General features: G+C 34.3%; 32 protein-coding genes, 2 long non-coding RNA genes and 1 other non-coding gene across 42 annotated transcripts; 20 read left to right on the forward strand and 15 right to left on the reverse strand.

Moving 5' to 3' along the window:
* Window positions 1–2445: 2445 nt before the first annotated feature.
* Window positions 2446–6569, forward strand: LOC125060604 (zonadhesin-like). Its single transcript, XM_047665548.1, has 5 exons — window positions 2446–2742; window positions 3440–3643; window positions 4378–4605; window positions 5042–5248; window positions 6328–6569. The coding sequence occupies exons 1-5, from the start codon at window positions 2706–2708 to the stop codon at window positions 6540–6542; spliced, it is 891 nt and encodes a 296-aa protein (XP_047521504.1). The 5' UTR covers window positions 2446–2705; the 3' UTR covers window positions 6543–6569.
* A 962-nt stretch (window positions 6570–7531) lies between these two features.
* Window positions 7532–11692, forward strand: LOC125060603 (N6-adenosine-methyltransferase non-catalytic subunit). Its single transcript, XM_047665547.1, has 7 exons — window positions 7532–7726; window positions 8118–8282; window positions 8414–8614; window positions 8875–9031; window positions 9389–9541; window positions 9803–9959; window positions 11418–11692. The coding sequence occupies exons 1-7, from the start codon at window positions 7661–7663 to the stop codon at window positions 11665–11667; spliced, it is 1149 nt and encodes a 382-aa protein (XP_047521503.1). The 5' UTR covers window positions 7532–7660; the 3' UTR covers window positions 11668–11692.
* Window positions 11693–15915: 4223 nt separating this feature from the next.
* On the reverse strand, window positions 15916–73713 carry LOC125060601 (phosphatidylinositol 3,4,5-trisphosphate 3-phosphatase and dual-specificity protein phosphatase PTEN). Of its 3 annotated transcripts, XM_047665545.1 has the most exons (10): window positions 73044–73706; window positions 54841–55013; window positions 27710–27851; window positions 24333–24431; window positions 23521–23702; window positions 22525–22732; window positions 21962–22059; window positions 21340–21475; window positions 18860–18923; window positions 15916–16545 (listed from the first exon to the last, which is right to left on the reverse strand). In XM_047665545.1, the coding sequence occupies exons 1-10, from the start codon at window positions 73276–73278 to the stop codon at window positions 16542–16544; spliced, it is 1341 nt and encodes a 446-aa protein (XP_047521501.1). In that variant the 5' UTR covers window positions 73279–73706; the 3' UTR covers window positions 15916–16541. The 3 variants fall into 3 exon arrangements, with proteins under 3 accessions (XP_047521501.1, XP_047521502.1, XP_047521500.1); XM_047665546.1 differs by lacking the exon at window positions 18860–18923 and having other exon boundaries at window positions 73044–73705; XM_047665544.1 differs by lacking the exons at window positions 15916–16545; window positions 18860–18923 and having other exon boundaries at window positions 20361–21475; window positions 73044–73713.
* Window positions 73714–76706: 2993 nt separating this feature from the next.
* On the reverse strand, window positions 76707–87127 carry LOC125060863 (nucleolar MIF4G domain-containing protein 1 homolog). Its single transcript, XM_047665972.1, has 12 exons — window positions 86762–87127; window positions 86057–86279; window positions 85126–85748; window positions 84689–84779; window positions 83648–83860; window positions 82934–83055; window positions 81957–82153; window positions 80970–81145; window positions 79668–79840; window positions 78190–78354; window positions 77644–77775; window positions 76707–77004 (listed from the first exon to the last, which is right to left on the reverse strand). Exons 1-12 carry the CDS (start codon window positions 86954–86956, stop codon window positions 76708–76710), a joined length of 2607 nt encoding a protein of 868 aa, XP_047521928.1. The 5' UTR covers window positions 86957–87127; the 3' UTR covers window position 76707.
* Window positions 87128–93290: 6163 nt separating this feature from the next.
* Window positions 93291–101990, forward strand: LOC125060820 (outer mitochondrial transmembrane helix translocase-like). Of its 2 annotated transcripts, none has more exons than XM_047665919.1 (8): window positions 93291–93634; window positions 94384–94492; window positions 94718–94862; window positions 95552–95719; window positions 96611–96739; window positions 97350–97489; window positions 98888–99016; window positions 100549–101990. In XM_047665919.1, the coding sequence occupies exons 1-8, from the start codon at window positions 93462–93464 to the stop codon at window positions 100705–100707; spliced, it is 1152 nt and encodes a 383-aa protein (XP_047521875.1). In that variant the 5' UTR covers window positions 93291–93461; the 3' UTR covers window positions 100708–101990. The 2 variants fall into 2 exon arrangements, with proteins under 2 accessions (XP_047521875.1, XP_047521876.1); XM_047665920.1 differs by having other exon boundaries at window positions 94396–94492.
* Window positions 101991–105680: 3690 nt separating this feature from the next.
* LOC125061032 lies at window positions 105681–106910 on the reverse strand. The gene is made up of 2 exons (XM_047666173.1): window positions 106732–106910; window positions 105681–106176 (listed from the first exon to the last, which is right to left on the reverse strand). The coding sequence occupies exons 1-2, from the start codon at window positions 106908–106910 to the stop codon at window positions 105681–105683; spliced, it is 675 nt and encodes a 224-aa protein (XP_047522129.1).
* Window positions 106911–109547: 2637 nt separating this feature from the next.
* Window positions 109548–111598, reverse strand: LOC125060866. Its single transcript, XM_047665976.1, has 3 exons — window positions 111485–111598; window positions 111010–111191; window positions 109548–110122 (listed from the first exon to the last, which is right to left on the reverse strand). Exons 2-3 carry the CDS (start codon window positions 111189–111191, stop codon window positions 109624–109626), a joined length of 681 nt encoding a protein of 226 aa, XP_047521932.1. The 5' UTR covers window positions 111485–111598; the 3' UTR covers window positions 109548–109623.
* Window positions 111599–113936: 2338 nt separating this feature from the next.
* LOC125060982 lies at window positions 113937–124171 on the reverse strand. Of its 2 annotated transcripts, none has more exons than XM_047666116.1 (5): window positions 124055–124171; window positions 120206–120387; window positions 117984–118468; window positions 114389–114510; window positions 113937–114045 (listed from the first exon to the last, which is right to left on the reverse strand). In XM_047666116.1, the coding sequence occupies exons 2-5, from the start codon at window positions 120385–120387 to the stop codon at window positions 114007–114009; spliced, it is 828 nt and encodes a 275-aa protein (XP_047522072.1). In that variant the 5' UTR covers window positions 124055–124171; the 3' UTR covers window positions 113937–114006. The 2 variants fall into 2 exon arrangements, with proteins under 2 accessions (XP_047522072.1, XP_047522071.1); XM_047666115.1 differs by having other exon boundaries at window positions 124019–124167.
* A 4223-nt stretch (window positions 124172–128394) lies between these two features.
* On the reverse strand, window positions 128395–134690 carry LOC125060992. 2 transcript variants are annotated; one of them, XM_047666126.1, is made up of 6 exons: window positions 134016–134690; window positions 133649–133777; window positions 132919–133003; window positions 130213–132853; window positions 129950–130093; window positions 128395–129501 (listed from the first exon to the last, which is right to left on the reverse strand). In XM_047666126.1, the coding sequence occupies exons 2-6, from the start codon at window positions 133764–133766 to the stop codon at window positions 129316–129318; spliced, it is 3174 nt and encodes a 1057-aa protein (XP_047522082.1). In that variant the 5' UTR covers window positions 133767–133777; window positions 134016–134690; the 3' UTR covers window positions 128395–129315. The 2 variants fall into 2 exon arrangements, with proteins under 2 accessions (XP_047522082.1, XP_047522083.1); XM_047666127.1 differs by lacking the exon at window positions 134016–134690 and having other exon boundaries at window positions 133649–134006.
* Window positions 134691–149595: 14905 nt separating this feature from the next.
* On the forward strand, window positions 149596–155639 carry LOC125060979. The gene is made up of 3 exons (XM_047666110.1): window positions 149596–149740; window positions 154104–154277; window positions 155425–155639. Exons 1-3 carry the CDS (start codon window positions 149668–149670, stop codon window positions 155622–155624), a joined length of 447 nt encoding a protein of 148 aa, XP_047522066.1. The 5' UTR covers window positions 149596–149667; the 3' UTR covers window positions 155625–155639.
* Window positions 155640–156244: 605 nt separating this feature from the next.
* LOC125060923 lies at window positions 156245–157661 on the forward strand. Its single transcript, XR_007118944.1, has 2 exons — window positions 156245–156669; window positions 156833–157661. It is a non-coding gene; the product is annotated as an uncharacterized LOC125060923 (long non-coding RNA).
* Window positions 157662–160284: 2623 nt separating this feature from the next.
* Trnal-uaa lies at window positions 160285–160368 on the forward strand. The gene has a single exon. It is a non-coding gene; the product is annotated as a tRNA-Leu (tRNA).
* Window positions 160369–164941: 4573 nt separating this feature from the next.
* LOC125060821 lies at window positions 164942–169049 on the forward strand. The gene is made up of 5 exons (XM_047665921.1): window positions 164942–165084; window positions 165976–166734; window positions 166837–167041; window positions 167556–167709; window positions 168821–169049. The coding sequence occupies exons 2-5, from the start codon at window positions 166365–166367 to the stop codon at window positions 168992–168994; spliced, it is 903 nt and encodes a 300-aa protein (XP_047521877.1). The 5' UTR covers window positions 164942–165084; window positions 165976–166364; the 3' UTR covers window positions 168995–169049.
* Window positions 169050–172555: 3506 nt separating this feature from the next.
* LOC125060775 lies at window positions 172556–193029 on the forward strand. Its single transcript, XM_047665830.1, has 5 exons — window positions 172556–172679; window positions 186175–187020; window positions 189862–190066; window positions 190217–190373; window positions 192717–193029. Exons 2-5 carry the CDS (start codon window positions 186636–186638, stop codon window positions 192882–192884), a joined length of 915 nt encoding a protein of 304 aa, XP_047521786.1. The 5' UTR covers window positions 172556–172679; window positions 186175–186635; the 3' UTR covers window positions 192885–193029.
* Window positions 193030–193812: 783 nt separating this feature from the next.
* Window positions 193813–206424, reverse strand: LOC125060659 (myeloid leukemia factor). 3 transcript variants are annotated; one of them, XM_047665648.1, is made up of 9 exons: window positions 206173–206424; window positions 205157–205323; window positions 204560–204648; window positions 199537–199639; window positions 199131–199251; window positions 197340–197465; window positions 196803–196877; window positions 196375–196404; window positions 193813–196050 (listed from the first exon to the last, which is right to left on the reverse strand). In XM_047665648.1, coding segments are annotated over exons 1-9 (765 nt in total). In that variant the 5' UTR covers window positions 206226–206424; the 3' UTR covers window positions 193813–196049. The 3 variants fall into 3 exon arrangements, with proteins under 3 accessions (XP_047521604.1, XP_047521603.1, XP_047521605.1); XM_047665647.1 differs by lacking the exon at window positions 196375–196404; XM_047665649.1 differs by lacking the exons at window positions 196375–196404; window positions 196803–196877 and having other exon boundaries at window positions 206173–206423.
* Window positions 206425–207007: 583 nt separating this feature from the next.
* LOC125060655 (probable serine/threonine-protein kinase DDB_G0280133) lies at window positions 207008–209538 on the reverse strand. Its single transcript, XM_047665644.1, has 3 exons — window positions 209357–209538; window positions 207340–209197; window positions 207008–207257 (listed from the first exon to the last, which is right to left on the reverse strand). Exons 1-3 carry the CDS (start codon window positions 209425–209427, stop codon window positions 207108–207110), a joined length of 2079 nt encoding a protein of 692 aa, XP_047521600.1. The 5' UTR covers window positions 209428–209538; the 3' UTR covers window positions 207008–207107.
* Window positions 209539–209866: 328 nt separating this feature from the next.
* LOC125060656 (sterol carrier protein 2) lies at window positions 209867–212598 on the forward strand. Its single transcript, XM_047665645.1, has 2 exons — window positions 209867–211261; window positions 211892–212598. The coding sequence occupies exons 1-2, from the start codon at window positions 210155–210157 to the stop codon at window positions 212390–212392; spliced, it is 1608 nt and encodes a 535-aa protein (XP_047521601.1). The 5' UTR covers window positions 209867–210154; the 3' UTR covers window positions 212393–212598.
* A 6816-nt stretch (window positions 212599–219414) lies between these two features.
* Window positions 219415–296466, reverse strand: LOC125060657 (ski oncogene). The gene is made up of 2 exons (XM_047665646.1): window positions 295295–296466; window positions 219415–220811 (listed from the first exon to the last, which is right to left on the reverse strand). Exons 1-2 carry the CDS (start codon window positions 296093–296095, stop codon window positions 220311–220313), a joined length of 1302 nt encoding a protein of 433 aa, XP_047521602.1. The 5' UTR covers window positions 296096–296466; the 3' UTR covers window positions 219415–220310.
* A 1972-nt stretch (window positions 296467–298438) lies between these two features.
* Window positions 298439–299205, forward strand: LOC125060733. The gene is made up of 3 exons (XM_047665758.1): window positions 298439–298622; window positions 298722–298848; window positions 299047–299205. The coding sequence occupies exons 2-3, from the start codon at window positions 298728–298730 to the stop codon at window positions 299196–299198; spliced, it is 273 nt and encodes a 90-aa protein (XP_047521714.1). The 5' UTR covers window positions 298439–298622; window positions 298722–298727; the 3' UTR covers window positions 299199–299205.
* Window positions 299206–299215: 10 nt separating this feature from the next.
* On the forward strand, window positions 299216–300274 carry LOC125060731 (sepiapterin reductase). The gene has a single exon (XM_047665757.1). The coding sequence runs from the start codon at window positions 299216–299218 to the stop codon at window positions 300017–300019; it is 804 nt and encodes a 267-aa protein (XP_047521713.1). The 3' UTR covers window positions 300020–300274.
* Window positions 300275–302960: 2686 nt separating this feature from the next.
* On the forward strand, window positions 302961–308209 carry LOC125060734. Its single transcript, XR_007118913.1, has 3 exons — window positions 302961–303089; window positions 304327–304495; window positions 307184–308209. It is a non-coding gene; the product is annotated as an uncharacterized LOC125060734 (long non-coding RNA).
* A 4196-nt stretch (window positions 308210–312405) lies between these two features.
* Window positions 312406–322896, reverse strand: LOC125061025 (mitochondrial 2-oxoglutarate/malate carrier protein-like). Its single transcript, XM_047666167.1, has 6 exons — window positions 322719–322896; window positions 321892–322110; window positions 320187–320360; window positions 319062–319164; window positions 315790–315908; window positions 312406–313260 (listed from the first exon to the last, which is right to left on the reverse strand). Exons 1-6 carry the CDS (start codon window positions 322790–322792, stop codon window positions 313080–313082), a joined length of 870 nt encoding a protein of 289 aa, XP_047522123.1. The 5' UTR covers window positions 322793–322896; the 3' UTR covers window positions 312406–313079.
* An 8548-nt stretch (window positions 322897–331444) lies between these two features.
* On the reverse strand, window positions 331445–343272 carry LOC125060588 (glutathione S-transferase 2-like). The gene is made up of 5 exons (XM_047665527.1): window positions 343148–343272; window positions 342164–342302; window positions 335294–335461; window positions 333915–334057; window positions 331445–331676 (listed from the first exon to the last, which is right to left on the reverse strand). The coding sequence occupies exons 2-5, from the start codon at window positions 342294–342296 to the stop codon at window positions 331506–331508; spliced, it is 615 nt and encodes a 204-aa protein (XP_047521483.1). The 5' UTR covers window positions 342297–342302; window positions 343148–343272; the 3' UTR covers window positions 331445–331505.
* Window positions 343273–347196: 3924 nt separating this feature from the next.
* Window positions 347197–357939, forward strand: LOC125060589 (glutathione S-transferase 2-like). The gene is made up of 5 exons (XM_047665528.1): window positions 347197–347329; window positions 352913–353051; window positions 354214–354381; window positions 355964–356106; window positions 357459–357939. The coding sequence occupies exons 2-5, from the start codon at window positions 352919–352921 to the stop codon at window positions 357627–357629; spliced, it is 615 nt and encodes a 204-aa protein (XP_047521484.1). The 5' UTR covers window positions 347197–347329; window positions 352913–352918; the 3' UTR covers window positions 357630–357939.
* On the forward strand, window positions 347943–349872 carry LOC125060581 (myb/SANT-like DNA-binding domain-containing protein 3). The gene is made up of 3 exons (XM_047665520.1): window positions 347943–348819; window positions 349039–349249; window positions 349464–349872. The coding sequence occupies exons 1-3, from the start codon at window positions 348640–348642 to the stop codon at window positions 349856–349858; spliced, it is 786 nt and encodes a 261-aa protein (XP_047521476.1). The 5' UTR covers window positions 347943–348639; the 3' UTR covers window positions 349859–349872.
* On the reverse strand, window positions 349873–351738 carry LOC125060579 (putative nuclease HARBI1). The gene is made up of 2 exons (XM_047665518.1): window positions 351069–351738; window positions 349873–350689 (listed from the first exon to the last, which is right to left on the reverse strand). The coding sequence occupies exons 1-2, from the start codon at window positions 351369–351371 to the stop codon at window positions 349907–349909; spliced, it is 1086 nt and encodes a 361-aa protein (XP_047521474.1). The 5' UTR covers window positions 351372–351738; the 3' UTR covers window positions 349873–349906.
* Window positions 357940–362392: 4453 nt separating the features above from the next.
* On the reverse strand, window positions 362393–383792 carry LOC125060578 (slowpoke-binding protein). Its single transcript, XM_047665517.1, has 10 exons — window positions 383205–383792; window positions 380585–380699; window positions 379931–380002; window positions 376480–376582; window positions 374752–374937; window positions 374238–374419; window positions 373682–373844; window positions 368910–369026; window positions 364699–364853; window positions 362393–362509 (listed from the first exon to the last, which is right to left on the reverse strand). The coding sequence occupies exons 1-10, from the start codon at window positions 383452–383454 to the stop codon at window positions 362461–362463; spliced, it is 1392 nt and encodes a 463-aa protein (XP_047521473.1). The 5' UTR covers window positions 383455–383792; the 3' UTR covers window positions 362393–362460.
* Window positions 383793–387199: 3407 nt separating this feature from the next.
* Window positions 387200–398175, reverse strand: LOC125060580 (mitochondrial 2-oxoglutarate/malate carrier protein). Its single transcript, XM_047665519.1, has 7 exons — window positions 397958–398175; window positions 397510–397728; window positions 394574–394667; window positions 391890–391975; window positions 391490–391592; window positions 390858–390976; window positions 387200–387870 (listed from the first exon to the last, which is right to left on the reverse strand). The coding sequence occupies exons 1-7, from the start codon at window positions 398041–398043 to the stop codon at window positions 387690–387692; spliced, it is 888 nt and encodes a 295-aa protein (XP_047521475.1). The 5' UTR covers window positions 398044–398175; the 3' UTR covers window positions 387200–387689.
* Window positions 398176–398598: 423 nt separating this feature from the next.
* On the forward strand, window positions 398599–401581 carry LOC125060576 (SET and MYND domain-containing protein 4-like). The gene is made up of 2 exons (XM_047665516.1): window positions 398599–400095; window positions 401201–401581. Exons 1-2 carry the CDS (start codon window positions 398732–398734, stop codon window positions 401529–401531), a joined length of 1695 nt encoding a protein of 564 aa, XP_047521472.1. The 5' UTR covers window positions 398599–398731; the 3' UTR covers window positions 401532–401581.
* Window positions 401582–402966: 1385 nt separating this feature from the next.
* Window positions 402967–405227, reverse strand: LOC125060582 (non-structural maintenance of chromosomes element 3 homolog). Its single transcript, XM_047665521.1, has 6 exons — window positions 405209–405227; window positions 404780–405135; window positions 404377–404551; window positions 403693–403805; window positions 403484–403579; window positions 402967–403206 (listed from the first exon to the last, which is right to left on the reverse strand). The coding sequence occupies exons 2-6, from the start codon at window positions 405002–405004 to the stop codon at window positions 403144–403146; spliced, it is 672 nt and encodes a 223-aa protein (XP_047521477.1). The 5' UTR covers window positions 405005–405135; window positions 405209–405227; the 3' UTR covers window positions 402967–403143.
* A 2777-nt stretch (window positions 405228–408004) lies between these two features.
* On the forward strand, window positions 408005–423644 carry LOC125060586 (glutathione S-transferase 2-like). The gene is made up of 5 exons (XM_047665524.1): window positions 408005–408145; window positions 410045–410183; window positions 416738–416905; window positions 418909–419051; window positions 423191–423644. Exons 2-5 carry the CDS (start codon window positions 410051–410053, stop codon window positions 423359–423361), a joined length of 615 nt encoding a protein of 204 aa, XP_047521480.1. The 5' UTR covers window positions 408005–408145; window positions 410045–410050; the 3' UTR covers window positions 423362–423644.
* Window positions 423645–423885: 241 nt separating this feature from the next.
* LOC125060587 (glutathione S-transferase 2-like) lies at window positions 423886–443258 on the forward strand. Its single transcript, XM_047665525.1, has 5 exons — window positions 423886–424030; window positions 435492–435630; window positions 438046–438213; window positions 440738–440880; window positions 442806–443258. The coding sequence occupies exons 2-5, from the start codon at window positions 435498–435500 to the stop codon at window positions 442974–442976; spliced, it is 615 nt and encodes a 204-aa protein (XP_047521481.1). The 5' UTR covers window positions 423886–424030; window positions 435492–435497; the 3' UTR covers window positions 442977–443258.
* Window positions 443259–444226: 968 nt separating this feature from the next.
* LOC125060590 (glutathione S-transferase 2-like) lies at window positions 444227–450538 on the forward strand. The gene is made up of 5 exons (XM_047665529.1): window positions 444227–444428; window positions 445440–445578; window positions 449304–449471; window positions 449621–449763; window positions 450307–450538. The coding sequence occupies exons 2-5, from the start codon at window positions 445446–445448 to the stop codon at window positions 450469–450471; spliced, it is 609 nt and encodes a 202-aa protein (XP_047521485.1). The 5' UTR covers window positions 444227–444428; window positions 445440–445445; the 3' UTR covers window positions 450472–450538.
* Window positions 450539–461271: 10733 nt separating this feature from the next.
* LOC125060583 (glutathione S-transferase 2-like) lies at window positions 461272–467256 on the forward strand. The gene is made up of 5 exons (XM_047665522.1): window positions 461272–461376; window positions 462828–462964; window positions 464137–464304; window positions 465423–465565; window positions 467027–467256. The coding sequence occupies exons 2-5, from the start codon at window positions 462832–462834 to the stop codon at window positions 467201–467203; spliced, it is 621 nt and encodes a 206-aa protein (XP_047521478.1). The 5' UTR covers window positions 461272–461376; window positions 462828–462831; the 3' UTR covers window positions 467204–467256.
* Window positions 467257–471076: 3820 nt separating this feature from the next.
* On the forward strand, window positions 471077–477696 carry LOC125060585 (glutathione S-transferase 2-like). Its single transcript, XM_047665523.1, has 5 exons — window positions 471077–471181; window positions 472258–472401; window positions 475961–476128; window positions 476930–477072; window positions 477444–477696. The coding sequence occupies exons 2-5, from the start codon at window positions 472269–472271 to the stop codon at window positions 477615–477617; spliced, it is 618 nt and encodes a 205-aa protein (XP_047521479.1). The 5' UTR covers window positions 471077–471181; window positions 472258–472268; the 3' UTR covers window positions 477618–477696.
* Window positions 477697–482774: the final 5078 nt, after the last annotated feature.

Consider the following 482774-nt stretch of genomic DNA (forward strand, 5'->3'; position numbering starts at 1 on the left):
GTGTCAGAGGAGCAACTATGGATATCCAGACATCGCTCGTTTATCAGAATGCTCAATCTGGATATTGGTGAGTTTTGGCCAAAACGCGTTCTTCTGAGAGGACAAATGGGATGATAATGCCTGGGGTATCTAGAGGGTACACAAATTTTAAATTTAGTTAATAGGTTGGGGCAATGCTAGCAAGTATTAGCTAGCCTGGTTTCCTATGTTGGCAACTGGAGATGCCACTGGAGAATAGTAGACAGTAAGTAGAAAGTACATTACTCCTAAAATCAAAATCTTTTTTTTTGTAATAGGAGGCAAACCGGCAAGAGGCTCACCTGATGTTATGTGATCGCCGCCCATGGATTGGCAGAAGGCTCGCAAGTGCGTTGTCAGCCTTTGAAACGTGTGTCTGGAGGAACCTACTGGTATCAAACTGGTCACTTGATATCAAATTGGATTAATAAATAATATTGGAGTATTTAAATATTGCATCCTCGCGTTAAATGTAATGAAAGTATTTTTGGAATCCTTTTAAAACCAATACACTTACAAATATAAAAGCTTGCGATAACATTTGTGACATTGAGCTCTTGCGGGGAAAATGATAAGGTGCATTAAGAAAATTGCAATCCGTGCCACGTCCTGATAAGTCGCCCCTCATTTTGACTTTTATTTATTGCTTTCTCCCGGTTTTAAAATTAACTGTTTATAACCTTCTATACGTAGGTACCAACAACTCGATTATCTGAAACTTTTAATGGTTCAGTGAATAGGCTATCTTGCTCTCACAACTTAATGACTAACATTGATTAAAATATTGATATATTTTACAACAATCTTCAAACTTTTAACTTATTGATGTGAAACATCTTTAGGCGTACGTAAAACCGATTTCTGGCGTGGCGACGCATACCGTGCCGACTCGTCGCCACGCTATATGATGGTATATATATGCAGTAGTGTGTACGCTGTGTGTATTTCAAAGTCACTGATTAAACGAGTTAAGTATTCACGATTTGAAATAAATTCGTAAGTTTTTGTATTTAATGAAAATAAATGTTTATTCAATAAATAGTCATCGTTATCTGGAAAAAAAATCGTAATACTTTATTTTATCATTATGACATATTTAGTTCCTATCACAATCTGTTCTTTTCTGCATATTACTTTTACAAAATAATGTCGATGTTTCACATCTGCCAGACGTCCCGTGACGGCTCACATTTTTTTTTGTTATTTACTATATTATATACTTTAACACACAAATTTTCCAAGACTTCTTTACTTACATTGTTAATTTTTACTATTATTATTATTATAGTACGAGATCCGACTGCCGCATTAGTGCGTTCATCGGTTATTTGCTAAAACCCCAATTTGTATGTATATTTATAATTAGGAGTATATATACGAGTATATCTACCAAGTTGCCTATCAACATTTGGCCGCTAGTATTTTTAATTGATTTTTGGGAAAAAATATCGTCTACATCACGGCAATTTACATAAAGATTTTAGAAAATCACCGGGAATCGAACCTACGACCTCAGGGATAAGAGTCGCACGCTGAAGCCACTACGCCAACACAGCTCATACCGAAGTTACTAACACTAATTTCAACCCACACACAGTGTGTTAAAACACCTCGCTCAATCCGACGGTGGTGTGCGTCGCGTAAATAATCGACAATACGAATATTGAAATACAACACAGGAATCATTGTAGTGCTAATATTATTTCTTGGTTAATGAAAGTATTATTCAAGAGTGTAGCGTTTAGTGTTCAATTATAGTAACTTAAATAAATCCTTAGTGTTGGCCTAGCTCTCATCCCTGGTCGTAGGAACCCCGGCGTGCACCAATGGACTTTCTATGTGCGCAATGGATCCTCGTAACAAGTCGGAAAATGCATATATTATCTGTATAATGGTGTTCCTTTTACTCGATTAGGTACAATACTTTTTAAATCATTGAAATCGGTAAATTTGTTGCGAAGATATTACACATTTTGCCCATAACTTTGTCAGTTTTGGTCGTAGAACAAAAATTTTTGCACCCTATGTTTTAGTTTCTCAAGGACTCTGCATTTATAACATAAAACCATTACGGGTCCCCATTTAACATTCGCTTGATCAGTAAAGGAAAAAATCGTGAGGAAACCGGCTTGCCTAAGATCTAAAATATCGGCGTGTGTCAGACACAGGCAGTTGATCACCTACTTGCCCATTAGATTGATAAATGATCATGAAAAGACAGAAATCCAAGGACCTAAAAATGAGTGAGAATCTAAAACGGAAGAGATTTCATAACATGTCAACTAAAGTTGACCAATTACAATCAAATTAATGTAGCCGTAACATTTATTTAATGTAGTATCCAAATCCAAAGTTTTGGATTTATTTCAAATCCGACATTGTTCTACGATCATGACGGCATGTAAAGTAGTTTTTCAACATACTGAGTGGGTAGTCCATTTATTAGCCACGGTAGCTCATATCTCAACGACCTCCCGCCATATACATTGTTTGCTAAGTAGAGTAAATCTTGGCCTCCCAGCATAATAGATTTTGGACGCGATATTTGCAAAAAATATAAACCTTTTTCGTATTGCATAATACCATTCATTATACGAATTACGAATAAACTTCTCGGTAGTTACAAGTTGGTCAAACAAGAATCCAATAAAAGACAAGTGTCTTTGAATATCGCGATACAAGGCAACATGCTGCTTCTATGGTTCATCATTTCAGTCGGGATTGGTAAGTAACTTTCTTATGATCTTCCTATCAATATAAGATACCTATCAGTCACAATACGTCATTAAAGTTGGTCTGTAAACGCTAAATGTCTAAGATAATTAAACTGTTATGATGTCAACTAGTTTTGCGCAAATATTCTATAATTTAGTAATAGTAATATTATGGCGAGGTTTCGGGGAGTGCCGAGTCCGAGATCTCGAGTATCCAAGTAGAACGCCTTTCCTCACCTCCGACTTGCCTTATTTGGCCGGGTGGAGTGTGACTTTTTTTATAGAATAGGGGGAAAACGAGCCTAGACACCCAAATAGGGCAGTCAAACACCCATTTTTAGTGGGTACGTTGCCGGCCTTTGCGGTAGGCGTATACTCTTACTTTGAACAATTGTATTAAGAAAATTATAAATACTGTATAATTGTAATTAAAATTAATAAATAAAAATTTAAAAAGTTTCGTCACTGTGGCCTATGCCGTGTAGTACCTTTAACGCTGGCAGCATTTTCTCACTGTATTGCGATACTTATTAGTAAATCATTATAATAATTGTTATTATTATATTTTAAAATTCGTTCTTTATTACATAAAGAACAACAATAAATGAAAACTTTTCTGCAAATATTCTATAGTTCATAACGGTAAATTGTCAACACAGACTAAAAATCGACTCCGGTATCTATTATCTATGATTTTCTTTTTTCAGGGTTGCACTTATGTTTGGAAATCTCGTATCCTTGTAATGATAATGAGTTGGAAGAAAAGTTTGGCTGCGACAGAATCTGTTCAGCTCGAAGCGAACCTTGTACTATCATTGCAAACGATGATTCGAATAAATGTTTTTGTGCTTTGGGATTTTTCAGAGACCACAATGGAAAGTGTGTGCTTGCCAGCGATTGTTCTCAATCTGGTCTGTTTTACACTTTATATTACGTACATTATTGTTGGCCAAGAGGCTTCAGATATTATATAGATATTATATAAGATATGATACATGCATCAGCATGCATCAGCATGTGTATCTACACAAAATATTTTTACTGTGTAAAATACAGTTAACTTGTCAAAAGAGAGGAAGAACGAAGAGACTGGCTGCTCACAACACAGGGAATTCTAGTGCACTTTATTTTTAAATAGTTCAGCGTTATTTATAAAAGATCTGAGACTAACTTAAGTAGTAAAAGACAATTCCATGATTAAGAAATCAAAAACAGGAAAATGTCTCTCTTATACTCATACTATCTGTTAGTAAAAAATCTGTGGCACTACAATTTTATTTTTAGGTCAGATTTCTGTATATGTTTCATGATCATTTGTCAATCTAATAGGCAAGTAGGTGATCATCGTCTTATGCCTGACACACGTCGACTTTTTGTGTCTAAAGCAAGCCGGTTTCCTCACGATGTTTTCCTTCACCGTTCGGGCGAATGTTAAATGCACTTAGTAGGAAAGTCCATTGGTGCACAGCCGGGGATCAAACCAACGACCTCAGTGATGAGAGTTGCACGCTAAAGCCAAAACCAACACAAAACAAAACAAAAGTGTATACAGTTACAAAAACATTTTTGAATAACATAGTTGATAACCGAATCGAACTTCAATATACCCCTCATCCGTCAATTAACAATAACCTTTTAAACCCAGATACCACAACCACCACGCATTATTTAATGAAATGTGGTTTACACCAAACATATAAAACATGTGAGCCCTGTGAGAAAACATGTGTGGAGCCCAACCCAGTGTGTAAAAGGATTTGTGTGGATTCAAACTCTAGCTGCGAGCCAGCTTGTATGACCGGATGCTTTTGTGAAGATGGGTATTTTAAGGCCCCCGATGGGCGATGCGTTCTTCTAGATGACTGTCCTAAAGGTGGGTGAATATAAAAAGTATAAACAATACAAATATTTATTGTGTTTATTGGTGGTGACTGGTCGGACTTGAATCTGTGTATGCGGTGATGTTATTTCGACTATGTATTTGCGTATTGTTCCCACGAGAATGTAAGTGCGTGCTCCTTTTCCACCATGCTTATTGCTGATAGAAGACAAAGATATGTTTTTTTTTCGTTTATATATTTTATTATTATAGTTAATTACTTAACGATGGAACGTGGTGTAATGGTTGCAGCTCCTTCAAACATTGTGTTAAACAAAATACTTAGCTAATAGCTATTAAAAAGAGTGGCGGAGTGTTTATTGCCAGTTCTTCTCGTCCGTTTTACCCTTGATTTGAGAACTGGCAGTAAATGTGAAAATAGAAGATTAAAAAGCATCAAGTAAGCCAGTATATTTACTTATTTTTGCAGCGGAAATAATGAGTGTCGCCAACGAGCCCTCAATCGAAGAGTGTCAGCAAGACGAGGTGTTTGTATGGTGTGGGTGGTGTGAAGCGACATGTTCACAACCCAGCCCCGACTGTCCACCAGACGTGTGCACGCGAGGGTGTCTGTGTCGTCCACCTCTATTGCGGCACAGGAGTGGACACTGCGTGGAAAAGAGGGACTGCTTCGGACGTAAGTACATCATTTAATCATGCTTAAATAAAAGCCTTATTTTAGTGAGGCAGTCATAGATAAATAAAAAAGAATATCTGTGATTAGCTACTTGTCTATGTAGAAAAAATACATCATGAGATGAGATGATCCGAGGCAATAATATAAAAATGGCTAGCGCCTAGAAATCAAATGACAAGAGGAAAAGACAAATGGAGTAAAATTGTGACACGATGGTAGACCGGGAGATAGTGATACAAAATATTGAATCATTTGCACCAGTATCCTACCCTAGTATACCTAGTCTTATTTTTATTGGACTATCGGAAAATTCTAGAATTTTTGTGGAACAAATCGTTTGACACCCTAATTAATCCTATGATTTCGACTAACGCCCACGCGATTGGGCCGCCGGTACCAGCGCTATGACCATCATTTTTCTTTTTTTCATTGCGTAATAAGACCCCTGAAGAACTGCCATACTGGCGCCAAATGACCCAATATTTTGTGTCACTATCTCCCGGTCTACTAGGGAAGGCAAAAGGAGTAGAGGAAGACCACAAAAAAGATAAGAATACGACCTCAGACAAGTGGCAGGAGTGATTTGGAACAGAGTGGACCAAGATAGACCTGAATGGAAAAGGTTAAAGGAGCCCTTTGCCGACTGGCAAACAGATCTGCAGAAATCAAGCAAGATCCAAATATTAGAATAGTTTCTTCAACCTTCTAATACCTAGATAATGTAATGAACTATGTTTATGTGTGTGTAGGTACACAATAAGTCGATCTGAAAAAAAAGGCTATATTATTTAGTGCCTATAAATCACACTCCATTCGCCACTGACAAAACAAGATTGTCAAGCAGAAAGCTGACTCCTTTATTACAATTAAACACAGTAGTTTTTAAATGTCACCTGTAGACTGTTTCTATTATGCAATAAATTCAAAAAAAGTATGATCCTGTAACTATTCTGTGGTTCCTTAAGTAAAACGTTAGTCCAATCTATTATACTGGCAACCCAGGGGGCTTAGACAAGATGCCTTCACAGTAGTGTATGTAGAGTAGATATATTATGTGTTTATATGTTTTATATTTCCAGACACATGCCACGATCGTAACGAGGAATATGTTTGTCGGTATGGCTGTGAACCAAGTTGCGAGCGCCGGGCGTGCTTTCGTCAACGTCGCTGTTCCTTGGGATGTCATTGCAAATTTGGACTGTTAAGAGATAGAGATGGAAAATGTGTAACAGCCGATAAATGTGAAAGAAATATTACTATGAATAATATTACTAATACTCCGCCTTTCGTATAAATGTATAAAATTATAAAATGTGTTTAATATATCGAATAATTGTTCAATATCTGTTTTTAATTTAGTTTAGTTTATCTACCTCTTCCTACAATGTCGCAGTTAGTCAAATGATAATAAAATTATGTCAAATTTTTGTGTAGCTAACGTAAGGCGAGACTTAACACAGATTACGGTATCCTTATGTAAAAATTTGACTATGTTACGGGGCGAGGTGCCCGAAAAATCTACTGCGCAACTAATGTCGACAACTATAGGTAGATATTCAAGCTTTTTTCCAAATCATACTGACTATTTTGCTGAACCAACATCACATCACAAATTTAAATTTCATCTTCTTTATACATACTTTGATTATGGTTCCTGGTTGATACATTTTCTATTAAAACTACCTTTGCTATATACGTATAAGAATTATTTTAAACGCAATCTGTTATATTATTCAATATAGTGAATAATTATATAATAATTATCACTAAATAAATTCAAATCACTCGCTAAACGTAAATTAATCAATAAAGCTTTTTATAAATTTGACAAATACTTAAATGATCCTAATCCTTGGGTTTGATTTGCTCCAGTTCAAACAATTAGTATGACTCAAAACTTAGCGATTAAAAAGAGTGGCGGAAAGTTTCTTGCCAGTTCTTCTTGCCCACTCTACGTCCTTGACTTGCGAACCGGTAGTAAATGTAAATTTAGAATTAATTTAACTTTTTTTTGGCGTTCATAAGTGTGCTTGTTTTATAGGTATTTTGAGTTTGAACAAAATCCTAAATTTTTATCCAGTTTTAGGGGTATATAATTTTAGTTTAGTTCTTTTTATATAATTATTTTTTAATACCATATTAACATGTTGAACTCCCTCTGCAATCAGTGTATTAATAGTTATTACCTGTGGATCACTCATCACAGCGAGGAACGCTGTCACGCTATCTGTGGTTGTAATTTGTATAATGTATAGCATTCCAAAAAAAAAAAAAAAAAAAATGTATAGCTTTCTCGACGAATGATGTTGTTGACCTTTAAATTTTGTTTTTAAAGAAATAGTAATAGTTACTCATTTTTATTTTCAACACTGCCCGAGTTTTTAATATAACGTCGCTTAGTGGATACAAAAAATGAGTGAAAAATTAAAAGAACTCCGAGAAAGGTCTCAAAAGCGGAAGAAGCTACTCGCACAAACGGTTTGTTGAAAAGTAACCATAAAATTACAGAACGCCGTATAAGTTGTTACAAATAAAGTGTTTTTTTTACTGAATATATCGTATAGTTACCGTCGTTATCTAATAAAATACACAGTAATGTCAAATGTATCCAAAGTAAACTTTCCTACCTAGCCTAGAAAAGTTGATAATAAGTAGTCGTTATGTTAACAATGAAGAATTATTTGAAATCTGAAACATGTTTGTCTTATAAAATGTAAAGATGTAGTGGTATATATTATTAAGGTGTTAAATCATATTTCAAGATTCAAACTTTCTATTCCTCTTCAATCATGGTCATTACAGTCTACACTCTGCACTGACTTAGTAATATATACAATAGAAAAGTCTGTTATATTTAGACTTGTTACAGCTTGGTGTGTCTAGTGTGAGTGAATTGCGGCATGCCCTCGGTACAGGTTTGGATGTTTTACCAAAAAAACAAGCTACAGCAGGTTTCAGTGCCAGTGGCAGCGAAAAGCCTACACCTAAGGAGCCTGATAGTTTAGTTTACACAGATTCATCAACATTTTTGAAGGTTTGTGAACTATCTTTGGTAATTCTTATCTTCCTGGTACTATAGCTAGTCATGCATGCATATAATATAGAATCAAGATGGGATTCTCTTACTATATATATTCATAATTGATAAATTAATTTCTGTTTTAGGGTACACAATCATCAAATCCTCACAATGACTACTGCCAACATTTTGTGGACACAGGACAGAGACCACAGAACTTTATACGTGATGTGGGACTTGCTGACCGATTTGAAGAGTACCCTAAACTACGGGAGTTAATAAAGTTGAAAGATGAGCTGATTTCTCGTACTGCAACACCACCTATGTATCTTAAGTGTGACCTCAAGGTGAAAAAACTCTTATTTGACCTATTTTGTAAAACATTAGTGTCTGATATTTTTTATATTATACTACAATACATTCTAAAAATTTTCTAATCTCTTCATTTATATAAAATTAAAGCTATACAAAATTAAAATTTATGCTAAATTTTTTTGCAAGAGAAAATTGTTTTGGTCTTTAAAGTATAGATGGCGAGTGGCCTACTTGCCTTTAAAGTAAAATTATCATTATATTTCATTCTTAAAGTAATTAAAAACATCCGCAGACTTTTGACTTGAAGACAATGGGTGTGAAGTTTGATGTAATATTAGTGGAGCCACCCTTAGGAGCCGGTTGGAGGTGGAAAGATGTTCTAGCCTTGGAATTGCATCATATTGCTCAACCACGATCTTTTGTGTTCCTATGGTGTGGAAGTTCAGAAGGTAAGTTATCTGGCGGTGGAGGATGAGGCAAAGGTAGACTTCTTGACCTCTTTACAATGTAACTGTTACTGAAAACCCAAATTATGCCAAAATTTCATATACAAAATAATATTTCTAAATTTTTGTTCACTTGTTTAATGTCTCTACTAGGTATTTCTAAGGACTTTCTTCATATTCGGTAATCCATAGCTATAGTTATATATTATATATCCATAGTTATATCCTGGTACTCTCAACTCTGCATCTAAATTCGTTCAGGCATCAGAACAAACATCTATTGAAACTTTAGCACATTTATTTCATTAATTTATAAACTATAAGAGATTTCTTTAGCCTTCATTGAAATTATATTTTCAGGGCTAGACATGGGCCGTGAGTGCCTTAAAAAGTGGGGCTTTCGTCGCTGTGAAGATATTTGTTGGATAAAGACGAATATAAAGAATCCGGGACACTCTAAAAACCTTGAACACAATGCTGTCTTCCAACGTACAAAGGAGCACTGTCTTATGGGTGAGTCGTACTAAGATAATTTCATGAAGATTTGTTTATGATTGAACTATTTTTATATATAGACATAATAATACTTAATGGTAAAAATAATATTAGTAAAAGTTAGCAGTGTTTAATGAAGTCTTGTGTAAAAGTATATAGTTAATAAAATTAAAAAGAAGAATAATTGAATTTAATATATATAAAACAAATTAAACCTTACAAATAATTTCCATACCAATCCTGTGTCCATTCTGAATAGTGTAAATTGTTTATTTTTAGGTATTAAGGGAACAGTTCGTCGTTCGGTGGACGGTGATTTCATTCATGCAAATGTTGATATAGACTTGATTATATCCGAGGATCCTGAGTTTGGTTCCACGGAAAAACCGATTGAGATATTTCATATTATGGAGCATTTTTGTCTTGGCCGGAGAAGGTATGTTAGATAATTTTATTTTGTAATAGTTTTTCTGCTATCATAAAATGCATACTGTGATCATTAGTCAAAGATAAAATACAGGAAATATACAACAGAAATAAAATATTTTCAGGAAAATTTAATCCTATTTCATAGATATCCACCATTGGTCATTAAGTAGATTATTGTTTTTATTGAATTACAGGTGAAACTGTTGGTAAAAATAATGTTACGAAATTAATTTCATGCCACTAATTTCGTAATGTAATTCCGGCTTAAGGTGTACTGTAACTTGAAGTTTGTTGGGGGACTAGACCGACCCATAGGTTCGTTTGTATAAAATGTTTAAAATGTTTGGTCGCCTAAAAAGGGCAGTCTTAGCAGCCCACTTTTAGTGGGTGCGTTGCCGGCCTTTGAACACTCTAACTTTGAATATTTGTAGGTGTTTCAGGGAAGACCCCACCGGTTGTCGATTCTACAGTTCGCTAGTTCGCAAAAGAAAGTGCCATGTTCTACACATGTTCATGTTCATTGAAAAATGATATTATTAACAATTCTAAGCGACCCCCAACAACCTTCAGGTTTCATAATATACCTTAAGCTGGAATTACATAACAAAATTTGTGGCATGAAATTTATTTCGTGGTTACTGCGATACTGAGGCTTTCACGACACTAATTATTCTACGAAATTACTTTCGCATATATCGAAACTACTTTCGTGAAACTGATTTCCCATGCATGCCACTAATTTAGTAATGTAATTCCGGCTTTACGTGTGTTCCATACAAACCTATATTTAAAAAGTATATCCTTCTGCCATAGCTAATAAAGACTTGAACCATAAACAGATCTGCACAAACTAATTTTCGACAGCTTTCTAACAAAACCACATAATTGAATAAATTGTTTTACGTCTTGTAAAACTTCTCTATAGAAGTTTAAAAATGTCCACATTGATATTAGATTCTTAGCAGTGCTGGCCTAGTGGCTTGAAATTGCGGCTCTCAACCGTGAAGTCGAGCGTACGCTATAGCGTCTAACATCTGTCAGACCCAGTTCATCTACTCGCCTATAATGATAAATGATTTATTTCTGTAAGTAGGTTTTTACAAACACTTTTACACGTCAAGCATATTTTTTAAAAAAACTAGATGAGATCGACGTTTCCTATCTGACTACTCTGAGAAGAAACGCCGAAACAAACTCAGAGGTCACAGTCTCTTTTAAAGTCCAGACATAACTAACAAGATTATGTGAAGACCATGTAGATTGTAGTCTGAAATGGTCTTTTGAGGAAAGAACCACACAGATTGAGTGGACCTGTCAAGTCCAAAGACAAGACATTTGGGTAGGCCGCATAAATTACTCAAACTGTCAGACTAAAATAAACTGATGAAAATCGAGACCATCACTCATGTAGGGCTGAGTTCTAAACAATTCAATATTGACATATTTTATTCGATTTTTCTTGTAGATTGCATTTATTCGGTCGTGACTCAACCATCCGTCCAGGCTGGGTGACAATTGGACATGAATTGACGAACTCCAATTTCAACGCTGATTTATACGCCTCGTACTTCAATGAGGGCCGCGAAACGACGGGTTGTACGGAGCGTATCGAGGCGCTTCGCCCCAAAAGCCCTCCGAACACGAGTAAGGGCACTCGCCCTAGGGGAAGGGGGGGTTTCCGCAGCAGGGGTAGGGGCAGGGGATCTATAGGTTAAGCCTAAATAAATATATATTCTGTAACTGTTTTATTATTAATCAAGACCTTTTGGAAGTATAAAATAAGTTGTTCCGCGATTAAAATTTAACTAAAGTTGTTAAAAGAACGGCGGGCTACGTGTTATAGCTGAGGACGAGACTTTGACCGCCAGTTTGATAGTTTGCGAGTTACATTTTGACACAGTAACTATTTTAGTTGCATGCAGTATTTGACGGATTTTAACTGATTCAAAAAAGGATGTTATCAGATTGACTCATTTGTGTGACATTGTTAGAATTGAATATGATCTATTTAGTATCCATAGTGTCATGGTTGCAGGTCCTTACAAACGTTGTGTAAAACAAAAAACTTGGCGATTAAAAAGAGTGGCAGAGTTTATTACCAGTTCTTCTCTTCCGTTCTACGCCCTTGATTTGAGAACTGGCAGTAAATGTAAAATTAGAAGCATTTAATGTATATTTCTTTTTTGACGTTCATAAGTGTACATTGTGTTACCTATGATTATTGACATTGATGACTTTGACATACATGTACAAACTTTGGGAATTATACAAGTCGGTTGAATGTTTCTAAGTCATCTTCAGACGGCTTTCTCGTTCCTTATCCAGCTGTTCAATAGAAATAGTAAATAAAACACAAGACTATATACATCAATATATTTATTTTACATAGGTTGTCTTTAAATCAACTCGACTATTCTGAAGTTCATCAAAATATAAAAAAGACAAAACAAAAATATGACATATGAGATCTTTTACTTACTAAGATTAGAAAAATTTACATGTTCTTTTATTATTTTAATTATTGTGAAACTAAGAATTTACGATTCATAAAAATTTATGCGCCGGCGCTTCGCTCGCTTAGGAATTCAATTTATAAAAAAAACATCGAGTTTTTTGAGCAGTTTCGTTTAAATTACTGTACACTCGTTGGATAATATAGCGAACCAAGATTTTAGATCTTTATAACTTAGCTTTCCTCTTCCAATAATCGTATTAAGCAAAGCTCTTTAAAATATATTGGATTTTAGAAGCGCTTGTATAATGAGACGGGCGCAGCTCCGGCGCTGGTACCCAATTGACTCACTCCTCTGACTACAGTAACACGGCCCATTGTCAAGTCTTATATTACATAATTCATTTTGTTATCATTATACAAGGCATATTCTTTCATTTAGCGACGCGAGCGCACGTCGTTCGAGTAACAGGAGCTTAAAACAATTACATATTCAAGTAATTACCGGATCAACGTGCTTTAATCCCAGCTCGAAAGACGGTGCTCGGGCCCCTAGCGACACCCTTCTAGTATAATCGTCATAAGATCACATTTTTCTTATAAGGCAAACAACAATCTTTAAAGCTAAACCTTTGATGAAGGACAAGGGGAAGGGAGCGACCGATAACGAATTCTCATGCAAAACAAAATTAATTGGAATGGGGATTTTAACTAAACATGACTTTCAGAAAAGAAAGCAACGCACTAACATCTAAATTTGTACTTGATAAACGCGTAAAAATACGGACGCCAAATAGATTCAAATTCGCTTCATTTATTCGACTTATATAATCTATATTTACAAATTCGAAAACAAAATGGCGCGCGCGGGTTTCGTGAAAAGCGTTTAAAATTAAATTATAAACTAATTAATGAGACAATTGTTAATTGATGAAACTTAAACATATATTTTTCAGACTGGAAGCATTCGGGACAGCTGAGCCCACATAACTTTAAACAAAGGGGCGAACCGTTTAAATATTTTACAATTTTGTGATGATAATACTTATAAATTAAAACAATTGGAAGTCGGTAGCCCCTTTATCAACACTGCATTCCGTTCGGACGATTCTATGACGTTCCTAACCTACCTTACCGCCTAACTTACGCTTAACTCCTTTGCCGACCATAAACTCCAGAACGAGTGCGTTTCAAACATTCAGAATTTCAATACAAAAATAACCTGTGGCATAAAACACAAACACTAGGTTACTTTTGCTTTAATCGATTCATCGAACCTAAACGTCATAGAAATCAGAACAATAAGGCTATGTCCGAATGTTGTGTGTTGTGTTGATTATGAATTTGAATCCATGCTAACTGTGGAAGATCAATGTCACACTCAAGATGTAATCAACAGCTGACAGATAGCTGCTTTATGAGTAATCAATAACCGATGCTATTGTCAAACTTCAAGTGTCACTCCAGGTTTTAATGTGACACAAGGGAACTGTCAGTTATAGCCTCACAACATCGGCTTATATTGGCACAATATTAGCAATTGCACAACGCCAGATTAGATATATTATTTTCACTGTAACATGGCTCTCAAAAAAATCGTTGAAGTAACATGCAAGAATAGTCAATCGTCTAAAATTTGGCAAAACATGCTCGGAGCAAATGTAGCCTCATCAAGATACACGCGGCACACAAGTATAAAATTATAAAAGTATTACACAATATACAAAATAAAATACCGTAGGTATGTCAATAGTTAAGATGCATAGATTAGAATTTAAAATCCTATAAAAGTATTGCCCGTTATACCTGCGCACTGACAGGTCAATATAGATAACCTACAAGCATTATCAATTTCTAAAGTGACAGCGTTGTTGTGAATACGTTTTTGTCACTGGCAAGAAGGTCCTATCAGTGCGTAAATAAACAAATGAAACCGTTTTTTATTAGAAGTAGGTTTTTAGTGTCAAAAATTCTGACACTTAGGCCGTGTCGGCCCGTTTATAACGGGAACTAAACAACTGTTTATATATTTTAAAATGAGGGTAGAATGTCTCTAAGTAATATTGTTAATCAAGCTGAGTTTATATTTATGAATGAAATTTATCACTAGGCCACCGCTTTTAATAGCTATGTCTACAGTTGAAGTTTTAATTCAACTACGAAGAGGATAAAGTATTATTAATTAAAGCAGATTATTAATTTATGTATTGTATTAACAACATATCATCCATCAAGTGAGAAGCAACCTCCTGTCTAATTTAATAGCTATTTAGAAAACATCACATAAAACAATGTGTAATATATATGTATTCTGTTTTTTAACACAACTGTAGACACAGCCAGGTGACAATGAGATCTTTGAACTTATAAAATGTCTATTGTTATTTATAATGACCACTCAACAAACATAAAAACATGCCTTGTACCGACTTACATTCGTGTATCTAAGATTCTTAAAAATTCCTATCAAGAGCTTTCTATAGAAAAATAATGGCGATCAATTTGTGGAGATATAATTTAATGTATCAGTAACGCTGCAACCTTTTAGGTCTGGCCTCATGTGTTTCGTGACTGTTTCTTCTAATAGGCAAGTAGGTGATCAGGCTTTTGCGTTTGACACACAGACTTCATGGGTCGAAGGCCGGTTTCCCCAAGGAACTTCCTTCACCTTACGAGCGAGTGTTAAATGCGCATATAGAAAGTATGTGTTTTTTTTTTCAATGTAAAAAATATCTGCCTCATCTACCCGCAAAACCCGCTACAGAAGAAAGAATAGCTAAAAATAAATCCTGGCCTGGGGAACACTTGGAGTTAAAGAAGCACTTCTGACCCTTCGATAGCATCAACATAATTTAACAGAAAGAGACTGACTACTAATAGGTTTCTATAATTATTCAGTTTTTAAGTATATGAGGGTAGTTGCTTGACTTGCTTAGAAGCACAGTATGCAATGTTTTTATGCTTTGCTTTCTATCTTCCAAGATCTGGTCGCACTACTGAAAGACTTAAAAACCTATAGAGAAAAATCATTATCATCAAAATAGGCTCAGTAGATTATGAGATATCTCGAAGGGTATTATACTTAGGTAACGAAGAAATAGTCGTATTATTTTTTTAAATACTACCATTGTAGGCATGTTTTCAATTAAATGTCGAGAAGTCAGGTGGGAAAATTTTAAATTAAATAATATAAAATTTACAAAAAAAATTACTAATTTGATTTTGTACTCCGTCATACAATATATCTGTAGTCATTTCGTTAATTAAATTAAACTTGAATCCTAAAAACTAAGACGGTCTTAATTTTTCAAGAATTTTCGGAATCTACTATTAAAAAAAACAAGAGTCGGCTATGATAATACTCTCAATGTACTGTGAATAGACAAGCTGTCACTGTCATGCGATTTGACAGATTCTGTGATAACGCTGAAGGGAATTTGATACGAGTGTATTTGTCAACCTATTAAAATGCATTTTCAAATTCTAACGAAATTCAATAAAAATACCAAAATTAGGAAACAACTGTAATCTCATTATACGCAATTGTGACATCTCTCGCACGTGGTCAATCAAGAACCTGGTCACCCGTGATCACATGATCACGATCAAGTACCACGGTCACACACCCACCATTCGTACGTTTTTGACAGATCGACTCTTAAATAGACAGATAATGTTCATAAATATTACAGTAAAAACCATAACCACTTTTATTCACATTTTTTTAGTTATTTAAAAATAAACTCCCATGACACGTACCACAAGCGAATATTAGTTGATCAAGTGGAAATTTATTAACACAGATTATAAACTGAGCCACGCGTTTATCCAAAAAGAGCGACAACACTAAATTCCATAAAACATAGACTTGAGCAAATCCTATGACAGCTGTCACCAAGCTATATTTTACAGTGGACACTGTCATACAATGCCAGGCCTGGCTCAGTCTATGATCCCGAAATTAAGAATCAATCTGTAAAAATTGCTTAAAATTAGCTCAGTCCAGGGGATGGCACAAGCCTATACCTACACACAGACACACAGAACACTAAGTTTTTCGATCACTAGGAGTTTGGTCTCTACGCCACCGTGTTAGGGATCAATGTCGTTTAAATCGCCAATCACAAGTATGTAGATTCACCTGAAATGAGAAACCCATGTAAGCGACCGAGCTTTACATACGACCTCTATTATAAAAAAGATTTGCAAATAAAACTAACGAAAAATAATAAAGAAGTTAACACAACTACACCGATAATTAATTTTATGTCAGTCCTTTATTGGCAAATAAAATATTTAAATATATACAGACTATACTTCAATTCTATGACAACTAAATTGCGTCGCAGTAAAAAGGTTCATTGCAAATCTTTACCATAACATAATAGAGGTCAGTGCACACACCACAGATTACGTTTGAATTATCGTAGACAATCAACGATAATTCAAATATAGAACATGGCCTAAAAGGCGCTAAATTGAGTCTGTGGCATGTGTGTGTCGGTTCTGCGAAGCTGTACAGCGGATGAATGTTAAATGAATGATTGACAGTGCCAAAATATTACTGGAATAATTAAGAAACATTATATTCCACGTTAGTAAAAGAATTTAGGAGATATTTTGGCTACTGAAGGGTTAAGACAGACACATGACACAGCCCACAACACAAAGACAGGACATTTTACAAAAGGATTGCATGCATACATAACATTATTTAACATAGCTACTGAAAAAGTTATTTTAAATGTTTTTCAGTTTCAAATTATAATCGAGAGTCAAACAATGTACTTGATAGAATGCAATGATTGTGAAAATGAAAAAAAAAAATGATTATTTAAAAAAATAGCGAGAAAGAAAGCTCAATTATAAAGAACCTTCGCTAAGTAACATTTAAAGAAAGCTTTCACCTGTATACTGTGTTCGTACACAAAACGAATAGCGAAAACTTCGTGCTAATAGAGCAGTGATTAAAAGTGTAATGTTTGATCCATCACCACCTCTCCTTTCATCAAGAAGACGAGAGAGTAGCAAATACTGATTTGAACTTTAGAAATTACGATTAAATAATCTTGCGATCATGGTAACCCTATTTAAGTAAACAACTATTTTCGCGATTTATCATCATTTAAGTGACTAAATTTAATTTTAATAAACTGATCCGTGTATTGAAGATTCAATGTTATAATAGGCTATTTGACAATTTAAAACCATTTCAGATTAATCTGTGACTATAGAACTTATACAAATTGTTAGATTTAATTCTGATAAGTTTGACGTCACGTACCAAGTCTGTAAGCACGTAAACAAAGGTCAAGATTTGTACAAATACTTTTTATATTTAGACCAAAAACAGCCTCCGAGGAAATTAAACTCCAACAGTATTAGGATGTCAGACAGGTGTATTTACAAGCATGCTACGTCATTATAGTTAGGAAGATTCCAGTGTTTACCCACGTGGGCCCCACAGAGGGACAATTTGATTATTAAAGTCCTGGGTGATTGATTACTATTCGAAAATGTATTTAAATTATTTGTAATTTGATTTTCAGTATTTCATAATGTCCGAAAATTTATCGTGTTTCGTTAAGAATTTTCTCCTGTAATTTGTCCCTAAAACCTATCATTATTAAGTGAACAATTAAATTTTTTATATAAAAAATTATGTGTAGGGCATAAGAATTTTAGAACGGTTAAGGTGGGGCGCAAATATGGTTGGAAAATGGTATTCTAAATCTGTGACTATTTTGTATCACGTGACTTAAACCAAAATATTTTTACTTATGGATTAATTTTTTTCAAGGTATTCTACTCCAAACGCTTTTTATATGTTTATACGGATTACTCTCAAAACCACTTTATATTTAACTGTCAAATAACCTATACATATATTTAACGATTACATATAATTTATAACAATTAGTATGCTTTATATATTTCTACAAAAAAAAAAAAAAAGACTGCATACACATGCCGAGGGTCTAAATTAACGCAAATAAACACGAACACTAAAGCAAAAATTATAAAAGATATATTTCATTAAATGATAATGCGGTGCGAAACATGCTAAACACGTATACGAACTTTCCATAGATATTAAAATGTTCCTCTAACGAACTTTGTAAGGTAAAAGCAAAAGACTACTGAAAACATGACATTTTCAAGAATGACATTGACATCTTGAATACCATTTTTTATATATACAAAAAAATGTTGTTTATTATATTCCTGTATGGCCACATTTTATTGCATCAACAATAAATCATTTGGATTTTACAAATAAAAAAACGGCATCATCGAGGAAATTTATTAATACAAAGAAAAATACACAATGAATCATAGATTCTATCTTCTATAAGCTATATCGCGTAAGTCAAAAAGGTATTGAATTTTGAAAAACAAAGTGTTGCCTTGGTATTAAGATGGAAAGTCCGTATTTTAATATACATAATATTTACGTGTTGGTTTCGGCGCAGAGCGGCGACAGAGGGCGGTAGCGACCGACGCGTTCGCAACCCGCGCCTACAAATAATTATTTTTTATAGAGTTATTGTCTTTGAAACAAAACATGGAAAAAAGACTAGCTTAGCTTGCCGTCCCTGGATTACAGTTCTTCAAAGGAAAACAGTTAGGAATTAATTAATGGCTAAATAATTAAATGTTTTATAATAAAAATCCAGTCGAGATATTGAATAATCTTGTAAATAAGATTTTGATTTTGGCGCCTTATTAAATGTCATTCCAATTTCAAGATGGCGTCTCCAATGTTTCTATAGTAATGCATGTCTTGCTTTATTGAAATTGGTTTCTAATAAAGTTTTAATTAACTAGATTTTATTTAATTTATTTGTTTTTAAAATGATCAACTTAAGTTATTTCTTTGAAGGTAATATATTTTTAATTTTTGTAGGCAGCAGCGACTTACCACACCAGAAATGTGTTTTCGCCGTTCAGTTCGAACATAAAAAACTATGTAATTGTTAAAACGATTATTATAACAAATTTCCACACAATGGTTTTTTTGCACTTCAAAACGTGCGTGAAACGTATCCGCACGTACGTATACGTATTAGGTGTTACTTTGGAAACTTCATACCTGATTATCTGACACGTTTTATCGTTAATTAATATATGATGCATTATCACCATTCCATTTATATTTTATATTACCATAGATTTCGTTATCGGTTGAAGAGATCTTTTAAAATATATGCTCTTATTCCTCTAATGTTAACAAGTTTTGTATATATCTCACACAGCATAGACAAACTAAAATTTGTATTTTAGAAACAATGTCTAATACGACAGAAATACAAACGTCTCCCTCATAAACCCAATGTAAGAAAGGGACAACATGCTTTGTGCCGTTGCTATCGGAAAAAATTCCAATTGACAAGTTAACCCATATATGTAAGCTTTATCAACAAAATAGAGATCAAATGACTCATTTCTGAAATAAGGTCACAAAACAGCTATCACTTGTCAATATATAATCTGTAAAAATTAAAAAAAAAAATGTGTGATACATACATAACAAACAATTAACGCTTTGTATTGAGACAACATCCTGTATACTCACCGCTTAAACTATGATCTAACATTCGAAAACTTATATGTCGGATTACATACTTAAATTATATTTACAACGAGAACAGAGAAAACCAAAATAAATGGTATCGCTGTAATAACTTAACTAAATTCATCCTCTCATTATCGAGTGAACTTTAATCTACTATATGTATATGTGAATGTGTAATCAACGTTTTATTATGCATTATATGTACTACAATCAAAATTAATTTTAATATAAGCGGCCCATGGAATCAGTCCAGTAGTTTACCTAACCCAATTTACATATTACATACCTTTTTAGGTCTGGACCTCAGATTTCTGTATCCGCTTCATAATAATTTCTCAATCTAATAGGCGAGTGGCTCTGTGGCTGACACACACCGTCGACTATTTGGGTCTAAGGCAAGCCGGTTTCCTCACGATGTTTTCCTTCACCGTTCGAGCAAATGTTAAATGCGCACGGTTACATATTATATACTGACAATATTGACATTTCAAATAACGGTTGTTGAATGCATAATAAAACCTACAAATCATCAACAATCATGTTTATTTTTCTTTTTTCGGCTCTCACCGAATTTCCCGCTAAATTCCCGCCATGAAGCTCTCATGTCGCCCAGAGACAAGCGCGGTTTGGATCGCTTCTCGTCCATAGACTGATCCGACCCAACTTTAGGTATACTCCCCTCCTTATCACTCTCTGTACTCTCTGTCTTTTTCGATTCGAAATTCGACTCGTACTCTCCATACGAATATTCGATCGGGGCGAAGTTCGGTCGATTTCTCTCCGCCTTATATCCGATGCAATTACAAGAGCCGTTGAGACAGGAATCGCACGATTTCGTACTAACGTTACTTATATCCGATTTATATGTTTTACAATCGCATTCGATATCGTAACGCTCCTTCTCGCGACACTTGCCCGTACATTCTTTCGTATTCGAATCGGGCTTAATCGGAAAATCGAATCGCGATTCGCAACTTATATCGGACGGGGTGTCTTTGCATTGACAGTAATTGGACCAATCCTTGCAATCGCACGTGTTCTTGGAAGACATAACGGAATTCGTGTCTTGGCTGTCAGATTTACAGTCACAATGGCCGCACTGACACAGCGAATGTTCTAGAAACTTGTAAGTCTCTTTACTATCGTTTAATTTACACTCGTAGTCTGTACACTTTTTAGCCCAACCCAAGTGTAAATTGTCTCCAGTTTTATTCCCGCTATCCTTTTCACACGTAACTTTATCCCCTTTATCGAAGTTATGGTTGCACGGTTTAAGTGTATCCTTCATGTGTACGCTCGAGTGTAAGTGTATAGGTGTGTGTAAGTGTAGAGGTGTGTGCAAGTGCAAGTCCTGCTCACCGGAGTCCCAGTGGGCATCTGGTTCTGTGTCGGGCTCCGAACACGAGGAAGCCGTCGAGGACTGGGGCGAAGGCGCTCTGTCGCAGTGACCGCTGAACTTTGACGTTTCTGGTTGCTTCTGGATTATTATCTCCACCTACAATTTATAAAATTTACTGCTCTAGTATCTAACAAAAGTCTAGTTGCATTATTTCTTAATCTATATGTAGATACCTTTATTGAATTTTGAAAATGAATATTTTAATAGTCCACAAAAAGATGTTAAAAATCAAAAACAGAAGACACAGAATGTAAACAGTAAATTATCTGTGGTAAAATCAAAATTTCCTTACGTCATATTATAGCCAAATAAGGCGTACTTAAAACCTAAACTTATTATATATAGCTGTTTATTAAAATGGTCTAGCTAATTAAAATTGTAAAAATACTATCATTCCGGCCCGAAGGACCTTCCACCGTATGTATCTATTTGAGGATTTTGTGTCTTCTATCAGACATTTTCTTGAGTTATCTACTTAAGATTTGTAATTTAATAGCTGATCATAAAAATGGCTCTCATTTAGCTCTTAATTAGTTTTATAAGCACACATCTAAATTTAAGTTTTTGATAGAATAAAATTACCTTAAAATCCTCACTATACAGTTTGTGTTGCTTGTCCTTGTGCGCGTCATCCAACTCCCATTTATTAAGGGTCAGCTTAAATGTCTCCAGGTTCGGACCTAATTTTTTTTTAGATTAATTTATCAAATATATATTGTAATAGCGTTTTAAAAAAAATCAAAATATAATATGAACTATAAAAATATAATTATAAATTAAAAAAATAAATAATAAAATCAAAACGTTTTAAAATTATAACCGTGGTGTTTAACTTTTGAAAAAAAAAAATTTGTTTAGCTTAAATATGATCATAATTTGTAAGAATTAAAAGCTATACCACCATTATATCACCAAGTATGCCACAATTATATCACCATCTACTCATTAAAGATTCAAGTATTTATCTCTCTTTTCATCACAGCGTAAACTTAATGACGGAAAGAGAAAAAACATCATCTTTAAAAAGTTCAATTTATTTAAAGAATAAGCCTGTTAGTATTCAATTAGAAAAGGGACAGTAGGTAGTAGTAGATACAATATTTTGCTTGCAAGTTTGATTAGTAAAACAATATAAGAAAGCTCACTATCTTGCGGCGAGGGCACGGGCTGCGAGCCCACGCAGGCGGTGACGAAGAAGGTGTTGAACCAGAGATGGAAGAGCCTCTCCTTGCGCATCATCTTCTGCTTGGCGTACACGTCCAGGCGCACGTCGCCGCTCAGAGGCGTGCACGCGAGTGGACACACGCGCACGTAGCGCTCGCCGCGGCGCGTCTCGTGACTGCCCAGGCACGTCTACGATTTTATATAACATGATATTAGTATTGGGAATAATATATGCAAATATCGTATACAATGGTTAGCTACTGTATTTGTTTCATGATCATTTGTTCAGCAGTTGAGCAGTGTTGGTCTAGTGGCTTCAGCGTGCGACTCACATCCCTGAGGTCGTAGGTTCGTTCCCCGGCTGCACCAATCGGCTTTCTATGTGCGCATTTAACATTCGCTCGAACGGTGAAGGAAAACATCGTAAGGAAACCGGCTTGCCTTAGATTCAAAAATTTGACGGCGTGTGTCATTAGTAAAGATCATGAAACAGATACAGAAATCTGAGGCCCAGACCTAAAAAGGTAGCCATTGATTTACCTTTAACCAATATAAAAAGTAAACAAGTCTGCTATGGTTACATCTATCCAATCCATAGTGGTTTTATTATATATTCTGTAATAAAATATCTATATCTATATTCACACTGTATACGTGCTAACGATAATATAAATAAATAAAAAACCTGCGTTTACACAAGACGTAATGAGACAGAATTGCCATCTAAAGTTCTAATATGTAACTACTAAAGGAATACATCAACCATTAGCGTGTTGCTTCATGCTACGTTCGCTCTTTCTCACTCTCTCTCAATTCAATTCAGGTTTCAATTACTCTCTTCCTTTTCTTCGACAAAAACGCTGCACATCTTCGTGACGCTAATATTATTATTATTACATTTCATCCGTAATAATTTTACCCTCGTGCGCCTAAAGAAATTTCACTATAAAAACAGCCGTTTAAAACCCTAATTGTACCTTAAGCGACAACTTCGCCTGCGCAACAGTGATCTCCAAGGTACAGTGGGCAGCGGAGAGTGTTGGAGGCGGTGACATCACCACTTCTCGTATGTGCACCTTACTGGCCGTATAGTGGAGGGACGAGCGGACCAGCGAGGCGAAGTACTCCACGTACCGCCTTTGAGAGGGTATCGTCACACCTGGAACGCACAAAGAGCTGTTTTCAGAAATTTAATGTTAAGTATCAGATATATTTAGATGTTATAGTAATTTCAAAGGAAATTCTAAAGGCATGGTGACACTATTATAGTTACAATATATACATAATTATTATTCGAAGGTTCCTGGGTCTTCGATTTTTGTTTTATTCTATACTAACCACTAGCGTACAATGAAATGTTAATTGCTTACAAATGAATGCAAAAAACAGTCGAAAAGAGTGCCTACGTCTGGCTATACTCTCGGGGCGTAACTCCCATGATTTAGTTAATTGCTACGAAACGAATGACTGAAATGTAACAGTCAAAGAGAGTGCCTACGTCTGGCTATACTCTCGGGGCGTAACTCCCATGATTTAGTTAATTGCTACGAAACGAATGACTGCAATGTAAAAGTCAAAGAGAGTGCCTACGTCTGGCTATACTCTCGGGGCGTAACTACGACTGTATAGGAAATTGTCACGCTTATAAAACTAAGAAAGCCTAAGTGAGGAAAATGTTCAGCCTTGGCTCGTAAAATGATATATGATTAATTATATATTTATAAAAAAATTATAAATATAGAAAGATTTTTAGTTGTTAATCCAGGTCTATAGACAATTTAGTATATACCTTTCTCGTCATGAGTCCTCTTAGTGCCGTAGAACTTCAAAGCTTCATCTGCAGTCGCCTTTTGCCCGCTGTACAATAAGTAACAGCATACCATTGTTCCTGAAACATTATATTTTAAATATCATTAATAAAATAAAATAAAACATCATAAACTCATCTTTACAACTATTTATTACTAAAGATGTTATGTGGAACATGGTGTAATGGTTGCAGCTCCTAACAAACGTTGTGTAAAACAAAAAACTTGGCGATTAAAAAGAGTGGCGGAGAGTTTATTTATTGCAAGTTCTTTTTAGACGTTCATAAGTGTACATTGTGTTACCTATATGAATAAATGATTTTTGACTTTCAAACAAATCCGGACACATCTAAGAATTGACGATTTGTATTCCCAACGCCAAAACGAAGAACTGTGTTTGGTCAAGTACTTCTTTACATTTAGGGACCCTTCATACTAAAATGTGACAGCCTGTGTCAGGCATAGGCCGATCACCTACTTGCCTATTAGATCGACAAATGATCATGAAACGGATACAGAAATCGGACGCCCAGACGTAAAAAGGTTGTAGTGCCACTGATTTTTTTATCATTTTCATTAAAAGTTAATAACACATCAATATCAATATATTTTAAACGTAAAAACTATAATTATAACTTTAAATTTGTACATACATAATTAATATAACAATGTCGCTTTAGCAAATTCGCTCTGCAAACATAAAAAAAAACTATTTTTTTACTATTATGAAAGTAAAAAACCTTTTCAGCTTAAGGTAGTTTTTTCTTTATATATAAGAGGTATTTATATATAAAAGGTATAATAAATAAAAGAACAAATTTACGGGGTTTCACCTTACACGATAAGAAATTGTATAAAAACTTGTATAACATCGAATCAATTAAATGAGTAATTTTAATATGGCAATTAAAATTGTAGTTATTTTCGTATCAATAAAAACTTGATAAATTATTCATTTACTTATATAACTCTTTGATTGGATATTTGACCGCCGTTTTAGTGTTTAAATGTGCGATTCTCAACTCGTCGTGCTTTTAAAACCCGGCTAACCTATCAGCCTCAGTGTCTGACACAAGCCGTCGACTTTTTGGGTCTAAGGAAAGCTTATTTCCTCACGACTCTTTCACCGTTCGAGCGAATGTTAAATGCGCACAAAGAATAGTCCATAGTTGCACAGCCGGGGATCGAACCTAAGACCTCGGCGATGAGCATCGTACGCTGAAGCCACTAGGCCAACATTGCTCAAATAATAATGCCTTTTTTTAGAATAATAGAGTCTACCTTCACCGTTCGAGCGAATGTTAAATGCGAACATAGACAAAAAGTCAATTGGTGCACAGCCGGGGCTCGAACCTACAACCTCAGGTATGAGAGTCGCACGCTGAACACTGCTCACACATGGAATAGCCCATTCCAATAATTCTCCACAAAAATGGGTAAATTGCGTAATAGAACCCTTTCCGTACCTTTCCTTTAAACCACACACAAAGGCATTCCCAAATTTACAGCTATACCACAAAGGAATATAGCCATTACTGCGTCGACATAAAATCTCTTTTTCTTTAACACGGCCGATAACGATCCGTTATTGGACTATTTCGGGATGAATATTTAAAATCACAAAAGAATACGATACTTATAATATAGCTAGCAAGTCTTTTGTTGCATAGTTTTGCTACTTTGTGTAAGATCCTGTTTGCGCTAAATCGGTGTCAGTCAAAGAAGGATGACTATTGTTGATTTTGACTTCAAATCATTTATTTCAATTAGGCCTATTAAAAAAACATGACTAGTTGCCCCTTTCAAAAGGTAGTTTCATATATAGAATGGGCAAGAAACTCCATACTTACTCTTTTAAAATAGTTTTTACAATTTTTTGTATACATTGATTTGATAATTATATGTGAAGACCATGTACCTAGAACAAAAAATTATATACCAAAATAAAATAGGCGCATGCTGTTATAAAAAACAATTTTATGTAGGTACATGGTACATGGGTCACATATTCACAAATATTGCAACTATAAATTTAACATTATTATTTATAAAAAATAAATAATTAACATACAATCAAACAGTGTGTGAGGGTAGATTCTTGTTACAGAATTATAACTTCTGAAATCTCCGCGTTATACGGGGGGGAAAAACCGTGTCGTATGGGGGTACGAAATCGCGTAATACGAAAACGCATTATAAGGGGGATTACTGTATATAAAAGTATTAATACTACATATTAGTATGAATACTTTCTAATACGCTCAAATTCTCACTATCACTTTCCCCTTGAAGATGTATTTCCCGTCGTCATAAATGGGTCTTATACAGTAGAACCTCTATAAGTCGAACATCAAGGGAGACGCCAAAAAATTCGAGTTATAGAGTTTTCAACTTATGGAGGATTTCGACTTAGGCGGATTTTGATTCGACATAATGAGTTTGAGGTTTATTGTTATAAATTTTAATAAAATTGAACACCTGACACAAAGCAAGCAAACACGTGTTTCCATGAGTTATAAATTTATTATTGTATACTCCTAAAATGTTTTCTAAGAAACAATAGTGTACTCACATTGTCGGCAAGTTCTTAAAGTCGGTAACTTATTTTTGTTCGAACAATAGAGATAATAAATTCCAAATGATCAAGTTGTAAAGGTTGTAAAATAAAACGTTCCTATGTTCGAGATACAGAGGTCAAATTTAATTTTTCGAGTTATAGAGTGAAAATATGTACCAAAATGGCTTGGAGAGACTCGGTGATTATTTCGATTAACAGAGGATCAAGATTTCAAGTAATGGAGGTTTTGGTGTTTTAAGGGAAGGGAACAAAACATTTTTTCGAGATTTGGAGGTTTTTGACTTATCGAGGTTCGACTTAACGAGGCTCTACTGTATATGTAAAAAGTATATTGTTATATGTATTGAGTTTAGTAACACGTGTAGTTAAGATCAATCTAAGACATTGAAGGTCGTATGTTAATGTAAGTTCACATTGACTCACAATTAAAAATTCTTGTCGGTTTAAAATAATTTTAATGTTGTTAAAGACGAGAGCGATAGAGACTAAACCTTATTTAAAGTTTCGGAGAGTTTTTGAAGTGAAAACTTCTTTAGTGGCGTTGTACATTTTTTTTTGAATGGGTAAAAAATGTTTAACACGCGTCAGGACACGTGACCTGATCGAAAATTCGTAAGACGGATGGAGAGTAGACAGCTGGCGCGGCGTATTTAATGTAATATAAATTGTCATGTTTGTGTACGATAGCGCAATAAATAAATATTGTATTCTACCACATAAACGATAGTACTTTTATACTGATAATTAAAGCAACCGTTGTTAGAACTAAGCAATACACACCTGTTCTGCCCTTTCCAGCTTTACAATGCACTGCCGCCACATTTCTCGAGTCGGCACTGAGCCACGAATGAACAGACTCGCAGAACGGCTGTATCAGCTCGATATTCGGCGGCGTGTGGTCTTCAAAAGCATATATTTCCACCTGAAATTTAACATAATAATTAATTTTAATAAATATTAAAAACAGTGCGCCCAACTTCGTCGTCGACATGTATATACGTATATATGTTCATTGTAGCTGTTCGTTCGGTTGCCACCAATATAGGCAAATTATTGCAACAATGTTTAAAAATGTATCTACCCCGAAATTCGAGTCGATCGATCCTCAAACATACTTCACCCTTATCCACGCACTCCCGACATAAAATCAGCCAGTGCGCAAAGGCAATCTACTGCGGTATCGTGTGAATGTGGTTAGCACGTTCCCAGAAATTGGCTTTTGAATTCTGCATGGAAGTCTGCGGTCTACTCAGGGTATTGTGTAACAGGAGATCAAGGACGCAATGACACAATGGTTTAATTTTAAATATATGGACAGCGGATTCTTCCAGCCCTTTTTAAACACTAAATTATTTTAATAACGAAAAAAGTTGCCTATTTATGTATTTCCGCCAAAACACTTGCGAGCCTTCTGGCAATGTAAGGGCCAGTATTTAACCAAGTACTTATGTACTTGCATATAACAACGTTTATATACAAGTATAAAATAATAATACGACACAAGATATTAATGGTATTCATAAAAAAAAGTCGATATCGGCTACCATACCATATTTCGCTTGTTTAAATAGCAACTAAATAAAAAGAGACGTTTTACTTAATTGTAATATAGAGTGTTAGTCTGTGGTAAAATATAGAATTTTCGAATATTTGTCACGAGAATTTTTGTTAGAACATTTTCGGACGTTAATTAGGAATTAGATTAAAATAATTGCTTTAAAGAACTTTTTGGAATAACCAACTCTAAATGTTGTTTTTATATTTCACGCAATTAATTATTATGTTTTTGGTTTCTTGTAATAAATATATATACTATTTCAGCAACATATTGGAGTTTCATTCGACATATGTATAAAAAAAGGCTATAAATAAATATATGTATGTATAAAAACTTGAGTTGTCTACTCTCTCTCTCGTACGGTGTAGAATCTTAGACTGGCAGAGACAATGTCCAATAGTCTCTAATATAATAGTGTCCAATAGTAATCTTTTTTTTTTTTTACAATAGGAGGCAAACGGGACACACTCAATGCCAGAGGGCTCGTTGCCCGGCCTTTTAAGAATTGATACGCTCTTTTCTTGAAGGACCCGAAGTCGAATTGGTTCCCAAATACTTCAGTGGGCAGCTGGTTCCACATAGTGGTGGTGCGCGACAAAAACTGCCTTAAAAAACGCTCAGTTGTCGAACAACGGACGTCGAGGTGATACGGGTTGAATTTTGCATTCTGCCATCCGATGATGAAACTCAGCTGCAGGTATTAATCCGAACAACTCCTCTGAACACTCTCCATAGTAGAGGCGGTAGAACACAGAGTCAGATCTGGGTTTATCGCCAAAAAGAACTTCGACAGACCGCATACGAAATACAACCGTGATGGACAGAAAGCAGAAGTATAAAGAAGTGCTTATGACGGTCAAGAAAAGGAAACTTGAGTATTTCGGACACGTTTTACTTAACACCAAAATATACGATCTCCTACTAATCAAGTCAAAGTGGCAAGTAGGAGATCTGGCCGCAGACGCGCGTCTTGCTTGAAAAACCTCAGTTCAGTATGTCAAGGAAAAGGCATACTACAATTACGTATTCGATTAATTAAGAAAGAATGAGATCAAGTTATTTATGGACACAATTTAAATATAGATTTATAAGACATGTTGAAAATTTCACGTCCATTACCACATTTAATTTATTTTATCAATGTTAACTGTATTCGCATTTATTAACGAAATCATATATAATTTAAACTTCTATTAGTCAACAATTACAAGTTAATTTTAGTAATATTTAAGCTGTTTTTGTAAAACTACTAGCGTCACCCAAACTGAGACAAAGACAACTGTATGGAAAGGACCAAGAGGAAGAAGAGGTCGCCCAAAAAAAAGTTGGATAGAAGAAATAGAAGCGGTAGCAGGAAACGAATGGAGAAAGAGAGCCATAGACAGAGTCAGTTGGAAAAAGCTGGAGGAGCCAGCTCCGATCGACGGTACTGAAGGTAGCTAGGATATAGGATAACAAGCAAAAGAAAATGTAAAATAATCTAAGCTGTGTATTATAATTTGTTTTTGTCATGATTGGAACTAAAATGTTTAAAATAAAAATAAGTTTTACTCTATGGTATCTTGTCATTTTATTAAAAATGTTAGCGAAGTCACCTTAACTTATTTTATCATAATTTTCGGTAAATTTCTACCTTAAAACAGCTCTCTGCTCTTTATTTTTTTCTATCGTTCTTTACGACTTGTATGTAGTACCCCAAATAATATTAAGGAGGCTTTGGCTTTGGATGCATGATGTAAATGATACTGTCTCAGTTCTCAGTTTTTTTATTCTAAGCGGCGTTTGTGATCAGCCTTGCGATTCTGTAACTCACTTTTCGAACTCTCACAGCGGTTTTCGCAGCGGCGGTCGCGCTCAAATCAGTCGTAAAATTACAATCTACCGAATAATAATACGTTAAATTGTAAGCAGTGCGTTGAGGACCTCAACTTGAGGTTCACAATCTTTCGACAGTTCACAATCTAGGTGTTTACAATTTTACGGTGACATATATCCCATTCATAAATATTTTTTAATACATTTCAATAACATATAGGCCAGACTAATCTATACAAAACGATTTTTTTTATTAGATGTCGGATTAAAGGATTTTTTCTAACACGAATCAAAAGCGCAAATTCATTAAATTATTTACACGTAAATTTAAATTAAACCCGTTAAAATTTTTTGACTAAAGCCAATATTATCGTGATTATTTTTCCGACCCAAATATCGGCCAATAGAATTGCACCATTCGACGTCACGTGGTACAACCTACATGGTATTATACTGATAATTTTTTGTGAAAATTTTCTCTGGTCGTTGCTTCAAGAAAAGTATTAAGTAGTTGTTTTATTCATTATGAAATTCTTATTTGTTAACTGTACATTTCGTCTCATGGTGCAATTCTATTGGCCGACATTTGGGTCGGAAAAATAATCCCCCGAATACCACACGAGCTTCAAGGTTGCTTGTGGTATTATAAGTGAAAATTCCATTAAAATTGAAAATCTTCTAACCATGACCACTTAACGCAATCCGTGGGCGTGATCCCATAAATGCCCACAAATGTCACGGTCACGTCACGGTGGGCGTACGAGAGTTTGTACATAAAATTAAGTCTGAAGCCGACTTTACAAACGAGAAATAGTATGGACCTATCTCTTATTATTACGTACCTTTCCAATATACGTACATTGTACAATATTAAAAATAATCTTAACCTAATATATAAAATTCTCGTGTCACAATGTTCGTTCCCATACTCCTCCGAAACGGCTCGATCGATTCTTATGATTTTTTTATGCATATTCAGTACCTAAGTCTGAAAATCGGACAGCATCTCTTTTTCATCCCCCTAAATGTTAAAGGTCCCAGGTCCCAGCCCAAAAATGTTTTTAGGTAAAACTTACTGTTTTTATTTTTTTATAATACAGCATACAAAAATACATACAACCCTTAATTGTCACCCCTCCACGATCAACAATTTTTATTTTAGTAGATAGTTATTTTTATTAAACTAAAAAAAACGTTTCTTAGAAATAATATACATAGCAAAACGACGTTTGCCGGGTCAGCTAGAAGTAATATAAAATACATAAATAGAAAATTAAAACAAATTCAAAAAGTTTGGTCCCAGTGATTTAACAGTTTAAAAGTCAAAAATCATTTATTCATATAGGTAACAAAATGTACACTTATGAACGTCAAAAAAGAAATATACATTAAATGCTTCTAATTTTACATTTACTGCCAGTTTAGTAATCAAGGGCGTAGAACGGAAAGAAGAACTGGTAATGAAACTCTCCGCCACTCTTTTTAATCGCCAAATTTTTTGTTTTACACAACGTTTGTAATTTGCAACCATTACACCATGTTCCACATGACATCTTAAGTAATTAATAATAATAAAATAAATTAAAAACAAACATTTGTCCTCTATCAGCAGGAGGCATGGTTGAATAGGAGCACGCACTTACAATCTCGTGGGAACAACACGCAAATACATAGTCGAAATAACTAACATCACCGCATACACGAATTCAAGTGCGACCAAAATGTAAAATCATACACACCGCAACTCACCGCAAGGCCCCTAACAACCAACGAAGCCCTCAAATAAAAAACCCTCTAAAAAACTCGAATACCGCACACAAGGACCAAAACCTTTTACCTGAGCGAACCCAATTCGGGACAAAACCGGAAGTGCCTCCCACGAAACAAATAGTACCAGCTCTATTAAACTAGTTTAAACCCTTTAATATTTATGAACAGTTTAATTATTCCATGAGAACCGTCTAGATGACAAGGTCATTTTTGATGTTTGACTAGACTAGACTTTGGTAATGACACAATTTATGGCTTTGTACTAATAAATTGTGCCAGAATCCGTCCTGTATTCAAATTATAATTTGTATGTAAATTTATAATTTAAAAAAAAATCAGTGGCGCTACAACCTTTTTAGGTATGGGCCTCAGATTGATGTATCTGTTTCATGATCAGCATCCTGTGCCTGACACACGCCGACTATTTAGGTCTAAGGCAAGCCGGTTTCCTCATGTTTTCCTTCACTGTTCGAGCGAATGATAAATGCACACATGGAAAATAAGTCCATTGGTGCACATAAGCCGGGGATCGAAACTACCTCAGGGATGAGAGTCGCACGATTAAGCCACTAGGCAACAGAGCTCTTTCAAATTTATACATCTAATACAAATTTTAAGTAGATCTGATAGTTTATATGTAAAACATACTTATAACACATCTAGAAATAAATTTTTATCAACTCTTCCCATGTTCATGACTGTCGCCGTTTACCGACATTTATATACTCTTTATATAAAATCTGTTTTACGAGTATTAATGCGATATTAACACATTTATATATAAATCAAAGCCTCCTGCGTTTCACATCAGTAAGCTAGAAACTGCCCATCTGACTTGGTTTCAATAAAGCCAAAAATGCGCACGGCGGGGAATGCTCGGCACCAAAAGCGACAGGTATCTGCTCCAGGCACTGCGTCATAAAACCACCTTGGGTAGTTCTAACACAACCACATCGAACACTGGGACCGCCACTTTACAAGGACCTCAGCGGTAATTAATGAAGCATATAGATATTGCATAATAACCATATATGAAATAAATAAACTATTGTTTTTTGTCTATTAGATAAATACTCAGTAGGTACAGTTATGGTAACCCGTACCGCGTTATAAGAAATCGCGTTGTAAAACCGTTAACCATTCAAAAACTAGAAACACGAATTAAGTTATTGCAAAGGTACGAACTTATTATTGACTGACAAATCATTACAAATTTCACACTCCAGAAAGAGATTAGAAATCTCCGCGTTTAGGTCTGGCCTAAGATGGTTGCAGCTCCTTACAAACGTTGTGTAAAACAAAAATTGGCGATTAAAAAGAGTGGCGGAGAGTTTATTGCCAGTTCTTCTCTTCCGTTCTACGCCCTTGATTTGAGAACTGGCAGTAAAAGTAAGATTAGACGCATTTAATGTATATTTCTTTTGTGACGTTTATAAGTGTACATTGTGTTACCTATATTATTATTATTATTTTTTTTAGACAATTCACACCAATTGACCTAGTCTCATGCTAAGCTAGTGAAGCTTGTGTTATGGGTACTAGGCAACGGATATACATACATATTATAGATAGATAGACATATAAATACATATTTAAACACCCAAGACCTTAGCACAACACCAAATGCTCATCACATCTATCTTCGTCTCAGCCGGGGATCGAACCTATATGAATAATTGATTTTTGACTTTGTCCTTTTTTAGACGTCCTTTGATCATTGGTTCTAAAACTTGCGAGCTTTCTCATAATGTGAGTGAACCAAAGTTCGTAGTACAATAACAATTACCTAATTATTTTCAAACATAGCCAGCCAGTTTGGATTATTTAATTGCAGTGAAATTAATTGCATTATCTGCAATTAATATTTATGGACCGCAACCTTAAATTATTATAAAAATATAAATGAATATAACTTTAAATGTCTAGACTACAGTTGGACTTTAATCAAATTAACGATATTAATATCGTTAATCATGAAATAGAAAATATATTTTTTTTAATTGAACACTGCTTCGTTCGAATAGTTTCTCTCTATATTAATCTCGTGTTTCTCAGTGGTCAGTGATTTGTCACCGAGACCGGTCGTTACCTGCGCGCGCTAGTGAATTATTTTTCCACGAGTGCAATTACCTTCCTACCCTCACTGTGATAGTGACTAATTATTATGGAATCGTTTTTGTGTGTTTTATATAAGTGATAACTTCGCTACTCGCCAATTGTTTCTGATTACAGGAACAAAATGAACCCCCAATCGTTAGTCAATAACCCTAGTTATGCTACTGTCACCCAAAATACCATGTTCCCTAAAAAGGATCAAGCAATTGTCATCGATGCTTTAGAAAACGTTCAAATCAAAGATTATGCCCAAGCTTTAGGAAGAATCATAGACCCATCCCAAATCCGATTTTTATCAAGAATATCAAACAACAGAATTTGTATTTACGTTTCTTCAAAGGTAATCGCTGATGAGATCATTGACAATAAAAAATATGTTACGATCCAAAACCAAAAATTACCCATCCGACCTCTGATCAGCAGAAACAGACGTATCATAATATCGAATGTTTGTCCCATTATACCGCACATCGATATTGAAAAGAAGCTGTTAGAAATGAACATTACACCGCAGTCTCCCATCTCTTTCCTGCGTGCTGGTTTCAATGAAACAGGCTATAATCACATCCTAAGCTTCCGAAGACAAGTTTACGTAACTCCCGAAGATTTCACCCGACTTCCAGAAAAACTATCTATTGATTTTGAAGAAACAAATTACTGGATCTATTTCTCATCAGATACTATGACATGTTTCATATGTAAAAAAGACGGTCACGTAGCCTCTAAATGCCCGGATAATAGTAACGACTCAAATGTTGTCAACGAAAAAACACTACGGGATACTACGGAGACACCAATTTTCAAGCGGCCACACCCTCCCACTGAATCTTCGACTACAACTGATTTCATGGAGTCTGAAACAACAAGAGAAAAAAACCTAACTAGCAACGAAAATAGTGATGAGGACTTCGATGATAAATCTTCCCAGTCCAGCTTAGATGAAGTACACATATCCAAGAGTGTAAAAAAACTTAAAACATCGCCTCATAGCGATCTTGAATCGATCGACTGGGATCACGTTGAAAAGTTTACAACCAATTCAGGTAAAGAGTACCCACTATCTGGAAAACAAGTGAAAGATTTTCTCACTCACACATATCGGGTTAAGGATATATCGAAAATAACTTACAGTTATACAGAAGACATTAGTGCCTTAATTGAAATGTTTTCTGACTTAATACCGATCATATCATATCGTAGTGTTAAGAACAGACTTTCTCGTATTATAGGTAAACTTAAGCTCTTAGCTATTAAGAAAAATCCCAATTTAATTAAATAAGTTACTTTTAAGTCAATACTATTTACATAATATATCTATTTTTTGTGTGATTTGATGGTCTCGACCATCGGATTCAAACTTAATATTATTCAATGGAATTGTCAAAGTCTTATACCAAAGTTAAGTGAATTGGACGTATATTTACATTATCAAAAGGTACATATATGCATTCTTTCTGAAACTTGGCTGCAATGCGATCACCAAATTAATTTAGCAGGTTACTCTGTCTTTAGAAAGGATCGAGCAGATGGATATGCAGGCTTAGCTATCCTGGTCCATACATCTATAAACTGTAGTCTCAAACTTCTCCCAAGTAATTTTAATAATATTGACGTCTTGTGCCTTGAAATCCTTAATAGCAATAAACTTCAACATATCATAGGGGTCTATTCTCCTACAAATGTCACAGTTAGCGTTGGAGAATACCAGGAGCTTTTTAGTCACTTTTCTGAGAAAACTCTAATAGTCGGAGATTTCAATGCTCATCACATGGCTTGGTCATATACTACTGACACAAGAGGTAGGCTTTTATCGAACGCTAGCATATCACATAATTACGTATTTCTTAACAATGGAGACTTTACCCGTTGCGCTAAGCATAATGATAGTATGATATGCACATCACCTGATGTCTCCTTTTGTAGTGCCGATCTCTCACTAGACTTTGAGTGGAGCGTCACTAACGAATCTCTTGGCAGTGATCACCTCATTATTTCTATTAAAACGTTAGACAGTACCCAAAATAGCCCCGAATTAAAAAGGAACATCAAAAAGGCCAACTGGATAGATTACACTCAACACATAGAATCTGCATGTGAGGGATTAGATTACGGAGATAACGTTCAATATAACTACGATAAACTTATTGAGGTTATTGAAGAAAGTGCTAATAAAAACATCCCATATATTAAAACCGGTTTTAACCCTAAAAAATTCAAACCTAAACCTTGGTGGAATCCTGATTTATCGAAGGCAGTAGCTGAGAGACGATTATCTCTTAAAAAATTTAGGAAACTACGATCGGTCGAAAACTATTTAATTTACAGGGAAAAAGTAATTATTGCTAGAAAACTAATTAAACTTGCTAAAAGGAATTCCTGGCAACAGTTTTGTGATAGCATAGATTACAGTACGCCCAGTTATGAGGTTTGGAGGAAACTCAGATGGATTAAAGGTTACCGAAGCCCAAAGCATTACTTACCAGAAAATACCGCAGTCTCCTTTTTAACAGAACTCACTCCTGACAGTGTTTCCATTCAGCCCCTAGATTCCAATATTGATGGTTTAAGTCCTTTTTTTTTTACTCTTACAGAACTTATCTTGACTCTTAAAAGAGTAGATACTTCGGCAGGTTTAGATAACATTACTTATTCTATGATTAACCATTTGCCGGATAACGCGAAGGAATATCTCTTGCACATATTTAACACTATTTATAAAACAGGTGAGATACCAGAGCAGTGGCGTAGGATCAAACTTATTGCCATACTTAAGAGAAACACTGATAAGTATCGTCCTATCTCACTCATCAACTGCCTTTGTAAGACCTTTAATTTAATGATAGCTCGTCGGCTTGAGCATCATTTCGAAAGCAAAAAATTATTTAATAATAGCACTTTGGGCTTCCGACGTGGACTTTCTTGTCAAGACAATCTTAGTAGGTTTATTGTAGACACAGAAACGGCTTTTATACACAAGGAATACGTTTTGTGCGCTTACGGAGACATTAGTAACGCTTATAACAATGTGGCAATTGAACCTCTTATAACCTCATTAGCTGAATTTGATGTCGATCCGTTCATATTTAGATATATTAGAGAATTTTTAAAAGAAAGAGTTTTGATATATAGGCTTGGGGATGGTACAGAAATAACTAGAATAAGCAGACAAGGTTTAGCTCAAGGTGACCCAATGTCACCTATTTTATTCAATATAGTGACAATTAAATTGTGCAACTCACTCGTTAAGACAGTTAAGGTCTCCCAATATGCCGACGACTTCGCTTTATACTGTATTAATCAAAATATTAATTTTTGTGCTAGTATCATTCAATCAAGTCTTAACACTTTTATGACAATGTTACAGGAAATTGGATTAGAAATATCTCTCTCAAAGACTAAAGTATGCATCTTTACTAGAAAATATAAAGTGCCTTTTATTAGTTTACGAATAAATAACACTGAAATTGAGTTTACAAATTGTACAAAGTTCTTAGGTGTTTGGGTGGACAGCCGCCTGAACTGGACCCGCCATGTTTTAGAAACTGCCCAAAAAATGTGTTGCATATGTTAATATCCTTAGTTGCATAAGTAGTTCAAAGTGGGGTGTCCATCCAACTCACTTAAGAAGATTATATTTGTGTCTGGTACGATCCCGACTAGATTATGGATGCATTAATTACGGTAACGCCAACTCTAGGCTTCTCCAGAGGTTGGACGTAATTCAAAACCAATGTCTTCGCCTTTGTGGAAGTTTTATTCGGGACACGCCAATTTTTGCCATGGAAAGCGAACTTTGTATTCCACCCCTATATCTGAGACGATCATATTTAAGTGACAAATATTTTCTGAAACTTTCTTGCAGATCATCTGACCAATTGAAAAATCAATTGGAAACATTAGACAACGATTTAAATTCGGGTCCTAGATATTGGCGCAAAGACCAAATTCCACTTCTGCTTGAGAGTTTCAGAAAGTTTTCCAACTTGGCTATGTCACAATTTGAGATTTTGCCCCAATTTTTGCTTTCATTTGATGTTAAATCATTCCCCTGGGATAATATCATATTACATAGAATTAACACTATTAATGAATCGAAAGCTAAACTACCCATTAACGATCTTAAGAAACGTACCGAAGATATGATAGATGTTCAGTTCTCGGACTATATTAAAATTTACACTGATGGATCCAAAACAAGAGACGGCTCAGGTTGCGCGTTTTACGAGGAAGCTACAGATTTTGGGGCAAAATTTCTTATTGAAAATCCAAGTATACCTGTAATGGGAGTTGAACTGGCTGCAATTAATGAAGCAGTACATTACATAGAGTCGACACCATACCATAAAATAGTTATTTTTACAGACTCAAGAAGCAGTTTACAACATTTGTTAGGATGTGCTAAGGGCGGTAGTGTCGGTAGAAACGAAGCTTACCTTATTATTAAATGTATCCATAAATTGATACGTAACGGGGTTGAAGTTCGTCTACAATGGATTCCTTCACATGTGGGTGTCAGGGGTAACGAGTTTGTGGACTCTCTTGCATCCAAAGCTCTACAGACCGGCATACCTCTCGACATCGTACCGCACTACATTGATCATCTCCCAAAAATTAAAAATTACAATTTTATGAAATTTAAATCTTATTTTAATGAATGCTCCCAGGACAAAGGCATCTGGTACAGGACCATTGTGGACGAACCTCCACGCGAGCCTTGGTTTTACTCAAGAGTTCTCAATAGAAATGATTTAGTTATTTGCTTCCGAACCCGTACTTACCACATGCCACTTAACAAGTTTAATTTTATTATGAAAAAAAGAGACGATCCAAATTGGACACGATGTGAGAGAGAAGAGGACCTCCTACATTTAGTTCTCGAGTGTAAAATCAATGAAAAAGCTAGGTTGGATTTCTTAAAGGAATCTCGATGTTCTACTGGCGACTTTCTCTTCTTTCTCCATCAAATATTAAGTTCAGGGTTCACTGCTGAATTTAGTGACAGATTTATTAGTTATATTATAGAGTCATTGAACCTTAGATCTGAATACTATAAAAATGCTCGTTAATTAGTAAACTGTTAGAGTAATACCTTTGTCAACGTTCTTATATTTTTAAGCCGCCTTAATCATTAGATGTATGGCTTATAAAATAAATAAGATTAAAAAAAAAAAAAAAAAAAAAAAATCTCGTGTTTCTAAACCCCTACGAAACTGCTTTAAGATTTTTGTTTTGTATTCGTCTGAGAATACGTCGTTGTCTATTTTGTGTAGAAGTGATAGCGATAGAAAAAATCGAACGAGTTATCTTGCATTACCTAAAGTACGTACGAACTACGGCAAAAAAATGTTTACCTACGAAGGCGCACAGCTGTATAATAAACTACCCACAGATATAAAAAATATTACTTCTATCAATTCATTCAAATCGAAGCTAAGTGAATATGTTACTTTTAATCCACATTTCTTTGGTTACTTTTATTTTTAAGTTTATTGCATGTACGGCTATATTTTATTGTGATTATTTTAAGAACGACTACAATGTTATGCTAAATAAAGGCTTTCTTTAAACCTAAACACCATTTCTCTATAATTTTTTTTATTTTGAAGTTATACTTCTTTTGGCGCGTTAGGGAAAAATGATGGGAGTAAATTTAACATATTTCATTACATTAATAAACATTAATAAATAAATGACAATATAATGATAATATTGATGTCTATAACAGCTACAGGGTCAGCTAAATATAAATTGCATGGAATGCGTTCAAACTGTAAAAAAAAAATATTTTCGATAAGTCAAACTTTTTACAAAGAACCGTAAACTTTTAGTTACTAGTAATGTTTGCTAGACACTCTGCGCCCTCCGGATTCGGCCTCTCAAAAATAACGGAAAGCACAAAGCTAATGCACCGGAGCACTGAAGGCACTCAGACAATACTTCACAGGTGGATAACCCTCACTCAACCTGTAAAAATCGTTTCAAGGTCCAATTTTCACCCTTCTACCTTGTTCGGCGTTTTGACAGTTCCCTTTTGTTTAAATTCAAAAATGGAATGTTTTAGAAGCCTCTTCAAAAACTTCAGACGCAGACTAAAAGATTGTACAGTGTCGGTTACCACAACTTTTTTTTAATTTTGTTGAAAATGTATACCACAAAAAAAATTACCAAATCAGTCTTTGGGGGGCCGATTCCGACTACCTTCTCTTTGTCAGCAAAAGTAAGCTTTCAAAAATAATAGTACATAAACGTATTAAATTTTTGTAGGAATCCTCGAAAATGCATTTCGTTTACAAGCATAGACAATGTGTGGGTAATATGTGTAAAAAAGTCAATAATTACTGTTGACATAATCACGAAATAAGAAAATCAAAGATAAAAAGGGGGGCGGGGCTATAGTGCTTACGTAATACTTGAACGGCCCCTTTTCACTAAAACCAAAGAAAGACACGAATGACTGACTAAAAAAACTACTTTTATACACAGCGGTTTTCGCATCGGCGGTCGCTCTGAAATCAGTCGTAAAGCAGTCATTTTATGATTTGGCATTCTGATAAACAATAAACTACAAGCTCCACACTTTTCGTGAGTTACAGAATCGCAGGGCTGGAGTCTGGAGTGACCGGTTATATATACCAGGCGTCAACCGAAATCTTTAATTAGCGTCTGTGCACTTCAACCCCACGGCCCAATCTCTACTCCAAAGGGAACAAAATTAAATCAAATTTTGTAATTACAGTCAAAACCGTTTACTACAACATCGTTTAGAACAACATACCAGTTATATTGACCAAAATTAAAGGTTCCGGCTGAATTCTTTTGTATAAGGTACTTCATAACAACGTCATCGGCTGTTACGACTATCGGTTTTTACGACCAAATATGAGTAGTCCCTTCTATGTCGTTATAACAGATTTTGACTGTAATTCCAAACCCCACGACTCCCAAGCCAAATCATCATCAAAAAGATATTTCAGACTACAGGACATTTTAAGTCAATTGAATTTTTATTTAATACGAATATTCTCGATTTCTAGACAAAGTGTAACAAGTCGCAACATAACTATGTTGCTATAATCAAACGCTTTAATCATTCAACTGTCACCCACGTAAGGCTTCCGAGGGCAAATAATGGCTGTATTATGGGAAGATTCCGTCCAATTATTAGTTCATTAGCGCTGCGGTAATAGGTTTTCGTGTTGATGTCTTTTAAAACCGCGTAATGTGAATAAATTTATATTCAATTTACATATTGTAATGTACAAATTGCTCAAAGAAATTATTGGCAATGACTAGAACATTTAACATCAACCAGCATCGACAAAATTTGACAGCCATAATAATAATAAATAATTTAGTTGCAAGAAAGTGGTACATTCAGATCGATCAATTCTAAAATCCGCACAATAAATATAAAAATAGGCATGCAAACGTTATATAACTTTCATTAAGTCATATAATAAGAACATCAATACTATGTCATAATATAAAGTTAAGCCATTTATAATTATTGTCAAACTTATGGTCTAAATACTAGCCCATTAAAGCCACTTTCCTTTAAAAAAATTATTCACCTACCCCTTGAAATCATTACACAGCGGTGATCTATAACTTCTTTTGTTTATGTTACAGGAGGCAAACGGACAGGAGGCTCACCTGATGTTAAGTGATACCGCCATGGACACTCCCAATGTCAGACAATTAAGAATTGGTACGCTCTTTTCTTGAAGGACCCTAAGTCGAATTGGTTCGGAAATACTTCAGTGGGCAGCTGGTTCCACATAGTGCGCAGAAATAGCCTTAAGAAACGCTCCGTTGTGGAACGACGGACGTCAAGGTGATAAAATAGTTTGATAGTAGACGTTTGTCATATCTGTGTAATATTACATCTGTGTATAATATGCATGAGGACCCAAATCTATAAACTACTAGCTGACTTGGCAATAAGTGTTTTTGGCCATATCAGCCAAAAAAATTCTATCTACCAATTTTGGTACTACTTATACTGCTAAAAGATGGGTATCAAAAAACACGCTCAAAAAAAATTGGGGTGCATCATGTTTTACAGAAAATAACCTAACAGGTCGAAGTCAAGGTTGTGATACACTACTTAATGGAAGCCCCAAGATGGGTAAATAGACAGAGTTAGACAGGTCAAGTGATGGAGGGATCATATGATGCTGTGTGGACTAGACTAGTTGGCCAGAATAGAAATTATTATGAACTAGAAATGGCCTACGTGTCCCAGGACACACAGCAAACACACACACACAAATATATTGTATTGTGTTACCGCACCACCCATATCATATAAAAAATTACGACCTCCTGGATATATACGAAAAAACCAACGGTTAAGCACTTCTCAGGAGATCAGATAAAAATAAAAGAGGATTTTACATATAGACAAACTTTCGGGCCTTTTTAAAAACCACTGTTTTATTCGTTCCTTCCTCATAACCGGTCGGATGCGAAACTTTCCAATGAGATTAGCATCTCAATGACAATGGACTTTGGATCTAGCAATTATAATATAAACGATAACGATTGATTAACTCAACCCACTACACTTCTTAGCATGATTTCATAAAGATTTCATTTCCATAAAAAGATGGTATGTTTAAAGGTGCTATGTATATTATGTGCAAGTATGTAACAAGGTTTCATTAATCATTATTTTATTAATCTATATTAATATAAAGGTAATTAAGGTAATTTTAGACAGGAATTTTAAAAAAAGTGCGTGCGTACAAAGTTCACATATCAGAAGTGAAACATCTAAATTGGCAAACTAATTTTAAAATCTAAAACTTTGTTGCTCAAGCAGGGTTAAATCCTATGACCTCAGTAGGGTCGCACGAAGCTCACTTATGATGTAAATAATGTTTAAATTTAAGGCATAATTAAGGCCTGACGACAAAGGGAGGTTGTGATTCAGGAGGCTTAGAGCGAACTAAGAAACCGGTATGTCAAAATCCAAAACGTCTAAACATTATCCTAATCTTATCCCGCCCCTGTTAGTAAAATAAATGTGCAACAATATAGATAGAAAAATCAGGCGCTCAAACGCCCGGCAGGTGATTTAGAATCGCCAAACCACTAATAAACAAACAAACTGTACAAACATTACCTGTCCACATATCCCTAACATTCGTACTGACGTGAGACTGATCTAAAATTATCGTGATTCATGTGCACTTTTTATTTGTCATCTATCCTTTTTTGACGTGACAACGTCTTATAATTTGATGGAGCCGGCTGCACGCACGAAAAAACATGACTCATGCGGCGTTACCTCGCTCTGAGGCGTTCCATTTCAGGCTTGAAGTGCAAGCGAGAGCGCGGAACGAGCGACAAAGAGGGACAATCGGCTCAATTCAATTGTAATTTCCATTTACCTCCTTGTCTATATCCATACAAAATATCTGTCAAACAAATAAAATTTGAATTTTCTTTTGAAAAATGCAACCATTCCATCAGTATTTTCTTATGACGTTGTCACGTTCAACTATCGTCAGTAAACCGACTTTACAGACAACCGATTTTTTTTTAGTTTAGCTCTGTCTTAATAACTATATGTATTATGTATTTTTGCACTTCTTGCTTACCTTATCTAAATGAATACATTTTTTTTTCACAGTTTAATTATGTTAATACAACGAAGTGTTAATAGATTAATAAACGTTTTAAATAGAACAATATACCAAGTAAAACGCTCACACTACGCGGAAACATCCTTATTCATCTGCGGTTGGGAAAATAGGCAATCACGCGACAACTAAATGGAATAATAATCGCAAATCGAATTCTAAACGCTTGCGGTTTAAGCTAAATTTAATTAATAATGTACTTTTTGCATTGAAAATTTCTTAAACTCATAAATTAGAAAAAAAACACATTTTTGAAAACGTATTCTGTAAGTTGTGAATGATACTTTTATATGTAAGACCCTTATTAATAAATTTGGTTATATTAAAATTAGTAAAAGAAGTGTTAGTCTAGTGACTTCAGCGTTAGACTGACCAGTGGTTCAAGGCCGGGGTCTCGACCTCGAGTGGCTCGGAACCGCAGCCCTGCGATTCAGTAACTCACACACAACAATAAACTACAAGCTCACACACTGAAAATGTGGGAGCTTGTAGTTTATTGTTTATCAGAATGCCAAATCATAAAATGACTGCTTCACGACTGATTTGAGAGCGACCGCCGATGCGAAAACCGCTGTGTGAGTTCGAAAAGTGAGTTACAGAATCGCAGGGCAGGTCTTGATTGAGCTCTCTATGTCGGATATAAGCCCGGGTCGCTTGGGTAGAATGCCTAGCGAACCCCGAGGGCCTTAAGGGCGTATGTGCGGGCTCAGGTGTTTTTAGTGGGTGGGGTCTCGCTACCCCTCTGAATAGCAGAGGGATATGACCCAGCCCCACAGTCCCCGCGTCAAGCTCCACATCCTTGACCAGCGTAAGCGCATTTTCACCTCATTTAATAGTAGGTTCGATTCCCGGCCATGCACCAATGGACATCGTGGGAAAACCGGCATGTCTCTAATCTAAAAATTGCCGAAATGTATCAAATAGAAGGCTAATCAATTATGAAATAAAACTGATAAAAAATGAATTCAATCTGAGGCCATCCCTTTAGGTTTGTAGCGCCACTGAATTATTATTATTAAATAACTATGGCTAACTCGGTGAAGAGACTTTAAAAAAACAGTCATAAATTAAAACTAATAGACAATATTTTACTTGCATTAGCCGAGTACATAAGCAAACAAACAAATCTTACAATTACATTCACGTGTTTCGTGTAACTCGTAAGTCAATAAGAATTATTTTTCTTTTCTTCAAGGACTTTTAGTCATCAGAAATACGTTAAAGAATACGAGGGTACGTATTTAGCATATATTCGTCATAATGAGGGTAGGACCTCGACGTCCGTCGTTCCACAAGCGTTTTTAAGTTTTTGCCGCGCACCACCACTATGTGAACCAGCTGGCCACTGAAGTATTTCCGAACCAATTCGACTTAGGGTCCTTCAAGAAAAGAGCGTACCAATTTTAAAAAAAGCCGGCAACGCACTCGCGAGCCCTCTGGCATTGAGTGTCCATGGGCGGCGGTATCACTTAACATCAGGTGAGCATCGTGCTCGTTTGCTCCTATTCTATAAATAAAATCAGTTGTCTTCTCTCGTTAATTTATTAATAAAGTCATTATTATTAAATCCAGATAGCTAGACATAGCTTCGAATAGTGCAGTTTGCCCGATAAGCGGCAATCTGCAATCACCCTAAGCGTCGGCTGATAAGCTATCAGCGTTATCATGAGGAAGGGCACTCAGGGCGACGGTTTGTCTACATTTTCACATTGGCTAGACTGGTCTATATAAAAAATAAACGGCTGGAACTGAAAATATATAGTCTGATCACCAAAAATACTATTTACTATATACTTTTCCACACTAATCTTCCAAGACTTCTTTACTTACACTCATTGATATACAAAAAACCCAAGATGCACACTCAACGTCAAAAAAACGTCTTCAAAAAATGAGCGCAACATTCTAAATTGTCTTCAAATAGTCTCGCGTCTAAGAAGTGGAGTCGATGTTATTTATTTGTGTTTTTCTTTATAAATAAATTTATGTACTTTTGAACTTTTTGTTAATTTTTACGAGATTTCATTTATTTATTTATTTCGTAATCCTACAGCTAAAATATATATATATAACAAACAATTACAATAAAAATATAGCCAGAGATAGAATACATATATATATTTACCTAAAAAATGATATATTAATATTTATTTGCAAAAGGGAACGAAAAATAAAAATTATTCAATACATTTAACTAAGAGATACCTAATTTGGCTGTGTTGTGTGACGGTGTAACAGTGAGGGTAAGTACGTGAAGGTGTGTATGTGGAGTATGCTCATCATTTTTTCGTGGCCCATTCTCCGTCGGGTTTTACAAGACTATTTATTTTATTACACATTAACTTTGCAGCTGCCTATTTCAAACTGTCGTAAGTATTCTAAATTATTAGTTTCACAGTGAAATAGATTCCCATAAACGTTATTCACCAAAAAAACTTATATGACCCATAAATAAACGTTTATAAAGAGTCAAGTACAATACAATACTCGTAGATAAATGCTAAACCGGTTTTGATGCGACCGAAAGCCTGTTCAAGCGGTTGAGGAATTTTGAATGTTCGTCTCAAAAGTCCTGTGATTGTTTGTTTTTATTATTTAGTTTGTATGCGACTGACGCACGAATTTTGTATCTTAGGGTAATAATAGACAACATATACCCTTATATGTTAAAAACTTATTTTGACAAGCATTATATGTATGGCTCATTGGTCTATTGGTTAGTATCCCTGACTGCGAATCCATTGGTCTCGGGTTTCTATCCCCGGCTGAGACAAACATCGATGTGATGAGCATTTGGTGTTGTGCTTAGGTCTTGGGTGTGTGTAACTAATTTATTTAATCATGTATTTATATGTCTATCTATCTATAATATGTATGTATATCCGTTGTCTAGTACCCATAACACAAGCTTCACCAGCTTAGCATGGGACTAGGTCAATTGGTGTGAATTGTCCAAACATATTATTATATTATAATCATATTATTATATATTATATGTTCTAGTCTTCACACGATGTTTCCTTTACCAAATGACCAAAATTAACACATAAAATCTGGAGTATCACAGGTTTGAGAGGTGTATGAATAAAATATTTAATCAAGGTAATTTGATGAGCAGTGTTGGCCTAGTGGCTTCAGCGTGCGACTCTCATCCCTGAGGTCGTAGGTTCGAGTCCCAGCTGTGCACCTATGGACTTTATTTCTATGTGCGCATTTAACATTCGCTCGAACGGTGAACGAAAACATCGTGAGGAAACCGACATGTCTTAGACCCAAAAAGTCGGCGTGTGTCAGGCACAGCAATCACCTACTGACCTATTAGATTGAAAAAATGGAAACAGATTCCAAAATCTGAGGCCCAGACCTAAACAGGTTGTAGCGATTGATTAATTTAGTTTTATTTTTATATTTGACGGCACTTGTTATTACGAGGTTCAACGATACGATCAGGCAAGGACGTCCTTTCTTATAAACGATCTAAAACGGATATGCAAGCCAAATATTTGTTAATATAACACGAGATTTTTTAATCACCCGCTAAAATGATTTGTTTAAAGAACTTTATTATCGTTAACAAATATTCTACATGAGAACTTTAATTGCCATCGGCAAGTTTTAATTTTTAATTCTGACCTTAAATGTCGGCAATGCCTCTTGATTTATTAAATCCCGTAACATTTATAATACTAATCAATTATACAATTGCACACCTACTTAGTTTTTTCATTTCATAATTTATGTACGCAGTCGGCTTTTTATATAGCATAATAATATTATATACAGTGTATACTCGTTGTAACGTCGTTCGTTATAAAGAAAACCTCTCTATAACGAAACAATTGCTGGATCCGTTGTAATTCGTTATAAAGAGTTTACACTGTATATTGCCAATGTATATACTGAATTCATTTTAGTAATTCATTAACTCCTTGGAAAATATTTGACCCAGGACTCGATTTTATAGAATGAACTGAGAGGCAAGACTTTATTATATATTATATACCTAAACTTAAAAATCACATAAAAATAAATCAATCAAACAACCTTTTTTATGTCTGAACCTCAGTTTGAGTCTGTTTCATGATCATTTGTTAATCTAGTAGGCAAGTTGGTGATCAGCCTTCTGTGCCTGACGCACGCCTTCGACTTTTTGGGTCTAAGGAAAGCTTGTTTCCTCACGACTCTTTCACCGTTCGAGCGAATGTTAGATGCGCACATAGAAAAAATGTCCATTGGTGTACAGCCGAGGATCGAACCTACGACCTCAGAGATGAGAGTCGCACGCTGAAGCCACTAGGCCAACACTGCTCTAAATTATATATATACCTATGTCCAAAAAATATTAAAAGCGGGTGCGTAACGCCCTTTATAGGCTTTTAACTAAACCTAACTACGATTCACTTGTGTTTACTGAGAACCTAATAATATAGTGTTTATGGCCAAAAAAATTATTGCAATCCCTTAAATATATTCTCAAAAGTTACATCATATAAGAATTTCATACATTTACAGTCAATCTCATGTAATTACTGCAAGTCATGAATCTCATCACGTCGCGGAAAATAATTAACCACTTATCTCTATCCATATAAAATCCTAGGAATATGATGACGATATGTTGATGCAATATATGTGCAATTCTAACATATCTATTCCCCAGAGCTGGTGCTTTCCTTAACGAATAAATATCGCAATACAGCGAGGAAATGCTGCCAGCGTTAAAGGTACACTGCCACAGGGACCAAACTTTTTAAATTTGTACATATCTTATATATGTTATATCTAGGATTGGAGACTCGAAATCATAATACAATTGGAATAGCTCTTGTTAAATTTCGCAAATATCTGAACAAAAATAAAATATCACCGCGCCGTGTAAAAAAATAGCTACTTCATAGAGATCAAACTATTTCATCACTTTCCCAGAAGTTACAGATCACCGTCTTCATTAAAAGAGATATAGATTTTTAAAAGGACAGAGTCCGGAATTCGGAAGTCCATTGGTTCTGTTCTTCAGCCCAGACATGCAACGCCATTTAAGCTATCGCAGAATATGCTTAAAAGCAGTAGTAAGAATATCCATAGCGCTAAAACCTGCACGGGCACACACCTCACATGTATATCACAACACACCCGAATTTGGTATTACATGTATATAAAAATTTGTATTTTTTTTTTTTCGAATGTTTGAACCTTTTTGTATGTATTATGTATTCCATCTTCGGCTATATCTTTAGTATAATTGTTTTCTGATATATATGTCACCGTAAAATTGTAAACACCGTTAAATTGTAATCTATCTCGCGAGATTGTAAACTGTCGAAAGATTGTGAACCTCAACGAACTGCTTACCTAACTCTATGGACATATACTATAAAGCCGACCAATCAGGGACAACCTTCGGACAGTTGACAATTTTAAGATTGTAATTTGACGGTTTCACTTCGATAGATTACAGTCTACCGAATAATAATACGTTAAATTGTAAGCAGTACGCTGAGGTTCACAATCTTTCGACAGTTTATAATCTCGCGAGATAGATTACAATCTAACGGTATTTACAATTTTACGTTAACATATATAATTTACGTAAGCTGTCACTCTCTTTAATCGGCAGCTCCTGTCTGAACGTCGTGGTCAGCAAGAAATCGTCTGGAGTGGACTATCTGCCTCCACTGGTTTCGGTCCAGCGCGTCTCTTTCACACACACACACAGTTTTGAAGACGATGAGTCTTTCACTTGATCGGTCCATCTGGTTGGTGAACGGCCACGTGATCTTTTGCCTTGTGTTACCAACCACGATCAGTTTCTCCAAGTTCTCATCGCCTCTGCGCATGTTATATCTTATATGTCCTAGGTAATGAATTAGACAATGATATCTTTTGGTGTAACATAGCATTATGAGTCACATGATATATTATTACCTAATTACTTTAGCCGCGCTTGTCAACCATTAAAACATTGAATGCATTTTTTATAAAACAAATCGACACAATTATCTTCCATTGTTTCCGTGCTACCATTTTAACATATGACTCACAATGTTAATATAATGTACGTGTCGCACGACACCCGCTAAAATGATTTGTTTAAAGAACTTTATTATCGTTAACAAATATTCTACATGAGAACTTTAATTGCCATCGGCAAGTTTTAATTTTTAATTCTGACCTTAAATGTCGGCAATGCCTCTTGATTTATTAAATCCCGTAACATTTATAATACTAATCAATTATACAATTGCACACCTACTTAGTTTTTTCATTTCATAATTTATGTACGCAGTCGGCTTTTTATATAGCATAATAATATTATATACAGTGTATACTCGTTGTAACGTCGTTCGTTATAAAGAAAACCTCTCTATAACGAAACAATTGCTGGATCCGTTGTAATTCGTTATAAAGAGTTTACACTGTATATTGCCAATGTATATACTGAATTCATTTTAGTAATTCATTAACTCCTTGGAAAATATTTGACCCAGGACTCGATTTTATAGAATGAACTGAGAGGCAAGACTTTATTATATATTATATACCTAAACTTAAAAATCACATAAAAATAAATCAATCAAACAACCTTTTTTATGTCTGAACCTCAGTTTGAGTCTGTTTCATGATCATTTGTTAATCTAGTAGGCAAGTTGGTGATCAGCCTTCTGTGCCTGACGCACGCCTTCGACTTTTTGGGTCTAAGGAAAGCTTGTTTCCTCACGACTCTTTCACCGTTCGAGCGAATGTTAGATGCGCACATAGAAAAAATGTCCATTGGTGTACAGCCGAGGATCGAACCTACGACCTCAGAGATGAGAGTCGCACGCTGAAGCCACTAGGCCAACACTGCTCTAAATTATATATATACCTATGTCCAAAAAATATTAAAAGCGGGTGCGTAACGCCCTTTATAGGCTTTTAACTAAACCTAACTACGATTCACTTGTGTTTACTGAGAACCTAATAATATAGTGTTTATGGCCAAAAAAATTATTGCAATCCCTTAAATATATTCTCAAAAGTTACATCATATAAGAATTTCATACATTTACAGTCAATCTCATGTAATTACTGCAAGTCATGAATCTCATCACGTCGCGGAAAATAATTAACCACTTATCTCTATCCATATAAAATCCTAGGAATATGATGACGATATGTTGATGCAATATATGTGCAATTCTAACATATCTATTCCCCAGAGCTGGTGCTTTCCTTAACGAATAAATATCGCAATACAGCGAGGAAATGCTGCCAGCGTTAAAGGTACACTGCCACAGGGACCAAACTTTTTAAATTTGTACATATCTTATATATGTTATATCTAGGATTGGAGACTCGAAATCATAATACAATTGGAATAGCTCTTGTTAAATTTCGCAAATATCTGAACAAAAATAAAATATCACCGCGCCGTGTAAAAAAATAGCTACTTCATAGAGATCAAACTATTTCATCACTTTCCCAGAAGTTACAGATCACCGTCTTCATTAAAAGAGATATAGATTTTTAAAAGGACAGAGTCCGGAATTCGGAAGTCCATTGGTTCTGTTCTTCAGCCCAGACATGCAACGCCATTTAAGCTATCGCAGAATATGCTTAAAAGCAGTAGTAAGAATATCCATAGCGCTAAAACCTGCACGGGCACACACCTCACATGTATATCACAACACACCCGAATTTGGTATTACATGTATATAAAAATTTGTATTTTTTTTTTTTCGAATGTTTGAACCTTTTTGTATGTATTATGTATTCCATCTTCGGCTATATCTTTAGTATAATTGTTTTCTGATATATATGTCACCGTAAAATTGTAAACACCGTTAAATTGTAATCTATCTCGCGAGATTGTAAACTGTCGAAAGATTGTGAACCTCAACGAACTGCTTACCTAACTCTATGGACATATACTATAAAGCCGACCAATCAGGGACAACCTTCGGACAGTTGACAATTTTAAGATTGTAATTTGACGGTTTCACTTCGATAGATTACAGTCTACCGAATAATAATACGTTAAATTGTAAGCAGTACGCTGAGGTTCACAATCTTTCGACAGTTTATAATCTCGCGAGATAGATTACAATCTAACGGTATTTACAATTTTACGTTAACATATATAATTTACGTAAGCTGTCACTCTCTTTAATCGGCAGCTCCTGTCTGAACGTCGTGGTCAGCAAGAAATCGTCTGGAGTGGACTATCTGCCTCCACTGGTTTCGGTCCAGCGCGTCTCTTTCACACACACACACAGTTTTGAAGACGATGAGTCTTTCACTTGATCGGTCCATCTGGTTGGTGAACGGCCACGTGATCTTTTGCCTTGTGTTACCAACCACGATCAGTTTCTCCAAGTTCTCATCGCCTCTGCGCATGTTATATCTTATATGTCCTAGGTAATGAATTAGACAATGATATCTTTTGGTGTAACATAGCATTATGAGTCACATGATATATTATTACCTAATTACTTTAGCCGCGCTTGTCAACCATTAAAACATTGAATGCATTTTTTATAAAACAAATCGACACAATTATCTTCCATTGTTTCCGTGCTACCATTTTAACATATGACTCACAATGTTAATATAATGTACGTGTCGCACGACATATTATATAACATTACTTTATGTCCGCGACATCGGTCAAAGTATATCCAAATAGTAAATCAAACATTTCCTTTGATTTTTGATTCCATAATAGCGATTTTTGTAAAGATCTACTTTTTTATTATTTATTTACACTTCGTTGTAAGAAATACAGGATAAATAAATATTCCTACAATTAATATAGGAATTATATAAGAAGTGCAAAATTACATCGAATATAAAAAAATCTCGTGTCACGGTGTTTGTAATTAAACACCTCCGAAATGGCAGGACGGACTTTCGCAAAATTTTGTGTGCATATCGGTTAGGTCTGCGAATGTTGACAATTTTCTTTGTTTTTACAAAAATACATACAACCCTTAATTTTCACCCCTCTACGTTCAAACCTTATTTTTTATTTGTTAATTAAAAACTTATGACTTGAACTCTGAGGTATATATATATAGAGAAAAATTCAGTGAAAAACCTAAAAAGTTTTCATTCCGGAAAACAGAACAGTCTCTGGGGTAGCATAGCAAAATGTTCCATGTTGGTATGTACTAAAAAGGTAGGCTAAGTAAAATCACATTAAGGAGAAACGAAGTTCGCAGGGGCATCAGTAAGATATACAATCACTTAGACATATAGAATGGAACAAAAAAAACCAACTCAAACATAAAAAGGACAATAAAAAATATATAAATTAATAGATAACGTTTAAATAAATATAAAAACAGATATATTTCGTTCTAAATCTCTAACCATACAAACATCATTAAAAAATCTATTTTAAAACTATCACAAATATACCATTACTAATTGAAATGTGTTCACGTTTGTCATAATTATTAACAATCAATTTTATACGAAACAAATATAGAACAGTGAATTAGTTAATTTTCTAGTCTAGGAAAATAATACGTAACCTCTGAAGGTTATTTCGGTTGCTATGCGGAGATGTGAGAGTCACGATTTTTAACGTTAATTTAACCCAAGAAATCTTATTATTCTCAAATTTCAGCAAATTCGAATAATTACCAGACAAAATTAATTTATTAATTTTCCTTGGACAAAGAATTAGTCTAGCAATTCAAAGAGGGAACGCTGCCAGTATCTTCGGAACCTTGCCTGAAGGGACTCTTTTTAATAATATATTTTAGTTATTATATTATATTTTTTAAGGTTTTTAGTTTTAGATTCAAAGAATTTTATTTTTACGTTGCTTAATTAATGTAATACTTGAAAATTAATTTTTGGATATCTATATAACGAAATTCCGCTATCATTAATACCCAACTTTTTAAATTAATTTTAGTATTTAATTGTATTGTTATTGTACAATATGTTAAGTATATATGCATATAGTGTTCTACTATATGTAAGCAATTGGCTGTGCTAACAATTAATCTGGAATACCAAAAACAATCAGACTACTAGAGTTTTTAAAAATCAACTTAATTTATTACTTTTGGAAAAAAAATGTTATTCTATTAATGATTATTTGCGTGAAACATTATAATTAATATTAATTTGATAACGTAATAATATATTTTAATAATGTTATATTTTATCAATACAAATAATATAAGAATGTATCACTGCAAATATATGACTCATAATGTATGTAACTTCTATGTAAAATTCTTTTAAGAGAAATTTGCACGCCTGTGTGGCAGAATATGCTTACTTTAGATTTCTGTACTACTTGTTAAAAAACAATATTATTATTATTATTATACCAGTCTTAGGCTACGCAGAACCCCTAAATTAATTTAATAAATCTTATAATTAAACATATTTCTGCAATATTCGAATTACTACCACACAAAATGAATTTACTTAATAAGGAAATGCCGCTAGAATTAATGCTCTATCGTTGGGACCCAAGTTTTTACATAAATTTTAGTGTCTAATTACATAACAGTAATGTTGAGTATATAAGCATTAGTAATATAATAGTTAATAGCTATGTAGAAGCGCTAACTTAATTAAAATTTTATGAAAATGAAAAATTATTTTAAAAAATATTCCCAACTATATACGGACACTGAAATATCTAGAAATAGGGTTGGATCGTAAATAGTTGTATGTTTTTTCCGTATTACTATTCACTTTAAATTTAAATTAACTTGACAAATATTCTATTTTATTAAGGAATAGGTATTAAGAACAAAAAAAATAATTTTATTATGTAAATGAATTCTCCTAATTTTTTTCACCATTATATTATAAACTTGGCATGTTAAGTATATCCGTGGTCTCTGCCTACACCTTCGGGAAAAAACCGTGATGATATAAATAAATAAATATTCAGTAAGTTACATCAATTATTAAGACAGTATTTTTACACTTATTAACGTCAAATCACAAACAAGAACTGTCAAATCACAAGCCACAGATAAATAAAAACAACTTACCCTATCATGAAACTTCGTAGAGTCGTACTTCCTCTCGCTGCAAAGGTTATATATCTTGTAGTGATCCTTGTGCATCTGCTCCAGAAACCTGTACACCTCATCAATGTGATTCCGGTACACGCCCTCCAACTTTTCCGCTGGGAAACCCATGGCTATCAGCCTGTCTGTTATATCTGATTGTGCATATAGGAAACAAATTGTCCACATATAAATAAAGGGTTTACATACAAAAAAAACATACAATATATAAACTCTTGGAGTGGTGGGAACTGTATTTGAGCCTTCCAGTTTATTGTGAAGAAATATGTGTGCGTCTACAATGGTTGTGTAGGTGTGAACTGTTTTTACGCCACGATGCGCAAGTCAAAAGTCAAATATCATTTATTCATATAGGTAACACAATGTACACTCATGAACGTCAAAAAATAAATATACATTAAATGCTTCTAATTTTACATTGACTGCCAGTTCTCAAATCAAGGGCGTAGAACGGAAGAGAAGAACTGGCAATAAACTCTCCGCCACTCTTTTTAACCGTCAAGTTTTTAGTTTTACGTTTGTAAGGAGCCGCAACCATTACACCATGTGCCACATGACATAAGTAATTAATAATAATAACATAAATTAAAAACAAAGACTTGTCCTCTATCAGCAGGAGGCATGGTGAAATAGGAGCACGCACTTACATTCTCGTGGGAACAACACGCAAATACATAGTCGAAATAACTAACATCACCGCATACACGAATTCAAGTACGACCACTCATCAAGTGACAGCTGTATCTCGGTATCAGCGGTAAAGCGCGTGCGGGGCAATTTTAGGCAACAATAAAGAAGACGGCCTAAAAATTGACAAACACCTGGGATTCAATAATATCCAAATTAAACTCTCAAGATAAACAATCCGCGAAAATAGAGGACACCGTGAGCAATTTCTGCCAAAACCCTCCATCTTTTAGTCGATCCCAACTCCGGGGAAATAAATACAGATAATGCAACTTTTTCTACCGCTGTGATACTTTTTTGACATCCAACACCTTTTACCGTGACCACGCACGCTGTAAAGCACGCGAAACGTCGGTGAAATTTGAAATTATGTTAAATAATTGTAAATTTATAATAATGCATAACTTTAATCCGGCTAAAAAGTTTTTTCTTTAATTTTTTTTACTTTTTTTTACTATGTAGGTTAAGAAAATTGTAAATACTGTATATTTGTGTACTAAATTATTGTTTATAATCATTTACAGTATACTATATAAAATTTATCTCTCAGCTCTGCCAACTTTCTTGCTCACCTCTCTGTCCGACAGTGTGTCGCATTTTATAATTCAATACGTTCAAATTACATCGTTAAGCTGTCATATTTACAATATAATAATTATACAATTGCACAGTATTTCAAGGTTTCGTAATGAGTATAACTCATTGATAACTTGTATTAATCTCGTTCGCCTCGCTCTTCACAAAAATTCACAACTCTAGGACAACTAGAACAGTCTATAGCAGTAATAAGTATTTTATGTTAGTACTTTTTTTAGCTATTATACTGGGTGGCGCAAAAGTACTGGCACTAAAGATTTTTTTTTTATATTTTTTTATATGACAGTGCCACGCAATTGGGCATTTCCAGACGGACCCTGCAGGAAAGACTTTAGATGTTCCCGTCCGTGAATTATTCCGTAAGAACATTGACACGATTATTCCACGTTCTTGGGGAGTAAAACGGTCCATATTTATTTTCAGTGTATTTTACATATGTTCACTACACAATTTTCAACAACAGAATGACAGGAAATGTCATATAAAAAAAATAAACAAATTTTCTTTAGTGCCAGTACTTTTGCGCCACCCATTACATAGAGATCAGATTGAGGCCTCCCTAATAAGTCAAAGACGTGTGTATTATTATTATATGAAGGACCAAATGAGGCTTAATTATTATTATTCTATAGCCTATGTTCAAGGATGTATATTTACATATAAGTGTGATAGAATTATCTGCGTAATTCGCCAATGTGTCGGGTTTTAGCTAACTATGACACTAATATATGAAGATGTTGATATTTTGAAGCGGGAAGACTGACTATTAAGTTTTTTTTTTAAATCATAAGTAGGTACTCATTGTCCTTTGTTGAGGGTTTAATTTAATTTTCTTTCTTTTGATTGTTAATGTTTATAATTTAATAATACTTATGTTTTTAGTTTCATATATTTTGTTTTGTTTTATAATATGGATATGTAGCTGTAAGATTACTTATAAATATTTTTTTCAAATCAGTTCAGTAGTTTTCAGCCTACTAGCAAACAAACAGTCAATCATTCCTCTGTAATTTTAGTGTAGACTACTGTACACGGAGGGGCGTTTCATGGACTTTAAACTTACAATTGTCTATTAAAATATTTATAAGGCTTAATCTTTTCGCCTAGACACATTAAAAGAAACCTATTAAAATTTAAAATAAAAATGCATTCTTAATTAATACGAGGATTATAATTAAGTTTTTCCAACCAAGACCTCGTCACGATTAAAAGGAAAAACAGATATAAATTCACACATTATAAGAATAACCTCGTAACCATAGCAACACTGTATCTATAATCCGCGTTTTATAATACTGCCGCGTACAAACGCTTGCAAGTTTTGCAAAGTTTTTGTGCATTGGTATTTTATATTCAAATCACGTAAATAACGTCTTTATTGCTTTATAGTGAAATCTATTTTAAAAACCGCAAACTATAAATTTACTTTAACATAGGCAAACAATTTTTTTATAATGAAACCGACTTCAAATAAATATCAAAAGAAAAAAAATAACAATATAATTGACTGCCATTATTATACATGTAATAAAATTATATTAAATTAAATATGTATTCATTACAATTAATATTATATCCACAAATGGCATGAAAATAAATTGACGAATATAATTGGAGTTAAATGGCCTTCACGTAGAAATTTAAAAAAAAAAGTATCGCAGACTCACATATATGTCCCATGCCCAAACAAACTTACCTACCAACCAAAATTAAACATTAATCTAAAGACTTGCAGTTTTAAATTACATTAACTGTATAATTATTAATTTCAGTTTCCGATCAGTCACCGTCTGATTCATTTAACATTTGACCCAATTTTTCACAACAATCTTCACTATAAGTTAACACAGCTGTACAGTAATCCTTCCTATAACCCGGACCGCGTTACAGGAAATCGCGTTGTATGAGTATTCTCATAAAACCGTTTCTTTATACAAAAACTAGGAACAAAAATTTAATAAAATTAAATTTCGTTTAATTTTCTAACAGAATTGACTTAACAAATCATTATAAATGTCACACTACATAAATATAACTTGAGAATATGCGCGTAATATGGGAGACGAATAACGTGTTATAGGGGTACCGCGTTATAGGGTGGATAACTGTACTTAAATTCTGTACTAATATTTAAGACGAATTGAAAAATCCATTTCAAAGTTAATATATCTTTATTATTTCTATCGTATCGTTGCACTTGAATACAATTTCCTTGTAAACAAAAACTATATATATAAAAGAGAGGCGGAGAGTTTTTTGCCATGCTCGTCCGCTCTACTGCCCAAACTAGTAACTCAAGTTAATGTCAATAGAACCTTCCATTTTGAGTTTCACCTACGCCACAACCAGGGGAACTGCTTGCCGTTAAAGAATTACTACTTGAACTTGAAAAGCAAAGATGGAAGCTTCCCATTGAAAGCTACAATCACATGACACTGCAATGAGTCACTCGCGGAAGGCATTTGTAAATTAATAATAACGCTATTATATGTTTCTACATAAAAATTTAGCATATAAATTCTTAATTTGTTATAATTACTTATTAAATAATTTATATTTTTTGCATAAATTATACACGTGCGAAGCGAAATCTGATAACAAAAAATGTGATGGCAGATCTTCAATTTCATCTTAATTTTGTTTACAGTTACTCAATGGTTTCTGGGCGGCTTATCAGTATTGAGACTGGACACAGCGGAATATAGTACATATACAAATATCTATTCAAAATTCTAAAACAATTCTAGTCAAAATCATTTATTTATATAGGTGTTACCTGTACACGTCTAATGAACGTCAAAAAAAGTAAATATACATATATATTTAGTTCTCAAATCAAGGGCGTAGAACGGAAAAGAAGAACTGGCAATAAACTCTCCGCCATTCTTTATAATCGTTTGTTATACACAACGTTTGTAAGGAGAAGCAACCATTCATTTTCCACATGAAATCATAAGTAATTACTAATAATAAAATAAATTAAAAACAAAGATTAGTCCTCTATCAACAGGAGGAATGGAGAAATAGGAGCACGCACTTACATTCTCGAGGGAACAACACGCAAATACATAGTCGAAATAACTAACATCACCGCATACACGAATTCAAGTCCGACCACTCACCACGAGTAGCACCATTTCACGAGTATGACCGTCAGCGATCGGCCCCCTCGCCATATTTTAGGGAGAGAGACAACCCGCATGGACGCCGCCACAAGCAATGACATTTTATTAATTTAGAAGATTAGGAAATGTCTTAACATATACAACCATAACAGTCGGGGACATTAGAAATTCATTTAAGAAAAAAAAAATAATACCGACTTTCTAACACACGACCACACGCTTCTACTGTGCTAACTGCTAACATTGCTACATAGCTCATATAAGACCAATATAAAATTACATAATCTCGTGAATTTGTTCCTTTAAATTGTATTTTAATATAATACCTTTAAAAGTTAAATGTAATGTAAATCAGGAGACGCCGAAACAGCACAGTTGGCAACTTGGCAAGGGACGAAAAGTGCATTAATTTTAGATGTTTAAATTTGGTTAAAATATTAAAATGTATTCGTGCCAAAGTATGCGAGAAACATAAGGTCTCATGAGAGATAATCCCACATAGTTGCACTTTTCATTTTACTTTTAAATTATTCGGGAACTTTGATCTAATGTGAAGAGAAGCGCTTCGAAACCTACTGGTTCTGTCAAAATTCCGCCTGTCAAAAACTAATTAAATTTGACGTAGTGTCCCAAAGCATAGTTAATAAGGTTTGGCCTCATTTTAAAATTACACTGGAGTTACGACGGACATATTTCACCAATTTGGATAAAATCAGATCTAATCATATAATAATTTTAATATTACCAGTTTAATTATATTTAAGACTAGTAGACTCGGCCAAGCGTTGCTGTGGCCAAGATTTTTGTTATATTGCATAGCAGTAAACTACTCAAGAGAAAAGGCAGGAGAACACCAATCCACCATGCTTTTTTGGTGGTTATGCCATTAAATTGTAGCTTATGTAAAACGTTGGTAATTATTTTGATAAGGATCAATACCTAGGTACGAATAAAGAGCCTTTTCTAGCGGTGGTATTTTAATAAAAAAAAATTAATAAAAGAACGCTTATTGTGACGTAACTATCTACTACTAAATGTTCTATCATTAATAGTTTTCGCAGCGCAGACGATTGAAGGAAGTTTTTTGTTTATTTTTTCACACCTTGGGTTAGAGATTATTCAAGTTTTAGTAAGCATCCCTATTTTTTTTAAAAATGAAACAGCCTATGTCACTCGGGAATAGTGTAGCTTGCCAACGGTGAAAGAATTTTCAAACAAATGAAAAATCAAACCTTAAAATATTAGTATAGAAAACTCTCTTGCCTACCATCCACCTACAATGCATCGCCCTCCGCCATTTAATACCCAAAAGCGCTAATAACTCCGAACGTGGCAACACTGATGGCAAAATACCGTGTTCACAAACAATAAAGAAAGAAAAACTATGACTAAATTAAATTCATAAAAATTTAAATTCACATACACATTTAATTAATATATATAAACCAGTTCTAAATGTCTACCATAAATCTAAAGTTATGTCTAATCTAATATAGACATGGCTGGATATTTATTTTCCTAAATATATAAGTTATAGTATCGCAGATGTAGATAATGATATCTTCTATAAAACTATCACTGCTCTATTGTCAATAGTTTCCGCAGCGCGTATAGGGCTTATAATTGTTTTTTTTTATTCTATAGCCTGTTCATCAGGAAAAATGTAGGTAGGTAAAAAAAATATCAAACAATAAAATCTTAGTGTCTACACTAGTGATATATCTACTATGTACTAAGGCGCATCCCGTAATATATTAAAGGAAACGTTTTTTTTTATAAAAAGGGGGGCAAACGGTCATGAGGCTCATCTGAAGTGATACCGCCCATGAAACCCTCAATGCCAGTAAGCTCGCGAGTGAGTTGCCGGCCTTTTAATTCATACACTTTTTTTTTCAGTTTTTCAGCGCAGATTTGCCCCCCACAATACGAAGGGCAGCCTGTGCGTCCACCACCGAATGTTGGACGCCCAGAGGGGTTATTTTAGTTCTGAAGGTGATTTCTATTACCAACTAATTTATAACCATGATTTCAATTAAACTGAGATAAGCCTCAATTCGTTGATTGTATGATTCTTAAGGCTTCTTACACACTAGTTAAAAATGATCATTTATCAGCTATATCATATTTAATATAAACCAGTTCAACATTTAAAAAGTCAAGCCAATTTGGCTGATGTTTATTTATGGAAAATTTGTTTTAGGTAGTATTTTAAAATTGTATTTTAAGGAGTCTCTCCTTATATAGACACATTAAACCATATGTATTAAAAACTTGTTTTTTTTTTGGTGTATATGACGGTGTGAGTAGGATAAGACAAAAGACAATTGACGGAAAAAGAGATATACAATAAAATCGTGAAAAATATTTCTTTTAATAATCAAGTCATTCAACGAACTAAATCTTCGTCATTTGATAAAAACTTAATACTAGAAATTAAAAAGAAAAACGTGGAAAACCATTTCTAATTAATCTTTAAAAAATCACCGTACGCACAAATTGTATCAAAACTTCACGTATTCTCTCTCATACATATAGTCTAAATTACAATATAATTCTAATTTTTTTCATCATCTATATATATAAAAGAAAGTGGTGTTTGTTACAACACTTATAACTCGAGATCGGCTGGACCGATGTTAGTTATGTCTTTTTTGGTGGATTTTTCTCCACTCCGAATAGCAGAATAAGTAATAAAATATCGGATAAGTTATCGAATAACAATAAATAAATAAATTAACTTTACGAATGCACACGGCATGTGGTGACATTTGTTGACAAAACTACGCATCATTTTACGTCGAATTCGTGTCACTTCAAGAAATTCCGAACTTGAGGTAAATGAGGAGATGCATAACCAGGCTTTAATCTTGATCGAAAACATGTGTTACCTCATCAAAAAATGTTGTAAAGCAGAAAGTGCTTTAACATGCAGTATCGCAATATTGGCGATAGAGAGAAGAGGCCTAATGTGTAAAACTGCCATTCTTCTTTTGCAATGGCAAGCAATAAAACATTTCTCTATTTGCAAAAAAAGTTATCACCTTAATGAAATCCTAAAATAAGTTTAACTAAAGTAACAACGATATTATTATTAAGGCGGAACGAAGTTAGCCGGGTCAGCTAGTTATATATATAATTCAACTGTACGTGTGTATGGCACTGAACACCTCTTAAACGGCTGGACCGATTTTGATGAAATTTTTTGTGTGTGTTCAAGGGGATCTGGGAATGGTTTAGATTCACAAATCAGCCCGCCAGATGGCGCTGCAGTCGGTACTTTCATACTTTGCTTTACTAATCGCTTGAAATATCATGCAGGACAACGTCTGTCGGGTCCACAAGTTATATATATAATTCTACTATACGTGTGTATGGCACTGAACACCTCTTAAACGGCTGGACCGATTTAAATGATTTTTTTTTGTATGCGTTTGGGTGGCGCCCTGGAAGGTTTAGATTCACAAATCAAATTGTTAAACTGAACGCAACCACTTAACATTATGTAGTCTATATCTGTCAGTGTATCTGTCAATGTAGTCTGTGATAATAATTGTATCGTCTGTCTGTATTAAGAATTATAGCGGTCCGCATCATTGCCTAACTCAGCTGTTTTATTTATTTCTTTTTACTAAATTCCTACTCTAAAATAGTTTGTAACACAAATAATAAATTTAAAAAAAATAAGAATTAACTAAAAATATTATTCATCAACTCGCATTAATATTAAAATTAAACAAACATTATTGATTAACGAATTGTTATTAGAAAAATTTATATTATTTAAAAATAAAGAATAATTAAATTATTATACATATTATTTGTCTTTCATTTCATACATTATTTAATATCCTAATCGCTTGAAATATCATGCAGTAGAACGTCTGTTGTCTGGCCAGTCATTTATGATTGTAATACCATGTGTACGCACACCCTAACAGTTTAATTAAGAACTCGCTCGCACAGTATGTAAATCATGACTGTTGCTATGCAAGTTTCATTTCACTAGTACCACGACCTTGAGTGTTCGCGAAGCTTTATTCAACATAGTACGCGATGAGAAGGCATTTCTCAATATTAACGCTAACAAACTATGTATGAATCAAAATGACCTGGCACTACCTTTAGGCCTCAAATTTCTATATGTTACAAGATCATAATTTGCCAATCTAATAGGCAAGTACGTCATCACTTTTTAGGTTTAAGGCAAGCCGGCAAGTTTACAAAATGGGTCCCAAAGAGTCACTAAAAATATGTTTAAGGAAATAAATATGCCTTGCCAATATATCTCTATTTTAAAACAAATATCGCAAATACTGTTGTTCGATTACCAGCCTGGTTTAACCCATATACGTAACCCACAAGTAGCTATAGACCAGTGTTTTGGGGCTCACGCCCTTAGGGGGACAATTTGATTGTTAAGGGCTATTCGAAAATTATTTAAAATATCAGTTATTCATTACGTTTTGAAAATTTACTGTTTCATTAACAATTTCCTTCTAGTTAGAGATGTGATTTAAGTTAAGTGTACAATTCAATTTTTAATAGTAATATTAGGAAAAAGGGTGTAAGAATTCTGGAAAGTCTAATGTGATATCGACTGGGGGGATAGACTGTTTTATCATGTCATTAGAGGCAAAACAATTCATTTCATAAGCTTATTAGTGAATAGCTTATAACGAGGCGATTGCGTTGCTAAGGTAAACGAAACAAAATTTCCCCTCGTCAATAAATGACTATTAAATATAGGAATATTTATTTCAATATATAAAACATTCATACACGTTATCGTACGTAATAAACCAGCTAATTCTCAATTCGCAATAATTTCAATGCTAGTCGCATGGCTTGCTGCAGCTGAAAGCCAAAAATTTGCGGGAGGATTTTTTTCTGTGCAAACAGAACACATTTATTTTATTATTAATTTATTATTAATTAACTATTAATTACTTAAGATTTCATGTGGAACATGGTGTAATGTTTGCAGCTCCTTACAAACATCGTGTAAAACAAAAAACTTGGCGATTAAAAAACGGCGGAGAGTTTATTGCAAGTTCTTCTCTTCCGTTCTAAATGTAAAATCAGAAGCATTTAATGTATATTTCTTTTTAGACGTTCATAAGTGTACACTGTACATTGTGTTACCTATATGAATAAATGAATTTGAATTAGACAGGGAGCGCTGGAAAAATACACTGGTATATTTGACCTTTTTTTTTGAATAAAACAGTCTCGAGCCACTCGTTTAAAATCATTGTCTGGACATATATGCCAGTTTAATTGTTTTAACACAAACGCAAAAACGCCACCTCACCGTGAGCAAAGTAGAGGTGCGTTGGCCGTAAATATTCAAGTTGGATGACTTATTTCTAGCACCGAGTTCGTTAGCGAACAATTTTTCATTGTTAGAACCTTCGGATTACGATTAATACACTTAAATCTTACATATACAGAAAATATTAGTTATTAATAAACTCAAAATCATAGCAATTTAATTCTTTAGTTTATATATTTTTATTGTAACATCTGTTACCTTAGTTATTTTTATTAATTCTTTATTTTTAGTTATTAATGCGTCTTTAAAGAGATTCCTACTACGAATACAATAATAATAAAAAGTTTATAAAAACTAAATCACTGTTACTACATTATTTTTAAACACCGTTGTGTCTATAAAGGCGAGAATTTTACTGAAAAAAGCCATTATGACTATATCACGTAAAGCTGTTATTGAAATAGAACCGTGGGTTAAAGCCAACTCAATACCAAAGGGCTCGCAAGTGCGTTGCCGGCCTTTTAAGAATTGGACGTACCTTGAAGGACCATAAGTTTTTTAAGAATGAACCTATATCGATCACTTTGACTTGCACCAAAGGAATTTTAAAGGCTGACGCAAAAATCTGCAAATGAGATATCTCGAGGAAGGTTGTTTATATACAAAAAAAAAGAAATCATGTTCAAGATAGGTATTATATAAAACGTCGAGCCTGCGCGGATAGCCTTGTGCAAAAACTAATAACTTATAATAGACATTCATTAATTCACCGTTATCTACATTGATAATACAATATTATTTGAATTAAACCAATACAGGTTGAACTACTACGCAAATATAATATTGAAATATCTCTCTCTTCAATCGGCAGCTCATATCTGAGCGTCGTGGTCAGCAGGGAAGCATCTAGAGCGGACAATCTGCTTCCACCGGTTTCTGGTCAGCGCCTCTCTTATGACAGTGTATAGTTTTGTGGACGATGAGTCTTTCACTCGGTTCATCTGGTTGGTGAACGGCCACGTGATGCCTTCTGTGTTACAAACCACGATCAGTTTCTCCAAGTTCTCATCGCCTCTGCGCATTGTATGGCCGAAATAAGATACAATTCGCTGTAGGCATATGGTAGAACAGGCGAGTCGATAAACGGAGTTGGGTAGGAGCTGAAATCTCTTCTTTGTCAGAGGAATAAATATTTATATGAGCTGCCTTTCGTTGAGAACCCGTTGTTTAGTTTTCCATTTTCCCCAGATTCTTCACTTCTCAACCCAATACCTTCGTTTTTTTTTATGTAATAGGAGGCAAACGGGCAGGAGGCTCACCTGATGTTAAGTGATACCGCCGCCCATGGACACTCACAATGCCAGAAGGCTCGCAAGTGCGTTGCCGGCCTTTAATAATACATTCACCAAACCACATCTGCTAGCAATTGTAAATTTAAAAATATCGCTAAGTTTATTCAAATTAAAACCGTTCTAACAATTATAACTACATGCGCCTACGCGGAAACTGGGTCGCGCTGTCAAAACGCGTAATAAAGTAGCTAAAATATGTCCAAAATTTACGATCTAATATTAACGAACGCACTATGCATACAAATCGACTTATTAAACTAACAAGAGGTCCATACTAATGCTTCGAGTTTCCTACCTATAACCGTCTCTTAACTGTAAATAGTATTTTTAGTTACAAATCTAAAAAAATAATGTGTTTACTAAACAAGATGACCGATGTCAAATGTCAACCTTCTTGTTTTTTTAATGTTGTCAATTTTGACAAACTTATATCAAAATCCAATGACAAACGGGAGTCAAACTAAGTCTCTTCTTTGAGGGTTAGAATCTCTGGAAAGAGAACCGGCGTGGCAGTTATGGTAACTAATATAAATCATTTCTTTTAATCACAAATATATACATTTTCATATTCAGTATCAAAAATGTCGAACTATAGTGACGTCAGTGTTGTCAACATAACTTTAAGGATAGCAGCAACCTCAAATACCATGAGGGTTCTCATTCACACTGGTTCATTGAGAGGCCCACGATAAAATTTTATTAGTAAATAAATAATAGTTTAAAAAAACTAAAAAACACGCTTTCAGCCTAAAGTAGGAATTATTTTTCACTTTTTAGTTTGATGTGCTTTAAAAGCGTGTTTTTTAACTATTTTTTTTTTTTAGTTAATTTTTTTTCTTCGGATTATTGCATTGTCATCGATCTTTGACAGGTGCGCAAAATTTGAATAAAATCTGTCCGTTTAAAGTGGGTCAAAATCGAGTCCGAAGGAGTCGGTTACATACATACATACAGATAAAGCTAATATAAAGCGTGTAAAAAGAGCTTTGGGGTTTAATAACTGGTTTCGCATGTTTAATCAGTAAGTAAAGTTTGATTGGGTTCGTGTACCCGAGGTGGTGGGTAAATCACTTGGTTCTGAGGATCAATACTCGTGAACGGGTGCTACTTGTGGTGACTGGTCGTACTTGAATTCGTGTATACGGTGATGTTAGTTATTTCGACTGTATTTGCTTGTTGTTCCCACGAGAATGTAAGTGCGTGCTCCTATTTCACCATGCCTTCCCCTGATAGAAGACAAATCTTTGTTTTTAATTTATTTTAAAATACTTAAGATGCCATGTGGAACATGGTGCAATGGTTGCAGCTCCTTACAAACGTTGTGTAAAACAAAAAACTTGTCGATTAAAATAGTTGCGGAGAGTTTATTGCCAGTGCCTCTTCCGTTCTACGCCCTTGATTTGAGAACTGGCAGTAAATGTAAAATTAGAAGCATTTCATATATATTTATTTTTCGATGTTCATAAGTGTACATTTTGTTACCTATATGAATAATTTTTTTTAAGGGTGTCGTGTTGCAAGGTTTCCGTGGCTACCAGACCTGCTCCAAAACCAATGCTCGCCCTTATCTTAAAACTTGAAGTAAAATGAATAAATCGTATGACACTGACAAGACCTGAGGTCACTGGTCCAAGCCTGGTTACCATGGAGACCTCGCCACACCTTCGTAATAGACAAGGACGCGCATGACGCAAGGGCAAGTGGCGATTTGCCACACACGTCGAGTGTAAATTGACACTAAAGAAAAAATCATTACAGAAATAAATCACATACAATTTATTGTTGGTGACATAAAATTGAAGTACGTCCAATTTCTCTGCATGTGAAGTATTCGAGTTATGACTGACGAAAATGGACAAGTGCTGAATTTTGCTTCAATTTTTTGACATCACTTTCGACACATAATTGCTAATAGTATATTTATTTATTATAAACTAGCTGTTCACTGCCACGCTTCGCTGTGGCACATTGTGATTGAATAGTTGAGAAATGAGAAACAAAACAAAGAATACATTTCACATAAGTTTAATTTTTAAATACTTGTGGAAAAAAAATAGATAAAAACAATCCTTGATGCGTATTATATATCATGCTAAAATCAGCTTGATCGGTGCAGAACTTTTGAGTTTTTGAAGCTTACACAAACCAACACAACATTTTAATATATATATATATATATATATATAGTTAAACAATTTATTCTAGCTATTACAAGTATAGAACTTAAAAAAAAACCTTTAAAAATATAATGTAATAACTAAAATATATTATTAAAAAGGAGTCCCTTTCGGCAAGGTTTCGAATTTTATTAACCATGTAAGACGAAATAATTTATTATAATTAATGATTTATTATAAAAAAATAAATCAGTGGCGCTTTAACCTCTTTAGGTCTTGGCCTCAGATTTCTGAACCTGATTCATGATCATTATTAAATCTAAAAGGCAAGTAGGTGATCAACCTCCAGTGTCTGACACACGCCGTCGACTTTTTGGGTCTGACATGTCGATTTCCTCACGATGTTTTCCTTCACCGTTCGAGCAATTGTTAAATGCGCACATAGAAAGAAAGTCCATTGGTGCACAGTCGGGGATCGAACCTACGACCTCAGGTATGAGAGTCGCTGAAGCCACTAGGCCAATACTGCTCACTTTGATTACACACATACATACATACATACTGGCCACAATGATTTATTATAACCTAGTATATAAATCAAATACCTAAAGTACTTACGAGTGTAAGCTTGACCTTATTAAAAGCTCAATGACGCAGATTGTGCAACTTAGTTGAGTAACAACAAGTGGAGATTCAAATGTATTTTGAACAATCAATATAGAAGAAAGTGCCCAGTTAAAGATACTTATCATTAACAAAAACTAAAAAATTACAGAACTACTGTCATACATTTCATCAAAATCGGCCTAACCATTTAATACAGTCTCAGTTACAGAGTGATAAATGCTTTAAAATTGTACGTAACAGCGCAAGTTTTAATTTTTTAGAAAGCAAAAGAATCAAACGTGCATCAGCATTTTTCACGCGAGTCGTATTTCGAGCTATATTCCTAAGAGAAAGTTGTTCTACTAGTCAAACTGACCTCTTCCCCTTAAGGCTCTATCGCTCCACTAGATATTTGTATAGTGCTACAAAAGTATATGACCGGTGTCTTCGAACGAATTCAAGGAAACATTAGTTTAAAATGAAAATAAAATAGAACTTAGGAATTGAGTAAAAAGCGAGGTATCATTTGAAAATCGAATAGAAACCTAATAATACAAAAATCGTCTAGATAAATTCAAAAATCGAACACAAGTAGATTTAACAGTAGTACAAAAAGCTTTAACTGATTTTTAATAATCGGAATATTACTCACGAGATGTATTTAAAACTTTAGCCCTAATAAAAGTTAAACATGAAATTAACTTTTAATTTACGATACAGTATAATACGTTTTTAATTGATATTTAATTGGTTTATTACTCTCGTAGTACAGATTACTTGAGGCAATTAACGCTCGTGTTCTAAAAAGTACCATTTGTAATTACAACGATTGGTAGTTAGTTATATAGAAAGCGCTTATGACATATATTTTCTATATATTAACGACATATTGTGAAAATAATAAGGAACATTTATGTTTGCTAGCTTAATATGAAGGCAAAATTGTATTTGAAATTGAATTAAAATTGCGTTTGCTATGTCTAAAATATCATAATAGCTTAGTGGGATAATCGTTTGATATGATACGGTAAAACCATTTTTCTATAAAACATTATTCATCTCGACATGTATCAGACGCGGTTTTTAAGTCTTTAAAATATTATCTATACTAATATAATACACCTGAAGAGTGTTTGTCTAACCTCTTATTTCATCTACTTGTTTGATGGCTTAAAGTATATAATAGCCAAGTTTCGAGAATCATTACCCTACAAATAATTATAACAGGTAAAAATACTGCAGGACACCGATAGCAGAAATGATTTAATGAATCGCGGCCCTTCTAATGTATTGACCTTAGCAACTAGACAATGATGTCGAGTTATGGGCAGAGACAAGTACCTGCCATAAACGCATGGTCACCATATCAATAAATATATATATATATATATGTATAAAAATGTTATGTTAGTTTGTGTACGCTTCAAAAACTCGACAAGTTCTGCACCGATCGATCTGAAATTTTAGCAAGATATATAATCCGCATCAAGGATTGTTTTTATCTATTTTTTTCCCCAAGTATTGCGAAATTAAACTTATATGAAATGTTTTCTTCGTTTTGTTTCTCATTTCTCAACCATTCAATCACAATGTGCCACAGCAATGCGTGGCAGGGAACAGCTAGTAGATATATATATATATATATATATATACAGACATAACTAGTATCGTAAAAGGTTAGCCGATTAAAAATTCATTCGGATTATCGGAGTCGGCCAAGCGTGAGTTGTAATCCTATAACTAAATTATACCAGTTAAGCATTAAGTTAGAAAAAGTTGAAACGAAGGTTAAATTTGTTAAACTACTGTGGAAAATTGTTTATGGAAATGCGTCGAGTTACGAGTTTCATTTTTCGAAAAAATCAATCCTTTTTAGGTTTGGGCCTCAGATTTCTGTATCTGTTTCATGATCATTTGTTAATTTAATAGACAAGTAGGTGATTAGCCTACTGTGCCTGACGCACTTCGTCGAGTTTTTGGATCTAAGGCAAGCCGGTTTCCTCACGATGTTTTCCTTCACCGTTCGAGTTTTAAATGCGCACATAGAAAGAAAGCCGGGGATCGAACCTACGACCTCAGAGATGAGAGTCGCACGCTCAAGCACTAGCACTAGGCCAACACTGCTCTTTTAAGAATTGGTACGCTATTATCTTGAACTCAACATTTTATAGAACTCTCTAAATAAATCTTAATAAAAAAGAGAACCCGTTATATTAAATGTAAATTTTGTACACAAATGTAACTTAGCCTTAATATCGTACGTTTCCATTAAAACTGCCTAGAATCATACGATATAATTTCAAATCTATTTCTCATTACAATGCACATTAAAACACTGACGATGCGACCTATTTATTATACGCTTTCAGACAGCATGGCAACGCTGAGTGTACAGTTTCAAATGTCTCTATCGACTCATATGCTGCGTATAAACAAAAATGGTATTTCCTTATTAAATAATTATCATTATCAATATGATAACTTATAAATCCCATTTGAGCAAAGGGTGACTGACCGCCGCGTGTGCTGATAATTTGTCACTGCATTTGTTCGCGAAACACACTTCCTATTATTTTAAATTAATACTCATTTATTACTCTTGCAATTAATATTTTTATGTGTTATTCAAATAAGGTTTTTCTTACCATGCGTGATATTTATGATCTACATACATCTGACATGGCTAGTTAATTTATTGTCGTTCTGCTTATTAGCATTTTAAAATATTTTTCATTAATTTGAAAAGGTCTGTCAATTTGTATTACAGTATTGGAACAACAGTTACAAGCACCATAGATACTACTCGGTAGCACTGAACAACTTGCTACTGTCACTCAACTCAATATTATGATCAATATCTTTTTGCTGGATGTCTATACAATGTAAAATATTCAACATTATTTAGCACTAACTTCATAGAAAAAGTATTCAAATCATATATTTAAAAGAAGACATCAGAAAACTTCAACCGAGTACCATAAAATCATACATGAATATAACATAGCAACTAGATAAGATACTAAAAAGATTTTTAGATCCCCATATAACACATGTAATGTTAAGTGGCTAGATAAGCTATAAATCAATATTATAGAACTGTTGCTTTAAAAAATAGTATTAAAGAAGTCTATGTAGAATTGATCTGAAAGAAGTAGAAAATTATGGGGAGTAAGTCCTTGAATTGATTCACTTAAGAACAGTATATAGCCAAAACATTTAAACTGTTATCATATTACACATATACAAGTGTTACAATTGTTGTACTGTATTGTACTTTTTAGGTTCTAAAACAATCAGAAGTTTTTAATCATTAGGATCACAAAATAAAATAAGAGGTGTCTCCGGCATTGGGTAGTAAATGTAATAGAGTCAATATCATATATCATACAGTTATGAGGTGATAGAAAATGTTTTTAAATCTAAAAATAATTGTATTATTTTTATAAATAAATAGGTATGTTTTAATTAAGCTTTGAGAAATTTCTGAGTGTTAAATAATCAATATATTTTATATAATATTGAATGAAGCATTTACTATGTATCAGCTAAAGCAAACATAGGTTTGAGTAAAATATATATTGATGTTAATTGAACAGTTGATAAAATATAAAACCACTTGATTTATTATAGTTTCAAAGTACATAGTTAAGAAGTTTGAATTTATTTAAAATAGTAAAATAATATTAATAATAACCAGTTTCCAGTCCTAATTAAGCTTTTCTTATTGCATTAAGTATTTAATTATAATTCAATAAGAATAATGACAAAATGTAACTTTACTACTTTTTTAAAACTAACAATTAGAATGTTTAATGAATAACCACTTAATAATAAATGTTTGGACTAACAAGTTATCTTAGAAGTGCTAACTAAATAAAACTTGACATTGAGTTTAAGAACACCCTGGAATTATATAAATACTCAATAGAAGTTATCTTTAGATCCACATGATTATCAGTTGCTTTGTTAGTGCTGTATATACTTCCCATGTATATAAATATAGGTTATGTGTCTTGTTGCTATGCAAGGTATCTTTCACCTACATACCTATACACTAGATATAGTAACATTTATACAAACTAGTTGTAGTTTTCAAATGTTCAACATACTTGTTTTGACATAATGCAATGGTCTCCATCAATTCTTTTAAATGACTTGACAAGTTTCTTAGTGATATGTTTACTTGTATATAACATATATTTCATAACATATCAATGTATAACCTCAACTAGACAAAATTGCTACTACCTATATTGACTTATAGGTTATACTTTGTCCTTGAGTAAAAAACTATCCTAGCAGGTTCAACTACTTGTGTCTCTATGAAATCCAGTTAGGAGATAAAAAGTGGACTCACCTCTGGTTGGCAACACACACTAACATAAAATTAACACTCAGAAAAGGATACAAGCTAAGTCCAAATTGAAGCCATCTTTCATATATCGTTTTCGGCGCTTGCTGACCATGTTTTTCAGAGGGTTCGTCATCTTGATATTCGAAATGGAGTTGGCCATGGCTCGTAACAAGGCGCGCCGGGGGCGACGCTCAGCCGCCGCGCCCTTAGCAGGCTGGACCGCGCCCGGCACCCAACGCTTCTCGGGTGCCTTTCGCTCACGGCGCCGGCAGCTCAGGCATGCACCCATAAAACGTCCGCAGCTCGCATGGGGCCGGCGGAGCGCGAGCGAACACTGCGCCCGTCCGATCAGCTCGCGCCCGCCATGCCTCCCGCCGCCGTTCTCCACTCTTCACTGCCACTCCGAGCACAGGACACTCCACACCACACCGAGGACAAAACGCACCACTCACTCATATAGCATAAGTATTGGCTACTCCACGCCCGCGGCCCGCCACTCGTCGCACCCACTATTGACGCGAATTATACCTCGACTCGAATTATCTCGCACGAATGGCGTCCATTCTGCGATCGCGCTAGATCCTAGACCTCGAGTCCTCGACCGACGAGAAATAGTTGCACAAGAAAGAAAGATGGTTATGAATTGATGGCTGAAAGTCTGAACGCCCTCTCATTCGCTCTCTAAACGTTTACGCTCGTACGACAGAGATAAAACACAACCTTAATTTCTAGCAGTGGCTAGCTAGCTCTCTTTGTTCATTTTGGTTTCCAATTTCTTCCAAGAGATGTCACGCCAATCGTAAGTATTTGTAGCTACTCAATTAATATTTATGCTTATTTATTTAAGCAAATCATATTTGAAACTTATTGTTCAATTTCTTATTCAACAACAACATTAAAATTATAGATTAATAAAACTGCGGTATTGTAAATGTATGACATTAAATGTCAAATAATATATAATACTTTACTTATATATTAACAGATGGCGTAGTCCAAAATTTATACAGATGCGTTCAATGCAAGCATTATTTCTAAAACATAAAAGTTGGATTCAAGACATTGAAACTTATTGTTTTTATATATTGTTTATTTAATGTAGTAGAGATATGCAATATTTCATCCTGAATGAGATAACTTACGCCATCTTTAGGCATATTGAACAAGCTACCGTAAAGATAATTCTAATTCAAAACCAAATGACTGGTGTCTCCTGGATACAAAAATATTAATTATTTTCACTGTACTGCTTAAGTTTACAATATCATTGTAACAGGCTGACAGACATACTTGACACGCCATACAGATTCAACTAGCGCAATACATGATGTGTTACACACTACAAGATAGTGCACGTTTTTAACATTATGGCTTCCTTTTACTTGCTTATGGGAAACACATCCGCTGCATGCAAAATATTATCTTGACTAAATACAATAAGATTTAATTTTGATAAATCTAGATTTAGTCCTTCGAACAGTTAAACCATCCTAGTTTTTTCCTAAATACTATCACTATTCTCATCACACAGTCAAATAAAAGAATCAGCTATTGTATGGAATTTACATCCAATACAAATCCAATTCTAATATTTTATTCCTTGGCAACAGCCTATGACATGCTATATTATTTCTCTTTTCAAACATACTACATCGATTAGGTATACCTACTCTAAAATAAACATACATATCTAGTTTATTTGCACTATGATAACCGCACCCACTCAGCAAATATGCTATTCTTATCACTGTATAATGTGTATTTTAAATCTATTATCACATGATAAAGAATCTAATCAAATCCAAGTAGACAGCTTGTTGCCACGCAAGTTAGACTATAAATTTAGAGCTGGATTTAAACGTGTCTACAACCAGATAAAGAAAAAAACTGCCTTCACCGGGGACCTTTACTTCGTTCTTCGCTCCAGTAGCTTCCGTCCTGCTCTTGAGGGGATTAACCACCCCGCGACGACCAGCCGAGCCCAGTCAGACAAGCCGAGGTCCCACTCTCGCAGAAGACGCCCTTGCGCTAGTCGCGGGAAAAAGCCCATTCCGGCCGAGCTACGCTCGCCAAAACAGCCTAGGCTTAGCTATAAAGGCCACTATGGCCAAAAGCGAGAATCCATCCAAAAACACGTGTCTATACTCGCATATGTAGTTACAAAGTAAATATTTGTAAAACATTTTAAACTAAGGATTTTACCGCTTTTTTATTGAGGCTTATAATGTTTCACCGACGACATATTTAATTGGTATTTGTTTTGGGCAAGATGTAATTTATATTAAGGTACTTGATTATCCACTGCTTCCAATGGTGGTGGTGGCTCATACACCACGCTGGACAGGAGCAGGATTGGGTCATCATCATTCATAAAGGAAGGCTTCAAAAGAGGGTAAAGAAATCACCAATATTACGATTTCAGCAGATTAATATCTGTTCTGGTTAAAAATTAATACATGAAAAATAATGAAAGAAACAGATAGACCAAAGGATAATAACAGAACGAACGGTCACTCAACCCTAAGGCTAGTGTTTTACGAAGATACCAAGCTAACGATAATGCTAGACAGCAGATTAAAATGGACAGGTTTATAAATGATGTTTATAGCATATTTAAACTTGGTTTTAGATAAGCATTCTTAGCTGTATTACGACAAAAATATCTTTGACTAGAGTATGTTTTAATATAAGTATTTGAATGTACATTAATAACAGTGAATTGCCTCTTGAAGAGAAACACAAGAAACATATCAGTCTTCTTTTACGTTCGGGGACCAACGTCGGTTGAAATTGTTGGTGGTGGTTGGAGGTTGAAATGCTCTTCTAAATAGATCTCTATCTGTAAGAAGGTAAATACGAAGCAGATCTATTTTATGACAGTCTCCATGTATTAAGCCGTATGATTCTGCAGTCACTGTGGGACCGTAACCAATAATGATAACAATTGCAAAGTAGAAATATATTACATTTTTAAATTGCATATTTGTATTTCTTAATCTAAAGAAAAAACTTTTTAATCGGATTAAAGTTATGTATTATTATAAATTTACAATTATTTAACATAATTTTAAATTTAACCGACGTTTCGCGTGCTTTACAGCGTGCGGTGACTTCTTTCTTAATCTAGTATATTGTCTATTATTTTTCTTGTATAATCTTTTTCTTTTATCATTGTACTGTTTCTCTTTAAATGTTGTGCACACTTGTCACTGATGCACTTTAATGTACAGTCGACTCTCGATGATTTGAAACTCAAGGGACCAGAGATAAATTTCAAATTATCGAGAGATTCAAATTAACGAGTGTTAAATTATCGAGAGTCGACTGTATTATGTTTTTGTATGTCGTGTATAGATGTTTGTATGTGTTTCGTTAGAGTTTTTTAAATTAATAAATAATCCTATAATCTATGCAAATTTCTAATCTGTATCATAGAGATCACAAACTGACTTCCGTATGTCAAATCTCAATGCATTTTGACAGCCCTGATTTTCTGAATCCCTTTGTTAGAACATATTTAGAAGAACATAATATGTATTTGTATTTCCCAACCCAATTTTTTTAGGCTGGAAATAGAACCTAGGCGTCTGGTTAATAGTTCTTGTTTAAAACTTTAAAGGACATTTGGTAATACATACTTGCTTAAGTTCTAGAAAAAAATAGTCTCAAAGTTATATTTTCCATTAAACATTAAATATATGAAATAAAAATCCAGAAATTACAATCTCAATTTATTCTCATATGCCGTCAATATTTTCTCAACTTCAACGCTCCTCTCCCTCAGTGTCGCCATTTCATCGTCGCTTAAAATCCCACTCTTTTTCCCCGCATTTTTAATTAAAAAATGTTGTATAAACAATCGTAAGCTTTCCCTGAACATATGTAACTTCGGCGATTTCGCTATTCTGTGGAAGGTTTCCAATGAAGCTTGGAGATCCGCATTCATGATTATGGCTAAAAGTATTTGACGCATAAATTTGACACTTTGCTTGTTTAGGTCTGAAAACTCGATGATCTGAAAAAAAAAAGGATATATCTACATAACGCCTGACTTGTATAACATTTATGTGTATGTTAAGGCTTCCAAAAACGTCTCCTACATTTTGATTTAAACAAGGTATAGTTCAAACTAATCAACAGTCCAAGTGTCATCAAAATCGGTTCGATATATATTTTGTTGTTATATATATATATTACTAGCTGTACCGGCAAACGTTTGTTTTGCCATGTGTATTATTTTAGTTTTAAAAAAAACTATCTACAATCATAAAAAATAGGGGTTGATCGTAAAGGGATGAAAATTAGGAGTTGTATGTATTTTTGTATCATAAAAAAATAAAAACAAAAAAAAAATCTAAAAAATTAAACAAAAAATTGAGGTGGACATCCCTTATCACTTAGTGAACATTTGTGGGTGACTAGATAACAGGAAGATAAGTTATATTTTTTAAGAAAAACTAGTTATGATGTTAAACTAATTAAACAAAAAATGTGTTTCGCTCGTACACGTAACACGTAACTTTTGAGAAAAATATCAAATTCGGCGCTTTCGCCATTGTATAGTCTTTTTTAATGAGCACAATTCCACTTTAAATCTCAAAATACATTAACATTCAAAAATGTTAGTCATCAAAATATTTTTAATTTTCTTTACCTTAAGGACAGAAAGGGCCAACCCCTTCTCCATAATAAGATGAATTAAAAACTGCGCCAAATTGCCCATACTCTGCTTCGACAACGAATCCAATTCTTTTATTTTATCCCACACTGAGTATTGTATTGATAACTGAAATAAAATATGCAAAATAAACTTGGGAAAATTTGAAAAACCCCTTCAAGTTAAAATACTAAAATAATAATTTTATCCAGTTCAATATGCAATTAAAAAATAAATCTGTGACGCAACAACCTTTTTAGATCTGGGCCTCAGCTTTCTGTATCTGTTTTATGATAATTTGTTAATCTAATAGGCAAGTGGGTGATCAGCCTACTGTGCCTGACACACGCCGTCGACTTTTTGGGTTTAAGCCGGTGTCCTAACGATGTTTTCTTCCGTTCGAGCGAATATTAAATGCGCACATAATATAATGAAAGTTCATTGGTCCGGGGATTGAACCTATGAACTCAGGGGAGTCACACGCTTAATGCAATTACGTTGGACAATAATCACAAAGAGTAAAATCAAAAACTTTTCACGTACCTGATATTTCCGATCCGTATCGCACAATTTCTGTCCCAAAACCGCATAATATGGGTTATATTTTTTCTCTTGAAGACAACAAGCGAGCAGGACATGCACAATTTCCCTTTCCTGCTGTCCTTTCAATCCTAAATGTTGGAGTTTCTCAAATGCATCCATGTAATCCTGTAGATTTTTTAAATATTGATAAAAACTTCAGAGCCCAAACGTGAAAAATCTTTGTATATATATGTCACCGTAAAATTGTAAACACCGTTAGATTGTAATCTATCTCGCGAGATTGTAAACTGTCGAAAGATTGTGAACCACAACGAACTGCTTACAAATTATCGTATTATTATTCGGTAGTTATATGAAATTGTTGGGAAGTAAAATTAATCTGTAATTGACCAAAGAAGTTTGAATGATAACTAAGTTAGTGTAGTACAATCTACCGAATAATAATACGTTAAATTGTAAGCAGTACGCTGAGGTTCACAATCTTTCGACAGTTTATAATCTCGCGAGATAGATTACAATCTAACGGTGTTTACAATTTTACGTTAACATATACAAAACAAATACAGCTGTAAGAAAAACAATTAAGGTAACAGATGTTACAATGAAAATAAATAAATAAAAGTGAAAACTAAGAACAGAAAAGTGGAGCAAAGAAGTACTAAACTGGTGCCCAAGGTAAACGAAAAAGAGGAAGACAACTTAGAAGGTGGATATACCACATTAAAGAAACAGCAGGTACATGACAGAGAGTGGTACAGTGCAGAGAGGAATTGCGGGATTTGGAGGCTAAAAAAGGACACAAAGATACCACAAAAAAGAAGTTTAGTTGTAAAAGTATATGAATTAAAAGGCTATTATTATTAATATGTGAAAAAAAAACCTTTTTCTTTTCTTCTTTTTTTTTAAATTAAAATCTACAATACTTTGGCGCTACTATTTCGTGATAATTTCTCTAATGGGCAAGTAGATGATACGTCTTCAGTGCATACACGCCGTCAACTTTTTTATTCTAAGGCCACTTTCCTCACGATGTTTTTTTTGTGTTAAATGGGCCATGGAAATGTCTCACGACTTCTTTTTACAACACTAACGTCATTATAATTTGACACTTTATACTTAATATGAAAAAAAAAACTTGTAAAAAAATACAAATAAGAATTATAGTATCGCATAAGTGCTACACCAGTTTCCGCAAGTACTATACTTTAACTGAGTAACAAAAAAGTACACAGTTTTTTTCTATTTTTTTTTTGATTGGACAATTCACTCCAATTGACCTAGTCCCATTCTAAGCTGGTGAAGCTTGTGTTATGGGTACTTGGCTGTAATAAAATGTTATTTTTATACATGTTTAATCTGTGTTTTTTTAATATTCAGTTTCTAAATAAAGAAATTAGTTTTTATTGGTATTTCCATCTATTTATGTTTAAGCAATAAAATTGTGTAATAAATGTATGTTTTATTAAAAGTTTTCTCACCTGAGCCGACATAATAACGCAAAAAATGCTCCTCCTAACATCCGTATTCATTCTTTGCTCCCGGGCGAGTTTCAATAACTTCTGATCGAAGTTTGTCACTGTCTTTACTTCTTCTTTGGGACGATTTCCCTCCCACGCCGAACCCACTACCCACCACTTACCACGCTCATGAGCTGGAAATATTAGTTAATGTATTGAATAAATAAAAAAAACGACGGGTTGCACTCCGGGAGTGCCGGCAGAAGTGAAAACTTGAATATTAACGTTGTGCATTTTTGGTATTTTGGAATGGTTAGGGTATAATTTTGCACAAACTGCTTTAATTATCAGTATAAAAGTACTATCATTTATGTGGTAGAATACAATATTTAGACAATTTATATTACATTAAATACGCCGCGCCAGCTGTCTACTCTCCATCCGTCTTACGAATTTTCGATCAGGTCACGTGTCCTGACGCGAGTTTAGAAGTTTTTACCCATTCCAAAAAAGTGTACAACGCCACTAAAGAAGTTTTCACTTCAACAAGTGTAAAGTACTATTCTTTGCCGCGTGAGGCACTGATTTAACGCGACAGTTGTATACAGTAGTTTTGGTAAATTAAGAATTTTAAAATGCATATTTATTAACAAGTTCGGCAGTTAAAACTTAGCAGTAAAGTAAACTAAAATAAGCCTTAAAAAGTATAAAATGGATCATATAATAAATACTGAACAATGACATAGTTAAATGGGCAGTTACTAGTGGGCCATAAACCTAACCTAAAACTTCCGGAGTGATTGGAGGGTAGTCGCACCGTTTTCGAGTCTTCAAAAAATAATCAATTAAATATAGCTTATGGTTAAAATATACTATAAAAAATAATAAGTAGGCAATATCAGTGGATTATCTATCTCTGGAAAAGATAGTTACTTCATTCGTGAATTAATTTAATGTAATTAATATATTGTATCTTTTTAGTGGCACTCGGGGACTCCCGCGGTAAAGATATTGCATAGCATTATATATTTTTTGTCTTTGATACTAATTAATTTTTTTTTTTGATAATTATTCAATGTACCAGACTCAGACTAACACGACTGTATAGTCTGTCTCACTCTAACGCGTAACGGCTGCCCCGGCCGCGCTTACGCTACGTCACCTATCTTGTCAGAGAGATGTGAATACGCAGTATGCGTTCTGTCCCGCTCTAACGCGTTTTGCCCACTCCTATATTACGTCATCGTGTGTTAGGTTTATTTTCGTTACGGAATTTCTTGATTCGGTCGCCGCGATAAAATCTATGCAATAGTTTAAAATTACCTCTCAATAAATCCTCCAAGCGTATATTAAGAGGCGTGGCGTAATTTCCCTTCCGAACAATCGCTCTGCACATTTTCTTCAAATGCTCGACGTATGACGGATCGTAGTTCGGTATCTTCGTCAAATTATTATTTTTCACAGCTAGCAACACTTCCAAAAGAAACTTTATTCTTGACCTGAAATGGAAATACTTTTATTAATAATATGTATAAAAAAAAACTTTTAACGTATGTCTTATTCATTTAGTCAGCCCTTAGGGTAATTGAAGTAAATCTACTTACTCAACAATTATTAATTATATAAAAATTATTCATAACAATTTTTTTAGACATTTCTTCAATGACCTTGACCCAACAATTTCCAATCCAATTCTATTTTTTTTTTTTTGCTAAAAACCAAATTTTTATGTTTATTTATGAGAATGAGAATTTATTTATCTTATACATACATTGCTTTATGATAAACTTACTTTAATTAACTTAACTTTGACTTAATTTAATTTAATTAATAATAATAATAATAAACTTGACAATAAGCTTAAAGCTGTTACGACTATCGGGTTTTACGACCAAATATGAGTTCCTTCGATATCTTTGTAACAGATTTTGACAGTACTTCATTTAACAAATGTTGAAGACAATTTTAATTAACTTTTATACAAAATCATCCGCAAATTGTTTCTAATGTGTTATTAAGAAAACATTAAAAATGAATATTATTATCTTACATTAAGTGTAACATAAATTCTATTATTATTCGAATGTTATTTTTAAATTATGTCCAATGCAGTAGCATCTTCCGTGGGCAACTTCATTCTGTTAATTTTATGTCACGGTGCGCGCGCATCGTAAAATTTCACTCTCATCAGTTTTTCATAACGCGCCTAAAGAAGTATAACTTCAAAAATTAATTATTTTATTCTAATTTAACACAAAATTGCCCACATATCAACCCAAAAAATATCCAACTATATGTATGATTTCTTACCCAGTACTAGCCTTCTCATTCATCCGAGCAACCTTCCCTTGCGTGTCTTGTATGAAGTTCTTCAAAGCCAAAGGCTCCTCCTTTCTCAAAACCCCGCCCACACATCTAAGTGCAGTGAGAACACAATCTATGTTCTTCTCACTCAAATCTTCTACTAAACGTGCGAGAATATCGTAGAGAAGACTGGCGTGGTATATCTAAAAACAAGTGTGTGCGTACAAAGTACACATGTCAGAAGTGAAATTTCTTTGTAAATTAATTATTATTAAAGTAAAAGCCCCAATACATGATTATGTGCCAGTATATGATCACTCCATGTATTTGTCTATATTCACACTGTTTACACAACCAATAGCATGTTGCTTCATGCTACGTTCGCCCTTTCTCACTCTCTCTCAATCGCTCTCTCCCTTTGCTTCGAAAAAAACGTTTCGTGACGCTAATATTATTATTATCCGTAAAAATTTTACCCTCACGTGCCTAAAGAAGTTTCACTTCAAAAATCCCTTTGCAGATTACATATTGATTAAAATGAATTGAACCCGTTTCACATTAATCCGATTTCAATTCAAACCTGTAGATCGTGAGATCGATCTTAGGATAGGGTTCCTTTACTAAAACATACCATCGCGCACAGGGAAAAAATTTATAGCTGCCAAAGTTCAATAACCAATAGGGATTTCTGTATCTGTTTCATGTTTATTTGTCAATTATTTGTGACACACGCCGTCGACTTTTTGGGTCTAAGGCAAGCCGGTTTCCTTACGATGTTTTCCTTCACCGTTCGAGCGAATGTTAAAAGCGCACATAGAAATAGAGTCCAATGGTGAACAGGGGATCAAACCTACGACCTGAACGAACGTACGAACACTGCTTACTGTAGCTTTATATTGATTTAGTTAGAATCGATTCAATGCAAGTTTATTACAATGAAAAATATATCCCGCTATATAATTAGGGTTCTTAAAATCAAATACCTTAAAACTATAAAGATGCGCCAAACAGGAAACTAAATTATCCAATCTCTTGTCTTCAACAGGCTGCGGGTCCATCATCATAAAATCAAATTTCTTCGATAACTCCTCTAAGAAATGCGCACCTGGAAGTTGAAATTCAAGGTTATATCTATTGACTAGCCGTGTTCTAGTACATCTCATTCTCCGATGAGTTGGATTTAGAAGTCTCCCTTTATAATCGACCATTAGAATTCTGGCCTGGTGTAATAATAATATTATAGTGAGGTGGAAATAAAATGTAGAGATATTTTCTGTATTCGCCGAGACGTCGGACAAATTTGTTGTCTTTGGTCAACAGCTGCCAATACGCAATGACAGTTGACACGAAACATGATACGTCATTACGCTCGATTGGTTAATTACAATCGAACTCAATTAATGTGAAACGACAAAAAGTATTTTAATTTTTTTTTCTTCCTCTTTGTATTTCGGTTGTATTATTTTTCTTCTGTGATTCGTTTATTATAATATGTACATTCATGTTAACATCTGTTTAATCTTCTAATGTCTACTTCGCTTTCGAATGTAATCCATATCAGAATTTTTAAACGAAGTTTAAACGTTTTTGAGAATATTACCCTATTCATTATAAGTTTAAAAATAAAAACTGCTATTAGAAATCTGAAAGAAACAGAACATGATTTAAAAATGAATAATAAATTCCTTAACCCTTACCAATTTCCGATCCAACATTAGCATGCAACACTGACACCAAAGCGGCATGTTCTGCCACCATTCTATCCGGTGTGAGGGCAACACTGACAGTGACGTCTAACCAGAGCTGCGTAAGCGCAGTGTTAACTGAGTTCCGGCTGTTGCTGAGGTAAAGATTCTCTATGGACGTACTCGCCCAATGTAGGTTTGTACCAGCTAGTTTGTTTAACACACCTGAAATGTACAGGTTTCAAAATAATAAGTCGTCAACACACAAGTGAAGTTTAAGTTAAAAAAAAAAAACTTTAGAGGTGTCAAGGGACACCCGGATGGAACGAAATTCCTTTCGATTAATTTATATGTTAATTGGTATCATAACAGTATAATAGATTTTCTCGACACCAATCTTACGACGAAAAAAAAGCCAACGTCACGAGGTGTTCCCAGGCGGTCACCCATCCAAGTACTGACCTCGCCCGACGTTGCTTAACTTCGATGATAGGACGAGAACCGGTGTATTACAATAGCAAATGGCAAAAAAGTGTCGTGACAACTTTTCGTAAGAATTTTTTCCGTCTAGCCCCCTTTCACAACGCGCGATAAGGAACTTCGTTCCAAAATATTTTACAAGATTTAAAAGAGACCTCCATACAAACCTCTCTAATTTTTTTTATATAATATAAAGAAAAGAAATAATAAAAGTAAAAAAGTTTCAGGATTTTGCTACTAGAGACTACAACGCTAAATAGTACTGTTCAGTCACTCAAAATGGCCGCGTGACCTAATGTCATTCAAGCCCGGGAAGCCCCTATAGCTAGTAAGCAATCAATTCTATAAGAGTAATTAAAAAAATATCTGATATAATTTTTTAAATACAAGTTTAAAATATGAAACCCATCTAAAAATTATTTATTTAATTAATTGATTGACAAATTCAATTATTTGATTTTAATCTACAACTAGATAGATTCCGATTTCTGTCCATATAAATTATACTTTTAAATTAATTTTTAACTGGTAATAAGTTCTCACTGCTTTCTCAACCAGTTCTCACACACTTACTTTTAACTTGCCTCTTCAATTGCGCTAAGTCCTTCTCTGACCCTGAATCTTTGTTTCTAAGATGTGGTGGTATGTAAACTCCTTTTTCTTCCTAAATTAAATGTGAAAATTTGTGTTATTAAAATGATATTACTATGTACTTATATTTTATAAAGCATTGTAGGCATCGAGCGAGCAACAAAAATTAATTACAGGTGACGAATGTTTATAGCAACCTATCACTAATCCATTGCAACATTAACATTTAATTAAAACTAATTTAAAAAAATAAAACAGACAGCTGCAGACTCAAGTAGTGGGATCTCAGAATAAAACCCAATACATATGTTAAGGATTTGTCTAAGCAAATTCACTTTGTTATTTTTTTAATTAATTATTAGCAAGGAAGCTCTTTTAAAAAGATTAATTCTAGAATCACATTCAATGCTTTTAGTTACCTTTATTATGTTTCCCTCTTTATCTCTCTTCCGTCCATAAATATCTTCCCAAACATCTGGTTTCTCTTTACTCTTAGTATCAACCTCTTCAATATTATTATCCATTTCTGAATCATCACCAGACAAATGAGAAACTTCATCATCACTAAATACTTTACTAATACCTTCTTCAGATACAACTCTTTCTTTGCATTTCACTGAGTTTGATTTCTTTTCCGCTAATTCAGTATTTTCTCTATCTGTATCATTATCACTTTCTTCATCACTCAAACCAGTGTCCTCATCATCGTCATTACTTAAAACACCTTCAGGGTCATCAGATTCCATATCTTCATCATTTTCATCAGTTTCTAGGCTTTCTTCATCTGTGTTACTTTTCTCTTTGGTGTTTATGTCAGAATTTTCAAGTTCCTCATCACTTTCATCATCAATATCCATAACATCACTTTCTGAATGATCTGATTCTACTTTTAAATCTTTTTTCTTTGTATCTTTTTTTAAATCCTTTCCAGTAACCACAGCAAGATCTTCTTCAAAATCTGAATCATTCCCCACATCTGCTAAATGTTTTTCTGCAGCTACAATTTGCTCTGATGTTGTCCTGTCACATATTTCTAAAAGATCTTTAAATAAGTCAAGGAAATTTTAATATCATTAACAAAAAGTAAAAATATAGTGATTTTCTAGTAACTACAGGTATAAAAGCATTTTTGTGTGTTCTATTGATGATCACACAGACCGCCTCCAATACTAAAACATTTTCATATTTATTTAGAAAAATTCAATACCCAAAACCAAGTTTTAGAAGTTTTTTATGTATGATTTTAATTGTATCAATTGACTTAAACTGAGAACTTTGATCTATATGAATATTAAATTACATAGTACATGCATAGATAACACAAATTACAGAAAGAAAATAAAAGGATACAGTCCAGTCCATCATCAGCAAAATAATTATTTTTATTCTTAGATTTATTTAAACCAAGTTGTTTTTCTAACTTCTTAATAACTTTTTCCTCATCTTCGTTCGCCTTTAAAAACATATTTTTCCTTTGATTCTCCATTTGTGACTTAAGTTTTTCAGTTTCTTTAATTTCCTTTTTTCTTTCTTTGTCAAGGATATCATGGATCATTGGTTTTTGTACTTTTTTCTTAAACAAAATTCAATAATAAATTAATATAATAAACTATATATACTAATCAGTCAAGACACCTTTCAAGCATTTACATAGCAATGTTGGCTTGACCGGGAGTCCCGTAACCCTAAGTTCATATTTTAAAAACAGGCCTGGGAACCTAAATGCCCTATGCCATATTTTCTATGTGCACAGTTGAAGTTTGTTTGAAGGAACATATCATGATTTAGACCTAAAGGCGACAGTGTGTGTCACGCATACAAAGCTTATCCAAGCAAACTTATCCATATAAGCATACCTGCTTGTCTGTTAAGAAAGAAAATGAAATAACAAATACAGGAACCTGAGAAACAATGTGTGTAGCACCACTATTTTTATATTCATTTACGTAGTGAATGTGTAATTTGGAATTACTGGAATATCTTCTTGTTTTGAGTGTTTTGGAGAGGGTGACAGCATAACGTATCACGTGTAGGATTAAATAAAGTTTCTTTTACCTTAACTTTAACATCTGAAGCTGAGGAGTCAACAGGTCTTTTTACAAATTTGCCAGGTGAAAATGATGGCTCCGATTTTTTTTTCAGATAATGTTCCTTACGGTGCGCTTTTTTAAGTTGTCTTTTCTCTTTTCGAATAGTTTTACGTGAGTTAACTAAACTTGAACGAGGTTTTGGGTTAGATTTCTTCTTCATGGTCTTTAAGATTTATTGCATAAAAATAAAATTTAAATAAAGCACTAAAGAAATTTTAATTATAATAAATAGATTTTAATTAATTAAAAAGTTATTTACAGAGAAATGGTAACAAATACAACGAAGGTTATGTTCATATTTTATTAATTGTTTTGACACACACTCATGTGCTAAACGTGAGTGTGACATCGTCATAGTTATTAGTTGACACTTGACATAGAGTGTTTAACATTTAGGTCTGACGATTGACAAAAGCTGTTACCACCAAATAGTTACAGCCCACAGACTTTCTTGTTTGATTTATACCTAATTTATAAAATTCTCGTGTTACAATGTTCGTTCCCATACTCCTTTGAAACGGTTCCACCGATTTTTATGATTTTTTTATGCTTATTCAGTAAGTCTGAGAATCGGCTACTATCTATTTTTCATCCCCCTAAATGTTAAGGGTCCACTCCTAAATATTTTTTTTATTTTTTTTAACAGTTTGTTTTGTTTTTATTTTTTTATTATTATTCTGTATCACAGCATACAAAAAAGAACATATAATTTTCATCCCTCTACGATCAACCCCTATTTGTTATTATTGCAGATAATTATTTTTATTGAACAAAAAAAATGTTTCCTAGAAATAATATACATGGCAAAACAAACGTTTCCGGCAAACGTTTGTTTTGTCAGCTAGAAGTACGATCGTACGAAAATAGAGGTTATTTTTTATTTGTTAATTAAAATCTTATGACTTGAACTCTCAGTTTTATATAGAGAAAAATTCACAGAAAAACCTAAAAAGTTTTCATTCTAGAAAACAGAACAGTCTCTGGGGTAGCATAGCAAAATGTTCCATGTTGGTATGTACTAAAAAGGTACGCTAAGTAAAATCACATTAAGGTAAAATATATACGTGTTGACTATTATTGTATTCACCTCTTTTGTGACTTTTAAAGTCGCTTAATAGCTGAAAAAGACACCAAGTATCCAAAACACCTTGACGATACACTACACCGGCATAATATGAAGCTGAAAGTAGGGAATAGGTTTAAAACAATAATTTTAAGCAGGATCCGATTATAACGTCTTAAATACATATAATATTCACTGATCGGATAACATATATTCGATAGGAGTTTAAATAGATAGTGAGAATTTTGACATTTACTAGTGGAGGTTTTTTAAACTCCATCATCTGCATAGGTTCCATGTAGTTTAAAAGAAAATACCAATTATTATGATGATGCAAATGTACATTATTGACATTTTGAAAACAAACTGAAGTCTTTGATTGAACGTATCCTCATGACGAAAGTAGATTTCCTCTATCCAAGTCCATAGCTAAAAGCTCAAAACAGCAGTCTTCACTCTTCCGTTTGACAATTCGACTCTTGACAATATATATGTAGGTGATTGATTAACGTGTCGTATTGAAACAGTGATGTGTTCTGACAAGAACATATCAGAATAGTTACGGTCGTGTGTTCTGAAAAGAACAGTTTCATCGTGTCGTAAGACACGGTAATATGCCCTGACAAGGACAGTGTCAAACGTTTTCGTCGTGAAACAAGAATAATTTGTCCTGAAAAGGACAGTTGTTAGACGTTTAGTCGAGAAACGTAATTTGTCCTGAAAAGGACAGTTTTTAGCGTTATCGTAAGGCTACGATATCGAAGTGTTCTGTGAAGAACACGTTCGTACGCTTCGACGGCTGCGTGCAGAAAAAGACCAACTTTTTGCCGCGCCGCATTTTTATCGTCTACTCTGGTACCTGCGCAACCAATCAACGCTCCGCATCTTGGCACCACATGTCAATATTAGTTGTAAGTGTAGGATAATTTTTAAGTATAATTGTACACAGTTTTGTAAATAAAATTCATTCACTATTCCATCTTCACCTCTTCTCTACAAGTAATTAGGGAGTTTTATTTTAACATCGACCAAGTAATTCTGAACGAGTCAACCTCAAGCAAACATCCCTAAAGTGGTGACCCCGAGAAGAACAACCCCGAGAAGAACAACCCGAGAAGAACAACCCGAGAAGAACACCAAGAACATTGAAGATGTCGACAACAGAAAATTCCGGTGCAGAGCGTCAAACTTCATCAACACCGTCGAGCCAAGAAGTCTCCGGTATTTCACTATCGCTCCGCGTGCCACCACCTCATCCGCAACAGCCAACCATCGACACACTCATCGGTGAAATAAGAAGGTTGTCTTTGGAAGTGGCTGAGCTACGAACACAACCTCGCGACAATTACCGCAACAGTCGCTCTCGACACCGTTACCTATCACGCTCGCGGAACGCATCTCCACATCACAACGAAAACAGACGAGAGTCGCAGATGGAAGACCGAAGCCGGAAAAAATCTCCAATGCCGTACTGCTACTACCATCAACGCTACGGTATGGACGCGAAGAAATGCGCACCACCATGCAGTGTCAAGCCTATTAACGAGTCGGAAAACTAAAAGTAACGCTGGCCGCGGCGGGAACTGGCGTTACCGAATCGTCACACCGCCTTTTCGTTACCGACAGGGTAACGAAACTTACCTTTTTGGTCGACACAGGAGCCAATATCTCCGTGCTACCAAAGAAAAAAGGCTCACGCGAAAAACCACTGCCGTTTCAACTCTACGCCGCCAACAACACTGTAATTCCTACATACGGAGAGAAGTCACTCACACTCGATCTTAACCTCCGAAGACCATACACATGGAAATTCGTCGTAGCCGATGTGTCCAAGCCAATCCTGGGAGCAGATTTCTTACAGTACCACCACCTCATTGTCGACGTAAAAAATCGACGATTGATCGACGGGAAAACACAGCTGGTAACTAACGCTCAACTCAGTACTGCGGCCATACCTACAGTTCGCAGTATAGACATTGAGCAAAATTACCACAGCATACTAGCAGATTTCCCAGGCACAACTAGACTCACTTCAATGAAGCTAAGTCCTAAGCATTCCGTCGAACACTTCATCGAAACAAATGGACCGCCTCTTCACTGCAGGCCACGCCCCATTGCGCCGCATCGCTACGAAATGGTCAGGAAAGAATTTCAGAACATGATTAACCAAGGGTTATGCAGACCAAGCAAAAGCCCTTGGGCATCACCTCTTCACGTCGTGCCTAAGAAGAGTGGAGAGTTACGCGTGTGTGGCGATTACCGAAGGCTCAACGCTATAACTAAGCCCGATCGGTATCCCATACCACGCATACGTGATTTCACATACCAACTCGCAGGGAAGAAAATTTTCTCCACACTTGACCTCAACCGCGCCTACCAACAACTGCCAGTCAGCGAGCAAGATGTGGAGAAAACCGCCATCATAACACCATTCGGCCTTTTCGAGTTTCCGCGCATGTGTCCTGGTCTAAAGAACGCCGGCCAGACATTCCAACGTTTTATTCACGAAGTACTGCGCGAACTCGACTTCGTATTCCCTTTCGTTGATGATCTGCTGATAGCGTCAATCGACGAGGAAGAGCACCGAAAACACTTACGCACCGTATTACAGCGACTAGAAGAATACGGTATTACCATCAACCCATCAAAATGTGTTTTCGGCCAGCCAACTGTCAAATTCCTCGGTCATCAAGTCACGGCGGAAGGAATACAGCCACCCCAAGAGAAGGTACAGGCTATCACAGACTTTCCAAAGCCACAAACCGTAGAAGAGCTGCGACGTTTTCTCGGTATGATAAACTTCTACCGCGAAAATATCAAAGACGCCGCCACCATACAAGCGCCGCTAAATAACTATCTGCATAACATCAAGAAGCGTGACAAAACTAAGATCGACTGGACCGCTGAATCGACGCAAGCTTATGAAGCATGTAAAGAGAGCATAAAAAACGCCGCTTTACTCGCTCATCCGTCTCACCATGCGACGCTTGCTATATTCAGCGACGCGAGTGACAAAACAGCTGGTGCCGCACTAAATCAATTTGTGAACAACACATGGCAACCACTCGGCTATTTCTCTAAGAAATTCAGCGACGCACAGACTCGATATAGTACCTACGATCGAGAGCTACTCGCCATCTACATGGCCGTCAAACATTTTCGCAAAATGTTCGAGGGACGCGAAATAATAATATTCACGGACCACAAGCCGCTAACATTCGCCTATACAAAATCAAATACAAACAGCGAATCACCGAGACGCACCCGACAGCTACTTTATATCAGCGAATTTACCACTGATATACGACACGTCAGTGGGTCTCAAAATGCAGCCGCAGACGCATTATCACGCATCGACGCAATCACGTGTCCATCGCCGATTGACTACAATCAACTCGCAAAAGCTCAAGAGCGCGACAGCGATAACATTAAAGCACTCGGTTTACAAAGCAACTTATCTTTCAAGGAAGTAAACCTGCCCGCGTCAAACATCAAATTAATCTGCGAAACTTCAACCTCATACATACGTCCGTACCTACCTGAAGAATACCGACGTACCGCATTCGACGCAGTACATAACGTTAGCCACCCTGGAATAAAGACCACGAGGAAATTAATTACGCAACGCTACTTTTGGCCCTCAATGAACGCAGATGTCGGCAAGTGGGCAAAAGTATGCCTACAGTGTCAGCGCGCTAAAATACAACGCCACACAACAAGTCCATTATCAATATTTTCACCAACCGAACGATTCGAACACGTGCACATCGATATCGTTGGTCCGCTACCTACCGCGGCCACCGGTCATCGATACCTAGTGACAATGATCGACAGAGCGACGAGATGGCCCGAAGCATACCCATTATGCGAAATAACAGCCGAAGAAGTCGCCAAAGCATTATACGAAGGTTGGATATCCCGTTTCGGTTGCCCTGCTACAATAACAACGGACCAAGGACGCCAATTCGAAAGCAGAGTATTTGCATCTCTTTCTCGCTTACTCGGAATTGAAAAAACGCGTACAACATCATACCACGCACAATGTAACGGTATCATCGAACGATGGCACCGTGTCCTTAAGGCCGCATTGAAGGCAAGATTACAGACTGCAAGAAGCTGGATTAACGAGCTACCAACCGTCCTACTCGGATTACGCGCTGCTATGCGAAGTGACACCGGCGTAAGCGCCGCCCAACTTACCTACGGATGCAACATACGCTTACCCGGTGATTTCTTATCAACGACCCGCGATAACGTCATTATGGACTCTGCCTACATCGATCAGCTGCGCGACGCAATTCGTAACTTGCAACCAATGCCTAACCAACCACACTGCAACACAAAACCTATATTCATACACCGCGACCTGCAAACATGTGAATACGTATTCGTACGCATAGACGCCGTAAAGAAGCCATTACAAGCACCCTACGACGGACCCTATCGCGTGCTAAAACGAGACAGCAAGATATTCACGCTGCAGTTACCTAACCGTGAAACAAACATCTCTATTGATAGACTCAAACCCGCCTACACAATCGCCGAGCCAGATGTGCCCACTGACACAATACCGAGTACCTGCAACAAGCAAATCACATCAAGTGCGAGCGAACTAGATAAACCATCAAATAACCTAGAACATCAAAACGATAGCAACCTGAAACATCAAAACGACAACAACCTGAAACATCAAAACGATAGCAACCTGAAACATCAAAATGACAACGACCTGAAACAACAAGACCTGAACAACTCAATACCTACAAGGACAACTCGCCGAGGCCGCGTTATACGCCTGCCGGTACGCTTCGCTAGAGGGGGAATCCTGTAGGTGATTGATTAACGTGTCGTATTGAAACAGTGATGTGTTCTGACAAGAACATATCAGAATAGTTACGGTCGTGTGTTCTGAAAAGAACAGTTTCATCGTGTCGTAAGACACGGTAATATGCCCTGACAAGGACAGTGTCAAACGTTTTCGTCGTGAAACAAGAATAATTTGTCCTGAAAAGGACAGTTGTTAGACGTTTAGTCGAGAAACGTAATTTGTCCTGAAAAGGACAGTTTTTAGCGTTATCGTAAGGCTACGATATCGAAGTGTTCTGTGAAGAACACGTTCGTACGCTTCGACGGCTGCGTGCAGAAAAAGACCAACTTTTTGCCGCGCCGCATTTTTATCGTCTACTCTGGTACCTGCGCAACCAATCAACGCTCCGCATCTTGGCACCACATGTCAATATTAGTTGTAAGTGTAGGATAATTTTTAAGTATAATTGTACACAGTTTTGTAAATAAAATTCATTCACTATTCCATCTTCACCTCTTCTCTACAAGTAATTAGGGAGTTTTATTTTAACATCGACCAAGTAATTCTGAACGAGTCAACCTCAAGCAAACATCCCTAAATATATTATCATAGACTTTTCGAAAATCTTTACGCTGATTTGTCTATGAAAATTAAAATCCCCGGAGTGCAGACGATTCGGAATGATGAATGCTTTGTTTTGAATTACTTTGTGGACTATTTAAGATTGAAGAGAACCAGTGTTTGGTTTATTGGATCGAGGCTTTTTGTTAAAAACGAAGAAATATATCTAAAGGAATGATGGTGGAGGGTTCTGCATTTACTCGGAACGATGTGTTTCAAATGGCAATACGTGTGGCATTCGTATCTGCTGTTACTTACTTCTCTATTAAGTGGCTAGTTAATCAGATAGATCCCACTTCGAAAAGTCGAAAGAAAGCAGAGGAAAAGGCGCGGGAACAGTTACGCAAGTACGTATTGATTTTTATTTTTTCCAATTTTTCATCTTATAAAATATTCATTATTATGCAATGTGCTGTAAAAATAATTAAGATTCATTATTTGTCCATTTTTCAACCCTTACTATGATGTGGATATGTGCATTATAGTGTGATAGTATTCTAACCTCTTTTCTATGCATACTATATGCATAGTTGCCAGTTGAGCTTATTATTTCAATCTTTTGCCAAATTCTCATTGTGCTATTTATGGAAACACGCGCATGTTTCTGAAATAATTCTATTGTATTGAGAAAATTCCTTAATATTTTGTTGCATTTCTTAACCAATTCACCAGAGTTTTATCATTTGTATCACTTAGTTCTTTCAATTATTAACTAGCTTACAAGGTTTTAAAATCTAACACACTCACTGTAATACATGGAACTCATTGTCACTTCCATACTAAAAACTTGAGTAATGGTATAACTGTTTTTGCTACATACATAGACATGCATAAGACTTATTTATACCAAAAGGGTAAGGGACACTATACCCATAAATACTTACAGTCAACAATGTTCATAATTCTGTTGCCAATGACTGGCTAAAATGTAATCAAGCTTGAAAAATATAAAAAATTAATCAAAATTGCACAAATTGAGGAACTTTTCCTCAGGAAAATAGGAATTGAAAAGTAGAAGAAGGTCAAATGAAGTGTGAAATATGCTTATATAGGCAATGAAAATTGTAAGAATAGAATAAATAGTGCATATGTTAAGGGTCTCTTCCAGAGCTGGCCTGGGCAGTAAGCACTCAGTGGTGTTTGACAAGTTGACTGACCATGAAATGATCATCGCTTCACAACTAGTGGTCCCAGATGAGATCAGCGTAAGTTAATATTAAGTTTTACAATTTGAATACAACTTTTTATTTGACTTTTATGTCTTGTCCACTATACAAAATAATATAATGGTTAAACTTAAATACAACTCAACTGTTTTAAAAGTTTCTTACACACTTCAATTCCAAGCTATCAAGTAACTTAGGCTTTTTTAATTAAATTTGGATTGACAGTTAAAGGAAAAACATCTTAGAATTTTTGTGTTCTTGTAGGTGAACTGGAAGGATATTGCGGGTCTTGACAATTTAATCATGGAACTGCGTGAGACTGTCATTTTGCCTATTCAAAAGCGGGAGTTATTTGCAGACAGTAGACTGACTCAGCCACCAAAGGGAGTCCTTTTGCATGGTCCACCAGGTAATAATCTTATAAATAATAGAAGGATAAACTATAAATTTAGGGGCATTTATAAAGCAGAAATATTCAGTATATGCATTTATTTACAATTCTGGGTCTTTCTTCACATAATGACAAAACCACAATGCCTAAGGATCACTCAACTATCACATACAATACAAGTCATCTTCTATAAAGAATGGAATAAACACTTATAAATTTTAATAGATAAGGCTAGTTTCATAACTACTGCTTGTTAGTAGTTATGAAATTATATAAAACCTACTAGCAGACCGGCCAAGCGTTGCTGTGGCTAAGGTTTTTGTTATATTACATAGTAGTAAACTATTCAAGGGAAACGGTAGCAGAACACCAGTCATGGGGACCACCATGCTTTTTTTGTGGTTATGCCATTAAATTGTAGCTTATGTGAAACGTTGGTACTTTCAACACAGCGCCATCTGTTAGAATTGTGACTATATCTGTTAGAATTGTGACTATCATATAATAAACAAATGTTTTGCAATAAAATAATATTGTGGGTATAAATTGAGATGTAAGCTATCCTATCTTTTAAGTTGGATCAAACTACACACGGTGTGCAAATTTGATTGATATAGATTCGGTGGTTTAGGAGTCCATCGCGGACAAACAACGTGACACGTAATTTATATATATTAAGATTATATCATAAAATAAATATATTTCAGGTTGTGGAAAGACTTTAATAGCAAAAGCGACAGCAAAGGAAGCAAACATGAGTTTTATTAACCTCGATGTTTCAATGCTAACTGACAAATGGTACGGAGAGACACAAAAGCTAGCAGCTGCCGTCTTCAGTCTTGCTGTTAAGCTTCAGCCATGTATTGTGTTTATAGGTATGTATGTCTGTTTTAAGATCTGTGTTGGTACATCTGTAAGCCTTCTGAAAGCTGACGTAACTAACTTTTAATTCCAATTATTTTGTCTAAACTGTAGTAGATTTTTGAAGTTATACTTCATTAGGCGCGTTATGAAAAATTGATGAGAGTGAAATTTTATGATGAGATGCGCGCACATCGTGACACAAAATTAACAGAATGAAGTTGCCCACGGAAGATGCTACGGCATTGGACATAATTTAAAAACAACATTCGAATAATAATAGAATTTATGTTACACTTAATGTAAGCGAATAATAATAAATATTTATTTTTCAAATGTAAACTGAACTTTATTCACTATAATGACTCCTTTGCCAGTGTTTGATTATTTAATTGTAATTAATTATTTGCATGCAATCAAAAACTATTTTTAATAATGCCAAAGAAGTATAACTTCTTACGCGCGTATATAAGTACACGCACCCTTTTTTTTTAAAGTAATAAGTATAAGAAAAATCATATAATAATACAAATGAATATAATAAATTAAACTTTTATGTCCAAATAGTTTTTGCAAGATATATAAATTTTTGAAAATTCAAATTGTTTAATTGCGTTGCTTTGAAAATAAAGTTTTTTGTGTACACACTATACTAATTACATTATTAAACTTAAATCACACTATCCTACCTGAAAATAAAGAAACGAAAATAAAAGTCTACTAATTAAATTATCAATCCCTTTTTAAGGTTTTTTACAATATTCTCATAATTAAACAACATTGAATTCAATGGCGATGACTTTGACTTTTGTCAACTCCAAACCATAATAAAGAAACATATTATACTCCATAGTTTCTTTACACACATATCCAGAACAATATTTCTGGATAATCTAATATTTCAGATGAAATTGAATCTTTCCTGCGCACACGCAACTCTCACGATCACGAAGCAACGGCCATGATGAAGACCCAGTTCATGTCTCTTTGGGATGGACTTATCACTGACCCCTCTTGTACCGTGATCATTATGGGTAAGTCGTAAATTAAGAAAAAAATAAACATATACAGTGTTATGTAATAAAGTGGTTGCTATTTATTTATTTATTGCTTCCAAATATAACTATAAAAAATATAGATTCACAACAATTACTTGGCAATTAGTATTTCATCACTGAATCAATAGAACTAAAATAATAATAATATTATAAAGATATATTTTAATTTACAAATTACTGAATCTAATCAGAAATAATTCACTTAAACTTTTTTTTAACATTAACTTAATTTTTTTTATTAATATTTATTACTAATATTGGTTTGTAGGTAGGAATATATTATTAAAAAATATAAAATACTGGCTTTAAATACAAAATAGCAATATTTCTTATTTTATTGTCTTGTTATTATTAAGGAATTAAGTATAGTCAACAATAGTTAATTTATTTATATATGGGTCATAAAGATTCTCAAAGGCTAATTTTTGGAACCCGTTTGACACCTTAATCACCTGAATCAGTCTCTGTGCTTGATTATTTAAAAAAAACACTTCAAATTGATAACCTCCCTGTTCTAAAAAGTCGGTTAAAATGCTATACTACCTTTGGTTTACAATTGTACGAATAAACAAAACTAAAAATGTAGGAGCAACGAATCGACCCCAAGACCTGGACAAGGCGATCCAGCGGCGTATGCCTGCCACTTTCCACGTGCCCATGCCCAACGAGTTCCAGAGGGAGAGGATCCTGCAGTTGATACTTCACAAGGAACCCGTTGCCCCCGATGTGAGTATATTCAGGTTAAAAATAAATAAAGTACTTTTCAGTGAAATATTTCGAAATCAATTAAACAGATTTTGATGAAACTTCTTTATTCACATTATATTTGTTGGAATATTAATAATTAACCCTCATTTATTCCTTGAAACATTCATCCATCTGTACAAAACAAACCCATTTAAAATTTAATACAAAAAAACGACGGGTTGCACTCCGGGAGTGCCGGCAGAAGTGAAAACTTGAATATTTACGTTGTGCATTTTTGATATTTTGGAATGGTTAGGGAATAATTTTGCACGAATTGCTTTAATTATCAGTATAAAAGTACTATCATTATTTTATGTTATAGAATACAATATTTATTTATTTCTTGCGCTATCGTGCACACTCTTGACAATTTATATTACATTAAATACGCCGCGCCAGCTGTCTACTCTCCATCGGTCTTATGAATTTTCGATCAGGTCACGTGTCCTGACGCGAGTTTAACATTTTTTTCCAAAAAAAAGTGTACAACGCCCGCTAAAGAAGTTTTCACTCCAAAAATATGTTATTTCCGAGGACCTCTTATAGAGCCTCCTCCAACTGGCTCCATCTCTCTCTATCTTGACCATTCAATACCAATCTCCAACAACTTCGTTAAGCTCGTGAGCCCACCGTGCAAGAGGATGACCTCTCTTTCTTTTCCCTGGTGAGCCCTTTCCACCTCGTTACCCTATTTGTCTATCTGCCATTGTTCATACGAGCCGTGTGGTCCGCCCATTTCCAGTTTAGTTATTTGGAATAGGATGTTGGAATTTCAATTAAATAAAATAAAATTAATCTACAAATTTTTAAAAACATAAAAATAAATTTTAAAATTCAAAGCACTTTTAAATGAACAGGTCATTAAAAAAGATAAAATTTAAACCGATTTTGATAAAACTTGGTGAAAACATATGTACCTGATTTTATTAACATTCACTAAATCTTGGAAACAAAATCTTATGTTGAAACAATTTTTATTGAGTTTATTCTGTCCTTAGTCTTAAAGGTTGCGGAAAGATTAAGAAAGGTTCGTAACAGATATATGTGATTACCATAATTATTTCTATGACACAAAGAATGATTTCCAGGTTTTGTTAAGCAGAAATAAATAATTAAAAAAAAATTACCAGCAAAGCGGATTAGGTTTGAGATAGGCACTTAACAATATTCAGCCCACTACCGAATATATCCAGCTCTGAATAAGAACTGTTTAAACCTTGCTTGGGGACTTGTATAATATAGATAAATGCTGACAGTTTTTTTTTTTAATTTAATTTCTATAAAGGTCCAGTCAAACACATAAACGCTTGGCAATTAAATGTTGACTGACTTTATTTAATTCACGTCTCTATGAATCACGTTTTATATAAATTTCAGATCGAGTACAAGAAATTAGCAGCCAGCTCCGAAGGCTTCTCGGGGTCTGATCTCCACGAAGTGTGTCGTCAGGCGGCTGTCTATCGCGTCAGGGATTACGCCCGAGAGGAGATGGCGAGGGAGAAAGAGGTATTTGCTCTTGTGTTGTTTGGTTTTCTATTTCTTGATGTTGCTTTGTAAAGAGACATTTTTAAGAAATATTTTACAAACTATTATTAAAGCAACAACATAAAAAAACTCATGTGTGCAATTCACACGTGGTAGAAGTGAAACCATCAAAAACAAAGTTTTTATAATGAATAATATGTAAATTATACTTTTTTTACTAACTAAATGTAGGACTATGTTAAATTTTCATTTATAAGTTTAATATTAATATCAATCTTTAATTTGATAAAAACTAAAATAATGGAAGTTTGAAATTCGATGATTATTACTTATTTAATTTTTTGCACATCTATGTTTTTTTAATTCAGAAAATGATCAAATACACGCCAATTTAAAGTTTATACACTGCACAATTCTTCACATCTCATTCTCTCCCACGCTAAATCCTACGAATTTATGCGTCTGTCTCTTTTTACTGTCGCTTTTTCCGTTGCATCCGGTTTGAAATCACAACGATTCTAGAGTTTCACTTCAAAAAGTAAAAGTAAATTTCACTAAATGAATGAACGTAATGCAGTGTTGCCACCATAGACAATACTTTTCGTTATACTATTAAATTTGTTTTTATACTTCTGTCTCTGTGGAATAATTTTGTTTATTTGTTTCATCTGGTAATTAACGAATTACGAAGGCAACAGCCGAAGGTTTAAAAAAACAAAAGCTAATTTAATTAAAATAAAAAAATAATATAACGGATAAACAATCAGATGTTTGGAATTTTAATGCGAAGACATTACAAAAATAGATTTCACGAGATAATAAATGCAGACACCGAAATGTTTAATTCCATGATTCCGCCGATTCCATTATATACGGCTACGTATATAAAAAATATGAAAAAAATCATATCGAAAAAGGAATTGGTGATTTTTGAAAAAATAAATTTCTGTTTTTAATTTATTAGAACGTTATAAGTACAGTTAAACCTGGATAAACGATAGTTCAAGGGCTCACAATCTCATTGTCTCTTATAGAGATACGCAACAATAAAATAATAAGTCACAGTCTACATTTTATTTAGAACTTATTTATACTTCAATTTTGTTTGGGTTCTGTTTTTGTAATTTGAATGTTTTTCTCTAATTTTTTTTTCTCTTTTTATTGTAAAGTTCCTCCTAAATAAATAAAGCTTGACTATAGAATATAGATGTATAGATAAGTAGCAGTCTCACTTTTCAAAGTATTCTAACCTCCAACCAAATAAGTATGTTTACTCACACACACACATCACAGTCAAAATAATGAGAAAAAAGATCAACGTGTACAGTAGCAAAAGCAAAACAATAACTGTCTCTTTTATACTCATAAGCTTGACCGAGCGCGAGAGAGACGGACAGTCTTTTCATGATGCATATTCAGTTTGACATAACGCCTCGCGCTTATTCACAGACACTACACAAGCACAAAGTGTAAATGTGTTGAAGCCACCAGCTTTAGATAACTTACCAATAGCTCCACTGGTTTTTTTGGTTAAAATTAAATGAACATTTCAGTCTCAAGACAGCAGTAACAGTACGGAGTCAGATGACGAATACACAGACGCGATGCGTCCAATCACAATGGAGGACTTACGACATTCCTTGGCCAAGTTGAAGGAGTCCAAGATCCAGTGCGGGTCGCTGGCGCCATCTATGAGGATAGAGCTGGACTAAATCAAGCCACGGAAACTCTGGAATTTTCCACACTTGAATGTTCCACGAAGAGGTTTTAGAATGATCGCGGAAGTCAATGATGTTCTGGATTTTGATGTTTAAATCTTTGGTGTATCTGGAATCGTGGCGATTCCGGAAATATACGTAATGTTCCGCGAACATTCTAAAACCATAAGCGTTTTGGGATATTCAAAAGCTTTTAGATTAATTTCGAAGTATTCAAGAATTTCCGCGAAAATTGTAAATGTTAAACGCTTCTGGACATTTCGCGAAGATTCTGGAAATTTCGGAATTTGTAGAATTTTAATAGTTAAATTGACTTGTTGAGTTACGGCTTTTTGAACGTTTTGGTTCTGGGACGAATGTATTTATTTGGTTTTTTTTTAAAAATTCAACTCCAAAATTATCCAGCGTAGATTTTAATTAGTTTTTTAAAACTTAAGTTATTTGAGGTCACACAATATAATCCTACAATAGCTATTTGATGTCTATAGTATTTAAATAAGGGGCCTAATATTGTTGTACTGTATATGAACTCAATTGACCATACTTGATCGCCGAAGGTCCCGGATTTGATTCTGGGATATAAAAAAGCTGCTTGCTTATCGATCAATGATATCACATGAACAGGAACATTTAATTAGTGTAATATTTAAACATTTTGACATAAATTATTAGATAGATAACTAAATAATCCCGAAAAACACGGATTTATGGCAATTTTTAAATGAAAAATGATGACTAATAGTTAAATTACAAAATAAATGTATTAGAATCCAGGGCTGTATTCAATTTTAGCATATTCATCTTTAACTTAACACGAATTTGAAGTTTTCTGTACATAATCTAAAATAAAGATTTTTTTGTTTGTAATCGATAACCTCTAAACGGCTGAACCACTTTTTTCATTATATATTATCACTGATATATCTACTTTCAATAGGAGAATATTTTGTATGTCTCATATTTTTGGTTGATATCTTATTTTTAAATAATATCTTGAATGTTTGAATTGAAATATATATTTGTGCTTAAAAGTCCATTGACGATGGCTGTAAGCTACGAAGGTGACACTGCAGAGCACATTAAGTTTTGAAAGCTCCGAACAGCTTTTCCTTGCATCGTTATTACAATGTAATTGTTAATTTCAATTTGTTATGCCCAAAATTCCACTCAAATATGGTTTGTGAGTTTAAAAAGAGTGGATTCACTGCTTAATACAGGTTTTATGTAGATAAATTGTAAATAAAGGGAAATAAAATGTTGAGAATGTTTTTGTTTTATTATCGACTTTATTCAATTATTTATTTAATCAATTACCTTCTAATTCGTAATATTAGCGTGTTTAATCAATTCAAAAGGGAATTAAAGATACATAAGAATGAGCCTAGTATATAAATAATCTCATGTAAATAAAAATACATTTTTTGTTATGAGAAATAAAGTCTTTGTGCGTTTTCCAATTACAGAGCATTTTGCGACTCAGTGCCGCACAATGCCGCATAATGCTGAAGCTTAATTGGAACGTGAATTAGTTTTCAAATGCATCAGCAGAGTGCGCTAAGTCAGTGTTGACAAAAAAATGGTCTGAATAGAGTTAGCAACCTCATTAAAGTATAAATAATGTGGTAAACAATAATTGGTTGAAAACTTTTTACGCTTAATTTAATAATCAAATTATTTCAATAACATTTTTTTACTGAAATAAGAGAAAACCTTTAAAGAATATAAGGTTTTAACAAGCTAAATTAACAGTAAAATATTTAGTTTCATGTAAGAAGTTTACATCATTTACGTTTTGAGTAATATTTTTTAATGATTTCTAAAAAAATTATATACTTTTTCAAAACCATTGCAATTTTTTCATTAAATTTGTTTACAGATCCGAATTTCAAAATAAAATTGTATTCATATTTTAAATGTGGAATATAAAAAAAGTAACTATTTATACCTTCATCCATACTAATATTTTTTTTTTTAGCAGTTTGAAATAACTTTAATTATTTTCAAAATCTACGACGAAACGAAAGCCTTACAAATTTTTCAACAATAAATAATATTTACTAACGAAAATTTCGATAAATGCCAACTTAAAGAAAAATACTGGTCAATTTTTCTGTCACTGTGTTGGTATTGTTTGCGAGAAGCACGCGAGAGCATTCGTTTTGAGAGTGCTCAATTGTGCGAAGCGTTGCTGTAGTTGGAACACTCAACGTTGAGCATTATGCCGCGAAATGCGCTCTAGTGCTGTAATTGGAAAACGCACTTTAAACATAAAGTTTAAACATACTTTAAGAAAGCTTCAGCTTGCGGCTCTCATACCTGAGGTCGTAGGTTCGATCACCAGCTAAACCAATGAACTTTCTGTCTATGTGCGCATTTACATTCGAATGAAATGAAATGAAAGAAGATCTGGGTTAATTCTATTAATAATAATATTTGTTTCAATAAGGATTTGATTCTGCGCCCTTTACATAAGCAAATGGACATTAATTATAATAATTAAGACTTATTTATTCCTTGAAACATTCATCCATATTTACAAAAGATACCGTAACACAAATGTTTTTGAAGTTATACTTCTTTAGGCGCGTTATGAAAATTTGATGAGAGTGAAATTTTACGATGCGCGCGCACCTATGACACAAAATTCGGAGTGTGATTATAGCGTGCGCAATCTACAAAAGAAATAGAATATAAGCTAACTTCACGCATATTCTATTTCTTAGCTTAGCAGCTTAACAAGAATTTTGAATATCCATGACAATTGACATCTGACATTGACATTTACCTTTTAAACAAATATAGGAGTTTGAATTATTGTTTAAAATAAAAGATTATCTATGTATCTAGTTATTTTCATTATACAAGTGCGAATTTTATATGTGCGTCTGAATTATAATCAGAAGTGATTTAAATTTAATATCTAAATCAAAACTAATTAATATGATAAAATATTTGTGAAAAAACTGTGCCAACCTTCCTGAGTGCTTCAATACAATTGAGGTTAACTATCCGTAGGTATTATCGAGTATTATTGTTGATTAAAACTGAAACATGAACCATTATTCATTGCTTATGTTTATTGCGTTTGTTACAGCAACGTTTTAGAAATATTCTATATATCAATAATTGAGAACAAAGATTTAAGCACGAATACTAATAAGGAGAAAATGAAGGCTTGGAGCGATATAACAGAGAAGTAAACATTTTAATAAGTACCTGCATGGGTTGGGTGTTAAATACCACCGCACTTTTTTGACGATACTAATTATCTAGGAGTTGTCGGGGGACCTTCATTGGAACACCTCCAAGTGAGTTTTGCTCCGGAAACGCGTCTAAATATTTTTATAAAAAATTTAAAGTTTTGTGTAATGTATTAAAATTTGTAAACAATCCGCCATTTTCTACTTTTCTATTGGTTATAAGTGATGTGACGTTCACTTAAAAAAATCGTGTTTTTAATTTATCGATTGTTAATAATCGTTTTATTTATTTATCGATTATTTCCTCATTTTTGAAATTTAAAGTTATAGAATAATCAACATTGAAATTAACCTAATTTCGTGTTGATAGATTATAGGGTTCCGAAATTTTTTGAAATTATCGATACCTACTCGTCTGTATTTTCTAATTAGTACTTGTATTTCATTGTTTGCAACTTTCTATATTATTTAATTTTTACTAGAATAAAGTGTTTACTTTAATATCCAAAAAGTACCCAAAACCGAATCAGAGCACCCCACTATCCACGTGGTCTTGTCTGTCTTACCCCTAGAGTGTATATAAATAATCGGAGGCGCGGAGGAAGAGGAGGCTTGAATAAAATGCCTGTGCTTTGGTACGCAAGGGTGGAGGGGCTGCATTTCCCGTAGCGCCGGAGCTCTCCACAAAAACAAATATTATTTAGATTGGTTAGGTTAGAGTTAGTATATGAATATTTGGTCGCCGAGAAGCCGAGGCTTGAATAAACAATTACTATTTAGATCGGAGCTGTCCACAAAAACAAATATTATTTAGATTGGTTAGGTTAGAGTTAGTATATGAATAATTGGTCGCCGAGAAGCCGAGGCTTGAATAAACAATTACTATTTAGATCGGAGCTGTCCACAAAAAAAAATATTATTTAGATTGGTTAGGTTAGAGTTAGTATATGAATATTTGGTCGCCGAAGGCGACCAGGACGCCGAGAAGCCGAGGCTTGAATAAACAATTACTATTTAGATCGGAGCTGTCCACAAAAACAAATATTATTTAGATTGGTTAGGTTAGAGTCAGTATATGAATATTTGGTCGCCGAATTTTCAATTATTTTTAATATTAAAATCGAATACAAAAATCGATTTTCACTTTAAAAAAAATCGATTATTTTTCACATCCCTATTAATTTTATAAACTTAATCGGCCATTTTGAATGTGGTTTATGCTAGACTAGCGGTAATTAGTTTTACAGTGCAAAGTTTACTTTATAAATCTTTATAAAATTTTTGACGCGTTTCCGGAGCAAAACTCACTTGGAGGTGTTCCAATGAAGGTCCTCCGAGACTCCTAAATAATTAGTATTGTCAAAAAAGTGCGATGGTATTCAAAACTGTTACCTCAAAAACTATTTTTAATAATGCCAAAGAAGTATAACTTCTTACGCGCGTACATAAGTACACGCACCCTTTTTTTTTTTTTATCTTCAGAGTATAGGCCTCTTCCAAATAGCTCCATCTCTCCCTCTTTTAAATTTTTTTTCTCCCAATCTTCTTCACTAAGGAGTGGTTTATTTTCTGGAGCTTGGTAGGTCGTACGCTTAGAGCTTATAAGCACTAATCTCTCGTTTGTCACAGAAACTAAACTTGACAAGAGATGAGTAGTGATTTTTTTTTTTGTATTGATTTACACTTTATTACACATAACGAAAACAAAATGCATGGTACGCTAGCCTAGGGGCAGCCCTAATAAAAGAAACAGTAAAAAAAATTTGATTAGTTGTAGTGATGCCGTTTGGTAGTAAACACACCAAAAGATTTTCTAGGAAACTTAAACTTTTTCTGTTCTGGCGTTATTCTAATATCCGAACACGACCCAAACGTCTCCTGTGTCCCACACCCCATGCCCTCTGTGCCATCGCTACAATGCCCCCAATTATTCCCAGCTACATACCTCCATTGTAGGACACAATGGTCGCAAGATATTTTAGGCAAACGGTACTGCACCGTATAATTTCCATCTCGGTGTGGAAAGAAGTAAAACCCGCCATTTTTCAACTCGAGCGGGTATCTGTCAAAGCACTCTTGGCTTTCGGCGTCTGGGCACAGATTAAGGTACCAATAACCCTGGTGAAAAGCTGTTATTTCGATGGCAACATTGATAATCTGTTTTGATGTGAAGTTAGCAACGATGGTGCCTGGTCCAAATTTCCCGCCGAGTTCGTGTGGTCGCGGTGAGGGTAGGTCATATGCGTCACCACAGATACCGCATCTATGAATAAGAATTACATCTATGATTCAATAAAATGTTCCGAACATAACCTTGAAGAGTTTATAGCTTTGAAATTACGTCCTTTCAGAGCCAGAGTCTTATGCGTAAATCCTTAGGAAAACTGTGATTGCCATTATTATTGCACACAATTTTGGAGAAAAAAAGGTTTTACCTTGTTTTATAATAATAAAGTAGGGGGTTTGACGTTTGTTTATATTTGTCAAGTGATACCAGCGCTACTAGCGGCGAAGTTTGGCAGTTTTCTTCCCCATTGTAAGTGTTGTAACCAAAAAGGATAGATTTAGGAAGATAAGTTTGACGGTGTCCGTTTTATTGACGCTTTATAAGAGAGTTTACTCCTTCCTCCAAGGCCGGCAAAACTAGGTGTTGGATGTCCAGGGGCTCCAGTGAAGACATTTTATGGCTGTCCAATGGGCTCGTTTACCCCCTATATTATATACAAAAGAAGGAAAATGCAACTACCCCACTACTTGATTCGAAAAGAGTAGTTTAATATTTCAATATATAAATTATTATTATTCGTCTTAAACATACCTTCCCTTGTTCTTATTATGTTGTCGGGCAAAACCACCGCAATTGAGGCCTGTATCGTCATAATCAGGCGGTGTTTTGAAACCCAACCGCCAAGCCGTGGCTCGTCCTGGTGGTGACCAGACCCTGGCATGGCCACACACAGATACCACTAAGGCAGCAACTGCTAGTTGCCACAACATCTAAGGACAAATTTACCAACGAATAATAAGCTATCCTTCTTTCTCATGAACAAATTTTTTCTCTTCTTTTTCGTAAACAAATACAAAATCCATCAACTTGAGTTTGATATTAATGAGCAGTGTTGTCCTAGCGGCTTCAACCTGGGACTTTCATCCCAGAGGTCGAACCACGGCTGTGCATCAAGGGACTTTCTGTCTATGTGCACATCTAACACTCACATAAAAGGTAATCAGTAAAGGAAGTCGTGAGGAAACCGGCATATCTTAGACCCAGATAGATGGTGGGATCAGGGACAGATGGCTGATCATTTATTTGCCTATTAGAAACAAGCAAATGAACGAAACAAACATAGAATTCTGATGCATAGAGCATCACCACAATTTTACAACCACGAGGTTGTAGCGCCACGGGGTTTTGATCATAATTGTAAACATTAATGCATTTATATTAAAAGAGGCTGAATTCTTAAACTGTACTTGAAAATGCCTGTCTGCAGCATTTGCCAGCGCATTCAAAAATAGTATTAGCATGCACAATATCCTAGCAATTAGCAACCCATAATAATATTTATAATGATTTGCATTAAACATTTTAACTATTGTGTGTGTAGGACACAGCCAAGTAACCTTGCAGTGCTTTCCAACCCACTATTATAACCGTCGATCGAACCCAAAATCACTCATAGTATTCCCACTTTCTCTTTATAACAAAAAAGTTAACCGACTCAAAATAACTATATTTTTTATTTATATTTAAGGCCTTGTATTACTAAAATATTTAATAGTGTAGATATTTTATTAATTTATATAAAACAGTAAAAAACAGTCTAATCACCTAATAATACCCTTGTATGTATAATATTTTATATTTATCTTCCTTGTATGTGTATCTAAAATTAATATGAAAATTGCATGCCTACTTTTCTATGGCTGATTGTGCGGATTTATATAAATAAAATCGATCTAAATGTACCACTTTATTTCCGAATAAACGATTCATTTTTATTATTACTATTAAGCGATTAGACTGTTTTTTTGGACGCCAAGTCATGATTCGTTAGACAATCATTGTGGTCTAAACGGTCATCAAAACGATTACATCGGTTAAAATTAGTTTAAATTGTTCAAATATCTTACCTTTCTTACCATGACACTAAATTAACGCCTATAGAAAAAATAAAGCAATTTAAAATGGTAGTATATATTTTTTTTGCAATATTTAAGCAATGTTAATACACTGAAGTTTAAAACTATAATACGCAAATACAAAAGTTTGCGTAAAAATAATACCATTAAATTTCAATTACCCTCTTTATAGGAGATTAAATAATAATTAAAAACTCGGTCAATTTTTGACCTAATTTATTAGACATTTATATGTACTATATGAGTATTTATATATACTAGCGGACCAGACAGACGTTGTCCTACACGATATTTTAAGCGATTAGGATATTAAACAAAGTATGAAAGTACCGGCCGGCGCGCCATCTGCCGGGCTGATTTGTGAATCTAAACAATTCAGGGCGCTACCCAAACGCATGCAAAAAAATTCATTCAAATCGGTCCAGCCGTTTAAGGGGAGATCAGTGACATACACACGTGCAGTAGAATTATATGTAGATACTAGTGGACCCGACAGACGTTGTCCTGCATGATATTTCAAGCGATTAGTAAAGCAAAGTATGAAAGTACCAACTGCAGCGCCATCTGGCGGGCTGATTTGTGAATCTAAACCATTCCCAGATCCCCTTGAACACACACAAAAAATTTCATCAAAATCGGTCCAGTCGTTTGAGAGAAGTTCAGTGACATACACACTCACAGAAGAATTATATATATAAAGATATACTACGTTGTCAGCTGTAACTGTAAACTGTAAGCAAATGGACTGGGCCAAAAAGAAAAGAAACAAGGGCAGACCAATAGAAAGTCTCTTTTAAAAGTCTTCTACATAAACACTTCATAACCATATCTTATGCTGTTCAATCGTGACTTTTGTAATTCATGTATTTTCTTATTCTTTTGTATTGCATTGTTATTCATGAACCGTGAGATTAGCTTTTAGTATTATTTATTTTAAATTGTTTGGTAATTGTATAAACTTTCAGAGTAACTTAATTTTATTTTTGTTTATTTTGGTTATGCCTTCTTGGCCTTAGTATATTTTTTTTTCTCGCTTGGGGTTCCTGGAAGATCGCTTATTAGCGATAAGGCCACCCGTTCATAATAATGTATGTCATTTGTTTTTTTTATTGCAACGATGTTTCGATCCCCGGCTGTGCACCAATGGACTTTCTTTCTATGATTGCATTTAACATTTGCTCTTAGACCCAAAAAGTTGACGGCGTGTGTCAGGCACAGGAGGCTGATGATCTACTTGTCTGTTAGATTTAAAAATGATCATGAAACAGATTCAGAAATCTGAGACGAGAGGTTGTAGCGCCTCTGATTTTATATTATATGTCAATAAAGGCTTATTATTATATTAGTAATTTCAACGCAGATTATAAAAAAAGGAAGTATTGGCGAAGTTACAATATAAATAATCAAAAATCATAGTAGGTATATAAAGGTATATTTTGTTTGTCCGTGTCTTTTCCAACATTTTGATAAAAATTTGGAACTTTTATCTAAAACTAGCAAACACCTTACTGTTATACATTATAAGTCTGTTGAGATCTGACATCTTCTCTCATATGCTCATCATCGCTTAGTTATCATCACTCGCCACATCTACTTCTAAAGGTCCACCTTCAGGGACTATATATTTCAATGGCGCAATACTTATATCGGAACAAGCTCCAAACGTCTCCTGATTCCCACAACCAATACACTGAGTTCCATTTCTAAAGACTCCCCAATTGTTCCCCGCCACATATCTCCATTGTAGGGTACAGTGAGCACAAGATACCCCATCAGGGAGTCTGTATCTCGCAGTATAGGTTCCACCTTTCGGGGGATAATAAAACAGACCACCATCCTCTAACTCCAGAGGGTATTTATCGAAACATTCCTGGTTGGACTCCATTTCTGGATTAGGGCACAGTTTGAAGTACCAGTAGCCTTTGTGGAATGCGGTAATCTCTACAATCGTTTCGATTATTTGTCCTGATTCGTATTTGCCGACGATTACGCCTTGGCCGTAGGTTCCACCGTTTTCATGAGGTCGTGGTAAATCCATGTCGTAGGCGTCGCCGCAGATTCCGCATCTGTATAAAGAATGTAAAAGAATGTAAAAGAACGTAATAGAATGAAATATATTTACATAACTTAATGTGTGAGTTGAACCTTTGTAAAGCAATCTCATTTTTGTCTATATAATATGATGAAAGAAGTGGTATTTCAAAGTTTGTTTTTTTATGTTTAACGTAATCTTTGTTGATGCGTAATATTTAATTTTCTTTACCCTTACAGTGGTTGCCTGGAAAACATTACTCAAAAGCGGCAAGCCTTCTAATTATTTAAGAATTCTTATTATGCTGGATTGGTAAAGCAACCAAGTGTCAAACAATTGCAAGAATTTCTGCCCTCCATATTTGTTTAAAAGTAGCATTGCTAGTACAGTTTGAAAATGACGTATTTGTATTTTGTATATATTTCATTGAAAGAAATTATATTAATAATATAAATACATCATCAATGATTCATGATGACTTGTTGCGAGTTTTCAGTGTGAGTGTTCAGTATTATTAATACTGCGTAGATTGATGACAGACTGTGTTTGTCAATGTCAAAAATTTGATGTTCATTCAAATTCAAGGAAAATATTAAATTTTGTTTAGACAACCTTATATGCTCACTAGCAATGCTACTCTTGAACAAATATGGAGGGCTGAAACTGAAGCAAATGTATTTGTTTGACACTTTGTTGCCTAACAATCCAGTTTTATAAGAACTCTGTCAAATTAAAAGGTTGGCCGCTTTTCAGTGATCTCTTTCAGGCAACCGAAATGGTAAATTAAATTTAGTAAACGCAACTAAATTAAAATACGCTAAAAATGTCTGTTCCTGTAGCGTTTATATTTACATTTCTGTGGCTTTACGTAGACAAACAAAAGAAGTACTACTTACTATTAGGTTTTTATACTTAACTTACTTTCCATCATTGACAGAAAACTGTCTATCAAAACCACCGCAGTTCACGCCTGTATCATCATAATTAGCTGGGGTTTTAAATCCCATTCTCCACATAGTAGCCCTGCCTGGGGGTTGCAGGACTCTTCCATGACCATAGGCCGTCACCACGAGTGTGGACAGAGCTAATAGATGCCACAGCATCTGAACGAAAGACATTACACAACATGATTTTTTTTCGAGAATTTTTCAAATATTTTTTTATTTTTAAACAGTGTAATATAAAGATGACATTTCATTCTATGACTATGGCAATCCATTACGTTTTTGACATACGGAAGTCTGACGTTATTATGAACCTTACTCTTATACAACAAATGTCTATTTTTATGTAAATGAAAATGTGTATATCAATTTCGTCTTGTAACAAAATGGCGACTGTTTAAGAATATAAAAAAAATCTGCAGATTGCGTTAAATCGACTTCAATAAACTCACCTTAAATATCACCACCACAATTAGATTTCTATTAAACAAAAATATGACTTTTACATTATTTATACGATTAGGTTATAGATAAAGTAAATTCTGATAAGGGACAAGGTGTTTCATGTAACCGCATCGGCTTAGCATTTCTAATTTCTATTGCTCTATGATAATCTTAATTATCGTTAGGGAAATTATTTTATTTCCTGAATCATATGTCGTCTGTGAAAAATTTATTTAACGTGAAAGTATTCTAAAAGAACTTGGAAGGATTAAAATACATCGGTTCCACTAACAGCCTAAAGATCTGTTTCACAATGTATGGATAAAGTACCAATTAGTTATGTAACACATAAATTATTTGGAAGATAAATTGTGCTATGTGACACTTCATCGGACTCATAACTTTTGATGGACTTTATGTGACGAATAGCGCTATCTGACAGTCGTGAAACGCAACAATAGTGTTTATCCTACCAATAAGTAATAAATAGCTAATTCGGAACTTATTCGTACATTGTGAAACAGACCCTAAATGTAGCAATGTGCTTATTGTTTGGCAACTAATTAAATCATTCATCATCATCATCATAAACATCAATCATTTAATTAATTCATCATCATCATCAAAAAAACATTGCTTGAAAATGTGACACTGGCTGTCAAGAAATAACTGCCCTTTTGCATTTATTCTTTTGTTATACGAGGGCGGCACTGAAAATTTCGGTAGTCAATCATCGCTCTTGAATTTTCTCGAGTCAATTCCATTTTCTCAACGACTAAACAAGTTTGACAAAACTTTGTGAAAAGACCGTGAATCTTTTTTAAAATAATAAATGATATTAAATTTTTAAAACCAAGTAGTTTTCAATTAAAAAGATTTAAATATGACAGGAACAGTGGTATAAAGGCGGAAACATACTACTAAAACGCGACGCGACGTGTCGTGTCGACACCCGATGTCCATCGTGCACTTTACCAACACGCGACACCACGACACGCTTGCAAATTCAGAAGTCATTTAGCTGATTTTTTCCCCGCGCAATGTGCCAGCAAGTTTTTACCAATTTGAGGTTCAGATTCGAGGAATGTTTGCAGCGCTATTGTGCACACCTGGATGATGTTATTTTTAATAAAAAAAATTCCCAGATGTCTATTTTAATTGAAATAAAAAAATATTTTTCTAATAATCAGTTTATTAGAAAAATATTTTTTGTGTTTATTGATACGCAGGTTATTTGTATTAAACTAACAACATCCTAACTCCCTGTTTTTGTCCTTGTATTGACGTAATCTCATGTCATATAAAACAGAATATTGTTTCACCAACTCAATTAATTGTTCGTCGTTCATTTCGCCAAATAAATCCAAAAATATCTAAGTATATAAATTGACATTCGTGTCAAAAACTCGAAAGACTGACGCATGACGTCATCATCGCAACATCCACAACACGCCGATCCAAATCGATTGGATGTCACCGCGTGTGATCACATGGCGTGTTGTCTATGTGCATCTGACCATATTAAATATATGGGATTGATAAGTACTGACATGCGTCGGATGGCGTGGTGTAGCGTCGCGTTTTGGTAGTATGTTTCCGCCTTAATTCCATTCCCGATACTTTTAGTGCAGCCTATGTATATTCAGATAGATTACTTTATAGTTTACGTTTTCCTTGTAGTGATAATTACAGTATTTTATTAACTCCAGAGAATTAGAGAGAGACGCTATACATGATAGTTTACATGTAGGAAAATTAAATTAAATTAAAACAACAATATAAATTTATATTATTAGTTGTCTTTAGGTAGTTTATAGTTTAGTTAGGTTTGGTTAGTTAGGTATTAGTTAGTACAATAGGACTTCTTTTTCCTGAATCTTTATAAGCACAAAAGATTCTGTAGCTACCAGCCATTATTTGTATGATAATTCAGGCTATCATTGTAAGTCATGAATCCTCGAACATGCAATTTGGTAAACATTGCCACGCACGCACTAGAAAATCGAGAAACTCTTCAGACTATACGTCTTCGTAACAATATCAAAGCTGTAAAAGCTGGACTTCACCAGCGTTACGCAAAACATTTTCCTTTTGTTCAACTAACACAAGCCTAAACATTCGTATTTAAGATACCTCGAATTGTTTGTCATCACACATGATTCATTATTACGCAGGATATATACAGTATCTATTCTTAATATTCTGCGAACATATAAAGATATCGAAGTAGAACCTGGACACTAATACATTAAAAAAAAAAATTACTTTGTTCAACCAAGATTTGATTTGATAGTTTAATCATTCACATCTGTAAATTGTTTAAACGAGAGTATTCGGTTCAATACCATTTCATAGCGATTTAATATTCTCTGTTCTCTGAGAAATTAAATTTATTTAGCTAGTAGCTTATTGCAACAATATTCAATAAACAGGTTTACAAGTGCAGTAAAACGCAATAAAAATATTTTAAACTTTGGTATTTATTTCAATATTGATAAATTATATCTAGACTTATTTCCTCTGTTAACCCTTAAAGCCAGTTCGAGATCCAAGAGTCCATAGACTTCGCCTGAAACAAAAATCTTTGCTGATTATCATAATTAAAAAACGATGTGCGTCACACAACTGAGCAGTTGGCAGTTTTTGACGCGCACCACCACTATGTGGAACCAGTTGCCCACTGAAGTATTTCCGAACCAATTCGACTTAGGGTCCTTCAAGAAATGAGCGTACAAAATTCTTAAAAGGCCGGCAACGCACTTGCGAGCCTTCTGGCAATGTGACTTAAAAGCCGACAACGCACTTGCGAGCCTTCTGGCAATGTGAATGTCGATGTGTAACACTTAACATCAGGTGAGCCTCCTGCCCTTTGCCTCCAGTTACATAAAAAAAGAAAAATACAGTGTTCTTACCTTTTTCCTTTTCCTCTTATTCCTTTTTCTAGGTTGTCTACGGCTTTTCTTCTTGTTGGGTTTTTTCTTAGGCTTTGTGGTATATGGCGCCACATTTGCTTTTTGAAGCAACTTGAAGAGGCCTATAAAAAAAGTTGTATAATGAAATATTTCTACTTTTTAGTATAATATTTAATGTTTTGCTTTTTGTGCTTCTTTTACGAACTTCAAGTAAAGTTTCAACTTGGCTAATCGTCATTAATGCAGTTAAATTAAATATTAAATACTAGCACAGACTACTGCCCTTGATATAGCCCAAAGCACATAAGAAACTACTTTCACAATTCTTTTTTATAGACAAGAAATATTATCTATGGTTTCCAAACCTATGTTATTTGTTTTGCCGCGAAATATAATATATTAAATGTAACTATCGCTAAATAAATAAGCTTCGTAAATATGCGTCAATATAATTTTCTTAATACCGATTATACAAATAAATTAAAAATAAAATCTGTTTTGAAAGGTTAATTCTTGGTATATTTATTATCTTTATTTCGTGATTAACTGGCGAAGGCAGCAATCAAAGGCCTGTATAGTATGCGCATAAAATTTATAAGACAATAAAGATTAAGATTATGGCTTTATTAGGAGATTACATGAACTTACACGCGTCATTATATATAATGTTAAAAAACATTTAGTGGTGCCACCTACCGATTCTACCGTACGTTATCTACCGAGAAATTCAACACGGCCGTGATAGACTGCATTGTAGCACCAAGATATTTTTAAAAAATTGTTGAGCCCTGCTATCTGACTATTTAATCACCTTCCTAGAAGTTATAGATCATTTAAGAGGAAGGTAATTAAATTTTTAAAGGGGCCTGGGAGAGTAGATCGTAAGTTTTGAAAACAATTAAAAATAACTGTTCTTGTTATTATGATAATTAATATGAGATTTGCATGCCTATTTTTAGATTGTGCGGTTTTTACAATTAATCAATCTGAATCTGAAACCACTTTCTTTGCAAATAAACGATTTATAGCGGTAATAATAATAATATGTCGTTACATAATGGAAAATGAACGCGGCCGTTTCGGTCTATGTGAACGCGATAAAATCAAAAACATTTACCTATAGATAGTACGATTCTTCAAAAAAGTTTGGTTTTATCTTAATTGACTGAAATATAGCGATTATTGTTAGTGGCAAAAGATCTTGAAAAAATAAACAGAGCGAACGGCGGCTAACGACATAATAAACAATAATAAAAAAGCCTTTAATGCTGTTTAGCCTTCATGCTAAATATTAAGTAAATATGCCTACAGTAATATAATATAATCTTTCGGCTATATTATTTATTTACAGCTTGTCCTTCTCAAAAATTTTCCAAGCTTAGCGTTCTCTAGCGGTTCGTAGCTATCTAGTCACATATCACACTCATGTTAACAATAATTTATGTGACTAGATAGATGTCGTTAATAATTTTCTGGTTCAGAAATCGCAACACAGTTGGATGCCTTCGTGACCATCCAAAAAAGTAGACCTTGTCCGTACCATCAGTAGATGAATGTATCTTGGCGACATCCTCCCTAACCAGCAGAATCGACTGCAGTTCATAAACAGCGAAATTGCGGGTAAACCCAAACCAGGTAGGAAAATGTCTTGGCTGCGGAATATCCAAAAGTGGACAGGAGTCAGTGTTTAGACATGAACAAAGAGTGATTTCGGTTAATGAGGATCAGTAATGGGTGCCTCTCAAGAGATGCAACAAGCAGGAGCGGATCTACCTAAGGGCTTTATGGGCTGCTGCCCAGGGTCCCTTGGATACAAAGAGCCCCCAGTCCCCACTGAAATAATAGACGATATTTTAAATTAAAAAAATATATCTGAAATTTAAAAAAATCCCATCATAAGGCTCGACTCCTTGAGATTGATCAACCTTTGTGCGATGCACGTCTATCGAACGGACGGGGAATTCCCTGTCGGTTGTTTTCGGTCAGTGTATTTTTTCGCGTGTGCGTCTATTACGGGACCTTCCCTGTAATAGCCCAGAGCCCCACAAATTCACTACCCGCCTTAGGCAACAAGAATTAATTCCGTGGCATAACTTGTCCGTCCTGGACTCACACATGTTAGGTATTAGACAAAGACGAATTACCTGATACGCAAAATTACTTTCTCGCTATAAATATTTTAAACGCGTTTCTAATGAAAGTTGCAAGCATCAATATTGACCGATAGGCCTTTAAACATGCTTAGGAACTTGAATGGAGAAATTTGTAGTCATTGCGACGTTCATAACATATTTATGGATTTAATCAGATTAGTGCGAAGTTCCTTTTTTCTATTTTTGTTTTGTCTGCTATTTAATGTCTTTCAATCGAGCTTGTTGTACAATGAGATAGGAAATTTTTAGTCGCTAGGACCTTTATAGGACTGGACTTTGTATCTGTTTTATGATCATTTGTTAATATAATAGGTAAGTAGGTGACCAGCCTCATGTGCCTGACACACGCCGTCGACTTTTTGGCTCTAAGCCGGTTTCCTGACGATGTTTTCCTTCACCGTTCGAGCGAATGTCAAAGGGAGCGGTCAAGTATTAGGTAACGCAATTTTTGGAGATTATTGTCCCCCCCCCCATGTAACTTGCCGTAACGTTTTTCAGTACCCAAGTACAGTACTCTACTCGAGTATAGTAAAACGTTTCATGACTACCTAGTGACTCTTTAGTTACTATTATGTGGTGTAAGTCGAAAATAATATTAACAATAACGCGTAATTCAATCCCCGCCCCGCATCGTAACGTTTTACAAAAGCAAAAAAAACTCGTTACGTAATACTTGAACGCTCCCAAAGACGCAAAAAGAATGTAAGCCCATTGGTGCCATAGGCTTTATCACACATCGATTTTATTGCCAGTTCTTCTCTTCCGTTCTACGCCCTTGATTTGAGAACTGGCAGTAAATGTAAAATTAGAAGCATTTCATATATATTTCTTTTTTGACGTTCATAAGTGTACATTGTGTTACCTAAATGAATAAATGATTTTGAATTGAATTGAATTGAAATACCTCTGTGGTTTATGCATAATTTATCTGATGTATAGTTAGACTGTAACTGAGCTATTATTGTCCGGGTTGAGGAATACAGAAAATGTACCATGACAAAATTCACGATTGCGGGGAATCAAGTTTTGACATTATTGTTTTACTGCGTGTAATCGAATTAAAGATAGATAGAATAGATAATATGGTTTAGATAAGTCTATTACTTACAGACCCTACAGGTTCGATTTAACATAAATTACTATTTGGATAGGCTATTAGCCTCTATTCCTTAGATTAGACTATTAGATAGACGTAGATTAGATATTCATTAGATTCTATTCCCATAGAAACGTAAAGTAAATTTGAGATTACTTAAATATAGACATAGATATAACATTTATTACTAACGAATCACACACACAGAAACACACAAAATAATAATAAAAAAGAACAAGGTACGTTTTAAGTGTGTAATGCGTGTGTGTTGTTATAACTCGCCCTGGCTGAGCATTACGCTGAGAAACAGACTGTTCCACAGCGCTAAATATAGAAAATTTCTCACCTTCTGCAGACTTAATATCCAACGGTATACTCTCCGCATCAAGATATCTATACGGAGAGATGGATATATCAGAACAGGCTCCAAAGGTCTCTTGATTTCCACACCCAACACTCTCGGTTCCATTATCACATCGTCCCCAGTTATTACCAGCTACATATCGCCATTGTAAAACGCAGTGGTCACATGAAAGACCCTTAGGTAAGCGATAACGCATTCTATGGGTTCCCCCCTTCGGTGGGTAGTAGCGTACCCCACCATCCTCTAGATGTAAAGGGTACTTGTCGAAGCATCTCTGGGTCTCCCTTTTGGGATCTGAACAGATTTTGAAGTACCAATAGCCCTTGTGGAAGGCGGTGATTTCGACTGTCACTTCCAAGATTTGTCCAGATCTGTATGTTCCAACGACGGTGCCTTTACCATATGTGCCCCCTAATTCGTGGGTGCGAGGGGGCCGCATGTCGTACGCGTCGCCACAGACCCCGCATCTGAAATGTTAAAAATGAATATTATGTCGCAAATGGGCAACGAATTATAAATAATATTTAGCTGTAAATTAGCTTATTCATTTCGTAATCCTACAGCTAACATAAGTTATATATAACAAAAACAATTATACTAAATATATAGCCAAAGATAGAATACATAACATATACAAAAAGGCTCAAACATTTATAAAAGGAAACATTCAATAAAGAATATTAGATATATTAAATAAGTAATACTTAATTCGGTTGTGTTGTGTGATGGTGTGAAAGTGTGGGTGTGTATGTGGGGTGTGCTCATGATGCAGGTATGGATATTCTTAATACTACTTTTAAGCAAAACCCGAGATAGCTTATTAATACAAATCCAATATATTTCGTCAAGTTTCATATATTAATAGCATTCTAAACGAAGGAATTAAAAATGTTATTTTTCTTGTTCTTATTATTACAAATAAGATTTCATCTCCACCTCGTCACAGCGAAACATCGATTTAGCGTAAACGCTTGAACTATTGCACTAATTCGAGTGATTTTCATTACTTACGCAACTTAATTATAATATAAAAGTTATCAGCCAACTCGATGTAGTAGTCTTTCGATCATAATTGGAAAGTTGAATTATGTAAATGCTACAAGTGTATTGTTTAAATCGCGTAAACCTAGGATGTTCAAATATATGTGAAACGAAACACTTTGTTTAAAGATGGGTGTCGTTTATATATGATGATTATTGATTTAATATCTTATAACTAACATAAAATTAGGGGTAGTGACGCTAAAAACTAACTTGGGTTCTTAAATCTAAGTGACACTTATGTTACCTATAAAGAATATATATGTCACCGTAAAATTGTAAACACCGTTAGATTGTAATCTATCTCGCGAGATTATAAACTGTCGAAAGATTGTGAACCTCAACGAACTGATTACAATTTAAGGTATTATTATTCGGTAGTTATATGAAATTGGTGGAAAGTAAAATTAATCTGTAATTGAGCAAAGAAGTTTGAATGATAACTAAGCTAGTGTAGTACAATCTACCGAATAATAATACGTTAAATTGTAAGCAGTAAGCTGAGGTTCACAATCTTTCGACAGTTTATAATCTCGCGAGATAGATTACAATCTAACGGTGTTTACAATTTTACGTTAACATATATACATATATATGTTTAGTCGACCTATTGGACATAATCGGAAACGAGAAAGTTAACTTACAATTTATGAGTGTGGGAAAAACTTGGCTTCAAGTGTGCGATGATTGTTAACATTTGGTTTACACTTCTTATTGTTTACTTAAATATATATATGTAACTTAACTAATGTTAGATTACACAACTCACGATACTTATTTTAATTATAAATTTCATATAAGTTTACTCGTATATTTTTAAAGGCAAGGTGCCTTTATAGCGTAGGAAAGTATTTAGACAATACCTTTTGATAACAATTATAAATAACTAAACTGTTCTTATTATTATGATCATTAGTTTGACATTTGCATGCCTATATATTGCTGATTGTGCAATTTTTTTATAACTAATCAATCTGAATGTATTTTCTTTGCAAATAAACGATTTATTATTATATAACTAATTAAACACGCACAAATGTGCTTTCCACAGATTGGGGTAATATGGAACTAGCACACGTATGAATAAACGTTAAAATATAGTATTGTCTTTATCACTCTTATGTTGTTTGCATAAGAAAAAAGGTAAGAACATGAGTACATACTTTCCTCGATTTGTCCTGTATTGTCTATCGAAACCGCCGCAATTGAGGCCGTCATCATCATAGTCTGGTGGGCTGCTGAACCCCATACGCCACATGGAGGCTCTACCGGGAGGCTGTAGCACCCGCCCATGACCAGACACTGACGTCACGAAGGCCCCAAGTAGTACTGTCCGCCAGAACATCTAAAATGAAACATGTTTGTGGATAAAAAAAATGTAATTTAAAAAAGAGAGAGAGAAGTAGTAGAGACTCCTTTTTCCCTTCTCCTTCCTCCAACTACCATTTTGTTCCTTTTGGAGTTGGACCGTGGGGTTCCAGTGCACAGGCTCTTATTAAAGATTTAAGTTGGTGCCTAGTAGATATAACCGGTGACCCCAGAGCTGGCACTTTCCTGGCTCAAAGAATAAGTATCGCAATACAGCGAGTAAATGCTGCCAGCGTTAAAGGTACAATGCCACAGGGACCAAACTTTTTTTTTAATTTTTAATTTTTTTAATTAATTCTATTATTAGGTACTTTATGGGTTAAGAAAATTGTAAATACTGTATACTTGATTGTAAAAAAATAACATAAAATAAAATAGACAAATTCACCTTTATTTAAAAAAAATATGTCCGGTTTGTATATCATATACTTATTTAAAAGGAAATTCATTCTTGTGCAGTTTAAAAATAATATAAAAAAGAATAAACGATACATATTCTATTTAATCTATTCTATTTAATCTATACAAGGCGTTTTTAAAATTTGTGTGTTTTCATTTATCAAACATTGAACCATTGGCCTCTGAATTCTGATTCACAGAATGATTCACATACAGGAACAACAAATGATGTTGTTAGTATTAGATGAATTATATAAATACTAGCGGATCCGACAGACCTTGTTCTGTATACACGTCTTACAAACAATAAAAGTCTGATAATGTAAATCATAGTATTGTCTTTTATTGACATAACTTTCACACATTTATAATAAAACAATTTTTTACCGGATTTATGTATTTACAATTATTTTTCATAATTTTAAATTTAACCGACGTTTCGCGTGCTTTACAGCGAAACCACCGTCACCGTGACCACCCACGCTACATAACACATAACATCGTAAATACATAACTTCAATCCGGTAAAAAATTGTTTTATTATAAATGTAAATCATTCTCGATTCCACTTGAACACACAAAACATTTCATCAAAATCTATCCATCCGATTAGGAGTTTAATAACGAACACATGCACTGAAGATTTATATATAGGTATATACCAGCTGTTTAGATAAATAACCTAGTTATCGTCTGCAGCGCCATCTGCCGGGCAGATTTGTGAATTTAAACCATCCAGGGCGCCACCCAAACGCATACAAAAAACATCATTTAAATCGGTCCAGTCCAGAGGATTTCAATGACATACACATTACATTACATATTATATATTTAACATTTTCAATTAACAAAAGTGTATCTTATTTTTAATCAGAACCTTGTTTGTGGGTGTGTTGTCTATGATTAATTTTGTAAATAAACTTTGTCATTCACCGTATTTGTATTTACTATATACTCTAGTTAATCTTGTTTAATTAATCAACGAAAGAAGGTTTTAGTTATCTTTAATTACAGTTTAAATTTGAACAGTTAAATAAATACTGTTATAATTTTATGGCGCACTTTTCAGTAAACTAAAATGAACAACAAAATTAAACAAAACACAAAGGAACATTGTTTTTGGGCCAACAATAATCGTTGTCAAATTGGGATTTGTCCCATAAACCAGCCTTTAGATCATTATACCTCTTGCATATTATCTTCTATAAAAGGTGGATGGTGTGGTGGAGCGTTAGCTGGAAACGAATTTAGACAAAAGCCATGGGTATTTGGAAAAAGCTGGAGGAGGCCTTTACCCGTGACGAGGTTCCGATCCGATACTGAAGGATGTTAGGATATTAGGATAACAAGAATGAAATGTATATTACAGATATAAGGGGCCATCCATAAAGTACGTCACACGTTAATGGGGAGGGAGGGGTATCACCGAAGTGTGACATCGTGTGACAGGGGGCATGGGGGGGTCAATACTTTTGTGACGTCACATGTTAAAATTTAAAATACTAAAACGCAAAGTTTGGATGTGAATTAAAAATTTTCAAAATTTACGAACTTGATCTATATTTATTAATAATTTAGCATTCTCGCTATGCGATAATCTCTCATGCAACGTCATTTAACTTCTAGAGCGGCGTTGTAATGCAAGTGAGATACTCAAATTCACGAGAATTTTGAATGGTAAATACATACATAAATTAAAAAAATGTGTTTATAAACTAGCTGGCCTGGCGAACATCGTACCGCCTAACAGTCGATTCTTTTTTCTTTTTTTTTAATAATTATTCTGCTATTCGGGACACCGGTCTAGCTAGTAAGATAAAAAAACGTTGATAAGACAACAAATGCATTATTTCAAAAAATAAAAATTTACCTTCCCGGAAGGTAGTGGAGGGGCCACTCAGGAGGGGGGGTTATAAAAATGTGACAACCTGTGACAAGGACGGGGGGAGGGGTTCAAAAGTCCTAAAATTCGTGTGACGTACTTTATGGATGGCCCCAAAACTGTATATTCAACATTTGTAAAGAAGTGAACGGGCTTTATTATTATTACCTCTTGCATATCTATGTAATTATACTAGCAGAGTCGGCCAAGCGTTGCCGTGGCTAAGGTTTTTGTTATATTACATAGTAGTAACCTATTCAAGGGAAACGGTAGGAGGACACCAGTCATGGGGACCACCATGATTTTTGGTGGTTATGCCATTAAATTGTAGCTTATGTGAAACGTTGGTACTTTCAACACAGCGCCATCTGTTAGAATTGTGACTGTCAAATAATAAACAAATAATTTGCAATAAAATAATATTGCGGGCATAAAATAAGATGTTAGATATCCTATCTTTTAAATTATATCAAACTATACACGGTGTGCAAATTTGATTGAAATCGGTTCGGTAGTTTTAGGAGTCCATAGCGGACAAACAACGTGACACGTAATTTATATATATTAAGATAATGAATCCCTATTTCCCTTAGTCACGGCATCACGCGTGAACGGCTGGACCGATTTTGCTAATTCTTTTTTAGTTGTGTTTGTTATTGTCAGGAGAAGGAAATATTTCTTATGAAAGCATAAAATATAATGATAGAATTTAAGAATACTTAACCACCATACCATTCAAACTTTTTTGATGTAACCTTATGGTGTTTGACAGAATGCGTGCTGCAAATATCGTCAAAGAGGATGTAAGAAAAATGAATATCATTTAAAACAAATGCTTCGTTCGGAGTTATTATATAGATAAAATACATATAAAATAATTATATTGATAAAATCCTTTCATCTGTTCCCGGGTCGGAATACCAACAAAACTATTTATCTATTTTTTTTAAAATAAACACTTTGTTTCTGAAATATTTTTTTCAGAAACAAGGTGTTTATTATTCTTATATATCTTTCGGTATTTTATATTGGTATAATCTATAGTTAATTATACCAATTCGAAACCAATATTCATACTTAAGACAGGACGTCTGTCGGGTCCGCTAGTTACAAATAATTTATTATTGCATGCTAGACATTGATTGGTCAACAAGAAATATTGTTACTAATGTCATCGCTTTTAATAAACAAATTATAAATGATATAAATAAAACCATCATTGCCTTGCCATTTCTCTGGAAAATAATATAATTGCAACAAATAAATGTCTAAATTGCAAGTATTTTTTATAGATTTATTTCCTAAACAAATGTAACTTCATACTTACTTTAAACACTTGTAAACACACTAATTGCTCACTAACATTATAAAATTTCTTTCACATCACACAAGCGAAAGTAAATTACGCAATAATAAACTGTTTCCGGCGCAGACACAGCCGCATGCTCACTCGACAACATCATAATGAATTTTATCCCGCCCTTTCCATTTCGTTACTTTCACCTAAAATCAATCTGTTGAGCTCCGGAACAATTGCATTTCATTAAGAGAAATTCATTATTTGAGCAACTTTGAGCAAGTCATTGGACAAACCGCAATCTTAGTTCCGTGTACATCTACTAGATACCCACCTTTTTTATTTATTTCATACGAAAGACGCCCAGCCCTGCGATTCTGTAACTCACTTTTCGAACTCACACAGCGGTCGCTCTCAAATCAGTCGTGAAGCAGTCATTTTATGATTTGGCATTCTGAAAAGGTTGGAGCTTGTAGTTTATTGTTTATCAGAATGCCAAATCATAAAATGACTGCTTCACGACTGATTTGAGAGCGACCGCCGATGCGAAAACCGCTGTGTGAGTTCGAAAAGTGAGTTACAGAATCGCAAGGCTGATGTTAACTGATACAACGATGAGCGACCTATAGACACTTGAACGCATGCCAATGTATTTTTGTCTTTTAAGAATCAGTTTTTTAACCAATTGGTTCATACACAATGGGCAGCTGGTTCCACATAGTTATAAGCGCTGGAGTGCTTCAAAAAATAGACATTGAGGTGATAGGGGTGGAAATCGTATCTCGATGTACGAAGAGGAAAGTAAGCTGCAGGTCCTTCGAATACACTTATATAAAAGAATATAAGAAATGGTGTAATGCAGTTTTGTTTAAATGCGTGACTGGAAAAATTGCCATTGCGAAATAATAATAATATTGCCGCGTTCAATCCAACAAACATTCTTTATCTACTATATAAAAATAAGTCGGGTTTTCCTTCCTGACGCTATAACTCCAGAACGCACGAACCGATTTCCACGGTTTTGCATTCGTTGGAAAGGTCTCGGGCTCCGTGAGGTTTATAGCAAAAAGAAAATTCAGGAAAAATATCAACAGAAAAGCGGGATCACCAAACGAAATGTTACATAAAACGAAGCCATCTGGTGGCGAAACGGAGTTCGCCGAGTTTGCTAGTATGGTATAAATTGAGATTGCGCTAATTTTCTTTTTAGCATACGAGTCATATTAACTAAGGTGTATTTATTTATTTACATCGTATGTCATTATATGCAGCGAGTAATTATATGAGTAGTGTTGGCCTAGTGGCTTCAGCGTGCGACTCCCATCCCTGAGGTAGTAGGTTCGATCCCCGGTTGTGCACCAATGGAATTTCTTTCTATGTGCGTATCTAACGGTGAAGGAAAACATCGTGAGGAAACCGACATGTCTTAGACCCAAAAAGTCGACGGCGTGTGTCAGGCGCAGGAGGCTGATCACCTCCCTGCCTATTAAATTGAAAAATGATCATGAAACAGATTCAAAAATCTGAGGCCTAAAACAGGTTGTAGTGCCACTGATTTATTTATGTAATTATACCTATATGTATTCAACAAAAAATTTAATGAAACTATTATACAATTAAGATTATGTCATACAATTAACAGAAAACCTTTTGCTATCATTTTTAAATCATATTATATTACCCCCATACGCTTCACAAATCTGCGTTTAATATTAAGCTGCGTAAGCAGGGAATGGGAGCTTGTCAACGCTAGACAGTGCGAGTCGAATACGCAGCAAAAAGGTTACCTCTTACAGCAAGTATGCTCTTTCCGTTTCGTTATTCATTACGCTTAAACCAAATTTGATCAAAGCTAAATCCCTACGAAGTTCTAGTGAGTACTACCTTAAAACCCCCACCAAGAACTTCGTAGGATAAAGGTAAGGAACGAAATTGTACCTTCTTTCACTTTTACTTATTTTGTACGCTTTCAAACATTACCCTATAATACTTTTCATGATAGGACAATATGACGCTGCTGGTTTCGAGAACTTTCGTTTATATAATATTCCGGTTGGAAAGCAAATCTCTCTATTAAATGTTTAAAAAGTCGAGAACCGTTTATCAGTCAAGTCAAAGTCAAAAGTCAAAATAATTTATTCATATAAGTAACATAATGTACACTTATGAACCTTATAAAAGAAATACATATTAAATGCATCTAATTTTACATTTACTGCCAGTTCTTAAGGGCGTAGAACGGAAGAGAAGAACTGGGAATAAACTCTCCGCCACTCTTTTTAATCGCCAAGTTTTAATGTCTGTAAGGAGCTGCAACCATTACACCATGTTTCACATGACATCTTAAGTAATTAATAGTTAATAATAATAATAAAATAAATTAATAATTAAAGTAAGGAGAGAGATTTAGTAGGCTAATCACGTGGCACCATAATGAGGCATCCTTTATCAGATACACTTACATGTTTATTCTCTAACTAAATCAAAATATTCTGCAATCACGAACAATATCGTAAAGATTTTGAAATGTCGATGATAACTTTGGAGGCTTTTTGATATCTATATAATTTTGAACGTTACCATTATCACCATGAATGTACATAAAACAGGACTTCAAGAAACAATTAACTCATCAAGTGTACAAATGCTTTATCGCTAATTAGCGATCCCTTCCAGGCAATATATTTTAAGAAAACTATTATCTTAAAATATATAAATTACGCGTCACGTTGTTTGTCCGCTCTGGACTCCTAAACAACTTAACCGATTTCAATCAAATTTGCACACCGTGTGCAGTTTGATCTAACTTAAAAGATAGGATAGCTTACATGTATAAAATTCTACTACGTACGTGTGTATCTCACTGAACTTCTCTTCAACTTTAACTCTTTGTATGCGTTTTGGTGGAGCCCTGGATGGTTTAGATTCACAAATCAGCCCGGCAGATGGCGCTGCAGACCGTACTTTTATACTTTGTTTAATATCCTAATCGCTTAAAATGTCCGCTAGTTACTTATAAACAGACCTTCCTTAACTTAGTGTAGGCCTAGTGGCTTCAGCGGGCGACTCTCATCCCTGAGGTCGTAGGATCGATCCCCAGCTGTGTACCTTTCTATGTGCGTATTTAACTTTCTCTCAAACGGTGAAGGAAAACATCGTGAGGAAACCGGCTTGCCTTAGACCCAAAAAGTCGACGGCGAGTTAGATACAGGCTGATCACCTACTTGCCTATAGACAAATGATCATGAAACAGAAAGGTACAGAAATCTGATGCCCAGACCTAAAAAGGTGTAAACAGGAAGTTCGTAATATAGTAAAGATGTCCCTAATTAATGCAGTTATGGGTGTAATACAATTGTTTTTATATGTTAGAAAAAAGATGCGTAATGTTCATATATTGTATATGATAAGCGACTTATTTATAAATTTTGTGACTGACAGGATACTGATAAAACGAATATCGCTACTTTTATAATGGCTTATAACACAGCGATCATTGAAAAATTTTCTTTCTAAGGGTCTGTCTCACAATGTATGGATAAAGTACCAAATAGCTATGCAACACAAATTATTTGGAAGATAAATTGTGCTATTTCACATTCATCGGACTCAACTTATGATGGACTTTATGTAACGAATAGCGCTATCTGACAGTCGTGAAACGCAACAATAGTGTTTATCCTACCATTAAGTAATAAATAGCTAATTTGGAATTCCAGTAATGGAGCTCATTTCAGAGTCTTCCATTGAAGATTTCATTACAGGCAAGTAGGTGAGACCAGCCGTCGACGCGTCAGATATACTACCATGTTATTCCTTCATAAAAGCGAGTTTTTATTGCGCATATATGATATTTTCTTCATTGTACCTATCATATAATATACCTGACAAAAATATATTCTACCGCAGTATTTCTCAACGTAGGGCCCATGTCCCACAGGGAATAATTTATCTATTATTTATATTAAACGTATAAATTTGAATTTCGATTTTTCATTATGTTTTGCAAATTTAATGTGTTAACAATTTCCTAGTTTATTTCATAAAACCTATCATTTAAGTATCTAAAGTGAACAATCCAATTTTTAAATATTAAAAATTATGTATGTTACATACGGCCTAAGAATTTTTAGAAAGGCTGTTCTACTGTCTAACTGTATCGTCGCAGGCTGCGTTCTCTCGGTGACTTTTAATCGGTGACTAAGACGGGGTCCGAAGACAACCTCACGGTCGAGAAGTTTTAACACTTAAAAAAGTAAAAAAAACAGCTGTTACACGTGCTTTTTCAGAGAAAATCGTACTTGTTATCAATTACGAATAGTATTTGGAATTTAAAGATACCTGCAATAATAATTGTAATGTTTTAACTGGTACCGTTCAACAATGCATTAACAATAAAAAATAACTACGAATTCACTCATTTATTACCGTACGAGTTCCTTGCCATAATTTTAGATAAATAAGTTAAATAATAAAATCATGACTTAATGAATACTTAAAATTAACAAGCTCGACGTCTTTAAAATTTTGACCAACCGAAAGTTACAATAATGATAAATCAAATACCGAAAGTGACGCCTAAAGATTCGCTTAACCTCTACGGCAGGTAAAATTCAATCAAAAATTATTAAAAAATAATACCAACGGAGAGCAATGCAAACAAATAGAAAACAGTTTCAATAACCCAAACAACGTGAAAGAATCTATACTTTCCAGTCTCAAAAGCGAAAAACTGTCACATTTTTAAAATTCTTTTGTATCTTTATTTACACGTTATTAATCCAACTTATACATAGTACATTGCGATTTTAAATCATCTTTAACCTAAATATACATCACAGATATAGATATAAACATATTGGTAGTCTCTGCTAAGCTAACCATGGAATACTAATTTGTAAACAAACAATTCGACTAATGCAACTTAAATTTGATTTTCATTTAAAAATTAACAAATGTACTAAATAAAATGAGATACGATAATAAGTATAATAATAATTATAAAACGAAATTAAAATCTAATGATGAAAGAGAAGAACAATTAAGAGAAATGAAATTAATCCCTGTCCGGGATGATAAAATCCACTCAAAAAATATTGGCAAGAACTTCTACAACCTCAAGCATTTAGTTCTGATAGCTTCACTGACATTTGTATAAAAATAATTAGTGACTAGATGTTTCTTAAATCATTTAGATTTAGATATTGTACAAGCTTAGATGAAAAGTTGTAAATAAATAAAGAAAATCTTAAAATGTTTTCCAAAACGGTATCCCTGGATTGATAGACACTACAATTTGTTACGGCTATTCCCAATGGAAAATTTACTTAGTCTGTTTTAATGTCTTCGAGATTATTCTTAATATCGTTTTCTTTGTCACGTGTTTTATTAGTATCGCATTCATCTAATGATTTCTTTGTCTCCATTTTTATTGGAAATTCCTCGTTCAATAGATTTTCGAATTCAACTGCAACTTTACTAACATTTTTTTTCATTGTGGTATCCGGATAACTCTGTAACGAATAGAAACTTTTACATTCATATATCGTTTAAATTATGTTTTCCCAAACAAAATGTAATAAAAACAAGCTGGTGGGCTGGTGCTTTCCTCGCTCCAATATTACAATTTCAGCAGATTAATATCTGCTCTGGTGTCTTAAAATTAATACATGAAAAGAGCAGGCAGAAAATAATAAACGGCACAAATATAAGAGTCTTTCCTCCAACTTCGATTTTGTTCCCTTTGGAGTAGATACTTTTGGGCCGTGGGTTCAAGGCCTGTTTATTAAAGATTTAAGTTGGCGCCTGGTTCAACGAATAAGTATCGCAATACAGTGAGGAAATGCTGCCATCGTTAAAGGTACATTGCCACAAGGACCAAACTTTTTAAATTTAATTTTAATTATTAATTATTTTTATGATAACTATATAGGTTAAGAAAGTTTAGTATATAAACAATACCTTAAGATAAAGCTTAACATTATTGAAAATCCGTCTAAAATCCTGTATAACTTGATCTATTTCTGTATACGAGGAGTTTTTCAATTTAGTTAAAATGTCATGTAAGCACATTGGATATTTAACGACCTCATAAAATCGTGGTGCCTGGAAAAAATATAATGAAATAATTATAAATGTAATTAAGTAGTTCAAATATCAAATTAAGGCTACTAACGGGTTGTCCTAGATATGCACTAAAGCTATTAAAATTGTAATTATCATACCGTTTTTATATCCATATCATGCTGAATAAATGATGCTTCGTTAAGCGTGGATAATTTCGCTATTATGATTTCAAACTTTTTTACTGAAGCTGACGGTATGGGCTTCTTCTTTTTTGGATGATACCACATACCGGAAACACCCACTTTGGACTTTGTTGTAAATTTCTTTTGACTGTCATCTCTGACGCAATTCCCTGTTTGATCAAAATTCGCACACTTCATTTCCTTAGACTCATTTCTTTTATTTGCGTAATTTTGTATATTGTCGTCAAAGTCATTCTTCTGTTCAGTTTCGGAAAATTTTATAATATCTTCATTAAACAAGCTTTGACTATAGTCATGTCTCACGACATTTTGTTCCCATAACTGTGATCCGGAAGATATATATTGATTGAAGGACGAATTTATTGGCCAAATATCATTTTTCTCAAAATTCATATGTATTTGCTTTTCATCATTTGAAAATTCATCAATTGTACATAAACCTAAAGCATCATATAGTCTTGCTGTGTCTGATTTACTGTCGTCATGAAGGAAATCCATAAGTTTAGGCGCCGATTGCTTTGCAGCCTCCCATGCGCGATCCGATGTCATGGAGTTGAGTATATCAAGGCAATCAATGCTTCTCATTTCTAATGGAGGTACCATATTCCTAAGCTTTTGTTCTTCGTTGAAAATATCATCAGAACGTCTTGGTATCAAACATGGCCAAGATTCGACATTATATTTGGGCTGAGGAGCTAATGTGACAGGTGAAAATTGGCCATTTACTTTTAAAGAATCTTCAACTGTACTCACACTGTCAAAGCCTATGTCTTGAGATCCGCTTTGGACGAATGAAGATATTGGATCAGCTGGTTTTATAGGTACCTTGTAACTTCCAGGTTTCATATAAACTTTTGACATTTCATGGAACTCATCGTTTTCATTGTCAATAAATTGTACGGGGCCAGAGATATTGCTCGAGAGCGTTACAACATTAGATGGAACTTGAATGTTGTGATTGTGATGAGTTAAAAAGTCGTTAGATTCTTTTTGTACCATCTGACCCCACGCCGCAAAAAAATCCGTGTCATCCTTTGTGTCACCACAGCTGTTATTTTTTTGTACATAGTTTTTCATATCAGCCGCTGTAGCCATACTAGGTATTAAAGTTTTTTCTACGTGACTTAAAGGTATCATTTTAGCTTTTAATTCCATGTCTCTTCGTTGCATTAGATCACAAGGCATCGCTCCAAAAATTGGTTGTCCGGGAGCTTTGCCAAGTTCTGCATCCATTTTATGCCGTAGCTGAGCGTACAAATCTCGGTGGTCAGTGTGACACATGCTTTCTAAATTTCTAAAGTCTGGAACGTTTGTTATAGTCCAAGATTGACGGGGCTTCGCTTCTCTTACGTTATAGGGATCACATTTGTACGACGTCTTTTGATAATCTATTTCACTTTGGTCATTTAAAGGATAAAAGTTCTGTGTACTTGGAGGTGGAACAACTGGAAACTTTTTGTAGCTGACGTTTGGTCTAGATGGCCATGGATTCTCGTTGAAGTTTTGAATCTGTGTCTGATTTTGGCTCTGCATCCACGGAGGTTGGACAGTATTATACGGTTGTGGAGAAGTATTAATAGTTCTTGGGGTGCTTACATGCGTTTTAATTGGCTGAAATTTGCCTTGATTTTGATGACGAGGCGCCGCTGAGTTAGTAGCATAATAGTTGTGTGTAAAACTCTTTTGTTCCATAGTGAATCCTTGATCAAGGCATTTAAAGGTTTTATAAATATGAGTTAGCATTTCCTTCGTTATTGCTTGCCATTGAACGAAACATTCTCTGATGTTGGGACTATAATATTTATTTTCAATTCTAGAAAAACTGTCATGTTTTTCACTTAGTAGTTCTTTCACGCCTTTCCAACCATCTAAGATTCTGACAAAAGAAAATATAAAGTTTTTTATTACCCACGGAATACCCTGAGAATGCAAGTTAGCAACGGCACTGTCTGGTTTTTGTACATTTGAGCGTGTTTTTGCACAAATCGAGTGTATATTTTTAAAACAGGGACGATTGTGATGAGCGATAGCTATATTTTCAGCATCAGTACACGCCTCAATTGCTAGTTGGACGATTTGTATAGGTATTTGATCATGAATAATAATTTTATCTAAAGCCGTCAGCAATGTTTCTGAAGAGCCACTGGATTTTTTATCGTCTTCTTGCTGACTTCCTTTTTGAATATTTTTAGAATTCAGATCGCCTTTAGATGGATCAGGTATATTACAAAGCTCCGATACCATTCGCTCACCTTCAGCAAAGAAATCCAAACTCGTTGTAGAATCAGCTCTTAGATTACGATCATGTTTTCTGTTCGGTTCCGTTTCGGTACTGGAGTCTTTATATCTTTCGTGGTATCGTGGATCAGCACTGCAGACGTTTCGCTTTTCGTGGCTTTTGACTATTTTTTTCTTAGCGCCTGTACCAATCGGTTCTTGGTTGGAGATAGACCATGCACTTTGCGATCTTCTATCAGGGTTTAGATGCTCAGTCATGGTTGATCGGCTGTAGTTAGGAGAGGAAGGATGGAACACCACACCGACTAATGGCGAATGTGGTGGAGAGCTAAACGTAGGCACCGACGAGTTGATGTATCTAAAATAACATTGATTTAAGGGCATTATTATTTTAACTATTTTTATATAAATTAAAAGTAATACCTAGTGTTTTGACACTGTTGGCTAGAAGAATCATAGCCCCCAGATGTTACTCTGCCATAGCTTGTTTTGTCACCTTCCTTTGAGCCTGAAAGTTTAACCAAATGAACGAGTTGTCAAGAGTCTAAGTAAGAAAGTTTAGTCAGTCGCAGAACATCAGTCATGTGGGACATCATGTCACTGATCTACGAGGGCTATGGAATAGACAGTGTTCAGTTCTGTTCACACATACACATGTGGGGATATTTCAGAAGACACCTTCTGAAATATCCCCTACATAAATGTCAATTTCCAGGCGCCGTGGCTGATTCGGAATGAAAATATTTTAAGTCTAATGTACCTGGGCTCAATTCTGACAGAACCGTTTCGTCACATGTGTACTTGCTTATAGAAAAAATGATTCCGCTGTACACAATATTGCAAGTATTTGAGTTTTTTGGCTGAAGATGCAGTTCTGCCTTGCGATTCTTTAACTCACTTTTCGAACTCTCACAGCGGTTTTCACAGCGGCGGTCGCGCTCAAATCAGTCGTGAAGCAGTCATTTTACGATTTGGCATTCTGATAAGAAGGAAGCTTGTAGTTTATTGTTTTACAGAAGTTGAGTCACAGAATCGCAAGACTGATGCATAATCGAGATCGTTATGTTTTATTTTATATACAAGTCATGAAACATTAAAATAAAAATCGCATAGCAAATCGAAAAAAAAGTGAATTCAACCGCAGCTCACTGACCATAGTGTTTCTGTATCACGGTATAAGAATGGTTTTTATGGAGGCTTTCTTGTCCTCTTTCCCTTCCCTCAGTGCCTTCGCGATGGTCAATAGTTTTATCACCACCATATTCTTGCATTTGGCTGTATACTGAAACATTAATAAAAAATTTATTAACCAAATTATTTCAACGATCAACTTTGACGCAAGCGCTCCTTGATCTAGAATCTAGATGGTGCCTCCCTTCAAATATTGACTTTTGGATAGATAAATAGACGATTTAACATTTTAATATACATTTTAGATTTAGCAAAACTACTGTGCATTCGAAATATATTACGTTTGCGATGACTATTTCATTATTAGGAATATAGGTTTTTATACTTACGTTTTTTAAAAAATCCTAGAGCCTCGCCTGAGAACCGTCACAATTAATACATTATAAAATTAGTTTATTACCTATGAATTGAAAACTTCGTCTGTCAATGTAACTGTCTTTAAAAAAACTTTAATCTTATAAATAATTGTTAGATTTGTACACGATTTGGATTTGTATGAGCCACTGTTAATATCTATTAATTCAAATTATATTTCTTTATGGAAAATGTGATTATCATGGTCGTTTTTCTTTCTCCGATGTTCACTGTTCAATGTGTCTTGCCAAATATTTCAAAAGCACCATATGATTCTGTTCATTTGTTTTAGACACACGGTTTTCTTTTCTGTTGACAATATGCAACCTTCGTGAAGGTTTTTTCTATTGTTTGGGCTAAAAATTACCCTTGATTTTAAGGCTTTTAGACGCAATTTTAATTTGAAACAAATAAATTGATGTTGCCAACTTTTTTCCGTAAAACCGCGTAGATTTAAAAATAAATTCATCAATAAAAAATAGGTAAATTGATGTACGACAAAGCTTAGTTTTATTGTAATGCGCGCGAATGTCCACGCTTTCATAAGAACTTAATATAATAAAACTTGGGAATTTATTTATTTGTAAAAACACTCCTGCCCTAGGAAGCGACCCTAAATTGACAGAAGAGTGCACAATAAGTGAATAAAATTTACAGACGAACAAAAAAAGCAAAATACGAAATTAATAAGGAAAAACAAAATTTCATAATAAAAATACATGATTTTACTAACTACTTTAGGCACAAACAAATAATAGAACTTTTGCCAGTTCAATCAACGGACAATGAAAAAGGTCCGTTAACCTTTGTAATTCGTTAACTAAATTAATACACCGAATCATATGTGTGTGGGCACATGAAGTAACAACGGACGATGTCGCTTTCTGACGTACCCATCAGGTACATTAAAGCTAATGTACTGAAGTACTGTAGAATTGATTCGAGTAACATATTGCTACGTTATTTTAAGAAAACATATGAACTTCCTTCTTTTGGACAAACAACAATTTTTCTATGATATTTTATCAAATATACGGATGAAATAAATAAAATCACAACTCATTATACGAAAATATAATCTCTCTACATTTATTTATAAACTTTAAGCTCGGTATTACATAACTTATACAACTAGTGAATTCTGCAACTGGGTAACAAAATAATTAAAAATTTAGGACATTTGCTAGTATATTAACTCAGGCCAAATTACTCTGCTACAGCTTGGCTAAACACATTGAATATATATTTTTGTGTTTAAATTTTAATGTTACAAGGCAGTAGTCGTAGTATAAAAATATATATGTATTACTAATTCAGGCCGTTACTATTTCCTTACAAATTCTAATGCAATTGGGACACCAAATATTATTACCCAGTATACTCGCTATTTTTCTGTTCAATTAATTACAGCTTATTTAGTAATGCACTAAAAAAGAAGAATACAATAGATGTGCGTATCCCGAAAGCGGTGAGTTTCGAAGAACTATTGCAGAGGTCCTTATTGCAGGAGCAAACTTCTTGACGTCCGCCGTAACCCGCTCGATTGTAACAGGTATTCTAAAAAAAAAACTCGTATTGTGTCAGGTTATGCTTACATTATTTTTATATAATAGGAAGCAAACGGGCAGGAGGCTCACCTGATGTAAAGTGACAACATGGACACTATATTAAATTGCCAGAAGGGCAATAAAATCAAAGTCAAATCATTTATTTCAATTAGGCCTATTAAGAAGGCACTTTTGAAAGTCAAAATTACAAGTTCAAAATATAATTCAAAATATTAAAAAAATAACTCTAGTTGCCCCTGTCAAAAGGTAGTTTCATATGAAGAAGAATGGGCAAGAAACTCCATACTTACTCTTATCAAATAGTTTTTACAATATTTTGTTTGTATTGATTTGATAATTATATGTGAAGACCATGTACCTAGAACAAAAAAACTATACTGCAGCATATAATATTATTATGTAGATACATAGTGCTCACATATTTACAAATATTGCAACTATAGATACATTATTCTTTATAAAAAAGGAAATTATTAACATACAGTCAAACAGTGTGTGAGTTACGTCAAGATGATTTTTTTTAAAAATTAAAGCAAATAAATCAAATCAAACCTATATAACTAGGAACCAGTTGATTTTGTATAGTTTGTTTGTCCTATGGAGCAGGACCAGCATGTTTCCAAGCATTTTCATGTTTAATATAATCCTCTAATTAATTGTAATATGCTTGTCTACAAATACACCCAGCATTTGGAATCAAACGGAACTTGGAACGTATATGAATAGCATTTGTATAATAAAAAATTAATGTGGCTACAACCTCTTTAAGTCTTGGCCTCAGGTTTCTTGATCATTTTTAAATCTAATAGGAAAGTAGGTGATCAGCCTCTAGTGCCTGACACACGCCGTCGACTTTTTGGGTCTAAGACATGTCGGTTTCCTTACAATGTTTTCCTTCACCGTTCGAGCAAATGTTTAATGCGCACATAGAAAGAAAGTCCATTGGTGTACAGCCGGGGATCGAACCTACGACCTCAGGTATGAGATTCGCACGCTGAAGCTACTAGGCCAACACTGCTCAGCATTTGTATAATATGACATTATAATGTATGGCTAATATTCTATTTTATTGGTTTAGTGATATTTAATAATATTTTAAGGATCCTTTTTTTTTAAAACACGATTTTTTTACGTATTATTAATATTACGAAGCTAACCTTGTATCGACTTTCATCCCAGCCACAGCTCCGTATAACCCGGCTCATGGGCAGTTGTCCATTTGTCTCATAGTCCACATGTTGAATGATCTTCCTACAGAGAGTATGCGTAACTCCTTTGTCCAGATCTGTACAGTTCTTCTTCAAGGAGTCAGGTAGATCAGCAGCGGAACACATCGGATTTAATGCACTATTACATTCATAACACAATATTGCTAGGCCTGTAAATATATTTAATTATAAACCCCAATTGTAAAAGATATTTCAGTGAAAATTAGTCTATTTGCCTTAAAAATAGACGTAGAAAAATCTCTATACTCGTTTGGATACGGGTTAAAACATATAAATTCAAAAAATTCAAAACAGGAACACACACGAGAACCCAATTTTTTTCATGCAAACGGGCAGGAGGCTCATCTGATGTTAAGTGATACCGCCGACCATGGACACATTGCCAGAAGGCTCGCAAGTGCGTTGCCGGCCTTTTAATACTTGCTACGCTCTTTTTGTGAAGGAGCCTAAGTCGAATTGGTTCGGAAATACTTCAGTGGGCAGCCGGCTGCACACAATTAGCATTTGATTACTTTTTGCAGCTAAACCACTGAATTTTGAAGAGTAATAATCTTATTTTTGAGATAACGATACAAAAGCCAATTAATCTCTTACTGTTAATAGCATAAGTCTAATATTCAAGAGAGAACGACAGTTTATTTCTTTACAATTATGTTTAAGCGATACTAGCTCATAAAACCATCGTAAACAAACATTATTACATCGTATCGTTGTTTAAAAAAAATAACGCCTTTCAAGATTAATTGGCAATACTATAACAAGCTTTTTTATGATTATTATTAAAGAATAATCATTTCCTATATATATATATATATAGCAACAGCATGAACGTTGTCGTTCTATATATACTTAAATTAAATTTAAGTTTAAAAACATAATGTTTAATTGTACGTATTACCGCTAAAATATTTCCAATTTACTTTATATTTGCGTAATGTCAAGTTATAAAAAAACTCACCATTTTGATAAAGTCCAAAAAGGACAATTATAAGAACAGCCCACTTCATGACAACGCTTTCTCTCAACTGCACCCCGAATGCATCTAGGGTAGCTTGTCCTAAATCCAACATTGTGTCACCAGATAATCCAGGATGTTGCTCGTTGGCTCAATCGGATACACGCAATTGAGATTGTTAGTGATTTGTAACGGGATTAAAGAGGTCTACAGAGGTGAGCCAAGCAGATAAAAGTTACTTGCCCAATATTGTGCAATGTACTAAGGCTAGATAAATAAAAGAGTACATCAGAAAACTGTTTTTAATAAACTTATACAAACAAAACAATTGTCCATTAACAACTATATTAGTCGCTATTTACAAGTGATTGCTAATTAACCTAGATGTGAACACATTGCATAAAGGTTTCAAGGTGCATCTAAAATCGTAACACAGCTAATGTGATGAGCATCAGAGCGGTGGCACCGACTGGTACGGAGGCTGAGTTGCACCCGTCTTCGAGGCAGGAGCACACTTCTTGTCTACCACCGAAACCGGAGCGCTGGTAGCAACGACCCTGGAATCAATTATTATGATAAAACATACGTGACATGCAATATTCTGAGTCCTTCGTGCGACCGTTCTTTTAGATATTGTTTTGTAATTGGGAATTTTATTTAGTACATAGTTTGTTTGTATCACCTTCTTTTGCTATCTGCTATTTAGTTTGCCAATCGTGAACATCTATATTTTGTGATAATAAATACTGAAAAACAAATATTACTACAAATTATTTATGGAGATTCAAAACTCAGAGGACAAGGGTAGCAGAATTTTAAATTAAGTCTTAATTTTATTTTTTCTTAATGCTCTTATGCGAACCAGTGATTTTTTTAACTAAACTTACGAGTATATAACTAGAGATAGGAATGTTTATTTTTTATTTATTCATTCACACTTCGTTTAACATGAAAAAAAGGTCTACAACGGGCGGCCTTATCGCTAACAAGCGATCTCTTCCTCACTCACTCTCAACTCAAAAATAAATATGACGAGTAAAGTGCAAGAAGTGCATAACCAAATCTTATAAAAAAAAATACCTACCAAATTTTTTTTATTTAGATTACCTAATTACATGAATTTAAACTAAAAATTATAATTAACATAGGTATTTCATATTTACAATCAAGAATACAGTATTTACAATTTACACTACAAATTAAAAAGAAAATCAAAACAATTTTTTAACGCTGGCAGCATTTCCGCGCTGTATTGCGATACTTATATGTAATACCTTATTTATATAAATTAATTTGAATTTGGTGATTTAAAGGGTTTCTTTTCCGCTTTAAATAGTCAAAGAAAAGTTTATTTTCATTTTATTCGCCTCTATATCTTGAGTAATATCTTGTACCTTCAACAATCATACATGTTTGCAATTCCAAATGAGATTCAAAGCGGCTGGTTGGCACACAACAATTAACCTGACATACCTTATAACTACTGTCATCCCAGCCGCATCCCCTGATCACACGGCTGTCTGGAGGCATCCCGTTCATCTCGAACTCTACAACCTGGGATATCTTCCGGCACATTGTGTCCTTGGGGCCGCAGGGGAGTCTCAATGAATCCGGCAATTTGTCCATTAAACAGCGCGAGTCATTGTGACTGTTGCATTGGTAGCAGGTTATTGCTAAACCTGTAACAACATTGAGGTTAATGTGAAGATTGGTAAGTTCCTGTTAAGTGAAAATTTACAAGCGGAGATGTGGAAATGGGAGAGCATCTGAAAGAGAAAGGCAGAGTCAAGGTATAAATCAAATCCAATAGGTATTTCGACATACATGAGTATGTTTAGTGATTATAATATAATATGCATAACTTATACTTGATATAATCATCATATAATAAGAGAGCAGTGTTGAGCATGTCTTTAGCGTGCAGAATCCCTGAGGTCGTAGGTTCTATCCCCGGTCGAACAATGGACATTCGATGCGCATTTAAAATTCGCTCGAACGAAAGAAAACATCGTGACGAAACCGGCTTGCCTTAGACCCAAAAAGTAGGTGTGTGTCAGGCACAGGAGGCTGATCACCTTCTTGCCTATTAGATTGATTGATTATGAAAATGGTTGTAGCGCCATTGATTTTTTAATGTATCTATTTCTTTCTATAAATCATTACTTCATTCTATAAATTATTACTCTTACGTTCAACATAATATCAAAGGTAGGTAAACTCGTTTCACGAATTGAAGCTACTAAAGACATTATGTCTTCAAGTATTCCATAGCTATGAAATATAGCATAATATATATAATATAGCATATTAAAATATCGGATTGTAACGTTTTAATTATTACAAAAAACTTAAAACACTGAGATTTGCGATATTAATCAGTCAATTACAATCCACTTTATTTCAATTTATTTTAATACAAGAACAAGACTTTGAACTGTTAATTCTAACACTGCAATATATAGAACACAATGTCAACAATAGCAATTATTACTTGCGCGCATAGTAAGAATTGATGTTCGGCCGGGGTTCTAACACCCTTTCTCAGAGAAAACGCTAGTATTCAAAACTCTCGAAGATGTAGAAGAATAGTTATCTGGTTAGTTATGTCTGGACTTTAAAAGAGACTGTGACCTCTGAGTTTGTTTCGGCGTTTCTTCTCAGAGTCGTCAGATAGGAAACGTCGATCTCATCTAGTTTTAAAAAAAAATGTTTGACGTGTAAAAGTGTTTGTAAAAACCTACTTACAGAAATAAATCATTTATCATAGATCTAGAAAAGAGCAGTGTGACATGGGTCTAGGCGCGCTACTCTCAATCAGTAGTGTCGCGCTACTCTAATCGAATAACGAGAAGGAATATATTGTAATGTAAAAAACTTAGATCAAACAAAATTTATTTAAAAATCTTCTTTTTGATCATTTTTTTTCTGCCTCGTAATTAGCTACTACTTATATAATATATTAATTGTGACTCAATTAACTCTTGGATAAGCTTTTAATTTTTGTTTATACATATTATTGTTAATTTATTAATTTTATTTATATGTAGTTATTTGTTATTTTGTTAATTATTTATTTATTTATTTATTAACACTTCGTTGCAAAAAAAGCAATAAATCAAACACAATACAAAAAAAAATATAAGGGATGCAACGGGCGGCCTTATCGCTAATAAGCGATCTCTTCCAGGCAACCCTAGTTAAAGAAAAAACTAAAAAAAAAGGAACATGATTCGTGCGAGAAGTGCAGAAACAAATGTTATATAAAAAAAAATACATATATACATAGTACCTTAATCTAAAGTAATACAAAAAAAAAGAAAGATATTAACAACAGACTAAAAACTTAAAAGCTAATCTTACAAATACATGGACAGCAAATAGTGATGTAAAAGGAAACATAAGATTTTTACAAGTCACGATTGATCAGGATAGGATAAGGTTAAGAAATGTTTATGCAGAAGAGTTTTAAAAGATGATAGAGAGGTAGCCAATCGTACGGAGTCGGGCAGCGTATTCCACAACTTAATGGCGGAGATCGTGAATGAATTGCCTAAGAAGGATGAAGTGTGAGATGGAATTTCCAATAAACATCTATTAGAAGAGCGTAACATATAGTTAAAAGAGCCTAAGAATTTAAAGTGATTTTTGATTATTTTTTTAATTATTTATGCACTTCCTGTACCCTCTGTAGGTGTTTCTTTTTTATTGTTCCATATTAGGGTTGCTTGGAAGAAATCGCTTGTTAGCGATAAGGCCGCCCGTCATAACTTTTGTAACCTAGTTTTTCATATGTATGTTTTTGTCTAAGGTAACGAAGTGTAAATAAATAAACAATCGATGGTATGTCGAGCTCAGAAGACTAATCACCTACCTCTATTAATAAAATCTAGAAGCAGCTACAGAAATCTAAGGAACAGGTTCAGGCGCTACTGTTCTTTTTAATTGAGCTATAGAATTTCACCACCTCTACGATTTATTTTAAATATTTCACAATTTCACCACCACAAACTTCCATAATTACAATAAAAATTCTTATCGTCAAAATGCGCTAACAAGTGTCCCTATTTGTCCTTGACATATCCGTATCGCGAACCGCAAACCTAAAAATTTAGCGTTTAACATATCAATATTTCAGGCACTCAGAGTCGTTACTTAATATTTAATTATTTAGGGTATTAAGTAAATTTAAATATATTGGCCGGTCCTTTGCCATCGTCAACATGCCAAGTCTACTTGAGCCCACTGGAACTGCAAGATTCGATGGCAAGAGACCGGACGGTATGAGTTTGATTCCATGGAAGTTGGGCCGGGGAATATGGGATGCAACCTGTTCAGACACATTGGCCCCTTCCCATCTACATGGAACCAACAACAGAGCTGGTGCGGCTTGTGATGCGGCTGAAAAATCTAAAGCATGCAAATACAGGGGTCTAGGCTCCGAATATGATTTTGTCCTATTCGGTGTCGAGAACCTTGGTCCGTGGGGTCCTAGCGCTATAAGGCTTTTAAGGAAATAGCAAGAAGGTTAGTCGTCATCACAGGAGTCCGAAGAGCTGGCAGCTACCTCGGACAAAGAATTAGTCTAGCGATTCAAAGGGGGAACGCTGCCAGTATCTTCGGAACCTTGCCTCAAGGGACTCCTTTTAATAATATATTTTAGTTATTATATTTTAGGGTTAGTTATTGTTGTTTGATTTGCTTTTGTTTAGTGGATATAAGTAAATTTTTTATCATTTAAGTTAAATATGAGTGCTGCTATGCAATGTGTTTTGTTGAATTACTTATACATATATCTTTTTGCCAATATCAAAAAAGGTTTTTTTAAAATTTATTCATGTATCATCACACCTCTGCCTCGAAGGTGTAGGCAGATATCACGGATCTCCACTTGATACGTTTCAGAGGTACCTCTGCCGCTTCATCCGCTGTCATGATATTAAACATGCTCGTTGGTTATGGGTTCTTTCCTCCTGGTCCTGAGTTGGATCCAGGTATGTACGACAAGGATTGCCCAACCCGATTTCACCATCCACCAGCCTTGTATATTCTACTTGTAAACGCTTCACATTCATCCGTTGTACATGACCACTTAAGCATTCCCCGGATTTAGGGAACTGGTGCTAGATCTTTGGGGAGGGGGGGTTTTCAACACAAAAGAGGGGCCCCCACGATAGACAGTTCGGAAAATAAAATGTTTCAAATTCCGACTCGTAAACACTACTAAACAACTTTTCTTTTGATTTTATTTTAGCTTTATATTTACCTTTGTACAAACATATATATTGTTCTTAAATATTAATAGAAATCATTGATGTGTATTTATTTATTTATATGTTTGTTAAATATTAAAAAAATGTATTTGGTTTCACAATAAATAATAATCGAAAAAAAATTGTTTATTTTATTTGGAAAATAATTTGGTGCTCCTCCACTCCTATATTGCCCCGAGACCTCCAGACCTCTAAACCCGGTCGAGAGCGTTCCCTATTGTATCCTTGTCATGATGTCCTCTTTACCCACACTTCTCACGTATCCCACTATTAATTATCCTATCACACACTTCTTAACGTCCTCATTTCCAAGGCATTTCTATGTTTATTCTTTCTCTGCCACCATCCATAATTTATTCCATCCTCAACTTAAATCAGTTGCTTAGTTGCACATTTAACATGCATTATTATTAATTAACTGTTAGATATTATTTAATAAAAGACTACTGTTACTATGAGCATAAAACAAGATTGATACAAGTTACAACATTACTTTAAAATTGCGCTGTATATATATTCAATATTAATAAAATAATTTATATTTAGGTCGGAAAAATTTCAAAGGTTTTTATTTTTATTAATATTGAGTTATAAATTTGACGATTATTTAAATGATCCTAATCTTTGTGATCATTTGTATGTCTCAAAACTTGGCGATTAAAAAGAGAGGCGGAGAGTTTCTTGCCAGTTCTTCTTGCCCGCTCTACGCCCTTGACTTGCGAACTGGTAGTAAATGTTAATTTAGAATCAATTTAACATATTTTCTATTGACGTTCATAAGTGTACTGGTTGACTATATGAGTAAAGTTGATTTGAGTTTGAGTTACACACCTATTGCAAGGCTGATGAGTGTGTAGACTACAAAGAGATCAGGTCCTTTTCAGGGAATTTTCATGATTCATTCCATAGAGGTGTCTGTTTGAAGAAGTCGCAAAAGGTTGCCATTAATCTGTATGGTGTTTAATTTTGGTGGATTATATGTTGAATATTATGATATCCAGAAAGAATTTTATATGTTTCTATTACATTTCCTCTTCGTCGTCTCTAAGAAGCGTTAGTTAAAGATTTTTTAAGGGTTATACGTGTGGAATTCTACCATTTTGAACCCCGTTGCACATTTTCCAGTTAAAATTTTGCTACTTTTATCTTGGACCCCTTATTTAGATACAAATGAACAAAAAGCAATATTACGTAAAAATTATTAAACATTTATATTTAGTTACAATACTACATATTATAAACATAACTACTTATAATTAGAGAGTTATTTCGATTTGTTGGCGTTAATATCACACGTTAACATTTAATCCATTATCGCCTGAAACTAAAATCCCCAAACTTATCCAAAAGGCAAAAGATTTAAGTTAGACCATAACACCAATTGAAGTAATTGTATCATTAATCTGCCATTAAAGATAACTGACAACTGAAATACGATCAATTAAATTTTGTTTTAAAGTTTCGTAAAACTTCGAACGTTTCAGATATCGAAATAATTCATTGACTCAACCTACCTTGTTGTAGTATACTACAGAGGACGACAAAAACACACCACTCGGCTACACCCATGTCAGTTGAATCAGGATTTCACCAGTTTCGTCCGCTGAAGACCGCACTGTCCGTGTTTCTATACGATACTGAAACTAGCGCCCGAGTTCTATCTATACAAGTAAATCTACTACACTTATTCAATTGACATGAGGAAATTACTTTATTTTTAAAGTTCCCGTTGGATTGTGTCATTTGTGATGCTTCCTGCTTTTAGGTAACTGGATGGCAACGATCGAGTCCCGGAGAAAAACGGCTTTAATGGCAATTTGTGATGTTAGTTATTTCGGCTATGTATTTGTGTGTTGTTCGCACGAGAATGTAAGCGCGTGCTCCTATTTCATGCCTTCTACTGATAGAGGACTAATCTTCGTTTTTAATTTATTTTATTAGTATTAATTACTTAACATGTCATGTGGAACATAGTGAAATGGTTGCAGCTCCTTACAAACGTTGTGTAAAACAAAAAACTTGGCGATGAAAAAGAGTGGCGGAGAGTTTATTGCCAGTTCTTCTCTTGAGAACTGACAGTAAATGTAAAATTAGAAGCATTTAATATATATTTCATTTTGGTTCATAAGTGTACCTACATTGTGTTACCTATATGATATATGATTTTGATTTTTTACGTCATCATTTTATTATGAGTTTCTTTTCATAAGGAATAATTCAAGTTTATTTCAGTGGTCGGATAGAAAACTAAGAACATATATTTAAATAATTAATAATATGTATATTAATTTATATATATATATATATATATAGTGTAATAAATTATCGTGTACATCCGTTAAATAACCTTTATTTTTATTTATTTTAACAGATAAGCCACAAAGTCGGTTGACATATATCTACTAAATAATAATCACAACTGATGTAATGCTTCATAAAACAGATACACATGTGCCTCTTCTAATGCCCAGCATCTAGGATAACGGCTATCGCCTCCGTAGCGTGGTCAAACTGAATCATGGTTGGCTAAGACTAAAAACGTAGCATAGATACGGGACAATTATTGTCATTGTGACGTCAGTTAGGAACCGGAATCCAATGTGCTTTTCTGATAAACACACTTATTATAAGATAGAGCAGTGTAGGCCTAGTGGCTTCAGCGTGCGATTCTCATCTCTGACGTTATAGGTTCGATCCACATTCGCTCGAACGGTGAAGGAAATCATCGTGAGGAAACCGGCTTGCCTTAGACCCGAAAAGTCGACGGCGTGTGTGAGGCACAACAGGCTGCTCACCTACATGCCTATTAGATTGAGAAATTGAAACAGATACATAAATCTGAGGCCCAGACCTAAAATGTGCGCCATTGATTTTTTAGCTAGATTTAATCTGGAATTATCAACCAATAGAACGATAACATTAAAACATTACTAATATTTCTTTTATTTTTAAGATACAATACCAACTGGGTTTTTAATTGGAACCAAACAATTATTCCAATGGTTTAACCAATAATTGTTTAATTACAATGTGTACTTTTAAGCACAATAGTTAGTAATAACATTTTTAATGACAGTCAACAAATAAAGTTAACAATAATCAAACAAACTGCTTTTTGTTATAACTATATTTTGTGTTGGCTCCAGCGTGGGACTCTTATCCCTGAGTTTGTAGGTTCGATCCCTTGCTGTGATGGATTTTCTGTCTAAATGCGCAAACGCACACTCGCTGGAACGGTGAAGGAAAACATCGTGAGGAACTTTGATCCTTTGGCGTTGCGTAGAGATGTGGGATCACTCTGCATCTTCTACCGCATTGACCATGGAGACACGTTGTTCGGACGAATACCTGCAGCTGAGTTTCATCATCGGACGTCAAGGCAGAATACAAAATACCATCCGTATCACCTCGACGTCCGTCCGTCCGCGCACCACCACTACGTGGAACCGGCTGCCCACTGAAGTATTTCCGAACCAATTCGACTTAAGGTTCTTCAAGAAAAGAGTGTACCATTTCGTAAAAGGCCGGCAACGCATTTGCGAGCCAATGTGCAATGTGGAAATGTCACAACATCAGGTGAGCCTCCTGCCCGTTTGCCCGTACCATAAAAAAATAATTAGATTGGCAAATGATCATGAAACAGATACAGAATTCTGAGGGCCGGACCTAAAAAGGTTGTAGCGCCACTGATTTATTTATTGTTTATATTTTGTTATCAATGAATTTTTCTGTTATTAAAATATTGATAACAGAGTGGTAAAAGAACGTAGAACTTTAAACTAATAAGTAATATTGTGATGGGAGCCGTGCGTTTATTGATGGCTATAAAGCTGATTCGTGTAGCCTTACCCATATGTTATTGACCGATTAATTAAATGATGTTCAATTTATCTTTGACGCATTGTATGCACTATAAATTAAAGTAAATTATTTATTTATGTATTAACACTTCGTTGCATGTACAGAAATATAATACAAGTGACATAAATCAAAAGAAGGGGAAACTGGCAGCCTTATGTGTGAGAAAAAAATCAATTAGATAAGCAAGTGCAAAAATACATAAGACATAGTTTTTAGACAAGCTAATTGAACAAAACAAAGAAATTAAAACATGTAAACAGTGAACAGGATAATATTAAAAAAAAGGTCACATGAAAAAAAAAGATAGACAAAAATTTTAGATCAGTTTCACATGAGAACGAAAGTTAGGGATACGATGTAGGGTGTAGACAGATAATATTTATACAGTAGATTTTTTTTTAAATGGCTCTGGCACGATTTGTGCATTAGCATTCAAGCATAGGATTTTTTAAAATTCGTGCTTGTCTTTTAGAAATTCGACCGTGTCCTCCATGTATGGTTTAAGCACTCGCCCGGTACCGCACAACCCTCCCAAAGGCCGAGGACAAATTTAAATTAAATTAAAACTTTCTCTAGAACCGGGAATCGAACCCGGTACCCCTCACCTAGCTGCCACTTAATAAGACCGCTAGGCTATGAGGCCCCTCATTAGATATTTAAAGGATTGTAAAAATTATCCAAAATATAAAAAGTATCAATATTAACAAAGACCCCAATTTAAATTCCACGTTTCCAGTTCCTTGTAATTATTGTGTTAATCCCAATATTACTATGATAAATTTTCGGTACGATACAATTTAAGATGATAGGTCCATTAACTTAATTTTAAAGAGATAATGTGTTGTTTAATCAACGCGTAAAGCGTTAAAACCCTTATTTAGGCTAAAAAATCCTATTTTGTAAATGTAAAATATGTCAATAAAGACAACAATATTTAAACTTTACAAAGCAATTCGTAAAATATGCGTTATTTAGTATATAAGTGCTATTTTACCATGGTTTTGTCCACTTTCAAGTGAGTAATACATACATTGTACGATTCATATTTTACTACACACTGTATAGTACCTGCAGGTAATCAGGTAGGCCTGTAATGCTGGCAGGATGGATGAGGGAGGGGCGGTGGTTTCCTGTATTATCTGTGATCTTGTGTCAAGTGCACATTTCCGCGCTACATTCAGATACTTGTGCTAGGGTTGTCACACGAAATACAATACACTATACATCTCTATAACAGAACAATGCTCTTTACAGAAATGTTTGTACTCCCTAGTATGAATTTGGCTGGGAAGTGTTACCTAGTATAGGACGATAATCGTAATGTTCATGCTTTGCTACCTAAATAAAATAAATCCATACCTTGGTATTCTATATCAAAGCGCAAATCTTGGATACGACCTGAAAAGGGTTTAAATGATTTTATCAGGAAAAATTTTGCTTTTGTGCCACTGAAAAAATAAAAAAAACTACTGGTACTAAGCAAAGTTGCTGAAAACAAATTTTTTAAAATTAACGGATCCTCGAAAAAATCAATCATAAACTGACATAATTGACTTTTTGATAAACATCTTTTCTTTGGAGGTCATTGACGAGATTTTATAATCCTATCCTCAAATCGTTCTTGACTTATTTCTAATCCAAATATATAGGAACAATAAATCGCAGTGGGAGTAATTCCAGTTTATTAATCTAAATATAGCTAGTTCGTGTGGAAGGAATGTAATGGAAGTGCCTTGTGAAACGGACTGTCTTCCAGCCATCAAGGTGATGTTGATGAAATGTTGCATTGATACGTCTCGTACGGTGTTGAAACGAGGCAGGAGCTATCAACCCAAAAAAGTCTTCAGAACACTCACCATAGTACACTTTGTAGACAACGCAAAGAGACGCAATGTCTCTGCGTGGAGAGAGAGAATCAATGCGATCAGTAATATGTTGGAGATTGACAATTCGACAAGCCCTTCGCTGAATTTGGTCAAACGTTGTTGTTGTCGTTAGTTGGACCAGCCCAGAGATGTACCTAAGCAGTATTTCATATGAGGTCTGGTTGAGCCTTGTAGAGCTGCATACGTTATGCCTTCTATGGCAAATTGTGTATAATTTATCGAGACGTAAAATTATGAATATCAAGGGTTTTTGGAAGACGCATGCATTTATTTATTTTTTACAACAAAAGTCACACTATGGTACTTCTCACATCCCACATAAGAGTCCAGAACACTGTTGGCGCTGTGACGATTACAATACATCTTCCTTAATGATACCATCACTCATAATACAATAATACATCGAGTGGGTGGTAGAAGGTTTTGTGTGTAAAAATAAGTTAGAAAATCTCCAAACTCGAAAATTGTAAAAAATCTTATTAACAATTATCTGACATCGTCTGTATTACATAACATTAGTAATTAAAAGCCTTCCATATCAGAGATTAGCTTACACAATAGCAAGGGCAACCACAGGAAGTTCATATCAAGATACAGATAATTCAATTCCTTTATGAGTGTCCTCCACTCATCCTCTTTCCATAGCTCTGAAACCGAAAAATTCTAGTTTTCCATTGTACCTGATGGAGTTATATACTCATGGTATATCACATACACCAACAGTGTGCCATCTGTAGTTGGCTAGACGACTCACAAATTGAATCACGGATTAATTAAATTTAAGAATATTTTGCGCCTGCTTAAAATTTTGAGCAATTGTTTTACAGAACTTAGTGTGATATAATTTGATAAGGCGCTATGGGGTTGAAGGAATTTTTAAGACTGAATGGATTACTTATTAGTGTTATTCTTTTGTCTTTTATTTATACATGTAAGTATGAAACAGTTTTAATATAAGTGCCATGCTTCTTCTTCCACTGTTAATGTAAAACAACTACGTATTTAACTTTTTTTCGTATATACATATAATTTATAACAAATTTAAATAACTTACTAACAACAATAAGCCTTGCGTTTGCAGTTTTTTGGAACATTATTAATATATTTATGGTATCTGCTCATAATGACTAGTAGTCGTCAATTGTTATTTTATGTTCATAATCACACACTGAATGTTACGCATATTCCTCAAACCCCTTATAGTATTGTAAAATTCCTTTAAAAAAAATAACCGACCTAAAAATCCGCTAAAGAGTCTTAAATGATAATATTGTTTGTTTCTTTGATTGGTCAAGATAAATTATTGTATTAAACGGTAATGATTCTATTTGTATACGATATGAAGATAAACGATGTACATAAAGAAAAATAGCCTAACTAATTTTCGGAAGTCGGTGCTACAGGCTGAGTCTATAATAGTCAAGTATGTTTTCATCGATTTTGTATGATGATCCTTTTGTTTCCGGATAATAATAATAATAATAAAAGCCCGTTTTATTTGCAATCATGACAAAATCAAATTATATTACACAGCTTAGATTATTTTACATTTATATACATATTTTATTTTTCTTTTGCTTGTTATTCTATATTCTAGCATCCTTCAATACCGTCGATCGGAACCCCTTTATGGCTTTCTTTCTCCATTCGAATCCTGCTTCTATATCTTCTATCCACGTTTTAAGGGCGCCCTCTTCTCCTTCTTCCCCTTGGTACTTTCTATATGGTCTTTATATTCTACCTTTTATCTGTGCATCTTGCTATGCCCTGCCCATTTTCCCTTCTGTTTTAGTGCATGCCCCAGGGAACTATATACTTTTAAAGTTACGTTTCTACTATTAAAAGTAATACTAGACGAACCATTACTATTGTTTGCATATACTAAGACATAGACATAACATTTATTACTAACAAAAATACACACACATAAACACACATAATAACAATAATCAAAGAAAAAACTAAAAAATATAATGAGAGATAACAATTTTTTTCCCTTTTCCCTTAAAGCACAAGGTTCGTTTTAAGTATGTACTCGTAATGCGTGTGTGCTGTCATGCTGTGGTTATAATTGGCTTTGATAGTAAATACATACGCCATTACAAAAGAAATTAAATTAATGGGTCCTGCTAAGTGGCTCTGCAAAGAAGAGACGATCGTCCAAATGTCTTCCTCATGTCCCATTGAGTATCGTTCAGAGATTTGCACGTATTAGCCAAGTCAGTGACCTGACCAGACGGTAAGATGAGCCGTTGTTAGATAAATTATTTTATTGGAAACGGACGTTCTCAAGAATTTAAGGAGACTGACGGTCACAAGATCCTTTTCCTTCTCATAAATGACAAATAGAAGCAACAATTTCGTGTGTTCCACATATAATTTATTTGTTATATTAAATAGTGCTGTTACAACCTTTTAGGCCTAAGATTTCTGTATCTGTTTCGTGATAATATATTTTTTCTAATAGCAGAGCTGATCAACCTTTTGACTTTTTGACTTTTTGACTAAAGCAGTGTTTCCTAACATGGGGTCCACGCCCCACAGGGGGGCAATTTGATTGCTGACCGGGTTATTCGATTTTTTTTTAATTATTTGGGAATTCAATTTCAGTTTTCTTTCAAAATTTACTTACTGTATTTGGTTAACAATTTCCTCTGAATTTCTTTCTAAAACCTATCATTTATTATTAAAAATTATGCGTGTTGCATAAGAACTGTAAAAAGGCTGAGGTGGGGCACCGCCAAAAAAGGTTGGGAACAATGCTCTAAAGCATGCCAGTTTCCTCACGATGTTTTCCTTACGTTTTACTATCTCCTTTACTAAATTTAATTTCATTGTAGTCGTACAATCACAACCTCGAAAAAAGAATAATTGTAATGTGGTCTGGATTTTTTATTCAAATTGTTACGACTCGTAGTCATTACACCTGGTTGGATAGGAAAAGAAATAGTTTTTATATGACATCACTTTAGTTATTACGTTTATTGAAATGCATTTTATGTAGAACACAGATTAATAAATAGATGATAAATAGTCCTCTTTACTCTTTTATCAAATAAATAAGGTTGGAAATTATAAGCTTGTCACTCAGTAATAATCAAAGCTATGGTCTGTAGGTACATAAGTTGCATCATTACTATAAAAACGTGAAGTAACTGTGCATCAATAGATATGTTATTATCACTAATTGTAGGTTCAATTAATCATATTTCGGTACTTCAAAGTTGAGAGATGCGTGTTTATTTCATTTAAGTTTAATTGGTAAGGACATGTTTGTAATTAAATAATCTAGCTAAACCCTTATTCTTATTTCTTTTACTCTTTTAGGTCTGGGCCTCAAATTTCTGTATCTGTTTCACGATCATTTTTCAATCTAATAGTCAAGTAGGTGATCAGCCTGTACCCGACACACGCCGTCCACTTTTTGGGTCTAAGGCAAGCTGGTTTCCTCGTGATGTTTTTCTTTACCGCTTGAGCGAATGCTAAACCTGCACATAGACTGAAAGTCTATTGGTGGATGGCATTCTGATAAACAATAAACTACAAGCTCCCTCCTTATCAGAATGCCAAATCATAAAATGACTGCTTCACGACTGATTTGAGCGCGAACTCTAAATTAATGAGTATAGTGCCTTAAATGAGGCAAGGGGCGGAAAAATAATGAAAGTCTTTCCATCCTCAATTTCTATGTTACTCAGAATCGAACCTACGTGTAAGGAAACAAATCATTTGACGGGCAACTGAGACAAACAGGTTAAACAAAGGTTAAATGCCAAAGATTATCACTAAAATGTAAACAAACATCGCAATTATCTCACAGGAAACCTATCAAGAATCTTATTTCTTGAGAAGTTTTTGATCTTTATAATTAGCCGGACATAATCTGTGCTGTTAAATAGTTTATGGTTACCGAGAAGATTAATATTATTTTATACAAATCTATTTTAATATTCAACAGATATAATATATCTGTCAATGTCAACGTTTTTGACAAATGACAAATTCTCATTGCGGTTGTGAATCTAGTATGATAGAGTCGTTAATCGTTATTTTAGTTAGCCTTATTAATTAAAGTTACTAAACACGTGTATAAAACAAATTTTATATCTGAATTACCAGGCGTAATTAATAATTATAACGTGTCGTATTTTTTATCGAAGGTGCATTATCAACATTATTTTTTTACCGCGATATAGCATTGAAAAGTTTAGCTTATGTTGTCGTGATAGCTTGGCGTGACCGACTTTTATTGTTAAGCTTTACAGAATAAGGATGTTTATTGTCGACTAATGGCTTTATTGAAGCCTGCGTGTGCGCAGTCTGTTGGTCAATGACCATAGGTCTGGTCGAAAATCGTGCGAATTCAAAATGTTTTTAAATTTTTTATGTGTGACTATTCTGTTTGCGTCTTTCGACTTTGGTAAGTTTTGTGCTTGCAGTATTTTCATTTATTTAATATATTAAATTTTTTTTTCAATACATATATTTAAACCTTTCAAAAAGTTACGTATATATAATGAATATTTTTTTTAAATTTGCATATTATAATACATATATGTACTATAAAATCTAGAATTAAAGAATCTTATTTAATATCTAGTTTTATTACACTAACTCATTATTCCTTATGTCTGAATTTCATAATATTTTTTTTTGTATATTATACAGAAATAATTAAAAATTAATGAAAATAATTAACAAATTTAAAAAGTTTGGTCTCTGTGGCTGTGTACCTTTAACGCTGGCAGCATTTCCTCGCTGTATTGCTATACTTAATCGTTGAGCGAGGAAAGCACCAGGTCCTGGTCACTGGTACTATCTACCAGGCGCCAACTTAAATATTTAATTAGCGCCTGTGCACTTGAACCCCACGGCCCAATAGTTTACATAATCGAAGTTGGAGGAAAGACTACATATTTGTTAGCCGTTTATTATTTTCCGTGTAAATTCTGTTGTCAATTGTATTAGATTTTAATGGATAAATTTGAAAAATATTAAGAGCCATGTGACTTGTGCAATTTAAAGAAACGACGAATTAAGACGTTTTATTTGCTCCTATCCCTTTGACAGTGCTATTTATATATTAATAATTTAATTTTACTAAGATCATTAATTTAAAAAAAAATTACGATAAAATAAAATAATATCTTACACCTAGAATCGAATAAAAATAATTACTTACTTTATTTCATACAATTTGTAGACACCAACTTTTGCATTGATTGATTTTTTCTTTTCTGTTAACGCTTTTTTTATGATTGTTTTTCCTAAAAGCAATATTAATTTGACCCCAGGTTCCGCAATCAGCTGTTATGAGTGCAACAGTGCAAATAATTCAATGTGCTTGGAACCAAATATATACGACAAGGAGAGTGTGCAGCGATATTTAAAGATCACCAACTGTGAGCAGAAGGTGCCTCGGGGCCAAACCAAGGAGCAGATGTTCTGCAGGAAGATTATTCAGACTAGTAAGTTACATAGACAAAAATAATGAGCAGTATTGGCCCAGTGGCTGGCTGGTTGTAGGTTCGATCCCTGGCTGTGCACCAATAGACTTTTTATGTGCGCATTTAACATTCGCTCGAACGGTGAAGGAAAACATCGTGAGGAAAGTAACTAAGCTACTGTAACCTTACATGGACCCCGAGGGTCAATCTTAAGGACGTGTGATGGGCAGAGGTATTTTTAACGGGTACGGTCTCGGTACCCCTCTGAATAGCAGTAATCGCTTTTTATTATAAATTACGTAACGGTGTATTCTCAAGGGCACTACATTGTAACTGAAATCTAAACTTTAAAAATAAAAAGTAAAACTTCTTTGTAAATTAATTATTACTAAGGTAATAGCCCCAATAGATGATCATGTACCAGTATATTATGATCACTCCATGTATTTGTATATCTATAATCAGACTGTTTACACACTGTATACGCTCTAATGCTAATATAAATAAATAAAAATTTACGCTGCGTTTACTGCAGAAGACGTTATGCAACAAAATTTCCATCAATTCTAATATGTAACTACTAAACGAATACATCTACCAAAAGCTCGTATGTTTTCTCGATCTCCCTTACTCTCTCTCTCTCTCTCTCGATCGGTGTCAATCGCTCTCTCACTTTTCTTCGACAAAAACGCTGCACATCTTCGTGACGCGAATTATTATTATTGCGTTTCATCCGTAAAAATGTTACCCTCATGCTCCTAAAGAAGTTTCACTTCAAAAAATTACCGCCTCTGTGTATACCGGAGTCTCTAAGCCAAGTCTTGATTCTCATTCTCACTTTAAGTATACTGCCAGCCCTGGGATTCTGTAACTCACTTTTCGAACTCACAAAGCGGTTTTCGCATCGGCGGTCGCTCTCAAATCAGCCGTGAAGCAGTCATTTTATGATTTGGCATTCTGAAAAGGTGGTAGCTTGTAGTTTATTGTTTATCAGAATGCCAAATCATAAAATGACTGCTTCACGACTGATTTGAGAGCGACCGCCGATGCGAAAACCGCTGTGTGAGTTCGAAAAGTGAGTTACAGAATCGCAGGGCTGTTCTAAACGGATGAGAAGAACATGCACAGTTCTCCGCCACAGTAATCTAAATTATATCCTTTATTCCAGTTCTCCACAAAGGCCACGACACTGAAGTGAGAGTGACGCGTGGATGTGGCTGGGTGAAGCACCATCGCGATTGCTATAAGGCAGACAATGAAGACCACCTGGAAACCGTCTGCCAATGTTTCACAGATGACTGTAACTCCGCTGCAATGAATACAGCTGGGTTGTTGATACCAATTATAGTTTTTAAGATGTTTATTTAATAAACTGTTATTTTAGCATTGTAGTTTTTGTTATGTTGATGGTGGGTGATGAATGACACGATGATTGTGGATGAGAATGTGCTGTGCTAATAATGTTTTTTAGAAAGAGTTACTAGGAATTTAAATAATGTGAACCTTACAGATAGTAGAATATATTACGAGTACATATTTGATGATAAAGCAAGCAATTAACAGTTTTGGAAGATTAATTTTAAATCATTAGTTTTATTTCGAACAATGTTAGCCTAGTGGCTTTATCGAGCGACTCTTATCCCTGAGGTCGTAGGTTCGAGACCCGGCTGACCAATAGACTACGTCTATCTGCGCATTTAACATCGAACGATGAAGGAAAAAATCCAAACCGCCTTGCCTAAGGGTGAGATCTATAGTCCGCACTTGGACTTTGCTCAGACTTACCTTACGAAAAACTTTGCCTAGTGTACACTAAGGTTAAACTATGATTTCGTATTTATAGACATTTTAACGGTGAGATTAAGCTAAGCCCAAGCTATGACAGCAAATGTCAAAATACAAATTGATGTTTCAGTTCATGCAATACTTTGTTTATTATCCTTTAAAAAAGTAAACAATAACAAATATTTAAACATCTAAAACGGTACACATATATCTTCAATTTATTGTTATTTATGTATTCATTTATTTTATTATTGCAATAACTAGAAATTTACGAGTAACCTTTAGAAAATGTATTAATTATTTAAAGATGACAATAATTTTGTTACGTAGAACGGATCGCATTGTTTTGACAACAGCAACAGAGCACTTGTATCAAATATCAACAATTGAAAATTTTGCCTAAAGTGTTGTATATGTTCGGAACGAATACAACCAAAATCCTTCCATCCTGTACGGTGAGAATGAATTCAAAAGAAGGAACCGTATTTTGAAACACACGGTATTAAATGTGATCCTGCCACTGATCATTACAAACTTGCAACCTTATAACAACAGAGGATCGCCAAACCTACCGCAATTGCAAATACTTTTTGCATTAAGGCATAAAAATGCAACTGGATGTTTTCAGGTAATATTGTGTTCATAAATATGTATGGTTTTTCGATTTGAATATTATAGGTACCTATGTATTCTCAAATGATTTTAAATACATTATATGTTGAAGACATTTGTCTTCTGACTTTCAGAAACATAACATATATGTAACTAATAATAATTCATTGACATTACAGATGGTGTGTGGTGATCTGAACAGAATAAGCCAATCTACAGTCTGTTTAATTATAAATAAAGTCTCTGCAGAGTTGAGTAAATTACTTCCTAGATTTGTAAATTTTCCAAGAAATATGAACACAGCCAAAAGGAAGTTTGAAGAATTAATAAGATCTAATACTCACCATGACCTAAACAGTATAATCAGAGCTATTGACTGCACCCATATAAAAATTAATAGACCCAAAGGTATCGCTCACTCTGAAGCATACAGAAATAAAAAAGGGTAATTTTCTGTAAATGTGCAAGCAATAATAGGGCCTGATATGGAAATATTTGATATAGTGACCAGGTGGCCTGGCAGTTCACACGACAGCAGGATATTTAGAAACTGCCAGGCGTATGCAAGGCTGCTAAATGGTGAACTAGAAGGAGTTTTAGTAGGTGACAGCGGTTATCCGGCACTTAACTTCATGTTAACAACACTTTTATATCCAACGACAAGAGCTGACAATAATTATAATTATTCTCAAATAAGAACTAGGCATATTGTTGAAAGGGTTTTCGGAGTGTAGAAAAGGAAATTTCCATGTTTACAGCTAGGACTACAGTCAAAATTGACAAAATATACTAGTTATATATAATTATAGCTTGTGCTGTATTGCATAATATAGGTATATAGAGTCATAAGCATCCCCTATGCTTATGATGATGGTGATCTTGCTGACAGCAGAAGTTGAGTAACACAGAAACAATGAAAGATCTCCTACAGGTCTAGCATTCCGGCAATCTGTGATTGCACAATTTAACTAGGTAATTTGTTCGGTAATAAAGAATATCAAAACAAAACTTGTTTCATTTTAAACATTTATTTTCTGATTCTTTTTTTGAGTGTAATACATATTTCTAATACTAATTTATATTTTTGTTGAAGAAATTCTATTTCTAACAGATTTTTTAATTTTATATGTTCCACTCCTATCTCAAATTTTTTAGGGTAGTCAGGTAATAAATGGTAGAAGATTCAGGGAAACGAAAATAACAGATGTGAAGCGAGAGTCATCGGTTAGGTTATAGTTTGAATTTCGTTGTCACTATAATATGCCAGGGCTGCCAGGTGACAGATACGATATCACACCAGTTATTTATAAGATCTCTCAAAAATGGGGTTGAACACTTATATAAATAATGTAAATAAACAACAATAGATACCATAATAATGTATAATTATTTTATTTCATCCATTTCATAGGTATTTATCAAGATCATTTAAAATTTCTTTGAATTCAAATTCTATTTTTCCCAAAGTCTATGGAACTCTGATACCAAATGGCAACACCGTTCATTAAAAACCGACAAAAATAAAAAGTCCAGTAAAAGATATGATGGTAGAGCAAATTTTAGGCCATTATTTTTGTTAGGCTTATAGTCAAAGTTTTTGGTAAGTCGTCGATTTCGTGGACTTGAGATTAAGCTAAGCCAACACTAGGGAGGGATTCGCAGTTTGCTCTATAAATACCGACTGTGTCTTAGCTCGATAGTTAAGTCAGAGTAAAGTCCAAGTGCGGACTATAGATCTCACCCTAAGACCCTAAAAGTCGACGGCCGGAGTAAGGCACAGGATCTCTGACAGTTATTGTTTCTGAGTTTGTAGTTTATTGTTTATCAGAATGCCAAATCATAAAATGACTGCTTCACGACTGATTTGAGAGCGACTGCCGTCAATCTCAAACTTAGATAAGTTTGAGATTGATTTATTTGAAAGAACGTTTGTTTAAAGTATTAATTCATCTAATAGACAAAGTACTATGCAATTAGATTAATATAACATTGAACAATTAAACAATTTGCTGTAATTGCTTGAATAGGCGTAGTTAGTGAAAATTGGTTGTAGTAGTTTTCTGAAAATTAAAACCTTAAAAACATACTTGTCTGTCTGTTAAGCTTTTACGCCTGAAACACGGATTTTAATGAGATAAAGTCCTAGCCAAAAGTTAGCTTTTATCGCGAAAAGGGTTGAAGTATGGGATGAAACATTGTAAAAAAAAAAGGTATTATACCCAAAGTATTTATATCACGCTGACGAGAAAAGCTGGTATCAATTTTAGTAAGGCCAGGTATATTTAAAAAAAAAATGGTTAAGCTATTAATAAAAAAAAACGAAGAGTTCGATTTGCTCCTGAGACATGTTATGTATACTATATAAAACATTACACTCACTCGCGTAATGCTTTTTATTAAAAATTTTTTTATGAATAGTTAAAAAAAAAAACAAAAAAAAAATTTGTTATGCAATTAACTCTTAAGTTTGATATTGAGATCTGACACAGGTTGTAAAGGTATTTTTTAACTTTAAAGGGTTCCCAAATCTTACAAATTGTAATGCATTGTTATAATGACTAAAGATTTATATGCTTAATTAAAATTTCAATCAGCTATAGTGGATGGGAAATTCATTAATAATACTTTATTATCATATTGTACACAAAAGCCAAAAAGTACTAATTTGTTAAAATAGCGTGACCGCTATTGTACACAAACGTCATGGTCACTGCATTTTGTCTATGGTTTCAAATAATAGAAATAGCGATCTATTTTTGAGTCACCTTGTCACTATATTCACACATTACCTTTATCAAATTAAAAGCAATTACATATCATTTTTTTAAATTTATTTATTTTACAATATAATATAATACATTATACAATCATATAACATACTAGCTGACCTGGCAAACGTTTGTTTTGCCATGTATATTATTTCTAGGAAACATTTTTTTAGTTAAAAATTAGGGATCGTATGTATTTTTGTATGCTGTATCATAAAAAAAATAAAAACAGAGTTTTGTCAAAATAATAAAAATTTAGGGGAGGGACCACCCTTAAGATTTAGGGGCTGATGAAGAAAATAGATGTTGTCCGATTCTCAGACATACCCAATATGCACACAAAATTTCATGAGAATCGGTCAAGCCGCTTCGGAGGTCTATCTACTTTCATTAGGTCACCAATAGATGGGGTCATTCTAAATTAGCTTGACCGTGTAAAGACGCACGTCACTAGTGAAAAAAATACGTTGCATTTGTGAGACAAATGTTTGGTTAAACTACAATTATTAATCAATATGATTTACATTTTATTAATAATGTTTCAATAATTTTAATTAAATTAAAGCGTTTAGAAGTGAATGTACAACAAAAAGAGAATTTCTTATATTTTTGGTTAAGTCTGTGAACATGCGCAACTTACTAAACATTCGCAATTTTGACAAGAAGATTAGCTTTAACTTCTTGTCAGCATTTTATTAAAATTTGATTAATATAAAAAGTTGTTTGCATATCAGTAATTTATTATTATCTAAATTGCAACGTAAAATGTGTCTTGGAGGGTTTTTTCAACAATTGCAAATCGAATTTCAGGCATTTCTCGTTAATATACAACTATGATTCCGTTATTTCGATTCATTTACCGCGTCAGGTTGGCCGAGTGGTCTAAGGCGCCAGATTTAAGCTCTGGTTCCCGAGAGGGAGCGTGGGTTCGAACCCCACACCTGACAATACATTTGCTTTTTTTTGGATAGGCTTTTTAACAACTAAAATTTATTAAATTTTCTAATAAAATCTATACTAATATTAAGGTAAAAAAATTATAATTTATATTGTATAACGTAAAGTTCTTATTACTCGCTGTAGTGTATTATTATTTTATTATATTAAGCCGTGTTATCAGTTTGACATGAGTACCTTTAACTGCGCAGTATTTTAATCTATTCCAACAAAATGCGAACTGAAAATTTCCACTGAATTATCTAGTTCTATCTCGAATGTATCTTTACGTAAACTGTAAACTAATCCTTATTTCAAAGAACTAAAGTGCAAAATTCCATAGCTTAATGGTACGCACACACGCACAATACAATTAATATGTACGAACTAAACACACATCAATATTACACGCACACAGATAATTGTGTAATGAATGAATGTTACTTTCATTTGTTATGAATGGTTATTGATTTATTAAATACTATATTTTACAAAACTGTAGTAATAAATCGCGTCAATCTGTATTCCAGGTATTACGCTCACGAGTTTGGAATCTCATGAAGGTCTGAAATCTGTAATTGATATTACACTTGATTGATTTTTATTAAATTTTAATAGGAAAAGTATGTTGCACACTTAATTGACCTTGTTGACAATGACAACGATTTAAAACGAGACAGCGATGTCTCGTATCTGAATTTAGAGTAGCAGCCCTGCGATTCTGTAACTCACTTTTCGAACTCACACAGCGGTTTTCGCATCATCATCCTGAAAAGGTGGGAGCTTGTAGTTTATTGTTTATCAGAATGCCAAATCATAAAATGACTGCTTCACGACTGATTTGAGAGCGACCGCTGATGCGATTTTTAAATGCGCACATAGACCGAAAGTCCATTGGTGTACAGTCGGAGATCGAACCTACGACCTCAGGGATGAGTTGCACTCTGAAGCCACTTCAATTCTCTCGCTGAAGAATATCCAAACCACTTCGTAAGTCGAAGTGGTTTCTTGTGGACCCTAAGTGGGTCCTTCCAGAAAAGAGCGTACCAATTCTTAAAAGGCCGGCACGCACTTGCGAGCCCTATAGCCATGTGAGTGTCTATGGGCGGTATCACTTAACATCAGGTGAGCCTCCTGCCTATTTGCCCCCTGTTATATGTAAAATAGATTCTAACCAAATCAACACGTTTTTCACATTATACCTTTTCGTTTTATAACACAATACACACGATTTTATGTGTAAACATTCACCTAGATCAGAGTTCCCCAAACGTTTTTGTGTCGTAGACCCCTTGCCATGTTTTTCCGTGTTGGGTAGACCCCCTACTTACCTGATATTGGTTTCCTGTAAATTTCTAACTGTAGTGAAGTTTAGTGTTAAAAACTTAAAGTAAAAACACATGTTAATTTAGACATTTATTAATTGAATTTAAATTAAAACTACTCAAAATTTTGTATCTGTTTGTTTCAAATGTATATGTTTTGATATTATAAGATAGTATGATGTAAGTAAATAGGTACTATCAGTGTATGTGTTGAGATCCAGTATCGTGGACCCCCATTTTCATTTCATGGACCCCCAAATTTTTTTTCGCTGACGTAGACCCCTTGTAGGTTGTCATAGACCCCTAGGGGTCGATATAGACCACTTTGGGAATCACTGACCTAGATATATGTATATACAATTACGTAATGTGACTGACGTCACTTCTCGTTATGAGCGGTAAATTCTCGGAAAGCCTTCGTCCAGCCATGACTCATGAAAATAAATATTGTGGAGAACGAAATATTATTGTTTACAGTCCCCTATTCAGCCATATAATTCTGGGAAAACTCAATACGATACCCAGAACTTTGAGAATCGTATAACAGTGATTATATTATTAGGCGACTACTCGTCATGTGGAACATGGTGTAATGGTTGCAGCTCCTTACAAACGTTTAAAACAAAAAACTTGGCGATTAAAAAGAGTGGCGGAGAGTTTATTGCCAGTTCTTCTCTTCCGTTCTACGCCCTTGATTTGAGAACTGGCAGTAAATGTAAAATTAGAAGCATTTAATGTATATTGCTTCGATTTGCTTCCACAGCCACCGTATTCTCCAGATTTGGAAAATCTCCAGTGACTTTTTCCTGTTCCTAGATTTCGACTGTTCGCTGGACAGAAATTTTGCGCTGATGAAGAGGTAATCGCCGAAACTGAAGTTTATTTTGAGGTTAAAGACAAATCGTACTCTAAAAATGTTATCAAAAAATTTTATGACCGCTTTAATCTTTGTATCGCTCTCGAATATCAAATCAAATTCTATCAAAAAAATTATTACAGGTAACAACGTTTTAATAACTTTATTCTCAAAAAAAATATATTACTACTATATATTTATATACTATATATATATACTATATTATATGACTACTTGATTTGCACTCCATCGGACATTTATATCTTCTTTTTTCAGTCTTCTACGCTCAGAATGTGTCTTTAATATCCTCTTTAAAATTTATAAATAAGAATATTCCGAATGTTTCAAGGTAACAAAAAAATTTGCACACCCAGTATAGATATCTTCAATTTGTGCGGGGATAAATAGATAGATCTATACAAATAGGGCAAAGAAGTAGGTAAACCGCCCATGTTCATCTGCATTGCGTTGCCGGCCCTTAAGGTTATAAGAAGGCATTATGTCGTAACTTATACTGATCCATGATAAAAAAGAAAAACCAGTATAATCCAGAAGTACTTAGTAGATTTGTAATACCATTGACCTTGAAGGGGTCGTTCGAAACGTCTAGCTAATTTGATTATATACTATGACGTCTGAATTGCGTGACCTGCAACCATTAATACCATTCTATCAACATATAGTGGATATGTACTAAACGAAGTGCCAAGGAGAAATTTATTTTCGAAGTACATATATACTATATCCTCATGGAGGTTATCAGTTTGATCTCTGTGACTGTCGGAGTTGGATAAAATTTGAGAAAAAAAAAATGTTCGTGTTTGTCGTAATAAATGTTTATTATAGCAAAGTTGAGGGCACCAGACCTCGAGGCCGATCTCCATCTAGGTGCAGAGTTTTGCCGAAGACAGGGAAGAGTGGAGGAAGTAAAAGCGATTTTGCAACTAAATTTACATGTAACTTAGGGTCCTCCAGATGGGGCCGAGGGTATAAGCTGTATCATAAAAAAATAAAAACAAAAAATGTAATCTAAAAAAAAAACTTTAGAGGTGTCAAGGGACACCCGGATGGAACGAAATTCCTTTCGATTAATTTATATGTTAATTGGTATCATAACAGTATGATAGATTTTCTCGACACCAATCTTACGACGAAAAAAAAAAGCCAACATCACGAGGTGTTCCCAGGCGGTCACCCATCCAAGTACTGACCTCGCCCGACGTTGCTTAACTTCGGTGATCGGACGAGAACCGGTGTATTACAATAGCAAATAGCAAAAAAGTGTCGTGACAACTTTTCGTAAGAATTTTTTCCGTCTAGCCCCCTTTCACAACGCGCGATAAGGAACTTCGTTCCAATAAAAGATTTTTTGGGGTGGACACCACTTATTACTTAGGGGTTTGAAAGATAGATAGTAGTCGATTACCAGACTTACTGAATATGCATAATTCATAAGAATCGGTCGAGCCGATGCGGAGGAGTATGGGAACGAACATTGTGACACGAGAATTTTATATTTACTTAATACATTTATTTTGGATCATTAATTCGGTCCCAGTTAATAAACAAAACAAATGAAATAAATCTTTTGGTTTCCATTTTGTTGAGATTCAACTAACGAAACGATACTTGATTCCAATTCCAACATAACAGGTCTAAATAATACGTTTTGGAGTTAGTAACTGTAAAATTGTTTGATCTTGAATAAATAACAAATGATGACGATAGTACATCTGTTTGGGTTTTGAATTTTCAAACCCAGAACAGCTGTGCGTACATGTGTGCATGTTTCAATGTGTGCGTTATGTTTTGACGCGTTTAATAGGGCATGGTATACCCGGTGAGATGAAGCGGAATTTGATTAAATTTATATAGATCACTATTATTATTACTTTATACACATCACACTGGACAATTTATAGTTTTGTTATAGTTTGGTTTGGTTTAAAGCTTTGGAAGACACAGAAAGGTCACAACGAAAAAAAATGGTGACTCCATGGTTAATAAAGGCGTGGAAAGACTCTTAAGTCCTATGCTTTATTATGTGACGTTTCCATTTCTTTGGCCTTATTAGAAAACATTAAAAATCATTATTTATACGCCTAAATAATACACGTACCAACGAGGTTACAGTATACAGTAAATACACGCCTAAATCTAATAATATGACATAAATAATATAGCGAAAATCTCTAGACATCGCTGTATAGTATAAAGTTTGTTATAAGTAACCTAATAACACTAATTAGTTTAATTACCTTTACATAGAAAAACTGGGTTGTTTATACTCTGACTCAGAAAAAAACTGTCAGAATGTTCTTGAATCATAAAGAATCCGCTAGCTTATGGCACGTAAACATACACACGTGCAGAGTATTTCACAACACGTGCACGTCACTCACACGACAGCGTCTATGACGCACGGGTCGCGGGGTACGGGGGGAAATACGGTTTATATACCCCGCGAAAACAAATTTCGCATCATATTTAGTTTAACCGCAGAGAAAGTTACAACCCAAAGAGGACGAAGTCGTAAATCGCTATGGGTACGTGTTTCTTCATTTAGTATCATCAGGGGTTTTGTGTTCCATCCTATATTATCTGTACTCTTCAGTATGTACCTATAAATATTTCCTGAACTTCCGTTCAGATACGATATTCCAGTTAGTACGTAATTTCTTTTGAAACCAAGTATTTATAATTATTATTTTCTTTTGTCTCGGAATTGTTTACAGAATAGATAAGGCACTATAACCGTTGTAATTGATAAGTGTTTGAGATTTGTTGCAATTTAACGTTAACTTATTTCAGTTAGACAAATAAAACCTAACCTACTTTTAACCCGATAGATATCGATTCTCTTATAGTCAGTGTAGTACTGTGAAATAAAACACTGTGTATAGTTAGTAATCAATATTATTAGGGTTAACAGTTATAGTTACTTTAACCATGATTCATCGTAGTTATCAGTCGACGCCTAATTATTGTTTTGTTAATAGAAATACTTTTGTAGCAATGACGTTAGAATTTAGCGGGATTTCCCTATTATAGGGTAATATTAGGTCATTATTTCCTGTTATTCGTATTTTACTTTGGTTTTTATAAATATATATGATATGATTTACTCTTTGTCGTATCGAAGTAGCAGCAATAATTCCAGCGATGATATTGCGCATCTTCTTGACGCACGTGCCAAAAATAGTTTTAATATTTTTAGCTTTCCTTTAAAAATTTGGCCACGATTTGCCTGTTGCCTACCGGTGTTTCATTTTAGTTTCATTCATACATTGATGAGGGCCTTCACCGAACTAATATGCCAATGTGTCTTTGAAGACCTCCAATGAGTTCATCATGCAACGTCACTTTTTCAGTTCCAAATTGAGTCATACCTTTATAATATATAATAAGCCTAACTAATTAACATATATTTATTTCAGATACGTTAAATATAAAACCGTTAAGTAAGGCCAAAGGGTGGTCTCCGGAGGCGCCATTGGGCGTGGAGGCTGCTCGGGAGATTGCTGTACAGTCTCCCGCCGAGATGGCATCAACCTCGAGCGAGGAGCGCGCCATACGCCGTGTTATGGGCCGTTGGGGCGCTGAGTGGTTGAGCTGACTCGGCTCCGGGTATCAAAAAACCGGGCCCCAGTGGCCCACCGGTCACCCCCTGCCGCCGCCACGGTGGGGGGGCCCGCGCCCCGCTTTGCACCTCTCCTTGCAACAGTACGAGGATCTGGTCGCTAAAGCTGAGGCGATACTGAGCCGACTCGCTGTCTCTGAGAACTATGATTCTGTCAACAACTTCATCTCCCTCTACGACTCGTACATGGCTGCTCCTGATGAGACCCTGGCAGGATTCTTCCCAAAGTACAATCCACCGATACGCGCACATAAGCATACCTGCGTGGGTCTGGGGATGGAAACGATGAAGCGTCTAAAGGCCCTGGAGAACGATTTCCCCGGTATCTCCAAGTCGATGATGCTGGTATCCTGTGATGAAAACATTCAAGATCTAAAGGACTACGCTACAGCATTCCCTGGACCGCAAGGGTTCTTAATCGAGACCGAGAAAGACCATGTAATGCTTTGCATCCATATAAGAGTAGCGGGAAGACAAGGAGTGTTCCTGTCAGATCTGGGATACCATGTGTCGCGAGTTGTCACCGTCATGGCGGATAGGTGCTACCCACATACAGGTAAGGGTGATTAAAATACATCTCTAATAGTAAAAAGAGTTTCAAAAATTTAAAGGAAATAGTGTTCGTAGCTGCAATCCTAACTCCTATTTCTCTTTTTAGGCTGGTTTACGCAATCCGACGAGCCACACAGCCGAAAGGAGTACAACTACCAATTTAACCTACAGAACAACAATTATGTGGAGTGGCATGAGCGTGATACTAGAGGGGCAAATGTCAAAGAGCGTCTGTCATTGATCTACGTCGCCAAACCGTATCTCACTGCTGTCAGCGTTACAGAGAAGAGGAATCTCGTATGGGACTTAAGGTAAATAACTTTACAAGACTCTTGAGGCAATCAAAAAACCACGATCGTTATGATTGTGTTATGTATATTAAATAAATTGGCAGAAATGTATATGTATATATCTAATATATTTTTGACGTATGGGATTCAGATAATTAATTGTAAATAATATAAGCAAAAATAACTTAAGACGATCAAAAAAACTAACCCGAGGTTCTTGCCTTTCTCCTTGTGTGCTGGTCGCGATTTGGAATAGGTGGTAGAGTTGACAATTGAAAGTAATCATGTGATTCAACTGAATAAATTAATTTAGATTTTTTTTTAATTTGAGAACCGTGCAAGACCCGGTTCGGCTTCTCGAATAAGCGCGAACCTTTCGCCACCACGTATGCCAAGTCTAGATTAGGTAACAGCAACCACAACAATTTAAAACCGATATAGTTTAATCAAACTTTTGCTTAAACCCCTAGTTTAGAGCCACCAACAAATAAACAGAAATAAGAAATTAAAATCTTAAAGATTCTCTCATTTACAGGAGTCTTCTAGCCAGAAACCCGAAAGGACACTTGACAGCTGGAATCTACTTCCCAGTGAAGGAGAAGGACCAGCAGTTCACGATGTTCTTCGACGGCACCAATGGCAAGCAGCGCAAGAAACTCAAGTTTGAATCCTTCTTAGAGCTGCAAAAGGTACTTTTACTATGTTTAAAAAAAATAAAACTCAAAAACGACAGCAATAAATATATATGAAGTATATTAGGTGCACAATTATTAAGATTTTTGACACAAATTTTTATATAGAAGCTCATGGTATAAAAACTTAAAGATAATATGTCACTTACTGTGTAAAAATTAATATATAACTGTATTGTTTTACTTAGCGAACGAAATCGAATAAAAATACTGATAATATATTTCGCTACATAAAATTATTCAAAAACTAGCTGATCCGGCAAACATCGTTTTGCCATTTATAATAAAAAATAGGGGTTGATCGTAGAGGGGTGAATTAGGGGTTGTATTTAATGTTGTATCATAAAAAAATAAATATCTAAAAATTTAAAAAAATATATTTAGGGTTGGGCTACCCTTAACATTTACGGGGATGAAAAATAGATGTTGTCCGATTGTCAGACATACCCAAAATGCACACAAAATTTCATGAGAAATGCCAAGCCGTTTCGCAGGAGTTTAACTACAAACACCGCGACACGAGAATTTTATATATTACTAGCAGACTCGGCCAAGCTTTGCTGTGGCTAAAGTTTTTGTTATATTACGTAGTAGTAAACTATTCAAGGGAAACGGTAGAAGAACACCAGGCATGGGGACCCATGGGGACCATGCTTTTTTGGTGGTTATGCCATTAAATTGTAGCTTATGTGAAACGTTGGTACTTTCAACACAGCGCCATCTGTTAGAATTGTGACTGTCAAATAATAAACAAATAATTTGCAATAAAATAATATTACGGGCGTAAGTGAACATGTAAGCTATCCTATCTTTTAAGTTAGTTCAAACTGCACACGGTATGCAAATTTGATTGAAATCGATTAAGTAGGTTAGGAGTCCATAGCGGACAAACAACGTGACACGTAATTTATATATATTAAGATAGTATTGTTAGTATAGTATTGTTTTACTTAGCGAACGAAATCGAATAAAAATACTGATAATATATTTCGCTACATAAAATTATACAAAAATATATTATCCTTGAAAGTGAGCAGATGACATCTTTTTAGTAATATAGAATCACAAATAAATAAACAAAAAAAAATAATAATATTTTTTCCCACAGATCCCAGACGAATTAGTCGACGAAGTGGAACAATGTAATGAACAACTTAGAATGCGTGACGGCGAGCTCCTCTCAACCCTCAAAAAGCTGGCCAGCATTATGTCAGACCAGGAGTACATGAAGGAGCTCTTGGAAATCAACGCCAAGATTGTCCAACTATCAGCGGGGGAGTAATTTAGATACAGACCTGTAGTCGGCTCACGGGCTAATAAATAGTAGAAAAGTAGAATTAGTTTTTCATTATATAATCCTTAAGTAGAAAACCTGTGTATTCCTTGGTATTATGGGAATCTATCATATGGATTACATACTACAAAATAAAACAGTTTCCGATATTATATTTATAGTTTTAACAATTTTATTAAATATATTTCATATTTACAATCAAGTATTTACAATTTTCTTAACTTACAAAGTAATAATTAAAATAATTAAAATGAAAATCAATACAAATTGAAAAAGTTTGGTCCCTGTGGCAGTGTACCTTTAACGCTGGCAGCATTTCCTTGGTGTATTGCGATACTTATTCGTTAAGGAAAGTACCAGCTCTAGGGTCACCGGTACTATCTACTAGGCGCCAACTTAAATCTTTATTTACCGCCTGTGCAGTTGAACCACGGCCCAAGACTCTCTACTCCAAAAGGAACAAAATCGAAGTTGGAGAAATATTTGTGCCTTTTATTATTATTTGCCGCATAGCGGCCGCCCCAGCTTCTTTGCTTGTCTTTGTCATTTATACTTACTTGTATTAGAAATATATTTGAACCCGTTACCTTTATAGGAGTATAGTTCTAAATACGCCAACGGAGCGCTGCCCATGTATTCCACAATCAACACAAACTGTAGAAATGCTTACGATATTTCATAGTGTACGCGGTACAGGATTTTCTTAAACTTTGCCAATTATACTATGCTTTGCATAACCCCTGTAAAAAAGATTTCGCAAAGACGTTAGGTGTTTGATATTTCCATATCTATTTATATATTACTAGGTGATCCGGCAAACGTCGTTTTGCCATGTATATTAATTCTGGGAAACCTTTTTTTAGTTCAATAAAAATAACTATCTACTATAATAAAACATTGTTGATCGTAGAGGGGTAACAATTAATGTTGTATGTATTTTTGTATGCTGTATTATAAAAAAATAAAAACAAAAAGTTTTGTCAAAAAAATAAATATTTAGGGGTGGGACCACCCTTAACATTTAGGGGGATGGAAAATAGATGTCCGATTCTCAGACTTACTGAAATGCGGTCAAGCCGTTTCGGAGGAGTATGGGAACGAACATTGTGACACGAGAATTCTATATATTAGATTACATTTTATATATCTATCTATAACGTGTAGTCAGAGGCCACGGATCTCCCCTACAGTCCTGATATATCTCTCTCGCTTTATCCACTGTCTCTTCTTTAGTACGTTCTGAAATGGGGCCGGATATGTACGACAAGGCCTAACCTGACCTCATTTTTATGATTGATATATGAAATTAGCATATACTGATGCTGTAAACGTGACGTATATATATATTTTTTTTCTTACAATAAAGTTCACAAAAAAGAGTGCGGCTCTACATGAATTACTAGCGTATAATAATTATGGCTAATAAGTAATATTATCTTGACTTAATTTTTACAATACTAGTGAATAGCTTAAATTAAGGTAATGTTCATTAACAGTCATTAGTATTCTATAATGTTTGACTCTATGTTCGTGTCTCTTTAGACGTCTTATTCCTGTTGTATCAAGAAGTTGGATTGCCTCAGCATTCACATGGCTATGTAGCCTATTTTTATATTAATGTAAGAAATTTTGGGGCCAGTTATTTAGGCATTTATTCCTTACATACAAAAATGGAATCTTACAAATTATTTTCCTTTAGTAAAATAGATTTTAATGATCCTACGTTTAGATGTTACAGCTGTTCTGTAACAGTTCGAAGATCAATGCATTTAATGTATTAATTTGGATTTAACCCAAAAAAATTCCACCTAACAGGTGAAGCACCAAATATATGTTTTACTATCGAACGACAGCAATAAATTGGATAATTATTTGTATGCGTTCAATCAACTCAAGGTTTGTATAAAAGAAATAATTTTATGTCACAGAGAAAGAGAGATCTTCTTTATATTGAAATTTCTTGACAGTTCTTCTCACCTTCTTGATTTGATTTAGAGATTTTGATTTAATATTGAATTAGTTTTTTTCATTGATTAAATAGTCCAAAACGCGGATGAAAAGACAGAGCAAAGCTAGTATAATAATGAGAACAGTTTTCCATACGATTTATTTACTACTTTACATATGTTAAACTTTAATTAAAAATATACAAAGTTTACTTAGTAATCTTATGAAAGTTTATAAAATATAACGCCTGTAAGATATTATCGGCAATCAAGAAATGGCTTTAGGAATTATGTATAAAAATTCATGAATGCATTTTTCAACTACAAGGGCGGATACGGGAGCAAATTGTTTTATATGAATTTATAATAAAATTATAATTTTGCAATAACAGAAATATTAGTGGTGGTGGTATTTTTTTAAGTTCGCATACTTTGAAAGGAAAAAAACAAAGAAAAAAATAGGGATGTTACAATTAAAACAAAATGCGATAAATGTAATTTATAAAAATTTACATTAAATACCTGTTAACACTATTTACCTGCGAGGATATCTGAAATATAACTGAACCGATTTTTATGAAACTTGGACTTCCTAAGTTAGAATATGCCTGTACCTAAATGAATGGCCTATTAGTGGACAGACGCATGTCTATGAATGTATGAATGTTTATGCAAACATATATACGCAATTTACCATTCATACTCAAACATTAACCAATCGCAACAATATCTCATACATACAGGTCAAACTGATTGTTCCTTTTTTTTTAATCTTTTAAAAAAGACACTTCTATAATCTTCCTACTTTTAGCATAAGCTCCTCCTCCTCCATACCTGAACTGATAAAAAATAAAAAAAGGTTTTACGATGCTGAGTAGCGTGTTTACAATGGCGGCCGCGTGTCAGCTTGTCATGCGCAGAGCAGTTAGCGTCCACGTTGCACGTGATGAGAGTAAAATATCGATTTTGCCGTATTTTGCTGGTAGAATGGTGAAAAATAGCAGCTATCTAATATAGAGCATACCAATAAAGCAACTGCCCGTATCGCAACACTGTGAGTAATGTGTATTTAGGTTTAAAAATAATTGATTTTATATTAATTTAATTTAGCAATCACTATTTAATTGTACAAAATTACTTTAACAATATTAATTATGGAAAGCCATATATGCTTTTCGGGATTTAAGTCTAGACTTATTTTATGCAACTACCTATACAGTTTCATAAGGAAATTAACAGCTGTATGTATGTAGTTTATAAAAAAACATCACAAAGCAATAAAGATGACTTTATAATTTAAGAGGATTCAAAGTAATCATTTGTTTAAATAGTTTATTATTTAACTTTAGTAATCCTAGTATCCCTAATTATCTAATGAGCCATGTAAATAAAAACATTAACAACCAAAACACTTAATTAAAACATAAAATTGCGAAAAGCACGAATCATAGCAATTAGTTCATTACAAAGAATCATTCACAGGACTTAAAGATTGTCTCTGTTTCAAAAACATTATAGTAGCAATTAAAGGCTTATGCTACTTAATTGAAATAGCATTTAAAATAGCAACAGTGCACATCACTAGTGCTGCGTATAATAAAGCGGTCACGAGTAACGACATAGCACAGTAATCAGTTTGTCTGTGGTTTTGTCGGGAGACGTTTCGCACAAGGCGCGCCGTCGGCATCTGTTTTTCTTTTTTTATTTGGCTGCTAGCCGTTGTATGGGTGAGTAAATTTACTATTTTATTAATATATAATCTTCATGATAAAAACTCTTGTAATTTTCGCATGTTTCATACATTAAAGTCATTATTTATGCCTCGGGATGTTGAGAAGGCATTGCGCACGGAATTTGTTTTCTCGCGTGTATAAACAAAGTGTATTTGAATAAAATATACAGTAAGTTAGGGTTTAATTCACTGTTTTTTTTATTTATATATTCATGACGCAGATCGCTTTACCAACTGAAAAATATTTTTTGGTTATAGATTTAACCATGGACTAATAAATAAATACACTTTCATATTATATATACTTTAGGAATTTCAAAGGTCGTAGATAGAAAGCAAGGACAGTTTATTCAGTTTAATACCTTTTTAAAGTTAATACAAATTGTTGTAATTTCAACCGATAGATCTTTGTTGTCTGAAGTATAGAAATTATTTTCACAAGAGAAATCCTTACACTAATTCCCGTGACATTTCGTTTAAGCTGTGTTTGATGGGGTCTTGTCTATCTATATATATTGTGTCGTTTAACAGAATGCTCAATCTAGACATTCTTTTCGGAAGGTTTTGAACACGAATATTATATGTAGATATTGCTTTATCTGTGACTGTCCAAATATGTATATACAGTCCACTACTCTTACTTAGTTAAAATAAAAGTGTCATACGATTCGCACGTGTTATTATTGCAGTTTATTTAATTCAAGACCCTCAATCAATTAGTGATCAATTCTCAACTATAACTCCTTAACATATGGTCCAAAATCGAACCGGATAACATCGCTATTGTTCAATAGTTGGCGAACAGTGAGAACAATAGATGCTCACATTCCTAAGCGATAAGGAATAGTTGGAAGGATTTTTGTGTGATCAGTGTTTCATTACAGTGTTATAATAACATTATAAAAGTGAAATTAACCTATAAAAACGAAATAAATTACGTTATATACACACCATACTGTGAAGTACTATTACGTTGGGCTGTGTTCAGTTTTTTCAGTGGGTCTGAGTAATCGGATAATTACGAACTACGCTCAAAGTCATAGTGTACGATGGAGGGTCTTTTTGAGTATCAATTTAAGTTGTTGGAGACATTAAGAAGTGCAGAAAAGAATTATAGGAAATCACCGAAAGACAGAATAAAAATATCATATATAGAAACTCGATTAGAAGTGTTAGAACAATTATGGCGGGACTTTAAGGAAGGACACAAAAGTTTAATTTTAAAAATATCTAAAGATGAAGAAAAGGAAAGTAGCTATTTTAAAGGAAACTTTAGTGATATTTTTGATGAGCTATATATTCAGTACAAGTCCACTATGAAGGAGGACTTTCAAAACTTAACCAAACAGTCTCCTTTATCACATACCTCAATAGCGGGTGGCGACGAACAGAGGTCATTAAATGATATTAAATTACCGTCAATACAAATACCGAAGTTTGGAGGTAAATATGAAGAATGGACAACTTTTTATGACTTATTTTGCTCCTTGATTCATAATAACAAGTCTTTAACGCCGGTGCAAAAACTACATTATCTAAAAAGTAATTTATCGGGTGACCCAGAACTATTAATACGCAACTTTTCGACTACGGATGCAAACTACGATGAGGCATGGAACCAGTTAGTGAAACGATATAATAATAAACGGTTGAATTGCTATGCAATTTTAAGAACATTATTTTCACAGAAGGTTATAAGTACGGAGACATCGAGTTCAATTAAACAATTAGTAGACACTACGTCGGTATGCTTAAAAACGTTGCAAAATCTCGGTGTGAAAACCGACACTTGGGATATGATTATTAATTATTTAGTAATATCAAAGATGGACAATGAATCGATAAAGAGATGGGAACAACAACTTAGTTTGAGTAACACCGAATTACCTACTTGGGCAGAACTGCGGGATTTTCTTGAAGCTAGATTTCGATCGTTAGAAATGATAGACAGTCACAGAGTGAAATCACCATACCCTAAGCCTGTTGCAACACCTATTGCTAAACCTAAGTCCTTTCATTCAGGTATACACAATGATGTGAATAAGCAGGAAGTTAAATGTGTGTTATGCAGTGGTAAACACTACATCTATTATTGTAAAGAGTTCGCAGACATGTCTACAAAAGAAAAGCAAGAGTTCGTCCAGCAGAATAAATTATGTTTTAATTGTCTTGCCCCATCACATTCAGTAATCAGATGTCGCCAGTCAACGTGTTGCAGAAAATGTGGGCGTCGTCATCATTCATTGCTACACTACGAGAGAGATCGAAACACGGTGACTACGAGTGAAGGGGAATCCACGTTGACAGGTACCATGACTGAACAAACTAAAGGTGAGCTTAATACTATAACAAACGATGTACACTTTGTAACTAACTTTTCCAAGGAAAATTGTCAAAATAGTGTCCTATTAGCTACTGCTGAGGTATTAGTAGAGAGTAGGAATGGTTGCAAACATATTATTAGAGCATTGTTAGACCAAGGGTCGCAAGCATCGTTTATAACTGAAGCTACAGTACAATTGCTTAATCTTACGCGCCGATCAGTAAGTGGTTGGGTGTCAGGTGTGGGAGAGGGGCAAATGAGAATCAAATACATGGTTTCACTTAACGTGAAATCTCGCCACGATCCTAAGACAATAATACGAGTGAATGCATATGTATTGCGTTCAGTAACAACACTTCTGCCTACTACCAAACTTAGTGCTCCTGAATGGTTAGACCTAGAATCTTTAGAGTTGGCTGACTCAGCCTTCAAAACACCTGGAAAAATTGACATTCTTTTGGGAGCAGACGTATACAGTAACATTATTTTAGATGGTATAATCAAACATCCTAGGGGCAACTTACTAGCACAGAGAACATGCCTAGGTTGGGTGCTATCAGGAAAGCTGCCTCAAGAAACAGGTTCTTCGGACACAAATGTTGCAAGTTTGCATGTTCAACTTAAAGATGACGAGATGCTCAAGAAATTTTGGGAAATCGAGAATGAACCAAATACTATAGAGAAGAGACTATCAAAAGAAGAGGAATTTTGTGAACATTTTTATGACAGTACAACTATAAGAGATAAAGAAGGAAGATTTGTGGTTAAACTACCATTCAAGACTGGAAATCCACAATGTAGGCAAGGAAATCTTAAAGAAATTGCTGCCAGGAGGTTTGAAATATTAGAAAGAAAATTATTAAAAAACCAGAAACTTAAAGAAGAATACCACAAGGTCATAAACGAATATATAAATTTAAATCATATGGTTGAAATTATACATGCAGAAATTGATAGTCCCACTGCAGTCTATCTCCCGCACCACGCGGTACTTCGCGAAGATAAGGAGACGACAAAACTTCGTATAGTCTTTGACGCTTCGTGCAAAGGAGTTAATAATGTTTCTTTAAATGATGATTTACATATTGGTCCTAAGTTGCAGCAAGATTTGCGCCACATATTGGTGAGATGGAGGCTTTATAAGATTTGCCTTACTGCAGATATAATTAAAATGTATAGAATGGTGAGGGTGTCAGAAAATGATACAAATTACCAAAGAGTTCTATGGAGATTTAATCCGAGTGAGCCAATAAAACATTACAAGCTTTTAAGATTAACATTTGAGACAGCATATGGTGCAGCAGTATACATGCGAGTCATTGAAGGCAATGAGGTTTATGTGAATTTAATATCAGCCAAAACTAAGGTTGCACCAATTACGAAACAGATTTCAATACCTCGACTGGAATTATGTGGTGCTGTGTTGGCGGCCAAGCTAATTTCTGAAATATCACAAGTGTTAAACATATCTAACGAATACTTACATGCATGGACTGATTCAACCATAGTCCTGGCATGGCTAAGGGGAGGACCTAGTCGCTGGAACACGTTTGTAAGTAACCGTGTATCTGATATACTAAATATTTTAAATTACGAACAATGGGGACACGTTACTTCTGAGATGAACCCGGCCGACTGTGCGTCAAGAGGTCTACAAGCTTTAGATCTATCAAATCACTTGCTATGGTGGAATGGACCCGCCTGGCTATCTTTATTAGATGTAAATTTGAGTATGGTCGACATCGAAGATACACAAGAAGAAGAGAAGATTAAATCTTTAACTGCTTTATGTACATCCGAAGAAGAATTTATATGGTCTAAGTTTTCTAATTTAAATAAGTTATTGAGAGTTATTTCATACTGTAGAAGATGGCTAAATTTAAAATCAACTAAAGATAAGCGTCGGTGTTATACAAGTTATATTTCAACAAAAGAAATTAATGAATCCTTAGATATTTGCATTAAACAAGTTCAAGGGTTTGAATTTAAGGATGAAATGAAACAATTAAAGACTCTGGGATATGTTTCTAAAAAGAGTAAACTGCGAAGTCTTACGCCCATTATCGATGAAAATGGGATTCTAAGAGTCAGCGGAAGAATACAACAGTCACACGTGGAGTACGACACACAGCATCCTATAATTTTACCTGCTAAAAACTATCTTAGCAGACTTATAATTATGGATGCTCATCAGAAAACAATGCATGGAGGACCACAACTGATGATAAATTATTTGAGAAAAAAATACTGGATACTACGAGCTAAAGATCAAACAAAGAAATGTTACCGTGAGTGTGTGACTTGCATTAGATATTCGAAACGTAAATCATCACAGTTAATGGGTCAATTACCAGAGGTGCGTGTAACTCCCAATAGACCATTTAAGTCGGTCGGTGTGGACTATGCTGGACCTATTAACATCAGATTCTCCCCAGGTAGAGGAGCAAAGTCCTTTAAAGGATATATTTGCTTGTTTATTTGCATGGCCACACGCGCTATACACTTGGAGGCTGTCACAGACATGACTTCGAAGGCATTCATCGCCGCTTTTAGAAGGTTTACAGCAAGACGAGGCCACTGTCAAGATATCTATAGTGACAATGGCACAAACTTTGTAGGAGCAGAAAAACAATTAACGACAATGTTTAACAGTGCCAAATCTTCAGTGCCTAGTGAAATAGCAGAAATGTTAACATTAGAGCGTACTACATGGCATTTCATACCCCCACACGCTCCTAATTTTGGAGGTTTGTGGGAGGCTGGCGTACGTAGCACAAAAACACACCTTAAAAAGGTTATTGGCGATACCACTCTAACTTACGAGGAGCTCACAACTATGCTGACTCAAATAGAAGCCTGCCTTAACTCACGACCTCTGACTGTCTTAAGTGACAACCCTAATGATCCTCTCCCACTGACGCCTGGACATTTTTTGATCGGCGAACCTGTGCTTAATGTAGCTGACCAAAGTCATGCTTATGTAGACATCAGTTATCGCGATCGTTGGCGGTTAACACAAAAAATGGTCACTGACTTCTGGAACCGATGGTCTAAAGAATATCTTGTAATTCTAAACAATAGGTACAAATGGAATGTTAAAAATAACTTAGAACCGGAAATTGATGATGTAGTTGTTATACAGGAGGATAATGTTCCTCCTGGTAACTGGATTATGGGTAGAATAGTTAAAAAGCATATCGGTCCCGACAATGTGACCCGGGTAGTATCGATCAAATGTAGAAGCGGAACGCTCAAAAGACCTGTATCAAAAATATGCATTTTAACTAAATAATTAGTCTATTTTTAATTGTTACTTTATTATTATAAATGTTCATTAGTCATTTAAAAGTGAAAATCAATTTATATATCAACTTACTATTGTTAACAAAAACCTTATTTGGAAATATGTAATAAACAAAATATACAAACTATGTAATACTTACCTGTTATGTATGTTTTAAAAATTATTATATACTGTGTTAGATGCCTGTGTACTTACTATACTACGCTATAATATACATATATTAATAGACTATAACATGTGAATTGTTGTGTAATGCTATATCCAACTATGTATGCAGACATATTACGGTGGGCGGTTTGTCTTATTTTTATGTACAATAGTCAATAAGCCATTTAAATATGATGAAAGACAATGTCTGATGCATACTATTGTGTCTTTCGTGAAACAATTGTATTGAACTATAGTTTGTAATTTTGTTAAGTGTTTATTTTTTCTTTTATGTTATTTCTTTTAAAGGACTGCGTCCTTTGGTGGGCGGCATGTCCAAATATGTATATACAGTCCACTACTCTTACTTAGTTAAAATAAAAGTGTCATACGATTCGCACGTGTTATTATTGCAGTTTATTTAATTTCAAGACCCTCAATCAATTAGTGATCAATTCTCAACTATAACTCCTTAACAGTGACTTAATGTAAAATGTAGGAACGAATAATAATTGTTAATTTTAATTTCGCCATATCAGATCGTATTCGATAATTATAACATAACGCAAATTAAAATACTAAATAGATTAAAAATAGACACAATTGCTTTTAATTCAAAATTTTAAAAAGAAATGTTTGTTTTTCATGTTTTTGTTAACCCATGTAATTTCGTGCTACTAAGGGTTTTTATTATGACGTTTTGTTTCCGGATATCACTCGTGGCTTAATGCAGTTCCTTACAATTTTCCTGTTAACCAAGAATGTGGCGATTTAAGGGTGGCAGAATCTCATGCTAGTTCTCTCCTGTCTGCATTACGTTCTGCAACTGGCGGTGAATGTAAATTTAGGTCCTCCATTTTAAATATTGACGTTACCATTATGAATAAATACATTTTGATTTTTAACTCGTATATTTTAAGTTCTTAGTGTAACATGACGCTGTTTTAGATGTTTTATACTTATACAGTCTCAAAGTATCGTGGATTTGTTCAATATTTTAAGGTTCGATCCAGACTGGCTGGGAATTACTTCGGTCTAGCCAGATTTCGAGTCTGATTATTCATTTTCAATATTGTGTTCAACATAGGTTTGATAAGTTAAATTATTAAGAACTTAATATTTAGATTTTTTAAGCTTTGTAATAAGTTTAGTTTTTATCTTATTTAAAGAAAATATGAATACACAACAACTTAATTTTACATAACGATTTGTAATGCACTATAAACCTTATATAGTTAATTAATGTTTTTATCACCCACGTGTCACTTTGAAAATTTATCATTATATTACTTTCTTATCATTTAGTTCGATACGTGAATTTATTGCATTATTTATTTAAACGCTTAGAAATATTTTCTATCGTATGTTTGAAAACCTGTGGCGCTACAACCCTTTGTCTTGGCCTCTGGTTTCTGTTTCTTGATCAGTTCCTATATTAATAGACAGGCAAATAGGTGATAAGGCTGTGGCTGACAAGCAATGTCTAAGGCGGTTACTTTACCGTTGCTGCCGGGGATCAAACCTACGACCTCAGGAATGGCTCAAGCTACTTACGCTTTTACGTTGTGTTAAGTGTTTATCTGTTGTGAAGGCTTTATTGAAGTAAAACTTCTTAAGGCGCATGAAAATATTTTACGGAACGTCACGAAGATGTGCAGCGTTTTTGTCGAAGAAAAGATAGATAGCGATTGAGACCGATTGAGAGAAAGTGAAAAGGGTGAATTACCTTATAGATATTATGATAGATATTTTTAAAATTAAAATTTCGTAAATAGCATTTATGAAATATTAGTATTTTATATTTTTTGCAAAATAATTTATTGAAATCTGAAATGACGAATTGTAAATTAAAATGCCACGCGTTTTTATTATGGAAGAAATAAATTTAAAAAATTAAATTCATTTTTTGTATTAATTTTCGAACTTTTAATATTTTAATGACAATCAAATAATTTATAGAAATCTAATATTTTACATTATATGAACAAGAGTTAAAAATTAACTTGTCAAAGAAGTTTCACGCACTTTTTTTATATATTTAAAAATGTATGTTGACTTAAAGTAGTTTTCTAGTGCACTAGTAACCTTTTGGCTTAATTGGCCATGTTATACAAGGTTTTGCGAAAATTGATTGCGCCCACACGTTGCAATCACATTGATAAGAGATCGTGGAAATTCGTGACGTAATAACTCCCACGTGCGTCCCACGTTCATTGCTTACGCACATTTTCACGTAAATATTAAACCAAGGCAACTTAGCTCACAACTGCCTTAAATATCTTTTAATCGTTTATTTATGCCCATTATTAAGGGACCAAATCTTTAGGATTTTGAATGATATGGTTTCTACATAAGCTTTTTATGGAACAGGGTGCAAACGGTCCTAACCTGATGTTAAGTTATTCCCATGGACACTCAATGCCAGTGAGCTCGCGAGTGCGTTGCCGGCCTTTGTGCTCCAGATATTCTATACGACAATACTAGGCTCATTATAATCTCCTGATGAATAAACAATAAAATTTTTGGGAAAATTTTAGGGAAAAGAGATACTCTTCTTTTATAAAATCCCAGAGGCTCTTTTATCACTGCCTTTTAATAAATGTAAGAAATGTCTTAAAGAAAAGCTGAGTAAAAATGCTTACTATAAACTTAACGATTATCTGGTTGATAAAAGGGACTAGTGCTAACCAGGCTACTTCTAATTAATTTGCGATATTTGTTTTAAAATAAGTGTTGTTTGATATTTTAAAAGAGTAGGTACCGAGAGCTCTTTACGTCGGCTTTTCTCTCGGCCTACACCCTCTGTCTTCTTTGCCGATGAGTAGGGATGTCTACCGCTTCAAATTTAATGACGTGGAATAAGTGATACCTTATATTCCATAATAAACATATTTTTTTTTTTATATTTTTAAGGTATCATTATCATATCATATCTCCAAAACTACTGATCGGATTTTGATGAAACTTGGACTGTTCCTAAGTTGGAACATACTCAATTTAAATAAACTCTACATTTGTTTTTCGATTAATTTATTGACATACGAAATGTCGCAACCACGCTTGCATACATCATACTCAAACATCAACTCAAATAGCACATGTATATAGATACAAAAGAAAACTGTTATAACTATGTAGAAAGTTATGTATAGTTTGGCATAAGACTCGATTACAAAAATTTAAAGCACTTTATCAGAAATGATGTCATCTATATTTCACAGTCGAAGACTTGAATCTCTGCCAAGGAGGTTGGCATGCTTAACTGTTTAACTTAAACTTAATGTTATTTCCTAAATATAATACAGGAATACGAAATCTCTCCAATTATTATAGACGTAACATAACACAAAATAGTAAAAAAAAAGAAACATAACAAAAAATATGAAATAAAGAAGGTACATTTAAAGTGTGTAATGTGTGTGTGTTGTGGTTGTAACTGGCCCTGGCTCAGCATTATGCTGTGGAGCAGACGTGTTCCATTGCTGGTCATTCTGCCAGAGACCACAACAGTTAGTTTCCGGCTCAGACACAAAAAAAGGAAAATAATGTAATAGTAAACATTATTATAATAGTAAAAATTCACAGTGTAAAAAAGATTTGAAGGATTTAAATGATTCCTAGAGTCACTTCACCTGTTGTGTCTTCTTCTACTGGTGCCACTTTATTGCTAAAGATTTGCTGTTAACAATTTGAATTGAATAACTAGCGCTAGTCTATAAAGCTCCACGGCGGATGTGATGGTCCACTCCCGAACATTCCGCAACCACGACGTCTTCCTTCTACCAGCCTGTCTCTTCTTTCTTTCATGAATTTTGCCAACCAACAAGTCGTATCGATGATGATGCAAAACATGTCCAAGTTATACGACTTTTCGTATCTGTTCTTGTATAAAATTTAAATATATAAAAATAAGTACCTGTTTAAAATTTTAGTAAATCTTTGATTATGGCACAATATTAATTAAAAGCCAAGATTTATTATTATTTCTTGTGTTCATTACTGTCAAAGGGTTAGTACTGAACAAAAAGATTTTTTTAATCTAATCTAAGTATATAACACAGAGGACTATAAGATACAAAACATGAACACTCCATTTGTTGAGGAAGGCTTCACGCAGTTCACAGCTAGTAACGAATAAAGAACATATTAAACTAAGTAGTCAAGGCAATCAACAATGCCCTTAGATCACGTGATAAGACTGGCACAATGACCTACTTGCAGTCTCGTGCCACGAAGCGTGCTGTCAAAACTAGACCGCGGCCATCTTATATTCATTTATGGCTTCCTATTATGACATCTCATTGCGGTAACTATGGCAACGGAATTTTGATATTATTTGCGGAAAGGACTTGATTTTACATTTTTTATATGTTTTAAGTTAATTTTACTTGATTACGACCTTGAAACCGTGTACTAAAGATTAAGTTACCATAAATTTGTCTATTGCACGTCTTTGTTTCCATATAGGACAAAGTCAAAGTCAAAATCGTTTATTCATATAACACCAATTATGAACGACAATTTTTTTTTCTAATTTTCCATTTACTGTCAGTTCTCAAATGAAGTGCGTAGAACGGAAGAGAAGAACTGGCAATAAACTCTCCGCCACTCTTTTTTTAAACATTTGTCTATACATACATTTATTTAAAAAACTACTTTATCGAGGTGTTTTACGTATTTTAAAATAAAATCTTATAATCGTTAGTATTTTTAATAAGTTAAGCTATATAAAATATGCTTTAAAAGTAAAAGATTTCTGAACCTTACTTTTCAGAAGTACATACAAATTAATTAGTTTAATAAAAAGGCAACCAATCATTAATTGACTGTTTATTAAATGCAAATCATTTAAGAGTAATAAATTCGTGACTCAAATGTTAAATTTTTATGACTTGGCATTTTAAATATTAACGACCTTCTTCGATGTATTAGTTTATGAGTCGAACAAAAATATCCCTTCAATTTCACTATGATAGATTATAAATATGACAGTGACAGGGAAATGTCAAAAGAAAATCGGACGACATTTTTTTGTAATTGGAAAGGATTTAAATAAAAAATCCACACAAATCTGAAAATTTGTGTTCACTTTGATCGTGTGTTTCAACCCTTATTGAGTGCGTTATTTTCCTTGAATGGTGAAACAGACGCAAAAATATGTCTGCCCTATTCAGAGGTTAGTTTTAAAAAACTTATTTTTGAAGTTATACTTCTTTAAGCGCGTTATGAAAAATTTATGAGAGTGAAATTTTACGATGTGCGCGCACCGTGACACAATTAACAGAATGAAGTTGCCCACGGAAGATGCTGCGGCATTGGATATATCCAATTTATAATTTAGAAACAACATTCGAATAATAATAGAATTTATGTTACACTTAATGTAAGAGAATAATATTAAATATTTATTTATTTAATTTTTCAAATGTAAACTGAACTTTATTGACTATAATGACACCTTTTCCAGTCTTTGATTATTTAATTGTAATTAATTATTTGCATGCAATCAAAAACTATTTTTAATAATGCCAAAGAAGTATAACTTCTTACGCGCGTACATAAGTACACGCACCCTTTTTTTTTACTCTAAGACACCTATAACATTATACTATGTTTTACTGATGTATATATCCTTCTATTTATCGCTGATCCAATTAACCTCATTCAAAGGTCAGCGAGTACACGCCTACAATTTCACACTACAATTTTACTAAACTGCATTTCATCCACACGTGTTAGATAATCATTAATTAAACTAATTAGTTTGTGGAATAAGGGGCTGTTCATGTATTACGTAAGCAGTTTTACTGCAATTTAACCCCCCCCCCCCTCTTCCTCTTGTCAGAAAAAGTAAGCAAAGCTCTCAATAATAAGTACATAAACGTATTATTTTTTGTAGGAATCCTCGATACTACATTTCGTTTTCAAGCATAGACAATGCGGGGGTAATATGTGTAAGAAAGTAAATATAAAAAAAAAAAAAATAATAATTACTGTTGACGTAATCACCAAATAAGTAAATCAAAGACAAAGTGCTTTCGTAATACTTGAACGGTCCTTAATCACGTGAAATAACTAAATACTCTACTTCTAAATACTCATTTTTAACTAACTTCTTTTGTAATTTGTATTTTTTATTGTAGATAGTTATTTTTATTGAATTAAAAAATATTTCCTAGAAATAATATACATGGCAAAACGACGTTCGCCGGGTCAGCTAGTTGTTATATAAAGCTAGTTTAATAAGCTGTTATTAGAAGCGCTTTAATGTAAAAAAACATACATAACAAGAGAAGAAAATCTTAGAAGAAAATCGTTACACTATATTTCAGATGCCTTTGAAATAGCGGGAAATGAACTCTGGATTACCAAGAATTTAGCATGAGTCATGGCAACGGGTGATTACTCAGTTCCGGGTAAACAAAGAAAATTCAACGTGATGTGTTATAATTATGTATGTCAATGACTCAATATTAGCGCACATATAATACTAAAGTCCTGATTTTGTTAGAAAGCTAATGGTTGCCTTGAGATGCTAATGTAATGGATACAGTGTGGTATTGTTAAGATTTAAGCCTTGTAACAATATTCGGTTGCAAAAACTGTAACCGAATGGACTGGCCACTGACAAAAATCTCTTTTGTACAAACATTACCTGTCCACATCGTATCCCTAACTTGCGTACTAACTCACGTGAGACTGATCTAGAATTGTCGTGTGCACTTTTTATTTTTTTGTTCCTGTACTTATTAGTTTTGTGTAAATAATTATATGTATTATGTATTTTGCACTTCTTGCTTACCTTATCTTATTTAATATATTTTCTTTTTTTTTTTCAACAGTGGTTGCCTGGAAGAGATCGCTCGAAAGCGATAAGGCCGCCAGTTGCCCTCCTTTTCATTTAATTTTGTTAATTTTACTATGTTATTGAAACGAAGTATTGATAATGAATAAATAAAAAAATGTATTTTAATAGAACTAAACGATAGACGCAGGATATACCAACGGAATACAAAGGTTGCGTTTGGTAACCTTTACAGTGAAAAGCCAGTGAAAGTTAACTTCCTACGCTGCAATTTGACTCGGCTCCAGAATAGTTGTCATTGTTCATCCTCAAAGTTTAGAATCAAACGTTTCAGATTACTCAAGCTGTTAATTTTAACTGGCCTTCCTTTGAATTACGTTGATCTAATTTTAAACGCTTGCAAATAGATGTCATTACTACTCTTATATCGAGATACAATAAATGCGTTTCTGTCTAAACCTTTCGGGAAAATTGAATATGTTATATAAAAAGAATGTACGGTTCCTGAGTCATCGGGATGGTTTAAATAATAGAGGATATTATTTTTACTCTATAATTAAACAATCGCGTACAACAATAGAATATGCGAAATACATAATGAAAAATTAACTGCTATGAAACGAATGTAATGCAACTGTTGAAGACAGTGTCTTCGTCTGGCTATACTCTCGGGGCGTAACTCCGACGATTTAGGAAATCGCCACGCTTATAAAACTAAGAAAGCCTGTGTAAGCAAAGTGTACAAGGAGCTTGTATCACTCATATCAGATGCTATGAAAACAAATTCCTTTGCGGATATTATCGTCTATTGTTTGCGCATAGTTTTGAAATCTTGAGGTTTGATTTAGATAAAGAATATCTGCAACATTTAACTACGTGCTCTTTGTGACGTTTTCTTCTTTTTTTTTCAGAGCGTGAAAAATCATCAGTAGTGGTGTTAGAGAAGCGTGAGGCGCTCTCGAAGGTCGAAGTAACCAACGAGCGTGTGCGAGAAGATGCCCGGCCCAGCACGAGGGCGGAGGCCGAGGCGGCCGCCCCCGCCGTTGGACGCTGGGGCGCCGAGTGGCCGAGTTGACTCGCTGTGGTTGCGGGAGGTTGCCAAACCCCCGACCGGCATTTGACCGCGTCGTTGCCGACCAACCGGCATGCGAACGCACCCCTGCCGACTGATCGGCATGTGACCCCACCGAATAAGGGGCCCACGGAAGACGCCCCTAGCGATGTGACCAACCCGTTGCCGGTCTCCCGGTGGGCACAACCACGCAAACCACTCGTACTGACAGCAACAACTCACGAAGAACTCTCGACGGCAGCGGAGACAATCCTTCGATACCTCCTCGTTACGGACAACTATGATTCCGTTAACAACTTCATGTCACTCTATGACGAGTTTACCAAAACCCAGGAGGCCCTATTCGACCTGTTCAAACGGTATGCACCACCAATCAGGAGTAAGAAGCATACGTGCGTGGGTTTGGGTATTGAGCTGATCAGAAGATTGAGAGTTCTTGATAAGAAATTTCGAGGGTTCAATGCGGCGATGGGTCTCGTTTCGTGTGAGGAAGCAGTGGTGGACGTACATGATTACGTGACCAGTGGGCCAGGGCCTGAGAGCGTGGCGATGGCGGAAAAGGAGCACGTGATGGTAGCCATTCAGGTGGTCGTTGACGGAAGATCTGGAGTCATGCTTGCGGATCCTGGGTACCATGTGCCGAGGATTGTCACTGTCATGGCTGATCGCGCTTATCCTCACACTGGTAAGTCATACGTAGAGCTAGTATATATCTTGCGCATTTACCTTCTAAACTCTCTCTTTGATCGGCAGCTCATGTCTGGTGAGCAAGAAAGCGTCTGAAACGGACTATTTATTTCCACCGATTTCGGTCCAGCTCGTTTCTCAGCTTATCAGTTCAGTTTTGAGGACGATGAATCTTTCACTTGATCTTCGTTGAACCATATGGACCTTCTAAACAAAACATGACAATTAATACTATATCGATTATAATGGGGACCCGTAATGGTTTTATGTTATAAATGCAGTTTTATAGTCCTTGAGAAACTAAAACATAAAGTGCAAAAAATTTTGTTCTACGACCAAAACTGACAAAGTTATGGGCAAAATACCGAACAAGGTTTACTGACCGCGCGAATGCAAGTGATGACGTCACAGTATCTCAACGCTTGCCGCCGAACCATAGCGCGCCCCGTGCTGTTTATTCTGTTGGCGATACTCGTCCAACACGGAGCGTAACGTCACCAGTTTATACCCAATCGATTAATAAGTGATTTGATTTGTTTAATATTAGAAGGTTTTATTATAATATAACAAATCAGTGGTAGAAATAAGCTAGATATCGGTTTTGAGCAAGCGCAATCCGATAATCTACCTAAATGGTATTTGATTATCTTAGTAATCATCAATCAAACTACACAAGCGCTGAAATTCGTGGTTGGAAACTTCAGAGGTAAGCAAATCTCATCATCAACCTAATCAAAACAGCAGGATAATAAGTAGGTCAGGAATACAGGGTCGTATTCAGGCCCGGGAAAATTCCCAGTAAGTTTTATGGATATGAACATGCTGCCGGAAATATTCTTCTCAATGTTTCTGGGTGCATTGCCAGTCGGAAATCTTATTGGGAGTTAGTTCCTAGTATTGTTAGTAGGCAACGAACGGCACATTGCTGGTAGGTAAGTAAGAAAAGTGCCCGACGAAATGATTAATTTAATTTCAATCTCATTGACTTGCGTATTGTTGTCGTCTAGTTTTGTCAGTGCAAATGAATATAAGAAACAAAGTAATCGGTAGGTATACTTTATTCGTTTACCTTAGATTGTTTGAACAAGCAATCCTAATGAGATCGCTAATGTATACGTATTCTAAACGCTTACGATATTTTTTTTAGGTCAGGGCGTGAATCATATGGTGATGAAGCTGTGGGATTTGTTCAAGTGCAAAAAACAGGAGATATATGCACAGTCAAAGCAAAAATTACACCAGAACATAAAATAAAGGGCAAAGCTTATTGCTGCACATTTACTTGTGATGAAACACAAGAAATAATACTAAACATTGTCATGATTGTGCTGCTCAGCTGGGAGGTTGTAAGCACTGTGTAGCATTTTTTATGTGGCTTCACAGACGAAGCGAGAAACCATCCCCAACAGAAAAAAATGTTATTGGACTAAGCCTAAATTAGCTACGGTGGGCACCACTTTAAAATTTATAAAGACTAAAGATATGAGATCAGGCACACCAAAAAATCAAGATGTCAGTTATGTCAAAGGTCAATTTGTAGAAGCTGTAAAAATAAAAAGTACAAGAAAAATCTATATATATATCATAACCAGCTGGCAGCCTATTGCGTACCACAAAGCGCGTTAAAAAAATTTCATTACATGTATTAATAAGTGAGTTTAGAAAAGAGGGTATAGATATAAATGATGCTGCTCATTTTATTGACTTCTGCTCAAATCGGATGAGTATAGATGACTGTAGCAAAGCAGAAGAAGCAAAATTATCGCAAGCTGATTCACCATTGTGGAGGGAACTAAGAAACTGCAGAGTAACGGCGTCAAAAATTCACGAAACTGCAAGACTGATGGTGTTTTAGTTGAACAGATTTTCGGGGCATCCATACAGGAGACAGTCGCTATGGAAAGAGGAAAACATCTGAAACCAGAAGTAAGAGCAGTGGTGGCTAAACTAAACGTATTGTAAAAATATTCGCAAAGAGTTTTTAAAAAAAGGCGTAAAATACGTCTAGCGGTTTTCGCGTGAAAAGCGTTCAACAGACAGACAGACAGACAAGAAATTCAAAAACAATATTTTTGGTTTCTATTGCGTGTATGGAGCTCTCATAACTCGATTATTCAAAAAAATATTCAATTACATAGAATTCACTTTGGCTACAGTTTTATTACCTAAGATACATATTCCCCAAAGCGGGAATGTTCCCCTTTGTTCCGGCATTGGGAAATATTCCCGGGAACGGCACATTTCATTTAGTTGAGCCTCAGTAGGACCCTGGGTTTTACCACTTACACTTTTTATCATTTATTTATTCATTGAAATATACCTAGTACGACCCTGTATTTTTCTTTAACATTCGTAAACAAGTTTTACTAAGTTACTGTTTGCCACATGAGTAATGTAAGGTGTACTGTCACCCCTGTTCATGACAGTACACCATTTTTTGCGCACTTTCAGGTCCCTTGGCACATTAAAAAACAGTTTTTCAGGTGTACTATTTGAAGTATTAGTACATTTCGGTACTAAACAGTACTTATAATGTGGTATATTTTCTCATAAAAACCACAAAACCACAACACGACCCGCGAAGATCGAGTGAACTTTAATAAATGAATGGCGGAGAGCGAGCGCGCGGTCGGTAGGGAAATCGTGACGTCACATGAGCATTTCGGCCGCGCCGCGGTTGGCTTGTACAAAATGTGTAATATCTTCGCAACCAATTTACCGATTTCAATGATTTAAAAAGTATTGTACCTAATCGAGTAAAAGGAACACCATTATATAGATAATATATGCATTTTCCGACTTGTTACGGGGACCCATTGTAAAAATTTTCTCCTACTAGGTTGGTTCACACAATCCGAAGAGCCACACTGCAGGAAGGAGTATGAATACAGCTTCAATCCCCAAAACAGTGCATATGTAGAATGGCATGAACGCGTGACCCGAGGGGCCACTGTAAAGTACCAAACATCTCTTGTATATGTTGGCAGACCATACCTTGATGGAGTCAATGTTACGGAGAGGAGAAATTTAGTTTATAACTTCAGGTAAGGAGATGAAAGCCATGGAAGGTTTATATTTAAATAATATCTAATAAAGTTTAAAAAAGTACGAGGATGAAAATAATTGATAAGCAAAAAGTACTAAATAGATTCACAGGAGATATTGAGATATTTAACACAACTTATCTTCTCCAGGAGTCTACTGGCCCGGGACCAAAAAGGACACCTGATAGCTGGTCTTTACTTCCCCGTGGGAGGGAAAGGAAAAGATGCCATGTTCACTCTCTTCTTCGACAACGGCGAAAAGAGGAAGGCCAAATACAAGTTCAGCATTTTCTCCGATCCTGATAATGTAAGTTTATTTTAATATTAGACAGTTGTTTATTTCTGTCATAAGTCAAAACTTTATCAAATCGTAATCATTGGGAATAAGTACACAAGACAATAAACAATAAAATAAATTTATCAAAAGATTTGTGATAGTGTTGATAATTTATAACAATTTTTTATCGATACAAAAACCTTTTTGTCTCTGTCAAAGTCAACGATAATTTTTAATGTTTATTTATTTTCTTAAGCTTTAATTACGTTTCTTAACCTTCATTTAGTTATCGGCTCGAAAACTGACGAATATTTAATAGAAAACTAGCTTTTTCTATTAATATATCTATCTCTATAGTCTATATATAAAATTCTCGTGTCACAATGTTTGTTCACATACTCCCCCGAAACGGCTCGACCGAATCTTATGAAATTACTACTGAAAATCGGCTACTATCTATCTATCAAACCCTTAAGTGATAAGGGGTGTCCACCACAAACAACCTTTAATTTTCACCCCTCTACGATTAACCCCTATTTTTTATTAAAGCAGATAGTTATTTTTATTGAACTAAAACAATGTTTCCTAGAAATAATATACATACATGGCAAAACAACGTTTGTCGGGTCACCTATATCTATATAATTGTAAATATTGTTAGTATGTATATTGTATATATATATATATATATGTTACATAGTTGTTTACACAAAAGTTACTAGGAGTGCAAGAGCAAGAGAACCTACTAAGTACTAATAATATTAAAACTATTGCCTTAACTGACGTAATTTCTAGGAAGTATCAGTCCATTGTTAATTGTGTGACTCGTGTAAAGTTGATAACATTTTGCACGAACATGGAAAGTGACTCTTTGTTTACGACGTTAGAATCAGTATCTCAAAACATTTCGAACCTGAAAAATATTTCGACTGATATAGATTATGGTGGACTTATTAGTATTATTAGCTAACGTTGTTAATTTATTGGTTTAGATTGAGTCTTTGTCTATTTGTCATGTTCATGTCGCAGCCAACTAGATAGCCTTTTTACTAAACAACTCCGTTTAACTAGACACCTGAATGATACTCGTGAACGGGTGCTACTTGTGGTGACTGGTCGTACTTGAATTCGTGTATGGGGCGATGTTAGTTATTTCGACTATGTATTTGCGTGTTGTTCCCACGAGAATGTAAGTGCGTGCTCGTATTTCACGCGCACTGCTGATAGAGGACAAATCTTTGTTTTTAATTTATTTTATTATTATTGATTACTTAAGATGTCATGTGGAACATGGTGTAATGGTTGCAGCTCCTTACAAACGTTGTGTAAAACAAAAGGCTTGGCGATTAAAAAGAGTGGCGGAGAGTTTATTTCCATTTCTTCTCTTCCGTTCTACGCCCTTGATTTGAGAACTGGCAGTAATATATTTTCTTTTTTTTGACGTTTATTGTATTACCTATATCGATAAATAATTTGACTTGACTTCATACTCATCATTTAGCACTAGTCTAGCGTATTCGTGACCAAGTGATGGGATAAAAAATATGTAACATATTACTTTTCTTTGAAAATCATAAGCGGCGCGGGGCCTTATTAAAAGTTTGAAAAGTTTCGGCGCTATGCAGTAATTGAAATGAACAAACTAGGCGTAGTGAAGTAATGAAACGTCACCGATCCAAGTAATTTCATATTTGCCTAGCGGCTTGATCAATTGACCGCTGGTTAAATAGGCCATATTTTAGGCGCAGCTAGGCTGTTGATTGAACAACTAATTAAGCTAGTTGGCTGTGACATTCATATTGCAAAATTTAAGTACAGCTGTATGATTTGAATCTAGGTAATTTCCGGAAAAAATGTTTCGAAAGTTAGGCTGTTAGGCTTAGCTACTATTAGGAAAAATGTATGTACATAGGTATATCTGGCGTAATTTCAGTATAAAGAATTAGTTAATAAATAAAGTAGGTACATAATTAATAATTAAGTATGTCCTAAGTATGAAGGCTACTTAACATGTAAATTACTCACATCTATAAAGAAGTAGGTTATAAATGTACGATTAAACTTTTTTGTATTTAATCTAGAAACAATTTATAAATTAATTAAACAGTATTACGTAAAACGTAAAATTATGCACTTTGGATACGAAATGAAAACACAGTTGATTTTCGAAAATAATTTTGGTAAATAGCGGAATATGAGATTCCCTATTCATTCCATAGCTATCTCAATTGTATTTCTATTCAAACTCACTTCATACAATACTAAATCTTTATATTTACTTATAAAAAGATGTATGCTATTTTACTATTGTAATTAAGGATTTCATGCTATTTTTATCTTTTTAAAATTTTATTAAAAAACTATTCCTTACAGATACCAAAGACCATCTTGGAAGAAGTTGACCTTTGCAACAAACTGATGAATTACAAACCCGGTGAACTCCTACGCATCATCTCAAAACTGGCTAAAGTCATCTCAGACCAATCTTACATTGATCAACTCTTGGAGATCAATGAAGAAATTTGCCGCCTTTGTCTCTGACGACAGCAAAATGTCGGCGCTCTCAAAATGGCCGACAATAAATAATTTTTTGATTTTAGCATAATCACGTATTTTTCTTATTTTATTCGGTTTATGGGTTAATGCTAGACTAGTTTCCTTTTATTGAAATATACTAACCGCAAGAGTTTTTGTTTTATTTATTGGAAAATATTTATCTCTAACAAGTGTTCAAAAACGTGATTATTTTTATATTTTATCTCTTAAGGACATCTATAAAATATTATCAGACTTATCAGTCAATGAATTATTACCACCTATGACATCACATGGCATGAATTTAAATAAATATAAAGATTTAAGTTGCGCTGTCAAGTTACTATACCTATATATTGTCACTTTGAAAATTAACTTTAGTAAGTTTAAAAAAAAGGCTAACTTCACGATAGTTTCAAGTGAATATTTGAATATAATAATTTCCGTTCTTGACAGCGCAAAAAAAAATTGTATATTATTCGAACAATCATCCAATTGTTGGCCGAATTTGGCGAACACAGCTTCGTTTATTCATGCAAAATTAATAAATATATAAAGATAAACATTTTCGTTACAAAACTATGGATGTTTGTACATATGATAAGATTCAGAAAGGAGACTTTGTGTTAAGCCATACTAAATCTCAACTTACCTTAACTGAAAATATGAGTATTGCCACACGCAAACACTATCAGACTTATCAGTCAATGAATTCTATAGAACACTATCAGACAAAAGAGTGGCGGAGAGTTTATTGCCAGTTCTTCTCTTCCATTCTACGCCCTTGATTTGGGAACTGGTAGTAAATGTAAATTTAGAAACATTTAATATGTATTTCGTTCATAAATGTAGATTGCGTTACCTAAATGAATAAAAAAAAACAGAAACTTTGTCTGTGGTTCTGTGGTTAAGTTGGTACAAATAAAAACAAAGATAATGTTCACAAATTTATTTCTAATATGACAGGTATACACTAACATCAAATTACAAATGGAAAATACAGAAAAACTATTTTCATCTGTCCCTAGCTTTGCGACATTCCGGAAAAATAACGTTAATGCCCGAATACCACTCAAATATAAGAAGCTACTCAATCGACAAATCTTATTATCAAAACATAGAATCTAAAATAGAAAATTTTAGATTAATAATAAATAAGGTATCACGGCATCTCTCTCTCTCTCTCTCTCTGTCAAATTATGTTATACCCAACGATGAAAAGAGATGTATGAGTAAAAGCTACGCGCCCAAATAAATCGTGGACTAAATTGTGTATAATATGCTTACAATTCTTTCCTTGTACGAAATGGTAACCATAGTAACAAATACATCCACGATTAATAGTAACAGAAATAGACATTAAACAAAAACGAACACCGCGCGCTCTGTACCGCATCTCAAGTCCAACGCCTTGACATACGTCATATAACGTCTGTCAAATCACAACCGCATGACAGACACAAGAACGTGTCATATGTCATTTATAGTCCGCGCCACCACTCATCGCCGATGGGAACCCTGGAACTAAATATGACAGCTCCGTTATTATCTATGCCTTAGGGAACTTTAAAGAAAAATATCTGAAAATATGGGCTTGTAAAATTTGACACCTAATCATTGTCACCGATATTTTCGGACAGACGTTGCCTTTTAACTATAGTTAAGAGACTGTGAAATATTAATTTATTCGTTTTAAGGTAAAACATTAGAAGCAAATCTTGGAGTAGTTCGCGAATTCCATATTAATTTATGTTACATTGGGGTAAATTGTGCCTAGCACTAGCAACATTATACTACGCCGCGCTAGCGCCGCGTCTATCGGAATTCAATGGTGGCGCGGACTCTAACACTCGACCCGTAGAACGATTAACCTATCATTATTACATATTCGTTCAATGATTTCATTACGAATTTCGATATTAAGTCACTCTTATATTTGTATTGGGCTAAAACAAAATAAGCGTCCAGCACCCGTTTTGTGCCGTTTATTATAAAAGCTAACACTACGCTAAACTATTTCTATGCTTACGTTAACACGTGAACTGAATAATTTTGACACAAGGCAACTTATCTTCCTTCCACAGATAATAAACCTTCACAGACAATGCACGTCTAGTATCTGTGTTTAGAGTTGACATTTTCGATACAATTATTTTTTATAGATATTAATTTTGAATTTTACTCCCTTAACCAAAAGAACATAAAGCCCACACTTCTGCACGGTTTATTTATAAATACATTTAAAGCAAGTAGGCGATCAGATTTCTGTGCCCACCGGGAATAGAACCCAGGGACTTTAACCACATATGCCGTGTATATTGTATATATTAAATACATTGTATATTTTTCAGTTCACCTATGAGACTCAATTCAACTACAAATTTATTTCCGCTTATTCGAACCTAGCATATCTATATTAAAACACAAGAAGGTACATTGAAACTTAAATTATTAAAATTGTGTATTGAAGGAAATTAAAATACTTATGTCAATATTTTCTACTGGAAACTCGCGATTTGTATGCTTACAAATAAATAATGAAAAATCTTTTTATAATATTTTTCGAATGGTTTAAAATGACGAAATTTATGTTTGTACTATAACTATCGTGATAGTAAACGTGGAACATAATCGTGAGTATTTTTTTAAACACACAAAGTCGCGGTTATCAGCTAGTTAACACTTGGCTCTTTGTAGTCAGACAATTTTAAATTGATATCCTTATCAATGGCCTTGAACACTTACGACATGTCGTCTATGAATGATATTATCAAACAATTCTAAAAAATATTTTCTCTAAAATATTTTGTAAGACTCAAGAAATGTCGAATCTTTCTTTGATACATGAATAACGTCCACTCAAGACTTTCAAACATTGGTCAGATATTGTTGTGACATAAGGAATTTCCTTGTGTCAAATAAAATGACAGCTGCACTTTCAGGTGGGTACGGTAAAAGACGGAAAAGGTTAAAAATAAATGTCAAATGAAGGTTTTAATATTAATGACAAAAGTACGGTATTTTCGCTTATGTCAATTGTCAAAGCGTTAAGTCAAGTGTCAAGGCCATAGTTGTTGTTTAATTGTCAGTTGTGTGTCTGTGTGAGTGGGTTTTGTGGTGTTTGTGTCTGTGTCTCTGCGGATGGGAGCCACCGTAGACCTCGCGGACAGATCTGAAAATATTTTCCATATATTCAAATTTTATATAAAAAAATGAAACATTCTTAACATTTATTTACGAGTGTTTGAAAATGGCGATATATACAGATGATCCTCATTAAATTCCATAATAGAAGTGATTTTTTAAAATTAATACATTTAAATGAATTATTAGGGTTCTTGATGAAATATTTCACGCTTTTTAAAGTATTTTCCATATTTACATGAAGAAAAACAAACTAATTTTATTTTCTTAAATATAAAAAAAAACCACTAAAAATCTAAAACATATCCATGCAAACACCTAAAGCGATAATAAGCAGTAAAATAAATATTACTAGGATAAGTAGGAACGCCTCCGCCAGTATCTGGAAACGATGCTATACTAAAAATTTGGTACTACCCTCATTAAATATCTATCATAACAACAGGGATTCTCAAATCTACTTTGAATTCTCATTATAAAGTAAAATTATCTCAGTCTTGACTTAACGATAGTTGTATGGAATTCCACCACGCGAGCCCTGTGCGAATTGGTGGATATATGAATTGTATTAAATTTAAAAAAACTCAACCAAATCTTATTCAAAATAAATAAATGATTAATTCTATAAGAAATAAAATATATTTTAGGCAAGTGGAATATGTGGGATGGTTTTAAACAGTCATTTGATTAATTTTTATTTTGGTCTACCCTCACAAAAATTACAATATTATTCAGTTGTTATCACAAAAAGTTATGTTTGTTAACTAGCCGCATATTTACCTTGAAGGTAGAGTGAGTGGGCTGGCGGAAGTTCTTATTGGTCTTCTCGCTGAAGGACGGTGACGACGGGTCTCGCTGTAATATACTAGCTACTTAGCACTACTACTACTGGGATGGGTAGAAAAACTACTATTTATATGAAAAATAGGTTGAAAAATTTTGCTAACCACCTCAAATATAAGCGATAGTAAAAAATCAGGCAAAAATTCTACTTTACCAAAAAATAAAAATATTCAAAAAACCTTAACAATAAATCGCTAAGTTTTAAAACCAATGTTTCCCATTATAAGCTTAAATTTTAAATCAATCAATAAAATATACTGTAAAAATAACACATGCTAGTAACCAAAATAAGTGCGTTTTATAAGATAATAAGGTCCTTGAACAAACGCACAAACTCAAGCGCGCATTATCAATTTGACAGATGGCATTTGACAGTTGACACTTGATGTGACATGTTTACATTGAAACGTAGAACCCGCGAAATTAACTCTAAAAAATAAGTGCAATAAGCGTATCTGAAGGCAGAGTACTCACGCGGTGGGTGAGGCAGCAGGCGGCGCCGGCAAGGCCAGTCTTGGCTCGTGTCTTGGCTCATGCCTTGGCGCGGGGGCAATGGCCGCGCGAGAGCGGGACAACATGCCGGCTCGCTCTTGGAACTCCCTGTCATGCAAAGTTATTGTTGAGCAGTGTTGGTGCATTGGCATTTCTAGCTGATTTCAAGGTCAAAAAGAAATTTAATAAAAAGTGCGTGCGTTCTTTTCAAATTAATTATTACTAAGGTAAAAGCCCCAATAGACGATCAGGTACCAGTATAATATGATGACTCCAATTATTTGTATATCTATATTCTAATCTATATATATAAAAAGAAAATGGTGTTCGTTTGAGGCTCTTTCACGCTTAAAACAACCAACCGAAATTTTTCCTAGATGGTTTATGGCTATTTATTTTTTTAATTCCAACGTTCCTTCATTTTTTTATTTCTGTTTTACTTTTATGAAAATTTTTCCCGCTAATAAAAACAAAAGAGGCTTCCTAGAACCGCAAAACGTCAACATCTGTTAAAAACTCGATTTTCGAAATATTTCAATTTTCTTAGCGGGAAGTTAAAAAGAAGAATAATAAAAATATGAAAAAAAGTAAAATAATGAAACATAAAATTTATTTTAATTCGTCCAGCAAAGCGGGCGCGAAACGGCTAGTGACAATATAAATAAAAAAAAACATCTGCGTTTACTGCACAAGACCTTTTGCAACAGAATTGCTCTCATGCGCCTAAAGAAGTTTCACTTCAAAAAAAATTCTTGAACACTACTTGTAACTAAGTAAAAAAGTTTCCATATACATGGCAAAACAACGTTTGCCGGGTGTCAGCTAGTTAATATATATATATATATATAATTCAATTGTACGTGTGTATGTCACTGAATTCCTCTTAAACGGCTGGACTGATTTGAATGATTTTGTGTCTCGAGTTATTATTGTTTACTTATTTGGTTGGAGGTTAGAATACTTTGCAAAAATGTCTTATGAAATATATTTCGTCTAAACATTAACAGGACAATCTCGTGAAATGAATGATGTACAATGTTTTTAATTACTTTAAGCATTCTAATAAAAACAGTTTAATGAAAAAAATTAATTTTTAATTTGACATCAGATGCGACTGGGGTTTCTAAGAGGAATATTGAAAGAATTGTTAGTGAAGTAAGAGTGAAGTGTGTTGAGCTAGATGGAGCTTAGGTCGAAAAATTAAAAATTATTTACACAAACTACTCTTTTACGTTCTTGGTCGGGCTTAGAACTTTTGGATCCACCCTCGTATGCACATAATATTTATATGTATTTGACACATTTTTATTTATTTAAAACCCACCCAACCTTACTAAAATCAGAGTAGACTAAATATAGCTTGGCAAAAAAGTCATATTTTTAAACATACTGTATTGTGAAATTACATTAGTGTGAGTACTGTGAACGCGCCAGCTTTCGATAACCGGCCTATATCAATCTCGTTGTTCTTGCTAAGGGCCTTTTTTTTTAATAGAACGCACATGGACACTCTCAATGCCAGAGGGCTCGCGAGTGCGTTGATGCCTAGGTTTCAAAAGGGACACAGAACAAGCTTGGTATATTACGCTCGCTGGAAATATTTACTAGGCCAAAGTAGCAGCAATTTGGTATCATGATGCGTCTACTGGGATCTCTGGGCTGGGATATATCAAGATATATATTTATCTTGTTGATACGAGATGAATAGAAGATAAAAAAAAGCATTTAATAAGAACCAATTCAATTAATCAAAGTCATATCCCTAAGTATTACCTGTCAAACTGTTCGGCTTCATCCTCCTCGAGGTTAATGTACTCCTGTCTCTCTTCAGCATCTCCCGAGTAATAGTTCTGTTCCCTCTCGACCACGTGAGCTCGTTCCCCGATGTGGTGGCCTAAAAATGTATGAATCAGAACTAGAAATATATTCTATAGACTTCATGAATCTAAACAGTGCAGCAAGTTAGGAGATAATTTGCATGTAGTGTGTAAATAGTAATTATCCACAGCATACAACCACAACACACACACATTACATTCTTAAAATGAACCTTATTCCTTTTTTTCTTCCATACTTTTTGTGTATTTTGTGTGTTTCGTTGGTAACAAATGTTATGTCTAACTATCTAAATTAGTTCAGCAATTTTGCCACCAACAGACAAACAAAATTAATAACATACCAATAGACATCTTTTTCACACCAGTACGTGAGTCCTGAAGCGTCTTGCGTGTTTCCTTTACTCCATTTGGTCCAATCTTAGTGCTGCTAGAGGAACTGTATACCTTTAAAATATTTTTTATACTTTTAATTATAGCCTGGAATTAAAAATAACTTGGATATACCCAAACATTGACAATGGGTCACACAGAGACTGATACACTAATAGTATACAGAGGTATACCCTTTTTTATTGGGAATGGAGGGAAATGAACAGGCTCTCAAAATACGTCCATCTGTAATGCCGGGGGCTTGCGGGTGGATGTGTTGCCGACCTGTCAGAGACTGGTACACTAAGTGGCCTCTAAGTTGTATCAAATCGGAAATACTGGGAGCCGGTTCCACAAGAGCGGTAAAAAGTGCCTTAAAAAGTGTGATTAGAAATGGAATTTGGTACTGTTCGATTCTCGACGTTCGATTATGAAATTCAGCCACAGGTCTGAACAATTCTTCAGAGAGCTCCCCATGATAAATGCGGTAGAAGAAACATATATAATTAAATTTGGACAACAAAAGAATAACTGTTTATAATAATTTGTTACATTTCATTCCAAAATTTGGGTTTACTTCCATGACCACTACTAACAAGATTGTTTCATTAATACTTTGAATATGAATTATTTCTGTAAATGATCGAGATGTCAAAAGATTAGGAAACCTAAAACCAACAACTACCAAACCTATTTCCAAAAAATATGGAAATAGGTTTGGTAGTTGTAGATTGGTAGATTTTCATATCCATATGAATTGTTTAATACATTTAATTCCCTTGGTAACACAAGACCAATCAATAGAACTTTATCTCTGTCTTTTGAATGTAGACGGTTGATTGCTATGTTAATAGCATACAATATTAACAAGGTTATAGCTAATATAACAAATTCTAGGATTAGTGACGAGACTGTGTTGCCTAGTTACACTAACAACACAGTGATTGATAATATATCTTTATGTTGTACGAAGGAGGGTCCACCTATAATACCAACATACTTGGAGGCCAATACCAGTCAGATAGAGTATACTCTTCCTGCTGGAACACATACCTTAGGTTATTCTACAACTGTAGAGGTCACTCCGGATAGTACTTTAAACTAGGCTGTAAGACAACAGAAGTTAACCGTTTAAATAATCAATTATTATTTGTGGATAATAAAAAGGTAGCTTCTGGCAATTTAACATGTTGTAATAAACCAAAAGGAAAGCAACATACTTTAAGATTATTTCATCAGAATATTCAAGGTTGCTCTTCCAAATTACTGGAAATAGAAATGTTTTTAGAAAAAACCAAGTTCGATATTATTTGTTTAACTGAACATTGGTTAAATGATCATCAGATAATGTCTATTAATTATGAAAATTATTGTGTAGTTAGCTATTTCAGCCGGAAGTGTATGATACACGGTGGATCATTAATATTAATCAAAAATTCTGTTAAATCTAAAGAAAGGAAAGACATTATCAGATTGTCAGTTGAACATTCTATAGAATTGTCCTGTGTCGAGCTCGATAGGCATGTTGTAGTATGTGTTTACAGACCTCCGGGCTATCAGAATCTATCTGTATTTGATTCTGTAATGGAAGATGTGTTAAAAAAACTTAGTACTAGTAGTAAATCAATCATCATAAGTGGTGATTTTAATATTAACTTATTAGAAACAAACTCAAATAGTATCAGATTAATAAGTCTTTTTAAATCATTTAATCTGTCTAATGTTTTTATGGAACCAACTAGAGTGACAGCTTCTTCTGCCACTTGTATAGATAATATTTTTTGTAATTGTGATTACTTACATAAAGAAATTGTTAATAAATTGCCTTCTGATCACAGTGGACAAACAATAACGTTTTGTGCCTACATACCTGTACAAAAAATTCAAATAAGGTATAGGCCAATTACATGTAAAAATTTAGAGAAATTAAATAATACCTTGACCAGTAAATTGTGTGTTCAAAACTTTAATAATATTTGGGACCCTAATGAGTTCTATGCGGAGTTTTTTACCTTGTTAAAATCGCAATTTAATGACATTGTTCCACAAAAGACAAAAAGTATTTACACCAAGTTCTTATTTAGTGATTGGGCGACTCCAGGTATTCGTAAGAGCAGGGATAAACTTTTTGAACTGTATGGCCTAAGGCAACATGTAAAAAATACAAACTTTCATCAGCATGTTGCGAAATATTCAAAAACTTTTAAAAGTGTGTGCAAAATTGCTAAAGCACTGTATATTAGTAATAAAATAAAATCAGCGGATGACAAAATAAAAACTACCTGGCAAATAATAAATAATGAAACTGGTAGAAAAAAACAGCGTAATACTGAATTTAACTTAGAGACTGCACATGGCCCAATAAACTCAAATGCAGAAATAGCTCAGGAATTTGAAAACTTTTTTATCAATATTCCCTTTAAAACTATCGAAGCTTTAAGTTCATCATCCGCACTTTCTTTTGCGTTACTAACGAAGAATGTAAGGGCATGCCCTACGGAGTTTCGATTTCAATATACAAACCCCCAGGCTGTTATCAAAGCTTTTAAAGATCTTAAAATTAAATCTACAGAAGATCTTTGGGGATTGTCTGTAAAAGTCTGTAGTTCTATCATCGAAACTATTGCGCCTTATTTAGCTTTCATATTTAACACCAGCATAGACCAAGGAGTCTTTCCGAATCTCATGAAACACAGTAAAGTAGTTCCGTTGTTCAAATCCGGTGATAGTAAAGAACCCAATAATTATAGACCTGTGTCAATTCTGCCAGCTCTCAGTAAGGTGTTTGAAAAGTTAATGCTCAATCAAATGTTATGTCACTTTAATAAAAACTCCATCTTTCATGAACAACAGTACGGTTTCACCAAAGGGCGTTGTACAACTGACGCCGGTGTCTCCCTAATCAAGAACATTTTTAACGCTTGGGAGGAAGCACAAGATGCCATTGGAATCTTTTGCGACCTTTCGAAGGCGTTCGATTGCGTAAACCATGAGACTCTTCTGCTGAAACTTAATCACTACGGGATTAAGAACAAAGCTCTGGACTTACTAAGATCTTACTTGAAAAACAGACAGGTTAAAGTTCAGGTTAACGGCATAAACTCGTTAGGGTCTGAAATTACAATGGGCGTTCCTCAAGGTTCAATATTGGGTCCATTCCTCTTTTTAGTATACATAAATGATTTACCCCAATTAGTTCAGAATAAACCGAAGATGGTGTTATTTGCAGATGACACATCATTGATTTTTAAAGTAGATCGACGGTCACAAAATCGTGACGACGTGAATAACTCTATTCTTCGGGTCCAAAATTGGTTTACGGTAAACAATTTGGCACTGAATGATAAAAAAACTAAATGTATTAGATTTACGTTGCCAAATGTTAAAAGTAAGGAATGTGACATAATGTTGAATGAAGGAAAACTGGAATTTATTAATCAAACGGTTTTCCTAGGCATCACGCTAGACGAGAAGTTACAATGGGGACCTCATATCACATCTCTTGCGGGGCGGCTGAGCTCAGCCGTTTATGCGGTTAGAAAGATAAGATATTTAACCAATGTAGAAACTGCGCGTTTGGTCTATTTTAGCTACTTTCACAGCATAATGTCTTACGGCATTTTACTGTGGGGTCGGGCTGCTGACATAGAATCCATTTTTATTTTGCAAAAGAGAGCGGTCAGAGCCATTTATAATCTACGTCGTTGCGAATCTCTCAGGGAACTATTTAAAAAGATTAATATTATGACAGTACCTTGCCAATTCATTTATGAAAATATTATGTATGTAAGAAAGAATCTACATCTTTTTAGTAAAATAAATGAAAGACATAATTTTAGTACTAGAAATAAAGATAAAATAGCTCAACCATCTTTCAGATTAGCCAAAGTTCAAAATTCATTTATGGGGTACTGTGTGAAATGTTACAATAAAATACCTTGTGACATTTTAAAACTAAATGAACGAAAATTTAAATGTTTTATTAAAAGTACACTTTGTAAACAAGCATATTACAAATTAGATGATTATATTCAAGATAAGAATGCTTGGAAACATGCTGGTCCTGCTCCATAGGACAATCCTATGATTGGCTCTATAGCCTGGACAAAATCAAATTGGTTGCTGTTTTTTTGCTTTAATGCTACAAATGTAATTATTATTATTATTATTATTTTTTTTTTTTTTTAACTCACACACTGTTTTGTTGTGTTTTTTTTAAATATTTTTTTACTCTTTAATGTTAATATTCTACGGTTTCGATATTTGTAAATATGTGAGGAACATGTATACTAACTTTTTTAGTATAGTAGTTTATTCTAAGAGTACATTGTCTTCACATATAATTATTTAACAAATGTAACAAAATATTGTAAACCTATTTTAAAAGAGTAAGTGTGGAGTTTCTTGCCCATTCTTCTCCACACGAAACTACCTTTTGGAAGGGGCAACTAGAATCATCTTTATATTTTATTTTTTTTGACGTTCAAAAGTGCCATTTTAGATGGTCTAATTGAAATAAACGATTTGACTTTGACTTTGACAATAAATATTGTTATTTAATACTTTTTAGTGCAGTTTGGAGTTAGTTCTAAGTTTTAAAAGAATTTATTAAACAAAAATAATTTATTTATTTACACTTTGTTGCTTTATAATATAAAAATTTAACAAAATTACAAGTAAAGGAAACTGGCGGCCTTATCGCTTTCGAGCGATCTCTACCAGACAACCACTGTGAGAAAAGAAAATGTATTTAATTACATAAGGTAGGCAAAAAGTGCAAAAATACATGTATTACATATACTTGTAAAGAAAAAGAAACTAAACAGGAACAAAAAAAAGCAAACTAAACTACTAAAGGATACATTTAAAAAAAATTATACTAATAATAATAAAAAGTGCACATGTATCATTTTAATTTAATTTAAGATCAGTCTCACGTCAATAATATAAAATCACAAAAAAATATGTTTACATTGTATTCAGGACATTATTTACCTGTGGTTTACCATGAGGTCCACTTGACATGACAACAGTGCTGCTGCTAAATGAACTGCCGGCTCCCATGGCAGCGTTAGTCAGATCTGCTGTAGTATACATTTCCTAATTACTACATGTAAGATGTACAGTCACAAATGGTCGGGACTTTGCTTTATCAAAAACATATTGTACAGGAGACTTACTTAGCCGTTAGTCTCAACTTTCTGTTCTCAACAACAGTGTGAATTATGTAAAATATTCATATTTGAACCTTGCCTAGCAGCTGGAGCAAGCAAGTCTCAACCCTGGGGTGGAGTTTTTAAACCACCGCTGTAAACAATTAGATCTTTCTTTCTTTGGGTGCATTTAGGTAGGGTGATCATCTACTTGCCAATATCAGTAGAGCTGATTTTGTTTACTGACTGCTTTGTTTGAATTCTGACAACTGTACATTGAATATATATTCTAATAAGCTATTTATTTGTATTAACTGTCAATTTATTTCATTTATATTATTTGTAATCATTATAAACCATTTCATCAATTACATAGTAAGGTAAATTAAGAAAACGGAAATGTGTCTATCACCAACTATTTTTCCCACATTTAACATACCTGAGAATAATCTGTTAAGTGAAGGCATTTGGGGCATAAAAGGCATAAGAGAGCTGCCATGTGGAGGTCCCATGATGGAGAGGCGACTATCACCAAGCATGCCAAATGGATCCGAAAACATTGAGTTCATCATGTTGTTCATTTGACGGATGTGCCGCATGTGAGATCTGTAATATGATTTTGAAATGACTATTCAAACTGTTAAAGTATATAACAGTAGCGGTATTCTTCATTATTATTGATATTTCAAGAGATTATGTAACTATAACATTTATTTACTGAGAAATTATCTTCAATTAAATGTGAAATCAAGCCTCCTATAGTAAACTAATTCTAATATACAATGTGAAGGATTTTATGAACATAAATAATTAATTGTCTGACTGAATTAATGACTGTCAAGTTCAGGAGTTGGTTAATAATATCATGTAGTTCTTGATAAAAGGGAAATATCAAGTAAATTTAAAAATATTAATATAATATTTGCCCAGGTTTGATATCTACATACCAAATTTGATAACTTTAATCTTGTATGGGCCTTGAATTACCTACTAATTAACAACACTATCAAAAAAGTGATTATAATTAAGATTATTTGTAATTATTTAGTTCTGGTGCCCTTTACTGGTGTGAATTACATCAATTATTGCAACATTTGAGAAGTTTAAACAGGTTAGTAGTAAAAATGTGAAAATAAATGTGACGTTTTTCATGGTGGGTAGACTAGTTGTAATGAAACTTTTAACAATATCATCATATCTCCACATGTACAGTACAAGCTCACAATTAAATGTAGTTATTCAGCATTAAATGTTTATATGTATGTATTATCTGGTGAATTGCTATACTGTAGTGTTGCAATGAAAATTTTCCATTCCCCACTAATTATGGCCGTTCAATACAAAACAATATGCAAAAGGTCAGTTTTTATAGTTACAGTTAGTTTTACTTCTTGTTGGCTTATAGAACTATTTAAAATACCAATTAATCTACTGAACAATATATTTCTTTCTTACCCAAAGAATGGATCGTCCTCCACGTCGGCCATCAAAGATCCGTAAAGAGACATTTTTACTTGATCAACTAAAACAAGTGTCGGAGAAAGAGTATAAGTCTTCGCTTTAGATTAGAGAATCTATCCTTTAGTAGAGTTTATAGTTTTAGACCTTGTGTTCGCGATGTAACTCGAATGAAAAAATCGAAATCTCTAGCAAAAATATCAACGCGCTCGACGATCAATCACGGATTTCGATTGACAATTGACTATTGAGTATTGACCACTGAATATTTTTTTTTAAATTAGCATCTCTATGCGAACAAAGATTAATCCACAGAATCAAGCATGGTTCACCAGTGTTAGGCACATTAATATCATTATTATTATAATTAGATAGTATATTTACGTTAAAGTAATATTGGGGCTAATAAGTTACATGACAAATATTTGAAAATATCATATTCCTTTTTCGTGATAGTAGCTAGATATTCAAACAGTGTATCCAACACTGAAGGAAGATTTTTTTTATCACAAGTTCTGTCTCCATCCTTTTTCAGCATTTCATATAAAAACCCTAAATGTCCTTTATTAATTTAACAAAGCTAATTTAATTACTATTTAAAATGAAACAGACCCAGGGCCATGTGACTACCATATATGCTAATACAGTATTATTTCATGCCACATTGTATAAATTTCTATTTAATCTAAAACAAACAACATTGTTAGTACATTTAGTTATTACTAATATTAAAATTACTATTAGCTTTTAATTCAATCAAGCACAATATTATGTTGACTCAATTATTGACAATGTTATTTTGGGCATTATACAAATAATAAGTTCACTCATAACGGCGTTTCAAACTATATTTCAACAGTACTAAACAAACTTACATAAACAACTTTAAATTAAACCACAAACACTTGTTATAAAAATTATGCAAACACAAGTTAATATCTATGGAAGCGACCGCGATGGCTAGGATAATGTGCTTCAGTTTTGCCGTCGCCATGAAACGTCCAAGCTGCGGATGTTGGATAAGAAGTATAAACCATATCCTGTAAGCCATTTCTGCCCTTAAGATTTTTTTCCGCATAGTCCTAAAATTCAAATAGAATATTAATATTATAAAAATATTACTATAGTACATAAATATAACAATTAATAGTAAACAAAACAAACCTTTTCTGGTTTTATTGGATTGGGTTTATTTTGTACGGGAACATCGCCGATGTGATCGTATCTCACGGGCTCAATACGATTTAACTGTCCACTAATAGCGGAGTCACCGCCGACTCTTTCTACAGGAATATTACTGTGCATTCGTGTATCTTGCTTCATATTCAAATGCCTTTCAGAATGAGTAGGTGCATCAACAGGTGATTCCGACACATTCTGTTTTGTGTAAGATTGTGAGCCCTTAAATTGTTTATAAATCTGCTGAAGTTGACTTCTGCTTGGTGTTTTTTCTGTTGGTTTTTCACCCATAAGCGCTGTTTTGCTCACAGTGGGCTTAACTTTAGAGTACTTGCTATTAACATTCATGGGTTGAGGAGATAGGGTTTGCGGTAGACTTGGCATTACAGGACGATACATATTTGCAGGCAACTTTTCGACGGGCTGCCCTAGTGTATTGAAATACGCAGGTTCGCTGCTCTTCTTGACATTTAAATTGTGGTATATCTTTTGTTTTGTTGTGTCTACTGGGAATATTGGTTCTTTAATAATAGGTAGTACTACGCTTTGTTGTTGCGGTGTTTGACGCTGTGGTGGCAGTATATTAGTCCTTATAGAAGGATCTTCTGGTATTGTTGATAGATTTTGACCAGCAGTATTTAGATCAACCATTTCTTGTGCCTGCTGTGGAGTGTTATATATATAATGTTGATTTTGTACTGGTGTATTACTTTGCTGCTGATATTCGTTTGATTGATTGTTGTTTGAAATTTGTGTCTGAAGGTTCGTGTTTGGTGACGGGATCACGGTGTTTTGATGTGTGGGTAGTATCTGACCTGTATTCTGAATAGTGTTTGGGTGAGCTTCCGATGTAACAGATGGCTCTAGAATCTTTGAGATATTTTGGTTGTTATTCATCATCTTCTGCATTGTATTCATGGCTACTTGTTGTTGGTTTGCTGGATTCATTTGAATAGCAATAGCCATAGGATCAAAACCTAGGTCACCACCAAGACCTTGCATTACTCCTGGAAATATTTGATTAAATTTTGTCATGCCTTGTGTATGTTGCCCATACGACGGTTGATCCAAAGGTGTTTGTTTTATTGTATTAGATAGCGAATTCGAAGTATTCGCCGCATACATCTGCTGTGGATTTAAATTATTCCTCATCTTATCGTTATGTCGAGCATAACTATTAGCAGGTGCTGTCAATGGAGTTACTCCAACTATTCCGTGAGGAGACTGTGGAGCGTCAATTATCATTGGCCCCGTCAGCCCTTGCTGTGGTTGCACTGGTTTACTTACTGATTCTCCATTAATCATATTTACAATTTGAGGTCCCATGCCTCCAAAATACTGTTGATTAGGCGCAATTCCGGAAGGTGGAGCGTTTTGCATCATTTGAGTATTTGCACCCACCGGTTGCATTTGCGATGTGTGTGGATTAAAGGCATTCATGTGATGAGCATTAGTTTTATTCAGAGCTGGATCGTGACCATGTACAAGCCCTTGTTGCATGATACCCATTTTGCTACCTAATTCATTGTTCATAATAGTGTTTGTAGGGCCAAGTGAACTAAGGTCATTATACACTTCTTTAACTACTGGTTGCATAAGATTTTTGTTTAAATAGCTATACGTATCAGAATATAACTTAGGGGCGTTGCATTGACCCATGCACGTATATGGACTTTGTGGTGCAGAATTCATTGAATAAGAATCTCCACAACATGGGCTGTGTTGGTGACACCCATGACAAGGTGCGGCATGGCAACCATATCCATGACCTCCCTGTTGAGGGTATGAATTATTCATGTAGTTCATTTGAGGCGTTGTCCCAAATAGTTTTCCCATACAACCACTGAAATCATGAAATAACTTTTGTAACAGTTTTATAGATAGTAAATAAATGCAAGCAAGGCTACCGATGTGTGAAATATGTATGGGCAGCGGTTATCACTTAATTCTAAACGTATGTTTAAAAGTAAGTTTTATATTAAAAATAATACAATATTTATACCAATCTGCACTTTGCAACTGATTTACTACGCTCCCCAACTCGCTGAGTATCCTTTGTTTATTCAAAGTCATTTCAATTTTATCAAGAAAACTTTAAATTTTGTTACTTACTACAATTTTGAATCTACTAAAATTTACTGTGTAATGAAAATCACATAATATGCCAAATTTATCTTTTGTTTTAAAAATGTTGTCGTTTTTATATAATTAGTTTTTTTTAATTATTCAACCAGTATTTTTTTCAGAAAAATACTGTTCTGTATATTTATTATTATGTGCTAGCCGCTAATTGATTAATTGTGAAATGCGTATTTAAAATAATACGAGTAATTGAATAGTAATAAATTAGACATAGTCTACTACTGCAAGTACTGTGATGCACGTCAGTATTCTACCTTAACGGTTGACAATATGGCAATGACTTATGACGTTTAATGTTAATATGTATGAAATTTGGACTTGTCAACAACAGCTAATGCAAAGCAATTATCAAAGTCTATCGAATAATTTCATGAAATATTTTGCTCATTTTGAGATTGTTGCCGACCTGGTTCAAACGCATTCACGCGATATTGAATATTAAAATACTCATTTAGTATATTATTATCAGTAAAGTAGATAATAAATATATTTTTTTACTCAGATTTATCAGTATAATTAAATTTAAGTACATACTAAAATAGTGACTTGTGATACAATAATTATAAAGCAGTGTTTCTTGATTGTGTGCAACTTCGTAATTAGGCGGCGGTGTTCGCAGTTCATCGTTGAGTAATCGAGGTAATTATAAAATACCAAAATGGGTAAAAAAGTATTCGTAGTTGGTGTCGGAATGACAAAATTTGTAAAACCTAGTGCGGATAAGGATTACCCAGATTTTGGAAAGGAGGCCGTAATTGACGCCTTGGCTGATGCTCGTATTAAATACGAGGATGTGCAGCAAGCAGTTTGCGGTTACGTTTTCGGGGATTCTACATGTGGCCAACGAGTTCTCTATCAAATTGGTATGACTGGTATACCCATTTACAATGTGAATAATAACTGCTCCACTGGTTCTAATGCACTATTTCTAGCCAAGCAACTAATCGAAGGCGGCATTTCTGACATTGTATTGGCTGTAGGTTTTGAAAAAATGACACCTGGAGCCCTAAGCGGAGGTGTATACACAGATAGAACTAATCCAATCGATAGACACACCCTTAAAATGGCAGAACTCGCAGATTTAACAGGAGCTCCAATCACTGCACAATACTTTGGAAATGCTGGTTTAGAACACATGAAGAAGTATGGCAGTACAGAAGTACATGTAGCAAAAATTGCTGCAAAAAATCACCGCCATGGTGCCAAAAATCCTCGTGCTCAAGGAAACCGTGTATACACTGTTGAAGAGGTGTTAAAATCAAGAAAAATATATGGACCACTTACAAAACTAGCTTGTTGTCCAACCAGTGATGGTGCTGGAGCTGCTGTACTTATGTCAGAGGATGCAGTGATCCGGTATGGGTTACAAAACAAAGCTGTTGAAATCATTGGCATGGAAATGGCCACTGATACTGAGGCTGTTTTTAAAGAAAACAGTCTAATGAAGGTAGCAGGAGCTGATATGACCGCACTAGCCGCTAAGCGTTTGTATGCTAAAACTGGAATTTCTCCAATGCAAGTAGATGTAGTTGAATTACATGATTGCTTTGCTACTAATGAGTTGATTACATATGAAGGGCTCCAACTCTGTGGGGAAGGTGAGGCAGGCAAGTTTATTGATGCTGGAGATAATACTTATGGTGGACGTGTAGTTGTGAATCCAAGTGGAGGTTTGATAGCCAAAGGGCATCCTTTGGGTGCAACGGGACTTGCTCAATGTTCAGAATTAGTATGGCAACTACGTGGAGAGGCTGGTGACAGACAGGTTCGTAGTTTAATAGTTGATGGCTGACAGAACACTACATATTACATTACATGGTCACAGTTAAAGCGTGTGTAGTCCTATGGTGGGGCCCATAATTGTGCTGTCGCTTTGTTTGTAAGGCTTGAATATGACATTGAATGTTTGTTTTTATTCACATAGATATGGTGAAATTCGCAAATAAAACTCTGAATCATGTGAAATCTTTGTAACAATGTCTACTTTGTCGCACTATGTTGTATATGTTGACCTACACTTTCATTATATATAGATGTTGGTGAATTCGTCAGAAAATATACAAATGTTGCTGGAGTTGAATGTTTAAAAATCTCTTAATGAAAATATATTATGTATTGTTTTACAAGATCGGGCATTCGGACATTGCTCCTGCAACTGATAACAAATTATTGATAACGTTGTTTTGCTGCACTAATATTTAAATGTACTTTTTGTCCAGTTACTTTATGTCACAGATATCAAGTAACTTGCCTTAAATTATAGTTTGATGATGGCGAAGTAAAGTTTCTTTTGACATTACCTCATTGAACTTATTCTGTAATTGGAAGTTAAATAAACAAGAATGTTTAAGAAATGTGCCGTTAATTCCAGATTTATAAATTGTTTTTCTTACAGGTGCCACGCGCGCGAATCGCACTACAACACAATTTAGGTATTGGCGGAGCAGTTGTTCTCACGATGTATCGCAAAGGATTCCAGAATGCCACAACCAACCAGGTTGCAGCAATCTCCGATAACCCTGAGGAGTTCAAAGTATTCAAATACATGAAGATTCTCGAAGATGCAATGGCGAACGACGAAGACAAACTGATCGAAAAAGTCAGAGGCATCTATGGATTCAAAGTTAAGGGTCCAGGGGGAGCAGAGGGGTACTGGGTGATCAACGCGAAGGAGGGCAAGGGCAAAGTGTCATACAATGGCAAGGACAAATGTGACGTCACATTCACGATCAACGACAACGACGTCGTCGACCTTATCTCTGGAAAACTGAATCCGCAGAAGGCATTTTTCCAGGGCAAAATCAAGATCCAAGGCAACATGGGCCTTGCGATGAAATTGACTGATTTGCAACGCACTGCCGCGGGAAGAATCGACGCAATTCGCTCGAAACTGTAAATTATCTTAAACCGGTTTCTACCGGTAATAACAAAAATCTGGGTTACGGTGCGGGCACAGGGCATTTAATGTAAATAATTTTCATTACAGTAGTGCAATAGTTAAATAATCGAATGTATTGAAATAATCATTCCATTTTTTGTATAAAATGGGTCTATGATAGTATTGTTGAGATGTTTTTATCGATTAAAATTTTATATATTGAATCTTTGTTTAATTTCGACATTGTTTTACTGAAGTTCGCGATGATGATGCAACTTTTGAGGGCAAAGTTTAGACTTTGAATAATGTAATGTTAAATAAATTACAATATAAATAAACCATAGTCGAATCTGATAGACACAATAAGATATATGTACAAAGTTTTTTACACTTACAACTGAACTTATTAGAATTGGAACCCAAAACCTCAATAATTACATTAGATAAATAGCTATGAACAACGATTAGCGTAGTACCTAGCTGTTTAAAACATGTTTCTTGTCTTTATCTATTCAAGAGCCAAGAGGTCAAGCGTATATTGAGGACGCTAGATAAAAGATACTAATAGATAGTATATCTCTATATAATATATAAAATTCTCGTGTCACAATGTTCGTTCCCATACTCCGAAACGGCTCGACCGATTCTTATGAAATTTTTTATGCATATTCAGTAAGTCTGGGAATCGACTTCTATCAATGTTTCAAACCCTTGAGTGATAAGGGGTGACCATCCAAAAAAAAATGTTTTAATTATTAGACAATCTTTTTTTGTTTTTATTTTTTTATGATACAACATGAATAAATACATTCAACCCTCAATTTTCACCCCGCTACGATATACCCCTATTTTTGAATATAGTAGATGTTTTCTAGAAATAATATACATGGCAAAATGTTTGCCGGGTCAGCTAGTATACATATATGAATACAAATCATTCATCCACGGTGATAATTGGCTGCCAATGATTTCGTGAAAATATTTACTCTTTAATCTTTATTTTACTTAATATCTTATTAAATTAAAACAGCATTTCAAATTTTCAAGTGAAGTCAGTTACAATAAAGGTTGGTAGTAAACACCACTAGAAATATCGCTAAGTAAGCAAACTATTTGTTTGGATAGGAATTATCTATCAACAATTTATTATTGTAAAATTTTAGAGATAAACACGGAACGGTAGTTTTAATAAATAATTAGTTGCAGTGAAGTGCAGACATATTCTGTGGTTGCATCATATGACTTCTTGTCTATTACATGTACCAAGTCGACCGATTATACCAGTTTTAAAATGTTCAGTATAAACTAAAGGGTTTTTATGGGGAAGCCGAGTTACAACGGGTCTGTAAATTCAAAATAATACCGCAAACGAGGAAAAAAATAGGGAAGGAACGTATTGGTAAATACCTAAGGCATACATCACAGCAAACTATTATTGACCATCGTACCTTAGTATAAACTACAAAGATTATAAAAGGAAAACATTGTAAAAAGGTTATAAATGATAATAAAAGTTATCTTCGCGGGAGATAGCAGTAATCTTAATGATAACCCTGAATATTCTATCTCTTTTTCGACCTGTTACATAACTTTAAAAGCAAATTTAGGTATAATACCTATAGAATGTATAAATTGAAGACACTGAATTGTAGGTATGAGTTAGGATTTCCTAGCTGAAGGACCCAGAGACTTTGTAATAATACTAGACAATGATGGGTAATAGATTGTTTTGACATTTGTGATTTACATTTTGAGACTTGAAATTCGGAAAAATCTTAAGTGGAAGTTCTCAATAAGTAATACAATTTCAAGCAATTAAATACTTAAGTAAGAAATATTACTTCAACTGATCCCCTTATTCATAAAGACGAAATTTTGTCTCTTTCTATATAATTCTGTTCAAACTATGATGAAGGGAGAGATGACATGTTTTATAATGATGCAATAACTGATTTAGTTTTATGAATACGGGAAATTAATCCTTGTGATTCAGGAAGGAAAAGAGATAATTATGTCTTTAATTTACGCACATATGCACTTCGGCACTATGTGCCTTTATGTAACTCAAAGCTATGTGATATGACGTCACGGAAAGTTATACGACCTTTGTACCGCAACCAACTATCATCGAGTCCGTTTGTCGTAACTAAAACTAAATCCATCTTATAACTCTGAACAAATATTATTATAAGTACTTATTTAATTTACGTAAGTGATTACAATAATCTCATTTTTATCAATTTTCCTTTCAATAATAAAATAATCAGTTTGATAAAGTATAGATAGTAAAAGTATGTAAACTTATGCATCTTTACAACATACCTAAGTATCTCTATAGCAACACAAAGCATTCGAAAGTTAATTTAATGTTCTAGCCATAGACAGTTTATGAAATTTTTTAACTGCAAAGTTTTGCATAGATATGTTATAACTTATAAGCACCGAAATAGATATGAGGAATATGATTTGAAAATAATTTTACATAATTATAGACTTGAGACGCGACCCTGAGGTCGTTAGTTCGAAAACAAAAACTGATGCAGAAATCTTAAATATTCGTAAATGAACTTTGTATTGTGTTCTTGTTAAAAACGTTTTGAATGTGTAAAGTGAATTTAAATATTAAATCCGTCTGCAGTAGGCATATTCGCTGACCTTGCCTTACCCGTTTTTAAGCGTCTAGTGACTCGAGTGACGACTGACGACTTCGTTTAATTTGATTTAACAAGACGATATCATAAACTAGTTAATATCTTGGACTAGATTTATGTCATAATAAATTCGTAATTTTGGAACAAAAGTATATAATATTGTAATCCATATTTTGGTTTTTATTACCTACCAGAGTTTATTGAAAAATAAACCAAACATAAATGATTGCTAACTTTTTTGATAGAGCGCCCTCTGTGAATGATGTTAATAATACCATATTCTATGTAGTGTGACAAATTTCCTCTCATTTGAAAAGTATTAAATAGATGGCGCTGGCGAATGATATAATAAAGACTGACCAAGAATAAAATTGGTGTTATAAATAACTAAATTAATGTTAAAACATTAAGAATTTGACAGTTATAACAAGCAAGTGTTTGACCATCATAGACATTTGAACTACATGCCATAAACAATACATAATATTCTTGGCTATTATTCGATCGATTCGATACGCCAATTCGATCATTTCACTCTTGAAAGCTTGTAAACGTATTGACTTTACACTTATTATAAAATTAAAGAGCGATGTTGGCTTCAGCATGCGACTCTCATCCCTGAGGTCGTAGGTGCGGCTGCGAGCTGTGCTCCAACGGACTTTCTTTCTATGCGCATTTAACATTCGGTCAAACGGTGAAGGAAAACATCGAGAGGAAACCGAATTGCCTTAGACTCAAAAAGTCGAAGGCGTGTGTTAGGTAGGTGATCACCTACTTTCCTATTAGATTGACAAATGATCATGAAACAGATACAGAAATCTGAGGCCCAGACCTAAAAAAGTTGTAGCGCCACTGTTTTATTTAATTTGTATTATAAAATTTACACGTATTCCATATTAGTATTTAAATGATAAGTAAAATATGCTCACAAGTTTTTATGAAATGTATCGAAAATCAAACTAGCTATCAGAAATTAATATTCTGTATTGAAAAACAAATTACCACACGCTAATGCTATGCAATTACAATTTATTTTTATATTAAACTTAAGATGACAACAGGCGCCATCTATTTCGGCTCCGTTCAATTTTGCAGGATGTTTGGAATGAAACATTAAATAACTTTAAATACTTTATTTTGCGACTGTAGTGGTAGCATTTTGAAGAGTACATGTATTTAACAAACATACATTGAGATCACAGAGTACATAACACCCTGGCAAGATACTGCGTTGCTTATTTTTACCTCCTGAATAGTTAACAAAGAATTAATTGAATTCTTAAATATAAATAAGCAGCGCCGTAACTAGTATTTAAGTGTCCAACAGTCTGACAAATCTTCCCTTTACTGTACTTACAAAAAAAATATTTACATAACTCTCTCACTGTCTTTATTTTATGTGAATACAACCCGTGGAGTTTATTACAATGATGTAGGCCCATTTCGTAAAAAATATGCAATGTTTTGATAAACTGATGCTCAATTGTACTTATTGGATATAGTTGTCAATGGTCAGTATGAATGGCGCCAAATCTGAAATATGACAGAGTATAGACAATAGAAATAACACGCCACCTATCCAAATAATAATGGAAACTCCTTGGACATAAAACATCGTGTTAAAATGATTTTATTTTTATTCTGTGTAAAGAAATAGATTTATATTGTTATAAATTGAAACATACATAACTTATTTTTAATTTAATAACATTTGCGTAAGTGATTTATTTTAATAAATAAATATAAGTTGTAATGATGTATTGAGTATCAGTAAACCCTATATAAAAGAAATGCAGTCTAGCACCATTTTCATTGACAGTGAGAGGGTCGAAACTTTTCCATCGATACAATAACGATTTAAAGCAATAACATATTCATAACAGCCTATGAAAAACCTAAACATTTTAAACCTGTACAAGAAAGTTATTACAGCGCCATCTAGCGGCGACAAACTAATTTAGTAAAATCTTTAAAATATTAAAACGCATTTTATACGGCTGACAAAATCATACAATTCATTATTCTTCATTTATAATGTTGCTCAAACATTTGTTTAAATGGATTTTTATAACGCAGCGTAACAATGAAGTTTTTTTCTACTGTTAAGTAGCAAATTTAACAATGACTCCCAAATGGCTAAGCCATAAAACAAAAATAAAATTCAGTAGTTGCCAATAAATACTAAAATTATATTATATTTACAATAATTAGATACTAGATTAGCCAAGCCAAAACATCGTAGCACCAAAAATATATCCAACAATCGGTACTGACAGAAAAGTTTCTATACAATATTAATACATATCAAAACCGGATATAATGACACAAGGGTCTAAATTCAACTGTCAAATTGACATTGCAGTCTTTATATCCAGTTTTCACGTTAAATCTAATTAAAATAAGTTATTACACTCGTCTGTGGTATGTAAATTTACTAAAAAAAGTAAATGGTAATTTTCTCGAAAAGTCTCTGACTAGAGATACCTCTTAATCTAAAACCGAATTTATAACTAATTTAACATAGCACATTATAATTTTAAGGAATTACAACACAAATATGAACAATTTGAGCTTTGCCAAAATTTGTGAAATTATATTTCACTATGCTCGGCATAGTTTCACTAACATGAATGTAAATGTGATGTTTATGTCCAAATTATCATTCAGTAACATTTAAAATATAGGGGAATGTAAAACGAAAAGTGTTGCCAATTCTAGACAGCAATAAGCGCTAGATTTGACCGCGCTTCTCCGTATAGAACGAGCGCTGACGGATTCAATATAATTCAAGCCGCTTAATATAGTGATAATAGCGCTAAGTTGCTATAAAGACATGGCGCGCTTTTGCCGATTTGTCAAATGGAATGACAGATCGTTACGCTTGTCTGTGAATGGACCACATACATGTTCGTTTTACATTCTAAGCCCGCAATTTAGAATTTGGACGTTTGAAAAACAAAAGAGGAAAATGTGTAAAAAAATAAAATTTTAGGTACATTTGGCATAGAGGAATATAATATATAGAATTGGATTTACAACAAAATCCGCGATTCGCCTCCAATACTTATCGGTTTTAAATGGGGCGTTTATGACCGCGGTAAAAATTTGGGATACCCACAAAGGTAATGTTTGATGTTTTGAAACATTATTTACAAATGCATAGTTACTGGCTACGTGATTAATAGGTAAAATGCACACATTGTGATGATAAGGGATACCAAGACTGGCAAACAAATAAAAAAGTATAAAATAAGCCTACATTAAGGCAGTGTTTTTCAAATTATTGCTCCGAACTACGATAAAATTTAAAAAAACGAATATAACGACATCAAACAAAAATGTTTTTATTCCGGTTTCTATATCCAAACGAGTTGTATTTTCTACGCCTCGTTACTTACGGCTGTCAACGTGTAAACAAATCTAGTAAAATGAACTGGTGCTCCAGGTTCGCCAATGGCGAAACAATTTCACTATAATTCGTCGTTATACCCGTAATTTTGTTGCTTATTTTAATTTCTTAATTTAGCATTTATATACAATGAGGTAGTATGCGGGTTTATCCTTATGTAAATTTTGTCAGCACATGCCCTGCCACAGATCCAAAGCCATAGATGTACTTAAGAAAAATCATGGGATTTTATATGCTCTATTGATCTCTAATATTAAAACAAATGTTTCGTCAAGACCGTAGAACAATGTCGGATTTGAAAAAAATCCAAAATCCACTTTTTATTTGGATACTACATTGACTAAATATTAAGGCTACATAAAAAAAAATTCCACGTGTTTTAAATTTCAAATAAAGCAGTCGGTAAAGTGACAGATTTGATAGAAACGTGATTTTTCTAGAAAACTGTGTAATTTAATGTTATTATTTTTATTTTGTTTCAAAACAAACCCTTTGTTTGCTTGTATGTCAATTTTCATAATAACAGAATATGTATTAAAATAGTTATGACAAAAACTAACATGATTATATTATTTTGAAATGGCTGCCCTGTAAAGTTTACTATTTGTCAGATCCGTCACTATTCTACGACTATGGCGGTTTTATCAAACCGAGAGACCACACACCAAGTTCAGGATAGGTCAACGACTTGCCATTTTATACCATAAATGTAGAAAAGGCTCCATGATATTAGATAGGCCCCTCATACGAAAACTATTGCAAAATATATCAAATGATTTGAAGAATTAAGTTCCATTTTACACCACCGCCGTTTAAAATGGAATTTTTACAAAAAATCAGTATGGACTCATCGGTCTCCTTCTGTCAAATTGTGTTTATGCAGCGATTAAAAGAGACATAATGATTTTGTCATACCAAATACTTGATGTATACCAAGTTTAGTTTTCTTTTAACAATAAGAATTGAGAAACAAGAATAATGCAAATGAAACCCAAATTGTATCGGCCATTTTAAATATATTATCATCTACGCCATGGTTTTTATTGGATTGCAAACGAGCCTACGGGACGCTCACGCAGCCCATGGGCACCCATTTTAGTTGGTGTGTTGCCTTATAAAAGAATTTTATATTAATTCGTTAAACTGAATGGATTATAAATTATTTGGTATTACAGAGGTCTATACACAGATAGGGGCCGTTCAAATATTACGTAAGTACTATATTTGTGGATTTGATTTTCTTATTTGGTGAATACGTCACCAGTAATTATTAACTTTTTTACACATTGTCTATGCTTGATAACAAAATGCATTTTCGAGGATTCCTACTGCTGGATTGTGGCTGCTGGGGGGGGGGGAAGGGATAAATTGCAGTTAAATCTGCTTACGTAATACTTGAACCCCTATTTAGAGAAAACAATTGGCAGTATGTACAAACTTATGTGGTTTAAAGTTGTATATAAATTATGCTTTATTTATTATGTGAGTATTGAAGCATATGGGAAGGTATATAATACCGGAAAATGGCACATAGACAACAGTTTTGGGGCTAGTTCACTATGCATTTACCGATCGGTGTCAAACAGTCCGGCCATACTTAGAAAACTATTGATTACCTCAATGTAACGTTCATAAACTGCGCCAGCACTGTACCAACCAATAGCTCCAAATTTTTATATGAAAAGTTCTCTCGAACGCGGCTCAATATTAAAGTTAGCTATTGGCAGATACAGGTACAAGTAATCCAAGTGCTTTGAATGGCTCCACGATCAGCACTAACCATCCAGACGCGATACCGTTAAGCACCTCAACATTTTGTACTCTAGACTTCGCTAAGCGTTCATCAAATCACAAGCCGGGTGATTACCCGCGTCGGTCAACAAGGCGGATCACTATCCCTTGGCGGAGAGGAATTCGGCTCTGGTTTCTCTTCGAGGAGTCGTTCTCTCCTCTCTATCTCTCTTTCCCTTTCCTCGAGCCTTGCCTCGCGCCTGGCGAGCTCTACCTCCCTCTCTTCCAGGGTTCGCTCGCGTTCGTTTAAACGCGCCTCTGCGTCTAACAACCGGGCAGTGAGCTCTGGGTCTGATGGGGGTGGTGACGTGGATGAAGTCACGTCGTCTATAGGCGGAGTTAGTGGTTTGAGGGCAACGTTTGGCTGGAAGTCGTGTTCGAACCTCCTGCAATCTGCTACTCGGACCACCCTTTCTGGGTGGAGGAGTTCTGGCTCCCTTTTGCCCCAGGGTCGGAAGGTCTGGGCGGTTCTGTACCGTAGATGGGCGTATGGGTCTAAATAGAGTGCGCAGCCGAAGTCTTCGCTCCTGACTTTCTTCGGTGGTGATTCTGGAGGCTCGGGTTTGCAGACAATCGTCTCCAACACCTGAAATTAAAAGATGACTAATTAGATACGAAATATCTGTATACATAATATATATAAAACAAAGTCGTGTTAGTTACATTATTTGTAACTCAAGAACAGCCGAACCAATTTGGCTGAAAATTTATGGGGAGGTAGCATAGAACCAGGAGACGCACATAGGATACCTTTCATTCCTCAAGAACGGCTGAATCGATTTGGCTGAAAATTGGTGGGGAGGTAGCTTAGAACTAGGAGACGGCCATGGATCATACTTTTTAGCCCGTTTCCGTGGGACGTGACATAAAACGTGGTACAACAAAACAAAAAGAAAAACGAAAATTTATCAGCCATCAAAATACCTGGCCATAACAATCATTACTTCAACACTTCATGCCTCAAAGAAGGAACAAAGTTTGCCGAATCAGCTAGTTATAGTATATATGTTTATTAGTGTTGTAATGTCTACAAGTAAATATTATTTAGATTATATGGCGAAATCTTGTATATCAAAACATTGTAAATATTATCAAATCCATTGGAGTATCATTGTGACGCATGAGATATAACATAGAGGTCACTCTTATCTGACACGAGATGAAAGTACATACTTTGTGTTTCATTTTACGGAAATAATAATACTTTTGTTTTTGGTATTTTATAAGGTTAATTTTTATGATATAATTTCGAATAGATTAATACAGCTATTAATATATTAAAGTACACCACATCATATTCAACAGTATATGTTACAATCTATTCTAACATACGTGACAATTATGGTGAAAATAAATTTTACAAAAAATAATAAAAATATTACACTTCCAATTTTGCTTTTTATTAGTAACTAGCTGACCTGGCTAACTTCGTTCCGCCCTGCAACCTTATAATATCGTTGTTACTTTAATTTAACTTATTTTAGGATTTCATTAATGTTAAGTATTACATTAATACAACTCTTTTGCAAATACAGAAATGTTTTATTGCTTGCCATTGCGAAAGAAGAATGGCAGTTTTACACATTAGGCATCTTCTCTCTAGCGTCAATATGGCGATACTGCATGTTAAGCACTTTCTGATATCCAACATCTTTTGATCAGGATCAAAGCATGGTTATGCATCTCCTCATTCACCTCAAGATCGGAATTTCTTGAACTGACACAAATTCGACGTAAAATGATGCATAGTTTTGTCAACAGATGGCACCATATGGTTTTTGCATTCGTAAAATTAATTAATTTATTTATTGTTATTCGACAACTTATCCGATATTTTATTGCTTATTCTGCTATTCGGGACGGAAACAAATCCAACAAATCAAAAACCATGGCCATCGGTCCAGCCGTTCTCGAGTTATAAGTGTTGTAACAAACACGACTGTCTTTTATATATATAGATTTTTTGCTTAACAACGCGGATTAGGATAATTCCGCAATAATCAATGATTAAATAATAAATAAATAATACAAGTGTTTATGGAAATATATAGCAATAATAAAGAAAATATTGTATGGTGGTACATACTGTGCGACTACAATGAATATCACCTTAAGACCTACGAATTTGCGCCGTGTGTCAGGCACCGAAGACTTCCATGCTCTATAAAGAATAGTCAAGAAAACAATTATAGACATCTGAGGCCAAAACAACATTAACAAATTTAGGTATTTAGGAAATACCCTCCTACTATTCTCAACTGCCTTTGGAGAAGAGACTCTTGGGCCGTGTGGTTCAAGTGCACAGGCGCTAATTAAAGATGTAAATTGGCGCCTGGTAGTACCTTCCTCGCTCCACGAATAAGTATCGCAATACAGCGAGGAAATGCCAGCATTAAAGGTACATTGTTACAGGAAATAAAGTTAAATTTGTTTTAATATTCTATTTATTCTTTTTTAATTACTATTATTACTATGTAGGTGAAGAATATTGAAAATATATGTATGTTGGTAATAAATTACTATAGTATTAAGAAAATAAAATTTGGACTTAGTCCCCATTTTATATTATAACGTGTAGAAGCAAAACCATGTACCTACGGAAGCTAATAAGCAGACACGATATGATTTTATCAATGACATGTCTATAAGTCTGACCGCTTTTCTGATAATGATAACATGAGTCAATATATGTTTACAGAAACGTGACAAAAAACAAATATATTCAGTAGAAGTACGAATCAGATCCATAGCGCTAATATCTGCATCATGAACATACATACACCCTCACTTTCACACCATCACACAACACACCCGAATTAGGTATTACTTATTTAAATGTATTTTTTATTTTTTCCTTTTGTAAATAAACCTATTTGTATACATTATGTATCCCATCGTTGGCTATATAGTGGTTGGTTTATAGTGTTTTTGTTTTTTTGTTATATATAAAAATCTAATTACATACTCCTAGAATGTAATAAATAAGTAAATAAAAAACTAATCTTCAGCCACAGATTTCTATATATATGCCGGGATAATTTTTCTTTTCAGGAGGAGATCAGCTGATACGTGGACTTTTGAGTGTAGAGCTGGTTTCCTCACGGTGTTTTCCTTCACCGTACGAGCGAGTGTTAAATTCACAGCCGGGGTCCAAACGCGTTGTGTTATTCAGAGAGCCACGCTTAAGCCAATATTGCTCTTATATTTTCAATTATGTCGATAAATTCCAATGATTATCACGTCATTTAACAACTACAGACAACGGAGACAATTTTAGGCGCGAACTACACCTTCAACCTGTCAATTCTGATGACATGACAGATGGTAGTGACATTTGATTTTGTCACCTATAATAATCTATTAACTCTTATGAATATGTGATATTATTTTTATATATGATGTTAATAATTAAAATTTCATTAGAATAGAATTATAATTGAATATTTTTCCAACAAATTGACAATTCAACAAAAAAGTGTAAAAAACATGTTAACGTTGTCTATGGCTTTATAACGTTGTCTATGGCTTTATCTTATCTGTGCCAGTTTTCTCCGCACTTAAACCATGAATGCATATTCAGCAGTTTTCTTTACTTTCCAAAGCCACATAATAGATGGCGCTACGAGATATGAATGTACGCTTTGGCTCATTGATAATTCTATAAGTTTATAACAACTATTTGTTATTTATACACAATATATACTATTCAATGTTCGGTTATCTGAATATAGTAAAATAAATTGTATTTGGTTTACGTTAGTACAACGCTAAATCTTTATTACCAATTTCTATCGAATTATAAATAATGTTATCAGTTCGCGATTATATTCGTTGACTATACCCCAGAGGGGTCTATATTCACAGGCGACTAACATTACTACTAACATTTAGCTAAAAGTAAATACTTCAAAATGCCCTACAACTTAAATGGAGATGGGCAGAGAAGGTAGCCCGTTATACATGACAGATGCTCTATAGAGTAACCGAATGGTCTGGTCCAAAAGGAACAAGGGCAGACTAGAGCGATGGGCTGACGAGATCGAGGGTAGCTGGAAAAAAATGGATGACGATGGCATAAAATATAATAATGGATGGAAAAAGTTGGATCCTTCTCCCGGATACAGCATCAAATCAATTTTATTTATTCATATAGATAACACAATGTACACTTATAAACGTCAAAAAAGTATTAAATGCTTCTAATTTTACATTTACTGCCAGTTCTCAAATCAAGGGCGTAGAACGGATTTGTAAGGAGCTGCAACTATTACACCATGTTCCACATGACATCTTAAGTATTTAATAGTTAATTAAAAATAAAAACAAAGAGTAGTAAATTTTATATTTATATGTTTGTTAAATGACAATAAGAAGTGGATGAATAAATGTTTATTATTATAACTAACAACATTTGAGTTGGAAATTAAATATGTTAATTCAGAATTTTATAATGTTACATTAGAATACTTAGTGAAAATCACTCTCGACTACACTTTGTAAGCGTTGCGTAACCCGTCGACGTCATTCCCCCCCAACCCCCCGGGCAAGGGGTGGTTGGATATAGGTCGCGGCCAGGCCGCAGACAACCCCCAGACAAGCCTGACGCAAGATGCGAATATTATGACGATCGATATGTTTCGTGTTGACAAAATATGTAAGAATTGTGACTAGAGATTGGCTAATGAAAGAAGATAACGAAAAAGCGCGGCAAATTCAAAAAAAGATTAGTAGGGTATCCCTTAAAGTTAGGTATATTTTGTGGATTAAACTTACTTGATACTTGAATTTATTTTTATATTTTTGACATTGATAGTAACTGTATTTCTATGAAATTAAATACTATACGTATTTAGTCTTTTACTATTGATACTTAAAATGACTAGCATTGCATGGAAAACTAAAACTATATTTATTATAAAATACAGCTTTATTCGGAATAATAAAAATCATAATCCAAAAATCAATAAAACAAAGTTTAGGTTATTATACCTGTTAACTATTCGGAAAAAAAATTATAATAGAAATAAAAATTACTAATTGCATGAAGTATCAAGACAATAATCATACTAACCTAAGAAATTCAATGACATTCTGTGTTGCCATCCGAAAGTTTTCAAATAATTCAAATATCACCTTTATTAGCCAGACTCTAGTTGACTGGACTTTGATTCAAAGATTTTGTCGACTAATTTATGTCGTTACTGCTAACATAAATTATATATAACTAAAAACATAGGCAAAGATGGAATACATCTAATGTGTAAAATTCTCGTGTCACTATGTGCGTTCCCATACTCCTCCGAAACGGCTGTAACCGATTTTTATTAATTTTTTTATGCATATTCTGTAAGTCTGAGAATCGGCTACTTTCTATCTTTCAACCCCCTAAATGTTAAGGGGTAAACCCCTATTTTTTTAATGATACAGCATAGAAAAATACATACAACCCTTAATTTTTACCCTCTACGATCAACCTCTTTTTTTATTTGTTAATTAAAACCTTATGACTGAACTCTGAGGTTTTGGTATATGTAGTGTAGTGTGTCCTAGTGTGCACTTTTTGGCAAACTTCTCCAAATCGCGCCATTTCTCTCTGCCACGAACCTGCTGTTTCCTCTCAGACATATCAAACGCAAAAAATCATTAAATTCGACCTACCGGAGGAATTTGGTTAAATTGACAGGAGGAGGAAAAGATATTTTACTAAAAACTGGGTCAAATATATACAAAGCTGACTAAAACATATAATCTCATTTCCTAAAAGGAAAATAACTTTCTTAACGCCCACGCTTAGAAGCCTTACGAATGACCAAATTTTCCACGAAAGGCTGTATCATGTATGACATCACCGAACAATGTATTCAATGGCACATATAAATCTTATTTACATAGAAAACATCAGAAACGTATATATTATATAACGAATTTTCTTTGTCCTTTTCTTTGATAAGTTCTCTACAAAAGTAAGTAATATGTGACCAGCCCTGCGATTCTGTAACTCACTTCACGAACTCACACAGCGGTTTTCGCATCGGCGGTCTCTCTCAAATCAGTCGTGAAGCAGTAAGCTGAGTTACAGAATCGCAGGGCTGATCTCGTTTTTATTTGAGTTAGCCGTTCCCTCTCTATATTTCCTTCAAATAGATAGATAAAACATGCACATGGGGTTTAAACGCACGACCTCTAGGTTAGTCACTGAAGTATTTCCGAACCGATTCGAGTTAGGGTAGTAGATGAATAATATGTTTAGAGTAGGGTAGGGTAGTTAGAACCGATTCATGAGCGTATCAATTCTTAAAAGTTTACTAGCAAGCCCTTATGCATTGAGTGCGTCCGATATTTTCGAATCCATACGATATAAGGGACCTTCAAGAAAAGAGCGTACCAATTCTTAAAAGGCCAGTAACGGACTCGGGAGTCCTTTGACATTGAGTGTGGCCGTGGGCGGTAGATTTCCGAATCCTTCAAGCCCCTTCATTTAAAGTGCTTAAGATTTGCATTAAATCACTGAAAAGTATAAACGTCTACACATGTCCTTAAATGTCACGCCATAACTTGAAATGTCACTTCTTAAATTGATCGACGATAACGATCGTTTCACAGGTTTTTATACATCGCATTTATAATTTGAATACTCGTACGAGTATTATACATAGAATTGTGTATTTAGAAACATCCAACTTATTATTATTACTAATACGATAGAACTGCCCAAGATAATTCTACAATTAATACAGTTAGTAAAAGAATATATAGATCTGACAAAGCAGAAGCTATGATGAACTCAGCTACACAAGAAATACAGCCTAAGTCGCTGTAATGTTTACCTGGTGGTTTTAGAGTTGTATCAAATCTTTGCAATATTAGTTAGTTGATGGAGAATCCATCGGCCCTACAAAAATTTGGATTGGTGGCCTCGGATTTCAGATTCCTTTTTACATTCCGATGAAAAACATTGCCACGCCAGTGAATATTCCCAGAAGAACGTGCAGCTGGATAAAAGACTTAGTCAAAAATTCAATATTCTATTATTCATATAGATAACAAAATGTAAATAGATAAATTATTCTAATTTTACATTTACTGCCAGTTCTTTGAGAACGTAGGGCGTAGAAAGGAAGAGAAGAACTGGCTATAAACTCTCCGCCACTCTTTTTAATCACCAAATCTTTTGTTTTACGCAATGTTTGTAAGGAGCTGCAACCATTACACCATGTTCCACATGACATCTTAAGTAATTAATAGTAATAAAATAAATTAGAAACAAAGATTTGTCTACTATCAGCAGGATGGCCAGCGTTCGGCCCCCTTTCCATATTTTAGGGAGAGTGACAACCCGACGAAGTGGTTTTGGCCTGAGATTATATCTATTTCGTGATAATTATTTTCCTTTATAGGCAAGTACATCAGCCTTCTGTACCTGACCGATGTTTGGATCTGAAGCATTCCGGTTTTCTTAATGTTCTCCTTTTCCGTAGGAGTGTTAACGTATTTATTTTTTAACCAATACTTTGGAATATAAACTTACATTTTACGACCATTTTTTAAGGTCCATGTTCTAAACATGGAATGACATACGTCGTAAAAAATAACGATCGTACGGTAACAATTTGAATAGTAATTGCATGAACTTGTAAAATAAAATAATATGTTTATTATGGAATATAAGATACCAAAGCTTGTACATGGTGCTTCTATTCTCGGGGAACTAAATTATCTAAACGTAACTTTTACTATTTAGAATTTATGTTATTGGAGAAATGGGTTACTACTACTAATTACATCTTAATAGACTAAATAACATTAAGATTAAGATTTAGTAATAATAAGAACATAAGTGGAAATGGGCTTGGCACATGGCTAGAGGAAGAGAAAAGTGGAACAAAAGAGTACTAAACTGGTGCCCAAGGTACAATAAACGAAAAAGAGGAAGACAACTTTTAGAAGGTGGACCAATATAAGAAACAGCGGGTGGTACAAGGCACAGAGTGGCATAGACAGGAACGGAGTGATTTGGAGGAGACCTTAGCCAAAAATGGCTACACAGATACCTAAAAAGTATGAGATGATAAATATAAATGTGTTTAGGGAGCGTTCAAGTATTACGTAACGCAATTTTTGGAGATAATTGACCCCCCCTCCCCCATGTAACTCGCCGTAACGTTTTTCAGTACCCAAGTACAGTAAGTACTGTACCCAAGTATAGTAAAACGTTTCGTGACCACCTAGTGACTCTTCAGTTACTAGTATGTGGTGTAAGTCGAAAATAATATTAACAATAACGTGTAATTCAATCCCCGCCCCGCATCGTAAAGTTTTACAAAATGACCCCCCCCCCCCCAAAATTCATTGACTTGAACGCTCCCTTAAGTGTAAAGGTATCTGAATAGTCTAATAATAATAATTAAAAATTGATAAATAGATAACTTAAACAAATTTAAAACATATGCAGTGTATCTTTAATGCTGGCATATCGCTGTATTGCAATACTTATTCGTGGGGCGAGGAAAGCACCAGCTCTTGGATCACTGGTAATCTTACTATGCAGGTGAAGAATATTGTAAACACTATATTTTTGTATTGGAATTAAGGTTAAACATGAAGGCAAGAAGCAGGTACTTTATGCTGTTCCCCTGTTCTATAAGGAAAAGCCTAAGAATTTTTCACGTTTGAACGCAACGAAAATATTTGCTACAGTCAAAACCCTTCCGGTTAGTTTATTGATGGCTTGGTCACTGTCCAATTATCATCAAACGTTGACTCAACCGGATGCCTCTCATAATTCAAAGGAAAAATTTAACGCTTTGTTTTCGTTTTATTGGGAAAAACAAATTCCTAAAATATCTTCAAAAATTTTCAGCTGTGAAAAGGCAAGGGTTTGATAGGAGAATTTATTTATTAACACTTCGTTGCATACAGAACAGGGGGCAAACGGGCAGGAGGCACACCTGATGTTAAGTGATACCACCGCCCATGGAAAATCTCAATGCAAGAGGGCTCGCGCGTAGCCGGCCTTTTAAAAATTGGTACGCTCTTTTCTTGAAGGACCCTAAGTCGAATTGGTTCGGAAATACTTCAGTGGGCAGCTTCTACATAGTGGTGGTGCGCGGCAGAAACTGCCTTGAAAAACGCTCAGTTGTGGAACGGCGGACGTCGAGGTGATATGTGTGGAATTTCGTATTCTGCCTCGACGTCCGATGATGAAACTCAGCTGCAGGTATTAATACTAAATGAAATATTAATATAATTGACTTAATTAAATGACATTTTAAGTGGCAGGAGGCTCACCTGTTAGACTCACGGTTTCAGAGGTATCGCAAGTGCGTTGCCGGTCTTTTTAGCTACTGTTAACGTTTGAAAATAAAGTGCAGAATATTTAAATGTTTGTGATGAACGACAATTAAGTTTAGAAAGAAACATTGGATTGTTTATCAACAAACTCTGAGGACCTTGAAATCGAAAACATTCCTTTGGTCCTTCGTAGAATTCGTTTCAATAGGGAATAAGAATTTCTTACCTAAGTCACCCTACATTAGGTTTAATAAATAGGAATTATTATTATAAGCTTAGGTTTAGATTCCATAAAATAATGTATTGATATAGGCAGTGTTTCGCAACCTAAGTCTCTCTAAAACTCTCTCTCTATGCCTTCAAGTATACATAATTTAATATATAAAATTCTCGTGTCACAATGTTCGTTCCCATACTCCTCCGAAACGGCAGGACCGATTCTTATGAATTTTTTAATGCATATTCAGTAAGTCTGAGAATCGGCTACTATCTATTTTACAAACCCCTAAGTGATAAGGGTATAGGGGATGATACAAATATTTTTGTTGTTATTTTTTTATGATACAGCATACAAAAATATATACAACCCTTAATTTTCACCCCTCTACGATCAACTCCTATTTTTATTATAGTAGATAGTTATTTTATTTGAACTAAATAAATGTTTTCTAGAAATAAAATATATGGCAAACCGACGTTTGCCGGGGGTCAGCTAGTTTTTAATATAAAAATTTTAATTGTTCACTTTAGAAACTTAAGTGATAGGAGGAAATTGCTAGGAAATTGCATTCTCAAAACATAATGAAAAACGTTCCATTTTCAAATTGCCCCTTTAACAATCCAATTGGCCACCTGTGAAAACACTGATCTAGAGGCTTCAGAATGTCTCTCATATCTGGGGCCGTAGATTCGATTCCCGGCTGTGCAATTGCTTGTTGCTTTCGAAGGCAAACGTCGTTAAGAAACGTCGGGTTGTCAGTATTTGCCTATAAGAAATGATCACGGAACAGATACAGAAATCTGAGGCCCAGACCTAAAAAGCGCCACTGATTTATTTTCTAAAATATCTATCTATCTTTGAAAAATATCTATAAAAAGCTTTTGTCTCCTTTCATTATTATATTTTAACTCTATTAGATGCGATAAGCTATAGTTCCAGTAATATATATGATCTAATAATATATAAAATTATCGTGTCACAATGTTCGTTTCCATACTCCTCCAAAACGGCTCGATCGATTCTTATGATTTTTTTTATGCGTGTTCAGTAAGTCTGAGAATCGAACAACATCCCTTAAATTTTTATTTTTTAGACATAACTTTGTGTTTTAATTTTTTTTATGATACAAAATACAAAAATACATATAACCCTTAATCGTCACCACTCTACGATGAACATATTTTTATTATAGTAGATAGTTATTTTTATTGAACTAAAAAAATGGTTCCTAGGCAAAACGACCTTTGCCGGTTAAGCTAGTGATAATATAAAAATCTGTTTTCCGAACTAGTGCAGGTGCACAACCAGGGTTCAAACGCACGACCTCCAGGCTGAGATTAACACTGATAAAATAATGTGTAAAATATTTCCACTAAGCGTTAGACAATTTCGATCGCCGCGTGACCGTGACAGCAAGTTTTTCTAAATATATAACCTTGGAATCGCTTAAATTTGTTGGAGTAGGACGGATTTTAATAGCAAGACCAACACTTGGTTTAACGCCTTTAAGAAGATAATTTATAGGTAAGTTTATGAGCTAAAAAAAAGTATATTATAAACTAGTTTTCTTAACGTACAAAGTAATAATAATTAAAATAGAAAAATAAACAAATTACAAAAAAACATGTGTGTCCACTTATGTACACAGCGTTAGAAGTTATACTTCTTTGGCGTAACAAGATAAAAATCTTTTTAATTTTATTATCTTAAGCCTCAGAAAGGTATTTAATACATTGAACGTTTTACTATAACGTATTATCTAGTAAAATAAAGTTTATTTAAATATCACAAAAATAATATTTCTACATAATTTAAGAAATGGATTTTTTTTATTCAAAATATTGACTATGCTTACTGCAGGGTGTTGGTGTTTTGAAATCTTTTCAGTTCTATCCTTGATTTGAGAGCAGCAAATGTATTTAGGTTCCGTTTCACAATGTATGGATAAAGTACCGAATAACTATGCAACACATAAATTATTTGGAAGATAAATTGTGCTATTTGACACTTCATCGGACTCATACCTTATGATGGACTTTATGTGACGAATAGCGCTATCTGATAGTTAAGTCGTGAAACGCAAAAATAGTGTTTATCCTACAAATCTACACTAATATTATAAAGAGGAAAACTTTGTTTGTTTATTTGTTTGTTTGTTTGATTGTAATGAATAGGCTCATAAACTACTGGACCGATTTTAAAAATTCTTTCACCATTCGAAAGCTACATTATCTACGAGTAATATAGGCTATATTTAATTTTGAACAAAAATAGGGTTCCGTAAGATATTAGGGTTTTTCGGACACAAGGTGTAAAAAATCAACAAAAAAGTTTCTTATTTTGCGTACCCTGCCTAAACTATTAAAGATAGAACCATAAAATGTTCTAAGTAATTATAGATCTTGTAAATATCTACAAAAAAGTCCGCGACACACTATACCTATCTATGTCGAGTTAGGCACAATAACCATAAATGATATAATGACATGGCAAAACGGCGTTTGCCGGATCAGCTAGTAAGTAATAAATAGCTAATTTGGAACTTATCCGTACATTGTGAAACAGACCCTTAATGTATTAATATTTTACTGACGTACAGGTGTACAAAGTAGGGAATGATATATTAGTCTAATACGACCTTACAGCAAGTTCAACAATATTTTTTCCTGTCAGCGTCTAGACAGCTGCTAGGTCAAGCATACACGTGTACATTATGTAACTAGTGTTTATAATAACTAGACAGCTGGATAATAACAACCGACTCGATCTATGTGAAGAGGAAAAATTATACATAATATAAATACCCTTCGGTTTTTGATTTTAACAAAAAAAGGAATATAATTTTGGTTTCATTGAATATGGATATGTACATACACACACAACGAAGTTTTATTTATTAGGAGTAGGCTCCCCTGATGTCAAGTGATACTGCCGCCTATGGACACTAAATGTCAGAAGCTCGCGAGTGCGTTTCCGGCCTTTTTAGAATTGGTACGGTTCTTAACGTCTAATTTGAATTGGTTCGATATCAGTGGGCAGCTGGTTCCACAAAGTGGTGGTGCGCGACAAAAACTGCCTATAAACGCTCAGTTGTGAAACGACGGACTGCGAGGTGATACGGGTGAAATTTCGTATGCCTCGACGTCTAATGGTGAAACTACGCTGTAGGTATTAATCCGAACAACTCCTTGGTGAAATACGGTAGAAGATGCAGAGACGACAAATTAAAAGCCGCCATCGCGGTTAAGCTTTTGCGGAAGGCGGGATTCTTTACACCTACTTCGCTCACTCTAACGAGCTTCATTGCTGCCGGCTCATGCCGAGGTCCGAGTCTCGCAGGGGACTTAGGCTAGCGGAAAAAGCCCATTCCGGCTGAACTACGCTTACAAAAACAGCCCGACCTGAGCTATAAAGGGAAAGCTGTAAAGGTATTCAATTAAAAAAGAAAATACTTAAAGAAAAAACTTTTTAACCGGATTAAAGTTATGTTTAATAATACATAAATTTACAATTATTTAACATAATTTTAAATCTATCCGACATTTCGCGTGCTTTACAGCGTGCGTGGTCACGGTGACTGAAGACAAAACGTGTTGGATGTCAAAAAGTATCACAGCTCTAGAGAAAGTTGCATTATCTGTATTTATTTCCCCGGAGTTGGTATCGACTAAAAGATGGAGGGTTTTGGCAAAAATGGCTCACGGTGTCCTCTATTTTCGCGCTGGTTTTTTCTTTAAATGTGTAAAGGTTATGTTAATAAAAGACACTACTAAAAGAAAATACTGCCAATAGGTTCTTCGGGTCAGTGGTGTGAGACTAGTCGAGGATCCTACCTTTAGGCTGGAGGAACAGTACACCATTTTTCCTCCACAATATATTTATCAGAAGGTTATTAGTCTCAGCGAATCCCATATAACATACCACAACAACACGCGCATTACGATAAAAAATCTTTTTTTGCTCTACCCACGCAAGTACCTAATTAATTATATCTCAGAATTGAATGCGCAAAAACCTATTATTTCTATAAGTTCAATCAATTTTCAAATTACCGAGATGATATAAAGCACTCAGAGTTGTGCATTAACGGTTAATTAGTAATGCTCGCTTAATGTGGATTTTGTGTATTTTGGCATGATTTTTTGCGTTATATTTCAGTGAATTTACATAAAACCATAATGGATTATATACTGAAACGGTCCTCGGTTATGTACAACGCGGTAGAGCTGGACCGCGTTATATCAAATCGCGTTGTAGTATTCTGGTAAAGACGTTTTTTGAACAATTCAAAAACAAGGAACACGAATTTAATATACTTATTTAGTTTAATTTTATAACATACGAAAACGCGTATAGTATATTTTTTTTTAATAACAAGCGGCAAACGGACAGTAGGCTCACTTGATGTTAAGTGATAATGCCGCACATGGACACTAAATGCCAGAGGGTACGCGAGTGCGTTGTCGCATTAAGAATAAATTCACAATAGATTGATCAAAATTAACTTCTTAACGAATTGATTTTGATCAATCTGTTAAAATAAACGTATTTTACTAATCTTTTAAGAAACAGAATCTTCGCCAGGATTATATATAGGAGCGAGTTAATGCGCACATAGAAAGTACATTGGTGCACAGCTGGGGCTCGAACCTACGACCTCAGGGATGAGAGTCGACCGCTGAAGTCTCTAGACACACTGATACTGAATTCAAATAGTCACGATGCTCAAGAGGTCCAAAATTAATTTTATTCAAAAAGCGACCAATTACAATTCCATTATATAAGGAAATTTGTTTTTGTATAACTTTTTTCTAGCGAATTCTGTAATCACAATTCTCGGGAAATCCCGTGGCGAATTGTAAAATAGTTTAATATAATAGTTAATTTATAACAACAAAAAACTAATCAGTGACGAAATTGTTCATTCTAATGTTGTTTACGAGAGTCCTGGGTGGGTTGATTTTAATATTTTAAAAATTAATATAAGAATGGATGGATATAGCATTGTCATAGTGATATTTTCATCATCATCATCATCCTCTGTTTTTGTTCCAATTGTGGACATAGGCCTCCTGCATCTTCCAGTACGCCCTGCTCTGGCCTCTCTGTATCCAATGGGAGTCAACCTCCTTCACGATCTCGTCAATCCAGTAGTGAGTTTACTATTACTCATCATCATCCTAGGTCCAATTCTGGACGTAGGCCATATTCCAATACGCCCTGCACTGTCCTCTCTGTATCCAATGGGAGTCAACCAAATCCAAGGGAGATGCCAAGTGTTATTAATACATAAAATAAATAAATCAGTGGTCAATCTTTTTATATCTAAGCCTCAGATTTCTGTATGCCTCGCTCTACGCCGTTGACTTTCGAATATTAGTAAATGTAAATTTAGAATTAATTTAACTTCTTTTCTGACGTTCATAAGTGTACTTTGTTTACCTATATGAATAAAGTTTTTTTTGACTTTGACTTTGGCCATTTATTATTTATATATTTATGTATATGCAACGAAGTTTCAATAAATAAATAAATATATACATATAAGCCGCCTTCACCATTTCAGCGATTGTTAAATGCGCACATAGAAAGAGAGTCCAGGGTGCACAGCCGGGGATCGATCGTTCAATAATTGTATTGCATTTGTCCTCAAATATAAACAAATATTTTCTCGGAATCGTCAAACGTTCGCCGAATAATGCTATCAGCTGCGCAGTGTCCGAGCCAACATTTCTCAAATTCCATAAAATCATTTGTCATAAATCTATGTTGCGTATTTGTAAACTCCTTCGAAACGACCGATTTTTATATTTTTTTGGTAGTGTATGAGTAATCAATATTTTTTTATTTATTATTTTTGACTGGCTCCAAACATTTTTTTTTCTCTTTTCTCCCTTCCAACCCCCATTTTTTAACATTAATAATAAAAATTAAGACAATTTTTTAGCATTATTAATTTTTATGTAATATGAGGCAAACGGGCAGAAGGCTCATCTGATGTTAAGTGATACCGCCCATGGACACTCATATTGCCAAAAGGCTAGTGTGTTGCCGGCCTTTTAACAATTGGTACGCTCGTACGGTGGTCGTGGTCAGGTCCGGCTTCGGACTTGAGCTCGTCACAAGCTTTTGTCATATGTATGAAAATCTAATCAGTCATCCTCTCTTTAATCGGCAGCTCATGTCTGAGCGTCGTGGTCAGCATGGAAGCATCTGGAGCTGACTATCTGTTTCCACCGGTTTCTGTCCAGCGCCTCTCTTATGACAGTGACAGTTTTGATAGAATGTAAGTGCGTGCTCCTATCCATGCCTCCTGCTGATAGAGGACAAATCTTTGTTTTTAATTTATTTTATTATTATTTATTACTAGATGTCATGTGGAAAATGGTGTAATGGTTGCAGCTCCTTACAAACGTTGTGTAAAATAAAAAAAACTTGGCGATTAAAAAGAGTGGCGGAGAGTTTATTGCCAGTTCTTCTCTTCCGTTCTACGCCCTTAATTTGAGAACTGGCAGTAAATGTAAAATTAGAAGCATTTAATGTATATTTCTTTTTTTGACGTTCATAAGTGCCTTCATGAATAAATGATTTTTGATGACGATGAGTCTTGCACTAGATGGGTCTATTGTAATATCAACCACGATCAGTTTCTCCAAGTTCTCATCGCCTCTACGCATATAACAGCCTATATATATCATTTATATAATAATTAAACTTATGTCAATCATAATCAAGTCGTTGATTCAACCACCCTAGGCTACATTAACAAAATATATTTTAATAGAAAAACAAAATCAGTGTTGCCAAAAATTTTAATTTAATATTGTGAAAATAAAGCTGTTCTTTTTATCGCCGCTAATAGAATGAAAAAATTTTGATTGCGCTCCAAGAAAAGCGTGAGCTAATTCCAAGAGAATCTTGGCGACAAATATATGAAGGAATTCTTGATACTCGCTATGATTAATTTTCTGAGAATTCACAATACACTTGTTGAAAAATGCCGTATTAGGGAGCGGTGCTTTTTATTCTTAAAAGGCCGGCAATGCACTCGAGAGCCCTCTGCTTTTGAGTAACACTTAACATCAGGTGAGCCTCCTGCCCGTTTGCCCAAAGTTCTATAAAAATAAAAAGAACTAAAACGACTTAGGGCAGTATGAATGTAAATGGGAACTTCGGATCGTTTAGTCTAAAAATAACATGGATTTTGACCACTGTTTGTAAAGGTCTGTGTGGAGGCGTGAAGATTAAACCGAAGGTATTTTAGTACGGTCAACAATTGACCCTGAAGATCAATGTGTTTTACGTACATATATGTCGGAAATATATATGTCGAGGTAATGGCGCTGGGACCATTGAATAGTCGTTAATTTATAGATCTAGCAAGATATTACTACAGACTATCAAAAAGTCTGTTAATCTGTAGATTTATTAATGGTAAAACCATATAACGGTTTTTAACTAATTTGAATTTGATGTTATTTATTTATAATGAAAATGGCAGCTGCTACCAGCGCCATTACTCCGACATATATGTATATAGTAGTTGACCCGGCAAACGTTGTTTTGCCATGTATGAATATTATTTCAAAACTATCTACTATGATAAAAATTGGGGGTGAAAATTTTTGGTTTTGGTTGTATGTATTTTTGTATGTTGTATCATAAAAAAAATAGGGATGGACCATCCTTAACATTTAGAGGTAATCTTTGTCTATATCTTTAGTATTATTGTTTTTTTATATACTTATAATTTATGTTAGCTGTAGGATTAAATAATAAATAAAAAAATAAAATATCCTCAGGTTTAATAACTTCCACGTGTATTGCAAGCCGTATAAAATTTAAATAATTATTTGCTAGTATCATTGTTTTAAGCAAATTATAATTTTAAAATTATATATTTCGACCTGTTAAGTGCTTCACAGTAATTGTGGTCGTTTTTGTTTGTTATATATTTTTTTAATATTATATACTTCCTATATTTTTGTAGTAGCATTGTCAACATACAAATATACAGTATTTACAATATTCTTACTTAGTTATAATAATAATAAATTGATATATATGGAAAATTAAAACAAATTAAAAAGTTTGGTCCCTGTGGCATTGTACATTGAATGCTGGAATCGCTGTATTGCGATACTTATTCGTTGAGCGAGGAAAGCACCAGCTTTGGGGTCATAATATATATTATTCTTTTTTAATATATATATAATATTTACAGATCAGAAACAATAAGGTGGCGGTGCCACAACATAATATGTAGAGTTGTATTGAACGATTCCCAAACTATATTTATTAGTTCAGCTGTGTCAAACAAAATTGACTCAATTTAATGAAATTCAAAGTTATATTAGTAATAAACACTGTTTTAATTTAACATGAGAGCAAATTGCCAATGGCCTAACGGGACCTAAAACCTAAAAAAACAGCTACCGCAGCCTATGGACAATTATTAGGTGGACTGGAAAAATCGTAGAAAAAAAAATAAAAACGACGGGGTGCACTCCGGGATTGCCGACAGAAGTGAAAACTTGAATATTACCGTTGTGCATTTTTGATATTTTGAAATGGTTAGGGAATAATTTTGCACGAATTGCTTTAAGTATCAGTATAAAAGTTCTATCATGTATGTGGTAGAATACAAAATTTATTTATTGCGCTATCGTACACAAACATGACAATTTATATTACACTAGCAAACTCTGCGAACTCCGTTTCGCCACCAGATGGCTTCGTTTTATGTAACATTTCGTTTGGTGATCCCACTTTTCTGTTGTATTTTTTCCTGAATTTTCTTTGCTATAAACCACACGAGACCTTTCCAACGAATGTAAAACCGTGGAAATCGGTTCGTGCGTTCTGGAGTTATAGCATCAGGAAGGAAAACTTTATTTTTATATAGTTGATTAAATACGCCGCGCCAGCTGTCTACTCTCCATCCGTCTTATTATCCGTTGCACGCTGAAGCCACTAGGCCAACACTTCTCTGAAAAGTTCGTTGCCTAAGAAAAAAAATGATTATTCAGTGTAAGCGAACAATTGTATAGTCATACAATTCGATACACAAAATAGGCTTTATTCCGGCGACTACCTCTTCATCAACGCAAAATTTCTGTCCAGCAAGCATTCTCTTGAAGTCTGAGAACAGGACATAGATAGCAAATCTGGAGAACGGTGAAATAAATACGGATTTATTACGATTGAACTATATTCAATTAGGCGACCTTTGAGAGAGAGACTGAATTACTCTTACAAAATCCGATTCATTTTTGAAGAACTGTAAGCACAGCTTCATAAGAGATCAGCTCACGCTTGAAATGTGGAGTTCTACGTATAGTCCATTGAAATGTTACATTTTTTAGGCCTTACCTTGAGTTTTTGAGAGGACGCAATTTTATTTTTTGATGTGTAGAGGGCGTCAGTGTAAAGCTAAAAACAAGTTTGTGGGGTCGCCACCCTTGTCCCACGGCCGCCATCTTGGAAAAAGGGGTCCAAAAACCACGTTTTTGGCTATATCTCCTAAACTATCCATCGTACATAAAACTTGTAAAGACACATTTTGTAGCAAATCGCTGTGCCTACAATTATGTCTATGTAACTTTTTATCATAAATCCAAAATTCTAAAAATCCAAGATGGCGGCCGGGGGACAAGCACGCCAACCCCACAAACTTGGAGTTAAGCTTGTATTGACCCCCCCTACATGTTCCATAAATAAAATTGCGTCCTCTAAAAAACGCAACCCCAAATGTAACTTTTCAATGGACTAGAAGGATTATGAGTAATGCAATTCTCCTAACCAAAATAAGCCATATGTCAAAATGCAACTAAAATGCATTTCTATCAATTGGCAAAGCAGATCTGGCAACTTTCCAACATTTAGTTCACGTCGAAAACACAGCACCTGCAGCTCGACACTAATTAATTGTCACTAGTCATTTGTATTGACCTGGGTTCAAATGGGTTCTAACTAGAAAGTAAATATGATTTGTTTGGAGTGTGGACTGGCTGATCATAGACCAATCGTTTATATATTTCCACTTATTATTAAGGAATTAAATATGACACTATTTGGTCAATATTCTTGAAGCCTTGTTGTACGTATATGTACAAATAAAAAGAGTGCATGTACTTATGTACGCGCGTAAGAATTTGGCATTACATATTAAAAATAGTTTTTGATTGCATGGAAATAATTAATTACAATTAAATAATCAAAGACTGGAAAAGGAGTCATTATAGTCAATAAAGTTCAGTTTACATTTGAAAAATTAAATAAATAAAATTTTATTATTATTCTCTTACATTAAGTGTAACGTTGTTTTTAAATTATGTCCAATGCCGTAGCATCTTCCGTGGGCAACTACATTCTGTTAATTTTGGTGTCACGGTGCGCGCGGCATCGTAAAATTTCACTCTCATAATTTTTTTATAACGCGCCTAAAGAAGTATAACTTCAAAAATATAAACGTTTTTAAAACAAATGGTGACTTTCACCAGTATGATACGCGAAATAGAACTAATTTGAGTATACTACCAACCAGGCTCCAAAAGATAAACCACTCCTTATATGGAAATTGTATTCGTTTTTACAACAAACTCCCAAGCGAAATTAGAGAATTATCACTAAATAAATTCTAAGCTCTCGTTAAACGTAAATTAATCAATAAAGCTTTTTATAAATTTGACGAAAGGGACAGAGCGATTGAGACCGATTAAGGGTGAGTGAGAAGGGTGAAATACCTTATAGAAATTATAATTTTAAAATTGAAATTTCGTAAAGAGAATTTATGAAAAATTAGTATTTTATATTATGCAAAATAATTTTTTGAAATTTCAAATGACGAATTATAAGTTAAAATGCCACGTGTTTTAACACTTAAATATTTTAGTGACAATTAAATTTACTAAATTCCCTCCCTCTAAGTCTCGGAAATCTAAAGTTTTAGATTTGTATAAATATCTACTCGAGTTAAAAATTAGTTTGCCAAAGAAATTTCACTTCTGACATGTGTACTTTGTACGCACGCACTTTTTTCGTTCATAGAACAGGGGGCAAACCCCCGCCCATGGACACTGAATGCCAGAGGGCTCGCGGGTGCGTTGCCGGCCTTTTAAGAATTTATACGCTCTATTTTAGAAGAACCCTAAATATACCAAAGACATTAATAGTTTATGTTTTAATACCTATAGCACTGGGGATTAATCGAGCTGTGTTTGTAAGTTCGTCTACCCCACGGACTTGCTAATTTTGCGCGACAACTTGCTCTTATTGTCAGCTATTCTTGTACTAGTGACATTTCCAAACCAAAATGGGGTTCATCACCTTTGGTCGGTTTAGATAATAATTTTATACTCAGATTGTTCATTCCGTAGAATTCTGACATTTCATAAGTGTTATAAAATGGATACATTCACTGACAAAGAAAATTTATGTATAGAGTTAGAGGTTTAGACTCGTATTGAAATTGAAAAATGTGCCCGGCCAAAAAGGTTTTGTAATCTCTGACATGTCAAAAAATGATAGCTGTCAGAATTCTACGGAATTAAAAATCAGATTATATTATACATTGATCTAAGTTTAATTTAAAACTTCTCGTAGAACTGCCAACAAGAAATACGTTTTCTTTAGTCTTCCAGTAACTGTTTTTTTTTTATATGGACACTCACTCACTCAGGGCTTTGACAGCTTAGCTCGGGCTGATTTGGCGAGCGTAGCGGGCGTTTTCCCGGGACTAGTAAGCTTCCGTCCTGCCCTTCAGGCGATTACTATCTAACGACGGCCCAAACCGAGGTCCCAGTCTCGCAGGAGACGCTCTAGCGCTTGTCGCGGGAAGACGCCCAATCCGGCCGAGCTACGCTCAAAGGCCCTCAAAGCCAAGAGCGAGTTTCCATTTAAAAAAATAATGCCAATCCTTTTTGGGCGACCTGTAGGCTCGTTTGTCCCCCCCTATTTTATAAAAAAAAACAAAATAAAGTACCAAACGTTTGTCCCCACTGGCTGAGTTATTTAAGCGCTTTGTGTGATGTTCAAAATGATATATGAATATCTGTGACTAACTCCAATTATATGTTCTCGGTACACCATAATGTGGTCCTGGAAGGTTCTATTAAAACGTCATTTACTCCCGAGTCGTGATTTCCTAAGCATTAGACGTAAAGGTGGGCTCAGTTTCCGTACTTAGACAAATCATTTATTACAAACAAAAACACACACACACATAAACACACAAAATAACAATAATCAAAGAAAAAATATGAGAGATATGTTTATATATAAAATATATTCTATCTAATAATCGAAATAAACGCAGACTGCAATTTCCCCGTACTAAGACTATCTAAAGTTAGTAATTCTTTTTTGGGAAAATCTAATAACATCCCAGAGGCTCTTTTATCTCTGCCTTTTAATAAATTTAAGACTTTTCTTTGTAAAAAATCCTTACTATAAAGTTAACGATTATCTAGTTGATAAAAGGGCCTGGAACTAGTGTTAGGTACTTCTAATTAATTTGTGATATTTGTTTTAAAATCTGTGTTGTTTGATGATTTGCTATTTTAAAAGAGTACCTACAGCCTCTGTCTTCTTTGCCAATGAGTAGGGATGCCTGCAGTTTCAAATTTGATTTGTTCCATTCTTTATGTGGACATAATTGTATATAATGTACTTCTTATGGTGATTTTATTCAATTTATTTCTTCACAGTGGTTGCCTGGAAGAGGTTCGCTATAGCGATAAGGCCAGTTGATCCTTATTTTAATTTTAATGTATTTCTGTTACGAAGTATTAAACAATTAATTAAAAAATAAGATTTGACAGTAGATTTAAGTGTTGGGTTGTTTTGTGGGTGACTACCGAAAGTCAAATCGGTCGATTTTGTGCCAAACAAGTCACACTTTTCTCTCTCTCTCTTCAATCTCGTTTCTGTCGAGCGCCCCTCTAATGGTCCGAGAGCTGGCACCAACACGGAATTGCAGACCTGGCTGGTGAGTAGCGGGGCTAAATCAACCCCTACATTTTTAAAAATATTAATTTTTTTTCCCCAAAAATATATTTGAGGCAATACGCAATTTATATATGTTGCAGTGTAATACTTAATAAATACGAAAAAAAATAAGCCAGACAATTTAATCGGGGCTGTAACATTGCCAGACGCGTGCAAACAATTTTTGCAAAAAATTATAAAAAATGTTTTTGAGGCAGCTTGAAATTTTAAGGGAGTGTTATTTATAACTATAAAATAAAATTCCCAAAAAGACAGATCATTTCGGTAGGGCTTTCTACCTGCCAGGTGATCAAACAAATAATGGATGGGTACGGTTTACAGGTCTGCAATTCCGTGTTGGAATATAATAGGAGAGGTATGTGACAAGTTTTCAGCTTGCCTCAAATACCTGCCCAAAAATTGGTGCCAGCTCTCCTACTATAATGACAGTATAGTTTTGAGGAAGAGCCTTGTACTTAATCAGTCCATTTATTCTGGTTGGTGAACGGCCACGTGATCAGTTCGTGAACAGTTTCTCCAAGTTCTCATCTCCTCTGCGCATTGTATGGTACACTTTTCTCACTGTTCACAAATGCCAAGTCTCGACTCTGAATCTCCTGACAGAAGTGTCCACCCGTATGTTTCATATAAATGCAAAATTATATCAAAATCTGTCCAGCAATTTTGAAGGTCAAAGTGGACAATTTAAAAAGCTAATATCGAACTTAAGTGGTTTTTTATTTAAATAAACGATAAATTTAAAACTTATTAGTTGCCTTGGCAACACAACTGGTTCTATTCAAGGATAGGTCGAAGATAAAGATCTTAGCATGATAGAGCGCGTGTGATACTCATAGACCCACCCACTTTCATTTCCGCGCAGGCGGGACTGCTCTAGAGGTCACTCCTTTACCGTAAAAATTTATTGTAGAACCAATAATTTAGCAACAGCAACAACACTGAAGTATTTCCGAACCAATTCGACTTAGGGTACTTCAAGAGAATAGCGTACCAATTCTTAAAAGGCCCGCTTGCGAGACTTCGAAATGTGAGTGTCAATGGGCGCTATCACTTAACATCAGGTGAGCCTCCTGCCCATAAAAAAGGGCTTTGTAAAGCTTCAGTACAGTTTTAGTCATTGTTAATAGTATCTTTAACCTGCCCCTTGTATTATAGTAATGCTAGAAACAAATAAATAAACTAAATGTACAGGATTTTTGCCTTTGTCTGTGTCGAATAGGTTTATATAATATATTTCACTTGTATAAAAATATTTCACTCAAGATAATACAATTTAAATTAAATTAAGTTGGCGCCTGGTAGATAGTACAGGTGACCCTAGAGCTTTCCTCGCTCAACGAATAAGTACCGCAATACAGCAAGGAAATGCCAGCATTAAAGGTACACTGCCACAGGGACCAATCATTTTAAATTTGTTTTAATTTTCTAATTTGGTTAAGAATGTTTTAAATACTGTATATTTGTGTGTTGGAGTTACAGATTTAAGATTCTATTATTAAGAAATGTTTAAATAAAGAAGAGGCCTATGCCGGGGTCGTAGGTGTGGGCGAACCCCAACACTGAGTGTTGGACAAAAAATAAACTGAATTAATTGTAAGGTCAATATTTATCGAAATCTCACGAAAAGAACATAAAAACATGGTCTAAAACAGTGTTCCTAACCTTCGCCTTTCAAATTCTTATTAATTATTATCAAGCCACACATTATATATTGTATTAAAAAATAAGAACTATGTTCACTCTTCGCGCTCTATAGCAGAAACTCATAAGATAAAAATCATTTTCGCTCAGTACTTGTTAGTACCGTGTGTAATAGCAGTTTGCATCTCGAAACATTTTACAAAATATTACTTTCCTGCTTGCAAATGTAAATTAAAATGGCGGATTTAGTACACAGATTACACAAAACGCGGAGGAAAATGTCACAAAAGTATGTAATAAAATTAAATATCAGTTCACGTTGCCGTCTTAACCCCGATTAGCCAGTTGAAGCGACGGATGGAAATGGACGACGACTCATTGGTCTAGTGGTTAGTACCCCTGACTGCGAATCCATGGGTCCCGGGTTCGATCCCCAGCTGAGGCGAACATCGATGTGATGAGCATGGTGTTGTTCTTAGGTCTTGGGTGTTTAAATATGTATTTATATGTATATCTATCTATAATATGTATGTATATCCGTTGCCTAGTACCCATAACACAAGCTTCACCAGCTTAGCATGGGACTAGGTCAATTGGTGTGAATTGTCTTTTAAAAAAAAAAATGGATAGACCATACACTCCGAAGAGTCCAATTATATCCCCAAGCAGGCCTTGATTGGAACCCCCAAGGAAAGCTAAAGCATGGCAAGTCTGGCGTACTGCAGATGAGGCAAAGAGAGCCGGAAAGACTTGGAGCGAGGTGAAAAAGGAGGCTCAAGATCGCGATGGAGACTCACTGTGGACGCCTCTGTTCCATATAGGACATCACGTTGCCAAATAAACAAAACAAATTAAAGGACAAAGAATTAGTCTAGCTATTCAAAGGGGAAACGCTGACAGTATCTTCGGAACCTTGCCTAAAGGCACCCCTTTTTATAATATATTTTAGTTATTATTCAGGTATTTATTTATTAATAATTATTATTGTTATAAAGTAAATTAAGTAAATACAAAAATTATTATTTATAATAATTAAATACTATTGTCGTCCGGGCTAGACCTTTAGAGAACTGGCAGTAAATGTAAAATTAGAAGCATTTAATGTATATTTCTTTTTTGACGTTTATAAGTGTACATTGTGTTACCTATATGAATAATTTTTAATTTAGATTTTTTTAATTTTGGCCCAAACTGCCTTGTCTGATGTATATTTTTTCGTAATTTTTTTAAGACAAAGAAGGATAAATGCTAATTCAATAGAAGCTCAGCCCGCTCAAACGTAATGCCAAATTGATACAATTAAACATGAATGAACGTAGATAAAAATTTTAGGGCCAGGCTGATGCATTTCGCCTATAGCGCCACGTATTTTTCGCCATGGAGTTACCACAGTATAGTGTAAAGCGATGTAATCTGGACATCATAACTTTATACATACATTAGTTTATTTTTTATAGAACGGGGCAATCGGGTAGGAGGCTCATCTGGTCTTAAGCGACAACGCTGCACATGGACACTCTCAATGCCAGAAGGCTCCCGACTGCGTTGCCGACATTTTAAGAATTGGTACGCCCTTTGTTGAGGGACCCTTAGTCAAATTAGTTCGTAAATACTAGTGGGCAGTTGGTTCCATATAGTAGTGGTGCGCGGAAAAACTGCATTGAAAAACGCTCGGTTATGGAACGACGAGGTTTTATTTTTTTTCACGTCTGAATTTTTTTATTTGTTATTAGAAAACTGCAAGTAAAAAACGTGTATGAACAAACAATCATGAAATGGTATGGGAGTTGACATCATTATTTCTAGTCTAACTCGACCAAAGAAAAGGAATGATATCTTGAAGAGTATGGATCTAGTTAGCGCTGAAGCTGGTTCTTAAGTTCTCACTATATCTTATTTCTTATATATTTTATTACTGTTTGATAGTCCTCGTTTTAATATTTGTGAGCATAAAAAATAAAACAGAAGTAGCAAAACGTACCGCCATTAAACGCAACCATTTCCCGCGCACAGATTATCACAGATAAACAATTCACTCTATGACTTTTAAAGAGGTTGTGAATTTTACGACTTTTTTACTCAGCTTTAATATCAAATTTGCGTATTCGACACACGTTGGTCCTTGATATAAAAACTTTACGATTCGACCACCTACGATGTATTAAAAGTGTTAGTATACATTTTCAACAGGGTTTTTAATTGTTTGAGTTTATCGTATTTATCATGTTTATCAAGTATTACGTAACGCAATTTTTGGAGATTATTGCGTCCCCCCCCCCCCCCCATGTAACTCGCCGTAACGTTTTTCAGTACGCAAGTACAGTACTGTACCCAAGTATAGTAAAACGTTTCGTAACCACCTAGTGACTCTTTAGTTACTATTATGTGGTGTAAGTCGATTTTTTTTAACAATAACGCGAAATTTAATCCCCGCCACGCATCGTAACGTTTTACAAAAGGACCCCCCCCTCCCAAAATTCGTTACGTAATACTTGAACGCTCCCTTAAGTGTATTTAAAAGTATTTTATTCGCCAAAAATCAACACACGATATTTCTTTTTATCCAATTTAAACTAACAAAAGTTCCTATACTCATAATACTATATCTCACAAACTAATAGTACGACAGTTGTTAAATTTATACACGTTGCGTTGTACACGCTCTCAAGTGCGTTGCAGGCCTTTCAAGAATTGGTACGCTCTTTTCTTGTAGGACCCTAAGTCGAATTGGACGTCAATGAATAATATTGAATATTAATACCATAAACAACATAGAAAGTTATTTTGGCATTTAATTAAAACACGACTGGTTTTAACAATATTTAAATTTGAAAATACCAATCGCTGTTTCTAGAGCAGCGCCATTTTTTTGTAAAGTTTGACAAAGACACGAAATTTTAATCCTGTGGGCGTACTAAGCCCGGCTGTGTAGCAATAGGCGTATTACTCCCTTAAGTCAAAACTATTACGTTTTGACGTTTAATTATACCTAGCACTAAGTCTCGACTCTGAGTTACAAGTTCTTAAAAACTCACAAATCTGGCATTGAGTGTTCATGGGCAACAACCCCAAACATCAGGTGAGCCTCCTGCCCGTTTGCCCCCTGTTCTATAAAAAAAATACCATAGATTCGCACCGGAGCTCTGAAATACATAAATGACATTTTCATAGATTATTATATCTATTACCCAAGCTATCATGTATCAAACTTAGCGATTAGAGTGGCGGAAAGTTTCTTGCCAGTTCTTCTTGCCTGCTCTACGCCCTTGACTTGCGAACTGTTAGTAAATGTAAATTTATAATTCAATTTTTTTTTGACGTTCATAAGTGTACTTGTTTACCTATCTACTGTGCACTTATCCCCGTGATTGTGCACGAATAATCTTACGTTCAAGAGATGAGCAATATTAAAGGACGGCAACGCATTAGCATGCATCCTGTTACAGATGTCCATAGGCGGTTAACGATTAACTTTAAGTGCTCACTCGTTTGCCCGCTATCTCATAAAAAGATATGCATCTTGAATTTTAGCACAGGTCGCCCGTTGCACTCAGTTTAGATTTTTATGTGTCGTTTTTAGCGTACTGTAAATAAATATAATATTACCTATGGCCAACATGTAATATACAGTGTTGTCCTAGTGTCTTCAGCGTGTGACTCTCATACCTGAGGTCGTAGGTTCGATCCCCGGCTGTGCACCAATAGACTTTCTTTCTATGTGCGCCTTAACATTTGCTCGAACGGTGAAATGAAAACATCGTGAGGAAACCGCGTGCCTTAGACTCAAGAAGTCGACGGCGTGTGTCAGGCACTCGAGGCTGATTACCTACTTGCCTATTAGATTAGTCAAAGTCAAAGATCATTTATTCATGTAGGTAACACAATGTACACTTATGAACGTCAAAAAAGAAATACGTAATGCTTCTAATTGTACATTTACTGCCAGTTCTCAAATCAAGGGCGTGGACCGGAAGAGAAGAACTGGCAATTAACTCTCCGCCACTCTTTTTAATCGCCAAGTTTTTTGTTTCACACAACGTTTGTAAGGAGCTGCATAGAGGCTAATAGAGGACACCGTGAGCCATTTTTGCCAAAACCCTCCATCTTTTAGTCGATACCAACTCCGGGAAAATAAATATAGATAATGCAACTTTCTCTACAGCTGTGATACTTTTTGACATCCAACACTTTTTGTCTTCAGTCACCGTGACCACGCACGCTGTTAAGCACGCGAAACGTCGGATAAATTTAAAATTATGTTAAATAGTTGTAAATTTATAATAATACATAACTTCAATCCGGTCCAAAAGTTTTTTCTTTAAAGCTGCAACCAATACGTACAACACATTACAATAACAAATGATCATGAAACAGATACGGAAATTTGTCTCAAAAATCACAACATTTTTATAATAAAAATAAGAATTTAATTTCATAAACAAGCTTCGCAGTTTCGGAAAAATTAATTTAGTCCGTGACAAGTTATCGGTCAAGAAATCGATTATATTTGTGGGCTGCCGAACTTATTAATTTATAATTTATTACTGAATATTTAATATAATAACCGTTATAATGCTACACACACAAGAGAAGTATTTGAATAAGATATTTAAGAACATCTTGAGATTCTGCTTGGACACGTTAGCCCCATTATTCTCGGACAAGAACAAACAGGAAAAGTATAAGAGTCTTTCCTCCAACTTTGATTTTGTTCCCTTTGGAGTAGAGACTTCGTGGGGTTCAAGTGTATAGGCGCTAATTAAAGATTTAAGTTTACCTGGTAGATAGTACCGGTGACCCCAGAGCTGGTGCTTTCCTGAACGAATAAGTATCGCAATACAGCGAGGAAATGCTGCCATAGGGACCAAACTTTTAAAATGTGTTTTAGATTCCTATTTATCAATTTTTATGATTACTATATAGTTGTGTGTTGGAATTAAATATTTAAGCTTATTTGACGGCTCATTGGTCTAGTGGTTAGTACCACTGACTGCGAATCCATTGGTCCCGACTTCGAGCCCCGGCTGAGACAAACATCGATGTGATGAGCATTTGGTGTTGCGCTTAGGTCTTGGGTGTTTAAATATGTATTTATATGTGTTAGGTCTATCTATCTATAATATGTATATCCGTTGCATAGTACCCATAACACAAGCTTCACCAGCTTGACTGGGACTAGATCAATTGGTGTGAATTGTCCAATCATAAAAAAAAGCGTTTAGGTACAATCAAATACAAAAAACTTGTCCAATAAATACAGTTGATTGATGAATACTATAAAACTGTTACAGACAGTAGAACGTATATCTACCCTCTAAGTTATCGGTGTCATTGGGGCGCGTTATCACGGGTCAGAGGGCGCCGCGTGCGCAGTTAGCGTTCATTCAACCCTCCCTTACTGATTAGTTCTTTGTCCATTCCTTTGTATCTCAGTAGAGAACTGCGTTGAATGAGTTATGATTTTCTATTGTTGATAGTCACCGTGTAGATTCTATGAAGCAATTGGAATTAAGCTACAACATAAATATGTATCTTATTCAGATATGTATGTGTTTCGTAATCATAAATTAATAGTCTCAAAATTATACACAGTAAAAAAAGGGCGGGAAAGCGGTGGAGATATCTGCCTTGTGTGCCTGACACACGCCGTCGAGTTCTTAGGTCTAAATTTATTGAAATCCCAAATGACGGATTGTAAGTTAAAATGCCACGTGTTTTTATTATCGAAGAAATAAAAATGTATTATTTGTATTAACTTTCGACGATATTTTAATGACAATTAAATTCCTAACATATATTTCTTTTCCCGCTAATTCTCGGAAATCTAAATTTTTAGATTTATATAAATATGAACAAGACTTAAAAATTAGTTTGCCAAAAGCGGGCCATAGACGGACCGCATGTTGCAGTCAAGACCGACTGCAACATGCGGTTTGCTCAGGAACTGCAGTGTATTGCGAATATGAATTTAGTATGGAAACTGCAGATCGCCTTGCGGCGACTGCAATATGCAGTCGGTCTTGATTGCAACATGCGGTCCGTCTATGGCACGCTAAAGAAATTTCACTTATGACATGTGTACTTTGTACGCACGCACTTTTTATTTAATTAACAGGAGGCAAACGGGTAGTAGGCTCATCTGAAGTTAAGTGATACCGCCGCCCATGGACATTGCCAGGAGGCTCGCAAGTGCGTTGCCGGCGTTTTAATAAATGGTACGCTCTTTTCTTGAAGTGAATAAATAAATCAATAAATGGCGCTGCAACCTTTTTAGGCCTGGGCCTCAGATTTCTGTATCCGTTTCATGACCATTTGTTTTACTGTACTTTTTGGATCTAAGGCAGGCCTTCTTCACGATGTTTTCCCTTGCCGTTCGAGCGAAAGTTAAGTATAGAAAGAAAGTCCATTTGTGCACAGCCGGGTATCGAACCTACGACATCAGGAATGAGAGTCGCACGCTGAAGCCACTAGACCAACACAGCTCTCTTCTTGAAGTTAGTGAACAGAAATCTATTGGATTTTGACATACAGTAATCAAAGTTTGCTAAAGTCTCACTACAGCTGTTAACCTCAATACATAGTATTATCTTTAGAAAATATCTAAATAAATGTAGAAATCGTGGTCACCTCTAGTCCCCTTAGATTAAAGCGTGAATAACAATGAACGCGGTGTTGCATTGAGTGCATCCTGTCCATCAGTATTCTCAGTGTGTGTGCTAGTGTTGCGAATCGGTAATCGATTATTTAAACGAATACCGATTCGATTCTACCGGTTAATCGCTGTCTCGAAACACGCTACTTTAAATGATAAGGATTTATAGGTCGAAAGAACTTATGCAGAACAAGAAACAACGGAAAGTTGCGTACTTGGGCAAGTGTTGCACCGTGACCGCTACCAACACCAATTAATTAGAAAAAAATAAGAAAATCAGTGGACAACCTTTTTAGGTCTGGGCCTCAAATTTCCGTATCTATTACATGATTTACCAATCTAATAGGCAAGTAGGTGATCAGCCTCCTGTGCCTGACACACGCCGTCGGCTCACGATGTTTTACTTCACTGTTCGAGTTAAATGCGCACATAGAAATAAAGTCCATTGGTGCATAGCCGAAGATCGAACCTACTACCTCAGGGATGAGAGTCGCGCGCTGAAGCCACTAGGCCTGCTCCTCCTCCACCAATTATTTATAATGGGTAAAAAACCAGGGTAGACGGCGTGTTAATTTTTGCTTGTAAAGACCACGTATACGAGATAAAAAAAGAAAAAAGAAAAAGAAAATCAAAACAAATTTAAAAAGTTTGGTCCCTGTGGCAGTGTACCTTTAACGCTGGCAGCATTTCCTCGCTGTATTGCGATACTTATTCGTTGAGCCACGAAAGTGCCAGCTCTGGAGTCACCGGTACTATCTACTAGGCACCAACTTAAATCTTTAATAAGCGAATGTGCACTTGAACCCCACGGCCCAAGAAAAGATACAAAAAAGAAAGTAAAGAGAATATATACAATTTTATTAATCTAACCTCCGTCCGTGGTAGGGTAGTTCTTTACTTAGTAACACAGAAAACCCTTGTTAAAGATTCTTTTCGATATAGTCTACGATTCGATTGATTGCTATGCACTGTGCGCTTGGGAGTGTCAATGTGCGAGCTGACGGTATCTGAATCGAATATTAATTAGACGAAATGGTTGAATATCAATATAGGTGATAATCTTGATACGGAAGCGGTTGATATCAAAGACGTATTATATATTAGCCTGTCTCTTTCCCTTTCATCGTAAATGCTATTTGATGAAAAGTGACAAATGATTCTCTGTTAACTGACTGTAGAGAGCTTTCTGAATTCTTTATTGAGGCAAAGCTTAGCGTATTAAGAAGTAGAATGGTAATGTCTGCGTGTTGTTCCCACGAGTAAGTGCGTGCTCCTATTTCACCATGCCTACTGCTGATAGAGAACAAATCATAGCTTTTTTATTTTTGAAGTGAAACTTCTTTAGGCGCATGAGGGTAAAATGTTTACGGAACGTCACGAAGATGTGCAGCGTTTTTGTCGAAGAAAAGGGTGAATTAGGTACCTTATAGAAATTCTATTTTTAAAATTAAAATTTCGTAAAGAGAATTTATGAAATATATACCTATTAGTATTTGATATTTTATGCCAAATAATTTATTGAAATCTCAAATGACGAATTGTAAATTAAAATGCCACGTGTTTTATTATCAAAGAAATAAATTTAAAAAAAAAATATTTGTATTAATTTTCGACAATTAATGTCATTAAAATATTAAGTGTTTATTACTCTCTTAACATATCTTCCTTTTTCCCTCCCTCTAAGTCTCGGAAATCTAAAGTTTTAGATTTGCATAAATATGAACAAAAAGATTGCCAAAGAAGTTTCACTTCCGACATGTGTACTTTGAACGCACGCACTTTTTTTTATTATAGTTAATTACCTAAAGATGTCATGACGTGGAACATGGTGTAATGGTTGCATCTCCTTACAAACATTTTGTAAAACAAAAAACTTGGCGAATAAAAAGAGTGGCGGAGAGTTTATTGCCAGTTCTTCTTGCCCGCTCTATGCCCTTGATTTGAGAACTGGCAGTAAATGAAAAATTAGAAACAATTTAACATCTTTTCTGTTGACCTTAATACTTGGTTACCTATATGAATAAATTTATTTTGAGTTTGAGTTTGAAGGCTCGCTATCGAATCTCTATTGGTATTTATGGCGGTAGTCTGAAAATTCCAATAGCGAAAGCTTCAATATTGAGGGTAGATTCGAATACGGTGAAGTACAATGTACTATAAACCAGGCACCTGATTACCAATACGTTTATAATACGCATATCAGATATCACACAACAAAGCGTGTCTAGTAAATGCATTGTAATATTGCACGCAACGTCGCCATTTTGAAATGTTTAGTGCGGCGACCCTCGCCCACGCAACAATCCGACCAAATATGTTTACAACTGTTTAATAGAGGCCGCACTACGTGTTAAAAGCGTTATACTTGAGACTGATTAAATTGAAACGAAACCATGGATTTTTAAAGTATTTTACACACATACACATCAAGTATATTAGAACATTAGCAAGTTAGCAAGGGAAAAAATTAAACGCAAAAACATAATAAAAAAATAAATAAAAAAAACGAAACCTCATTAAGAGTACGATAAACAAAGTTACGGTAAGTTGGAATAATGTTGTAAAATATATCAATATTTGCGTTAGAGGTCTTTATGTATATATATACATAAAGGGTATATATGTTAAATTGATTCTAATTATACATTTACTGCCAGTTCTCAAATCAATGGCGTAGAACAGAATGGAAGAACTGGCAATAAACTCTCCGCCACTCTTTTTTTTTACATATGTCAGTTTACAACATTATATACATAATAATAACAAAATCCTTTTATTTTAGACGCTTTACAATTATATTTTTATCATTTATTAATTCCTTTGACAAAGGCTTCCTGCATTTCTGTCTGCACTGTGTCACTCTCTGTCATGTATCCGCTGATTCCTCAGTCTTCTTTTACCAATGTACATTATAAAGAGGTAAAGTTTGTTGTAACTCTTATTCAGAACGACTGACTTCACTATTCCTCATCAGTCATACAGTCATGTTTTAATTTTACACGCGTGGGAAAACATTGCAGTGCGGTCACACCAGTGGACGTCACACTCTTCAATTTGGGCAGGTTATAACACTCCAGACAACTTTATTGTTTTCGATTTACACTTTTTTATGCGAGGTCGCGTCGCATCCGTTTATCAAATTGGAAAGTTGTGAGATCAATGATAACAATGAGCTGTTTTTTAGAGGTTATGTAAAATACGGAAGATTGATTAACGCGTGATTTTAATTTAGTTTAAAAATAACTAGTAAATAAAAAGCAAGTATTTCCGAACCTATTCGACTTAAGTTCCCTCCAGAAAAGAGCGTACAATTCTTAAAAGGCCGGCAACGCACTCGCGAAACCTCTGGCATTGAGTGTCCATAAGCGACAGGTATTTCCGAACCAATTCGACTTAAGTTTCTTCAAAAAAAAGAGCGTATCAATTCTTAAAATGCCGGCAACGCACTCGCGAGGTCTCTGGCATTGAGTGTCAATATCTCTTATTATTATATGAGCCTTCTGCCCGTTTTCTAGACAAAACTTAAGATCTACTTCCAACACACCAGACATGCTACTCGTTGGGTGAGTAATACCCAAGAAAACACTCTTCGGGTGCATGCCACCCGATCACAGAGGTGGACTTTGCTATTTAACTCTACAAATTTCATAATATGCAAACTCAATCAACGTTATCTGGGAATTTTGAATACGGCTTTGGAACTAATATACCATATGAGCGTATCTTGCGCAGAGATATACTAGTAGCTACTGCGTCATCCATCCAATGACGACAGGGCAGGTATTCTTAGCAATGGTATTCTGTAACTCCCAATTAGGGAATGCAATCCCGACTCGAGATCGTAAATCCGATATCAATCCTGTTTAAAAAAATGTGAATTTCACATGACTGAATATGATGAAAACTGCTTGTTTGTGATAATAAGGTTAATTAAAACCAAATATTATTTGAAAGAAAACAAAGGCCTTTAGTACTAAATTAATAATTAACAGTTTTACGAACATAAACATAATCAAAACAAAAGTAGATATAATTTAAGGAGATTAAAAAGTAGTAGATTTTGAAAGTTACTTCTTAAAAAAAAGAGTATCAAGAGTGCTATCTGATAACCGGCATCTAATGTTCGTTGCGATGTTCCCAGCTGCTGAGAATGCTTTCTCCAACTCAACACTGGTTGGCAACAGCGTAAATAAGCAATTATATTATGTAAACTGAAAAAATCACCCCCTTGTTCCACCACACTCAAAAAAATCCATTTATTTTTGTATTACTGACTCTAATTTGTCTAAGCTAGCGTCTAAAAGTAAAAGGAATTTTAGACGCTCGGAGAGTTTCTTCTAATTCCTCTTGAAGTGATGTATTAGTTTGTGTAGCAGTAGAATTTATACCTATTTAAATCCTCTGAAATTATAGTAAGTGGCAAGTGATCTTCGTTTAATACTATATATTAAATTCTACTTGTTCCTACTACTACTACTCTCTATTAATCTCTATAATAGTGTGATTATATTTTTGATTTCTTTGATTTAGATATTTGCTTGGCAATTGGAAAGTCTCATTGCCTTTCCATTGCTCCAAATGATCTTGAAAATTATTCGGATTTTTCAGATTTTTATCGAAGAGGCCAACTTTTCTGAGAGAGTAGTTTCTAGGTCTTCTAGCTTTCGAATAATGAAACGCAACGTATGTTCTGCAATAACTAAATAAGCATCTCCCAATCCCGTCAATCTCGAACGGGATCTCGACACGTAAGCCCCATCTCACCTCGTACAAGCAAACAAGGGGCGTGGGCGCAGAGAAGACGGAAAAAGATTTATGCTGGCGCCTGGTGAATTGGTGATAGTACCGGTGACCCCAGAGCTGATGCTTACCTCGAATAAGTATCGCAATACAGCGAGGAAATGCTGCCAGCGTAAAAGGTGCCACAATTTTATTTTTTTTTAAATACTGTTTTATGCATCGAAATTGCATATATTAATAAATGAATGTTAACAAAATTTATAGAATAGTTAACCAATGTATAAATTAAAACATTACACGTGGTAGCACATAATGTTTTTTTTACCTTGAGAATACAATTTAAAAAATATCCACGGCTTTTGTTATTCTCCATTTTATAACGCTCAAAGCATAACATATGGTCGTATAAAAAAACATTTTCTACGCATGTGCAGACAGTGTGTTCTGTTGGAAGTGACTGCAACTCGGCCTCAACCTTCAACTACCACGCAATTTACTTATGACGTACAGTAATAATTATACCGAGGAAATAATTTATTAGACACTCTAGACAAATATATAGTAATTACAATATTCTTAACCTACATTAGTTATAATAATTAAAAACCGATAAATAGACTAAAACAAATTTGGAAAGCTTGGACCCTGTGGGAGTGTACCTTTAACGGCTGATACTTAGGAAGCGTTCAAGTATTACGTCACGCAACTTTTGGAGATTATGGGACCCCCCCTTGTAACGCGCCGTAACGTTTTCCTGTACCAAGTATAGTAAAACGTTTCTTGACCACCTAGTGACTCTTTATAGTTAAAAGTTACCATAATGTGGTGTAACGTACTGGAAAGTCGAAAATAATATTAAAAATAACGCGCAATTCAATCCCCGCCCCGCATCGTAACCTTGTATAGAAGAACCCCCCCCCCTAATCGTTACGTAATACTTGAACGCTCCCTTATTCGTTGTGAGAGAACCAGCTCTAGTGCCATCAGTACCTCACCAGGCGCCACCTTAAATGTTTAATTAGCGCCTGTGCACTTCAACCCCCGAAGAGTCTCTACTCCAAAGTGAACAAAATCAAAGTTGGAGGAAAGCCTCTTATATTTTTTTTTTATATTCCGCGACCAAGTCAGCTTTGTGCCGAGGGAGGTGGCGGAGCTCACGTGTCACCAGAAGTAGCTATCAAAGCACTCTCATACTCTAAGGGAACAAAGATATCCCATCCGGCAGCAGTTAAAAGACTCTAATCCCTGATGGGTTTGAACTCTGGTTGTGCAGCAATATGGTCGTGGTCGTACGGCGAAGGAAAACGTCGTGAGGAAACCGGCTTCAAGAATCAACGGCGTGTGTAAGGCACAAAAATAAGTAATATTTAAGAAAACCCTAGCGAAATACACAGAAATCTGAGGCCAAGAGTATGGGTTGCAGCGCCATTGTGACTGGAATTGAGGACCTAGTCAACTCTAAACCTCAATTCCAGACGAAACATCTGACTGTTGTGTTCACTAATAAACAATCTAATTATGAAATATGCCTTTCGTGAAGCCCCAACAACCTCAGGCCTCTTTCGCCTAATCCCCGTAAATTTTCATTGAACTCAATGACAACTTGTAAAAGGCTCTAACACATTATGGACGGTAAATTACTTACAATCTCGTATTGAGTGCACATTATGGTGTTTGTAGACAAGCATAGGTGGACCCCACGAGTCCTCTGTGGTCGGGTGGCATGCACCCGAAGAGTGTTTTCTTGGGTATTGCTCACCCGACATTTCTGGTATGTTCCACGTAGAGCTTGTGTTTTATACAGAACAGGGGGCTTACGGAGGCTCTGATGTTAAGTCATACATGGACACTCAATGCCAGAAGGCTCGCGAGTGCGTTGCCGGGCTCTACGCCCTTGACATGCGAACTGATAGTAAATGTAAATTTAGAATCAATTTAACAACTTTTCTGTTGACGTTCATAAGTGTACTTGGTTACATATATGAATAAAGATATTTTGAGTTTAAGAATTATGCTCTTTTCTATAAATATGTTATTGTATTGATTAGTCTGATCAATAATATATTTACTTTAATAGAAAGAGGAACAGTCTTAAACTATTATCTCTATCTATTTCGGATTTGAAAAATGATTTCACCATTAGAACCTTACCTTATCCCTGAATTGATAGACTCCAGAATATTTTCAAAATTTTTAATCATTGTTAACTTAAATAACTCTTTATTATTGTATTTATTTCACTTCTGTGCTTCAAAAACTGCATTAAATGTGTATGTTCTTTCTAATTTCAAAAAATATACTTAATTAATAGAAAATTAGCTATATCTTGACCATAGAGACGTTGGCATAGACAATCTCTTTCTCTGATTTCAACGGCATTTTGAAACCCTATTTTCAATCGTCCTTTAAATAACCTACAGAATTTTCAAATACTTTCGTCACTTTCTGTCAAATTGTGTGGATGCTGTGATGAAAAGAGACAGATTTCAAATCAAAACGGGGCAAATACTGTTCTTTACGTTTCTTTTTATATGACATTTATCAAGTCGTGTAAATCTTAAGATAACCAACGTTACCAGAATAACCTTATTTTATGTCCATTGAAATACAAAATCTAATAATTTAATAAAATGAATTGTGAATGAGTATTGCCAGTAACAATATTACAAATCCGACTCACGCCACCCACGGACAGATTACTCAATCGATAACTGTTGGTAAGGAAACAGATTATTATTTCAACGTGTGTAGTGCTTTTTTACCGACTACCGATTGTTCGAAATTTGAATTTAAAAGAGGTTTGACTTTCTTAACATAGTTTAACCTACCAACTGTGTTGCCAGCTACGTCATGGAAATTATGGTCACAAACGCTGGTTTTACACAATATGTTTTAAAATTAGTATTATCTATGTACTTACTTACTTCACAATAATAAAGAGGATTTTCTGCTTACCTGAAACAAATAAGGATTGTTAAATTAATGTATAAAATACATGTGTTATTTAATTTTAATTTTTGTACTCTAAAATCTGGTTATTGTTTTACTAATAATTTGAAAATAGAATGATGAACTATGGAATAATATTAAAAAGTCTATTTCAAATCGTACCACAGTACATCTAAAAAAACATTCCAACGTCCGCCAATGTCATTTAAAAGCGCGCGAACCAAATCTGTCAAACTCGAGTCTAAAATAATGGCGCGTATTTTTGGCGCGAACGCTGTAATATCATTGGCTTCATTATGAAGAAATATCGCTCGGAATAAATCGTGCCACTCTAATTTGTTTTCTGTTATGAATCAACGCCAGGTTTAGCGAGATTTACGATAGTTTCACGTTTTTAACGTTGCATTTAACGCTGTTATAGTTTCACGGAGAAATATTTCATATATTTACGTAATTTATATGAATACTAGCTGCCCCCGCGAACTTCGTTTCTACTTAATGTGATTTTACTTAGCCTATCTTTTTAGTACATACTAACATGGAACATTTTGCTATGCTACCCCAGAAATAGAATAGAAATAAAGAATAGCTTTTTTAAATTATAGTTCATTATAGGTCATCAGGCTGTACCTGACACGCCGTCGACTTTTTGGGTCTAAATCTTCTCGGTTCCAGCAAATATTAAAAGAAAAGAAAGTCCATTGGTGCACGACCACGAACTTACGACCTCAGGGATGTGAATCGCACGCTGAAGTCACTAGGCCACTTGATAGAACTTGTAATTAGATAAATATTTGATAAGGACGAACCATTTCTCTTACACACAGCTTCGCGCGTCACAATCAAAGGTTTTGTGACGTTATAAGTGAAGAGCAATGTAGACAGTTCAGCAACCTTAAAAATTCTTAACCTATACATAAGGGGAAACTGAAGTTTCAGTGCAGCATTCCCCTTATATACTGAAAACCCCTTTTTTAATGGTTCTCGAAACATTGGGGTGGGCAAGCAATTAATGCCGAGAAGTTTCTCGCTTTAAGTTACAATGCAATGGTTGCTATGGTAACGTAAGTCTGATGGAAGATATGCGCCGCCATTACACAAATTGAGCGATGTTCTTTGTCGTGTTTGTATTGCAACTTTATTTAGGCACATCCATTCTCCATATATTACTTTTATAAAGCCACTTATTTCCATACTGTTCAAAATTACGTATCAAATATGTGTAGTTTTCTTATTATTATCTTAGTACTTTTTTAATTGGATCTGTTCTTAGCTTCCTCCATCCATTTCTCCCCAGAAACCTTAACTATGTTAGCTTAAAAATATTCCAGAGCGATATTATTACAAACCTTAAATTAAATGTTTTCAAGCTAATAATTTTTTATTTAATAATTTCGACTTTATTTGCGTGTAATTCCCACGAATATAAGTGCGTGCTCCTATTTCACCATGCCTCCTGCTGATAGAGGACAAATATTCGTTTTCAATTTCTTTTAGTAGTATTAATTACTTAATTTGTCATGTGTAACATGGTGTAATGGCAGCAGCTCCTTCCACTTGTGTAAAACAAAAAACTTGGCGATTAAAAAGAGTGGCGGAGAGTTATTGCCAGTTCTTCTCTTTCGTTCTACGCCCTTGATTTGAGAACTGCCAGTAAATGTAAAATTAGAAGCATTTGGCCCGTTGCATCCCTCACAATTCTTACTAAACTAAACTGTCATTAGTCGCAGGACAGGTCTTCCTGCTCGAATGCTCCTGGATGCTTGTATATAACTCGCCTATGTTATCCCAATACTGTCGGAGACTTGATCGAAATATATACATTACTAGATGACGCTGAACTTCTTATTACGTAGATAAATTTGTGTCAAAAGTAAATACAAAATTTTTAAAATAGACCTAAGAGATCGGACATCATACTATAGCTATGAAGCTGATGAAAATGAAAAATGGTATTTACATAATGGTTATAATGTTATAGTATATATATATATGTCAACATGTCTTATATAAATTAGTTATTTAAATATGTTCGTCGACGTCCTGGTGGACAGAAAAACGGTGTCCAGTTTGTCTTTCCACCATACCTCTTTTTCTACTTAAGATCATGTATATAATAAATAAATAAAAAAATGACACAAGTTCTAAATCCTAACTAGTAAAATCTCTTCATATAGAACGTTCGAGATGTTTTGACTGCCATAATGGGAGCATCAGCCAGCGGAGGAAACAAGTCTCATTAACTAAGGATAAATTTAAACCGCAATAAATGGCATTTTTGTGACTCAATGTCATTCGGGGCAAAAGTTCGTTTCAATTTATCTGAGTCGTCAATCAACTGCACTTTAGTGCGACGACCTTATATTTACTTTTAAACGCCACTGTGTGTGTGTGTGTAGTGAGTATGTCTAATATAGAGAAATTTGTTTTGTTTTATTTTTATTAAATACAATGTTTTACGCCATTAAATAAATCTTTACAAATAGTTAAGTACTAATAACATTGGATTGGTAATAATAAAATAATTTTACTCAGCTATATAAATATATATCAAAGAAAGTAATAAACTAAGTAAATTGGTTAAGTAATACTTAACAGTTTAGTATAACTTATACACTTTTTAAAACTTATGGTTCATCATTCATTCCACTAAGGAGCTCAGATGTCGGCTCTCCTTGCCGACACCACACTTGAGGCGAATAGGTTACTATCAATTTTAAAGCGATTTAAAATAGTAATATTACTAGATTTAAGGTAAGAATTTATAATATGTTTTTTCATACACAAGTTTTTCAGTATTAATACAAGATGGATTTTCGGGGACACTGTACAGACTTGCTGAAAGTTCGTTGAAGTTTACATAACAACAGGCACTGATACTAACCATGGACATGTCACCGTAAAATTGTAAACACCGTTAGATTGTAATCTATCTCGCGAGATTGTAAACTGTCGAAAGATTGTGAACCTCAACGAACTGCTTACAATTTAACGTATTATTATTCGGTAGTTATATGAAATTTTTGGGAAGTAAAATTAATCTGTAATTGACCAAAGAAGTTTGAATAATAACTAAGTTAGTGTCGTACAATCTACCGAATAATAATACGTTAAATTGTAAGCAGTACGCTGAGGTTCACAATCTTTCGACAGTTTATAATCTCGCGAGATAGATTACAATCTAACGGTGTTTACAATTTTACGTTAACAGACACACACAGCGAGAAGGCTCGCAAATCCGTTAAAATCGCGAAGAATTCGAAAGAGATGTGCCTGAAATTCTATGTTGATTTTTGCAAAACAAATTTGGAAATTTTTGCTGATTTCAGACCTTTAATAATGGACTTTTTAAACTTTAGGCCAAAAATATGCCTAAACAAAGCCCCGGAAATTAAAATAGCCATGATGATCGCCAACCTTCGCAAGGAGATGGAACTATAAGAAGAAGAAAGCCCCGGAAATTTGCATGGACTTGCTTGCAAACTAACATTCCTTCACATAATTTCTTTCATAAAGATTAAAGGATAAGATTACAGTTAAAACACAAGGCTGTAAAAATAATAACGACGACTTTTATATAAATTGCATATAAAACTTCATTATAAATTCTCTCTTCACGTGATATTTAATATATGCTGCCTGCTGATAGAGGACAAATCTTTGTTTTTAATTTACCGGAAATATATACTATCTATAGTATTTTATATATTACTAACTGATCCGGCAAACGTCGTTTTGCCATGTACCTATATCATTTATAATAAAAAATAGGGGTTGATCGTAGAGGGGTGAAAATTTGGAGTTGTATGTATTTTTTAATGCTGTATGATAAATTTTTTTATCTAAAATTAAAAAAAATATATTTAGGTGTGGACTACCCTTAACATTTAGGGGGATGAAAAATAGATGTTGTCTAATTCTCAGACATACTCAATTTCATAAGAAAAATTTCACACAAAATTTCATAAGAATTGGTCGAGCCGCTTCGGAGGAGTTTAATCACAAACACCGCGACACGAGAATTTTATATGGTTTAGTACTGTAAGGAAAGTATTTTTGTAAATAAATATTTAAAATTTGTGTCGTAACAAGGACATATAAACTCCGTCTAGCCATTTACGCAGTCTAAGCTAACAAGCATGACCGGTTTAGCAACTTAAAACAAGTATAGTCTATGACCAAAGACAATATCATAGATAAATAACGTCATTAAGGTAAAACTCCGAATCATGCCTATCTGATACCAAATCCGCTATTTTGCTAGTATTTTTTTAGAATAGATAGCTTGTAACATATGCTGTAGATATAGCATTATATATGACTAGTAGACTCGGCCAAGCGTTGCTGTGGCTAAGATTTTTGTTATACCTATTACATAGTAGTAAACAATTCAAGAGAAACGGCAGGAGAACACCAATCCACCATGCTTTTTTGGTGGATATGCCATTAAATTGTAGCTTATGTGAAACGTTGGTAATTATTTTGATAAGGATCAATACCTAGGTACGAATAAAGAGGCTTTTCTAGCGATGGTATTTAAATAAAAAAAAATTAATAAAAGGACGCTTATTGGGACGAAATTATAAAAGATAGAGACATGCTGTCGCGACATTTTTTATAGATAGTGATGTGTCCTGAAAAATTGTAATACATCATTTTGTTCTATCATTAATAGTTTTCGCAGCGCACACGATTGAAGTAAGTTTTTTGTTTATTTTTTTACACCTTGGGTTAGATTATTCAAGTTTTAGTAAGTATCCCTATTTTTTTTGAAAATGAAACATAGCCTATGTCACTCGGGAATAGTGTAGCTTGCCAACGGTGAAAGAACTTTTGAAATCGGTCCAGTAGTTTCGGAGCCTATTCATTTCAAACAAACAAAAAATCAAATCTTTACTCTTTATAATATGTATTAGTGTAGATAAACTTTAATAAATAAAATCAAAATCATTTTGACGTAAACACTGCTTGCTTGCTTTTCAATAAAGACCTCAATCACTTAAAAAAGTAAACCTCATTTGTCTCTTTCCGTTACATTGTATTTAAGTAATGTTGGAAAGGGATCGTGCTTTTGTTGGAATTAGAGTTTTTACAAGGATTATTACATTTAATAACAAACAATTATATTTAATTCGTTAAGTATCACGATGATTACTGTTCAATTATAATGGAGCAGTGTTGTCAAATCTGCTTATTCGTTTACAAACATTAATATTTTAAAGTCAAATGGACCAATGTCGAAGTAGACACGGGGAGAAATGGCTATGCCAAAAGTTAATCTGGAATTGTATATAAAAACTCCTTTTGTATAGCAATCAAGGTTTATAATAATTTACCAAAAACAATCAAAGATCTTCCAACTAGAGTTTTTAAAGTCGATTTAATGGACTAGTTTTGGAAAAAATATATTATTCTACTAGCAGACTCGGCCAAGCTTTGCTGTGGCTAAAGTTTTTGTTATATTACATAGTAGTAAATTATTCAAGGGAAACGGTAGGAGAACACCAGTCATGGGGATCACCGTGCTTTTTTGGTGGTTATGCCATTAAATTGTAACTTATGTAAAACGTTGGTACTTTCAACACAGCGCCATCTGTTAGAATTGTGACTGTCAAATAATAAACAAATAATTTGCAATCAAATAATATTACAGGTATAAAATATGAAGATGTAAGCTATCCTATCTTTTAAGTTAGTTCAAACTGCACACGGTATGCAAATTTGATTGAAATCGGTTAAATAGTTTAGGAGTCCATAGCGGACAAACAACGTGACACGTAATTTATATATATTTTATTATATAATTTATATATATGTATAACCCTACTTTAAACAAAACATTACTATGTATAATATTGCTAGCTTTATTCAGTAACATATACAATTCTTATTTCATTAAAAACGTTCCCCTTCTTACAAAAGCACCTCTTAGCATAAAGAAAACTTGTACAATGTACATAGACAATATCTACATAACACTGATAGAAATACCCCCAGCGAAGGCTGTGAGGTTGTTGTCCTATAAACAGCTGGCAGGGAACCCTTCGGAGCGACGAACTCTGTGCTATATATACGTATAAAGCGGAAGGCTGTATCGAGACAATTGTTATGACTGCATATATTCGTTTATATTTTGACTTTCGTGTTTCAAAAATGGAGGCGATTTTGACATAATGCTAAGTATGACTTTTTTGTGTCAAAAATGTATGCGATTCAGACATAATGCTAAGTATTACTTTTTTGTGTCAAAAATGTATGCGATTCAGACATAATGCTAAGTATTACTTTTTTGTGTCAAAAATGTATGCGATTTTGACATAATGCTAAGTATGACATTTTTGTGTCAAAAATGTATGCGATTTTGACTTAACGCTAAGTCTGACAGTTTTGAGTCAAAAATGTATGTGATTTTGACATAATGCTTAGTATTACTTTTTTGTGTCAAAAATGTATGCGATTCAGACATAATGCATAGTATTACTTTTTTGTGTCAAAAATGTATGTGATTTTGACATAATGCTAAGTATGACTTTTTTGTGTCAAAAATGTATGCGATTCAGACATAATGCTAAGTATTACTTTTTTGTGTCAAAAATGTATGCGATTTTGACATAATGCTAAGTATGACATTTTTGTGTCAAAAATGTATGCGATTTTGACTTAACGCTAAGTCTGACAGTTTTGAGTCAAAAATGTATGTGATTTTGACATAATGCTTAGTATTACTTTCGTGTATCAAACATGGAGGCCATTTTGACATAATGCTAAGTATGACATTTTTGTGTCAAAAATGTATGCGATTCAGACATAATGCTAAGTATGACATTTTTGTGTCAAAAATGTATGCGATTCAGACATAATGCTAAGTATGACATTTTTGTGTCAAAAATGTATGCGATTCTGACATAATGCTAAGTATGACATTTTTGAGTCAAAAATGGAGGCCATTTTGACATAATGCTAAGTATGACATTTTTGTGTCAAAAATGTATGTGATTTTGACATAATGCTTAGTATTACTTTCGTGTATCAAACATGGAGGCCATTTTGACATAATGCTAAGTATGACATTTTTGCGTCAAAAATGTAAGCGATTCAGACATAATGCTAAGTATGACATTTTTGTGTCAAAAATGTATGCGATTCAGACATAATGCTAAGTATGACATTTTTGCGTCAAAAATGTATGCGATTCAGACATAATGCTAAGTATGACATTTTTGTGTCAAAAATGTATGCGATTCTGACATAATGCTAAGTATGACATTTTTGAGTCAAAAATGGAGGCCATTTTGACATAATGCTAAGTATGACATTTTTGTGTCAAAAATGTATGTGATTTTGACATAATGCTTAGTATTACTTTCGTGTATCAAACATGGAGGCCATTTTGACATAATGCTAAGTATGACATTTTTGCGTCAAAAATGTAAGCGATTCAGACATAATGCTAAGTATGACATTTTTGTGTCAAAAATGTATGCGATTCAGACATAATGCTAAGTATGACATTTTTGTGTCATAAATGTATGCGATTCGGACATAATGCTAAGTATGACTTTTTTTTGTCAAAAATGTATGAGAATCTGACATAATGCTAAGTATGACATTTTTGTGTCGAAAATGTATGCGATTTTGACATAGTCACGATTTTTAACACACACACAAATGTAATTGTGTTTATTTTATGGACTAAAATCGTCCAGTTCCGAAAGTTATAACACACGGACTTTACATTAAAGATATATAAAAATAAATAATAACGCAATATTACTAAATTACTTAGTACAAATTTACCCACAAAAAATGCACTCAAAAAACCCTTACAAAATCCATCAATCCGGTTTAGCACTCATTAATTCCGATTCAAAATTACTCAACTAGTTAGAGCGCATATCTGCTAGTCGGCGCACGCGCATTTTTTTGCTAGACTTTTTATCGTTGATGTAACAATTAAATCGGATTGATCGTTGCTAACCGGCCTCAAGGTCGTTGCCCTGAAACTCACCGCATTGCGAATTTAAACATTTAAATAACAGAGGACCTTTTATTGATGCACAAACACTCTGTCTCTTTCGCACGGTAGGGCTATCGACAAGCATTTTTTAGATCTAGATTATTTTTTATGACAGGCCCTAAACCACGGTGGAGCTACAAACCCGGTCTTCTATAGGTGACACGCGTGGATAGTAGTAATAATAATAATAATAATAAATCGATTACTATTTGCCAAAAAACGGTGGCACTACAATCCTTAGTGGTCTAGGTGACTAGCCTTCTGTACACACGTGGATTTTCTGGTCTAATAATAATAATGATAAATCGTTTATTTGTAAGGTGGTGCATTAAGAAGGATAAATAATACAGCACAATCAGCCATATTAAAATAAACAAATGTCAAATTAATTATCGTAATGTCATAAAAATAACACTTATTTATAATTGTTGCCAAAACTTATGGTCTAAATACTCTCCCTATAAAGGCCCCTGTAAAAAATGTATCACCTTCCCATGAAAATCATATTAAAAATCTTCTAAAAACAACAATTTTTTAATAAGATAACAGCCCTACTCGTGAGAGGTGTGCGAAAGGGACGGAAGAACAAGGTCACTGGACAAGCTCTCTCAGACACGCGGAGGAGGCGGGGGGAGGGAGGTAGCGTAGACAGCAATGGCGGTAGACGTGACGTCATACTGTAGGCTTCGATGCGTAAGATTGCATTTACACGTGAATACATTAAAAATTTAATGGCTCTACATGTGTGAGTAATAAAACAACCATATTTATCGCTCTGTCTAATTTGTAAGACTAGTGTGTAGGACGGTAATACTTATTGGAATTTTAATTTCGTTTCGTAGATTTGCGCCCGCGCATCTTTTATAAAATTATTTGTAGAAGTATTTTAATATTAGACTTTCTTTACGAAATCATATAAAATTCGAGAATTTTAATTCACGTTTGACACTAGTGTTCCACTCAACGACTTTAACGATTTTTTGTGTATTCGGAAGGTCTGAGTATTTTTTTTTATGTAAGCCCATCAACACCCATTTTAGTGGGTGCCTTGCCGGTCTCCGAGAGAGGAGTATACTCTTTAAACAATTGAAGGTCGTATCTTTCAGGGAACAGTCGACCGGTAGTCGATTCCACAGTTCGCTATTTCGCAAAAAGACTTCCAGCTATCAACGTTATACTGATGAAACTTTGAATTAATACAGCTCGTACGGTGATGATACGAGGCAGGACGGATCAACCCCAACAACTCTGCAGAACACTCACCATAGTGTAGAATACGCATAGACGCAATGTCTCTGGGTAGAAAGAGAATCAATTATCTTTAATTTAAGTGATAAAGGTAGTAGACACAAAATCGCCGCCCATATACAATTGCAACGCTTGCGTATGTATTGCCAACTTTGAAGTAATGGTACGCTCTTTTCTACAGGGCTCCTAAATCGTATCGATTCTAAAATAATCCAGGTCTCAAAACCCTACGCCCACGTAAAAAATGAGCATCATCATGACATAGATCTTGGTAATCGAAATTAGCATTTGATAATTAAAGATTATCAATAGTTAATCGTTATATATATCTAACGATCTTGTATGACGTCTATCGAATTATAATTAAGTTATATTTGTTTTGGCGCGTTAGGGAAAAATGATGAGTAAACTACGATGCGCGCGCACGCCGTCACAAAAAACCAACACCCAGAAGTGAACAATAGTCAATATTTTAGTTTTTTTCTATTGTTAGTGTCGTCTACAAACGTAGAATAAAATTATTGAAAAGATTTTTATCTTGTTACGCCTATAACATCTAATGCGTGTACTTAGTACACACACGTTTTTTAAGGCAGTTTTTATCGCGCTCCACCACTATGTGGAACCAGCTGCCATATGATTTTCTCTAGAACTCTCTTCCTTCCTAACCTTTGGTGCACTGAATATGGCTTTAGAAAAATAGCAAAGACCATTCAGAAACGCGATCTACACTCCAGGTATGTACCTAGTTATCAACTATCTAATTATAACATTTGGCGTGGTGACAAGCACTCAGCCTCACGCGCAGAAATAAACTTAACTTTTATTTGTTCATAACGCGGCAGTGTTTTGTTACATTTTATTACTTTTGAGAGATATTATGATCCAAATAATCTGCCTGTATTTGTTTTAATTTCTAAAGGGTTTAAAGCAGTGTTTAACGTGGGACCACGCCCCACAGGACCACATTTGATTGTTAATGTTTGTTGAAATTCGAAATTTAAAATTTCAATTTAATTTTTTCATTATGTTTTGAAAATTTACTAGTTTAAACACCGTAGTTTCGTTAACAATTTCCTAACGATTTCTTGCTAAAACCTATCATTTAAGTTTTTTAAGTGAACAATTCAATTTTATAATATTAATAATTATGTATTTTACAGGGTTTCGAGTTGGCATAAGACTTTTAGAAAGGCTTAGGTGGCGCAGGGCACAAAGAGAGGTTGGGAACACGGGTTTAAAATCTTGTTAAATTTGTTCAGTCACTACTGGTGGAGATTCCCGTGCGGGGGTCGTCATTAATGGAAAATCTTCCTCGCTTGGGCTCAGTACAGCAACGCCCAACTGTAGAATATGCTCGATTTACCAGCTCGATAATAAAAAAACACAGACATTAAATTTTATAAATTTTTGAGAACACGTTCCGACACGAAGCAGACAAATGAGTTTTTTTAAACAAACAAGAATTGTTTTTTTTAAATGTTATAACAGCTAATGTCGGCCTGCCAGTATTTTTTTATTTGAAAAAATAATGCATTATCACTCTTTATTGAACATCCATAATCCTATTGACATCCTTATTATTACTTAGTAATATGTAAACAAAAAAAACTACAGATTATTGAAATTGAAATGTCAGTGTCATTTTTTACCACAGATAACTAACATTTAGAATGAGTTTTAGTAATTACAAATTACATGTTAGCTATCTTCGGGTATATAAATAAATTCTGAAATTGGTATAATTTTAGCTTGAAACAAATAATACGCGGGTACTCACAGATAATATATGCCTAGAAAAGAATAGACAAAATAAAGAATACAGCTAAAAAAACCAACTAAGCTAACAGATGTTACAATAAAAATAAATAAAGTAAAAATGGGCGGGGCACATTGCAATAGGAACGGAAAATTGGAGCAAAAAAGTACTAAACTGGTGCCCAAGGTCAGCAGCAATCGAAAAAGAGGAAGCCAACATAGAAGGTGGATATACCAAATTAAAGAAACAGCAGGTCACATAGCAGAGAGGAATGGCGAGATTTGGAGGAGGTCTTTGCCAAAAAAGGGCACTCACCTAAAAGAAAATTGTGACGTGTTTAAATGTTAAAGTATCTGAATACAAATGCTATTATGTGTCTAGATTAACAAGTAAAACATATTTCTAGAGCAATATACCTAAGCTATCATTTGACAAACCTCAAGCCACAAGACAAAAGTGTAACAGAATTATTATAAGTAAATAGTTTAACATTGTCTTAAAGACCTTGTATTGAATGCTGAAATTGACGTACATTCTCATGGCAATAGAAATTACGCAATTTTAATGTTATTTGAACTAAACGTTTTAAATTAATACCGGGGTCGCACTTTGACGAAATATTTGTTTCATAGCAAATTAAGGTATTTATTTATTTATTACTAGCTGACCTGGCAAACGTCGTTTTGCCATGTATATCATTTATAATAAAAAATAGGGGTTAATCGTAGAGGGGTGAAAATTAGGGGTTGTATGTATTTTTTAATGTTGTATCATAAAAAAATAGAAATTAAAAATTTTGTCTAAAAAATAAAAATAAAAATTTAGGGGTGGACTACCCCTAACATTAAGGGGGATGAAAAATAGATGTTGGCCGATTCTCATAGATACCGGATAAGCACAAAAAATTTCATCAAAATCGGTCAAGCCGTTTCGGAGGAGTATGGCAACGAAAACTGTGACACGAGAATTTTATATATTAGAAGAATTTTATATAGAAGATAAGAATTTATTTGCATGAATATGGCACAAAAATGTTTTGGTGGTACAGTCTAAAGTTCGCATATTATGACACATAATGGCGTGCAAATTTGTCTTGTTATATTATTTATCACTACATAATCACAGTGTTACACATATTATTACGTTATCAAATTAAGATTACTTATAATGTTTCACGAAAATAATCATTAATAGAGTAATTTTTTCAAAACATTAAATCGATTTTAAAAACTCTAGTAGGAAGATCTTTGATTGTTTTTGGTAAATTATCATAAACCTTGATTGCCATACAAAAGGTGTTTTTCCAATACAATTCCAGATTAATTCTGGCATAGCCAATTTCTCCCCATGTCTACTTCGACAGAATATGTCTATTATATAAATATTTATGTTTATTACTATGAAGGTTAAGAATATTGTAAATACTGTATATTTCGTAAGTTGGGAATCAATAAAGATAACTATTGAAGTTATATATATAGTAATCCTTCCTATAACACGGTAGATTGTTTCCGCGTTATACGAGTATTCTCGCATAACGCGCTTGTATGACCCCATATAACGCGTTATGTACAAATGGTTCACATTAAACTTTTCTCGTTTAAGGATTTAAATCGTAAAAGAAAAATCATTATAATTATGAAAGATTATTTTTCCGACCCAAATATCGGCCAATAGAATTGCACCATTCGACGTCACGTGGTACAACCTACATGGTATTATACTGATAATTTTTTGTGAAAATTTTCTCTGGTCGTTGCTTCAAGAAAAGTATTAAGTAGTTGTTTTATACATTATGAAAATCAATTTCAAAATTATCGGGTATTTCCCGATAGGTTCGTTGCAAACAAATATAGTCGTCATGACGACTATAAAGTCGTCATGACGACTATATTGACCGACCAAATGTATTATAACTGAAAAATCATTATGTCACAGTACAGAAATATAATACAATCCCCGCGTTATACGGGGGAATACACGTGTTATACGAGGGAATACACGTGTTATACGAAATCGTGTGATATGTAAATGCGTTATAAGAGCACCGTCTTTTAAGGGGGTTTACTATATTCCATTCTAAAAAAAACTTGATTCTTTGCTCAGGGTCTTTGATTTTCTTATTTGGTGATTACGTCAACAGTAATTATTTACTTTTTACACATATTACTCACACATTGATAGACAAAAATAAAATAATAAAAACGAAATGCATTTTCAAGGTTATACAAAAAATGAATACGTTGATGTACTATTATTTTTGAGAGCTTTGCTTACTTTTTCTGACAAGAAAAAGGGGAGGGAACCCATAATCTTAATTGGATCAGACCAACGTGTAGGTAGTTATATAACCCCGTGTGTCACCACCATAATTATATTTTATATAAACAAAACCATTGCAACATAGTAGTACAAAGATCCTTTATACTTCAATAGCTGAAGTGCTGTTACATGATTTACGAACCACTCTTACATGATTTACGAACCACTCTTAGTTCTTACTAAGTAACGTTTCCTTGTAGAGCGTGAGAACAATGTGTCAGCACAACGGTCACGTAGGCCTTTAAGAATAGGATATAAATATAATAGAATACTTGTAATATTTAGTATTAAACGGACCTCAAATCGGACCGGTTGTACTCATTTTAACTTTAAGTTTTTAAAAACCCTTTTTTCGCGGACCCACTACTTGACTGGCGCTGAGGACAGGATAGTCGCTCTAGCTGCACGTACTTCTCAATTATCGGTTCGAGCATCAAATTCTGCTTACCTAAAAAGGGGAAACTACGTCGCGATTGCTAAAAACGGCTATTCAAAAGAACAAATAAATTTGTCAAGAACGCAAATCCAAAAGCGTTAAGGGTATTTTGTGCGAGTGTTGAGGCAGCGATGTACTGGTAAGTCACCTTTTCACCTTTCAAATCCAGCCCTCTCCACTTTTCTTTTGTTATTTTGAGATCGACATCTCTCATCTTAACGATAGTTTTAAGACTTTGTTAGAGTTAAATTGATATAAACGTAAATTGTAATAAGTTAATTAAAGAAACATAGAAGTAAGTAGGTTAGTGCATCAAATTCTGCAACCCCTAAAGTAAGTGTACCTAATTATAAGTTTAGATTCACATCAAATTCTGTGAACCATAATTATTGGGTAATTGTGTAATTGTTTTAAAAAAAAATGACGGAAATTAAGATACTGCCACGTGAATTCTCATGTGTTATCCCGCTCTTTAATGGAGACGGAAAATTACTTAACACCTTTATCGACAAATGTGAATATGTTATTACCGTTTACAATAGCGTTAACAACCCGGAGCAGGAATTATACCTGTATCATTTATTAACTAGCAAGTTAGTAGGCAAGGCTGCAGTGTTAGTTAGTGAGAGACGGGACATTAAAACATGGCTAGAATTAAAATCATTATTAATTCAACATTTTGGCGATCCTCGCTCGGAGGAATGCATTGCTATTGAATTGGAAACTATGAGATTACAAAACAATGAAGACTACATCGATTTCTGTAATCGAATTCAACATGTTAAAAGTTCGTTAATTGCGAAAGTAAACTTACTTACAGACCAACATTTAAAAGCGAGTAAAATCACAATCTACTCAAACCTTGCGAAAAATGTATTCTTATACAATCTTCCCGAGGACTTAATAAGAATCGTACGATTAAAAGGATGTGATAGCCTTGAAGCTGCCCTCTCCATCGTATTAGAAGAGGTCAACTTCAAATACCAGTACCAAGTCCATAGCACTATGTTAAGGTCTAATATACAAAAACCATCCATATTGATGTCATCCCCAGAGCACTTAAATAACCAACATCTACGAAATAATTCATTTGTGAATCCATCCCAATTTAAACCGCAAATGCAACAAGCCCCACAAAGTAATTTTAAGTTTGGCATTCCCCAAAATACAGCATTAAAATCTAACTTTCAGCCCACTGGTTATAGACCACCATTTCAACCCTCAGGATACAAGCCAAATTTTCAACCTATAGGATATAAACCCAACTTTCAGCCCACAGGTTGGCATAGGCCACAATCTCAACCGACTGGATATAGGCCTAATTTCCAACAGAATCAATTCAAATTTGGAATCCCCAACCAAAACTTCCAGCGATTTCAAAATCCACCAAATCAATTTAAATTTGGCATTCAACCAACACAACAACCATATAGACTAAATAGTGCGTTAAAAACTGATGTTTCCATGAGGACAGCTCCTCCTCAAAGACCCACTAATATGAATCAACTATTTTATAATCAACTGCAGGACGATTATGTAAACTTCCCCGAATCAGAATACTACCCTGAAAACTACGACCATACCGTGTACCCTGAATATTACCCCGAGGTCGAATATGTACCCACAGAGGAAATCCCTGATACTTCACAGGAAACTGAAACCGAAAATTTTCAGACAGAAGCCTCGTCCATAAACCCGACATAGTTCAAATTAATACGGAAATGGTAAATAAATTACCACATATTTATATCCCCGAAATTGACGCAAAATTTATGATAGATACTGGCTCTACTAGATCATTTATGAGCCCTGATATGGCAAACTTTTATTTTTATGATTTTAAGTACGAAGAACCGTTCGAGGTGATAAGCACTCACTCACGAAGTAAACATAATGAAGTCATACACATTCCCTTACTGAAAACGTTTCAGAGTCCGCTTAAACATAAATTTTATTTATATTCTATAGATAAAAATTATGACGGCTTAATTGGTTCCGACTTACTGACAGAATTACAGGCAAGTGTAGACATGAAAAATCAATTGTTAATAACACCTAACACAGTAATACCTATTATTTATAGCCCCTCTCGTCAAATCGTACTTGAACCACGTTCAGAAACCCGTGTTAAAATTCCAACTAATTTACAAAACGGTGAAGCCCTAATTGAATATACAGAATTCGGTGACGGCATCCGCATGCCTTCAGCTCTTGTGAAAGTCATAGATCATCAAGCTTCCACAGTTATTCAAAATTTAACTGACCAAACTGTCACAATTACATTTCAAAAACCATTTAATGTCCAGCCCTTTCAACAAAACGATATCATGTGTTACTCCAACACAGTTACAGACGACATTCAGGTTGACGAAATCCTAAAAGAAAATCTTAATAAAGTCCGCCTTGATCATATGAATGATGAAGAGCGAAAAGCCATATCACATTTATGTTACGAGTTTCGAGACATATTTTATACTGAAAAATTACCGTTGTCATTTACAAACCAAGTTAAACACGAGATACGTACGACAAATGAAGATCCGATATATGTAAAACCCTATAGATTACCCCCGATTTTAAACGACGAAATTAATCGACAAGTAGAAAAATTACTGCAGGATAACATAATACAGGAATCACACTCTCCCTGGAGTGCACCAGTTCACCTGGTTCCCAAGAAGTTAGATGCCTCTGGTGAGAGAAAGTATCGCATGGTTATCGACTATCGCCGCCTAAACGAGATCACTATCGATGACAAATTCCCCCTGCCAAACATAACAGATTTATTAGACAAACTAGGAAAAGCTATATATTTCAGTACAATTGATTTAGCTTCAGGTTACCATCAAATAGAAGTTTTAGAAAGAGACAGAAAGAAAACCGCGTTCAGTACACAGAACGGCCATTACGAATTTACGCGTATGCCGTTTGGTTTAAAAACTGCGCCTGCAACTTTTCAGCGAGCAATGAACAACGTTCTCAGAGGTCTCCACAACATTCATTGTATGGTGTATCTTGATGACGTCATCATATTTTCAGCCAGCTTACAGGAACACATACATAAATTAAGAACAGTTTTTCAGCGACTTAGAGACTCAAACTTAAAAGTACAATTAGACAAAACCGAATTTTTATGTAAAGAAGTTCTCTACCTTGGCCACAAGATTACAGAAAATGGCTTGCAACCAAATGATGATAAAATTCAAGCAGTCCTGAAATATCCTTTACCAAAAACCACAACTGAAATCAAGAGTTTTCTTGGCCTTATCGGTTATTATCGCCGATTCATAAAAGACTTCGCTAAAATCACAAAGCCGCTGACAACTTGCTTAAAAAAACGTAATAAAATTGTAATAGATCAACAATATATTGACGCCTTTCAAAAGTGTAAGGAACTATTAACAAATGCACCTCTTCTACAATACCCAGATACAGAAAAAACCTTTATCCTAACGACCGATGCTTCACAAATAGCCTTAGGTGCTGTACTTTCTCAAGGCATAGTAGGCAACGACTTACCCGTTGCTTACGCGAGCAGAACCCTCACTGAAACTGAATCTAAATATAGCACGATTGAACGTGAGCTTCTAGCCATTGTGTGGGCTATCAAACATTTCCGCCCCTATCTTTATGGGAAGAAGTTCATTATTTACACAGATCACCGCCCTTTAGCGTGGCTGCATTCTCTTAAGGAACCCAGTAGTAAACTCACCCGTTGGCGGTTAAATCTCCTGGACTACGACTTCGAAGTAGTCTACAAAAAAGGGAAACAAAACTGTAATGCTGATGCTTTATCTCGTATTAAAATTAACGCATTATCCGATAAAAAATCCATGAAAGTAAACTGTGATAATAAGGAGATACAAAAACGATTGCGTCGCGATTCACAAGACTCAAGAACAATTTCAATTACTGACTCTGAACATACAATCACTATTTCAGACATAGATTCGCAAAAATCCAATGAATCTTTCGAAAAAGTTACAAACCCGATTCCATCTCTTTCGAGTAAATCTGAAACTATACATTCAGCACAAGACCTTGAGTCACACGGTATTCCTATTTTAAACGAAGCAATTGATTCGAAGCCTAACCAAATATTAGTTTTCCAATGGTATAAAAACAGCATTCAAGTTCGTGACGTGTCCCGTGAAAAACAAAGAATCTTAGAAGTTTTTCTACCCATAGATAATGAAAATTTAATCAAACAATTCCTGAAAGAATACATAAAACCCAAAAAGAAATATTTTATATATTTCGAAAATACGGAACATCGCAAACAATTCAGCAACATGGTAATTAGGCTTTTTAAAGGTGGATCAATTCAATTTTATGAGTGTACGGAAAGAATCGTTTTTATTGACGATGAAAATGAACAGAAATCCGTTATTCTGAAATTTCATCTCGGAAAAACCTGTCACAGAGGTATTCAAGAAACTTTTACACACATCAGGCGACACTTCTTTTGGAATAACATGAAAGAAACTATATCAGCAGTAATTAATTCTTGTGAAGCCTGTAAACAAATGAAATATGACCGAAAGCCTTTGAAACCATATTTACAGTTAACTCAAACGCAAGATGCCCCATTCCAGGAATTATTTATAGATATATTTAGTATCGAAGGAAAAACATACCTCACCTTAGTTGACGCTTTTAGCAAACTAGGACAGGCGATTGAAATTCCTAGTAAAGGCACACCTGACGTTATCCGCGCACTAATAAAATACTTTTCATTTTACGGTATACCTAAGAAAATAAGCTGCGACCCTGGTACTGAATTCAACAACGATCTATTGAAAGAAATGATGTCACTCTATAAAATCCAAATACATATCGGCACGCCTAGGAACCCTAATTCAATGGGAATAGTTGAACGTTTTCATTCCACCTTAATCGAAATTTACAGACTGGCAAAATACGAACAACAATGTACCGACGCCGCATCTATTATGACCTACTCTATCATGGCATATAATAATGCGATTCATAGTGTAACAACTTTAACACCGTTTGAAGTAGTGTTTGGCCATGTAGATTCTGAAAACCCATTCAATATAGACTTCGAGAAACAATACTTGCAAAAATTAATTAAAGACCACGCCAAAAGAATAAAAGTTTTATACAAATACATATCTGATAAAATGTTAACGTTTAAGGAAAACTCTAGAGAAAAACGCGGTGGCGAATCCGACGTCCCGTTACCAGAAGGGAAAACCATTTTCACAAAATTAATAAACACTCGCAGAAGTAAGGACAAACCTTGTTTTGAAAAGGCCATAGTTACAGGAAAACCTGAAAGAAACACCATCCCTATTACAATTAGAGGTAAACACAAAAGGGTACCAATTAAAAACATAAAACGACCTTCAAAGGTGGTGCTTAGTGATCATGATGACACTCACGAGCCCCAGCTTGGGCCTTCAACTTCAAAAGGTTGAAAACAATTCAGGGATCCGTAAGACAGGGAACAGCCTTCATCCAACAGGATAACTGGCTTATTTTTAAGGTATTAGATTTAAATGGCCTACTGATGGAATTAGGATATAACAATAGGAAATATAGTAATTTTAGTAAGATAGTAAGTGATGATAAGCCTTAGTTTAAAGAATTTTTAGGAATTAGGGAACAAGTAGAGTATTTGCAAAGAATAACTACTGAAAAGATTAGGCAAATAATCCCTTCACACCGAGTACGAAGAGGAATATTGAACCCTCTAGGCTCTATTATTAAAATGATAACTGGAAACTTAGATCAGGAAGATGCTCAACGATATGAACAGTTAATAAATCAATTAGGTAATCAACAAAATTTCCACAAACAAGCGTTTAACAGTTGTTTTCAAAATGTTAGATGGACTCATTAATTCATCAGAAATATTACACAATAACTCAAAAAAATTATGGACGAAAGACTAAAACGTGTAAAAAAAAAATGTTAAAAGACATAAGTACTAAAGAAAATAATGCAGTATACTCTACATATGTTTTAAGTTTATATAATCTTTTTGTAAGTAATTTTATAACGCTTTATATAAAAATAAGCGAATTAGAAAGATACGATTAATATTAAATCATACATGATAGACAGGAAAATAACTTTTGTATTAGAGGTAGCTTTAATAGCCAATTCAACCTATAGTTATAAAAGAATGTATCCCTTACCTATCTTTCATGACCCTAAAAACCTAACCTTAATAATCAATCCTAAATATCCCTATATCCTGGTGAAAGGTGTAACATACTTACCGCTTATACAGCCTTGTAAACAAGTCTCTGAGGAAAATTATCTCTGCACACAAGAAAACAGGGGCACCGTTTTCTGAAACGACATGCATTGAGGAGCTGATGACCTTCAAGGAAAACCCATCCAACTGTTACCAGAATACAGTAATTATAGAAGAGGTAAAGGTACAAAAAATATCAACTAATAGATGAATATTATACACCCGTAATCAAATCATTATTCAAAAGAATTGCAAAAATGAGATAAGCCGAAACTCTATAAAGGGAACATATATAATTACTATAGATTAACCCTGCGATCTCAACATCAATTACATCAACAGTGTTCATACAGAAAATATGTCATCAGAACGTATCCCATCCATTAAGCTGCTGGAGTTACAGCCACCAGTGAACTCTATGGAAAATCAGAATCCAGTAAACTTACAAGGAATGGACCTTAGTGACCTGCAACACATGTCTTACATGCTGAAACAACTTAACATAGATAGTGATAGTGAAATGGGCAATTCAGTGAAAGTGAAAAGCATTAGTTTAGGCACTCTTTTATTGTATTTTGCTAATTGTTGTGTTTTTTATAAAAAATAAGATTATTAATATGTTGCAGTGGCGAAATAATCAGAATTTGCATGTGCAATCCCCTGATAATTTCGCTCTTCAGGAGGGAGGAGTTATATAACCCCGTGTGTCACCACCATAATTATATTTTATATAAACAAAACCATTGCAACATAGTAGTACAAAGATCCTTTATACTTCAATAGCTGAAGTGCTGTTACATGATTTACGAACCACTCTTACATGATTTACGAACCACTCTTAGTTCTTACTAAGTAACGTTTCCTTGTAGAGCGTGAGAACAATGTGTCAGCACAACGGTCACGTAGGCCTTTAAGAATAGGATATAAATATAATAGAATACTTGTAATATTTAGTATTAAACGGACCTCAAATCGGACCGGTTGTACTCATTTTAACTTTAAGTTTTTAAAAACCCTTTTTTCGCGGACCCACTACTTGACTAGGTACTTGAATTCGTGTATGCAGTGATGTTAATTATTTCGACTATGTGTTTGCGTGTTGTTCCCACGAGAATGTAAGTGCGTGCTCCTATTTCACCATGACTCCTGCTGATAGAGGACAACTCTTTGTTTTTAATTTAGATATGTTATTAGTATCAATTACTTAAGATGTCATGTGGAACATGGTTTAATGGTTGCAGCTCCTTACAAACGTTGTGTAAAAAAAATGCCAATTAAAAAGAGTGGCGGAGAGTTTATTGCCAGTTCTTCTCTTCCGTTTTACGCCCTTGTTTTGAGAACTGGCACTAAATGTAAAATTAGAAGCATTTATATGTTTTTCTTTACAGACAAGTCATAAGTGTACAAAGTGTTACCAATATGATTAAATGATTTTTGAATTTGAATTAGGCGATGGAGCTCGACTTCTTCTGCCATTACTCCTCCCAGCTTGTCGAGACTATTTGGTTCTCTCCTGGAAATATGGCCAAATCGGCTATGCACCCGTAAATAGTACGTACTCGTAAATCTAAATTATCGCCCTGCCCATTTGCTCAAAACTCAGATTTCCCGTACACGCGCCGCAAAAGTATGTAAAAAGCATGTCATGACCTAGCTGACCTAAATACACTGTCATTCGAGCTGCGACCAATTTTCCTCTTGGAAAAATGTTGCAGTTTTTTAATTTTCACCGCGCCTTTACGCCCCTAATATAGAATATACTTTCTGTTAATTTTGAAGTCTTACGTTCGAATCCCGTCTGTACATATCTTGTAGGCAAAATTGTCTACGAATATAACGAAACAGACCCAATTTGGATGATGTTTGATGATTTTTCTCTGAACTCTTTAGTTTCTAAGGCATATGGTGGTGTGCACCTTCAGGCTGTTCAACTATTACGTAAGCAGATTTACTGCAATTTATCCCAACCTCCTTCCTCTTGTCAGAAAAAAGCTCTCAAAAATTATAGAAAATAAATGTATTAATTTTTTGTCGATATCCTCGGAAATGCATTTCGTAAAAAAGTTAATAATTACTGTTGACGTAATCACCAAATAAGAAAATCAAAAAATCCCCAGCCCTCCCCCCAAACAAATAGTCCCTACGTGGCTTTTTGGTTTATAATGTTTAAGCATAATGATAAGAACCAGCTACCCACTGACGTACCTATTTCGTAACCAATTCGACTATGGGTCCATCAAGAAAAATGTGTACCAATTCTTCTTCGCAATTGCAAGTTTCTGGCAATGAGTGAACATGTGTATTGTGAGCCTCCTATTCGTTTGTTATATAAAAATCATTTTTTAATAAGCCATTACATTATCTATAATTTTACTAAGCACAGTTAAAGTTCTTAAGTTGTTTAATAATCTACAATTAAAGATAACAACTTTGAGTTAGCTGATACCTTCCATTTGCCTCAAGGGGTTTCCAGATTGACAACGGTACGTTGAAATTACCTTAGTTATAGAACCCGTAAGAGAGGTGCTTGCTGGAGGGTTGGCATATAGCATGATGCACAGATAAAAGGTGGACTTTAAAGACAACTAAATGGAAAAGACCAAGGGGAAGAGGGGTAGGAGGCCCAAACAAGGTAGATAGAAGAAATAGAAGCGATAGCAGGAAGCGAATGGAGAAAGAATGGACAGCGATATTTGGAAAAAGCTGGAAGACTACCCGTGAAGGGGTTCCTATCAACGGTACTAAATAAACTAGGATATTAGGATAACAAGACCAAAGTAAAATGCGACTAAATTTTCAACTAAGGTTTCAATTGTATAAAATATAACGAGTTTCAGAAATATTTTTATCTAGACAATAGCGTAAAATTTACATGAAAAAACTATAAGAATAATTTGCATGCATATGTATTTTTCAATTTCACTTAATCTAGACTGGTAGCTCGGAACATTGAGCATGGCATTACTTATCCACGTGTCTTAATAATTATTCTTTGTTATGTGAAACTAATTATGATAAAGAATTATCTTAAAGTATTTTGTATGTCTGTTTTTACCTCTTAATATAATTTTATTCTACAGTTGATAGAGTTAGACTGTTCTATTGACTTCTTGGTATTTTCTGCGTGAGACCGTCCATCCTTATCCCTGTGATATTTATCATAGAAAAATAAAAAAAAATATTTTAAATATTTTGCGAGACCGAAGAGCTGGCAGCTACCTCGGACAAAGAATTAATCTAGCGATTCAAAGGGGGAACGCTGCCAGTATCTTCGGAACCTTGCCTAAAGGGACTCCTTTTAATAATATATTTTAGTTATTACTAAAAATTTTATATTTTAAGGTTAGATATTGTTCTTTTTTTGTATTTATAAGCTAGAGTAAAAAGTACTTTTAATGATTGAAATGGATTTTCACACAAGGAAGTCATTTTTCATGTTTTGTAATGTAAATGTTATACTGTTTGGTAACTGGTGGCTTTAGTTCAGGGTCGGTTTTATTTATTGTCTGATAAGAATTTGCACTTTATTCCTGCTGTATCTAATTACGTTTGGAGGATTTCGTAAGGTCTAACAATTATTCTTATTATTATGCAAGTCAGCGATGCGTGTCTGTAAAGCAAATTGGTAGCGTTTTTTATATACAGCCTTTATACACGAACAATATACAGAAATCTGAGGCCAAGAAGTAGCGCCACTATTTTCTATCTAATCAGTACTACTGACCAGGATGGCTGATCGAAGCAACGAGTTATGTAAATAACTCAAGTTAATCAGTAAAATGTATTATGTACTCGTGTAAAGTTAGGTACATTGTAACTCCATGTAAACACAGGGCTAGACCTTAACATTATCTATACATTTAGCGATAGCACTCTCTGTATGTTAGACATAGATTGATCGCCAAATGCCTACTAGAAAATTCATCAAGGATATAGAAATTCGCAGCAAGGAGCAAGTGTTGTACCGCAAGGAGCATCGCTCGTGCCTATGTTGTTCGCCTAACTTTGCAGTCTTCCTTTTATTACAAAAACTAGACAGGTCAGAATTTGCAAAAATTTCCTATTAGAAATAAATAATATTACTTAATAGAAAAACCTTATCTCCCTAGAGGCCATTTTATATTTGATAATTTTCATATGATCACTTCCCGTTAGTTTATTAATTATACTAATTACATGGTACATGAATCGCAGAAATTATTCCACAAAAATGTCATTATTTTCGCTAATGTAGCAATTATTTTTAATTTACTAAGTTTTATGACCCGTGCACGTGTTTAACAGTATTAAAAGTATCTATTTACTTGTAGAATCGCTATTATGCCCATGAAACCTTGCCTAGCCTCATAGCTCATTAATACTAATAATAGATTTGAAATTATAAATCATCTATCCTTCATTCCATTTGTTTTTTAAGAATAACGCGTTTTGGCCAAAACTCACCGATATCCAGATTGAGCATTCTGATAAACGAGCTAGGTCTGGATATCCATAGTTGCTCCCCTCACATTTTAAAATCGATTTTCGTTTAGTAAAATAATTGTATTATCTCTTTGTGTATATATGTAATGATACCATTATATATATATAAGTGCTTGTCACATTAAGGGTCTGTTTCACAATGTATGGTTAAAGGACCAAATAGCTATGCAACACATTATGCTATTTGACACTTCATCGGACTCATAACTTATGATGGACTTTTTGTGACGAGTAGCGCTATCTGACAGTCGTGACGCAACAATAGTGTTTATCCTACCAATAAGTAATAAATAGCTAATATGGAACTTATGTAGAACTTATCCGTACATTGTGAAACAGACCCTAAAAGTTGTATATGTCCTTTTTCTAATGTATTCGGCACACACATATGTATATAATATATGTGTGCCGAGGACAAGCTTTTATCAATAAAAAAATGCAGTCTTCACAGTTTAGGATAACTTCAAGAGATTCAAACACGAAACGCATACTGACGTACGTCAAAAATGTACTGGATTTTAACATATATATAGAAGTCACAGTTTTGTACCCAGTACCTCTAAGGTATGAAGAGAAAGAACGAATAAGTATCGCAATACAGCGAGGAAATGCCAACATTAAAGGTACTACCAGAGGGACCAAACTTATTAAATTTGTTTTCTATTTGCCAATTTTTAATTATTATTACATATGGATCTCAAAATTGGACACCCACTAAAGCGCATTAACAAAACCACAGGTGTGTCAAAGATGGAACGATGATAGAGAAGAAAAGAATAGATAAAATAAAGAATACATCTTTAAGAAGAACAACTAAGGTAGCAGATGTTACAAAAAATAAACTTTAGTAAATGAGCGGGACATGGCAGGAACAGAAAAGTGGAGAAAGTACTTAACTGGTGCCCAAGGTACAATAAACGAAAAAGAGGAAGACAACTTAGAAGGAAGGAAACAGCAGGTGGTACATGGCAGAGAGGAATGGCGGGATTTGGAGGAGGCTTTTGCCAAAAAAGGGCACACAGATACCTAAAAAGAATGAGATAGAAATACAAATGTGTTAAGTGTAAAAGTATCTGAAATAAAAGGCTATCATTATTATTATGTATATTATCAGTGTAGGTCTAGAGGCATCAGCGTGCGATATTCGTCCCTTAGGTCGTAGGTTCGATCCCCGGCTGTGCACCAATGGACTTTCTATGTGCACATTTAACACTCGCTCGAACGGTGAAAGGAAACATCGTGAGGAAACCTATTAGATTGACAAATAACCGTGAAACAGATACAGAAATCTGAGGCCGAGACCTAAAAAGGTTGTAGTGCCACTGATTTTTATTTTATTTATTATAATTATTATTACTATGTAGGTGAAGAATATTGTATATAAAGGAATAATGTATGTATTGTAATGGATTTAAACACGCAAATAACGGCACGAATTTAATCCCATTTGTATTGCGGTATTTAATACGTGTCAATCCATCAAGGGATTGCTTAGAGAAAGTGATTTTCGAAACTCCCAAAGGGCGTATACTCATGGGTTATAATTCTAAAGAGACTTATCGTATATTTAATAGGCCTTTCAGCGTTTTATTTCTATCAAGTCTTTAACTAATCTTCTTTTTGATAATTTTTCTTCTGCCTCGTAGTTAGCTACTACTTATATACAGGGTGGCCAATAAGTCGTGGATCAAACGCAAACACGGGATAGATGAGGTCATCAGCTGCAAAAAATTGTTCTACGGGAGGTCTTTAAGCGCAACCCGTGCAGAGTTATAATTTATTTTGCGTTTTTATAAAAAAAATTGACTTTTTTTTACTAATTCTTATTAAAATTCGAAAATATCTACATTCTGTATCTTTTTCTTTTTTCGTCCTAGAAAGATATTAAAGCGACTCATGGCAATGTGTAATACCTTTTCAGAATTCCTATTAAATGCGCCAAAACTTGTAATACAGGGTCACTTTTCGGTAGAGTAATTGTTTTTGATCCACGACTTCTTGACCAACCTGTATATATGTCACCGTAAAATTGTAAACACCGTTAGATTGTAATCTATCTCGCGAGATTATAAACTGTCGAAAGATTGTGAACCTCAACGAACTGCTTACAATTTAACGTATTATTATTCGGTAGTTATATGAAATTGTTGAAAAGTAAAATTAATCTGTAATTGACCAAAGAAGTTTGAATGATAACTAAGTTAGTGTAGTACAATCTACCGAATAATAATACGTTAAATTGTAAGCAGTAAGCTGAGGTTCACAATCTTTCGACAGTTTATAATCTCGCGAGATAGATTACAATCTAACGGTGTTTACAATTTTACGTTAACATATATATTAATTGTGACTCAATTTACCTTTGGATTAGCTTTGACATTTTTGTTTATACATATTATTATTTATATATTTTCTTTACATTTTACTTTATTATATTTTAGGTGTCTCTTTTTTTATTGTTCCATATTAGGGTTGCCTGGAAGAAATCGCTTGTTAGCGATAAGGCTGACTATTTCCTAATAACTTATGTGACCTGTTTTTTTTATATGTATGATGTTGTATAAGGTAACGAAGTGTAAATAAAATTGAATTTAAATTATATTCTATATTTATTTTTGAATTTGTTTGTCTTTGTCCTAGCTTTACTAAATTATAAATACACGTATGTATACGTACATACTACGGTTATAAAAACGCGAACAAAAAACCTTGCCTTGGTTGAAATGTGAAGGTAAATCAAATCGCCTCTAAGTCTGCCATTATACAGTATGCGTGCACGCATTAACAAGACACGACCGAGGTCTGTGACTTAAATTACTAACACTTCTAACCAATTGGTACGCAAATCCATCAACTAATACCCCTTCCCGACAAAAAAACCCGTAGGCGGCCCTGACTCGTTTTGACGGATCTCGATGTTCACTATAGTTAATAACAAATTAAAATCTGCCCTCGCGGCAAAGCAAATCATAGTTGGACTAAGGTAAAAAGTCGCCTTCAACTTCTTTGTGCATGAGGGTAAAAATTTTTATAAAACGTCACGAAGATGTGCACCGTTTTTGTCCAAGAAAAGGGAGAGAGCGATTGAGTGAAAGTGAGAAGGGTGAATACCTTATAGGAATTATACTTTTAAAATATAAATTTCGTAAAGAGAATTTATGAAATATTAGTATTTTATATTTTATGCAAAATAATTTATTGAAATCTCAAAGGACGACGACTACAATTGTAAATTAAAATGCCACATATTTTTATTATCGAAGAAATAAATTTAATTTATAATTTGTATTAAATTTTCGACACTAATATTTTAATGACAATTTAATTCATTAAACTCCTAACACATCTTCTTTTTTCCTTCACTCTAAGTCTCGGAAATCTAAAGTTTTAGATTTGTATAAATATGTACAAGTTAAAAATTAGTTTGCCAAAGAAGTTTTTTTAGGCAACAATTTCGGAGATGTGTTTCCTTCTTTCTCGGCATTAGTTGCCGTTGTCAGAATGAGATTTAAATTCCACATTAGAGAATCAGCTCATCCAAATCGGTGATATGGAAAACCGAATTCTTTTATAAGATACCGATTTTTAATCGTTAATATCCGAACCAATTCGACTTAGGGTCGATGAAGAAAGAGCGTACCAATTCTTCCAAAGCCGGCTCTACTCGTCCTCTGTCATGGAGAGTGTCCATGGGCACATCACTTAACATAAGGTGAGCCTCCAGCCCGTTTGCCAATAAAACAAAATCTCATCAGATACACCACTCTAAGACGGTGTCTGCCCAATAAGGACATTTAAATATGTATATTTTCTTAGCTGTTGGATGTTAATAAAAAAGCGAAACACGAATACTAAGTGGACCATTAACAGAACTGCACATTTGAATGTAAATAGTGATCGCAAACGCTCACCTATTTGCATTTCCCCGTCAGCATGCTAAGTAGATTCTATTTTTAACCAGCTAAAGGGGGGTATTTTTCATTTGGCTTTAAGGAAGCTTCTCAGTAAGGAACGAGAACTGTGTGCCAGTAAGCACATGTTAGCAACGGGAGAAGTGATTGAGAGAGAAGAAGAAGAGAAGGTAGACGTTTGTGTCAACGGAACTTTTAGAGTAGAGAGTCCCGTCACCCATATAGCGAACTTTCAGTCGATCTTTCGACAAAATCGAAATTTCCATATGTAAATCTATTGTTTCTAAGAGGAATAACTTTCCAGAACTGTTTGCAATCCTGAATAGCGCTACAGATGGTGGGGGGTGTATTTTCCCAAACAGTGTACCGCTTCTAATCTATGAATAGTACCAAAAATTGTTAATTTACATCATTTCTCTATATAATACCAAAATAATGCTCTTCAGATTTCACTTGAAAATTGAGCACCGCTCTATGGTTGTTAGTAATTTTAGATGAAGATGCGCGATACACATACAACTCACAAGAATAATATTATGTGTGTGAATAGGTAAGTAGTATTTAAGATTTTAACATTCCTGTCTTATTCATTTCCCGCTTCCTCTCAAAGCGGTGAAGACTTCTTCAAGCCCATATTATATCGTAGTGAGCTTGCCCTATAGCTTTGAGATAATCCCACTACCTTGAATTATACACGTAGGGCTCCGTCCATTACCTTAGGCCTCTTAGTGCAGACATTATATATTCACTATTAATGTGTTCGTGTATATCTATAGGGATCTCTATTCTCTAGGGTTGTTAGGTCTCACCCTCTCATATATTTAGTTATTTCGTGCAGTTTTCTAATACATACAGTTTCACTGGCTGGCAAGCATTTCACATCCAAAATGTTTTAACAGCCCAACCATAAACAACGAGTATCGGAATTGCAAGTGTAGATCTGTGGTCGTTTTAAAATTATTGTTTATCTGACAACAACAGAAAAACGTTTATTGATGAAACATCCGAGACTATAGTGCTTTTCATGAAAGAAGTCCCGCGGTGATTTTTGGAACTAAATTTGACAGGTCGGCAATGTTGTCATTCGTCGATGTTATCAAGTTCGTTTGTTGTGGTAGATTTTTGTGAATTTTTAACTAGTTTAGTGCATTTTAAAGATTGATTACAATGCCAATAGTTGTAAAAAGTTCGGCTCGAGAAATGATATTAAAGGTGAAAGAGTTCTGTGAAGCGGAACATAAGAATCAAGGTGTTTTAATACCACTAAACAATGTTCGGATGAGAGTTGCCGCCATAACAGGTACTTTTTAGAGTTGCCATTTAATATTTTTTTGCTGTATTGATGGGACTTTTATGATATAAATTCGTTTTTGCGACAAAATTGAACAAATACATAACGTGATGAAACTAGGTAACTGATATTAAAACATATATTACATATTACATAAGCATTATACACTTAAAGTTATTATTATTTTTAATTGTTCATAATTTAATTGCAGGTGTGTCAGAGTTAACTGTAACAAGAATTACAAACGAAGGTATAACAGCGGCGTGTACTTCGAAAAAAATTTTAACCCAACAATTATGCAATAAAACTCTGATAAAAAATTGTATTGCTTTTCTTTACCCTATTTTCTCATCTTTTCCCTGTAAGTAGGTATAACACCGCTAATATAAGTAAATAAAAATATACTTTTTACATAACAGAAATATTGTTTCATCGAAGTATGCAGAAAATAATATTATTTGAAAAATTACATCTGCTAAATGTAAATAAAATAGGTAAATTTTTTACTCATAAATGGCAACATTACGTCATGCGATTGCAGCGCCGCGTCTGGGGGACTTCTTTCATGAAAAGGACTATACCAAAAATCCTTGAAAACGTCGGATAATGAATTATCAAATAGATTATTATAGATAGAAGACATTTTAGCAAAAACAAATGATAAGGGTACTCGTGTATTCTTATCTGCGTTTTTAAGTCTCGACTGTCTACTTGTTTATGTGAATTTGTTAATAATACATTGTTTTTAGTATTTACAATATGATAAATAATTAAAGCTATTATTATTAATTATTTTCTTTATATAAAGCTGGCGCAACATCAGCTATTAATGGGACAAGGGGCACAAATGCGAAAAACTTTAATCGGTATCGAAGGGACCAGGGACCCAGAAGTACCGCGCATATTACACCAAGGAAATGACCGTACTTCATACAAATATGTTAAATATGTTCAGACACACTGGCCCCTACATGGAACCAACAACAGAGCTGGTACAGCTTGTCATGCGGCTGAAAAAGCTAAAGCATGCAAATAAAGGGGTCTAGGGTCCGAATATGATTTTGTCCTATTCGATGTCGAGACCCTTGGTCCTTGGGGTCCTAGCGCTATAAGATCTTTTAAGGAAATAGCAAAAAGGTTAGTCGACATCACAGGAGACCGAAGAGCAGGCAGCTACTTCGGACAAGAAATAGTCTAGCTATTCAAAGGGGGAACGCTGCCAGTATCTTCAGAACCTTGTCTAAAAGGACTCCTTTTTTTATATATATATTAATCATACAATCAGTCTTTGCGACTATAAATAGATACGTTGAGAGCTTATTGACGTGTTAGGCGCTACTCCCAGCGGAGCCTGCCTATTCTTATATCAAATCAGTCTGTTGGGTTGTCCTGGTCAAAAATGTCTCGCCGCTTTTTTAGTCGTCGAGTAGTTTCTGGTATAGTTAGCTGTCCTGCTAGCTGATTGGGGTGCTTTTGAAGTCTTAGTTTGTAGTTATACCCATGTGTGATTATTTCCTCTTTTACCATGGGCATATTATGAAATTCATGGACTTCTGTAGTTTTGAGAAACCATGGGGTGTTTGATATTTGCTTGAGTATGTAATTTTTTTTTTTTTTGTAATTTTGAGCTCTTTGTATTATTATTATATTTGAGGCACTAGCAGATCCCCAAAGCTGTATTCCGTATGTCCATATGGGTTTGAGAATGGTTTTGTACAAAAGCAACTTATTGTCAGTGGATAGTTTTGAATTTCGTCCCATTAGCCAGTAGAGACCCTTGTATTTGTGATTAATTTCGTCTCGCTTTGTTTTTTTTTCTGCGGTCTAAATGCATTCCTAAATATTTGACTGTATTTTGGTGTGGTAATAAAAGGACTCCTTTTAATAATATTTTAGTTATTATATTTTAAGGTTAGTTATTGTAATTACATCAACTTAAATGTAACATAAAAGTAGTCTGCGGTCTAAATGCATTCCTAAATATTTGACTGTATTTTGGTGTGGTAATAAAAGGACTCCTTTTAATAATATTTTAGTTATTATATTTTAAGGTTAGTTATTGTAATTACATCAACTTAAATGTAACATAAAAGTAGTCTGCGGTCTAAATGCATTCCTAAATATTTGACTGTATTTTGGTGTGGTAATAAAAGGACTCCTTTTAATAATATTTTAGTTATTATATTTTAAGGTTAGTTATTGTAATTACATCAACTTAAATGTAACATAAAAGTAGTCTGCGGTCTAAATGCATTCCTAAATATTTGACTGTATTTTGGTGTGGTAATAAAAGGACTCCTTTTAATAATATTTTAGTTATTATATTTTAAGGTTAGTTATTGTAATTACATCAACTTAAATGTAACATAAAAGTAGTCTGCGGTCTAAATGCATTCCTAAATATTTGACTGTATTTTGGTGTGGTAATAAAAGGACTCCTTTTAATAATATTTTAGTTATTATATTTTAAGGTTAGTTATTGTAATTACATCAACTTAAATGTAACATAAAAGTAGTCTGCGGTCTAAATGCATTCCTAAATATTTGACTGTATTTTGATGTGGTAATAAAAGGACTCCTTTTAATAATATTTTAGTTATTATATTTTAAGGTTAGTTATTGTAATTACATCAACTTAAATGTAACATAAAAGTAGTCTGCGGTCTAAATGCATTCCTAAATATTTGACTGTATTTTGGTGTGGTAATAAAAGGACTCCTTTTAATAATATTTTAGTTATTATATTTTAAGGTTAGTTATTGTAATTACATCAACTTAAATGTAACATAAAAGTAGTCTGCGGTCTAAATGCATTCCTAAATATTTGACTGTATTTTGATGTGGTAATAAAAGGACTCCTTTTAATAATATTTTAGTTATTATATTTTAAGGTTAGTTATTGTAATTACATCAACTATTTAACATAAAAGTAATATGCTTCCTCACTTTCAAGACCAATTAAAATTATTAAGCCCGTTTCGGAATGCACGCTCATAATACTAAAGTCGTGTATTATAGTATGTCATTGATTAAATAACACGTGGTATTTTTCTACATACTCTATATGAGTCAACACGAAGATTCTTTACGGAATAATACGCAATTTCTTTAACATTTGTTCATCCACGAAACTATTTACACCAGTGTTACACTGTGTTTACTGTTTATTTTAATGTAAAGCTAGCCTAATCACAAAAGATGTCCATAATTACACAGTACGCATACTCTAAGTGCATGCAACGATATTGCGTGCGATTTGACGAGGGTGTGGTTTACACAAGGTATCAATTTCGACAAGAAATTAGTACGCGGTACGTCAGTTCTATACGATTTCATCTATCTATATCTATACTAATATTATAAAGAGGAAAGGTTTGATTTTTTGTTTGTTTGAAATGAATAGGCTCCAAAATTACTAGACCGATTTCAAAAATTCTTATATTCCCGAGTGACATAGGCTATGTTTCATTTAAAAAAAAATTAGGGATGCTTACTAAAACTTCAATATTTTTTTACACCTTGGGTATCTGGGTAGTTCTTATATAAGAGGTTTTTCGTGTATGGAGGAGACGGCCAAGGAGAAAAGTTGGAGTTTATCCATTATACATATATATTATGATTTTTGGCTCGTTTGTGTATCTACTCACGTAAGGGCAAGTTACTTAAAACATATTTTGTCACTTTTTAGAGGGCCAGGGTAAATACATCGGGCAGGGTAGAGACATGAAGATAAGGGTAGATACGTATTTGACCAGGGGAGATAATTAGAAGCAATAAAACAAAGAATACAATTGAAATAATCAACTTTTTCAACAAAGATTGTTCTTGAAATTTATAATCAGGCAACATTTTTTTATCATATTTATTATTAATCAGACTAAATGCGCCGTTTTTAAGCGTTTCTTTGGATGTCAACGGTTGTTGAATATTTTTTATTTGGTGCTTGCGATCTTTTGAAGTTATTATTTGTTCAATGTCAAAAGGAGTCTCGTTTTCGGACTCTGAATCAGGGACGTAAACATCTTTGACTCGGAGACGAGATTTTTTATTAGACAAGTATGTCATGACACTAAGCTTAGAATGATCGCAATGTATATCTTCATTGCAAAAGCAGCTTAAAGACTTCATTTTCAATGTTGTCGGATCTTCAATGTTCCATGACACCTGATGGACGCGCAAAGTACCAGCAAAAGTCTTTATGAGTGTTTTAGCACTAGCAAGCAAAGCGTCTTTGTCTAAAATATCTTTGTCATAACGAAAACATTAATGCCAGGACAGTTTTTCTGAATAGCATCTGACAAATCGCTCAGACATGCTATATCTTTGCCACTAGCTACCAATAGGTCGGCTGATCTTTTGCAAACAGCATCAACACCATCTGAAGCTCCCTTACCGTGTCCAGCTTCATGGTAATTCCAGGTAAAGTCGAGCTGGGTAAACTTCTATTAAATGAGTGCGATATTGTGTCCATCGCTCCAAAAATGGAGGATCTCTACTTCTGGTGGCAAGCTGTTCAAAATTGGCTGTAAGTGTGCCCATATAGCTGGAGGCGTATGTAACAAAATCTGTGACATCGAACAATAGCATGTTGTCTTTACTTCACCTGATGCCTCTTCTTTCGTGTAAGTTACAACTGTGTACAGACTTATCTGTTGACGTGCACCTCCAAAATGGAATTTCTTCTGCGTATTTTGTTTAAAGTCACTAAGGTTCACGTGAATCACAGCTTCTCTTACTGTCAAATTTGTCTTATTAATTTTAAAAGCAGAATGTTGGTGGACTATATTCAGTTCATGGTGAAGAAAATACTCCAAGTTGTCTTCTAACTGTATAATCAAATCACGTAGATAATTATTTTTACAATGCAATCTCGCGATAGACACTGTTCGTTACACCTATTGCAACAAATTTGAAGAAGATTTTGATGGTTTGATATTGATGTAACTTTGGCTTGGAATAGTGCCGTAAGAATCAGATCCACATAGGCGTGTGCAACACACGGACATTAAATAGGTGGCACAATTACTATGATACATATCTCCCCTGGTCAGTAAGTATCTCCCCTGATAGTAATCTTACCAGGGGAAAGACGCCAGGGGAAAGACGTTTTCATAACATAATACATTATTTTGGTTTATCCAAGAAAGTTTTCAATGAATAATAAAGCAAGCTTTGACTATTACAGTATTACTAAATTACGACAGGAATTGCAAATGAATAAAATGATTATTATAACTTTTATTACTTACCAGTGGAGAGACACAATGACCTTGCGAAACCGTTACATCGCACGGACGTGACACAAAAACTGGCAAATTGCGTCGATCTAACCGCTTCTGTGCTTAGTATTGCGAACTTCACGTTGTTAATTGTCAATGAGCGAGTTCGGTAATGTGGCCGTCTTATATTTTATATTGTAGCAGCGTGCGAATATTGCCAGGGTAGATACACAAAAAAAGCGGGACAACAATTAAGTTTTAAAAATTATTGAAAATAAGCAAATATTTTTCAATTTTTCTTTAATAATATTAAAGTATATTTAATTACGTTTGTGGTAAACATAGTTTGTTTTAGCAAATAATACAAATATTGTATGTATTGTATGCTAGTTAAGCTGAAACCGGTAAGGGGACAGGCCAGGGTAGAGACTTTTTTAGACTATATAACGAGTTTTACAAAAATATGCTTTAATGAGACATTTAATTATAATGTTATTTAATAAAGGACATTTAAGAGAAGTGATTCATTGCACAAAATAGCAACATATAGATTAAAAAACCACTTTTAAATAGATTGCCACCATAGTTACCTCTTATAAGAGAATCACCCATCTAACAAAAAAATAAACAAAAAACTTCTTTCAATCGTGTGCGCTGCAAAAACTATTAATGATAGAACAAAATGATGTATTAAAGTTTTTTAGGACACATCACTATCTATAAAAATTGTCGCGATAGCATGTCTCTATCTTTTATAGTTACGTCACAATAAGCGTCCTTTTATTATTTCTTTTTTATTAAAATACCACCGCTAGAAAAGGCTCTTTATTGATCCTTATCAAAATAATTACCACCGTTTCACATAAGCTACAATTTAATGGCATAACCACCAAAAAAGCATGGTGGATTGGTGTTCTCCTGCCTTTTCTCTTGAATAGTTTACTACTATGTAATATAACAAAAATCTTAGCCACAGCAACGCTTGGCCAAGTCTACTAGTTTAATCATAAAATTAGACTCATTCATTGGTTTTTGTTTAAGCTGTGAGACAGCTTAAACAATGCAATTGAGATTAGGTTTTTATTGAAATGAATAAATAATAATAAAAGCGAAAGATTATTTAAATCTGACAAGTTCGGTGTCCAATGACTGAGGTTTGTTGTTTAAAATAACTCTACTAAACAAATTCGCTTTGCCTTGTTCTGCAGTCTATGGAGTGCATGGAGTGCTTTGTCTCTGGCTACCTCTAACTATTATTATCTATAGCATTTAATTGAGTACGCCCAATGCCAAAGCTAGTAGGTAATCCTTTTAAGTTTTGTGATCTACTTAAAAAATAACGTAAATTTGTTATCTTTTTTAATGCGTAGTTTTTAATGTTAAAATATATATTTTATTTTATAAAGTCCTTGACTTATCAGTCGAGTACGTACTTACATTTTATTCGCAAAATTGACGTGCCCTCGTTTTATCGGAGACAGACGCTGTGACGTCAATCAGCCGTTTTATGCATAATCTCGTATCATACACGACAAATTCTAATAAGATACCAATTAGAATGAAGTATTCAATACATGTGACAAAGAATGATGAACGAAACCGTAATAATAACGTAATAATAGCTAGTAGAAAATCGATGATATCAAGGTCACTTTACCTGCTTTCTTTTGATCGGCAGTTGTTTCACCAGAGGGTGCGATGGTACAGCGTGCGTTTCCCTCGGATCCCTCGTGGCTACATCGTCCAACAAAGCTTCACACTTTTCCTTGTCCCGTTCATCATCCGAAACCAGAAGGAACCGCCTCCATCTCGCCGAATCGAATCCCCAATGGCACGTGCGATGCTCGGTCGTGTGAGTATGGCACACGAACCGACGCGGAACATAGATCCCGCGACATTCCACACACTGCACTAGTCCTAGTTCTGGCGCGCAAACACCTCGCGCACCCCCGAAACACTCATGATACACCCGAAATCCAGGCAACTTTTTGGCTGCCGCCGCCGGGGCGTGCAATAGAGCCGCGCAAAGCCGCTCCGCATCTGTCTGAGTTATCAAACCGCAAGACGGAGCCGTCCTGGGCAGCACACCCGTCGACTTCAACTCGTGTAATTGCTCTGGCGTGCACCTCGAACAGTATATTTGTAAGTCATCACACACGCGATTGATCTGCTCCAAACTAAAGTCCGTCAGAACCGAGGTCAGAATCTGCGGGAGGCAGAGTCGACGTTCGCCACCGACACTGAAGCAAGATATCGGCTCTCCTTCGAGAGCAGTCTCGCCGCGTTCGCCTAGCACTGGATCGGCGGCGAGGAGAATGGGCGGCGCGGCTCGAGGCAGCGGTGGCGGCGGCGCCGACGGCGGACCTGCGCGCCCCACGCCGGGGCCTTGGAGGCTCCGCGGTGCACTGGCTTGATAGGTTCTTAGCACCGAACTGATGTGAGGCGTCACAATATCCATGGTCGCGAGCTACGCCCGACTAGCGCGCGAACGGCCGCGCGTACGCGAGACGCCTCGACAGCGGTCGGAGCATGTCTGCGACGGATCGCGCCGCGCCCGCCTTCCCCGCGCCTGCTCCGCCGCCCCGTCGACAGATCCGTGCAAAAATAAGCGACGAACTCATCACTGGGCTGACATTTTCCTATGCGATTATCAACTAATCAATAAAACACAGGTGACGGGACGAATATGGCGCGTTATATCTATGCGTAAAGGCGTGGATTCCGAGCGGTCACAGTCAAAGCAGCAGACGGATGGCTCGGCTACTGGAGAGTCTAGCCGGCGCCCCACACCCCGCGCCCCGCTTCGCCGCGACGGGTCACGTGACCGACCTTCCCGTCAAAATATCCAGAATGGCGTTGCGAGTCGGCGCTACGTATTTCACATAGAATAGCTACAACAGATAGCCTAAATGGTAAACTAATAAGATTGTTATTTTTAACTAGGGTGATTTTCTTATAAGTTTTTGGAAAATGACCAATAAATTAGAAAATATTAAGGTTATTAATTTACTTTATTTATTGATAATGATATTGTAAAAGTAAAAGTCAAAATTATTTATTAATTTAGGTAACACAATGTACCCTTATGAATGTCAATAAAGATATACATATTAAATGCTAAATGCTTCTAATTTTACATTTACTGCCAGTTCTCAAATCAACGGCGTAGAACGGACGATAAGAACTAGCAATAAACTCTCCGCCCCTCTTTTAAATCGCCAAGTTTTTTGTTTTACACCATGTTCCACATGATATCTTAAGTAATCTATAGTTAATTAACAATTTAAAAAATAGATTTGTCATCTATCATCAGTAGGCATGGTGAAATAGGAGCACACACTTACATTCTCGTGGGAACAGACGCAAAAAACTACCATGAAATTGTAAAATTCACCTAATACATATAAACTAATTCTAAGTCAAAACTTCTTAGAGCTGGGAATAAGTAGGTTTTGAATGGAATCTATTCGTGAATGAGTCTGTTTTGTTTATCTTTGATTGCGCGACACGCGCGGGGTATGAGATTTGAGGTGCGGGGGGGAATTTGGTGCGGGACGCGGGGCAAGGGCAGCCGTGTCTAGAGCGACCGCTCACAGCTCCGTGAAAACTGTTTTTATCATTATCCAATATTGAACCAAAACCAAACATATTGCAGTCGAATAGAGGCTACTTTTGCATGCAGGTTATATTGTTGTGAATGTCATTAGAATCACCAGTCCATTGAAGTGTGTACCAACGCTTATGTCATTGAAATAGGGTCGGATATTGCGTGTTCTAATAAACAAAGCGTTTTGTAATCGCGACCGCCTGCAGAGTGGAGCTATTTTGTACAGTACTGAGTTGTTGATGTTTTGCGTCATAGTATTTTGTATGGACTTAATTAAAGAAACTAAAGAATGCTATTCATTGTAAACATTTATTTCCTTTACTTATAATAAGCTTTCAGCGTTCTATGATTATGAATTAATATTATACGAGTATTATATTTTATAAAAATTGAATAATATATATTGTTATACACCCTATGTACTCTTTTACGATAATTGTAGATACTCAAAATCTCTTTAGGTAATTGAGTATATGGGAAATAACAAAAATATAAAAATGTTAACGATGGTACATACTACAATTTATTCAAACTGGATTCGAATTAGAAATTAGAATTAACTATAACAAAAAAACTAGGTAAATATTGTTATTTATCTTATTGTTAAAATATAATATTATGTGAGCTACATCATCAAAAACAAAGAAATCAATCGTTATCCTTATAATTTTTACGCTATGAGTTACATTTTGCCAACATTGCAAATATTTTCTGTAAGGCAAGAGTTTGTTATCTTTCTAAAGGTCTTAATTATTATTAAAATTTCATTCGTAGAACAAGTAAAGTAAACAATGGTACGCTAGGTACGTTTTAAAATATTTAAAGTAGGTATATTGTATCTAAATATTACTTGGCAAAAAGGTGCAATTTTTTTAAGGACTGCAATTAAAACGCAGCTTAAATTCATATTATTTATATATTTCTCTAAATTAAACTTTAAGCGACGATCAGAAATTAAAGTAAAATTTACCCCCTTAAATTAAATTCTTTTTCTACTTGTCTTGGCCCTCTAGTTCGCAGTTTAAAATTAAAAGGACCTAGTGAATTGACCTTATAATGTTGAACTTAATGCCTAGATGGCAGTAAACTATAGTGGGAAAATAATAATTTAATATTCTGTAACTGTTATATGACATATGTCATAAGTATTGAGCGTAGTTTTGTCAATTTTCAACGTCATTCGTTGCTTCTAGTTTTCGGTTTTTATATTGTCAAAATTAATTTATACACTTTCGCCCGTATTTGCAAATTAAGTTTTTTGTTATTACTCGATAGATATTGAATGTTATGTCGTCGAGACTGGAATAGTCGTGAGATCTAATCTGCAATAAAACTAAATCAAAATAAACTCGGCAGGCATTCGGCTTCGAGCCTTCAAGTAAGTCAATACGTGACGACTCCCTCATAATCTTATAAAAATCTTTTGTATATTATGTTCTTAGCTCGAATAAAAATACTGATTCTGCATTGATTTTAGATTTACATGGATCCTTGGGGTTGTAAAATTAGTATACCAGAAGTTCCAGCAGAATTTGAAGATAATTTCAAGCCTGAACAGAAGTTTGATAAATTGACTGATTCTGCCGAGTACCTCGCCGTCCTCGGTGAGTTAATTATCCGATGTTTATATATTTCTCATTATCTATAATTTTTATCACGTTTAATTGGTTTCATATGAGGGGCAATAATTATCGTAAGGTTACGTACCCTTTGTTAAATTATACTTCTTTTTTGTTTTATCGTTAAGTGCTTCGCATGTGTTTTTTTGCAAGCAATTTTTCATTTAAAATATATTTTTACAGAAAGAAAACTAAAAGCCCTAAGAAAGAAAAATAAAGTAGTTGAAGACCTAGCTGCTTACAGAGCTGACTGCCTTGATCGTCTCCTAAGAGAAGGTTGCGATCTTGACCCTGTCATTGGTGATACTGACTCTGAGAAACTCATCCAAGAATAAACTAACAGTAAGTAATCATGGCATCATCATCATCTAACATTGATCTAACAGGACCCACCTTCTGCATTGTGACTGGGGCTTCACAAGGCATTGGAAAAGTTATTGCTATTGAGTTTTCAAAATTATTTGGCCCAAATTCTGTGTTGTTGCTTTTGGCACGTAAAACAGAAGAATTAGCTCAAACCGCAAAACTCTGTGAATCTGATAATGTTAAAGTTATCTACAAATCCATTGATTTATCTGTGGCTACTGAACAGGAGATGTATGATATTATTAGCCAGGCATTGAGTGGACACAAAGTGACGGATTTCACAGCCAATATAATCTTCCATAATGTTGGATCTCTGGGCAACATGTCCATTAAAACATCTTGTATAGAAAATGTTAATGAGATGAGGTCATATTATGACTTGAATGTCTTTAAAGTGATATCATTGAACACTCAGTTTTTGAAACTGTTTGAAGAAGTTGAGGACAGGATTATCATTGTCAATATTACTTCCCTGTGTGCTGTTAAACCAATGAGCGGCATGGCATTTTATTGTAGTGGCAAAGCTGCTCGTGAAATGTACTTTAGGGTCCTTGCAGAGGAGAAAAAGGACATGATAGTACTTAATTACTCCCCTGGGCCAGTGGAAACCACTATGATTGATGTTGTCATTGATAAGACTGTTAATGAGAATCTCCGAGACGTATTCACCACCTTCAAAAAACAAGGTACTCTGTTAAAAGCCGAAACAACAGTTAGAAAATGTATCAAAGTTTTAGTAGCTGGTAAATTTAAGTCGGGAGATCATGTTGATTTCTTTGATGATGAATAGATTCTAATTATATACTCAATATGTGTGTGTAGCTTTATTCTATCTATGCGGTATTGTGATCTTATATAATAATTCTTGTATTGTAGGTACATAGGTATGTTTTAACTTGATGCTATCTATTAATATGCTTACATGTTTCATGTATTGTGGAATTGTATTTCCGTACTCAAATTGCAGTATCCTATTTACTCTTATTGTATTTAATATATTATTATGTATGAATGCAATTCATAATAATAAACGCTTAATGTTGAACGTTTTTTTACTTACCCTATTATTTCTAGTTCAAATGAGTTACATTCATATTCGCTTTATTACTTTTCAAAGATGAAAAATACAAAACGCATGACGCAAATAATTATTACACAACATCATGAAATAAAAGTAATTAATGGAAATAATAATCAACTTTAAATGTTAATAACAATTTTAATTAAGGTTATAATTTTTTTACGTAAAACGTGTTTTACAACGACATTTCGTTCATTTAATTTTTAAAGTTATCGTCAGGTGAGGTTGCAGTTCCGATTTTTTTGTTAGGATTTTTTAACAATTGTTACCATCAAACTGGTATTTAATTAAAGATAAAACCTAAATTATGCAGCAAACATGTTTTAGTCGATAAATTAATTAAACGAAACTTTACACACATCACTGCCCATGAAATTAACCAATGCTTTTACGCAATAAGATCGATACCACAGTTATTTTTACATAATCAGACTAGTTAACATTTCGCGTTTCCTCAGGATCTTTTTGCCGTTCACCACCACTATGTGGAATCAGATGACGAGGTATTTACGAATTAATTCGACTTAAGGTACATCAAAAAAAAGATTTTTTTTTTAAAGACAATTCACACAAATTGACCTAGTCCCATGCTATGCTGGTGAAGCTTGTGTTATGGGTACTAGGCAACGGATATACATACATATTATAGATAGATATACATATAAATACATATTTAAACACCCAAGACCTAAGAACAACACCAAATGCTCATCACATCGATGTTCGCCTTAGCCGGGGATCGAACCCGGGACCCATGGATTCGCAGTCAGGGGTACTAACCACTAGACCAATGAGTCGTCCCATTTTCGAAAGGTTGGCAACGCACTCATGTACATTGTATGGGTTACGGGCAATGCGAGTTTCCTGCCCGTTTGCCGTTCAACATTTATTATATGGTGTCGTATAAAAGTCTTCCTTGAGAAATGGCCTATACATTTTGAATTAAGAGACCAAATTAAAACTACGATCTTATTATGTTTTTATCTTGGTACGTCTGATGCGAACCTATTCCCTATACAAGTGTATAGTGGCATGTCCTAGCTTCGCACCCGCGCTGGACATATTGTATCGCTTTATTCTTTCTAAATATAGCCCTTTACTTAGTGATGCACACATCCAATAGTGAATATATAAAGTAAGGGTTTGGGCTTACGAAAATACAAATCTTTATACATATTTATTTATTTCGTAATGCCACAGCTAACATAAATTATATATGTCACCGTAAAATTGTAAAAACCGTTAGATTGTAATCTATCTCGCGAGATTGTAAACTGTCGAAAGATTGTCAACTCAACATACTGCTTGCAATTTAACGTATTATTATTCGGTAGTTATATGAAATTGTTGGGAAGTAAAATTAATCTGTAATTGACCAAAGAAGTTTGAATGATAACTAAGTTAGTGTCCGAATACCGATAACCGATAGATTACAATCTAACGGTTTTTACAATTTTACGTTAACATATACTTACAACAAAAAACGGTAAATTTGTCGAATCACTGCTCCAATTTTTTTGAATCGTTGTTTATGACTTGTATGTACCTAAGTAATATTAGGTAGGTACCAATAATATTACATGTAATAATAATTTATTAGTGCAAGAATATGGTACAAAATGTTAAGGTGATACAATCGTAAATCGTTCGCATATTCTGCCACACACGATGGCGCGCAAATTTGTCTTAAAGAATTTTACATTATTAGTCATTTTTCCGAAAAGTTAATGATATTGTCTCAGTTCCCAGTGGGTCCCAGTGAATTACATTAGTGGTCCAAAGCCGCCTCCTTAATATAGGGTTAAAGAGCTTGCACCATCATATTAATGGTACACCATTGCCGAGTGATGAAAATATGTAGAAAAAAAAATTGGAGCTGTTTTAAGGTTCGGTTTCGACAAATCTAACCAAAAAACAATTATACCTAACATAAAGCGAAAGATGGAATACATAATATATACAAAAAAACATGTGTGTCTACTTATGTACACGCGTTAGAAGTTATACTTCTTTGGCGTAACAAGATAAAATCTTTTAAAAAAAATTATCTTTCGCCTTATTCTGCGTTTGTAGAAATAACGACACTAACAATAGAAAAAAGGTATTTAATACATTAAAGGTTTTATTATAACGCATTGTTTAGTTAAATAAAGTTTATTTAAATATCACAAAAAATATTTCTACATAATTAAATGTTGACTAATGACTATACTAACTTCAGTGTGTGGGTATTTTGTGACGGTGTGTGCGCGCATCGTCAAAATTCTCATAATTTTTCCCTATCGCTAAAAAAAGTATAACCTCAAAAAAACATTTACCTATCAATGTACTTAATGAAAACCCATATTTAATAATTCAGTATTAACATTCTTATTTATGATATGATGTTACATCCGCCTTTGTATAGGCCGGTGCAATGAACGTCTTATTTAACCGAATCCAAGATTTGTTCATATTTTCACACGTAAATACGTTCGACTTCGACTCAACAGGGAAATAATTTCGGTTCACATAACTGTGGGTAAGATACACCTATTGCCATATAACCTCACTCTACTTTCAAGCCCTTGATAGTGCGTTTGTGAAAGTAGTCTAAGCGATAAATTGTGCAATAGTAATATAGTCTAGATATACCTAGATGAAAATTTAACTACAAGCTATTGGTTATCTGTGTACTCTATCGGAATGTTCTTGTTTATGGCGGGAGATATAAACTCAACATTTTCTGTCTTATAACAGTGATTACATCCAACAAATCGCACAATTTTAGTTTAAACAGGTATACGTTCCAATTCCTATTTATAACTTAGAGTCTACGTCACTATGCTTAGTTTATATGAAGTGCTGGGTTTTGCCCAGGAACAATATAAGTTGCCAACGACTTGGAACGGCGTCATCACGTGGAATGCGCCGTCTATGCGGTTATACGTTTGACCTTCACCGTGAGGTTTTTGTTCATATTTTATTTAAAAAAAAAATGTGACAAGTATAGATAAGTGAAGTTAGGGCAACAGCCTTCGAACTATTTTGAATAGTTTTTGGAAGTGGCAATAATAATATTTAATTGTTATAACTTAATATTTAACATGTGTATCACTGATGTAGTGAAAACTGTTTTTCGGGAGCCTGTGACATTTATAGTGCAGCAATCAATTGTTTTATTGAAATTTTGTTACAAAAAATAATTTGATAAGTTAATATAACGACACAACATCTAATAAAAAATACCCATAGTGATATTCATTATATTTACGCCTTTCGGAGTGCGTGGCCGGCAAGCAGTGTGTGTCTACGGGCGGCGGTAAAACTGAAAATCAGATGATCCAGCCCGTTTCTTCTACACAAATAAGACCTTGCGTTAAGTCTGACTCCCGTCAGTCAAAAACGTATTGACGTTCATAAGTGTGCATAGCGATATGAATAAATTATATTTGATTTGAATATAGACTATATTATTGTATGCACTAAGACTGTACAGTGTATATTTTGCTCCCTCATCCGGCTCGAAGGACCAAAACGTACGGTTCCTGGGTCATCAGGGTGCTTTCAATAACAGAGGATTTTAGTTTTACTCTTAATTAACCACTCGCGTACAACAATAGAATATAAGCGAAATAATGAAATGTTAATTGCTATGAAAAAAATGAATGCAAAGTAAGAAGAGACTGCCTACCTCTGGCTATACTCTCGGGGCGTAACTCCGACGATTTAGGAAATCGCCACGCTTATAAAACTAAGAAAGCCTGAGTGAGCAAAATCTACAAGTAAAGTTCTATCACGTTAGATGATTTATTTTCGCGTCCTTACCGCTCACGACCTTTTAACGTTATTTAACTATTTCGTTAATATGTAATTCTCAATTCGTAACTTGGTCAGATGTACGTAATAATGTTCGCACTTTAGCAAACCTAAAAACTTCGGCCAATGACGTCCTTATTTACGGGACCAATAATAAAGAGTGTTATTTCTAATAAACACAGTTTTAGCCAACAATAAAAAAATATATATATTTTCAGCTATCCAATGACGGCCGGGCGCAAAAGTCTGTTTCTTTTCCTCATGAATCTGGCCTGGAAATGCCGGTTCAGTATGCCGTTACTCCTCAGCGGTACGATGGCGTTATTGGGGCAAGCCTGGATGTTCCAGATTCGAATCCAAACCGTACAAGAACTGAATGAGAATGAGGTTTCATAGTTATATAGTAGTTATTTTTGGTAATTGATAAATTTTAAAATAAACTATTTATACCATCCGTTAATCTATTTAAAACAATGGCGCTGCAACTGGCGGTCTTTGCCATAGATGTGTGTATCGTGATTTATTTTTCTAAAGTAGCTGATCAGCCTTTTGTGCCCAACACATACCGTCGACTTTTTGGGTCTAAGGTCGGTTTCCTCACAAGGTTTTCCATCACCGTACGAATGTGCACTTAACAGAAAAGTCTAGTTGAGTTATAAGCTAAGAATAGGCGCACGTTAAAGCAACTAAGCCCAGGACTTAAAAAAACTAGTTTTACAAATCGATGTGTAGTTTTAGAGTTAAGTTGAGTTTGTTGTTAACCAATCACATTTAATGAAATTGCTAGATTAAATAGAAAAAGTTCTGATTTTATTCTCAAAACAAAAATACTATGATACTAATCCTCTTACTTATATGTATTATATATTTAAATATATCACGAAAGACAAAGACTAGAAATGTAGCAAGTTTAGCGCCATTTGTAGCTGTTCAAAAAATAATTTAATAAGGATAAATGTCGCCATAGATTCATTTGGAGATTTAAAAAACTTTGTAAATAAATTTATAAATTGAAGTTTGCCACATCATATAATACTATGTTTACAGTATATGTTACAAGGTATATTTCCTAAAATACATATATGACAATATTGGTAAACATAAATGTTCCAAAATTAAAATACTAGTAATTTTTGCTTATTGTTCAGCAAAAAAAATTACCAGCAAAACAGCGGATTAGGTATGAGATAGGCAATTAACAATGCTTTCTTTAAAAGCCCACTACCGAATATATCCAGCTGTACGGTACTATTTAATCCGTTAAAATAGCGAATTGGAAAGAGAGGTGCCTGAACTCCTAGGTTGGTTTTTGCAGACGGAATTTGGAAAATTCTGCTGATTTTAAACCTAATGGTAATGAATACGGAGAAAATTTAATAGATTACTAATGATACTATTATCCTAAGTTATGTATGTGTATGTATAGTTATGAGTTAGCTCCATGTTCCGCTGGCACATAAAACAAAATGCTTCGGTTGGGAAAGCTTACTTGTCTGCAAAAATGGCGGCGTATTAGGGGGCAACGTCTATTGCCTTAATGGCATTTCTTTGGTTACGCGCTCATCGCCCGAGTTTTAGTAACTTACGAGCCGTTTATAGACGACACGTATGCAACTTTATTTTTATTTACTTCTAATAGTAAAATCTAATAATCGTGTCACAATGTTCGTTCCCATACACCTCCGAAACGGTTTGACCGATTCTTATGATTTTTTTATGCATATTCAGTAAGTCTGAGAATCGGCTACTATCTACATTGCAAACCCCTAAGTGATAAGGGGTGTCCCCCAAATTTTTTTTAAAATTTAAATACATACAAACCTTTATTTTCACCTACCCTCTACGGATCAACCCCTATTTTTTATTTGTTAGTTAAGAACTTATAACTTGAACTCTAAGGTTTATATAGAGAAAAATCACAGAAAAACCTTTTCATTACGGAAAACCGAACCGTCTCTGAAGTAGCATAGCAAAATATCCCATGCTAGATGCTAGATGCATGATATGTACTAAAAAGGTAGGCTAGGCAGTAAGGAGAAACGAAAACAACTGCGAATTTGGCTACCCTTGTCAACTGATTTACACTAACCTTAGCCTTGTAAAGCGCGTAAAGGCCGATTTACATTATCTTACTGTTTAGGGGAGTGCTTTAGGATAGTACTTTAGTTGAAACATGTAAACGCTACGCTAAAGAACTTGCCTTTCAAGTTGTACTAAAGCGCTTTCCTAAACACTAAGATAATGTAAATCGGTCTTAACTCTTAATAGGATCCTGGATTTCTATCCTGAACGTATACTATATGATTTTCTATGTGTTAACACGTACGATAAAAGAAAATATTGTGAGGAAACCGTCAAGTCAAATAAAGACAACGTGTGTTACAGAAGGCGTCACCTTCTTGTCTATAAATTAAATTATTAATGTATTAGACTCAGAAATATGTATGTTCTATACAAGGTTATGGGTTACAGATCTTCTTTTAACCTGGGGCGAAAGAATGTGCAACGAAAGACGAAACACGGACCTTTGCGTTTGACGTATACTTATAATATAGAATACTATGATATTGCCAATTCTTCTCTTCCGTTCTACGCCCTTGATTTGAGAGAACTGGCAGCAAATGTAAAATTAGAAGCATTTAATGTATATTTCTTTTTTGACGTTCATAAGTGTACATTGCGTTATATATATGATTTTGATTTTTATGACGCATCATATTAGAGAACCCCCCACACTAGCATCGTCGTCGTGTCAACGTCGACAGCGTCGAAGCGATGTCGACGCCACGGCAGTGCTGGCCGGCTACTGAAAGCTTTTTCTGGCGTCGCGTTCGTAAAAAAACGTTGCGGCGCCGCGTTGCCCGGGGCCTTACGGCACGCGGCCAGCGCTAGCGTCACGTCGCCGCGGCGTCGACGCTGACACGACGACGGCGCTCGGATGACGCTATTGTGGGCGGTCACTTATGTGGTAACGCGTGACAAATCGCAATTCAACGGAGCTCGTTATCGTTTTGTATTTCGTTTCACTATCTCAGCCTTAGTTTAGATAGTTCCTAATGAGCAATTTGTCCTCAGCTGGCATATTACGATGATGACGATATGGACGATGACTCCCGGGACACTGAATCCACAGACTCTTGGGAGACAATAGTTGAAGAAGTGGCGTATGGATGACTGTTATTCAGCTTAATATTCCACCATGATCACGCTCATGTATTGTTTAATCGTTTAATACCAGAGTAGATTTTCTGGAATATATGTCAGAACAACTTTGCCTTCAGCATGAAATTTACGATAGTTATCTATACGATATTGTCAGTTTTTGACAGCTCGAAAATGTGTTGTGTTACGTTTTAGTTCCCGAAATAATTTGTGTAGTATACACGTATTTTATTCGAGCCGTTTAGTTCCAAATATGCCCACGGTGCGCTTCTAAAGTATCTATTACTATCACGTCAATACTATTGTTAGCAAGATTTCATTATAACATGACGTGATTCGTTTACGTTTCAACTTTGCTGCTCTGTATTAAGGTTCATTTTACAATGTATATTATCAAATAACTTAATGTCGACGGTAGCATTGATTCCAAATTATTATTGTAGTCGAACTAAGGTCAATACCAGATAGTCTGTGCGCAAAATGAACCGTCGTAACGGAGGTCAAAACAGTGTTAATTTACCTTTTCGTTATGTCATTATTTGACACTTTTGACATTTACGCCTGTATTCTTTGACAGTTACCGCACAGAGTATCTGTAACAGTCTAATTGTCAAAGGTTTTTGTGGTCTTGACACTTCTACGGTATTTTTGTCAATTTACGTCGATAAGTCAGTTCTGACAGCTTACAGCTATTACAAATTATGAGTGTTTAGTTTATTATGAAATAAAATAAATAAATCCATGTAAAATTTTGTTATAATCTAACAAATTGTCTTACATATAAATAATTATTTTATAGTGTTTCCTAATACTGTAGTAATAGCACCAAACCCTAGTGTAAGATTCTGAAAGACTTAGCGTTGAGTATGACTCCTGTCTGCCAAAATCCAATAGGTTAGGAATAAAATCTTTATTCTAAAATGATAATTTAGTTCTGCCTAAAAAAAATACAAATACATCACTTTAAAAAGAAAAAAGAAAGTTTGTCTTTGATGTATCCTAGAACAGTTTCACAGATTATAAAAGACAAACATGTTAAAATTATTAACGCGATTAAAATACAAGAGTTTAATATTTAGCCTTAAGTGTCTTTACCCCTAGATTTTTAAATTTTCATTTATCACATTCCATGACTAATATATATATTATATAATAATAATAAAACGTGGAATATATCGTTTCTGTTACACGGTACAAATCCCACTATTTATTAGTGCGTAGAAATGCCTCAAACTATGCACATGTTTTTTAGTGATAAAGGAAAAATATTTAATAGTAATTCCAGTTTAGGTTCAAAAATTAAATTTGTACGACTTTTTTTTTGTTATTTTTCTATATTCTGGTGAGTCTGAGAATCAGTCGTACATTATTATTTATACCCCGAAGTGTCAACCCCAATTTTTGAATTTTCTGTTCAATTTTATTACCAAAACTTTCACCTTCTACCAACCCCAATTTTAGTAGAGATAATATAAGTAATAAATTTTATAGTATAAGATTATGAAAGTGGAGTGTTAACCACAAATATAGTTTTAGTTTACGCGTGTATCACAATTACCGGATTGAACGCATTATACTGAATCTATGTTATAAAACTGACCTATTCTGAATGGCGATGGGTCAAATGTCATAATTTTAATTGGATGAACAGAGGTTGGATTTGCCAAAATTAAATTGTACATTAATTTAATCCTAGAACCATGTATGGTAATAATGTGAATCATGTGATCATTTCCTTGTTCATATTCAGTAAACATTCGGCATTGTCAATGTATGATTGAATTTTGTTAGAAATATATTGTTTGAAATTTTATTTTGTTTGAAAACCTACCCCTTTGTATAAAATATCAACTTTTTTTTATAGAACAGGGGACAAACGGGCTGGAAGTTCACCTGATGTTAAGTGATAACCGTGAGCGATAGTGAGAGCCGCCCATGGACACTCAATGCCAGAGTATGCTCTTTTATTGAAGGACCCTAAGTGGAATTGGTTCGATGTAAGGTTACGATGACGCGTTTCGCATGATTTTCGACCAATCCCAGACACGCGATAGCGGTTGACCAATCACGCTACATCATTCAAGCGAAACGCGCCTGATTATATTATTCTATTTATATATATATCGATTATATTAGTATTGTATTCCAAAGGGTTTAATATGAAAGATGATCGTGATTCGAACACTGTTGACCAATCACAAGCTAAAGCATCGCATATTAAATAAAATACAGTGCAAACTCCAGGTAGCGCGACTTAACGTCAAACTCCTTACGTCAGAAAATGCGAGTCACTTCAGCTTGTTCTTTGGAGATTTTCCATTGGAGAAAAGAATGCAAGCGGCCATTGACAATGTAAAGCATTATTTTATCAGCATAGGATATGAATATGAACGCTTTTTGCTTAAATATTTACGATGCGCACGCACACCGTCTCAAAACACCGACACCCGCACACCGTCACAGAAAACCGACACCTTGAAGTTAGCATAGTTAAATTTTTCCATTTTAATTTAATTTTTAACTTTAATTATGTAAAAATAATTGTTTTGTGAAATAAACTTTATTTAACTAGATAATGCATTATGTAGATAATGCAATTTGTATAACAATTTGTATGACAATACTTGGCGATTAAAAAGAGTGGCGGAAAGTTTCTTGCCAGTTCTTCTTACCCGCTCTACGCCCTTGACTTGAGAACTGGTAGTAAATGTAAATTTACGATTAATTTAACTTGACGATTCAAAAGTGTACTTGGTTACCCACTTGAATAAAGATATTTTGAGTTTGAGTTTGAGTAAAACTTTCAATGCATCTATTGAATACCTTCTTTCTACAAACGTAGAATAAGGCGAAAAATAAAAAAAAATTAAGATTTTTAATTGGCGTACAAAGAAGTATAACGTCTAACTCGTGTACATAAGTAACACATGTTTTTTTGCAGATCCTTTCTTGTGTATTGTGTATCTTCCATACTTGTTTTGCAAATATCAGATAACTTTATGCTGATTTGTAGGTTTTGTTTGCTTATTAGTTATTACATCTCCAACTACGGATTCAAGAATATATGGTTCCATACAAAGTTCATAGATATGCATAGAATATTTGCAGTTCTTGTTGCATCGTCCGTGTAAAGGGCTTTACAATACCATCACCACCTGTCCGCCGTTTACCTCGGTTAGAGTTCTACCATCATCGCTTTTTATAGCCCATGTCTCTCTCGTATTATGGATTTAAACTTAATGAAGGGGTATTTCGTTTGAAAATTGTGGCCATGTTCTTGAATATCCTGGCATATTGAGTTAAGCGTAATAGTATCTTCAACAGCTCTCCACGTCTCTTCAGTTATCCGTTTTCCTTTCCTTTCTTTTTATTAAAGTCTTGTTTTAATTTGTCTGTACACGTGACGTTCCGAAACGTATTGTAAACTGGTTTTGGCTAAGTAAACAACTCTGTATATCTATTATTAATTCAATTAAGTGCTTTTTTTAAACGAGTCTATTACATATTTTGTCGATAAATTATGTGAAAATGTTAATTTCTGTATACAAATTATCGAAAAATATGTGTTTATCGTAAGCATTTTGAATTGTGAACCGTGAAGCTGTAATAATATGGTTTAAATTCTTTTGCATGTTACGTGAGACACGTACGCGCCACGCAGTCTGTAGTTCAGCTTTACTACGATAGTTTTCGTAAACTCTGACTTTGTATTAACCGTGAAATTAATTATAAAATGCTTTATTTCAGGTAATCAGACACAAAATTAATGCAACTTTTTTGTTGATTTTAAATAATCTACATATATCTTCTTGTTTTTCATTTTGGTTTTTAAATGTTACATCATTAATTATGTAAATTAGTATAATAGTGCTTGTACGAGTCAAGGCTGCACATTTTGCTCAGTCAGTTTTTCTTAGTTTTATAAGTGTAGCGATTTCCTAAATCGTCGGAGTTACGCCCCGAGAGTATAGCTAGACGCAGGCGCTCTCGTTACATTGCATTCATTTGTTTCATAGCAATTAACAGTGTAGTATGTCGCTTATGTTCTATTGTTGCACGCGAGTAGTTGACATAGAGTAAAAATTTCTAGGAATTTCTAAATCCCAGGAACCGTGCAGTGCTAATTCTATTGTGTGAATTAGATACCAGTGCCAGTAAAAATGATCAGAATATTATTCTTTATAAAGCTTTAAAAAGCAAGATTTTTATCGAGAGTGATGTTAATTTGCTTACAGTAGATAGAAATAACACTGCTGGGAGCAATTATTGCACCACTTGGGTGTTTAGTACCACCTCATTAAAAGGTTGACGTCTCACGTAAGCACTAATTCTCTGATATAGAATGACAATGACATGAGTACTTCCTCATTGACGTACGTTTTTTAAATAGCATTAAAAAAAAAACTTTCAAATAACACAATGCATGCTAATCGAACTTGCTATGAACGATCTCGGTCACATCAGTCATGTAAAACTCGTAATCGGTTCATTCGTTTAGGATCAATAACGTCAAACTTTATTAAATTAATCTACTAGCGTCGTAATACCCAAAAGATTTAGAATGGATTAAATTTGTTTTATAAGCCTTAGTTCACAAAATAGTTTACGAGTTTTGGCCAATGGACTCGTATCCAGGTCATGTAAAAAAAACAACTGTCAACAGCTCAGCCTTGGAGTTGGCGCAATGCACGCAGATACCGCCAGAAAAGTGAATGCTCTCTGTACATTGGATTTATTCTAATTCAATGCAGCACTTAGCAAAATTAGCAGTTTCTTTAATGTAATTAGTATGCGTTTACCTATAAAGACAACTCTATGGATAGGACCAAGAGGAAGAAGAAGAGGTCGTCCAAAAAAAGGTGGATAGAAGAAATAGAAGCGGTGGCAGGAAACGAATGGAGAAAGAGAGCCAAAGACAGAGTCAGTTGGAAAAAGCTGGAGGAGGCCTTTACCCGTGAAGGGGTTCCGGTACTGAAGGGGGGGGGGGGACGGTACTGAACGAAGCTAGGATATAGGATAACAAGCAAAAGAAAAAAAAATGTTTAAAAATGTAAAATAATCTAAGCTGTATAGCATAATGAAATAAAACGGGCTTTATTATTATTATTATCTATTATTACCAATAAAATAAAACATGGTTTATATTGTTTATTTGTATATACATTTACTTAATCAACTTAAAAAATTTCCGCCGGAAAATACTTCTGCATTCAATGTAATAAAAAAAATTATGACAATACATAAAAATTAACCTCTACCTATTTCAGCGCCAATTACAAGATTAACTCTAAATCAGTCTTATTAATTGCTACTACATCACAGCGTTAACTTAATTTCAGAGAAATACAAAAGAGTATTTTAGTTAAAACTATAATAACAGAGATAGCAGAGGAAAAATATGTTGAAATAATAAATGAGTAACAAATACAATAAAACAGTATGAATGTTTTAACGAAAGTACTGATCTGTTTTCTTCGCGTTAACACAATTAACAGAAATACTTTCAATATTACTGATTTAGATTTTACGTATTCTTATTACGCAGTATCAATTAAGTGAGGTTAATATTGTCCCGACATTACCGTTAAAGATTTTTTTAAGATTTACTTAAGTTTACGTCAGTTTACTTAAGTTTAGCTAGGGTAGCTATTACTTAAAGTCGAGATGCTAAGGGTAAGATTCAGACAGTTTAAGTCTAACTCCTATGTCAAAAATTTATTGGATTTTGACGGGAGTCACGGTTCGCTTTCTCGTTTCTGTATCTTACCCTAAAAAGCAGGATGAAAAAGAGCCAATACCCAATATTTCATTATGCACATCTGAAGTATAAAGCTTTCATTTGTTCTAAAAATATAAATGTAAATATCGTGTGGGGTCCTATTTTTGCGTAGGTCGGCAGAAATCCGCTCCATAGCGCCAGGATCCCTTCATTTTTTATTATATTCATTAAAACAGTTACTTGTCCCGCGCCTTGCGTTGAATTTTGGATTCTGAAATTTTTATAGTGAGTTTAATGACAATCTCTATATGATATAATTATAAGTTGAAGTTGTGAGGTATTTTAAGCCTGAATAGTTAATAAGAAACTTAGTTTTAAACAAGTACGTTACGTTAAAATTAAATCAATAATTTCATCGTGCTGTGTAATCGTGGAAAATGTTCCATTATAAAAAAATTGCGTGAAAACACGACACGCTCATTTAACACAATTAATTCATTCATTCCTTAATTCAATTAACTAGATTTCAATCAACCTTTCAAAACTAAGTCAACCGAATTCATTCAAGCACGTAAAAATCTTCGTAATATAATACCCCTTTTACTTCAATACTTCATGTATGGGCCTAAGTATTAGCTGCTATAACATGATTCCTAGTGAAATATTGGAACTGCCTTTAAACAGATTCAAAACACATATTTAAAAAAAAATTAAGGTGTAAAGGTTACCACACAGCTAATGACTACCTAGAAAACAAAAACGCGTGGCAATAGTTCTAGTTATATCGTTATAATTTGTTTAATATGTGTGTAATGGGGAATGTGTGTCACAGAACAGATTTTTATGTTTTTTACTTATGTAACTTTAATGACGTTTTATTACATTTTCCTTTGAATAATTGTAATCTCTTCTCCCTCTAGGACGGTAAAACTTACTAAGTTTCTGGCCCGTTATTCTCAGAACTAGGCCTCCTGGTAGTTTTGCCAGATGGCGTAGTCTTGCTCTTTCGCGAATTTTGTAAACGTTTTTGACATTCATAAGCATGGCCTAAGACGCATCTAAACTTAATAAACGTATTTTGATTGATTGATTTGATGGATTGATAACAATTAATCAATGCAATCGCAAATATTTTTCTAAGTAGGTACAACAGTGTAAAGACAAAAAGAATAATAAGTAATAATAATAATATTAAGTAGCTATCAAATTACCGAGGTTCGGTTCCATTTTATAACAATTATATATAAACTAGGTCACATGGTTGCATTCACCAAAACAGTAATGTACTTTTTATGCTCATGATAGTTCTCAGAATGTTTTCAAGACTGGTAGTGGATAGGATATTACAATCAAATAAAGATCAGGAGACGTCACGGAGCAGTAGGTGTAACATACAAAATACCATCCGTATTACCTCGATGTCCGTCGTTCCACAACTGAGCGTATTCTAAGGCAGTTTTTGCCGCGCACTATGTGAAACCAGCTGCCCACTGAAGTATTTCCGAACCAATTTGACTTAGGGTCCCTCAAGAAAAGAGCGTACCAATTCTTGAAAGGCCGGCAACGCGTTTGCGAGCCTTCTGGCAGTGTGAGTGTCCGTGGGCGGCGGTATCACTTAACATCAGGTGAGCCTCCTATTATATAAAAAAAACATCGGCAGAATCAGCAGCCGGTTTCGCAGTACCCTTAGGTACCTACTACCACCCGGGTCTGGACTTCGGTTAGGTAGTGCCCATGCGGTATGGGTCCTAGTGTTTGTGTGCGGTGAGAATTCCGTGATTAAAAGGTGTCCTGAAATTAGAGACTGTTAAGCATATAATGAATTTATCATGCACTTTTGCCTGGGGGAGTATGTACGAGTCAAGGCTGTTTTTGCTCACTCAGGCTTCCTAAGTTTTATAAGCGTGGCGATTTCCTAAATCGTCGGAGTTACGCCCCGAGAGTATAGCCAGGCGTAGGCACTCTCTTCAACTGTTACTTTGCATTCGTCGTTACATAGCAATTAACATTTCATTATTTCGCTTATATTCTATTGTTGTACGCGAGTGGGTAATAGAGTAAATAAAAATGTGTGCGTGTACTAGGTGTACACACGTAAGAAGTGACCTTCTTTATGACCTTATTTTTCGAACAATGATCTACTATATGCAACTTTACAGAAATTGGTTAAATAAAGTTAAATTAGATAAAGTTTAACAAAAGGCTTTTATTATCATAGACATGAATACAAATACAATTATTTCATTTTAACTTATTACTGTACTACTATGTAGTACTAAGATTATTACAGAATTTCATTAATTGTAATAGAATTATTAGTATTACTATCATTGTTATCGTTATTATATATTTTTGTTACTAATGGCTTCGAATCTCTTCGGATCAACCGTGGTAGGGACAAGAAAAAGATGGCGCGTAACCGAAAAATGTGACAAATGTGTGTAAATTTTTTTCCAACGCCGATAAAGAAGTTTGACTTCAAAAAGCAACATGGCGCGTAACCTGCTACAAAATTTCTCCCATACGTCGATAAAGAAGTTTCACTTCAAAAGATGGCGCGTAACGGAAAAATGTGACGCGTAACGAAAAAATGTTACACTAAATTTTTTTCCAACCCCGATAAAGAAGTTTCACTTCAAAAAAAAATCCTCTATTATTTAAAGCACTCAAGTGCAAGTGAGCTATATAATTTTGATTGATTGTCGATGATTATGATGATGATGTTGTTGATGATTATCGTTTTCTTTCTTATATGGCTTAAACGGGAAATAGCAAACTATAGGAATTAAAAATAATATACCTCGTTTTGACAATATCTACGGGAAGAGAGGCCGCAGAAGTTACCAGACCAGCGATCATAGCGCACGTAGCGTGTAGGGGGATGCCGTCAGCCATGCTTCCTATCAACATTTCACGTGACTGTAATAAAAATTATTTCTTTAAGACATCGATTTAACTCGGTTGTATAGTCTACAACTCACTAAAAAGTTCAGCCCTGCGATTCTGTAACTCACTTTTCGAACTCACACAGCGGTTTTCGCATCGGCGGTCGCTCTCAAATCAGTCGTGAAGCAGTCATTTTATGATTTGGCATTCTGAAAAGGTGGGAACTTGTAGTTTATTGTTTATCAGAATGCCAAATCATAAAATGACTGCTTCACGACTGATTTGAGAGCGACCGCCGATGCGAAAACCGCTGTGTGAGTTCGAAAAGTGAGTTACAGAATCGCAGGGCAGTTTTAAAGCTAACTTATCCCCAGTAATTGCACATTACTTAATTCAACTGAACATAACATCCCTAATAGATATACGAGCCCCGATGCAAAATAGTTCGTCTAGTATGGAGAGTAGTGCAAAGCGTAAAAAGTAAATATTGGTAAAATAATTAAGAACGTTTAAATAAAAGTAATAAGTAACACAATTTGAGGAATGGTTTAAAGTTTATTTTAACATAATTGAAATTCTTAAATTTATGTAAACATAACATAAAAAATAAAAAAAAATATTATACATAACGCAAAAGTATTCGTCTACCCTTGTCACTCACGCAAAATAGTTCGTCTACCACTTAGTTGTGTCGCCTTTGCTCTCAATGACAGCTTTAATGCGTAGAGGCATGGTTGCCAGCAACGCTGCACAGGCGTAATTGACTTCCAGACAGCCAAGACACACCTTTAAGTCGCTCTTCGATCTTGATGGATTTTTACGGAGAACTTTTTTCATTTTCCACCATAGGGTTTCGATCGCCGACAAGTCCGGGCCATTCGATTGTAGGGATGCTTTCGCCAGTAGCCACATCTTTGTTGTCCATGCAGTATTGGCAGGAAGCACCATCCTGTTGAAAAATGAAAAGCAAATTCCAAAAGATTTTGATACCTTGCAGCATTGATAGAACCATCCACAAACTGCATACCATCAACACCTTGTACATACATGCAGCCCCATATCATAAGAGACGCCGGAAACTCCACTTTGCGTTTGAGACAATCAGTATGAAATGCCTCTTTTTGTTCCGAATCGCTTTTTTCCTTTCATCGCCGACTGTCACTTCAAATTTGGACTCGTCACTACAAATCGGAAGTCCAAATTAACAATCTCTTTTTCTTTTGTACAGCAGTCAACAGTGGTTTCTCCTTAGCGGTGTAAAATCCGTAATCCCATTCTTTTTAGGACTCTTTTGGAAGTATCAACTGAGACGTCTTTGTGAATCATGTCCTTCAATTGCACCGTGAGTTCTCCAGCTCGAGCACGACGATAATTTTTGATAATTTTCTTCAGGATTCTGTTTTCTACTGCACTGTAATACGTGGTCGACGATTTTTCTTCAAACAAGAAGTCGTTCTATTCTTTTTATAGTGCTGAATGTTGGATTTGACTGTAGACCTGGGAAATATCAAGTCTTTAGATATTTGGTAACTTGATTTGCCACCATCGACCCCACAAACTATTCGCTTTCGAAGCTCTTCACACTCGGGTTTGCAACGTCCCATTGTTATTTGAAAACTAATGAAAAAAACTGATATTTTCAGAATTTACACTGTCTCACTTGACAAATGACACAGAATTCCTTTTACAAAGTTAAATTATGCAACATAATTGTACAAAGAAGGAATAATCTTATTACCGATAGACGAACTCTTGTGCATCGATTAACAATTAGATGAACTATTTTGCTTATAACTTCTTCAAATTTAAAACAGGATAATATGTATAAATTTAAAAAGCTAAAATAGTTTAATGGTTCATAATTAAAAAATGGTATAAGTAACGCGACATGTGATAATAGAACAGCTTAATATTTTATATAGATATACAAAAATAATGAAGTTAGAAAAAATCTCGCAGAGAAAATTCACACTAGACGAACTATTTTGCATCGGGGCTCGTATATGTTATATGTAGGTATAATAATAGTTTCGCCTACGTCATTCCCATCATGGCAACCGGACAAGCAGATATATATTTACTATATTATCGGTACAAATACCCATATTGGAATTTATTACTACACAATTTCATCAACCGATAGAATTTATTGTGTAGATTAACAGTTAGGGCCTTATCATACTAGCGGATTGAGAGCGGCTGCGGGGCGGACGCGCAGCGATTTAACGACGTACAATACACTCAGTTACAAAATGGATTTTCAACAATACTAAAAATTTGTTCGTGAGACATGTCAAGCTATTAAAAACTTGTTTCATATTTGTATGCCACTCAAGAAAACAGAAGACTGGGAAAACATTAGCCAAGGCTTTCTAGAAAATGCTGATTTTCCTAATTGCATAGGTGCAGTGCAAACATATTAGGATGATGAAGCCGTGTCATAGCGACGCTCTATATTTTAACTACAAAAAGTATTTCTCGCGCGTCCGCAACGAATTCGCTGCGCGTCCGTCCCGCCCCGCAGCCGCTCTCAATCCGCTAGTATGATAAGGCCCTTAGGGTAATTGTTAGTTATAATTATTTAACAACGTTTTTTTCTGGTTTAGCAATGATCGATTGCATTCTGACCCCGATCGCTGTGTGATGATTATCAGACCCTGAATGCAATGACTATTCCAGTTTTGGTGCTCCTGTAGCTATCGCTCTTACTGGAGAGACCTCTCGGCGGTCACAGGATTAAAGATCATACTCGTGAACGGGTGCTACTATTAAAAAGAGTGTGGAAGAGTTTATTGCCAGTTATTCTCTAACGTTCTACGCCCTTGATTTGAGAACTGGCAGTAAATGTTAAATTAGAAGCATTTAATGTATCTATATTTCTTTTTTTTTACGTAGGTACATAAGTGTACATTGTGTAACCTATATGAATAAACGATTTTTGACTTTGGATTGTTTCCAAGTATTCGTAGACATATCTTCCTATCAGGGTTTAAATAATAAGACAACCCTCCTTTAGAGACTCAAAACAAACTTCTACAAAGGCCGGCAACGCTCTCGCTGACATAGCCGCCATCATTAGGAGTAGTAATCACCAATCATATCCTATATTGAATGCATAGAAGGGTTGTTGAAACAATTTACCAGTGAAACAAAAATATGTGATTTTTTTTAAATTTGTAATGACACCTGCTGGTAAGTAGATAGTTGTGCCCCATTGACCACCATCGCTCTGGTGACAGTCGCGGTCATTCCACGCATGAGAGCACTGCTTCCTTCTTCGCGAACTATCCTGAAAATAACTAAAAGTAGAAAACTTGACTGGCGTTTAACCGCACCCTAGATGAACCTATACGGTGTTATGTCTTTTGCTGTTATTTATTTACCCTTCGTTACCATAATCTACAAAATCATACATATAAAAAAAACAAAAAAAAGCAGGTTACATAAGTTATTAGGCAACGGGCGGCCTTACCGCTAACAAGCGATTTCTTCCAGGCAACCCTAATAGGGAACAATAAAAAAAGAAACACCTACAGAGGGTAAAGTAATAGAAGTGCATAATTAGTTAACAAAAAAAACTCAAAAACATGCAACTATAACTATAATTAAATAAATTATCTAAAGAAAAAACAAAAATAATAATATGTATAACCAAAAATGGAAAAGGTAATCTAAACGTTAATTGAGCTGTTACATGAGTTTCACAAGAAAAATTTCTTTAAAATTGTAGAAATTATGGATTTTTTATTCCAGCCTTTCTTTGTTGTTTGAGATAGTTTTGCCAAGTATTGATCAGCTTCTGGCCCATAGATTTTCCAAGCAGTTTAAATGCTTTACTAATACAGCCATGGATATTTTTTTTATTTCTTATGTAACGGAGCAAACGGGCAGGAGACTCACCTGATACTATAGATACACATTGCCAAAGGCAATTGTTGCCCACCTTTTAAGAATTGGTACGCTCTTTTCTTGAAGGACCCTAAGTTGAATTGGTTCGGAAATACATCTGTCGGCAGCTCGTTCCACATAGTAGTGGAGCGCGGCAAAAACTGCCTTAAAAAACCCTCAGCTAATACGGATTTCATATTCTACCTCGATGTCCGATGATAAAACACAGATGCAGATATTAATCCAAACAACTCTAAACACTCTGTGGTAAATGCAAGACTCAAATCGTCAACGACCAGTCTCTATATAAGTTATATCATTACAAGAAAGCTGCCGAACTCTTGAGGAGACTAAAGGGTTTTAATGCCACTGGACTACTATGAAACTCAACTTAATATTGTCTGGTTCTAATGTATAAAATACCTGGCCAAAGCATCTATGACGTGTTTATAATTCCTTCGTTTATCTGGCGGTAGTCTTCCGTCAGCCGTCATTCTGATGAGAGCAATTTCTGCTGGATTTCCAATCAGCGCGCCCACTCCACCCGCGAAGCTTCCCAATCCAATTTTAGCCGCGAGATTTGGTGTGCCAAAGTTTCTGTATAAACGTAAAAGGTGCACAAAAAAAGAAAAAATCTTGTTTAATAATATATCACAAAATTATAACAACGTTACAGAAACGATGAACATTTTTCATGGCAGTTTTTATCAAAAAAAAACGTGCGTGTGTATAAAGTACACACGTCAGATGTGAAATTTCTTTGTATATTAATTATTACCAAGGTAAAAGCCCCAATGATCATGTACCAATATCACTTCATGTATTTGTATATCTATATTCACACTGTATACGTGCTAACGATAATATAAATAAATACAAAATCTGCGTTTACTGCACAAGACCTTTTGCGACAGAATTGCCATCTAAAGTTCTAATATGTAACTACTAAACGAATAACCAATAGCATGTATTTTTTCTCGATCTCCCTTACTCTCTCTCTCCCAATCTTTCTCACTATAGCTCTCTCCCACCCCTCGCTCCATGGCACTGTGCGTGATGCGACGTTCGCTTTATATCACTCTCTCCCTCGATCTTTCTCACTTGCTTGCTCCCTACTCTCGCTCCATGGCTATTTGCTTCATGCTACGTTCGCCCTTTCTCACTCTCTCTCAATCGGTCTCTCCCTTTTCTTCGACAAAAACGCTGCACATCTTTTATTCTATATTATTGTTATTGCGTGTCATCCGAAATTTTACCCTCATGCGCCTAAAGAAGTTTCACTCAAAAATCAGTAGCGCTACAACCTTTTTGTCTGGTCCTCAGATTTATCTTGTATGTCAAATACAATACGACTTTGACATGAGCGTGCGACTCCCATCCCTGATATCGTAGGTTCGATCCCCGGCTGTGCACCAATGTACTTTCTTTCTATGAGCTCATTTAACCTTCGCTTCAAAACTGAAGGAAAACGTGAGGAAACCGGCTTGCCTTAGACCCAAAAAGTTGACAGCGTGTGGCACACGAGGCTGATCACCTACTTGCCTATTAGATTGACAAATGAGCATGAAACAGATACAGAAATCTGAGGCCCAAACTTAAAAAGAACTTCTAATGCTTGCTATTGTTTTATGGCTGGCCATGCGTCATACTCGTGAACGGGTGCTACTTGTGGTGACTGGTCGTACTTGAATTCGTGTATGCGGTGATGTTAATTATTTTCACTATGTATTTGCGTGTTGTTCCCACGAGAATGTAAGTGCGTGCTCCTATTTCACCATGCCTCCTGCTGATAGGGGACAAGTCTTTGTTTTTATTTATGTTATTATTATTAATTACTTAAAATGTCATGTGGAACGTGGTGTAATGGTTGCAGCTCCTTACAAACGTTGTGTTAAAAAAAAACATGGCGATTAAAAAGAGTGGCGGAGAGTTTATTGCCAGTTCTTCTCTTCTGTTCTACGCCCTTGATTTGAGAACTGGCAGTAAATGTAAAATTAGAAGCATTAATATTTATTTCTTTAATGACGAATCACAAGTGTACATTGTGTTACCTACGTGAATAAATGATTTTTGAATTTTTTAGCTACATTTATCGACGCTCTTTAAAACATGGTTTAAATATTCTTACGATTGATAATAATCAAAGACTGCATTGAAACATCCAAGTCGGCCAGTTGTATAAGTGGCTTGACGGAACAGCGCCGCACTGAGGCCATTGTAGAAGCCAAATACACCTTCACTTTTCATGATACCACCTACAACTTCACCAATGGAGCCTTTGGGGCCAGCCAGCTGCATCCTGGTTTTGATAAGATCCATAGGTTGTACCACACATATTGCGAACATTCTGTAAATTTTATTCTTTGATCACTTTAAAGACAAATATTCCTAACACCTCGACATCCGCCGTTCCACAACTAAGCGTTATTAGAAGGGAGAGCCGCCCACCACCACTATGTGGAACCAGCGGCCGCTGAAGTTTTTCCAAACCAATGCGACCTTCAAGAAAAGAGCGTACCAATTCTTACAACGAAAAGAGTACTAGTACTAGGTTTGGAAGAAAGTTCTTTAGGTAATTTGTTGTATTGAGTTTTCAGTTTTGAAGAACTATCATTATGTGTGTTCTCGCTTAAAATAAAGAGCTTTTCAATTCCTGGAACATTATAGTGGCCAGTAAGGATTTTATAGGTTTCAATGAGATTTCCTTTAAATCGCCTGCTTCCGAAATCAGCAAGATCAGACGCTCTTTATAAAATTTGTTCCAAAGTTCCATTGTTTAGGTTATTTTTTTTAGAAGCATTTGTGTGCGGTAACCCGACATCCTGGGCTAGGCAATAGACCATACTGAAGTGGGCACAGAACGCCCCCCCAATACATACGCGTATAGTCCGATAATTGAAATTACTCAAAAGATTGTCAGATGCCAGGAGCATTCTAAGAATACTAAATACTCACCCACTCAAACCACCTATTACGAAGTTCGCCCATCCTGGCAAAGTCTTGGGAGCCGGAGGCTTTTTATCTGGCATTTTCAAGTATTTTCCTATTTTTGTTTATTTTTTTTAAAGTTTTTTAATTTTTAAGTAATCCATTTTATTTGGTTTCAGTTGAGTTTGTGACATTGGCATTTAATTTTATAAATTATGACATAGTCTTTATATGTTTTGCTATTCAAGCTTTTTCTTTTTTACGGGTTTTCATTTCAGAGATTAATGACTAGTCCACGCTTGTATAGTCTATAGTTATACTATACCGCTGATAAAAACAAGCAAGAAAAAAACGAAACAATATTAAAATATATTTTGCCGCTTAAAGGCCGATTTACATTATCTTAGTGTTTAGGAGAGTGCTTTAGGATAGTACCTACTTTAGTTGAAACATGTAAACGCACAAGTGACGTGAAACGCGTGCGTGTTTTTTGATTTTTAAAGATGTATAAATGGTCGGAAGATACAACTATCAAATTTGTGTCTGAATATGTTGTTCACGGATGTTTGTGGAACGTTAAAAACAATTTATACAAAAACAAACAGGCTAGGCATTCGGCATACACTGCCTTAAAAGAAGCTATTTTATTTATTATTCATATTTAGTTTATTTATTTTGAATAAAATCTCGTCTTCTATTTGTTCCATAACTACAGTTAGTATTTTGCGTAGAATAGAGCGTATTTGCCGACGTCGTTGCGCGTTCATTGTGGCGCTGTAATGATACTCTACTGGAAGAAATGTAAACGTTCACTCGCAACGCACTAAAGCACTAAAGAACTTGCCTTTCAACTTGTACTAAAATACTCTCCTAAACACTAAGATAATGTAAATCGGCCCTAACCCATTGTGGTGTTGCGAGTCGAGAGACACTAATAATATTTGTAATAGCGACACCTATTTATACGAGACTACAAACAGCACGATGACGGGCCAAAAGTCATTCCAACCGCTGAGTTGTACAATAGGTACCTCAGAAAATCAGCCCTTCGGAAATCGGACTTGTCAGTGGTTATACTGCTCGGAGACTGGACCCATAACGGCATGTGCCAGACTCAGATGATCACATACTTATTTATTTACAGCTAAAATAATATATCCAAACAATTATAGTAAACATATAGCCAAAGATGGAATACATAATATATACAAAAGGGTTCAAACATTAAGGGAAGGAAATACATTTAACTAAGTAATATTTAATTCAGCTGTGTTGTGTCATGTGTAAATGTGGGTATATATATATACGTGAGGGTTTGTATGTGGGGCGTGCTTATGATGCAAGTTATTTTGTCTATTTCTTCTAGTAGTTTTAGTAACAATTATTCTTAATTTTTTATTCACTTTTACACAAATCTTCCAAGACTTCTTTTCTTACACTGTTAATTTTTACTATTATTATGTTTTCTACTATTATTACTATTATTACATTACTTTCCTTTTTTGCGCCCTAGGCGTTGTGTGTTTCGTTAGTAATAAATGTTACGTTATGTTATGTTAATAATAACATAGATGGCGCTACTACATAGTATAAAAAGACGTGTATAAATTTGATTACTGTCGTAGTATTTTGTGAGATATAGTATTTTGAGTGAAGGAATTTTTATTTAAATGATGACTTGAAAATGGATTAAAACGAATTTCGTGTGTTAATAAAGCATTGCTTAAAAATACTATTGAAGCCAAGGCTTGATAAACATTATTCGGACTCTGCACCAGGATAATCAACCCTTGAGAAGTGTTTTGTTAGGTTTAAACGAGGCGACATGAGCACCGAAGACTACAGAAAACATCAAAATATCCCAAAAATTTTGAATATCTGAAAAGTGAAGATAGCGAATACCCTAAAGATATTATCAAAGGAACGTTGGACACATGCTACATATACTGACGGACTCATAAACTGCATCAAAGTAAAAAACTGACTTTGATTTATGCAAACTTTCTACACAGATTTAAATTGAAACGTCTAGATTGGTTCGTTAACTTTAAAACAGCGTAGGGTCATATCCTTAAGTTTAAGTTTGTGTACTGGAAAGGACCTTAAAACTTTTTTGAAGAAAAACAGAAATTTAAAGAAAATTGGTTTTATTAAAAAATTGGTTTTAACAATAGACACAAGCTTTATGCAAGGGTTTTTTTTAATGTTTTAATAAGGTGTATTACCTCCACGTGCCCTTATAATGGATTCTAATCGGTTCCGTATAGATTTGATTAGGGTTATTAAAACATCTTGCGGAATATTGTCCCATTCTTCTGAAAGTGCTGTTCTTAGTTGTGCCATTGTCGTAGGCACAGGATTTCTCGCACATACAGCTCTTTTTAAATTGTCCCAAAGATCATTTGTAGCTCAATGATGATTTGTATTATTGTTTCCGACCTGGCACACTGGGTGTAGTTGAGATTTATTTTTATATGCATACGACACTTCTGAACATCTAAAAAGAAAATCGTATTCTTTTAATCTGAATTTGTTATGATTTCGACTCAAGCAAACTTATCGATAATATTACCTCGGTGGTCGGTCGTAGGTATACATTTAATCGTTCAGAACTAGCACGTCTATAATGAATGAATTAGCAATGGTGTTAAATTTATCGACCGAGTTCATCTCAATTTTTTGTATGGGAAAATGGGGCTTAGGATTAAGAAGCGTAAACATATGTAAGCAATCATCGCACACTTGAAACCAAAATGAGCCCTTTAGTTTTTGTCACGCTTATAAATTGTAATTTAACATTTTCGTTTCCGATAATGTCCAATAACATAAATAGGTAAAATATTTTTAACGACCTTAAGATATTTATACAAGCGATAACGATACAGATTAATAAATATGACACAACTATTATCAATACACGTAACGTTTAGATAATTTCCTAAAACTATTGTCATCATTGTATGTCACTTTGTAATATTATAGAATCACACCGTCATGACATGATATTTTTGACACATTTTTGCGTTTTTGAACGCTTAGTATTATCAATGTAGGTACACACTAAAAATGGACTTGGAAGACAACTGCATATAAAGGCCGATTTACATTATCTTAGTGTTTAGGAGAGTGCTTTAGTACAACTTGAAAAGCAAGTTCTTTAGCGTAGCGTTTACTAAAGCAAGTAGCGTTTACATGTTTCAACTAAAGTACTATCCTAAAGCACTCTCCTAAACACTAAGATAATGTAAATCGGCCTTTAAGGCTCGTTTACGGCAAGTCAACAATGTGCGACAGTGCCGCATGCTACACATTATGGCATGCGGCACTTTGTAGCATGCTACAAATACAAAGCATTTGCGGCATACGGCAGCCTATTTTAAGCTGAGGCAACATCGAGCCTGGATAATTTCCAAAGCACTATGCTGTTTATGGAGTCTTACTGGTCTACCTACTTGCTTGATCGAGGATTTTTAAATTGTTTTTTTAAGTCTAAATATTTTTCGTTACACCAATCCATGACTGATAATTCTTACTTTCCAAAACAAATAAAAACATAACATACAAACTGTTTTGATGCACGAAAATTGTCGCATGGAATCCATTGTGCCAGGATACAAGCTGCGACATGACGCAAGGTGTTGCCATGTCGCACGGTTCTTAAAATGTTTGGTCGAAATCGCTATACTAATTCTATAGTGTACAAGCAAATATTAAAAATCTTACCACAGTCAGAAGCCTCTCCGTTTTAATAGTGTTATTAAAACGTTAAGACATAAACTATAACTATCTAAAACCATGACGCAAGCGAAGCAATTTTGGAGAACTTGGCAGCCCTATTTACCTAAAATGAGATGACCCATACAAAGATACGATGACGGTGCACAAAAACCGATTGTTTTAACCTTAGCCATGTAGATTTAGTGACGTCATCGCGCTAAACATTATATTTACATTTATCTCACTACCGCTTAAGGCCGATTTACATTATCTTAGTGTTTAGGAGAGTGCTTTAGGATAGTACTTTAGTTGAAACATGTAAACACTACTTGCTTTAGTAAACGCTACGCTAAAGAACTTGCCTTTCAACTTGTACTAAAATACTCTCCTAAACACTAAGATAATGTAAATCGGCCTTTACCCACAGTTTTTGTTATTTTTCAATAAATTTATACAATAGTAATTATACATAATCCTTGAATCACACTATCTATTAGTGGAAATATAGTTCGTATTGATAATAGGCCGCGTTCGAGTAACTTATTTTTATATTATTTAATAACGAACCAACGAAATTTGCTTATAATAAAAAAGAAAAAATACATTGACATTTCTTTGTTAATAAAATCCAATTAATTCAATACCTAGACATACTTCACTGATGATTATCAAGTCGAGTTTAGGTTAGGCTAGAACCGTTAAGAAAGTGAATTTATTTAGTGACAATTCTCTAATTTCGCTTGGGAGTTTGTTGTAAAAACGAATACAATTTCCATGTGGTTTATCTTCTGGAGCCTGGTTGGTCGTACGATTAAATTAGTTCTGTTTCGAGTATTATACTGGTGTTCCATTTCTTTTAAAATCGTGTATATTTTTTGTACATACAACAAGGCTGCAATATTGACCAGATGGTGTCATAATATTTAATTTCTTAAATTTAAATTTATCTTCTTTATCTTTATCTTTATTTGTAAGGGGAAATAGGGTTTTTATTTAATTACATCTGCCTTGTACTGTTACTAAAATATGTACATAGATTACACCAACAACCTTGCACTATAAACAAAACAGTCGTGAAAAATCAGTTGTAGATTTTTTAGGACCTTTAGCAGCTGACAATAACTAGATTTGTTACAAAATACAAGCGCGAGTTATGTCAGCTATAACCTAAGAATAGTTAGGATTAAAATATATATTTTAGTAAATAATAAAAAGCGCAAACAATATGCAAGCAATCATCGCACACTTGAAGCTAAAATAAGTCATTTAGTGTTTGCCATACTCATGAATTGTATTTTAACAATCTCGTTCCCGATAATGTCCAATGTCATAAGTTTCATTTAACATATATTTGAACATAACAACAACCGAGTTTAACTCGCGTCAAAACAAAATATGATATAAATAAAATATTTTTGTACGACCTTCAGACTTTTATGCAAGCGATAACGATACAGATTAAGAAATGACACAACTTTTATTATCAATACACGTCACGTTATAATTTGCTAAAAATATTGTCATCATTCTATGTCACTTTGTATTAATATAGAACCGCATCGTCATGACATGATATTTTCGACATATTTTTGCATTTTTTGAATGCTTAGTAATATCAAGATTAAATATACTTCAATGACAACTATATGGAAAGGACCAATAAGGAATAAGGAGAAGAAGGTGCCCAAAAAAAAGGTCGATAGAAGAAGATGCGTTAGCAGGAAGCGAATGGAGAAAGAAAGCCATGGACAGAGTCAGTTGGAAAAAGCTAGAGGAGGCCTTTAGCAGTGAAGGGTTCCGATCGACGGTACTGAAGGTAGCTAGGGGTTAAACTTTCCAATATGGACCATCGATTTGAATGCCCATATTTTTTAGTAGATAGTACTCACTAACAGAAAGCGTTTTGCAAAGTTTTAAGCGCGCGGAAACGTTTCATGAGATACATTTATTTTTACTTTCCATACAAATGGGCAAATAACACGCCATAACATAATAAATTTGACAAATAATTGATTGATGAACTCTACATTTTCTATTGGTTATTAGAGAGACATTCTGCATCAAAATTGTTTTTCTAATTAATTTATGGTTTTTTAGCATGAAATATCGATAATTAAAAAATAATAGATATTTTTATATTTATCGATTATTTCCCAATTTTTGAACTTTAAAGTTTACGAATTTCCACTTTAACGCGCCAGAAACAGTTATTAAAAAAAATATATTAATATACTAACCTAACCTAACCGTTCTTTTAGTGAGTACTATCTACAAAAAAAATATGGTGAATGCCCATATTTTTTTTGATGGTCCATGTTGGAAAGTTCAGTCGCAGGGGTCTTAGTAGTATGTACGAGTTGTAAGTCGAAAACTAAATTTGTATGAAAATGACAGTTCGTGTCGACAAATTTTCATACAAATTTACATACACTACTGTTAACGCTCCCAGGACACCCTTTCAGTTGGATTAAGCCATGGAGGCTATTAACAAACTCGCAGTATGATCGATCTCCAGATCCTCTTAAGCATCAGCTCCGGAGAGGCCGTCCTTGCGGCCCAGGTCGTAATTTTGGACCAATAAACATAATAATTAATTCTTAGTGGGAAATAAACCGACTGTTGCCTGAAGTCCTATTATTTGCCGACGACGTTAAGGATTTTTAATGTAATAAGGACAAATAAGGACGAGCAGGAAGATTAAATGACTGGCACTGACTGACTAGACTGTACTGTGCTTCATAGGTTTTTCTGTATACAGTATAGGCAAGCCAGCCTTGAGTACCTGACAAACGTTTTTGATTCTTGGGTAAGATTCAGAGACGAGATTTAGTGTGAAAACATAATTAATGCTGGGTAACCTAACTTAGCGCTTAGTCACCACCGCCTGATTAATTCATCAAATTTGATGACATGGATAGCCTTTCGTACGAATGGCCTAAGCATTAGCCAGCCAGTTTATTAAATGTTATGTTGGAAATGCTACCGTTGAATATCACTTAAGTCGCTTATACGGCGCTGTTTAGGAAAGGGGCTAGGCTGTTGATTGAACTGCTTATTAAGCTAGTTGGCTGCGACATTAACAAAAGGTGTGGTATTGACAAAACGTGTTATCAGCGTGTCAATTTCGTTTGTTTAACGTAACAAATGCTAATAATACGAGTATATAGATGACTTGCTGTTTCCCGGCGCATAACTGAATAAAAATGTCGTACTTAGGCCGTACGACATCCCAAAAAGTTTCCTAGTAGGTACCGTACCTAGTTACCGTAACCGTATCTTAGTTTTTAACTTAAAAAAACAGTGGCTATATAACCTATTTAGGTCTGGGCCTCAGATTTCTGTATCTGTTTAATGAACATTCGTCAATCTAATAGGCAAGTAGGTGATGAGCCTCTCGTGCCTGAAATACGCCGTCGACTTTTTGAGTCTAAGGCAAGCCGATGATTCCCTTCACCGTTCGAGCGAATGTTATATGCGCACATAGAAAGAAAGTCAATTGGTGCACAGCCGTGGATCGAAACTATGACCTCGGGCATGAGAGTCGGGCGCTGAAGACGCCAACACTCTTCTTGTTTTTAACTTTACTCTTCTTTTTCTCCTTCATGAGCGCTTGTCTCATTTTAACGTGTATTTTTGTTCTGTGTACCAATGTATGAGTGTGCAGAGTATTGATAAGCTGTAAAAAAACCCTTTATAGACGACTGACGTAACGCTTTATAAATAATTAAGGCCAAATCAAATCGAGGCAGAATCTAATCAATGTCGACTATATCTTGTGGTTATCTTATCTGACTACCGCCTCACAACACCGAGTCACAACTATGGCCTCATAACTATCGTTATTGCGTTATTAATGTTCTAAACTAGAAATAATTTCAATGATATGCATCTATGGCTAAGTATGAGGGTGGGCGCGGGTAGCAGTAGGCAATGGGGCAGAAGGCTCATCTGATGTTAAGTGATCGCCCCGCCCATGGACACTCACATTGCCAGAAGGCTCGCAAATGCGTTGCCGGCCTTTTAAGAATTGGTACGCTCTTTTCTAGAAGGGCTCTAAGTTGGTTTCTGTTCGTAAATACTTCAGTGGGCAGCTGGTTCCACGTAGTGGTGTTGCGGCAAAAACTGCCTTAAGAAACGTTAAGACCGAGGCCGATAAAGTTTTGCAGACTAGGAACTGATTTCTATGACGACAGTCACGAAGCTGGGGACCATCAGAGATAAAAGCAGGGCTGTTGTAATCGGCCTCAACAGACCGGGAACATCACGAAGCAATGAATACCTCAACAGGTCATCGAACTGCTTCCATTTTGTATTTTTTACTTGGTGATCAAGCGTTGCTAATGGATTATTTCCAGGCCCTCTCTTCTGTTCTACGTTGGTTTGTGAAATAGCAGTAAATGTAGTACATAGTAGTAGAATATGACGACTCATTGGTCTAGTGGTTAGTACCCCTGACTGCGAATCCATGGGACCCGCGTTCGATCCCCAGCTGAGACGAACATCGATGGATGAGAATTTGTTGTTGTGCTTAGGTCTTGGGTGTTTAAAATGTATTTATATGTCTATCTATCTATAATATGTATGCATATCCGTTGCCTAGTACCCATAACACAAGCTTCACCGCTTAGCATGGGACTCGGTCAATTGGTGTGAATTGTCTTTAAAAAAAAATAAATAAAGAAAAAAAAGAATACGTTACAGTTAAAAAAGTTGTTTGTTGTGTATAAGAGGGTAAATTTAAGTATGAATTTATTTCAAATTCCCAGCTGATGTGAAATAAAAGAAAAATTAATACTGTTATTTTTTATTTATACATTACATATACACTTAAATTATTAAAGCACATTGTGCAATGACGTAATAATACAAATTATTAAATGCACTTATTTTATAAATTGGTTTTGCGGGAAATATCCGACAAAAAACTTCGGTGTACGCCAGATAGCGAACTATTTGTTTTAAATATTGAATTATTAGCCAGTAATAACTCGGTTTATTTTTGCCCGTTCTAATTTAAATCTCTTTTTTATTTATAAACCAGCGAAATCGGATACATTTACAAATTAAAACTTTATTAACAAATAAATATTGTCTATTTTAAAATTCAGTTTTTGGTGCATTCTTGATGTAGGACTGGAGTTTGGGCTGAGAGTACACCGCGTCAACCACTTGTTGGAAGCTTGGGTATTTCTTTTCTAGGTCTGGAGTTTGGAACATTACCTTTAAGTAGTCGAACATTCCAGCGAACACGAAGTCTGCCCAGGTGAGCTGAAAAATAACAGAAATTAATCACAGTTTAGGCTAAATGGCGAATGTTAACAGAAATATAAGGAAAAAATTAAGAAATGTTCTTTAATTCGATTTCATGTATGAAGTTTATTTCTAACATAACTTAGCGCGGTATTTATTACCCTGTATATATAACGATGCGATATTATTTTTATATTTGTTAACGTAAAAACTTTTAAACTAATTAAAAAAAAATCATATCGAAATCCTTGTGGAAAGAATGTCATATAATCTACACGCTAATCATTTTGTCTGTACTACATAATTATATATGATAGTACAGCTTTAGTTATCATTGACGGTCATTACTCATCTTTATCATTTACTTTTTTTAATCGCTCCGATAGCAACTGTTTTTGGAATTATATATTTTTTTTTAATTAAATAATTAATTAATTAAATATTAGTTATATATTTATAATGGTAGGGGAGCCCAAGAGGGGATTTCGGGATTTACTAAAGCGCGGCAGATTAATATATAGGGGGATACCTTGTACCCGGTTAAGTACCTCCACAAAATATGAGGCCCATATATAAGGCCGCCCGTGAAGGAGACAGGATCAGATTAGTAAAAAAAAATTGACCATCAGAAATTCCCGAGCGCGTCAGATTAAGGTAGGGTGAGTTAATTACATCCTAAAAAGTGTATATTCCACTAATCTGACAATTTGAGAGTGACGGAAAAAAAGGGGAGGGCAACAAAGTTGTAAAAAAAACCGTCATCTCGACATTCTCGAGCGTAGCTAATTTTTTTTTTATTTTGAAGGAAATAATTCAAGAATAATGAAAAATATATAATCTGACGATTTCCGCAAGCCGAAATAACAAACAATCGTCGATAAAGTTAAATGTGTGCAGCTGCGTGATGCCTACATTTCCTTTAACCGATCGGAATCTACTAAACGGCGTTCTAAATATTTCCCTCAAAATTACATTTCCTGTGAATTTGAACCGATTCGGACCGATAGATTTTGAGAAATTTTGAAAAATCTTAAAAAAATAAGAAATATTTTTTTTTAAAGTGGTTTCTTTATTGATCAACTTCAAAAACTAATCCGCCTTTGAGCTTGAAAAACCACGTCGATCGCCACCAAGCTCGTCAAAAGCGGTTGATTAGTTCGAGAGATATCGTGAACGAAAGAAACCCGAAAAAGTGTTTTTTCGGGATTACTCCGAAATTTGTGGTTCTATCAATTAAAATTGCAATATTACTTATGAGGATGATAAAACTGCGTCGAATGCCGCCAACCGCGTGAAAATTGCTTGATCCATTCAAAAGTTATTGCGGTTTGAAAATTCCAAAAATAGTGTTCTATGAAAATTCTATCAGACTTTCGAGCTGGGACAGCTCAAATGCATAGACATGTTATTTCTTTGAACTCAGCGAGCTCAAAATATTAATTTTAAGCGCCCAGGAATGGAAGTAGCGGGAAGTTGCAGGAATGGTCCTTTCGGTGAATCGTTTTTCTAAATTTTTTTTGTCAGATCAGGTGAATCCCTCTAGATAATCGTCAGATTATGAGACAGTACGTTTAGAATATAGAGATGAACCACATATATCTTAATCTGACGCGCTAGAGTATTTCAAAATTGCGATTTTTTTTTTGCAAATTATGAAAATGGCCGTGCGTTTGCGTCCCATCGAAATCGTCAGATTAGTGAATGAGAGCTTTTTTTTGGTGCACTTAACACTCCCTTAGAAAATCTGACGCGCTCGATAATTTTTATTTTTTTTTCATTTTCAACCCTTAAATACAACCACCCGCATCATGCAAACGATCAGATTAACATACGTACATTATTAAAAATACGTAGGGCATAGATGCTATCAATATCTGACGCGCTCGAGGATGTCCATGCAACAGTTTTTTTTACATATTTAACTATCTATAGCCGCTTCCCCCACCGATGAAAAGGAATTTATCATATAACATTTTCTTCTTCTTTTTATCTAAGCTTTGCATCCCAATAGGTCTCTACGACGCTCGAGTAAATCCCCATTTAGAATCGTGGGCTCCCCTACCATAAGCTTTTTTATGATATTCGAATTAACATAGCAACTAAGACCCAAACTCTAGCTAAAACTACATTATACAAATGTTCACAGTTAAGCGTTAATAATGATTAATTAATACTATATCATTTCTATTATTTTACTCCTTTTCAAATGTTCCACTGTCGACGCAATCTGTAACAATAGTATGAATAAATAAATACCTTGCCAGCAGCAATGTGTCCGTTGTTCTTCTTGATGATCTCGTCCAGTTTCTCAAGCAACTCCGGGTAGACGTTCTTAGTGAATTCCACGTGCTTTTTGGCCTTCAATTCCGCGTCGGTTTCGTATTCGACGGCAGCGGCCTCTGTAATTTATTACATCTTTATTGTTACCCTACGGCTAAAATTAGACTCCGCGCTACGGACACCAAGGGCTTTATTATTAATTTCGATTAATAAAAGGTTTACAATTATTTAAAGTTGCGTTCTCGAGTAGATCAAGTCAAGAAATTTTCTCGTGTATTTATATATATGTTTGGGCTCCGCAAAAAGCTAAATACTGCCTTGGAGCGCATACAGAACAAACTTACTCGATACCTCTATAGCAGACTGTATGGCGTCTATCCCTACTATTCTTTAATGTACCCGACATTATTTGTCTTAGGGATGGTGGGGTACAATAAATTGGAAACCAGACGGGACTTACAGTTGGCCTACTACCTACTGAAAGTCTTGAGGGGTGTAGTGTGCAACCCAAGTGTACTCCAAGAACTGGGTTTCTCAGTACCTATGGGATACGTGCGACGGCGAAGGCCTAGGCCTTATTTGCGATACCAAGGGCAAGAACCAGTCTGTTGCACAGATCCCTGTTATTAAAGACGTTGTGCCTACTGAATGCTCTCTCCGACACTATCGACATATTTATATGTTCGCAGAGTGAATTCACAGTAGCGATATTGTGTATATTATGTGTTTAATATTATATATGTACCTACTTTATTATATTTTATTAAATGTTTCTCGACATTATCGTATTGGCATAGTCTGTAAGGATAATGTATGTATTTCTGTAATAAATAAATAAATATTATGTAGTGTTTATCAATAATAGTAAACTCTCTGTAGTATTAAATAGCTGTTATTTAGATCTTGAAGTATTATAGCAGAGTATTTATCACATTCAATCCATTGGTGAAGGAATACATCGTGATTGAACCGGCGTGCCATATTAGATTTGTTTTTAAAGACAATTCACACCAATTGACCTAGTCCCATGCTAAGCTGGTGAAGCTTGTGTTATGGGTACCTACTAGGCAACGGATATACATACATATTATAGATAGATAGACATATAAATACATATTTAAACACCCAAGACCTAAGCACAACACCAAATGCTCATCACATCGATGTTTATCTTAGCCGGGGATCGAACCCGGGATCCATGGATTCGCAGTCAGGGGTACTAACCACTAGACCAATGAGTCGTCGATTAGGCGTAAGTGTAGGAAAATTTAAGAACGCCTATTCCAGTTGCGACTTTGTTGGGTTAAGCCTTAGAGGCGTAATCGATGTCGAATATTACAATTAAAATTACTTACTCGCACGGATATCATTGACGAAGTCGACATTCTGGTCGATCTCCAGATCCTCTTCAGCATTGGCTCCGGAGAGGCCGTACTTGCGGCCCAGGTACCGGGAGAGGGCAAAGCTCTGTGCATAAGACTTGCCATCGATCTCTAGTACCGGCATCTGACCGAAAGGGGTCGCTGTAAAAAATATTTTCTTTTACACTGCATTCTTCATTTCAGAATAATAAAGCAGGATATTTAATTCGAATTAATGATTTAACTACTTAGAATGATTCGACAAACCCTATATCGAGTTAAATTGATTTATAAATATTGATTCTGGGAAGTTGCCATATTGTTAACTATTTTGCAATAGCAATATTATCCGCTGCCATGTTCAAGATGGTTGCGAGCGATCGGGATATAACCGTTTGGCGGGAGACTGACGTTATAAAAGCAGCCGCAACTTCAAACGGCCTATAAGCCCCGCACGTTGACATTGCGATGGAACCTTGTCACAATAACAGCTATGTGACGTCATCCACCGCAGAAAAGTACAGACAACAAAAAGTTAATAATAATAATATTCATTTATTTGCCTGTATGTTTCACGAGCGCGGCTGTTAATTACTTTCTTGCTCATTTTATTAGGATTAGTATGATAACAAACCAAACAACAAAAATAAAACAGGATAACGAAAATAAAAAGCAATAAAAAACACGTGGTAGATATACTCAATACGCGTAAGCGCTGGCTACCTTACGCACGGTACTGAGACTAACAGTTCGACTACGTCACTAAGATGGCCGCCAGTCGCAATATCAACGTGCGGGACTTATAGCCCTTAGTAGGCCCCGACACATTTCATCGGATCCGGATAATATCAAATAGCTAAGGACAAATTAAAGGGTAACTCAGATTTAAGTAAAAAACCACCGTCACCGGGGAAGGCAGCTTTTAAATTGTTAGCTAAAAGCGATGATTAAAGTACACCCATATTAACAAGTAATAACATACGTCGTACCAAATATTCACATCATTATATGTAAAATATACTTTTGGATACACCAAAAATAATAATTTTATTCAGTGCAGACGCAACACGCTATCTACAAAATGATACTTGGTTGTTATCGCCTGATTAGATTAATTGTGGCTGACAATTAATGAAAAACCTTGATGTTTCATTGATTTTTCTGTATAGAACGTTTTTGATACTTAGGGTAACATTTGAAGTATGACTCACGGATGTCGAAAACATATTGGATTTGAAGTACGTTCGGTAAGGGGGCGTCCATAAATTACGTGAGGTGTTTTTTTAAATTTTCTGTACCTCCCTCCCCCCCTGGTGAGATTTTATTCAACCCCCTCCCCCAACCCCCAATCTCACGTGAGATTTTTCAAAATGTGGGTTTCCTACGTAAACGCGTTGGATTGTTATTGAAAAAAGGAAAAAAAAGTGCTTTTATTTACGACTAAAACAAAATAAGTGAAATGTTGAGCGTTTAAATATGGAGTTAGCGGGAAGTTGCAGAGATGGCCTTTAGGGCCAACCGTTTTCCTATTTTTTTTTTTCAATCAGAAAAAAAATTGCGTGATATTTGCCGAGACCCCCCCTCTCTCCAACGTAAGATTTAATGAGATTTGACTCGACCCCCTCCCCCCCTTAAACAACTCACGTAATTTATGGACGCCCCCTAACTTAGCTAAGCGCTAAGTCTCCACTCCGAATTTTACCGTTTGATATTGTATGTGAATAAGGAAATAACATTAATCGTATGTCAACTATGACTTATTTATTTTATTTTATTTATTATTTATTAACACTTCGTTGCATATACATTAATATAGTACAATTGACATAATTAAATAAAAAGGAGAGCAACTGGCGGCCTTATCGCTTTCGAGCGATCTCTTCCAGGCAACCACTGTGAGAAAAGAAAAAAAAATAAAGTATTAAATTACATAAGGTAGGCAAAAAGTGCAAAAATACATGTATTAAATATTATAGTTGTTCAAAAAAAGAAACTAAACAGGAACAAAAAACAAACTAAACTAATAAAGGATACATGAAAAAAAAAAAATAATTATAAAAAGTGCACATGAATCATTATAATTTAATTTCAGAATGTAATTTAAGATCAGTCTCACGTCAGTTAGTAGGTATTATTAAAGTTAGAGATACGATGTGGACAGGTAATGTTTGTACAGAAGAGATTTAAAGGAAGATAGAGAAGGAGCTAAGCGAATAGGGACTGGTCCAGGCGGATAGCACTTATCCAAAAGCGCATCGAGTAGAGCAATGCGCTGCGCACTTTACCTAACGTTTAACGAAAGGAAGAGAGCGGCATACCTCCATACAATTTTTAATACCCTCAAACATTATCTTTTTTAATAATTCCGATATTACTTAACCTTTATCAAAACGAGTGTTGGTGGCAAGATATGTTATCAATTCAGATTGTAAAACCTAGCTAACATGCGGATAACACAAGTACTATGTAGATGACTATAATTTTTTTGACGGTAATTACCACAGTACATGACATCCCCTTTTATCGATATACAAGACATCTTTGTAATAAATATGATAAAAATATGTTCCACAAGATAAACAAACACAACTATATTCTGTGTTATGTTATCTGACAACTTGATTGAAACAGCTTTATAAGCCATTGATGAAAATCAATGAACAATAAATAATTACAAGATAATATCTAAGTTTCCGAGTCGAGACTTAGCACTAAGTACAACGCCCGATGTAGTTACTAAGATCGTAGCCTTAAAATGTAGATGGACCCGAATGCTGCTGGAATGAAGACCTCGGCATACCAAAACACCAACTGCCCGATACCGGTCCAGCTTTGCGATTCTGTAACTCACTTTTCGAACTCGCACAGCGGTTTTCGCAGCGGCGGTCGCTCTCAAATCATTCGTGAAACAGTCATTTTACGATTTGGCATTCTGATAAGGAGGGAGCTTGTAGTTTATTGTGCGAGTTCGAAAAGTGAGTTACAGAATCGCAAGGCTGTTTAACAAAAATGGAGGACGCCTAGTCCAAAGATGGATCTAAAAGAATGGCTTATAATGATGAAGTCATCTATATACCAAAAACGTGTTTGATTTCGAAATACGGGAGACAGTTTACGCTACAATTTTTACCTATAAAGATTGTAATTTAGTTTAATCAATGATCAATTTTAATGATCATGAAACAGATTCAGAATCCGAGGCCAAGACTTGGGGTTGTAGCGCCACTATTAACTATTGACACTACATTAGTATCTTAGTAATAATAGCATTCCTTTCTTTTATGTTTCCTAAAAAAAAAGATTTGCTTTCACGACTTAGCTCACAGGGGCAAGTGATATATTGAGTTGACCCTGTTGGCATAACAGGAAATCAGCAGAACTATTATCCAATCTATTTTGAAAAGAGTTCAAAGAGGGTACACTAATTACATTTTCCGGAAACCAATTCCAGTCGGCCACTACTCGGTTTGGGTGAAATTTGTACTAATAGTGCGATACGGCATTAATTATTATTATTTACTTAACACACTGGCAGCTTGCAATAAGCTGATGCGTGTGTATTAAGGGATTTGGAGAAACTTATCCAGTCTATTAATCTATATATATAAAAATGAAACCCGTTTTCCGTTGTCACGACATAACATGAAAACGCCTTGACAGATTTGTCTGATTCTTTTTTTATAATATTCCTTGAAGTACGAGGATGGTTCTTACGGAGAGAAAAATTAAAAAAAAATTGAGTGAAAAAGTCTAAAAACAACACTTTTCTATATTCCCATACAAAATATTCGTAATAATTTTGATTTTTTGACATAATGTATTTGTTGTACTATCAACTTTCTTTTTTTATCTTACTAGCTAGACCGGTGTCCCGAATAGCAGAATAAGTATTAAAAAAAATAAAGAATCGACTGTTAGGCGGTACGATGTTCGCCAGGCCAGCTAGTGCTTAATAAAAGTTTTTATTTTTTTGTTTGAATGCGACTTTCAAGAACTAAGGGTGAGATCTATAGTCCGCACTTGGACTTTGCTCTGACTTAACTATCGAGCTAAGACACAGTCGGTATTTATAGAGCAAACTGCGAATCTCTCCCTAGTGTTGGCTTAGCTTAATCTCAAGTCCACGAAATCGACGACTTACCAAAAACTTTGACTATAAGCCTAACAAAAATAATGGCCTAAAATTTGCTCTACCATCATATCTTTTACTGGACTTTTTATTTTTGTCGGTTTTTAATGAACGGTGTTGCCATTTTGTATCAGAGTTCCATAGACTTTGGGAAAAATAGAATTTGAATTCAAAGAAATTTTAAATGATCTTGATAAATACCTATGAAATGCATGAATTAAAATAATTACACATTATTATGGTATTTATTGTTGTTTATTTATATTATTTATGTAATTGTTCAAACCCCATTTTTGAGAAATCTTAAAAATAACTGGTGTGATTTTGTATGTCACCTGGCAGCCCTGGCATATTATATTGACAACGAAATTCAAACTATAACCTAACCGATGACTCTCGCTTCACATCTGTTATTTTCGTTTCCCTGAATCTTCTACCATTTATTACCTGACTACCCTAAAAAATTTGAGATAGGAGTGGAACATATAAAATTAAAAAATCTGTTAGAAATAGAATTTCTTCAACAAAAATATAAATTAGTATTAGAAATATGTATTACACTCAAAAAAAGAATCAGAAAATAAATGTTTAAAATGAAACAAGTTTTGTTTTGATATTCTTTATTACCGAACAAATTACCTAGTTAAATTGTGCAATCACAGATTGCCGGAATGCTAGACCTGTAGGAGATCTTTCATTGTTTCTGTGTTACTCAACTTCTGCTGTCAGCAAGATCACCATCATCATAAGCATAGGGGATGCTTATACTAAGACAGGCATTTTCTAAATATCCTGCTGTCGTGTGAACTGCCAGGCCACTTAGTCACTATAGCAAATATTTCCATATCAGGCCCTATTATTGCTTGCACATTTACAGAAAATTACCCTTTTTTATTTCTGTATGCTTCAGAGTGAGCAATACCTTTGGGTCTATTAATTTTTATATGGGTGCAGTCAATAGCTCTGATTATACTGTTTAGGTCATGGTGAGTATTAGATCTTCCTAATTCTTCAAACTTCCTTTTGGCTGTGTTCATATTTCTTGGAAAATTTACAGATCTAGGAAATAATTTACTCAACTCTGCAGAGACTTTATTTATAATTAAACAGACTATAGATTGGTTTATGCTGTTCAGATCACCACACACCATCTGAAATGTCTGAAATGAATGAATTATTATTAGTTACATATATGTTATGTTTCTGAAAGTCAGAAGACAAATATCTTCAACATATTATGTATTTAAAATCATTTCAGAATACATAGGTATAATATTCAAATCGAAAAACCATACATATTTATGAACACAATATTACCTGAAAACATCCAGTTGCATTTTTATGCCTAAATGCAATAAGTATTTGCAATTGCGGTAGGTTTGGCGATCCTCTGTTGTTATAAGGTTGCAAGTTTGTAATGATCAGCGGCAGGATCACATTTAATACCGTGTATTTCAAAATACGGTTCCTTCTTTTGAATTCATTCTCACCGTACAGGATGGAAGGATTTTGGTTGTATTCGTTCCGAACATATACAACACTTTAGGCAAAATTTTCAATTGTTGATATTTGATACAAATTACAAGTGCTCTGTTGCTGTTGTCAAAACAATGCGATCCGTTCTACGTAACAAAATTATTGTCATCTTTAAATAATTAATACATTTTCTAAAGGTTACTCGTAAATTTCTAGTTATTGCAATAATAAAATAAATGAATACATAAATAACAATTAATTGAAGATATATGTGTACCGTTTTAGATGCTTAAATATTTGTTATTGTTTACTTTTTAAAAGGATAATAAAGAAAGTATTGCATGAAATGAAACATCAATTTGTATTTTGACATTTGCTGTCTTAGCTTGGGCTTAGCTTAATCTCACCCTTAAAATGTCTATAAATACGAAAGCATAGTTTAACCTTAGTGTACACTAAGCAAAGTTTTTCGTAAGGTAAGTCTGAGCAAAGTCCAAGTGCGCACTATAGATCTCACCCTAAGTATAAAGTACAAGAAGTAATTTCGGAAACAACAGAATGAATTTTTTGTAACTGTAAAAGTACTATTTCTCTCCGTTGTGACGCAAATTCGCCATTTTTAAAAATTTTCATCTGACGGAGTAAATCGTGTAGGTACTATACACGTACGTATACAGGGTGTCCCAAAAGTCGACGTCAAGTCGAAATTTTCTCATAGGTAATACCACACCACACCCGTTATCAGAAAAATTAAAAAAAAATTAAGTCATGTATTTTTGAAGTTATGGAAATTTTCCTTTTATTCCAGAAAATGTACACCATGTGACAGTATGACATATGGGCACGTGGACACATAGACAATGTCATCAGTCAGATGGTTCTCGTAACAATTACTTTATATGCTTGCTTTCTCTTATAATAATAATAATAATTTTATTAATAAGACAAATCCAGACCATTGATTGATTAGTGAGTTAGTAACAATAGTTTCTTAAGATCTATGTTAGTAGAATTAGTAAAAATAAGAAAAAAGTAGTTAAACAAAAAAAAACTATTTGGAACAAAGCCCTGCGTGGATGTCGGAGCAGTGTCGTAAATAGGGGCACTCCATTCTCTCGACTATCATCCAAAGATGTTCCTGGAGCTGCCCCGCACCCGGCAAACACATCAATAAACCTATGCACAGTATTTCTATCTCTATAGTCTATGCTTTAGGTTGTTATAATTCTGTAATCTTTTTGATATATGTTTATACATACATGGCTTAAACGCAGGCCAATCCTTGTCGGAAACTCTGTTATCTTCAAAGTCCTGGCCACCATAAGCGAGGAGTAGACGAACACTCTCACCGAGAGCCTTAAGGGGGAAGTAGTAGAGCTTGACATTAGGCATGATGATCTGAAATATTTATTGGTATTAATCTTTGAAGCAATTTTAAATAATAATAATTTGTTGCAAAAATGTACAATGGTACAAAAGTGGTTTTAAAAGAGTACGGAGAGTTTTTTACGCCGGTTTTTTCTCTCGGCCTACACCCTCTGTCTACTTTGCCGATGAGTAGGGATGTCTACCGATTCAAATTTAATGACGTGGAAGTGATACCGGTATCTTATATTCCATAATAAACATATTTTTAATTTATTTACAAAAAAGTTGGAATATAAAATTTTGTAAATAAAGTAAGTAAACACTTTATAGTATCGATATTTTCAAATTTTTCGGAACCTACACTAATTGAAACGTGAATTTTTGAGTACTATCTACAAAAAAAATATGGGCATTCAAATCGATGGTCCATATTGTAAAGTTTAACCGGTTTATGTGTACTTGTGTTATGAAAACGAAATAAAAATAATAATGACATTTAAAAATACAATAAATTTATATAACAAACAATTTACGGTTTACGTCTATTTTTATTTTACTCTATTCTCTGTTTATCTTATATTTTAATTTTTATAATAGCTCTAGTGACACTTTTTGTATTAAATTTTTAGTTATTTAAGAAATAAATGAAAAAGAATACACGAATAAATACTGTTGTGTTAGAGACTTGGCGGCCTTGGATGGACGGAAGGCGACAATAAAAATTAACATAAATTCATCTTTATTATCAATTCAAGAGATGCCGGATTATTTGAGCCGGTATTAGCAGTCGTAGACTGAGTAGAGGGCTAATACAGTACCAAAGATTGAATATATATCATATTGATTTAAAATAAGGTGTCAAGTGATAGACTTACAAGTTTGGTTCTAAACAGCTCCAAAAAAATTACGTGCAAATAACTCAGAGCGTGCTCTCAACTTAAACCCAAAACCTCAACTGACAAAAATAAAAATAGGTTACCCAAGCCAAACTCCAAGGCCAAATCCTAATTACCAATATCCAAATTGTTTTTTTTTTTTCGCCCATGGCGCAGGCTATAGTCTTTCGACCATACCGCCTAGTCTTTCGTAGAATTTAAAACTTGTCCTTTATTTATATATTAGGTTCATTTATGTCTTTCGTAAAATTCAATCTCTTTTCAAATTATCAATCAGTGGTGTCAAAAGAATTATCAGTTGTTTTGTCAGTGGTCGAATCCGTGCAAATATCATAGTACAGTAGAACCTCTATAAGTCGAACATCAAGGGAGACGCCAAAAAATTCGAGTTATAGAGTTTTCAACTTATGGAGGATTTCGACTTAGGCGGATTTTGATTCGACATAAAGAGTTTGAGGTTTATTCTTATAAATTTTGAAAAGGGAATCAAAATTGAACACCTGACACAAAGCAAGCAAACACGTGTTTCCATGAGTCATAAATTTATTATTGTATACTCCTAAAATGTTTTCTAAGAAACAATAGGGTACTCACATTGTCGGCAAGTTCTTAAAGTCGGTAACTTATTTTTGTTCGAACAATAGAGATAATAAATTCCAAATGATCAAGTTGTAAAGGTTGTAAAATAAAACGTTCCTATGTTCAAGAAATAGAGGTCAAATTTAATTTTTCGAGTTATAGAGTGAAAATATGTACCAAAATGGCTTGGAGGGACTCGGTGATTATTTCGATTTACAGAGGGTCAAGATTTCAAGTAATGGAGGTTTTGGTGTTTCAAGGGAAGGGAACAAAACATTTTTTCGAGATTTGGAGGTTTTTGACTTATCGAGGTTCGACTTAACGAGGTTCTACTGTATAAAGACCTTTCTGAGTTTTATTACGAGTATTAAATATTAATGTAATATTAAATTAAATAATTATATCCTTCACAGTCTCCAAAATGTATCTGTACAAATATAAATAAGTTGAGGCATTCATAAGTACTTAGCTCCTGTATGTTCAGCGGGACCTTTTCAGGCTTCTCATAATGTTTAAAAGTTCACCCGACAACACAAGGCGCTGAATGTTGAAGGACGAACACTCGAAGAAGAGATAATGTAGAGATTGAACACTTGATGTTTGACAATGATCACAGCATGGCGAACTAACATTTTTTATTTATGAAGTCCCCTTTTCTTCAGAACCAAGGTACAGAGTTAATTTGAACATCCAAACTAATATACCAAGCACCCTTGTTTTCATTTGTTTAGCAAGAAGAGAATCTGCTTTTTCATTACCTACACCAATATGCGATGGTACCCAAAAAAATTAACAACTATTTTAACACAACCCAGAGTTCTTTTATCTATAAATTCTTTTATATATAAATTATATAATTAGTATTAGCATTTAATGTATTATTAGCTAAGTTTTATAAAACACTCCTGCTATCACTTACCTTCTTGTTTATAATTATGTCCACTGCTGGAAACTTACTATCAAAAGTTCCTTCATAGCAAGGTAAAATGTGTTTAGATTAATAAATATTAAAATTTTGAATAAAATCTATAAAATTTCGAAGATCTTGCGACATATAGAAAGGTTTTAAACCTATGCGAGGAGGTGAGTGCAAAAAAAAAAATTAAGAGAATATTATTAGATATACTGTATAATTTCAAAATAAACCTTTCTTTCAAGTAATTGAATCGAATAGCTAGCTAGTGGTGGAACATTACATTCAATCTGTAATGCATGCCTGCAATCTGTATTATTTATTAGATAATAAGAACCCTACATTAATACTTCAGAATGATCTACTGTATTAACATTTTATATCAATGATAAATCACATGTTAAATGTGACATCACACACTAGTAACCCAAGTAATAAATAGAGCAGCGGAGGTGAATTTCATCACTTTTCTCCAAATGTAGTGAGTTGTATGGTGTATAAATGATTTGTAGTACTACAGTGTACAAATATGTCTATAAAAGTCCAAAGATGAAGAATGGTTGTTTCTGTTCCCAAAGATCCCAAAATATAATAAACTTTAAAACAAATGTGTTTATAACTAGCTCATGAGACCCAGATTATTGCAGAGAATCAAATATTTTTAATTTTTAAGTAAGATATATGTCTCAGTTTTACAAAGTTTCTTATAGTCAGATCAGCTCTGAGATTGATGAATCCTTCATCATCATAAACCTGACAGTAGTGAGTATTTTAACATGTATACTTATACATGTTAACTACTTAGTTAATACCTTTTTTACAGTGTTTATAGATAACAAGGAAAATTTCCTCCAGATTTTGATGCTATTTGCACTAATTTCTGCTATTGATCTGTAACAAAAAAATATCTTGATAACCTTTATGTTAAGCTAAGTAAATTTATATCTTCTTACTCATGACCATCCATTGTTATGGCTGAAAAAGCTAACAATTATTTATCATTGATACTTTGGTAATAAAGTTATATTTTACATCATTACATATCTGTTTTGAAATGCAATCCTGACAAGAATCTTTCTATTTTTCACAAGTGTAGATGTATTAATTATTTCTATAGCTCTTTTGAACCTCTTTCAGATTCCAATAGGATAGTATTAATATCATTTTGGGATATTTGTGATTGTGACTTCACAACTGAGATAATCTTTGATTCACTTCTCTAAATTGGAACTTTGCTTCGTTCAGACAATATTATATTATAACGAATACACTCAGTCACTGCATTTGTGTTGGTATTTGGATTTTGGGGACTCTTCAAGGGTTGGATTTAGAATTACGTCGCCCGAATTTGATGATACTGATTATGCAGAAGTCTCGGGGGACCTTGCTTGGAATTATGACATATTCGTTGAAAAATCAGTTTTTTAATTAATCGATTGTTTTTTAGAATTAAAAATCGATGAATAAAAAATAATCGATTTTTTTACATTTGTCGATTTTTTCCTAATTTTTGAAATTTAAAGTTAATTATTTAATGTAAATACTCCACTATCTTCATGACAATTAAAAAAGCATTAATTTACATAAGGCACAATAAATATATTCGAAATTTAAAAATATGATACACCATATATATTTATTATTGGTAAGTATATTCTGTTTTTATTTTACTCTATTTTTTGTTCATCTCCTATGATTTATAAAATATATTTTATAATAATTATACAGCCAAAACCGTTTATGACGACATCGTTTAGAACAACATACCGGTTATATTGACCAAAATAAAAGGTCCCGGCTGAATTCTATTGTTTTAGGTACTTAATAACAACGTCATCGGCTGTAACGACTATCGATTTTTTCGACCAAAGGTTAAACTTTCCAATATGGACCATCGATTTTTTGGGGGGGAGGGGGTACTACCGCCCTGTGCCATCCCCACCCTGCAGAACACCATGGTAATGGAGATATTCATGGTTTAACTTTTAAGGTTAGAATGGTAACGATTTAGAAATCCGTCGCCCGAATTTGACAATACTGATTATGTAGGTGTCTCTGCAGTGACATTCTGCATTAAAATCGGCTTTTTAATTAATCAATTCTTTTTTAGCATGAAAAATCGATGAATAAAAAATAATCGATTTTTTTATATTAATTATCGATTGTTTCCTAATTTTTGAAATTTTTAGTTTTATAATAATAACCCCTAACCACTTTCACGCGCCGGAAACAGATAATTAAAAAAAAAATTAATATACGAACCTAACCTAACAATAGATAATAATAGGTTTTTTGGACTGCTCCGGCGCTACGGGAAATGCAGCCCCTCCACCCTTGCGTACCAAAGCACAGGCATTTTATTCAAGCCTCCGCATTTGTATTGAATCATTGTTCTTGTTTGACTATGCAGTCCTCCTTCACCAGTCCACTACAGCATGTTAAACTTTTTCCCCCAACTTCAAATACCGTGATAAGATAACAGATAAGTACTGACACTATCAAGTGTTATAAAAATATGAAATCATTTCGTAATATTTATCAATTTCGGTAACCTATTTAGTATTCAGTATTTCGTATTTTTGTCAGTTGAGCTTTTGGGTCTCAGTTGAGAGCACGCTCTGCGCTATTTGCAACTTGTATTTATTTTGAAGCTGTTTGGAACCAAACCAGTAAGTCTATCACTTGACACTTTGTTTTAAATCAGTATATTAAATATTTGCTACTGTAATAATCCTCTACTCAGTCTACGACTGCAAATACCGGCTCAAATAATTCTTCATCACTAATATTAATTATTATAATTTTTATTGCAACGAAGTGTAAATAAATAAAATAAATATTAAACTAATCATAAAGATTATTTTTTAATTTATTTAATTATTTACTTGTCGCGTTCTGTTCATTTAAGGCCGTCAAGTGTATAATACAACAGTATTTAATGTGTGTATTATTTTTAGCTTATTTCTAAAATAACTAAAATTAAATACAAAAAAAAAGTTTCTTTTTTCTACAGCCATTCAAAATATGAAATCAATTGCCCAAACATATTTTTTATTTATTTTATTTACTGTTATTTATATTGTCCTTCAGTTAATGTACGTCAACAATAAATGAAGAATATAAAAACGATAATACTTTTGCATTATATTTTTATTTGGTTTTAATTACACAAGTACACAAAACACAAATTACTTTTTTGTAAGCTAAATTTTATTTGCAGTCTTGAGTACTATTGCTTTTTAAAATTTCCAAAAAAAAAACAACCAAATCCACGCATCGCCTATCTTTCAGGGTGAGATCTATAGTCCGCACTTGGACTTTACTCTGACTTAACTATCGAGCTAAGACACAGTCGGTATTTATAGAGCAAACTGCGAATCCCTCCCTAGTGTTGGCTTAGCTTAATCCCAAGTCCACGAAATCGACGACTTACCAAAAACTTTGACTATAAGCCTAACAAAAATAATGGCCTAAAATTTGCTCTACCATCATATCTTTTACTGGACTTTTTATTTTTGTCGGTTTTTAATGAACGGTGTTGCCATTTGGTATCAGAGTTCCATAGACTTTGGGAAAAATAGAATTTGAATTCAAAGAAATTTTAAATGATCTTGATAAATACCTATGAAATGCATGAAATAAAATAATTACACATTATTATGGTATCTATTGTTGTTTATTTACATTATTTATATAAGTGTTCAACCCCATTTTTGAGAGATCTTATAAATAACTGGTGTGATATCGTATCTGTCATCTGGCAGCACTGGCATATGTTGACAACAAAATTCAAACTACATAATATAAGCAAACCAACTTCGTCTCTCGCTAATCGCTTCACATCCGTTGACCGTTATTTTCGATTACCTGAATCTTCTACCTTTTATTACCTGACGACCTTGCTTGCTCAACGGATTTTGTACCTGCTTAAACGACTGACCACGGCTATTCTCACTCGGACCGGACTCGCTCACAAAAAATGGATAAAAAAAAACAGAAGCCTTACTCGGAATATGAGAGGCAACTGCTTGTACAGTTGGTTCAGTCAAAGATTGGCATTCTAGAGAACAGGAAGACGGACGCCGTTTCCCAAAAAAAGAAACACGAGGCTTGGGAAGAATTAGCAATAGAATTTAATAACTCTAACGTGTCACATACTGTAAGTAATCCACCAACATACACTATCTATAAATATCAATATGCTGTACGATAATTACAAAGATAGATATATAACTAGAGTATAGTTAGGTACAAGGATAGAATGAGCCAAAGCCAAAGCAATGCTAATGTAACCTTGGTGGTAAATTTTGGTTTGATAAAATTTTCATGTTTGTCATATGAACTTTTATATTTCAGTACAATTTTTTTTCGATTTTAGGCTGATTCTAAACAATTAAAAAAGATGTGGCAAAATATGAAGGCAAAAGCTAGGGATGCCAAAACCCTTGAAGCCCAAAGGAAGAGGACAGGAGGAGGACCAGCACCGCCTGAAATGGGGCCAATGGACACTCAAGTGATTGCAGTCATGCCACAAATAATGCCATCAATAGATGTGCCAATAGACTGTGACACATTAACTACAGTAGAAGGTAAGATCATTTCCCAAAGATATAATTCCTCATCATTTTCAACCAACTCACATCCACTGCTAAACATAGGCCTCTCCCAAAGTATGTGACAACACTCTGTTCTCACCCCTACCAGACTTCTGGACAGGTATATTAGTTGACCTGCATGTTATCTTATTCTAACCAATAAAAGACATACCTATATGATAACTTATTTGACTGTTTACTTTTATAGCTGGTACTGGTTATGACAACGACGGTGAAAGCTGGAGACCAAAGAGGGCAAGAGTGTCCAGTATAGAGGCCACACTTGAATCTGTAATTCAGCCGGGAACAAGCCAGGACTGGACTGATGAAGCTGGGTTAACGGAAACCACTGTTGAGGTCACCACTAAAAGTGAACCCTCTCAGCTATCAGCTACACCATCAGCGATCAGAAAAAATAAAACTTCATTTGAGGATATTAAAAAAAAATTGCTGTGGCAAGAGTTAGACAACAACAAAAAAAAATTTGAGATAGAAGTGGAACACATGAAACTAAAAAATCAGTTAGAAATCGAATTTCTTCGACATAAATATAAATTAGAACTAGAAATTTTACAGTTTAAAAAAGAATCTGAAAATAAATGATTAAAATGAAACAATTTTTGTTTTAATTTTCTTTATTACCAAACCAACCTAGTTAAATTGTGCAATCACAGATTGCCGGAATGCTAGACCTGTAGTAGATCTTTCATTGTTTCTGTGTTGTTCGACTTCTGGTGTTTGATCAGTAAGATCACCATCGTCATAAACATCCCCTCTCTGTATACCTATATTATGTAATACAGCACAAGCTATAATTATATTGCTGGTATTTGTCAATTTTGATCGTAGTCCTCTCTGCAAACATGGAAATTTCTTTTTCCACACTCCGAAAAACCTTTCAACAATATTCCTAGTTCTCAATTGAGAATAATTATAATTATTGTCAGCTCTTGTTTGTGGATTCAAAAGTGGTGTTAACATGAAGTTCAGTGCTGGATAGCCGCTGTCACCTACTAAAACTCCTTCTAGTTCACCATTTACCAGTCTTGCATACGCCTGGCTGTTTCTAAATATCCTGCTGTCGTGTGAACTTCCAGGCCACCTAGTCACTATATCAAATATTTCGAGATCAGGCCCTATTATAGCTTGCACATTTACAGAAAAATACCCTTTTCTATTCCTGTATGCTTCAGAGTGGGTGATACCTCTGGGTCTATTAATTTTAATGTGGGTACAGTCAATAGCTCCGATTATATTATTTAGGCCATGGTGCGTATTAGATTTTCCTAATTCTTCAAACTTCCTTTTGACTGTGGTCATATTTCTTGGAAAATTCACAAATCTAGGAAGTAATTTACTCAACTCTGCGGAAACTTTATTTACAATTAAGCACACTGAAGATTGGCTTATGCTGTTCAAATCACCACACACCATCTGTAATTTCAAGGAATAATTATTAGTTACATATATGTTATGCTTCTGAAAGTCAGAAGACAAATGTCTTCAACCAGTGTGTCCTGCCAATGATGATGCATGGTGAAGAAACATCACTGACACTGGTTAAGCGAGCAATTGGGAGAGCTATGCTTGGTATTTCTCTGAAGGATCAAATTAGAAATGAGGTGATCCGTCAGAAAACAAAGGATACCAATATAGCTGTCTGTAAGGTGAACTGGCAATAACAATTTGTCCGATAGTGACCTAGAACAAGCAAAAATAGCATGGGACGCATTCTGGCCCACTGGACTGACAATCTGAAAGTACTGTCTATATCAAATCGAAAAACAATACATATTTATGACCACAATATTACCTGAAAACATCCAGTTGCATAAAACCTTAATGCAATAAGTATTTGCAATTGCGGTAGAATTGGCAATCCTCTGTTATTAAAAGGTTGTAAGTTTGTAATTATCAGTGGCAGGATCACATTTAGTACCGTGTGTTTAAAAAAACGGTACCTTCTTTTAAATTCATTCTCACTGTACAGCTCGAAAGGATTTTGGTTGTATTCGTTCCGAACATATAGCTTAGGCATACGGGGATTCATATCGGCTGCAGTTCCTAACGTTTCAATGTTTTCTATTGAAGTTAGAACTCTCTCTATATTCTCCATTGTCACTTTCGATATTGAAAATTCGTATCAAAGCCAAAACACAAAACGTCACAGTCCTTCAGGAAAGCGTAGGTCTTAAGTAGGTATACGGGATCGGTACAGGTCCAAGTCACAAAGCCAGTCGTTGTTTTAATAAATATTTATATGCTCAAACAAACAGAAACAGAGAAGTGAAAAAGCGGTTGAAACTTTTGAATTGTTGATACAAGTTCTCTGTTGCTGTTGCCAAAACAATGCGATCCGTTCTACGTAACAAAATTATTGCCATCTTTAAATACATTTTCTAAAGGTTACTCGTAAATTTCTAGTTATTGCAATAATAAAATAAATAAATACATAAATAACAATAAATTGAAGATATATGTGTACCGTTTTAGATGTTTAAATATTTGTTATTGTTTACTTTTTTAAAGGATAATAAACAAAGTATTGCATGAAATGAAACATCAATTTGTATTTTGACATTTGCTGTCTTAGCTTGGGCTTAGCTTAATCTAACCGTTAAAATGTCTATAAATACGAAATCATAGTTTAACCTTAGTGTACACTAAGCAAAGTTTTTCGTAAGGTAAGTCTGAGCAAAGTCCAAGTGCGGACTATAGATCTCACCCTCAGTGCTCTGTAAATTTTCTTCAGTGTATCTGTTTCTATTCAACTAGAATTGTATAGGAAAACGCCTTTTGTGTGGTAATCAAGATTTATTATAATTTACCAGGAACATTAAAACTTCCTACTAGAATTTTTAAATCGACTTAATGTACTACTTTTGGAAAAAAGTAATTTTTCTATTAATAATTATTTGCGTGACAAAATACCATTGACAACGTTATCAAATATAACAAAATATATAAATATATTTCGTGATAACGAATGAAGTGAAACTTCTTTAGAATCGTTGTGATTTCAAACCGGATGCAACGGAAAAAGCGACAGTAAAAAGAGACAGACGCATAAATTCGTAGGATTTAGCGTGGGAGAGAATGAGATGGGAAGAATTGTGCAGTGTATAAACTTTAAATTGGCGTGTATTTGATCATTTTCTGAATTAAAAAAACATAGATGTGCAAAAAATTCAATAAGTAATAATCATCGAATTTCAAACTTCCATTATTTTAGTTTTTATCAAATTAAAGATTGATATTGATATTAAACTTATAAATGAAAATTTAACATAGTCCTACATTTAGTCAGTGAAAAAAGTATAATTTACATATTATTCATTATAAAAACTTTGTTTTTGATGGTTTCACTTCTACCACGTGTGAATTGCACACATGAGTTTTTTTTTAATAATGTGATGATGTAGAAATAAAACAATATGTATAAAAATTTACTATGAATCATAATTTAATTGTAACTTCTTTTAAAACAAATTTGCAAGTCATTATGGCAGAATATGCAAACTTTAAATTGTACCACCATAACATTGTTGTACCATATTCATGCAAATAAATTATATTTGTTATTTTTATATGCTATTCACAATGTTAAATATATAATTGTAAAATTGCTTCAAAGATTCATACCAATACCATTTTCAGATCATCATGCCTGATGTCAAGTACTACTACTTCCCCGTTAAGGCTCTCGGTGAGAGTGTTCGTCTACTCCTCGCTTATGGTGGCCAGGACTTTGAAGACAAGAGAATTTCCGAAGAGGACTGGCCTGCGTTTAAGCCATGTATGTGTATTTATTAAACATATAATATAGTTTACTCAAATGTAAACTGAACAACTGAATTACTGATGTGTTTGCCATTAGAGAAAAGCAAGCGTATAAGGTAATCCATAGAGAGCCCCATGACTGACATTGTCTGTGTGTCCACATGCCCACAATGCCTACATGATTTACTCCGTCAGATGAAAATTTCAAAATGGCGAAAGAAATTTTCTGTGTTGTCTATTCTGTCTTAAAACTATAGTCGAATTTTTAATTAGACGAAGTCAACTGACGTTTACGGTGTTGTCAGTTTTTGATGAAATAAAAATAGTGTTGTGACAAAGTAAAAACCCGTGAATTAATGATCGGTGATGGCACTAGTCGCCGCGCCGCGCTTTGTAATAAGACGTCAAAAAACTGATTGTAGTTACATAGTACTAGTACCAAACTTATATCAGAGCACTTTTATACAATTTTTAAATAGAAATAATATTCTTTTATTATTTGAAATGATTGACTATTCACACTCATTGTTCATTCATCTGATTGAACAAGAACTGAACGCATCACTATTAGTTTAAATATGGCAACATTAATTTACAAAGTGACATTAGCTACTGTCAGTTGGCTTCGTCTAATTAAAAATACGACTATAGAGTCCGCGCCACCACTCATTGCCCTGGGAACTAAATTTGTCGTTACAGTGAAATATTATTTTATTCGGTTTAAGGTACAATATTAGAAGCAAATCTTGGAGAGTAGTTCGAGAATTTCATATTAATTTATGTTACGTTGGGGTAAAATAGCCTTGCATCTAGCACTAGCAACATATTACTACGCTGCGCTAGCGCCGCGTCTATCGGCATTCAGTAGTGGCGCGGACTCTAATAATCAAATTTCAATTTTTTTTAAATTATTATTTTCACCGATCAATCTCCTTCGTGCCTTCTCCATCTCTACATGACTCTGGCGAAGTACCTTGTGCCCACTTGGCACAAATAAAAGCCGTTAAAAAAAAAATCTTCATTTGCGTCACAACGGAGAAAGATAGTACTTACACAATTTAAAAGAATCAAGAGAACTCAGTTGTTCCAGAAATTACTTCATGACTAGATACTTGTACTTTATACTTAGTAAGAATGTTACAAAAACCTACTAGATGTTAAACAAATTATTTTTACAGCGACACCTTTCGGTCAAATGCCGGTACTAGAGATCGATGGTAAGGCTTACGCACAGAGCACTGCCCTCTCCCGGTACCTGGGCCGCAAGTATGGCCTCTCCGGAGCCAATGCTGAAGAGGATCTGGAGATCGACCAGAATGTCGACTTCGCTAATGACGTCCGTGCGAGTAAGTAATACTAATATTCGACATCGATTACGCCTACGAGGAAACAAGTTTTTTACGTGTATTTTTATTAATCATGACAAAAATATTTCCGTAATCATTAAACAGTATCTTATTGCTTCTTATTCTAAAAATTGCTGTATAAATCTACGAATGGTTAAAGTATATAATAGAATACATTACGTTCCACAACTGAGCGAGTCAAGGCAGTTTTTGCCGCGCACCACCACTTTGTGGAACCAGCTGCCCACTGAAGTATTTCCGAACCAATTCGAGTTAGGGTCCTTCAAGAAAAGAGCGTACCAATTTCTGAAAGGCCGGCAACGCACTCGCGAGCCCTCTGGCATTGAGAGTGTCCATGGGCGGCGGTATCACTTAACATCAGGTGAGCCTACTGCCCGTTTGCCTATAAAAAAAAAAAGAATAAATCTTAAATATATAAAACAAAGACGTGTTAATTACACCACTTATAACTCAAAATCGGTGGACCGATGTTATCTCTTCTTTGGTGGATTCTTCTCTCCGAAGCAGAATAAGTAATAAAATATCGGATCGGTCGAGTAAAAATAAATAAAGTAATTAATTTTACGAATGCAAACAGCATGTGCCATCGGTTGACAAAATTACGCATATAAAAGAAACCTACCACTTTCTTGCGCCGGATAACAAAACAAAAATTCTGTATATCAGAAAGTGCTTTTACATGCAGTATCGCAATATTGGCGCTAGAGAGAAGAGGCCTAATGTGTAAAACTGTCATTCTTCTTTCGCAATGGCAAGCAATAAAACATTTCTGTATTTGCAAAAAAAAGTTGTATAACGATATTATTAGACTTATTATTAACTTCGTTCCGCCTAACAGTCTAATAATCGGGTCCTCTAAGGGTCCTCTATATAATATTTTAAAGAAAAGCCACGAAAATGGTCAGAGCACTTATGAACAATCCGTATATAAAGAGCGTCTAAAAGCAGTTAATCTTACTGATTTCGGAAGTAGGTTTTTAAGAGGAAATTTCGAAACCTTGAAAATCTTCACTGGTTATTTTAATCTTCCAGGAATTAAGAAATTCTTTATTTTAAGTGAGACATTTGAGGGATAGTTCTTTAAAACTGAAGACCCTAAATAACTCCCAAACCAAGTAGTGGCTGACTGTAATATAACAATAATAAAGCCTTTATTGCTATATTTACTTATACTAGTGTATAATGTTATGTGATATACTAAAAAATTAACACAAAAAATAAACACTAATAATTAATCGACAAGCCGGTTGATTCCTGTCATACAGCTTGGACATAGGCCTCTTCTAAGAGCTTCCACTCTTCTCTGTTTCTGGCTTTACGTAGCCACATAGGACCAGCTGCTCTTCGCACATCATCTTCCCATCTTTTTATTTGTCTTCCTCGTTTTCTTTTCATCATAGCCAGGAAGCCATTCCGTAACTTTTTTCGTCCATTTATCTTTATCTTCTCTCATAATGTCCATTTCCATTTCAATCTTTTACTAGAAGTAACAGCGTTTCTAAACTTTGTCATGTCCTTTATTTTAGCCGTAGGGTAACAATAAAGATGTAATAAATTACAGAGGCCGCTACCGTCGAATACGAAACCGACGAGGAATTGAAGGCCAAAAAGCACGTGGAATTCACTAAGAACGTCTACCCGGAGTTGCTTGAGAAACTGGACAAGATCATCAAGAAGAACAACGGACACATTGCTGCTGGCAAGGTATTTATTCATAGTATCGTTACAGATTATATCGACAGTCGAACATTTAAAAAGGAATATAATAATAGAAATGATATAGTATTAATAAATCATTATTAACGCTTAACTGTGAACAATACAGTCAAAACCGTTTATAACGACATCGTTTACAACGACCTATCGGTTATTACAACCAGATTGTACGGTCCCGTCCGAATCCCTAGTAAACTATTCAGTAAACAAACCGCTTATAACAACATCGGATACAGCGACATATCGCTTACAACGACGACATTTTATCGATATTCATCGGCTATAACGACCAACCGCTTCTTGTCTCAGCAAAACAAAAAAATACAAACTATTTTAAATCTTATTTAGAGGCGTTGAATGAATATTTAGGCATATTATTATCTACGCACTTTCTCCCAACGAACAGTTTCAGCCAACAACGATTTCCGAGACTCTTAACGCTGTAACGATTTTGCAAAAATTTGTTGCCTTTAACGAACAGTTTGATACTGGTGATACTCATACCTTGAGGAGTATGAAACGTGAAATGCAAAAAATATTTGAGACTGGGCTAAAATAAAACAGACCAAAATGACTGATTACTTTTGTACCTAATTATTTCGTAATAAATATTTTTGTTTCTTTTTTGACTCGTTTACATATTATAATATTAACATACCATATTATAACCCATACCTACCTATTCTAGATAGATAACTATGATAATATAACTTGTATGTATTGTACATACATATGAACTATACTTGTGTATATATAATATATGACATTGCTTATAACGACTATCGCATATAACGTCGGCAACTATACGGTCCCTTCAATGTCGTTATAACCGGTTTTGACTGTAGTATTATGTAGTTTTAGCTAGAGTTTGGGTTTCAGTCTTAATTGCTATGTTAATTCGAATATCATGAAAAAGCTTATAAATATATAACTATTAAAAGTTAAAAAAAAATTCAAAAACAGTTGCTATCGGAGCGATTAAAAAAAAGTAAACGATAAAGATGAGTAATGACCTTCAATGATAACTAAAGCTATACCATCATATATAATTATATAGTATAGACAAAATGATTAGCGTGTAGATTATATGACATTCTTTCCACAAGGATTTAGATATGAACGATTTTTTTTTAAATTAGTTTAAAAGTTTTTAAGTTAACAAATATAAGAAAAATATCGCATCGTAATCTATACAGGGTAAAAAATACCGCGCTAAGTTATGTTAAGAAATAAACTTCATACATGAAATCGAATTAAAGAACATTCCTTAATTTTTCCCTAAATTTCTGTTAACATTCGCCATTTAGCCTAAACTGTGGGTAATTTCTGTTATTTTACAGCTCACCTGGGCAGACTTCGTGTTCGCTGGAATGTTCGACTACTTAAAGGCAATGCTCCGAATTCCAGACCTAGAAAAGAAATACCCAAGCTACCAACAAGTGGTTGACGCGGTGTACACTCTGCCCAAACTCCAGGTCTACATCAAGAATGCACCAAAAACTGAAATATAAAATAGACAATATTTATTTGTTCATTAAGTTTTAATTTGTTAATAAATCCGATTTCTCAAGTTTGTTATAATACAAAAGAGTTTTAAATTAGAACGAGCAAAAATAAACCGAGTTATTACTGGCCACTAATTCAATATTTAAAAAAAACATAGTACAGTCTGACGTATGCTCAGAAGTTTTCTGTCGGATATTTTTCCCAAAATTAGTTTACAAAAAAACTGCATTTAATAATTTGTATTATTACGTCATTGTACAATGTGCTTTAATAATTTAAGTGTATATTTAATGTATAAATAAAAAATAACCATATTATTTTCTTTTATTTTAAACCAGCTGGAAATTTTAAATAAATACATACTTAAAAATAAATAAAATGAAAATTAAAACAAATTTAAAAAGTTTGGTCCCTGTGGCAGTGTACCTTTAACGCTGGCAGCATTTCCTCGCTGTATTGCTATACTTAATCGTTGAGCGAGGAAAGCACCAGCTCTGGGTCACTAGTACTATCTACCAGGCGCCAACTTAAATCTTTAACAAGCGAATGTGCACTTGAACCCCACGGCCCAAGAGTCTCTACTCCAAAGGGAACAAAATTGAAGTTGGAGGAAAGACTCTTATATTTGTGCCGTTTGTTATTTTCTGCCTGCTCTGCGGCCACGCCAGCTTTTTTGCTTGTCCGAAGGAGATGAGACGGGGCAAAGGTTACACAGGTTCTACACAGGTAGCATCCCATACTAAAGCCCGTCCCATTTTCCAAGGGATCAAAGACATTCCATTTTATTTATTTTTAATTATTTTAATTATTACTTTATAGGTTAAGAAAATTGTAAATACTGTATTTGTGTAAATAAAAGTTTACAATTTAGTTCATTAATACATAGTTTCTTAAATTTAACCTCTTCATAAAAATAGCATCTTTTTTAATGTACCTTATTGTACATTCCCAAAGTAACGTAGTAGTCTAGTCGACAAGTTGAAAATGGTACACAATAGAGATACTGCTCTTAAAATTATGTGCGATAGCTCATTGGATCCGGAATGACGTCTAAAAAAATGTGCCAAAAGCGTGTATTAGCACATAAAAAATTGCAAAAGTTATAAACAATTAAAGATGAAAAAAAATGGCATTTAGTTTTTTGCCAATATTTAATATTAATATTTAAGAAATTTCAAAAAAATATTCTGAAAGAGGAGGAAATTTCGCGCGCATCCTAAAAATGTCACGCGCAGACCTATTTTCAGCGTTAAATTAAAATTATAAATAATGGAGATAGAGTTCCGGAAGTTAGGAGTTTTTTATTGGAAATTATAGAACTATAGAACAGAAGAGAGGGACTGGAAATAAACCCTTGGAAACTTTTGATCACCAAGTATTTGTTAAAAATACAAAATTAGTGCTTTTATCTCGACTACTCATTTTCCGAGCGGCTTGATCCGTATTGCGTTGCGATTGACGTTGCGTAGAGATGTAGGGTCTCTCTGCATCTTCTCCGCTTTTACTATGGATAGTGTTTAGAGGAGATGTTGAGGACTACTACCTGCAATCGAGTTTCATCATCAGACGTCACAACTGAGCGTTTCTTATGGCAGTTTCTTCCCCGAACCAGCACTGAAATATTTCCGAATCAATTCGACTTAGGGTCCTTCAAAAGACCTTACCAATTCTTAAAACATATAGCCAAAAATGGAATATATAATACATATATACAAAAAGGTTCAAACATTTACGTAAGGAAAAAATCTTTAAAAATAATTAAATATATTTAACTAATAGACCAGTGCCGATAATTTTTGAAACCTAAAAAAATAATAGTAGGATGAAACCTATTGGAAAAGGAGGAGAATATTATAAAAATTAAAGGAAAATTAATTTACGGGCGATCTGAAAAAATAAATTTTTTTAATCAAATAAATTACAGCGTATTAAAGACATAAAAAGGTAAGTTTTCACCAAATTTCGTGGGAAAAAAATAAATTTTGTAAAAGATAAAGATTAAAAACCAAAAACTTGTTTTTTTTAATTTTTCACATAACTTTTGAGGGTTATATAATACAAGTTAATTAGTACTACTGAACACTCTTCGTAATCATAAGATTAGAATAAAGTATCACCTTAGATTTACACAATTATAGAATAAAGTATCACCCCGGCCAGGAGTCAGTAGAATCTTGCTGATCTGATAGTGACGTCTGTAAAAATAATTTAGTGAATTCCTTTGGTGTCAATAAGTGAGAGAGAGAGAGAGATAGTTTGATGTGCGCTGATATTTTGAAGATGCCGACAGCGACATTTTGAAGCAATTGCGGAGTTTCAATATTACGCTGACGTCACCTATGAATCGATATAAAAATACAACAATGAAGCGCCATCGCTTAAAGTGCTTTTTATTATAATGTATCAACTATAATCTTAATATATATAAATAACGTGTCACGTTGTTTGTCCGCTATGGACTCCTAAACTACCGAACCGATATCAATCAAATTTGCACACCGTGTGTAGTTTGATCTAACTTAAAAGATAGGATAGCTTACATCTCAATTTATACCCGCATATAATAAAATATTTGTTTATTATTTAATAGTCACAATTCTAACAAATGGCGCTGTGTTGAAAGTACCAACGTTTCACATAAGCTACAATTTAATGGCATAACCACCAATAAAGCATGGCGGTCCCCATGACTGGTGATCTCCTATCGTTTCCCTTGAATAGTTTGCTACTTAGTAATATAAGAAAAACCTAAGCCACAGCAACGCTTGGCCGGTCTGCTAGTGTTCTATAGAACTCGCGCACCGGTTATTTTTGTCACCGTTACATAAAAGTTTTTATCATTGTTACGTCATGTTTCCAAAGTGGAGAATGCTGACGAAGGTTGACAGTGACAAAAGTTCTTTGATATCGCAGCGTCATTTGCCGATATGGATAACAAAAAAACGATGATGATCTCATTAGACTCAGAAGAAAAAACAGCGAAAACAATGGGTGTACCCAGTATATACGTACTTTACCCTTGGGAGTTACAGACTAAGTGGAAAGTTGTACACTATGTTCTGTAAACAGCGAATGAGTGTCAGAAGTTTTGAGAAATTACCCCGCATTTTTTTCGATTATGATGATATTTATCGATATAATATTAATGACTGCTGTTAAGGAGTTATAGTTGAGAATTGATCACTAATTGATTGAGGGTCTTGAAATTAAATAAATTGCAATAATAACACGTGCGAATCGTATGACACTTTTATTTTAACTGAGTAAGAGTAGTGGACTGTATATACATATTTGGACAACTGCCCTTCTAGAAAAGATCGTACCAATTCCTAATAGTCCAGCAACGCATTTGCGAGCCTTCTGGCAATGTGAGTATTCATTGAATCCTGTGACATAAAAAAGAGACTAGGCGCTCACCTTCACTGAGCCATAGATGCATATCATTGAAATCATTTCTAGTTTAGAACATTAATAACGCAATAACGATAGTTATGAGGCAATAGTTGTGACTCGGTGTTGTGAGGCGGTAGTCAGATAAGATAACCACAAGATATAGTCGATATTGATTAGATTCTGCCTCGATTTGATTTTGCCTTTATTTATAAAGCGTTACGTCAGTAGTCGTACTATGAAGTTTTTTTTTAATTTACAAAAGCTTGTCAATTCTCTGCACACTCATACATTAGTACACAGAACAAAAATACAAGTTAAAATGAAACAAGCGCTTATGAAGAAGAAAAAAGAATAGTACAGTTAAAAACTAGAGCAGTGTAGTGGCTACAGCGTGCGACTGACTTTCTTTCTGTGTGCGCATTTAACATTCGCTCGAACGGTGAAGGAAAACATTGTGTCAGGCACAGGAGGCTGATCACCTACTTGCCTATTAGATTGACTTATGATCATAAAATAACATATGCCCCTTAACCCACTGTGGGGTTGCGAGAAGTGTGACACTAATTATAAAATAAAATAAATCAGTGGCGCTACAACCTCTGTAGGTCTCGGCCTCAGATTTCCAGATTTTTGAATCTGTTTCATGATCATTTTTAAATCTAATAGACAAGTAAGTGATCAGCCTCCAGTGCCTGACACACGCCGTCGACTTTTTGGGTCTAATGTCGGTTTCCTCACGATGTTTTTCTTCACCGTTCGAGCAAATGTTAAATGCGCACATAGAAAGTCCATTGGTGCACAGCCGGGGATCGAACCTACGACCTCAGGGATGAGAGTCGCACGCTGAAGCCACTAGGCCAACACTGCTCTAGCTCTAGCGACACCTATTATATGTGGCTAAAATTTGCACGATGAGTAAACGAACAATAACCTCATAAAGTATATCCATCAGACCGGCCTGTCAGTTAGACTGGTCTAGGACTGGAGCAAGGCACAGATGATCACCTACTTGTATATTTATTTATTAATTTCGTACAGCTAAAATAAATTATATGTAACAAAACAATTATACTAAACATATAGCCAACGATGGAATACATTATATACAGAGGTTCAAACATTTACGTAAGGCAAAAATTATTAAATACATTTAACTAAGCAATACCTAATTCGGCTGTGTTGTGTGGTGTGTAAGTGTGGGTATATACGAGAGGGTGTGTAATGTGTATGTGGGGTGTGCTCATAAAGAATGAAGGTTATTTAGCACTATACTCGTTTATGCCTTGGCTTAAGTCTTGACCTGTACATTCATCTGGTTAGATCCAGACAATGGGACAACTTTATAAAGGGATTTTTATTGCAATAAAACTCTATACACAACAAAGATTATATTCGTAATAATAACATTAGATTAATATAATTACATAATTATAGAATAACGTATCACCATGTCCAGGAGTCAGTAGAATCTTGATGATGGAAGTAGTGACGTCTGAAAAAAGAATACAATGAGTTCCTTTGGTGTAAATAAGTGAGAGAGATAGTTTGATGTGCGCTGATATTTTGAAGATTTCGATGCCGACATTTTAAGCAATTGCGGATTTTCAATATCACACTGATGTTACCTTGATTTAACAATTCAACATTGAACTTCGAATCGCTTAAAGTGCTGTTTATTATAATGTCTCAACTCTAATGTTGGGTAGTGAAGTTTTAGGGGGTAATCTCTCGATCTACTGCCCTGCGATTCTGTAACTCACTTTTCGAACTCACACAGCGGTTTTCGCATCGGCAGTCGCTCTCAAATCAGTCGTGAAGCAGTCATTTTATGATTTGGCATTCTTATAAACAATAAACTACAAGCTCCCACCTTTTCCGAATGCCAAATCATAAAATGACTGCTTCACGACTGATTTGAGAGCGACCGCCGATGCGAAAACCGCTGTGTGAGTTACAGAATCGCAGGGCAGAACCCATTTTAAAAATTCTTTTACCAATAGACAGCCACGTTATTTGAGATTCATTCAGTCTTCGTAAATACTTTTTGTGGTAGTTGTATTTCCAAACTCTTGCGTTCTTACGAACACTGCTTTTACGACTAATATGTTATAGTTATACAGTAAAGTTGTAGAACTTGATAATGCCTATAAAATAGAGCATATATGTCTAACTTTTTTATTGAATAAAAACAAGTCATCCGCCGCGTCTATCTGACCGCGATAAACTCAAAAATACGCGCGGATTTAATTGTGGGTTATGTCAAAATCAGCCCGTCTTCGCACGGGCAACCGTTAAAAAAATTATATGTACAGGGTGGCCAAAAAGTCGTGGATCAAACCCAAATAGTGGATAGATGAGGTCATCAGCTGCAAAAAATTATTCGACGGGAGGTCTCTAAGCTCAACCCCTGCAGACTTATAATTTATTTTGCGTTTTTATAAGAATTGACTTTTTTTACTAATTCTTATTGAAATTCGAAAAAAATCTACGTCCTGTATCTTTTTCATAATATCCACTAGATTGGTACTGATGAGTTCTTGCGTTAGACATACTATTTAAAGTTATCTTTTGAGTGTATTGAAGATAATATTAAGTTATACGGTATAAATTTTTTTCAAATCATAACTTTTTGTTTACTTCGGCCCCCACTGTGAAAATAATTACTCTACCGAAAAGTGACCCTGTATTACAAGTTTTGGCGCAATTAATAGGGATTCTGAAAAGGTATTACACATGGCCATGAGTCGCTCTAATATCATGTATTAGGTTGGCTGACACATGACGTTACTAGTATTAATTAGCGCGCACGGATTACTTTTGTCACCGTTATATTGAAGTTTTTTTCATTGTTACGTCATATTTCTAAAGTGGAAAAGGCTCACGAAGGGTGGCAAACCTATTTTTGTTGAAGTGACAAAACTTCTTTGAAATCGAAACGTCATTTGCCGATATGAATTTTAAAGTGATGGTCGTTGTCTATGAACTGATTAAATCAAAATCTATCATAAAAGAATGTGCGTGCGTACAAAGTACACATGTCAGAAGTGAAAATTCTTTGGCAAACTAATTTTTAAGTCTTGTTCATACTTATACAAATCTAAAACTTTAGATTTCCGAGACTTAGAGGGAGGGAAAAAGGGAGATCTGTTAGGAAGTTCATGAATTTAATTGTCATTAAAATATTAAAAGTGTCGAATATTAATACAAATAATAAATTTTTTAAATTTATTTCTTCGATAATAAAAACACGTGGCATTTTAATTTACAATTTGTCATCACTCACTCGTCGTCGTCAATCACGAAACTTTAATTTTAAAAATATAATTTCTATAAGGTAATTCACCCTTCTCATTCTCTCTCAATCGGTCTCAATCGCTCTCTCCATTTTCTTTGACAAAAACGCTGCACATCTTCATGACGTTCCGTAAAAATGTTACCCTCATGCGCCTAAACAACTTTCACTTCAAAAATATTTTTTTCGATGATAGCCTAACTTTTCAGCCCATCTGTTATTAGTAACTACAGGGAAATTCGTATAGTTTTTCACTTATCGAGTACAGACACACGCGGAAATTTATCAAAAATGTCGGTGTTGTACAAAAAAAATCCCAGGAACTACTCGAATTTAGATCTTTCTCATAGGAAAGTTAGCCTCAACCGAAGGAGTTTTTTGTTTTATACCTGCGTGGTGGGGAACTGGGTGATCCCAGTTGCGATGGTGTGTAGTCCCCCCGAGTTGGGTAAGGTTCGTTTGGACTATCGCCGAAGTCTGGAGTATGGCGAGACACTTCGTTAAGGAGCGATAAACAGGAGTTTGAAAGACGTTGATTGAAGTTCTGAAAATCAATGTCGCTTTTTAACACACACACATGCTTAAATTAAAATGTGTTTTAGGAAATTCTTTTGTCTTATTTTTACTAATTCTACTAACATAGATCTTAAGAAACTATTGTTACTAACTTACTAATCAATCTATGGACTTGTATTTGTCTGATGAATAAAATTATTATTATTAATACGAAAATAAAGTGTTATTGAAAGTAATCTTTATAAAATAAATAGCATCTATTTATTATTTTTTTGTTTCTTTGTAATGTTTTATCTTGCATTCTTTTTGAAGTTGTACTTCTTTAAGCGCGTTATGAAAAATTGATGAGAGTGAAATTTTACGATTGCGCGCGCACCTATGACACAAAATTGGCAGTGTGATATAGCGTGCGCGAGCGAGATGGGAATAAGACAAACTACAAGTAAAAAGAAATAGAATATGCGTGAAGCTAACTTCACGCATATTCTAGCTTAGCAGCTTAACAAGAATTTTGAATGACCATGACAATTGACATCTGACAATGACATTTACCTTTTAAACAAATATAGGAGTTTTAATTATTGTTTAAAATTAATAATTATATACCTAGTTAATAGTTATTTTCATTATACAAAATATTTGTGAAATAATATAAAATATTTGTGAAAAAACTGTGCTAACCTTCCTGAGTGCTTCAATACAATTGAGGTTAACTATCCGTATGTATTATCGAGTATTATTGTTGATTAAAACTGAAACATGAACCATTATTCATTGCTTTTGTTTATTGCGTTTGTTACAGCAACTTTTTAGAAATATTCTACGACCCTATATATCAATAATTGAGAACAAAGATTTAAGCACGAATACTAATAAGGAGAAAATGAAGGCTTGGAGCGATATAACAGAGAAGTAAACATTTTAATAAGTACCTGCATCTCAAAAAAATGACCACATTATTTAATCAAAACATCAGATTTAATCTAGCAAATATAAGGACAAGAGACAAAAAACAATTGATGAATCAGTGGAAGTGCACTAAATTGAATACAAAAAAAGAGTTGTCATCTTATCGCCGTGAAACATCAAAAACTGGAGGTGGAACAAAGCCACCATCACCTTCTCGAGACACAATGGTTTGAAGTAGATTTCAATGAATTTGATTGTGATGGTGTCGAGGTAGGAATGTTAATTATAAATATGATGTATGGTGATGTTCAAGGTTCAACCTTTCAAGCATAGGCATATGCTTACAACATTACTTTATTCCCCTACAGGGTAGTTAGAGATATTGTAATACCACAAAACATCCATGTTGCACTTGTAGTACCGAAACTCTGTCCTGCCAGAAGTGAGCCCATTCCCACTTATAATGGACAGTGGGTATAATACACCTTAATACCTGAGTGCGAACCACTCACCATGATACTTAAATTAATAGATGTTATTTATATATTTCAGGTTATTACAAATAAAATCATTTTGGAAACAATTGATATCCCAAAAGCAAATAAAGCCAACAATGACAAGGTAATAAATCAGTTTTGACATAACTTGAATACTAAAAAAGCCAAACAAAGGTGTGCACAACAGTGACAACATAACTTAACAATTTCATTATTTTGTAGGATTAAAGAAAGGTTAAAGAAAATCATGTCGAACTGAACAACAAGAATCCCCAAACAACTCCAAAGAAACCTACAAGGAAGACACCGGTATTATATTTAAATTATCTCTATCTCTAAATAGAATAAAAGAAAGTTGCTATCCAGGTCTGTAGCATGTGCTACAAATTATATTATTAACACATTTATATAATTATATTAATATAAATGTGTTAAAAAATTTATAATATGAATTATAAAAATTTTTAAGTTTTGCATGGACAGAGCTTAAATTAATATTCTCTTATTTGTTGCAGAAAGCAAGTAGTTTTGGAGAAGCCTCGTAGATGCACAACCAAGTAATGATTAATTTAAAATTACAAACCGAAATTCTGATGAAGACATTAGAGTCACTTAAAAATAAATAGTATAATGAAATAAAAATGGTTTAAAGATAAATAGTGTTTTATTTGTTTAATGTAAGAGAATAATAATAAATATTTATTTAATTAATTTTTCAAATGTAAACTGAACTTTATTGACTTTAATGACTCCTTTTCCAGTCTTTGATTATTTAATTGTAATTAATTATTTGCATGCAATCAAAAACTATTTTTAATAATGCCAAAGAAGTATAACTTCTTACGCGCGTACATAAGTACACGCACTCTTTTTTTTGTGTTGTGTAACTGTAAAAAAAATTGCTGTATATTAGCTTCACCTGTATGTATGTATGTATGTAACCGACTCCTTCGGACTCGATTTTGACCCACTTTTAACGGACAGATTTAATTAAAACTTTGCGCATCTGTCAAAGATCGATGACAATGCATTAATCCGAAAAAAAAATAAAAAAAAATTAAGAATGAATAATAGTTTTAAAAAACTAAAACTGGGTTGCTCGATAGACGAAAAATATGGCACAGAGCGCCCCACGCTTTTTCACAATAATACCAGTATTTTTTGTTCATTACCATTTTCAGCCTAAATTAGGAATTATTTTTCACTTTTTAGTTTGATGTGCTTTAAAAGCGTGTTTTTTTTAGTTTTTTTAAACTATTATTTATTTGACTAACAAGTCTTCTGTTTCTTGCTTGTTTTTGTACTATCTACTATATAAAAATAAGTTGGGTTTTCCTTCCTGACGCTATAACTCCAGAACGCAGCAACCGATTTCCACGGTTTTGCATTCGTTGGAAAGGTCTCGGGCTCCGTGAGGTTTATAGCAAAGAAAATTCAGGAAAAATTTCAACAGAAAAGCGGGAAAATCTGACAAAAAAAAATTTTCTTCATCTTTCAATCACCAAACGAAATGTTACATAAAACGAAGCCATCTGGTGGCGAAACGGAGTTCGCCGGGTTTGCTAGTTTTACTATGTATGTAGTGTGGATTCAGTTTCCGCACATACACGCCCATTTGGTCCGTTGTTCGTAAAGTCCTGGCTAATTATTTCAGAAGTTTCCTCTGCGCTGCAACAGCCTCTCACAAGGGACTGTTGTTGCGCGGACAAAGAGATCTTTATTACAGAGACAGTGGAGATTACGAGTTGAAGCTTGCGAGTAGTGCAAGGGAAGAAGACAGCCGGAATCATTCCGGATCCCCTCTTTGCACTCGTCGGTAGTATCATTACCGAAAGATCCACTGTAGGGTTTGTACCTTATTTGGTATTGGTATGTCCTTATAAGGTACTGAGTATTGTAATGAGGCTCTTCAGGACACGACTATTTAATATGAGTGTTGGTACAATACTAATTTATATTAAAACATTGATGCATTTATATTAATCATGTAGGCACAGGTTACCCTGTTTGTTAGGTTAATTGCCTCCAGTGCATGGTGACGCTACTGTATTAGTTTGTTGTTCGTCTTTTTGTTCTAACGCCATTGGCACAGACGTACAGTCAGATACAAATTTAACAGAAGTTATTAATTTCTAACTGCTGTACGGCTCTGACGCTTTAGACCGACACATTAACATTGAAAAATTGAATATGCCATGACGTAGCTCAGCCAGAGTAGATTGATCTTGTTCCTCTTCTCTCATTTGTACATGATACTAGCTGATCCGGCAAACGTCGTTTTGCCATGTATATAATTTATAATAAAAAATAGTGGTTGATCGTAGAGGGGTGAAAATTAGGGGTAGTATGTATTTTTTAATGCTGTATGATAAAAAAATTGAAATAAAAAATTTTGTCTAAAAAATAAATTAAAAAAATTAGGGGTGGACTACCCCTAACATTTAGGGGGATGAAAAATAGATGTTGGCCGATTCTCATAGATACCGGATAAGCACAAAAAATTTCATCAAAATCGGTCAAGCCGTTTCGGAGGAGTATGGCAACGAAAACTGTGACACGAGAATTTTATATATTAGATATCTTTCATGATACTGAGGGTAATTGGTGAACGCACAATACTGACTATAAACAATTAAAACCCAATAGAGTTAGATGCCACATGACCCAAAATAACTTACAGGTAGACAGGATCCCTTCATTTCTCGGAGGTCAATTTTTCTAAATAGTTCCGTGATTAACAATTCGTGCAGGTTTGGTGTACGTGGGCCAAATATTATTTCTATTATTTCCACCACCTGAAACAATAATACTTGGTGAGTAATATCAAATAATACTATTTCGTATCTTTCTGTAACAATGTATTTATGCTACGATGAAAAGAGATAGAATTTTAACTAAAATTATGAAATAAATGTTTCGTACGTACGCGGTTCTTATTTGCACGTTTTAAAAATATTTATTATTGCGTCTAATCTTGAATTAGGTCACTAACCATAACAGCCCTGCGATTCTGTAACTCACTTTTCAAACTCACACAGCGGTTCTGAAAAGGTGGGAGCTTGTAGTTTATTGTTTATTAGAATGCCAAATCATAAAATGACTGCTTCACGACTGATTTCAGAGCGACCGCCGATGCGAAAACCGCTGTGTGAGTTCGAAAAGTGAGTTACAGAATCGCAGGGCTGTAGAGACCTCGAAAAGAGGTTGTCACTTATTAAATTCTCTTGTGCCAGATGGTATGAATGATGAAGAGCTTAACAGAAAATTGTGGAATTCCTTGAAGTTAAAAGTAGGTACCCATAACTGATGAGCATGCGTGGTGAATGTCATGAAAGTAAATGAAGCGTGGGTGTAAGGATGTAAATCGTAGCTAGTGTAGGTCCGTAGTCTGCCTACACCTTGGGAAAGTTTAGGGTGATGTCTTATGTCGAATGTGTTTGTATTTGTAACTTTATTACCAAAGACAAGATTTTTTTTTTTTTTACATTTAAGGAACAGAAACAGAAAACAGATTGGTGAAATACATATAGTTATTACACACTAAGCAACATTTGTAAACCTGAATTTCCAATTATATCTGTTGACACTGTATTTCGAATATTAACATAATGTATTTTAGTGGAATCTTCAGTGCTGGTTTACCAAATATTAACAACTAGTTAAACTCGCTAAAATTGAGTTTTCGATGTAATATCTGTTTAAAATGTTATTATTATACCATTTTTCAATCAGATATTAATCACCATAAGGGGTTTATTTTCCTCCATATTATACGTTTTGAAATAAAACAAAAACAAAACGAATTGCTAAACTAAAACTAAATGTTAAAAAATATATACTATCCACATGGAATAAAAACAAAATGAATCGATAAAATTATATGCGAAACTACTGGAACTATTTTATTCACAAAACAACATTACTTACCTATTAATACTCAATAAAAACTATGCTGACCTTCTTAGGTACCGTAACTACTTACTAAATGTGAAAAAACTTAAAAAAACCTGCCTACTAATCTACTACAATTTTATACCTATCCTAAAAAATGAATCAAAGTATTTATTTTACCTATTAACTATAATTCTACCTACTACTAACTTATGCTAAACTAATAATAACAACCAAAACAACTAAGTAAATAACACAAAATGCTTATCCAAGAAACCCTAAACACCAATGAAAACGTAAAGAAAGCGAATACGTTGCAGCTCAAAATTGTAGATATCGCATGCGTCCGCCAACGACGTCTGCCCTCACGTGTCTGCCCGTTCGGGTAAGCATACTTTGTTATCTACACTCCTCCCACCGAGCCATCCGCGTCCCCCGCACGTCTTTGCCGCCGCGCCGCGCCGCGCAGCGCGCCCGCGCCCGCCAGCCCCGCCACACCACACCATGCATCGTCACACTCACACATTCATAGTGTATAGGCCGATGGGCCTGATGGACATGTCAGGCAGAAAGTATTCTAAAAGCTGGCTAGGAGTATTTGAATTATGCGATACATAACTGCACCCCGCGTTTTCACCCGCATAATTCCGGGGTCGGGATCGGGATAAAAAGTAAAGATGTCCTTTCCCAAGGTTCCATCTATCTCTATACCAAAATTCATCAAAATCGGTTCAGCGGTTTAGGCGTGAAAACGAAACAGACAGACTGTCTATGTCTTTCCCCAAGGTTCCATCTATCTCTATACCAAAATTCATTTAGTAGGCATATACGACACATAACTGCACCCTGCGTTATCTATCACTCGCATAATTACGGGATCGGGATCGGGATCGGGATAAAACGTTGCCTTTGTCCTTTTCCAAGGTTCCATCTATCTCTATACCAAAATTCATTTAGTAGGGATATACGATACACAACTGCACTCTGCGTTTCCACCCGTATAATTCCGGGATCGGGATCGGGATCTGGATAAAAAGTACCCTATGTCCTTTCCCAAGGTTCCATCTATCTCTATACCAAAATTCATCAAAATCGGTTCAGCGGTTTAGGCGTGAAAACGAAACAGACAGACTGTCTATGTCTTTCCCCAAGGTTCCATCTATCTCTATACCAAAATTCATTTAGTAGGCATATACGATACATAACTGCACCCTGCGTTATCTATCACTCGCATAATTACGGGATCGGGATCGGGATAAAAGGTTGCCTTTGTCCTTTTCCAAGGTTCTATCTATCTCTATACCAAAATTCATTTAGTAGGGATATACGATACACAACTGCACTCTGCGTTTCCACCCGTATAATTCCGGGATCGGGATCGGGATCTGGATAAAAAGTACCCTATGTCCTTTCCCAAGGTTCCATCTATCTCTATACCAAAATTCATCAAAATCGGTTCAGCGGTTTAGGCGTGAAAACGAAACAGACAGACTGTCTATGTCTTTCCCCAAGGTTCCATCTATCTCTATACCAAAATTCATTTAGTAGGCATATACGATACATAACTGCACCCTGCGTTATCTATCACTCGCATAATTACGGGATCGGGATCGGGATCGGGATAAAAGGTTGCCTTTGTCCTTTTCCAAGGTTCCATCTATCTCTATACCAAAATTCATTTAGTAGGGATATACGATACACAACTGCACTCTGCGTTTCCACCCGTATAATTCCGGGATCGGGATCGGGATCTGGATAAAAAGTACCCTATGTCCTTTCCCAAGGTTCCATCTATCTCTATACCAAAATTCATCAAAATCGGTTCAGCGGTTTAGGCGTGAAAAGGTAACAGACAGACAGACAGACAGACATAGTTACTTTCGCATTTATAATATTAGTAGGGATTAAATACAGTATATAATATGTACATTGTACATATATAACTTAATGACAAAAAAAAAAATAGAAAAATTTAATGACAAAAAAGAAAATAAAGTTATTCTGATAATATTAGTAACTACGGTGTGGAGGGAAATAAATGAAAATTATGTTAATATTTGAAATACAGTGTCAACAATGATAAGTAACCGTCTTCGTAAAGTATTTGCAACAAAATATTCCGCGCAAAACTTCATACAAAAGTTGTCATGATAAATATATTAAAAAAAAATGCTAATTAAATGAATATATTAACTTAATATAATAATAATCCAGTGTCGCTTTAATCCTAAATGGGTTTTGGCCATCTGTTTCTTTAATCATTTTTATTTCATAGAAGTGATCAGCCATCTCATGGGGTCGATCTTATGATTTGAGACATGTTGGTTTCCTCGCGATGATTTTCCTTCACCGTACGAGCGTGTTTTAAATGCGTTCATAGAAAGTCAACATTTATGTTGTTAAGTATTTAGTGCACATCTATATATCTATATATATAAAAAGAAAATGGTGTTCGTTTGAGGCTCTTTCACGCTTAAACCACTGATCGTATCGACATGAAACTACCACCATTCGATGCGAAATTTTTCCTATGGCTATATATATATTTAATTCCAACGTTCCTTCATTTTTTTATTTCTGTTTTACTTTTATGAAAATTTTTCCCGCTAATAAAAACAAAAGAGGCTTCCTAGAACCGCAAAACGTCAACATCTGTTAAAAACTCGATTTTCGAAATATTTCAATTTTCTTAGTGGGAAGTTAAAAAGAAGAATAATAAAAATATGAAAAAAAATAAAATAATGAAACATAAAATTTATTTTAATTCGTCCAGCAAAGCGGGCGCGAAACGGCTAGTATATATATAAAAATGAAACCCGTTTTCTGTTGTCACGACATCACATGAAAACGGCTCGACCGATTTGTCTGATTTTTTTTTTGTTGTGTTTGTAATTGTCAGGAGAAGGTTCTTATAAAAGTAAAAAAAAAAAAAATTGCGCGGAAAATTAGAAAATTCAAGAATACTTAACCACCATACAATTCGAACTTTTTGGTGTAACCTTATGGCGTTTGACATAACACAACATTGACAGAATGCGTGCTGCAAATATCGTCAGAGGATGTAAGAAAAATGAATATCGTTCAAAATAACGGATTTCGATCGGAGTTATTATATTAATAATATAATAATATGCGAGCCAGAAAAACAAACAAAGAATGTTGTATAACATAAAGCATTACAATAATAAACACTTTGTTTCTGAAATATTTTTTAATTCATTATACCAATTTGAAATCAATATTCATAGTTAAGACAGGACAACGTCTATCGGGTCCGCTAGTATGAAATAATATAGTAAGTACATACTATATGTAATATAGTATGAACCTATATAACAGTAATTCATCCAATTAGACTGAAGAGCAAAAACGTTTACGATTGTTTCAGTATGGCAAGCGAATAAGATGTTCATGAGTGCACAATTGTATTTAATCCCATTGAATGTATTACACAATATAAACAAATTAATAAATAGGATTTATATCTATATGCTTGTATATACACAATATACTTCAGTTTTATATAAATCATAGTTTACGGTTTGTATTTGTTACTCACTTGTGGATAACTAGCTTGCAAATCTGGCAGTAAGGAGAAATCGGTTTCCGTCCCAGAACACATCTCAAACATCACATGACCGAGGGCTAATGTTTCAGGGAAAGGGACTGATGTAGGGCTCCGCCCCGTTGCTCCGATCATCTTGTTTTCTAGACCACAGATTCTGAAAACATTAAAAAAATGGCGGGAAATATTTCGAGTCAAATGTTCGCTAGATGGCGCCCCGGTAACGAAACTAAGCTATGATGTTTTTAAAAGTATAATTATAAAAATACGAGATTTTCATAATGGGCCTTAGATTTCTCTATCTGTTTTACGATCATTAATCAATCTAATAGACAAGAAGGTGATCAGACACAAGCCGACTTTTTGGGCCTAAGGCATGCGAATTCTCGCAACGTTTTCCTTCACCGTTTGAACGATTGTTAAATGCGCACATAGACAGAAAGGCCATTGGTGTACACCCGGGGGTTGAACCTACGACCCTGAAAGAGCTAAATAGGAATAATTATAATGATATCCGAAATAGGTATTGTATTTAACGAATTTATATTACCTTGCTACACCATTTTGAACAATAACGTTCCCGGAATGCAAATGTTTGAATGGTGGAAATCCCTTATCTTTAAGGAAAAGTAGCGCCTCCAGTATTTGCCTTCCGAAACGGGCGACCTGTGATGCTGGAAGACCTGTTCCAGCTGACGTGTATTTCTTTACGTATTCGTCGCTCCATGTACTCTACAATTTTAGTTGTTTATCTTTACAATAGTGACAAATAGATTGATACTCCAGTCCCTAAGACATTTTTATATAGAACAGGGGACAAACGGGCAGGCTCATCAATTGTTACGTGACATAGACACTGTCAATGCTAGAGGCCTCGCGTGTGCGTTGATGGCCTTTTAAGAATTGGTCCGCTTTCTTAAAGGGTAAGTCCCTAAGATCTATGGCCTTCTAGTTAGTTAGTTAGTTAGTTATTGTACTTGTACAGTACATTTTCGCCTAGTTCGGTTAAGCTTTACTCTGTGGTGAAAAGATACACTTCAGTTAGTATAAACAATTAAACATACCTTATAAATTAAATCTTTCAAACTCCCAGTTGAATTAAAGGGCGTGACGACAAGGGCGTGGCCGTTACACAACTCGAGATCCAAGACTGGATATATGTATGGGTGGTGAAGACCTCGAAAGAGTTCCATTATCAGACCCTGAGTTCGTTCTGAGGGTTCTATGGGACATTGGCTGGTTAACGGCACCTGTGAAGATTTTTTTTTTTAATTTAGAGATACAGTTTTTGCTAACGTGGTTAAGTTTTTAAATTGGAAGAAGTAAGTATTTGTAAAGCAATAAAAACAGTTTTTCTTTTGCTGCAAGTACAAATTGTCTAAAATGACTGGATTTTGGTCTACATACAGCATTTAATCTTGCTAAAAAATATAGTACGGGCGTTTTCAACCGCGTATGTAATTTTTTTTTCATCGTAGAGACACAGGACTCGGCACATTCGATGCGGTTTTTTTTCTGATTCTAATGCCACTAGTCACTTTAGGTATTTTGTCTACTTACAGCAAATATGCTTTCCTACGTCGATATATCCTTTAAAGAGACTTAAAAAATTTAATTTAAATTGATTCCCTTCCCGCTAAAAGGCTTTTTAAGGAAATAGCAAAAAGGTTAGTCGACATCACAGACCAAAGAGCTGGCAGGTACCTCGGACAAAGATTTAGTCTAGCTATTCAAAGGGGGAACGCTGCCAGTATCTTCGGAACCTTGCCTGAAGGACTCCTTTTATAATATATTTTAGTTATTATATTTTAAGGTTACTTATAGTTTTTCTGTATAATATTTTTCTTTTTTGACGTTCATAAGTACATTGTGTTACCTATATGAATAAACTATTGAAATTGTGTTTGTATCTTTTTTATTGGATGTTTAAATTGTGTCAACTGTCAATCATTACAGCTCCTGAAACTAAGGCCGGCAACACACTGCGACCCTTCTGGCACTGTGAGTCATGGGCCACTATCACTTAACATCAAGCTTACTGCCTTACTATCTAATATATAAAATTCTCGTGTCGCGGTGTTTGTGGTTAAACTCCTCCGAAACGGCTCGACCGATTCTCATGAAATTTTGTGTGCATATTGGGTATCTGAGAATCGGACAACATCTATTTTTCATCCCCCTAAATGTTAAGGGTAGGGACTACCACCCCACCCCTAAATATTTTTTTTGGAACGAAGTTCCTTATCGCGCGTTGTGAAAGGGGGCTAGACGGAAAAAATTCTTACGAAAAGTTGTCACGACACTTTTTTGCTATTTGCTATTGTAATACACCGGTCTCGTCCGATCACCGAAGTTAAGCAACGTCAGGCGAGGTCAGTACTTGGATGGGTGACCGCCTGGGAACACCTCGTGATGTTGGCTTTTTTTTTCGTCGTAAGATTGGTGTCGAGAAATTCTATCATACTGTTATGATACCAATTAACATATAAATTAATCGAAAGGAATTTCGTTCCATCCGGGTGTCCCTTGACACCTCTAAAGATTTTTTTTATTTTTAGATATTTTTTTCGGTTTTTTTTTATGATACAGTATTAAAAATACATAAAACCCCTAACTTTCACCCCTCTACGATCAACCCCTATTTTTTTATTATAAATGATATACATGGCAAAAACGACGTTTGCCCGGTCAGCTAGTATTCTATAAAAACATAGAAAACTGAAACAAATTTAAAAAGTTTGATCCCCGTCCCTTTACTACTTCTATGTACAAGCAAATATTAAAAATCTTACCACAGTGAGAAGCCTCTCCGTTTTAATAGTGTTATCTTGTATGGTAAACCAATGCTTATTCGTGCGGTATCCTATTCGATTTAATGATTTTAACAGCGTATATCTGTAAATTTATATCAAATACGTAAAAAAGTAATATCAAGTAGCTTTTGAAGATCTTCTTTTGGCGCGTTAGGGAAATATGATGAGAGTAAATGTTTACAATGCGCGCGCACACCGTCACAAAATACCGACACCCTGAAGTTAGCTATAGTCAACATTTTAGTTTTTGAAGTTATACTTCTTTAGGCGCGTTATGAAAAATTGATGAGAGTGAAATTTTACGATGCGCGCCCACCGTGACTCAAAATTAACAGAATGAAGTTGCCCACGGAAAATGCTACGGCATTGGACATAATTTAAAAACAACATTCGAATAATAATAGAATTTATGTAACACTTAATGTAAGAGAATAATAATAAATATTTATTTATTTAATTTTTCAAATGTAAACTGAACTTTATTGACTATAATGACTCCTTTTCGAGTCTTTGATTATTTAATTGTAATTAATTATTTGCATGCAATCAAAAACTATTTTTAATAATGCCAAAGAAGTATAACTTCTTACGCGCGTACATAAGTACACGCAACCTTTTTGAAGTTGTACTTCTTTAGGCGCGTTATGAAAAATTGATGAGAGTGAAATTTTACGATTGCGCGCGCACCTATGACACAAAATTGGCAGTGTGATATAGCGTGCGCGAGCGAGATGGGAATAAGACAAACTACAAGTAAAAAGAAATAGAATATGCGTGAAGCTAACTTCACGCATATTCTAGCTTAGCAGCTTAACAAGAATTTTGAATGACCATGACAATTGACATCTGACAATGACATTTACCTTTTAAACAAATATAGGAGTTTTAATTATTGTTTAAAATTAATAATTATATACCTATAGTCGAATTTTTAATTAGACGATATCAACTGACGTTTACAGTGTTGTCAGTTTTTAATGAAATAAAAATAGTGTTGTGACAAAGTTAAAACCCCTGAATTAATGATCGGTGATGGCACTAGTCGCCGCGCCGCGATTTGTAATAAGACGTCAAAAAACTGATTGTAGTTACATAGTACTAGTACCTAACTTATATCAGAGCACTTTTATACAATTTTGAAATAGAAATAATATTATTTTATTGTTTGAAATGATTGACTATTCACACTCATTGTTCATTCATCTGATTAAACAAGAACTGAACGCATCACTATTACTTTAAATATGGCAACATTATTTTACAAAGTGACATTAGCTACTGTCAGTTGGCTTCGTCTAATTAAAAATACGACTATAGTTATTTTCATTATACAAAATATTTGTGAAATAATATAAAATATTTGTGAAAAAACTGTGCTAACCTTCCTGAGTGCTTCAATACAATTGAGGTTAACTATCCGTATGTATTATCGAGTATTATTGTTGATTAAAACGGAAACATGAACCATTATTCATTGCTTTTGTTTATTGCGTTTGTTACAGCAACTTTTTAGAAATATTCTACGACCCTATATATCAATAATTGAGAACAAAGATTTAAGCACGAATACTAATAAGGAGAAAATGAAGGCTTGGAGCGATATAACAGAGAAGTAAACATTTTAATAAGTACCTGCATCTCAAAAAAATGACCACATTATTTAATCAAAACATCAGATTTAATCTAGCAAATATAAGGACAAGAGACAAAAAACAATTGATGAATCAGTGGAAGTGCACTAAATTGAATACAAAAAAAGAGTTGTCATCTTATCGCCGTGAAACATCAAAAACTGGAGGTGGAACAAAGCCACCATCACCTTCTCGAGACACAATGGTTTGAAGTAGATTTCAATGAATTTGATTGTGATGGTGTCGAGGTAGGAATGTTAATTATAAATATGATGTATGGTGATGTTCAAGGTTCAACCTTTCAAGCATAGGCATATGCTTACAACATTACTTTATTCCCCTACAGGGTAGTTAGAGATATTGTAATACCTCAAAACATCCATGTTGCACTTGTAGTACCGAAACTCTGTCCTGCCAGAAGTGAGCCCATTCCCACTTATAATGGACAGTGGGTATAATACACCTTAATACCTGAGTGCGAACCACTCACCATGATACTTAAATTAATACATGTTATTTATATATTTCAGGTTATTACAAATAAAATCATTTTGGAAACAATTGATATCCCAAAAGCAAATAAAGCCAACAATGACAAGGTAGTAAATCAGTTTTGACATAACTTGAATACTAAAAAAGCCAAACAAAGGTGTGCACAACAGTGACAACATAACTTAACAATTTCATTATTTTGTAGGATTAAAGAAAGGTTAAAGAAAATCATGTCGAACTGAACAACAAGAATCCCCAAACAACTCCAAAGAAACCTACAAGGAAGACACCGGTATTATATTTAAATTATCTCTATCTCTAAATAGAATAAAAGAAAGTTGCTATCCAGGTCTGTAGCATGTGCTACAAATTATATTATTAACACATTTATATAATTATATTAATATAAATGTGTTAAAAAATTTATAATATGAATTATAAAAAATTTTAAGTTTTGCATGGACAGAGCTTAAATTAATATTCTCTTATTTGTTGCAGAAAGCAAGTAGTTTTGGAGAAGCCTCGTAGATGCACAACCAAGTAATGATTAATTTAAAATTACAAACCGAAATTCTGATGAAGACATTAGAGTCACTTAAAAATAAATAGTATAATGAAATAAAAATGTTTTAAAGATAAATAGTGTTTTATTTGTTTAATGTAAGAGAATAATAATAAATATTTATTTAATTAATTTTTCAAATGTAAACTGGACTTTAATGACTCCTTTTCCAGTCTTTGATTATTTAATTGTAATTAATTATTTGCATGCAATCAAAAACTATTTTTAATAATGCCAAAGAAGTATAACTTCTTACGCGCGTACATAAGTACACGCACCCTTTTTTTTTTCTATTGTTAGTGTCGTTTTTGTCGTCAATAGCGTTCCAGGTGTCTAGCGTCTTGAGTCTTGTCAGTCATTGAAAGTAAAAAATTATGATAAATTTCAAGAAGCAAAAAGAATAATGATGACTCAGTAGCCGATTTGAACTAAACGCAACATTACGTGATTATAGTCATGCCTCATTTAAATTTTCACATCTAATATATAAAATTCTCGTGTCACAATGTTCGTTCCCTTACTCCTCCGAAACGGCTCGACCGATTCTTATGAATTTTATAATGCACATTCAGTAAGTTTGAAAATCGGCTACTAACTATCTATCAAACCCCTGAATTTTATTTTTAGTTCCATGTTGCTATGTACTAAAAAGGTGGGCTAAGTAAAATAACATTAAGGAGAAACGAAGTTCGCGGGGTCTGCTAGTATAATATAAAATGTATGTCAAATATATTTATCACGTTACCTGGGTGTTCTTGATAGATATTCTGAGCATATGACCATTGCGATGCCACTCTCTATAGGGCTGTCTGGATATCTTAAAAAAAAAACATTTACACGAAAAATAAGTTGAATATGGACACCTTGAGATCATAAATAAATATAAAAAAACAGTGGCGCAACAACCTTTGTAGATCTTGGTCTCAGAATTCTGTTTCTATGTAATGATCCTATGGTAATCTAATAGGCAAGTAGGCGATCTGCCGTCTGACTTTTCGGTCTAAGGCAAGCCGGTTTCCTCACGATGTTTTACTTCACCGTTCGAGTGAATTTTAAATGTACACACAGAAAGAAAGTCCATTGGTGCACAGCCGGGTATCGAACCAACGACCTCAGGGAGAGTCGCACGCTGAAGCCACTAGGCCAACACTGCTCTCATGAATAAATAGAACCTAAACTTATCACTATCATGAATTTTTATTTTGGTTTCCACTTGTATTCGATTTCTCGAAGACGCATACCGATTTTAATTAACGAGTATCATAGAATTTAACTGGGGGTTTTTATACTGAATTATCTTTTCAAAAAATACAATTTGTTCAAGTCGTGATCATGATTAATGATGTATTAGTAGATGTAGCTATGATTTTATATTATTTATTCAGATATTTTTACTTACTTTGCCTCAGTTGGCGAATTCTTTCCAGAACCGGAGCCCATAATCGATTTATTAAACAGCTTGGCTAGCGAGTCTATCTTCTGCGCGACCAACGGGGCGCGATCAGAGTTCTCTTCTGTAAGATAAAACGTAGTTATATAAGAAAACTAGCTGACCGGGCAAACGTCGTTTTGCCATGTATATCATTTATAATTAAAAAAAAATGGGTGTTGATCGTAGAGGGGTGAAAGTTAGGGGTTGTGTGTATTTTTTAATGCTGTATCATAAAAAAAATTAAAATTAAAAATATTGTCTAAAAAATAAAAATAAAAATTTAGGGGTGGACTACCCCTAACATTTAGGGGGATGAAAAATAGATGTTGGCCGATTCTCATAGATACCGGATAAGCACAAAAATTTTCATCAAAATCGGTCAAGCCGTTTCGGAGGAGTATGGCAACGAAAACTGTGACACGAGGATTTTAAATATTAGATAATACTTATAACATTTAGGGGGATGAAAAATAGATGTTGGCCGATTCTCATAGATACCGGATAAGCACAAAAATTTTCATCAAAATCGGTCAAGCCGTTTCGGAGGAGTATGGCAACGAAAACTGTGACACGAGGATTTTAAATATTAGATAATACTTATACTCTGATTTTTTATTCCGTAGAATTCTAACATTTCATGAGTGTTGCTACTAAAAAAGTTCTCCACCGAAAAACGGACAAATTTGACTTAGTTGAGGGCAATAAAAAAAAAGCTAGGTATTTTTTATGTTTTACCTATAAAAGGGTTAATCAAAATATTTACTTACTCAAGTGACCTAATACAAAAATAACAAATATTTAAATATCACGAACAATAATTTATCGAATTTTAATTTATTCTTTAGCTGGCATCACTGCCTACTAACTCCATTTAGTTTAGTAAACCTTCTTAAAAAAAAGAAATGTTATCTTTACTTGTGGGTTTTTGACTGTTTGTGATGAAAAGGGACGTAATTATCCCTCGCCATAAACTTTTAATGAGGAGCACCGCACTTAATAAAATAAATACATTAATTAAAAATAAAATGTATGTATAGACCCAGACTCGTATTGAAATTGAAAAATGTGCCCGGCCAAAACGGTTTGCTATCTCTGACATGTCAAAAAATAATAGCTGTCAGAATTCTACGGAATTACAAATCAGTGTAGATTAATAGTAGGAAGCATTACTTTTTACTTTCTTGCGAATCATCACGCCGTTTTTCAACTTCGAAGACGAGTTACTTATCAGATAATTTGAAATTAATTAATATATAATAACATTGGCACTTTACATTCCTGTGGCGCATATTGCGACTCGTATCTCAAGACGCAATCGAGTGGTGAGCTCTGTCAAAACTGTTAAAGAAAACATTGTTAACCTGCTCTTGGATCTATATTTAAGTTTGACTTTTTCTTTTATATAATTTTTTTTTATAAATAAACGTTGCTCAACTCTCCGTTCGCATAGATCCTCCAGGTACTTTCTGTGTTCTAGGTGTGTCATTAACTGCGGCAATGAAGGTTATGTTTCACGTTTATTTTCTGCTCCAGTTCGTACCTGCTAATCGGTGGCCGTAAAAAGAAAAGTGAAGTGAAAAGAAAAACTGGAAAAGAAATTTTGCGCTGATAAAGAGGTAATTACCGAAATTGAAGCCTATTTTGAGGCAAGACAAATTGTACTATAAGAATGGTATCGCAAAATTATATGACCGCTATCGTTGTATCGCTCTCAATTGAACTAAATTGAATAATCAAATCAGTCTCTAAGAAAAAATAATTATGTTAGCCTACGAACTTTTCAGCCCACCAGTAGAGGTAGGGTATAGGCTGATGAATTCAATAATATAAATGTTCCTCATCATAAATACACAAAAACGGCCGTGATTATAGGGGCAAAGTTGTCCAGAGGATTATTAAAATGTAAAGTGCCATGACAGCAGTAATAAACAATTTTTAAAACTGATTCTAGCTTATTTTTAGTATTCAGAATGAAGCCGCAAATCGATAGACATGACTTATAAGTGCGTCCTTAAAGCAACAGGGTCAAGAAAATTCATAAGAAAACTATATTTAGACATTAACAACATACTTAAGTGTATTTTTTTTTAAAGACGCCTGAGGTCATAAACAGCCGTTTCGCCTTTGCTATTGGTTATTGCATTAACACGTGTGCGATTATTCTTAGATTACATTGCCTGTCATAGCAAGACCCGTCAGGCAAAGTTAACATATATGTGTTTAGAATAATTGACATATTGAGTGTAATGAAAAAAAGACTTGGGAGATTTCTTCTTCTAGGTATTTCTAAAGGAAGCAAATCTCAAGTTCTGTCAAACAATTTCTCAAGTTAGATATTTCCGTGCTCAAGATACGATCCGTTTTAGAATACGAGCTGAAGACATACAGAACATTAACACCGTTTAAATGTCATTAATAATTGGGGACAGATTTAGGATGTCAGATTCAATTTACAGAAATTAATTAAATTATATATAATATATTAATTAAACGTTTACGAATACTGGATCATGCAAGAAGATGAGACCAACATTCTGTCTAATGCTTAACGCTTGTAACTAAAGACAATGATGAAAAAGCAACTCACCTTCACTCTCTTCTTTATCAGTGGACACTGAACGAGTCTTGAATGCATTCCGTTTAGCATTCGTATTAGCAGCAGCAATAGACTCAGGGTTCAACTCCGCAGCCGATTGCGCTCTTCTACACCGACGTTTCTTCTTCTTATAACTGGATCTGTGCCGCTCCTGGTAGAATCGATCATGACCAGTTGTCTCTGGCTCTTTCTGCTCCTTCCCTTCATTATTAGCCTTCATATGTTGGTACAGGTTGAACATCCTGACTATAATGTTGACGATATTTCAGCACTTGCTTAACCGCTTTCAGCACTCACTTGGACACTGGTATGATTTCGTGTAATATGGCCTAATCTTATTATGGTTTATGAGCATTAACTATTGGAGACAAGTAAGCGGCTCGGGAGTATGTGGATACAATAAGCACAGTTGCTAATTGAAGACCTACGAGTCTTAAGCCGGCTTTGTTTGACACACCTACGTAGTTGATCGACTGTTCTAAATGACTACGTCACAGTTGGAGTATTATCGTGTCAATCGATGTGGCCGACATCGAGCAATTGGTAAAACATTGGTTTATACGGTATAAATTTAAATACGACACGAAAATCGCAGGTAACACGTGTACAAAAAAATCGTTACCTGATGTACCGTTTACCGTAAAGTTTATTTATGTTCGGGTATGTGTCCAGCCGAAGTAAGATTGTTTTAGCATAAATCTTAGTGACAAGTGCACTAACAAAATGCTTTAAAACAGTACGTATTTCAAAATTAATACCAAATTACCCACGTGAAACGAACTTAATACTGAATAAAATTTTTAGTTTTATTTGAAAATTTTAAAACTAATTTAGAAATTCCGTTAGGGAGTCATTTGTCAATTATCAATTTTAAGACCGTTTTACCGACACAAGTTTATTTATAAGTAAACTCACACTCAAAATAACTTTATTCATATAGGTAAACAAGTACACTTATGAACGTCAACAGAAAATATGTTAAATTGATTCTAAATTTACATTTACTCTCTCCACTCTTTTTAATCGCAAAATTTTTAGTCATAGAAATTGTTTGAACTGGAATGAATCAATCCCAAGGATTAGGATCATTTAAATACTTATTCGTCAAATTTATAAAACGCTTTATTGATTAATTTACGTTTAATTTATCTTTGAATTTATTTAGTGATAATTCTCTAATTTCGCTTGCGAGTTTATTCTAAGAACCAAAACAATTTCCATATAAGAAGTGGTTTATCTTCTGGAGCCTGGTTGGACGTACGCTTAATAATCGTAATTCTTTACCTAATTTAAGCTCCTTTAAAAATATTTTTTTCGTAAAATTATTGTTATATAAAATTAATTGCATCTGGTACGATGTCTTAATGACAGAACTCGCCTAATCCTATCAAAGGCTTAAATAAATTATATAATTACCTTATGTACTAGTCATGTAAGACACGGAAGTAAATGGCTTTGGTACGTAAACCCCATGTTTTATTTTATTGAGGAACATTGCTATGGTATTAAGTTTTTAACAATTTTGTCAGGCATGAAAAGAATTCCCAGTGGAATTACAAATTTTCAAACTAGAGCCTAAAGTTTGTGCCGCCCTCGCCTCTACAATTGTCATGCCCTAGATTATTTTTAGTTCATTGAAATATTACAATTTGAGGGCCAAACTGAACATTTGTTAGAGGACGCAATTTTATTTATGGGACATGTAGGGGGGGTCAATACAAGCTTTAACCCTAGTTTGTGGGGTTGCCCCCAGCCGCCATCTTGGGAAATATTTTACAATTAAACAATTTCGTTGAGATTGTACGCAAAATAATTTTGAGCTTAAAATTATAGACTGTAGGACTGATAAGTATGTATAAGTTGATAGGGGGAAGAGGGAATTACATCTTCTGCAATTTCGCTCTTTTCACTTATAAAAAGTGTGAGATGAGGGCGCAGAGTAAATCAAATCAAATTCATTTATTCACATAGGTAACACAATGTACACTTATAAATGTCAAAAAAGAAATATATATTAAATGCTTCTAATTGTACATTAACTGCCAGTTCTCAAATCAAGGGCGTAGAACGGAAGAGAAAAACTGGCAATAAATTCTCTGACACTCTTTTTATCGCCAAGTTTTTTGTTTTATTTTTATGCATTACTGGTTGGGGGGCAGCGTAGCTTACTCTAGAGCAGGGGTCTCCAAACTTTCCAGCCTTAGGGCCATACTGATTACTCCAGTAAGATCCGAGGGCCAAAACCATATGTCATTATGCTTGTTATAAGTTATGTGTTTAGTTAACAATAAGCCTACAACAATGTTATGAGTAGTTAGCCCATGACCATATCAATGTAGATGTCATTTTAATAATTATTCAACATAAAATTAGAATACTTCAGTAAACTAAATTTAATTTGCTACAAAAAATATGTTCTCTAAAAGGAGTTTTCAAGTATGCTAGCTCTCCGATGGCCGGACAAAATCTGTCCGTGGGCCAGATGTGGCCCTCGGGCCGTAGTTTGGTTACCCCTGCTCTAGAGTATGGAAGTTTTCTGCAGAAGTACAATGACAAGTGAGATGTGAAAGTTGGTAAAATATGTAGCAGACTTACAAAATCAAAAAACGTCAAAATCTGTTTGATTTCTAAGAGGTAGCAAAAAAAACCTGCCGCCTTAGGCATCAGCCAACTCAGCCTGCTGGTAAATCCGCCACTGGAATTCCCACGTTTACTCAGCTCCTATCCACTGCTGGTCCTGCCGGAAATATTGCTAAATACTTCTACCTACCAAGGAGTCCACACTGAGGTCTCTGTGGCGGTAGCAGCACCTACTGGAGGGACCTATACACAAGCTCACGCCCACTTCCTTCTCCGAAGAGAGAAGTAGCAATATAAACTGTACAATGGAAATGGAGATATTTGTAAATATGTGAGGAACATGTATACAACTTTTTTAGTATAGTAGTTTATTCTAAGAGTACCTACATTGTCTTCACATATAATTATTTAACTAATGTAAACAAAATATTGTAAACCTATTTTAAAAGAGTAAGTGTGGAGTTTCTTGCCCAGTTTCTTCTCCACACGAAACTACCTTTTGGAAGGGGCAACTAGAATCTTCTTTGTAGTTTGTTTGACGTTCAAAAGTGCAATTTTAGGTGGTGTAATTGAAATAAATGATTTGACTTTGAGGGTTTAAATAAAAACAAAATCAACAATTTATAACAATATATTTCGTGTCACAAAATAGCTATAAAAATATATATTAATTAGTCTCACTATCACCGTATTATACGACAGGAGTACTAAAATAACTCCAAAAAGCCCATCATTTTCTGGACAAATTAGACATAATAATAATTAGGTTCGATACTACAAGTCTACCACAGTTCTATAAAAATGCTAAGAAAAAATGCGCTAACATATTCGAGCAAATATTTGTGCATATAAAATAATCTCAATAAAAATTTTGACAATTATAAAAAAAAAACAAACAAATGAGTCAAGAATATTTAAAAAACACATTCAAAATGGCAGCATAATTTTGGCACAAATATAAAAATCATTTATTACAACGGGTTTATCACAATTTTGTGTTTCATACACATCGGGAAATCATTTAATATACCTAGAAAAAATCATTATTTTTAAACTTCGTGAATTATAACAAAAATTTGGTGTATAACTACTGAATATAATATAATTTTGTGAATAAAAAAAATGCTATAAAATTGTAAATAACAAAAAATTAATTAAATGTGATCTCAGCTTAAGCATTGTTTGGAAGCACTGTTTTAGCATTTTTTTTGTATACAGAAATAATTTAAAAAAAAATTTTTTTAGGAAAACATACAACCATCTAAGTGATTTCATTAAGATTTATAGAACACGGCCCTTGAAACATAACTGTAGTGTCGCCAAAATGGTCGTTCGTAAAAAAATCGATCAAATAAATTTTTAATGTTCGATTATTTTTTTTTATCGCGCTGACTTTTCAAAAATAATCTTGATACTTCATTTCCAGTTCAAATCTATAGTCTATGTTTACTCTATGGCATATTTTGTATCTGTGACCACGCCGCGCTTGGCGCCATTATTATCACACGACCGAGTTACAATATATAAAAGCAATGGTTTCATAAAATTAAAATATATACTCAACAAATAAGAAAATTTAAGTTAAATAATTACAAAAAAGTGATTAATTTTGTACTAATAAGGAACTGTCAACTACATTTATACTTACAATGGTTTTGAACCAACACTAACTTTATAAAAACACATTAACTTAAATATATATATTAGTTTACACCGTTATAAGTATTCTGTCTCTTTTCATCAGTGTAAACACAATTTGTTGAAAAGAGACGGTAGTAGAAATGAGATTTTTATCAAGCACGTGTTTTTTTTTTTACTTTTATAATTACGCAGTTAGCTGGTTTTTTAGCTTTCTATAGCTAAATATATTAACTTAAATGGTTTAAGTCTTAATAATTACGTATACTTAAAGTAAGCAGCGTTGAGTTGTTCTAGGAAGATGAAAGTGAGCACAGTGTGTGGACCCAATCGGGCGTAGTAGGGCACGAATCCTTTCCACAGTGATAACACCCCTTCGTTTTTGAGGAGATTTGACACTACTGACATTTGACTCTGACCTTTGGCCGCGTTTTGTATTCTGTAAGTAAAATAATTTTTGAAATTAGAATGTCATCGTTTAGCCGCGTTTTGTGTTGTATAAGTAAAATAATTTTTGAAATTAGATTGTCATCGTTTAGCCGCGTTTTGTGTTGTATAAGTAAAATAATTTTTGAAATTAGATTGTCATCGTTTAGCCGCGTTTTGTGTTCTATAAGTAAAATAATTTTTGAAATTAGATTGTCATCGTTTAGCCGCGTTTTGTGTTCTATAAGTAAAATAATTTTTGAAATTAGATTGTCATCGTTTAGCCGCGTTTTGTGTTGTATAAGTAAAATAATTTTTGAAATTAGAATGTCATCGTTTAGCCGCGTTTTGTGTTGTATAAGTAAAATAATTTTTGAAATTAGATTGTCATCGTTTAGCCGCGTTTTGTGTTCTATAAGTAAAATAATTTTTGAAATTAGAATGTCATCGTTTAGCCGCGTTTTGGGTTGTATAAGTAAAATAGTTTTTGAAATTAAAATGTCATCTTTTAGCCGCGTTTTGTGTTCTAATGGGTGTCCCAACTAGAACGCAATTTTTAAATTTTAAATAAAACACAGATATTTAAAAAAAAAATCTAAAGGTGTTAAATCGCACGATCTAGGCGGCCAATTCTGGTCTCCAAAACGCGAAATAACACGACCGGGAAATGACTGATGCAGCAATTGAATTGTTTCTCTGGCTGTATGACATGTGGCGCCGTCTTGTTGAAACCACATGCCCTCCACATTCATTTCTTCAACTCTGGGCAAGAAAAAACTGGTTATCATTTCACGATACCGAACACCATTGACTGTTTGCGCTTGACCTGCCTCATTTTCATAAAAAAAAGGTCCAATGATTCCTCCAGCCCAAAAACCACACCACACAGTGACACGTTGAGGATGCATTTGCTTGTCGTGAATCACTCGAGGATTTTCCTCACCCCAAATGCGACAATTCTGCCTATTGACGAAGCCATCAAGATGGAAATGGGCCTCGTCACTGAAGATGATTTTATCGGCAAAATCAGCATTTTCATGTTGTCTCTCCAATACCCAATTAACGAAGTCCCTTCGCTGTAAATGGTCAGCTGGCTTCAGTTCCTGAGTCAATTGAACTTTGTATGCATGAAGATGCAAATCTTTCGTCAAAATTCGCTGCATAGTGGATTTGGAGACACCAATTTGCTGAGCTCGCCGTCGAATTGAGGTGGATGGAGTTTGAGCGACATCATCACGTACAGCTGCGACATTTTCGGTCGATCGACCTGGTCGATGGCGCGTTGTTGTCTTTACATCACAAACAGATCCAGTTTTGGCAAATTTATCCATTAATCTTTTTACAGTTGACTCTTTTGGAGCATTATTGTGACCCCACATTGATCGCAATTTGCGAACTGTAGCCGCAAAACTTTCACCATTTTGGTAAAACAATTTCACACTGAGAATGCGTATTTCATTCGTGTAGCGCTCCATTTTTACTAACCTCGTACCTTCTACTAGCAAAAAAAAACAATTGTTGAAATGTCAAACAATGACACTTCGAATGGCGTCAAATTTAAAAATTGCGTTCTAGTTGGGACACCCAATATAAGTAATATAATTTATGAAATTAGAATGTCATCGTTTAGCCGCGTTTTGTGTTCTATAAGTAAAATAATTTTTGAAATTAGAATGTCATCGTTTAGCCGCATTTTGTGTTCTATAAGTAAAATAATTTTTGAAATTAGATTGTCATCGTTTAGCCGCGTTTTGTGTTCTATAAGTAAAATAGTTTTTGAAATTAGATTGTCATCGTTTAGCCGCGTTTTGTGTTCTATAAGTAAAATAGTTTTTGAAATTAGAATGTCATCGTTTAGCCGCGTTTTGTGTTGTATAAGTAAAATAGTTTTTGAAATTAGAATGTCATCGTTTAGCCGCGTTTTGTGTTGTATAAGTAATATAATTTTTGAAATTAGAACGTCAACTGTTAGCCGCGTTTAGTGTTCTGTAACTAAATATTTTTTGAAATTAGAATATCAACTCTTTGGCCGCGTTTTGTGTTCTATAAGTAAAATAATTTTTGAAATTAGAATGTCATCGTTTAGCCGCATTTTGTGTTCTATAAGTAAAATAATTTTTGAAATTAGATTGTCATCGTTTAGCCGCGTTTTGTGTTCTATAAGTAAAATAATTTTTGAAATTAGATTGTCATCGTTTAGCCGCGTTTTGTGTTCTATAAGTAAAATAGTTTTTGATATTAGAATGTCATCGTTTAGTCGCGTTTTGTGTTCTATAAGTAAAATAGTTTTTGATATTAGAATGTCATCGTTTAGTCGCGTTTTGTGTTGGATAAGTAAAATAATTTTTGAAATTAGATTGTCATCGTTTAGCCGCGTTTTGTGTTCTATAAGTAAAATAGTTTTTGATATTAGAATGTCATCGTTTAGTCGCGTTTTGTGTTGTATAAGTAAAATAATTTTTGAAATTAGATTGTCATCGTTTAGCCGCGTTTTGTGTTCTATAAGTAAAATAATTTTTGAAATTAGAATGTCATCGTTTAGCCGCGTTTTGTGTTCTATAAGTAAAATAATTTTTGAAATTAGAATGTCATCGTTTAGTCGCATTTTGTGTTCTATAAGTAAAATAATTTTTGAAATTAGAATATCAACTCTTTGGCCACGTTTTGTATTCTGTATGAAACCTAGTTGGAACCACGTATTACATTTTTAAAATGAAACTTCTTGTATCCCAGATACTCTTATAATAATATAAAAAAGCTAGATATTTCAGAAATTGACGGTTTAATGAAGAAACAGAAGCATTTTAAAATTTTAAAAAGCTATATGAAAAATAATTCAAATTTAACTCTCATTTCCCGGTTAAATAAAAAATAGGTCCTAAGTTCGAGTTCCACCGTTTATATAATATATTGGATTCTATATTTTTCTAGTAGTCTCTTATTTAACTGGAAAAGGCCCTCCGCACTCAATGGCGCTTCTTTTTCGATGAAAATAAATACCTGGTCTTAATGATATCCACGGGCATCGAAGCGATGGTGGTGACCAGACCAGACACCATGGACGCGCAGAAGTGCAGCGTTATACCAGCAGGAACGTAACCCACAAACATTTCCCTAGCCTGAAAAGTAGAATTGTTAATATAGTTAACGAATAACACTAAGGTCGTGGATTCGAACAATTTGCTCACATAGTGAAGGAAAACCGTGAGTATACCATTACAAAGTCAAATAAATTTTTGACATAATGGAGTCACACTTAGCGGTAAGTATCGACTTTGGATAGGGTGAGATTTCCCAACCCTAAGTGAAACGAGACTTAGCGCTAAGTCTGACTTCCATATGTCAAAAATGTATTGGAATTTGACACATGGGAGTTACACTTAAGTACCGACCTTAAATAGGGTATGATTTCCTAACTCTAAAGGTAAGTGAAACTTACCGCTAAGTCTGACTTCCATATGTCAAAAATGTTATGGAATTTGACACATGGGAGTCACACTTAGGTAAGTTCCGACTTTGAATAGGGTGATATTTATCCGATCGGAACTATATACTACTATGTACTACTATAATATGATATATGATACTGTTCAATAGGCTAGAGATAATGGCCAACACTGAGTCCGACTTACCTGTGAGTACGTGCTAAGTTGAGCCGCATTAACGACCATGGCCCGTCCAACTGTGGGCATCGCACCACGCCATAACTTCAACACGCCTTCTTCGCGAATTATTCTGAAATTATTTATTCAAATTAATTTTAAAATCTCTATTATCTAAACCTTTTCTGTATTACTACTTAAAAATTGGTATCTCAGTCTTCCCAAACCTGTCACAATAGTATCCAGTTCTGATGAAGAACTAAGGAAAACGTTTAGTAGCAAATACAGGCCAGTTCGTAAGCTCCACTCAGATAGCAAGTAGCACTCAAAGTGTATAGTCAAGATACTTCTTCAAACTTCGACTAGACTTCACGTATACTTTGACCATTAATACGCCCAACCGTATAGTTGATAGAAATTGAATACTGACCTCAACAAAGCGTCGACTACATTCTTATAATTCCTTCTTTGTTCCGCTGGCAATCTTCCGTCAGCTGTCATCCGAATTAGCGCCACCTACACATAAAGAAACTTGACTACAGACAAAATTGGCATTTAAATTATTTATTGACAGATTATATTGTTTTATTATTTAATAAAACAATATAATCTGACAATTTTATAATTGATTATATTGTCAAACTTTAAAAGTTTTATAATAAAGTTATTTTTATGAAACACGTATTTTTTGATATACATAAATATCTTACTGTTCCTGGGTCATAACAAAATAAATCAGTGCGCTACAACCTCTTAGGTCTTGGCCTCAGATTTCTGAATCTGTTTCATGATATTTTAAAATCTAATAGGCAAGTAGGTGATCAGCCTCCAGTGCCTGACACACGCCGACGACTTTTTGGGTCTAAGACATGTCGGTTTCCTCACGATGTTTCCCTTCACCGTTCGAGCAAATGTTAAATGCGCACATAGAAAGAAAGTCCATTGATGCACAGCTGGAGATCGAACCTACGACCTCAGATATGAGAGTCGCACGCTGAAGCCATTAGGTCAACACTGCTCTGTTCCTGGGTCATGGGGACCACCCCCATGGGGGGTCATGGGAGTGGTTTAAATAATAGAGGAGTTTATTTTTACTCTATAACTAGTGGACCCGACAGACGTTGTCCTGCATGATATTTCAAGCAATTAGTAAAGCAAAGTATGAAAGTACCGACTGCAGCGCTATCTGGCGGGCTGATTTGTGAATCTAAACCATTCCCAGATCCCCTTGAACACACACAAAAAATTTCATCAAAATCGGTCCAGTCGTTTGAGAGAAGTTCAGTGACATACACACTCACAGAAGTATTATATATATGCCAATCGCGTACAAAAATAGAATATGCGAAATAATGAAACAATTTGCTATGAAACAAATGAATGTAATGTAACAGTTGAAGAAAGTACCTGCGTCTGTCTATACTCTCCGGGCGCAACTCCGACGATTTAAGAAATCGCTACGCTTATAAAACTAAGAAAGCCTGAGTAAGAAAAGTGTACATCATTGGCTCGTACAAAAATTTTCCATGTAATTGAAAAAGAAAATTTGAAAGGAGCGAAACAAAAAATAAATAAATCATACATATTAAGAATATATAGGACGCGTGTTGTATGATTTTAGCCTGAGCAGCGGCGCTACGACCTTTTAGGTCTGGGACTCAGATTTCTGCATCTGTTTCATGATAATTTGTCAATCTAATAGGCAAGTAGGAACTTTTTGGATCTAAGGAAAGTAGGTTTCCTCACGATGTTCGAGCGAATATTAAATGCCAACATAGAAAGAAAATCCATTGGTGGACAGCCGGGGATCGAACTTACGACCACAGGGATGAGAGTCGAACCCAAAAGCCACACTGCTCTTAGACAGGCTTAAGGGCAAATTAAAAAAAATCTTTCAACTGGATTTAGCAAACTCTGGCCATGACTTCTCTAAAGTACAAAGAACTGTCAAGTGACTAAAATAAATCAAATCGCGTAAAGTTATAATTAACCATATCTGTTCCATTCCTCTTTATCTACTTTGTTTATACTTGTATGTTATCGCCTGTATTGACTTTGAACTTGAGTTGTGGTCTATTTTCGTGTCAATCTTGGCATAAACTCAAACATGAGCAGGTCAATGTGCCATGCAATTTTCCGTTCCCATAGTGATGAAGTATTGTATTGTAAAGACAACGTAGACGGACTATGGTATAGACCAGGCATCAGCGTACAGCGTGTGAGATAGCAAATGATCGACATATGTCGTATTTACAGTTTTAATTCATTGAAGATTGCTTATTTTTGACCAAAATACACATTCGAATGAATAATTCTTGAACAAAGTTACTGAGTCGTGACAAAATAAGCTACTTACCGATGAAAGGTTATGTTTGGTTCTTTACGTTCACTATAGCTTTTACAGCCAATTATGCAACAATTCACCATGACTGACACTTTAAATACACCTCTTATAAGGATAAAGTCTTAAAAATATGGGTTTGACTTGGGTTTCACAGATTTATCAGTTAGCCGTGAAAACTTGTTTACCACCAAGGGTTCGGTGGTGAATAAATAAAACCCGATACGCAAATAGAGACAGAAAGACTGATACTCTGTTTCGCTCGCACTTAAGTATTTCACGTATATGCCTTCTCTCTTTAGTTATTATTGTTATTTTAGAAGCTCATCTAGTTCTATACTCTATCTACGAAAGACAATTATTTATCAGGCAAAAGTTCCCGCGAATTTTATTTGTCAAAAAATTCGATTGCCAATTGACAGATTAGGGTCACCCAAATTCACAGAGTACAAAAAGTTCATAGCCAGGGTTTTTTAGAGGCTCGAGACAAAATCACTTTTCGACCGTCGTGACTATCGCTAAACGATTTATATGTGAATGACATTAGCTAACGCTTTGTCACGTGACCTTTTCATATAAATTCGTTTGGCAATTGGTTAGCCATGTAAAGTGTGGTAGTGATTTTGCTCAGGCCCCGAGCCGGTATTCCAGAGCGTACTACAAACTTAAATTTAAATTCAAAACCTGTCAAAACATTTATTGACATTCAAGTTTGACATAATTGACAGTCTGAAAGAATGATTGATCCCTGAAAAAAAAAAATAGTTTCTTACCTCTGCAGGTGTTCCTACGAAGGCACCAATAGAACCTGCTGCAACACCTAGTGCAGTTTTCACTCCGAAACCCGGCGCTTCACCTCCGTGTCGCCTGAAATAGAGTCAGTACATTTTAAATTTATGTACCTATTACATTTTTAGGCTGTAAATTCATGAAATCATGAAGCAAGAGACAGTGTGGTGACCACACGATACCATATTTTGGCTTTTAACCTAATCTGTGAAAATATGTTTCGATAATTAATCTCTTTCATAACAATATTTTTTTAAACGGTTAACCAATATCGATGTAAATTGATATAGAGTAAGATTTAAACTCAAACTCAAAATAACTTTATTCATACAAGAATACTTATGAACGCCAACAGAAAAGATATAAATTGATTCTAAATTTACATTTACTACTAGTTTGCAAGTCAAGGGCGTAGAGCGGGCTAGAAACTCTCCGCCACTCTTTTTAATCGCCATGTGACTGACTCTAAGTCATATAATTTTTTTGTAAAGCAGAGCAGAGTACAGTTCTTGTATGTTTTTGACCCACGAGGGTCAAACAGCAGAACTAATAAGCTTCGATTTTGAATTATTAATATCATTAGATTTCTGTGTAACAATCATATTATATTTACATATATTATATAACATATATTTACTTCATATATATATATGTTAAGCATACAGACATATATCCTACCAAGTGTCACATGACTGAAATAGGCTTCCGGAAAGTGTAGTCAGTCTTTGAACTCCTTTAAAAATAGATTGGATAGTTTCTCCAAATCTCAAAATACACGCGCATCAGCTTATTAAACTGCTAGTGTGTTTATATACATAATAATAATAATACGGTTGCCAAACTTGGGCATTATCTCAGAAAGTTGAAAGCATGTTCTCAACTGTCTGAGGAAGAAATTCAAAGAGGAATGGAAAGAAACATGGTGGGTGTAACACTGAGACATCGCAAAAGAGCAGAAGAGATAAGATTAACGACCAAAGTAGAGGACATTATAAAGAAAATAATTGATAGCGATAAATGGCGCTGGAGCGAGCACATGACGAGAGATAGCAGGTTGAAATGGACAAAGAAAACAGAAAGGCAACCACGAGATGGAAAAAGGAAAAGAGGAAGACATCACGGGCAGACGAAATAAAGAGGAGGCACAACTTGGACAAAAAGAGCTAACTAGAGAAATGAACGGAAGCAGCTGGAAGAGGCCTTTGTCACAGGTCACGCTGATAGCAAAAACCGGCACATTTGTAGATTAACTAGTTACTAGGTGTCAGTAATAAAAGCTTAATAACAGACCTAAATAAAATTCCACAACCGGAGTCATAAGCAAAGGCCAGTATATCATAAACAAAAGGTTATTGCCATTTGATATATATTTTTCCATCGTAAGTATAGAACAGAATATTATCAAACAATAGTATCAATAGGGTTGATAGGTCAAAACAGTTCACAACACATACAATTTCATCACAAATTTTATGCACCTAAAACTTTGTAAGACAGAAGGACTGAATTAACTTTTCCTTAAATAAAATAAATCAGTGCCGCTACAACCTTTTAACTTAACATTTACATATGAATCTGTTTCATGATCATTTGTCAATCTAATAGCCTCTTGTGCCGGACAGACTCCTGTCCACTTTTATGGGTCTAAGCCAAGCTGGTTTATGCGCAATGGACTTTATGCGTACATCGACAGAAAGTCCATTGATGCACAGCTGGGGATCGAACCGATGACCTCAGGGATGAGAGTCCCACGCTGAAGCCACTAGGCTAACACTACTCAAACTAGTCTAGTTTCTAATAAGCATTCATAGGCGTCTCTCGCTGATCAGAATTGTAATATTAACTGTACATAAGTCAATTGTAACAAAGTTATATACTTGTAAAGAATTTGCCTTCCGAGTTGTAAACTTTTTAGAATTTATTTATCTTTATCAAATCCATCTAAGCCTCCATATTTTGCACACAACTTCTAGTGTCTCATTGTCATTTTTGTCCTATACAAACAATTTGACTGTAATACTATATAAACCAATATTATTCATGATGTCATGGTTTTCTATTCAGTCAGTAATGTTTACTAGTCAAATTAACAATAGTATGAGAATTTGAAATGATCATTTTAAGGCATGTTTGTAGCAATTTTTAAGAAATACTTTTAAGTTTCTTGGCATGTTCTTACCATACCAGACAATATTCTCGTTCATGCCTACAATCTAGCTCCCATAATAATAAAAACGAAGTATTCTTTCATCAATTGTGTCTATTGTTTCTATCAAATTAATTTTAAGCTATAACGAAAGAAGACAAATGAGTTCTTTGAAACAGTGCAATTAAAATGATTAAGTTTTTAAGATTAGGGAGTTAGTATGTAAGGGATCATAATATATACAAAATGAATAACTACAAGTATGTATATAATCAGTGTAGACTCAGTTTCTGCACTTAGACCTACATTTGATCCATGTATATTACGTTAAAATAAATATCATTATATTTCAGTTTCCTACTTTTCAAAATGTAACAGAGATAAATCTAGTCTCATAACCCGACAATTGATGAGGGTTGTCAATGATTCAAACTGCTCTTTGTTGAATACAGTCAAGTGGAAGGAGCTGGTACTCAGGAGCTTCCGTCCAGAGGCGAGAACAGTACTCTATAAGGGGCCGAATTTGCATGAGATTGCCGGGACTGAAGTACTATAGGCCTAGCTGAGCACACCAAGATTCTTTAAGTCTACAAGACTGTCTACAAGACAAAGTTGAATTTATGAAGGTTGAGAAAAATAGAGATATAAAAAACAATAGGGTATGAAAAAAGTATAGCTTGTAGCACTGAAGAAACTGAAATCCTATGTTATAACAGGAAACATATAATGATAATTATAAGACAAAACCTGATTTAATTTAGACAAATTACTTACTCTCTATAAGTGTCAAATAACCAGCTATAAACACCAAGACGTGTTGTTGTATAAGTTGCTTGTCTAAGCAGGCCAGCAGATAGTCCGGTGTATAATGAAGCAAATCCCTCACGAGCAACAATTTCACCAGCTACAGTGAAGGATGATCGACCACCACCACTTAACTGCATCCGGGTTTTGATTAGATCAAGTGGTTGGACAACACATGTAGCTGCCATACTGAAATAAAAATTTCAATAACACACCAAGATTACCAATACAAGCATTTTGCAACAGTATGTTAGTTACATAATATCAACATTACAATAAAAAGTTAAAGGTCAATAACATCAATCTAAATATAGTGTAAGTAATTAAATAATTTTCAAGTTTAAACTAATTTTACCTACATTATCTTTACGTATTAAATTATATATGTTATTAAGCGCTTGGATAATAAATTACACACCCCGCAAATCCACCAAAAGCAAATTTCAATCCATTTGGAATATATCTTTCCTTTACTGGTGCAGCTTCATTTTGTCCTTGAGCCATATTTATCGCTAGATATTCCGATTAATTGCGCCGCGTTTATAAATATAAAAACAAAAACTCCCAACAAAACGACTGATCGTAATGTTCGCCACGAAATGCTGATTGCTGAATTGCTGAAGCCTGAAAATTGAAATCAATACATCAGTTGTCAAACAAATATTATAAATAATGACACCTACTGTCATTTTATAATATAAAGTGACATACTGACAGTTATGCTACTTATAATAATGTTTGTTTACTGTAGGCCATAATATTACGGACTTATTATTTCAAATATCTGTCGTAATTTTAGTGCATTATCCTGTGCACTCTAATCTAAATTAAATATTCAAATCGTACTTTTGGGTGCCTGGCTAGCGGTCTTATTAAGTGGCAGCTAGGTGAGGGGTACCGGGTTCGATTTCCGGACCGAGGGCAAGTTTTAATTTAATTTAAATTTTTTCTCGGCCTTTGGGACGGTTGTGGGGTACCGGGCGAGTGCCTAAACCGTACATGGAGGACACGGTCGAATTTTCTAAAGACAAGCACGAATTATAAAAAATCCTATACTGGCTAATACACAAATCGTGCCAGAGCCATTAAAAAAAAAAGTACTTTGTTTGTAAATAATTGAAACTAATAAGTAATAATACGAATCGATTTTAAAAACAATCAACATTTTCTGAGAATTCTTGTTTGTGTAATAATGTTTATGCAACCCAGATTATTTAATGAGTTCTTGGAAAAATCAGGATTTGACACTCAAGTTTATGATGCTATGAAAAGCGATGACTTAGCTGATGTTGTTATAGTAGCACTTAATATTCTCAAAAAAACCAATAATCTTCCAGACATACCAAAATTAAACAAATGTGAAAAATTGTCTAATACACTTCGAGAAACAGGAAATAAATGTATTCCAACTATGGATTATAAATCTGCATTACAATGCTATAACAAAGCACTTGCATGTGCACCAAATAATTCTAAGGCAATGGCGTTAGCTTACAGTAACAGATCGTATATTATGTTTACATTAAAACGGTTCCAAAATTGTATCACAGATATAGACCGTTGTTTCTCAACAGGTTGTCCAGATTTTATTAAGCAAAAGCTACTTAAAAGAAGAGAAGATGCAACTAAATTTACACACAAGGATTCACTCTCATTAAGTACTCTTAAAGTCTTTACTAATAATTTTTTTAATTTTAATGCTGTTTGTCATACAGATGTACCATTTGTTTCTAAGGATATTAATATTGCAGTAGAGTTTTCACAACCAAAAATTACTGCTGCTAATTTTATTAACAGTGGTACAATAATTGCTATGGAAGAAGCATATATGACGGTGTTAACAGCAGAGAACCAATTTAATACCTGTTATGATTGTCTCTCTATAACACCTAATTTGATACCTTGTAACACCTGTTGTTCTGTATTATTCTGCAGTGAAAAATGTAAGCAAAATTGCAATGAGCAATACCATAAATATGAGTGTGAAATTATAAATGTAAGAGAAAAGTTTTGTAACAGCGTAGGACCAAATTTGATGATTAAGTCAGTTTTAAAGCTGAAAACTAAATTAAAATGGAATCAATTTATTAAAGAATCTAAAACATTGGGAAACAGTCGAATTGAACAAAGTACTATCAGGGAAGTATTTAATCCTACAAGTGATTGTTCATTGCTAACATTTCCTGAAAATAGAACATTTGTTCACGGTATTATTTACAATGCAAGCTTTTTATGTGCAGCTTTACTGCATTATGTCTTAAAAATTCCAAAGTTTATGCCCACATCAAACAAAGATGAAGCTCTCAGAGCTTTAGCACGGCTAATGATGTATTTATGTGTTAATGGTTCACGAAGTTATGTGGTTCAGGCTGTAACTGATTTAGTAAGCAACCAGATAAACCCCCAACAACATGAAAATATTGCTTTATACATATTTTATTCAAAGCTAAAGCATGAATGCAAACCAAATGTTATTGTCTCATGGATAAACAATAAAGCAGTATTAATTGCTGTAAAGAAAATTATGCCTGGAGAAGAAATAACCACTTCAAATATGTAAGTATAACAATGGCATTTCTTCAACCTCTATGTTGAATTCAAACCAAATACACTTCTTTGATATTAATCACAAATCTTGTGACTAAGCCAATGAAATGAGCTAGTCAGACACTTGTAGTATTGGTTATGATAAACTCTATTTAACCAACTTTGAAAATCCTGTAAGACATTTGAAGTTGATGAAAAATCAGTTTTGATTGGTTAAATTAATTCCACAGCCTACTTTTGCTGATAAAAAGTAATAATTTTGCAACATAATAATATTTATATATATTACTAGCAGACCGGCCAAGCGTTGCTGTGGCTAAGGATTTAATTATATTACAAAGTAGTAACCTATTCAAGGGAAACGGTACGATAACACCAATCATGGGGACCACCATGCTTTTTTGGTGGTAAGGCCATTAAATTGAAGCTTATTTGAAACGTTTGTACTTTCAACACAGTGCCATCTGTTAGAATTGTGGCTAAATAATAAATAAATATTATGCAAAAAAAAAATATTGCGGGTATAAATTGAATTGAGATGTAAGCTATCCTATCTTTTAAGTTAGATCAAACTGCACACAGTGTGCAAATTTGATTGAAATCGGTTCGGTAGTTTAGGAGTCCATAGCGGGCAAACAACGTGATTAATTTATATATATTAAGATACTAGCTGGCCTGGCGAACATCGTACCGCCTAACAGACGATTCTTAATTTTTTTTAAATACTTATTCTGCTATTCGGGACACCGGTCTAGCTAGTAAGATAAAAAAAAGAAAGTTGATAATACAACAAATACATTATGTCAAAAAATTAAAATTTACCTTCCCGGAACCCCTCCACTAACACTTGAACTTTATGATATGGTATTAAAGTTCAAATTTACTTACGAATATTATGTATGGGAATATAGAAAAGTGTTGTTTTTAGACTTTTTCACTTATTTTTTTTAATTTTTCTCTCCGTAAGAACCATCCTCGTACTTCAAGGAATATTATAAAAAAATAATTGGCCAAATTGGTCCAGGCGTTGTTGAGTTATGCGCTTACCAACACATTTTGCCATTCATTTTTATATTATAGATTGATTTTTTACTATTACTACATATTATTACAGTGAACCAACATCTAGGATGCCCCAGCATCATGTAAATATAAACCTACTTGTGGGCACAGGAAAGGTTTGCACATGCACGAAATGCACAAAAAAAGATTCTAAGAATGATACCCTGTCTGCCGCTCAAATAGAATTCATTAAACAAGTTGGGTTAAATTTGTCGGAAACAAATATTGATGTATGGCCCATTAATAAAGTAATCGAAAAATGCAAAGAAATACTGGATGATTTAAGTGATGTACCAAATTCTAAAGAGTATCTAATTACTTTGTCCCAATTTCGAAAATGTCTTACTGTCTGTGAGGGTTTGAAAACTGAAAATATTCTATAAATGTCACTCATATAAGCCATTAAATGTAATTAAAAGAGGTTCAGATAAAATGGTTTTATTTAATGTTTCCTGTGTTATCAAAATATACTTGTATACTTGTATGGTAAATATGTGAATGGGAATTTGTGATGTGGTAACATGTGTAATACACATGACAAAGTAACATTTTATATCAATCAAAACTTCGACAACTTTTGAGTTTAATAGAGTCCAATTCTAATCTGTAACTGTGCAGACTTGGTATTGTTCAATCCAGTCATTTGGATCTCTTTTAAATGCCTGCAAAAAAAACAAAGGTATAAATGGACTATGGAGGCACTTTTCTACACCTGTATTTAAACCAAAACCCTCTAAACAAAGTCAAAGAGAAACCTAATAAAAGAAAATAACAACTTTCTGTATATTTATAAATTTTTTTTACGTTATCAGCCTTACATTCCTTGTTCTATCTGTTTCAACACAAAAATTTTTCACTGGGAAAGCCAGGATCTTATTAAGAGTTTTGGTTACTTATTAGTTATTTAGAAGTAAGTAGAAACATTGAATTATTAATTGATTAAAAATCAGTTTTGATTGGTTAAATTAATTCCACAGCCTACTTTTGCTGATAAAAAGTAATAATTTTGCAACATAATAATATTTATATATATTACTAGCAGACCGGCCAAGCGTTGCTGTGGCTAAGGATTTAATTATATTACAAAGTAGTAACCTATTCAAGGGAAACGGTACGATAACACCAATCATGGGGACCACCATGCTTTTTTGGTGGTAAGGCCATTAAATTGTAGCTTATTTGAAACGTTTGTACTTTCAACACAGTGCCATCTGTTAGAATTGTGACTATCAAATAATAAATAAATATTATGCAAAAAAATAATATTGCGGGTATAAATTGAATTGAGATGTAAGCTATCCTATCTTTTAAGTTAGATCAAACTGCACACGGTGTGCAAATTTGATTGAAATCGGTTCGGTAGTTTAGGAGTCCATAGCGGGCAAACAATGTGATTAATTTATATATATTAAGATATTGATTTTTTACTATTACTACATTTATTACAGTGAACCAACATCTAGGATGCCCCAGCATCATGTAAATATAAACCTACTTGTGGGCACAGGAAAGGTTTGCACATGCATGAAATGCACAAAAAAAGATTCTAAGAATGATACCCTGTCTGCCGCTCAAATAGAATTCATTAAACAAGTTGGGTTAAATTTGTCGGAAACAAATATTGATATATGGCCCATTAATAAAGTAATCGAAAAATGCAAAGAAATACTGGATAATTTAAGTGATGTACCAAATTCTAAAGAGTATCTAATTACTTTGTCCCAATTTCGAAAATGTCTTACTGTCTGTGAGGGTTTGAAAACTGAAAATATTCTATAAATGTCACTCATATAAGCCATTAAATGTAATTAAAAGAGGTTCAGATAAAATGGTTTTATTTAATGTTTCCTGTGTTATCAAAATATACTTGTATACTTGTATGGTAAATATGTGAATGGGAATTTGTGATGTGGTAACATGTGTAATACACATGACAAAGTAACATTTTATATCAATCAAAACTTCGACAACTTTTGAGTTTAATAGAGTCCAATTCTAATCTGTAACTGTGCAGACTTGGTATTGTTCAATCCAGTCATTTGGATCTCTTTTAAATGCCTGCAAAAAAACAAAGGTATAAATGGAGGCACTTTTCTACACCTGTATTTCCAAAACCCTCTAAACAAAGTCAAAGAGAAACCTAATAAAAGAAAATAACAACTTTCTGTATATTTATAAAAAAAAATTTTCTAACCTAACCTAACATTCCTTGTTCTATCTGTTTCAACACAAAAAATTTTCACTGGGAAAGCCAGGTTCTTATTAAGAGTTTTGGTTACTTATTAGTTATTTAGAAGTAAGTAGAAACATTGAATCATTTTTATAAAGAACTTGCCTGTGCCATTTTGTTAAGTAGAAATATTTTTGGTACTTCTTCAATGGCTCTTTGACCCCATTCGAAAACATATCTCGCTAATTCATTTTCCCCAACCTGAAAATATTAAATTGTGACACTATAACAATGCAGGAAGTCACACCACGTGAAATATAGTACATAGTATTATAAAATAATTCTTTTTTTTAAGGAAAATTTTGTGAAATTACCTTGGTATACTTTAGATATAATTGCTTAGTAAATAAATTAGTAATTATTTTGCGCCCTGCATTATCTGTTTCTTTTAGGAGACCAGTTTCGGTGAGAAAATTCCACATATCATCTGAAATAAAGTTTAATGATTATAAATTTATTGTTTATGTAGGTTAATGTTATACAAATAACTCGATCCTAACAATAATAAACTATTTAAAAAAATGGAAATCATTTTCAACTATAATTTGTTGGGTAATAAGCACCCTACATTAATACTTCAGAATCATCTACTGTATTAACACTTTAAATCAATGATAAAGTTTACATTTTTAATACTGCACCAATTATTTTTTCTGTAATTGCACTTGTATAATGTGACATCAAACACTAGTAACCCAAGTAATAAATAGAGCAGCGAAGGTGAATTTCATTACTTTTCTCTGAAATGTGAGTGAGAGTTGTATGGTGTAGAAATGATTTGTAGTGCTAGTGATCAAATTTGTCTATAAAGGTCCAAAGAAACTGTTGATTCTGTCCCTATCTGTTCTGATTTTGATATAATTATTTATGTCACAGTTTCACAAGTTTCATAGAGTATTGAATTTTGTATTATGAGGGTGAGATCAGATGTGAGATTCATGAATCCTTCATCACCATAAACAGTAGTGAGTATTTTAACATGTATAAGTAGTTAATACCATCTTTTACAGGTCCTCCAGTCATAAAAATATGTGTCAGTGCTGCCACAAGCAGCTGTCTGTGAGAAACATCAGTTACTGTAGATAACAAGGAATCTTCACATAGTTCAGCCAAAACTACAATATATTGAACTCCAGATTTTGATGCTATTTGCACTAATTTAAAACCATAGATCTGAAACAAAAAATATTTTTATAACCTTAAAGTTAAATAAATTCATAAGTAAAATCTTCTTCCTACTCATGAACATTCCTTATGTTTGGAAACCTAGTCATTATTTATCAATGATAAATAATTGATAATAAAGTTATATTTTACATCATTAAAACTTATTTTAAATGTAAACCTGACAAGAATGTTTCTAATCTTTACAAGTATAAGTTGTCTTAATTATTTGTATACCTTTTTTAAAACTCTTTCAGATTCCAATATGATAGAATTCATATCATTTTGGGAGATTTGTGAAGACGTACTGAGATAATCTTTGATTTCACTTCTTTTGATTGGCACTTTGCTTCCTTCACGACATAATATATAACGAACACACTCCGTCACTGCATTTGTGTTGGTATTTAGGGACTCTTCAACTCTAGATGTACTTCCCTCTTTCCTCGTTCCTCGAACCATATTTCCAAGCTTCAGCTATGGATGTTTTATCGTGGAGAGAGCATATAAAATATAGTTCCTTTTTGTATTATTGTACTTCTTTGACTATGCACAGTCCTCCTTCACCAGTCCACTTCTATATAATGTACCCCCTAGAATCAACTTTAAATAGTTAAAATAACCCTAAATATCGATTAAAACCCCTAAAGTGTTTGTAGTTTGTACTTTGTTAATTGTTGTACACTCGTTTTGGGAAATGAGTTATGAGAGGTAATTTGAAATTTCAAATATAGGTACGTCAAAAATACAACAAGTATAGTTCTACCGGTAGCTCATGACAAACAGGGAAATAAAGATTTGTATTGGGCAATACTGGGGAGATTTGATTAAATGATCTGGATACTGTTTAGATTTTATTTATGTATTTATTATTAATGAACATGAAGTATGTCGTGCCCGTAGAGCGAAAACTTATTAAGTCCTAGTCCTTTTCCCTGCTCTAAAGGGTTCCAACCGGTGAAATCGTTATACTTGGTGATTTTAACGCCCACCATGCCGATTGGCTCGGCTCTGGATACACCGGAAAGATCCTTTCACGACTTTGCTTTAGCATACGACTTGACGCAAATGGTCCCTGCTATTACGAGAATTCCAGATGTGGATGGACCTTCTGCTGACTTCGCATCGACGCAACGACCAAGTCTCTGTTTGACCCGCCATTGGGTTCATTGGAGAATTGCTCCAGACGAGCATTGGCCCTTTCATGCACTCTCCATGGCCTCGCTTTTCAAGCTGTCACCGCGTGTATACTACAAATTTTTGTCCTTCCATCCTTTCGAATGAAGAATGAGAATGCTTTAATTGAGAATGCCTGGGCACAAGTGGCGACACCCTGTGATGCAACTATCGGTGAACGTAAAAAAGACATAAAACTCAGCATCCAGGTCTTTCAAACGGGAAATCGCAAAGACAAAGTCAGAGTTGGCGAGAAATTAGCCCATCTCCCTTCGGTGACTTGAGCCTTCTGGTCTCTTGCCAAAGCTGTCCAAGGGAATAGACGCGTTATAAAAATTGATGAGAGTGAAATTTTACGATGCGCGCGCACTGTGACACAAAATTAACAGAATGAAGTTGCCCACGGAAGATGCTATGGCATTGGACATAATTTAAAAACAACAATCGAATAATAATAGAATTTATGTTACACTTAATGTAAGATAATAATAATAAATATTTATTTATTTTATTTTTCAAATGTAAACTGAACTTAATGTCTATTATGACTCCTTTTCCAGTCTTTGATTATTTAATTGTAATTAATTATTTGCATGCAATCAAAAACTATTTTTAATAATGCCAAAGAAGTATAACTTCTTACGCGTGTACATGCAACCTTTTTTTAAAGACATAAAGAGAACATGGTTCTTTATTAGGTCTTGTAAATTTCTCTCTATACAATTCGTAAATTTTGGCGATTGTAAGTTTGCTATCCAAATACTGTCTCTGGCTTTTCTCTGCAATAGTTAGATTTCCGGTGAAAAGAGTTGATATGATCAACAACTTTTTCTTCCATCTCTAAACTGATAGTATGAAATAGCTGTTAGTCTGAAGTTGAAGCTTCTTGATATTTTAGTTATAGCCACGCTTGAGTGTACATTTAATTATGTTTGTTGGTTGGGCTCTAGCCTAGAGGCGTAATACAAATTGTATTGAATATATATCTTGATTCCCCCTAAATTTGGGGTGTAAACCCCCATGTTGGCATCACTATGCAATTTATAAAAGAAAACCCCAATTAAATTTTATTATAATACATTATATTAGAGGTAAACTATGGACTAAATTCAATCCTTCCTTCATGTGGTCGACAGAGTATTGACAATTAACTATAATAGATGCAAACAAGTCAACGGTCATATGTCAAGTTATAGTGCTTATTACCAATTCCTTTGCCTTACCAATTAGGGATAAATTAATTTCATCATCATCATCGTATATAGTGTTTTTTTATGGTCCGCACGGTTTGTACATTGTGGCCCAGGGTAAAAACAGAGAAACGGTAATCTATAAAATAAGAGATCAATTCTTAAAAAAGGAGTTTAAGAACAGACATTTACATATTATATTATCCAAACAGTATATAGTGTTGTATCAGTATTATTATAGGTCTACCAGAATCTGATGGCAATTTTTTTTTTTAAAATTAGCGATTTTCATATGGCAATAAAAGAAAAATTTCATCTGTCAACTGAAATTTCGAGGAATTGTTTTTGGTTTGGCTTCAAATGTCCTTTAAAATGTGATGAAAATGTCGAAGAAACCTCTTCGATCGCAAGCAAGACATATTGTTTTCAATGTTTATCAAGCATTGACTGGTTAGTAGGAATGACACGTCTTGATACTTTGGTTTATGGGATTTTTCGTGTGTATTATATTATGTACTTATACTAAACTTAGGTTTATTTCAGGGGTTTCTTATACCACAAATAAACTTGGATAGTTTTGATTTAGAATTGATCAGAAATAAGATAAATGAGTTTTACACTGTTTCTTTCTCTCAAATAGGGATTGATGAATAGCGAAAATCTTGTGAACATGTAATAAAAATTGAAAATCAGTTCATAGAACAAGATCGGTTAATTGAGATGCAGGAGGAAAGGTTTATTATAAATACTGCGTTGAAGACTTTTTTTATGGATGTGCAGTATTTGGAACCATTTTCAAATTCTTAATTAATGAATAAACTCATGAACAGAGTAATTGGAGTTTTCATCTAAATTTCAAACCCCACATTCACCAAATTTTCAAAAATTATCATTGCATAAATTTTTATATATTTTGCATGTATCACACACAGAATCAGCCGCTATAAGGAAAAAAAAGTATCAAAACGTTTTACTCCAATTTCCCCAGTATTGCTAGCGTCAATTTCTTTTTTCCCTTTTTGCCATCAGATCCTGGTAGACCTATAGTACATAAATGTTCTGTGTTCGTAATGTGTTAAGGTTACAGTTACACTTGACAGTGTCACTTGACTGTGTTATTTAATGAAACCATTTTGTAATTTTTCTATTTTTGCCAATTGACTATTTGGGTCTAAGCTGAGAGCACGCTCTGCGCTTTTTGCAAGTAATTATTTTGGAGCTGATTGGAACCAAACTTGTAAGTCTATCACTTGACACTTTGTTTTAAATCAGTATGTAATATATTAAATCATTGGTACTGTAATAACCCTCTATTCAGTCTACGACTGCAAATACCGGCTCAAATAATCCTGCATCACTAATATTGAATTGATATTAAGATAAATTGGTCTCGTTCCGTTCATTCAAGGCCGTCAAGTCTCTAATAAGTCTAATAAGTCAAGTTTACTTTTAGTATTAAAAGTGTTAAATAATTAACACAATTCATATTTCTTATAAAAAAGTGCAGGATAAACTTTCCAACATGGACCATCGATTTAAATACCCCTATTTTTTTGTAGATAGTACTCACCAAATGAAAGCGTTTTGCAAAGTTTTAGATTACGGAAACTTACGGTTCATGAAATACATTTATTTTCACTTTTCATACTTTGGCTAATAACACGCAATTACAAAATAAATTTGACAAATAATCGATGTCAAACGTCAATTACTTCACGTTTCAATTAGTGTAGGGTTCCGAAAATTTTGAAAGTATCGATACCTACTGGTTTGTATTTTCTAAGTTTGCAACTTTTTGTATTAACTAATTCTTACTAGAAAAAAATGTTCTCTCACTTATTTAACATCCAAAAAGTACCCAAAACCGAATCAGAGCACCCCACTGTGATCATGTCTGCCCTACCCCTAGTGTGTATATAAAAAGCTTCGAAGCGCGGAGGAAGAGCAGCCCCCACCCACTGTAATAAAACACAGTCAGGCCTCCGCAGATTCGGCTCTTAGCCGCTACGGCTGGAATAAAATGCCTGTACTTTGGTACGCAAGGGCGGAGGGGCTGCATTTCCCGTAGCGCGCGCCGGAACCGTCCAAAAAACCAATTATTATCTATTGTTCGGTTAGGTTAGGTTAGTATATTAATATTTTTTTTAAATAACTGTTTCTGGCGCGTTAATGAGGTTGGGGGTTATTATTATAAAACCAAAAATTTCAAAAATTTGGAAATAATAAATAATTTAAAAAAATCGATTATTTTTTATTTATCGATTTTTCATGCTAAAAACAATCGATTAATTAAAAAGCAGAATGTCATTGCAGAGACACCTACATAATCAGTATTATCAAATTCGGGCGACGGATTTCTAAATCGTTTCCATTCTAACCTTAAAACTTTAACCATGGTGTTCCGCAGGGTGTGGCACAGGGGGGTAGTGCCCCGCCCCCTCCCCCCAAAAACCTCAAATATCGATGGTCCATATTGGAAAGTTTAACCTTTGGTCGAAAAAACCGATAGTCGTAACAGCCGATGACGTTGTTATTAAGTACCTAAAACAATAGAATTCAGCCGGGACCTTTGATTTTGGTCAATATAACCGGTATGTTGTTCTAAACGATGTCGTCATAAACGGTTTTGGCTGTATAATTATTATAAAATATATTTTAGGTAGGTATAAATCATAGAAGATGAACAAAAAATAGAGTAAAATAAAAACAATAGACCAATAATAATTATATGGTGTATCATATTTTTAAATTTAGAATATGTTTATTGTGCCTTATGTAAATTAATGCTTTTTTAACTGTCATGAAGATAGTGGAGTATTTACTTAAAAAAAATGAAGAATAGAAAAACTTTAATACATTTGGATGATTTTTTTTATTTGGTTTCTAATTAGTACACATACAATAAAGAATGATTAAATAAAATAATAAAATTACATTTTTGTATGCTAAATTATGTTTGCAGCCTTGAGTACTATGGTTTTTTCATTTCCAAAAAATTATTCAACTAAACCCAATCATATTCTTTGGCCTATTTAGGGCTCTGTAAATTTTCTTTAGTCTCGTTGTTTCCATTTCTACTCATTTTATATATTAAAGGACTGTAAAATTTAAAGATTAATATCAATAAACATTTCAGATCATCATGCCTAATGTAAAGTTCTCCTACTTCCCCGTTAAGGCTCTCGGTGAGACTGTTCGTCTACTCCTCTCTTATGGTGGCCAGGAATTTGAAGACAACAGAGTTTCCATGGAGGACTGGCCTGCGTTTAAGCCATGTATGTGTATTTAGTAAGCATATATATCAAATAGTTTACACAAACAATCGACTGACGACTCATTGGTCTAGTGGTTAGTACCCCTGACTGCGAATCCATGGGTCCCGAGTTCGATCCCCGGCTGAGACGAACATCGATGTGATGAGCATTTGGTGTTCTGCTTAGGTCTTGGGTGTTTAAATATATATTTATATATCTATCTATCTATGTATGTATATCCGTTGCCTAGTACCCATAACACAAGCTTCACCAGCTTAGCATGGGACTCAGTCAATTGGTGTGAATTGTCTTTAAAAAAAAACTGAAGCATAGAAATAGAGATGCTAGAAAAGTAGAGAAAAGAAGGGTATAACCCTTCTTTTCTATACCTAAAAGTTACCCTTATGTGGTGAAAAGTAATGGAAAGTCGGTAATAATATTAACAAACGCGTAATTCAATCCCCGCCCCGTAACGTTTTACGAGAGAAAAATTACCTAATGTACTGTCTTCCAAACCGAGTAGTGGCTGACTGTAAAGTGTAGTTAGTTCTCGAAAGTGTAATTAATGGACTATTCAAATTGAGCGTCGCTGTCTGACAACCTGTAACCTTGTATGTCCAGAGAACCAAACATTACAGGTAACGAAAAAAATGTTTAATTTCGTCAATGTTCGTTAAAATATTATTATGTGTTTTTGTCCATAGTTTTGATCATGATTATACCAGTTGAATGACATAAGTGTCTAAGAATAAACAATAAATGTTTTTTTGACATACGAGGTTATCATCCTATAGTGACGATAGGTAACAAAATGTACACTTATGAACGTCAGGAAATAAATATATATGAAATGATTCTAATTCTACTGCCAGTTCTCAATCAAGGACGTAGAACGGAAGAGAAGAACTGGCAATAAACTCTCCGCCACTCTTTTTATTTTTGAAAATTTCTCCAAATCCGCAAATACTCGCGCATCAGCTTATTAAGCTGCTAGTGTGTTTATCTGCATAATAATAAAATATTTCGACTGATTTTCTCACTCAAGGAAAATTACTATTCAACGTATGATGTTCAGTATTATGTATGCTACCAGCGCTTGTATTGAATGACTTGCATTTTTAAAATTCCGTGTTTATTCTAATTTCCTGTTACGCCAATAGGGTCAACTCATATCGCTTGCCCCGCGAAACAAAAGCAAAATCTATTTTTGGTAATGCTATTATTACTAGGTATATACTACATTATATATATAGGATATTAATTACATTAGATATATAAATACATATAAAATAAAAGCTATTTTATTTTCCTATTTGATGTTTTAAACATTGTAGTTATGTATTTAGTGTAATAGTTATAAAATAACTTTATCTAATTAGACTGAAGAGCAAGAGCGTTTTACGATTGTCTAAACGAAAATTACGAACGACAATAACCACACATTACGACGGTAATTTTGACGAATGTCTAGAACGTACAACCCGTGCGCGATAAGTTGGGACCCGAGCGCGGTGACGTCACAGTGGCGTGTTTGTACCGTCCGCAAAAAAGCGAACACAACGAGCAGCCGCCGCGGCTTCGTCTTTGTTTTTTTTAACCTAATTTATTATGTTACTCAGGGATGATGCTGCTTTTTATCTTATCTTTATTTTTTTTTTACACTATTTGAATACAATAGAATACTATTTAATTATGTATCACAGAAAGTGAAGGAAGGTAACGTTTTGTAATGAATAAAGATATAATGTTTAAGTTCATACATTTATTTTACTCGTATCTATTATTTACAACTGGTCAACAGGTACACAAAACTGTTTGTTCCGTTTTTCGTTTTCACATAACTCTAACACTTTTAGCACGAGGTTTCTTTCTCCGCTATGTAAAGGTTTACCCTTCATAATGATAACAAAAAAAACTTAACAAGAACTATAACAACAAAAACTACAACAACAAAACAATAACACAAACGAAACTAAAAGGATTCCAGAGCGCGTCGTTACGTGACGTAAGCCAGATAAAAATCCTAGTAGAAAACTTGCGATGCGAACGGTACAATACGGGCGCCATCGGGGAAGTGCAGGGGAAGCGGGCGGGAAGCCGCATTCCTAGAAGGTCCCAACTTATCGCGCACGTGTTATAATGATGTATTACCACTGTTTTCGTGGAAATATTATGACGTTGGTGAAACAGAGATATATTATTACCACTCTTTATTTGTTTTTAAAATGTTAACTTTTATGATTTTTTGGTAGAATTACAATCTAAACTATATATCTTTATTGTGATCTATTTCACGAAAGCAAAATTAGGTAAACGAGTATTACTAACATAGTGACGGATATTAATTTTATTGGCTTTATAGCCATTATCGTGTTTTTTTATAAAAAAAGTGTGTGTGTACAAAGTACACATGTCAGAAGTGAAACTTCAGTGGCAAACTAATCTTGAAGTGTTGTTCATATTTATACAAATCTAAAAGTTTAGATTTCCGATACTTAGAGGGACGGAAAAAGGAAGATATGTTAGGAATTTAATGAATTTAATTGTCATTAAAATATTAAGCGTCGAATAATAAATAATAAATAATACATAATAAATAATAATAAAAAAATAATAAATAATAATAAAAAATAATAAATAATACATAATAAAAAATTAATAATTAATAATAAATAATGTGACGGTAAATTTTTTTCCAACGCCGATAAAGAAGTTTGACTTCAAAAAGGAACATGGCGCGTAACCGAAAAACGTGACGCGTAACGCAAAAATATTACACTAAATTTTTTTCCAACCCCGATAAAGAAGTTTCGCTTCAATAAAATGTTTTGCAAAAATTCTGAATTTAATTACAGTTATTACAGTTAGTACATCACTCAAGGAAGGCAAAAATTACAAAACATTAAAACAGTGGTAATATTGCTTTACGACTTTGTATCCCGGGGTAAGCGATATCTATTAAAACCAGTTTCGAACCGGTTTTCGTGAATTTTTTGATCTTTTTAACAATAGTTTTTTTAAGTAATTTTACCTAAAACCATATTGAATTAGACCCCTTAACTTTCCTTAGGAATTACAAGATCTATAGGTAAAAAATTGTAGCGTGAACTGTATACGTATTTCGGAATCCAATACGTTTTTCATATATACGAGTCATCATCATTATAAGTTTACTAGAATAGAACATACGCATAACGTTAATACTCGGAACAAACGCAGGCTGGAATTTCCCCGTAGACTACCTAAAGTTAGTAATTCTTTTTTGGGGAAAGGGATATTCTTCTTTAATAAAATCCCAGAGGCTCTTTTATCTCTGCCTTTCAATAAATTTAAGAAATGTATTAAAGAAAAGCTGTGTAAAAAGGCTACTATAAAGTTGACGATTATCTAGTTGATAAAAGGGCCTGGGACTAATGCTAGACAGGCTACGTCTAATTAATTTGCGATATTCGTTTTTAAATAAGTTTAGTTGGATGATTTGCTATTTTAAAAGAGTACCGTGACTTTTTTACGCCGACCTACACCCTCTGTCTTCTTTGGCGATGTCTACCGATTCAAATTTAATGACGTGGAATAAGTGATACATACCTTTATCTTATACTAGCTGACCCGGCTAACTTCGTTCTGCCTTAATAATAATATCGTTGTTACTTTAGTTAAACTTATTTTAGGATTTCATTAAGGTGATAACTTTTTTGCAAATAGAGAAATGTTTTATTGCTTGCCATTGCAAAAGAAGAATGGCAGTTTTACACATTAGGCCTCTTCTCTCTAACGCCAATATTGCGATACTGCATGTTAAAGCACTTTCTGCTTTACAACATTTTTTGATGAGGTAACACATGTTTTCGATCAAGATCAAAGCCTGGTTATGCATCTCCTCATTTACCTCAAGTTCGGAATTTCTTGAAGTGACACGAATTCGACGTAAAATGATGCGTAGTTTTGTCACCACATGCCGTGTGCATTCGTAAAATTAATTAATTTATTTATTGTTATTCGATAACTTATCCGATATTTTATTACTTATTCTGCTATTCGGAGTGGAGAAAAATCCATCAAAAAAGACATAACTAACATCGGTCCAGCCGATCTCGAGTTATAAGTGTTGTAACAAACACGACTTTCTTTTATATATATAGATTTCATAATAAACCTATTTTATAAGCCATTCTTTCCTCGTCTACATTCTCCTTCAACTTGACCACCATTGGGCGGCCAGTTTGTTTTTTGTTATGTCTTTCAACGAGCCTTCGGGTCATTGTGTCTTGGATGTTATCTTGATATTATGTATAGTAGAACATTGATATCGTTATAACAAGACCCAATTCTCTCCACACGAGGGTTCATTGATTATTATCAATGGCTTCTGTTTTAAGTAAGATAACATAACACAGAACGACCTTATTTACAAATATATTACATAGATAAATATGTTACATAAGACTTTTTGTTATATAGACCCAAATGTTTTGCATATCGATAAGTGTGGATGTCCTTGGAAGTGGATTACTTAACATTCGTTTTGATAAAGGATTGGTTTGATAAAGGTTAAGTAATATCGGAATTGATAAAAAACATTATATAACTTTGAGTAGTGTTGGCCTAGTGGCTTCAGCGTGCGACTCTCATTCCTGAGGTCGGTTCGAGGTAGGTTAGATCCCCGGCTGTGCACCAATGGGCTTTCTTTCTATGTGCGCATTTAAAATTCGGTCGAACTGTGATGGAAAACATCGTGAGGAAACCGGCTTGTCTTAGAGTTTAGACCCAAAAAGTTGACGGCGTGTCCTGTGAAAGGAGGCTGACTTGCCTATTAAATTGATGGCTGATTTACACAGGGTAAGTAGACAAGTCAGTCGCAGCGCCAAAGTCGGCGCCGCGACTGACTTTAACTGTTTACATGAAGGAAGTAGTAGTGGTGCGTTTCTCACGATGACCACACGTGTGTGAAGTCAGTGGGAAAAATGAATTCGCGAAAACAACTGAAACGACGATTTAATTATTTGTTGAAAAATTTATCAATTTTGCTGTTGAATGAGTTAATAGAAATGGTAGAAAATGAGATAACTAAAAATGAACGACAATGGGTAAGAAAATGGATTGACGATAGAAACGAAACTGGTGGCTCTGCTTTGTTGCTGAAGCAATTGCGATTTGAAGATCCTGCGGAGTACAAACTGGCCATATAATTGCACCAATTTTATGGTTTCGTCTTCGCTAAACTTCATTTTTATCGCCAGCGAAAAAAACGTGGTCACTCTACAACGCAGTGGCAGTGACTAGCCACGCACTGACTTGTCTGTTTACACGGGGTTTATTTGGCTGGCGCGGGGGTGCGCGGGTGGCGGGGGGCGCCAACTGACTTTAAAATATTCGTGTCCGAATATTCAAGTCAGCGCTGACTTCAAGCCACTGTACTGACTTCAAATCAGTTTACACAGGGTTTTTTTCGGGTCAGCACTGACTTGCCTCGAATTTGTAGTCAGTTACTGACCCTGTGTAAATCAGCTCTGACAAATTGCGCTTATTTGGATACGTACACACTACACAGTTGACATGCGATTAATGTTTAATCAGGTGGTCTTGTTAATTTTTCTTGTTCACATACAATGTGTAAGGGTAAATTTCAGAGTGGCGACTTAGGGAGCGTTCAAGTATTACGTAACCCAATTTTGGAGATTATTGACCCCCCCCCCCCCACCATGTAACTCGCCGTAACGTTTTTCATTACCCTAGTACAGTACTGTACTCAAGTATAGTAAAACGTTTCGTGACCACCTTGTGTCTCTTTAATTACTATTATGTGGTGTAAGTCGAAAATAATATTAACAATAACGCGTAAGTCAATCCCCGCCCCGCATCGTAACGTTTTACAAAAGGAAAAATCTCGTTACATAATACTTGAACGCACCCTTAGCGCTTAGAAAAGTTAATGCACTTACTACACATCCAATATGTTTTCGACATACATGTAATTCCCAATGTTACCCTAAGCTTCAAAAGGTTGCCTATACAGAAAAATAGTAATAGTTGCCAGTCACAATTAATCTAATCAGGCGATAACACCAACCATGTGCATACTAATATTATTTACACTCGCACCGCGCCGACGTATGTTATAAATGTGGGAGTACTTTGATCCGCGCTTTTAGCTAACAATTTAAAAGCCGCCTTCCCCGGTGAAGGTGGTTTTTTACTCTTAGTAGACTTTGCCGGGCGGCTTTTAATTTGTCCTTAGCTATTTGATAATATCCGGATCCGATAAAATGTTTCGGGGCCGTTTGAAGATGCGGCGGCTTTGATAACGTCCGCCACCCGCCAAAGGGTTCTATCCTAATCGTGCGCAAACGATTGAACATGGCAACAGATAATATTACGATTGCAAAAAACAGTAATATGGCAACTTTCCAGAGTAAATATTTATAAATATCTAACTAATATAGGAATCTGGAATCATTCTAGTAGTTCAATCATTAATTAATTCGAATTAAATATTCCTGCTTTATCATTATGATAATATGATAGAATGCAGTGTAAAAAAACCTTCTAGAGTTTCAACAAATTATTTTTTACAGCGACACCTTTTGGTCAGATGCCGGTACTAGAGATCGATGGTAAGTCTTACGCACAGAGCATTGCCATCTCCCGCTACCTGGGCCGCAAGTACGGCCTCTCCGGAGCTGACGCTGAAGAGGATCTGGAGATCGACCAGAATGTCGACTTCGTTAATGATATCCGTGCGAGTAAGTAATATTAATTGTAATATTTGACATCGATTCCGCCTCGGAGACTAAACCCACCCACTTTCGAATCCCGGGGAAAGAAGTTTTTTTACGTTTATTTTTATTAATAGTCACGAAAACATTTACGTAATCATTTAACGGTATCTTATCGCTTCTAATTCTAAAAATTGCGCTGTATTTATCTATGACTGGTTAAAGTACATAATTGATTAAATATTATATAATAGTAGATATATAATAGTGAATTAGAATAATTTTTGTAACCAGCCGTTCAAATCGCGGCATCTTAGGAAGGAAGGGCATTTAACACCCGCTCGTACGCTGAAAACATCGTAATTAACCGACTTTAGAGCCAAAAAGAAAAGCAAAGAAAAAAAAGACATTTAAGTGAGTCTTCGATTTTGCCTAGGCTTTTGTCATTATTGTTGTTTCTTTTATAAATGACGGAAAAATAAGGTACAATGACTTAGAACTAGGCACAAAAACAAGAAAGCACGATTTTTTAGTTATTGAAGATCTGAGCATACTGAATACTATATATTTACAGTATATGTTACAAGCTATCTTTTCTAAAATTTGACAATTTTAATAAACATATTCTACTGATTTTTAACCTTGGGAATGAATACAGCCCTGCGATTCTGTAACTCACTTCACGCACTCACACAGCGGTTTTCGCATCGGCGGTCTCTCTCAAATCAGTCGTGAAGCAGTCATTTTATGATTTGGCATTCTGAAAAGGTTGGAGCTTGTACTTTATTGTTTATCAGAATGCCAAATCATAAAATGACTGCTTCACGACTGATTTGAGAGAGACCGCCGATGCGAAAACCGCTTTGTGAGTTACAGAATCGCAGGGCTGGACGACAATTTTAGTGCCTTGTAAGAAGTTACTGTTCTGTATTTGTTTATTAACAAAGCAAGAACCTGCGGATAAATGATATTATTAATGATGACTTCAGAAATTCTTTAATTAATTCTATTGACATTAACCATTTAAAGACTGTCAAATGATAACTTTAATTGTCTTTAAGTTTCAAAAGACAATATATAACAACATTATAAATTTATTTAACAAGCTCACAGTACACACCGCGCGACACTTATCGATCTCTTTGAGACAAACATGGGTAGTCTGTAAGTAGCTAACACACCCACGGCCATAGGCCGAATACACCATCGACCTGTGGACATAATGTAACATAGGGAAATAAACATCTTTCTATTCTATTAAGTTTCAAATGACATTTAATAATAATAAAATCATTATCGCCAATCTAGCAATATTGGCAATTTAAATAAACCACAATTATTATCAATCAAGATAGGCAGGAATCAAGATATTCAGAGGGTATTTCAGAGGAAAAAATTTATTAAGGGGGATTTTTACTCTATTCAATATATTTTTTTTCAATTATTAAAAAAATAATATACAGCTTAGATTTGATATATACATTTTAGAATTTTTGAAGTTATACTTTTTTCGGCGCGTCAGGGAAAAATGTTGCTAGTAAATTTGTACGATGCTCGCGCACACCGTCACAAAAAACCGACACGCTGAAGTTAGGCATATTCAACATTTTAGTTTTTTCTATTGTTACTGTCGTTTTTTCTACAAACGTAATACGTAACGTAATAAATGCAAGTAGAAAATTATTGTTTTTTTTTTACATATATATAATTGTAAATTGCATGTTTTTTTTTTACTTTTAATGTTTAAGTTATTTTCTTTTCTTCATTGTAATGCTTCCCTTTAAATGTTGTGCACATTTGTTATTGATGCACATGCATGTATCTTGTTTTCTATGTTATGTGTTCTCTGTAAGTGTTTGTATGTGTTTCGTTAGTGTGCCTTTTAAAATAAAATAAAAATAAAATAAATTATGGTAATTGAAGAAAAATATGTTGGCAACATTAGTAGACGGCGCCGCGTTTACGGGACCTTGGTGCCGCGGAGTCTAATTTTAGACGTAGGGTTACAATAAAGATGGAATAAATTACAGAGGCCGCTACCGTCCAATACGAAGCCGACGCGGAATTGAAGGCCAAAAAGAACGTGGAATTCACTAAGAACGTTTACCCGGCGTTGCTTGAGAAACTGGACGAGATCATCAAGAAGAACAACGGACACATTGCTGCCGGCAAGGTATTTATTTATCGTTACAGATTATGTCGACAGTCGAACAATTAAAAAGGAATAGAATATATATATATATATATATATATATATATAGTGTATACCTGCTAGCTAAACTGGCAAACGTTTTGCAATGTATATAGACCACAAGCCCATGAACAAAAAATACCTGTGAAATGACCCAACCTGAATTACGCTTAGAAGGCTGTTACTATATCTGAAAATAGCTCTGAGCACTATGCCGTCATTTCTGAGCGGTACATGTGAGTACGTGAGTGAATGGACTTTCTCAGGTACAATGGGGGAATTTCGACTAATTATTAATGTACGGCTTTGTTATAAGTGTATAGATGATTAAAAATAAATGTCGAAAAACCTAGTGCCGTACAAAAGTGATGGTGCCGGAAGTCGGTGCAAATTTTTAATTCGACGACAGTTGCAGGAGCAATATAGGTCATTTATTACTGTACGGCATTTGTGTCATTCCTTTTGGACACATATACAGATACTTTACCCGTAAACGCCGTACATATTTCCAGCGGAGCGGTCGAAAGCCAAGGGTCGGAACCCTACCCCTACACCCATTGACCCTAAGGTCATTGTAAAATGTACGGCAACATGTTCAAAATATTATTTAACACGGACAATAATGTTTTATAATTATGCCGTCCAAATATTATAGTTAATATTTGTGTAATTAAATATTTATCGAAATTTCAGGATTTACCAAGTTCTTACTGCTGTAAGATCAGAGAATAATGTACGGCAACTTGTTTTTTTACATAATGTTACTAAATATTACCGTTGTACATTATAGCCGTTCATTATAAATGGTAACAAATAAAAATATTATGATAAAAAATATATGAAATTTCCGAAATTTAGATGACTTTTCAAATGCTCCTAGAGTAATATGGGGAGTAATATTTTCAAAGATTATTGTTATTTTATATGTAACAAATATAAATAAACAAAAAAAACCAGATGCCGTACATTTTACTCCAGATTATTCTTTACAGCTGATAAAAACTTCGACGACGTTTGAGGTGTCCCTTAAGGTCATTAATAACTGTACATATCTGAGTATACTACAATAAGGCTGTAAAGTATATTTACAGCCTTATCGTACCAGCAGAGAGAGGTAAAGGAAAAATATTTTTAACAAAAATAAAAATATAATACAGGGCGTCTCAAAGTTATGAGACATGAAGGGAAAGTACCTTAAATATCGCAGATAGGGTATTTTACTAAAAGAAGACTTTATGTTATTTTTAAAAGTTAGTAATTCTGCATTCAAAGATTTTTTAAAAACTACTTGCCTCGTCTGGAAATCGAACCGGCTTAAATTAAAAAAAAAAACACCCCTACTTTTATGATGCCAATCGAAAGAATGGCCAAAACCTAATAACTTTTCTAAAGTAACAGACTCGTAGGGGATTTTTTTAGGCCGAATACGATAGATAATGTTTTTAATTTGATTAAAAAGATATATTCACGCTGTTCCTTTCTTTTAAAATACTATGTTACTTAAGAAGAGTTATTAGTTTTTGGCCATTCTTTCGATTGGCATCATAAAAGTAGGGGTGTTTTTTTTTACATTTAAGTCGGTTCGATTCCCAGACGAGGCAAGTAATTTTTAAAAAATCTTTGAATGCAGAATTAATAACTTTTAAAAATAACATAAAGTCTTCTTTTAGTAAAATACCCTATCTACGATATTTAAGGTACTTTCCCTTCATTTCCCATAACTTTGGGACGCCCTGTATTGGTAGGCGGTGGTAGCGGACTATCGAAAGTGTACGGCATTTATCTTTTATTGAAGATTGTCTTAAGTATTAATAACCTGTGTTATTGCCGTACAGATAAAAGTCACCGGAAAATGACTCTTTTCTGAGGAAAGTAATTTACCCCATACACCTATGTGTTCCACAAAAAATGTACGGCATGCTGGAAAATGTTATCTATTTGTGAAGTACTCTCAAGATCATTTAATTTTATGTTGTTTCATATCATCATCACCTATATGCTAATCAGACATATGTTGCGACCCTTGGCTTTCGACCGCTCCGCTGGGAATATGTACGGCGTTTACGGGTAAAGTATCTGTATATGTGTCCAAAAGGAATCACACAAATGCCGTACAGTAATAAATGACCTATATTGCTTCTGCAACTGTCGTCGAATTAAAAATTTGCACCGACTTCCGGCACCATCACTTTTGTACGGCACTAGGTTTTTCGACATTTATTTTTAATCATCTATACACTTATAACAAAGCCGTACATTAATAATTAGTCGAAATTCCACCATTGTACCTGAGAAAGTCCATTCACTCACGTACTCACATGTACCGCTCAGAAATGACGGCATAGTGCTCAAAGCTATTTTCAGATATAGTAACAGCCTTCTAAGCGTAATTCAGGTTGGGTCATTTCACAGGTATTTTTTGTTCATGGGCTTGTGGTCTAATATAATTTATAATAAAAAATAAGGGTTGATCGTAGAAGGGTGAAAATTAGGGGTTGTATGTATTTTTAATGATGTATCACAAAAAAATAAAATAAAAATTTATTATCTAAAATTTAAAAAAAAATTAATTTAGGGGTGGACTACCTTTAACATTTAGGGGATGAAAAATAGATGTTGTCCGATTCTCAGACATACCCAATATTGTGCATATTTCATTTCAAAATTTCATGAGAATCGGTCAAGCCGTTTCGGAGGAGTTTAACTACAAACACCGCGACACGAGAATTTTATATATTAGATTTATGTATATAAATACAATGATGTGGCCACATATTGAATTAAAAGTGTAACCCGTCTAGAGGCCCCTTAACGAAATTTAAATAATATAATATTAAATAAGGAACTTATGCATATATGTAACAATAAATTGTTAATTTAAAAAAAATTACATAATTCCAAAAACAGTTATTACGTGGTCGTTATCGTAGCAATTTAAAAAAAAAATTACAAGATAAAGACGAGTAATGACTGGCAATGATAACTATAGCTATACTATCATATTAATAAAATTAATAGCGTGTAGATTATATGACATAGTTTCCACAAGGATTTCGATATTTTTTAAATTTAAGTGAATGTTTGAAAATTTAAAAGTTTTTAAGAACAAATATAAGAAAATATCGCGTCGTAATGTATACAGGGTAATAAATACTGCGCTCGATTTCTTACAAATAAACTTCATACATGAAATCGAATTATAAAAACATTCCTTAATTTTTCCTTAGGGGGCGTCCATAAATTACGTGAGGTGTTTAAGGGAGGGAGGGGGTCGAGTCAAATCTTATTTAATCTTACGTTGGAGAGAGGGGGGGGGGGGTCTCAGCAAATATCACCAATTTTTTTCTAATTAATAAAAAATTAAGAAAACGGTTGACCCTAAAGGCTATCTCTGCAACTTCCCGCTAACTCCATACCTAAACGCTCAACATTTCACTTATTTTGTTTTAGTCGTAAATAAAAGCACGAAGCAATTTTTTTTTCTTTTTACTATAACAATCCAACGCGTGTACGTAAGAAACCCACATTTTGAAAAATCTCACGTGAGATTGGGGGATGGGGTTGAATAAAATCTCACGACATCTCACCAGGGGGGGAGGGAAGTACAGAGAATTTAAAAAAACACCTCACGTAATTTATGGACGCCCCCTTATATATCTGTTGAGATTCGTCGATCCTTAAGGACCCATCTGGTCGCCAAACTCCAAAAAAGTACATTGTTTCTTTCCATTTTTCGTCATCGTTTCATGAAGTAGGGCGAATGGAAAAAATATATGGTGGACTTGAGTAGTTAATGTATCCATTTTGAAAGATCGATACACGATTTAAATATCTTCGCTCGATAAAAAATCCAAACTTAGCCAATTTTTGACACTTTGAATTCATTTTATGACGAAAATGTATATAGAACATGATTTTGAAATTTACATAATAAAGTAATCCATTAAAAAAAAAATTATAAATTTACATTAATTTAATGTTTTACATAACTAATTGTTATTACGGGCCGGCGCGCCTCAGTGCTCCAGCTCTCCACTGCGCACCGCAGTCCACCAGAGACACTGACACAGCAAGTCGTGCTGGGATAGGGCCTTGTGTTTCATTTCTGTATTATTTTTCAGCTCACCTGGGCAGACTTCGTGTTCGCTGGAATGTTCGACTACTTAAAGACGATGCTCCAAATGCCAGACCTTGAAAAGAAATACCCAAGCTTCCAACAAGTGGTTGACGCGGTGTACTCGCAGCCCAAAGTCCAGGCCTACGCCAAGAAAGCACCTAAAACTGAATTTTAAAATAATATTTCTTTGTTTATTAATTATAATTTGTGAATGTATTTGATCTGCATCTTTATGATCTGAGGTTTAAATTAGAACGGGCAAAAATAAACCGAGTTATTACTGGCGATTAAATTAATATTTAAAAAAAAATTACAGTATCTGGCGTCACCGAAGTTTTTTGTCGGATATTTGTCCAAAATTTACAAAGTAACTGCATTTAATCATTTGTATTATTACGTAATAAGACAATGTGCCTTATTAATTTAAGTATATATGTATAAATAAAAAATAAGAGTATTATTTTCTTTTATTTAAAACCAGCTGGGAATTTAAAATTAATTAATTCTTTCTAAAAATGTACCCTCTTATTCATGCATACTAGCATCTTTTTTAACAGAAACTTATTGGTCCATTTACTGCTATTTTGCTAAGTAATGTAGAAAAGAAGAGACAAAAACTGCATATTTTAAAAAAAATAAAAGAATCAGTCTTGCTGGTGTCTACTTTTAGATGTTTTCAATGGGATGCTTTAAATTGCTCGTTTTTGGTTAGACGTTATCGTTGGGGCGCCTTTGATTTCCTATGTAATATAAAATATTGTTCATTTTACGTTTTGTTTCGGAGTTGGGTGCACGCTCTGCGCAGTCTGCTTTAATTATTTTGGAGTTGTTCGTAACCAAACTTGTAAGTACTAGCACTTAGTTTTAAATCATTTTATGTTTGTTACATACAAATAAATAAGCTAAACATAAGCTGTAATAAATTTCATTACATTCCACGACCGCAGTTACCGGCCGGTGATTCAATTATGTGCCATTTACTATTCGTATAAGATCCCGATATACAACGACCTTCACCAAGATGCTTATTTAATGAAACGTATTTTATATTTAATTTATTATGTCAATAAATATAATCCATATGGGCTGCCTAGCAAATTTCAGTCCAGAGTATGTTTAATTAATATTACAAAAAATTTTTTTTTTAAATTTGCATGTAGTAAATTTTTTAATTTTTTTCAATCAATATTTTTAATCAGGGTAGAATTATATATGTATCACTATAACTTTCTTTTTTACTAAAGGTGTAAATATATACTTTAGTGTCACATAAAAAATATACACATAAATAATTAATTGATTAAAAACAACCTAACGTTTGCATATTCTATGGGCTTCATACTTTCGATTGGTATAGAATTTATCTAATAATCATACCGATGAAAAGTTTAACAAAAATTTTTTTTTAATTTTTATTAAAATACTCTGGACTGAAATTTGCTAGGCAACCCATATGGATTATATTTATTGACATATTAAATTACATATAAAATACGTTTCATTAAATAAGCATCTCGGTGAAGGTCGTTGTATATCGGGATCTTAGACCATATTCGTATTTCGTGCTCTGATCATTCAAGGCCATCGTGTCTCGAACACAATAGTATTTTAACTGAGCATTTATTTTGACAATAAGCACACAGATTATTTGCTCAACGTTAACGTTATCTGTGTGCTTATTGTAAATATATAGATACACTTTTAAAAGTGTATCAGTACATTTAATATACACGGTGTTTGTAACCAAACTTTTTCGAAACGGCTTGACCGATTTTCATCATTTTTTTTTTTGAAAAATTTGCTACTTACCTATTTTTATAACTACATACATACAGCCCTTAATTAATGTTTGTTTATAATTGGTCTATGCGAGAATTCTAAGTGATAGGGTAGCACAACCCAAATTTTTTAAAAATGTTTTTTTGTTATTTGTCATAGAATAACACTAATAATATTCAGCTAGAAATAATTTATCTAAATATTTTTTTTGGGTCAGCTGGTATTTATATATTACTAGCAGGCCGGCCAAGCGTTGCTGTGGCTAAGGTTTTTGTAATATTACATAGTAGTAAAGTATTCAAGGGAAACGGTAGAACTTATGTGAAAGGTTAGATAGCTTAATATGTGAAACGTTGGTACTTTTAACACAGCGCCATCTGTTAGAATTGTATCAAATAATAAACAAATATTTGCAATAAAATAATATTGCGGGTATAAATTGAGATATAAGCTATCCTATCTTTTAAGTTGGATCAAACTACACACGGTGTGCAAATTTGATTGATATCGGTTCGGTAGTTTAGGAGTCCATCGCGGACAAACAACGTGACACGTAATTTATATATATTAAGATAAAGTTACTCAAATCAAACCAAAATACATTTATTCATTTTAGATGCCTCTTAGCGCATCCTTATGAATGTCAAAAACGTTAACAAAATTCGTAAAAGATCCGCAAAACTACCATCAGGCCTTGTTCTGAAAAGAACGGGCAAGAAACAGCAAGTTTCACCCTACCTTTACATTAAAATTAATCAGAGGAAAATGTCATAAACCACAACGTCATTAAAGTTACATAAGTCAACAATCTGTTCTGTGATTTACCACAGTTACACACATATTAAGTTGTGTATTATTTTGAGCCCTTAACCTGCCATACAGCCCCGAAGGAAATTGTTTTGACTAGGTTATTAATACAAAAAAAAATGAATTCATAGATGTATGTAGTATGGACATTAATTTAAAAAAAATGTAGATATTGATAATATGTTCTTTAATATTGTGGTACATGTAGCATTTAAATGGTGAAATAATTTTTAAAATCGGTCCGGTACTTTTTGAGGCAATTCGTTACAAACATACTTACATACAAATCTTTCCTCTTTATAATATTGGTATAGATTATCAACTAATATCTATTACGAATGACGAGGCGAGAATTTTACATGTCATCGTTATTGAGTAATTTTAATTTAATGGAATCATTAGTATTGTGTTGAAATATTTTAAAGATAATAATATATGGATTAATTTAGTTCTGTATTTGACTTTTTTAAATGGCTCTGGCACGATTTAGCCAGCGTCAAGTATAGGATTTTTTATAATTCGTGCTTGTCTTGAGAAATTCGACCGTGTCCTTCATGTACGGTTAAGGCACTCGCCCGGTACCGCACAACCCTCCCAAAGGCCGAGAACAAATTTAAATTAAATTAAAACTTGCCCTCGAACCGGGAATCGAACCCGGTACCCCTCACCTAGCTGCTACTTAATAAGACCGCTAGGCTATGAGGCCCCCATTTGTATTTGACTTGAATTATAATGTACTATGACATTGTAAATTTACATTTATTAACAGTTCGCAAGTCAAGGGCGTAGGGCGGGAAAGAAGAACTGGCATGAATCTTTCTGCCACTCTTTTAATCGCCAAGTATTAAAAATTAATCCCAAGGATTAGGATCACTTAAGTATTCGTCAAATTTATAAAGTATAGTCATTCTTTTTTGGGAAAAGGGATACTCTTCTTTAATAAAAGCCCAGAGGCTCTTTTATCTCTGCCTTTTAATAAATTTAAGAAATGTATTAAAGAAAATCTGTGTAAAAAGGCTTACTATAAAGTTAATGATTATCTAGTTGATAAAAGGGCCTGGGACTAGTGCTAGACAGGCTACTTCTAATTAATTTGCGATATTTGTTTTAAAATAAGTGTTGTTTGATGGTTTGCTATTTTAAAAGAGTACCGAGAGCTTTTTACGCCGGCTTTTTCTCTCGGCCTACACCCTCTGTCTTCTTTGCCGATGAGTAGGGATGCCTACAAATTCAATTTTAATGACGTGGAATATGTGATACATGTTCCATAATAAACATATTTTATTTTTTAATTTAACGAGGGCTTTGAATTTATTTAGTGATAATTCTACTAGTGATTACTTCCTAAAACCTATCCTAATTTCTTAAGTGAAAAATTCAATTTTAATATTAAAAATTATGTATGTAGCCTTGCGATTTTACAAAGACTTGTGGTGCACAGCACAAAAAAGGTTGGAAAAACACTGGTACCCTCATACTTGGCCTAGAACTTTAATATCGCGATAACAATACACAATTCACTCCACACAAGGGTTCATTGATAAAACAATAGTTGTGTACTCAAGACAGTCAGATAACCTCTTGAGAGTCATGATAGTCGATTGATTAGATTCTTCTGTGGGCGAGTCACAGTCTCCTTCGGCCTTATCAAAACGTAACGTATAATTTTTTTTGTAATTCACAAAAGCTTGCCAATACTCTGCACACTCAAACATTGGTACACAGAACAAAAATAACAAGTTATAATGAGACAAGCGCTTCGGGGCGTCCATAAATTACGTGAGGTGTTTTTTATTTTCTGTAAGTACCTTCCTCCCCCCCTGGTGAGATGTCGTGAGATTTTATTCAACCCCATCCCCCAATCTCACGTGAGATTTTTCAAAATGTCAGTTTCTTACGTAAACGCGTAAGAAGTTATCTTTTTGAGCTCGGAGAACTCAAAATAACACATAATTCGTACTATTGAGCTCGAAGAGCTCAAAAACAAAATAAGTGAAATGTTGAGCGTTTAGGTATGGAGTTAGCCGCTTGTAGAGATGGCTTTTAGGGTCAACCGTTTTCCTAATTTTTTTTTATCAATCAGAAAAAAAATTGCGTGATATTTGCCGAGACCCTCCGACGTAAGATTAAATGAGATTTGACTCGACCCCCTCCCCCCCTTAAACACCTCACGTAATTTACGGACGCCCCCTTATGAAGATGAAAAAAGAATAGAGCCGTGTTGCCCTAGTGGCTACAGCGTGCGACTGACTTTCTTTCTATGTGCCCATTTAACATTCGCTCGAACGGTGAAGGAAAACATCAAACATCGGCTTGCCTTTGACCCAAAAATGGACGGCGTGTGTCAGGCACAGAATTGCCCACTTGCTTAGATTGACGAATGATCAAGAAACAGATACAGAAATATGAGGCCCAGACCTAAATAGGTTGTAGCCCCACTGATTTTTTTAAAGATAAAAACTAGATTTCGGTGAAATAACGTTCTTCCTGGGCGCCTTAGGTACAAAATTTAAATCCAGTTATGCGCCTGGAAACAGCAAGTCATCTTTATAGGTACTCGTATTATCAGCATTTGTTACGTTATTGATGGAATTGACGTGCTGATAACGGTTTACCTAAACCACACCTTTTGTTAATGTCGCAGCCAACTAGCATAATAAGCCGTTCAATCAACAGGCTAGCCTCTTTACTAAACAATGGAATCATATTCAATCGTTCAATCAAACAGCTAGGCAATTACAATATAACTTGGATCAATGACGTTTCATTAGGTACTTCCTTGGCCTATTCGTTACAATTTAGTTCCAATTTCTGCCACGTTGCTCATGATTTCCATATAACAGTTTTTAGTTAGTTGTTGTTTACGCTGAAACTCATTTTGAATAAATATAGTTTAAAAAAACTATAAAACACGCTTTTAAAGCACATCAAACTAAAAAGTGAAAAATAATTCCTAATTTCAGGCCAAGGTCAAACAAAACGATTTTTGTGCACCGTCATCGTTACTTTGTATGGTATGATTTTTAATAATTAGGGCTGCCGAGTTCTCCAAAGTTGCTTTGCTGGGGTCGTGGTTTTCAAAAGTTATAGGTTATGTCTTAAGGTTTCAGTAACGAAACTAAGCTCGAATTGTGACCGTATGACAAAATCCAATATATATTTGATGTCTGCTATAGATACCGGCAAACTTCTTGAACAAATGTCCTTGCCGGCGCCGAAGTGATTTTTAGGTATCACCGGGACGGAGGGGCGGCGGGAGAGTGACGTGTCGATCGCGTGATTGGTATTTGGTAAATCAGTTGCCGTTTGTGTCCCACGTTTGTGTACTATGCGCAAACTTTCCCCCACTCCCTTGTTAAATGCTCAAGAAGTTTGCCGGTATCTGTAATCAATCATATTTTTATATAATGCGGGAAAAAGGCAAGGCGCTCAATTGATTTTAAGTCGCCCACATTGCCCGAAGGCTCTAAAATACAATTTTAAAGTAAAATAAAATTGGGTAAAGTTTTTTTTTTATATAGAAACTATATTTTCTTTCATATATTGGCAAATTTATTTATATTTTCAATATAATAAGTCTACAGAGGACATTATAGAAATCAACCCATTGATTTTGAACGTAGACCCGTAGTATATGTATGTAAAAATTTAATGATTTTGCCCATATTGACAGCCCTATGGTATCTTTCGTTGATTTCAAGCAGTTGTATCTATAATCAACAAATCAGGGCCCCTAGTAAAATTAGATAATATATCGCTATGCTGTTAGTTTAGGATAAACATTCGAACAGAAAGAACGTCTAAAACGTAAGTTGTAAAAAATATTTAAGGTGCTTGCTTGATAACAACGAATTATAGTGATATGTTAGTAATATATAAATATATTAGCGGGCCGTCCCGGCTTCGCACGGTTGGACATTTGTTTATATGTAGATGTATATATGTAACTATGTTCTTTAAAGCAGGGTCCACACTATGCCGCGGTAGGCCGGGCGGGTACGTTCGGGTCGGCACGACGTCCACACCGAAAACGAAGCCGACCGGGTTATTTCTACCTACATTATTTAGTTAAACACCAAGACTGGTGACTTCGTTGAAGAGTACTTTTTAGAAGTTTTTTTAAAGTGTCCTTAAAGTGTTAGTGTTTTCAAAATGATTACCGACTATGACGTCGCTATGTCAGCCAAACAAAAACAAACTGAGTCGAAAATAAAATAATTCTTCTAGTTCGGTCGGGGGTTAAATTGTAACTGAAGCCGCTCGGCACGTTCCCACTCTATATTTTTGTTCGGCCCGGCTCGGCTTCCTTTGATCTGTACCTACTTTATGCGGGTTGGGATCGACACGGCCCGGGCCGGCATTTTCTAACCCGGCAAAGCCGCCCGGGGCGTCTACATCAACGTGGCTTAGGCCGCCCGGGTCAGCCCGCCCGGCCTACCCCGGCATTGTGTGGACCCTGCTTAATATTGTGGAAATTTTTTTTGTTCTATCGTCAGTATGCGATGAAAGATATTATATATTCTTGCAGTTAAATAGCCTATATCTATTAATTAGTAATAATGTAGTATTAAAATTGTGAAAGAATTTTTAAAATCGGTCCAGTACTTTTTGAGCCAATTTGTTACAAACATACTTACATACAAATCTTTCCTCGTTACAATATTTGTAGTGATATAGATAAGGGCCAATGGCGCTACGTTTTATGGCGTTACGGTCACGAGAGCGTTTAAGCTAGGGTTTCCTAGAAATGCGGTACCGTTATCTAACGGCCGTAATGTAGCGTTGGGTGACGTCACCCATACGTACATACATACGTACATACATGAATTAATAAAAATAGTTGGTTGATAATTAAAACAACCTTTGCATGTAAATAAAAAACTTTTTTGAACGGATTGAAGTTATGTATTATTTTATAAATTTACAACTATTTAACACGTTCACTGCGCCATCATTTTTAAAGAACTTTCAGCTGGTGCTATGGAGACCTAAAAGATCTCGTAACAAGCCTATCCCTGGGTGCGTTTGAGACCTAATCAGTCTCCTAAAACTACACTTTTGAAAATAATTTATATCTTCCAAAAAAACAATGACATATATTTTGAAGTTTTTGTGGGTGAAAGATAGCTAATTGCTTTATAGTCTAGTCGACAAGTTGAAAATGGAACAAAATAGAGATACTACTCTTAAAATTATGTGCGATAGCTCATTAGATCCGGAATGACGTCTAGAAAAATGTGCTAAAAGCGTGTATTAGCACATAAAAAATTGCAAAAGTTATAGACCATTAAAGATGAAAAAATAATGGCATTTAGTTTTTTGCCAATATTTAATAAACTATTAATATTTAAGAAATTTCAAATAAAGATTCTGAAAGAAGAGGAAATTTCTAATAAAAAACTCCTGACTCCCAGAACTCTATCTCCATTATTTATAATGTTAATTTAACGCTGAAAATAGGTCTGCGGTTGACATTTTTAGGATTCGCGCGTGGCGTCAAAAGCGACTACGGCACATTAATTAATTTATTTAAGGTATTGAATATTTTTTTTTAAATTTGAAAAAATTATGGTGTGTTCTGAACACTATAATTAATTTATTCCCGTTGAAAATTTTACTTAAAGTTAATTTTTCAACAAGTTAAATAATTGTTAACTTACGAAATTTTCTCGAACGACCGTCTTAATTGTAAGTGAAAAAAAATGTTTAAATAATGGTCGTAAAAATATTTTAATTTTAAATAAAAGTAATATTCATGATAATCAAAAAATTTACAAAAATTTTTTTTCTATACTTTGTTATATATGGTTGTTTTTGTTAATTTTAGAAGTTTTAGAAAAAAAATAAACAAAAGTTGAATATTTGTTTATGACAAATTGGTAAGTTAATAAACAATAGAATTGTTGATTAAAAAAAAATGTTTTTCTGTTACTTTATAGAAGACTGTCAATTATGATTTTTAGGAAAAAAAAATTTCTTAACTAATTATTTAAACAATAGAAAATGTAAAAAAACGATTATAAACAATTAAAAATTGTTATTAAGGAAAAATTTTATTTTTAAAAATCATAAAATTTTTAATGTAATAAAGTTGTGTTAAATTTTTTTTTAAAAATATTGATGTAATCAATTTGTTTAAAAAAAAATTATCAACAAATGGCGGGAATTTTTTTTTTGCAAATCAATAAATATCTTGTATTAATAAAAAAACGATTATATGATGATTTAGAAAAAAAAAATTTTTTTTAACATCATTACATGGATTTTTAAGTTTTTGTTTAAGTAAAAAAATTGTTATAAACAAAGTATAAATATTTTTTTAACTTTTATGGCACGATCTTGTTAAGTATGTATGTAAGAAAGGCTCTACGAAGCGAAATATTTTTACGACCATTATTTAAACATTTTTTTTCACTTACAATTAAGACGGTCGTTCGAGAAAATTTCGTTAGTCAACAATTATTTAACTTGTTGAAAAATTAACTTTAAGTAAAATTTTCAACGGGAATAAATTAATTATAGTGTTCAGAACACACCATAATTTTTTCAAATTTAAAAAAAAATATTCAATACCTTAAATAAATTAATTAATGTGCCGTAGTCGCTTTTGACGCCACGCGCGAATCCTAAAAATGTCAACCGCAGACCTATTTTCAGCGTTAAATTAACATTATAAATAATGGAGATAGAGTTCTGGGAGTCAGGAGTTTTTTATTAGAAATTTCCTCCTCTTTCAGAATCTTTATTTGAAATTTCTTAAATATTAATAGTTTATTAAATATTGGCAAAAAACTAAATGCCATTATTTTTTCATCTTTAATGGTCTATAACTTTTGCAATTTTTTATGTGCTAATACACGCTTTTAGCACATTTTTCTAGACGTCATTCCGGATCCAATGAGCTATCGCACATAATTTTAAGAGTAGTATCTCTATTTTGTTCCATTTTCAACTTGTCGACTAGACTATTATATTTTGTTAGGTTCGCACGCAGTTACGACATTTGAATAAACTACAAATACCAAATTAGATATCGATTGTATCTCGTACCGCAACCGAAGATAGTTCAATATGTGTAGTAAGTAGTGATGGGAATAAAATAATATCTCAGTTATCAATTCTAAAAGTTTTATTAATAATTATACAAAGTGTTTTTCATTAAAACGTGGTAAGCACATTGATTGCTTGCACATTACGCGCAAATGGTAACAATTCATTTAGTTTTTTTTAAGAAGCGTCAGTGCTGTTTAACTGCGTGTGCTCCAACGAAAAAGGTTTATCGTTAAATATTTCATAATCAGAATCACTGTCATTATTAGTCAATGGGGGGCAAATTTGAACATTTTCCAAAACAAATATTTTACTGGACGATGCAGCAGTATAATCCGGCGTTGATTTTTTGTTAGAAACCTCACCAATAAAATAGATTTTTTACACCTTTTTCTTTTAAACTCATTCACTCATTGTTTATCAAAAATAATCAACACGCTGGTATATACGCGAGTGTTGTTTCCAAAACGTGCCCGCGACTTCCTGAATGTCGATTCTAGAACAACACTAAAAATCCCATCCTCCATCTCTTGCGTCTACGAGGCGTACGATTTCACGAGTACCGACATATCTCCTAACGCAAGGAATTAAAACAATTACAGTACTGTGCGTTAGGGACCTAATCCATCTCTAATTAATTTTTTAATGTCCTTGAATTCAGCTTTAAGTAGGAAGCAAATATGTATATTTGTCCTGCTCATCCTTAAAGAACTTTACAAGTTAAATCCTCCCGCAAGGAGTGAAAAAACACGATTATGTTCAACGCACAATACGAAAGTCCTGCAAGAGATCTGATAGATCTCGTAATGCAACGAACGTGTTGAACATAATTTTAAATTTATCCGACGTTTCGCGTGCTTTACAGCGTGCGTGGTCACGGTGACTGAAGACAAAAGATGTTGAATGTCAAAAAGTATCACAGCTGCAGAGAAAGTTGCATTATCTGTATTTATTTCCCCGGAGTTGGTATCGACTAAAAGATGGAGGGTTTTGACAAAAATGGCTCACGGTGTCCTCTATTTTCGCGGATTGTTTTTCTTTTTGAGATTTTAATTTGGATATTATTGGATCCCAGGTGTTTGACAATTTTAGGCCGTCTTCTCTATTGAAATTGGGGTGTTTTTTTATTTCAATGGCTTCGCGTACCAATCTTGGGAAGAATCTTTTCTCTTTCGCAAGTACTTTCGGTTGGTCAAAGCGTATGTAGTGATTAAGCCTATCTAGTATGTGTTCACAGACTGCTGATTTTGTGTGTCGTCTATGTCTTATGTCTGCAATGTGTTCTTTGAGTCTGCTGGACATATTGCGTTTAGTTTGCCCTATGTAAGACAGGCCACAGTCGCAATCCAGTTTGTATATACCTGCATCTTGCAATGGGGTTTACTTTTGATTGGTCTTAGGAATTGCTGAATCTTCTTGTGCGGCTTGAAAATTGTATGAATAGAAGCTCGTTTTAGGATCCGGCTAATTCTACCTGTAAGTCCCTTTACATATGGCAAGTAGGCTGGCTGGCGGGGAACTGTTTGTGTCTTGTTTTTGTTTTTGTGATGCAGCCGGGGGATGCGCAGCTTGTTTCGGTGTAGTACCTAGTAGCGCGGAGGAGGAAAAGCCGAGGTTGCGGAGGCTTGAATAAAATGCCTGTGCTTTGGTACGCAAGGGTGGAGGGGCTGCATTTCCCGTAGCGCCGGAGCTGTCCAAAAAAACAAATATTATTTAGATCGGTTAGGTTAGGTTAGTATATGAATATTTGGTCGCCGAAGGCGACCAAGAAGCCTGGTTGGGGAGGCTTGAATTAACAATTATTATTTAGATCGGAGCTGTCTATCTGTCTGTCTGTCGGGCCATCGCATTTTATGACCTTGATCCCCACACTCCCCGCGCCAATCACACTTGCCCAGGCGCGGGGGCCCGTAATCGGGTTTCCCCAGGTGAAAAAAAATTTTTTTTTTATATTTAGACGCGTTTCCGTAGCAAAACTCACTTGGAGGTGTTCCAACGAAGGTCCCCCGAGACTCCTAAATAATTAGTATCGTCAAAAAAGTGCGGTGGTATTCAACAATGTTACCTTAAGTACCTAAAAAAAAAATAGAATTCAGCCGGGACCTTTCATTTTGGTCAATATAACCAGTATGTTGTTCTAAACGATGTCGTCATAAACGGTTTTGGCTGTATAATTCTTATAAAATATACATATTATATATATCATAGAAGATGGACAGAAAATAAAGTAAAATAAAAATAAACTAATAATAATTATATGGTGTATCATATTTTTAAATTTAGAATATATTTATTGTGCCTTATGTAAATTAATGCTTTTTAATTGTCATGAAGATAGTGGAGTATTTAAAAAAATGAGGATTAGAAAAACATTAATACATTTGGATGATTTTTTTTATTTGGTTTCTAATTGCGCTACACATACAATAAAGAATGATTAAATAAAATAATAAAATTACATTTTTGTATGCTAAATTATGTTTGCAGCCTATATATTGTACTATGGTTTTTTCAATGATTTCCAAAAAATTATTCAACTAAACCCAATCATATTCTTTGGCCTATTTAGGGCTCTGTAAATTTTCTTTAGTCTCGTCGTTTCTATATCTGCTCATTTTATATGTTAAGGGATTGTAAAATTTAAAGATTAATACCAATAAACATTTCAGATCATCATGCCTAATGTCAAGTTCTTCTACTTCCCCGTTAAGGCTCTCGGTGAGACTGTTCGTCTACTCCTCTCTTATGGTGGCCAGGACTTTGAAGACAACAGAATTGCCATGGAGGACTGGCCTGCGTTTAAGCCATGTATGTGTATTTAGTAAGCATATATATCAAATAGTTTACACAAACAATCTAAAGCATAGAAATAGAGAGGCTAGAAAAGAAGGGTATAGGGTCCTTCTTTTCTATACCTAAAAGTTACCCTTATGTGGTGTAAAGTAATGGAAAGTCGGTAATAATATTAACAATAACGCGTTATTCAATCCCCGCCCCGTAATGTTTTACGAGAGGAAAAATTACCTAAAGAACTGTCTTCCAAACCGAGTAGTGACTGACTGGAAAGTGTAGTTAGTTCCCGAAAGTGTAATTAATGCACTATTCAAATTGAGCGTCGCTGTCTGACAACCTGTAACCTCGTTTGTCCAGAGAACCAAACATTACAGGAAACGAAAAAAATGTTTAATTTCGTCAATGTTCGTTAAAATATTATTGTGTTTTTTTCCGTAGATAATGATTATACCAGTTGAATGACATAAGAGTCTAAGAATTAAAAGTAAATGGTTTTTTGACATACGAGGTTATCATTCTATAGTGACGAAAGGTAACAAAATATACACTTATGAACGTCAGGAAATAAATATATACGAGTATGAAATTATTCTAATTTTACATTTACTGCTAGTTCTCAAATCAAGGGCGTAGAACGGAAGAGAAGAACTGGCAATAAACTCCGTCACTGTTTTTAATCGCCCAGTTATTTGTTTTATTTATGAAAATTTCTCCGAATCCGCAAATACTCGCGCATCAGCTTATTAAGCTGCTAGTGTTTATCTGCATAATAATAATATATTTCGACTGATTTTCTCACTCAAGGAAAATTACTATTCAACATATGATGTTCATTATTATGTATGCTATCAGCGCTAGTATTGAATAACTTGCATTTTTAAAATTCCGTGTTTATTCTAATTTTCTGTTACGCCAATAGGGTCAACTCAATATATCGCTTGCCCCGCGGAACAAAGTCGTAAAATAAAATAATCTAATGCTATTATTACTAGGATACTAAGTACATTAGATATACAAATACATATAAAATAAAAGCTATTTTATTTTCCTATTTGATGTTTTAAACATTGTAGTTATGTATTAGTGTAATAGTTATAAAATAACTTTATCTAATTATACTGAAGAGCAAAAGCGATTTTAACGATTGTCTAAACATAATTACGAACGACACAATAACCGCACATTACGACGGTAATTTTGACGAATGTCTAGAACGTAATAATGTGTAATACAATTTTTGACCCTTTTTGAATAATGCTGGATTAAAATCACATCCTGTGATAGCATTGAATGCTGGTAAACTTCGACACAACGACGGTCCTAATTGTTCGTAGATAGCATTCAAGTCAACATATCTCTGCTGCATAATCATTATTTTTCAAATGATGCATATTTCCCAGCATTATCGCTGCTATATCAGTATCTGAACATCGTATCACAAAATTAGCCTGAGCATCGATGTTGCAAACATGGTATACGATCTTTGTATCGGCTTTAACAGCACAGTCGGTCTCACTCAGTCTCATGCGCGTAGATAATGCTCTCGCGCTCCCACTCACATAGATATTAAAATTTAGTTTAGGGGATGATTGGCCCCTTGGATCGGTCTGTTTTCTTGTCAAAGCTTTTAAAATAGTTGTCGGATGAACATATATAAAAATGGAGCGTCAGAATTTACGTGAAGTTGACTAATTATCTTGAGACCCTTAAAGCGTCTGTGAAGCAATATGGCCGACGGAAAGTGTCTGTGTGTATTGACAATTTATTTTTAACTATACACTCGAAAACATCGTCCACATTTCATCCGTCAGAACATACGTGAGGTCTGGCGGCCCTGGGATCTTGGACTATAACAATCAAGTATCTTTTATAGATTACGTGTTGCCGTGTGCACTGAATTAAATAATTATATGGTGTATCCAAAAGCATATTTTACATATAAAAATACTAATATTATTTACACTCGCACCGCGCCGACGTTTGTTATAAATGTGGGAGAACTTTGAGCCGCGCTTTTAGCTAAGAATTTGAAAGCCGCCTTCCCCGGTAAAAGTGTTTTTTTTCCCGGGCGGCTTTTAATTTGTCCTTAGCTATTTGGTATTATTCGCATCCGATAAAATGTTTCGGGGCCGTTTGAAGATGCGGCGGCTTTTATAACGTCAGCCACCCGCCAAACGGTTCTATCCCAATCGTGCGCAACCAGTTGAACATGGCAACATAATATTACTATTGCAAAAAACAGTAATATGTCAACTTTCTAGAGTCAATATTTATAAATCAATCTAATACAATATAGGAGTCTGGAATCATTCTAGTAGTTCAATCATTAATTAATTCGAATTAAATATACCGGCTTTATAATTATGATATGAAGATTGAAGAATGCAGTGTAAAAAAACCTTCTAGATTTTCAACAAATAATTTTTACAGCGACACCTTTCGGTCAGATGCCGGTACTAGAGATCGATGGTAAGTCTTACGCACAGAGCGTTGCCATCTCTCGGTACCTGGGCCGCAAGTACGGGCTCTCCGGAGCTGACGCTGAAGAGGATCTGGAGATCGACCAGAATGTCGACTTCGTTAATGATATCCGTGCGAGTAAGTAATATTCATTGTAATATTTAATATCTATAACGCCTCCGAGACTAAACCCACCCACTTTCGAATCCCGGCGAAAGAAGTTTTTTAACGTGTATTTTTATTCATCGTCACAAAAAGATTTACGTAATCATTTAACGGTATCTTATCGCATCTAATTCTAAAAATTGCGCTGTATTAATCTACGAATGGTTAAAGTACATAATAGATGCAATATTATATTGTACTAGATATCCATAGAATTAGAATTAGAATTATTTTTGTAACCAGGCGTTCAAATCGCGGCATCTAAGGAAGGAAGGGCATTTAACACCCGCTCGTACGCTGAAAATATCTTAATTAACCGACTTTAGAGCTAAAAAGAAAGACAAAGAAAAAAAAGACATTTAAGTGAGTCTTCGATTTTGCCTGGGTTTTTAGAAGGTATTTTTGTTGTTTCTTTAATAAATGACGGAAAAATAAGGTACAATGACTTAGAACTAGGCACAAAAACAAGAAAGCGCGACTTTTTTAGTTATTGAAGATCTGATCGTACTGAATACTATATATTTACAGTATATGTAACAAGCTATCTTATCTAAAATATGACAATTTGGGTAAACATTAATTTTAAAAATAATAAACATTATTAAAATACAAAAATAATAGTTATTGCATATAGTTATAAAAAAAAATTACCAGCAAAACAGCGGATTAGATTAAGTTAGTGGATGAGACAGGCACTTAACAATGCTTTCTTTAAAATCAGCCCACTACCGAATATATCCAGATCTGGAAAAGTACTGTTTAATCCGTTAAAATCGCGAAGAATTCGAAAGAGAAACTGAACTCCTAGGTTGGTTTTTGCAGACGGAATTTGGAAAATTGTACTGATTTTTAACCTTGGGAATTAATACGGGACGACAATGTTAGTGCCTTGTAAGAAGTTACTGTTCTGTATTTGTTTATTAACAAAGCAAGAACCTGCGGATAAATTATATTATTAATGATGACTTCAGAAATTCTGTAATGCATTCTATTGACATTAACTATTTAAAGGCAGTCGACTGTCAAATGATTACTTTAATTGTCTTTAAGTTTCAAAAGACAATATTTAACAACATTATAAATGTATTATATATTTATCATAGAGACAAACATGGGTAGTCTGTAAGTAGATGACACACCCACAGGCCGAATACACCATCGACCTGTGGACATAATGTATCATAAGAACTAGGGAAATAAACATCTTTCTATTCTATTAAGTTTCAAATGACATTTAATAATAATAAAATCATTATCGACTATCTAGCAATGTTGGCTATTTAAATAAACCACAAGTATTATCAATCAAGATAGGCAGGAATCAAGATGTTCAGAGGGTTTTTCAGGGGAAAAAATTTATTAAGGGGGATTTTTACTCTATTCAATATTACATATATTGAATAGAGTAAAAAACAGGCTTTTTTCTTAAAAAAACAGGCATTTAAGCTTTGAACCCAACAAACAAACTAAACCAAATATAAACTCCAAGCGTTGCTTGGCGATTAAATAGAGTGGCGGAGAGTTTCTTGCCAGTTGTTCTTGCCCGCTCTACGCCCTTGCGAACTGGTAGTAAATGTAAATTTAGAATCAAAATCTTTTCTGACATTCATAAGTGTACCTATATGAATATTTTGATTTTGAGTATAACTCATAATATCAGAATACACTATGCTCAATGCTCAAATAATAATAATCAATGGCGCTACAACCTTTTTAGGTCTGGGCCTCAGATTTCTGAATCTGATAGGCAAGTAGGTGATCATCCTCCTGTGTCTAACACACGCCATGTTTCCTCACGAGTCACGATGTTTTCCTTCACCGTTCGAACGAATAATAAAAATACACGCGAGAATTATTATTTATCACACTCGATTTACTCAAAAACGCAAATTTTAATTTCTTGGTAACCTTTTATTAATCAAAGATAAAAAAAACCGTTTAATTTTCAATTATTAAAAAAAATAATATACCTACAGCTTAGATTTGATATACCTATACATTTTAGAATTTTTGAAGTTATACTTTTTTCGGCCCGTTAGGGAAAAATGTTGAGAGTAAATATGTACGATGCGCGCGCACACCGTCACAAAAAACCGACACCCTGAAGTTAGGCATACTCAACATTTTAGTTTTTTCTATTGTTAGTGTGGTTTTTTCTACAAACGTAGAACAAAATTTTTGAAAAGATTTTTATCATGTTATGCCAAAGAAGTATTACTTCTAAAGCGTACATGCGTTAAGTACGTTTTCTTTTCATATCCTAGCTATCACCCCCGTTGATTGGAACCCCTTCCCGGGTAAAGGCCTCCTTTTTCATGGCTTCCTTTCTCCATTAGCTTCCTGCTACCGCTTCCATTCCATTAATTGAAAATAAATTATGGTAATTAAAGAGAAATTTGTTGGCAACATTAGTAGATGGCGCCGCGTTTACGGGACCTTGGTGGCGCGGAGTCTAATTTTAGCTGTAGGGTTACAATAAAGATGGAATAAATTATAGAGGCCGCTGCCGTCCAATACGAAGCCGACGCGGAAGTGAAGGCCAAAAAGCACGTGGAATTCACTAAGAACGTTTACCCGGCGTTGCTGGAGAAGCTGGACGAGGTCATCAAGAAGAACAACGGACACATTGCTGCTGGCAAGGTATTTATTCATACTATCGTTACAGATAAAGTCGACAGTCGAACAATTAAAAAGGTATATAATATATATATCTAACATATAAAATTCTCGTGTCGCGGTGTTTGTAGTTAAACTCCTCCGAAACGACTTGACCGATTCTCATTAAATTTTGTGTGCAAATTGGGTAGGTCTGAGAATCGGACATCTATTTTTCATACCCCTAAATGTTAAGGGTAGTCCACTCCTAAATTTATTTTTTTATATTTTAGAGTTTTTATTTTTTTATGATACAGCATTATAAAATACATATTACCCTAAATTTGGAACTCTCTACGATCAACCCCTATTTTTAACGATAGTAATTTTTTATTGAGCTAAAAAAAGTTTCCTAAAATTATATACATGGCAAAATGTCTTTGCCGGATCAGCTAGTATATGTATATAAATACAATGATGTAGCCACATGTTTAATTAAAAGTGTAACCCGTGTAAAGGCCCCTTAACGAAATTTAAATAATATAATATTAAATAAGAAACTAATGCATATATGTAACAAAAAATTGTTTATTTCTAAAAAATTACATAATTCAAAAACAGTTTTATTACGTGGTTCGTTATCGTAGCAATTTAAAAAAAATAGTACAACATAGAGACGAGTAATGACTGGCAATGATAACTGTAGCTATACTATCATATTATTAAAACTAGTAGACTCGGCCAAGCGTTGCTGTGGCTAAGATTTTTGTTATATTACATCGTAGTAAACTATTCAAGAGAAAAGGCAGGAGAACAATCCACCATGCTTTTTTGGTGGTTATGCCATTAAATTGTAGCTTATATGAAACGTTGGTAATTATTTTGATAAGGATCAACCTAATAATAATAATAATAATCAGCGCCTTTTCTAGCGGTGGTATTTTAATAAAAAAAAAATTATAAAAGGACGTAACTATAAAAGATACAGACATGCTGTCGCGACATTTTTTATAGATAGTGATGTGTCCTGAATAATTGTAATACGTCATTTTGTTATATCATTAATTTATCGCAGCGCACACGATTGAAGGAAGTTTTTTGTTTATTTTTGTACACCTTGGGTTAGATTATTCAAGTTTTGGTAAGCATCCCTAATTTTTTTGAAAATGGAACATAGCCTGTCACTCGGGAATAGTGTAGCTTGCCAACGGTGAAAGAATTTTTCCAAATCGGAAATCAAACAAACAAAAAATCAAACCTTTCCTCTTTATAATATTAGTATAGATTAAATAGCGCGTAGATTATATGACATAGTTTCCACAAGGAATTCGATGATTTTTAAATTTAAGTGAATGTTTTAAAATTTAAAAGTTTTTAAGAACATATATAAGAAAATATCGCGTCGTAATCTGTATACAGGGTAATAAATACAGCGCTCGATTTTGTTACAAATCAACTTCATACATGGAATCGAATTAAAAAACATTCGTTAATTTTTCCTTATATATCTCATCGCCATTTACCCTTAAGGACCCATCTGGTCGCCAAACTCCAAAAAAGTACATTGTTTCTTTCCATTTTTCGTCATCGTTTCTTGAAGTATAGGGCGAATGGAAAAATATATGGTGGACTTGAGTAGTTAATGTATCCATTTTGAAAGATCGATGCAAGATTTAAATATCTTCGCTCGATATAAAAAAATCCAAACATAGCCAATTTTTGACACTTTGAATTCATCTTATGACGAAAATGTTTATAGAACATGATTTTGAAATGTACATAAAGTAATCCATTTAAAAAAAATTATAAATTTACATTAATTTAATGTTTTACATAACTAATTGTTATTACGGGCCGGCGCGCCTCAGTGCTCCAGCTCTCCACTGCGCACCGCAGTCCACCCCGAGACACTGACACAGCAAGTCGTGCTGGGATAGGGCCTTGTGTTTCATTTCTGTATTATTTTTCAGCTCACCTGGGCAGACTTCGTGTTCGCTGGAATGTTCGACTTATTAAAGATGATGCTCCGAATGCCAGACCTCGAAAAGAAATACCCAAGCTTCCAACAAGTGGTTGACGCGGTGTACTCGCAGCCTAAAGTCCAGGCCTACGCCAAGAAAGCACCTAAAACTGAATTTTAAAATAATATTTCTTTGTTTATCAATAATTTGTGATATGTATTTGATCTGCATCTTTATGATCTGGCGTTTAAATTAGAACGGGCTAAAATAAACCGAGTTATTACTGGCGATTAAATTAATATTTAAAAAAAATTGTATATTATCCGGCGTCACCGAAGTTTTTTGTCAGATATTTTTCCAAAATTTACAAAGTAACTGCATTTAATCATTTGTATTATTACGTAATAAGACAATGTGCCTTATTAATTTAAGTATATATGTTTAAATAAAAAATAAGAATATTATTTTCTTTTATTTAAAACCGGCTGGAAATTTGAAATAAATTCACACTTTCTAAAATTTACCCTTATTCATGCTAAAGATGCTAGTATAGCATCTTTTTTAACAGTAACTTATTGTACATTTACTGCTATTTTGCTAAGTAATGTAGAAAAGAAAAGACAAAAACTGCATATGTAAAAGAAATTCATAGTCTTGCTGGTGTGTACTTTTAGATGTTTTTACTGGGATGCTTTAAATTGTTAGTTTTTTTATGGTTAGACGTTATCGTTGGGGCCCCTTTGATTTCCTGTGTAATATTTTTCATTTTACATCTGCTTTAATTTTGGAGTTGTTCGTAACCAAACTTTTGAGTACTAGCACTTTGTTTTAAATCATTTAATGTTTGTATGTAATAAACTAAATCTTTGTAATATACTGTAATAAATCACATTCCATTCCACGATCGCAGTTACCGGCCGGTGATTCAATTACGTGCTCTGATCATTCAAGGCCATCATGTCTCGAACACAATAGTATTTTAACTGAGCATTATATTTTGACAATAAGCATACATATTATTTGTTAAACATAAAAGCGTATATTTTACGATCCTTTTGTCATGTCACCTCAATTTTAAGGCGGTTTCCTTAGTACTTCACACAGCCTCAGTGTGCTTGGGGTTGCCATATCGAAAGAAGTCCAATTCCGCAGTCATCTGGAAGTCAAAGCTGGCTTCCACTAAGCTGGATGTTTTGGGTAGGGCTAAGTAATATTTCACTGAGGTACAACGTATGCAGATCTACAAGGCTCAAGTACGACCTCATATGGAATACTGCCCACCTCTCTGGGCTGATGCTCCCAAATACCAGCTTCTTCCTTTTGACCAAATTCAGCGAAGGGCTTATGGAATTGTCAATCTCCAACGTAGAGACATTCCGTCTCTCTATAAAATAAACTAAAAGTATTAAAACCACTCAGTCCAACTTACGGGTCAACTCGAGCACGCGCTTTAAAAAAAACAGATCACGTACTTTTATTTGACGGATGACATTGCTGCCACTGTCAAGTGTTATTGAATGAAAACATTTCGTAATTTTTCTATTTTTATCAATTGAGGTTTTGGGCCTAAGTTGATAGCACGCTGTGCGCTTTTTGCAAGTAATTATTTTGGAGCTGTTTGGAACCAAACTTGTAAGTCGCTTGGCACTTTGTTTTAAATCAGTTTGTAATATATTAAATATTTATTGTAATAACCCTCTACTTAGTCTACGGCCGCAAATACCAGCACAAATAATCCTGCATCACTAATATTTAATTAATAATAAACATATATACATTTGTATTCACTTGTCGCGTTTTGTTCATTTATTACCGACAAGTCAGTAACACAATAGTATTTAAACTGTGTAGTTTATTTCTTAAGTTACTAAAAATTCAATACAAAAACTGTTTTTTATTTCTAGACTAATTGAAAAAATTACATCAATTTCCGCATCATATTTCATATATTCTTATAAAATATATTATATAAATTCATACAGGATAATCAGAGATTAGAGTAAAATAAAAATAGAATAGACCAATTTTATGCTGTATCATATTTTTTTTAAATTTGGAATATCTTTTTATATATATAATCTACTGTATGGGTATATTATTACACTGCACTCCTCATAAACGGCTTGACCGATTTGATTTGACCGTTTGTGTGGCGCCCTGGATGGTTCAGATTCACAAATCAACCCGATAGATGGCGCTGCAGCCGTTATCATACTTTGTTTAAGATCCTAATCGCCTCAAATATCATACAGGGCAACGTCTGTCAGGCCGCTATATGGTAGGTATATGTTTATTGTGTGTTATATAAATTTATTGTTTTTTTTTTGAAATTGTCATTAAGATAATGGAGTATTTACTAATTAGGTAGGTACTTAAAAAATACACGAGAAATAGATTAACAACAAAAATACTTTTGGATTATTTTATTAATTGGTTGGAATTACAAAAGTAAACATAAAATAAAGAATGACTAAATAAAATTATATTTTTGTAAGCTAAATTTTGTTTGCAGTCTTGAGTAGGTATTATGGTTTTTCAATTATTTCTAAAAATATACTTCCATATCCACTCATAATCTTTGGCCTATTCATTTTATGTTTAAGAATTGTAAAATTTTATAATTTATACCAATAAAAATTTCAGATCATTATGCATGATGTCAAGTTCTACTACTTCCCCGTTAAGGGTCTCGGTGAATGTGTTCGTCTACTCCTCTCTTATGGTGGCCAGGACTTTGAAGACAACAGAGTTGCCGTGGAGGACTGGCCTGCGTTTAAGCCATGTATGTGTATTTAATAAACATATATCAAATAGTATACACAAACAATCTAAAGCATAGAGATAGAGAGGCTAGAAAAGTAGAGAAAAATGAAGGGTTGCTATAATACTGTACATAGATTTTTTATTGATGTGTTTGCCAAGAGAAATGCAATGTATAAGGTAATCCTTAGGACTGATGACAGATGAAAGATCTTAGGATGATGATGTGTTACCATTTTGTTAACTAAAAAAGTTTAGCCCTCATTACCAATGGATCCGTCCTTTTTTCCTTTCCCTTTTATTACAGTAATTTATTTAATACGACTGAAGTGCAAAACGATTTACGATTGTTTTTCTGTTTAAACATAATTACGGAAGATACAGTAACTTATGTCCACAACGTACCTAATGTATTAACACTTTTCGAGGAATATGACGGTGGTACATCAGAGATTATTATCAATTTGTTTTTATGATTATTTCGTAGAATTACAATCTAAACTTAAACTATCTTGATGGTTGTTACGATCCATTTCAGGAAAGCGAAATTAGGTTTGCAAGTATTTGGAACATTGTGCACGATATAATTTTAGTAGAATAATACATCATCGTTTTTTTCATTAAAAAAATGTTTTGCAGATTTTTTTTTCTACAGTATGTTTTTTTTCAAATCACCCAATGAAGTTAAGTAACAAAACATCAAAACAGTGGTAATATTGCTTTATGACTTTACCCGGGGTAAGCGATATCTATTATTACCAACTTCTTTTTTTATATAAATTTACCTAAAACCATTATGAATTAGATCCCTTAACTTCTCTCTGTTTTTATCTATAGGTCAAAATTGTAGCATAAACTGTCTTTCAAATTTCGAAATCCAATACGTTTTTGATATACAGGGTGGCCAAAAAGTCGTGGATCAAACGCAAATAGGGGATAGATGAGGTCATCAGCGGCAAAAAATTGTTCTACGGGAGGTCTATAAGGTCAACCCCTGCAGAGTAATGATTTATTTTAGTTTTTATATGAAAATTGACTTTTTTAACTAATTATTATTAAAATTCGAAAATATCGACATTCTGTATCTTTTCCATAATATCCACTAGATTAGTACTGATGAGTTCTTGCGTTTGACATACTATTTATAGTTGTTTATTGAGTGTATTGAAGATAATATAAAGTTAAACGATATAACATTTTTTCAAATCATAACTTTTTGTTTACTTCGGACCCCACTGTGAAAAAAAATTACTCTACCGAAAAGTGACCCTGTATTACAAGTTTTATAGGGCGCATTTTATAGGGATTCTGAAAAGGTATTACATATGGCCATGAGTCGCCCTAATATCTTTCTAGGAAGAATTACAACAACAACAAGTGTGAAATAATTGTATTAAAACAATTATTTCTCAAAGGTTGTTTGTAGGAAACAAAACATTTTACAATAAATGCTCAAAATTCCTGCCTCTGACCATAATACTTAATCTGCACCGTCTATTCAAATTCCTACATAACCCTCCAGCCATCTGTCCAATTTTTTGAATCTACTCGATTCACACAGCACTGGTCACGGTCACGGTAAATAATGTATCATAAGACCGAATCGTTGTTGTTTTTTCGACCTAGAAAGACCACTCATTGCCATGTGTAATACCTTTTCAGAATCCCTATGAAATGCGCCAAAACTTGTAATACAGGGTCACTTTTCGGTAGAGTAATTTTTTTTCACAGTGGGGTCCGAAGTATAGAAAAATTTTTGATTGGAAAAAATGTTATATTGTATCACTTAATATTGTCTTGAATACACTCAATAAACAACTATAAATAGTATGTCTAACGCAAGAACTGATCAGTACCAATCTAGTGGATATTATGAGAAAGGTACAGGATGTCGATATTTTCGAATTTTAAGAAGAATTAGTAAAAAAAGTCAATTTTCATATAAAAACCAAAATAAATCATAACTCTGCTGGGGTTGACCTTAGAGACCTCCCGTAGAACAATTTTTTGCCGCTGATGACCTCATCTATCCCCTATTTGCGTTTGATCCACGACTTTTTGGCCACCCTGTATAGCGACATCATCATTATAAGCCATTCTATTAGATCCATTTTTGGACTTAAGCGTCCTCCATTCTCCTTCAACTTGACCGGCATCGGGTGGTCATTATTTATCGTAGAACAGTGATATCGTTATAATAAGACCCAATTCACTCCACAAGAGACATTGATTATTGTCAGTGGCTTATAAAGATGCGTCAAGTCTGTAGTCAGATAACATAACACAGAACACCCTACAACTATCCTGTTTATGCAGTGAAACAGTTTTTTATCAAACAGTTACATAGACCCAAATCTCCTTTTAATCGATAAAAGTGGATGTGCATGTGCTGTGGTAATTACCGTCTAAAAATGAAAGTCATCTACGTAGTAATTGTGTTATCCGCTAGGTTTTATAATCTGAATTGATAAGAGATAACATATCTTGCCACCAACACCTACCAACACTCGTTTTGATAAAGGTTAAGTAATATCGGAATTGATATTAACATTATATAACTTTGAGCAGTGTTGGCTTCAGCGTGCGACTCTCATTCCTGAGGTCGTAGATTCGATCCCTGGTTGTGCTCCATTGGACTTTCTTTATATGTGCGCATTTAACATTCGGTAGAACGGTGAAGGAAAACATCGTGAGGAAACCAGCTTGCCTTAGACCCAAAAAGTCGAAGGCGTGTGTCAGGCACAGGAGGCTGATCACCTTCTTGCTTATTAGATTGACAAATCATGAAACAGATTCAGATATCTGAGGCCGTGACATAAGGCTAAGGTAAGGCATAAGGTAATTAGGGTTGTAGCACCACTGATGTTTTATATAACTTTGGGGGTATTAAAAATTGTATGGAGGCCTGCTGCTCGTTGCGGTATTTTGGATACGTCACAGTTGACTTACGATTAATGTTTGATCAAGTGCTCTTGTTAATTTATTTTCTTTTTCACATACAATGTCTAAGGGTAAAATTCGCAGCGGCGACTTAGCGCTTAGTTAAGTTACCGTACCTACTTCCAATCCAATATGTTTTCGACATACGTGAGATTCCAAATGTTACCTAAGCTTCAAAAGGTTGCTTTTACAGAAAAATAAATGAAACATCAAGGTAATAGTTGCCAGTCACAATTAATCTAATCAGGCGATAACAATCAAGTATCTTTTTATAGATTGCATGTTGCCGTGTGCACTAAATAAAATAATAATTATGTGGTATATCCAAAAGTATATTTTACATATAAAATTGTGAACAATTATAACTACTATTATTTATACACGCACCGCACCGACGTATGTTTGAAATATGGATGCACTTTGATCCGCGCTAACGATTTAATAGGTTTTTTACTCTAATCCGAATCCGATAAAACGTATCGGGGTCCTACGGGCCTTTGTTTGACGGAAGGGCTAGGTTGTTTGAAGTTGCGGCGGCTTTTATCAGCCTCCCGCCAAACGGATCTATCGCGCGGATGCGCGCAAGAAATTGAACATGGATAATATTGCTATTGCAAAAAATTGTTAATGATATGACAACTTCCCAGACTCAATATTTATAAATCAATCTAACACAATATAGGGTTTGTTGAATAGTTCTAAGAAGGTCAATCATAAATTAATTCGAATTAAATATCCTTTATAATTATGAAATGAAGAATGCAGTGTAAAAAACCTAATAGATGTTAAACAAATTATTTTTTACAGCGACACCTTTTGGTCAGATGCCGGTACTAGAGATCGATGGTAAGGCTTACGCACAGAGCATTGACATCTCCCGGTACCTGGGCCGCAAGTACGGCCTCTCCGGAGCCGATGCTGAAGAGGATCTGGAGATCGACCAGAATGTCGACTTCGTCAATGATATCCGTGCGAGTAAGTAATACTAATATTCGAAATCGATTACGCTTCCTGACAACTGAAGTTAAGGGACAGGACGGTTGAGCTCCTGTTGGATGATCAGCAGCTTAGGATGCTTATCTTTCTTATAATCTGGTTTCGAATAAAGATGAAATAAATTACAGAGGCCGCTGCCGTCCAATATGAAGCCGACGCGGAATTAAAGGCCAGAAATCACGCGGAATTCAGTAAGAATGTCTACCCGGTGTTACTTGAGAAACTGGACGAGATCATCAAGAAGAACAACGGACACATTGCTGCTGGCAAGGTATTTATTCATTCATGCTATCGTTAAAGACTAAGTTGACAGTCGAACAATTAAACTCAAACTCAAAATATCTTTATTCATGTAGGTAAACAAGTACACTTATGAATTGTCAAGTTAAATTAATTGTAAATTTACATTTACTACCAGTTCGCAAGTCAAGGACGTAGAGATTAAAAAGGAATAAAACATATATAATACATATATAATAAATAATTATCAAAAACGCTTACCTGTGAACATTATTATTAAGTAGTTTTAGTTAGAGTTAGTAACGACTCGGCCTAAGTAGCTATGTTAATTCAAATATCATGAGAGAGCTTATATATATGTGACAAAAAATATAATATATAAAATTAGTTAAAAAGTTTTTGAGTTTACAAATATAAGAATAATATTGCATCGTAATATATACAGGGTAATAAATACCACGCTCGATTTTGTTATGGAATCAAATTAAAGAACATTCCTTAATTTTTCCTGTTCTGTTGACATTCGCTATTTAGCCTAATCGTAACTGTATTCAATTTCGGTATTATTTTTCAGCTCACCTGGGCAGACTTCGTGTTCACTGGAATGTTCGACTACCTAAAGATGATGCTCCGAATTCCAGACCTAGAAAAGAAATACCCAAGCTACCAACAAGTGATTGACGCGGTGTACTCTCAGCCCAAAATCCAGGCGTACGTCAAAAAAGCACAACAATTATAAAATATTTAAAGAAAAAACTTTTTGACCGGATTGAAGTTATGTATAAACCAAAGTATTATTATAAGTCACCGTCACCACGCACGCTGTAAAGCACGCGAAACGTCGGATAAATTTAAAATTACGTTAAATAATTGTAAATTTATAATAATACATAACTTCAATCCGGTCAAAAAGTTTTTTCTTTACATGTGTAAAGGTTATGTCAATCAAAGACAATACAATTATAAAATAGACAACATTTATTTGTTAATAACTTATAATTCGTGAATGTATCTGATCTCTCAAGTTTATTGTAATAAAAAAAAAAATTAGAACGGGCAAAAATAACCGAGTTATTACTGGCCACTAAAATAATATTAAAAAAAATACGACAGTATCTGGCGTATAACAGCAAAGTTATTTGTTTAATGTTTTTGTTGTTCGGAAGTTTTTCGAAAACTAATTTACAAATAACTGCATTTAATAATTTATTATTACGTTATAGGACAATGTGATTGTAATGTAATTTAAGTGTATATGTAAGGTATAAATAAAAAATAAGAGTATTTTAATATTTTCTTTTATTTAAAACCAGCTGGGAATTTGAAATAAATTCACACTTTCAATTTAAAAATTTAAAAAAATAAAATTTACCCTCTTACCTATTCATACAACTAGCATCTTTACTGCTATTTCCAAAACTAAAGTACCGTACAGACAGATAAAAGTAAAGTAGAGAGGAACTGGAAAGAAACCCTTGGCTACACTTGATCGCCATGTATTTGTTAAAAAATACAAAATGGAAGAAGTCCTCCGAGCCTGTTGAAGCATTCATTGCTTAGCGTCGTGATGTTCCCGACCCTGTTGAAGCAGATTACAATACCAGTGCTTTTATCTCTGATGGTCTCCAGCTTCGTGTATGTCGTCAGGGTCTTCAGTGCCTAGGGTCAGCGATACTTGATTCCCTCGGTCTCATTCATTTACCGGGTATCAGCATATTTTAAAATATCGTAGAAATCGAACGAATTGAACATAGTCTTGCTGGTGTACAATTTAGATGTTATTCTTGGAAGCTTTAAATTGTTCGTTTTTGGTTAGACGTTATCGTTGGGGCGCTTTTGATTTCCTATGTAATATAAAATATTGTTCATTTTACGTTTTGTATCGGAGTTGGGTGCACGCTCTGCGCAGTCTGCTTTAATTAGTTTGGAGTTGTTCGTAACCAAGTACTAGCACTTTGTTTTAAATCATTTAATATTTGTATGTAACAAACTAAATCTTTGTAATATACTGTAATAAATCTCATTCCATACCACGACCGCATTTACCGGCCGGTGATTCACTTATGTGCCATTTACTATTCGTGCTCTGTGAATTCAAGGCCATCGTGAACACAATAGTATTTTAACTGAGCATTATATTTTAACAATAAGCATACAGATTATTTGTTAAACCCAAAAAGAGTATCTGTATATTTAATATACTCGAGAAACGATGTTTGTAACCAAACTCTTTCGAAACGGCTTGACCGATTTTTATCATTTTATTTTGTGTATATGTACTTACGTATTTTTATAACTATATAGATACGACCCTTAATTAATGTTTCTGTATAATCGGTCTGTGTGAGAATCCTAAGTGATAAGGGTACAATTTTTTAAATTATTTTTTTATTATTTGGCATTAAATAACACTAATAATATTCAATTGGAAATTAATTATTTAAATAAATTTTGTTAGGTCATTCGGTATTTATATAATATAAATTTAATCAAATCAAATAAAAAAACGTTTATTCAGTTTAGATGCGTCTTAGTATAGGGCATGCTTATGAATGTCAAAAACGTTTACAAAATTCGTGAAAGAGCAAGACTACTGGCGAATTACTAATTGTAGTTTTAGAAGGGATCCTTATTTTTCTTGCAATTAAAATAGCCTATCAGTGATAATGTAGTATTCAAATAGTGAAATAATTATTAAAATCGGTCCAGTACTTTTTGAGCCAATTCGTTACAAACATGCTTAGATACAAATCTTTCTTCTTTATAATATAAGTATAGATTATCAATTAATATCTATTACGAATGACAAAGCGAAAATTTTACATGTCATCGTTATTGAGTAATTTTAATTTAATGGCATCATTAGTATTGTGTTATAATATATGAAAAGCTGTGTAAAAAGGCTTACTATAAAGTTAACGATTATCTAGTTGATAAAAGGGCCTGGGACTAGTGCTAGACAGGCTACTTCTAATTAGTTTGCGATATTTGTTTTAAAATAAGTGTTGTTTGATGGTTTGCTATTTTAAAAGAGTACCGAGAGCTTTTTACGCCGGCTTTTTCTCTCGGCCTACACCCTCTGTCTTCTTTGCCGATGAGTAGGGATGCCTACAAATTCAAATTTAATGACGTGGAATAAGTGATACATATATCTTATGTTCCATAATAAACATATGTATTTTTTTTTAATTTACGTTTAACGAGGGCTTTCAATTTTTTCAATGATAATTCTACTAGTGATTGCTTCCTAAAGCTATTATAATTTCTTAATTGAAAAATTCTAAAAGGCTCAACTGGTGCCAGCACAAAATGGTTGGAAAAACACTGGTGTCCCTCATACTTGGCCTAGAACATTAATATCGCGATAACAAGAAACAATTCACTCCACACAAGGGTTCATTGATAAAACAATAGTTGTGTACTCAAGACGGCAGTCAGATAACCTCTTGAGAGTCTTGATAGTCGATTGATTAGATTCTTCTGTGGGCAGTCTCTTTTTTTTTTTTGATGGCCTAGGCACGGTTTGTGCATTAGCCAGCGTCAAGTATAAGATTTTTATAATTCGTGCTTTTTGCCTTAGAAATTCGACCATGTCCTCCATGTACGGTTTAGGCACTCGGTACCGCACAACCCTCCCAAAGGCCGAGAACAAATTTAAATTAAATTAAAACTTGCCCTCGAACTGGGAATCGAACCCGGTACCCCTCACCTAGCTGCCACTTAATAAGGCCGCTAGGCTATGAGGCCCCCGGCAGTCTCTTTTGGCTTAATCAAAACGTAATGTCACTTGTCACGCTATAAAGTTTTTTTTAATTCACAAAAGCTTGTCAATATTCTGCACATTCATACATTGGTACACATAACAAAAATAACAAGTTATAATGAGACAAGCGCTTATGAAGAAGAAAAAAGAATAGTAAAGTTAAAAACTAGAGCAGTGTTGCCCTAGTGGCTACAGCGTGCGGCTGACTTTGTTTCTATGTGCGCATTTAACATTCGCTCGAACGGTGAAGGAAAACATCAAACATCGGCTTTGCCTTTGACCCAAAAAGCGACGGCGTGTGTCAGGCACAGAATTGCCTACTGGCTTAGATTGATGAATGATCATGAAACAGATACAGAAATATCGTCATAGTCGTAGAATAGTGACGGATCTGACAAATAGTAAACTTTACAGGGCAGCCACTTCAAAATAATATTATCATGTTAGTTTTTGGTCATAACTTTTTTAAATTCATATTCTGTAATAATTATGAAAATTCGCATACAAGCGAACAATGGGGTTTCTATTGAAACGAAATAAAAATATTAAAATTAAATTACACAGTTTTCAAGAAAAATCAATAAGCGTCTATCATATCCGTCACTTTACCGACTGATTAATTTGAAATTCAAAACACATGGATTTTTTTTTAATGTATCCGAAATATTTAGTCAATGTAGTATCCAAATATGATAAAAAGTAGATTTTGGATTTTTTTCAAATCAGTCATTGCTCTACGATCATGACGATATGATGCCCAGACCTAAATAGCTTGTAGCGCCACTGATTTTTTTAAAGTTAAAAACTAGGTTTCGTTAAAAACGCGTTTTTCTAGGATGACGGGATGCCTTAGGTACGAAATTTAAATTCAGTTATGCGCCTGGAAACAGCAAGTCATCTTTATACTAGTATTATCAGCATTTGTTACGAACGGAATTGACGCGCTGATAACGTTTTACCTAAACCACACCTTTTGTTTATGTCGCAGGCCGCAGCCATTCAATCAACAGCTTAGCCTCTTTACTAAACAGCGGAATCATATTCAATCGTTCGATCAAACAGCTAGGCAATTACAAAATAGGTTGGATCGATGACGTTTCATTACTTGCTTGGCCTATTCATTACAATTTAGTTTCAATTTCTGCCACGTTGCTCATGATTTCGAAAGAACAGTTTTTAGTTGTTGTTTACGATGAAACTCATTTTGAAAAAGATGCTTTACTAGAAAGCGTTGAGTAGGGTTTTTAAGTATTAGTATTTATTAATTTTTAAAAACAAAGTTTTATAATACCTAAAGCTAATTTAATAAAGGATCACTGCCACAGGGACCAAACTTTTGAAGTGAAACTTCTTTAAGTGCATGAGGGTACATTTTTACGAAGATGTGCATCGTTTTTGTCGAAGAAAAGGGAGAGAGCGATTGAGACCGATTGAGAGAGAGTGAGATGGGTCAATTACCTTATAGAAATTATATTTTAAAAATTAAAATTTCGCAAAATAATTTATTGAAATTTTAAATTACGAATTGTAAATTAAAATGCCACGTGTTTTATCGAATTAATAAATTTAATAAAATAAATTTATAATTTGTATTAATTTTGGACACTATTTGGACAATATTTAAATGACAATTAAATTCATTACATTCCTAACATATCTTCCTTTTACCCTCCCTCTAAGTCTCAGATATCTAAAGTTTTAGATTTGTATAAATATAATTCAGACTTAAAAATTAGTTTTCCAAAGAAGTTTCACTTCTGGCATGACGTGTACTTTGTACGCACGCACTTTTTTAAATTTGTTTTTTTTTATCTTTTAATTATTTTTATTATTACTACGTAGGTAAAGAAAATTGTAAATACTGTTTTAAATATTTGTTTGTTATGTTTAGGTTTTAATAAACGATTTTTTAATATTTGATATAAATTTAGGTGTTCATTCTTAGGTGTTAAAACTTGTATGGAACGTAAAACTTCTAATTTACAGCCTGGCCACGGGACATTCGCCGACGCGAATATTCGCGCGGTGCGAACCGCGATGCGTCTAGCGACTGAAATAAACTCATAGCAATGTACTAATCAAGCCACGCGCAACGGCGACCAGCGATGCGACCGGCGAAATGTACCGAGCGAATCGCGCGGGCGACTGACGTCGCGACGGGCGAGCGAAACAAATGCATGAATCAGTACGGTGCAAGCCACGGAGTCGAGCGGCAGTCGCGGCGAATAGAGAAGGGAATAAATAAGTTTAGTCGTGGTCGCGGCGAAAAATGAATACAGAGTTTTTTGTTACTGAAATACTGGCTATACCAGCTATTTGGAAGTCTGGCCATCCACAGCATTAATTTAATATACCTTAATCTCAAAAACAATTTTTCAGCGGCACTTAAAATTCTATTTGCATTAACTTTTTTCTCCAATTCTGGTTGAATATTCATAAGAATATAATTGAAGGTTTCAATACTCATTCTGGTATACTCAAAAAAATAATTCTGGATATATTCTGAATTTCTCATACTTCTTGTGGAATTCTCCACAATTTCTCCAAATATTAGGTCTTGCACCAAAAGCTATTTATTACTTTCCAAGCAATATCGAGATGATTTCGATAAAGACATTTCGCTGTCGAACTTCCTTACTGGTCGCGGCGGCAAACGTGACTGGTCCGTGGCCTGCAAACGGCCCCGCGCGAATGATCGCCTCGCCTCCCGCATCGCCGTTCGCACCGCCGATCCCCGTGGCCAGGCCGTTAGTAATAAACTGCGCTAGTCTTTTGACGTCACATTAGAAATTTGATGAATGTTTGATCGGGCGGTGGTGACTAAGAGTTAGGTTACTGTACATCAATTATGATTCCGTACTTGAATACTTCACACTAAATCTCATTATGTTTCCGTAGGTACGTCAATAATACTTCACACTAAATCTGGTCTCTGAACCTGAGCCTAAAATCGAAGAACGTTTTTCAGGAACTGAAGGCTGGCTTATACAGAAAAACCGTATAAGTATAAAATAGTTGCCAGTCATTTAATCTTATCAAGCGATAACAGGAACACAAAGTAATTATTGTGTCTCGTTATCTCCTAACAAGTACTTCCAATTTAAATAGTACGTTATGGAACAATTGACCAATAAATATAATAAATAAAAAAAAATTAACTAAAAAATAAAAAATAAATATAGTTAAAAAACACTTGGGTTACTCTATAGACGAAAAATACCAGTATTTTTTGTTCATTACCATTTTCAGCCTAAATTAGGAATTATTTTTCACTTTTTAGTTTGATATGCTTTAAATGCGTGTTTTTAAGTTTTTTTAAACTATATTTATTCTTTTTCAAGTCCACCTTTTATCTGTGTATCTTGATAATACTAAGCGTTCAAAAACGCAAAAATGTGTAAAAAATATCATATAATGGGGGCCTATAATATTGCAAAATGATAAGTTTTAGCAAATTATCTAAATGTTACATGTATTGTTAATCTGTATCGTTATCGCTTACATAAAAGTCTGAAGGTCGCTAAAAATATTTTATTTATATCATATTTTGTTTTGACGCGAGTTAAGTTCAATGGCAGTTGTTTATTTTTAATTTATTTTTACATTTTCGGTACACAAAAAGACAACAGATTGATTAAATACATAAAGTTATTACAAATTACACAACATTTGTAAACCTGTAGTCCAATTACACCTGTACAGCATTTTAGTGGCATTTTCAGTGCTGGTTTACTAAATATTAACTATTACATACTACAGTATACATACATATACATATTATGTTGTAGATATGTTTAAATATTGTATGTTAAATAAAACACTTTGTTTGAAGCTGGGTAACTACTAGCTTTAATTATTTAAAATATGATCTTATAACTAACATGAAATCTAACTTGTAGTGAAAACGAATAAAAATGATTGTGACCAAACGGCTTATCAGATTTAATTAAAATTTTGCAAATGGCTTAAGATTGTTGAACCCTAAAGAATTATCATGGAAACGGCATAAACTACGGTTCCGATTGTGTAATTAAATCGCTTAAATTTAATTGCATTCTCTTGAGGTCTGAGAATAGGAAAAAGTCGTTGGGGGGCAAATTGGGGGGCACCCACTTTGAACAGAGCTTCGCATATCCATCTAGGGTGTGTCCAACACGTTCCTTTCCTATCATTAGGGTCTCCGCTATCTTAATCGTCTTCAGTTTTCGGGTGTCCAAAATTATTTTGTGGACATTTTGATCTGTGGACTCAGTGACGCCCCAAAGTCCAAAGCGTGAATCCTCGGAGCTCATTTCGCCTCGTTTAAACTTAGCAAACCATTTCTCAAGGGTGGATTTTCCTGGTGCAGAGTATAATAATGTTTATCAAGCCAAGCCTTGCTTCAATAGTATATTTTTCGCTTAAAAGCAATGCTTTATTAACACACGAAATTCGTTTTAATTCATTTTTTAAACAAACAAAAGTTCCTTCAATTAAAATACTATACCTCATAAACTAATAATACGACTTACGTAAATTTCCTTACGTCTTTTGAAGATTAGCGCTAACTAAAAATCATATCTTTTAAATACTAGTAGCGCCATCTATGTGTCAGCCTACGAACTTTTCAGGAATATTTTAATTGACTCAATTCTCTGTTCATCTATGAATTTAATAAACTTATATTAGAAACAATAGCGGACACATCAAGAGCTGTTTAAATAAAATAATTCTAATAGAGTTGATGATTATTACAGCACAATATCGCTATTTAAAAATGAGGTTGGTTAGGTATTTTTTAATGACAATTCATTAAAAATCCCTAAAATTAAATTTTACATTGTATGGAACATAGTTTGTGTCCTATTAAAATAGGATATCACAGATATCACACATATACACAAAAAATTGCATAACATTCAGACGAGTTTGGTCCACCGTGCCATTACTAACTGTCAATGACAAAATTACTGATTATGCTTTTGGAAGTCACTCATAGTTTAGGAAGATTCAGAAACGAGACACGAATTAAATAGTAAATCGTACATTTTGACGTACGGGTGTAATAAGACTCGCATGCCCGCTATTGAAACTTATTTAAGTCGATAAAATTCAAGGTCAAATAACGCCGTATCGGTCCACATAGCGATGGGCGTCGCTACTAAATTTTTAACTTGTTAAAAATCGATTATAACAAAAGAAAAATGTGTACCTAACCTAATCTATTAAAGACCAGTGCAGATAGCCTTTAAAAAATAAAAGAAAGTGAAAAATAATAATAGTAGGATGAAACCTATTGGAAAGGGAGGATAATATTATAAAAATTAATCGAGATAAACCGTTTTTTATCCTTGAAACTCCCCCCACCCTCTCTTACCCTTCCCGACCTTAGATCGCCCGTAAACTATTTTTCCTTTAATTTTTAAAATATTTTCCTCCTTTTCCAATAGGTTTCATCCTACTATTATTTTTTTAGGTTTTCTAAAATTATCGGCACTGGTCTATTACGCTAATATGATAAAAAGACATCAGTGAACTATAATGTCTATTGAATTTATTGGATTTTATCAATAAAGAAATGTTTAATGTATTCCTAAATTTAGCGTGGAAACTTCCTAAATATTGATTACAACTATAGAAAAATGTGTACATAAACTAACCTAAATTCACAACTATGATAATAAGAGATCAGTAAACTGTCTACCTATTGAATGAATTGGACTTTAATAATAGAGAAATGTTAATGTATTCTTAAATATAGCTTGGAAACATCCAAAACAAATTTGTTCGAATGTCGCGAACGTTATCGACGATGATGATCTTGACGCAATGGACGAGGATGACGTATGCCCCGATACCGTCAGGACCACGAATATTCACGAATCACTTCCATCGACCTCGGGTGCTTAATATTCCGAATTTTATAACCTATTTTTCTATCAATAAATGTGTGAAACAGTTTTAATTTTTAATTTACTTCTTACCCAAATTTACCTAAATTAAATACCTAATTTTTAAATATGTAGTTTAATCGATTGACCTTTTTATATTGCGACAGTGGCGCGGATTTCGCTCGGTAAAGTAATCTATAACTCCGAAGGTATTGGCATTACGGAAAAAAGTTCAAGAACAAAATTGTTCATAATTAAAAGATCTACACTTCGATGATCAGTAAAATTTAATAAAATTGAATGGTTGGGGAGAAAACGACGAAAAATTGAAAAAAAAGTAAAATTTCTGCCTTGCGGGAGTAATAACTTGAAAAATATTAATGTTATAAAAAAAAGTTTCAAATAAAAAAGTTAGTAAATTTAGTTAGGAAAAGAAAAGGTCTTAACAATTTTTCGCCTAATACTAACCATTCTCGAGATATCGAATTAAACGCGTTTCCATCGAAATGACCTTGAGCTGACCTCAGTACAACCCCTCAAATTGGAATTTATGCTCAGAATACACCCCCCTATCGATCCTCAAAATCCCCAAACTGTGTTCGCTCATGTTTATTTATTTCGTAATTTGACTGGAGTAATTTCGTTGGTTCCTTTTTAAGCAACATTAAAACTAAAAATTCGACCGCGACCTATCTACGCGATAACCAGAACGTACCTATACGTACATACTATGTTAATGTTTCCACTAATAGATAGTGTGATTCAAGGATTAGATGTAGGTATAATTACTTGTATAAATATAACAATCATCGTGGGTTGCAAAAAATCCTGTAAAAATACTTGAATGCAGCTGTAAGCGGTAGTGAGATAATCGTAAATATATTTTTTAGCGCTATGACGTCATCTAATCGACACGGCCAAGGTCAAACAAAACTATTTTTGTGCACCGTCATCGTTACTTTGTATGGTATGATTTTTGATAATTAGGGCTGCCAAGTTTTCCAAAGTAGCTTTGCTTGGGTTTTAAAAAGTTATAGGTTATGTCTTAGGGTTTCAGTAACGAAACTAAGCCCAAATTGTGACCGTATAACAAAATCCAATAGGTAAAACAAAATAAGTAAATTGAATATTTTTTTTTATATAGAAACGATATTTTCTTTTATATTCTGGCAAATTTATTCATATTTTCAATATACATATACATATACAACTCTACAAAGAACATTATAGAAACCAACCCATTTATAAATATGAAAAGGAGTATTTTATTCACTCTTAGCCCTGTTGAATTGATCGCTTTTTAGCCCTTGGAACCATTAACGCCTGTGTCAATAACATGCGCAATTTGATTGTAAATCAAGTGACACTAAAATTTTATTTCAGAATCTGTTTCTAAGATAATTGTTTTATTTCATATATATGTTAACGTAAAATTGTACATACCGTTAGATTGTAATCTATCTCGCGAGATTATAAACTGTCGAAAGATTGTCATCGACATCTAGCGGTCTACTATAAAGCCGACCAATCAGCGCGCGAGGTGCGTACCGTTTCACAATTTGACGATATCACTTCGATAGATTATAATCTACCGAATAATAATACGTTAAATTGTAAGCAGTACGTTGAGTTCACAATCTTTCGACAGTTTACAATCTCGCGAGATAGATTACAATCAAACGGTCTTTACAATTTTACGTTGACATATATGCCTTTCGTGCCTGACATTTAGTAGATTGATTCTAAAACATGCCTTTTTCCTTATGAGCAACTAATTGAGCACCAAAAAGTCAATTGATTTGCCAGGATTCGAACGTTTGAACGTAGACCCGTAGTATATGTATGTAAAAATTTAATGATATTGCCCATATTGACAGCCCTATGGTATCTTTCGTTGATTTCAAGCAGTTGTATCTATAATCAGCAAATAAGGGCCCCTAATAAAATAAGATAATATATCGCTATGCTGTTAGTTAAGGATAAACATTCGAACAGAAAGAACGTCTGAAAGGTAAGTTGTGTTAAATATTTAATGTGCTTTGATAACAACGAATTATAGTGATATGTTAGTAATATATAAATATACTAGCAACCCGTTCTTCGCACGGGTGGACATTTATTAAAACAAAAATTGTAGATATATGTTCTTTAATATTGTGGAACATTTTTTTTCTATCATCAGCATGAGATGAAAGATATTATATATTCTTGCTATTAAAATATATATCTATTAATTAGTAATGTAGCATTCAAATTGTGAAAGAATTTTTAAAATCGGTTCAGTACTTTTTGAGCCAATTTGTTACAAACATACTTACATACAAATCTTTGCTCGTTACAATATTTGTAGTGATATAGATAAGGGCCAATGGCGCTACGTTTTATGGCGTACGTACGTATTGCGTTACGGTCACGAGAGCGCTTAAGCTAGGGTTTCCTATAAATACCCAACGTTCTCTAGGAAACCAACTCCGATGTTATTTATAGACAACGTATGGGTGACGTCGCCCAACGCTACATTACGGCCGTTACATAACGTCACCGCTTTTCTAGGAAACCCTAGCTTTAGCAACAACTTAGTTCGTCTACTAAGATTTTTCGTTATTCATGATGAATGTTAGTCTGCCAAGGCCCATATAGAGTTGTAGCGCCACTGGATTATTCATCAAGAGAGTCACAAATTTTGGTTTTGGTTTTGAGGTGGTTTTAATATTGAGGGGAAATCACGTTCCCTTTTAATAGGTAAGCTTAATTTGTTCAAATGATTGATTTTAATTTAGATTTCCAACCACTATGAATTTAGTAATGATAATCCAGAGGCGCTACATCTCCATAAGGGCCTTGGCAGACTACATCCGTTTCTTTCATAGACAAGTAGGTGATCAGTTCTGACTCAGACAGATCGATTTATTTATGATGTGAGACATTTTCTCACGATGTTTTCCTTCACCGGACGAGCAAGTGTTAGGTTCGCCTTATAGCAATTGGTCTCGAACCTACGACCTCAGGGATGAGAGTCGTCCTATGGCAACACTGCTTTGTAAGAGAGTATTTAGACCATAACTTTTGACAACAATAATTGTAATTGTGTGTAAAACTGTTCATATTATTATCACATAATGATAATTAAAACGACCTTTGCATGCCTATTTTTATGGCTGTGCAATGTTTTTTCATAAATAACTAGCAAACTCGGCGAACTCCGTTTCGCCACCAGATGGCTTCGTTTTATATAACATTTCGTTTGGTGATCCCGCTTTTCTGTTGAAATTTTTCCTGAATTTTCTTTGCTATAAACCTCACGGAGCCCGAGACCTTCCCAACGAATGCAAAACCGTGGAAATCGGTTCTTCCGTTCTGGAGTTATAGCGTCAGGAAGGAAACCCCGACTTATTTTTATATAGTAGAGATAAATCTGAATGTACCACTTTCTTTGTAATTAAGAATATACTTTGGTTCCAGCACAATGGAGAACGTTACACTACAGTACTTCCCATTCAAGGGTTTGGGCGAGGGGATTCGCATGCTCCTTACTTACGGAGGTCAAAAATTCGAAGACACACGTATACCATGGGAACAGTGGCCAGAGTTCAAGCCGAGTAAGTAAAAATACTTAGTTGTTATCAGCTAATATAGGGTCCGATGGCTGGCCATGCGTCATACTCGTAAACGGGTGCTACTTGTGGTGACTGGTCGGACTTGAATTTGTATATGCGGTGATATTAGTTATTTCGACTATGTATTTGGGTGTTGTTCCCACGAGAATGTAAGTGCGTGCTCCTATTTAACCGGGCCATCCTGCTGATAGGGGACAAATCTTTGTTTTTAATTTATTTTATTAACTATCAATTACTTAAGATGTCATGTGGAACATGGTGTAATGGTTGCAGCTCTTTACAAACATTGTGTAAAACAAAAAACTTGGCAATTAAAAAGAGTGGCGGAGAGTTTATTTCCAGTTCTTCTCTTCCGTTCTCTTCCGCCCTTGATTTGGGAACTGGCAGTAAATGTAAAATTAGAAGCATTTTATATGTATTATTTTCCTTTTGACGTTCATAAGTTTTCATTGTGTTACCAAAATGAATAAATTATTTTGGTTTGATTTGATTTATCGTAATGACATTGAAATTTTTATACGCAGACAAATGTGTTACTATTTGACCTATCTATTTTTATCTAAGTAATAATTGTATCTGATATATGATAACATTTTATCAGTGATTAAAGTTTAATCAGTGGTGAACTAAAAGGGGAAAAGTATTTGGCCTGCTTTATATTTTTAAAAGGTCATTAAAATGCACAGCTTATGTTACAATAGAAAAATACTATTAAAAATCATTAGTTTTTTTTATATCAATTGTCACTTCACTGAGACATCAATGAACATTACTATCTAAGAGTAATAAGTAAATTAAGTCTAACCTAATTTAAAGGACTTGCATAAGAAAGTGTCCAATAACACTACTTACAGTCTATTAAGGGGAAGACACTCTATTCTTGTGTTTTATTTTTCCACTTACCACTTAAAACTATCGTGCACTAACACTAATTCAAGTATCCATTTCAATCTTCTCACTGGTGTCAAGAAGTTAAATAGAGATTTACGTGATGGTGGAGCCTCCAGCAATATCAAGGTCCCGATAGAAGTCGTCATTGCGAATGTACCAGTTTCAGTTATGAAACGTATACGGCGCTGATTATCGTAAACATATAAACTTACACAAATTAAGAAATATATAAGTTCAAACAATTTTTTTAAAACCCATTTCAGAAACCCCATTCGGTCAGATGCCGGTGTTAAAAGCGAATGGTAAGACGTACAGTCAAACCCTGGCCGTCGCACGGTTCCTTGGCCGCAAGTATGGACTCGCCGGCGAGAACTTGGATGAAGCCTTCGAAATTGACCAGAACATGGACTTCTTCACCGAAATTCGTGTCAGTAAGTATCAAATGTTGAACACGGGATATGGAAATGGGATAGTATATAGATAGACGCACATTGGTCTGTTAAGCCCTCCTCATAATGTGCTTTCAAAGTTCCCCGATACTAAAATAGCTATATCATCAGCAGACCCGCGTAAAGAGTAAAAGGATGGAAGATATATTATTACAGTATATATAATTTTATTAACCTACAAAGTAATAATAAAAATAATTAAAAATTAATAATAGGAAATTTGAAACAAATTTAAAAATGAGTACTATTGAAAAAAATGATTTTGTTGGAACTGTTTTCATTTGGGATAAAATAACTTGCCTTACTTATTAATTTGCTATATTGTTACAGTCACGGGATTAATAATATTTATTTTGTTGAAATTTTAGAACAGCCCTGCGATTCTGTAACTCACTTTTCGAACTCACACAGCGGTTTTCGCATCGGCGGTCGCTCTCAAATCAGTCGTGAAGCAGTCATTTTATGATTTGGCATTCTGATAAGTGATAAACAATAAACTACAAGCTCCCACCTTTTTGCGAAAACCGCTGTGTGAGTTCGAAAAGTGAGTTACAGAATCACAAGGCTGTGTCGTGATGATACACGCACATATCGTTACTATGATTATTTAACCGCACATTATATGCTGTTAGATTTTGCCTACATAACCAATTCCATTCTTAGCTATTTATTTCATGGTCGTAGGAACTTATTACTTTAAATAGATGACCTTAGCAAACAGATTTATTTAATATTTATACTATATATCGTATATTAAAAGCTAAACATAACAATTTAACAGTATTTATAATTTGCTTAACATTCATTAAAAAAAACAAATTATTAAACAGTAAATTAAAACCAACTTAAAAAGGTGAGGCAGTGTACCTGTTAATACTGGCATTTCCTCGCTGCATTGCGATTCTTATTCGTTGAACCACGAAAGCACCAGCTCTGGGGTCACCGGTGCTATCTACCAGGCGCCAACTTAAATATTTAATTAGTGCCTAAAATAAAATAGATTAGATCTTGAATTTAGAAAAATCTTCGTAATCCAAGATGTCAGAATAATTAGAGCGCGTTTTTAAATTCATTAAAATTGTGTAATTGCTTTTGTTTAGAATCGTCCACCCCCATGTTCGAACAAGACCCAGAAGTTAAGAAGAAATTGAAGGAGAATCTTGAGAAGAACTACCTCCCGGGCGCATTGAAGCAACTGAATGAAATCATTGGTCAGAACAATGGTCACATCGCAAATGGAAAAGTGAGTTATTATTTCTAAAATTTGTTTCTTATTTAAGCATATTCTAAGCAAGTGGAAACTTATTTTTGATATAAGTTTTGGAAGCTGTAGTCTATTAAACTTTATATAACGTACTGTAGTAGCCTGTGTACAGTTCAGACTCTAGGTACCTTCATAAATACCTAAATATATGAGAGAGTTACTGTAACCCTACTGATCTCTAAGCCGTAGTTGTAACGCTTTTACTTAAATGTTTTTTTAAAAATAATTATAAATATCTATACATCTCTTGGTAAGGCAATAGACCGAGTTTATGGTGGTGGGGTTTTCGTAAACCAAGCTGGCTCACCACCAAAATTAAGATAGGAAGAGTCTTCAGTGTTTATTTCTACGAAAAATATATAAGAAATTATCTGCCCCCGCGAGCTAAGTTTCGCCTTAAGACGATTTTATAATAATAATTTATTTATTGCAATGGTTCAAAAATGTGTAAGGTGGTACAATCGTAAGTTCGCATATTCTGCCACACACAATGGCGGGCAAATTTGTCTTAGGGAATTTTACATTTAGTGAAAGTCAATTCTTATATTATTTGTATCGTTCATATCATATCATACTTGATTAAATTTATATCAACTACAGTGTCTCACGCAAATAATCATTTATTGAATAGTAAATTTTAAAAGTAATACACTAAGTCGGAAGATCTTTTAATTTATTGTAAACCTTAATTGCCATACAAAAGGTGTTTTTCCTAAACAGTTCCAAATTGATTTTTGGCACAGCCAATTTCTCCCCATGTCTATTTCTTACTTCGACTTCTAAATTTTTACTAAGATTACCTTTTTAGTTAGATACCAACATAATATGGAACATTTTGCTATGCTACCCCATAGAAACAGTTCGCTTTTCCGGAATAAAAACCTAAGTACTAAATAAATTTAAATTGTTCCTTTCAATAAAAACCTTTTCCAGAGTTCAAGGAATAAAACAAATTCTCGAATTGGTCCAGCCGTCTCAGAGTTTTGGGCTATGCAACAGTTTTTAATGTCACGTTTTAATTCCGAACAAACACGTTTGACGGCGTTCTTAGTAATTAGTACATATGCGTTAAAATGTTGTGTCTTTATATGGTAAAATGAATATAAGAACTACAGGCAGTGAATAAGTTCAATCAGCTTCATCTCTTGGCGCTGTCAGTCCCTCTTTTCATCTGCTTATCATTTACTGTGAAGAGTATTTAAATTCATTAGGATTATAAGCTGTTTATAAAGTATAATACTTAATTTCAACAAAAATACAAAAATACAAATTTTTAATCTATTCTTACGTTGAGCGTTTGACCATAAGCGTGACAACCATTGACCCGTGACCATGCTCGTTCACGACGGTCGGGACTGATTAAAGCATTTTATTTACGTTTATCTTTGCGTAGTTATAGATTGAACACATAGCTTTTCGTGACTTAGCCCTTTTTTACAGCTAAGCTGGGGTGACTTCGTCATCGCTGGGGTATACGATGCCCTGAAGAATATGCTGTTCCAAATGCCAGATATGGATGAAAAGTTCCCTAACATTAAGAAGCTTAAGGATAATGTTCTGTCATTACCGAAAGTTAAGGAATACGTCGCAACAGCCGCTCCTAAAACCGAAATGTAAATAGGTGTTATTTTAAGAAAACGTGATACTTGGTAATAAATTTATTTATTTTATTCTGTATTTTATTTTTAACTTGCACCATTCATATATAGGTAACAAGTACACTTATGAACGTCAGAAAAGAAGTTAAATTAATTGTAAATTTACATTTACTAGAAACTTTTCAAGCGGGCAAGAGACTTTCCGCCATTCTTTTTAATCGCTAAGTTTTGAGTCATACACATTCTTTTAACTGGAGCAAATCAATCCCAAGGATTAGGATCATTTAAATGTTCATCAAATTTATAAAAACTTTATTGATTAATTTACGTTTAACGAGGGCTTTGAATTTATTTAGTGACAATTCTCTAATTTCGCTTGGGAGTTTGATGTAAAAACGAATACAATTTCCATAAAAGGAGTAGTTTATCTTCTGTAGCCTGGTTGGTCGTACACTCAAATTAGTTCTGGTTCGAGTATTATACTGGTGAAACCGTTAGTTTTAAAAACATTTATTTTTTTACATACAACAAGGATTCAAGAATATATAGACCAAACTAGTGGACCAGTACTATAAGTAGTAGATTATAAATTATTTTTGAGTCGCTTTAGAAACAAAAAATAATAGTTAAAAAAAACTAAAAAACACGCTTTTAAAGCACATCAAACTAAAAAGTGAAAAATAATTCCTAATTTAGACTGAAAATGGTAATGAACAAAAAATACTGGTATTATTGTGAAAAAGCGTGGGTTACTCGGCACAGAGCGCCCCACGCTTTTTCACAATTTTTTTTATATTTTTTTCATTTTTTTTTCGGATTTTTGATTGAACCCCGAAGCATTGTCATCGATCTTTGACAAATTGACTTAAAAGTGGGTCAAAATCGAGTCCGAAGGAGTCGGTTACATACATACAGGTGAAGCTAATATAAAGCGTGTAAAAACTGGACCTTATTTAGCCAGTTCTTTTAGCGACAGTTTCATCATGACCGAATCGGCCTGCAGAATATTTTATGAATTTCTCAATAAATGAATAAAAAAATAGTTTTTCAATTATCACAATTAGTATTTCCGATAATTCGTTCAACTGATCGAATTAAAAAGATTTATTTGATGAAATTCAGAGACACTAAATTCACTACACACTATATTCAGACAAGTGAATCCCAGCGCCATATTTGTCCCGGAAGATGTTTACGTAACAAATAGCAATAATAACGTTAAGATAACTAGTCATACTTTGTTTTTTATTTAAAATTTGAATAGATAAAATACAATACTAAAAATAAATTATAAAAATAACAAAAAACTAAATAATTAAGAGTTCGCAGCATCACCATTACTCGGCGTATTCCGAATGGCTAGCCATTCAAGGCTACTGAGTGTCGGTTAGCATAGGGTTGACACATAGGCATATAACCGACTAGCATACCACGACTTTGCATGAACATATAGATATCTTGAAAAAAATGATTGTCGGACGGACGATAGTTTAACGTGGCGTCATAACAAAATATTGATTGAATAATTTTATACATAAAATTGAAATATCACGATTTTGTATGGATACAAAGGAGTGAATCCTCGAATGCATAGGCCAATCGAGTGGAAGAGCGATAGATGCGTCTCAAGCGTACAATGAGCGTAACGGGACAATGAGTCATACCTTTTTGTGCGTGCAGCGCGCGGCGTTCATCGATTTATTGGACGTCGTCGCGCCACTAAATAATCAAAAAATGTAATGTAGTGCTGTGTGGAGAGGCACGCGTAAACGTATTGCGTGTTGGAACGCGGATAAGGCTGCTGTTACCGCATCCCTCCTAGGGCGATTCTTGGCCGTTTGTTTTTTAGTTATGCACAATAGCGAGTCTTACATAATGCTCCCGTACTAAGCAGTCGCGGAAGGCTATGCGCAATGCATAGAAAAAAGAAAAGTCTTATTCGGTTAGAGAGAACAGATGGACTAGAACAATCATTTACTTAACAAAAATACTTATATCTAAACAGATCCGAAATAGAATTACCAATATCGAGACGACTATTTTTGAGGTTGCACGTGCATCAACTTGGGGATTCTCCCCTCAGATTTAGGGGGAATCAAGATGTCTTGGGGGGTGGAGGGGCTATATAAAGTACACAAGTAATACAAGATTTTTTTTTTAAACGTACGATTCTGTACAATTTATATTAAGCCTAGAACCCAATCAACTAACAAAACCAAAACTAAGCTTAAAATCTGCTATACTCCTACATAGATTGAAATTACCTTTCAAACTGAATGTAGTACAAAAATTTAGGGTTTTTTAATCAATATTTGTGGATATTTGAAGTTGGCTGCGGCACATTTTGTAGGAGTTTGCATCACTGGACTTATAAATAGTTTTCAAAGCAGTACCTGCAGCTAGAGTTGGTTCAAATAGTGTACGAATTTATTATACAACTAAAAAGAGCATTACTCTTGTACTGTTCCTGGGTCATCGGGGTGCTTTAAATAATAGAGGATTTTATTTTAACTCTATATTAAACACTCGCGTAAAACAATAGAGTATAAGCGAAATGGTAAATGCTATTTAACGAATGAATGCAATGTAACAGTTGAAGAGAGTGCCCGCGTCTGGCTATACTCTCGGGGCGTAACTCCGATGATTTAAAACTAAGAAAGCCTGAGTAAGCAAAATGTACAGCTCTTTTATAATATAGAAACTTCAGTTATTTATTTAGGATCCTTGTCAATCATGAAGAACAAACAGTAGAAAATAACCATATTGAAGCGGTATTCTACATAATATTAATTGGACTGTTAAAAGCTACATTGCCACAGGAACCAAAGTTTTTACTTAATTTACTATCTCTCCATTAATTACTAAGTTATTGAGTACTTTAATACTTTTAGTATTTAAAATTCAAAAGGCACCTCACCCCAACTGTACTATAAAAATCAAAAGTTATTGGTATAATTCATAAACACATTTTGACCGAAAGAGACTTTAGTTTTATTGATTTAGCATTTACGTATTCTGGTTAATGATTATATACTCTAGTTGGATATTTTTGTTCTGTACCTCTACCTAAACGTTTTAGCCTCCATATTTTATTCATAATCATCATTAAGGCGGTCGTTATAGAACACATTGTTAACGATCGATTAATATATTTTTTAGTATTGGTGTACAGGAGTTAGTCAAGGTTGTTATGAGGGCAGCTTATTTTCCAAAACTTTTGCGTTTACTTTCTCTATCGCTGAGCAGTGTTGGCTTCAGCATGTGACTCTCATCACTGAGGTCGTAGGTTCGATCTCCGGCTGTGCACCAATGGACTTTCTTTCTATGTGCGCAACATTCGCTCGAACGGTGAAGGAAAACATCGTGAGGAAACCCACATCTCTTAGACAAAAAAGTCTATGACTAAATGAAAAAAGTCTATAGTAGCCTGATGCTTTATCTATGTTTTAAAAAATGAATATAGTAACAAAATAATTTTGTTTTGTCTAAATTATCATGCTTTTGTATGTTATTTTTGCATTAATAGATGTGTTATTTTTGTAAATTAAATAAAAAAAGGTTTCAAACTTCAAGGTTATTATTGGACGAAGATTATATAATGTACTACATAGATTTTTTGACCCCCTGATTGTGTATCCATGGGTCCCGGGTTTGATCCTCGGCTGGGATGAACATCGATGTGATGAGCATTTGGTGTTGTGCTTAGGTCTTGGGTGTTTAAATATGTATTTTTATGTCTGTCTATCTATCTATATGTATGTATATCCGTTGCCTAGTACCCATAACACAAGCTTCACCAGCTTAGCATGGGACTAGGGCAATTGGTGTGAATTGTCTTAAAAAAAAAATAGATATATTTCTTTATTTTCTACATTTGACAACCCTAGGCGACGGTGGGTGGGTACGTTAAACTTGTAACTGTCGGAACTCGGATAACAACTACAGTCTGCCGCGCACCACCGTAGTGTATTGTCGCATCTCGTGTTTTGAATCTCAAGTAAGTAGATATTATAAATACGTTTATTACAATTAAATATTCTACTTTTGAATTAAATACGTAACATGGCAAAACTTTATTTTAATAGTTTAATATACTTACTATTAAAAGTTTTAGATTTCCGTTAGCATCTAGCAATAAATAATTCTGTTAAATTTGTACTTTTTGCTTAACTGTCGAGTGTCAACACTCGACGTACCAATTATCATAAGTACAACCAGTTGGTACATATTACAACTCTATACGTTTGTTAGTAAACTAATGGACTAAACCGATTTTAATGAAATGTTTGGATTGTGTTGCCAAGAAACCTAGCGGTAGAATGCTTCTAAAAATACGGTAGATTTTCCGAAATTATGTTGTAATTTATATTTGAAATACGGTAGAATTACCTTATTAATTTTGTAGTATGTTAAGAGACAATAAGACATATTTTTAATCAGAATCAGACGGTATAATTGTTTTAATATTTTTATACATCATAGAGGGAGTTGGATTAAAATTAATACAGTTATTTCCGTGTCGCTGTATGGCCTGCTGCGATAAAAGATTACCCTTAATGGATTTTGTAAGAAGTTTTTTTCCGTTTTGATGTCGTTAACACTGCTGAAAACTCTTACACACTCAGCATTCGAATGTGGTAGAGACAAAAAAAAGTATTAATAGTAACTTTAAATACAATTTTTTTTTTAATACAAACAGCTCTTCCGAATTCGTTCGTTATAATCGTACGGTAGGTGGTAGATCTTTGCTGATTACGGTGTTTTCACCGTAATTATGGTGCAGTTGGCAACACTTTGAACAGAGAGAACTGAGTATTAAATACCAAGTTTTAACAAACATTATTTAGGAGTCACATAGAAAATGAATTTTGATATTTGTGTTAAATTTAATGCCTAATTAATTAGCGACTTAAATAAAGTCTGGATGCCAGGAAAAGATTACTTATATAAACGATAAGGCCCATTACACAATGTTCATGGTATGTGCATACCATGAACATTTATTATTTTTTGTTTATTGTGTTTTATTAATGTATGAAAACTGCAGGAGTACGAAATTTTATAAATTTTTAGTTTCAGGAAAAATGGAGAACGTTGTATTATACTACTTCCCCTTCAAGGGTCTAGGTGAAGGTCTTCGTATGCTGTTGTCTTACGGTGGACAGAAGTTCGAAGACCACAGAGTGCCCAAGGATCAATGGCCAGAATTCAAACCAAGTAGGTTTTTGATAGATATACTCCATTACTAAATAATATATGTATTAATATCGCGTTTACCCACTCGTCCTGCCCACTTCCCTGCCCATTTCCCTGCCCATTTCCCTGCTCATTTCCCTGCTCACTACGGCTGAATGTAAATGCGGCATTAGACCTCTTAGTGTTGATAACAATATTTAAATATTTTGTTATGATAAACCGAGTACAGAGTAAACATATGTATATCAAAATTTAATTATAACTTTGGACCCAATTTCAAGCCATAGACTATTATAGGTTATCTTTTATTGACATAACTTTTACACATTTAAAGAAAACACTTTTTTACCGGATCGAAGTTATGTATTATTATAAATTTATAATTTTTTTACATAATTTTAAATTTTTCCGAAACGTCGTTCTTTATGATATTTATTTTTTAGATAGACAAAATGGCGGATGTTACATCAGCTGTTATCAATTAAGATTTTTTTGTTTATAGAGCAGAACCTGTATAACTCAAACATCAAGGTCAACGCCAAAATATTCAAATTCGAGACTATTTTTTTTTACTTAGAATTTTTAATTTGGCGGAATTTGATACGACTTTTAGAAGTTAATTTTTACTCATTTTAACTTACATTGTCAAATGTCAAATCAATTAACTTATTTTAACGGACATGCGTCACTAAATCAGTATCTATATTTCAACAAATTATAGAATTGACGATTGACTAAGGGAAAGAAGTAGGGTGAGCGGGGGGAAAATTGAACGGGTTTTTGATAAGATGAGCAGAGTTGTTTTTGAACCTCTTGACGACTATATATTGACCTATACTTTTTTTTATTATTGGCTTTGATTAGTAACGAGCAAAAACTATAATTTTTTATCATATCAATAACATAAAGTTAAATCTATTCCAAAGCAGAGAAAATTGGTAAATAAAATAATAAAGATACGACTACAAAATAAGGTAAACATGAAAACGTGACGGGGAAAGATTGCATATTTTTCTAAAATCTTTAAAATTAATGTGAGATGTCAACGGTTTTGGGTACATAGCTTTTAGTGACTTGAAAACTCACGTGAGACTTTAGTGAAAAAATACCTTTGTTTAACAAAGATTGAAACAGAACTTCTCAAACTTTTCTATCTCAGTTTTGAGCCAGAATTTAGTGAACCAATCTGGTCCTGGAACACCGTCCTTAAATGCGGTAACATAGCGCTACACGAGAAAACTTACTTCTTTTCTAGATAGCCCAAAACTTTAAGGCCATTTGCTAGTCTTATTTCGATTTCAAAGACAGGAGGGCGACCTAATGTAATGCTTTAAACTCCGTTTTTTTCAAACGGTTGTAAATGGGTTTTCATAAATTTTAGTCGCTTAAATGTTTAAACCTTCCATTTTGCTTTTTCTATGACTTCGGCCACATTTTTTTGTATAGGATGCCGCATTCCGCACAATACTTATCTCCTAGGTCAGCAGCAGTTAATGCCAGTATTCACGCAAAAAGACTTGGGTGTTACCATCAGTTATGATTTGAAGTGGGAATGTCACATCATGAATATTGTGAAAAAGGCTAATTCCATGCTCTATTTAGTGAGAAAATCATTTAAATGCCTGTCACCAAGAACACTCTTAAAGATATATAAATGTTACATTAGACCACTATTAGAGTATGCCTACACCATTTGGGATCCTTATTTCATAAAGGATATTATGCTTGAAAGGGTTCAAAGATAAGCCACGAAAATGATCAGGTCACTCAGGAAGAAATCTTATAATGGGCGTCTTGACCTTACTGATTTAGAAAGTAGGAGATCAAGAGGACATCTCATTGAACCCCATAAAATCCTCACTGGCCACTATAATGTTCCAGGAATTGAGAAGCTCTTTATTTTAAGTGAAAATACACACATTGAGGGGTAGTTCTTTAAAACTTAAGACCACTCAACATAACACAAATTCCCTAAAGAACTTTCTCCCAAACCGAGTAGTGGCCGAATGGAATAGGCTTCTCGAAAGAGTGATCAGTGCACCATCTATGAACTCCTTTAAAAAATAGATTGGATAGTTTCTCCAAATCTCAAATTACACGCGCATCAGCTTATTAAGCTACATATACATAATAATAATAATAATGTTGCACGTAACGATTTCCGGACGTAATTACGAGGCATAATGACTGAATAAAACAAATGTAATTATTAAATAATTAGGTATTATTACCCGATATACGTTCAAATAATTAAACATTTATTTTTATTAAACATTTATTAAATTCATTAAACATTTATTTATTTATTTATAGGTTTATATCAGATATACCTAACCTAACTATTGTTTTTCTTAATCTACTATAACTGATTCTGTGTGCCTACGGGCAAGGGCCTCCCCCATTGTCCTCCATTTTTCCTTATTGTATACCAATCGTTTTCAGGAGGTCTTTCCAGCCATTTCCATGATTTCATCTGCCCACCTTTTAAATTGCATTGGATTAAACATTACTTAGGTATTAATAGTGCCAACGTCTGATATTGATAGATACCTTTTTATTTTAGTTTTGCAATTTAAATTACATAGATTCGAAGAAGAATCGAAATTTAATTTATTCACCTATCTTTGCATATTCGGTAATGTATATGTTACCGTAAAATTGTAAAAACCGTTAGATTGTAATCTATCTCGCGAGATTGTAAACTGTCGAAAGATTGTGAACCTCAACGAACTGCTTACAAATTAACGTATTATTATTCGGTAGTTATATGAAATTGTTGGGAAGTAAAATTAATCTGTAATTGACCAAAGAAGTTTGAATGATAACTAAGTTAGTGTAGTACAATCTACCGAATAATAATACGTTAAATTGTAAGCAGTACGCTGAGGTTCACAATCTTTCGACAGTTTATAATCTCGCGAGATAGATTACAATCTAACGGTGTTTACAATTTTACGTTAACATATACATAATCCTGTGGAAATGTCAACTAGGTACTTTGCCAATTTATTTCCTGTTACCAGTCAAAGTTTGAGAATAACTGAATTTTTGTATGACACTTGAGAACGGAGTAAGATCGAATCTTTTGTATATTTATCTTACCCCGTAATTTTGGGTAAAGACGGAATGTTGAGGACGGACACCTAAACATTTTGGCCAAAATTCAACAAAGCGCATCAGCAAATTTATTCCAATTCAAAATCAAAATATCTTTCATATAGGTAAACAAGTACACTTATGAATTGTCGTTGTACTATTCGAATTGTCTAAAGTTCGTTAAAAATAAGTTAATTGAATTGTTATTTCACAATGTAAAATATCATCAATATAAATAAAATCATAAAAAAAAGTTACATAGATTGTAAATTTACTCTTACTACCACTTCGCAAGTTAAGGACGTAGAGCGGGTAAGAAGAACTGGCAAGAACCTTTCCGCCACTCTTTTTAATCGCTTAGTTAGATTGTTTGAACTGGAGCAAATCAATCCCAAGGATTAGGATCATTTAAGTATTTACTGATCGAGTTCCTGTCGTAGAACATCCTTCCTTCAAATTTTCATACCATAATACTGTATTCCAGAAACTCCATTCGGCCAGATGCCAGTACTTGAGATCAATGGAAAGAAATACAGCCAAACCCTGGCCATGTCCCGCTACCTCGGACGCAAATACGGAATCGCCGGAGACAATCTTGAAGAGTCCTTCGAAATCGATCAGAACATGGACTTCTTCACTGATATTCGTCTAAGTAAGTAATTTATACATCTTAAAGGGATCATCAGTGTTGGCCTAGTGGCTTCAGCGTGCGACTCTCGTCCCTGAGGTTCTAGGTTCGATCCCTGGCTATGCACCAATGGACTTTCTATGTACGCATTTAACATTCGCTCATACGGTGAAGGAAAACGTCGTGAGGAAACCAGCTTGCCTTAGACCCAAAAAGTCGACGGCGTGTGTCTGGAGGTTGATCACCTACTTGCGTATTAGATTGACAAATGATCATGAAAAAGATTCAGAAATCTGAGGCCCAGACCTAAAAAGGTTGGAGCGCCACTGATGAGATTAAAGGAAACTATTCCGTAGATATATAGAGATATAATAACCGTTACAGAAATGTTTGACTGCTGTATAGTGTTTAAAATGTCGCTAAGGTGCTTATACTTAAACAAATTATCTTTATTATTGTAAACATTAAATTAATCTAACAGTCTTGTATTTATTACGTCTCTTTCTATTTAATTGTTTTAACGCTATGGTGAAAAGAGGCAGATGTAGTTCAAACTGTGCATTGCACTGAATTTATTTTATTAGCAATATTAGAATTCTGAATAAGCAAGTTTATGTCCTTGCTTATTCAGAATTCCTATTTAATAGGTACAGAGGATAGGAAAAGTGAGTAAAGTAGGAAGTTACTAGTTACTATAGTTACACTTCATTTTGGTCCTCACTGTACAATAATAATCAAAAATAGGATTTTGCCGAATTAATGATCAATAAAAAATCAAATCAAAGAATTATAATTAAGTAATTTATTCCTGGGTTTATTTTTCAGAGGCATCAACAGTTATGCTGGAACAAGATCCCGACATCAAGCAGAAGATTAAGGACGACCTGGAGAAGAATTACTACCCCGTGGCCTTGAAGAAACTTGACGAAATCATTGGCAAGAACAACGGACATATTGCCAATGGAAAGGTTGGTTCGATAAACAGAGATCTAAGTAGAGTAGAAGCTAATTGCATATTTGTATAAAATAATGATATATTATTTTAAGAATTTAAAGAAAATAAAAAACCTAAATAGTATACACAGAAACATTACACATAGGTTACAGTAGGTTTTTTTTATATCACGCTTTTCAATTCGTAAATCTTTTCCATTTAATTAGAATTTTTTTTTTGAAAAAAATAATAATATTCGAACTTCAAAACCGGAAGTAAAAATTCAAATTTTCAAAAACTTCGACCAATTTTTTTAATTTTTTTTTATTCGAATAAATTGCTAGTAATTTCAAGTATACTAGAAGTTTCATAGTTTTCATTAAACATTGCTTGTTTTCTTTACAGTTAAGTTGGGGCGACTTCGTAATTGGCGGCGTATATGACGCGTTTAAGAACTTGCTCCTGCAAATGCCGGACTTGGACGAAAAGTATCCAAATCTAACAAAATTGAGGGACAACGTTGTGTCTTTACCTAAAGTCAAGGAATACGTTGCGTCTGCGCCTAAGACAGATATTTAATTTTAGATTAAACAAGGCATAGAAAAGCAAACGATTATCTTATTATTTTTGTTGTTATTCTTCAACATTTAGTTTTTTTTTTAAACCAATAAACGAATCGGCGACAAATGTTGGCAACACTTCTTAATTACATATTCCAAAAATACCACTAGAAATTGCTTTATTATACTGAACACTAACAAATACGGTTTGATAATAGTTGACCTAACAACATTTTTAATAATGTATAAAAACTTTTCGGACGCTTTCTCTATGTCTCATTAAAATTTTTAGTCTGTGTAATGTGTGTTGCAAGTATTATATGAAATTTTGTCACGATCACAAATTATATATCTTGAGTATAGATAGATATACATAGTTATACTATGTATCACGATTGAAATGTGATTTTTATTGTGAGCACAGTATTTCTTATTTTTTTTGTTATTCAACAGTTCAGATTTCATACATTTTGCAGATAATATATTATATGATGTCGGATTTAAAAACATTGAGATTTTAACAAGACCAAGTATGTAGTATATCGTCAAGTATGTTATGTATAATATATTTTATTAAAACACGATTTTTTAATGTTTTTGTGTTTTTATTATAAATAATAAAAATATAAAGGTACGAAATATGATCACAGTTCGATTGCTGAATATATAACTCGTTTACGGTTAGGTCTTTTTGTCTTTAATACTAACCAAAGAGATAACAGAAACGTGTCTGTTAATCAATAAAAAAAAGGGTGCGTGTACTTATGTACGCGCGTAAGAAGTTATACTTCTTTGGCATTATTAAAAATAGTTTTTGATTGCATGCAAATAACTCATTACAATTAAATAATCAAAGACTGGAAAAGGAGTCATTATAGTCAATAAAGTTCAGTTTACATTTGAAAAATTTAATAAATAAACATTTATTATTATTCTCTTACATTAAGTGTAACATAAATTCTATTATTATTCGAATGTTGTTTTTAAATTATGTCCAATGCCGTTGCATCTTTCGTGGGCAACTTCATTCTGTTAATTTTGTGTCACGGTGCGCGCGCATCGTAAAATTTCACTCTCATCAATTTTTCGTAACGCGCCTAAAGAAGTATAACTTCAAAAATCATTTGCTTATAGCTTGAACATTATAAATTATATAAAATAATAATGTGCTTATTCATTATAAACAATGCAATGTGTAAGTTTTTTGTTTTTTCAATTACAATTGTTCATTTTTTTTAACTGTTTACAACAAAAATAACAAATGTGGTGACACTCAAAAAGTACAAATTGGCCGCTCACATTGACAGATGACAGATGGATCAAAAAGATCCTTATTTGGAATGGCCCAGTGGGAAAAAAGAAGAGGACGCACACCAAATACCGGGGAGTTGAAATATAAGAGATAGCGGGAGATTCGAATTCAGTGGCGCTACCACCTCTTCGTGTCGGCCTCAGATTTCTGCATCTGTTTCATGATGATTTTTCAATATAATAGGCCTCCAAGGCCTGACACACGCCGTCGACTTTTTTTTGGGTCTATCACATATCGGTTTAGTAATGATGATGACATGATGTTTTCCTTCATCGAATGCTGTTAAATGCGCACATAGAAAGAAAGTCCATTGGGGCACAGCCGGGGAATGAACCTACGACCTCAGGGATGAGAGTCGCATGCTGAAGCCACTAGGCCAACACTGTTCAAAATATAACAATAACATAAACTTAATGTAATCCTAATTATAGAACTCCAATAAAAGCCTTTTTTTAGTTCTTGCTTGCGATGTGTGCATTTAGCACTTGTAAAGTGAAGAGCATGCTGCATGATGAGGAAACCGGCTTGTAATTAGCCGGCGTGTGTCAGGCACAGCAGCCTACTCGCCTCTTAGAGAAAATTATCAGATACAGTTTGCCAAGATCTAGGTTGGTAGACTAGGGTTGTAGCGCCACCGGTATTTTTTATGCTTCAATATATTTTTATGAAAAAATATTCCCTCACTTTTACACCATTACACAAAACAGCCAACTTAGGTATTATTTGGTTAAGTGTATTAATATTTTTTATTGTTTTTTCCTTTTTGTAAATATGTATTCCATCTTTGGCCATATTTTTAGTGTACTTAAATGTTGTTGTTGTTGTTAGCTGTAGGATAACGAAATAAGTAAATACATAAATAAAAGTATTACAGCGCGCTTATAAACCCTCAGAGTTTAGAATCGCATAGCTATCTTCGCGTAAATCTATATATATATAAATGTTATGTTGGTTTGTGTACGCTTCAAAAAGTCAAAAGGTTCTGCACCGATCGAGCTGAAATTTTTGCATGATATATAATCCGCATCAAGGATTGTCTATTTTCCATCAGTCACATATCCGCGACCGCGAAAAACAGTTTTTTAACGATCAGGTGTGTACCAGTGACCGCGCCATCTGCCGGAAACGAGCAAAACACTCGCTCACAACCGCAATAGTAATGGCGCAGTCACATGAGAAACGATATTCGTTCCCAATTGTTTATTTACAAAAAAATTGCATCTGATTCTGATTATTCTACAATCATATAAATGTACCACAGCGAAGCGTGGCAGGGTATACAGCTAGTATAAAATAAATTTACATCTCAGCTAAATAAATAAAGAGAATATAAACAATCAGTGCTAATGGAGCTTAGTAAATAATTTCTCGTGATATTCTTTATTTTATAAAACAACACAATGTGTATAAATATCGCGCGTTATATTACGTTTCTATCATATAAGTGGATCCGTTGATAAAGCTAGCAGTAATGGCGTTAAAATTCGGTTTTATTGCCATTTTATTACTAAGCCTATACTTCGTCGCAGTGCTTTCTGAAGACGTGAAAAATTTGGTAAAGCGCGCTCTATTGGATGAGAATGATGACAATTACAAGCCTGGATATGAAAATGCGTTTTCTGGGCCTCACAGAATAAGGATATTGCCCGGATATCTCCATTAGTTATTGGTACGTTTGTTGAACAGCAAAATATGTTTTTATATTAGTTAAATAAAGTCTTACGCAATAATCTTTATAACTATTAATGGTGGCTGCCAAAAAAACGCACTTTCCTCGCCCAACATATTTTCTTCTTTAGAGGCCTTTGTTACTTGACCACTTTCTTAAAAACTTACTTACACGTTAGTGAAAATGTACTTTTTTAAATTAAATAACGTTACCAATACGTAACGTAACCTCCGAAATCATCTGGGCATGCTTTTCGATGTTTTTAAAATTATTATAAGATTTATAAAGGACTTATTTAAGATATTTTCGGCGCTAATAAATGATGTAAGTTGGTGACATGGTAGATAGTACCGGTGACCCCAGAGCTGGTGCTTTCCTAAGCGACAAAATGCTGCCGGATTTATCGGTATACTGCCACAGTGCCACACCAAACTTATGAAATTTGTTTCAGTTTTCTTCAGTATTATTACTCTTTCTATTCTCTATTCTATGCAGGTTAAGAAATAAAATAAATACTCTATATTTGTTGTTATTAAATGTACTCATTCGTAATTAATATTATTACTCAGCTGTAAACGTTCATTAATGGTATATGTATAATTTGATACACAATTTTAAGAAATATAAATGTCTTTAGAAGCGGAAATCTCCATGACGTATGGTAAGAGATTTGTCGATACTTCGTGCAATCAAAATGTATTTTGATTCACTGTAGTTCGTTATAAGTCTGAGGGAACATTCTAGAATTCTTCAATTTCAACTTTCATGTCATGCTACGATTTTTAATGATGGTGAGTCTTACTTATGTTTACTTAAATTGTCATACATTTTAGATTCTGAGTTTCATCATCGGACGTCGAGGCAGTTTTGGCGCGCACCACAACTTTGTCGAACTTGCTGCCCACTGAAGTATTTCCGAACCAATTCGACTTAGGGTCCTTCAATAAAAGAGCGTACCAATTCTTAAAAGCCCGCTACGCACTCGCGAGCCCTCTGGCATTGAGAGTGTCCATGGGCGGTGGTATCACTTAACATCAGGTGAGCCACCTGCCCGCTTGTTCTATAAAAAAAAGATAAAAGAGTTTGTAACATATGCCTTAGATTTAGTACTATGATGTGGTAAACTTTAATAAATAAATAGGCTACGTAGTTAAACACTTACGGTTCGGATATATTATTTCGGGTTTGTATTAAAAAAATTTTTTTATACTTAATTTAATTAAATGGCATACATAAGTAACGTCACAATTTTCAACACCTTTAAAATATACGTATAATTGCAGCGACAGTGTTGCCTGCACTACTTTTCTAGAAAAACTAGCAACACTCATGTACAACAAAGATCTCTCCTTAAATGTATTTTATATTAGCGGTCAAATTTAATATAAAATAATTGGCAAATTTGCTGTTTCACAATACAGTACAATCTCACTAATCCGGCACTATTAAAAACCGGAGGGTGCCGGATTATCGGAATGTTCGGATTACTGGATTATACTGAAAAAATCATAGGTAGTAAATAAAATAAAGCATTTCATAGAGTCATTTTTAACTATAAACTATTCTCACTTGAAAAAAACAAATACGTTAGCACGTGCACGTGATAAGTTTTGAGGTTAGACTGCTAGTCGACGACGCAGCGACCAAGCGCACAGGTATAGAGGGGTGAGGGAGGCGTGGGCGGAGGGTGCCGGATTATTGGACGTGCCGATCTATCGAAGTGCCGGATTAGTGAGATTGTACTGTAATTATTATAATATTCATCATAATTCTCAATTATTATACTATATTATATTTGTATATTCGTGAGCTCACTTCACCCACTATGAACTCATTTCACCCTATGCAGCGATTCGACTGAGGGATTTCGCCCAATCGTACAGCTAGGTGAAGTTAGATCGACTATCGCCCGAACCCAATAATTAATCCATTGTTTTCAATCTGAAATTGTGACCGTGACAGTCGCTCGATCTCCTATCTGCATCCCAATAACCAAACCCTACGAAGACAATCCATTTTTCGCGACGAATAAAATGCTCTTTGTCGTTCCATTTTAGCAAGTTTTCACTCATATTTTATAATCAATGTAAACCAAATAAAGTAAATAAAACCGTACAAATAACATTAAAATATACATGTGTATGTTTAAAATATAACAAACAGTTTTTTTTAATTATTTAAAAAACTGGTGTAAG

The sequence above is a fragment of the Pieris napi genome, chromosome 22, assembly GCF_905475465.1.
Source record: "Pieris napi chromosome 22, ilPieNapi1.2, whole genome shotgun sequence".
NCBI lineage: Eukaryota > Metazoa > Arthropoda > Insecta > Lepidoptera > Pieridae > Pieris > Pieris napi.

Bases quoted from the DNA above. Each gene is read 5' to 3' on its own strand.
- LOC125060604 (XM_047665548.1), top strand. From the start codon at position 2,706: ATGCTGCTTCTATGGTTCATCATTTCAGTCGGGATTG. The intron at 2,743-3,439 runs GTAAGTAACTTT...TTCTTTTTTCAG, and splicing joins CATCATTTCAGTCGGGATTG to GGTTGCACTTATGTTTGGAA. The intron at 5,249-6,327 runs GTAAGTACATCA...TTATATTTCCAG, and splicing joins AAAGAGGGACTGCTTCGGAC to ACACATGCCACGATCGTAAC.
- LOC125060603 (XM_047665547.1), top strand. From the start codon at position 7,661: ATGAGTGAAAAATTAAAAGAACTCCGAGAAAGGTCTCAAAAGCGGAAG. The intron at 7,727-8,117 runs GTTTGTTGAAAA...GACTTGTTACAG, and splicing joins AGAAGCTACTCGCACAAACG to CTTGGTGTGTCTAGTGTGAG. The intron at 8,283-8,413 runs GTTTGTGAACTA...TTTCTGTTTTAG, and splicing joins ATTCATCAACATTTTTGAAG to GGTACACAATCATCAAATCC.
- LOC125060601 (XM_047665544.1), bottom strand. From the start codon at position 73,278: ATGGGTGCATGCCTGAGCTGCCGGCGCCGTGAGCGAAAGGCACCCGAG. The intron at 55,014-73,043 runs GTATCCTTTTCT...ATGCACAATCAG, and splicing joins CTTCAATTTGGACTTAGCTT to ATATAACAGACAGGCTGATA. The intron at 22,733-23,520 runs GTACAATTAGGG...ATAAAATCGTAG, and splicing joins AGGCGAAGTTGTCGCTTAAG to ACGTGCCTGGGCAGTCACGA.
- LOC125060863 (XM_047665972.1), bottom strand. From the start codon at position 86,956: ATGAAGAAGAAATCTAACCCAAAACCTCGTTCAAGTTTAGTTAACTCA. The intron at 86,280-86,761 runs GTAAAAGAAACT...ATTTTGTTTAAG, and splicing joins CTTCAGATGTTAAAGTTAAG to AAAAAAGTACAAAAACCAAT. The intron at 84,780-85,125 runs GTAACTAAAAGC...CATTTAATTTAG, and splicing joins AAGAGGGAAACATAATAAAG to GAAGAAAAAGGAGTTTACAT.
- LOC125060820 (XM_047665919.1), top strand. From the start codon at position 93,462: ATGATGGTGGAGGGTTCTGCATTTACTCGGAACGATGTGTTTCAAATG. The intron at 93,635-94,383 runs GTACGTATTGAT...GCATATGTTAAG, and splicing joins GCGCGGGAACAGTTACGCAA to GGTCTCTTCCAGAGCTGGCC. The intron at 97,490-98,887 runs GTGAGTATATTC...TATAAATTTCAG, and splicing joins AGGAACCCGTTGCCCCCGAT to ATCGAGTACAAGAAATTAGC.
- LOC125061032 (XM_047666173.1), bottom strand. From the start codon at position 106,910: ATGTTGTGGCAACTAGCAGTTGCTGCCTTAGTGGTATCTGTGTGTGGC. The intron at 106,177-106,731 runs GTATGTTTAAGA...TCTTATTCATAG, and splicing joins CATAATAAGAACAAGGGAAG to ATGCGGTATCTGTGGTGACG.
- LOC125060866 (XM_047665976.1), bottom strand. From the start codon at position 111,191: ATGCTGTGGCATCTATTAGCTCTGTCCACACTCGTGGTGACGGCCTAT. The intron at 110,123-111,009 runs GTAAGTTAAGTA...TTCTTTATACAG, and splicing joins TTTTCTGTCAATGATGGAAA to ATGCGGAATCTGCGGCGACG.
- LOC125060982 (XM_047666116.1), bottom strand. From the start codon at position 120,387: ATGTTCTGGCGGACAGTACTACTTGGGGCCTTCGTGACGTCAGTGTCT. The intron at 118,469-120,205 runs GTATGTACTCAT...TTAACATTTCAG, and splicing joins TACAGGACAAATCGAGGAAA to ATGCGGGGTCTGTGGCGACG. The intron at 114,046-114,388 runs GTAAGAACACTG...TTTTTGTTTCAG, and splicing joins ATAAGAGGAAAAGGAAAAAG to GCGAAGTCTATGGACTCTTG.
- LOC125060992 (XM_047666126.1), bottom strand. From the start codon at position 133,766: ATGCAAGAATATGGTGGTGATAAAACTATTGACCATCGCGAAGGCACT. The intron at 130,094-130,212 runs GTATGATAATTA...TATTTTTTCCAG, and splicing joins ATGATATGGATATAAAAACG to GCACCACGATTTTATGAGGT. The intron at 129,502-129,949 runs GTATTGTTTATA...TATTCGTTACAG, and splicing joins ATGTTAAGCTTTATCTTAAG to AGTTATCCGGATACCACAAT.
- LOC125060979 (XM_047666110.1), top strand. From the start codon at position 149,668: ATGGGGTTGAAGGAATTTTTAAGACTGAATGGATTACTTATTAGTGTT. The intron at 149,741-154,103 runs GTAAGTATGAAA...ATTTGACCCCAG, and splicing joins TTTGTCTTTTATTTATACAT to GTTCCGCAATCAGCTGTTAT. The intron at 154,278-155,424 runs GTAAGTTACATA...CCTTTATTCCAG, and splicing joins CAGGAAGATTATTCAGACTA to TTCTCCACAAAGGCCACGAC.
- LOC125060821 (XM_047665921.1), top strand. From the start codon at position 166,365: ATGGCTGCTCCTGATGAGACCCTGGCAGGATTCTTCCCAAAGTACAAT. The intron at 166,735-166,836 runs GTAAGGGTGATT...TTCTCTTTTTAG, and splicing joins TAGGTGCTACCCACATACAG to GCTGGTTTACGCAATCCGAC. The intron at 167,042-167,555 runs GTAAATAACTTT...TCTCATTTACAG, and splicing joins AATCTCGTATGGGACTTAAG to GAGTCTTCTAGCCAGAAACC.
- LOC125060775 (XM_047665830.1), top strand. From the start codon at position 186,636: ATGTCACTCTATGACGAGTTTACCAAAACCCAGGAGGCCCTATTCGAC. The intron at 190,067-190,216 runs GTAAGGAGATGA...TATCTTCTCCAG, and splicing joins AATTTAGTTTATAACTTCAG to GAGTCTACTGGCCCGGGACC. The intron at 190,374-192,716 runs GTAAGTTTATTT...TATTCCTTACAG, and splicing joins TTTTCTCCGATCCTGATAAT to ATACCAAAGACCATCTTGGA.
- LOC125060659 (XM_047665647.1), bottom strand. From the start codon at position 206,225: ATGTCTCTTTACGGATCTTTGATGGCCGACGTGGAGGACGATCCATTC. The intron at 199,252-199,536 runs GTATGTTATTAA...ATACATTTTTAG, and splicing joins TGTGAAAAAGATGTCTATTG to GCCACCACATCGGGGAACGA. The intron at 197,466-199,130 runs GTAATACTTAGG...TTTGCATGACAG, and splicing joins GAAGCCGAACAGTTTGACAG to GGAGTTCCAAGAGCGAGCCG.
- LOC125060655 (XM_047665644.1), bottom strand. From the start codon at position 209,427: ATGACTTTGAATAAACAAAGGATACTCAGCGAGTTGGGGAGCGTAGTA. The intron at 209,198-209,356 runs GTATAAATATTG...TCATGATTTCAG, and splicing joins CAGTTGCAAAGTGCAGATTG to TGGTTGTATGGGAAAACTAT. The intron at 207,258-207,339 runs GTTTGTTTTGTT...TTTGAATTTTAG, and splicing joins ATCCAATAAAACCAGAAAAG to GACTATGCGGAAAAAAATCT.
- LOC125060656 (XM_047665645.1), top strand. From the start codon at position 210,155: ATGGGTAAAAAAGTATTCGTAGTTGGTGTCGGAATGACAAAATTTGTA. The intron at 211,262-211,891 runs GTTCGTAGTTTA...TTTTTCTTACAG, and splicing joins GAGAGGCTGGTGACAGACAG to GTGCCACGCGCGCGAATCGC.
- LOC125060657 (XM_047665646.1), bottom strand. From the start codon at position 296,095: ATGGATATTGTGACGCCTCACATCAGTTCGGTGCTAAGAACCTATCAA. The intron at 220,812-295,294 runs GTAAAGTGACCT...TTTTAATTTCAG, and splicing joins TGCCGATCAAAAGAAAGCAG to GTGTTGGAGACGATTGTCTG.
- LOC125060733 (XM_047665758.1), top strand. From the start codon at position 298,728: ATGGATCCTTGGGGTTGTAAAATTAGTATACCAGAAGTTCCAGCAGAA. The intron at 298,849-299,046 runs GTGAGTTAATTA...ATATTTTTACAG, and splicing joins CGAGTACCTCGCCGTCCTCG to AAAGAAAACTAAAAGCCCTA.
- LOC125060731 (XM_047665757.1), top strand. From the start codon at position 299,216: ATGGCATCATCATCATCTAACATTGATCTAACAGGACCCACCTTCTGC.
- LOC125061025 (XM_047666167.1), bottom strand. From the start codon at position 322,792: ATGCCAGATAAAAAGCCTCCGGCTCCCAAGACTTTGCCAGGATGGGCG. The intron at 319,165-320,186 runs GTATTTTATACA...AGTTATTTTCAG, and splicing joins GTCATAGATGCTTTGGCCAG to GATAGTTCGCGAAGAAGGAA. The intron at 315,909-319,061 runs GTGTCATTACAA...TTTTTATTACAG, and splicing joins AACTATCTACTTACCAGCAG to TCACGTGAAATGTTGATAGG.
- LOC125060588 (XM_047665527.1), bottom strand. From the start codon at position 342,296: ATGCCTAATGTCAAGCTCTACTACTTCCCCCTTAAGGCTCTCGGTGAG. The intron at 335,462-342,163 runs GTATGTATAAAC...TATTTTTTACAG, and splicing joins TTGGCCTGCGTTTAAGCCAT to CGACCCCTTTCGGTCAGATG. The intron at 334,058-335,293 runs GTAAGTAATTTT...AATAAATTACAG, and splicing joins CGTCAATGATATCCGTGCGA to AGGCCGCTGCCGTCGAATAC.
- LOC125060581 (XM_047665520.1), top strand. From the start codon at position 348,640: ATGGATAAAAAAAAACAGAAGCCTTACTCGGAATATGAGAGGCAACTG. The intron at 348,820-349,038 runs GTAAGTAATCCA...TTTCGATTTTAG, and splicing joins ACTCTAACGTGTCACATACT to GCTGATTCTAAACAATTAAA. The intron at 349,250-349,463 runs GTAAGATCATTT...TTACTTTTATAG, and splicing joins CACATTAACTACAGTAGAAG to CTGGTACTGGTTATGACAAC.
- LOC125060579 (XM_047665518.1), bottom strand. From the start codon at position 351,371: ATGGAGAATATAGAGAGAGTTCTAACTTCAATAGAAAACATTGAAACG. The intron at 350,690-351,068 runs GTAATATTGTGG...TTGAAATTACAG, and splicing joins ATGCAACTGGATGTTTTCAG to ATGGTGTGTGGTGATTTGAA.
- LOC125060589 (XM_047665528.1), top strand. From the start codon at position 352,919: ATGCCTGATGTCAAGTACTACTACTTCCCCGTTAAGGCTCTCGGTGAG. The intron at 354,382-355,963 runs GTAAGTAATACT...AATAAATTACAG, and splicing joins CGCTAATGACGTCCGTGCGA to AGGCCGCTACCGTCGAATAC. The intron at 356,107-357,458 runs GTATTTATTCAT...GTTATTTTACAG, and splicing joins GACACATTGCTGCTGGCAAG to CTCACCTGGGCAGACTTCGT.
- LOC125060578 (XM_047665517.1), bottom strand. From the start codon at position 383,454: ATGTTCAACCTGTACCAACATATGAAGGCTAATAATGAAGGGAAGGAG. The intron at 373,845-374,237 runs GTAATATAAATT...TAATGTTTTCAG, and splicing joins GTTCAAAATGGTGTAGCAAG to AATCTGTGGTCTAGAAAACA. The intron at 362,510-364,698 runs GTATAAAACAAA...TTCTTTTTTCAG, and splicing joins CCCAGTTCCCCACCACGCAG to ACGTCACTACTTCCATCATC.
- LOC125060580 (XM_047665519.1), bottom strand. From the start codon at position 398,043: ATGGCTCAAGGACAAAATGAAGCTGCACCAGTAAAGGAAAGATATATT. The intron at 391,976-394,573 runs GTAAGAAACTAT...CTTTATGTGTAG, and splicing joins TCGTAGGAACACCTGCAGAG to GTGGCGCTAATTCGGATGAC. The intron at 390,977-391,489 runs GTAAGTCGGACT...TCTACTTTTCAG, and splicing joins AACTTAGCACGTACTCACAG to GCTAGGGAAATGTTTGTGGG.
- LOC125060576 (XM_047665516.1), top strand. From the start codon at position 398,732: ATGTTTATGCAACCCAGATTATTTAATGAGTTCTTGGAAAAATCAGGA. The intron at 400,096-401,200 runs GTAAGTATAACA...ATATTATTACAG, and splicing joins GAAATAACCACTTCAAATAT to TGAACCAACATCTAGGATGC.
- LOC125060582 (XM_047665521.1), bottom strand. From the start codon at position 405,004: ATGGTTCGAGGAACGAGGAAAGAGGGAAGTACATCTAGAGTTGAAGAG. The intron at 404,552-404,779 runs GTATACAAATAA...TTTTTGTTTCAG, and splicing joins CTGAAAGAGTTTTAAAAAAG to ATCTATGGTTTTAAATTAGT. The intron at 403,207-403,483 runs GCAAGTTCTTTA...GTTTTTTTGCAG, and splicing joins TACTTAACAAAATGGCACAG to GCATTTAAAAGAGATCCAAA.
- LOC125060586 (XM_047665524.1), top strand. From the start codon at position 410,051: ATGCCTAATGTAAAGTTCTCCTACTTCCCCGTTAAGGCTCTCGGTGAG. The intron at 410,184-416,737 runs GTATGTGTATTT...TATTTTTTACAG, and splicing joins CTGGCCTGCGTTTAAGCCAT to CGACACCTTTTGGTCAGATG. The intron at 416,906-418,908 runs GTAAGTAATATT...AATAAATTACAG, and splicing joins CGTTAATGATATCCGTGCGA to AGGCCGCTACCGTCCAATAC.
- LOC125060587 (XM_047665525.1), top strand. From the start codon at position 435,498: ATGCCTAATGTCAAGTTCTTCTACTTCCCCGTTAAGGCTCTCGGTGAG. The intron at 435,631-438,045 runs GTATGTGTATTT...TAATTTTTACAG, and splicing joins CTGGCCTGCGTTTAAGCCAT to CGACACCTTTCGGTCAGATG. The intron at 438,214-440,737 runs GTAAGTAATATT...AATAAATTATAG, and splicing joins CGTTAATGATATCCGTGCGA to AGGCCGCTGCCGTCCAATAC.
- LOC125060590 (XM_047665529.1), top strand. From the start codon at position 445,446: ATGCATGATGTCAAGTTCTACTACTTCCCCGTTAAGGGTCTCGGTGAA. The intron at 449,472-449,620 runs GTAAGTAATACT...AATAAATTACAG, and splicing joins CGTCAATGATATCCGTGCGA to AGGCCGCTGCCGTCCAATAT. The intron at 449,764-450,306 runs GTATTTATTCAT...ATTATTTTTCAG, and splicing joins GACACATTGCTGCTGGCAAG to CTCACCTGGGCAGACTTCGT.
- LOC125060583 (XM_047665522.1), top strand. From the start codon at position 462,832: ATGGAGAACGTTACACTACAGTACTTCCCATTCAAGGGTTTGGGCGAG. The intron at 464,305-465,422 runs GTAAGTATCAAA...GCTTTTGTTTAG, and splicing joins CTTCACCGAAATTCGTGTCA to AATCGTCCACCCCCATGTTC. The intron at 465,566-467,026 runs GTGAGTTATTAT...CCTTTTTTACAG, and splicing joins GTCACATCGCAAATGGAAAA to CTAAGCTGGGGTGACTTCGT.
- LOC125060585 (XM_047665523.1), top strand. From the start codon at position 472,269: ATGGAGAACGTTGTATTATACTACTTCCCCTTCAAGGGTCTAGGTGAA. The intron at 472,402-475,960 runs GTAGGTTTTTGA...ACTGTATTCCAG, and splicing joins ATGGCCAGAATTCAAACCAA to AAACTCCATTCGGCCAGATG. The intron at 477,073-477,443 runs GTTGGTTCGATA...TTTTCTTTACAG, and splicing joins GACATATTGCCAATGGAAAG to TTAAGTTGGGGCGACTTCGT.